We start from the raw sequence: 542,429 nt of genomic DNA, 5'->3' as shown, positions 1-542,429 counted from the left end.
AACCACTTGTGTTTAGAAGGAAAGCCATCCAAAGCTGAGAGTGAAAGGGACCACTTTGAATTTGAAGTTGGTAAAAATAAGGATAATAGTTTACAAAATGTAAAAATCAGCTCCCACATCAAGGAGACCTTTGATCTTTGCCCTAGTTATGCAAACGTCCTTCTCAGTTGATGTTTTCTTTCCTTCCTCTACCTCCTCAGAAACCCCATCTTTCCTATCAATAGGGAACTCCACAGTTGATAGATTTACCCCCAAATATATCCAGAAAATAGATGCAAAGGTTAAGCAAAGTTAAAGAAGCTTTTTCCAACTGCTTTTAAATACTCCTATCGAATTCACCTTCTAACTCCCATGTCCCTAAGGAGCTATAGCATTTTATCAGCAGACTCCAGGCTATGTCCACACCTCTGCCCATCGAGATTGGACATCTTCTTTTCAACAATTACAATGAAACTTTAACTGAAAGAAAAAGAGAGGATGCTAATAAGTAAACTGAGAGCATCAGGGTTTGGGAGCCATTGCTTATTAATTCTCTCTAATAAAAACTTGAAGAAAGCTGATCGCCGAAGAATCGGTGCTTTTGAACTGTGGTGTTGGAGAAGACTCTTGAGAGTCCCTTATACTGCAAGGAGATCCAACCAGTCCATTCTAAAGGAGATCAATCCTGGATGTTCATTGGAGGGACTGATGCTAAAGCTGAAACTGCAATACTTTGGCCACCTCATGCGACGAGTTGACTCACTGGAAAAACTCTGATGCTGGGAAAGGTTGGGGGCGGGAGGAGAAGGGGACGACGGAGAATGAGATGGCTGGATGGCATCACCGACTCTGTGGACATGAGTTTGAGTGAACTCCGGGAGTTGGTGATGGACAGGGAGGCCTGGCGTGCTGTGATTCATGGGGTCGCGGAGAGTCGGACACGACTGAGCGACTGAACTGAACTGAACTGAATAAAAACTTCTGGAACTTTAACACAGAAGCAGCTCAGGACTGAAGGGGCCCCCAAGTCATCCAGTATAACCCCCTCTATTATGCCTGCACCAACCCAGGCCCGCAGTCGTCCAGGGTCAGGAATATACCTTCTTCCTGAGGCAGTCAGCCTCACCCTTGGACAGTTGAACCCGACTATAAGATGATGAGGAAATTCTACCTTCATAGACACAAGAGCACGGCAAACTTCTGACAGTATGTTTCTTTTCAACACCTGACTAGAAAGGTACCACCCTGGCTTGAAGGAACTATTTATCCATCAGTCATCAGAGAGCAAGTAATCCAATAACTGCTGGGGAACACATAAGCAGAAGGCTTCTTCAAGAGAGAAGCCTCATTAATTCTCCATAAGTCCATTTTTGAAGACACCCTGGATCCTGACACAATGTTTATGAGTCACATGCACTAAAAGCGTCTCCTCTAGAGTAGCATGGGTATACATGAAGAATAGCATCCACCATGTTCATGTACTGAAGAGGTCTGCCGGCATTCTCCAAGATGAAAGGCGTTCGCCACAAGGAGGCAAACCCTAGGAAGGTTTTGTCAGCATGGGAAAACTAGGGCATCACACTGCAGCCCGACTTCCTTCTGCCTGCCTTTTGTTTTCTCTTGTGCCCCAAGCACCTAAAGAAATAGGTCCTGTGGTTGTGAACAGTCACAGAGACCACAGTGGGCTCAGCATTTCACTCGCTGTAAGTTTCGGTGGAGATACTCAGCTGGATATAGGAGACCAGAAAGAGGAAAATCCAAATGCCCTGGAAAAGTTCTGCCATTGTTAACTCTAAACTAAGGTCTCTATCAGAAGAAATCATATCAGCTACACACACATGCACACACAAAATAAATGATAAAGATCTCTCACTTAACTCTTCCTTAAGAAATGTCTTATTTCTTAATAAAAGCTTAATATAGACCACCTAGGAAGCCATGAAATACACCAATCAGGAAACGCCTTAAATGACACAGATCAGATGGCATTTACAGAATATTCCACCTGAAAGCAGCAGATACACTTTCTTCTCAAGAAGAGTCAGATACGACTGAGAGACTGAACTGAACTGAACTGATACATGAAGCATTCTCTAGGATCACATCTTGGGGCACAAATCAAGCCTCAGGAAATTTAAGAAAACTGAAACCATATCAAGCATCTTTTCCAACCACAAAGCTATAAGATTAGAAGTAAATTACAGGGGGGGAAATGTAAAAGAAAACAAACCATAAACACAGAGACTGAAAGACTTCCCAAGTGGTACAGTGGTAAAAAATCTGCTTGCCAATGCAGGAGACACAAGAGATGTAGGTTTGATCCTTGCATCAGGAAGATCCCCTGGAGAAGAAAATGGCAATCCACTCCAGTATTCTTGCCTGGAGAATTCCATAGACAGAGGAGCCTGGTGGCCTCCCTCCATGGGGTCTCAAAGAGTCAGACATGACTGAGCACAAAAACACACAGTGGAGACTAAATGATATGTTACTAAACAACCAATGGATCCCTGAAGAAATCAAAGAGAAAAGAGAAAAATACTTAGAGACAAAGGAAAATGAAGGTACGATGACCCAAACCTATTGGAAGCAGCAAAAGCACTTCTAAGATGGAATTTTGCAGCAATTCAATCTTACATCTTAAACAAGCAAACCTTACACCTAAAGCAACTAGAGAAGAAAAAACAAGCAAAACCCAAATTTAGTAGAAGGAAAGAAATCATAAAGATCAGAGCAGAAATAAACGAAATAGAGATGAAAAAACAATAGAAAAGATCAGTGAAACTAAGCTGGTTCTTTGAAAATATAAACAAAACTGGCATACGTTTAGCCAGACTCATCAGGAAAAAAAGGCAGAAGGCTCAAATCAATAAAATTAAAAGTGAAGATGAAGTTACAACTGACACCACAGAAATACAAAGGATCATAAGATACAGCTACAAGCACATATATGCCAATAAAATGAATGACCCAGAGGAGATAGACAAATTCTTAGAAATGTACAACCCTCCCAGACTGAACCAGAAACAGAAAACATGAACAGACTAACCAATTGAAACTGATTTAAAAATTTACAACAAACAAAAGTTCAGGATCAGATGGCTTCACAGGTGAATTCTATCAAACATTTAAAGAAGAGATAACATCTATCCTTTTAAAACTCTTCCCAAAAATTGCAGAGGAAGAAACACTCCTAGGCTCATTCTATAAGGCCACCATCACTCTGATACCAAAACCAGATGAAGCTATCACAAAAAAAGAGAAAAAAAATTACAGGCCAATATCATGGATGAATATAGACGCAAAAATTCTGAACAAAATACTAGCAAACCAAATCCAGGAACACATTAAAAGGATCATACATGATGATCAAGTGGGATTTCTCCCAGGGATGCAAGAATTCACTCTACACAAGTCAATCATTGTGATATACCACATTAACAAAATGAAAAATAAAAGCTACATCATCATCTCAATAGATGCAGAGAATCTTTTGACAAAATTCAACACCTATTTATGATAAAAACTCCCCAGAAAGTGGGCAGAGAGGAACCTACCTCAACAATAATAAAGGCCATATATGACAAACCCACATTTAACATCATTCTCAATGGTGAAAAACTGAAAGCATTTCCTCTAAGGTCAGGAACAAGACAAGGATGTCTACTCCTGCCATTTTTATTCAACATAGTTTTGGAAGTCCTAGGCACAGCAATCAGAAGAAAAAGAAATAAAAGGATCCCAAATGGGAAGAGAAGAAGTAAAATTGTCACTGTTTGCAGATGGCTTTATACTATAAGGAGAAAATCCTAAAGTTGCTACCAAAAAACTACTAGAGTTGATCAATGAATCTGATAAATTTGCAGACTATAAAATTAATACACAGAAATCTCTTGCATTCCTATACAGTAACAGCAAAACATCAGAAAGATAAATTAAGGGGAAAAAATCCTATTTACCATTGCATCTAAAAGAATAAAATACCTAGGGATAAATACCTACGTAAGGAGGTACATACAGGTCAAGAATCAATAGTTTGAACTGGACATGGAAAAATGGACTGGTTCAAAATTGGGAAAGGAGTACATCAAAGCTGTATATTGTCACCCTGCTTATTTAATTTATAGGGAGAGAACATCACACTAAATGACAGACTGGATGACTCACAAGCTGGAATCAAGATTGCCCAGAGAAATATCAACAACCTCAGATATGCAGATGATACCTCTCTAATGGCAGAAAGCAAAGAGGAACTAAAGAGCCTCTTGCTGAGGGTGAAAGAGGAGAGTGAAAAAGCTAGCTTAAAACTCAACATTTAAAAAGCTAAGATCATGGCATCCAGTCCCATCATTTCATGGCAAATAGATGGGGAAAAGGTGGAAACAGTGACAGACTTTATTCTTGTGAGCTCCACTGTGGACTGGTGACTGCAGCCACAAAATTAAAAGACACTTGCTCCTTGGAAGAAAAGCTATGACAAACCTAGAAAGCATATAAAAGACCAGAGACATCACTCTGCTGACAAAGTTCCATATAGTCAAAACTACAGTTTTTCCAGTAGTCATGTACAGATGTGAGAGTTGGACCATAAAGAAGGCTGAGCACCAAAGAATTGATGCTTTTGAACTCTGGTGCTGGAGAAGACTCTTAAGAGACCTGGAACAGCAAGGAGATCAAAAGAGACAATCTTAAAGGAAATCAACCCTGGATATTCACTGGAAGGACTGATGCTGAAGCGGAAGCTCCAATATGTTGGCAACCTGATGCGAAGAGCTGGCTTATTTGAAAAGACCCTGATGCTGGGAAAGATTGAGGGTGGGAGGAGAAGGGGATGACAGAGGATGAGATGGTTGGATGGTATCACTGACTCAATGGACATGAGTTTGGATAAACTCCAGGAGTTGGTGATGGACAGGGAGGTCTGGTGTGCTGTGGTTCATGGGGTCGCAAAGGGTCAAACACGACTGAGCAACTGAACTGGTGCGAAGAGCTGACTCATTGGAAAACACCATGACACTAGGAAAGATTGAAGGCAAAAGAAGGGGGCAGCAGAGGATGAGATGGCTGGATGGCACTGCTGTGATGACTCAACGGACAGGAGTTTGAACAAACTCTGGGAGATAGTGAAGAACAGGAAAGTCTAGCATGCTGCAGTCCATGGAGTCACAAAGAGTCAGACACAAATTAGCAACTGAACAACAACAGAAAACTTTAAGATGCTGATGAAGGAAATCAAAGATGATACAAATAGATGGAGAGATATACCATTTTCTTGGATTGGAAGAATGAATATTGTGGAAATGACTATACTATAGATAGCCACAGATATACTACAACAATCCACAGATTCAATGCAATCCCTATCTAATTACCGGGGACATTTTTCACAGAACTAGAACAAAAAAGTTTATAATTTGTATGGAAACACAAAAGACCATGAATAGCCAAAGAAATCTTGAGAAAGAAAAAAGGAGCTAGAGGAATCAGGGTCCCCAACTTCAGACTATAGTACAGGGCTACGTAATCAAACAATATGATACTGGCATAGAAACAGAAATATAGATCAATGGAACAGTATAGAAAGTCCAAAGATAAACCCATGCACCTATGGTCACCTAATCTATGACAAAGGAGGCAAAAATATACAATGGAAAAAAGACAAGTCTCTTCAATAAGTGATGCTGGAAAAACTGGAAGCTACACGTAAAAGAACGAAATTATGTAGAACAATCCCTAACACTATACACAAAAATAAACTCAAAATTAATTAAAGAACTAAATGTAAGGCTGGATACTATACAACTTATGTGTGTTGCATGTTCAGTCATGTCTGACTCTTTGTGATCCCATAGGCTGTAACCTACTAGGCTCCTCTGTCCATGGGATTTCCCAGGCAAGAATACCGGAGTGGGTTGTCATCTCCTACTTCAGGGGATCGTTCCAACCCAAAGACTGAACACACATCTCTTCCATATCCTGCATTGACAGACAGATTCTTTATCAACCGCTCCACCTAGGAAGCCCTTAGCAGAACTGTTAGAGGAAAACAGGCAGAACACTCCCAAACATAAACTACAGCAATATGTTTTTTTTGACTCACCTTCTAGAATAATGAAAATAAACAAATGGGACCTAATTAAACATAAAAGCTTTTGCACAGCAAAGGAAACCATTAAAAAAAAAAAAAAGACAACCCATAGGATGGGAGAAAATATTTGCAAACAATGCAACCAATAAAGGATTAATATCTCAAATATGCAGCCAGTGAAGGATTAATATCCCAAATATACAAACAGCTCATGCAGGTTTTTTTTTAAATCCAAAAATGAGCAGAAGATATAAATAGACCCTTCTCCAAAGAAGACATATAGGTGGCCAGAAAACACATGAAAAAAAATGCTCAACATCACTAATTACTAAAGAAATGCAAATCAAAACTACAATGAGGTATCACCTCACACCAGTCATAGCAGCCATCATCAAAAAGCCTACAAACAATAAATGCTGGAGAGGGTTGTAGAGAAGAGAACCCTCCTACACTGTTGGTGGAAATTTAAATTGGTACAACCATCCATTATGGAAATACCTTAAAAAAACTAAAACTAGAACTACCATATGATCCAGCAATCCCAGTCCTGGGCATATATCCAGAGAAAACCATAGTTTGAAAATATCAATGCAGTCCAATTGCAGCAGTATTTACAATAGCCAAGATATGGAAACAACCGAAATGTCCACGGACAGACGAGTGGATAAAGATGTGGGACATTCATACAGTGTATATTATTCAGCCACAACAAAATGGCATTTGCAGCAACATGGATGGACCTACAGATTATCATACTAAGCGAAATAAGTCAGACAAAGAAAAATATCACATGATATCACTTATATGTGGAATCTAACAAAAATGACACAGATGAATTGACTTGCAAAACAGATTCACAGATCTCAAAATCAAACTTATGGTTACCAAAGGGGAAACACTGGGGGAGCCAATAAATTAGGAAACTGGCATTAACATATACACACTACTGTTGTTCACTGGTAAAGAATCCGCCTGTCATTGAAGGCGATGTGGGTTCAATCCCTGGGTAGGGAAGATCCCCTGAAGTAGGAAATGGCAACCCACTCCAGTATTCTTGCCTGGAAAATCCCACGGACAGGGGAGCCTGGAAGGCTACAGTCCATGAGATCGCAGAGAGTCGGATATGACTGAGTGACTGAGCATGCACACATATGTAAAATGAATAAATAACAAGACCTACTGTATAGCACAGGGAATTCTACTCAATTCTATGATAACCTATATGGGAAAAGAATCTAAAGGGAATGGATATATATCCATATCCATCCAAAAGAATGGATATATATTCACTTTCCTGTACACCAATATATTATTAATCAACTACATTCCAATAAAATTTTTTGAAATAAGTTTTTTTTAATTAAAGAAAAGCCATGAAAATACCAAGTATCATGAGGAACCAGCAGGAATGCCAGTTATTTCCAAGAAAAACTGATTTCCTATAGATGTACATGCATGTAATTAAATATATATAAAATGTGTGTGTATATTTCTGGAGATATATATCTACACACACATATCAGATAGCATTCTGGTTAATTTTATGTCAGCCTGACTCTGCCTGGGGTGTCCAGATTAAACATTATTTCTGGGTGTGTCTCTGAGGGTGTTTCCTGATGAGATTAGCATTTCAATCTGTGAGTTCAGTAAAGCAGATTGTCCTCCCCAGTGTGGGTGGGCAGTGTGAAACAGGAAACGTATGTATATATGATGTGTATTCTGCTTCCTGCTTCCCAGGAGAATTCTAATACAAGTAGATGATAGATGGATGCATGGACAAACAAACAGAAAAGATAAAAAGATATAACCAGAGGCCAGCAATTTCAAAGCAGGCCTGGGGCATCAATAAAAATAATTATTGTAACAACCACTGACTAAGCATTTCTGCAACAGAAATTTACAAAACATGAATCAGCAATAAGTATGCATATCTCCCCTCCCTCTTGCCTTCCCCCCACACCACCCGCATCCCCTCTAGGTCACAGAGGACCAGGTTGAGCTCCATGTGTTACACAGCAGCTCCCCACCATCGTCAACACTACTAACTCAGTTCGTCCCAGCCTCTCCTTCCCCGCTGTGTCCACAAGTCTGTCCTCGATGTCTGTGTCTCTATTTCAGCCCCGCAAGGAGGTCCATCAATACTGTTTAAAATTCCGTATATCTGGCTGGCCAAGCATTGTACATATGTACCCTGGGGCTGCAGCTAGGCAGCAGAGCATTTACAGGGGCTGGCTGTAAAGTGAAAGCATCACCATTCAATGATGATGGGTGCATCACCCAACGGCTGGATGCATAACACAGACAAGGATTCTCTGCATGCATGGAGCACCTTGTTGGTTTTCCCCAAGCCACATGAGACAGAAATCAATCTCTTTCCGTTGCTTGAATTCTGACATGCGTAATGAAGAAGGGTGAGAACCAAGAGAAGTTACTTGAGGAAGTGAATCACCATTGAATGAGGAAGAAATATAAGGAAAACAGCCCTCTGGGGACTATCTGGGAGTCCTGGAAAGGAAGGTCCTTGGGGTAAAAATAAACTGTGCTATTAAAGCCCAACATATGCTGTTACAATCGCCCCATTCCAAGGAGGTTATGTGGGTGATAAAAGCTGCTACCACTGTGGGTCCTGCCATCTCCCAACTGGAAGTGGACAAAAGAGGGAGAAATATTTTCCTTCTGGTTGGAGAGAAAGAGTTCAGTGGAAAGATGCTCAGGTGGTTGGAAGAAAGACACTAACTTTCATGTCAGAAGAACTACAGATTCACAGGAAGTAGCCTAGACAGGGTGCATGACCACTTCAGGCCACACTGGGGACTCCAAAATGGCAGAAGAAGAGGCCAGCAAGGGTCTGCCCAGGTGACAATAGAGGTACTGAGCAGCAGACCAGGTATTTTGCACTATGGTGGTGAGCCTGGAACACTCTGAATACATACTTTCTCTCCTCTGGCCTCAGTACAACTTCTTGAGACGTGTATTCATATCCCCACTTTACACGGGACAAAAACTGAGCCACAGAGAGGTTTTCTAGCATCACAGGTATAGAAAGGCAAGTCACAGTGCTGGGACTAGAAGCCGAGATTATGATTTCAAAGACTCTGCCCTTCACCTCACTTTGCTGCCCATCCTCTTAGCAGCATTTGGATCATCTGCATGAAGGCTCAGACAGGCGTAGGGAGACAAGGGATGTGTTAGTGTGAATTCTCTGCTATCATAGAGAGAAAAATTCATGTTATTTATGAATAGTAGGGTGTAGCCATCCCTGACCCTTGTATGGGATCTACTTCACCCCACCTTGGGCATGAGACTATGGCCAGTTGCCTTCCAGTCGCACTGAAGTGGCTCCAGCAAGAACCTTGGGCACCTACCTCTTCTTTGGCTCCTTCTGAGGGAGACTGCCATATTTACAGGCCATGCTACTCTGCACGTATTCTACAGCACATGACCTACCACCCTGGCCATCGGTGATGAGATCGGAGAAGCTGCAACCCATAAGCTGGCATGGAGCAATCTCAGCCCAAGAAGGGAATCACATATTAGATGGTGTGGCTGAATCACCTCTGTCTTGAGAGCTTTGCAAAAAGGAGCAGTTGGTAGCAGGTACAAAAGCAGAATGACATTCAGAGGCGGTCAGAACAAAGAGCGCTAGACCAGCTAAGTGTGGACAATGGCAGACAGCTAGAGCTGATCGAGCAAAGCCCTGGTGCTGGAGGGAAAGGAAAAGATTCTGCCACTAGAGTCACGGGCATCCTGATTGACCTAACAGGGGCTGAACTATTTTCCAGACTCAAGAGACCCAGCTACAGGACGGTTCCTGGGTGTCCACAGGCCTGGCAATGTGACTACAACCTGAGTCTGTGTGAATCCCCGGGGAGATGCCATCCATTCTGTGAGTTAGTCTGGGTGAGTTTCCAATCATGCAGCTAGCAACCACCAAAACAATTATCCTGTTAAACCAACAATCAATCAGCATCAGTTTATATTTCAGTAAAAGTACTGGGGGAATGGTCACTTTCCAATATAACCTCAAGACCCAGCAGTGACAAAGTTAGAAGCAAACAATAGCTACAGACAACATGATTTATGGAGAGAGCATCTGGCTTGGCTTTTCCATGTTGTTATTGCCTTGGTGGTATTCCTGGTCCTCAACCTAAATTAAACCCCATATCCCCATCAATTTATCTGCACCCATGATCTTATTTTCTATCTGACAATGAGATTCTGACACTCCTGGGACTTTGGCAGCAGAAAAACATTGAAAAACAAAAACCCTATTACATTAGCTTCTACTATCATCTCCTGTATTTGTTGGATTTTGTCTATTTCCTTGGGCCAGTCAACAACCAAACAAAGGCAACAGTGGTTTGGCCTCCTTTCCAGGCACAAAGAACATGCCATGCTAGTCAAAGTTTGCCACCAAAGTGTTTATTTTGTTCTGAATTTTAACAAACATGACTACTGTCCCACCTCCAAGGCACACTGCTGGCTTCAACCAAGAATCACATTGTGCTTTTCTCATGTCTCAGACTTTGGATGGCCATGGGGCTAGGAAAAATCTCAGTGACCCCTTGGCCTGGACTCTGATTTATTGCCATTATTAGAAAGGCCCAAAAATATTTAAAACTTTATTTGAAGAAAATAATGTTTCAGTTGTGAAACTGTTAATGTACTAATCCTAAATTTCTGTCCACTGTACCAGATCTTGACAATGCTGTTACAGAATCTAAGTAGTAAAAGTTTACAATATATGAACTTATCTACTATTACACTGTTAGGTGTTACTACACTGTGAGTTCCTCTAGTATAGAGTCAAAGTTCAATTCATCTTAGTCCTCCCAACCTGACCTGTGTCCCCTCCCCTTACCCTCAACACAACGCCTGACACATGAGAAAGGCTCAGAAATTATGGAATGATGGAGGGAGAGAGAAAGGGAAGAAGAGAGAGGGATGAATGAATACATGAACTTTGGGGCCATACATCGAAACTGTAAATTTCATACTATACAATCTCCTGAACACATCCATCACTAGGTAAAAAGCTGATGAAGCACAAACAGCTTATCTTAGTCCAGACTTTTCCTGATCCCCATAGTCTTCTTTCAGGTCAAATTATCCTTTGAAATATGTAAATTTTGTGAGTGAAAAAATATACTAAATCATCAAAGTCCTCAACCTTTAAGCAGAACCAGAATTGACCCATCTGCATCTATAACAATGGAGCTATTCTCTTCATGTTTTTAAGGAAATGTTTGGAAATGTCACTGGGCTATGAAGCCTTACTGGGTATCCTCCTAAATGCTTCCCCCTCCCAAAGAGTTATTCTAGAACAGAGATATGCTAACTATAATAAGTACATGAATTACTTTTAAGCTAAAATTTAAATGTTAAATTTTGTAGCTGAAACTTCAGAAAAGAGTGACTCTTACTAGCCAAACAAGTTCTATTTTAAGAACTGGCAACATCTTTATCTAGTTTTTCCAATGTGGTTGAAAATTTGTACATACTGTACTTTCAACTATTTCACTGAAGTTCAAAATCAACATTATTAACATGCAAAATAAAAGCTAATTTTTATTGACAATATTTCCACAGAAGTCAGATGTCTCTGAACTGGGTTTCCAACAGGACTGACCTTGGTGAGATGAACAATGAGAATGGTATCCTTTATAGCTCGTATAGCAGGATGACATTATACAGGTAAAGTCATCTCTAAGTTGGCAAAAGGTCAGTATAGTTTGTACCAAGAAAGATACCAACTCCCACAAGCAAAGGATCATCATTATGGAATTGATATGCTAGAGAGGGGACACAAAATAAATAACAAATTAGATAAATTACCTATTGTGTTAAAAGATTATAGATTCTACTGGAAAAAGAAAAAGTGCTGCAAGGTTGGGGAAGAGAAATTTGTTGGAGAGAGTAGTATTAAGTAGTCTAGGGCTGGCTTTGTTAAAAAGGTCAGAGTTAAACAAAAACTTGAAGGAGATGAAGCTCTGAAGCAATGCCATGAGATTTCCTCATAAAAGGAGTCTCACCACCACAGCCCAGACATCCAGGATAAACTGGTCCTTAGGATTCTAATAGAGACATTGGGGGGTGGTAACAAGAAGACAGGTGAACAATGTTAGCATTTCTCTGCTCTTCATCAGGGTGAGATGCTGGCCCTGATTCCCAGTCATGCACATCAGAGTTGTGAGTGAGCTGGAATGCAAGCAGCTGTTCTCTGACAAAGCCCCTTGTCTTCCCTCTGCTCCTGGCTGCCTCTGTAGGAATTCTGGGATGGTCCATTCTTATTCAATAAATTTGGATATCCTTACTTGAGATACAGCAGTGGTGATGAAGACTGGTATCAGGTCATATTTACATATTCACAAAACTGAGTTTTGACCTGAAAATGTCACCATGGAGCAGACTAAAACCATACCCAAACAGATAATGCTTAGCAGACGAAGTGATCATCACCCAGCTCTGTGTCTTGTCTGTGGGGCTGCTGTATAACACATTACCACAGACTGGGTGGCTAAAACGATAAAACACTTATTTCTCACAGTTACGGAAGCCTAAGATCAAAGTGCCAGATTAAGGGCCAGAATTAAGAAGACCGAACTGCTTCTTAATTGGCAGATGGCCACTTCTCACACCACAAAGAACAGAGGGAACACAGGGAAGAAGCAAGCTCTCTTTAAGTCTTTTCTTGAAAGTGAAAGTGAAAGTAGCTCAGTCATGTCTGACTCTTTGCAGCCCCATGGACTACACAGTCCATGGAATTCTCCAGGCCAGAATACTGGAGTGGATAGCTGTTCCCTTCTCCAGGGGATCTTCCCAACCCAGGAATCGAACCCAGGTCTCCTACATTGCAGGTGGATTCTTTACTAGTTGAGCCACCAGAGAAGCCCAAGAATACTGGAGTGGGTAGTCTATCCCTTCTCCAGTAGATCTTCCTGACTTAGGAACTGAATCAGTGTCTCCTGCACCACAGGCAGATTCTTTACCAGGTGAGCTACCAGGGAAGCCCCAAGTTTCTTCTTAAAAGGGCATTAATACCCTCCATGAAGGGTCCACCCTCATGACCTAATTATCACTCTAAGGCCCCACATTTTCATACCATTAAATAGGGGATTAGTACTTCAACATATAAATTCTGAGGAAACATGAATATTTAGTTCTTAACACTGTTAAAAATCATATTTTAACAATATTATAAACTTAGATTAACAGTATCTATAAATGTCTATACAATTTGGATTTTACTACACTGCATATCATTGAGCTGTTGTTTGTACTTTCAAATTTTAAAATCTTTCAGTAGTGTTCACCTGTCTCTTCGATCTCCATCAAAGGTGCCAGAGACCTGGTTAACCTGGGCCCAAACCCCAATGCTTTAGGCTGAAATAGTCAGAAACCTTCCACATCTCTCTAGGTGTTCTTGTAATTCACTTTCTCACTGGTTCCACATTCCCTTGTCTGCCTAAGTGCCTTCTCCAACCTGTGTATGTTCAGAGCTTAGCCCCTGCACTGGGTGTGTATGTTAAAATACAAAACAAAATTTACCATTTTAAAGTGTTCAACTGACTGATATTAAGCCCATTCTCAATGCTGTACAACTTTCACCACTATCTAATTCCAGCATTTTTCACCACTCCAAACAGAAACTCACTACCCATGAAGCAGTCAATCTACATTATACATTAACTAGCAACCAACAGTAATCTGATTTCTATCTCCATGAACTTGCCTAGTCTGGTAATCTCATACAAATGGGATGCAATAATGATACCTGTGGCCTCTTGCGTCTGGCTTCTTTCACTCAGCATAGTGTTTCCATGGTTCATCCATGTTGTAGCATGTAACAGCCCTCCACTCCTCACAGCTCCTGGGCAGTGGATTGGCCCCAGGGCAACCAGTGGCAACAGAGAGGCTAGGGAATCATCTGCTCCTGGGCATCCTCCAACATCAATCGGCTCCAGCCAACAACTCCAGCAGGACCTTTGCCCAGGCCCCTGAGAGGCATGCTGAACAACACCCTCTTTCAGTTCAGTTCAGTTCAGTTCAGTCGCTCAGTCGTGTCTGACTCTCCGCGACCCCATGAACCACAGCACGCCAGGCCTCCCTGTCCATCACCAACTCCCGGAGTTCACTCAAACTCATGTCCACAGAGTTGGTGATGCCATCCAGCCATCTCATTCTCTGTCGTCCCCTTCTCCTCCCGCCCCCAACCTTTCCCAGCATCAGAGTCTTTTCCAGTGAGTCAACTCGTCGCATGAGGTGGCCAAAGTATTGCAGTTTCAGCTTTAGCATCAGCCCTTCCAATGAAAGATGGAAAACCAAGGTGCCAGGCATGTCCTCCAGCTACACCAAACAGCTGAAGGACATGTCCCTGCTAGTCAGAGCCTGACAAAATGTGGTTCACTGGAGAAGGGATTGGCAAAGCACTTCAGTGTTCTTGCCTTGAGAACCCCATGAACTATGAAAAGGCAAAAAGACATGACACTGAAAGATGAGCCTCCCAGGTTGGTAGGTGTCCAATATGCTACCTGGGAACAGCGGGGGAATAGATCCAGAAAGAATGAAGAGGCTGAGCCAGAGCAGAAAGAATGCCCAGTTATTGATATGTCTGGTGGTGAAAGTCAAGTCTGATGCTGTAAAGAAAAATATTGCATAGGAACCTTCATGAATCAAAGTAAATTGGAAGTGGGCAAACAGGAGATGGCAAGAGTGAACACTGACATTTTAAAAATCAGTAAACTAAAATGGACAAGAATGAGCGAATTTAATTCAGATGATCATTATATCTACCACTGTGGGCAAGAATCCCTTAGAAGGAATGGGGTAGCCCTCACAGTCAACAAGAGTCCTAAATACAACATTTGAGTGCAATCTCAAAAACGACAGTATGATCTTGGCTTGTTTCCAAGGCAAACCATTCAGCATCACAGTAATCTAAGTCTAGACCCCAACCATTAATGCCAAAGCTGAAACTGAATGATTCCAGGAAGCCCTCCAAGACCTTCTAGAACTAAACCAAAAACGATGCCCTTTTATCACAGGGGACTGGAATGCAAAAGTCGGAAGTCAAGAGATACCTAGAGAAACAGACAAGCTTGGCCTTGGAGTACAAAATGAAGCAGGGCAAAGTTTTGCCAAGAGAACACACTGGTCATAGCAAACACCCTCTTCCAACAACACAAGAGACAATTCTACAACGGACATCACCAGATGGTCAATATTGAAATCAGATTGATTATATTTTTTGCAACTGAAGATGGAGAAGCTCTATACAATCAGAAAAACAGACCTGGAGCAGACTGTGGCTCAGATCATCAGCTCCTTATTGCAAAATTCAGGCTCAAAATGAAGAAAGTAGGAAAAACCACCAGACCATTCAGTTCTGTTGCTCAGTCGTGTCCGACTCTTTGCGACCCCATGAATCACAGCACGCCAGGCCTCCCTGTCCATCACCAACTCCCGGAGTTCACTCAAACCCATGTCCATCGAGTCAGTGATGCCATCGAGCCATCTCATTCTCTGTCATCCCCTTCTCCTCCTGCCCCCAATCCCTCCCAGCATCAGAGTCTTTTCCAGTGAGACAACTCGTCGCATGAGGTAGCCAAAATACTGGAGCTTCAACTTTAACATTAGTCCTTCCAATGAACACCCAGGACTGATCTCCTTTAGAATGGACTGGTTGGATCTCCTTGCAGTCCAAGGGACTCTCAAGAGTCTTCTCCAGCACCACAGTTCAAAAGCATCAATTCTTCGGCAATCAGCTTTCTTCACAGTCCAACTCTCACATCCATACATGACCACAGGAAAAACCATAGCCTTGACTAGACGGATCTTGTTTGAGGTATGACCTAAATCAAATCCCTTATGATTATATAGTGGAGGTGATGAATAGATTCAAGGGATTAGATCTGGTAGACAGAATGCCTGAAGAACTATGGACAGAGGTTCTTAACATTATACAGAAGGTGGTGACCAAAACCATCCTCAAGAAAAAAAAGCAAGAAGGCAAAGTGGTTGTCTGAGGAGGCCTTACAAATATCTGAGAAAAGAAGAGAAATGAGAGGTAAAGTAGAAAGGGAAAGATATACCCAACTGAATGCAGAATTCCAGAGAAAAGCATGAAGAGATAAGAAAGCCTTTTTAGGTGAACAAAGCAAAGAAATAGAGAAAAACAATAGAATGGGAAAGACTAGAGATCTCTTCAAGAAAATTAGAGATAACAAGGGAACATTTCATGGAAAGATGGGCACAATAAAGGGTAGAAATGGTATGGACCTAACAGAGGCATAAGAGGTTAAGAAAATGTGGCAAGAATACACAGAAGAACTGTATAAAAAAGTTCTTAATGACCCAGATAACCACGATGGTGTGATCACTCACCTAGAGCCACACATGCTGGAATGAGAAGTCAAGTGGGTCTTAGGATGAATTACTAAGAACAAAGCTTGTGAAGGTGATGGAATTTCAGCTGAACTATTTCAAATCCTAAAAGATAGTGCTGTGAAAGTGCTGCACTCAATATGCCAGCAAATCTGGAAATCTCAGTAGTGGCCACAGGACTGGAAACGGTCAGTTTTCATTCCAATCCCAGAGAAAGGCAATGCCAAAGAATGTTCAGACTATTGAACAATTGTTCTTGTTTCACATGATAGCAAGATTATGCTCAAAAATCCTTCAAGCTAGGCTTCAGCAGTATGTGAACTGAGAACGTCCAGATGTTCAAGCTAAATTTTAAAAAGGCAGAGGAACCAGAGATCAAACTGCCAACATCCCATGGATCATAGAAAAATCTACCTCTGCTTCATTGACCACACTAAAGCCTTTGACTGTGTGGCAATAGCAGACCACGTAAAATTCTTGAAGAGATGGGAATACCCAACCACCTTACCTTCCTCCTGAGAAACCTTATGCAGGACAAGATGCAACAGTTAGTAATGGACATGGAACAACAGACTGGTTCCAAATTGGGAAAGGAGTGTGTCAAGGCTGTATATTGTCACCCTGCTTATTTAACTTATATGCAGAGCAGCAGTAGTAGTTAGTCGCTCAGTCGTCGTGTCGACTCTTTTTGATCCCGCGGACTGGAGCTCACCAGGCTGCTCTGCCCATGGGATTCTCCAGGCAAGAATACTGGAATGGACTGTCATTCCCTTCTCCAGAGGATCTTCCTAACCCAGGGACTGAATCCAGGTCTCCTGCATTACAGACAGATTCTTTACCGTTTAAGCTACAGGGAAGTACTCTCTTTGCAGAGTACATCATGCAAAATGCTGGGCTGGGTGATTCACAAGCTGGAATCAAGATTGCTGGGAGAAATATCAACAACCTCAGATATGCAGATGATACCACTTTAATGGCAAAAAGCAAAGAGGAACTAAAGACCCTCTTGATGAAAGTGAAAGAAAAAGTTGGCTTAAACTCAACACTCAAAAAACTAAGATCATGATATCCGATCCCATCACTTCATGGCAAATCAATAGGGAAAAGTGGAAACAGTGACAGATTTTAGTTTCTTGGGCTCCAAAATCACTGTGGACAGTGACTGCAGCCATGAAATTAAAAGACACTCCTTGGAAGAAAAGCTATGACAAACCTAGACAGCATATTAAAAAGCAGAGATATCACTTTACCAACAAAGGTCTGGATAGTCAAAAATATGGTTTTTCCAGTAGTCATGTATGGATGTGAGTGTTGGACTGTAAAGAAGGCTGAGCACAGAAGCATTGATGCTTTTGGACTGTGTTGCTGGAGAAGACTCTTGAGAGTCCCTTGGACTGCAAGGAGATCAAATCAAACAATCCTAAAAGATATCAACACTGAACATTCATTGGAAGGACTGATGCTGAAGCTCCAATACTTTGGCCACCTGACGTGAAGAGCCAGTTCACTGGAAAAGACTCGGAGGGCAAGATGAAAGGGGACAACAGAGGGCAAGATGGTTGCATGCCATCACTGACTCAACAGACATGAGTTTGAGCAAGTACAGGAGGTAGTAAAAGACAGGAAAGCCTGGTGTGTTGCAGTTCATGGGGTCACAGAGAGTCGGACACGACTTGGTGACTCAACAACAACAGTACTTCATGCCTTTTATTTTTAATATTTATCTTTATTTCTTTATTTCTTTGGTTGTGCTGGATCTTAGTTGCAGCATACAGGATCTTTGATCTTCATTGTGGCATTCTGAATCTATAGTTTAGGCATGTAGGATCTTTAGTTGCGGTATGTGATCTAGTTCCCCAAGCAGGGATTGAACCTGGGCCCCCTGCATTGGGAGAATGGAGTCTTAGACTCTGGACCACTGTGGAAGTCCCAGTACTTCATTCCTTTTAATGGCTTAATAGTCTCATTGTTGGAGAAGGAAATGGCAACCCACTCCAGTGTTCTTGCCTGGAAAATCCCAGGGACGGGGGAGCCTGGTGGGCTGCCATCTATGGGGTCACACAGAGTTGGACACTACTGAAGTGACTCAGCAGCAGCAGCAACAGTCTCATTGTATGGATATACCACATTTTATGGTTTCTTTCAACATTCATATTTTTTGTCTGAACACATGTTTTAAATTCTTTCCTATATATATTTTTGTCTTTTTTTTTTAAGCTTTGTTTACTTCACTGTGGTCCAGTGATTAAGAATCCACCTTGCAGTGTAGGGGATGTGGGTTCCATGCCCAGTCAGGAAACTAAGATCCCACTAGCTGTGGGGCAATTAAACCTGCTTGCTGCAACTACTGAGCCCATGCACCACATCTAAAGTGTTCACGTGCCACAACAAAAGATCCTACGTGATACAATGAAGGTCTAGCATGCTGCAACAAAGTCCCAATGCAGCCAAATAAATACATTAAAAAAAAAAAAACTTCTCCTTCCAAGCATGATATGAAATTGTTAACTTTGCTGATGATGTGGGAGACCATGAGGAGTCGCCATGAGGTATCACATTACAAACAAGCTGCTTCCCACCATCTCTCCGGCTCCAGATCCTTGGTCTCCTGCAGGGGCCACAGGCAAACCTTCCACCTTTTCACTCAGATTTGTTCTCTTCTCAATGAGGTTCCATGAGGTGAGGTCTCTTTTTTTTTTCACCCCAAGAAACTTTATCAAGGAAGTTCTAAACAAAACATCCCTCTTGCTGAAAGGAATTCTGCTGAATATAGTTTCTTTCTCTTGTTACATAAGGACCTTTGTAGAACTGGCATAAGGTAATAAACTGATAAACCCAAGTAGCCAGAAATCACACAACTCTCATGGATTTCCTATGATGGGGGCAGGACACTCATTGGCAGCATTAATTTCTCCCCCTCAGGTAACCCGTTAGTTAGTTGTGTACTAAGAGTCAATAAAATTGGGACTTAAATCAAGAAAAGTATCTTTGGGGAATATGACATAACTGACTATAAAGCTCCCCAAGAAAGCAGTGGGACAGTTTGGCTATTTGATCTGGGTCTAGATCTCTAACACATTTCACAGTTAGCCTCTGTCCACTCCTCGTCTTTCCCTACATAACACTAAGAAAAGGACAAGACTACCAGAATATCTAGGATCTGGCTAGAACTAAAATGGAAGAGTTACACAGCTTGACACAGCTACAGGGATGGAAATGTTCCCACAATTACACATTTAACTACAAACAATCTGAACAACCACTGTGGTATCAAGAAATAGAACAGGGACTTCCCTGGTGGCACAGTGGGCAAGAATCCACCTGCCAATGCTGGGGACATGGGTTCAATCCCTGGTCCAGGCAGATTCCACATGCCTTGGACCAACTAAGCCCAGGCACCACAACTACTGAGCCCATGTGCTGTAACTACAGAAGCCCGTATGCCTAGAGCCTGTGCTTTGCAACAAGAGAAGCACCCACAATGAGATGCCTGCACACTGTAATGAAGAATAGCCCCCGCTCACTGCAACTAGAGGAAGCCTGTGCAAAGCAATGAAGACCACATGCAGCCAGAAATAAACATAAGGAAGAAACAGAACAACTTTCTAATTGAGTTTAATGCAACAAACTTGTTAATGCTGTTATATGCCAGACACTGTATGAAGCACTGGGAATTATACTAAAGAATCAAACTTGGCCCATCCCTTAAAGGAGTCCCATTTAGTAGACAGAGGAAGATACCCAAACAAACAATTAAAGGATTATATGATACTGAACAGAAGTTAATGGAAAAGGTAGAAAATAGAGGGAAGATGGAAGAACAAACACATGACAAGTGAGAGGACTGTTGATTACTGAGTTCATCTCTTCAATTTCCTTTGTTGTAGCCCTATTTCCACCCCCGCCTCCCATGACTCTCATCTGATCTTCTGGATTTGTTTGCTAACTGGCCTTCCAGCTGCTTGAGCTCTCCTCCCTGCAGACTACTTTCTACTTTGTCACCACGTTAACATATAAAATTCAAATCTGATAATAAAAACCACTCACCAAGCACTTTCTAGGGATCAGGAGTTGTGTTAAGCATTTTACATGTGTTATTTTATTCCATCCTTGCCTTACTAAATGACAATTTGCTCACCTAGCAAGTAAAGTTAGTGATAAGGAAAATGGTAGAGATAGGATTCAAAACCAGTTGTGTCTGAACTCTGTGTTGTTCGACCTCAACTACTACCATATATTGGGCTTCCCAGGTGGCACAGTGGTAAAATAATCTGACTGCCAATGCAGGAAATGCAGGAGACACGAGTTCGATCTCTGGGCCAGGAAGATCCCCTGGCATAGAAAATGGCTACTTGTTCCAATAGACTTGCCTCGAAAAGTCCATGGAAAGAGGAGCCTGGTGGGCTACAGTCCATGTGGTCGCAAAGAGTCAGACATGACTGAGCAACTAAGCACTCACACACTACCATACATTGTCTCTTCTATCAGCCAAAATTCTTTGTTATGTAGGACTGATTTAAACAGAAAACAGGTTTATTAAATACAAATTAAGTGTAGTTCTGCTACACTTAATATAAAGAACTATAATGTAGTGCATAAAATTTTTACTTTCGGTGAGCCTATCAGATCAAAAGGGTCTGCTAAAAGCTGCAGGTAAGGACATACACTAAGAAAAGCCCTCCAGCATTCTGGGCCACTTACAAAGCATAAGGCAACAGCAGCCCACCACAAGAGGAATTTGAAGTCTGTGGTACACTGAATGTAATCATAGAAACAACAAAACACAAGCCCATCTAAACTCCTGACTAGACTGACTCAACCCTCCATAGCAATGGCCTAACAGAATAAAAATTATACCTGATTCTGATTTACCTCACTCCCTACCATTCTATACACAGTGTCCAGCACCCAGGAAAAATGACAAGTATTACAAAAAGCCAGAAAACATAGGCTGTTTTCAAGATACACAGCAAGCCAGATGCATGCAGTACAGCAGATATTAAAACTATTGGAAAAGAATTTTAAAGTAGCTATAAGTAGGTTGTTAAAAGATCCAGTGCAAAAGGTAAACAATATGCATAAACATGTAGAAGTGGAAATTCTATATGTTTATGCATAGAGATGGAAGTTAATTTTTAAAAGTCAAATGAAAATCCTGGTGTGGGGGGAACCCTTTAATGGGTTTATCAGTAGACTAAACACAACAGAGAAAAGAATTACTGAACTTGAAAATAGGTAAATGGGGACTTCCCCGGTGGCACAGTAGCTAGGAATCTGCCCGCCAATTCAGGAGACACCACTTCGATCCCTGATATGAGAAGATTCCACATGCTGTGGAGCAATTAAAGCCCAAAAGGCACAACTACTGAGCTCTCACTCTCGAGCCTGTGAGCCACAACTACTGAAGCCTGCACGCCCGAGAGCCCACAGGCTGCATTTACTGAACACACGCGCCGCACTCCTGAAGCCCGTGCTCTGCAACAAGAGAAACCGCCACAATGAGAGGCCTGCACACTGCAACTAGAGAGAGCCCATGTTCAGTAACAAAGACCCAGTGCAACCAAAAATAAATGAAAAATAAATAAAATTATTTTTAAAAGAAAATAGGAATGATGCAACCTGAAGCACAGGAGAAAAAGGAATGAGGGGGGAAAGGTATCTAAGGTGTTGTGGATAATTATCAAATAAGAGTAATTGAAGATGCACAAATAAAAGACAAAGAATGGGGAAGAAGAGATTATGGTCATATATTTTCCAAAATTAATAAGCCACAGAACCAAGGAACTCAGAGAACTCCAAACAGAATAAATTTAAAACACACACATACACAAGTACACACACACACACCTAGACACATCAGAATCAAACTGCTGGAAAGATCTTGCTGCAATTTATGTGAAAGAGTGTTCTGCCTATGTTTTCCTCTAAAAGTTTCATAATGTCTGGCCTTACATTCCCTTTTTTTATCCATTTTGAGTTTATCTTTGCGTATGGTGTTAGGGAGTGTTCTAATTTCATCCTCTTACATGTAGCTCTCCAGTTTTCTCAACACCATTTACTGAAGAGACTGTCTTTTCTCAGTATATATTCTTGCCTCCTCTGCCATAGACTAGGTGACCATAGATGCATGGATTTATCTCCAGACTTTCTATCCTGTGAATTAAACACTTAAAAGTAAGACCAAACACTAGAAAACTCTTAGAGAAAAACACAGGCAGAATACTCTTTGACATAAATCAAAGCAAGATCTTTTTTGACCCACCTCCTAGATAAATGAAAATAAAAACAAAAATAAACAAATAAGACCTAATGAAACTTAAAAGCTTTTGCACAGCAAAGGAAACCTTAAACAAAAGGAAAAAACCCACAGAGAAAATATTTGCAAATGAAGTGGCCAACAACAGATTAATCTCCAAAATATACAAGCAGTTCATGCAGCTCAATATCAAAAAAACAAACAACTCAATCAAAAAAATGGACAGAAGATCTAAACAGACATTTCTCCAAAGAAGACATACAGAGAGCCAACAAACACATGACAAGATGCTCAACATCACTAATTATTAGAGTAATGCAAATCAAAACTGCAATGAGTTATCAACTCACACCAGAGTGGCCAATATAAAAAAACCTACGAATAATACATACTGGAGAGAGTGTGGAGAAAAAGGAACCCTTATGCACTATTAGTGGGGGTGTAAACTGATACAGCTACTATGGAAAACAGTATGAAAGTTTCTTAAAAAACTAAAAATAAAACTACCATATGACCCAGCAGTCCCACTACTAGGCATATATCTGAAGAAAGCCATAATTCAAAAAGATACACACAACCCAATCTTCATAACAGTACTATTTACAAAAGCCAGGACATGGAAGCCACCTAGCCATCCATCAGCAGAGGAATGGGTAAAGAAGCTGTGGTACATATATACAGTGGACTATTACTCAGTCATAAAAAGGAATGAAATTGGGTCATTTGCAGAGACACAGATGGACCTAGAGTGTGTCATACAGAGTGAAGTCAGTCAGAAAGAGAAAAACAAGTACTGTATATTAACAGATATATGTGGAATCTAGAAAAATGGTATAAATGTTCTTATTTCCAAAGCAGAAATAGAGACACAGATGCAGAGAACAAATGTATGGGTACCAAGAGGGGGGGTGGTGGTGAGAGGAACTGGGAGATTGGGATTGACACATATACATTATTAACACTATATATAAGGTAGATAACAAATGAGAACATTATGTATAGCACAAGGAACTCTGCTTAATGCACTGTGGTGACCTGAATGGGAAGGAAGTTCAAAAGTCCACCACAGGGCTTCCCTCGAGAAGTTCACAGTAGAAAATAACACAACATTGTAAAGCAACTATATTCCAATGACAATTAATTTTAAAAAAAGAATCAAACTGCAAGAAATCAATGGTAAAGAGAAAATCTAGATAGTAGCTAGAAAAAATAAGAAACATTATAAAATAAGGAAGGATAAGATACACAGCAAACTCTAGTCAGAAAATATGAAAGCCAGAAGACAACAGAAGTGAGAGTGTGTGTTTGTACTAAAAAAAAAAGTTAACTGAGATTTTTACATCCAGCAAAAATCTTTCAAAAGTAATAACTAAAGATTTTTTTCAGACAAACAAAAACAGAATTCTTTGCTAGCACTGATATACTATAATTATGTTAAAGTATGTTAAACTTAAAGACAGTTTTTCTGCCTTTTTCTTTAGGCAGAAAAACTGAAACTAGATGAAAAATTGCATTTATACAAACTGAATGGTCCTGAAGTAAAAAATGGAGGTAATTTTTTTTTCAAGTTTCTTCCAATCCCAAAGAAAGCCAATGCTCCTTGGAAGAAAAGCTATGACCAACCTAGACAGCATATTAAAAAGCAGAGACAGTACTTTGCCAACAAAGTTCCATCTATGTCAAAGCTATGGTTTTTCCAGTGGTCATGTATGGATGTAAGAGTTGGATTATAAAGAAAGCTGAGTGCTGAAGAACTGATGCTTTTGAACTGTGGTGTTGGAGAAGACTCTTGAGAGTCCCTTGGACTGCAAGGAGATCCAACCAGTCTATCCTAAAGGAAATCAGTCCTGAATATTCATTGGAATGACTGATGCTGAAGCTGAAACACCAATACTTTGGCCACCTGATGAGAAGAACTGACTCACTAGAAAAGACCCTGATGCTGGGAAAGATTGAAGGTGGGAGGAAAAGGGGATGACAGAGGATGAGATGGTTGGATGGCATCACCAACTCGATGGACATGAGTTTGAGCAAGCTCTGGGAGTGGTTGAAGGACAGGGAAGCCTGGCATGCTGCAGTCCACGGGGTTGCAAAGAGTCAGACACAACCGAGTGACTGAACTGAACTGAAATTACTTTTAAAACTTTTAAAAGATTTGCTATTGTTCTTGTTGTTTAGCTGCTCAGTCATATCCAACTCTTTTGCAACCCCATGGACTACATAGCCTGTCCACCAGGCTCCTCTGTCCATGGGACTTCCCAGGCAAGAATACTGGAGTAGGTTGCCATTTTCTCCTCCAGGGTATCTTCCCAACCCAGGGATCAAACCCTAGCCTTCTGCATTGCAGATGGATTCTTTACCTCTGAGCCACCTGGGAAGCCCTTTTAAAAGACTGACAGTCTAAAGCATAAATACATATTTGGGGATTAATAACATATATAGAAGCAAAAAGTGAAATAGTACTAACATATGTAAATAGATAGCCAGTGGGAATCTGCTGTATGACTCAGGGAACTCAAACTGGAGCTCTGTAAGGGGTGGGAACGGGTGGGAGGTGGGAGGGAGATTCAAAAGGGAGGGGACCTATGTATGCCTGTGGTTAATTCATGTTGATGTATGACAGAAATCAAACCAACACTGTAAACCAAATTAAACAAATAATTTTTAAAAAGCAAAAAGTGAAATAGTAACACAAAAGATGGAAGAAAAGAATGAAAGTGTACAGTTATATTATTTGAAAGGCAAGTGTGGAAAGTTAAAGATAAATACTGTGATCCCAAGAGTAAATCTTTTTAAAAATACAGAAAACTAATGAGTCAGTGGGCTTCCCAGGTGGCGCAGTGGTAAAAAATCTGCCTGCCAATGCAAAAGGTGCAAGAGACACAGGTTCAATCCCTGGGTTGGGAAGATCTCTTGGAGGAGGAAATGGCAACCTACGTGCTCCAGAATTCTTGCCTGTAAAATTCCATGAACAGAGGAGCCTGGTGAGTCGATGGGCAACTGAGCAAAGTGAGTCAATAGTAGAAACAAATGAAATTATTTAAAATATCCAGTAACTTTGAAAGAACACAGGAAAAGAGAAAGAAAACAAAGATGGGACAAGCGGAAAATAACTAGCAGGATGGTAGATGTAATTCCAACCGTATCAATGATTACATACAATGTACATGTATGCGTGCTAAGTTGTTTCAGTCATGTGTGACTCTTTGAGACCCTATGGATTTTAGCCCACCAGGCTCCTCTGTCCATGGAATTCTCCAGGCAAGAATACTGGAGTGGATTGCCATGCCCTCCTCCAGGGGATCTTCCTGACTCAGGATTGAATCTGAGTCTCTTACATCTCCTGTACTGGTAGGAGGGTTCCTTATCACTAGCACCACCTGGGAAGCCCACCTATAGATCACCTACAGATAATGGGGTCAATTAATCATGACACAACAATCTTAAATGTCACTGTACCTATTAATGGAGCCTTCAAAATACATGAGGGACAACAGAGTATTGCTAAAAGGAAAAACAGACAAATTCTCAACAATATTTAAAGACTTTACAAAACACTCTTATTATTTGATAGAAGTACCCCCCTCAAAAGTCAGCAATGCTGAAGACTTGCACAGCAGCATCAACTAATTTGACCTAATTGGTATTAACAAAATATTGTACCCAGAAGCTTCAGAATAAACATTTTTCAAGTGAACAGGAAACATTCATCAAATTGGACATTTGGAGCCATAAAACAACTTTCAACAAATATATAAACAACATTGAAAAAAAACTTTCAATAAATATAAAAATATGAAACCACACAAAGTATGTTCTCTGAATATATTGGGATTAGATTATAAAACAATAATAGAAAGATTCCTGAAGATTTAGAAACTAAACAATTCACTCCTAGATAACCCATGAGCCAAAGAAGAAATCATAAGATAAATTAGTAAATATTTTGAATGGAATAAAAATGAAAATACAGTGTATCAAAGTTTGTTGAATGCAGCTAAAACATAATCTGGAGAGGAATTTGTAGCATTAAGTGCTTATATTAGAAAAAAAGAGGAGTCTTAAATCAATAATCTAAATTTCTCTATTAAAAAAAAACTAAGGAAAGAAGACTTCGTTATATCAAAATAAGTTAAAGGAGCAAATGATAAAGAACAGAAACCAAAGAAATAAGAGAAAATTAATACAGGAAATTCATAAAGCTAGTTCTTTGAAAAATTCCATAAATTGTATAAATCTTTTCAGTTCAGTTCAGTTCAGTCGTGTCCAACTCTTTGCGACCCCATGAATCACAGCACACCAGGCCTCCCTGTCCATCACCAACTCCCGGAGTACACTCAAACCCATGTCCATCGAGTCGGTGATGCCATCCAGCCATCTCATTCTCTGTCGTCCCGTTCTCCTCCTGCCCCCAATCCCTCCCAGCATCATAGTCTTTTCCAGTGAGTCAACTCGTCGCATGAGGTGGCCAAAGTATTGCAGTTTCAGCTTTAGCATCAGTCCTTCCAATGAACACCCAGGATTGATCTCCTTTAGAATGGACTGGTTGGATCTCCTTGCAGTCCAAGGGACTCTGAAGAGTCTTCTCCAGCACCACAGTTCAAAAGCATCAATTCTTCGGTGATCAGCTTTCTTCACAGTCCAACTCTCACATCCATACATGACCACGGGAAAATCTTTAGCCAGACTAAATCAAGAAAAACAAAGGAAGATACAGATTATCAACATGAAAATTAAAGAAGAAACATCACTACAGATCTTACAGATATTAAAAGGATAATTAGGAAAAATCTTAATCAACTTAAGGCAAAAAAGTTTGATAATTTATATAAAATGGATGATTTAAATAACATTTGAAATTTCACTTTTTAAAAAGATAACATGAATATTTACTAAAGAGACTGGGGCCTTAGTTTTAAAATTTCTCACAAAGAAAAATTCATGCCCAGATGAGTTCACTGATGAACTGTACCGAACATTTAAGGAAGAAATCATATTAACTATATACAGTCCCTTGCTAATCCATTCTATGAGGTCAGCATTGCCTTGATACCAAAACCAAAGACATTACAAGAAAACTATGAAAATTCCCCATAAAATATTGGCAAATTGAATCCAGCACACAAAAAAAATAATATCATGACCAAGTAGGGTCAATGCAAAGTTCGTTGAACATTTAAACCAACTCTAGAAAAAAAAATCAGTTGTCATAATTCACCATATTAACAGAAAGAGAAAAATTCCATGATGATCTCAATAAATGCTAAAAAATATTTGACAACATTCAACATTCATTCATGATAAAAGCTATCAGCAAGCTAGAATAGCTGGCATGTCTGAAACAGGTAAAGAATACATATAAAAACCTATAGTTAGCATCATCCTTTTGTGAGAAACCATCATTTGGTGAGAAATCAAATGCTTTTCTTTTAAAATTAAGTCTGCTCTATAAAATAGACTATATAGCACAAGGACTATATCAAGTATCTTCTACATGACTCAGCGACTGAACTGAACTGCATAAGCTATAATGGAAAAGAACCTGAAACTATACACACACACACATATATATATACACACACATGCATGAGTGCTAAGTCGCTTCAGTCATGTCTGACTCTTCACCATCCTATGGACTGTAGCCCACCAGGCTCCTCTGTCCATGGGGATTCTCCAGGCAAGAATACTGAAGTGGGTTGCCATTCCCTTTGCCAGGGGATCTTTCCTACCCAGGGATTGAATCCTTGTCTCTTACGTCTCCTGAATTGGCAGGCAGGTTCTTTACCACTAGTGCCACCTGGGAAGCCCATACACACACACACACACACACAAACACACACACATATATAAAACAATCATTTTGCTGTACATCTGAAACTGACACAGTATTGCAAATCAACTATATTTCAAACACACACACACACACACACAGTAGGTCTGCTCCCATCAGCAACTCTCATAAGTCTCATGTGTACTGTTCTCTACTTAAAGGAGGGGCACTGAGTACACATCTTGGGGGGAAACAAATCAGGCTAGATGGCACTGGAACATCCTCTTGTCAGAAAGCTATACAGCTTTAAAGAACACCAGCCATGCGAATAGGACAAAGCAACCAACCTCACTCTGAAGGATCAATAATAACATGATATTTTATTATTGTCATTGAAAAAGTTGAATCTGGGAAAGACCATGAGATGATGACAATAGAAAAAGGAAAGTTCCAAACAGCAGAAGTACAAACAAGGTAGTTGAAATACACAAGAATGATGACTGTAATAGGATAAGTTTAACTTTTTTATTTTAATAATGTTAACACATATGGTACTTTGCTTCTTTTATTAAATAGACATCTGTTTATGAAGTATATGTAATGGAACTTCTCTGGTAGGCCAGTGGTTAAGAATCTACTTTCCAATGCATGGGAGGTGAGTTCAATCCCTGGTTGGGGAACTAAATTCACATATGCGATGAGGCAACTAAGCCTGCTCAGTGCAACTAGAAAAGCCCACACACCACAATGAGAAGCCCTTGAGGCACAAGAGAGAAGTCTACATGCCGCAACTGGAGAAGATCCTGCACGCCGCAACGAAGACCCAGCACAGTCAAAAGCCCAAACAAAACAAAACACGGAAAATGATATTAAAGTATTAAAAAAATAATAAAATAAAGTATATGTACTTACTTGTTCCCACCTGGGTAAGAAAAGCAACTCATAGAACTGTGAGAAATCAACTGTTCCCAGACAACAAGAACTGTGGGCAGAAGAAGGCCTGGGCTACTCACATAAATAAGCAAGCAGGAGGGAAGGACAACCGCATGTTCCAAGAATTAATTAGCCAACTATCCTAGAGTCCTGCTAACTCCACAGACTCAATTCTTCCCCTTCTAGGAAGTAAAGCTTTCAGGCAGCCCAATAAATATAACAAAATAATATACCAACAGGAATACATGAGTTTTCAAAATTGCAAACGTCTCCATCAATGTATCAACCAGGACAGCAGGTTACAGAATGCTGCCCAAGTGAGACTGAAAGTCCATGATTCTGAGGAAAGACATCAGATTGCAAAAAATTAAAACCTATGAGAAAGGTGTGAACTAAAATGTCTCACAGACAAAACAAAATGGAAGCTCAACTGGTGATCCATGGCCTAGCTGACAGTCCCCCTGGACCACAAAAAGCAAGTTTTGAGTCCTGACCAAGAATCAATTGATCAAACACCCAGATCCAATATCTCAATTGGACTAGGATGATATTTCTTTTTCTTTTGAGTCTAATCAGAATTTTTGAAAGCCCAGAAAAGAATAAAAATGGTATTACAAAAAGTCTAGGAGGATAACAAAACAAATAAAGCAGTGATCCAAGGAAGCAGAGCAGGAGGTGCCAGATTTTGTGAGAACTGAAGCTTTAACAATTTGCCGTCTTTTTCGTAAATAAGGTCACAAAAAGTCAGGAATAAAAGTAAATACATATCTCAACAAAAGAAGGAGCCTTGTAAGAAGCTGTACAAGCTGTACACACTTCACAAAAATGATATCTGCTCTTACTGATTCAAAAGTCTTTAAGAAGAGCTCTTAGCCAAAGCAATAAGGAAATAAAACCATACAGGTTACAAAGGAGCAGATATAACTGTTTTATTTACAGTTGACAAGATTACCTGCACACATAATCTTAAAGAATCTATAAAAAAAGAGCTATAAGAATTATTAAGTGAGTGGTGTAGCAAGCCTGCAGGATACAAAATCAATTATAAAAATCAATTGTATACACTAGTCATGGACCATTGAAAACTGAAATTTAAAAGCTGTATCATTTACAAGCATATTATAAAACATAAAAATTAAAATTATCATGAGATACTACTACACATCTACTAAATGATTAAAATAAAAAAATATATATATATAATTGACACTATCATGTGCCATAGAGGATGCAGAGCAACTTGTAATGCAAAATGGAATGACCATTTTGGAAAACAATCTGGCAGTTTCTTTCATAATTTAACATATACTTACTATATGATCCAGTGATTTCATTCCTAGGTACTTATCTAAGAAAAAAACCACAAATGTCTATACAAGGACTTGTACATAAACATTCACGGCAGTTTACATATAATAAGCAGAAACTGGAAAAAATAGATGTCTATAAGCTGGTGAATGGATAAACACATAGTGATAAAACCAAATATTATTCAATAATTAAAAAAGGAATGAATTGTTACATACAACAACATGCGTGACTCTCAAAAGCATTATACCAAGCGGGAAAAAAAGTCAGACACAAAAACCTCATACTGCGTGATCCATTTATATGTGGGTTTGGAAAAGGCAAACCTCCAAGGACAAAGAGATCGGATGGAGGCTGGGAACAGGAAGAGAGGTTTGACTATAAAGAGGGCAAAAAGGAACTTCATCAGGTGATGGGAATAGTTTGTATCTTATGATATTGGTTACACATCTGAATATACTTGGCAGAACTCATTGAATTATAAACTTTAAAAGGGTATATCTTACTATCCGTTTGTTATACCTCAGTAAACATGACAGGGAAGGAAGACAGAAAGGAGGAAGGAAAGAAGGGAAAAGAATAAAGAGGAAAGGAAAGAAAGAAAACTGGGTAGGCCTGCTCACAGGAGACCTTAGAAAGATGGAGAACCAGGTTTGGAGGCTCTGTAGCCAGCAGTCATGCCCAAAACCGTGCTGGGGTGATGCTGAGGCACCATGGCTGATGCTGGGCAGAGACGCTATGGTTTCCACCACTGCCTCAAAACAGTGAACACCAGGCATCGACCCTCAGGGACTTGCCCTCTGCTGCCTCTAGAAATGAACAGCTCCATTTCCAGAAATGGAGTTTTCTTGGGGTCCCTGTTTCTTCATGTCATGATTCCGGTCCGGAATGGAGACATCTGACTGGCAAAGCCTAGGTCACACGCCCACTCCTCTGCAACACAGGAGACCGGGAGCGAGAGTACATAACACTTTCAGAGTCTACAGAGATAAAGACCCTGCATTCTCAAGGCGGGGAACCCCTCTCACACAGGAAGCAGGTTCCCTACTGTCTCTCCAGCATAATTCTCTTCTGGGCAGCCAGGAAGAGTGAAAACTGTCTACCACACCCCCCACATCACGACTGATAAAGAGTTTCAGCTGAATGCACAGCGCCTGTTCCTCTGTCTTCAGCATCCTCTTGCCCCACTGCCTGACTGGCTCTAATCACTCAGAAACTGTCATTGTCTCTTGCAGGTTGTTCATTGCATAACCTCCTTCCCCGTCTCCATCTGAGGAGCTCCTACTCATTTATCAAAGCCCACTTCAGGGAACTCTTAGCCAAATCTATGGGCAACACAAACCAGGCCCTCTCTACACTCTGCTCTAGGATAGAATTTAGTAGGTATGAAATTAATGTTTGATAGATGAGAACTGTCCTTCTCCAAAATCAAAGAAGAGAAAGATGTACTTTTAAACATAAAATAAATAACATTTAAAACTCTACTCATAGTCAAAAGTAATAGCATAAGTTTTTATGTTATCCAGAAATTCTGAACTAACAGATGACCTTTGGCTCAATGTCTTTATTCCTCACTGTGTCCTGAAGACTCTCTCTGAACAAATGAATCGAGTTAAGACATAATCTGAAAACTCTCATTAAGCCAAGAAACACAGAGAAATAAAATACCCTCAAATCCCAAAGGGGCTCAAGACCTGTTCCAGTCTAAACCTGAAGCCGAGATGAGAAAATGGTATATAGTTGACATCTGTTGTGAAATGCTTCTCACTGATAACTAGCAAAGTCAACAATTTGATTGCAGGTCCTAAATTGCTCCCTGCAAAATAAACAAGCAAACAAAATACAGCTAATAGATACAGTTGACCTGAAACAGAAATAACGTCTTTGTCATTTCTGTCCCCACTGACTGACCCAGACACCTGCACGAAGCGGGCAGTCCCAGGTCACAGCATTCTGGGGATGGCACCCATTGGAAGCCCATGAGAGCCTGGTGAGGAGGCTGGACTCCACAACCTCCCATATTTCACATCCCCTGGCTGTCACTGGTCCTCACGCTAGGTGAGAAGTCACTAACCCATCAGTGGTACATTCCACCTGGACCCCGAGTCAGCTTTGTATTCCTCTCTCTGTTTGGACATTCTTCCCTCTACAAAGATCCCTTCACAGCATTTTATTTATTCTGCCTTCCTTGTTTAAGATGGCAGCATGCCCTTTGCTCTCTTTCATCTTTGCTTTTCCCTCTATAGTAGCCTTCTGAGCACATAAGGGTTTTGAATCTCTTATTTGTGCACGTTTACATTTTCAATTCCACTTTTAAGGTTGCATGAAGTCTATTATGAAGTCCCTCCCTCCCCTCAACACATATTGTGTGTTGCCCTCTGCCAGGGTGAGCTTCAGTCATGCTAATTTCAATAATTAATAGGCTACTAGAGGAAGCTGATGGCCAATGAGCAATAAGAAAAAGGAAATCTAAATAAAAATGTGTTCAATCCAAGCTAAATGAGTCACAGTGGGCATCCAGAGAGGCCAGAAGCTGCTGCAAGCAGCCTGCCCCATCTCATCCCGCTTTGGCAAAGATTAGCCCTACCTAGAAAATCCCATGGACGGAGGAGCCTGGTAGGTTGCAGTCCGTGGGGTCACTAAGGGTCGGACACGACTGAGCGACTTCACTTTCACTTTTCACTTTCACACATTGGAGAAGGAAATGGCAACCCACTCCAGTGTTCTTGCCTGGAGAATCCCAGGGACAGGGGAGCCTGGTGGGCTATGGGGTCACAAAGAGTCGGACATGACTGAAGTGACTTAGCAGCAGCAGCCCTACCTATCCCCCTCATGGGGCCTCAGAACAGCCCTCAGGGGCAAGAGAGGCCATCCCATTTACCCAGCTCCCAACAACCATTCCTAAGAACTTTCAAAGCCAAACATTTTAAAAAATTATTTTTTACACAAGGGAGAGAGGCTGAAATCATAAGCAAAGGAAAATCCCAAGAGATAGCACAGCTTCCCAAACAAACTCTCTAGACTTGGGAACACGTACCATTTCCATTTTGTACGCAGAGAGAAAAACTTTTTATAACCTTACAAAAAAGTTACATAAACAACACTATCCCCTTTGTTGGTTTCTTTTTTTAAAAGGATTGTTTTGAAAATAGATAATTTTACTGATGCAGGAGCCAAGAATTGTTGTTCTGCCTTGAGGAGCTGTTGGATGTCCCTTCTGGCAGTCCTGTTTGTTTGCCTAAGATTTATGTGCGCTTGCAGGGGACATAAAAATAAGCGCCCCCACGCACTCGCAATTGGACAGAGCTGCACCTGCATGGAGCTTGGCGTGTGTCAGCCCTGGCGCTCAAAGCGCACCAGCGTACTTTCACCCACTCAACTTAGAATTTCCCCAAATCAAAGCTCTCTCTTATTGAGGCTACAAAGGAGGATGAGTGTGCAGGGTAGAGGGTATCTTTACACGCAAGCTGACCAAGTAAATGATACTCAGAAAAGAAACATCCAGCCTGACAGTGTCCAGAGCAAGCAGGCAGAGGGCAGATGAGAGAAAAGGTCAGCTGCCAGGTAAAACACATCAAAATAGAACTACTTGTTTTGAGGCTAGTATTTCTGGTAAAAGATAAAAAAAAAAAAAAGGAGGAACACTCCAAGAGAACAGTGGTTGTAAACAAATACACTCCACCAAAACCTGGTTCCATCCCTACTCAGTCTTAAACGAGATATTTCAGATGAACCTGGGGAAACAGTGACAGCATCCATGCTGTTCTAAAGTACAGCTGCTCTCTGCAAAATAATAGCATACAACTTAGCGGGAAGCAATCGTGACCGGTGTATAAAGATTATGCTTTGTGTATGTAAGACTGCTTGAATTAGAAGTACAGAAACATCCCCTACAAATGGCTGTTCCTCAATCCAAAAACATAGAACAAGTGACTCTAAGAGAGAAGACCACAGCTAAATTTTCCTGCAATAAGAATGCATCCCATGGATGTGCTCTGTGAGGCAGACACCCGAAAAAGAAAAATTATTCTGCTACAATCACAAACTTCTGCAGTTTCAGTTTCTCCTCTTTAATTATGTTCACTCAGAATAGTAATTTTGACATTAAATACTCTTCCCCAACAAAAGGATGAAAAGAAAGTCTCTGAGAAGTTATACACAAAATATAATCCAACACAATGTTTTTATTTTATGTTATTTTTTTTATGATTTTCATTTATTTAATTTTTGCTGCACTGCGTGTTCATTCCTATACTCAGGCTTTCCCCAGTTGTCCCACATAATGTTTTTAAACCCACACTGCCAGTGTTCAGTTTTTCTATGCAATATCACCTCGAAAATAACCATGTCCTGTCCTTAAACAGCAAAGCTTCTTGGGGTAGACACTCATTCACTGCCTTGATCCCTGTACCAACCACAGAGCCTGGCTCATACTGCTGCTCAAGAATTATTATCTGAGTTATCGTTAATATGAACAAATGTAAACAAAGCTATAACTATCTACTTCCAGTTTTTGGACAATCCCTTTCTTGCAAATGCTCTCAGCAGAGTAATTTTCTGAGCAGAGGCAAATATTTTTAAATTGGCACATCAACATTTAAAGAAGGAGTGGAGGGTCTGTACTTGTTGATTTACAAAAACATATCGGTTTTTACTCATTTTGAGCTGAGAATCAACTTGGGAACACGAGGAGGCAGAAATGTGGGCCTGTTGATTCTTGAGAGACCCTGCCAGTCAGCAACTCCTGCACCTCAACACAAGGGCATTCTTTGCTATTTTTCTTGGAAAACTATGAGAGCGTGCCATGAGTGTGTCTTATCGGCTTCCAGGTGTAGGCAGTCTGCCCAGTCGCTTCAAACAGGGGAGCAGGGACGGGGAGGGACAGCCGGTAATGGAACCCAGGATGCGCCTGCCGGGAGCCTTTTCGGATACAAGCCCCGATTATTCCCATGTCACCTGGACTGCCCACTGTTTCATTTGATTTTTAAAAAGATCCCAAGTAACACACATAACGGAAAGTTCTGTTTACCATTACAGAGGAAATAACTGAAAACAAACAAATAGGCGGCACTATTTCTCACTCTTTCAAACCTGTTAACTCTTGTGACCATAATAATTAAAACAACAGAAAGAAGAAAAGCAACTGCCCTCCAGTCAAAAGCAGACGTGTCTTCTATGATGATTTGATCCTTATGTGGTGCGTGCGTGCTCAGTTGCTCAGTTGTGTCCGACTGTCTGCGACCCCATGGACTGTAACCCACCAGGCTCCTCTGTCCACGGGATTCCCCAGGCAAGAATACTGGAGTGGGTGGCCACGCCCTCCTCCAGGGCATCTTCCCGACTATCGAACTTGGGTCTTCTGCAGCTCCTGCATTGAAGGCAGACTTTTTTTTTTTACCGCTGAGCCACGGGGGAAGCCCCCTAACGTGGTATTTAAAGTCTATTTTACACCGATCTGAAATCATCTACCTCTCTTCTTTGCTAGTGTTCAGGATGAACATCCCTTCCTGCGTCCCTTCCATGTGCAATAAATTTGCTGGGGAAGGATGGCATGTTTCTGACTCTTCCCTGTCCTTTGCTTTGGCCCTTATTTCTTCCAGCATTGCCACTGATGCATTGGCTTTTCCCTAGGGAATCCTCTTCTGAATGTATTATTTTTCTGACACCTTTTAAGTGGCTGTGCCCTTTCACATGGAGAGAAAGCTCTTCCTGCAGTCTCTCTCCAACAGTTTCAAAATCTGTAACAACCTTCTGAAAACAATATTTGCCTTGATACGTCAACAGAGTAAAGTCTAGCAGTGACACACATACGATACTGAATTTTGAGCTGATCATTCCCATGTGTGAGTTACTACTGAATTTTACTCTCCTTAGTTCTCAGAGCTATTTTGCTAATTTCTTTAGTGTTGAGATGAGTAGCCCTCCTCCAATCTCAGTTAAATTTTCAAAAGGCACTGGAAGTCATTCTCCTCTCCTCTCTAACATCCCCAGAAAAAAAATCTCCTAGTTTACTTTCTCAGTATTAGTTGTTGAAAAACATCCTGTAGCTTCAGACTTCAAAACAATTGGGCAGTGTGATATTTGCCACATAACAGGTAGAAGAAAATGCCAAGGGATGGTATCAAGGCTTTCTGGAGATTTTTAACACAATTTCAGGACAAGACTTTGAGAGCTACTAATTAAATTTGTTCACTTGTTCACACATTCATTCACACATATTTCAAGTGCACATTCACTGTCTTACATTTTGCTAGGGGCTGTGGAACAGCTTCTCTGATTCATTTGCCAGCATGAAAATCTTCCCCAGCATCATCTGATTGCATGTGTGAAAGTCACAGTACTCTAACTTCATCAGTACAATAACACCATGGTGTGATACATTTTATTTAATCAATACAATGCCACTACCCTCAGGAGGACAAGTTTGCACATTTCCAGACACCAAGGAAACAATCTTTGCCTTAAACTACTGAGATTGTCAAGACACTCTGAAACTGCCCTGTTTTGTTGACAGTTTATAGACTAGAATACAAACAACTGACCCAGGCCCATTTGGGGCATCAGCTTGGTAACAACGACTAAAGACCAATAATGGTCATGCAGCAAATAGCTCATGTAAGGATTCGACCAGCAATGCTTTCTGGTAACACAGAGCTCAATGGCGCCAAGCAACTGCCACACAGGCAGTACACTGTCCAAAATACATGGGTCATCCACAAAATATGAAGTCAGATTAAGAAGGCCAGAATTCCCTGTGAAAGGCCAGCAGACAGCATGGCGCCAGCATGGCGTCCAGCTCCAGACCAACATCAACTTCTATAAAATCAGTGGTAGCATCTAGCCTCTTCTGGTACAGGGCAAAACTGTGACCGAGCACAGACGCCACATCCGACTTTTCCAGCAGTTCCACTGGTGTCACCTTTCAGCACCCTGAATATGATCCCAGCACAGATCCAAAGTCACCCAAACCCTGGGATGTGATTGGTCCACCAAAATTAAAGCCGCGTTTTTTTACAGTGTACACCCACGGGTTGGATGCCAACACCATCGAATAATTCCAGCATAATCTTTGGGAAGTGAGTGGCTGGGAAAGAGCACGGGGAAGCCTCTGGATGGTGGCTACAGAGGTAATACATATGCACACACATACATACATGAGATTTCTAACTAGTATAACATCGATTTCACATTAATTGTGTCTTAGAACCAGAATGTTCAGGTTAGGTTTCTAGGTAAATTATTTTGGAGCAGGCGGGTAGTGGACAAAGCTGAATCTCTTACTCTATTCAATATCCTTACTCTAATACCTCCCCAAACTTCTCTACTCCTCACGGACACAGCTGAAGAGTGAAAACAAATACTGCACCAAACCAACAACAGTGTTATGTCACGAGGACAAGAGCTAATCTCTACTCTGTGATTTTTTTCCCTTGAAGAATCAAAAAATAGTCACACACTTACTGTAACAGGGTAAGAACTCCTCTCCCATTTTCTATGTCTTCACCCAAAGGCCCATCTGCTACAGAATGGCAAAGGAGAGAGATTTAAAACTAAGCCAGCTGAACTACTTAACTGATGAGGCCTGCAACCTGTAACATCTAGGTGGAGGTTACAAGGAAATTAAGGACTCTCAGCTCAGAGTCAGAGAAGGCAATGGCAAGCCACTCCAGTACTCTTGCCTGGAAAATCCCATGGATGGAGGAGCCTGGTAGGCTGCAGTCCGTGGGGTCGCTGAGGGTCGGACACAACTGAGCGACTTCACTTTCACACATTGGAGAAGGAAATGGCAACCCACTCCAGTGTTCTTGCCTGGAGAATCCCAGGGACGGGGGAGCCTGGTGGGCTTCCGTCTATGGTGTCACACAGAGTCGGACACGACTGAAGTGACTTAGCAGCAGCAGCAGCAGCAGCTCAGAGCAGGTAGGGATAAAAGAAAGCAAGCTAATTAGCATAATGCCCAACTGTATTCAGGTGCTCTTAGGAACCCCAGTCCTTATTCAAAAATCTAGGGGCTTTGTTTTTAAAAAAATCATTCCAACAGGATTAACAGTTATGAAAAGAGATGGGAAAAACGGAAAGACAGGGTCACAAGTTCGGTGCTTCTGACTTGTATTAAATTCATAATTTTGAAAAACCAAGGTATGACATTTCATTACATATATCTCCAAATGACAGCAATGTTAATAAGTTCACAATAAAAAAGTCCCAAGGAAAGGGTGAGCCGTAAATTTCATTAGACTTCATCTAATTCATCCACCCCAACCTTACAGTTGATAAGAACTGAAGCCATGTCTATGGGTTAGTACAAACCACGGGCAAGGCAGGCTGTCATCAAGCAAACAGACCAACCCGTAGCCTGCACAAAACCCGAGGCCCTCTGAAACAGCCTCCCCACTGCACTGGTGCTGCCATTTTTCCAAAACTACATCTGGTTTGTGGAAGGTTTGAAGACGGTCCAGAGAAGAGAACAAAAGTTTCTGGAAAGACACAAAAAGGGGCCACAAAGAAAGATGAGAAGCAAATGGAAGTCGAGCAAAGAATGCTGTGGAGAAGGAGGTTGCTGGGTCACGGTTTCTCTGATATCCCCATAAGGTAAAGATACGCCTTGCTATGCATGTAGGGAATATGAATTTTACCATCTAAATTATTTTTAAATGTTTACTTCAGCAGTGTGAAGTACATTCACATTGCTGTGCTTCCATAGCTGCATCCAAAGAACTCTTTTCATCTTGTAAAATGGAAACTCTGTGCCCACTAAACACTGACTTCCCATTGCCCACTCTCCCTAGGCCCTGGCAACCACCATTCTACTTTCTGTCCTGTGAGCGTGACTGCCCTAGGTACCTGACTGAGGTGGAACCATACAGTATTTGTCTTTTGTGACTGGTTTACTTCACTTAGCATAATGTCCTCAAGCTAAAAGCCTTTTAAGAAGGCATCTAACAAGTATTAGCAGAGGATGCTGACCAGCTGTTTTCCGTCTTCTGTAAGAACAAAGAAAATAACAGAAAATGATTTTAAATGACAGGGGTAAAAAAAGCTGCAGATGCTGGAACAAACTCATTTAAAGACTATGACTTTTCTTTGGCACTTACAGAAGTGCTATAAACAACATGTTAATATATTTTAAGTTGACTTATTTCCTTAAGATAAGATCTCTTAAAATTATTAAATTAATTTAATAAGTCATAATTGAGTCTCTTATTGTAATGGTGTGGAAAGTACTAAAGAAATAGAATGTATTGTCCTTTTCCTTGAAAAACACAATTTACTCCAGGAAACAGTATAACTTTCTTCTAGGTCTCGTGGTACTTACCATCTCTGCCATAAATCAGGGATGACAAATACCTTTCCACTCAAGCACCAACTCATCAACTGTTGCTGCTGCTGCTGCTGCTGCTAAGTCACTTCAGTCGTGTCCAACTCTGTGTGACCCCATAGACGGAAGCCCACCAGGCTCCCCCGTCCCTGGGATTCTCCAGGCAAGAACACTGGAGTGGGTTGCCATTTCCTTCTCCAATGTGTGAAAAGTGGAAAGTGAAAAGTGAAAGTGAAGTCGCTCAGTCGTGTCCGACCCTTAGCGACCCCACGGACTGCAGCCTACCAGGCTCCTCCATCCATGGAATTTTCTAGGCAATAGTACTGGAGTGGCTTGCCATTGCCTTCTCAGCATCAACTGTTAGAGACTTCCAAAAACCCTAGGATGAATTATGTGCCCAAGACTGGGCCAGAGAAAAGACACTGTAATTAGATACTGTTGTTTGGTGTAGATTAAGAAGAGATAAGCAAGAGTAAGTATGTCATTTTCTGGACATTCCTGTCAAAACTCTTGTACTTTGTTATGTATTATTGATTGCTCGGTGGTGGCTCAGATGGTAAAGAATCCACCTGCAATGCAATCGAACCTGAGTTCGATCCCTGGGTCAGGAAGATGCCCTGGAGAAAGGAATGGCTACCCACTCCAGTATTCTTGCCTGGAGAATTCCATGGACAGAGGAACCTGGCAGGCTACAGTCCATGGGGTTGCAAAGAGTTGGACACAACTGAGCAACTTTCACACATTGATTGCTTAGTATTGATCAATATTTTTTCATGTCTGTCTCTCTAGCTAAAATGAGCTTCACAATAGTCATCAGTACTGTATCTTCCACTTATTTAGCAGGCCCACAAAAGAGCACATTATGGAACTGTATAAACACACAATAATATGACAAAAAACAGGGAGAGGGTTTTGGGGACGATGGCAGAGGAGGAAGCAAAAAGAATCTTTCTCCCCACCTAGACAACAATTGCACCAGCAGAATCTGTCTGGTATAACTATTTTGGAATTCTGGAGTATGTTGAAGGTTTGCAACCTCCAGGGGACAATGGATGGTAAACTGTGGTCCATTTCAGTCCGTTGCAGCTCTTACCACAGTAGTAGCTTATCCCCCACCCTCAGCCATGTGTCAGGCAAGTCGTACATGTATTCCTGGAGCAGCCTGCACACAGCTTGCAGGAGTTAGGGTGAGCAAAAAGGACCTTGTCCTCCAAATATGAGTGATCTGTGTTCTGGCTGTTTGCTGACTATGTAAAGAGGTGAGCAGCTACTATTGTTGCATCACCCTGCATTGTTGCAATCCCCTCTTATGTGGCCCAAGTGATTCCTGGGGGACTTAAATGTTTGGTGCCCATCCTCTTAACTCTGTCATTTTCCTTTTTTAATCCTTTTGGGAACCAGGTATTACCAAACTAGAACATTCAGAAACAACTGCATGTATGGGGGAAATTAGAAAGTGATTACAAATATCTGGGGGGAAAAAAGTGGCTGAAAACATACCAAATTTGATGAAGGATGTGAATATAAACATCCAAGTATCTCAATGACTCCAAGTAAAATGAATTTGAAAAGACCCAGACCAGACACATTATAATCAAACTTTTGAAAGACAGAGACAAAGAGAGAATCTTGAAAGCAGCAAAAGAGAAGCACTCATTATAATCAAGAGATCTTCAGTAAGATGGTAAACAGATTTTCTTATCCAAAACTTTGAAGACAGGAAGACAGTGAGTCAATATATTCTAAGTACTCAAAGAAAAAACTCAGTCAAGAATCCTACATCTGGCCATAGAGAATAGACTTTGGCCTAATAGGAGAGGGGAGGAGAGGGTGAGATGTACAGAGACAGTAACATGGAAACTTACATTGCCATATGTAAAATAGACAGCCAACGGAAATTTGCTGTGTGTCTCAGGAAACTCAAACAGGGCTCTGGATCAACCTAGAGGGGTGGGAGGGGCAGGGAGATGGGAGGGAGGTTCAAAAGGGAGGGGAAGCCTGGCAGTCCATGGGATCGCAAAGAATCGGACACGACTGAGTGACCGAATTAAACTGAACCAGGTCAACTACCTCATTCATTACTCATCCATTTCCCAGTTCTCTGGATCCAATCCTGCTCTCCATCCTCTTGGCCCTTGCTCTATTGATATCCCTTCTCTCTCGTTTATCTTCATTCTTTTCTTCTCCATTTACTCCTTCGTAGTACATGAACATGCTTTATCTCTTCTATAAGTGAAAAACAACTAACATTAGGCTTGTGTGCTCCCAATTGCTAGGCTATTTTTCCTCTTGTCCTTCACAGTGAAATATATAGAGAAAAATGGATCAAAAATGGCTACATCATCCCTGACTCCTCTTCGGAGCTTTGCTGTCTGGGCCTTTTCTTCATGTAGCCCCTGAAACCATTTTTCGTACTTATCACCAGTTATCTACCAGTATCCAGATTAAAAGTACTCTTTTCAACTCATAAAGCTTGCCCTCCCTGGAATATCAAATACTCTTAATTTCTTTATCATTCTTAGAATTATTTCATCTCTTGATTTTCGTTATTACATCCCCTTGGTTATTTCTCTTCCTTCTCTGGCTGCTCCTTCTGACCACAATTTTAAAATGGCTATGTCCCCATGGTTCAGTACTTCTTCTTCTCTCACTGCACAGACTCTTTCTGAGTACCCTCTTCAACAACCACAGTTTATATTTGATTACCCAACTGCCTCCCACAAAAGCCAACTGAATAACCCATGAACTTTTACTTCAACATATCCAAAATTAAACTCATTGTCTATCTTCCCACTGTCCTTGCTTCCCACACCAATTCCTCCACACACATAGACCTTTTTTCCTATCATCTTGATGATTAGCACCTTCATTCATACAGCTGTCCCAGCCAGAAAACTGAGAACCGTCCAGATTCCTCCCTGTTCTTTCATTCTCCCGTCTTTTATTCATCCACCCTAACCCCAACCCTAGTCACTCTACCACTGTTAAATCTTCATCGCTGATACTTTTCAGACATATTTCCTCTCCCCATTCCCACTGTCAGTGTCCTAGCTCCAGCTTTCATGTCTCTCACCTAGACAGCAACAACTAACCTACAGCTGGTGGTCTTTCCTCCATTCCGGTTCCATCACGCCACCATTAGAACAAATATCCTAGCCCACATCTGTTCATATTGCTCCCTTGCTCAAAATTCTTTAATGGCTACTCACTGCATACCTGGCAGGCCCCAGTCCATGGGGTCACAAAGAGTCAGACACGACTGAGTGACTAACGCAACAGCACTGCATACAGAATACACTTAAAACACTTTAGAAAGGCATGCCCTTCAGGATTTGGTCTGCATATCCAGCCTTATCTCCACCTCGATACCTTTCTACCTTAATTTCCACTAAGAAAGTCCTTGTCATTTGTTTGTACCTGCTCTTCCCTCTGCCTGGACCCCAATCCTTCCCTTGTCTATCTATTACCCTTTGAATCGCAATACCAATATGAAATCCTCTCTTTTAGCTAAGATTCTTTAAGTGGAAAGAAATGCATCTAGACCAGCTTAAGCCCAAGGGGATTTTACTGGGTTAAGTAGCTTGAAAGTACACTAGAAAAGATTACAGACATTATTCAGCAATTCCTCAAAACCATGCCCCAGTCCAGCCTCTCACCCCAAAAGTTTATTCACTTCACACTTCTGCTTTACTCCAAATTTTGATTCAGTTAATCTGCTTAAAGAGTATTTTTTAAGACAACAGCTGTAGTAATCTAGACACAGTAATGAGGTATAAAAAATGTTTCCACTAGTTAGCTGTCCTATTATATCTATCAATAACTAGTATCATTTTATGAGCTCTTTCTCTGTAACAGAAATAAGAGAAACAATTAAAGAGTTTAAGCTGATCAAAAATAACTGATGAAATTAATGGAATAAGTAAATAAATATTTCTGTGATATCAGACTTAACAGAAGTAGTCAATGATGAAAATAACTGTCCCTAGAAGTGACTGTGAAATTTTCTCTAATCTAGTTTTAAATGCCTCAAAGACACTAGCAATAAGAAAATAAAATTGAAAAAGGGAAGGAGACAGAGACCTCCCTGACAGTTTCGTGGTTAGGACCATGTTCTCACTGCTGAGGGCTTGGGTTCAATACCTAGTAAAGTAAAAATCCCATACATAAGTCACATAACACAGTCAAAAAAAGATAAAAACAAGAAAACCAACAGCAAAAAAAAAAAAAGAGTAAAGAGACAAATACCCTCTGAAAAATCAATCAGTTGACCCACCCAGGGTAGTAAGAAGGCAAGTAAAACATCCATGTAGAAAAAAGTAAAAAAGTGCTCACTCTTATCCATTTGTAAAGTTATCATAGAAAGATATCTTCCAAAGAAGCCCCCACTTTCTTCTACATAAAAGATCTGCAAACTGGAGCCTATGGATCAAATTCAGCCCAATGCCTGTTTTTGTAAATAAAGTTTTATTAGAATGCAATTACATCCATTTGTTTATATACTGTCTATGGCTGCCTTTGTTCTTGTATACAACTGCAGGGCTCAGTAACTAAAATGGAAACTCTGTGATTCACAAAGTTATAAATATTTACTATTTAATATTTACTATCAGCTTTTCATTGAAAAAGCTTGTTCATCCCTGCCTACACAAATAGAAGAGGGAATTTTTTTTTTCATTTACTAGTGACTATGAAGAGGGGCTTTGGATCTATGACACAAGATTCTACGATGATACACGACTGCAATTATTTTATCAGATAAAGTCATAAATTTTTATGGAGTCTCTTATTGAGACACCAATCCCTCTCTTTGTCTTCTTCGTTTTTGTAATTTTGGGCAGGGTGTGAGTGAGATAATACACAGTGACATTCATCAATATGGGTATTAGATCAGAAACAATGACCTTGAACACAAATTGATGAGATTAAAGGGGCTGAAGGAAATGAGTAAATCCACTTGCCTTCACTGTTCACATCTGTTTCAGAAAGACCTTGAAGGTTTGGGTAAATGCATTCCAACAGCAACATGCTAATAGGCCATTTTCAGATTGTTTCCTATCTTTAAATCTCCCAGATCCTGTCCGTACTTCACTGGGGTTAAAGAAGTATTAGTTAATACTCAATTTCAATTGAGTGAAAAGAACGGGAAAGACAAGCGATCTCTTCAAGAAAATTAGAAATACCAAGAGAACATTTCATGCAAAGATGGGCACAATAAAGGACAGAAATGGTGTGGACCTAACAGAAGTAGAAGATATAAAGAAGAGGTGTAAGAATACACAGAACTGTACAAAAAAGGTCTTCATGACCCAGATAACCATGATGGTGTGATCACTCACCTAGAGCCAGACATCCTGGAGAGCGAAGTCAAGCGGACCTTAGGGAGCATCACTACAAACAAAGTTAGTAGACGTGATGGAATTCTAGCTGAGCTATTTCAAATCCTAAAAGATGATGCTATGAAAGTGCTGCACTCAATGTGCCAGCAAATTTGGAAAACTCAGCAATGGCTACAAGACTGGAAAAGGTAAGTTTTCATTCCAATCCCAAAAAAGACAATGCTAAAGAATGTTCAAACTACCGCACAACAGCACTCATCCCACACGCTAGCAAATTAATGCTCAAAATTCTCCAAGCCAGGCTTCAATAGTATGTGAACCGAGAACTTCCAGGTGTTCAAGCTGGATTTAGAAAAGGCATAGGAACCAGAGATCAAATTGCCAACTTTCACTGGATCATCAAAAAAGCAAGAGAGTTCCATAAAAACATCCACTTCTGTTCACTGACTACATTAAGCCTTTGACTGTGTGGATCATGACAAACTGTGGAAAATTCTGAAAGAGATGGGAATACCAGACCACCTGACCTGCCTCCTAAGAAATCTGTATGCAGGTCAAGAAGCAACAGTTAGAACTGGACATGGAACAACAGACTGGTTCCAAATTGGGAAAGGAGTACGTCAAAGCTGTATATTCCCCAGCTTATTTAACTTATACGCAGAGTACATCATGCAAAATGCTAGGCTGGATGAAGCACAAGCTGGAATTAAGCCTGCCTGGAGAAATATCAATAACCTCACATATGCAGATGACACCACCCTTATGGCAGAATGCAAAGAGGAACTAAAGAGCCTCTTGATGAAGGTGAAAGAGGAGAGTGAAAAAACTGGCTTAAGACTCAGCATTCAAAAAACGGAGATCATGGCATCTGGTTGCATCACTTCATGGCAAATAGATGGGGAAACAATGGAAACAGTGACAGACTTTATTTTCTTGAGCTCCAAAATCACTGCAGATGGTGACTGTAGCCATCAAATTAAAAGACAATTGCTCTTTGGAAGAAAAGCTATGACCACCCTAGACAGTATATTAAAAAGCAGAGACATTATTTTGCTGACAAAGGTCTGTATAGTCAAAGCTATGGTTTTTCCAGAGCGAGAGCTGGACCATAAAGAAGGCTGAATGCCAAAGAATCGATACTTTTGAGCTGTGGTGTTGTAGAAGACTCTTGAGAGTCCCTTGGACTGCAAGGAGATCAAACCAGTCGATCTCAAAGGAAATCAATCCTGAATAATCATTAGAAGGACTGATGCTGAAGTGCCAATTCTTTGGCCACCTGATGCAAAGAGCCAACTCATTAGAAAAGACCCTGATGCTGGGAAACATTGAAGGCAGGAGGAGAAGGGGATGACAAAGGATGAGATGGTTGGATGGCATCAGTGACTCAATGGACATGAGTTTGAGCAAGCTCTAGGAGATGGCGAAGGACAGGGAAGCCTGGAGCGCTGCAGTCCATGGGATTGCAAAGAGTCAGCCATGACTGAGCTACTAAACAACAACATCATTTAGCCATCAGGACATGCAAACCAAAACCACAATGAGATACCATTTCCTACCCACAAGTCTGGCTACAATAAAAAAAGACAAGTAAGATAAACGTTGGGAATGTTGAGGAGAAACTGAATCTACATCTGCCACTGGTGGAATGTGATGGTATATCTACTTTGAAAAATAGTTTGGCAGTTTCTCAAAAAATTAAAGATATAGTTATTATATGACTCAGCAATTTCATTCTTAGATATATACCCAGGAAAAGTGAAAACACATGTCACACAAAAGCTTGTACATGAATAGTAACAGTGGCATCACTGATAAAATTTAAAAAAAAAAGGAAGCAATCCAAATGCCCACTAACCAGGTAAACAATGGAAAATAAAATCTTGTTTATCTATGCAATGGGACATTATTCAACAATAATGTAGTGATACATGCTATACCACAGATGAAATTTGAAAACTTATTCTAAGAGAAGAAATGACCAAGACGCCCTCCGGGACCAGACTTCAGTCAGGCTCCTCTAAGCCTCATCTTAGTGCCTTGTCCTTAGACCTGCAAAACCCAGTTTTAGACGGATTCTGAGTCAGAATCCTCATCCTCAATATATGATCAACTTCAATATCTGATCCAATTTCCCACTCCCACCGTCCCTCATGTGACATTTGGTCACTGTGGTCTACCTTCAGACACTCCTGTTAGTTCAGTTTAGTAAGACACTTCCCTACCTTTGGTGGCTCCACTTGGTAATTTTCTATCCACTAATTCTCCCCAGCACCACCACAACCTGCTCCTTAGCTATAAATCCCCACTGTCCAGGTTGTATTCAGAATTCAGCTTAGTTCAATACTGAGGCCTCTTTTCCCCTATTACAATTGTTCTTGAATAAAAGCCAGTTTTACTACTTTAACTATTATCTCTGGTTTTCTTTAAGATAAGTCAATCAGAAAAGATCACATAGTGTATGATTCCACTTCCATGAAATATCCCAAAATAGGTGAATCTATAAAGACAGAAAGTCGATCAGTTATTGCCTAGGGATAGGGTACATGGGGGGTTAATGGAGAGTCCACTAATGGGTACAGAGTTTCTTTTGGAGGGTGAGGAAAATGTTCTAAAATTGATTCAACTCCGGGTGTATATTAAAAATCACTGAGCTGTACACTTTAAAATGGATGAATTACATGGCATGTGGATCATATCTTAGTAAAGCTGTTTTTAAAAAAGCACTGGTTATAATCTTTGGGTTATGAAAAAAGGAGAAAAATTCAAGTACTTTATGTGCAAGATTTTAAAAAATTAAAATAGGACAATATATTACATATACACTATGATTCCAAAAAATACTAAATTATGAATAATATATACTATAGACTATAACAGTTTATAAAACATTTTTGGATCTTTATCTGATTGTGTCAGCTAGTAACTACAACTTCCATTCTACAGCATGTACTATGGACCAGTCAATATGCCCAGTGGTTAGCTATAATACCTAACGACAGGCCTGTCCCACAAAGTAGTAATGATTCTTCCTACTTTACAAGTGAGGCAACAGGTTAAAGAAAAAAAAAAAGTGGCTTGCCCATAACTAATACATTGTAGAGCTCAAGTTTAATACAGCTTTCCATCTCTGCATCCTAAGCTATACTCTCTGAATCAATATTTTTAAAGGTATGAGGGGAAAATGTGTTAATACCAATACTCAAGGAAAACATCTAATTTCCATCTATTTACTAAAACTAGAAATGAGACCACACTTAGTATAGGGTCTGGCATAAAATAAGCATCATAAATATCAGTTATCAGTATTATTACTATTATTCTTCAAATTTAGAAACCTTTTCATCTCATTCATCCTTTCTGAACCTTTTGCAGGCTTTGGTACTAGCAATCCTCCTCCTTCCTAAAAATTTTATTTTCCCTGGTTTCATGACACTATGATTTCCCAGTTATCTTTTACTCATCTGACAGCTCCTCAGTTTCTTAGACATGACATCAAAAACATGATCCATAAAGAAAACAAATAATTAACTGGACTTTATCAAAATTAGAAACATTTGTTCTCCAAAAGATATCATTAAGAAGATGAAAAGGTTGAGAAAAAAATGTTTGTAAATCTTCTCATAAAGGAGGTATAATCAGCATATGTCTGTTTTTATGTGTGTGTACATATATCCTCATAATTCAAGAAGACAAACAACCCAATTAACAAATGGGCAAATTATTTGAAATGACACTTCACCAGAGAGGACACAAGAACAGCGAATAAGTAAAGATGCTCAACAATATTTGTCACTGAAATTGTGAAAGTGTTAGTCGCTCAGTCGTGTCTGACTCTTTGCAACCCCATGAACTGTAGCCTGCCAGACTCCTCTGTCCATGGAATTCTCCAGGCAAGAATACTGGAGTGGGTCACTAGGAAAATGCAAAATAAAGAGACAGTAAAATACCATTACTAATTCATTAAAACAGCTATTGACGAAGACAACAACAACTGTTACCGCGGATATTGAGAATGCTCCTACATTGCTGGTAGGACTGTAAATTGGTACGGCAGCTTTGGAAAGCATTTGTCAGTTTCTTACAAAGTTAAGCATAAACTTACTATATCACCCAGCCATTCCACCCCTTCTAGATACTTCAGAGAAACAAAACCATATGTCAATTCATAGCCTTTTATGTAAATTATTCACAGCAGCTTATTCAGAGAAGCCCCAAACTGGAAATAATCCCAATTTCCATCATTGGTGACTGGATGAACATAATGTGGTATACAACAGAATCCCATTCATCAATATAAGAGAGTAAATTTCTGATGTAGATAGATAGATATAGCAATCTGCAAAAACATAAAGGAGCCTCAGAAACATACTGAGTGGAAGAAGTTAGACACAAGACCACATATTTCATTTATATGATTCCACTTATATGAAATGTCTCAGTTCAGTTCAGTCAGTTTAGTCGCTCAGTCATGTCCGACTCTCCGCGACCCCATGAATCACAGCACGCCAGGCCTCCCTGTCCATCACCAACTCCCAGAGTTCACTCAAACTCATGTACACAGAGTCGGTGATGCCATCAGATGAAATGTCTAGAAAAGGCAAAAATAGATACAGAAAGCAGATAAGAGGTTGCCTGGAGCTGGAGGCAGGATGAGCACAAATGCACTTCTCAAGATGATGGGTAAGCTCTGAGACTGGGGTATGTTGATGGTTTCACAACTGCATAAATCTGCTAACCACCATCAAACTGTACATTTACAGTGGATGCATTTTACGGTATGTAAATTAGGCCTCAATAAAACTGTTTTTTTTTTAAAGAAGTTAGAACTTTTTTACTATTACATGAACATTATACTTATATAACTATTCTAAGGACTAAAGTGACCAGAAGACTTCATTACCTGAAGAGACATAGAAAAGACAGAGAATTGTCTGTGATTTCATCCAAGGGGCAGGGAAGAACTAGCCCTACAGAAAAGTGTACTATAGTTCAGAATGAGGGGAAAGAGAACGGAGCGGAAGTGATATCTGAAGAGCTTATAGCTGAGAGTTTCCCAAAACCAATCGAAGATTCATGACCTGCAACCAACTCCAAAATACATCTTTGGAAAACTTCTGAGAACCAAAGACAAAAAGAAAATCCTCTTAAGAGAAGCCAGAGATATACATTCAAAAAGAGACAAAACTAAATTGTTTAGGGATGCATATCTATGGAGTATAACTTTTTAAAAAGCAAGGGATTATTTTAAAAGATAAATATCTGCTATTTCTAAAGAGGAATAAATAGATACAATGGGGATGCAATGGGAAAGGGAAACACTGGAACTTCTTTGTATCAGCAGTGTTCAATTTCTTCACCTGAATGGTGGTTACCTGAGTTGCCTTATAAATACTCATTAAGCTGTGCACACATGATGTGTACTTTTCTATATATATTTTATATTGCACAATAAAAGGAAAAAAACTTAAGTAATGCCTTTGTAAATATGGTTAATAGGATACTGATGACAGAGTACCAACTGGGGAAATGTTTTTCATATTGGTGGTTTCATTAGCATCATCACAGTGTTATTTTGACCTCTACAAGCTTTCTCCCAGAACTTAAAAAATGTCCATTTTTTTGTAAATCACACCAATTAAGAAATTTGACCGACAGTATTTTAAAAATTTAAAGAACATTTGGTGAGAAAAAATCATTGCCAAATATAATTGCAGAACCAATAGAAATGTACACTATAGATAAAGGATAATATTTTGTGTGGAGTGGGTGGCTAATTTATCTTTTCTGGCACTGAAATCTGTTCATTTCAGTGTCTGCCTAAGAGCTATTTATTTTTTTAAATCAAAACAGATTTCAATGCATTATACATTTTTGTTGTTGTTCTTTGAGCTTGCATAATTAGTGTCTATTTTTTCTTAAACCAGCAGAAAACTGTTTTGTAAAATAAACTTTCAAGTTCCATATGTAAACAATCCATTTGAGCCTGTGCTGCAGTGACTCACAGTACAGTTAGTGCCTTTTTCTTTTATTTCTCCAAGCCAGCCCCAGTTCTTGAGGTGTGTCCGGTTCTGAGTTTGTTCAGTTCCTATGACTCTGGTGATGAAGTCAAGCTTCCAATACTCAGTTTTGTTGGGGCAGGCAGACAGAAGGTAGAAGATGATAATATTTCAGGAGCTATGTCACAGAATTATTAGGGTTGTCTTTACATCACAAAAAGGGAAATAGGACCTGGAGAATTATAAGAAGCCTTGATTTCCTTTGGAAACTGAATGTACCTTGAAAGTCAAGAAATAAGGAACCCATGGTTTTTCTCCTAGTTGAACATTCAACTATAATTTAATGGAGCCAAGAATTATTACTTCTACAATCCCACTCTCTCCTCAACAAGGAGAGTTGCTTTCATCAGGAAGAATATTCCTCAAGCATCCCCCGGTAGCTCAGCTGGTAAAGAATCTGCCCTCAGTGTGCGGGACCTGGGTTTGATTCCTGGGTCAGGAAGATCCCTAGAAAAGAGAATAGCTACTCACTTCAGTATTCTTGCCTAGAGAATCCCATGGACAGAAGAGCCTGGTAGGCTACAGTCCGTGGAATTGCAAAGAGTCAGATCAACTGAGTGACTAATGTTCATTTTCAAGCAGCACCACTTGGTTAATTTTAATCTGCCTTCATTATGTGAATAAGGATCTACTAAACTTCCTGACGGAGAAGGCAATGGCAACCCACTCCAGTGCTCTTGCCCAGAAAATCCCATGGACAGAGAAGCCTGGTGGGCTGCAGTCCGTGGGGTCAGACACGACTGGGAGACTTCACTTTCACTTTCATGCATTGGAGAAGGAAATGGCAACCCACTCCAGTGTTCTTGCCTGGAGAATCCCAGGGATGGGGGAGCCTGGTGGGCTTCCATCTATGGGGTCACACAGAGTCGGACACGACTGAAGTGACTTAGCAGAAGCAGCAGCAGCAAACTTCCTGAAATGTCCTCTTTGGTGTGTTGAGGAAACAAAAGGTGGTTTTAAAAACAATAATACACCAGACTTACGGGGAGTGTAAGTTACAGGAGACACCACAAATGTTGTTTCAATGATTCCCAAATGAAAGTTCTCAGATCTGTCCCCTTTGCGGACTGATTTTGTGCCAGTTCACATAAAAACCATCCCTCACCCTATGATTATGACCGTCTAAGTTTACGTTAAAAGGCTTTTTCCTTTTATGAAAATGAGGTTGATAAGAGACTATGGTGTTTTAAATGATCCTGTTTAGTTCCCTTAGTTCTTGAAATATTATTGGTCTGTGAAATCTAACAGTCTGGAAACTGCACATTTTAGAAGATCTCTGTTTAATCCTATGTTGTTGTTGTTGTTTTTTCCACCGAATCACAATATTACAACCATCCAGTACCAACTGTCATTCTCTTTAACCAACACTATTGTATCAGATGCATTCAACCAACCTCTTCTTCATAAAATGAACAGGCTTCAGTGGCACAGACACCAACACACCCCCACAAAAAAATCAACAAGCAGTTTTTCTCCTCTAATTGCTCCTCTATTGCTTTCCTTGTTGGCCATTCTATTTCACCAAACAAATAATTTTAACTATGAGAATTCCTAAAGCCATTCTCTTCCCCTTCCGCCTCATTTCTCCCATCCTCTGCCCCTTTCCTTCCTTCCCTCCCTCCCTCCTAGTCTTTCTCTCACTAAACTGTGGTTCAGTTCAGTTCAGTTCAGTTCAATCACTCAGTCGTGTCCGACTCTTACCAACCCCATGAACCACAGCACGCCAGGCCTCCCTGTCCATCACCAACTCCCGGAGTTCACTCAAACTCATGTCCATCGAGTTGGTGATGCCATCCAGCCACCTCATTCTCTGTCGTCCCCGTCTCCTCCTACCCCCAATCGCTCCCAGCATCAGAGTCTTTTCCAGTGAGTCAACCCGTCGCATGAGGTGGCCAAAGTATTGCAGTTTCAGCTTTAGCATAAGTCCTTCCAATGAACACCCAGGATTGATCTCCTTTAGAATGGACTGGTTGGATCTCCCTGCAGTCCAAGGGACTCTCAAGAGTCTTCTCCAGCACCACAGTTCAAAAGCATCAATTCTTCGGCGATCAGCTTTCTTCACAGTCCAACTCTCACATCCATACATGACCACGGGAAAAACCATAGCCTTGACTAGATGGACCTTGGTTGGCAAAGTAATGTCTCTGCTTTTTAATATGCTATCTAGGCTGGTCATAACTTTCCTTCCAAGGAGTAAGCGTCTTTTAATTTCATGGCTGCAATGAGCATACGCAGTGATTTTGGAGCCCAAAAAAATAAAGTCTGACACGGTTTCCACTGTTTCCCCATCTATTTCCCATGAAGTGATGGGACCAGATGCCATGATCTTCGTTTTCTGAATGTTGAGCTTCAAGCCAACCTTTTCACTCTCCTCTTTCACTTTCATCAAGAGGCCTTTGAGTTCCTCTTCACTTTCTGCCATAAGGGTGGTGTCATCTGCATATCTGAGGTTATTGATATTTCTCCCAGCAATCTTGATTCCAGTCTGTGCTTCTTCCAGCCCAGCGTTCCTCATGATGTACTCTGCATATAAGTTAAATAAGCAGGGTGACAATATACAACCTTGACGTACTCCTTTTCCTATTTGGAACCAGTCTGTTGTTCCATGTCCAGTTCTAACTGTAGCTTCCTGACCTGCATACAGGTTTCTCAAGAGGCAGGTCAGGTGGTCTGGTATTCCCATCTCTTTCAGAATTTTCCACAGTTTATTGTGATCCACACAGTCAAAGGCCTTGGCATAGTCAATGAAGCAGAAATAGATGTTTTTCTGGAACTCTCTTGCTTTTTCCATGATCCAGTGGATGTTGGCAATTTGATCTCTGGTGCCTTTGCCTTTTCTAAAACCTGCTCGAACATCTGAAAGTTCACGATTCACATATTGCTGAAGCCTAGCTTGGAGAATTTGAGCATGACTTTACTAGCGTGTGAGATGAGTGCAATTGTGCGGTAGTTTGAGCATTCTTTGACATTGCCTTTCTTTGGGATTGGAATGAAGACTGACCTTTTCCAGTCCTGTGGCCACTGCTGAGTTTTCCAAATTTGCTGGCATATTGAGTGCAGCACTTTCACAGCATCATCTTTCAGGATTTGAAATAGCTCAATTGGAATTCCATCACCTCCACTAGCTTTGTTCGTCGTGATGCTCTCTAAGGCCCACTTGACTTCACATTCCAAGATGTCTGGTCCCAGGTGAGTGATCACGCCATCGTGATTATCTTGGTCGTGAAGATCTTTTTTGTACAGTTCTTCTGTGTATTCTTGCCACCTCTTCTTAATATCTTCTGTTTCTGTTAGGTCCATACCATTTCTGTCCTTTATCGAGCCCATCTTTGCATGAAATGTTCCCTTGATATCTCTAATTTTCTTGAAAAGATCTCTTGTTTTTCCTGTTCTGTTGTTTTCCTCTATTTCTTTGCACTGATCGCTGAGGAAGGCTTTCTTATCTCTCCTTGCTATTCTTTGGAACTCTGCATTCAGATGCTTACATCTTTCCTTTCCTCCTTTACTTTTCGCTTCTCTTCTTTTCACAGCTATTTGTAAGGCCTCTTCAGACAGACATTTTGCTTTTTTGCATTTCTTTTCCATGGGGATGGTCTTGGTCCCTGTCTCCTGTACAGTGTCACGATACTTAACCATGAAATCTGCCTCTTAACACATTTAAAGGGCACAAGGCCTGCTCTTCTCTTTATTTCTACCCATTCCTTCTGGGAACTGCTGTCTTCAGAATTTCATCACCACCTCCATGCTGATGACTTTCAACACTTTAGATCTGAGAGCTTAATCCACCAGAGTTCCAACAGTCTATAAGCCAGGTGCACCAATTCCAACTTTCCATCTTCCACAACAAACTCATTTTGCTCTCCAAGCTAGCTTAACCTCACAAATTTCCAGTTTTCATCAAGCACTTTATTGACAATCCAAAACTTACTGTTCTTTTATCCCTCCTTCTCTTTCACCTTTAAATCGATCACTCCTCAAGTCCCTTTTTCCAAAATTTCAACACAAACTTTGGAGTAAAAAACAACCTAGATTTTATTGCAGACTCTGCACTTACTAGCTATGAGAACTTTGGACAAATTACTTATTGTTTATAGACTGAATGTTTGTTTCTCCTTCCACTCCCACAAATTCATATGTTGAAGCCCTAACTCCTAAAGTGATAGTATTTGGATATGGGGCCTCAGGGAGGTAATTACGGTTAGCTAAGTTCATGAGTGCAGGGTCCTTATGATAGGATTAGTGCCCTTATAAGAAGAAGAGACACCACAGAGCTGGTTTGCTTTCTCTCCCCCTTGAGTACACAGTGACATGATGGCTGCCTATAAGCTATGAGAAGAGGCCTCAGAATAAAACATACCTTGCAAGCACCTTGATCATGGATTTCCCAACTTCCAAAACCATAAAAAGTAATTTTCTATTGCTTAGCCATCCAGTCTATAGTGTTTTGTTATGATTGCCCAAGGCAACTAAAACACATGCCTTTGTAAACTTTTTGACCAGTAATCTAGCCTGCTGGAAAATATTAGTTTTCTTTTCTCCATCCCCATTACAACCAACTCAACTGAGGCCTCGATCTGCTAAAACTAGCCCCTAGTCTTTCCTTACTATACTCTATCCTGCCTACCACAATCAGATTAATAGTCAAAGAATCAAATCAACATGTCATTCCAGTTCCTCAGAGCTGTGAATGGTTCTCCACTTAACTACTGGATAAAGTTTCAACTCCTAGACCTGGCATTAAAGCATTTTTGGAGTGCCTTTAATACTATCTGTTCAATTTTCTCTCCAAAAAACACTTCGCTGCTATAGAATGGTTTTTACTCCTCCCTTTCAAACCTAGCCTTCTCGGACTGGAAGGTACTTAACCTCCCTTCTGTCTACCTAGATTCACTCCAAGATACCCCTCCTCCAGTAAATCTTATCTACTAATAGCTGCTCCAGAGACTCTGACTCCAGGCTTCCATTCCTCATTTTGATATCTTCCCTGGCTCAACTGCTTTTTGTAAGGATGTTATCACATCACGTAATAAAACAGGCTTCTGGGGAGCAAGAAGCTTGTTTTCTTGCTTTACATAACTTACAGGTAATGTCATTTTTTCTTGTCTTACATGAGTTTTCTATAATCCTCAACACCCAGCACAATCTCACACACACACACACACACACACACACACACACAGAGTCAATTCTCAAGAAACACTACTGAATTAATGCAGTATGTCATCACTTCATACAGAAACAGTTCACATTCTTTTTGTTTTTAGTTTAAAAATGTTTCAAATATATAGCAAATTCTATAGAATACAAGTAAGCACCCTGAGTTTTAGATTGTCATGTTCACTTCTAAAATTTTAAGAAAATAATTCTTTGCAGATGCTGCTGAAGTCTTTTGTGCCTCCAACTGATGTCTTTCTAACCTCTTTCCCTACATGTATTTATTTAGATATTTGTCTTTGCCATTAATGCTTTAATACTTTGATTACTCATATATATGGCCACAGATGCTACTTTTCGAGCTTTTTAATTTTCTGTGAGTGTTATACCATGTTTACCCAACTACGAACTGTTCTTTTCAACTCATTATTAGATTTTGAGATTTACGCTGCTAAACTGAGATCTAGTTTAGTCATTTTACCACTCAACAATACTCCATTGTATGACTGTACCATATTATGTTTATATATCCCCACACTGGAGAACATTTAAGTTGTTTCCAACTGTTTGCTGTCACAGGCAACACTGCAGTGAACATTCCCAAGAACGTGAGGCAGCCTATCTTCAAAGCAACTAAACCCACGCAAAGAGTCTGTAATTCCGCAACAATGGATCACATGTGTTCTCTAATTTTAAAACTTTCAAATAGTCTAATCAGACCCTTGGGCTGGTTCGTAATATTTCGCAGCTGACAGAGCACGAAAACCAGGATCCAGTCTCCCAGTATAGCTGCTCATTCCTTCTTCTTGATGTTCACTCAACCTCTAAGTGTCAGTAATTACTACATCCCTCATTATTGACACATTACAGCTAATACCATGAATTAAGGCAAATTGGAAGTGGTCAAACAACCACGATTGGTAAAAAAAAAATGCATGATTTAAGGCAAATTGGAAGTGGTCAAACAGGAGATGGCAAGAGTGAACATCAACATTTTCGGAATCAGTGAACTAAAATGGACTGGAATGCGTGAATTTTACTCAGATGACCACTAGATCTACTACTGTGGGCAAGAATCCCTAGGAAGAAATGGAGTAGCTCCTGTAGTCAACAACAGAGTCCGAAATGCACTACTTGGATGCAATCTCAAAAACAACAGAATGATCTGTTTGTTTACAAGGCAAACCTTTCAATATCAAGGTAATCCAAGTCTATGTCCCGACCAGTAATGCTGAAGAAGGTGAAGTTGAATGGTTCTAGGAAGACCTACAAGACCTTCTAGAACTATCACCCAAAAAAGATGTCCTTTTCATTATAGGGGACTGAAATGCAAAAATAGGAAATCAAGAAACACCTGAAGGAACAGGAAAATTTGGCCTTGGAGTACAGAATGAAGCAAGGCAAAGCCTAACAGAGTTTTGCCAAGAGAACGCACTGTTCACAGCAAACACCCTCTTGCAACAACACAAGAAAAGACTCTACACATGGACATCACCAGATGGTCAACACCGAAATTAGATTGACTACATTCTTTGCAGTCAAAGATGGAGAAGCTCTATACAGTCAGCAAAAAAAGACCAGGAGCTGACTGTGGCTCAGATCATAAACTCCTTATTGCAAAATTCAGACTTAAACTGAAGAAAGTAGGGAAAACCACTAAACCATTCAGGTGTGATCTAAATAAAATCCCTTAAACTTATACAGTGGAAGTGACAAATAGATTCAACGGATTAGATCTGATAGACAGAGGGTCTGAAGAACTATGGATGGAGGTTTGTGACCATGTATAGGAGGCAGTGATCAAGACCATCCCCAAGAAATAGAAATGAAAAAGGCAAAATGGTTGTCTGAGGAGGCCTTACAAATATCTGAGAAAAGAAGAGAAGCAAAAGGCAAAGGAGAAAAGGGAAGATGTAGCCATTTGAATGCGGAGTTCCAAAGAATAGCAAGGAGAGAAAGCCTTCCTCAGTGATCAGTGGAAAAAAATAGAGGAAAACAACAGAATGGGAAAGACTAGAGATCTCTTCAAGAAAATTAGAGACACCAAGGGAACATCTCATGCAAACGGGCTTGATAAAGGACAGATGGTATGGACCTAACAGAAGCAGAAGATATTAAGAAGAGGTGGCAAGAATACACAGAAGAACTGTACCAAAAAGATCTTAATGACCAGATAATCACGATGGTGTGATCACTCACCTAGAATCAGACATCCTGGAATGCAAAGTCAAGTGGGCCTTAGGAAGTATCACTACGAACAAAGTTAGTGGAAGTGATGGAATTCCAGTTGAGTTATTTCAATCCTAAAAGATGATGCTGTAAAAGTGCTGCACTCAATATGCCAGAAAATTTGGAAAAGTCAGCAGTCACCACAGGATTGGAAAAGGTCAGTTTTCATTCCAATCCCAAAGAAAGGCAATGCCAAAGAATGCTCAAACTACCGCACAACTGCACTCATCTCACACGCTGGCAAAGTAATGCTCAAAATTCTCCAAGCCAGGCTTCAATAGTATATAAACCAAGAACTTCCAGATGTTCAAACTGGTTTTAGAAAAAGCAGAGGAACAAAAGATCAAATTGCCAACATCCGTTGGATCATAGAAAAAGCAAGAGAGTTCCAGAAAAACATCTATTTCTGCTTTATTGACTATGTCAAAGCCTTTGACTCTGTCGATCACAACAAACTGTGGAAAATTCTTAAAGAGATAGGAATACCAGACCACCTGACCTGCCTCCTGAGAAATCTGTATGCAGGTCAAGAAGCAACAGTTAAAACTGGACATGGAACAACAGATTGGTTCCAAACTGGGAAAGGAGTACATCAGGGCTGTATATTGTCACCCTACTTCTTTAACTTATATGCAGAGTACATCATGCAAAATGCCAGGCTGGATGAAGCACAAGCTGGAATCAAGATTGCCAGGAGAAAAATCAATAACCTCAGATATGCAGATGACACGACCCTTAATATGGTAGAAAGCAAAGTACTACTAAAGAGCCTCTTGATGAAAGTGAAAGAGGAGAATGAAAAAGTTGGCTTAAAAATCAACATTCAGAAAACTAAGATCACGGCATCCAGTCCCATCACTTCATGGCAAACAGATGGAGAAACAATGAAAACAGTGAGACTTTATTTTGGGGGGCTCCAAAATCACTGCAGATGGTCACTGCAGTCATGAAATTAAAAGACACTTGCTCCTTGGAAGAAAAGTTATGACCAACCTAGATAGCATATTAAAAAGCAGAGACATTATTTGCCAACAAAGGTCCATCTATTTAAAGCTATTATTTTTCCAGTAGTCATGTATGGATGTGAGAGTTGGACTACAAGAAAAGCTGAGCACTGAAGAATTGATGCTTTTGAACTGTGTTGTTGGAGAAGACTCTTGAGAGTCCCTTGGACTGCAAGGAGATGAAACAAGTCAATCAAGCCTAAAGGAAATCGGGCCTGAATATTCATTGGAAGGACTGATGCTGAAGCTGAAACTCCAATACTTTGGCCACCTGATGCAAAGAACTGACTCAGTGGAAAAGACCCTGATGCTGGGAAAGATTGAAGGTGGGAGAAGGGGACAAGAGAGGATGAGATGGTTGGATGGTATTACCTACCTGATATACATGAGTTTGAGAAAGCTCTGGGAGTTGGTGATGGACAGGGAAACCTGGCATGCTGCAGTCCATGGGGTAGCAAAGAGTCAGACATGACTGAGCACCTGAAATGAACCGAACAGCTAATACCCACCAACAATGTTAAAATGAGCACACTATGCGTCAGTAAACATTTCTTTTTAGTTTCTGATGGGCCATCATTGAGTAAATATTTACTGAAGTCAGTAGTATCAGGCACTGTTCCAGGCCCTGACAATCAAATGATGAAGCAGAACCTGTTCCCATGGAGTCTGAATTCTTATAGGAAAAGACAGGCAATAAATAAATAAATAAGTGGACGTGAACTATTATCAGATAGGGACAAATGCTATGATAAAAATTTAAATTGTGATATGATAAAATATAATTAGAAGTGGGATCTTAGTCTCATCACAGAAAACAAATGATAATTATGTGATGTGATGAAAGTGTTAGCTAATGTTAAAGGGGTGTATTACAGAAGTATATTGAATGAACACATTGTATACCTTAAGCTTACATAATGTTATATGTCAATTATATCTCATAAAGCCAGAAAACTAAAAAAAATTAATAAATTAAAAAAAATTTTTAAACTGGCTGTTCTAATATAGATGGCCAGAGTCGGACACGACTGAAGTGACTTAGCAGCAGCAGCAGCAGGCATATGAAAAGATGTTCAACATCACTAATTATTAGAGAAATGCAAATCAAAACCACAATGAGGTAATACCTCACATTGATCAGAACTGCTATCATCAAAATGTTTACAACAATAAACGCTCGAGAGGGTGTGGGGAAAAGGGAACCCTCCAACATTATTGGTGGGAATGTAAACCGGTTCAACCACTATAGAGAACAGTATGGAGGTTCCTTAAAAAACAAAAACTAGAGTTACCATATGATTCAGCAATATCACCGCGGGTCATATGTCCAGAAAAGATGAAAACTGGAAAAAATACATGCTCCCCAACATTCATAGCAGCACTATTTACAATAGTCAAAGCATGGAAGCAACCTAAATGTCCATCAACAGATGAATAGATAAAGATGTGGTATATATATAATGGAATATTATTCAGCCGTAAAGAAGAATGAAATAATGCTATTTGCAACAATATGGATGAACCTAGAGATTATCATATTAAAGTAAGCCAGACAGAGAAAGAAAAATATCATATGACATCACATATATGTGGAATCTTAAAAATAATACAAATGAACTGCTTTACAAAACAGAAACAGACTCATAGAGAACAAATTTATGGTTACCAAAGGGGAAGTGGGGAGGGTAAATTAAAGTATGGTATTAACAGATACATACGACTATATATAAAACAGATAAACAATAAGGATTTATTGTGTAGCACAGGGAAATATGCTATCATAGATTGGCATCACCAACTAAATGGACATGAGTTTGAGCAAACTCCAGAAGATAGAGAAGGATAGGGAAGCCTGGCATCCTGCAGTCCTTGGGACTGCAAAGTCAGACATAACTTAGTGACTGAACAACAACAATAGGAAGCTATATTTAATATCTTATAATAGACTAAAATTGAAATTAAACCAAAAAAGAATTAGATATATGTATGAATGCATACATATACATAAATAACATATATATATCTGAATCACTTTGCTATATACCTGAAACACTGTAAATCAACTATACTTCAATTCTTTTTAATGAAAAACAAATGCTGCTATTCTAGACCAGTGGTGTACAACAGAACTTTCTGCAATAATGGAACAGTTCTACAGCTATACTGTCCAATATGGTAGCTATCAGCCACACTTGAAATGTGGCTTGTCCCTCTGAAGAAGTAAATTTTAAATTATTATGAATTTTAATTACTCAATAATATAAATTTAAATGCAAATAGCTACATGTGGCTAGTGTCTACTGAAACGAACAGGGTTACTTGCCCAGGGTCATAATACTAGTAAATGGCAGAGATGAAATCTGAACCCAAGGAATTTGGCATCAGAGTTTATATTTCTAATCACCACATCATATTGCCCCTATCAGGACATTAGCTGAAAGCGGTGATCCCAAGAGGTTTTGCTTCTTTGTTAGTTTGACAGTATGGCCTGTTTTTATGCTGATGAATATTAGTTGGTGGAAAGTGAAAACCTGATGATGCAGACGAGAGAGAATGTATAGGGAGACATCTTGAAAAGACGAGAGGGGGTGAGATCCAGAACACAAGGAAGTAGTTGGCCTTTGATAGAAACAGTGAGTTTCAGGCTTAGTATTAATAACGACCAGATGGGGTCTGGGGAGGAGCAGAAAATGGGACTGATGCGGTAGGCAGATTTGGAAATTTGCTTGTTGCTCTGACTTCTCAGTGAAGTGAGGCACATTATCTTCTGAGAAAAAAAGAAAAAGGAACCAGAAAACAGGTTTGACAAGAGAGGGAGAGGTATGATAGAGGTAATTGTGGAGAATGGTTAAGTGTAGAGGGATGTTAGATATTATTGAGGGCTTATTGGAAATTTGTGGTCATGAATTTTAAATGAAACCACTCATCATAGTTATTTGTTTTTCTCCGGGAATTATAGCTGATTGGGTACAGGCACAGAGAAAGTAATTATGTGGCATGAGTATAAAGAAGGGACAGTGGGATGAGGGAATTAAGGGTGTTTGCAAGGGAGTGATTAAACATGAAATCCAAGTTGGGGGAGGAAGGAAACGAAGACATGAGAGTGAGTGACAGTGAAAACAGCAAAGCCTGTAATTGCAATCAAAACATGAGTGAGGAGCTGTTTGCTTTCTTTTATTTTTATGGGACCTGACAGGCTGCTTCTAAAATCTGTATGAAAGCACAAAGGGTCAAGGAGATCTAGGACGGTCCTGAAAACCATGCTGGGGGACTTTCCATATCAGATATTAGGATTTACTTTAAAGATATATAGCTAAAGCAGTGGTATTGACCACAGAGGTCAATGAAGCATTTGTCACAACTAACAGCATAGAGAGCTCAGGAATATATAGAAACCTGATTTAAGGCAGAACGGACATTGTACATAGTGTTGAATGAGGTTGATAAAGTAGGTTATCCATATTAAAAAAATGATCCTTAACTCATATCATACTTATGGATTAATGACTTTAATATGAAAATCAAAACTATAAAACTTTTCCAAGAAAATAAAAAATATATTTATGATCTTGGAGTAGAGAAGAATTTCTTTTAAAAAACAAAAAGCACAACCACAAAAGAAGTAACTGACAAATTTGAATATATTAAAATTAATAACTTCTGTTCAAACAAAATAATAAAGTAAAAAGATAAGCCACAAACTAGGAAAAAGTATTTTCAACACATATCACCTCAAATGGATTCTAATCCAGAATATATAAAGAATTTCTACAAGTCCATTGGAATCAATCCAATTTAGGAAAATAAGCAAAAGACACAAATAGGCATTTCACAGAATAGGAAATTATCTAGAAACATAAAAATGATGCTCAAATTCATTAATATTTATGGTAATCAGAGAAATGAAAATTTAAAACACAATGAAATATCACTTTATACCTTTAGATTGTCTTTGGGCTCCCCAAACTTCTATGAGACTGCAGGCTGAGAAAACTACTTCACTGCAAACACGAACAGTGTTTATAGAAAAGGAAGGATGACTCAGAGTTCAGAGACAAGAACCATGGAGAATCATTCCCAAGGGAGCAGGATGGGCTCATTTAAAGGAACAGGTGGGGACTTCTCTGGTGGACCAGTGGCTAAGACTCCAGACTCCTAATGCGGGGGACTGGGCTTTGATCCTGGTGTGGGAATTAGCTTCCTCATACATCAACTAAAAGATATCCTGAGCTGCAATGATGACAGAAGAACCCATGTGCCAAAACTAAGACCCAGGACAGGCCAAATAAATAAATTTTTAAAAAGATTAAAAAATAAAAGAAGAGATGACATGTGCTTTGCTAGATTTCAGAATTAGACCAGTGCAACCTATGTCATTTTGTCAGGACTGTTAATTTATGGTAGAGTTATCCTATCCTGTATCACCATAGTATCTTGGGAGTGCAGAGGGAAGATACACTTGTCTCTTTAGCTCAAAGCCTTTGCATTAATAGAAACCATACTCAAGGTGTAGTACCCAAAGAATTGTACCTGTACTTGTAGATGAACAGCTTCTGCCTTAGAACATGCACTCTCAGTCCCTAGAGCCCTGAGCCACCCTGTAAAAAGTCCAGGCTACTCTTCTGAAAAAGAGGTGTGTGGAGGAGCACTGAGTTACCAGATATGTGACTATATAGCCCAGACAAGCCTGCAACAGACCTCAGTCCCAGTCACTATCTGACTACAACTACATGTGAGATTCTCCAAGAGAAAACCACCCAGCTGAGCACAGTCAACTCTCAGAACCATGGAGAAAATAATAAATAATAATAAATCCTAACACTTTAGGATATTTGTTACACAGTGATAAACCAGACAACATGGTTTTGAGCCCCCTCATCATCTTAACTCTCATCTATACCAACCAAGGTCCGTCTAGTCAAGGCAATGGTTTTTCCCATGGTCATGTATGGTTGTGAGAGTTGGACTGTGAAGAAGGCTGATCGCTGAAGAATCGATGCTTTTGAACTGTGGTGTTGGAGAAGACTCTTGAGAGTCCCTTATACTGCAAGGAGATCCAACCAGTCCATTCTAAAGGAGATCAACCCTGGATGTTCATTGGAGGGACTGATGCTAAAGCTGAAACTGCAATACTTTGGCCACCTCATGCGACGAGTTGACTCACTGGAAAAGACTGTGATGCTGGGAAAGGTTGGGGGCAGGAGGAGAAGGGGACGACCGAGAATGAGATGGCTGGATGGCATCACCGACTCTGTGGACATGAGTTTGAGTGAACTCCGGGAGTTGGTGATGGACAGGGAGGCCTGGCGTGCTGTGATTCATGGGGTCGCGGAGAGTCGGACACGACTGAGCGACTGAACTGAACTGAACTGATACACGTTCTAAATATTTTTCATCTAAGTCAGTACTATTATAGAAATGTTTTTCCTTAATAATCTTGCCTGCTTTCCAAAGATGGTGTATCCTATTACTCTCCAAAGATGGTGTATCCTATTACTCTAGGGGGTTCCTAGTTTTGACAAATGCCATGGTGGATTTGGGTATAAAAACATGGAGGTAAGGGATAGAAGTAGAAAGGAGGTTCAAGTTGAGTGGCTCCGATTTATAACAGAATTCAAAATGCCTAGGGAAAATTGAGAAAGAGGGGAAAAACAAGAGACAGGAAAGATAGCAACGTACCAGAAAAAATACAGAGAAAGAACTCTCAGTGGTGACACAACAGTAAGGAGACAATAAAGCTCAGAAAAGTCTGATGGAAGGAGTAAGTTGTTAACTTTGGAGTATACAGTGTAAGACCTCTCCCCTGACTTAGGAATCTTCAGTAAAATCCACATTGCTCACTTTCTGATGTGAGCAGATTCCTTATCATCAGCATGCAAATGTGACAGAACAGAAGAATGATGGAGCAGTCAATACCTGTGTTACATTTTAGAAAAATGTTAACTATCGCAAGTATTTAATCCTGTAACATGGCATCAAAGAAGTCCCCTAAATGAAAATTAATCCATTAATAAACATTTTGGGATACAGCTGTTCAGTAATTTCGAGTCATTAAGCTTACTCTTATCTAGCCTATTTCTCTCCATTTGAAAGAGTGTCACAGGATCCAGTTAAACATCTTGATGAAACCCACATGCTATCTATATAGAGGCCACTCCTCTTAACTGCCAGTTTATCAACCATGTCAAAAAAGTAATTAGATCCATCTGACATGTGTTCTTAGAATCATGCATCTTCCCTATGTGTTCAAAAAAATCCGTCCTCTTAATTCATCACTCTATAGTCTTGATAGGAACTGACATTAAGCTCACCAGTAACTGCCTCTTAGACAGTGTTCACTGCAGCCTGAAACCTGGTGTACTGATTAATCCAGCCACATCTGGAAGAGAATTTTCCCTGAATCAGGATACTATTGGACTGTGATGATGCTGGGATAGCCCTGTGTATTGTCTAGTGGAAATATGTACAGACATGTGGCATGAGCCTGAAATTTAGACATGTTGCCTTCCCCCAACATACTGGCTACCTCTAAGGATCCCACATCCTGGTTCTATATGCATAAAGCAGAATCCTAAAAATAATGCCCCTGGGAAACATCTAACCCTGAAGTCTCTAATTAGAGGGTTTGATAACTCCAGTGTCAAAGGCTAGCTACCTGCTAGTAGCTTAGCCTTGCAAAGTATTAAGAAAATCACAGCGACCCATCAGCAATTTTTGTTTGAGAACCAAGAACTGAAAAGCTAAAATGACAAGGACCAAGAATTTGTTAGTAGAGTAGCAGAGTATAAATTCAAATGTGCCTCTGAGAAAGAAGGGAGGCTGACTGAAGTTGCTGACCTAAGGAAAAGGAATTTGACTCTGAAATAAAGCTGGAAAGGCAGAATGGGGGCAAGTGTCTGGATCTGCTGTCTGGACATGATGACAGATTTAGAAATTCAAATGAAAAGTGAATAAAGGAGCAAAAGAAAGGCTGGTATTAAGGCTAGGAATGTCGCTGCATGTCTGGAACTTCCTTCCTGTCAATACACAGACCCTGGTGATCCCTTCCCTTACATCTCTTATTACTTTCTAAAGATAAACTATTTCAAACAGTTTGGCTCTGTGAGTGGTAAGACGAATAAACAAGCTTCCCTGCTTTAAAAAAAGGTATGGATACAGACTGTGGGAAATAAATCACCAGTTTAATAAATGAAGATATTGCAATATGTATAAAAAGACATCATGCTCTAAAAGGGGTGATCTGTAACCCTAGAATGATGAAATATGTTTTAGGTGCTGATCAGCTACCAAAGGATGGCTCATTTATGCCTATTCCCAGCTGCCCCCATTCCCCACCTACATCTTCTATAGAGGAGGATGCATAAGTCAGAGAACCTCTTTCCAGCTCTCCCTTGCAGCAAATGTGTGTGTGTGTGTGTGTGTGTGTGTGTGTGTGTGTGAATGTGCACGAGCACGTGCACCCACTACACAATAAAACCTGGAACATTCCTTGGTATTTAAGTTATTGGACAAAGTACAATAGGTGAAATAGATTCTTATTGTTCACTCTAGTGCAATGGCACCCCACTCCAGTACTCTTGCCTGGAAAATCCCATGGACGGAGGAGCCTGGTAGGCTGCAGTCCATGGGGTTGCGAAGAGTCAAACACGACTGAGCAACTTCACTTTCACTTTTCACTTTCATGCACTGGAGAAGGAAATGGCAACCCAGTCCAGTGTTCTTGCCTGGAGAATCCCAGGGATGGGGGAGCCTGATGGGCTGCCGTCTATGGGGTCACACAGAGTCGGACACGACTGAAGCGACTTAGCAGCAGCAAGCTCTCTCTTAAGAAAGGAACTGAAGTTCACCAGATGGACATGAGAGGGTATGGCTTTGGGAAACACCACAGTCAAGCTCAGTTTGCCCAAGAAGTGAAATAATTTTCAGTTTTTCCTATTTACTGATTCTTACAGACCAGACCAATACATCCCAGCAACTGATCACTCATTTCCCACATTACTGCTGCAGTTGTTATTGCTGTTTAGTTGCTAAGTCACATCTGACTCTGTGTGACCCCATGGACTGAAGCATGCCAAGCTTCCCTGTCCTTCACCTTCTCCCGGAGTTTGCTCAAACTCATGTCTATTGAGTCTGTGATAACATCTAACCATCTCAACCTCTGTCACCCCCTTCTCCTCCTGTCCTCAAGCTTTCCCAGCATCAGGGTCCTATTTGTTGCAGTTACTCTGATCTAAAGAAACATGTATTCATCTCTTTCCCCCAGAGATATTGCTGTGGTTTGATCTTCACGTATTATTTCCCGTGGGCATGTATGGATGTGAGAGTTGGACTGTGAAGAAAGCTGATCGCCGAAGAATTGATGCTTTTGAACTGTGGTGTTGGAGAAGACTCTTGAGAGTCCCTTGGACTGCAAGGAGATCCGACCAGTCCATTCTAAAGGAGATCAATCCTGGGTGTTCATTGGAAAGACTGATGCTAAGGCTGAAACTGCAATACTTTGGCCACCTCATGCGACGAGTTGACTCACTGGAAAAGACTCTGATGCTGGGAAAGGTTGGGGGCGGGAGGAGAAGGGGATGACCGAGAATGAGATGGCTGGATGGCATCACTGACTCTGTGGACATGAGTTTGAGTGAACTCCGGGAGTTGGTGATGGACAGGGAGGCCTGGAGTGCTGTGATTCATGGGGTCGCGGAGAGTCGGACACGACTGAGCAACTGAACTGAACTGAACTGAACTTGGGATAATTGTCACTCCCTCCTTTACTCAGGATAGTACAAATTACTGACAGAAAAATCACTGGCTAACGAAGAATAAATGTAGAAACATTCTATCATTCCATTTCTATTCCACTGGCTCTGAAAAATTCTCTATCCAGCCTGGAGCTATGTTTAGACAACCATAATACAACCCGCACAGAAAAGTTAAAATTCCAATTGATCAAAAGGACATTTCCCTATAGTGGAAAGAAAATGCAAACAGGATAAGTACTCAACAATTTCGTTTAGTAAATTACAGTGCATCAACATGACAGAAAATTATTCAATTTCCAAAAATGATAATTAAAATGATTATACTTGGTATGTGGGAAAAGAAAATGCAAAACAGTTTACAGACACAATTGCATTAAAATGCATCTGTTTGTGGAAATTTACTTGGGATTAACATGAAAAAATTTTAGTAACTGCAGTGGGGACTGCAATTCTGGCGTATTTTTCAAATTTTTCTCTAATGATATCCATGTGTCATCTTCTAATTGTTTAAAGTTTGGTGTTTCATAGTGCTCTGGGTGTGGCTGCTGAATTAAGTCTACCATCTTCTTTGTTCTTCATACTTTGTTACAATTAACACAACCCAAGACCACAAGAGCCGTTTCATGCTACTCTCCTTGAATGTGTGCCTGCTAAGTCGCTTTAGCCATGTCCTGCTCTCTGTGACCCCATGGACTCCCATTGCCTGCCAGACTCCTCCATCCATTCGATTCTCCAGAATACTGCAGTGGGTTGCCATGCCCTCCTCCAGGGGTCTTCCCAACCCAGGGATCGAACGCATGTCTCTTGTGTCTCCTGCATTGGCAGGTGGGTTCTTTATCACTAGTCCCACTGAACTTAGTGACAGCAACAAAATATCTCATCTTACGCTCTGTGATCAAAAACATTTTAATACAGAACATTTCCTTTAACTTCACTAAATTTTTCTTCACTAGCAAAGCACCATCTCTACTACTTCCTTTGTTTAATAGTTTCGTTTTTCAAAAGGTACAGTTGGAGGGACCTGTTCATGCATCTTTTCCAGCATCTGGGGCATCTCCACCGTTGGTGTTGTAAGATACTTGATCTCTGTGCTTTGAAGCCAGCTTAATAAGTCCTTTACTAAGGAGCTCCTGAAAGGCTGCCCTGGCCAGAGAACTGTGAATCCTTAGTCTCTCAGAAATGACAGTGAGGCTATGAGCTTCTGGTTGGAAACTTCCTTACAGAGTTTGTCAAACAAGTCTAGGTTACTGAGCTGGTCTCAAACTCTGTCTTTGGATCACTTCTTTTTGGCCTCACCCCCAGATTTGTTCACTGGATATTTGTTTTTCTTGGCTGACTTTCCGGCATCTTTCTTCTTATTGTCCTTGGGCAGCATCAGTGAAGTTCGGAGTGCAACTGCTACCACTTATTCTCACTAAGCTGTCGGATAAAAAGCCTATCACTTCTGTTGGCATATTTTTGGCTACAGGAAAAATAATAATGTAATAATTAAGAGTTATTACATTATTAGTAATGACTTAAGTCTAGTGGTTCAGACTCCATACTCCCAATCCAGAGGGCTGGGGTTCAACTCCTAGTCAGGGAACCAGATCCTGCATGCAACAACTAAAGATCCTGCATGTGACGAGGAAGATCGAAGATCCTGGGTGCCACATGTAAGACCCAGCACAACCAAATAAATAAATTAAAATAGGGCCTGTCTTCTTCCTTCTGGTTATATTATCTTGGACAAGTTACTTATCCTCTCTGTACTTCACTTTCTTGTCAGTAAAGTAAGGTGACAATAATTGTGGTAATATTTCCAACCAAATATTGTCATCACAATTGGAATTGTGATGACAATTCATGGGGTTGTCATAAAGATGCAACGTGATGATTCATGCCAAGTCTGGCCTATGCGCTCAATCACCAGTAACTATTTATTGTTCTTATGCTTGATTCATGGTGGGGTACAACTATTCCTGACACCATTTATGCAGTTCTGGGCCACTCTCTAAACTTCTCCTGGCATACGTCTATCTTTTCATCTTTTATTCATATCTTTTTAAAATCTGAGTTTACTAGAGAGCTCTCTGGAAATGATACCTTCTTTTTTTCCTTGTTTTTTTGACTGGATCATTTGTGATGACAACATAACAATTATATTATGTAAAGAATCCTGTCCTACTTGAACCATACTTTCCTCAAAGAGTTTCATCTCACAGAATCATGCCCATCTTTTTAATGAACTTTTCCAAACATGTATTCCTACAGGTTGGGGTTCATATGGAATGATTCTGGCCTTCATCCTCTCTGGCTATCCTTAATTGAGATGAGGATATCCTTAACATATATAAGGATATCCTACATATCCTTAACATGTAGCTTTTTATTCTTCTAAACTAAAAAAAAAAAAAAGACACAAATGGTATACAAATGAATAAAAAATAAAAAGCAAGTCACTCCCTCTTCTCCCAGAGGCAAACACAGTTGTGTGTTTTGTGTATTCTCTGGAAATACTCTATGCATTTTGATACACATTATATTTGCATAAATATACATGTGTGTACATATCACATTTTAAACCTCAACTGGATCAGAACATACACCCTGCCCTACAAGTCGCTTTTTACTTAGAAGTGTATCTTGGAGATTGTTTCTTATCAGCACAAATAACATTTCATTTTTTCTATAGCTGTGCAACTTCCAATATATGGATGAATTTTTTCACCAGTCCTGTATCAATGTTCATTTGGGATATTTTTATTCTTATGTTATTACAAACATTCTGGAATAAATATCTTTAATGTATTATACATACAATTTGAAAGTGAAAGTGGCTCAGTCATGTCCAACACTTTGAGACCCCATGGACTGTAGTCCATGGAATTCTCAAGGCCAGAATACTGATGTGGGTAACCTTTTCCTTCTCCAGGGTATCTTCCCAACCCAGTGATCGAACCCAGGCCTCCTGCATTTCAGGTGGATTCTTTACCAGCTGAACCACAAGGGAAGCCCAAGAACACTAGAGTCGGTAGCCTATCCCTTCTCCTACGGATTTCCCAGGAACAGAACTGGGTCTCCCACACTGCAAGTAGATTTGTTACCAAGTGGTAAAGAATCTACCTCCAAGCAGGAGACTGTGTTCAATCCCTGGGTTGGGAAGATCCCCTGGAGAAGGGAAAGGCTATCCACTCCAATATTTTGGCCTGGAAAATTCCATGGACTGTATAGTCCATGGGGTTGCAAAGAGTTGGATATGACTGAGTGACTTTCACGTTCATAAGCTGAACACATAATATATATACAGCTTATATAATATAGAAATAACCATACTACATAAATAGTTTTTATTCTTCCTTTCCACATATATTTTGGAAGTTTTAGAAACTTACTTTCATTTCTCCTGTTATATATAAAAAAATGAATATCATCCTTAATAATTCAGATGTCATAAGAAATGTCATTCTGATTCATTGTTATTCTAACCTTTGAGGATATAGGATATATTAGAGTTGTCTAAACAAAGCTTCCAGCAGATTATAGAATTCTGCAGAGTCAATGAGATAAGAAAAAAAATTATATAAATATTTCTTCTCCTTAGCAAACTATTTCTGTCAGTGACAAGTAAGTTCCATATTTAGAGTTGTCAAACAAAGAAACTTAAGGTCACTATCTCCATCATAGCTAATATGTGAATATTTGTTAAAGTCCTAGAAATATAACATCTGATTCAAAGAATACACGCATTAATTGAAAAGTACAGTCAAACTGTGCCCCAAACAGGTTGCACAAAGTACTTGACTTCCTCAAGTTTCTCATTACCCTGTTCGTTACCAGCAAATTTTATCTTATGGTCAAAATTTGACCATAAGCATAAAATTTTCTATTTGTATCCTTAACATTCTGAGACATAAATCAAGAATTGTTCTCTGTACTGTTTTTAGCCAAACAGGTCTTTGAGAAAAATGCCGTTCCATCAGAATCCTTTTTTACCGACATTCTGAATTGACTGTCAGATTCTGGATGGCCACCAGTGAACAATGGGAAGACCTGAGAATTTAAACTAAAGGTGGCCCTGCTATGCAGTATCATCAGTTCATTCTTCTAATGATGAACCAGCTTTATTTAACCATTTGGATCTGATTTGTTTACTGTCTCTAGGTTGTAATGTAGTTAATAAAAATGAAGAGTGAATTTTCAGATTTGTTACTAGCTTTAGCTACTTTTTAATGCCTTAAGACGATAAAGGTTCTAGGGTAGAAAATCAAAGGCTTTTGGCTCTTTCCAGACTATGGATCTTAATTTCTGTAGCACTTCAGAGACGATGGCTGCTGCCAACAGAACTTATCACAAATCAGAGAGGCATTTCTCAGTGTGAAGAGTCTTGCTTCTTCCTCTTTAAGTGTACAGTACAGTGTCACTGCACTGAATCATCCCGCACACAGAATCCAGTGTGAGATACTATACAGTTCATCCATTAACTCAACAAAAAATAAATATCCATTCTGCCAGACTCTGTTCCAGGTCCTGAGATAAGGATGTGGACAAAACAAACAAAAATTACTACTCTCCTAGAGCTCACTTTCTAGTGAGGTAAAATATAAAATATATTAGACAGTAAGAAGTGCTGCAAAAAAATAAATTATACTTTAAAATTAATATAGGAAATCCAAACAAGGTTGGTAGATGGTTTCAATGTCAATATCTTGGTTATAATGTTGTATAGTTATCTTTGGGGGAAATGAGGTAAAAGGTACATGGGAACTCTGTTTTATTTCTTACCATTCTGTGTGAGTCTACAATTATCTCAGTAAAAATTTCCATTAACATTTTTAACTGGAAGGTCCACTACTGAAGAGTGATCAGATTAAGGTTTACTGAACAGATAACAGAGAGCTAAGACCTGAAATTGGTGAAAGAGCAAGACATGATGTAAGACTGCTCCAGTCAGAGGGACCACAGGAACCAGACAAAGCTGGCCTGTAGGGTTCAAGAAGTTGCTGTCAACAAGAGAGGCTAGAAACAATGAATGGAAAGAGTAAAATAAGGGGAGAGGCCACTTTATTGAATCTGGCTTTTACTCTGAATGAGGGGGAAAGGAACCAGATGGCTCTGGGCAGAGGAGCAGCATATCTGGTTTTATTTGTGTTATTCTGGTCTCTGTGTTAATATTAGACAGTAGAAACCAAAGAATGAACTACAGTATCAAAACATGCATAGCATTCTTTCAAATCACTCAGACGCCAAGGTAAAATACCTCTGTCTATGCATTGTGAATTCACTGACTCAGGGAGTTTTCTCAGATTCACAAGAAATAGTTTTATAGAAGTTTTCCTAACCCATCAGGCGACAAAATAATTCAATCTGACTTCTGTGCATGAACTCCTCCCATGAATCTTTGCTTAATTTTTTTTATTCCATCAGTATTTAGATTCTATAAAAGGAGAGTAGCTCTAAGAAGTTACCATGGGAAAATGTTCCTCTGGAAAACCAGTATGTTTCCTCTATTTCCCAAATCACTTTTATTAAATTTTTTTTGCTTTTCATGTTTCAGTAATATCTCCTGAATTTGACAACTGGAGAATCAGTAAGCATCTGATGGGATAGTTAAAATAAAGTAATAAAGAGAAAACTCTTTGCGACCCAGTGGACTGTAGCCTACAAGGCTCCTCTGTCCATGGGATTCTCTAGACAAGAGTATTGGAGTGGGTTGCCATTTCCTTCTCCGGGGATCTTCCCAACCCAGGGATCGAGCCTGGGTCTCCCGCATTGGAGGCAGACGCTGTAACCTCTGAGCCACCAGGGAAGTCATAATAAAGAGAAAACAGGGGCTTCCCTGGTGGCTCAGTGGTAAAGAATCCGCCTGCCAAGGCAGGAGATATGGGTTCAATCCTTGGTCTAGGAAGATTCCACATGCTGTAGAGCAACTGAGCCCATGCACCCCAATTACTGAGCCTGTGCTCTAGAGCACGTGAACTGCAACTACTGAGCCCATGTGGCCTAGAGTCCATGTTCCAAGGCAAAAAAAGCCACTTCAATGAGAAGCCTGTGCATCGCAACTGGAGTAGTGCCCCCTCGCCACAAGCTGAGAAAAGCACGTGTAGCAATGAAGACCCAGCAAAGCCAAAAATAAATACTTAAATTATCTTTAAAAAACAAAGAGAAAAAATAGCCTTTTCCTTTGAGAATGGTAACTTAAACGTTAACAAGTAAGTGGTAAATGATAATTTAGATAAAGATTCTGCAAGAGGTTGGTGTTTTACCATAGTTGTTCTTCAATATTGGTAGCATCTCGAAATTATTGAAAACAAGGAATGTAAAGGGTAGTTTATGCACGACTGTAGCAACTAGAAGTTTCTACCAATTCGTACTCCTATAAACCTAAGGTACAATGATGATTCATGTCCATGATGGTTCATATGAGGAGCTGTAATCCTGAAACATCTTCTGAGTCACCTAACAAAAACTGTTCAATATAGTATTTTGAATATGTTATTAACTTTGAAGACTTTAGGTTTTCAAATTGTGTCTGGCATGATTGACGATAAGCTATTAACCAGAATATTTTATTACTCAAAACTAACCATTATTCCCCATCTGTGTAGGTTTACAGCATAGAACATCAAAAGTAGAATGTCTAGACTCAAAATGTAAAACCTTGTCATTAACTATTTGTAATGAAAACTCCTTAAGACTGATCATTCCAGAGGCAAATCATTGAATTTCTGAACTGTGTTTAATCACCAACTCATGTCTGACTTTTGTGATCCCCGTGGACTGTAGCCCACCAGGTTCCTCTGTCCATGGGATTTCCCAGGCAAGAATATTGGAGTGGGTTGCCATTTCCCTCTCCAGCTTTAGAGAGTATCTAATCTAATTCAACAATACACATATTACACATGAGAAAATCAATATCAAACAAGGTTAATATATATACAATAATTAGTGGTAGATGCCCAAATAGAGCCGTTCTGCCAAGCTGAGGAAAAAGATGGTAGAATTCAAAGCAACTAAATCTCCTAAAATCCTCAGGGCAGGATCTCAGAGAAAAGGGGCTTGAATAGAGAAGGAGCTCAGAAACTTAAACAGGATCCCTTAAGTTGGGGCCAAATAATGAGCTCATGTACCGGGTGAAACCTGACAAGGCTGGGCTGAGAGGAAACGCCAACAAAAGAATAGCTTCTGGGAAAAGAACGATCACACAGAGCTGAACAAATGTGGGAGCTGAGGAAGTCTCTAGCTACAATCAGCCAGAGAGTTGTGCTCTGAAGACAGAATTAGTGCCCTTGAAAGAAGAGGAAGAGACAGCCTAGTGTCTTCTCTCTGCTGTGTGAGGGTACAGCAAGAAGGTGGTCATCTGCAAGCCAGAAAGAGAGTCCTCAGCAACAACCAAATTTGCTGGCATCTTGCTACTGGACTCCCCTGTCTCTAGAACTGAAAATAAATGTCTGTTGTTTAAGTCACCCAGTCCACTGCATTTTGTTATAGCAGTCCGAGCTGACTAAGACACCTCTCTGCCCACTTTCCCACCTCCTCTACAGCTTTATCCTCCTTGATTCCATCTTTAAATGCAGAGCTCCCAGAGGGAGGCTCAAGAGGGAGGGGATATATGTACATTTTATAAAAATATGTAACTAAAAAGAAAAAATAGAAGAAAAATGTAGATAGCCTCTCTCCTACCCCCATACTCACCAGCCCTTTCCATCCAACTCAGGGCTTTTATACCCATTGTTCTCTTTTAGGAAAGTTCCCTCCTCTTTCTCACCAGCCTAAATATATATATTTCTCTCATATCTTAGTTTAATCATCACTTCTTCAGGGATTCCCTTCGCCTACTTATCTGACTAGGTCAAATCCCCTATTATATGCTTTCCTGATACACATTATTCTCATGAGTACTAAACACTGTAGCAATTTATGTCCTTAATTTTTAAATTTCGTATTTGTCTTTTATACTAGACTGTGAGCTCCTGAAGGACACATTGAAAGCCCTGAGTAAATATTTATAAAATGAATGGAAGAATGAATGCTCTCACAAAATAATGATTTAATAAATTGTTTGCAACAAATTTCCCTAATGGTCAATAAGTATTTGGTGAAAGAATTTACGAATCTCCATATTCCTCACTGTTTTGCCTATAAAATAGGTGCCTGCCCTGCTTATCACATAAGGGTTGTAAACATATAATAAATAATTTAAGTATTTGAGATTAAAATTTTAATAGCATCTGTATTACTATGGGTAGGCTAAATAAACTGCTGAATCAAACAGATGCAAATATGTAGTGGCTTGAATACAATAGAAGTTTATTTCTTGTTTATATAACAGTTCAGAACAGTTGTTCAGGTCAGCAGGCAGCTTTTCTACATGCACTGATTCAGGAACCAAAGTTCCTTCCATCCTGTGGCTTCTCTGTGGCCTTGTTATCATCTGCATCCAGCCAGTCGAACAGAGAATGGAGGAAGAATTGTTATTCCTTCAAAAGGCTTCATCCAGAAGTGGCAAACATCACGTCTATTCATCAGGTAACTGACTATAATGCCGTTACTATGGAGGAAGGAAAGAACTGATTCTGCAGGCAGGTGGTAGTGGTCTCTGTCACTACCACCTCGATTCAAGATCTCTTATTGGTTTAGCTTTGCTGTGCTTTTTGAACAGGTGGCAGATACAAGTATTAACAACACTCTGGGCTAAAATCAGGTCAGACCTAATGGCAATGAAAACTTTCTCTTATTATTTCCTATTGGCAATAGTACCCCAAGCTTGTTCCATGATAATTTCGTTGTGGAAGTTGTCTTTTCTCCCTCTGTGTTCCTCAAAGTAAGAAAAGAAAAAGGAAACGTTGAGGGAAACATACCTAGAACACTACTTATTCACAGATAATTCACATGATCTCTTCCAGTGACAGTTTAAGTGCTCTTAGGACTAAAAGTTGATTGACTCTTTCAATCTAATCAGTTCTTAATTATTTATAGGCTGGATTATCACCCGTTTGCCCCTCCAGATCTATCCTCCATCCGTTTCTGTGCCTCAGAAGGCTGACTGTATGGACTAAATCAAATGCTTCCCTTACCCTCTGGCACCCCTTGGGGTTTAGCCAAAGAAAATCACCAACAGGGGATCAAAGAAAGAAATGTCACCATGGACTGGCCGCAGCTCCTGTTAGGAGGTCCTCCCCAATAACTCTCCTCTGCAAGGACCAATAAGGGCTTCCTGTCCTGCCCATTTAGAACCAGAGGAAGTGTCTCCTCGTTGGCCAGCCCCAGCGTATTCCAAAATCTCTCCTGATTTCTCTAGATCCTACCCATGCTTTGTAAATAATTTCTTCATTAAAATCTCTTCCAGTTACTCATCTGTTTCCTGCTGGGACTATGATTTCTCAAAGTGGTCCCACAGAATCCTAACTCTGAAGTTAAAATATACATTAGGAGTGCTCTGTGACAACCCAGAGGGGTGGGATGGGGTGGGAGGGAGATTTAAGAGGGAGGGGACATGTGTATACCTATGGCTGATTCATGCTGATGTATGGCAGAAACCAACATTGTAAAACAATTATCCTCTAATTAAAACTTTTTAATTCCTTATTTTTTAGTTGAAGGATAATTGCTTTACAGAATTTTGTTGTTTTCTGTCAAACCTCAACATGAATCAGTCACAGTTATACATATATCCCCTCCCTTTTGAACCTCCCTTCCATCTCCCTCCCCATTCCATCCCTCTAGATTGATACAGAGCTCCTGTTTGAGTTTCCTGAGCCATACAGCAAATTCCCATTGGATATCTATTTTGCATATGGTGAGAGTTGACTCACTGGAAAAGACTCTGATGCTGGGAGGGATTGGGGGCAGGAGGAGAAGGGGACCACAGAGAATGAGATGGCTGGATGGCATCACCGACTCGATGGACATGAGTTTGAGTGAACTCCGGGAGTTGGTGATGGACAGGGAGGCCTGGCATGCTGTGATTCATGGGGTCGCAAAGTCGGACATGACTGAGCAACTGAACTGAACTGAATGTAAGTTTCCATATCCTCCAATTAAAACGTTTTAAAAATATACATTTTAGGTAAAATAAAATTTTAATGCACCTAGCAAAAAGCTTTGTAAACAGTAAGTGAAACAAACAAACAAAAAGACTATTTACATATTATATGCTGCATTTCTTAGACCTTTTTGATCATGGAACTTCTCCATGACCCTTTTCGATCATGTAACTTATTTTGAGAGCATCTGAGGAAACTGGTATTCTAAAGAATGCATCGAGGAAATTCTGATTTACACTAATAGAAATGACAGAAGAAAGACACATATATAATTACTATACAATGACTAAGAATGCTCAAGCTGTTTACATTCTGGCTTTAAAATATAGCCACTCACTCACTTGATGATGGCATGCTGTGTGTATGTGCCTATACACACAGACAGACACACAGATACCCTGCACACCTGGGCTGAGTCCACTAAGAGCCCAGGACTCACCTCTCAGACTTCAGAGTCAGATGAAGGTCCTTAGAGAGAACCTACCAAGGAAGTCTGTCCTCAGAGAGATGCATTCTTGAACCACTATGGCTTATAAGAGACCCAGTGGATTCAGTTCAGTTCAGTCAGTTCAGTTCAGTTGCTCAGTCGTGTCCGACTCTTTGTGACCCCATGAATCACAGCACGCCAGGCCTCCCTGTCCATCACCAACTCCCGGAGTTCACTCAAACTCATGTCCATCGAGTCGGTGATGCCATCCAGCCATCTCATTCTCTGTCGTCCCCGTCTCCTCCCGCCCCCAAACCCTCCCAGCATCAGAGTCTTTTCCAGTGAGTCAACTCGTCGCATGAGGTGGCCAAAGTATTGGAGTTTCATCTTTAGCATCAGTCCTTCCGATGAACACCCAGGATTGATCTCCTTTAGAATGCACTGGTTGGATCTCCCTGCAGTCCAAGGGACTCTCAAGAGTCTTCTCCAGCACCACAGTTCAAAAGCATCAATTCTTTGGCGATCAGCTTTCTTCACAGTCCAACTCTCACATTCATACATGACCACTGGAAAAACCATAGCCTGGACTAGACGGACCTTTGTTGGCAAAGTCATGTCTCTGCTTTTTAATATACTATCTAGGTTGGTCATAACTTTCCTTCCAAGGAGCAAGTGTCTTTTAATTTCATGGCTGCAATCAGCATCCGCAGTGATTTTGGAGCCCAAAAATATAAAGTCTGACACTGTTTCCACTGTTTCCCCATCTATTTCCCATGAAGTGATGGGACCAGATGCCATGATCTTAGTTTTCTGAATGTTGAGCTTCAAGCCAACCTTTTCACTCTCCTCTTTCACTTTCATCAAGAGGCTTCTTAGTTCCTCTTCACTTTCTGCCATAAGGGTGGTGTCATCTGCATATCTGAGGTCATTGATATTTCTCCCAGCAATCTTGATTCCAGCTTGTGCTTCTTCCAGCCCAGCATTCCTCATGATGTACTCTGCATATAAGTTAAATAAGCAGGGTGACAATAACAACAAACTGAAGAGAAGTTTTATCACAGAGAAAGGGCATGGAATTTACAGAATCGGTGGAATCATTTCATTTAATGAACTGTACCTGTGACACCTTTATACAGAAATTACTAATTTTCCAATTGAGGATTTCAGAAACACTCACCTTGGAAAAACCCCGAAAGATGAGCTTTCTCAACTTCAAGACTATAATTGAGTCAGTCCAGATCGTCAGTAATTTTTAAAGAATTTAACCTCCAAGAAGATTGTGTTGCCCTTTCCCTTCTTTGTTCTCTCTGATTCCATCCTGATAGTGCCTACCACCCTGCATCATAATTGTTAGCTTAATTCTGTCTCTTAAAGCGGTGTGGGCTCCCAGAGGAAAGAAAATGAACCCTGCAGTTTTTAAAGCCTTTACATTTGACACAGTTTGTGCTTAATAAACATTTTCGAGCAAGTGGAAAAATATTGGCTGAATGAATGTTTCCTTGGTAACCTATTTCACCATCAACCCTGTCATAAACTTTCTTTTTAAGATATTTTTTTAATGTGGACCATTTTAAAAGCCTTTATTAAAGTTGTTACAATATTATTTCAGCTTTATGTTTTGGTTTTTGGGGCTGAAAGGCATGTGGGATCTTAGCTCCCCAACCAGGGATCAAACCCTCACCCCCTGCATTGGAAGGTCAACTCTTAATCACTGGACCACCAGGGAGATCCCTAAAGCTTTTCTTAATACCAACTCAATTGCCATCTTGTGATTAGAAGAATTCCTAAAAGATACTAAAAGCTAACCACTCTGGACAGAAGTACAATAAAAAAATTAAAAATAAGATTTTTTTTTTGCTTTTGTTCATTGTATTGCTTTTTAATGTTCACAGAAGAAAACTATACAACCATTCTTGCCAATGTATTTCAATTCCACAAACTGTAAAGTTTAAAAAAATTCCTCCTCCTAGATACAGGGCTAAGCAAGCCAAGTAAATGAGTGAAGCAAGGTATTTTGGTGTGAGACCTAAAATGAAGGCCCGCAATATGTGCTGCCTAGATATCTGGAGAAATCAAGAGGGCCTCAAACGGCCTAACAAAAGTTATCTTTCCCACTCTGCCCCATGGATAAGGTGTCCTAGACAAGCAACAGTCCTTATTAAGGCCACCTGGTACAGGTCCTTCTCATTCCTAAGCAGCAAGTTTCAGTTTCCCATCTGCTTACAGAGTTATTCAAACTAGCCAATCACACCTTCCTATAGGAACCAGAAGTTGCCTCACCCTTTAGATATTTAAATGTCTGCTTGTTCACTCTCTTCCTGAATGTATCCCTATGTTGCCATGCATGGCAGGAGGGCTGATGGTATATGTGATTCATAAATTGTTGTCATCTCATGTATCCAGACAGAAATGGTATGGATCTAACAGAAGCAGAAGAGATTAAGAAGAGGTGTCAAGAATACACAGAAGAACTATACCAAAAAAAAAAGTAATGGCCTGGATAACCACAATGGTGTGGTCACACACCTAGAGCATGACACACTTAGACTTCACACACACACCTTGGAGTGTGAAGTCAAGTGGGTAGCATTACTATGAACAAAGCTAGTGGAGGTGATGGAATCACAGCTGAGCTATTTTAAATCCTAAAAGATGATGCTATTAAAGTGCTGCACTCAACATACCAGCAAATTTGGAAAACTTAGCAGTGGCCACAGGACAAGAAAAGATCTGTTTTCATTACAATTCCAAAGAAGGGCAATGCCAAAGAATGTTCAAACTACCATACAACTGAGCTCATTTCACATGCTAGCAAGATAATGCTCAAAATCCTTCAAGCTAGGTTTCAGCAGTACATGAACTGAGAACTTCCATATGTATAAGTTGCATTTAGAAAAAGCAATTGCCAACATTCACTGGATCATAGAGAAAGTAAGGGATTTCCAGAAAAACATCTACTTCTACTTCATTGACTATGCTAAAGCCTTTGATTGTGTGGATCACAACAAACTGGAAAATTCTTCAAGAAGTGGGAATACCAGACCACCTTATCTGCCTCCTGAGAAACCTGTATGCGGGTCAAGAAGGAACAATTAAGATCAGACATGGAACAACAGACTAGTTCAAAATTGGGAAAGGAGTACAACAAGGCTGTATGTTGTCACCCTGCTTATTCAGCTTATATGCAGAACATATCATGCAAAATGCCAGGGTGGATGAATCACAAGGTAGAATCAAGATTGCCAGGAGAGATATCAATAACCTCAGATAAGCAGATGATATCACTCTAAAGGCAGAAAATGAAGAGGAACTAAAGAACCTCTTGATGAGCATGAAAGATGAGAGTAAAAAAGCTGGCTTAAAACTCAGCATTCAAAAACTAAGGTCACAGCATCCAGTCCCATCACTACAGGGCAAATAGATGGAGAAAAAGTAGAAAAAGCGACAGATTTTATTTTGTTGGGCTCCAAAATCACTGTGGACGGTGACTGCAGCCATGAAATTAGACAATTGCTCCTTGGAGGAAATGCTACGACAAACCTAGACAGCTTATTAAAAAGCAGAGACATCAGTTTGCTGACAAAGGTCCACACAGTTAAAGTTATGGTTTTTCTAGTAGTCAAGTACAGATGTAAAACTTGGAGCTTAAAGTAGGCTGAGCATTGAAGAATTGATGCTTTTGAATTGTGATGCTGGAGAAGACCCTTGAAAGTCTCCTGGACTGCAAGAAGATCAAACCAGTCAATCCTAAAGGAAATTGGTCCTGAATTTTCACTGGAAGGATTGATGCTAAAAAATGAAAGTGAAGTCACTCAGTCATGTCCAACTCTTTGCGACCCCATGGACTGTATGTAGCCTAAGCTCCCCTGTCCACAGGATTTTCCAGGCAAGAGTACTGGAGTGGGTTGCCATTTCCTTCTCCAGGGGATCTTCCCAACCCAGGGATTGAACCCAGGTCTCCTGCATTATAAGCAGATGCTTTACCATCTGAGCCACCATGGAAACCAATATTTCGGCTGAAGATCCAATATTTTGGCCACCTGATATGAAGACCCAACTCACCTTGATGCTGGGAAAGATTGAAGGCAAAAGGAGAAGGGGGCAGCAGAGGATGAGATGGTTAGATAGCATCACCGACTCAATGGACATGAGTTTGAGCAAACTCTGGGAGATAGTGAAGGACAAGGAAGCTTGGCATGCTACAATCCATGAGGTTGCAAAGAGTCAGACGTGACTTAGTGATTGAACAACAACATCTGTCCACTGTCGAGTGTCATGTGTTCAGCCACCATCATGACCCTAGAGTGGGAATCCTTTCCTCAGTGCAGTGAAATTTGTTGTTGTTTGGTCAGTTAGTCTTGTCTGACTCTTTTGTGACCCCCACGGACGGTAGTCTGCCCGGCTCCTCTCTCCATGGGATTTTCCAGGCAAGAATACTGGAGTGGGTTGCCATTTTCTTCTCCGTGGTATATTCCCGACCCAGGGATCAAACGCTGCATCTCCTCAAGTCTTCTGCGTTGCAAGTGGATTCTTTACCACTGAGCCACCAGGCTCTGCTGCTGCTGCTGCTAAGTCACTTCAGTCGTGTCCAACTCTGTGCGACCCCATAGACAGCAGCCCACCAGGCTCCCCCGTCGCTGGGATTCTCCAGGCTCTAGGAGGCCATTAAAACAGGCTATGGACCTGGTATAGGAAAAACAGCTGCCAGAGGAAGACATGTAACAATACCTGGAGTGCTATAGTCTATGGGGTCGCAAAGAGTCAGACACAACAGCGATTGAACAACAATAGCAACAAGTCAACACTAGTCTACTGCTTACAGGCAGGAATAAAGACCCAGAACTGCCAAATTTTCAAGTTTTCAAGAGACACAGGGAATACAGATTATTTGTATGTCCACATCTCCCACTTTTTAAAGGTCTTTCACTCAAACCACACCTATGTGAAGGGGTTTTGTGGTTTTGTGTAGTCCCAGCTTGCTGACTTTAAATCACTGCAGATTTGCAGCCATGAAATTAAAAGACACTTACTCCTCAGAAGGAAAGTTATGATCAACCTAGACAGCATATTAAAAAGCAGAGACGTTACTTTGCCAACAAAGGTCTGTCTAGTCAAGGCTATGGTTTTTCCAGTGGTCATGTATGGATGTGAGAGTTGGACGGTGAAGAAAGCTGAGCGCCAAAGAATTGATGCTTTTGAACTCTGGTGTTGAAGAAGACTCTTGAGATCCAACCAGTCCATCCTAAAGGAGATCAGTCCTGGGTGTTCACTGGAAGGACTGATGTTGAAGCTGAAACTCCAATACTTTGGCCACCTGATGCAAAGAGCTGACTCATCTGAAAAAACCCTGATGCTGGGAAACATTGAGGGCGGGAGGAAAAGGGAACAACAGAGGATGAGATGGTTGGATGGAATCACTGACTCGATGGACATGAGTTTGGGTAAACTCTGGGAGTTGGTGATGGACAGGGAGGCCTGGCGTGCTGCGGTTCATGGGGTCGCAAAGAGTCGGACACGACTGAGCGACTGAACTGAACTGAGCTTGTAACTTCTGTCCTAGAATTGAACTCCAGTCCCTAGTACACTACTCTGATCCCAGCACTTACATAACATTCTGCCATTGTACCCTTTAATACCATGTGCTTATCCTTCTAATACCTCCCACTAACATTACTGATTCAAGTTAGGTTTACCCTACCTTAAAATTCAAAATTTTAGCCATATTTGTCTGTTGTAAGTCCCCATTACATATTAGAGTATTTTGTTTTTCCTCCCAGCAGCAATTAACTGCACTGAATTTTATCTGGCCTTATGCCATATTTCAAATTCTTTCAATTACTAGATCCATGTTAGAGTCTAATAATATCTTCCAGGTACTTTCCAACCTACTCAGCTTATGTTGTTCTCTCCATTATACCATTCCAAACATTAAAAAAAAGATTAAGGATCATAACTTCAAAATAAGACCTCTAAAACACTTGTTATGTTCCTCCCAGACTGATATAACACAAATAATAACTTTCTTAATTATTTCCAGGAAACGTAGTAGAGAATTTCCCCCCACCAGGATGTCACTTTTCAAAGACTAGTAAATAGTAGTTTCAGAAGAATAAATAGAGTTTTACTATGAGGAAAACAAAGAGTACTCTTTAACCATGCTACAACATTTCAATGTGTTTGATGAATTTAAACACATATTTAGAAGAAACAGTTTTGAAGTGCAGTAATTCATTTATTCACTTAACAAATTTTTTTTGAGCATCTACTATGTTCCAGTTACTATTTGAGACACTAGGAACATATTAGTGAACAAAACAGAATAAAATTTCTATTTCCATTGAGTTCATTTTTCATAATATTAGGTAGAATATAAAGTCAAATAGACTTGTTAATTATAGCAAGGTAAAAATACGTAAGCCAATGGACAGAATCAGAAGAGAATGTGCAAAAATAAAGTAGTAAGTAGATATGTTAGAGAAAGTACAGATTATTTCTTTCTCTATTCAAAATAAAATCCATGAATCCATAATAAAACAAAATAACGATAAAAATAAACAACTCACTGGTTATTTATGAAGGCTGCCAGTGTGCCAACTCATACTGTACATTGATAAATAAATAGATTGATCATTGTATTAGTCTGTTATGGCTGCTTTCTAACAAAATATTTTGTTAGAAAGACTGCTTTTATTTCTAACAAAATACCACAGACTAGGTAGCTTATAAACAACAGACATTTATTTTTTTTATAATTTTGGAGGCTGGTATACCAACAAGGAGTATAAATAAAACCAAATGTGATACACACCTTCAACATCACAATGAAATAGAGAATGTCATGAATTTCAAATCACCTAAAAGTAGAGAAATAAACTGAAATTCCATCATAGCTCCCCCCAATATTGCAAGTCTATAAATGTAGAGAACAGTGACACAGGAGCCTTAAGACACCCTGTAAAAAAAGAGGAGAAGACAGCAGAGGAGTTAAACAAAACACAAACAAAATTACCCCCAGAAAGAAAAAGTCCAGTGTAAGTACCAAAATACTGAACACAAGTCCAAGATGTAGTTGTACATGGCACCTGATAGAAAAGTAAAAAGAACCGGAAGAGAGAAAAGAGGAAATGTTAATTCTGGAAGAGAAAGAGATAAATAAAGAAGAGGTAGACACTTGGAAGGTCATAGCAAAGGGGAATAGGAAATAAAAAGTGAAAATAAATAAGCATTCTTCAGAAATAAAACATGCCAACCTGTCTTCCACCCAGTACCAAGAAAAAAAAACAAAACAGTGAGCATAACTAATATTTAATCCTGTAATTCAGTAAAACTTTCTGGAAATAAGAGGAAACTTAAACCTACTGAAAGAGCCCTTCATTTGGCTGAGACTGTTGACCTATAACATCAAAATTTAAAGGCTAAAAATATTCCTTAAAGTTTCAAGGCCAAAAGAACTATCAAGTTACTTACAGGAGTAAGAAACTTTAGATTGGGATAAAGTTTCATAAGAGCAACACATAAAGCAAAGGGCCAGCATTTTCAAGAAACTCCAGGAAAGAAATCATAAACCAATAATTTTATAGCATAATGTCCTTCAAGCATCAAATATATTTTTAAAAATGGTTATGAATGTATAGGAACTCAAGAAATACAATACTCAAAAGACCTCTCAAAGAGTCTATTAAAGCAGGAGCTGGGAGACTACAGTCCATGGGTCTACTCTGGCCTGTGACCTATTTTTATATGGCCTATGAATGAAGAATGCTTTATATTTTACGGGATTGTAGAAGATGGAGGAGGAGGAGGAGGAGGGGGATAAGAAAGAGGAGAGAGGGGAAGGAGGAAGAAGAATAGGAGGAGGAGAGCAAGGGAGAGGAAGCAGGCAAGTTGCAGCAGTAAAGAGTGCGTGTGATATAAAAATACTGAATCACATACCTGAAACTAACATAATAAACCAACTATACTTCAATTTTTAAAAAGACTGTAAAGCCTAAAATATACATTCTCTGGCCCATTTACAGAAAAAAGACTGTTGACCCCTGTCCCAGAGGATAACTTTATCACAGCAAGAAAGGAATGGCTAAACAGCAGTAAACAGACACGGTGAGCAGTTCTTGTATCTAAAGGTAGAACTAAAGAATAAAACAAAGGTAGGGACAGGGTAGTGAGAACAGTATGTGAACGTTATACGTTCTGACGAAGCAGAAAGAGTGCAACTTCCAAAAAAGGGAAGTGGAACAGAGAGATGTGGAAACAGTAGAAAAAGGTCAATGAGTATTATAATGGTAATAGGCAGGAGTCAGGGACATCATTTAAAACTGACAGACCAGCTAGTAGAAAGTAAGAAAAGGGGGATTAAGGGCACTCTTACAGGGATAAATACAAAGATAACCACAAGGATAACAATAGAAATCTTGCTAAATATCAAATGTAAAAATTTTAAAGCAAAGAACACACATTACATAGACCGACACGATGACTATAATTGCATCCGGTAATTGTAACACTGGGCTTCCCAGGTGGCTCAGTGGTAAAGAACCTATCCGCCTGCCAAAGAGGAGATGCTGGTTTGATCCCTGGGTCGGGAAGATCCAGTGGAAAAGGAAACGGCAACCCACTACATTATTCTTGCCTGGGAAATCCCATGGACAGAGGCACCTGGGGGGTTACCATTCATAGGGTTGAAAATAGTCAAACACAACTTAGCAGCAAACAGCAGTTGTAACATTAAATAATATAACAAAGTTGAGATAAAACATATATATCATAAGATACAGATGTAATATATCAGATATACATTACAATATTAATAAAACATAAACTTTAATGGGCTTAGCTTGTCCATTGAAAGAAAAAGAATTTTTAATTGGCTCATAAATTGAAACGAAACTCTATGCCGTATAAATTGTTTTTCGACTCCATATTAATAATAAATAAATACACACCTACATAGGTAAACAAAGAAGGCGGTGGGTCTTTCCTGGAAAAGAGGGATGACTGATAAATGAGGGGCAGGGCCAGCTCCACAGGGCCCCACTTAGAAAGGCTCCAAGCTTGGTTTCATGCTCTGCTCCTGCCACCTTGAATTTCTTAATACTTCTGTCTTTGAACTTGTATATTTTAAGCGAAGTCCTATGGGATAGAGGATCATGTGGGCAAGCAGAGATGTACTCAGTATGTGTGTCTGGCCCTCCTTGCCACCCCACTGGCTACTAACATCCCTCGTGTCCCATGAGCACAGAATTCCAGAGGACTCCATCTGTGAGAGGTCGGTGAGCCTCCGAACGAGGACAAGGTAAGCATGGTTTGCCCACAACCCAGTGGGGGCACTGATAGTCCTAAAAGGCCGTGCTTTCTGTTTGAACTGGAGCTCAATTCAAACACAGAAAGAAGGAAATGGCATTAAAAAAAAACAAGAAGGACGTAGGAAATCTATCATATCCTTTTTTATTTGTGTTACTTCCTTGTGTTTGCCAACCACTTAAAGTGGTGACAGAGAAGGAAAGGAAAAATAGGGCAACCCATGCTGCTTTTGCTTTCAGTCTTACTCATCAGTAAGCCAAAAGTAGTGTTGGTAAAATGTAAGCATACTGAGAAGCAAAATAAAAATAGCTGCATTCATTGTGTGCAGTGTTTCCAATATTCTGTAAGAATGAAGCAAATATGCATATAAGAGCTATAAAATACAGATTGTGTAATATCATATGATTCTACATATGTTCTTATATTTGTATTTTTAAACTGACATTGCACATTGTGTACAGGAAATTTTATTTTAAAAATTTAATAAAATTAAAATTTTTTCTTTTGAATGATATTACATAATACCTAAAAAATATCAAGAGAAGAAAAGTTTTAGTAACTATACAGTGGAGAAACCACAGAATCCCCTAACCAGGTGATCAAAATAACATCACCAATTATAAGCAGGCAAATATGATACCATGAGGAAGATGCAGCATTTTTATGTGGAATTCCAACTGGAAATAAATACCCTGAATCTAATCATGAGAAAAACAAACCTAAGTGAAGAACATTTGTTAAGATAATTTGCCTGCTTTCTTCAAAACCGTCAGTGTCATGAAAGACAAAGAAAGGTTAAGGAACTGTACCATAAAGGAGATTAAGTCGTCATGACAGGATGTCCCTGGCATCCAGCGGTTGAGACGCCATGCTTCCAGTGTAGGGGGAGAGGAGGAATGGGTTTGGTCCCTGGTCAGGAAACTAAGATGTCACACCCACATGGACAAAGAAAAGAAAGCAAAAACACATGACAACTAAATACACTGTCATCCTAGATTGGATCCTATACTAAAGAAAGGCAGGAAATTTGCTATACAGAGGATATTATGGAACAACTGACAAAACTGGAATATGGACTGATAAAAAATATTATATCAGTGCTAAACTTCCTGAATTTGATAACTGCACTGTAGCTATACAGTAATTACACATGAGTATGTTAAGACTGAAATGCATATTTATATCTTATATATATATATAAAGAGAGAGAATGAGACTGCAAATGTGGCAAAAGGTAAAAAATTGGTAAATCTGAATAAAGGGCTAGGGTATTTCTTTGTACTATTCTTGAAACTTTGAAATATTTGAAAATAAAAGCTTGAAAGTGTACATCAAATCATATTCTTTCCCCTCTCAAATTCTTCTCATGATTTTCTGTCATTACCCACATCCTTATGATCTAATTTTCTGCCTCTATTTTCCACCACTGCCCCCAGGTCACAAGGATTCAGTTCCACTAGCCTTCCTGCTTTTCTTCACATACACAAGTTCCACCTTAGGGTCTTCATAACAGCTGCTCCCCCTGTAATACTTTATCCTGAACTCTACAAGGCTGACTCCTTTATCTTATTCAAGTATCAATCCACACATATTCTTTCCCAAACAAATATAAAGTGCCTGATCCCCAACCCAGCCATTTTCCATCTCTTCCCTCTATTTTATTTTTATTATGACAAGTATTACTACCCCACGTCCCATGTTTTCATTTGCTTATTGTCTATTCTGCTAAAATATAAACTCTATAAGACCTTATTTGTCTATTCTTTACTATATTTTCAGTGCCTGGAACAGTGGAACACAGCAGACTGGTTATAAGATGTTTGCTGAATGAACAGATGTTGCAAAAAAAATCCTTGTGTATACATACTCATGTATATTTTAGCGTATATTTCTAGAAGTTAAAACTTGGACAAAAGCATGCATGTGAATTTTAAATTGCCAATATCCCTCCAAAATCACTGCACCAATTTACCTTTTCAACAACCCATGAGACTCACTTTTTAAATTTTTTAGTATGGTTACAAGTATATTCAACTAATAATAATTCACTATGTTTTATATTTGTTTCATGCAAATTTCTGTATCTGTTTTATTACAATAAAACCAATTTTAAAATATTTCAATATCATAGTAATAGAGAACGTGCTTGGAAAAATTCAGCAAGTAAAAGCCAAGAGTGATTACTGGATACAAAAGGTATCCAATGTTATTCATGCATAGGTGAATATATTTTAGCAATTTTTTGACCATGCCAAGGAAAAATCTGGATGGCAGAGGCCCAAAAATATGTGCAATATTCGAAATTGCTTACATTTAACCATAAACTAGCAAAATCTTAATGTAAAGTTTCTAACAAAAGTTTTAAAGGAAATGTCTTCAAAAATGTTAAATTGTTTTAATGTATTTCTCTTATGAGATTTATGACTTTGCAATAACTTTTCCTGAAATAAAGAAATGTAAGAGTATATTAATTACCAAATTAAAAGTATTTAATTTCTAAGGACTAAAGAACTATAATTTTGTTTCAATGACTTCAACAATATTATCAGTACAATATTACAACATAATTTCAAGAACCATAAATATCAGTGAGGCTAAAACTCAGAAGCTATACTAACTTCAAGTGAAGATCAAAACAAGAATCTCAATACTTTGGGGTCTAATTATTCTTCAACTAGACGAAGGGCAACTGTCTTCTTCCACAAGGGTGGTGAAGCTTGCCTTTGTTTTTGTTTTGTGTGTTTTAGGTTCTGTACTTGATTAATTCCATGGCCACAAATGATATATTTGTAAAAAAAGAAAAAAAACAATTACAGTGGATATTTGAACTCAACAAGCTCTCTTTAATTTTCTGCAGTTCTTATAAAATCTTCAAGAAGAAAGCAATAGTTAGACTGGCACCTCTGTGACTACTCAATGAAAAGAAAAATAAAAGTTTTGCTAGAAGGAACCCATGAGGGAAGAAAATTCATCCATCTGGTACCAACATTTAGGCTGCAGGATTTTGTCTTAAAAGTCAGTCAGATCTGAGCCACAGAACCCACTGGTTCCACTCCAGAAATACAAAAAAGGAATTCAAGGATCAGTTATCAGCATCATTTCTCAGTTTGCTGGCAGCACCACAATTCTAATAAAGTGGTTCAAAAAGTTCCTTGAACAAGGTCCTCAGCTAATACATCTGAATGGTTCCCTACTACAGTTGCTAACAATTGCTGAACATATAAAACAACCCAAATCCACTGAAAAATATTTTCCTTTAAATATTTATACATACACAAACACACAAACATGTCATGTATAATGATTTAGCAAAGTCATACTTCTGTTGTTACAAACCGTAAACTCAATTTATTGAGGGTTTACTATGTTTACTATGTTCTATTGATACATTGAGGACTTTACATACTTCCTACTTAATCCACAGAAACTCTGCTAAGTAAGCATTATTTTCTCCCATTTTACAGTCAAGAAATTAATGCTAAGAGACAAATATGATTTGCTCAAAGTTACATGGATAATATGTAGTTGATCCAGACTCCTGACCCACTACTACAGGTTAGCTGTTCTCCCCTCATGGACACAAACCTGAACAAACAGAGAGAAGCTGTCAAGTCAGCAGAAAATGGAAGGGAAATTAGCCATACTCCCAATGGCTTCCACATAGAGAGAGGTACTTCCACCATGATACTCTCTGCCATAAACCACACATGCTCAGCCTGGATCAGTGTGAATTAGAGGTGTGAGTCTCACAGAAAAGAGCAGATACCAAAAATCAATGAAGATATGTGTATATTTTGGAAAAGTCATCAAGAGATTCTGATACCCTAGGGTCCTGACCCAAAGCTGAGAATCATTGAAGAAATGTTAGAAGACTAGAGAACTTTCTTTCACCTATTTTCTGCATCTATCTCCTCAATAGACAGTTGGGTATTGGCTTATTTGCTGCAACTTTTCATCATTTGGGGCTTCCCTCATAGCTCAGTTGGTAAAGAATCCACCTGCAATGCAGGAGACCCCAGTTCAATTCCTGGGTCAGAAAGATTAACTGGAGAAGGGATAGGCTACCCACTACAGGATTCTTAGGCTTCCCGTGTGGCTCAGCTGGTAAGGAATCTGCTACAATGCGGGAAACCTGGGTTTGATCCCTGGGTTGGGAAGGTCCCCTGGAGAAGGGAAAGACTATCCACTCCAGTATTCTGACCTGGAGAATCCCATGCACACAGCCCATGGGGTTGCAAAGAGTCATACACTACTGAGCGACTTTCACTTTCATTTCATCATCTGAGTCCAAACTCTATTTTAAATGGCTGAAATTTCCCAAACTGCATGGCTTATGCTTCGCATTAGTTTCAGACCCAATTCTGCTTTGTTCTTTTTACTTCTTTTTGGCCATTTCATTCCATTATGAGCTTATTTTTAATGCCATCACCTTTCCATTGAAATTCATATATAGGCACATATACATACACACAAAGATATACATAATTCTACATATATTCAAAAGGATATATGTAAGTTTTAAGCAAAATAAGATAAAGATCTTCCTGTATGGCTGACAATCTAAAAAACAGAACATGGCTAAAAACTTGTACCTATTTATGTGTGCTCTCGCTATGGTGGAGTGTACAGGAGTGCACAGAATATACCTGGAAGTATCTTCTGATTTCCATGCTAGTGAGTTCCATTCCTTGTTTTTACTTCCTTTAGCCATTTCCTTCAGGCTTGGGTATTCATTATCTTTTAATATTTATTTTTATTTATTTATTTGGCTGCACTGGGTCTTAGTTGCAACAGGCAGGATCTTCGATCTTTGTTGCAGCATGCAAACACTTTAGTTGCAGCGTGTGGTTTCTAATTCCCCAACCTGGGATTGAACTTGGCCCTCTGCATTAGGAGTGTGGAGTCTTAGCCACTGGACCACCAGGGAAGTGCCTGGGTATTCATTATTGACTGATGAATTCTATCAGTAGATATTTTAATGAGTAAGACTGACCTGTAATTTTCTTTTCCACATTGAAATTTGGCTGGATTTGGTACCAAGGCCAAAGTGGCCTCATAGAATAAGTTTTCCATTCTCTGAAATAATTTGTGCAAGTTTGCTGCTGCTGCTGCTAAGTCACTTCAGTCGTGTCCAACTCTGTGTGACCCCATAGACGGAAGCCCACCAGGCTCCCCCGTCCCTGGGATTCTCCAGGCAAGAACACTGGAGTGGGTTGCCATTTCCTTCTCCAATGTGTGAAAGTGAAAAGTGAAAGTGAAGTCGCTCAGTCGTATCTGACCCTTAGCGACCCCATGGACTGCAGCCTACCAGGCTTCTCCATCCATGGGATTTTCCACGCAAGAGTACTGGAGTGGCTTGCCATTGCCTTCTCCGGTGTGCAAGTTTACTTCTTGAAAATTTGGTAGCACTCACCTGTAAAACAATCTGGGTCTGGAGTTTTCTTCAAGTGAAAATACTAACTGCTTGGTTGAATTTTTTAATAGTTTTAGAACTATTGGTTTTCCATTCTTTTTGAAACAATTTGTTTCTAGGGTCTATGGAAGAAGTTAATTCTGGAAAACTTAAAGCCTTAAAGCCTATATTTCTTTAAATATTACCTAACCACTCTCACTCTAATTGGGACTCCCAATTAGATATATATTAGATTTCCTCATACATCTACTTCTTTTTCATATTTTTCCAATTCCTTTCTCCCTCTGTTGGTGTGATAATGGCTGTACCATATCTAGTGTTAAACACATTTATTGAGGTTTAAAATTTTAAGCAATTATATTTTCCATTTCCAGAAATTCCCTTTTATTTTCAAGTCTACCTATTCATTTCTGATAGTCTTTTGTTGCTTACTCACCTTTGCAACTACTTACATTATTTCTTTAAACATTTGTAACACTGCAGTCCTATATTCTATAAGTGATAATTCTGACAGCTTTAAGATTCTCTCTTTAGTCGCTAAGTCGTGTCTGACTCTTTTGCGACCCCATGGACTGTACCCTGCCAGGCTCCTCTGTCCGTGGGATTCTCCAGGCAATAATACTGGAGTGGGTTGCCATTTCCTTCTCCAGGGGATCTTCCAGACCCAGGAATTGAACCCGGGTCTCCTGCACTGCAGGCAGATTCTTTACTGACTGAGCTATGAGAGATCTAAATCTGTTCATTGTTTCTGCTGCCTCTCACTCATAATGGCTTACCTTCCAATGTGCAAAATGATCTTTAATTGTGAAATGATTCATTTACCTGCAAACTGAATCATTGAAGATTTCCTCCAGAGACAATTGCTTCTTCTTCTGCTCATGCTGTATGTCCCAAGCTCAGATTCCTCACCCGGCCACTAGGCCAAGGCCCAATATCTTGGTAGCACTGTGATTTATACTTTTATCTGCCTTGTGCTTTCACTGCCCCTGATCTATTGCTTGCTATATTTGTGGAGAGAGGGTCCTTTGAGACTTCTACTACCTCTTATGAGACCAGACATGCCTCCAAGAGTGTATCCCAGAGAGTCAAACTACCAGAAGCAGAAATCTGACTGTGATGGTTTGCATGGTGTTGACTCAGCTAAGCTGGAACTCTATTACCCCCAAATCCTCTCTTTCTGTGACTGTGGGTTGAAAGAAACTTGTGTAAGGCTTACAAGGCAGAGTGAAGCAATGGCCATTACTCTCTGAAAGGTGCTGCAGTCAGACATGGTGACAGAGGTACGCAAAGGTGCCCTGCAGGATGGAGCGTGTCCTTGCTCCCCACTGTTCCATTTCCAGTTCTTCCCACTGATTACACTGTTAGCCCACAGCAGCCTCACACCTATCACCAGACACATAAATAATATCAAACAGCTTCTCACAGACCTGCTCATGAGGGACACCATCACTGGATGTGCTTGGCTCCTTTGGTGCCTGACTAGGTAAACCTTTCTCTAACCATGATTCCCCTCCCAGACCATCACCTTCTGAGCACCTTCTCAACTGCAAAAGATCTAACTCTGATAAAAATCATTTATCCCATAGCATTCATAATGTACCTTCTCTCATAACTGCATGCTGCCTAATATCCCCTCAGGCTTTTAATTTAGCTTAATCACTCTGTACAGTCAAAACTACAGTTTTTCAGTAGTCATGTATGGATGTGAAAGTTGAACCATAAAGAAGGCTGAGGGCCAAAGAACTGATGTCTTTGAATTGGGTGCTGGAGAAGGCTCTTGAGAGTCCCTTGGACAGCAAGGAGATCAAACCAGTCAATCCTAAGAGAAATAAACCCTGAATATTCATTGGAAGGAGTAATACTGAAGCCAAAGCTCCAATGCTTTGGCGACCTGATGTGAAGAGCCAACTCATTGGAAAAAACTCTGATGCTGGGAAAGACTGAGGGCAGGAGGAGAAGAGGACGGCAGAGGATGACATGGTTGGATGGCATCACCAATTCAGTGGACACGAACTTGGGCGGACTCTGGGAGATAGTGAGGGACAGGGAGGTCTGGAGAGCTGCAGTCCATAGGGTTGCAAAGAGTCAGATACAACTTAGCGACTGAACAATAACAAATCAATTATTTGAGGGGGGAAAAAAGTCCAGAATATCTATTTGAAGCTTTTGTTAAACCCACAAATCTTTACTGTGCCTCTACTACATGCCAGGCACTGTTTCAGTCTTTGAGGACATTAGAAAAAACTGCTTTCAGGGAAAGACAAATACATAAGAATCACTATGCTCTGAAATAAATTACAGAACTCAACCCAGACTCAGATGAGCGGCAGCCAGGTCAGCTGGTTTTGTCAGAGAAGATTTTCAGATGAAGTAACCCTTGAATAGAGTCTTAAAATAAGTTTCTCAAGCTTGAGAAAAATAAGCCCTCTTCTTTAAAGAGAGTTTGATATGTTTGTGAGCTGTGTATTCGCAATTCTTCTCCACTTTTCCCTATCCTAACTCAAAATATCTGTGCAGTAGCAGTCTGCACTATATTTAGTTTGTGAGTAGTGATTAAGTTTTTTTCAAAGCAATATAATTTGTCATATAAAATTCAAGTTGTTAATTTAAAATTAACTGGTTTTATAGATCTTTATATTAAATTTGTAAATATGTTTTGGTTTTAGAAGACTAATAAGCTTATACCTAATTTATGTATATACATATTTAAGTAACATCATTTAACTAATTCAAGTTGACACTAGGTGCTATAAGAGATGTTTTCTTTAGGAGAAACCTCTACATTGCTCAGGCTTAAGAACCATGAGGAATCATCTTTAAGTACTCCCTCCCCTTTACCATCCTAACCCTCTTCCCCCAAAAGACAAACAATCACGGAGTCACAGGATTCAACATCATGAACCTTTCTTCTTCCCCACTCCATATTCATTACCTCTACCTTTTCTGAGTCCCCGCAATGGTTTATTATCACAGGATCTATAGCATCAGATGCAAGCTCCTTCACATGGGGTCTCTGCACTGTGTTCTGATTTTCACTTGGTACAAGTGTGTCATTATACACACTGTTTAAACAGTGTTTAAAAAACCTGCCACTGTTTTTTCTCATATATATATGTATGTATGCATACATACATATATGGATGACAGCTTATCATAAATGTATGATCCCAACACAACCATCATAAACACACATGCCTCTGTGGGCAATGAAATATAATGGCAAGTTATAAGATGATCAACCTGATGACCTAGAATATGTTTACATTACATTTTTTAAAAATTATCAACAACAACAAAAATGTTTAAATTGTTCTCATGAACAATCCACTCCACCCTGTTGAGTAATAAGGCCCACACAATGCATGGCACAGTAGCTCTCAACCTAGGTTATATCCTTGAATAAGGGATCTTCAGGCAATGGCACCCTACTCCAGTACTCTTGCCTGGAAAATCCCATGGACGGAGGAGCCTGGTGGGCTGCAGTCCATGGGGTCGCCAAGAGTCAGACACAGCTGAGTGACTTCACTGTCACTTTTCACTTTTATGCATTGGAGAAGGAAATGGCAACTCACTCCAGTGTTCTTGCCTGGAGAATCCCAGGGACGGGGGAGCCTGGTGGGCTGCCGCCTATGGGGTCGCACAGAGTCGGACACGACTGAAGCGACTTAGCAGCAGCAGCAGTTAAAAGTTTAAAAGTGTTAATAGCCAATAATATTGCCTACTAAGATATTATTAGATGTGACCTAACCCCAAAGTGAGAGAATTAACTCAAGAAATTATATAGGGCAAAAAAGAGTGAGATGTTGTATTAATTTTACTAAGTTTTGACAGTAATTATAAGGAGTTCCAATAACTCAAAGCTTTCAAAAGGTCTGCTTTCCCCCATTCTCCTCCAGAGCTCAAATGGCCAGAGTAAAGGAGCTCATGCCTATCCACCTCTCCCAGCTAATCCCCCTCCCTCCTTGCTCACATACTCCAGCTTCAGCTACCCTAGCAGCACAAGTTCTTTCCTTCCTCATCACGACGAATCTGCCTTTCTTTTGCTTAGAAAATTCTTATTCCCACTCCTCCTTGTTGGTTCTTTCTCATCATCCAATAACCTATCATTTAAAGAGAAGGAAACTCAAGGACTCTTTTGTTTTATTCATTACTAAAAACCAATCCCATAACAACAGGGCTATTATGCTGAGCAAATAAAATATGGTCTCAAATATTTCAAGCCATAAAACTTGAAATCTTGCCAATTGTAACAACATGGATGGACCTTGAGGGCATTATGCTAGGTGAAAAAAAGGCACAGATAAATACTGTTTGACTTCACTTATATGTGAAATCTAAAAAATAAGCAATAAAAAACCAAAGTCATAGATACAGAGCCGGAGGATCAGGGAAGGGGTGAAGGGATTGTCAAAATGTACAAACTTACAAGAATAAGTTTATAAAAAAATTCTGGGATGTAATGTGACTACAGCATGATGACTATAGTCGATACCACTGTATTATATAATTGAAAGTCAGCAAGGGAGTAGATCTTAAAAATTCTCAACACAGGAAAGGAAATGCAACTATGTGTGGTGATTTTAAGTAGACTTATTACAGTGAGCATTTTGTTGCACATATATTAAATTATAATGCTGTACCTCTGAAATTAATATGTCAGCTATATCTCAGTAAAAAAAAAATAAGGTCCTAACTACAGGCATACTTTGTTTTATTATGCATTGCTCTGTGCACTTTGTAGAGTGTTTTTTACAAGTTGAAGGTTCGTGGCAACTCTGAGTTGTCAGATGATGACTAGCATTTTTTAGCAATAAAGCATTTTTTAATTAAGGTATGTATTGTCAATGAAAAGACAACCTACAGACTGGGAGAAAATATTTGCAAATGATGCAACTGAGAAGGGCTAATTTCCAAAATAAACAAACAGATAATACAACTTAATAATAAAAAAAACCAAATAACTCAAAAAATGGGCAGAAGATCTACAAAGGTATTTCTCCAAAGAAGACATACAGATTGCCAATAGGCACATGAAAAGATACTCAACATCTTTAGAAAAATGCAAATCAAACTATCATAAAGTACCACCTCACACCGGTCAGAACCATCATTGTCGTCATACGCAATTGTGTTCTACTCTTTGCAACCCCATGGACTGTAGCCCACCAGTTAGAATGGCCATCATCAAAAAGTCTACAAATAGTGAACATTGAAGAGTTTGTGGAGAAAAGGGAAGCCTCCTCTACTGTTGGTGGGAATGTAAATTGGTACAGCCACTATAGAAAACAGTAGGGAGGGTCCTTAAAAAGCTAAACACAATTGCTGTATGATCCTGAAATCCCACTCCTAGGCATAACCCAGACAAAACTACAATTTGAAAAGATACATGCACCCCTAAGTTCACAGTAGCACTATTTACAATAGCCAGGACGTGGAAACAATCTAAATATCCATCAACAGATGAATGGATAAAGAAAGAAAGTGCTAAGTCGTGTCCAACTCTTACAGTCCCGTGAACTAACTATAGCCTGCCAGGCTCCTGTCCTGGAATTCTCCAGGCAAGAATGGAGTGGGGTGCCATTTCCTTCTCCAAAGGATGAAGAAGATGTGGTAAATATACACAACAGACTATTACTCTGGCGAAGGCAATGGCACCCTACTCCAGTATTCTTGTCTGGAAAATCCCATGGATGGAGGAGCCTGGTAGGCTGCAATCCATGGGGTCACTAAGAGTCGGACATGACTGAGCGACTTCACTTTCACTTTTCACTTTCATGCATTGGAGAAGGAAATGGCAACCCACTCCAGTGTTCTTGCCTGGAGAATCCCAGGGACGGGGGAGCCTGGTGGGCTTCCATCTATGGGGTCGCACAGAGTCGGACACGACTGAAGCGACTTAGCAACAGCAGACTATTATTAAGCCATAAAAATGAATGTAATAATGCCATTTGCAACATGGATGGACCTAGAGATTATCACACTAAGCGAATTAGGTCAGAACAGAAAAACAAATACATATGATGTAACTTTTATGTAGAATCTAAAATATGACACAAACAAACTTCTCTGTGAAACAGAAACAAACTCACAAATATAGAGAATAGACCTGTGGCTGCCAAGGAGGAGGGGGTTGGGGAAGGGCTGGATTGGAATTTGGGGATCAGCACATGAAACTATCATATACAAAATAAACAACAAGGTCCTACTGTATAACACAGGGAATTATATTCAATATCCTGTGATAAGCCATAATGGAAAAGAAAGTGAAAAGAAATTAACATAACATTGTAAATCGACTATATTTCAATAAAATAAAAACAATTAAAGGTATATACTGTCTTTTTAGACGTAATTCTATTGCACACTTAATGGACTACGGATAAACATAACTTTTATATAAACTGGGAAGCCAAAAAATTAGTGTGACTTTCTATACTGCAATATTGATTTTACTTGAGTGGCATGGAACTGAATCAGCAATATGTCTGGCTAAGACATGAGGTCTCATCTCACCAGATTCAACAGTGGTTGAGATCTGGGGATCCAGTCTGTAGGACTAGTCAAAAGCGTGTGTTAAGATATTCAAGTCTAACGTTTCTGACCCTGGCACCTTCAGGTCCTACCAGGACACTAACAAACTCCAAAAGATACTGACAAATTCCAACAGATAGTAGATATCACACGGGCAACATAGGCTCCTGAAAGTCCTCCACTGGAATGTTCATAGGTTCAGGCAGTTTATGAACTGGTAAGCATTTCTCTAACTTACTGTATTGTACTTTCTGGAGACCCTTATTAGGACTAGTGGCTAATTGCAGGGGTCAATTAAATCCAATTAGAAGACTGGGACTAATATCTAATAAACTTATAGCAAAAGAAATGTTTCACAAAAAGCGATCCCCAATGGCATCAGCATCAACTGAGAACTTGTTACAAACGCAAATTATGGGGTCCTCCCCTCCACAAAATGAATCAGAAATTACAGGGATGAGCCCCAACAATCTGTATTTAACAAGACTTTCAGGTAATTCTGATGTACAATAAGGTTGAAGAACCACTGATCAAAGGCAGGACTTCCCTGGTAGCTCAGCTGGTAAAGAATCCACCTGCAATGCAAAAGACCCCACTTCGATTCCTGGGTTGGGAAGATCCCCTGGAGAAGGGAGAGGCTACCCACGCCAGTATTCTTGGGATTCCCTGGTGGTTCAGACAGTAAAGAAGCCACCTGCAATGCAAGAGACCTGGGTTTGATCCCTGGATGGGGAAGATCCCCTGGAGGAGGGCATGGCAACTCACTCCAGTATTCTTGCCTGAAAAATCCCCATGGAGAGGGGAGCCTGGCAGGCCCCACCCCTGGGGTTACAAAGAGTCGGACACAACTGAGCGACTAAGCACAGCACAGATCAAAGGCATCCTGAAAAGACTTTGTCAGCATTACCAAGAAGCAGCATAGTAGTAAACAATCTGGTAGACCACACATCAAAGAATTCCAAGAATATGGCACGCTGATGGAAAAAGTAATCAATAGACACTTCTACGTTTGTTTTCTAAGAACTGGGTGCCAGGAACACATGGAACCACTTAGTTCTCTGGTCTAAGTAGTTGGCCACAATTTGGGTCCAGATCTGGACAGAAGGCAGGGGTATTAAAAAGGTCTAAGAAGCAACCACCAAAAAAAGTTCCAGAACACATCAGATTTTAATATTTTATGGTAGAACTGGTCATTCTCATGCTCCACTGCATATCATGGTACATTGAAAACATATCCATCTGCTCTAAATACATTCCTACCCTGTCTGTAAAAAAACATTTTACCCCTTAAATAAGGTACACATTTTAAAAGACGTCATTGATGTTTATGAATCTGTGTTTTTTTGTAAATGCAAGGGCCATTAACTGCATTCACAGCTGTGGCCTTCCCTCTGCTAGAGTATATTAAGCTGCCAGTAATGCACTCTCTGTGAGAGCCAAGGGGAAAAGCTTCCTTTCATCCCTCTTTATGTAGTGACTTCCATGCGTTCCCAGACTCCAGCAGCACAGGAAATCTGTTCCCTTGGCATTTTGTCAATAAACAACAAATAAAAAGCAAGAAATCACACTCTCCAAAATAACCAACAATATTAATCAAAAAAGAATGGGTGATGGACATGGCAGAGAAATACAGAACTAACAATCAAACACACCTAGGACCCCAATTTTAGAACTCTAGACTTAGCTACAAGAAGAATCCCTTTCTAGGCTAATTCCAAAAATTACGAAGAATTGGATTCTACAGCTTCAGGCAACTGTGTACTTAACTGACGGGGAAAATGGAAAAGGCAGTGAAATTCACCTTTGGTGCCCCGTTACCCTCCCCACTTCTTTCTGTAACCCTCCTCCACCCCAGGTAAACCTTCTTTGCCACCCACATTCAATCAGTCAAATAACTCCACTTTTGCAATGTCTCACCTATCACCTTGACCCAAATGTCTAAAGCTGTATAAAAACAGCATTGTCAGATTTCATAAATGTGCAATGATGACTCAAACTGAAGAGAGACAGTCTGTCACAAGGGAAACAGAGCCTGTCAAAGAAACTCATATTAAAATTGGTTAGGTCTCAAATGATAGGTTAGAGTGTTTTATTTTTAGAGCCAAGTTTTATATTTTGTACTGTTTCTCAAAAACTAAATTTTAATAAAAAGTATTTCATTATAAAAACCAGAACTAGTATTTTACTATTACGAATCATTTAGATTTTGTCACTAATTAAGACACCTTCTATTTTTAAAGAATTTTAGTTTTTAAACTATTCTGCTTACTCTGAAAATTGCATAGCAAATAATTTTTTGCCCCATAAAGCACTCCATTCTTTTGTCATATCTGAAATACACTAATTTATATGGTTTTTATGTTCAAATACCAGTCACTTAACAGTTAGTAAAACTGAGTGCGCTGCCTTCATGCTCCCTTCAGCGAAATCATTCTCAACACTGTTTAAACATGTATCTTTGAATCATCTAGGAGTCAAGTTTCCAAGTTTTCCTTGAATGTTCTTCTTTCATCTCTTCTCTCTTTCTCTTTCTGTTTCTCCATTACAACAAAAGGTCTAAGGATGAATAATCTAAGGCTGAAGGGTGTGATTCAGAGAATCTCTACAGGGATATGGACTTGAATCTCTATCGGGATGTGGATTTAAAGAAAAGTGTGAGACTTGAGATTCTCATTCATCTTGCCAGGTGTGGATGTCCCCTTGGTGGTCTCTTTTTTATCATCTCGCTGGTGGGGTCACAGTGCTGTGTGGAAGCCTCTGGGCTGTCCCAGGAGGAGAATGGTCAGCTTCTGAGAACAGGCAGAAACAGCATGCCCCCACAGTCCTGCCAGGAAAAGCAGACAGCAACCCAGGCTGCCTGAGCTCTCTCCTGTCCCTCTAAATTGTATCCTCAGACAATGTTAAGAGGGAAGCAGTAAAGCCTCTTGGGTAGAACTCAGTTGACATGCCCTGGCCTTTTTCCACTAAGACCTAGTAAAAGGAAGGCCTCCCACAGTAAGGTGTTCCAGCCGAGAGAAGGGGTAGGCTGGTGAGGCAGGAGGGTTGCCAGCCTCCAGCATTTTAAGTAACTGGTAGTTTTCCATCAGGCAACATGAGGCCCTCCCCAAAGCAATTCAGTGGTGTTCAGCTAATTATGCTGGAAAAGTTAACAGATTACAACCCATCGGTGTAAAAGATCAGCATAGCTTTCTGGGAAGGAAAGACTCCTTCACGGAGAAAAGAGAGAAAGCTACGTAGACAATAAGAAAGAAAATAGACCTAGGAAGAAAGGTTAAGGACATTTGGAAGGAAACTATAAAACTTAGAATTTCAAATGAAAGAGACCAACCTGTACACAAGATATAACTATGACCAAAAAGGGAAGGCTACAAATATGAATGACTCTGTTTAAGTCTTTGAAAACTATTTTACAATTTGCTAAAAATGGAAGAAGGCATAGGGTATAGAATGAAAAACTTAGAGGCTTATACAAGGAAAATAAGCTTCTGACAGTACAGACTGATAGAAATCAAAATGAGTTATTGAGTAGCTGTAGATTTTAATTATTTAGAGAAGTATAAAAAGTGAATTCAAACAATCTTTATCATATATTACCTATTTGTCTAGTATTTTATGGTTATACATAAAATGTCCTGACTACTTTGTAGGGTTGTTACAAGTATCAAATAAGATAATACACCTGGACCAGACTGGGAAAGAATGCTCTGGTTCTTTCCATTCAGTCAGATTTGTTGAATGACTATTACCCACTCTCAAGTATGTTACAAATGGCATCTGGTTTAACCCCTACAACATTCCTGTGAGGTTAGTGGAAACATAATGTAGTTTATTTTACCCAAAGGCCCATAAAAGCCAACGGTGCAGTTCTAGGTCACAGAGGTAGGCACCAAGAAGCTATGAAGCATAAACTGCCTGCAAAAGCATTTTCAAAAGCTATTAGTGCTGGTTCCCACCTCAGAAAATTCATTCACAATATTCTTTACTACAATAAGGGTGGGGAAGAAAAGAAACAGAAGGACTTTCTAATCTAGTTCATTTATTTGGAAGAACAAGTATATCTTGTGACATCTTCCCAATGTTTGAGAATCTGAGACATTTGTTACGTTTGAGAACAGCTGCCCAAATGTTTTCATATAACCACTCTCAACCCACAGTGCTGATAAACTAAGGCAGGCTGTGTTGCATTGATTACACTGAAACAAAAAGCTGCCTTTTCACCATGACAGATAACCGGAATATTTTTTGAATAAATATTTGATTTGTTAAGTCACACAGCTTTCATTTTATGCATCAAAACAGTCTTTCTTGAGTGTAAAAAAAAAAAAATCACAGATATTTTGTAATAAAATATTAAGCAAATTTGTATCTCTGAAAGGTCAAGCTTTAACGACTGACTCTAAATATCTGTCATCATCAATAAAGGTAACGTCAATGATGTAACTGAAATTCCATACATAAGAGTCAACTCTACATTATTCAGCTTTTGATTATTTAGGTTGTAAGAAACTTCTACCAAAGATAATGGGAGAGGGCAAAGAAAACCAATGTTAAATACCCATTTAGGCGGACAGTCACAACAGTTCTGAACGAAAAGGCATACAGAGAATAGAAAGCAGTAACGCAGAGAAAGGAACAGCGCTGGTGTGGGCCAGACAGATGTGCTCTATCTGTTTTAGTTTGCATGGTAGATCATTTTCAGTGTAATTTAGTACAATGGAAATGGATTCACAATGAAATGAAGTGACATATCCAAAATCGTAAATACAAGTAGAAGCCAAGACTTGAATCCAGCTATCTCAAGATTCCAGAGCTCAAATGACCAGAGCACAGGAGCTTGTGCCTACCCACCTCTCCCCACTAATACCCCTCCCGCCTAGCTCATAGACTCCAGCTTCAGTTACCCCAGAGGACAAGTTCATCCCTTCATCATGACAACTAATTTACCTCTTCTTTTGGTTAGAAAATTCTTACTCCCATTCTACCTCGCTGGCTCTACCTCATTTTTCAATTTTCAACATTAGTATCACTTCCTCAGAAAGTGGTACCCCAACCCGAAATATGATCCCCTGATACACGTCTCCAAGGCACCCAAGTCTTTTCCACTTCATCCATCATGTTCTGTAATTACACATTGAATTGTGTTTCCTCCTTTGATACCTCCCTCTCCACTGAACTACAAGCAGTACAGAGATCACATCTGTTTGCTCTTTAGTTTCTATCTAGTGCCCAACACACAGCAATATACCACAAATGTTTTTAAACAAATGAGAAAGTGAGACAGAGGAACTGTGTAAAATTAGCCATTATCTAAAATGAAAGTGAAAGTCACTCAGTCATGTCTGACTCTTTGTGACCCTATGGACTATACAGTCCATGGAATACTCCAGGCCAGAATACTGGAGTGGGTAGCCTTTCCCTTCTCCAAGGGATATTCCCAACCCAGGGATCGAACCCAGGCCTCCTGCACTGCAGGTGGATTCTTTACCAGCTAAGCCACAAGGGAAGCCTGTATCTAAGATGTCCCTAATTCTAGTCTATCTAATAAGGTTAAGCTGTTATTGTGTAGTCACTAAGTCATCTCTGACTCTTTGTGACCCTATGGATGACAGCTTGCCAGGCTTCCCTGTCCACCACTATCTCCCAGAAATTGCTCAGACTCATGTCTACTGAGTAGATGATGACATCCAACCATCTCTGTCTCACCCTTCTCTTGCCCTCAGTCTTTCCCAGCATCAGGGTCTTCTCCAGTGAGTCAGTTCTTTGCATCAGGTGGCCAAAATATTGGAGCTTCAGCATCAGTTCTTCCAATAAATATTCATGGTTGATTTCCTTTAGGATTGACTGGTTTGATTCCCTTGCTGTCCAAGGAACTGTCAAGGTTAAGTTAGCCAAGCGCATTTAGAATGTACGGTGGTAGAGGATTTCTTAGGCTATTACTAGGGTGCCAAAATGGGATATTAACCAAGAGAAGAGACTGCTATCTGCTTTATCAAAAACTCACTGACCAACATACACAAGAGAAAGCCATGAAAAACCCCCTGACCCTGCAGCCCCTCACCACACTGGGAAATCATCATTGTCCTAAGGACTGATTGTCACTCCCTTGATCAAGAAGCTACGTTTTTTTCTTGTTAGCATCATAGTCATCATAGTACGGCTGATCTGGGTTCCCAAAAGACAGTCTGATTAAACCACATGCACAGTCTCATTACCAACTCTTCAACATTAATTACTGAAAACTAAACCAGGCTTAATCCTTCAAGGCTTTATACTTAAAGACACAAGCCTGGCCTTCCAATGATGTTCCTGGTGTTTATTCTAGGCTTCACTCACAGTAAAATTTGCTTAGGTAACTTCCTATAATTAAAAAGCTACTGCATTCTAGTTAAGCAAAGATGAAACACAAAAGCAAATTACCTGAGTTTTCTATTCAGTTCTGTTATTATCCAACTACGTGTACTTGGGAGGCCAAATGGTTTTAAGCCCTGTAATTTAACTACTTTAATTCTCCAATCTGTAAAATTTTAATCATCGTTCTGACAGATGCCCAGCTGGTCTGAGTGCTTTTGAGATTCTCAGAGATATCTGAATGATTGACCTTTGCTGTCACTCTGCAGCTCTAAGATCAGAAAAGATCCTAGACTAGACTGTGCTGACCTGGGGAAAGTGAATGTGTTGAAAGAGTGTGGTGCTCACTCCTGCAGCCCGCAGACTAAAACTGGGACTATACAGAGAAGAAGATTCTTATCAAAGAAATGAACAGATGAAGTCTTAACCTGATGGTTACCTGAACCACAATTATTTGGACTTTGGGGGAATAATCAATTTTTAAGTTTTAAATTTCTTAAGCAAATTTCTTTTCACCTTTCGTATAACATCCATCCCTGGACATTTTGTATTTCAAATGCTTATGATGCTAAAATGTGAAGTTCATTTTATGGGATGTTCATGCGTTGTAATCCACCTTTGGTAGTTATTTAAGAATATTAAACCCTCATTTAAATATCTCTCTCTCACACACACATATATATCCTTGTGTTGACGTCACTTTTGGCCCCTAGGCAAGGATGACACACAAATTTGTGAAGTATTCCATATTGTGAAAACTAGAAAAATAAGATGCTTGTGTACACTATATTATGCCAGTCTCTATGGCCATATCATATAATACCAGGATGGATGAATTGATCATAAAGATCCAGCTGAGCTTGCCGGTGGGGTGGATGTCACTTGCCATTGCTCAGTGACACCTCCCACAAGTCCCAGGGTAACCCTCACTCAGACTCAATCACATACAATGATGCTACAGCCCTCTTTGGAAGGTCCAGAGGCTTATACATTGTGTCTGTCATTGAAGAATATTGTGACATCTCCTGTGTATCCTGAGAGCACTCTCTTTCATCTGAATCCTTTAGATAAAAACACCTTGACTCATTTCCTAGAGAGTATCTGCATCTGGACTCTTCATCAGTCAGAACCTACTGTTGATACTTGTCAACATAGTGGTAACATAGGTTCCAATGGGCTTTGGAAAAATAAAAAAGTATTTCATAAATATGGGTGATTATGGCCAGCTGCCTACAAAGCTGAATGTTTTGAGCTCCAATATCTTTTCTATAAAAAAAAATATGGTATTTGCAAGAGGCACCAATTCAGACTCTTCTACCACTTACAGATTTTGTGTCTTTAGAAAAGTCACAGGACTGGAATGCAAAGTAGGAAGTCAAGAGATTTGTAGTAATAGGCAAGTATGGTCTTGGAGTATGAAATGAGCAGCGCCAAGGCTAACAGTTTTGCCAGGAGAACACACTGGTCAAAGCAAACACCCTCTTCCAACAACAGAAGAGAAGACTCTCCACATGGACATCACTAGCTGATCAATACTGAAATCAGATTGATTGTATTCTTTGCAGCTGTAGATGGAGAAGTTCTATACAGTCAGCAAAAACAAGAACGTGAGCTGACTATGGCTCAGATCATGAACTCCTTATTGTAAAATTCAGACTTAAATTCAAGAAGGTAGGGAAAACCTCAAGGCCATTCAGGTATGACCTAAATCAAGTCCCTTATGATTATACAGTGGAAGTGAGAAATAGATTCAAGGGATTAGATGTGATAGACAAGAGTGCCTGAAGAACTATGGATGGAGGTTTATAACATTGTATAGGAGACAGTGACCAAAACCATCCCCAAGAAAACGAAATGCAATGAGGCAAAGTGTTTGTCTGAGGAGGCCTTACAAAAAACTGAGAAAATAAGTGAAAGGCAAAGTAGAACAGGAAAGATATACCCAAATGAATGCAGAGTTCCAAAAAATAGCAAGGAGAGATAAGAAAACTTTCCTAAGTGAACAATGCCAATAAACAGAGGAAAACCATAGAATGGGAAAGACTAGAGATCTCTTCAAGAAAATTAGAGCTACCAAGGGAACATTTCATGCAAAGATGGTCACAATAAAGGACAGAAATAACATGGACCTAACAGAAACAGAAGCTATTAAGAACTGGTGGCAAGAACACACAGAACTGTACAAAAAAGGTCTTAATAAGCCAGATAACCACGATGGTGTAATCACTCACCTAGAGCCAGTCATCCTGGAGTGTGAAATCAACTGGGCCTTAGGAAGCATTACTGTGAACAAAGCTAGTGGGGCTGATGGAATTCCAGTTGAGCTATTTCAATCCTAAAAGATGATGCTGTGGAAGTGCTGCATTCAATATGCCAGCAAATTTGGAAAACTCAGCAGTGTCCACAGGCCTGGAAAAGGTCAGTTTTCGTTCAATTCCAAAGAAGGGCAATGCCAAAGAATGCTCAAACTACCATACAACTGTGCTCATTTCACATGCTACCAAGGCAAAGCTCAAAATTCTTCCATCTAGGCTTCAACAGTATGTGAACCAAGAACTTCCAGATATATGCTGGGTTTAGAAAGGCAGAGGAACCATAGATCAAGTGAAGTAAAAGTGTAAGTCATTCAGTCGTATCCAACTCTTTGCAACCCCAATATAGTCCATGGAATTCTCCAGGCCAGAATACTGGAGTAGGTAGCCTTTCCCTTCTCCAGAGGATCTTCCCAACCCAGGGATCAAACCCAGGTCTCCCACATTGCAGGCAGATTCTTTACCAGCTGAGCTACAAGGGAAGCCCAAGAATACTGGAGTGTGTAGTCTATCCCTTCTCCAGGGGATCTTCCTGACCCAGGAATCGAACCAGGGTCTCCTGCATTGCTGGTGGATTCTTTAAAAACTGAGCTATGAGGGAAGCTGTGTGGATCACAGCAAATTGTGGAAAATTCTTAGATAGATGGGAATACCAGATCACCTTACCTATCTTCTGAGAAACCTGTATGAAGGTCAAGAAGCAAGAGTTAGAACCAGACATGGAAAAACGGACTGGTGCCAAATTGGGAAAGGAGTATGTCAAGGCTGTATATTGTCACCCTGCTTATTTAACTTATATGCAGAGTACATCATGCAAAATGCCAGGCTGGGTGACTCACAAGCTGGAGTCAAGACTGCTGGGAGAAATATCAATAACTTCACATATGCAGATGATACCACTCTAAAGGCAGAAAGCAAGGAGGAACTAAAGAGTTTCTTGATGAAGGTGAAAAAGGAGAGTGAAAAACCTGGCTAAAACTCAACATTCAAAAAACTAAGATCATGGCATCTGATCCCATCACTTTAGGGCAAATAGGTGGGGAAAAATTGGAAACAGTGACAAACTTTCTTTTCTTGGGCTCCAAAATCACTGTGGACGATGACTGCAATCATGAAATTAAAAGACACTTGTTCCTTGGAAGAAAAGCTATGACAAACCTAGACAGTGTATTAAAAAGCAGAGACATCATTTTGCCAACAAAGGTCCATATAGTCAAAGCTATGATTTTTCCAGTAGTCCTGTACAGATGTGACAGTTGGACCAAAAGAAGGCTGAGCACTGAAGAATTGATGTTTTCAACCTGTGGTGCTACAGAAGACTCTTGAGAGTCCCTTGGAGAGCAAGGAGATCAAACCAGTCAATTTTAAAGGAAACCAACCCTGAAGCTAAAGCTCCAATAATTTGGCCACCTGATGCGAAGAGCTGAACCACTTGAAAAGACCCTGATGCTGGGGAAGATTGAGGGCAGGAGAAGTGGGCAGCAGAGGATGAGATGTTTGGATGGCTCACCATCTCAAAGGACATGAGTTTGAGCAAACTCCAGGAGACAGTGACTGACAGGGAAGCCTGGTGTGCTGCAGTTCATGGGGTCACAAAGAGTTGGACACAACTGAGTGACTGGAAAACAGTAACACGTTCTCCCAGAACCTATCTTCACCTGAAAAGTGGAAATTCAATAACAGCAGGACCTATTTCAAAAGGTTGCTGTGAGGGCAAACGTTAATATGGGTAGTATTCCTACTGCTATTGTCAGCACAGTGAAGGTGCTGATATTTGAATCTGAAATCAGAAATCCAAAAGTGTGAAAGAAGTAATTGAATTTAACAGCTCTGTGCCTAACAGAATTTTTTTTTTAATGAAAATAACAGAAAACTGAACTCTAACTGGTTAAATGCTAGTGGGGATTCACTGGCACATGTAACTGAAAGGTCCGTAGAAAACGCCAGCATCAGGCTCTGTTTACGTAAGGTCCAGCTCGACTTCTCTGAGGTTCTCCTGGTTCTGCTCACCTTGACAGGAGGCCTTTCCTGCAGGCTGGCTCCCCCCACTGCTGTATTTTGCCTGCTAGGAGCTACCAAGGCAACATACTTTCTCCTTCACATCCAGGGAGGAGAGAAAGTGACTTCTCACAATGAACAAGAGTCCTCAGCTTTGGAGGCCCTTGAACTAGCCGTTGTGACCAGGTCAATGCCATGTCCTGCTGTGCAGGAGTGGGCAGGCTGCGTGGAGAAGTGCTACACAGTGGGGAAAGATGTCATGAATGTCACAAAGACAACCAGGATATCCACTACATTAACACAATACATGCTGAGTGGATGACAATGTATTCCAAGGAGTTTTGTTTTTAAGGAAATAAAAGTACCTATGAAGAAACATTGGATTCTGAGGTTTCTAGGATCCTAATAAGCCCAGGGCTTCCCTTGTGGCTCAGATGGTAAAGAATCTGCCCACAATGTGGGAGACCCAGGTTCGATTCCTGAGTCAGGACGATCCCCTGGAGAAGGGAATGGGTACCTACTCTAGTATTCTTGCCTGAAGAATTCCATGCACAGAGGAGCCTGGCAGGCTACACAGTTCGTGGGGTCACAAATGGCAGGGAGTACCAGTAGATAGGGACTTCCCTGGGGGTCTAATGGTTAAGACTTGGCCTTCCAATGCAGAGGGTAAAGGTTCCACTCCTGGTCAGAGAGCTAAGACCTCACATGTCTCATGGCCAAAGAACCAAAACATAAAACAGAAGCAATACTGTAACAAATTCAATAAAGACTTTTGGGGCTTCCATGGTGCCTGAGATAGTAAAGAATCCTCCTGTCAATGCAGATGACATGAGAATCTCCCTGGAGATCCCCAGGTCTCCCCTGGTGGGCTACAGTCCCTATGGTCACAAAGAGCAACTCACATGACCGAATGTCTATCACTTTCAGGAGCAGGCAAGGAGCTGGCAGGGACTCTGCTCTGCCCAACAGAAATCCCAGACTGCAACCCTTAAATTCTTACAAATCTGAAATCAAATAGAGAAACTGAAGGGTAAAACAGTCCCAGAATTGGGAAGTAGTTTTTAACAATGAAAGCGCCTCTCCTTGCTTTTCCACAGGAAATCCACGAACACTCAGTCAATACCACTGGAAAGGCAGAAGCACTGACACAAATGTGGTCTCTACTTAGAAAGAAAGTAAAAGTCCCAGAACCAACCTCTTAAGGTGATTTCCTTTTGCCTAAATAATTCATTTGCCGGGCCTAAGGGCTCATTTCAGAGAAGGCAATGGCAAGCCACTCCAGTACTCTTGCCTAGAAAATCCCATGGACAGAGGAGCCTGGTAGGCTGCAGCCCATGGGGTTGCTACCAGTCAGACATGACTGAGCGACTTCACTTTCCCTTTTCCCTTTCATGCATTGGAGAAGGAAATGGCAACCCACTCCAGTGTTCTTGCCTGGAGAATCCCAGGGATGGTGGAGCCTCGTGGGCTGCCGTCTATGGGGTCACACAGAGTCGGATACGACTGAAGCTACTTAGCAGCAGCAGCAAGGGCTCATTTGACTGTAAGATATTGAGGTCCAGTCAAGGTATGTAAGTAAAAAAAGGAATTTATTGGATGAAAACCAAGTATTTCCCAGCCAGTAATTAAAGCTGGCCTCAAAAGGGATTGGATTCACTTGACCAGGAAGTGAATGTTCACTTGCTTTAGTCTCCTCTCTGTCACAATCAGCTTTCCTGGGTCAGCTTGTTCATGGGTCAGCCTTGGTTTTATGTAGTCCTCATTCAAGAGCCGCTTCTACATTTAGGGTCAGGTATCAAAAGCCTCTTGATGAAAGTGAAAGAGGAGAGTGAAAAGGTTGGCTTGAAGCTCAACATTCAGAAAACAAAGATCACGGCATCTGGTCCCATCACTTCATGGGAAATAGATGGGAAAACAGTGGAAACAGTGTCAGACTTTGTTTTTTTGGGTTCCAAAATCACTGCAGATGCTGACTGCAGCCATGAAATTAAAAGACCCTTACTCTTTGCAAGGAAAGTTATGACCAACCTTGATAGTATATTAAAAAGCAGAGACATTACTTTGCAACCAAGGTCCATCTAGTCAAGGCTATGGTTTTTCCCATGGTCATGTATGGATGTGAGAGTTGGACTGTGAAGAAGGCTGATTGCCGAAGAATTGATGCTTTTGAACGGTGGTGCTGGAGAAGACTCTTGAGAGTCCCTTGGACTGCAAGGAGATCCAACCAGTCCATTCTAAAGGAGATCAATCCTGGGTGTTCACTGGAAGGACTGATGCTAAAGCTGAAACTCCAATACTTTGGCCACCTCATGCAACGAGTTGACTCACTGGAAAAGACTCTGATGCTGGGAAAGGTTGGGGGCGGGAGGAGAAGGGCACGACAGAGAATGAGATGGCTGGATGGCATCACCGACTCTATGGTCATGGGTTTGAGTGAACTCCGGGAGTTGGTGATGGACAGGGAGTCCTGGCGTGCTGTGACTCATGGGGTCACAGAGAGTCGGACACGACTGAGCGACTGAACTGAACTGAACTGAACTGATCTGTCTTTGGCGTAAGAGTGATGGTTGGGGAGGGCATGATCACCAGGTTAGTTCTGCTGCACACTTGGGAGGAGCTATGTCAGCAGACTCTGAGAAGGGGAGTGAGCAGGAGAGTTAGAGTAACTGACACATGTTAGACGTGTCAGTCCTTTCCTTTTCTATTACAGTACAGTCAGCATCACGTGATTTCATAAAAACATCAGAGAAATCGAAACCAATAAAGGAGCATGGACTAAGTCTAGATAACTAACCTCTCAGCAGGGATTTCTGATGGGCAGATCAGAGTCCCTGCCATTCTACATTTTTATGTATCCCGTATAGAGCACAGTTTCTTAGTTCTGCATTTTTCTTACCTGCCACGTACAGACACTCATGCTTGTCCTTGTAACTCATAGGACTGGAGAAAGGATAAAGAAATAATTGATGTGAAAGTACTTTAAATCATTAAAATGATGTTATTTACACTCTGCACACTATCATGCATCTCTTCTGAATTCTAACTGAAACGCCACTGTTTCCATGGAAATACTTATGAGTCCAAGGATTATTCATCAAAATAACCATTCGGGGTTAGTTCCCCTAGGTGGACACAGATTTTAAATCTACCACATAACTGTGCAGAAGAGTGTTTTACAAGTTATATAGCACATACATAGCTGTACGCACAGCAGATATGAAAGAGGAGCACTACAAAGGTTATCAGTGTTGGACCATAAAGAAGGCTGAGCGCTGAAGAACTGATGCTTTTGAACCATGATGCTGGGAAAGATTGAAGGCAGGAGGAGAAGGGGATGAGAGAGGATGAGATGGTTGGATGGCATCACTGACTCGATGGACATGAACTTGAGCAAACTTTGGGAGATGGTGAAGGACAGGGAAGCCTCCCTGAAGGACAGGGAGCTCAGACAGTAAAGAATCTGCCTGAAATGCAAGAGACCCAGGTTCGATCCCTGGGTTGAGAGAAAGGGACGGAAATCTCCTTCAATATTCTTGCCTGAAGAATTCCACAGAGGAGCCTGGAGGGTCCATAGGGCTGCAAAGAGTCGGACACGGCTGAGTGACTAATACACTTGTCAGTAACTGGTTATCCAGTCTTAAGGTATCTCAGTTGGCTTCTCCTGGTCTGCTTCCTAATTTGTAAAATGAGGAAATTTTTAGGTACTAAAATTTAGGTAGTAGGTATTCTCCAATGCATCAGTTCCATCACTCTGTGTTCCAGACAGGGCTCCAGAGTCTTAAAGAGCTACTGTACCTAGAAAAAGTTACTTCTCAAAGGGGAGGTGAAAGAAAGCACAGTATTTCTCACATGTTTTAATCCCATATTTTCTGAGTATATTTAAAGTCTAAATCTTATTTAATGTCTGAGGCAACATGTTTTCATGTCTGAGGAGATCATGTCCATCTTCTTCGTCCCCATCACAAGGGAAGCAAAAGTGGAAACACCAAAACAATTTTATATTTTTAAATTAAAAAAAAAAAGCCAACTTTACTACCAAAACAACTGAAAAAAAGAAGTCCATGAAAAAAAACACAAGCAAACGCCAAACAGCAAAATCCCAGTCTGTCAAATACAGTTATGTGTGATTAACACTCCACAGTTGAATTATTTAGACTCAGTAACTAGCAGGCCCAAGCAAACAAACATCATCAAGTATAGAAATCATCATCCCAATTATGCCACAATCCAAAGCAAATCTCAGAACAGAGGGAAAAACTTGTTGCTTCGAAAGAACAAACAGGAACATATCAGAAATTTCTTTAGCCTTTGTAGGAATAAGTGAGGCTAACAAATGTCCCTTTAATCTTAAACACGGCTTCACTGGTGGCTTAGCAGTAAAGAATCTGCCTGCAATGCAGGAGCTACAGGAGACACAGGTTCAATCCCTGGATCAGGAAGATCCCCTGGAGAAGGGCATGGCAACCCACTCCAGTATTCTTGCCTAGAGAATCCCATGGACAGAGCCTGGTGGGCTACAGTCCATGGGGTCACAAACAGTCAGACACAACTGAAGCGACTTAGCACGCATGCAATCCTAAGCAACTTCTGCCAAGGGATTCAAATTTCCTAGAATAATCTAAAGTAGCCCTTCCCAATCCATTCCCAAGCCCTAATAACCTACACATCCATTGTATTCAAAGAACTGACTTCTTTGCATCTAGACAGGAACTACCTATGTACCATCCATGAGAGAACTGAGAAAATAGTCAAATCATATTTTAAAACTCCAATTCAGAAAGGCTGACTTAACAGACTTAACACTCAGCACTCTTTGCACTTCATCTCCTTACAGTCGTTTGCGGCTCTTACAAGCCACAGAAATATGCCACGCTAACATAAATTGAGTAGGCATCTGCTTCTATCAATTTATTAAAGACTTACTGATATCCTTTAAACTTATTATTACATACAGCTTTATTTGTCATGTAGTTTTTGCTGGGGTTTTGTTTGTTCACAACCTATTCAAAAAACTTCCATAAGTGCCTGAAATAATGACAGCACCAATCAAAAAAAAAATGAGTTGTATATTTTAAGTATTTAGAAACTGCTTTCAGGTCCTGTGAGATATATCAAATTAGTAATTCGAGCAGTATCACTGAGAACTGAGTTTTTAATTGAAGTATAGTTAATTTACAGTATTATATTAGTTTCAGGTGTTCAGCATAGTGATTCAGTATGTTTACAGATTACACTCCATTAAAAGTTATTACAAGATAATGGCTGTAATTCCCTATGCTATGCAATATATCCTTGTTGTTTATCTATTTATACATAGTAGTTTTGATAGTTAAAAAACACAATAGAAAGAATGGATAGCAGATATATACAGAAGAACACTTAAGTGATCTAGAAGATAGAATAATGAAAACCACTCAATCACAACAGCAAATTTTTTTAAAATGAGCAATCTAAGAGATCTCTGGAATAACACATTCAATATTCACATTATAGAGGTTCCAGAAGGAGAAGGAAGAAAGGGACTGAAATTGTATTTTAAAAAATTATGACTGAAAATCCCCTTCATGGATTACACCTTGTTGTGGCGAAGGGACTTATTGACTCAATGAAGCCCAAACAGACCCACACCCAGACATATCATAATTAAAATGGCATAAGTTGATAAAGAGAGATTTCTAAAGGCAGCAGGAGAAAAAGAGTCTTATATAAGGGAATCCCCATAAGACTATCAATTGATTTCTTGGGAGAACTGAGATTTTTAAGTATATTTTAAAAAAGGAGGTAAAAATTAACAAGTTTAAGTAAACACCCTATAGTTCTGAGTTGGAATTGGAGGTACCCATGTGAACCCATGATGTCGTTAATAGAAAAAAAAAATTTATTTTGTCCACTAAAAAAGGTCTCGAAACAAAGACCAATTCAGTATCAATGAGCATGTTTAGCACCTACATTACAATCTCTAAATACCATTTCCCATTAAAATGAATCAGAGTTCCTTGGTGAACTAGCTAATTCTACACGTTGGGCAGGGAATTTTCACGATGAGCCAGGAACATCTTGTTATACAAAAGTGGAGGAAGCTGTTATCAAAGACTACTAGAATCAAGGTCAAAAGGATTCAGGAGTAAACCAGAACAGGTATCACGGATCACAAACGGGCCAATCTGAAGATGAGCAAGGTCAGCTACCACAAAGACTGAAGCGCATCAGATGTGCTAAAATTCATGAGTTTTTAACAACACTTTAAAAAAGGCAAGAATAAACAAATGGTCACTTTTGGAAAGTGGATGAAATCCAACTTTTGTTGTTGCTGTTTTTAATTTATTATGGTAAAATACACATAACATAAAATGTACCACTTAAACATTTTAAAAGATACAGTTCAGTGGCATTAAGCACATTCACACTGTTGAACAACCATCAGCACCATCCATCTCCAGAACTTTCTCACCTTCCCAAATTGAAACTCTTTGCCCATTAAACACTAACTCCCCATTCCTTCTTCCCCTCAGTCTCTGTCAATCCATTATTTTGAACTGGAAAATAAAGGTTAAAAATGAAGCATTTATCCTGCTTTTCCCATAAGATCTGCATCTCAGGGTTAAAAAAAAAAAAGAGGGAGGTTACTTTTTTTAAGAAATACTCCAGATAATAAATAAAGAAGAAACGTTAAAAGTGTCACCGGGACTCCCCTGTGGTTCAATATTTGGGAATTCACTTGCCAATGCAGGGGATACAGGTTTAATCCCTGGTCAGGGAAGACCTTACATGCTGCAGAGCAACTAAAGCCATGCCTTGGCAACTACCGAGCCTATGCTCCGCAACAAAAGAAGCCACTGCAATGAGAAGCCCACACACCACAACAAAAATAACCCTGCTTGCTGCAACTAGAGAAAGCCCAAGTGCAGCAATGAAGACCCAGTGCAACCAAAAATAATAAAAAATTAATTAAAAAATAAAGTTCTTAAAAAAAAAGTATCATTTGTAAGCTCCAATAAATTGATGAATTATGACAATTGGCTACCTAATGTCTGATGACATCACAAAAGAAAACATTTTACTTCTGACACTTTCAAGTACAAACTGTGGGACTTTCCTCATGGTCTAGTGGCTAAGACTCCATGCTCCCAATGCAGGGGGCCTGAGTTCGACCCCTGGTCAACGAACTAGATCCCACATGCTGTAACTAAGCGTTCACATGCCATTGCCACAACTAAAAGATTCCACATGCAGCAACTAAGATCCACTGGAGCCAAATAAACAAATGAAAACAAATATATTTTAAAAATAAAGTACAAAATGCCTGTCCTAGAAAATCTAAATGATACTCTGGCCCATTTGACCACTGTTTATTAAATATAATCACTGAAGTCCTAAGAGATTTTGTTATTTTTTAAAGAGTTCTATGGGTAGATAAGTTTGGCAATCATTGATTTGTATAAACTTAATCTGATTCCCTTGGTGTAAAGTAAGAACTGAAACTGCCATGTATCACACAAACCTGTACCACAACAAGAACAGCAAAATGACCTGACTAGATCAAGACTAGAGCTAATTCCTAAATGTATAAGAAATGAAGGGACAGCAGAACATGTTTAATGACACCATGGAGATACAATCAGCAAAATACATGAGGAAAGCTAGGGAAAATGATCTGATTTTTCAATAAAAACCAAACAGATAAAGAAAATTTTAAAAGAAAGATAGAAAACCTAAGTATCAGAAGAGACTTAATATCAAATAATTATAGTGTATAAATCTTATTTTGACCTTCATTCAGCAAATGATCCACTTAAATATAAAGCTTGTAAGAAAACTGAAGTAATATAACCCTAAGTGGTTATGATATTAAGGAATTAATTATTTTTCAGTTCAGTTCGGTTCAGTCACTCATTCGTGTTCGACTCTCCGCGACCCCATGAGTCACAGCACGCCAGGACTCCCTGTCCATCACCAACTCCCAGAGTTCACTCAAACTCATGTCCACAGAGTCAGTGATACCATCCAGCCATCTCATTCTCTGTCGTCCCCTTCTCCTCCCGCCCCCAACCTTTCCCAGCATCAGAGACTTTTCCAGTGAGTCAGCTCGTCACATGAGGTGGCCAAAGTATTGCAGTTTCAGCTTTAGCATCAGTCCTTCCAATGAACACCCAAGATTGATCTCCTTTAGAATGGACTGGTTGGATCTCCTTGCAGTACAAGGGACTCTCAAGAGTTTTCTCCAACACCACAGTTCAAAAGCATCAATTCTTCGGCGATCAGCTTGATTAAATACTAATTTCATATTTTAAAAGTTCTTAGAGAAACATCTTTAGAGATTCAAGATTCAGATGTCTTAAATTTTTTTCAAAATAATCAGGGGTAAGGACATAGAAGAAACAAAAAAGGGTCATAAATCGATCATTGTTAAAACTGGGCAATAGAAAAAAGGATTCACTGTAACGTTTTATCCACTTCTTGCATATGTTTGGAAGTTTTTGTAACAATTTTTTTAAGGAAGAAAACTAAAAACAAAACAGAGCAGACCTATAAGCTAGAGGTTATCTATGTAGACAATGAGCCAAATCCACTCAGAGATCCATCTGATGCTCTTCTTCAGAAACTCTCTTAGGGCTATCAGCAGCATCCTAAAGCCTGAAGATGCCACCTAGGATATCAGTTTCAGAGGCAGCCCACTCCTTTCTCAATGCCAACCCATTCTGTGATCAGACAGCATATGTAGGAAAAACTGCTTTTGAAAACGAGTTTTCAACCTTTCTGTTAAGGGTTGTTTTCAAACAACCATCAGGCCAGTAGATGCTTTCATGTTTTATTAGGCGAACACAGTAGGCACATTTAAGGTGGAATTGTAATGAGATCCAACCAGTCCATCCTAAAGGAAATCAGTCCTGAATATTCATTGGAAGGATTGATGCTGAAGCTGAAACTCTAATACTTTGGCCATCTGATGCAAAAAGCTGACTCATTGGAAAAGACCCTGATCCTGGGAAAGATTGAAGGCGGGAGAAGGGGACGACAGAGGATGAGATGGTTGGATGGCATCACTGACTCAATGGACATGAGTTTGAGTAAACTTCAGGATTTGGTGATGGACAGGGAGGCCTGGCATGCTGCAGTCCTTGGGGTAGCAAAGAGTTGGACACGACTGAGCAACTGAACTGAACTGTAATGAAAAGATAATGAAAGAAGAATGAAAAATTAGAACTATTAACTTAACCTCTAACATTGACCTAAGTATTATGCCCTCTGAGCAGTACATTAGAATCACCTGGAGAACTTTAAAAACTCCTCCTACCCTGGCCCTGGCTCAAATCAATTAGAAACTCTGGGGTGGGGCCCAGGCTTCAGTACTTTTTAAAGTTCCCCAGGTGACTGCATTGTGCAGCCCAGTTAGGAATTCTCTGCCCTACAGGGAGTTAGTCTAAACTCTGAATATCAAATACTCTTAATTAAAGCTGGATTAAACCAGGCATCCTGGGAGTACAAAACCCTGAGATATTACTCAGTTGAATATAAAACTATAATTTTAATAACTTGTCTTTTTAAGTCAAACATACACAGGTTTGACTTTCCCTCTTCTTCAGATGTTTCCACAGCAGAAGCAATTACCTCTTGCTGCTGCTGCTGCTGCTAAGTCACTTCAGTCGTGTCCGACTCTGTGTGACCCCATAGACGGAAGCCCACAAGGCTCTGCCGTCCCTGAGATTCTCCAGGCAAGAACACTGGAGTGGGTTGCCATTTCCTTCTCCAATGTGTGAAAGTGAAAAGTGAAAGTGAAGTCGCTCATTCGCATCCGACCCTTAGCGACCCCATGGACTTCAGCCCACCAGGCTCCTCCATCCATGGGATTTTCTAGGCAAGAGTACTGGAGTGGCTTGCCATTGCCTTCTCCGAATTACCTCTTAAGTTCAGATTTTTTTTTCCCCTCAGTATACTTAAGGTAAGCATGAGGTACAAACTAACTGAGAATAAGAAATCTCATCCCCATTCCCCCACCCTCTGCGGTTGGTCTTTCAAAATAGAAAAATAAAGACTTCTCTTAAATGTTTCAAAACAAAATAATTAAGATGTATCTTTGGGTAAATAACCCATGAAACCCAATGAGGTATTTCCTTTATTTTTTAGTAGTCACAGACTCAGGGTCAGTCACGAAAACAGTTGCATAGTTCTGACTCTGCCAAATGGCTCAGTGAAATTACATCAGAGGAGGGCTGTGCCCTCTGGGAGTTCTGAATAGCATGCACCTTTCAGCCACCTGAGTACTGCCTGCTGAGCTGTGGAGTGGTAGCCTTTTTCCAAGATGTGAACTCTTCCTAAATAGATAAAACAGCATCATAACAATTTGCCCAGCCTAATTGGAGGAGGTTATCCAAACCTGACTGAGGATGCTCAACAAACAAGATAAAGACAGCTTTAATTGTCCGGAAGGCTTAAAATTCCTCCCAAGGAAAGTATCAGTGGCAGTGGCTAGACAGCTGGGTTTCTAAGAAAAGGGTAGCTCTTTCTACCACGAGAGGGATTAAATCTTTACGGCAGCCTTTTTCTCCAAAAGGCATTTAGACAAGGGGAATGAAATTAACCCTCCCTCACCCCTCGGAGAAGGCAATGGCAAGCCACTCCAGTACTCTTGCCTAGAAAATCCCATGGATGGAGGAGCCTGGTGGGCTGCAGTCCATGGGGTCGCTAAGAGCCGGACACGACTGAGCGACTTCACTTTCACTTTTCACTTTCACACATTGGAGAAGGAAATGGCAACCCACTCCAGTGTTCTTGCCTGGAGAATCCCAGGGACGGCGGAGCCTGGTCGGCTGCAGTCTATGGGGTCGCACAGAGTCGGACACCACTGAGGCGACTTGGCGGCGGCGACGGCACCCCTCACAGGACAGCTGTAAAACCACTACAGCACTTGGCTTCCAGGTGGTGATGGTATGTTTGTTTCCGAGGCGTAGGAATACTATTCAGCAATAAAAAGGAAGGAAATAGGCATACATGCTATACATGAATGAAACTCAAGAACATTATGCTTAGTAAAAGAAGCCACGTATTGTATCATTCCATTTATATGAAACACCAATAGAAGACAAATCTTTAGAGACAGGAAGTAGGTTGGTGTTGCCTAGGGCTGAGGGTGGGAGAGAGGATTGGTGGCCAACAGACTGAAGGGCCCCTTTTGGGGGTGCTGGGAGTGGTCGAAAACAGGATTGCGGTGATGGTCCTATAACTCTGTATGTAAACTTATTAAAAATGGTGGGAATTACTGAAAAGGGATGGATTTTATGATACAAAAATTACTGGTTATTCTTTAAACTTAAATAAAGTCCTATTCTTTGGATTAAAAAAAAAAAAAAAAACTTGTGAAAAACAAATCTCCTGGATCTGGGAGTGGGTTCCTCAGGGGTCATGCAAGTCATTTGTCTGTCACTTATACTCACTGTGAATTCTACTTTCTCCTGTTTCCTTACGTAAAAAGTCAGCAGGGTGAGAGAAATACAGGGTGTTAAGCACGTTCCCATGTCTTAAATTTATGCAACCACAGCAGACACCAGGTCTGGGAATTTGAAAGGCAGTCAAACACAAGCGCTTCCTATTCTGGAAAAGAAGAAAAAGCAAATGTGATGCAGAGTCCGGGCTCCACGGGACAGTAGATGGAGCCGCCGGAGAAAAACCGACTCTGGCAGAAGCCAATTAGGGAGACCAATTGGGGAGGCCGGATCCCTAAGATCCGAAGGATAACCAGTCCGTGGACGGGGTTTCTCACGAATACGGGGCACGCGGTTGGCCTGACTTTAGAAGGACACCGTAGGAACAAAGTAGGAACTCTGCTGCCACCGGGAGCACGAAGTTGGGAAGTTTGTTTCCGAGGCCGCGTGTGTACCTGGTAGCGCTCCTGGGGCCCAAGGCCTCCGCGTTCGCGGCGCCGCCGCTCCCGCCGCGGGGACCGTGCGTGCGGACCACTCCTCCCAGGCCCGGGAGAGAGGCGGGCCCCATCGAGCCCTGGCGGGGTCGCCACACGTCGCGCAACTTCCCTGCAGGGGCGCGCCGTCTCCCGCGCGTCCCGAAGGCCCTGACGCCTGTTTCCGCGAGGCCCCCGGGCCGCCCCCTCCCCCGGGGATGGACGCGGCGCCCAGGTGGCCGAGCCCCGCGCCGCGGGGGTGGCGCCTTGGCGCTGCTTCGCCCCGGGGCGGGGCGGGGAAGAGGCGGGGGCACGGGCGGAGCTGGACGGCCGCCACCCGGCCCCCGGGGACCGGCTCGCACCCGCTCCCCGCGCGCCCCCCGCACAGTGCTCATGCGCGCGGCGCAGCCTTTATAGCCGCGCGGGAGCCGCGCTTTCTGCACTCGGGCGCAGACGGGCGGATCCGACTCAGGTGCAGAGCGCCCAGCGTCCGGCGTGGGCTTGAGGGTCCCTGCCGCCAGCCAGTTCTGTCTCCCCTCTGTCGCTCCCAGCGTGTCTGTCTGTCTGGTCCGGGGTTGCACCTCGATGCTGGGTTTGGCTCGGTTTGCAGCCCGAGCGTCGCCTCCAGCTAAAGGATGGGGCACGAGCTCCCGGGCAGCGGCCTCTCCGGGCTGCCCCTCTCCTTGGCCGCCCCTGGGTTTCCGCGGAGTGCGGGGCGGGGCTGGGGGATCCCGCGGGCGCGGGCGGGCGGGCGCGGTGGGGGTGGGGACGCAGGGGTCTCGGTTGCATTCTCCGTCTCTCCCAGGTCCGAGTAGTCCCTCGACCACCAACCATGTGGGCATCCTGGATCCCGGTCCTCTGCCTCGGTGGGTACGCGCCCCGCCCCGCCCCCTTCCCCTCGCACCGAGCGAGGTGGAATCTGGAGTCAGCCCTCGCGCTGTCCTCTCTCCGCAGGTATTTGTCTGCTGCTGCCGCCGGAGCCCGTGGGCAGCGAGGGAGCCGGTGAGTTGCGGGTCCCGCCTCGCGGAGCTGGGCTTCGTCCGGGTGGTGGGAGGGGCTGCGGGCGGGCTCGTGGAATCGCGCTCGGATGGAGCCGCTGGGCCAAGGCCGGGTACCGGAGCGTCAGGGCGCGAGGGCTGGCGCTGCTGCCTGGCTCACCCCATTCATACCTACAGCCTGTCTATTCCAGCTTCCCCGTTTGTCCCTCGCGAAGGAGCTTGGGGACAGTTATCCCAAGGTGCGGAGAAGGAAGCCTCCCACATTCCCCTCTCCCCAGCAAGCCGAGCAGACTGTCAAGGCTAGGGGTATTCGTTGAACCCCTCCGAGGGAAACACTAGTCCCGGGTGTTCCGCAGCGTTTGGGATCAGGGAGAAGCCTTCAGACTGTCAGAGGGACAGAGAGAGACAGAGAGGTTTTGGGCTCGAGAGACACTTAGGTCGTTGTTCCATCTCGTCTGACCCTCTTTCTGTGTTTCCAGGAATGACCCCCTATACAAGCATCTATGGGCTCATTTCACATTCGAGAGAATCTAAAAATAGTTTGTTCCCCATCTAGAAGTCCGAGTAAGGGTATGTGGTTCGGTGTATTTTATAAAATGTATGAAGCAGACTCTTTCCAAAATCTATCCTTTATTTTCCTTGAAAGGAGAAATGAAGGTAAGTATTGCAGAGGAGCAGCTAAAGGCTGAGCCTCTCTGGTGCGTCCGAAACTGGGAGGTCGGATTGAGGCTGTTTGGTAACAGATATGAAGCACATAGTATGAGGCTGCTGATTTGGGTAAGGATTTTAACTTGCCCAGCAATCTAGAGTGTTTCAGAGCATTCATAATCAGCATTGTACTTTTCGTGGCGTCCTGCCTTCCCTTCCACGGACGTATACAGTCCAGGGTACAGCTTGGCACAGAGAGCTCTTAGAAGAGGCTCCTTGTTAGAGGTAGGATACTCAGTTGGGCAGTATGGCCAGATAGCATTACTATCTTGGGGAAAAAAACACATTTTTTTGGAAATTATTAACATCTGTTTCAAAAAGGTTTGGATAACCACAATTTCCAGTGTTTGGAAAATAGTATTTAATAACAATATTTAATAATTCACTTTAATAGTCACAGAAAATTGATGAATTAATGTTTATTAAGTTATCTTGTTACATGTTGCCAAGGGCTTGTCTCTAACATCTTTTATAGTAATAATAACTGTGATTATTCATCAAGTTGATCATGTAAAACCTCAGTATTAACGCAGGCAGATTCTTTACTGTCTGAGCCACCAGGGAAGCCCTCAGTATTAACAGTGCCTTCTAAAACTGAATTCACTGCCTGATATATCTCCCTGCACAGATCTGGAACAGAAATAAGCTGGTTCAATTCAGATAAAAATGCTCTGTTCTGAAGGGGACTAACTTCTCTGTTTCCTGCCCTGCAGGAGAGGTAGAATCTTCCTTGAGCTGTGTGACCTTGGGCAAATTAACCTCATGGCTTTATTTCAGATCAAATGAATGGTTGAGCTAAATGGTGTTCTTTAAAGTGAAGCATCTTTTGACTGATTTGCTTAAATTAAAATATAATTTTAATGCACGGCACTTGACGAAAACTGATATAAATGTCCCTCCGAAGTAAAGGATGACTTCAATTTGTGTTTGTCATGAAAATGTTCCTCAGAGGTTCAACCCAGATTTAATATCTTCACCTCAGGCAACCATGTACACAATTATAATCAGAGTTGAGATTCTTGTATTTCTAGAATGAACTAATAAATGGCCAATGACTAACATTATTTTCTAGTTCTCATATATTTCCAAACTAATAAGAACTGAGAAAATTCTCCCATTAGACTTCATAGTGTCCGAGGACTAGATTAATTAGAAAACTTACTTTTGTCTTGCTAAAATCTGGAATGATAGAAACCGTACCTAAGTCAACATTCTTAAAAAGTGTAGAAATTAGGAAAGTAAAATTTTAATCTCACATCCTAGTTCCCCCACCACTACTCACCTAAAAGTCCTAAGAATGGTTATTACATTCTCTCCTTTCACTTCAGTTCCCATCGCTATCACGTGCTCTACCAGAGGCCTGGACATCAGAAAAGAAAAAGCGGATGTCCTCTGCCCAGGCGGCTGCCCTCTAGAGGAGTTCTCTGTGTTTGGGCACATAGTGTATGCGTCTGTATCAAGCATATGTGGCGCCGCTGTCCACAGGTGAGCCCGGATACACCAAGGGGAGAGGAAAACAAGTGTGATTATTTTCTTTCCCTCATTTGCCATCTGGACACCCCCTCCCACCTATTCTTTCTTTTGGTACCAATCTTGGCCATAGAAGATGGATACATTTTTAAGATTTTCCTGGATCTCCTTGAATCACCAACTACATAAGGGAAGCTTTCTGAATAAAGGCAAATTGCATTATTTTTTGATAGCTTGCTTCCTGTGATTCTAAAACACTCTTAGGGCTTCCCTGGTGGCTCAGATGGTAAAGAATCTGCCTCCAATGTAGGAGATCTGGGTTTGACCCTTGGGTTGGGAAGATCCCCATGGAGGAAGAAATGGCAACCCACTCCAGTATTCTTGCCTGGAGAATCCCATTGACAGAGGAGCCTGGTGGGCTACAGTGCATGGGGTTGCAAAAAGTCGGATATGACTGAGCAGCTAAGCACAGGAAAGATTCCTAACCATGTACTCTATTACTGAGTTTTTACTATACAGCAGTCATTATTTTAACTTTCAAGACAACGGTACAGCTGTACAAGGTAGGTACAATTTTACCCCATTTTACAGATGAGGAAATTGGATTCAGAGAGTTGTCAAGTATCCAGGCCAAGGTTACCATTGTTAGCAAGTGCCAGAGCTGGGACTGAAAGCCCAGGTCGGCCTCCAGAGCCCATATTCATCACCACTCTGCTATCCTGCAAAAGAATGGCCAGGATGACACTTTTTTTCAATGAAGTCCAAGGACAGGTAGTTAAGTATTTTGGAAAACTAAGAAAATCATTTGATGCTCTTAACTCTGATCCTCTGAGCTATATGTAGGGAACAGGATACTGCAAGTGTGTCTTTATTAACACTAAAGAAGTTTAACAGCACGAAACCATTTCCTTGGGCAGATTTTGTACCTCTGCAAGTTTTGAAAAAGGTTGATAGTTTTTAAAAAGGTTGATGGCTTCCCTGCTGAACTGTTTTCTTGATTAGTCAGAGCAATAGATGCAACATAGCAGTATAAAGTCAGTCCAGTGCCCCTGCAAAAATGTGGATAGAATCTCAGCTGCTATTCTTGTGTTGCAGGGGGGTAATTGGCAATTCAGGGGGACCTGTGAGAATCTATAGCCTGCCAGGTCGAGAAAACTATTCCTCAGTAGTTGCCAATGGCATCCAATCTCAAACGCTTTCCAGATGGTCTGCTTCTTTCACAGTGACAAGTAGGTACAATTAAATTGTTCTCACTTTTGCATGAATATTTTCTCCTAAACCCCAAAAACGTTTTTCTGCTTTTCTCAGCTCAAACTCTGACTCTGATGGAAAAACTTGTGATCAAGCCTGGAGAGGTCAACTATGGGTTAAAGTCAGGGGATATGAAGGGTCAGGGACACACTCAAACCAAACTTGGGCGAATGGAGGGAAAAATCATCTTGCTGCCAGAAGATGGCAATAGAAACTTGAATCGCCTGCAGTCAGGATGCCCTGACATTAACAAATAACCCTAAAAAAAGAATGAGTGTGAATTCATTTTATGAATCCCTCTTAAAAATATGATATAGTAGATTCATTTTGGTTCTTTGAAACTAGATGCAGCAACTACTCCTGCAATTGCCACCACTCTATTACATTTATCATCCTGTAGAACTCTAAATTATCCGTTATTCTTTGATGGTAAAGAAGGAAGAGGAAAAACATCTTCTTTTTATTTTAACAGAAGGCAAAAGTGGTACCCAGGAAGCCACAGGACAAGCAGTGTCCACAGCACATCCAGCAACAGGTATGAAATACAGAACCTGTCTCCTAGTTGCCTGGCACAGCATTGGGAAGTTACAAATAAGTGTTATTGACAGAAGCTCTTCTCCTTTTCAAAATACTGATATTAAATAAACACAAAGCAAGTGTCTTTACTGGTATATTGAGTAGGGAAAGTTTCAGTATTATATTTCAAATTCCTTATTCTTTATTTTCATTGGTAAACTCTGGTACCAAATGTTCTCTTGAAGTCCTACTGTTTCTCCCTGATTTGATAAACTATACCTGGAAACTGGTCTAAGTATCTTGAACTTCTCATTCCACTTGTCATATAAAAAATAAATGAGTGCATGTCTATCTTAAAAATAGCCAGGGATCATCCTTTCAAAGACTGTGGCAATTTAAAGTCAAAGAAACTAAGAACATTAGAATCTAACTCTTGAGTTTCCAATCCTGCCTCAGTTGTGGGTTTGGGATATCAAAGTCATGGATCGGGGGCACATTAAATATGTAGGTCTACTACAGTCCTGACTTCTTTTTGGAGGCATTACTTCCCTAGTCCAGAAAATCATGAGGAAATCGATTTTTTTTAAAAAAGTTTTTTCAAGAATGCCACTCCTTATCATGAGCTTTTTCCATGTGGGTTTCCTTCTGTGGAACTGCCTTACTGTTGATAATGCCAAGTGTTTCTTTTGTTTTAGGCAAACGACTAAAGAAAACACCGGAGAAGAAAACTGGCAATAAGGGTACGAGTCTGGATATCCATTTGGGAATATAACATTTTTTCTCTCTCCTTTCTTCTTCTTGAAACTAATGGAAAGATTTGTTTTGGTGTTCACAGATTGTAAAGCAGACATTGCATTTCTGATCGATGGAAGTTTTAATATTGGGCAACGCCGATTTAATCTACAGAAAAATTTTGTTGGGAAAGTGGCTCTAATGTTGGGAATTGGAACCGAAGGACCACACGTGGGCCTTGTTCAAGCCAGGTACCACCCTTGAGAAAATGGAAGGAGACTTGAATGATGTCTTGAATGACAACAAATGATCCTTTTAGCGGGTACATTCATTTCAGTTTGGTATAAACATACTGAGTTGCAGACAGTCTGGATTCTCAAACTGTAAAGTCAGATTCTAAGACTGCCCGAGCAGACTGGTAAGTGCTTCCTCTTTTGGAACAAAAGGATTTAGAGAATTACATGCTACCATTTGAGGACCAGAAGGCAGGCTAAAGTCTTATTGCTTATATAGATTACCTCTGCCCATCTACTTTGCTCAATTCCTAGTTTCTCTTCACTGAAGGAGGAAGCTGTGATGTTTATTTCTCTTCCCTATCCTATTGTTACTCTTTTTAGCTCTTTCCATATTCCCTTGATTGGCAATCTGAAGCGTAATCTTTTATTTTATAATAATATATACTGATGTCTTTTAGGATTATAATATGCTTATTAGAGAAAGCTTGAACAACATATCAGTTCAGTTCGTTCAGTCGCTCAGTCGTGTCCGACTCTCCGCGACCCCATGAATCACAGCACGCCAGGCCTCCCTGTCCATCACCAACTCCCGGAGTTCACTCAAACTCATGTCCACAGAGTCGGTGATGCCATCCAGCCATCTCATTCTCCATCGTCCCCTTCTCCTCCCGCCCCCAACCTTTCCCAGCATCAGAGTCTTTTCCAGTGAGTCAACTCGTCGCATGAGGTGGCCAAAGTATTGCAGTTTCAGCTTTAGCATCAGTCCTTCCAATGAACACCCTCTCAGCAGTGTGTAATGGTGTCACTAGTAGTATTACAAATATTTACATTTCATTTGTTCTTATGTTATTTTTTACAATTGGTTCTTAATTTAGATAGAATTTTGTTAACTTTTGGTGTTTTTTTGGCCACACTATGTGGCATGTGGGATCTTAGTTCCTCAACCAGTGGCTGAACCTACAGCCCCTGAAGTGGAAGCTGAGAGTCTTAATTGCTGGATCGCCAGGGGAGTCCCCTAGGTAGAATTTTTTCGGTGTGAGAATCTTTACCTTTGTTGTTTTTTATACATAATTTAACCACTGTCCCCCCACCAAAAAAATTGAGCTTCTTATTCCATTCGTGATATCAATTTATCACTTTATAGACAAATGTTTCTTTGTATAGTAATTCTAACATCTTTTCTACAATGCTTTGATTATAGTAGCTTTAGTGTACTTTTTAATCTCATGGGGCAAATTCCCTTCAATGTTTTTCTTCTAATATTTTTTCTTTGCTGTTTTTACCCAATTGGTTTTTCAAGATGAAAGTCTACATTACTTTGTAGACTCATACGAAGACTAGCTTCTGTAAACTTTCTGCTTTATAATTTTTCTATTTTACAAAGAACATTAAATAGATTAAACTATGTCAATTTATGTTTAAGTAGAATAAAAGAATGTCTCATTAAGGATGTACAAATAAGAATAAGCCACATAAATAATTTGGATAGTTGCAAAGTGACCATAAAAAGGAAAAAGTTATTGACTCATGACATCTGATTTTGTGACCCAACATTATGTACCAGGTATGCAGAAATCATGCCACCAGAAATGCAGGAATACGATGAGTGCAATACCTGTCCTTCAAAAATCTTGATTTAATGGCAATTGATAATGCTAAGATCTTAAAATATTGCACTGATGACATTTTGACTTCTCTAAAAACTAAACACAATAAATTACGCTGTTTTTACTCAACATGGGTTCTAATGAACCGAGTGGTTATAAATCTGACATTTATACTATGTAAATAGTAAAATTTACTATTAAATCTAAAAAATCTCAAATCTGGTAAAACATGTAATTCTAAGATTGGTAAATGTCAACATCATCTAAGAAAAATTCAGTATTATAATACTTTGTAATTTGTTTGCTTGTAAGTTCCCTCATTTTAAAAATGTTGGCCTTAGTGTCACTGAAGTTGCCTTGTCTGATCAGAAAACCGGTTTAATAGACCCAGACTGTTCAGAGCTTCCAAGGTCCCTCCCTGAAGCAGACTTGGCCTCACACCCACCTGTGATTCAATTATCTGGTGCCCAACTCTGCAGATTTTCATTGAGCTCAGTGCCCTGAGCCACTTGATCCAGGTGCTTCATATAGTTAAGGAGTCAGGCAAACCTGAATTTTAAATGTGGCGTGTTGGGTTTTTTTTGGCGGCGGGGGTGGGTGGGTAAGTTACCTAAATGTTTTGGGCCTCCATTTTTTCATTTATTAATTGGGACAGTAATTCCTACCTTGTAGAGTTATGATGAAATGAGATTAGACTTGTAGCAGGTATTTAGCATATTACTCAGAATACAATAAACCCTCAAGGTACCAATTGTTTTTGTTACATTTCTGAAAGAATCCTAAAACTTCAAGATGCCATACCTTAGTTGCCTGTATGCTGTGGAATTAAGAAACTTAGGCATTGTCCAATTTAAGGACTTTAAAAAGGTACATAATGTTCCTTGTTTATCTTTCCAATTCTCTCTGGATAACTATTTTTTTTTCTTTTTTTTAACCTAGTGAACATCCTAAAATAGAATTTTACTTGAAAAACTTTACATCAGCCAAAGATGTTCTGTTTGCCATAAAGGAAGTAGGTTTCAGAGGGGGTAATTCCAATACAGGTAAGTAGACTTTGGTACCTGGGGAGTGACACAGAGAAGGTTATGAATGATCAGACATGTAAGACAGTGTTATGCTATTTTATATAAGCAGATGTGAACCTCTTCCCCCTGGAATTGATCTTGGTTAGGTCAGCACTTGATCATCTATTTAATTTTTAATGGAAAAGGTACCAAAGGGTTTACTGATATTGCTCATTAGAAAAACAAAAACGTGACATTGCAACTTATAATCCTCATATTAGATAGGGCAGATGTCACATTAAAGAAGTACCTGTTTAGAATGTTTAAAAGAAATGAAGATCAAGAGACTCATCTAATGAATGCGGATGTAACAGGAAGAACAAGAAAAGAACTCTGGACCTTCTGAGGGGAGACTTCATGTTCTGAGTCTGTAGTGGTACTAATCAGTCACTAAGGGGCTAGGAGGAGAGAACAGGTACAGAAGTGGGAGTCAGTTCTGTTTCTGACTGGTGATTGATGTAAAGAAAGGAAATGTGAGGCTTCTGGGAGGTGATGGGGGATGTAGTGTGGGTTGTGAAGACAAAAAATAGGCCTGATGGATAATTAAACTTTCCCATCCAATGCATCTGTTAAAGAATTGAACTCAATGTAAATTCTTAAACTTCAAAGCATGAAATTCGTACAGGGACATAGAAATGTCATTTGAGCAGCGGTGCTGTTCCAGTTTGCTTCTTTTTCAAACCTAGGGAAAGCCTTGAAGCATACCGCCCAGAAATTCTTCACTGCGGACACTGGAGCAAGAAAAGGGATTCCCAAAGTGGTGGTGGTATTTATTGATGGCTGGCCTTCTGATGACATCGAGGAAGCAGGCATTGTGGCCAGAGAGTTTGGCGTCAATGTATTTATAGTTTCTGTGGCTAAGCCTATCCCTGAGGAACTGGGAATGGTTCAGGATGTTGCATTTGTTGACAAGGTAGAGTTAAGAGATGTCTTCTGTTGTATTAGTGACTCTGTTTTGGACCTCAAGGGGTAGGGTTGTCTGGCCCATATCTGGATTAACTTTGAACATTCAATTTAACATTTTCATAATTCTAAAGAAACAACTTGTAATCCTTTGGATATCTTTTATGTGTCTCTCCCATTAGGCTGTCTGTCGGAATAACGGCTTCTTCTCTTACCACATGCCCAATTGGTTTGGCACCACAAAATACGTAAAGCCTCTGGTACAGAAGCTCTGCACTCACGAGCAAATGATGTGCAGCAAGACCTGTTATAACTCAGTGAACATTGCCTTTCTGATCGATGGCTCCAGTAGCGTTGGAGAAAGTAATTTCCGCCTCATGCTGGAATTTGTTTCCAACATAGCTAAGACTTTTGAAATCTCAGACATTGGTGCTAAGATAGCTGCGGTACAGTTCACCTATGATCAGCGCACAGAGTTCAGTTTCACTGACTATAGCACCAAAGAGAATGTTCTAGCTGTTATCAGAAACATCCGCTACATGAGTGGTGGGACAGCTACTGGGGATGCCATTTCCTTTACTGTTAGAAATGTGTTTGGTCCCATGAGAGACAGCCCCAACAAGAACTTCCTGGTAATAGTCACAGATGGGCAGTCCTATGATGATGTTCGAGGGCCTGCTGCTGCTGCACATGATGCAGGTAAGGTCCATGTCCTTTGTATGGGAAGGGAACTGGGAGGGCTTCAGTCAAATTTAGGGGTGAAAATAAGCTTAAATATTTGTTGTATTGAACATCTACAGGATGGCAGTCACTGATCTACGAGTTTTACCATTAACTGATTTCATTGTCAGAGCAGCCCTACGAAATCTATTCTGTAGATAAGGAAACATATGCAAATCTCACCTAGTAAGTGGTGAGGCCAGTATTAAAACCCCAAGGATTGGGTGTTTAAGGCTCTGTGCTTCCACAAGGAGCACAGTTCTGATCCCTGGTTGGGGAGTGAAGATCCCATATGTGTGATGTGACCCCAAAAAATTAAAGAAAAAAATAAAAGATTTTGTAAATCCTCTAAAAAAACCAAAGCAAAAAACCCTGGCAATTACAGTTTATTATAGCTTACTACAAATCCATTTGATCATTTATCCTTTCAGTTTTCAATCTGGCATGGATTTTCTAAGATCACCAATAAAGACTAATCCTATTCTATTTAGATTTCGAGAGTCTTCCCTCCCACCCCCCACTTTGAGATAATGAAATTCTATTATAAAAGGATATAAAAAGTTTCTTTTTAACCTTAACATTACTGTTGGCAAATTCCACTAGTTCATGAAAACATTAAGCATGTGTGTTGCTGAGATCAAACAGGCCAACAAAAAGCTGAGATCCACTTTCCCAGAATAAAAACTGAGTGATTGGGAGTCCAAAAATATTTAAAATACAAAAACGCTAACGTTGGAGGGAAGAATGAAGAATCTTATATTTTTCTATACTCCTCTGTGCTTCCTTTTCTCTACTTAATTCCTAATGACATTTCCTACTTCCCTTGTGGCTCAGCTGGTAAAGAATCCGCCTGCAATGCCGGAGACCTGGTTTCGATCCCTGGGTTGGGAAGATCCCCTGGAGAAGGGATAGGCTACCCACTCCAGTATTCTGGCCTGGAGAATTCCATGGACTGTATAGTCCATGGGGCCACAGAGTCGGACACAACTGACCAACTTTCACTTCACTTGATACATTTATTAGCACCTCTGCTAATATACTTGTGTACTTTTATAGGTATTGATGGAAGTTTATTAAGTAGGCCAGAGAATGAATACATGAAATTTCATATATACATTGGCTTATTTCTATACATCTGGCTTAATGTATTCCTCAAGTAACTTACATTGAAGATCTGTTTGCTGTCATACTCCTTAAAAGTATAGCTTACTCAATTTATGCTAACAGGATTGGATTTAGGCTAAATAAAGTGAACTAAATAAATTCAAATATACCCTCCCTATGTGATTAATTGAACTTAAGGAAGTTGGGCCACACTATTTTCATGAAAGTTATAGTTCAGTGATAGTGAAGTGAGAGTTAACAAAAGTCAGAAAAATAAGATGGGCTTTCAGGGCTAGGTCACAGTTGTTTTGGTTTAACTGCAATTATATACTGGGCCTGACCTAAACAGTCTGAACTTGAATAGAGAATGAAGAGTGAAGAAAACTGAAGGGGAAATATTCTGACTTTTTTTTTGCCAGGGAGAGGAGGAGGATTAGCTGCTGCTGATAAATCAGAATTATTTCAAGGAGCTTTTACATCTTCCAAACCTGCTTTATTTATATCTTAAGTATTCACAACTCTGAGTACTTTATATAACTAGGAGGAGGCTGAAGCTTTGGATAGGAGGGGAGCAGCTATTTTAGAAACTCTCAAACTTTCTGGGTGTGTTCACGTTAATACTTTAGCCATGGCATGCAGGTTCCCCAACCAGGAACTGAACCTTCACCTCTTGTAGTGGAAGCATGGTCTTTAACCACTGGACTGCCAGGGGAGTCCCTGGCTGTTTTTATCAGCAAACTTTTGCTTTGAGATTAAAGACTTTTTTTAACTATTGGCCAGTTTGCTAATGTAACACATACAGAATGAAATGGGAGAAAGTTATCATTCAACAGAGGACTAGTCATCATTCCCCAGATAAGAGCTTTAAAAGACTTACCTCATTTGTGTACATGTTCTGTGTCGTTCTTTTTTGCTGTGTTATACTGGCCATGACTCCAGTATGATTAACTGAAGTGATGACACCAGGTAGTCCTTTTTCATGCCAAACTCAGAGGGGAAGTTTTCACCATTTCACTAAAGCTGTTTGTTCTTATTTTTAGATTATCAGGTAAAGCAAGCTTCCTTCTTTTTCTAGCTGTGTACTGTCATGAATGGATGTTGAACTTTGTTATCTAATTTTTTCCTTTCAGTGATCATTTATCTGTTAAGATGGTAAATTACATTGATGACAAAACTTCTTGTTCTGACTAAATTAGTTAGCCAGTCTCATCACAATGACTATTAAAAACTTACCCAATAATTTGGCACAGGGGATTTACTTCTTCAGGCATTTTAAGGCAGTTTTGTGTGCAACTGTGTACTTATGTGTGAAAAATATATACATGTAATTTTATGCTTCCCTTGGTTAGGAAGATCCCCTGGAGAAGGGAATGGCAGCCCACTCCAGGATTCTTGCTTGAAGAATCCCCATGGACAGCGGAGCCTAGCGGCCTACAGTCCATGGGGTCGCAAAGAGTTGGACACGACTGAGCAACTCATGTTGTAACTTTATACATCTGTAACTTGGTTTTAATTCACTTAAAAATACTTCCATTGTAGGTATCACCATCTTCTCTGTTGGTGTGGCTTGGGCACCTCTGGATGACCTGAAAGATATGGCCTCTAAACCAAAGGAGTCGCATGCTTTCTTCACAAGAGAGTTCACAGGATTAGAACCAATTGTTTCTGATGTGATCAGAGGCATCTGTAGAGATTTCTTAGAATCCCAGCAATAATCGTGACATTTTGACAACTAAAAGAAAAAGTGCAAGAGGATATAATGTATAAGTTGTATTCTAGTAATACTGAAATACTCGATGGCATACTAAAATCAGAGAAAACTATTAAAGATGGCAAAAATGTAAGCAAATAAGCATTCATTTAAAGATACCTTCTAATTACAATTTAGGCTTGATTGTTCAGAACGCTTCATAATCATGATCCTTAGAAACTCAGGAAAGAGACAATGTAGATTATTAAGAGTTCTATTTTAACATGCATATTAAATGTATAAATATGCAAATTCTATACAGCTCAATAAAAGAACTTGATATTTAGACCCAAAGCAACATTCTTTCTCTAATTATTACACATATAAGGAAAATGAAAGACAAATAGAAAAAAGCTCCTTAACTTAGTTAAAATATATTTTGACCCAAGATGTCTTAAAGTCAATCAACAATATAGATGTTACTTAATATCCTAAAGTTGTAATAACAGATGAATTGGAAGCGATTTAGGTTATCAAGCCTCTTTTGTAGTGTATTTTCATAACTTATAGCAAATATCACACTGAACAAGATAGCAGCATTTGCCTGGTATTTTTCTATTTATATCCTTAATTTTATTGTGTATTGATGTATTTGGCTTGTACTCTAAAAGTCATCAATGTAATGAAAAACAAGTTTGTAAACTTTTAGTTAGAAGCATTTAGCTTTAAAGAAAAGCATAGCTTCCAAAAGCTGAACTGCAGGAAAGACTATTTAAGCAATAAAACTGCTAGTGACTTAAGGTGCCTGACTTACTATTCTATGTGTTTCCCCTTGGGCATGGTAATATTTAACATTAACTACTTCATGTGGAAAGATCAACTGAGTTTTTTCTTAAAATTACGTAATAAGACTTTTTTTTTTCAATTACTTATTGAATGCCTTCTGTTCTAGGCATTATTTATAGCCAGTACCAGGTTAAACAGTAGGAAATACTTTTGAGTACTTGGTTCAACAAAGTTGTTTTGTAATTCACAGTATTTTTACTGTTGTGAAGTTGGTTCCTAAGAACAGTGATCCAAACTCCCTTAATGTAACTATCATTACCCCATCAAGAACTCTCCCCAGATAGAAGTGCTGTCGTATCCTATCCCATCTTCTCTAAGACCACGTTTTCTATTTCCTCTCACACATACACTGATCTCTGAAATGGTTTACAACCACCCAAATCAGTTAACCTGGAAAAGATGTTAACTGGGTGGAATATTACTCCAATAAATCTTTTGAATTTAACAATTTTATAGTTTGTGTAAAAGGAATGAAAAGGCAATATATCAGAGGCAGAAGTGAAATTGTCTTTGACACTGCATAAAAATTTGACAAAAGGGAGAATGCGAAGTCAGTGACTCCCCTGACCACCACCCCCTGCCCCTTATAAAGCCACAAATATGACCAATTCATGTAACAAGAACTTTCATTTAGCAACAGAAAAACGGGTTTAACATTTTTTTCCACAATAGACAACTTTCAGCTGAGAAGACCACTCCTTAAAAAATTGAAACAAATGCCCAGCCTCTAGTCATTAGCTCTTTTAAAAATTTTACAAGGAACGTTAGTTTTGAGGTAATTAGGGAAGCTTGTATTTTGACTTGAAGAGCAACAAGAGAGCATAAATGAACACTTTAAGTTACTATCAACTTTTTAGAAGTAAACATAGTCAAGATAAAGGTTTAACAACTAAAAAGAGGATTTTTAAAACAATATTATTAAACCGTGCAGGTATGCCTAATATCAATTATGCTAGCCCATTTATAACCTTTAATGTATTAAATGAGACCTTGGTATTCAGTGGATAACTTACTTTGAGAATATGAAAAAAGTACATGAGTAATATGAAAAGAATATTAAATACTGAAAAAGTTAACATGTGAAAGTCTGCATATAAAAATATTCTTAAACTTTACGTATAAATCACCATTTAACAGTCAAATGAATATACATAATTTCCTGTTAAGTCACAAATGAAAGCACACAAAATGAAAGTAAGATATTCTTTTTGCATCCTTTTAGTCTTTTCCAAATGTTTAATATTGTAGAAAAAATATAACCAAAGTAGATGAGAAAAACATATACTGATACTGTTTTTATGCATTTCAGTTTTAATACATTCCAAAAATGGTGAACATTTATGCACTGCCATAATGATAATCATATTTCAGTTAAAACCATAATCATTGCCTTGGAACAGCTGCCAGAAACAATACTAAGCTTTGGAAAGCTTGCTCTTAAATTATTTTAAAAACAAAGGGATGGGGGGGAGAGGAAGACAAAATGCATCTCTAAGTTGAATTTTCAACTGAGAAAACCAAAACCCCAGTATTTTAAGGAAAACTTCTGGAAAGTTTTAGTGTTTCACCAGCCATGACTAAAATTGCCACTTGAATTTTTATGGTAGATGGCAAAATATCTCAAAGTATGTATAATGTTTTTTTTTTTTTTTGCAGTAGGCATTCAAGTAGAATGCCTACTATTAGGCATATTAGAATAAAATTTGCCCAATTTTTCTAATGTTTTCAAAGTTTTCTAATGTTACCTTCTAAGTCCATTTGCAGTTCCCTTCAAAGAAAAAGGATATTACTTGTTGAAGGAAAAGTTTGAAGATACTAATGCTTAACATCACTTATGAGGATAAGTTTTAATTAATGAGTAACAGTTTCTTCTCTGCTGAACTCTTCTGTGGGAAATAGGCTTGGCTAGATAGGAAAAACACTATTAACTGAAATTCAGACTTAATAAAGTAGTAGGATATCCTAAGGATATGATATAAAACTGCATCTCTGCAACTTTTTTTGGGGGGGTTATTTTGAATTATCTAAACTTAACTTCAATAGAAGATTTATTTTTAATCCCCAAATGGGGTGAAATACTTTTAAAAAACATTCTTAATAGTATTAACTGTTCTAATCTTGCTGAAGATTATCAATAAACAGTACAAAATTTAAAAGAAGAAGATAAAAATGAAGGACTCACTGAAAAATCATCTCCATTACCTAGTTTAACGATGGAGAGTAAAGTATTGCACTTTATTATTCAACACAAAATAATGTAGCCAACAGTAACATACAGGTACACAATTTAATATTTATTATATGCATTTTATATACATTATTTTTCAACAGCGGTACGTTCGCTATGTGGTACAATCTTAAAAATTTGCTGATTCATAGTTTGTAAAACAAAAACCTTACAAAACTCATCAAAACTCGCAAACTGATCAGAAAAGTTTTTTGGAAGACTAGAAAAAATACTTTATTGTCTTAATCATGCATTACACAAACAAAATCTTTAGTTACACCATAAAATTAAGCACATCTGAAAAAATAAAACGGGGAAAACTAGTCCAAACACAGCAGATTTCTGTATCCTGATTCAACTATTTTTGTATCCTATTTGTATTTCAAATTTTACTCCAAATATTTTAAAACAAGATAGTTTTGTCTGGAATCATGGTAAACCAAGATATGTATCTAGGGGGAGTCACCTTGGTTTGTAACTTAAACTATAAAATATTCCATTTTTAGTCTATTTTAGACTATCAAAGAGTTCCAAAATAGATATACAGGTTCCTTTAGCACATTAATAAAAGGATATAAAGACCAACAAAAAGTGAAATAAATAATAGGCTATTAGCAAGATGGATAATCCTTGATAAATAAACTTGTAAATACAGTAAGATGTACAAAATATCACATAGTGATAGGATGCCAAGATTAGTTTTTTTTATTTTTTAAGAGTTCATTTGGAGTACTAAACCCCACCGTTTCATTTTAATACACTTAATAGTCCTTGGTTTAAGAAGAGAGTTACGTGATGATGATGGTGATTTAGCATCTTTATGGAAAGACTTAGCTGAGCTGTATTATGCAAAAGAAGGAAAGAGTGTGGTTACATGGCAGCGGGTCAGTGAGATCTCTGTGTTTCAGGGTTGTATAATGCAGAAAAACTTCAATACAATCTTGAGCACTGTTGTGACAGGCTAAATATATAAAAAGACTTATAAAAACTAGAATTTTATCCAAACATTTTGTGCAACTAATGCTAAAATATCTTAAATTTTCTTTTTTTTTTTTTAAAGCAAAATAAGTTTAAAAGGGAATCTGTGGCATTCGACCGATAAACAGAAGATCACTAAGAGATGAAAAAAGCTACTCTTGGAGCTCACTTCCCCCCAACAAGAGCACCACATTCCTAACCCTAAGGCAGCACACAGAGTCCAAAACAAAAGTCTTTTTGTCAGATCAGACTCCACATTGGCTTAAAGATACCTAAAAGACAGACATACGCTCAGTTCATATCCAGTACAGGCCACAAATAATGGAGTCCTTTTTTTGTCCCACGAAATACAGTAATTACAATTAAATTAATGAGCCTGACGTTAAGATGTGATTTCCACCAATTTATGCCTGCCCAAATAGCCTTCACCAGGCAGATCATATGTAGTGTCATATCATTAACTTTTTTGATGGCAGTGATGCAGACCCTTTGTGTCCAAGCAAATCTGCTGTTATGATGAGAGTTTTTGTTGATTCACACAAATACTTTGGCAAGGGCATCAGCCCCTGCACTAGCAATATATGCTTTTGATGGATGGAAAGCAACATCATAAATTGATTCATCTAGTTTCTTCCTATGTGCTGTTATTTCCTGCACACATGTCTTGCTGTCCAAATTCCACAATCTAATAGAACAGTCATGGCCTGTAAAAGAATAAGTAAAAAATGTTACTGAGTAATAATTCTATTATAAAATTTGTGGGCAGGACAGGAAGTTCAGACTTACTTCCAGACATCAAATAGATTCCATTAGGATCTACTGCTAGACTTGTAACAGCATCCAAATGAGCTACCATAGAATGGATCATTTTACCTAAATAAAACATAACAGAGAAGATTAAGTTTTCAAAGTTACTAACTTGGGCAATCAGAAACGATAATACAACATCAACATAAAATAATCTCAGCAACAATAAACAACATATAATTTACCATTTTAAACATTTGAGAGGGTACAATTCGGTGGCTTTCAGAACTTTCATCATGATGTACAATCATCACCATTATCTAGTTCAGAACATTTTCATCTCTGCAAAATGAAACCCTGTACCCATTAAGCAGTCACTCCCCATTCCTCCTTCCAAGTCCCCATAAGCACAAATCTCTCTATGGACTGGCCTATTCTGATTCATACAAATGAAATCATACAATAACATGTGGCTTTTGGGGTCTGCCTTCTGTCCAATACAATAATATTCTAAAGAGAATTTTAATTCTAATGCAGAATTTTTCCAATTACTTCAAAAGACATCTGTGTAACATGAAACTGATGGTATTTGATAGTGGAAAATAATGACTATAGAGCTGCATTAAAAGCTTAAGGTTGTATAAAGGGAATTAAAAGTGAGAATCTTTCTCATTACGAGATGCTTTAAGAGACTGTTTTATACATAGAGTTAATGTTAAATCACCAGAGAATACATTCCTATCTAAAGATTCTGATAGCATCATTTATCTTTTGAAATGTCAATCATCTTATATATAAGAAGCAAGAAAGGGGACAATGGTAGGAGTACATCAGAGAAATTACTCTGGATTTCCCCAGATAGTAACAAAAGCACTATTCTAGAAAATGTAATTTAACTTCACTGAATTCTTGGCAAGCAAACAGATTCAATACTGAGTTGAAATTTAAAAACAAGTTGTGAATATAAATTGTGTTGCATACTTTAGGGCAAGGGCATCAGCCTCTGCACTGGCAACGTACACTTCTGATGGTTGAAAGGCGATTTAAGTTGATTCACTCAAGAAACAATAAAATGGCAAATACTGATATCTTAAAAAATTTCCTCCCTTTTGGAGAATGGATACATGTATACGTATGGCTGAGTCCCTTTGCTGAAACTATCCCAACACTGTTAACTGGCTATTCTCCAATATAAAATAAAAAGTTAAAAAATTTCCTCTCCTTTCATTTAGCAATGAGTCTTTATTACTCAAATGCCTGGGCTTCTCCTAATGAGAGATCGAGGTCTTTCTCCAGAATTCTATTTACAGTCATTTGATATGCTGCTTGTCCCCTGAAATGTTCCACACTGAAACATGAAACAGACCTACTTTTGTTATCTGCCACGGGACTTCGGTCACTGACCTGAACACAAACCCACAACATAATCAAATGTGCAAAAAGTTACTCTGAAGAACATAAAAAGTCTGCAACTTTCTGGCAATACTAAATGCTTATCAATTAAAGACAAAATTAGTCTCTTGTCATTTAGGCCACATTTGTTTTGTTTTTCATCAATATTAACAGAGTAACCATAACAATTTCTCTCTACTATCCTGAGAAACAGAAAAGTCATTCAACATACTATTGTGCCAAGTTGCTTCGGCTGTGTCCAGCTCTTTGCGACCCCATGGACAGCAGCCCACCAGGCTCCTCTGTCCATGGGATTCTCCAGGCAAGAATACTGGAGTGGGTTGCCATTTCCTACTCCAGGGAATCTTCCTGACCCAGGGAGTGAACCCATGTCACTTTCGTCTCCTGTACTGTCAGGCAGGTTCTTTACCCCTAGCGCCACCTGGGAAACATCACAACATACTATTAGTCCAACATAATTCATCTACTGGTTCTCTATTCTTCTCAAAAAAAAAAAAAAAAAAAAAATTCAGAGTATGAAGAGCTGGCCTCCAGCCCCATGATCTCAAAACATTAGGGGGATAACTATGAAGAATCATTAGCTTCCCTTAAAACATTAATTCTGTGATAGTGACTCTTAACTCACAGATCTAGTTCCGACTTCTATTGTGAGAATGATTGGACATCTCCTATTTTTATCACGTCTTAAACCAAAGAATTCTTTCATACCTAACTGTGACATGTTAAGTCAATTTAGAGTCAACCCTCCTCTACACAGTCATGAAGTCACTTCAAAATGTGAGTGACCCTTCAGACTGGACCAATTATAAAGAGGTGCGATTCTGAATCAAGCTGGATGCTGGGTTTCCACTAGTGACCACAGAAAAAGTTTCTGACCCTTCGTTCACCAGCATATATACGCAGCTTCTCACATTTAACCGAATTCACCTTTGCTCCACGGCTCTGCTACCATCTCTCTTCCCCCACCAAGATTCTTTCTTCCTATAACTCCGGAAAAAAGAGGACACATGCAGGCACTGATTCTCTCCTCCCCAGCACCTAAAGCCCTTTGACTTGTACAATCTATGAAATTAAGAGATTGATACCAATGTCTCACTTACAGAAAGCAATATACCACTTGTCTGTAAGATTCAAGAGGACAGGACACTTTGTTTTATTCACCAAAGATCAAGAAACGTGCTGAGGATATGGCAGATACTCATAAGTCTTGCTGAATGAATGAGGCCATAACCAATTCAGGACCCTCTTCCTCCAACTCCCCCGCATTCCTCCCAGTTTCATCCATTAGCTAAGTCTCAGTCACAGCATATGCAATTCAAATTTGTGTCTCTACCAAAATTTCAAAAATCACGAGCCCTGAAGATCTCTCTGAAACAAACAGTATAAATTGAAACTTCTAAATCCTCTGTAAAAAAAAAAAAAAAAAATCCTCTGTAGTCAAGGATCTACCATACAGTGTAACTTAAGTATCTTTCTAAACCAATATTGCAAATCCCTGGTCAAATATTCAAGTGGTTTTCATAGTGCATGGTGTAAACAAAAATCCATTATTCTTAGCTTGGCTCTGAAAAATCTGGCTCAGTAGTTTCTGAGCTTTGGAGCTTTCCTTCTTCAACCTAACTTACCTCTTTGGCTTTACCTCTAAGAAACTTCTGTTTCTAGCCCATATGTGTATGTATGAGTGCATATGCACTCACTCACACTATTTTCCCCAGGCAACAATAAGACCTCAGAAAGCAGAAATAACTTATACATGATAATAGCCAATGAGTGCAGTGCAAAATACTACATGTACTTTTATTGTTAAAATCTAAACTCATTGAGTCCATTCATACAATCAATTTCTATAATGTTTCAGATAAGAAATCCAATAAATTACTATTCATTTGATAGAACAGTATCCTATTAAAAATTTAGCTAACCATCAACACCAGTTATAGGGATATTTGAGTGTATCTTATTTAAATGAATTACCAGTTTTCAAGATGAATTTTGTTAAAAAGAATACATATGAACTCAATTTACAGTTTAACTCAAGTGTTGTATATATGTGTATATCTGTGTATGAGAGAGAGAAAATGAGAGTGAAAATTTCCATTGTTTAGAGTCTAGTGCTTTAATTATCTTCACATTACAGATAAGGTACTAGCTAGTTAACAGAGAGAATTAATTGGTAGAATTTGTAAACAATCTAAAAGTCTACAGGCACCTTATTTCTGATTTCTGCCAGACAAATAGCTCTGAAGAATCACTTTTTCCTTTTATTATAACTACTAAAATTCCTGAACTTTTCCTTACAAATGTAAACTTTCAATAATTAATACAAACAATCTTTTTAGAAACATAGTAAAGGAAATTATCTCTCTGCTCTTGCAGCAAAGGAAGATCTTTAAGCTTCATAAAAATGTTTAAAGAACTGACTTGATACGGTGTTAAATTGAGACATTCACATGAATATGAATCTTCTTTCCTGTGCAAAATATAGACCTATGAGTCTCCATTCTCTTCTCAACTTGTTCTACTGAGTTCAAAGGAAATCTGTCCAAGAAAAGTGTTATCTGAAGAAAGATATTTATCTAAAACTCAGAAAGACTAAAAATTACAACCATGTCCTATGTAAGCTACAAATAAAAACCTGTAGTTCTGATTTGTTGTCTTGCTTGATAATTTGTTCCTCTGCAATAATATTTCAATTAACACTTTAGTTTCTTATTTGGAAGTCTTTCACTATTTCTCTAATTGTTTCAGCTTATCAAAGAAGCCTCTCTGCTATCAGAATTTTCCCGAAAGAGAGCAAACAATACTTTAGGAAGTATTTTGGGTAACGACAAATGATACAGATATCCTTAAACAAACAATTCTATGGCCAAATTAAAATTTATGATTTCTATATAATTGGTATGTTTCCTTACAACCAAAAAGCACAGGAAAGATGACAATAAACAACTGCCACTATAGCATCATTTCATCCACTGATAATTTTAAGAACATATTTAAAATGCCCCAACCAGAAAGTGATCTTCTATGTTATACTAATTCACAACAGAATATAAAGACAAAAATTTCAAACAGAAGGGTTTATAACTGTCATCACATGAAGAAATCATAATATAGGTAAGCAAGATATTTTGGGCTTCCCTGGTGGCCCTGACAGTAAAGAATCTGCCTGCAATGTAGGAGACCAGGGTTTGATCCTTGGGTCAGGCAGATCCTCTGGAGAAGGAAATGGCAACCCACTCCAGTATTCTTGCCTAGATAATTCCATGGACAGAGGAACCTGGCAGGTACAGTCCATGGGGTTGCAAAGAGTCAGACACAACTGAGCAACTAGCACTAAACAAGGGTAAAAATTAACAAACATTGTAAGTGTGCTACATTAAGTAAAGCAAAAATCTGAGTTAAGACAGTTTAACTTGGCAATTTTCAAGCTAGGAAGTCAATACAGAAAATAAGATAACCTACTTACCCGTTTTATTGTCAAAAAATTTGATGTGTCTATCTTCATGAGCAGTTATTGTAACAGGAAGTGTGGGATGACTTACTACTCTGTTAATGTGATTAATGGATTGTAAACCTAAAAACAAAGGAGGAAAACACACCAAAATTCAAACCTTCAATGTAATGTGGAATCTAAAGAAAAAAATATACAAACAAAACAAAACAAAACCAGATTCACAGACACAGGAAACACATAGGTAGTTGCCAGACAAGAGGGGAGCGAGCAGCAGGGCAAGAGGTGAAGAGGATTAAGAGGTACAAACCTCAGTCACACAATAAATAAGCCAAGCTAATATACAGCATATGGAATATGGTCAATAATATTTCAATGAGAAACATTATGTAGTACACCTGGTTTAATATTGTCCATTAACTATATTTCAAATAAAAAAGAAACAAAAACTTCAATTAGAAGTTAAATGATGGCCTTTGCAGTCTTATCAAAACATAAGAATCACTAAAAACTAAAGCTTTTATATATAAAACAAAAAATATGAGAAATAAAACTAAGATTCTAAAGACACAATTTCTCAAAAAATATATAAGCTAGTATATGTCTTATAATGTGGATGGATAGCGCTATGCTCAAGTTTAGAAAAAAAATGAAAGTATTTTAATGCAGACTGTCAATATAGAGTGGTTTAGAATTTTAAAATTATCCCAAATCCACAAATCATTGCTTTTAATAAATAGTCCATAAAAGAATTAAGAGTCAATTAATGAAGGAAAAAAATTCATAAGTGATAATTAGGTGTTTGCAAGAACAAACCCTATCCCTCCCACAATGATCAAAAATACCGAAGAACTGGAATTGATGTTCTTAGGAATGAGACCTTTTCTTTACTACCAAGTTCTTAATTTTTGTTCAGATTAGTGATGAGGGAGAAAAGAGAGATCAAAACTAATGGGAAAAGATTGTCAGCATTTATTAGACTAAGTAAATTGATCATTCTATACGTATACAAGAACTCTTCACTGAACTTAAACATATTGAAAAAAATAATCTATGTAAGAGGAAGAAACTAGGGTTGAAAAAGACACTGAATATATATATTTGTTTTTGGATTTGATCACAGAACCATTTAAATATTGCTTCCCTGGTGGCTCAGAGGTTAAAGCGTCTGCCCCCAATGCGGGAGACCCAGGTTCGATCCCTGGGTCGGGAAGATCCCCTGGAGAAGGAAACGGTAACCCACTCCAGTATTCTTGCCTGGAGAATCCCATGGATGGAGAAGCCTGGTAGGCTACAGTCCACGGGGTCGCATAGAGTCGGACACGACTGAGCGACGGAACGGAACGGAAAGCGACTTTAAAAGAGCAATCATGAAAAATCAGAAGTAAAACTAAACAAATGAACTTAATTGGATAGTCAATCGGTATTATAAGCACAAGTGACTTTTAAAAGCACAGTAATTAGATTGTCTGTATCTAGTAGAATATACCCTCTATTAGTAACAAAATTCTTTTTGGTGGTATTGCAATTATTATTCTGAGATGACTTTATCTGTACTGTTAGATAAATTAAACGAGAAATTGTGATCATTTTGCAGAGAATCAAGAGTTTTGATATTGTTAAAATAAGATGAAACTATAAAACCAATGAGATAAATCTGAATCATTATTGGAAGCATCTGAATAAAATTTATCAGTCTTTTTCTTTACTAAAAATGTACTCTTCAGCTCTATCTACTGAAAAAGTCTAAACCAATGGCCAACTCAAGAGCCATGAAAGCCATGAAGACTGACTCAATAGCAGAGCACCTATCTTGTAATCTCTAAATGTCATTTTCCACTAAAAGAAACCACGGCTCCTTAGAGAAATGGCCCATTTCAGATCTAGGGTGCAAAACGAACAAGATGAACCTAAAACATCTTGTCATACCAGAAAGATAAGCATCAACAACTAACAGGATTATGTCAAAAGGGGAGACTTAGGAGCCAACCTGAATAAGCTCCCACTGGCCAAAGATGAAATAATCTAAGTAGCAATAAAGATAATATGTAACAGACTGAAATACATAAAATGCACTTATTCCAAGAAAGATTATAATGATAAGAAAAACAACACCCCAAAGACTCACTTCACTGGTCACCTTTGGACCATGCTAGGGAATCACTTCATCATTTTAAAAACTAGTAAATAAAGGGAAGGAGTGGGAAGTAATCATTTACCTTGCCTTTCCTTTACAATTGCTAACACCAGGTAACCAAATTACTGATGAGGGTTGTTCCTTCTTAGAGAAGCAATCTAGCTGCTGCTGCTGAGTCACTTCAGTCGTGTCCGACTCTCTGTGACCCCTTAGACGGAAGCCCACCAGGCTCCCCCATCACTGGGATTCTCCAGGCAAGAACACTGGAGTGGGTTGCCATTTCCTTCTCCAATGTGTGAAAGTGAAAAGTGAAAGTGAAGTCGCTCAGTCGTGTCCGACCCTTAGCGATCCCACGGACTGCAGCCTACTAGGCTCCTCCATCCGTGGGATTTTCTAGGCAAGAGTACTGGAGTGGCTTGCCATTAGCTTGTAAGTGTAAAAGAAACGATAAAATTAGAAAATTATTTTTGAACAGTTAATGAATTAATGGATCCAAGCAATGACTAGAAACTAAGAGAAAGACAGACCAAAGAATATTTATTTCTGATAAAAATTCACAAATTATTATGAGATAGTCTTGCCAAAAACATTTAAAAACTTTAAAATGAAGACAAATAAAATTTTGTCCCTGAATTTGAATAAGCCTGTAGATCTACAAACAATTTACAGGAAATAAAATGAACAGGAGGAACACATTTAATGATACCACAAGGATGCAACTGGTAAAATTCAAACTATGAGAAACTCTACCCAATTTCTTCAGTTAAAAAAAAATGCAAGGGAAATATAAGAGATAGAGGGGGAATCTACAGATGAAAACAGACGTGAGACCTACCAACCAATCACAGTGCATGGGCCTTATTTGGATCCCTATCTGAATAAACTATAAAATACATATACCATATACTTACAACCTTGGCCGTTTACACACAACTACTGGAGCTGGAAGATGGGTTCATTAAATATTTCTCCACTTCCACATGTGTTTTCATTAAAAACCTAAAATTATTTCACTTGTTTTCTTTTACCTTTACATTTGCTCTGCTCACTCACTTGTCCCCACATACTTATCCAAGTCTTTAAACATAATTTGAGGAAATAGCAGAAATAAAGTAAAATAAGTACACATTGAAAGTTATTCTTTTTTCATTCTAAATTCAAATAGTCAAAATATAAAAAGTAAAAGGTTATCCTCTATTGTAAAACAATCCTTTTTAAGATTTCAACCTTACCAGAAAACTTACCAGAATCCATCTGTGATGAAAGCATCACCAATGACTGTGATGTTTCTAAATCATAAATTACTGTACTACCAGTGTTGAAAGAGGTCACCATATGAGCTGGATCACAGCCTATAAAGTCAACTGATGTAGGTATTCCATGCTCTGAAAGGAGCCCAAAGATATAAGGTAAACACAATAATTTAGAAATGTCTGCTTTTCTAATAAGAAAAATGAATTTGAGTATTCTTGAAATAATGTTAATAATGAAAAAGCAATTGTGTTAGGAGAAATTTTTGTAATATTATAAGAAAAATACATCTAGCAAACCCTTAAGGAAAGACAAACAAAAGCTATTGCTGTCCTATGAATTTTCTTCTAAGAGACAAAAATCCGAGGTGAGTTTATTAGTCCACCTGCAATTTTTTGAAGTTTTTTTAAATGTAGATCATTTAATAACTCTTTTACTGAATTTGTTACAATATTGCTTCTGTTGTTTTTTATGTTTTGTTTTTTTTTGCCACAAGCCATGTGGGATCTTAGGTCCCTGACTAGGGATCAAACCTGCACCCCTGACACTGGAAGGCTAAGATTTAACCACTGGACTGCCAGGGAAGTCCTGCCATTATATTTCTGACTGTAAAGTGATAAAACAGCATTCGTACACCACTACGTTGGGAGACCATTCACCTGTCTGACACTGGTTAGCTTCAAGTAGCAAATGCAAATAATATTTTTGGATTTGTGAAAATGAAGCTTTGAACTCTGGAATTCACTGATGCAGTAAATATCCTTAAGTAGATCAAGCATCAATTTCTCTCTTTAACATGTTAATAAATTCAACTGTCCAGATCAATGCACAATTATGTGAATTCTGGAGTAAGCAAGAAACAAATTATCTAAAAGAATTTTCACCTCAAAAGCTTAGGTAAATTAAAAAATTAGTAGAATCACTGAAGTATCTAGAGATTCAACAAAATTAAGCATAAACGTTCAAATATTCATCTAAAATGTTTTAAAACAATTATTTATAGTAAAAGGTATGATTTTTAAAAATAACTTGGAAAATAACGCCAATATACAAATAATATAAACAGATGCACATATTGTCATGAGGTATATTAAATCCTTCTTTGACAGGAAAAGATTTGAAATCAAGCATGTAACTAACTCAGTTTGCACCTCCCATTTAAGGGTGCTATTTCAATGATTATAGCTAGACTTCTCAACCAGTGTGCTCACATGTGGTTTACAGGTTTACCGGAGACCGTGAGCTGTTGGAGGGCCTTCTGCTGTTCCTATGAGTAGCCTCATCTGCCTACTCTATTATTAGATACAAACAGTTCTATTCTTTAAGTAGGGCATGTACTGAAAAAGGTCAAAAAAGCACTGAGCTACAGGATATACTTGCAAAGCATCCCTGGTGGTCCAGTGTTAAGAATCCGCCTGCTAATGCAGCCAATCTGGATTTGATCCCTGATCTGGGAAGATCCCACATGTCTTTAAACCCAAGTAATGCAACTATTGAAGCCTATGTGCCCTAGAGCTTGTGCTCCAAAACAAGAGAAGCCACTACAATGAGAAGCCCTAGCATCGCAACTACAGTAGCCCCTGCTTGCTACAACTTAAGAGAAAGCCCACACTTAGCAATGAAAACTCAGTGGAGCCAAAAATACACATATTTATTTTTTAAAAGGCACTGAGCTACAGGATATTGCTGCAAAGCACGTTTCCTGTTTATAAAAATATGACTAGGAATAAAAAGATTATCACAGATTTATAAAATTCTTTCAGTATCTCTTTTGAGCAGTCAGGAAGTAGTGAAACTACTTTCTTCTTTTTATCTTCTAAATTAAAAAAAAGAGAGATTTTTCAAAGAGGCAAAATTTACTTACCTTTGTCTCCATTGTAAGTGCAAATACATGGCAATTTTTCTTGTGGACTCCATAATCTAACAGTGCCATCTGCTGAACAAGACAGTAATTGATTTTTTATGCCACTATAAGCAAGACCCCAGACAGCATCTGTATGAGCAACTAAAGTGCCAGCTAGAACATTTGGCTCTGTAACAAAAGAAACAAAACAAAAATTAGCTACAAGAAGTTTAAAAGAAATGCTTTTGTATACAAAGATAACTACATAATTAAGTACAAAGACTACACATAAAGGTCATAAGATAAACCAATGTGTAAACAGTGGCCATCTCTAAGTTGTGGAGTTATGGGATGTTTATACGCTACCTTCTAATACTTTCCTGTATTTCTGCAATTTTCTAAAAAAGGAACATCTACTTTTAAATAAACAGCTTTACTGAATGAGATATAACTCCCACGCCATAAAACTCACCAGTTTAAAGTGTCAATTCAATGATTTTTGATATATTCACCAAGTTGCACAGTCATCACCATATCATTTTAGGGCATCTTCATCAGTTGTTAGCTATTTCCCCCCAATTTTCCTCTCTGCCTTTCTGCAGCCCTAGGCAACCACTACATATTTTGATTCTATAAATTTTCCTATTCCAGACACTTTATACAAATGGCCTTTTCTGACTGCCTTCTTTCACTTAGCATAATGTTTTCAAGGTTCACCTATGTTGTAGCATATATCAGTGGTCCATTTCCTTTTACTATCAAATATTCCAGTGTATGGATACATTACATTTTATTTATCCATTCATCATTTGATGGACAATGGGGGCTAATAACATTAAACATCATTTGTCCTACAATTCTGTTTCTCTACTGAATTCCCACCTTCCACAGATATTTCTCACAGTTCATAACCTCCCTTTCACATGAATAATTACCTCTCATAATAAATTCACTGTGGAAATACAGCATCGAAAGAGGAACCTTTCCTCTACCTTTCTGTCAACCAACCTATAAATCAACTAGTGTCTAAACCCATATTCTCCATGTTTCTAGATATAAGTAAGGAATTACCCTCCATTCCTGAAAGGGCAATTCCACCAGGTATCCTGGATTCCATTTCCCACACTAATTTGCTTTCATAGTTTTTCTACTATACAGATTATCCTCCTCCTTAGGATCATTACCACAGCAAACAAATATGCTTCAAAATCTCTAAATCTAACAAACAGAACTTACATCTACCTCTAACCAAATAGCAGAAAAGCATATTCAGTAAATATGCTTTCTTAACTTTCATTTACTTTCTAAATCATTCTGATACTATCACCACAACAAAACAAACCCTTGCTAAAATCAATGATGAGTTCTATCAAATCTAATAAAATTTCCCTTCCTTCTTTCCTTCATCACTTTGCTTTTCATCCATAGAGTACACCTTGGAAGGTCATCCACAGGTCCCTTTACCTTGTGGTCTCAGCCCCAACATCCAACCTCTGTCCAGCCAAAACCTGGGTGATCAATTACCTTTCTATACTTAATATTATTAGACCTCTCAGCAACATTTGAAAGTGCAGACTGCTTCTTTCTTCTCAAAATGGCTTTTTCTTTTGGTATGCATCATGATTTCACTTTCCTGAATGTCCTCCTCCCCACAGGCACACCTTCTTAGGTTTTTTTTGGTTAATTCTCTTGCTTTAGTCAACCCACCCCCATATGTCAGAGTCCCTCAGGAGTCTGCCTTCTCACAAATGATGGTATCTACTTGAACTGCCTGTCTCTTAACATGCTTAAAAACCAAACTCAGCATCCTTTACCTTCTCACATTCCCATTTCAATAAGCTACCATCATATACTGTTTTTCATGTCAAAAATGCAGAAGTGGTGATGGAAAAAAGTTCTGAATTAGTGGTAATGGTTGCATAACCCTGTGAATATGGTAAAAACTACTGAACAGTACACTTCAAAAGGGTGAATCTTCTCATATGGGAATTATACCTCAATAAAGCTGTTAAAAAACAAAAAGATGACTAATCTATCACTTTATCCACTCAATCCAATTTATCAATAGATTCTGTTTATTCTACTCTCTCTCTCTCCAGTATGTCTTAAATCCACTTCTCTCTAACTGCTCTATTTCCACTCTACTCTTGGCAACATCATCTTCTCACCTATCTACCAGATCACCACATTACAACTTTACAACATTACCTTGGTATTCCTTTCTCCACTCTTCTCATTCCCAATTTATTCTCCTTGAAAAAGCCAGAGTTATCTTTTTCAATCCTACTCTTCCAGGTAACTTACTGGCCTAAAATTGTTCACTGACAGTTAACCTTTATATAGATTTTGGCTTGAATGTGATTAGACTATATCTAAAGATGACTTTGGCTGTTACTCTCTTACATTACTGTACCTTCACAGCATTTATCACAATTTGTACCTATCCATCCCCTTGCTTATGTGTTTAAAATCTGGTTTTTTTATTTTGGTATTAGACTAATTCTCATTTCTTGATGTATGCTTTAATATCTGGCAAATTTAGGTGCTCAGTTCAGTTCAGTCGCTCAGTGTGTGTTAAATGAAAGACCAAAGAGTTCTTAAATTCTTTTAAAATGAACCATTAAGTAGACCATTTTTTATTTAACCATTCTCATACTAATAGACATTCATTTTAATTTTTTTATAGTTACAAACAATGCCCTTATAATTATATTTAAATATATGCACAGGTATTTCTGTTGGCCAGATTCTAAAAATGGCATTCATGAACGAAAGTTTCAGTTTTTTTAAATTAAGAAATTTTTTGTCCCTCAAGTTCACTGATTTATACCCTTAGGTCCTTATTTGTTTCTACATGCATGCTCAGTCATGAAGTCATGTCTAACTCTTTGCAACCCCATGGACTGTAGCATGCCAGGCTCCTTTGTCCATGGAATTTTCCAGGCAAGAATACTGGAGTGGGTTGCCATTTCCTCTTCCAGGGGATCTTCCCGACCCAAGGATTGAACCTGAGTCTCCTGCAATGGCAGGTGGATGCCTTACCACTGCATCATCTGACAATTCCCATTTGTTTCTGTAGTCTTGCACTAAATATTTTTGAACTACGTAAAGTAATTAAGTTATAAAAATTATTCCTTACGCTAAATTTCTCTTTTCTAGTACTGAAATTAATGCTTTAATTAATATAGTTTCAAAAAACTTTTTGAACACAATATAGGAAATACCAACTTGCAGGCTAAAATACTTATGGCATTGTATTTCTTAATTTCTCTCTTTAATAAGGCAAATTACTAGTAAATGGAAAGACTAAATGACAAGTTTAATACATATTTAAATAATCTTTAATATTTGAGGTGATTATTTCTGTCAGCGCCATTCACTTAAAAAGATACATCTTGAGCCTTTTACTTACCATATGTATCATATGGATCCACATTAGGACTAGGCATATTCCACCATTGGATAGTCGCATCAGTACCACCACTAAAACACTGCTCTCCATTAGAACTAATAGCTAGTGACAGAACAGGACCACTATCAGAGGAAAAGAGGGGAAAAATTACTGAGAAAGCCTACAAAGAAACTTACATTTGCACCCCTCCCAACCTCTCTCTAAATTTATGTGTTATCTAAAACTGTTTAAGTTAATATGTACATTTGAACAGTACTAATTATATTCTCATTAGTACAATTATTAATCAAATGTAGTATTATTCAGCTAATGTCTTTCTTAACGTAAAACAAACATTATGAAAAAATTACAAGGCTTTAGGAGTGACAAATAATAGTTAACAATAATTATGGTTGTTAATTAAGTACTAATTCAATAAAACTTACATGTGGGCCCTAAATGTGTAGATAGGCTCTACATCTAAAGAGGCACTCCTAAAAGAGGGGAGAAAAAAGGGGAGGGGAGAAGATAAATAATGGTAAATCACTGGTTGATATACAAGAGTCATTAGGAAAGATCAAGTAAGTGCATAAAAGATACAGACCATAAAGAAGAATAATTACTTATAATTAGCAAATTTGGAAGAAAAAAAACAGGCTAACATTAAAATACTTGCTTTTTGGCAGGAACTGTTTTTTGCAAGTTCCAAAGTTTCAGAGTATGGTCCTCAGAGGCAGTAACCAGCACAGGTTCTACAGGATGAAAAGCTAATGCCCGAACTCCATCAAAATGGCTACGTAGTGTATACTTGGGATTCCATGTCTTTCGAAAGGCATCTTTATTGGCAGGCAACTAAAAAGAAAGAGGACGATATTTAGCGGTAAAAAGTAGTTAACTGACAGGCATATGGAGTTTTTGTTTGTTTTGGTGTGTTTAAAACATACATTCAAAAGTGCTTTGCTAAAATGTCCAGTGGAAATTTAGCACACCTTAAAAACTTTATATCTTTATCATTTAATAAGGACTAAGAAGAATCATTTCATTAGTTTTCAAATACTTAGATCAAATGAGTCCTTTAATCTGTTTTACCTAATCATCAAGGTAAACCCAAAGTCCTACTAAACATTAAAATGAGGGAAAAAACAAAACACACAAAGAAACTACCATGTTGCAACATTTTACATGAAAACAAAAATTTAATAAATTACTACCAAAAATCCAAGGGTACAATGTTAACAATACAGTTGTCATTTAGAAAATCAGCATGTGACATTTTTCAAGGAAGCAAGTTCATGTATTTTTCAAAAGTCTGAACTAAAGACACTTTGTTGATACTGATAAGACGTTACTCTTTTTACCTTCATTTCTCCATCTGTAAAGATAGGCTGTGAAACCACTTCTAAAGCAGTCAAAAGGTTATTATAGAATTTATTTGCTTACATACTTTAAAAGTATTAATGAGAATAATCCAGCCCACCAAGGCTGATGTCTCTAAAAAGCATTCTAACATAAGTATAAAATGTAGAAAAAAATGTTTATAAAAGGAAAAATTAATTTGCTGAAAATCTGCAAATTCACTAATACAAAATCTAAGTAAGTATAGTTAACTCTCAATTGAGTGTTTATTGTCTATAAAAAATTTAATCCAAGACTAGTTTCACCTCTAACACTGTCTTTTCCATCCCCTCTTTATCCTCTCCCCATCCCTCAAATGAAAGACTGAGTATTTAGGAAATGACTAACTTTAACATTACCCTTTAAAAAAAAAAGTTCAAAACGAAAATGTGTTTTAAGAATTATCCTGAAAGCAAAGTGATTCAGGTTACCTATTTTTCTCTTGTTAACAGAAAAGTATGGCTTAATTTGAGTAGGTAATTGAGAGTTGACTACTAAGGGTAGGTATTTATCAACCAATATTTTTAGGTAATCAATCACTCCAAACTCCTAATACACCACAATACCCAAGAAAAATTTAAATACCACAAAGAAAGTAGTTGTAAGAAAAAAACTATATATCACTTCAAATAAACACAATGTCACACTTTCTTTTCCATGCACCTTGACATTAATTCCGTTTTATACGTGTTTCCAAAAAATAAGGAGCCTTCTATTAAATCATTAAAAAATTAAAAATAAAACTGCACTTACATCATAACTATAGTCTGCATCATTTGTTACCGTCAAGTCTGCAAGGTCTCCAAGGCCCAGTACACTTAACAAAACATCATCAGAACCCATAATAAATGACTTGCCTCCTCCAGATGGAAACGTTATTGGTTCAGCTATAAAGAACAAAACCGCTTCTTAAATGCTGAAAAATCATACAGTACAAGACAATATTGTGGGGAAATGTAAGCACTTAACAGTTATAATATTCAGTAATATAATTAAATTTATTTTCCCACTTCCCTCCTTATTTCTTCTACTCAAAAAACTCTATTACTGTGTAGCAACAAACAAGTGTTTTATTTATTTCAGAACTGAGCATAATTTCCCACAAACAAAATATGCACTTGATGTATTATTTCAGGGTGGGAGCTTTGTCTATTTATATCCCTTTGGTACAACTATAATTATAGTATTTTTTAAACATAATAGGTTGTTGCTAAATCCTTTCACTTTCCATCATATTTGTTTGAAAGTGCTAGATAGTCTCGTCCCTGATAAAAATTTAATACAAGTATTCACATGTTAATAGTTTCCAGTCTTTTATACAGTGTATTAGCTTACTGAAGTAAAGCCTTAAATTGCTCAGATTTCTCAATGGTCTAGGAAAAGGGCAGTTCTACCTTTAGTGTCAGTTTCTTTTCCCTAAATGGTTAATCCATGTGATCTTCAGAATGCCTTCCAGTTTTCAAACTCTATGCTTTTTTATTTTGACTTCTTTTTTACTGAATTTACTCCTAAAATAAATAATCTATACTGACTATAGCACTTTAAACTTCTGATACTTTGACCTGTTAAAATCAAATACTACTATGTATTGTTATTAAAGTTATAGTATAAGCAACAATTCTCCATATCATTTCAAACATGCTTTGAAAGCAAAATTTTAATCCTAAGATACAAGGGGTAAAGTACATAAATCACTGTAATATAAAACAACATATCGAAACACATTTAAAATCCATGAGCAATTTTAAAAGGGAAACAGAAAAATTAAAGCTAATTGTCAATTCTGAAAATTTTTCATGAAAAATGATATAAATTTAAAACACTATACGAAACAGATGTAATGAAATATCAGTCATCACTAACACTACTGAAAACATTCTAAGAAGATGCAAGTCTGCTTCTTTTAGATATATACGTTAAATTCATCCTTATTTACAGTATCTTATTATTTATTAATCTGTAATATCAAAGCAAACTACATAATTTGATTCAAATAGGGTCCTGAATGACATTCGTAAAATGAAGCTATGTGTCAGCAACTGACAGAGTAAATCTGCCAGAAAATATATGTAGGGACAGTAGTATTTAATTTTATGAGTTAAACCTACTGAATCTAAATAATCTGTAGCATGGATCCTTCCTACTGGTATCTAGTATGCAGTTATTGGTAATATGAGAAGACACTGAGAATTATAAAACCAATAGTTTAAAATTATGCTTAAGAATAGTCATATAAAATTCATTAAGGTAATACTTTCTCAAAGCATTTTTAGCCAGTACATGTTTTTCTTTTATGCACATAATTTGTTTGTAAAACAAGTTAGAATAAAATGCCAAAATTCCTCCCACTCACAAACACTCAATAAAAGAACTTTTGATAAAAACCCAATAAAATAACTTTAACATAATAATGCATTATACACTCTTTATGCAGAGATATTTCTGATCAGTTACTGACCAATTTAAGAGCATGTGAAGGGAGATGTCTAACCAATATTAGCTAGTTTTACTAAAGTTTTATATTAATTATATTAAGCAAAAGTATTATACCAATTTCTAGTGAATCACATAACTACATTTCTCTATCTATATATACACATATATATTCATTTATATATAGCAAACTATCCTGCTCATTCGGCATACTGCATATACATCTCAGTGAATAAAATCTTTTAAGCCGTATTTCTACTTTCCACAATCACCCATTATTGTGACATATAGTAAGCACAGTAAATACTCTGCCCTTGTTTTTTTGCAGAAGGAATTAATTTTTATTCTATAAATTCATGTTATTAATGTTAACATAACTACCTACAGCACATGATTACATAGCACTGAAATATTAGCAATTCAAAGAGAAATAAAATTACTAAAATAAGTAATTCTTAATTATGGAAACTATGATACCTTTTATTAGAGAGCCTAAAAGATTTCATCAACCAATTTAGGACTATTATCATACTAGCATTTCCCTTTATGGAAATCTTAGGGTCTACATAATGAGGTCTTACAGCAAGGTCCTTTTTGTACTTCTTTAATTATTCTTTTTATGGACAATAATAACAAAGGAAACCTGTAGCTAACATATCAAGCTCTTCCTATCTCCTTCAATTTTTATAAAATCTAAAGAACACAGCTCAGTAACTGATTCCATTCATGCCAGTGGCAACATGGTATATATAACCTTAAGCCTTTACCAAAAACACTTTGAAAGGTTGTAATGTGTTTCTCTCCCTGAAAACAAACTTTCTTTCTTTACAAAATGACCTATGATACTGCCTTTAGTAAGAATGCATAATTGGAGATGGCCCCTGAAAATAAGAGATTATGAATGCTAATGCTCCCCTCTTAGTTCTAAGTCAAAGCTGAACTTAATCTTTTGTAGTAACAAATTTTAATAGTATCTATCCTTTAAACAGTGTAATAAGGCTCATGCTTATCTTTCCATCTCTTCATCCTTCATTAACAGAGTCAGATCACTTATATTTTTTCTTTAAAAAGCACAATTAGACATATACATACAAGTTCTACACTGGTTTTTAAGTAGTACGGGTCTTAACTGTTTTTTTTTTCCCCTATAGGTCACTGGTTTGAAACATTTAAAAAGGTCCCTAATTTCTGCTAATATGGTATTGCCTTAAGGTGTAAAATCTACAGTTTAAATGTATAGTGTTATTACAAAAATTTTAGCAAAATATCCTATGCAGTATTTGGTAAAATACATCAAAAGCTAAAGAAGCTAAACCATTACTAAATGCATAAGATGAAGAATAATGGAGCTGGTATGTGTATTTTAGAAAATACACTCTAAGGTAAAACAGGAAAATAGTTTAACAGTGGTAAAGAGATCTAGGGAAAATCAACAAACTATTTTACGTGTCCTAGTGTTTTTCATGCTTTACTATGTTTTGTTTTGGTCTTATTATTTTACCGATTTTTCTTCACCCTTCCTCAAATACTCTTAGATTATGATGAGTGGTAAATACATGCAGAGACTAATAGAGAACTCAGAAGAGAATAAGATGTATTCAAAATTTTTTGACTGGGGCATGAAATTACCTTACAAACCAAAGTAGAAATATCAATAAAATTCAATATATATGTCAAATTATTAGATAATAGATTATCCTTCATGTATGTATTATGTCACAATAAACCTTAAAATTCAGTCTCATAACTTAGAATTATAACTTTCTCAACCTAGATTTATAAAGTACTCAAGTATATCTATGTTATCTGCAGCTAAAACCAGTTACAGGAAAAAAAGCCTAAACAGTAGTTTCAATTCCTGACCATTTCTAATTTAGGCAAATTTTTAAAAATTCATTACCAAGTTGTACATGTTTGGTATAGGGTTAAAGAATAATGATGTCGCCTTATTCTATAAAATGATTAAACTGGGCAATCATTATATACATTTTTAGAAATAATATATACATAAAGTTTCAAACACAATGTTTGGCACTTAGCTGTCTCCTAACAAGTGATAGTTATTATAAAGTTGCTAAATTTAACCAATATGACAAATGACTAAATAATTCCTTCCCATATGTACTATTTTAAGTCTTTTTAAAAATACTAATTTCCTAATACTAGATCTGTAAACTAAAGTCACAGTTCAGAAAGGTACTTTGAAATCATACATAATAGAAACAACTCCACCTAACATCAAAAGCAAAAAAAATCATAAGGAAGCAAAAGTCAAAAATTGCAAAATTTCTAAGACAATTACACCAAGAACTTGCCCAAAACCTTCTCTGAAGATCATATACGCTGATCTTCAGCATTTTAAAACAGCAGCAAATTTATAATATTAAGGAGCTGTGATTTGGAATTAATGTCATCTGCAATGTAAATAAACATGGTAGCTAAATTTTGTACCTTCCTCTGCTCTTGCACCTTCATGATCAGTCATTCTAGTAGAGGCTGACCTAGACTGATTTATGATTCCTGAAGGGATGAGGGGCAGCTCATCATCTCCCAGATCAGCTATCGTGTCGTAGAGTTTTGTCCTGTTGACCCCTGTAAATTAATGTCAGCAGTAGAGGTTCATTTAACAGCTACCGCTTGACTTGCTTGCACCCTTAAAAACCAAATTATTACCAAAGCAGGCTATTTTTAAGAAGCTGCAGTTATTAAAGACCTCATCTAATCAAAGATGTCTTCAATTTTCCAAATCAACCCCCCACCAAAATATGAAAATAATTTTAATATTTAAGATATTTCCTATTTCTGAGGAGATACATATATATAAATAGGAGATACATATACAAAATTGAGTTTTTTATTACTCAATCAAAGTTCTGTAAGCTCAGACACAGAAGATATCATTAAAACAAAAAATTTTGGTGTTTAAGTTAACATTTAACAGTGTAAAGAATAAAACAGGTTTTCCAACTTAATCCATTATTTTAAAATGTTAACAAACAAATAAGTAAAAATGATTTTTATGAGGGTGCAACAAACAATTAACTTTCCCTGTGTTTATGTGGCTATTTTCCTGCTATAGTTATACAAATCTGTCATTAACAAATCAACTCCAATTTTCCTCAAATGTGTTTTCTCTTTTCCCCAATTTGAAAAACCTGATTTACCCATGAGCTCTCAGTTTCTCATCATAGTATGAAAAGTCAATCACAGGCCATAAGCTTAAGGAGAGAATTTCAACTGGTACATGGATAATTCAGGCCAAAATATGCAAAGCTCAGGACCATCTAATATCATGGGATCTCTTTAACTATGAACTTCAAAAATGACAAGAGAATCATTTCTCTTGTATTCTCTTATGTATTTTGAAAGAAAATAGTCTTAAAAGAAAATGCTTTATAGTCAACATATAAGTAAAACAATTAAAATAGGCAAATCCAAGGCCACACAATAAGACTATATTTACTAACATTAGTACTGATGGACTAATTAAGACTATATAATCACTAAATTTTACTACAGCTATTAGAATATTAGCAATTCCAAATGAACTATCATTCATCTATGTATCCCTAATAGAATGCCAGATAGTACAATGGTAAGACTTAATGGAAATAGGTGGAATCTTATATATTACCTTTATTTTTTTCTTTTCATTTATTAACTATTTCACAGCAATCCCTAACTTCTTAGAAATGCTTAAGTAACTCTTTCTGGATACAATGCGTCAAGTAGTCTGAATTTTCTAAAGTATATAATGGAGAAACTAGTTATTATCTGAGGATTTTCTCCCTGACAAAGCGACTAAATAAATTCTCTAATAAATGAAAAACTGCCAAATGGATGTCTAACCATCAGTTTAAGTCAACATGAAAGAAAATAAATGTTATCCTTTCTCACAAAAATAGCTCTCCTTTATAACTTTCCCACTTATGAGCATCAACACCACTGATTAGATTTCTGTTCTTAAGATTCTGTAACCACATCCTAAGAATTCCTTTTCAACTTATAAATGGAGATGAAAGAGAATCTGTTTTGAAAAAAAAAAAAACCCTCCTTTTATGTGCTCTTCAAATCAATCTCTTTCTTGCTGTTGACTTTATTCTACTCAATGCTTTTATTCTTACAAATTACTGCAGAGGGTTCCTAATTGGTTTTCCTATCTCCCAACTCCATTTGCCTTCCATCACATTTGAATACTTTGGCTAGATTAGTTTTCCAAAATCATCACATTGATCTTCTCACTCCTTACTCTGAAACCATAAGCAGCACTTCAACACTCTTTGAATCAAAGCTAACTAAAATCCTGTACTTAACCCTGCATTTGCTTCATGCTGATCCTATCCAATCTCATCTTTTAGTGCTACATAATACAGATCTCCCTGATTTTCAAGTCAGAGCAGTTTCCCTATGGTATATTCACCAGGGTTTCACCTACCGTATTTTTATCATATGTCTTTACCTATTCCCCAGAAAGGTGAGAATACTTCCTGTGCCCACTTCCATCTCCTCCGTGAGGCTTTTGTTGATCTTCCTCTGCTCAATCTAATTATACTTATGTAAACCATAAACTTTTACTTCATTAGATACTACTTATAAATAATTTCATCATATGATAAATATAATAAAGACAAGAAAAAGTTTTATCATTACAGATACTATCAAGTCACATCTTGCTGAACACATGGACTAGGAAATATGGAACAAAAGGAAAGTAGGAAACAACATGAAAGTTAATGTTCATGTTAGAGGAAACATTGACCCAAACAGCCCACCCTGGCCAGGCACCACAGTAACCACTTGTAAGAGTTATTTTACAACAAGAGGTCCTGGGAAGGAACATGGAACTAACAAGCCTCCACCAATTGGAAGAATTTGGAAAAGGTCAAAAGGAGACGCCAGTCCTTATGTCCTACCAACCTTCCAGAATCTTCCTTGCTGAAATCCATCTTGGCTGAGGGATGCTCAGGCCATCAGGAATGACCTTGTGTCAAAATGACTGGTCAGAGACAACCCAGAAACTAATCCCACCACTAAAAAACCCAAGACTATCAGCCATGTGGCAGAGCAGCCCTCTGGATTCCCGTACCTTCCTGTACTCCAGCCAGGGGCCCCCTTTCCAATAAGGTCTCATGCTCTATGAGCATGGTGTCTCCTCTGACAATTCATTCCTAAGTATTAGACAAGAGTCCACTCTTGGGTCTGGGGAAAGGATCCCCCTTCCTGCAACATTCCAACAAAGGTTCCCAAATCATGTAATTATTACTACTTTTTTTGTTTTGTATACTATAACCAAACATTAGTTTCTGTGTGGCAAAGTGGCAAGTTTAAGAAAAAGATGGAATCGTCCCGGCTTTAATTCTAGTTTCTCAAAAACTGCTAAAAGATGAAAGCAGATTTCTTAACCAGAAGTTAACAGTCTTATCCAGCACCTGTCATGTAGAACATCTTTCAATTAACAACACATTTAATGCTCCTTTTTTCTCTTTCTAAATCCAATATTCTAAATACAATAATTCTAACGAATGCAATTTCAAATAAAAGTTTTGAAGTCTGATTCACAACGAGAAAACTGTAATGGTATTAGTATAATAGATCATACATAATGTTATTAAAATGTTCAATGGCATAACTGAAGACAACTCACTAGGATTAAACAAAAATTGATTCTCAATTACTACTCTATAATTTATAAAGAAAATACTCTTCCTAATTTTAACAGCAAGAAAAGCTGTTCTTCTACCATTATGAATTATACAACAACCCATTTACCTCGGAACCACAGCCATCAAGTCTATACCAATGCACAATCCTCTGAATAGATTCTAGGAAAATGAAAAACAGTATGCTGTGTAAAAGCCAAACTATGGATGGACTGACAACTGCTGTTGTTAGCGTTTTTAAATTCACACTCACAAATATACACACTCATGACATGAAATTTATCTTTCCATTACTCTATTATTATAAATAAAACAGTATTTTTTTTTAACTGAATCTAACATTTTCCCTTCTCAAATATGCCTCCCTTTGTTAATCAGCCTTATATTCTGAAGTGAAGCAGGCAATCTGGAAAAGGTTTAAGTTCTATTTTAGAATAAAAGGGCCTAGTTACATCATGTTTGCTAGATTTGTTATATGTTCTATCATCCTAATTAAAAGAAAGTTTTTACATGACAACTGTCATCTTTAAAAAAAATGACATCACAGTATTAAGGAAAAACTAGGTTAGCTGCAAAGTGATTCTGCAGCTTAAAAATGTGTACTGACTGAAAACAGCATCAAACTGATACTTTCTGCCCCTTATCAAAATGCTTCAATGATTTTATTGGGGGAGGAAAAAAAAAAAGAGAGAAACCGAGTTGAAGAACTGAATGGTCTGTTTTAACAGTATGAAACTGAAGCAAGAAATAGAAAACAACCGCATCTCTTAGCTGAAAGTAATACTCCTTTTCTATGAAACAACTGTTTCTCTTTGATTTGACAGAGGATACTGAATGGTTTTATGGACTCCTTATACTCACTCCAAAATAGAGGCAGCTTAATCATCATAGTCACTTTATAGTATGTGTCAAGGTGCTTTTATAGGCCTATTGAAAGTTACTGATTCAAAATAATTTTTCTTTAAATGTTCTAAAATGCCTAATATAAAGATATTTGTACTTAAGTCATACTCTACAAAAATTTCATTCCCTCTTGAAAGTCTGTTATCCTGAATCTGGAATAGCAAATGACAAATACTAATATGAAACTAAAATAAGAAAAAAAAAAAAGGGGGAAACTAGAAAATTATCCAGGGATACTTATAATTTGTATTAAAAGAAATAATGAAAAAGTTTTCCAGTGTATGATAACCAAGTCAGAAGATGTATAGCTATTCAGCAACAAGAGTAAAGTAAAGAAGGGGAATGACAAATCTTATTTGACACATGGAAGACAGGAAAGTTAAGATAAATAAGAAAAATTAGGACAAATTCATTGACCAAGACTCAGATCTGTAAACATACATATTTCAGAATGTGAACCTCTGAAATGGAGATCTTTCCCTGTCTTTGAAATGGGAAAAGCATATATAAATCTTTTGAAGAAAGGATATGAAATAATCTAATCTTTCTTTATAAGCCACAATTTTATAAGTACAAAATAGTATAGGAGTAACAAAAAGCAAGAATAAGAGCATTTATCAAAGGAAAACATATTATAATCCATGATTTAAACCTTCCACGGTGAAAAAACTGAAACAAATATCGAAGTCTTAAAAAGATTATTACCTTGGCAACCCACTCCAGTATTCTTGCCTAGAGAAGCCCCATGGACAGAGGAGGGTGGCAGGCTACAGTCCATGGGGTCGCAAGAGTCGGACACGACTTAGCGACTAAACCACTACCACCATCATATTCTAAGTAAAGGTTCCAAACTTCAGATGTTTTACCCTTATTTCAGTTGCTATACACAGTATGATTTGTAAGCTGGTAAGAGTCCGCCTGCAGTGTGGGAGACCTGGGTTCGATCCCTGGGTTGGGAAGATCCCCTGGAGAAGGGAAAGGCTACCCACTCCAGTATTCTGGCCTAGAGAATTCCATGGACTGTATAGTCTATGGGGATGCAAAGAGTCGGACACGAATGAGCAACTTTCACTACATATTTTTACTTATACATGAAATACAGCAAAAAAGAGAGACCACAGAAAGCTAGAAAAGTCCTATCAAAGATTTTAATAAAAGATTAACTCAGAACTTCCCCCTCACTTTTTCCCCCAATTACAGAAAGCTTAGAACATATTTAAAAATGACAGAAAACAAAGTTTTAGATTGGATAATAGTATTATATCAGTCAATTCCCTGATTTCCACCATTGTACTGTGGTCACATAAGATAATGCATTTGTGGTAAAGTAACACACACTAAAGTGCCTAAGGAGCAACATGTCTACTACTTACTCAGTTTTCTGAAGTGTTCAAAATAATAAAAGTACATATTTAAAGAGACAAGAGGATGAGGTAAATGTAGTAAAATTTTAACATTTAAAGAAACTGTGTGAAAGTGCATGAAATTCTTGTAACTTTTCCATAAGTTTGATGTTATGTCAAAAGAAAATGTTATAAAGAAAAGGAAGCTTAACTCTTCTGAAGTTTGAGACCAAAATAACTGTAACAAGTCTCTTTAGTTTCATGGTCTTCATTTTTAGAAATACTAATTGAAAAAGCATATGTCACTTAGAAAGAAATTAATACTGAATTGTGTTTACAGTCCAAGGCAAGGCTGGTTCACTTTTCAGTCATTCCTTTTGCCTAAGGTAGGAAAAAAGAAGGGTGAAATGGAGTGAACAAGCTGGAAGACAAAAAAACATTGCCTTCCTGGCTTCTGGTTTCAGAACCCTTTCCATATAAGAGTTAAATCATGGTTGAGACTTTACAAAGTTAAAAAGTTGGCATTCTCGACACTTTTCCCCATTAAAAAAAAAAATTTTAAAAGGCATTTAGATTGGATTACATCTGCTGAATTCACGTGCTAAAGTTAAGCAAATAATTTTCTTCTAAGAAGCTGGAAAAATCTGTAGAAACTGAGTGCTATGATCCAAAAGGTGTGACTAATTCACACTTTGGAATAAAGGAAAAAAGAAAAGGCTACAGTTTTTCAGGAATTCAATCTTTTCACGAAAAACTGTATCTTAGCATTAATATTGTATTCTACCTAGATTAAGACCTAAATTTACTACCCACCATTTTAAAGAAAAATTTATTTCCATGGCAGGGATTCAAAGCCAACATTTTTACAGTGAACTCTATGTTTAAGAGTAAAATGTTTTTAACTAATTCACAAAGGAAGTGTAAAAAGAAACAATTATTTCCTAATTATTAATTCCTGAGACACTGTTGGAAACCTCATCTTTTTATCTACATACATGGGTAATCTTAAAAGCACTGGTATTCATAAAAACACTAAAAATGAGAAACAATCTAATGGATTAACTAATGGGAGGCTAGGATAAATCCACAAAATGCAATACTATCTAACCAGTCAAACTGTATTTAGATTACTCATCTAATGAAAATTAAGAAAAAATGAGTTAAAAACAATGATATTCTTGTTGGAAATTGTTAAAGGAGGTTTACGTATAAAGACATTTAGAAAAAGCTGGAAGAATATATGCCAAATATAATTTCTGAGTTATCAAACTGCAAGTGATTTTTACTGTTTTCTTTGTGTCTCTATATAATACGTATTTAAGCATATATTATTTCTATGGCTATTTAAACAAAGTTAGCTCATTTTAAAAAACAGACACAAAATAAAAATTCAAGGGGATTGGTTGAATAACACTTTACACATTTTGAGAAGAAAACTGTACTGAGACATGAAAACCTCAGGGCATGAATCCGAGGTCGCCAGCTCCTGATTTAATCAGTAGTTCCCTTTTACCCATTTCTCATATCAAGTTCTGAAATATTCTGTTTGACAACAGGGTAGCTTTGTTTAAAGAAATTTGAAAACATTGTATGGAAGAATATTTATTGACATGAGAGGATATTTTCTGTGAATTGTTAGCTGAGTAGGCAAATAAAACTGTATACTATGATCCTACTACATAAAATTAATTAAAACTGTATTGGAATTTTAGACTTTGGTTTCAGTTCATCAGTTTCTAACAGTTCTTAAACAGGTATTTTTTTCAATAAAAAACAATTTTAGAACAATGTAAAACCTAAAACAAAAAAAAACCTTAAGTTGACTTGTATCTTCTTTCTAAACCTCAAAAAGGGATGGGCATATCTTGGAGATGTTGAGGGTTCAGTCACAATAAAACGAGTCACACAAATTTTTTTGGTTTCCTAGAGATGGCTGGATGGCATCACCGACTCGATAGACATGAGTTTGACTGGACTGCAGGAGTTGGTGATGGACAGGGAGGCCTGGCGTGCTGTGATTCATGGGGTCGCAAAGAGTCGGAAACGACTGAGCGACTGAACTGAGTGCGTAAAAAAGTTATGTGCTGGGACTTCCCTAGTGGTCTAGTGGCTGAAACCCTTCACTCCCAAGGCAGAGGGCCTGGGTTTGATCCCTGATTAGGGAACTAGATCCCGCATGCTGGAACTAAAAATCCCACATGCCGCAAGGAAGAATGAAGATTGCACATGTAAGACCTGGTGCAGCCAAAAATAAATAATTTTAAAAAAGTTATGTGTACACTATAATGTACTAAGTATGCAATAGCATTACACCTTTAAAAAAATGTACCTGTCTTCATTAAAAATACTCTATTCAAAAAAAAAGCAGGGTTGCCAGAAACCTTCAATTTGTGTAAAAAACAAAACCAAAAACCATGGTGGTTCAGTTATAAAGAATCCTCCTGCCAACACAGGAGACACAGATTTAACCCCTGAGTCAGGAAGATCCCCTGGAGAAGGAAATGGCAACCCATTCCAGCATTCTTGCCTAGGAAATCCTGTGGACAGAGGAGCCTGGCGGGCTACAGTTCATGGGGTCACAGAAGAGTTGGACACGAGTTAGCAACTAAACAACAGCAACAGATAGAAATCTAAACATTCTATCAGGAAAAAAATGGGGTGTCTACATTTGAAATTAAAAGCAACATTACCTAACATTTTCTAAAGAAATCTTCAGCATGTAAGTCAGTTTAGGAATAACATATACAAAATAAGTAACCTAATATTTAAGTAAACTACTTCATTTTTAAAAAAAAAAAAAAAATCTAAACCCTAAAATTCTAATGTCATTGCATCTATATTACAATGCTCAATCATGCAAAAGTACTTTTATACTCAACATGCATTAAATATATAGGGAAGAGATGTTAAAGCTGAAACACAGTCCCTGCCCAGCATTAAACATCTTTAAAAACACTAAGCAATTCAATGTACAGTAAGAAATTTCTTAGAGAACAGTTTGTATTCACATGCAACAACATAAATTAGCGTAAGGTTATAAAAGAAAAGTGCATAACAGGTAAAATTTCCAAAACTCCTTATTTTCCTCTACAATACATTAAACCACTCAAAAACTGCTTTACTGGAGGAAACTTATACCCTTTCCACTGCAAACGCCATTTCATACACTAATATTTTTGTCACCAGGGAAAGGAACGTGAAAGAATGTCTATATGGTTTTTGCCATTGTCATCTACTGTTTTCTCCTAGACACAGGCAAAAAAGTTAGCCTAGAGGAATCAATGGCCAGCCAGTTCAAAATAAAGTAATTTCAGTTTCTTCATTTAATACTTTTAGGTCTGAAGATGATTTTCACGTGGCTGTTCTTAAGCCTGATTCACAAAATGGAAAAGAATTACTTCATTGAGAGGTGCTGTAGTGAAATATATACTTTCAAAATACATTGGTCAAGACATTAATTGTGAAAAATACAGCAAGGCACCCAAAGCTACTTAGCTATTAACCAAACAAACCCTATTGCCACCACTACCTTACTCCCCTGACCTTACTCTACCAGAGTAGCCAAGAAAATACTACCTAGGAGAGCTTTATTTCTTTCGTTATTGTTATTGTTTGTGGCTGGCTTAAGAGTAGAAAGTACAAACTAGGGAAAGGGCTTTCCCATTCACTGTATTTCAGAATTCTAAGAAACTAAGAAATGTAACCTGGATAAGACCTAGTTACAGCATTAATACTCTACCAAAAATAGAGGAATTTATACTTTCTTCCTTTTAAACAAATTTCTATTATTTTTCATCTGAAGGCCAATATTCCTTAGACTTCTGCAAACTTTTTAAAGTTTAAAATATATACATAAACCTTAAAATCTTTCCTTCATCCTTATCCGCATATTTAAAATAATATCCCAATTGATTTTCCCATAATACCTCCTAAATTATATTCAAATAATTTTCAAATATACCACAGACAAAGTTTAAAGTTAGTTGCCCCTTTTATGAAACATAAAGAAGTTAAAGACAAAAAAATCAGAATTGAAGATTTTTTTTTCTCAAAGATTGGAACACAAAAATTATAATAGAATCTGCACTTACTCTTCACCCCTTTCTTCCCCTTTCGTTCCTTCTTGTACTGTTCCTTCAGTTTACTTATTAGTCCCTGGTCTACATCCCAAACCTCAGTAGTTGGGGAGAGGTCATCTTTATCTACATGCAGCATATTATTAAAAGAAAAAAAATCAGCAGTTGGCAATGCAAGCTGTTGGCAATAAACTGTTATAGCTTTATATAATCATAATAAAAATGTACTGACAGTATATACTCAAAGTACTTTAAAGGTGCAGTCTCAGTTTTGGTATTCACAAGTCAAACTCTGAAAGCCCATCTCATAAGTTTCTAAACATTAGTACTACAAACAATAGTTAAATGGTGCTTCATTTTTATGAATTATAAATTTGAAGGTTATTACTCTTGTGGTAACTGATATCTTTACAATGGACTGACATTAGAAATCTAATGTTACAAAAATTAGATCACTGCATCTTTATAAAAATGTTAATAAAAAATTATTCAGCCAGCATCATAAAAGCAAATGAATGAATTACATGCGAACTACTCAAAAAAGTGCAAGCTGGAAAGGTCAGTGCTGTTTTATTGATGAAAATATTCATGCACCTTCTGTCACATTGATTCTGCATGCACAAGATAACTGTACTAATGGAGAGGCATTCTAGTCCAACATAATACATACATGTAATTCCAAAATATGTCTCAAATAATCCATACAAAGCATTCAGAGAATCCCATCTCGGCCCCCACCCCATCCAAATAGTTCAACATCTCATTACCTTCTTCCATTGGTCTACAACTAAGATTAGCAAAAAACAAACAAACAAACTCAAATTCCACTTAAGAACTTTTTAAGAGTTGATATTTTTAGGTTAAGATAAAAGCAGTGACAAGCATGGAGAAGTGAAAACATACATTGCTGTACATCTGTTACAGATGGTACTTCAGCTATTTTAGCTGAATAAACAAATCCATATTTGTTTTAGGTAAATACTTGTATCTATAAAAAATTTACCCTATAGAGAAAAACAGCATTAAAAAAAAAAGCAAAACAAAAATATGTCTATTTGAATCATTTTAGGTATTAAAGGCTTTTCCATCTTTTAAGTTTTAATTGTTACTTTTTAAGTTTAAAGCTGTTATTTGGAAGTTTAACATTCTGTTAAGGATCAATGAAGAGTTAGTTTACATAACCCTGTTACTAAATAAAAATTATACCAAAACAGGTAAGCTAAGTCAATCAAGAAAACTGATATAAAAGGGAGATTTTAGAGAAAATATAATTTCACAGTTTTTGATAACTTACTATATTTCTGGCTTATAAGTCTTATAAACTCCATAGGCCTCAATTTACGGTGGACATAAAAAACACCCTTTTTCCTTATAGACAGTTATTTTTAGCAAACATAAAAGATCCTCATATTTAAATGGTACACAGGGGAATTCCTTGGCAGTTCAGTGATTAGGACTTGGCGCTTTCACTGCTTGTAAAGTTTGATTCCCGGTCAGAATTAAGATTCTGCAAGCCTCTTGGGGGGGAAAAAAAAGGGTACACAGAAATTCAATTTTCTGTACTTTGAGGTTCTCCTACTAAAACAGCCATCATTTTCTACCTTACAGTACTATGATCTTAGGTAGTGTGTAAAAAGCTAAACTCAAAACTTTAATATGCTAACTTGAATTAGCTGAAACTAGGTTATCAAAGCCTGAAATCTACACATATGATTATCAAATCTACAAACTGTAATACTGTCATAATACTGATTTAAAGAGAAAATTCACTTCTCCTGTACTCTACTCATGAATTTCCTGAAAACAATGTTATATCAAGAATCGTTCTGTCAACTTATCTAATATGCTAAGAAAAATGCGATCTAAAGAATTAATTACTTTCTGTTCATTTTGATAAAGCTAGTAATTCTTATTTTAAAAAGGGACAAACTGACACATTTGGAACAAAGTTCGTTAACCTCATAGAAACAACAACAAAAACCTTCAGTGGTATAAACCTTACACATGAAATTAAATAGGAGTTTTTAAAAAGTCCTCTGTATAAAAAATAAAGCTGTGAATGCTTTAACTGGAGCAGCAAAGGGTAGGGAAGTGAGAAAGCAAAGGGAATAAAAAAGGATAAGCTTAAGAAAAACAGCAATATTACTTGCAAGATAAACTTGAATCTAGAAAACAAAGGTAAACTTAAGGCAGTGCAGAGAACAGACTGGTGAATGCATATGTGCACAAACATCCTGAAACTTGCCTGGTACGTAACAGCTGATTTGATATTGCTTATAAGAAATAGTTAAGAGCAAAAAGGAAGAGGCAGCATAATCTTCTACATATTAATGCTGTATTAAAAAAATCTAGGGGGAAAAATACCAAGAAATGAGGTTGAATAAGTTAGGGGAACTTTTTTTAATAAGAAAACACAAATATACACAAAAAAATTGATCCTTGACAACTCAAAACCACAAAAGCCTAAAATTCTATTGTGGTGATTCTAACTACCAAAACAAAGGAATTAAATCTATTTGGTGTACCATAAACTTGAAACTAATTTTATTCAAATATTTAGTACTTTATCCATTTGAACACAGTCAGTATTTTGTAGTCCTATAAATTCTACAGACCACAGTTTCAAAGTGTAGCAGACAATAACTAAACATCTTTAAAATGTTTAGCAAAATTAGAAATGCTCACCAATATTTCTGATTATGCCAAGAATTAACTATTAAAATTAAACCCAGACCACCCTGACAGATGAAAAAGATTTAAAAGTTTTCTAAAAAGGAGTGGTTTCATAGAATAAAAGAACTCAAAATCAGAGATATTTGAGTACTATGCTAGTATACAAAATAAAAATAATACAGATTATCCCATGTGGGTGAATACAGGGATGTTTTATTATGACACACTATTTAGAAAGAAAAAAAAAAAAAAATCTGTCCTTTACCCAGTAACTTAAATCTGAAAATCACTTTCCCATTTGTAAGTAAACTCAAATTTTAAGTGAATAAATATAAAGAGATATTTGTATATTCAGCCTCTTTGCTTTGGGAAAAAAAAATGAATATGATACCTATTGAGTAAAAATGAAAAATTCAAAGTCGCTGCATAGATTCTTTATAAAAAACACTGCATAGATTCTGTGATAGTTTTCATTTCTTAGGGAAAGAAACTACGTGAATCATTTTGTTCTTAACAGAGTTCTTTCCATCTTAAGAACTTAAAATGCTTTAAAGATACTTTAGACTTGTCTGGAAGGAAGAGACTTTGTTGGTTACTTCCATTACACAAAAAGATTCAGGTCACTCTCAAATATTAATAAGCAGAAGTAAATAAAAGTATCAACAGTCGTCATTCACTAATTAGGTCCTCTCTCGAAACTGTTCTACAGTCAAGTTTTTGGACAGAAGGACCAATCAACTGCACACTTTAAATGACAGAAGTAATGCCATTTTATACAAATTAAATTCCTGAAATTTTTATTTATTCTTCTGATGGACAGTTAAACTTCCAGCAATTTTAGGTGAAGAGAACAGCAATGGAAATGTGCCAAGATTTAGCTACACAAATGTTTTGAAAACTTTCAATCTTTTTTCTCCCTGTAATAATCTAAATGAGCATCAGTAGTGCCCAGATAAATAAATAATCGAACATAATGAAAGAATATTATGCACTTATTAAAAATGCTGTCACAGAAGAATAAGAAGTGGAAGTGTGGGTTGTAAACAGCAAAATCCTGTTAAATACAAACAGATATAAATAATCATCATGGTTCTCTCTGCATAGCAGTGTTATTGATGAGTTTTAATTTTCTTCCATACATGAATCTGTGGGTTCTAAACCTCCAAAAACTCCAAATGAATTATAAGATAAATATTTATATAATTTAAATATATTTCTATAATTATTTAAAAATCTAGAAAAAAATAAGTAGTACTTTAGAAACTATTGGAAAAAATAAGGTATTTCCAACATTGATAGGTTGCACAGTAAAGTAAGAAGAAAATTAGATATTTTTACTGTCCTCTTGAGCAAGACTAATTCTTAAGAAGTATAAACTTCTATAACTTAGCAATTTTCAAAGAATAAGTACAAAAATGCATATTCAAAGTCTAGAAGACAATTGTGGAAATTGTCTTTTTTTTAAATTTTCAATTAATAGGCCTCCTCTCCCTCCACTTAGGAGAAGTTAAGATCTGAAAAATCATGCTTGACAATCATAAAAAAATGAGAATGCCGATAACAAAATCCAGACCTTTTAGGTACTCAATTTGTATCAGGACAGTCAATAAACGTTCTCTCTCAGGTTCTGTCTCTCCTGCTATTAGCAATATTCAGTTTAAATATATACATGAGGCATTTTTATAAACTGAGTGTGTCTCCTTATCACCAAAGTAGTTTTTAAAAATCTAGCGATAATTCCTCTTGCTAGAAACTAAGGAATTTTGGTATTCATGTGAAATATGCATTAAAATACACAGCATCCTTCTCCAATAAAGCTGAGTTCTCCCTACCAGGTACACACTGGTATTAAATGTTGTGAACTTTTTTTTTGGTGTGTCTATTGTTAACATGTTTTTAAAATTTATTTTTAATTGAGGATAATTGTTGAACCATGTTATGGTTTCTGCCATACAATGTGAAATCAGCCCTAAGTACAGAATGAACATTTTTAATTGAAACATCATACTGGACCTCAGCTATTATCTTAAAATTCTTTGTACACTTTTAATTTTACTTTCTAATGGGCTTTTAAAACCCTGTATAAATAGAATTGTTTTAATCCTTTTAGTTATAGCTGGATTATTATTAGCAGTAGATCACTTCCAAAGGCTAGGCTCTTAACACATTTGTACAGTGAATGCTATATGTAATAAAGTTTAATAGTTTCAATAAATCTTGTTCATTATAGAGCTATTATTCAGAATTAGTAGCTTTATTGTGTGTATGTGAGTTCAGTCGTGCCTGACTATTTGCAACCCAATGGATTTGGGTTTCAAGAAGATAACACTTTTTCATACGCCTGGATGGCATTATCTGATCAGGTATACCATACAGGCATACTGAAAAGAGTCACCTTCTTGAAACCCAAATCCATTACCAAATTAAATCATGGGAATGTTTAAAACTGTGTACATGCTTAAAAAAAAAAATCTGCTAACAAGAAAGGAACTGGATTTCTAAATTAACTGAATGCTTCCATTTTAAATCAAGACAAATTTCAAAAATCAAAATCCATCAAAAGCCATATATTAAACAGTTTAGCTACCAAATCTAAATAAACTGATGCAAAATACTCTGAAATTATTGAATACCACTTTTCTCCTTGCTCTCAGTTTAACTGCCAGCATATATTCAGATACACACATTCCACATACAATATTGAATAAAATACATCTTTAAGGCCAAGATGTTTTCCCACCCCCATATTTCTTTATCACCTTACCCCATTCTGTGCCATCCCCTGAACTTCGTGCTTCTCCAGCTCCTTCACCATCTTCAGCAGTTACTAAAAAATCAAATTCTTTCAGTGCTTCCTCAGTATCAGGATCATCAGTTAGGTCAGCAGCTAAGCCTTCATTACCTATCTGTAAAGGGAACACAAGCCAAGAATTACTTTTATCTAAACTGTAAAGGTATCCTTTATGTTTTCACACAATTATCTTTACTTTTGCACTCCCATTTTTAGGTTATTTAGAAACAAAAATCTTAAGATTTTCCAGAGAGTTCAACAATCTCAAATTATATCCTAGATAAACGGTTGTCAACAGTGCTCCAAAGTGTAATGCAAGTAATGTGGCAGTAAGAATGGTTAAAATCTTGATCTTCAAATATGATGATCCTCACAAAGAACGTCTCTAATTACAAAGGATTTACAGGTAACTTTATTAAAGACCTGTGCAGTCACTTACATTCCAGTATGTTGTGTTGAACTGACCTCATTCACTGACAACTGCACCTGTAGTCCATAACTCGTAAGGATATGGCATAGTTAATAAGGACATTAATGCAAGTCAATAGCTGTGGTATTTGTAGTAATACTTTTCAGAACAACCAAAAAAAATCAAAACCTCTATTCACCCATGTTTCACATGAGTATGTGGCAGAAAGGCTGAAAACTACTTTTATAGACTGGAAGCTTTTGAGGAACACTGGAATTTTCCCCACATTACTGTAAAATCCCAAAGAACTACAAAGGACTTCAAAACCACAGTTGAAATACTGTACACTACTATGATAATTCACACATGGACCATCTAATCTATTTTTGCTCTTATAACTAATTTGTATCAACACTAAAATACATCAATGTGTTTCCCAGGTAATAAGCAAAAGAAAACTCATTAATCCTTAACAAAGAGTGAAGAGTGTTGACACAAACATTTACATTTCTTCGTTTATTCCCTCAGCCAGGGTGGGAGTATCACCCCACATCAGTTACAACTTATCACTTGTTTACTGTACCTCAAGAGATACTCCACAGCAGTGATTCTTAATTGTCATAAGATAGTTTTGTTGTTCTATTTTTTTTTCTAAAAAGTCCCAAAACACTGGACTACTCCCATAAAAACAGACCCTTTTTTGTCAATTAGTTAATAATACAGTAGATAATAATTTCTACTATATGTAGCGTAATTCAATAAGAACTATATAAAAAACTTTCAAATGACATAATAAAAAAATCATCAATAACTTCCAATGTAACTTAAGACATCTTGAAATTTTCTATTCCATAAACATGACTAAATACATTGTCAGTTCAGTTCAGTCGCTCAGTCGTGACCGACTCTTTGCGACCCCATGAATCACAGCACGCCAGGCCTCCCTGAGTTAATAAGAAAAGAAAATTCTTACTTTGTGTTTATTTATCCGATGTTTGTCTTTTCCTTCTGGGATGCCTTCAATCATGTCATTTTCCTCTTCTTCGTCGCTGTCATCAGCATTTTCTAAGAAATTGAATGTCTCAAGAACATCACCAGAAGTCCTGTAAGAGAGCAAAAAGATGAATCAAAATATCCCAATGATAAATATTTCTTTGTCTCCTATTTTTAAACAGTACTTGAAGGTAGTAGACAGATTCAAATTAAAACTTACTTATAATGTATTATCTAAATATTCTACCTAAAACTGAAAGGTCATTTATGTTCTACAGTTAAAGATATTAAGTTTCTATAACAATAATACTTTAAGTAATTACAGCATCAAAGTAAAAACCCTATAGTTACTAGGCACTCAAATGTAGTATTATTTCTCAAAGTAAAAGTTATTGTAATTAAGCAACTTGAACTCAGCATTTCTTTTAGCTCTACAACCTTTTACAACGTGGCCCAAATATTTAAGGACTAAAACTGAAGTTTAATTTACGAGGCTACTCAGATTTAAATGGTAAATCAGATATAGAACATTCCAATTCTTTTCACAGATTTTTCTTACCTACAAAACAGGATTATTAATATACTAAAGAAATACTTGAGTGTTTCAGAACCACTCTTACAATTGGTTATGACAACAGTCATAATCTATTTTAATCTATTAAGTCATTTTAAAACTATAATCTGAATTCCTCATCTATGTACCAAAAACAGTTTTCAAATAGCTATTTAAATGTCTAAAAACAGAGGGTGCAACAGAACAGTGAAATCTTCAGCTAAACATAGTCTCTCATAATGTAAGTCTCAATTCTTCCACTGACTAGCTGCCTGAGTTTGGCCATGTCATTTAAACACTGTGGCTTCAATTTCTTTACCTGTGGGAATTAAACTAGATTATCTCAAATATCACCTGACCAATACCAACAGTACATGGTAACAAAAGAATAATAATCTAGAAGGCAGGTTTTTCCCCCTCTCCCTGACTGGTTCTATTAGTCTAAATTAAGGATACAATACAATTCAGACTAGTTTTTAATAGCAATTTGATATAGGGTCTTAATAGGTCTACTCTACTGTGCCTAATCCAGTACATGATTCAAAGACCTGTATAAAAACTGAATACAGAAAGATACTTTTTTTTCTCAAGTGCAAATCAGTAAGAACAAACAAAAAACTACCGTAATAACAAAACGCATACTTTTCAGCTCAACATCAATAATATGTCTCAATATTGGGGGATTAAATGAAAGGCAAATAAAATATTTGACAAAATTAGCACATCAGTGACAGAAAATTAAAGAATCATAAATTTAAGACATGACAGTTTTGTTCTTAACTTTGATAAATTAAGTACTGTCATTTCTTGGATATGAATTCCTGTCTCTAAAATGAGAACTCATGTTTAGGTTTTTAAAATTTTATTTGATTACAGCAATACATTCACAAGACTTTAAAAAGTCAAAGAGAGCACAATCAGTAAAACACATAACTGATGAATCATTCCAAAATTAAAAACCCTTGTTCTTTGAAAGAAAAGATAATTTAAAGAAAAGTCTACAGATTGGGAAAATGTATTTGCAAGTCACACATTTAATGAACGACTATATACAGAACACTTAAATCTTAATAGTATAAAAAAAAAACAATGAGTATAAAGAGATTATTCAAAAAATTTTGGTAAAAAAAGACATGTGTATGGTATATATAGATGCTCAACATCACTAGTCTTTAAGAAAATGGAAATTAAAGCAACCAGGGACTGTGAAGGGTCTGAGACTGCCCCACTTACAAGCTAATATGTTGCTACTCTTGAGATGTTTCTTTTTAGCATTCATGATGATGATCTTTGTATGGATTTTTTAAAATTAATTTTATAGTGTAACCAGGGAAAAACCCTTTCAACGTGGAAACAAAAATGCCTGGAAATATGTTCTGTAAATATATTACATAACTTTTTAAAAATTACTACTTTAATAATTCTTTCAACACCATTTTACCTGTTCTTTCTTTCTGACACTCCTATTCAGATGTTAGTCCTCTGGGACCCATCTTTATATTTTCCTATCTTTTCACTCCTACTTTCTTTTTTTCTCCTTTGCTCTTTTCTGGGAGACTCTTTTAACCTTATTATCCAATACATAAAAATTACTTAAACCACACTTTAAGATTTCTATTAGTTCTTTTTTGACTTCTCATCAAACCTTATAGCATCTTATTGTTTTACGGATGTATTATTTTTCTCAGTGCTTACAGAAGAGTACACTTTTGAAAGTCTTCTCTGAGCTCCTTTTTTTTGATTCAATTCCTTCAGTCTCCAATTTTCACATCGAACTCTTTTCTTAACCGTTAGCATTTAACAGTGAAGCATAGAAAAGCTAACTGGATATATTGTGTACATGGGTGAGGCTTGTCTGTGTAAAAGGGCAGAAACCCAAACATTTCATTGGCAGATCCCAACTGTCAGTATCAGAAAGTCTTCTCTACCATTAATAGATCATATTTCTGCCTGGAAAGGATTTAATATCAGCTGCCAACATACCATCCCATGGATGGAGGAGCCTGGTAGGCTGTAGTCCATGGGGTTGCTAAGAGTTGGACACGACTGAGCGACTTCACTTTCACTTTTCACTTTCATGCACTGGAGAAGGAAATGGCAACCCATTCCAGTGTTCTTGCCTGGAGAATTCCAGGGACAGAAGAGGCTGGTGGGCTGCCATCTACAGGGTCACAGAGAGTCAGACATGACTGAAGCAACTTAGCAGCAGCAGCAGCAGCCAACATACCAGAAGCCAAGCAGAAGAAAACAAGAGATCTCACTGCTCAGCTAGATATTTTCAGATCATCCTCCTGTCTTCAATGTAGTAGCTCACCCTACGGGTGCCTGACTTCTTAAGAAATCAGAAATCACTGGAATTTGTCAGAAATCAGAATTCACCAGAAAACATACCACCATTCTTTGGGATAGGGGAGGGGAGGGGTTTTCAAATGGCTACACCGGACAAAAGAGGGGGTTTGATGGGAATTTGCTGTATGTCTCAGGAAACTCAAACAGGGGCTCTGTATCAACCTAAAGGGGTGGGATAGAGTGGGAGATGGGAGGGAGGTTCAGGAGGGAGGGAGTATACGTATACCTATGGCTGATTCATGTTGAGGTTTGACAGAAAACAACAAAATTCTGGAAAGCAATTAGCCTTCAATTAAAATACAAATTAAATATATATATATAAAAATAAAAAAAAGAGGGAGTATGAAATTCTTTCATAAATTTGAAACTTGCCTCTTACCTGAACTTGAAACTAATTCTCTGTTAATAACTCCCTCTAAATCTGACTCCAGATGTACCTGATACTGCTAATTCCTTAGCTTTTGTAACTTTACTGGCATTTTGGGATGTGAATTGGCTTGTTTCTTTTTTTTCTTTCTTTCCAGATTCCAAAATTATTAAGTTCTCCCTATCTGATGGACAGTATATCCTTCTCATTCTTCCTGTGTACTCAATTTATTGCTCTTACATGTTAATGTATCTTTAAAAAGTCTTAACGAACATCTTAGAGGATCCATAAGGCACGAAGGTAAAACGTCTCTTTAATTCACCATGCTTAAGTGGACACCTACATCTGGAACTTTATATTTTCTTTGCCAACTGTCTATTATCCCTTTTCATTCTAAAAAGATGATCAACAGAATTTTTAAAATTATATATCCAGATGAAGGGAAAATAGAGTGAAGTCAATAGTAAGGCTGTTAAAAAGAAGTCAGTGCATTTTCTAGAAATGACAAGTATGGCAAGATTCAGTCAGAATAAAAAGAAAGAGAGCAACTACTAGAGGTTGAAAGGTAAATCAGACCATACTATTTCTAACAATATGACCTACAATTTATCATTTTTCTACTGTTGAACATGAAGACTGGTTCAAATTTTTACTGTTATAAGAATATGATAGATATATATTTGTTGGTATCTCTATCAACATATTAGATCATATTTCTTAGAATTTTCAAAGGCCCCGATTCTAGCTGAACCATACACACCTACGTTAATACAGACTTGCAATATATTAGGCTGGTACAAACATAATTGCAGTTTTTGCACTACTGAAATTTGCCATCTGATACAGGAATACATCCTTAAATGAATGTGGTTACGTTTTACATCATTTTAATGTGCATTTTTGCTAATGACTTATAAAATGCTGTTTTTTATTTATTTTAGACTATGGGAATAATGTTAAGACAAAAAAGCAAATCTGAGCAATTTTCTTATTCAAATAGGCCATAAAACAGCGGAGACAACTCACAACAACAATGCATTTGGCCCAGGAATGGATAACAAATGTACAGCGCAGCAGTGGTTCAAGAAGTTTTTCAGGGAGACGACAGCCTTCATGAGAGAAGCAGTGGCCAGCCACCAGAAGTTGACAATGATCAACTGAGAGCATCAAAGTTGATCCTCTTAAACTACACAAGAACTTGCTAAAGAAATCAACGTCAACCATTCTATGGTTGTTTGGCACTTGAAGCAAATTGGAAACTTAAAAACCTTGATTAAATGGGTGCCTCATAAGCTGACTAGAAATTTAAAAAAAAAAAAATCATCCTTTTGAAGTGTTGTCTTCTCTTATTCTACTCAACAATGAACCATTTTAAGATCGGATTGTGACATGTGACAAAAGTGGATTTTATACGACAACAGGCAACAAACAGCTCAAGTGGGTGGACTGAGAAGAAGCTCTTAACCGCTTACCAAAGCCAAACTTGTACCAAAAAAGGGTCATGGTCACTCTCTAGTCATCTGCTACAGGTGTGATCTACTACAGCTTTCTGAATCCTGGCAAAATCATTACATCTGAGAAGTCTGCTCAGCAAACTGATGCAATACACAGTAAACTTCAATGTCCGCAGCTGACACTTGTCAACAGAAAGTGCCCAATTCTTCTACACAACATCTTACTGCACACTGCACAACCAACATTTCAAAAGTTGAACAAATTGGGCTACGAAGTTTTGCCTCATTTGCCACATTCACTTGACCTCTTGACTACCACTATCGACTACCATGTCTTCAAGCATCTTGACAACTTTTTGCAGAGAAAATACTTCCACAACCAGTAGGATGTAGAAAATTGCATTCCAATAATTTGTTGAATCCCAGAACACAGATTTTTAAGCTACAGGAGTAAACAACCTTATTTCTCGTTGACAAAAATGTATTGAGTGTAATGGTTCCATTTTGATTAATAAAGATGTGTTTGACCCTAGTTATAGTAATTTAAAACTCATGGTCCAAAATTACAATTATTTTTGCACCAAAAACACTTTTGAGAGTCCCTTGGACTGCAAGGAGATCCAACCAGTCCATCCTAAAGGAGATCAGTCCTGGATGTTCACTGGAAGGACTGACGTTGAAGCTGAAACTCCAATACTTTGGCCACCTCATGCGAACAGCTGATTCATTGGAAAAAACCCTGATGCTGGGAAAGATTGAGGGCAGGAGGAGAAGGGGATGACAGAGGATGAGATGGTTGGATGGCATCACCGACTCGACGGACATGGGTTTGGGTGGACTCCGGGAGTTGGTATGGACAGGGAGGACTGGCGTGCTGCGGTTCATGAGGTCACAAAGGGTCAGACATGACTGAGTGACTGAACTGAACTGAATTGAATACAAGTATACTCATTAAGAAGGAAATCGGCCTTGATTAAAAACAATTATTACCTAAAAATCTGTGGACAGATAAATGGATAAGAAAAATGTGGTAAATACGATCAACAAATTATTATTTAGACATAAAAAAGAAAATCCTTAGCAGAAATGAAACCAACATTGTAAAACAATTATCCATCAATTAAAGAACATTTTGCAAATAAATAAATGTTTTAAAAGTAAATAAATAAAATCCTTACTGACAGCAGAACAATTAAAAAAAAGAAGAAGAAAATCTTGTCATATGCTACATGAGTGAACCTTTAGGACATCATGCGAAGTGAAACAAGCCAGGCACAGAAAGATAAATACTGTGTGTTTCCACCTATATACTTAAAGTAGTCACTCACAGAAAAAGTCAAATGGTGGTTCCCAGGTACTAGGGGGAGGAGGAACTAGGGAGTCGCTATTCAATGAGTATGGAGTTTTAGTCACGCAAGATGAAAAGCTTCTAGAGAAGTGCTCTACAATACTGTGCTTACATAGTTAACAACAATGCACTGTGCACTTAAAAATTTTTAAGGTACATCTCATGTTATATGCTTTTTTACAATAGAAAACAAAAAACTATTAATCCTGTAAAGGTAAGATGCTTTATAAGGAGAAGATATAGTCAGCTATGGATCTTTAATTCAGATTCAGGTGTGATACACTAAACTGCATTCCCCTCAAGTATTTATAAATCCTATTAACTACTTAACCTGGTTAACTGACAAATTTAGTTTTTAAAACACATAGTAATATCCTTGCTTTTTCTCATATACTATGAAAACTCTTGATTCCTGAAAATCAGAGTAAAGAAAATAAGGACTCTATTAAATGTCAAATTGTTTTTATTAGAGACCTTACTTCTCAGAAATAAAATCCCAAAACTAAAGGCTTATGTTAACCTGAAAGTTATCAACATAATGTCATGATATATACCTAAGGTATGAAGTAATGCTAGTTTATAAACTGTACATATTATTTTCTTAAGGTCTATGTGAACTCGTTTTATTTTTTCCATTCTCCTTTTCTTTGTCCTTCCGACCTATGAAATTCAAGGTAATATCTAAATGGTAGAAAATGAAAAAAGTTCCACTTGCTTGACTACATGCATTTATCATATCTGTACTATAATCAAAAGTATATCTGGTGGATGTGTTGATGAGAATGTAGAGAAACCAGAATGCTTATATATTTCTGGTGGTAATGTACAATAGTCCAGCCACTTTGGAAAAGAATTTGGAAATTCACCAAAAAGGTAAACAGAGTTATTGTATGACTTAGCAATTCAACTCCTAGGTATAAACCCAAGAGATGTAAAAACATATGTTCACATTTCCAGACTAATGTTCAAAGCAGCATTATTCATTATTCCAAAATGTGGAATCAACGGACAAGGACAAAGAATGGATAAACAAAATGTGATATATCCACAGAAAAGAGTATTACTTGGCAATGAAAGAAATGAATTACTGACACATGCTGTAACATGGATTTTAAAAACACTATGCTAACGGAAAGTAGCTACTCACAAAATAACCATTTACATAAAACATCTAGACTAGGCAAATCTACAAAGTAGATTAATGGTTGCCTAAGACTGGTGAGTGAGACGTATATAGGAAAGATGGGGAGTGGCAGCTAATGAGTACAAGGTTTCTTTACGGAGCAATGAAAATTTTCAAAATTTAGATTATGGTGATGGCTGAATAACTTTGTGAATACTCCAAAAACTGTTAAACTTATATCCTTTAATGGGTGAAATTTATGGCCGGTAAATTGTATCTTAATAAAGACATTAAAATTTTAAACTATACCTGGTAGCTTTCTGAGCCCAAACACAATGCAAAGCCTTGTTTCTTTCACAACAGTAACTGAACAATCATTACTATTCTAATCACAGAGTAGTATTAAAATTTATTCAAAACACTCTAACAAAAATCTAAAAATCAAGGTGTTGAAGTAACTCTAAACTACATGAATCAAAGTTTTAATTTTGCACCTATTTCAGAGATATTTCAGTCATTCTCTTGGCATCAAAACTTCAAGATACATAAATTTTTAAAGTGCCTAAATGAAAAGTTTATTTGTCCATGCCATTTAGGGAAAAACACTTTAAATCTGAACTTTACATGCTTCTTTTTTACAGAACGTTTTTTTACTTTTAAAAACATCTATTTATTTATTTGGCTGTGCCAGGTCTTAGTTGCAGTATGCAAACTCTTTGTTGTGGTATGTGGGATCTAGTTCCCTGACTAGGGATCAATCCCAAGGCTCCCTGCATTGGGATCGTGGAGATTTAGATACTGGACCACCAAGGATGAGCCTCTGCGTGCTTTAAAAATTGTTAACAGTAGTAACACAAAGCTAAAGAGATTCATAATACCTGTTATACAAATAACGTTAACCTATGCACTGAAGAACTAATGCTTTCCAATTGTGGTGCTGGAGAAGACTCTTGAGAGTCCCTTAGATAGCAAAGAGATCAAAACAGTCTTTCCTAAAGGAAATCAACCCTGAATACTCAATGGGAGAACTGATGCTGAAGCTCCAATACTTTGGCCAACTGATGCCAAGAGCTGACTCAGTGGAAAACATTCTGATGCTGGGAAAGACTGAGGGCAGGAAGAGAAGAGGGCAACAGAGGGTGAGAATGTTGGATGGCATCAATGACACAATGAACATGAGTCTGAGCAAGTTCTAGGAGACAGTGAAGCCTGGTGTAGTGCAATCCATGGAGTTGCAAAAAGTTGGAGACAACTCAGCGATTGAGCAACAACAAGTAAGTATAGTTCATACCTTTTGATTTCTTGTCCTTTTTGCTTAGGAGATTCACCTCCATTCAGGATCTGTTCTAAATTCTTTGTCTCTACTGATCCATTTGGTTCTGAATTGGACAGTCCAAGTAGTGATCTTACCCGCTGAGACCGTACATCTAATATTGTATCTGTATAACCTACTTCCTGAAGATATCTATAAGAGAAAATTAAAAATATTAAATCCCATAATTTGTTAATACGTGCAAACTTATTAAATGAAAATCACATCAAAGGATTTTAGAAAAATCCACAATACTCCAAAATATACTCTTCCTTTCCCTAATACCTTTCTTCTCTATAGACTAGTTCCAGTTTTTTTTTTTTTTTTAAAGGGCTGATTACAAACCAAAATTTAATTGAGAAAGCATATAGATGGCTAATACTAATTAAGAGCCAATCATCCTGAAGCCTAAAAAGCTCTAGAGCTTTCAGGAGCTGATCATATGTATTACTCAAAAAAGAAAAGAAAAAAAAACAAAAAACCCAGAAAGTTGTAAAAGATGAATAGAACTAAACCTCTGAACGATGATAAGCTACCTTGAAAGCTTGGCTCTTAGTGAGAGGTTAATGGATAGCTCAGTTCTCCTTCTACGATCTCACTGTAGTCCAGTTTCAAAATTTCCTTCTTAGCTAAACCAGGTTACCTAACAAGGACCTACTCTGAGACCTAAAATATAGATAATGGGTAATGAATGAGCTTGTGTGACAAATTTTAAAATTTCTTACCAAAGTACTGATATTTGACAGGCTAAGGAAAGATGATAAAAAGAACCCTTATATAATACTGACAAAATAACAGAAGATTTTTAAGTGAAAGAGAAAGATAGGGAGACTGGTTAGGACACTAACACAGCAAGAACGAAAACTGGAGAAGAGAAAAAAAGTGTGAGAAAAATAAGATAAAATCCAAGTAACTTGCTACAAAAGTAAATACAGCAGTAAATTAAGATGAGAATTTTGGAAATTTTTCAGGTTTCTAGCTGAGATGACTGAATGATGATTCTACTCAATAAAATGAATAATAAAGGGCCAGAATCTGGTTTTACAGGGTACCCATCAAATAACCATGTAGTAGCTATCAAAGTGATAACATTTATTAGGTACAGTGATAAGAAAGGTAAAAAGCTCAGAAAAGAATGGACTGGATGTACAGATTTGGGAGTCATTAGTGTTCGGTGATATTTGAAGCCATGAATTTAAATGAAGTTACCCAGAGAAAAAGCATAAATAAAAACAGAAAGCTTGGGGATAAAAACAGCTAACGTGCTGGAAAAGTAAGAAAAACACAAAGGAAAATTAAAGCAAAGAATATGAGAAATTAGGGTAAAAAAAAACAGCAAAGAATAATTTCATGAAAGTTAGAAAATTAGAGTTTCAAAAAGAAATGAGTTTATGTCAAGTATTTCCAAAGGATCAAATGAACAAAAGGGTCTCATAAATGTGATAGAAGCTTCAGGGAAATACGAAAATGGAAAACTAGCTGAGAAATGAACAAGGAAGACTATTCACATAAACTATTTTCACAGAAAGGTAAGAAGAGACAGACTATAAAGCCAGACAACAGGATTAGGCATTTATGAGAGAAATTCTGTGTACCTGTTTTCCCTAGAGCCATCAAACTCTTCTAAAAAATGTGATCCTCTTTTTGGGGGAAAAAAAAAACTCCATATTCTAACCATGTGGTCTTAACAGGCCATCAAAATCCTAAACAAACCAGGTAAAAACAACTGACTTGGTAGTTATTCAATCAAATGAAGACAAATTTATTCCTCAGAAAGTATTCTGAATAAAACAAGAGATCCTCTGTCATCTGGAGAGAAGTGGTTTTCAGGAGAAAAGAATAAAACTGATACACAGAGGAGCAGAACACCAAAGAGTTTAAAATCATATCCTGGATGCTCCACTTCCTGAGAAATCCTCAAGTGATGCTCCAGCTCTTGTGTTCCCGACTCTTAGTTAATCAGCACTTCCCTTAACTCAGCTAGCTACCCTAGCATCCTTCCAAGCAATAATCTGTTTTTATTAAAACTTAAATTTTAGACACCAAGAGTTCAGATTGATACAATTTTTTTGAATAGAATATTAGAAACAGATTATAAGTATGAGGTTTAAATACATTTACAGAAAGAAAAGCAAGAAGTGAAGAGTTTTCCCCTGATAGCCTTCGTATTTTCAATGAAGTAGAACCTAAGGTGCTCTAACCAGAGTAAGGAAGAATGGGGTGAGATGCAGTGCAAGTTTAGGAGGGCAAACTGAGGGCAACAGGAGCAAGAGATGACAAGGGATATGGAAAAAGGCTCTATGAAATGTTTGGACAGAAAACCATGCATGTGTAATGGCATTCACACAATTCTATGACTTTCCTCCAAGAATTAATTAGAAACAGAAGCAACAGATAGTATGACTGAACAAACAGTATGAGATTTCAGCTGTATAATAAAGTGACTGGTGGAATGAGGAGGGGTAACGAGTGGGCAGCAAGAAAGCTAAGGGTACTGGCAAAAGGGTAAAGGATCATGGGGTCTAAGCAGGTGCTAACGAAGTAACAAACAGAAACAAAAAATCCTACCACAAGAAAAAAGCAAAATCAAACCAACCACTGGTAGAGGAGATATGGAAAATGAAGCAGTTAAGATCAGCTCAGAGGACAAATAACAGGGGAACCAGATTAAGAGAAGTGGAATACGAACTATCAGATCATTCCAGAGGTAGAACAGTAGTTATAGGTTATAATAAGACCAAGGGTATGACCACACTTTACTGGGTTACTGAAGCAAAGGTAAAGATATCTAGGGTTGAGAAGGGTGAATAATTACAAATTACGTAAGATTTCAGTTGCATTCAAGTACTAAAGTTCTCAAAACACAAGGGAAAAGAACAAATAAATCTTTGTTTTATTTATTCTAATCGATGAATAGTAAAAAGATTTGTCACAGAAGTACTTCTAAAAGAGCAAAGAATTAAAACATCAATAATGTTCCTCAAAAATTAAAGTAAATGTAGTAAGCAAGCCAGTGCTGAAAAGTTTCTGACAATCAGTTAAATTCCTTCTCTAAACCAATCACAATCTCACTTAAAACCAAATATGTGAATTTTGCAGTGACAGGAATGAGTGTGTCTGTAAGTATAAATCCCCTATTGTTTCTGACATTCTATTCCACAAATAAGAAAATAAGATCATTCTGAGAAATGTTTAAAGAAACATTCAGAGGATGCAAACTTTAAAAATATTCAAAATCTAACAAAACAAAAAAGAAACAATATGAGAGCTATACACATTGTCACACTATCCTTAAATAATTTTCACTTGCCAAGTGACTAAGTAAACATTTTCATACCTAAATCCTTAAAGCTGAAAATGAACCATTACTCACTGTCTTAACAGTTGTCTGCCTTGCTTCCACGTTAACTGGCTATTCTGAGGTGCTGTGGGAGCCTCTGTGTCTTTGGTTTCTTCTAAAAATTAATAACAAAAACAAAACAAGACAAGTTTCATACATGTTACTTCAACTCCTGATAATGCTGCCGAAGTTATCATAAAGTTCCACAAAAATATACCAAAATATTTTATAAAGGATATAAGAAAATTTACTTTTATTGAGTGTTTACTGTGGGTTGTTTTAAGTGTTTATCCTGAAAGCCCAAACACTTAAGCACCATTCTCCTTGTTTTAAAATTGGGAAAAGCCAAGTGTATATTAACTATTACTACAAGAAATTAAAAAAAACAAAAGCCTAGGATTTGAAATATTTATTAAAATCAATTTTTTAACTACCAGAATTCTGCTGATTTGAATGCTTCTGAAATTAAAAATATTTACTATTTATATAAATTAACACTGTTAAGAAATTAGGTGTGTTTATGTATATATATACAAAATGAGTAACTTAGAATTTGTATCAGTAGATGCTAAGTCTACATACAAGACTCAATACAGTCAGTTTCATTTTTAGAACTAAATGTTAAACCAGTAAACATTTTTACTATATGTAAAAAGTCATATTTTATTCTCAGGTAACAGAGTGTATACATTAAAAAGAGTTTAATGAACAGTATAACTTCAGATGAGTTAACTTCTCAACAAGTATCTCCAGAGTGGTTCTTAAAACTTTATTGGCACTAATGATACAGAAATATTTTCCTGTAATTTCCCATTATAAAAATGAAGGTAAAGCAAGAATATAGGGCCACACACAACAAGCACTCACAGTGAATGTTAAAAACTCTTACCATGGCTTATTGTCATTAGTCTCCTAGACTCCTCAGAGTCATGTGATCAAATAGGTACTTGCAGGAATTCAAATGTTCTTTGAATATATTTGTATATTGAATATATATAGACTATATTCTTTGAAATATATTTGCATATTTGAATACTGCTGCTGCTGCTGCTGCTGCTAAGTCACTTCAGTCGTGTCCGACTCTGTGTGACCCCATAGACGGAAGCCCACCAGGCTCCCCCGTCCCTGGGATTCTCCAGGCAAGAACACTGGAGTGGGTTGCCATTTCCTTCTCCAATGTGTGAAAGTGAAAAGTGAAAGTGAAGTCGCTCAGTCGTGTCCGACCCTTAGCGACCCCACGGACTGCAGCCTACCAGGCTCCTCCATCCATGGGATTTTCTAGGCAAGAGTACTGGAGTGGCTTGCCATTGCCTTCTCCGGCTGCTGCTGCTAACAATCCATTATTAGTATCCTCTCATTCTTCCCCATATGTAGAAATATCTATAATTTCTAGAATTATCTCCTTCTTATAGCCATTTTTTATGACTTTTTCCTACTTATACCATTTTATTTTAAAATCACACATAACATAAAATCATTGGCCAAAAGAATGCATTTTAAAAAAGAATGTAATTGACCCAAATCCCATTACTGAGAGTGTTAATATTTGAGAATTTCTTATTCCATATTTTCCATCTGAAGATAATATATGCGAGCTTCTCCTCTCCTTAAATTAAAAAAAAAAAAAAAGCATGACCTGAACTGCACTACAAGCTGTTTTTAACACTTAATAGATCTTAAACACTGTATCGCAATAAATACAGATTAACATCACGTAATTATATAATATTCTATAGAGAGTATATACCTATTTAACCAGTCCCTTAATGTTGAAATTTGGCTCCAGTTTTCACTGTTGCTAAAGGATATTCTTGAAGTACACCCAAGCATACATAATTCAATGAATTTTTGAACACACCCATGTAACCAGTACGCAGACTAAGAAACAAAACACCATCAGTACCCCAGGAACTCATCATGCCTTTTTCCAACTCACTAGATACTCCTCAGAAAGGATCAACACTACCCTGGTTTCTCAGCACAGGTTAACTTTTGAATTTGATACATATGAAACCATTTACGTCACTTTTCAAAATTTTATGTGACCCACTCATGTTGTCAAGTTTGCTACTTATTTGCTAAGTCCTGTCCAACTCTCTGCAACTCCATCAACTGCAGCATGCCAGGCTCCTCCATCCTCCACTATCTCCCAGAATTTGCTCAAATTCATGTCCACTGAGTCTGTGACACTATCTAACCATCTTGACCTCTGCTGCCCCTTTTCTCCTTTTGCCTTCAATCTTTCCCAGCATCAGGGTCTTTTCCAATGAGTCGGGTCTTTTATAATGAGTCAGCTCTTCACATCAGGTGGCCAAAGTATTATAGCTTTAGCATCAGTTCTTCCAGTGAATATTTAGAGTTGGTTTCCTTCAGGACTGACTGGTTTGATCTCCTTGCAACCCAAGGGAGATGCTCAAGAGTCTTCTCCAGCACAAAAGCATCAATTCTTTAGGGCTCAGCCTTCTTTATGGTCCAACTCTCACATCTGTATGTGACTACTGGAAAAAACATAGCCTTGACTACATGGTCTAAAGTGTCAAAGAAGAGAGTGAAAAAACTGGCTTGAAACTCAACATTAAAAAACTAAGATCACGGCATCTGGTCCCTTCACTTCATGGCAAACAGAAGGGGAAAAAGTGGAAACTGTCAGGTTTGTTGTTGCTGTTCAGTTGCTAAGTTGTGGCCGACTCTGCAACTCCAAGGACTGCAGCACCCCAGGCTTCCCTGTCCTTTATTATCTCCCAGAGTTTGCTCAAATTCATGTCCACTTAGTCATTGATACTATTTAACTGTCAGTTTGATTATCATTTATTTACTTTTCTTGTTAAATAACATTTTCTTACACTAAAATACCACAATATACTTATCTATCCTATCAATAGAGAACATATGAGTTGTTTCCAGTTTTCTACTGTTAAAAGTAATAATACTATGAACATTCTTACACAAGCCTTGTGATGAACATTTCAAGGAGTGGAATTACTGTACCACAGGACATGCTTGTGTTCCCTTTAGCAATACAGTTATTGTCCACTTTTCAAAAGCTTTCTTTATGTCACTTCACTTTTTTTCTTGTTTAAAGATTTACTTCTGGTTGTGCTGGGTCTTCGTCACTGTACACGGACAGGCTTTCTCTAGTTGCAGCGAGTGGGGCTACTCTTCACTGTGGGGCTTGTGCCTCTCTTATTGCAGAACACAGGCTACAGGCGCATGGCTGTCAGTAGTTGCACTGTGGGGGCTCAGTAATTGTGGCACATGGGCTCAGCAGCTGTGCAGCATGTGGTAGTTTCCTGGACCAGGGATGGAACCCATGACCCCTGCGCATTGGCAGGCAGATTCTCAACCAACTAGACCACCATCACATCACTTTTTTGAAAGACCTGCATGTAATACCTGTTTTCACTAGCTTAACTGAAAAAAAAAAAAAAATTCAGAGACCTTTTTCACTTTTTATGAAAAAAGGTTAGAAAGAAAAACAGCCTCTTCAGCATTTGTTTTGCAGTGAGCTGTTGAAAAATGGCAGCACGCACCCACAAGCCACAAGAGAGGTACCACCAAGCTCCATACTGAGCCCCACATCTGTGCTTTATCTTCATTTATTTTGTGCACCATTAGCAAGAAGTGTCCAAAGGTAAATTACACCTTTGCCTTGTGTCACCTTAGCTTATGAATGGGAATGTTCTACTTTTCGATAGTGGGGGCAATTTGTATTGACATCACTTTCAGAGCAGTTTTATCATTTTAGAATTCCAATACCAGTAGGTGCAAAATTCCTGGCTGATCCACACCCTCAGCAACACTGAAAAAAAAAAAAGACATTTTTTCTCCTTTCACCATTGTGATAGGTAATGTATTGTGGTTTTAAGTTGTATTTCCTCAAAAACTAACACATTTGAGCATCATTTCATATACTTACTGGCCATTTCTTTTATTAGTGACTTTTCAAGTCTTTTTGTCCCTATTTCTACTGTTGTAGATTTTTCCCCAAAATGAGGGAAATAGGAGTTCTTTACAGAACTGGATACATATTCTTTTATAGGGTTAAATTTAGGATATATGTATTGGTATTACTTGGACAAGTGTATAAAAACACACACACCTTGTACTTCTTTCAAAACAATATTTTGTACATCTTCCTTTAACATTTTGATTTAAGTATAAAAAAGGCAATACTGATTCAATGTTTATCTCTATCTATACTTTGACATAAATAATTTTGTCCTGTTTTTGGGATGGTGTATTTTTGCCCATTCCTTTGTCTGTTTTCCACTAAACATTTTGAGTAGCTTTTCTACACCAGTGAAAATTTGTTATCATTGTAGCTCCTATAAATAAAATACTTGGATGCTATTTATTCTTCAATTTAAGGAAGTTTTAATAGTTAAGTTTATACTGGGAAGGTCCCCTGCAGAAGGGAAAGGCTACCCACTCTAGTATTCTGGCCTGGAGAATTCAATGGACTGTATAGTCCATGGGGTTGCAAAGAGTCAGACATGACTGAGCCACTTTCACTTTATACAGATAAAAACAGATGTGTCTTTATCCTATTTCTGCTGTGGGCAGGAGAGATTATCTGCTAATGACTTGACTTTATACAAACTTGCACCAAAACCAGTCAGGCAACTGTGATTCTAGCTCTAGAAAAAATGGAGCTGCAACTAGCCTCTTCACATTTACACAGACCAAGTGAGAAGAACAGTCCTCAAGTTATAGAAAGCAGGGGACTTCCTGGCAGTCCAGGGAACTGGCTAGGACTCAGCGCTTTCACTGCCAGGGCCCAGGATCAATACCTGGTTGGGGAACTAATCCTGCAAGCCACAGAACACAGCACAGGCAAAACAAAAAAGAAAGTGACTGCTTATTTTCTGAATACTCTAGCCATATTAGAAAGAAAATGAGTTAAAGGAAAGCTATGAAGGCATCAGATTTCCTCTGTGGTGAACCACTGTACTCCCTCAAACTATGGTAGAACTGCTATAGTAAAGAAAGTATTACTGAAAATACACAGGTTTTACACCTTATATCACTTCCTGTTGCCTTTCCAAGGAAGACGTAATCTTGTCCCTGACTCATCAGAGGAAACCACGCCACTACTACCTTGTTCTCGTAATTTTACATATGACAGCAACTAGGAGAGTACGTGTGTGTCTCTGTTACTCACTCAGTTGGGTCTGACTCTGGGACCCCATGAACTGTTACAGCCTGCCAGGCTCCTCTGTCCGTGGAATTCTCCAACAATACTGGACTAGGTTGCCATTTCGCTCTCCAGGGGATCTTCCCAACCCAGGGAAAGAACCTGGGTTGACTGCACTGCAGGCAAGTTCTTTACTATCTGAGCCATCAGTGAAGACAAGAAGATACCCTGTGGTGCTAAAACTGGTAAGTGGAGAAGACCTAAAAATAAATCAACTGCAGATTGTACATATAAGTTGTTTCTGCCAAGTTTTTTTAAGTACTTAATATTAAAGTAAAAGCCAATTAGCTAAATTTTTACAAATCTATTATAACATTTAACTGTAAAAATAAAAATTCATACTTTTATTATTTCCCCAATTAAATATGCTTTATTAGGTATGAAAGCAACTATAACTTTCCTGGTGGCTCAGTGATAAAGAATCCACCTACAATGCAGGAGACTTACAGAATATGCAGGTGTGACCTCTGGGTCAGGAAGATCCTCTGGAGTAGGAAATGGCAACCCACTCCAATATTCTTGCCTGGGAAATACCATGGGCAGAGGAGCATGGTGGGCTCAATCCATGGTGTCACAAAAGACCTGGATATGACTGAGTGACTAAACAACAAAGCAACTATAGAAAAAGAAAATCTGTATATTCAAACGAAGACATATTTTTTCCTTATCTTAGTAACCAGCAGTCAAGAACAGTATAGAATTCAGTTTGCTTGTACTAGCAAAATGCATATATAAATGGGCTCTCTTCTCTATATATATCAGAAAAAGAAAATTTTAGTAATATTCCCAAATATTATATAAATCAAAAGATTTGTTCCTTATTAAACTTTTAGTCTACTCAAATTGTAATCGTATGGAACCCTAAAATTAACACTGAACTGTTAGCTTTTTCTTATATCCAGCTTTTCTCTTCCTTGCATAACTGTTCATCACATTCTACTCTTACACTCACTATTTTATTTTAGCAAAGAGCAAGGTCAACTGGAGAAAATGTTTTCCTTCTCGTATCTTTATCTGGCTGCCTCCATAGTTCCCAAATTCAAATTTACAATTTCTTTAGGACTAAACTGAGTTAATCACAGCTTCTCTAGGAAAAAAAAAATAACTTTTTAATAGTACAAAATTAAGTTTATGTAGGGGTTTCCTGGTGGCTCAGACAGTAAAGAATCTGACTGCAATGCAGGAGATGAGAGTTCGATTCCTGGGTTGGGATGATCCCCTGGAGAAGGGAATGGCAATCCACTCCAGTATTCTTGCCTGGAAAATTCTATGGACAGAGGAATGTGGTGGGCCACAGTCCATGGGGTCTCAAAGAATTGGACACAACTGAGCAACTAACACACACAAACTTAATTAAGTAGAATCAAACAAAAATTGCCTATAGGTGGTACAGAGAGTTACTCATTTCCTTTCACTTCTAATTGTGACCAAAAATACACCCAGTTTTACACAGGTTTCAAAACAAGAAAAGTAAGACAACCTCAGATTGATGAGGAGGTAGATGAAACTAACTTTTATTCATTTATTATTTTCCCTCAAATTCTAGAAAGCATTATAATAGTTACCTAACCAATGCTATCAAAGCAAAATGGAGGTAAAGAGAACATGTCTGTTACCAAAAGTGAGCTTAAACCAGTTTTTCTAGAATGGAGGGGATGGAGGACAGAGATTAACAGAATAATCAAGTTTACCTGATTCAAAGGCTGGCATTTTCAAGTCACCTTGGTTCAGTTCTGTGCCATATTTTAATTTGTGATATTTTGCCCTGAAAATTTAATAATAAATTGTTGAAAGAAAAAAGTTTTATTTTCCTTTCTACACAGTTTAATAACTACTGGTATATATTTCTTCAACAATAAATTTAAAAAAGCAAATGAATGTCAGTTTCTTTAAACTTTAGTTGCAAAAGAAGTTAGAGGGAAAAAATAAACTGCATGTACAAGAAAAAAAAAATTACCCTAATAAGATACACACCCAAGTAAGGATAAATTTTCCTTTTTTTTTTTTTTTTTTTAAAAAAAGCAAAAAAAAACCCAAAACTTAGACTCTACAATAAAAAATACTACTTCAATTTAAAGATTTTAATCTTTTTTCTTTTGCCATATAAGGATCAAATCAAAATATCACCCTTTATTTTGGGCAAATCTTTGTATCTTTCAGAAAGTTTTCAAATACACTGTACAATAATATGTGAGAATAATGTTCTACTCTTATTCATACAAGAAAATAAGGGACACCTACCTTTCTTGTTTTAATGCATACTCTAACATCTTTATTCTTCTTACTAAATCCTTCTTCAAGTTTTCTTGACCTTTCCTTTCTCCTTGCAAAAATGCTATCCGAGCCTAAAAATATAAAAAGTTCATTTATTTTTACTTTTTAACTATACACAGGAAATTGAAAAAAGGAAAACAATAAACATAAAATTCTACACTTTTATTCATGATAGAAAGATTTAAAATTCATAGAAGTAGTTTATCAAACTTTCTTTGTTAGAGAATAGTCACTTTAAAATAAAGATAACTATAAATTAGCTATTTACCTATAATCCTTATGGTCTCTACTACTAATAATTTTCACATAATTTTAAAAGGAAATTTTACATGTAAAAATTACACCTAATTCCTAAAAAACAAGTTACAAAGAACAGAAAGTTTTCATATTCATGTTTTTCCTCAAATTAAATATTGGTTGTTTTAAAAAGTCATATTACCTCAAAAGCATTTCTTTCATGAAACATTTAAAAATTTATAATCTTCCTCTTTCTGACCACCACACTTCAAAATGTTTCAACTCTTGAAACATCCAAAGTATCACAAGTATTAGGTTAGTGAAGAAGTAATTGCGGCTTTGGACCCAGAATTCAAAATCATTATAACTAGGCTCAAATACATCTTCATTTAACCAAAATAGGAACCATTACAATCAACACTGTTTTGCAAATGACAGATGTTTGTTTATTCCTGTACCATAAAAACCTGAGCTTCAAGATTCAACAAACTCTTGGAAAGCATTTTTGCATCCTATTCCGTTCCGTTGCTCAGTCGTGTCCGACCCTTTGCGCCCCCGTGAACTGTAGCCTACCAGGCTTCTCCGTCCATGGGATTCTCCAGGCAAGAATACTGGAGTGGGTTACCGTTTCCTTCTCCAGGGGATCTTCCCGACCCAGGGATCGAACCCAGGTCTCCCACATTGGAGGCAGACGCTTTACCTCTGAGCCATCAGGGATGCTGGATGCAAATGCTGTAGAAGCATTTTTCCCACAAAAAGTTGTCAAGATGCTTTAAGAAGTGGTAGTTGGTTGGCAAGAGATCAGGTGAATGAGCCAAAACTTCACAGCCCAATACACTGAACTTCTGAAGCGTGGGCTGTGTGACACGTGGTCAGGCATTGTTGTGGAGAAGAACTGGGTCCTTTCTCTTGACCAATGCTGGCTGTAGATGATGCAAATTTCTATGTATCTCATCAATTTGCTGAGCATTTTTCTCAAATGTAATGGCTTCACTGGGATTCAGAAAACTGTTGTGGGCCAGATGGTCAGCAGACCACCAAACAGTGACATGATCTTTTTTTGGTGCAAGTTTGGCTTTGGGAGGTTCTTTGGAGCTTCTTCTTGATTCAACCACTGAGCTGACTGTTGGCAGCTGTCATACAAAATCACTTTTCATCACACATCATAATCTGATTAAGAAATGGTTTGTTGTTGTTGAGTAGAATAAGAGAAGACGACACTTCAAAAGGACAATTTTTTAAATTTCTGGTTAACTAATGAGGCACCCATTTATCAAGGTTTTTCACTTTCCCAATTTGCTTCAAGTTTTCAATGACTGTAGAATGGTTGACACTTGAGTTCTTCAGCAACATCTTGTGTAGTTGTAAGAAGATGAGCTTTGATGATCCTCTCAATTGGTCTTGTCAATTTTCAATGGCCAGCCACTGCACTCCTTATCTTCAAGGCTCTAGTTTCCTTTGCAAAGCTTCTTGTACCACCACTGCACTGTGCCTTCATTAGCAGTTCCTGGGCCAAATGCATTGATGATGATGTGAGCTATCTCCACTGCTTTATGACTTGTTGTGAACTTAAGTAAGAAAATCATTTAAATTTGCTTTATGTCTAACATCAATTCCCTAGTCTAAAATACATATAAAATAAACAGCAAGTAATGAGTCATTAATAAGAAAAAAATGTGCATCAACATGATGTATAATATAATCACATTTAAGAATGTATTCCAATATCAATGGTAAAGTTCAAGAATGCAAAACAGCAATTATTTTCTGCAATTACTTCTCACACCAATCTAATAACTGAAGTTATATGTTCAACAACATCGTCACTTTCTACCATCGTTTTTCTACAGTGAATTTTTTTTTTTCCTTTTAATTGACAAGTCTCCATCTTTTTCTGGCCCTTCCCAGAATGTCAGACTCTTTACCCACATTAAAGAGTGATAAGTTTAAGAAGACTGGCATCTGTATGAGCTATTTCCTGTTATAAACATGTGTGCAATAAAATTAACTTTCATCATTTTGCTGAGATGACCAATAGATGTATTTCTTCATTAAGAGAAAGTAAGGTACTCAACAACCTAAATTACGGTTAATTTTAAAAGTTTTTGTTTTTTTTTAAAGTTTCAATTAACATGGAATCAGAACAAATGAATTCATCTGGATGATTTAACACATTAACTTTGGGAAAATTAAGTAAAATCACCCACAACTCCAGAAGACTTGAAAATGATACACAGCTACATAACATATAGTCTACATGCAAGTTTCAAAACAAAAATAAAGATCTAGGAGAATGATAAAGATTCAAAACCTAATAGTAGTCTAAGATCCATAAGAGAAAAGCACTTTTGACTCTCTTAAGCTGTGAAGCAAAGGTAAAATTTTCATTATACAGAATCAAGAATTTCTGATTGAGGGTTTTCTTCTGTATTGGCTTAAAAAAAAATGAATCATGTATTATACGTGACTCCAAATTCCAGATCTCAGCAGTATTTTTAAATTAACACCAGAAGATGATGAAAGAAGTTCATTTTATTCTGCTTCTTAGTAAGGAGTAACTGGAGATTTTCAGGTTGAAAAAGGCACTAAAAACTTTAAAAAATCTTTTTTGGAATTTTGGTATGAAAAAATCATCCATACCTAGAGAATCCAATAAATGAAACAAAGAAGCACAAATCACGTAAAATAATAGGAACACCAAAGCAGTTTCTGAGCAGGAGCCGAAAGCGGATAATTAACAAAGACATAAGACAACAAAACGTTAAATATTCATTAAAACGAAACCTTAAAAGGACACAGTCTAACTCAAAAACCCTGAAGGGGGGGGGGTAAAAAAGCAGAGTAACGATGGAAAAGACATAACTATTGGAACTGACCTTACAATTTGTACAGACTAAAAGGGTAAAGATTAAGTCTTACAGTGATAATAAGGACCAATTAAATAACAGATTTGGCATTTAGTAAAGGATCATGGAAAGCTATGACAAACCTAGACAGTGTGTTAAAAAGCAGAGACATCACTTTGCCAACAAAGGTCTGGATATGGTCTTTCCAGTGGTCATGTATGGATGTGAGAGTCATGTACGGATGTGAGAGCTGGACAATAAAGAAGGCACAGTGCCACAGAACTGATGCTTTCGAACTGTAGTGCTAGAGAAGACTCCTGAGAGTCCCTTAAAAAGCAAGGATATCAAACTAGTAAATCCTAAAGGAGTCACCCCAAATATTCATTGGAAGGACTGATGTTGAAGCTCCAATACTTTGGCCACCTGACTCACTGGAAAAAACCCTGATGCTGGAAAGACTGAAGGCAGAAGGAGAAGAGGGCAACAAAGGATAAGATGGTTGGATTGGCATCACTGATTCAATGGACATGACCTCGGACAAACTCCAGGACATTTTGAGGGACAGGGAAAGCCTGGTGTGCTGCAGTCCATGGGGTTGTGAAGAGTCGGACATGACTTGGCAACTGAACAACAACAGCAATAAAGGATCAAGGACAACAGATTTTTCAATGTTTTCACAGGTCATGATGCACCATTGATAGAATCATCTTTGCAAATAACTTTTAAAAAGGTAACGGCAAAAAACATCTTTACAATAGCATCAAAACCCAAAAGTACCTAGTAATAAACCAAAGATATACAAAATCTCTGCACAAAAAATTTAAAACTTTAACGGAGACATAAAAGATAAATGGACTACCAAACTCACTACTAGAAAATATCAATTTTCACACACACATTAACCAAAATAATTAACATAATTCAAAACAATTAATGTAATTCCAGTATACTCCCAAAGTGTGTGCAGAACTAGAAAAGCTGATAATGAAGTCTTTGAAAGGTTGCAAGAATTACCAAAATGTGATATTCAGAAACAAAAGGAGTGATGCGTTAGGAAAACGGTGTCAACAGACTTGCTTGACGGAAGGGTAGCCATAAATCTCCAGTATGTAGAAAATGCAATATCTGCAAAGTGCGATAAAATAGGTGTGCCAGCAAATGTTTTCATGATCTCTCTCTTCATAATCTCAGATTAAGGAAAGATTTCTTGAATAAGATAAAGACACTAGGGTCTTCTCAGGTGGTCGAGTGGCTGAGGCTCTGTGCTCCCAATGCAGAGGGCCTGGGTTCAACTTCTGGTCAGAGAACTAGATTCCACATGTCACAACTAAAAAATCCCACATGACTCAATGAAGACCCTGTCTGCCACAACAAAGATCCAACATAGTCAATAAAGAAAAGGATAGCTAAATCCACTACAATTAAAGACCTTTTGTTCAAGATAAAGCAGGGACTGGCAGGCAACCTTTTGGACAATCTCAAGTGAAAAATGGTTAAAAAAAAAAATTAGAAGAGGCAACACAGACCCAATGTGACTTGTAAAGCCTAGTATATTTACTATTAAAGTTTGCACAAACTTTCCAATATTAGACAAAACAGACTTTAAATGATAAAAGGCTGCAAAAGACAAAGAACACTGTATACTAATAAGAGGTTCAATACAACAAGAAAACTAAGATCATGGCATCAAGTCCCATCACTTCATGGCAAATACATGGGGAAACAAAGGAAACAGTGACAGACTTTATTTTCTTGGGCTCCAAAATCACTGCAGATGGTGACTGCAGCCATGAAATTAAAAGACGCTTGCTCCTTGGAAGAAAAACTATGACCAACCTAGACAATATATTAAAAAGCAGAGACATTACTTTGCCAACAAAGGTCCATCTAGTCAACACTATGGTTTTTCCAGTAGTCATGTATGGATGTGAGAGTTAGACTATAAAGAAAGCTGAGTGCTGAAGAACTGATGCTTTTGAACTGTGGTGTTGAAGAAGACTCGAGAGTACCTCCGACTGCAAGGAGATCCAACCAGTCCATCCGAAAGGAAATTAGTCCTGAATATTCATTGGAAGGACTGATTTTGAAGCTGAAATTCCAATACTCTGGCCACCTGATGCAAAGAACTGACTCATTTGAAAAGACCCTGATGCTGGGAAAGATTGAAGGCAGGAGGAGAAGGGGATGACAGAAGATGAGATGGTTGGATGACATCACCAACACAGTGGATCTGAGTTTGAGGAAGCTCCAGGAGTTGGTGATGGACAGGGAAGCCTGGCGTGCTGCAGTCCATGGGGTTGCAAGGAGTCAGACATGACTGAGCAACTGAACTGACAATAAGAAAACACAACAATTTATTTACGTACCCAGTTCAGTTCAGTTCAGTTCAGCTGCTCAGTCGTGTCCGACTCTTAGTGACCCCATGAACCACAGCACACCAGGCCTCCCTGTCCATCACTAACTCCCGGAGTTCACTCAAACTCATGTCCACCGAATCGGTGATGCCATCCAGCCACCTCATTCTCTGTCGTCCCCGCCTCCTCCTACCCCCAATCGCTCCCAGCATCAGAGTCTTTTCCAGTGAGTCAACTCGTTGCATGAGGTGGCCAAAGTATTGCAGTTTCAGCTTTAGCATCAGTCCTTCCAATGAACACCCAGGATTGATCTCCTTTAGAATGGACTGGTTGGATCTCCTTGCAGTCCAAGGGACTCTCAAGAGTCTTCTCCAGCACCACAGTTCAAAAGCATCAATTCTTCGGCGATCAGTTTTCTTCCCAGTCCAACTCTCATATCCATACATGACCACGGGAAAAACCATAGCCTTGACTAGACGGACCTTGGTTGGCAAAGTAATGTCTCTGCTTTTTAATATGCTATCTAGGCTGGTCATAACTTTCCTTCCAAGGAGTAAGCGTCTTTTAATTTCATGGCTGCAATCAGCATCCGCAGTGATTTTGGAGCCCAAATAAAGTCTGACACGGTTTCCACTGTTTCCCCATCTATTTCCCAAGAAGTGATGGGACCAGATGCCATGATCTTCGTTTACTGAATGTTGAGCTTCAAGCCAACCTTTTCACTCTCCTCTTTCACTTTCATCAAGATACCATCAAAATATATAATGCAAAAACTGACAGAATTAAAGGGAGAAAAAGCTCGATAATAATAGCTGGAGTCTTCAATATTCCACTTCAGTAACATATAGAAGTACGAGACCGAAAAATAAGGAAATAGAGGACCTGAACAACTCAATAAACCAACTAGATCTAACAGATAAATAGCAGACACTCTATCCAACAACAGCAAAATACATTCTTCTCAAATATACATGGGATATTCTCAAAGACAGAGAATACATCAGAATACCAAATCAAGCCTAATCAATTTAAAAACACAAATAGCATTAAAAATATTTCCCGTGGGACTTCCTTGGTGGCCCAGTGGTTAAGAATCCACCTGCCATTGCAAGGGACAGTTTCAATACCTGGTCCAGGATGATTCCACATGTCATAGGGCAACTAAAGCCCATGTGCCCCAACTATTGAAGCTCACATGCCCTAGAGCCAGTGCTCTGCAATAACAGAAGCCACGGCAATGAGAAGCCAGTACACCACAACTAGAAAGTAGCCTCTACTCGCCATAACTAAAGTTCATGCACCAACGAAGACCCAGCAGAGCCAAATAAATAAATATATGTTTTTAAATTCTTATGATCACAGTAGATGAAGCTAGAAATCAATAGAGAAAAAAAAACCTTGAAAAAGCCACAAACCCTTGTAAATTAAACAACACACTCATAAATAACTAATAAAACAAATCATCAGGAAAATTAAAAAATACTTAGGAATGAAAATAAAAAACACAAAACTTACCAAAACTTATGAGACACAGCAAAAGCAGTGCTAAATGAAAAACTTAACAGCTATGTTAAGAAGCAAGAAAGAACTCAAATCAACAACCTAACTTTAAAACTTATGAAATTTCAAAAAAATGAACTAAACCCAAAGCCAGCAGAAGGAAAATAATAATAATAAAGAATTAAATTTATAATAATTATTATTATATTAATAGTATAATAATAAAGATTAAATAATAAAGATTAAAGCATAGAAATAAAATGGAGAAGAGAAAAATAGCAAAAAAAAAAAAAAAGTCAACAAAATCAAAACTTAGTTCTTCAAAAAGATCAACAAAATCCACAAACCATTACCTGGGTTGACTAAGGAAAAACACACAGACCCACACACAGACCCACACAACTAAACTCAGAAATGAAAGTGGGGGAGACATTACAACCAATTCTACAGAAATAAAACATATTATACAAGTACCACAAACAATTGTACACCAACCAACAAATTGGATAACCTAGAAACACAAAATTCACCAAGAATGAATAATGGAAAAAAGAGAAAATCTGAAAAGGCCTATAATAAAAAGATTAAATTGATAATTAAAAATTTCCCTACAAAGAAAGTCTCTGGACTGACTGTTTAGTGAGTTCTAAGTGAATTCTTTACTAGTGAATTCTACCAAACATTTAAAAATTTAACACGAATCTTTAAAACATTTCCAAAAATTTTAAAGGGACATTCCTTAGTTCAATGAGGCCAGTACTGCCCCAAAAGGCAAGGTTAAAAAACACTGCAAGAAAACCACAGACACTGATCAGTATAAACACTGATGAAAAATTCTCAAGAAAATAACAGTATATCAAATTCAGCAGCATATTACAAAGATTTCAAATCATGACCAAGATAGATTTATCCCTGGAACGCAAGGTTGGTTCAACAAAAGGAAACCAATGAATATAAAATACTACATGAAAAGAATAAAGGAGGGGGAAAAAATGACCATTTCAACTGATGCAGAAAAGAATTTGATGCAACCGAACATCCTTTTCTTGATTAAAAAAAAAACTGTCAATAAAAATAGGAACAAAAAGGAAACTCACAACATAATAAAAGCCATTTATGAAAAACTACAGTGAACATCATACCAAGACGAAAGCTTCTACTCAAAAATCAGAACAAGGATGCCTGCTTATAACACTCTTGTTCAACTTAGCACAGAACAATGAAGCAAAGAAAATGAAAGGGACCTAAGTTAAAAAGGAAGAAGAAAAATTATCTCTGTACAGATGATGTTATATGTAAAACAAATCCAAAGATTCCACAAGTCTGTTATGACAAATTAAGCAAAATACCAGGACACAGTCAACACACAAAAATCAACAGCATTCCCATACACTATCAAAGAACAACCATGAAAGAAAATTATGAAAACAATTCCATTTACAAAAGCACCAAAAAGAACAAAATACTTAATGTAACACTTATCAAAGGTGAAAGACTGCTAAAATAAAAACTGAAAGTATCACTGAATGAAATTAAACACAGAAATAACTGTAAACACATTCCACATTTGTGAATTAGAAGACTATTACTAAAATGTCAATACTACCCAACTGATCTACAGGTTCAGTGAAATCTCTATCAAAATCCCAAGGTACTCACCAGGTCTATGTATTATCATCTAAGCTATCCAACAATCAGTATATGATTATCACATATCAATCTAAAAAGATTTTTGACACTGACAGCACAGCAATTTTTTAAATTGCAAGACCACTAGAGGTCACTAGTGCAAAATATCCAGCACTGACTCAGCTAAAATACTATCAACCTGAAGTATTTCTGTTAGTGTAGTTTCCAACATTTCAAAACATTTTATTGTAAGATTTTTCTTACGTTAAGCAATATTTAAACTGAATGCAAACACTGGATAGGTGATTTTATCTAATGATTTTTAAAACATTCTTTAGAATTCATTAAAAAACAAAAATATTTAGAAACTACAACATCATTAAGCTCAAATTAACATATAAGGAACTGAAAAGTGTTAAATACTTTAGATATGGAAGTAAACGGAACACAAAGTCAGGTTATAGCAACTAATAAATTCACAATATTTAAAATAGTGTGCTCTCAACAAATGTTAGTACTTTCTTCCCTTCAGGGGCAACTCAAATTATACATGTGATTCTGTTCTAAGCACTTAAATATTTGGGGTTAAGCCGTGTTCAGCTGTAAATAATTCAAGGTACAAGTATAGAGTCAGGTGACCCATGGAATTTTATATGAATGCAAAATACAGAAAAGTTAGTAATTTATAGAAGTTTCAAAACCCAGCTAATTAGAAATATCATGGAGGCTAGATTTTACACAAACAAACACCCTTAGATTCATGATTCAGCGTGTTGAGGAACTGGAACTACACAGAAATTTTTGCAGAACCATCTTGAAATTCTAGCACTCGGTCCCCACTTAACAAGGTACAGTACACTCAAAAAGTATACTGTACAGAAAATTTAAAAAGTATACCATCTTTTCAAGAAGAATGAACCAAAAAAGTGTGCCTGAAACAGCCTGTAAGATTTTTCGTAAAAATAACCTTTTCCAATTTTATATATAGCTAACAATTACAAGGAAATGAGAAACACAAAATACCAAGATTTCCAGAGGCAAATAAAACTTGTACTTTTTTAATCTCTGATATTTATAAATGAGTCTAATACAAAATTTAACAGCAATACTACAATCATCCTCTAAAATTCCAAAGTAATTTTACAAGGCAATAGTTGGTTTAAAGCATAAGTGACTTTCAATTTTAAACAATCAAATCTATATTTCATTAAGTTCTCATTTATCTGACATCTGAAATCATAAAGCTCCAGGTATAAGCCCATTTTCTATAAACAGAAGAATTTACCCCTTCAACGTGTAAAACCATAAACCATTTTAATGGACTTTTAAAAAACACATGTTTAGGGAACTCCTTGGGCTTCCCTGGTGGCCCAGTCAGTCAGTAAAGAATCTGCCTGCAGTGCAGGAGACCAGGGTTCGATCCCTGGGTCGGGAAGATCCTTTGGAGTAGGAAATAGCAACCCACTCCAGTATTCTTGCCTGGAAAATCCCATGGACAGAGAAGCCTGGCAGGCTACAGCCCATGGGGTTGCAAGAGTCGGATATGATTTAGTCACTGAACAACCACCATACTGGCAGTCCAAAGATCAAGACTATTCCTTTTCACTGTCATTGCCCAGGTTCAACACCCGGTCTGGGAACTAAGATCCTGCAAGCTGTGCAGCATGGACAAATAAATTCATAAATAAGTTAAAAAAATTTTTTTTACATAGAAAAAATAAAAGCACATGTTTAGTGACATCTTGACCAATTTAAAAACTTTTTATAAATGGGATCTACTTAAACTCAAAAGCTTTTGCACAGCAAAGGAAACAATAAACCAAAATATCACAGACTGGGAGAAAATACTTGCAAATGATGTGACCAACAAGGGATAAATCTCCCAAATCTACAAATAGCTCATGAAGCTTAATATGATCAAAACTAACAACTCAATCAAAAAATGGGTAGAAGACCTAAATAGACATTTTTCCAAGGACAGCCAAGATGCACATGAAAAGATATTCAACATCACTATTAGAGAAATGCAAATCAAAACTACAATGAGATATTACCTCTCACACCAGTCGAAAAATCCACAAACAATAAATGCTACAGGGTGTGGAGAGAAGGGAACCCTCCCAAACTATTAGTGGAAATATAAATTGGTACAACGATCATGGAGAACAGTATGGAGGTTCCTCAAAAAACCAGAAATAGAGCTGCTACCAAATGAGCCTGCAAGGCCACTCCTGGGCATACATCCAGGGAAAACATGATCTGAAAGGATACATGCGCTCCACCGTCTATTACAGCACTGTTTAAAACAGCCAAGACATGGAAGCAACCAAAATGTCCACTGACAGAGGATAGATAAAGATGTGGTACATATATACAATGAAGCATTTCTCAGACTTTAAAAAGAATGAAATAATGCCATTTGCAGCAACAATGGATGGACCTAAAGATTGTCATACTGAGTGAAGTAAGTCAGAGAAGCAGAAACATCGTATGACATCCCTTAAATGCAGAATCTACAAAGACACTATACAAATGTACTTATTTACAAAACAGAGTTGGGACTTCCCTGGTGGTCCAGAGGTTAAGAATCTACCTGCCAACTCAGGGGACATGGGTTCAGCCCGTGGTCCAGGAAGATTCCACATGCCACGGGCAACTAAGCCCATGCATCACAACCACTGAACCTCATGTGCTCTAGAGCCCATGCTCCACAACAAGACAGACAACAGACCCAGCACAGACAAAAACAAATCAAATTAAAAAAAAAATCATCTTCACAGCAACATCAAAAAATATAAACAAAACCCAGAAACCGACTCACAGACTTAAGAGAATGAACTTAATGGTTGCTGAGGGTTGGAGGGGTGGTTAAGGAATGGCAGGGGAAAGGAATAGTTAGGGAGTTTAGGATGGGCAGGTACACAATGCTATATTTAAAATGGATAACCATGTTGTGAGACATCAATGAAGGTAAGCACCTTTACCAACTAGATGGTGGTGACACGATCAATGAATGCCCTGTGCTTCAGTCCCAACTGCTACCGGCCCTAGCATCAAGAAGTGGGACTTGGAGGGCAAAATCATTTTGGATGAACGGAAGCAAGAAGTTATCGATACCAGCAGTAAGGCAGAGCCTCCCCAGTGTACCTCTGGCCTGGTATGCTGATGGCCAGATTCTATTCAATGGCTACAGGTAAAACCTGTTGCAAGTTTGGCAGGTGACCACTGGCACCCACTAGAAACAAACATGGTAGAGCTTTAAAAATTTAAAAGAATGGATACATGTACATGTATGGCTGAGTTCCTTTGCTGTTCACCTGAAACTGTCACAACATTGTTAACTGGCTACACTCCAGTACAAAATAAAAAGTTTAATTGAAAAAAAAAAGTAAAATTAATATTACCTTTCCAAAAAAAGATATGTTGCAAATAATATCAATACAAATTCACAAAGAGACTGAAATATTGCAAAAGTCAGTAATGTTCATGGCAGTGATTTAGAATCTGCAGAATAACAATACATTGACACATGCCCTTAGCTGCACAGAACCATTCCTTATTAGCTTATAACCTTATCAGCTTATTCTATTTTGTACCAGGCTAGGAAGCGATAAGCATAAATATACACTATTTGTCTAACATACTTTATTGCTACTTATGTATCTTTGAAAAGAGAATGAAATTCTTTTAAGAATACAGCTCAATATAAATTTTAAAAAAACTAAATGGGAAAAGCTTCTATATAAGCCACTTCCAGATTTTATTATTTACTTCATGTCTGTGCTGACAAGACTGATTCTTTGGGGAAACCAGTAACAAAAGAATGTTGACTTAAAAGGAAAGATTACTGTACTACTATAAAAGAGCAAAATGGCTTTTACATGACTACAATTGGGAAGGGAACATTTTTCTTGTTACTACTGGAGGGCAAACTTTTGTTCTCTAGACTGTTATGTTTCTTGAAATTATTTTTTTACCCCCTAAGAGGTATTTCTAACATTTTAATGAAAATAACTGCAAATAATAATTTTACAAGTGAGTTTTCAAGAATAGCTTAATTTACTATCCTTCCTCTTAAAGTACTTCTAATATATCAATTATGTTTATACTAATCAGGAATGCAAATCAATAACCGTCAGAATGGCCATCAAAAAGTGTACAAATAATAAATCCTGGAGAGGGTGTGAAGAAAAGGGAACCCTCCTACACTGCTGGTGGGAATACAAATTGGTACACAGCCACCATGAAGAACAGTATGGAGGTGCCTTAAAAAACTAAAAACAGAGGCTTCCCTGATGACTCAGTGGTAAAGAATCCACCAGCCAATGCAATGAGACACGGGTTTATCCCTGAACTGGGAAGATCCCACATGCCACGGAGCAACTAAGTCCATGGCCCACAATTATTAGAGCCTGCACTTTAGAATCCTGGGATCCATAACTACTGAGCCCATGTCCCTGGTTCTATTCCGGGGTCGGGAAAATCTGCTGGGGAAGGGACAGGTACCCACTCCAGTATTCGCGGGCTTCCCTTGTGGCTCAGCTGGTAAAGAATCCGCCTGCAATGTGTGGGTTCGATCCCTGGGTGGGAAGATCCCCTGGAGAAGGGGAAGGCTATCCACTCCAGTATTCTGGTCTAGAGAATTTCATGGACTGTATAGCACATGGGGTTGCAAAGAATCGGATACAACTGAGTTACTTTCACTTGCTTAAAAGGTACATCCTTGAGGATGGAAGGTGGACCCATGTTGGTGTTTCTGTCACAGCTGATTATGACATGAACCGGACTGTTTACTGGGCAGTGGGTAACTTTAAAGAACAGAATTTCCAAAATAAAAACAAAAATTTTGTACATGTATTCTTTTAGGTAAAGAGTTTGTATCAGAGGTAGTAACAAAGATTGAAGAACCCTGTAGTGAATTAAGCATATTAAAAGACCCTGCTGAAGTCTGTGCATAGAGCCCATGCTCTGCAACAAAAGAAGTAAAGGCAATGAGAAGCCCAACACAGTAACTAGAGATTAGCCCCTGCTCATCAGGACTACAGAAAAGCCCACAAAGCAACGAAGACCCAGCACAGTCAAAAATTAATTAATTTACTGAAATTATATTTTTAAAAAGTCTAAAAACAGAGTTACCATATGATCCAGCAATCCCACTCCCGGTAATATATCTGGAAAAGATGAAAACTCTTAACTTGAAAACATACGTGCATCCCAATGTTCACAGAAACATCATCACCAGACAACTGATTTAAGATGTACTGTGTCTGTGTGTTTATATATACAGTGAATACACACTGAAATATTACAAATATGTACGCTATTTAAAAACATGGATCGACCTAGAGAATATCATACTAAGTTCAGAGAAAGATAAATATTAAATATCACTTATATGCAGAATCTAAAAAATTATACAAATGAACTTATTTACAAAACAGAAACAGACTCAAAGACAGAAAACAAATTTAAAGTTACCAAGTGGGAAGTGGGGGGATAAATTAGGAGTTTAGGATTAAGAGATACAAAATACTATATATAAAATACATAGACAACAAGGACCTACTGTATAGCACAGAGAACTACATTCAATGTCTTGCAATAACCTATAATGGAAAAGAATCTGAAAAAGAATACACATGTATACACATGTATATATGTGTATTCTTTTTCAGATTCTTTTCCATTATAGATTATTGCAAGACATTGACAGGGAGGCCTGGCGTGCTGTGATTCATGGGGTCGCGGAGAGTCGGACACGACTGAGCGACTGAACTGAACTGAACTGATACGCATATACCTATTTTAAAATGCATGTTTTTGTTGTACACTTGAAATTAACACATTGTAAATCAACTATGCTGCTGCTGCTGCTGCTGCTGCTAAGTCGCTTCAGTCGTGTCCGACTCTGTGCAACCCCATAGACGTCAGCACACCAGGCTCCGCCATCCCTGGGATTCTCCAGGCAAGAACACTAGAGTGGGTTGCCATTTCCTTCTCCAATGCGTGAAAGTGAAAATTGAAAGTGAAGTCTCTCAGTCGTGTCCGACTAGTAGCGACCCCATGGACTGCAGCCTACCAGGCTCCTCTGTCCATGGGATTTTCTAGGTAAGAGTACTGGAGTGGCTTGCCATTGCCTTCTCCATTGCAAATCAACTATACTTTGGGGAAAAAGGAGACTAAACAAAAAATGTATTTTTATAGGCTTTTTTGGTCAAATCATGTCCACATGTTGTAATCTGTTATGTCTCTTAAGGAGGGGGACTCTTAAATAGCACAGAAAATTGTTTTCAAGTGAAAAAAGGAACACAGGAATAGAAAATACAATGCAGAGTGAAAAAAAACCTAGACACTTACTATTTGTATGTTTAAGACTAGAGTATTTTACTAAATGAATGTTATTTATACTTCAATTTACAAGTTCAGGCAGAAATACATTAAAAATATCACTCAACACATACCTCAATGCCAAAATATTATCTCTGGGTGCCTGGATAAGCAATTTTTGTTTTCTTTTCTAGACGTTTCTACAGTCAGTCCTCCACAATTAAAAGAAAAATATTTTAAAATCAGGAATGCCACTAGGACTTTCCTGGTGGCACAGTGAGTAAGAATATGCCTGCCTGTGCAGGGGACACGGTTTGATCACTGGTCAGGGAAGATTCCATATGCCACAGAGCAACTAAGCATGTGCACTGCAACCACCCAGCCTGAGTGCTGCAACTAATGAACCCAGCACGCTCTAAGGCTTGCAAAATAAATGAAAAAGTAATATTTTACACACACACACACATATACACAAAAAATGTTGCTAATGGGAACTTCCAATAGTGGTTAGGACTTGGGGCTTTCACTGAGGTAGCCCGGGGTTCAATCCCTTTCCAGGAACTAAGATCATATAAGTCTCGGCACAGCCAAGGAAAAAAAAAACTGCTATCAATTTTAACATTCTCTCTAAACATTCATTTATCTTCTCTCTGCTCACACTGATAAAAATACACATAATTTTTTTCTCCCACACAATTTGTCCTCCTGCTGAATTTCAGGTTTTGAACAGCTCTGTTACTAGTTAAAACAAATGAATATTAAAATCCAACTTCTGTTCTCTGGCTAAAGAGAGAGAAATATAGAGTTTATATGTGCATTTTGCATAATATGTAGGGGTCTATATTCAATATACTGGTGTATGTGGAATGCACCTGTCTAAGCATGTGAGATACCACACACACACACTCTATATTCAATATACTGGTGTATGTGGAATGCACCTGTCTAAGCGTGTGAGATACCATACACACACACACTCTATATTCAATATATGTGGAATGCACCTAAGTATGTGAGATACCACACACACACACACACTCTCTATATTCAATATACTGGTGTATGTGGAATGCACCTGTCTAAGCATGTGAGATACCATACACACACACACTCTATATTCAATATATGTGGAATGCACCTAAGTATGTGAGATACCACACACACACACACACTCTCTATATTCAATATACTGGTGTATGTGGAATGCACCTGTCTAAGCATGTGAGATACCATACACACACACACTCTATATTCAATATATGTGGAATGCACCTGTCTAAGCATGTGAGATACCCCCCCCCACACACACACTCTCTATATTCAATATACCGGTGTATGTGAAATGCACCTGTCTAAGCATGTGAGATACCACACACACACACACACTCTCTATATTCAATATACTGGTGTATGTGGAATGCACCTAACTAAGCGTGTGAGATACCACACACACTCACTCTCTCTCTCTATATATATATATATTCAATATACTGGTGTATGTGGAATGCACCTGTCTAAGCATGTTAGATACCACACACACACACACACTCTATATTCAATATACTGGTGTATGTGGAATGCACCTGTCTAAGCGTGTGAGATACCACACACACACACACACACACTCTCTCTCTCTCTCTCTAGTCAATATACTGGTGTATGTGGAATGCACCTGTCTAAGCATGTGAGATACCACACACACACACACACACACACACTCTATATTCAATATACTGGTGTATGTGGAATGCACCTGTCTAAGCGTGTGAGATACCACACACACACACACACTCTCTCTCTCTCTCTATTCAATATACTGGTGTATGTGGAATGCACCTGTCTAAGCATGTGAGATACCACACACACACACTCTATATTCAATATACTGGTGTATGTGGAATGCACCTGTCTAAGCATGTGAGATACCCCCCCACACACACACACTCTCTATATTCAATATACCGGTGTATGTGAAATGCACCTGTCTAAGCATGTGAGATACCACACACACACACACACTCTCTATATTCAATATACTGGTGTATGTGGAATGCACCTAACTAAGTGTGTGAGATACCACACACACTCACTCTCTCTCTCTCTATATATATATATATATTCAATATACTGGTGTATGTGGAATGCACCTGTCTAAGCATGTTAGATACCACACACACACACACACTCTATATTCAATATACTGGTGTATGTGGAATGCACCTGTCTAAGCGTGTGAGATACCACACACACACACACACACACTCTCTCTCTCTCTAATCAATATACTGGTGTATGTGGAATGCACCTGTCTAAGCATGTGAGATACCACACACACACACACACACACTCTATATTCAATATACTGGTGTATGTGGAATGCACCTGTCTAAGCGTGTGAGATACCACATACACACACACACTCTCTCTCTCTCTCTCTCTCTCTATTCAATATACTGGTGTATGTGGAATGCACCTGTCTAAGCGTGTGAGATACCACACACACACACATACACTCTCTCTATTCAATATACTGGTGTATGTGGAATGCACCTGTCTAAGCATGTGAGATACCACACACACACACAGTGTAAGCAGTCCTTCACATAAATAACTCCCTTAGCACTGGTATACATGCAATGCACCTGTCTAAGCAGGCAACATACACCACACACACATACACACAGTGTGAGCAGTCCTTCACATAAATAACTCCCTTACCAAAACTCTGCTCAAGTGTCACCTTCTCAGTGAGACCTATCCTAACTAATCCTTTAAAAATTACAAACTGTCCCACATTTCCATACATTCACAATTGCTCTAACCCTCCTCTACTTTTTTTCTTATCACAACACTTATTCACTTTCTAACAATAATTTATTCATAGTTTTTCAATTAATTTATTTACATATTATTGCTTGTCTCCTCCCTTCAGTTCCATGAGAGCAGGAATCTTTGATTGCATAGTTCATGGTTATATCCCAAGCATTTAGAAAAGTGTGGGGCAACTAGCAGGCCAGAAAGAAAGGGGATGGGACGGGTGGGAAAGAAGGAAAGAAAAAAAAAGGCCTGTGCAAAGTTCAATGGCATAGAGACATGGAAGAGAATTAGAAGGAAAATTATGGTGACGAACAGCATCTTATTAAGATTGTAAATCAAAATTAGTGAAATATCTTCTCAATATCTTCTCAAGAGTAAGGATTCAAAACTTCTATACTCAGCTGCTTTCATCACAATTATCTTCATACACATTTGTATTTCTCTATTATATAATAATGTGAGTGAACTACAAACTGTGCCAGACCCCAAAACAAGTATTTATCTACTAACAGATTTATATTGACTAGATCTCACCAGGTAGACCACGACTCATTTCAGTTCAGTTCAGTCGCTCAGTCGTGTCCGACTCTCCGCGACCCCATGAATCACAGCATGCCAGGCCTCCCTGTCCATCACCAACTCCTGGAGTTCACTCAAACTCATGTCCACAGAGTCGGTGATGCCATCCAGCCATCTCATTCTCCGTCGTCCCCTTCTCCTCCCGCCCCCAACCTTTCCCAGCATCAGAGTCTTTTCCAGTGAGTCAACTCGTTGCATGAGGTGGCCAAAGTATTGCAGTTTCAGCTTTAGCATCAGTCCCTCCAATGAACATCCAGGATTGATCTCCTTTAGGAAGGACTGGTTGGATCTCATTGCAGTATAAGGGACTCTCAAGAGTCTTCTCCAACACCACAGTTCAAAAGCATCGATTCTTCGGCGATCAGCTTTCTTCACAGTCCAACTCTCACATCCATACATGACCACGGGAAAAACCATTGCCTTGACTAGACGGACCTTGGTTGGCAAAGTAATGTCTCTGCTTTTTAATACACTATCAAGGTTGGTCATAACTTTCCTTCCAAGGAGCAAGCGTCTTTTAATTTCATGGCTGCAATCAGCATCTGCAGTGATTTTGGAGCCCAAAAAAATAAAGTCTGACACTGTTTCCACTGTTTTTCCATCTATTTCCCATGAAGTGATGGGACCAGATGCCATGATCCTTGTTTTCTGAATGTTGAGCTTCAAGCCAACCTTTTCACTCTCCTCTTTCACTTTCATCAAGAGGCTTTTGAGTTCCTCTTCACTTTCTGCCATAAGGGTGGTGTTATCTGCATATCTGAGGTTATTGATATTTCTCCCAGCAATCTTGATTGCAGCTTGTGCTTCTTCCAGCCCAGCGTTCCTCATGATGTACTCTGCATGTAAGTTAAATAAGCAAGGTGACAATATACAACCTTGACGTACACCTTTTCCTATTTGGAACCAGTCTGTTGTTCCATGTCCAGTTCGAACTGTTGCTTCCTGACCTGCATACAGGTTTCTCAAGAGGCAGGTCAGGTGGTCTGGGATTTCCATCTCTTTCAGAATGTTCCACAGTTTATTGTGATCCACACAGTCAAAGGCCTTGGCATAGTCAATGAAGCAGAAATAGATGTTTTTCTGGAACTCTCTTGCTTTCTCCACGATCCAGCAGATGTTGGCGATTTGATCTCTGGTGCCTCTGCCTTTTCTAAAACCTGCTTGAACACATGAGAGTTCACGGTTCACATATTGCTGAAGCCTGGCTTGGAGAATTTTGGGCATGACTTTACTAGCGTGTGAGATGAGTGCAATTGTGCGGTAGTTTGAGTATTCTTTGGCATTGCCTTTCTTTGGGATAGGGATGAAGACTGACCTTTTCCAGTCCTGTGGCCACTGCTGAGTTTTCCAAATTTGCTGGCATATTGAGTGCAGCATTTTCAGAGCATCTTCTTTCAAGATTTGAAATAGCTCAACTGGAATTCCATCACTTCCACCAGCTTTGTTCGTAGTGATGCTTTCTAAGGCCCACTTGACTTCACATTCCAAGATGTCTGGCTCTAGGTCAGTGATCACGTTATTGTGATTATCTAGGTCGTGAAGATCTTTTTTGTACAGTTCTTCTGTGTATTCTTGCCACCTCTTCTTAATATCTTCTGCTTCTGTTAGGTCCATACCATTTCTGTCCTTTATCGAGCACTTTTAAGTAATCTAACATCAACCTCTTTAACTTACAACTCTGAAGCAGCAATATACAGCAATTACAGCAACTACAGCAATATACAGACTTCTTAAAAAAGGAAAAATGTTTCTTCAGTTTGCAAAAATTATAATTCTACTCTTACTTAAACCTACACAAACATAAACCTTTTAAAATTAGTTTTATTGGAATAGAGTTGATAAACATAAATATTTAGGCAAACTCTTTACACATACAAATCTTACATAAATATAAAGCCAAATAAACCAGAAACTAAATACAAAGTGTCTAACAAAATTCAACTAAACACAAACACTTAAAAATAAATGGCATGGCTTTGCTGAATAAATCTCTGCTCATAACACAAAAATGGCACTAACTGCATTACCATAAGCCTCCTTTTAGATTGTAATGTTTGTACTAAATGTCTCATGATAATAAGCAGGTAAAATTTTCTCAATTTCACATTTGGTCTCCACTAAAAACTCAAAGGCATCTTACTCATTAAAGCTGGTACTTCTATTCTTTTCCTTAATATTACCACCTAACAATCAAAACAGTTAACACCTGGCACCACCAAAAACAAATACAAATGCACATTCTAACCACAGCATCAAATGAAAGCATTTAATTGTGAGTCAGATAATCCAGAACATGTTTAGGACAATCTACCACAGAAACTAAAATTGGTAAATTTTAAAATTCTATAGCACTTTCAGACCTTTGGTAATCATATGTCCATTGTATGATCCTAGCAGCAAATAAAGTGAAGAAGTTTCCAAACGTAACTGTGGAATCATCTTCCAGAAAATTTAAAAATAAATCAGATTCATTTTTCCACAACTAATTCAGGACTGATGAAAACAATATACTCCAAAAGCTGACTTTATTATTAATGCTGTTGTCACTGAAGCTTTTACATACTACTTAACATTATTCCCAGGAGGAGCAACAAAATGACTTTTAAAGGCTATAAAAACCTTTTGCTCAGTTTCAGAATCCTGACAATCTCTTCTTAGAAATTGCTATAAGAAACTAATTAAGGTAAGGAGTACTGATAAAAGGATACTAGTCTAGGAGTTTGGAGACTTATGTTCTAATCCTTACTTATCACTAACTAGCTTCAAAACCCCTTAGGCTCACTCATTCCCAGCTTCCTCATCTGTCAAATTAGAGGGCAGAATTAGATGTCTTCTTAAGACAAAATGGTATGGACCTAACAGAAGCAGAAGATATCAAGAAGAGGTGGCAAGAATACACAGAAGAACTGTACAAAAAAGATCTTTATAACCCAGATAATCACAATGGTGTGATCACTCACATAAAGCCAGACATCCTGGAATGCCAAGTCAAGTGGGCCTTAGGAAGCATCACTATGAACAAAGCTAGTGGAGGTGATGGAATTCCGGTTGAGCTATTTCAAATATTAAAAGATGATGCTGTGAAAGTGTTGCACTCAATATGCCAGCAATTTGGAAAACTCAGCAGTGGCCACAGGACTGGAAAAGGTCAGTTTTCATTTCAATCCCAAAGAAAGGCAATACCAAAGAATGCTCAAACTACCGCACAAGTGTACTCATTTCACACTCTAGTAAAGTAATGCTCAAAGTTCTCAAGCCAGGCTTCAACAGTACATGAACCATGAACTTCCAGATGTTCAAGCTGGATTTAGAAAAGGCAGAGGAACCAGAGATCAAATTGCCAACATCCGTTGGATAATCGAAAAAGCAAGAGTTCCAGAAAAACATCTACTTCTGCTTTATTGACTACGCCAAAGCTTTTGACTGTGTGAGCACAAAAAACTGTGGAAAATTCTGAAAGATGGGAATACCAGACCACCTGACCAGCCTCTTGAGAAATCTGCATGCAGGTCAAGAAGGAACAGTTAGAACTGAACATGGAAAAACAGACTGGTTCCAAATTGGGAAAGGAGTACATTAAGGCTGTTTATTGTCACCCTGCTTATTTAACTTATATGCAGAGTACATCATGAGAAATGCTGGGCTGGACGAAGCACAAGCTGGAATCAAGACTGCCGGGAGAAGTATCAATAACCTCAGATATGCAGATGACACCACCTTTATGGCAGAAAGTGAAGAACTAAAGAGCCTCTCGATGAAAGAGGAGAGTGAAAAAGTTGGCTTAAAAATCAACATTCAGGAAACGAAGAACATGGCATCTGGTCCCATCACTTCATGGCAAATAGATGGGGAAACAATGGAAACAGTGACAGACTTTATTTTCTTGGGTTCCAAAATCAGTGCAGATGGTGACTGCAGATATGAAATTAAAAGACGCTTGCTTCTTGGAAGAAAACTTATGACCAACCTAGATAGCGTATTAAAAAGTAGACACATTACTTTGCCAACAAAGATCCATCTAGTGCAAAGCTACAGTTTTTCCAGTAGTCATGTACGGATGTGAGAGTCGGACCATAAAGAAGCTGAGTGCTGAAGAATTGATGTTTTTGAACTGTGGTGTTGGAGAAGACTCTTGAGAGTCCCTCGGACTGCAAGGAGATCCAACCAGTCCATCCTAAAGGAGATCAGTCCTGGGTATTCATTGGTAGGACTGATGCTAAAGCTGAAACTCCAATACTCTGGCCACCTGATGCAAAGAACTGACTCATCTGAAAAGACCCTGATTTGGGGAAAGATTGAAGGCGGGAGGAGAGGCGGACAACAGAGGATGAGATAGTTCAATGGCATCATGACTCAATGGACGTGAGTTTGAGTAAACTCTGGGAGCTGGTGATTGACAGAGAGGCCTGGTATGCTACAGTCCATGGGGTTGCAGAGTCAGACACGACTGAGTGACTGAACAGAAGTAAGACCTGCTAGTTGTAAATTTCAATTTCCAATATTAGCATTTCAGGATTCTATGATGACATTCTAGTTATTAAAATGGTAACTAATTACACAAATCAAACGTAAACTAGCTTAGTTTTTAAAAAATGCCTTAGGCAAAATTGTCCATCTTATTATGAATAAAAATGTATATAGTTCTTGAATTATATCTTACAGCTCTCTCATAAAAAAACTTATTAAATTACAATTTTTTAAAAGTTTATAAAAAAATTATAATCAGAAGAACTCACATGAAGCTATATGTAGCAGATACTGAAGTGCTATGCAGATCTCCTTTCAGAAGTGGAGGATTTCTTGTTCAGCTGCTGGAAAACAGCCTTCACCTGTCAGGTCTTTTCAGGAAGTGCCTCAGCTAAAGACAGCTGCATGCCTGAGCAGCCTTCATGGAGCAGCTGATCAAAAGAGGGGTTTAAGGACCCAGCACCTTGTCACAATTCTGGACAACTCAGAAGGTTATTCTAGCTTCAGAGTTTCTCAAGGGGGCAACAGTGACTTTTGTTGATAATACAATTCAGCACAATTTATCCTTTCTGCTTCCTTTCCATTCCTTCTACAGATGTTGATCCTAAGAACATTCCTTAATATACTTCTGTAATGTTAATCATAGTTAACATACCTAGGAACCCAACTTGCAGCCACTGGTGAGGAGAATGATAGAAGAAAATATGCTAAAATAAAGCTTTGGAGTTGGGTCACAATACACATAGCCACCCAGCTGGCAAAGGACACTATCACTGGTGATGAATATACAGAATCCTAGCACAAAGTGGCGGAGAAGGCAATGGCACCCCACTCCAATACTCTTGCCTGAAGAATCCCAGGGATGGGGCAGCCTGGTGGGCTGCCGTTTCTGGGGTCACACAGAGTCGGACACGACTGAGCGACTTCACTTTCACTTTTCACTTTCATGCACTGGAGAAGGCAATGGCAACCCACTCCAGTGTTCTTGCCTGGAGAATCCCAGGGATGGGGGAGCCTCGTGGGCTGCCATCTCTGGGGTCACACAGAGTCGGACATGACTGACATGACTTAGCAGCAGCAGCAGCACAAAGTGGCAGTGTAAAGCTTCCTCCCAAGAGGCTCAACTGTTGGTAAATTGGGTATTTTCCTGTGGAGAGAATGCAGATGTTGGCAAACTTTTTTTTTTATAGGACCGGATAGTATTTCATATTCTTCTTTCTGTTTTACAACTCTTTAAAAATAGGGCATGACAAAAATAGGCAGGCCCCAAAGTGTGTTTGGCCTGCAAGTCATAGTTTGCCAATCCCTGAACTTAGAAAGTGCAATGTATCAGATATTTGATAAATATAAAGAAAATAGTAATTATCAAGACCATGAAAATGGGTTGTTGTTGCTAAAGGCAACCGACTCTTCAGAAAAACATAGCGGGAGGTAAAAATGAGTAACAGGGAATTAAAAACTAAATGTCAAAAAGCCAGAAGGTTCTTTGGTAGCATAAAATCTCTACAAAAGGCCAAGACTTACTGTAAAAGTAGCAGGGCTTCAAAGAAAGTTAAAGTCTATGTCTGCTATGCCAAGGTTAAGGCATGCATACGAAACAAGAACAAATTGAAACCCTGAAAAAATGATATGGAGACACGGACTGATTAACCTGAAAGTTCTCAATCCTCAGGTTCCTTGAGTCCTCTGAACCTGGAGAAGGAATCCACACATTCTTAAATGCAGTTGATATTCCCATCAGCAAGAACTACCAAGTAAAGACATATAAAATTATCTTCTTCATAAAAGCAGTGAGAATAGTGGCAAAAGCTGGAAGAATCATTTTTTCAAACTATGAAAATTACAAAAAATTGAAGCAATCTGGTGAATGTTTATTCAGCAATATGGCTGAATCTTGGTAAGAAGAGCAACCTCTGTGGCTGTTTCCATTCTAACCCCTTCAGAGTTTCGTGAAAACCTGCAATCATAATGAATTCAATAAACACTAGAGGTGGCACAACGGAACTGGAGCTTCTTCAAAGTTCTACTCCCAGAGAACTGTCATTATTTGACATGTCTGGTAGTTCCCAGAGGACTCTCCTATCAAAGCTGTCTTTATGTGACCCGACTTGGAGCTCATCCAGAGTAGACAGCCTTCTTTCTGGTCAAAAACAATCAATCAGAGGCAACAGTCAAACACCGCAGCTGAGATTATGGACAATTTTTGAGGCAAACAACAGCATGATCAAAAAGTTGGTGAATGAGATGTCCACAGGGGCTTTGGAAAGCTCCAGCATATTCTTGGGACTCTAGAAGGCCACACTCACACATAACCTGTGCACATTCTCAGGAAAGCGCTGTGAAAGCCCTAAACGCTTACCGCTGGCGAACACTTACGCTCTGTACAAGCAAGAAAAAACAAACCTATAAATTGCTTAGCTGAGTGTTGAAGGCACGTCTCAACATATACATTGAGGCCTTTAGCAAAGACTAGAAGATTTACATTATTCAGGCATCCTAGGAAACTATGCCTGTTCATTACTTTAACCACTAAGCAAACTATGCAGACACTTTAGTGACCACATAGAACAGACTTTATAGTATTAATACCAAAAAGTGTATGTCACTCACATACATACATAAATAATCAATTGCAGGGAGAAAATATGATTTCTACAGCTGCCACATTATTTAAAATGTCCAGTTTTGACAAAAAATTAAAAGCATGCAAAGAAACAAGAAAGTATATTCTACACACACACATACACACAATGGGGGGGGGCCCACTTGTGGCAATATACACTATTCCTGAGGAAGCCCAGACATTGAACTTAATTAGAATAAGACTTTAAATCATTTATTTTGAATATGTTAAAACAACTAAAGGAGAGTATGCGAACAATGTCTCAACCAAATCGACAATCTTAATATACAAAAAATACTTTCTAAAAAAGATCAAATAGAAATTATAGGTTTGAGTAATATATAATAAAATGAAAAGTCGACACTGCAGCTCAGTAGTAGATATGAGCTGGCAGAAGAAAGAAACCAGCAGACCTGAAAACAGATCAACCGACATCAGTCAGTCTGAGAAACAGAATGGAAAAGAAAAAGAAAAAAACAACAACAGATCAGAGACTCAGAAACCTGTGCAACACCATTAAAAATACCAACCTACATATAATAGACAGGAAACAAACAAAAGGACAGAGTATTTGAAGAAATTAAGGCCAAAAATTTCTCAAATTCAAAAAAAAAAAAACCATATACACATTCAAGAGGGTCAAAAAGTTTCAAACAGGATAAACTCAAAAGAGATCCACACCAACATGTACAATCAAACTGTTGAAAGAGAAAAAAGCAATTTATCACAAATAAAGGTTCCTCCCAAGACTAACAGCTGATTTATCAGAAATCACAGAGACAGCGGGATGATATATTCAAAGTGGTGTGGAAAAAAAATCAATCAATAATTCTATATCCAACAAGACTTCCCTTAGAATCACAGAAGGCATTCCTAATCAATAAAAACTGAATAAGCTGTTACCAGTAGACTTGCCCTAAAAGAAATACTAATAGGAGCACTTTAGCTGAAATGAAATGACACTAAACAGTAATTCAAATCTATTATGAAAATACAAAGCACCAGTACAAATAACTTCACAAGTAACTCCTTTTTTCCTATCTAACTTAAAAGACAAAAACAAGTGATAATTAGAAGGATGGTTTATGACTAAACAATGGATAAAAATGTAACTTGGAGGACAATAACAACACAACAGAGGGGGAAGGGAATGGAGCTCTATAGGAAGAAAGTCTTTATGCTCCTGTAACTGAACTAGCATTCCAACTAGATAAAATGGTAATGATAAGCCCCAGAAGCACTAAAAAAGTAACAACAACAATACAGTAAAAGAACAAGGAAGTTACAGTAGTACACTAAAAGATACCTGTACTTAGTCTTCAGTCATCTCCAACTCTTTACAACCGCATGGACTGTAGCCTGCCAGGCTCCTCAGTGCTGCACACACATCTACTGATAAGGTAAACACCCCCAAAACAAACAAACAAATGAACAGTCAGTACAGCTAAACCTCATAAGAAATGTTTCCCATTAAGAGTAGCCTAAGAGAAAGGAAATACATGCATATGTACAATTTGTAGATTGAGAAGGAGGAACTTTCTAAGTTTTCTATGCTCTCTGTTAAGTAGGAGGTAAAAACAACTGGTGAGTCGTAGGGGGAGACAGTAGGGTTGAAGATTTATGGAGAGTAGCTAGCTGCCTTGCACTTTTCGACTGAAATTAAAATATAAATCAGATTCTGAATTCTGAGCACTGCTGCCTTAAAACAGAGTCATGTGATTTCATGTAAACTGTAGACCAAAATTTCACGCATTCTTATAACTTAAAAAGTGTTCAGTAAAAAGAATCAGAAGGATCAGTAAAAAGAAATGAATGCCTTGAATAGAGTTTGAAAAAAGCATCATACCAATCTAAAACCTTTAGGTACTGAATGTACCAGTTTTACTATTAAGTAAAAGTCAGTTATATCCATAGATGTGAAAGCAAAATCTTGAAGAGGTATCTGTACACCCATGTTTTAGCAGTGTTATCACAACAGCTAAAAAGTGGAAGCAACCCAAACTTCCACCAGGTGACAAATGGATAAGCAAATTGTGGTAATGTATATAATAGAGTATTACTCACCCTTAAAAACAAGAGGAAATTTTGACACAAGCTACAATATGGATGACCCTTGAGGACCTAAACGGTGAGTGAAATAAACCAGTCAGAAAAAGACAAATACTGATGTATTCCACTTATATAATGTACCTAGAATAATTAAATTTATAGAGACAGAAAATAGAAGGATGGCTGCCAGGAGTAGGGGGACAGGGGAATGAATAGTTATTGTTTAACAGGTATAGGATTTCAGTTTTACAGGATGAAAAGGGTTCTAGGGATGAACTATGGTGACAGTCGCACAATATGAATATACTTAATACCACTGATATACTTAAAAATGGGTGAGACAGTAAACTGTTGTGTTTTTGTTGTGTTGTTCAGTCACTAAGACATGTCCAACTCTGCAAACCCCATGAACTGCAGCACAACAGGCTTCCCTGTCTTTTACTATCTCCCTGAGTTTGCTCAAAATTATGTACGTTGAGTCAGTGATGCCATCCAAACACCTTATCATCTGTCACCCCCTTCTCCTCTTGCCCTCAGATCTTTCCCAGCATCAGGGTCTTTTCCAATGAGTCGGTTCTTCGCAATAGGTGGCCAAAGTATCAGAGCTTCAGCTTCAGCATCAGTCCTTCCAGCGAATATTCAGGGTTGATTTCCTTTAGGATTGACTGGTTTGATCTCCCTGCTGTTCAAGGGACTCTCAAGAACCTTCTGTAGCACCACAGTTTGACAGCATCAGTTCTTTGGTGCTCAGCGTTCTTTACGGTCCAACCCCTACATCCATTTATGACTACTGGAAAAACCATAGCTTTGACTATACGGATGTTTGTCAGCCAAGTGGTGATATGTATTTTACCACAATAAAAAACTGGCGGGGGGGGGGGAGTCAGTTATTTTAATATGTATTAAAGTCAAAGTTGCTCAGTCGTGTCCTACTCTTCATGTCCCCATGAACTATACAGTCCATGGAATTTTCCAGGCCAGAATACTGGAGGGGATAGCCTTTCCCTTCTCCAGGGGATTTTCCCAACCCAGGGATCGAACCCAGGTCTCCCACATTCCAGGAGGATCCTTTACCAGTTGAACCACAAGGGAACCCCATGTATTAAAGGGCAGCATAAATAACATAGTTATTTTAAAAGAAAAAAAAATTTCTTTAGAGAATGATGTAAATAAAACAAATTTATACCAGGTGTCATATATTTATTTATATCAGAGCACAACAGACACTAAAGGTTTCAGATACTGACTTAGAGAAGGGGGCTTAAAAAAACAAACACCTAGTTTAGAAAAACTAATATTTACAAACACCAGAAACAATGAAAACAGCAGCAAAGAACACAACGGTACTACAACCAGAAAGATGTAGCATGGCTACAGGAGTAACTAAAACAGTCAAGTACCTAAACTTTATTTAAGGCTGCAAACTGGAAAACGGTAAAAATCTAGGGAGAGAGTCTCTTCTGGTGGTCCAGGCTTAAGAATCTGCCTTCTAATGCAGGGGATGCGGATTAAATCCCTTTTCTGGGAAATAAGATCCCACATGTCACAGAGCAACTAAGTCTGTGTGCAACACAACTAAGGAGAAGCTTCTGCACTGAGATCAGCAAAGTGAAAAAAGAATCTAGGGGTGACCATCGGAGAAGGCACTGGCACCCCACTCCAGTACTCTTGCCTGGAAAATCCCATGGATGGAGGAGCCTGGTAGGCTGCAGTCCATGGGGTCGCTAAGGGTCAGACACGACTGAGCGACTTCACTTTCACTTTTCACTTTCACACATTGGAGAAGGAAATGGCAACCCACTCCAGTGTTCTTGCCTGGAGAATCCCAGGGACGGGGGAGCCTGGTGGGCTTCCGTCTATGGGGTCACGCAGAGTCGGACACGACTGAAGTGACTAAGCAGCAGCAGCAGCAGCAGGGATGACCATAACAGAAGACATAAGAAATAAGAAAGATTCTGGTAAGAACAAGAACACCTGAAGAAAAATAGAATCCAAAAAGTTCAGCAGAGAGAGAATACTATCCTGCAGTTAGGCTCTAAACAAAATGCAACACAAGCACAGTAAATTATATCCATATAGATGAAATTTGAAAAGATGACAATGATGGACATTTCAGACAGACTATATATTTCAGTTTATATAGGAAGTTATCTGAATAACTCAGAGAATAACAACTGAGAGACCAATTACAAACAGTTCAAAATTTAAGGAAACAAACTCACGGAAAGGCCAAAGATTAAAATAACAATCAGCGACTTTTAAAAACCAGTATTAGGAAGGCCATTTTGGGAAAAAATGGAAATGAAAATGAGTTTTAAGAAAAGGGCCAGGACTTCCCTAGTGGTCCGACGGATAAGAATCTTCCTGTCAATGTAGGGGACACATTCAATCCCTTAAGAAAATTCCACATGATGCCTCAAGGCAACGAGGCCCCTGGGCCACGACCATTGAGACTGCTCTCTAGAGCCCACAAGCCACAACTACTGAGCCTGCACACTCTGGAGCTCGTACTTTGCAACAAGAAGTCATCGTTATGAAAAGTTCTCACACCACAACTAGAGAAAGTCTGTGCGACAATGGAGACCCAGCACAGCCAAAAATAAGAAAATGCCTTTCCAATTTCAAGATAATAGGACTGAAAAATATCTCAGAAAAAAGACCAAAACGAGAAATTCAGGAAAACAGAAGAAAAACTTTAAATCAGTAGGTCCATCATAAATTGAACAAAAAAAATCACCCTAAGGACTGGACTGCAATAACGCTTCTCAAAAAGATTAGTCCTACCCCCTAAGGGGGTGTTTGGAAACATCTGGGGACATTTCTAGTTGTCCTCAAAACTAGTGGGTTATTTTGGCATTTAGTTCCTGGGAGCCAGAGTGCTCAACCCCTCACAACCCAATACAGCCCAACACAAAAATGGTACTACCTAAATGCCCATGAGAAATATTGGACTATGGAGAAAAAGAATTCTCTCAATGCCTGACACGGTATGTATTTTCATAAAATTTATCACCACCAGTACAAACAAAAGATACCTAGAAAAATTCAAATAACACATACAAGAAAAAAAAGGATCAAGAATTTGAACAGACTTCTCTGGTGGTCCAGTGGCTTAGACTCCTCACTCCCAATGCACAGGGCCCAGGATCCATCCCTGGTCAGGAAACTAGATCCCATGTGATGCATCTAAGAGTTCACATGCTGCAACTAAAGATTCCATGTGCCCCAACTAAAGATCACTCATGCCACAATGGAGGCTGAAGCTCTGTCACAACTAAGACCTGGAGCCACCAAGTAAATGAATGCTTTCAAAAAAAGCAAGCAAAAGAACAACCAGAATCTGAACAGCATCGGACTCTTCAAAAGCTATACTGAGGGTGGGATGATTTGAGAGAATGACACTGAAACATGTATGTCGTCATATTCGAAATGAATCAGCAGTTCAGGGTCAATGCATGTTACAGGATACTCGGGGCTGGTGTGTGGGGATGACCCAGAAGGAGGATAAAGGGAGGAGGGAGGTGAGAGGGGGGTTCAGGAGGGGGAACTCATGTACACCTGGGGCGAATTCATGTCAATGTATGGCAAAACCAACCAATATAATATTGTAAAATAAAAATAAATAAATAAAAATATATAAAAAAAAAAAACAAAAGCTATACTGAAAGTTCAAAGGCAAGAGAAATGTCTTCGAAATGTTGATGGAAACTTACTTCCAGTCAAACTACCAATCAAGTATGAAAATAATACAGATTTTTTTTCTTTAAAAAGATAAAAGTCCCTAAAATTTACCTTCTGTGCAACTTTTCTCAAGAAACAACCAGATAACATATTTCAGCCAAATAAAGGACTAAATAAGCCAAACAGGAGGCAGAAAGGGAGCCAATATAAAAAGGTGCGGGGGAGGGGTGGGAAGGGTGGTGGTGGTGGTGGTGCTGCTGCAGGGGATTCCCCTTTATGAAGATGACAGAAGTTTCAGAATAGTAACTATACACCAAGTCCAGATCAGAGCAAGGAGAATGACAGTTCTGAAGTAAGTTCTCCCCACTCCAATTCCTACACAAAAAGAGGCAGAACAGACAATGTGATGTGCTGGAGTCTGAAAACCCTGACAGATTAGTAAAACCTTTTAGAAAAATAGCAATAGGTACATAGGAAACTAAGCAAATTTAAAAAAAGGTGGCGGGGGGGGCAATAACTCCAAGAAAAACAAAAATTTTACAGAAAAGAAACAGGACTCATAGTACACTTTTTGATCCACAAATTACACATAAATTATTATACTTGACTCATTATTTGTATGGTCATAATAACATAAAAGTTAATGATTTAACTAACTTTATTACCTATATTGAAATATGGTAAAAGGAGATGTGAGAAGTGTGATAAACCCTCACAGGACATACAGGGTTAGGTCCTTTATCCATGGACTCAGGCATCCACTGGGGGTCTTGGAATATACCTTCTGCTGATAAAAGGGGACTACTGCAGAGAAAAAATTCTGAAAAGATATACACCCAAAAGCAGTGCTGTTCCTAGAAAAATAACATTACCAAAAAAGTCACTATATTTGACATTTCTGCAGCCTTACTTTCATATTACTTTAACAATAACTAAGAATTAAAACCTAATGTAAAAAATTTACGAAATAAATAAAAGCAACTAAGTCCAACCACACAACAAAAATTCAAAACGTCACAGAATAAGATCTTCATGAATAAATAATGGTATTTGTTAAGCTTTTAAAGAAATCAATCAAAAAAGAAAATGGGGAAAAGATAACTCATTATAAGTACCCAGTTCAACTTGCTGTTTTATGATAAAGTACAGAGAATGAGATGGATGGATGGCATCACCAACTCGATGAACATGAGTTTGAGTGAACTCCGGGAGTTGGTGATGGACAGGGAGGCCTGGCGTGCTGTGATTCATGGGGTGGCAAAGAGTTGGACGCGACTGAACTGAACTGATCCTTCAACAGTGTCTGTATCTCCCTCTCTTGCTCTCCTCTCTTTATACATATGCATAAAGAAACAATTCATTTCTGAAATATTTGTTTCAATAAAATAAAATACCTACCTTATAATGTTTGCTGGGTCTTTTTTTTTTTTTAATAAGGAAAACAGAAAAGTTGCCAATAATCCTACGACCCAAAGATCACAAAGGTTATTTTAAAACATTTGTACTGCGTTGTTCAATATATTTTTTAACATAGCTGATTTCACACGGAACACGGACCTTTGCTTTTTAGCTTATCATAAGCACTGTCTAGTCATTAAACATTCTTCATAAAAATCATTCACTATTTTTGAGAGAAAATAGTAACCCACACTCCCATGCATTAATCCCAAGTACAGATTCATTTTAACTGAAGTTGTGATCTCTCTTACACTCTATTTCCCACAAGGGGGAGACAGAACTTTTTAAAAATACCTTATAATAAAAAGTATTTTGAATACCTTATAATAAAAAACAAAGTCTGGTTTCATTTCAATATTAAATGAGAAGATAAGGGAAGAGTAGTTATTTACTACTGGTGTTATCTCTATCTGGTGGGCTTTTTTCCCTATTACGTACTACAAAAATTACAATTCAGTTTCCCATATCTAACAACTTAAGTGGAATGTCCTCAGCAACTTCACTCATTTAACAAATATTTGGCAAACACCTATTATGAGGCTTCCCTGGTGGCTCAGTGGTAAAGAATCCCTCTGCAATGCAGAAGACACAGGTTCAATCCCTGGGTCTGGAAGATCCCCTGGAGAAGGAAACGGCAACCCCCTTAGATTGAGCATTCCTGTCTGGGAAATCCCATGAACAGAGGAGCCTGATGGGTTATAGTCCATGGTGTTGCAAGAGTTAGACACAACTTAGCAACGAAACCACAACCACTACCACCATTATGTGCCAGACCCTTTACTGTCACATTAGGTATACATGAGTTTTCTAAAAAAAGATAGAGCTCTCCTTTCAAAAAGTTTACCATCAATCTTAAAGAGGGAGGGAGTATTTTTAGAATTACAAGTTACAGTAAATATTAAGAACAAAATGACTTGGGTATGGTGATATACGCAAAGTATAAAGATGTGTAATTATATACTTTTTAGAATCTCAACTGCACCCCACCTTCTCTTTTTTAATATAAACTTATGAAAGTCTGGTCTACCTTTTAAAACTCTGGGGAAAAAAAAAAATAAAACTCTGGGGAAAAAACCAACAAAGGTTAATGTAGGCCACTCTGAAATAGTTTTATTGTCTGAGGCAACCGTTGGTGGCATATTATCACACCCATCCATTGTTTCTCTATCACTGTGTTTATTCCTCTTCTCATCCACCCACCCCCTTTTTTCCTGTTTCATCTTTCTTTGTTTTGTCTTTCTCACTCTTTATTTCCTCAGGACTTCAGTAACAGCTTAAATAGAACTGGTTAATTAATGGCTTTCACAGCTAAAACATTTGTGATCCCTACGCTGGAATCAAGATTGCTGGGAGAAATATCAATAACCTCAGATATGCAGATGACACCACCCTTACGGCAGAAAGTGAAGAGGAACTCAAAAGCCTCTTGATGAAAGTGAAAAGAGGAGAGTGAAAAGGTTGGCTTGAAGCTCAACATTCAGAAAACTAAGATCATGGCATCTGGTCCCATCACTTCATGGGAAATAGATGGGAAAACAGTGGAAACAGTGTCAGACTATTTTTTGGGGCTCCAAAATCACTGTGGGTGCAGACTGCAGCCATGAAATTAAAAGACGCTTACTCCTTGGAAGGAAAGTTATGACCAACCTAGATAGCATATTAAAAAGCAGAGACATTACTTTGCCAACAAAGGTCCGTCTAGTCAAGGCTATAGTTTTTCCAGTGGTCATGTATGGATGGTGAGAGTTGGACTGCGAAGAAAGCTGATCGCCGAAGAATTGATGCTTTTGAACTGTGGTGCTGGAGAAGACTCTTGAGAGTCCCTTGGACTGCAAGGAGATCCAAGCAGTCCATTCTAAAGGAGATCAATCCTGGATGTTCATTGGAAGGACTGATGCTGAAGCTGAAACTGCAATACTTTGGCCACCTCATGCGACAAGTTGACTCACTGGAAAAGACTCTGATGCTGGGAAGGATTGGGGGCGGGAAGAGAAGGGGACGACAGAGAATGAGATGGCTGGATGGCATCACCGACTCGATGGGCATGAGTTTGAGTGAACTCTGGGAGTTGGTGACGGACAGGGAGGCCTGGCGTGCTGTGATTCATGGGGTCGCAAAGAGTCGGACACGACTGAGCGACTGAACTGAACTTAAAATTCAGACTTAAATGCAAGCCATGAAACAACAAAGCATCATACAAAATTTAGTTTAAATATTACAAAACAAAAAAGCAATATAATAGAGTTTATTTTGAGGCAGAAGGCTGGTTGCTCACACATTTAAGGACACAGTGCTGGGACTTCCCTGGTGGCCTGGGGGACGGGGCTCAATCCTCCGTCAAGGAACTAGATCCCACACGACGCAACTAAGACCCAGCATAGCCAAATAAATAAATACTAAAAAGAAAAAAAGATACAAATGTTTTCTGAAACTTCAACACAACCATTCAACAATAGTGGGGAAGTTAAATTAACTATGGCATGTACATGAAGTAGACTACTATGCAGCTGTTACTAAAACAAACAAACAAAAAAATCGAAATGTTCTCCCCTAACAGACTTCAAATTCCAGGAAATGTTAAATGAAAATGCAAAGTGAAAAATAGGTACATAGTTTATGTACTGTTGTATCAGAAAGAGAAGGAAATCAGTATACCTATTTGTTTACATCTATCTGACACAGAAACTGGAGGCGGGACTTCCTTGGTGGGCTGGCGGTTAAGAATTTGCCTGCCAATGCAGGAGACACGAGTTCGATTCCTGATCTAGGAAAATTCCATATGCTGTGAAGCAACTAAGCCTTTTCAACACGATGACTGAGTCCACCATCCAAAGCCCACAAGCTGCAAATACTGAGACCAGGAGCAGCAACTACTGAAGTCCACGTGCCTAGAACCTGTGCTCTGCAACCAGAGAAGCCACTGCAATAAGAAGTTTTCGAACCACAATGGAGTAGCCCCCACTCACCACAACTAGAGAAAGCCCTCGCAGCAATAAAGACCCAGCACAGCCAAAAATAAGTAAATAAATAAAAATATTTTTTAAAAGAAAAAATACACTGGAAGGATACCTATAGTACTAATGAAAGTGGTTACTAATGCAGAACTTAGGGTGGACAGGCTCATGGTATGTACAAGATTTAATTTTGAACCATGTATTAACTATTCAAAAAATAAAGAGTCTGAAAACGTTTTAAAAACTTTTACAAAGTCTATCTAAAGATGATCCAAAATTTCACTACACATTTATAATTGCTCAGTTACATACAACCTTTTAAATCTTGTGACACTGAGCCTATTCATTTAGACATTTGTTCACAACTCTTTACTACTGAGGTAATCCCAGAATTACCTTAAGATGGCAAACATATTGGTCAAAAGCAACTCAGCAGCACCTGGATTCATTACCTGTTTACTGTTTTATGTTGAACAAGTCATTTAAACTCTTGCCCATGTTTCCTTCTAAAACAGAAATACTTGTTACCTATGATTTAGGGAGGGCATAAAAATTAAAATGATTCCCAACGTACAGAAAACACCTTAAATGTTAACAGGTGTGGGACTTCCTGGTGGTCTGTGGCTAAGACTCCATCCTCCCAGTGCAGAGAGCCCAAGTTCTATCTCTGGTCAGGGAACTAGACTCCACATGCTGAAACTAAGAGTTTGCACCCACAACCCACAACGAAGACTTGGTGTAGCCAAATATAAATAAATAATTTAAAAAACATTAACGGGTGTTATTCTTAAACAGTTCTTTTTATGCACACATACTGCTTTCATCTATGTAAATCAAACACCACAGTGTCTCAAATGAATCCAACAAAAATTTGCAGCATACTCAAAATCCAGTAAGTTCTTGTTAACAAGTAGTTTCAATGTACTTGAAAGCAGGAAGTGAAAACAAAAAAAAAAAAGAAAAGTACAACAATGTAAACATACACAGTGCAAGCCACTGTGAGTGCAGAGAAGGGGTGATATATTGCTCGCTTAACCTATCGGTAGAACGGATAACAATCTTAAAGGGAAAGAGGTTAGAGAACTGGGTTCTACCAAAATCCTTAAGTGACTTTTATCATGCACGTTCCCAGATCTGGCTGAGTATCAGAAGCACCAGCTATACACTTTAAAAACACAGATTCCACCTCCAGACTACTGAATCACAATGACCAGAGAATGACTGTGAGAATCTGTATCATGATTATTAACTAGGTATTGGAAACACCACAGATCTTACTCACTTACAATCAGAGACTACTATTTTATCTTCAGATAAATTTAATCACTGCCTTTGGTAGCTTCACTGGAAGGACAAGTAAAGGGAAGGTGATATTATAATTACGCGTTCCTTTAAATTATGTCATTAAAGCACCTTTTAAGATAAATATGTGTTATGAGTAATGACTACCACTTACTGAACAATTACTCATAAATGACTGGAAACAATGCCCAACACCATTCCATCCCATGAATGTCAAGAGGAGATACAGACAATTCAATTTTTAAAAAGGCAAAAGCTCTGAAAAGATACCTCACCAAAGATGACATACAGATGGCAAATTAGGTGCTCAACACCGTGTGTTGTTAGGGGAGTTTGAAATTAAAACAAGGTATCCCTACACACCTATTAGAATAGCTAAAATTCAAAATACTGACATCAGATGCTGACGAAACATGGAGCAACAAAAGCTGTCCGTCAGTGATGGCGGATAGACAAATCAGGGACAGCCACTTTGGAAAGCCGTTTGGCAGCTTCTTAAAAAACTAAACATACTCTTACCATACACTGGAGCAATCAAGCTGCTTGCTATATATCTAAATTACGAGTAAATGTCAATGTGCAATTACTCATAATTGCCAAAACTTAGAAGCAACGAAGATGTCCTTCAATGAGGTGAGGAGACAAATAATCTGTGGTACAAATGTACAATGAAATATTAATTCAGCACTAAAAAGATCAGGCCACAAAAAAAACAATTAAGGAGGAACCTTAAATGCACACCATCAAGTCAAAGAAGTCCATGTGAAAAAACTACATACTGTATGATTCTGACTATTTGATCTTTTGGAAAAAGCAAAACTATGGAAGACAGTTAAAAAGAGCACTAGTTGTGAGTTCCCTGGCAGTTCAGTGGTTGACGCTCCACACTTCTACTTCAGGGGGGCACAGGTTTGATCCCTGGTTGGGGAACTGGGATCCCACATGCTGTGCAGTGCAACCAAAACCAAACAACAATAAAAAGAGCAGTATTTGTCACACATTTGGGTTAGGGAGGAAGGAAGAGGTTGAGCGTAGGGGATTTTTAGGGCAGTGAAAAATCACTATTTACCATAAAAATGGATGCAAGTGATTATATATTTGTCAAATCCCAAAGAATACACAGGACAGAAAGTGAATCCTAATGTAAATTACGGACTTTAGTTAATAATGTTGGGTCAGCATCAGTTCATCAAATTTAACAAATGTACCACACCAGTAGAGCTTCTAATGTTAGGGGAGGTTTTGATGGGCAAGGTGTTATATGGAAACTGTACTTTCAGCTACATTTTCTATAAAGCCAAAATTGCCCTAAAAACTAAAGTCTAAACAAACAAATTCTAAACAACTAAACAAAATTGATCTAAAAACTAAACCATGAGAAAGAAAACAAACTTCCAAAAAAATAAATAAAAGGCATTAAAAAAATTTTTTTAATAAGACAAATATATTTCAAAGTTGAAAAAAAAGTAACAGAGGCCCTGGAATCCTCCTGCATTGCTGGTGGGAAAGTAAAATGAAGCAGTCACACTGGAAAACATTTTGGCAGATTCCTCAAAAACGTTGAACATAACCTAGCAATTCCATTCCTAGGTATATAATAGGATGATTGAAAACATACATTCACACCAAAACTTGTGCATATCTGTCAGTAAAAAGTGTAACAGAAACACTCAAATATCTACCAACTGACAGACAAAATGTAGTATATCCACACAATATTATCCAGCCATAATAAGAAAGTACTGTACTGTTATCTGCTACACATGGTTGAACCTTGAAAACATTTCCTTAAGTGAAAGAATCTATTCACAAGCTATATACTGTGTGATTCCTTTTATATACAATGTCCAGAATAGGCAAATCCTTTAGATATAAAAATCACTCTTACAGAGACAGAAATTAGTGACTGCCAAGGGAAAGGGGGAATTGGGACTAATTGCTGATGCTAAACTGGGTTCATTTGCATGTGATAAAAATGTTTTGAGTTTACAGAGTGATGATGAGGACACAACATAATCATATATGAAAAACAACAGAAATGTAGTCAATCTTCTGTATCTACAGGTTCTGCATCCATAGTAGATTCAACCAACTGTGCATGGAATACAGTCAGAAAAAAAAAAAACTTCAGAAAGTTCCCAAAATCAAAACTTAAATTTGCAACTGCAGGCAACTATTTACATTGTATTTACAACTACTTACATTGTATTAGGTATTATAAGTAATTTAGAAATAATTTAAAGTATACGAAGAATATGGAAATACACTATTTTTTATAAAGGATTTCAGAATCCAGAGATAGAGGGGCAAGGTGGGTGGGGGAGTCCTGGAACCAATCACTTCACAGATACTGAGGGACAAGTGTGAATTATATCGCAGTTTCGTTTTTTAAGAACTTAGGGTGGCCCTAATGGATCAATGTTCCCAAGTTACTTAACAACAAGAGCTAACATCAGGAAAGATGTTTCGTGCTTTCAGACAGAAGACCTCATCACCACCTGTGAAGTACTCTCATCCTCCACCACCACCCCAAAGAAGAAGAAAATAAGCCAGTTTGGATCAAGCCCCTATATCCAACTAACTAAATTACAGGGGAAAACAAACAGGACAATGGAATGTGTTAAACTGTTATTAGGGAAGCATGCAGCAAAACACAGACTCTGGGAATCTTTACAGGACCAAAGACTGATTTCTTCAACAGAAAGTAGCAAGGAAAAGGAAGAAAGATGGAGGGGGTGGTTCCAATCACAATGTGTTATTTGGATCCTGATTCAACAGCAGGTATTTGATAATATTAAGAAATTACTCATTTTTCTTAATTTGGTGATGCAACTGCAACAATTCTCTTTTTAAAGTCCTTATCTTTTAGATACATACTGAAATATGTATGATGAAATTGCATGTTTCTGGGGTTTGCTTCGAAATAATCTGGGATAGGGTAGTGGACAGAAGTATAAGTAAAATAAGACTAGTCATGAGTTGTTACTGAGTGATGAGTGACAAGTTTATGGGTGGTCACAGATAACTATACATATGTTTTTTCTTATTTATTTTTCACTGTGCTGGGTCTTCATTGCTTTGCTCTGGCTTTCTCCAGTGGTGAACGGGGGCACCTCTTCGTTGCAGAGCTTCTGGGCTTCTCATTGCAGTGGTTTCTCTTGTTCCAGAGCACGGGCTCTAAAAGCGAAGGCTTCAGTAGTTGTGGTGCACAGGCTCAATTGCTCTGCAGCACGGCTGAATCTTCCCAGACCAGGGATTGAACCCACGTTCGCTGCATTGGCAGGCAGAGTCTTATCCACTGCACCACTAGGGAAGTCCTGATAACTATGTTATTTTTGAATTTGTTTAAAACTCTCCATCATCTTTAAAAATTAAAGCAAGAGTATATATAATACAATTATACTTACAATATAAAGAATAAACTCTTAAGAGAGAAGCATATATGGAGGAAAAGTGCTAGATTTCTCCGAGAAATCACACAGGAGGAACAACCTGAACTAAACCAATGGTAATAAAGGAATTATAAGCACGGATTAAATCAGGGTTATTTCCTCAGGTCAGCAGCTAGGCTTCAAAGATATTAAAAGCCAAAAAAAAATTTTTTTTTAACTAGAAAAAGTTCCAAAGCTTTCAGTCTATATGCAAAGGAGACTATTTCCAAAAAATTAACAATCACTAAATTAAAATACATGTATTAGGCTATTGAGACTATCTATATTAGATAGTCCCTTGAATTACTAAAGTTCACACGTCCAATGAAGATCTTTCCTGCTTCAGAACTTCTTCTAATGCTGTTGCTTTCCTCTGAAATACCTATGGTTAGGTACTCATACCTGAGATCTAAAAGAATCCATATCCCCATAGAGGCTTCACAAAAATTAAATGAGTTATGGGTACATCATACGAAATGCTGGACTGGATGACACAAGCTGGAATCAAGATTGCTGGGAGAAATATCAACAACCTCAGATATGCAGATGATACCACTTTAAAGGCAGAAAGTGAAGAACTAAAGAGTCTCTTGATGAAAGTGAAAAAGGAGAGTGAAAAAGTTGGCTTAAAACTCAACATTCAAAAAATGAAGATCATGGCATCTGGTCATATCAGTTCAGTTCAGTCGCTCAGTCGTGTCCGACTCTCCGCGACCCCATGAATCACAGCACGCCAGGCCTCCCTGTCCATCACCAACTTCCGGAGTTCACTCAAACTCATGTCCATCGAGTCGGTGATGCCATCCAGCCATCTCATTCTCCGTCGTCCCCTTCTCCTCCCGCCCCCAACCTTTCCCAGCATCAGAGTCTTTTCCAGTGAGTCAACTCGTCGCATGAGGTGGCCAAAGTATTGCAGTTTCAGCTTTAGCATCAGTCCCTCCAATGAACATCCAGGATTGATCTCCTCTAGAATGGACTGGTTGGATCTCCTTGCAGTATAAGGGACTCTCAAGAGTCTTCTCCAACACCACAGTTCAAAAGCATCGATTCTTCGGCGATCAGCCTTCTTCACAGTCCAACTCTCACATCCATACATGACCATGGGAAAAACCATTGCCTTGACTAGACGGACCTTGGTTGGCAAAGTAATGTCTCTGCTTTTTAATATACTATCAAGGTTGGTCATAACTTTCCTTCCAAGGAGCAAGCGTCTTTTAATTTCATGGCTGCAATCAGCATCTGCAGTGATTTTGGAGCCCAAAAAAACGAAGTCTGACACTGTTTCCACTGTTTTTCCATCTATTTCCCATGAAGTGACGGGACCAGATGCCATGATCTTTGTTTTCTGAATGTTGAGCTTCAAGCCAACCTTTTCACTCTCCTCTTTCAATTTCATCAAGAGGCTTTTGAGTTCCTCTTCACTTTCTGCCATAAGGGTAGTGTCATCTGCATATCTGAGGTTATTGATATTTCTCCCGGCAATCTTGATTCCAGCTTGTGCTTCTTCCAGCCCAGCGTTCCTCATGATGTACTCTGCATATAAGTTAAATAAGCAAGGTGACAATATACAACCTTGACGTACACCTTTTCCTATTTGGAACCAGTCTGTTGTTCCATGTCCAGTTCTAACAGTTGCTTCCTGACCTGCATACAGGTTTCTCAAGAGGCAGGTCAGGTGGTCTGGGATTCCCATCTCTTTCAGAATGTTCCACAGTTTATTGTGATCGACACAGTCAAAGGCTTTGGCATAGTCAATAAAGCAGAAATAGATGTTTTTCTGAAACTCTCTTGCTTTCTCCATGATCCAGCGGATGTTGGCAATTTGATCTCTGGTGCCTCTGCCTTTTCTAAAACCTGCTTGAACATCTGGGAGTTCACGGTTTATATACTGCTGAAGCCTGGCTTGGAGAATTTTGAGCATGACTTTACTAGCGTGTGAGATGAGTGCAATTGTGCGGTAGTTTGAGCATTCTCTGGTCATATCACTTCATGGCAAATAGATGGGGGAAAAGTGGAAACAGTGACAAATTTCGTATTACTGGGCTTCAAAATCATTGTGGACAGTGACTGCAGTTACAAAATTAAGACGCTTGCTCCTTGGAAGAAAAGCTATGACAAACCTAGACTGTGTATTAAAAAGCAGAGAGCTCCCGGCGGCGCAGACGTGAGAGACGCCCGGCTCCCGGCGCAGCCGACCACGTGCAGAATCGTGGCTGAGAGGAGCTGCCCCACGCCCAGGGTTGGGGCGGTGGCTGAGAGGAGCTGTACCACGTCCAGGAGGCGGTGGCTGCTTGGGCACCGGAGGGCCGAGAGGAGCTGATCCACATTCAAAGCAGGAGGGGCGGCCTTGAGGAGATACCCCTCGTCCAAGGTAGGGTACAGCGGCTGCGCCTTGCTGGAGCGGCTGGGAAGGGATACTCCACGACCAGGTGGAATATAGGAATCCAGTGTTCTGGGGAGGAAGGAACAAGACGGCGAGACCACTTTCTTCCCCACAAATTCATCAAAAGAACATTTGAACGTGGAGTAAAGTCCACAAAACAACTTCTGAATACTGGCAGAGGACATCAGGCTCCCAGAAAAGGAGCCCATTGTCTTCTAAAGGAGAGAGAAGAAATCCAGCTCCACCCACCAGAACACTGACACATGCTTCCCTAACCAGGGAACCCGGACAAGTCACCCGTCCAACCCCACACACAGCGAAGAAACTACATAATAAAGAGAACTCCACAAACTGCAAGAAGAGGGAAAGGCCACCCCAAGCAAAGCACTATAAGCAAGATGAAGAGGCAGAGAAATACCCAGCAAGTAAAGGAACAAGATAATTGTCCACCAACACAAACAAAAGAAGAAGATATAGAGAATCTACCTGATAAAGAATTTCGAATTTTGATGGTGAAAATGATTCAAAATCTTGAAAGTAAAATGGAGTTACAGATAAATAACCTGGAGAAAAGGATTGAGAAGATGGAAGAAAGATTTAATAAGGACTTAGAAGAAATAAAAAAGAGTCAATATACAATGAATAATGCAATAGATGAGATCAGAAACACTCTGGAGGGAACAAACAGTAGAATAACAGAGGCAGAAGACAGGATAAGCGAACTAGAAGATAGAATTGTAGAAATAAATGAAACAGAGAGGAAAAAAGAAAAACGAATTAAAAGAAATGAGGACAATATTAGAGACCTCTGGGACAATGTTAAACGCTCCAACATTCGAATCATAGGAGTCCCAGAAGAAGAAGACAAAAAGAAAGACCATGAGAGAATACTTGAGGAGATAATAGTTGAAAACTTCCCTAAAATAGGGAAAGAAATAATCACCCAAGTCCAAGAAATCCAGAGAGTCCCCAACAGGATAAACCCAAGGCGAAATACTCCAAGACACATATTAATCAAATTAACAAAGATCAAACACAAAGAACAAATATTAAAAGCAGCAAGGGAAAAGCAGCAAATAACACTCAAGGGGATTCCCATAAGGATAACAGCTGATCTTTCAACAGAAACTCTTCAGACCAGAAGGGAGTGGCAAGATATACTTAAAGTGATGAAAGAAAATAACCTACAGCCCAGATTACTATACCCAGCAAGGATCTCATTCAAATATGAAGGAGAAATCAAAAGCTTTACAGACAAGCAAAAGCTGAGGGAATTCAGCATCACCAAACCAGCTCTCCAACAAATGCTAAAGGATCTTCTATAGACAGGATACACAGAAAGAGTGTATAAACTTGAACCCAAAGCAATAAAGAAAATGGCTACGGGATCGTACTTTTCAATAATTACCTTAAACGTAAATGGGTTGAATGCCCCAACCAAAAGACAAAGGCTGGCTGAATGGATACAAAAACAAAACCCCCATATATGTTGTCTACAAGAGACCCACCTCAAAACGAGGGATGCATACAGACTGAAAGTGAAGGGCTGGAAAAAGATAGTCCATGCAAATAGAGACCAAAAGAAAGCAGGAGTAGCAACACTCATATCAGATAAAATAGACTTTAAAACAAAGGCTGTGAAACGAGACAAAGAATGAAACTACATAATGATCAAAGGATCAATCCAAGAAGAAGATATAACAATTATAAATATTTATGCACCTAACATAGGAGCACTGCAATATGTAAGACAATTACTAACAAGTATGAAAGCGGAAATTAACAATAACACAATAATAGTGGGAGATTTTAACACCCCACTTACATCTATGGATAGATCAACTAAACAGAAAATTAACAAGGAAACACAATCTTTAAATGATATAATAGAACAGTTAGACCTAATAGATATCTATAGGACATTTCACCCCAAAACAATGAATTTCACCTTCTTCTCAAGCGCACACGGAACCTTTTCCAGGATAGATCACATCCTGGGACATAAATCTAGCCTAGGTAAATTCAAAAAAATTGAAATCATTGCAAGCATCTTTTCTGACCACAATGCAGTAAGATTAGATCTCAATTACAGGAGAATAACTATTAAAAGTGCCAACATATGGAGACTGAACAATACGCTGCTGAATAATGAACAAATCATAGAAGAAATCAAAAGAGAAATTAAAATATGCATAGAAATGAATGAAAATGAAAACACAACAACCCAAAACCTCTGGGACACTGTAAAAGCAGTGCTAAGGGGGAAGTTCATAGCAATACAGGCACACCTCAAGAAACAAGAAAAAAGTCAACTAAATAACCTAACTCTACATCTAAAGCAACTAGAAAAGGAAGAAATGAAGAACCCCAGGGTCAGTAGAAGGAAAGAAATCATAAAAATTAGGGCAGAGATAAATGCAAAAGAAACAAAAGAGACCATAGCAAAAATCAACAAAGCCAAAAGCTGGTTCTTTGAGAAGGTGAATAAAATTGACAAACCACTAGCCAGACTCATCAAGAAACAAAGGGAGAAGAACCAAATCAATAAAATTAGAAATGAAAATGGAGAGATCACAACTGACAACACAGAAATACAAAGGATTATTAGAGAATACTATCAGCAATTATATGGCAATAAAATGAATAACCTGGAAGAAATGGACAAATTCCTAGAAAAGTACAACTTTCCAAAACTGAACCAGGAAGAAATAGAAAATCTGAACAAACCCATCACAAGCACGGAAATTGAAACTGTAATCAAAAATCTCCCAGCAAACAAAAGCCCAGGTCCAGACGGCTTCACAGCTGAATTCTACCAAAAATTTAGAGAAGAACTAACACCTATTCTACTCAAACTCTTCCAGAAAATAGCTGAGGAAGGGAAACTTCCAAACTCATTCTATGAGGCCACCATCACCCTAATCCCAAAACCTGGTAAAGACCCCACAAAAAAAGAAAACTATAGGCCAATATCACTGATGAACATAGATGCAAAAATCCTTAACAAAATTCTAGCAATCAGAATCCAACAACACATTAAGAAGATCATACATCATGACCAAGTGGGCTTTATCCCAGGAATGCAAGGATTCTTCAATATCCGCAAATCAATCAACGTAATACACCACATTAACAAACTGAAAAATAAAAATCATATGATTATCTCAATAGATGCAGAGAAAGCCTTCGACAAAATTCAACATCCATTTTTGATAAAAACCCTCCAGAAAGTGGGAATTGAAGGGACATACCTCAACATAATAAAAGCTATATATGACAAACCCACAGCAAACATTATCCTTAATGGTGAAAAACTGAAAGCATTTCCCCTAAAGTCAGGAACAAGACAAGGGTGCCCACTCTCACCACTACTCTTCAACATAGTTCTGGAAGTTTTGGCCACAGCAGTCAGAGCAGAAAAAGACATAAAAGGAATACAAATTGGAAAAGAAGAAGTAAAGCTTTCACTGTTCGCTGATGACATGATCCTCTACACAGAAAACCCTAAAGACTCTACCAGAAAACTACTAGAGCTAATCAATGATTACAGTAAAGTTGCAGGATATAAAATCAACACACAGAAATCCCTTGCATTCCTATACACTAATAATGAGAAAATAGAAAGAGAAATTAAGGAAACTATTCCATTCACTGTTGCAACGAAAACAATTAAATACTTAGGAATATATCTACCTAAGGAAACAAAAGACTTGTACATAGAAAACTATAAAACACTAGTGAAAGTAATCAAAGAGGACACGAATAGATGGAGAAATATACCGTGTTCGTGGATTGGAAGAATAAATATTGTAAAAATGAGTATACTACCCAAAGTAATTTATACATTCAATGCAATCCCTATCAAGTTACCAACAATATTTTTCACAGAACTAGAACAAATAATCTCACAATTTGTATGGAAATACAAAAAACCTCGAATAGCCAAAGAAATTTTGAGGAAGAAGAATGGAACTGGGGGAATTAACCTGCCGGACTTCAGGCTCTATTACAAAGCCACAGTCATCAAGACAGTATGGTACTGGCATAAAGACAGAAATATAGATCAATGGAACAAAATAGAAAGCCCAGAGATAAACCCACGCTCCTATGGACACCTTATCTTCGACAAAGGAGGCAAGAATATAAAATGGAGAAAAGACAGTCTCTTTAACAAGTGGTGCTGGGAAAACTGGTCAGCCACTTGTAAAAGAATGAAACTAGAACACTTCCTAACACCATACACCAAAATAAACTCAAAATGGATTAAAGATCTAAATGTAAGACCAGAAACTATAAAACTCCTAGAGGAGAACGTAGGCAAAACACTCTCCGACATAAATCATAGCAGGATCCTCCAAGATCCACCTCCCAGAATATTGGAAATAAAAGCAAAAATAAACAAATGGGACCTAATTAAAATCAAAAGCTTCTGCACAGCAAAGGAAACTCTAAGCAAGGTGAAAAGACAGCCTTCAGAATGGGAGAAAATAATAGCAAATGAAGCAACTGATAAAGGATTAATCTCCAAATTATACAAGCAGCTCCTGCAGCTTAATTCCAGAAAACTAAGTGACCCAATCAAAAAATGGGCCAAAGAACTAAACAGACATTTCTCCAAAGAAGACATAAAGATGGCTAACAAACACATGGAAAAATGCTCAACATCCCTCATCATCAGAGAAATGCAAATCAAAACCACAATGAGATACCATTTCACACCAGTCAGAATGGCTGCTATCCAAAAGTCTACATGCAATAAATGCTGGAGAGGGTGTGGAGAGAAGGGAACCCTCTTACACTGTTGGTGGGAATGCAAACTAGTACAGCCACTATGGAGAACAGTGTAGAGATTCCTCAGAAAACTGGAAATAGAACTGCCATATGATCCAGCGATCGCACTCCTGGGCATACACACCGAGGAAACCAGAATTGAAAGAGACACATGTACTCCAATGTTCATCGCAGCACTGTTTATAATAGCCAGGACATGGAAGCAACCTAGATGTCCATCTGCAGATGAATGGATAAGAAAGCTTTGGTACATATACACAATGGAGTATTTCTCAGCCATCAAAAAGAATGCATTTGAATCAGTTTTAATGAGGTGGATGAAATTGGAGCCAATTATACAGAGTGAAGTAAGCCAGAAAGAAGAACATCAATACTGTATATTAACGCATATATATGGAATTTAGAAAAATGGTAACCTGAACCCTGTATAAGAGACTGCAAAAGAGACATAGGCATTTAGAACGGTCTTTGGGACTCTGTGGGAGAGGGTGAGGGTGGAGTGATTGGGGAGAGTGGAATTGTAGCATGTATATTGTCATGGGTGACCAGTCCAGGTTCGACGCATGGATTTTCCTCTGTTCATTTCTTTGCATTTGTGCTTTTTTAATAAAAATACTTTTAACTGAATAAAGAAAAAAAATAAAAATAAAAAATAAAAAGCAGAGATATCATTCTGCCAACAAAAGTCCATAAAGTGAAAGCTATGGTTTTTCCAGTAGTCATGTATGGATGTGAGAATTGGACCATAAAGAAGGCTGAGCACTGAAGAATTGATGCTTTCCAACTGTGGTGCCGGAGAAAACTTGAAAGTCCCTTGGACAGCAAGTAGATCAAACCAGTCAATCCTAAAGGAAATCAACCCTGAATATTCACTGTAAGGACTAATGCTGAAGCTCCGATACTTCAGCCACCTGACACAAAAAGCTGACTCACTGGAAAAAACCCTGATACTGGGAAAGATTGAGGGCAAGAGGAAAAGCGGGTAACAGGATGAAATGGCTGGATGGCATCACTGACTCAATGGACATGAGTTTGAGCAAACCCTGGGAGATAGTGAAGGACATGGAAGCCTGGCGTGCTGCAGTTCATGGGGTTGCAAAGAGTCGGACTTTTGCACTTAGTGACTGAACGACAAACAACAAAGTATGTATTAACTTAAAATAATTCTTGGCATATAAAAACTGCTCAATAATTGCTTAGTGAAAGCTCACTACCTACAAAGGTTTCACATTACTATTTTCTCAACATCCTGTTAATTTCTGACATCACATTTTATTATATCTAGAGTACAATCTCCAACAGCAGCAAGTTCCTTGCTTCATACATCATTATATACCCAATACATAGCACAAAGTAACACTCAAATATATTCACTGAATAATCATACTAGAATCAATAAACCCAAAGACTCAACATTTTTAGAAGAACCTACTGATCTCTTTAGCATCTACCAATGGGAAGGATGATAATAAACATTAACAAAAACAGGGAATAAAGCAGAATGATCAAGTTAAGTGTGCCTCGGTAGGGGGAAGAGGCAGGTATTTGAGATGTAATAAATAATGGATGTATTGAATATGAAGCAGAAAATTTAAACAGAAAGTTAGAAATATTTCTGAGATATCTGAAAGATACAGTAGTGACTAGCAACATGGCTTCCAGAGGCAGCCTGCCTAGGTTTAAATTCCAGCTCTGCTACTCTTAGATTACTTAACCTCTGGGCCCAATCAATAGCCTAGCATCAAACTAAACAAAATAACAACAACAAAAGAAACCAACTGGGCCAAACTCATTGGGTTTTTAGGATTTAAGGACTAAATACTGAAGCACTGGAATAACACTTAGCAAAAACAAGCAAGCAAACAACAACAACAAAAAACCCCACTGTGTATTTCAGAATTTACAGAAAAAATAAAAAAGAAATAGAAACCCAGGTCAATAACTGAAACTAAAGTAGAAGAAACATATGAAGAAAGATGATAAGTAGATCAAAAGGGAATTAAGGGATTACAGAGTAGAGGCCAAAGAAAAGGATTTTAAGGAAGAACTGTCAACAGCACAAAGTGCTGGTTAAGTACTTTATAATCTGCAAGAAAGCAGCAAGATTTGGCAATTTGAAGGTCAACCACCAACAGAAAAAAATGTCCTATTAAGCTCAGTTAGGAGTAATGAGACAATAGAGCAAAAAGATTAAACAGGATGAAAAAGTAAGTGGAGAAAACAATTATATATTAATGGTCCCCAGACTTTTTATTTCCAAGACCGAAAAAACAGGGAGACTATGACATAAGATTATGGACTCTTAATTCTACCAAATAATTTTTTTTTTACTGTCACCTCATTTGAAATAGAAAAACTGCATAACAGCAAGACTTTATGAAGGCTAAAACTCTCAATAAAAGGAGTACTTCAATGAGAAATCTCTATATTGTTATTTTTTTGTAATTTCATAGTAGATTCACAAAAATTTTGTAATAAAAAAGGAACAGGATTTGCAAATCATTATTCTAGACTATCCAAAGGAAACTCTGACTCAATATAGATTACTATATTGGAAACTACTATAGAGGAAACTCAGTAATAGATTAAGTGAGAAACACTGCCCCCAATTCAAAAGGAAGAAACCACGTTATGCCTGAGAAAAACATCTATTAATTTAAGATCTTTAAGTGGCAATATCTGTCTAGATATGACAAATCTGTATGCCAGAGTATGCAAACACAAACGCTAAAAGTTTACATTTTCTGGAGAATTAGTAATTTTAGAATACAAACTCCAGGACTATATTTTCTACCTATCACTTGTGTCATAACTAGACCTACCCATGTCATGGGGGCTCAATAAAACTCTTTTGAAACATACTGAAGTGGTGGGGTATGTTGTTGTTCACTTGCTAAGTCACATGTGACTCTTTGCAACCCCACGGACAGGTTCCCACTAGGCTCCTCTGTCCATGGGATTTCCCAGGCAAGAATACTGGAGTAGGTTGCTATTTCCTTCTCCAGATGATCTTCCCCACCCAGGGACTGAACCCACGTCTCTACAATAAATTAAGTCAGATTCTATTTCTACAAAAAATACCAAGACAATAATAGCGGTTTCAAGAGTGGTGAGAAGACCAAAGGCTCTGGATTCAGATGAACCCAGGTTCAAATCTGAGCTGCAATGCTTATAGCTGGCAAACAGTTACTTACATTGTTGAAGTGTGTCTCCTTATCTGTAAAACAGGAATGATATGGACCTCATCAATTAAAAATTCTGATGAAAGGGCAGTTCCATTCTACACAATGCGAACTAAATCTTACAAATAGTCCATTTTTTTCAAGTCCTATGCCAATTCAATCCAAATCTCTGGAAGATGAAACAGAGGCCTGCATATTAGGGGGGTTGGGGCGGGAATTACCAGTGATTATCAGTAGCACTCTCACTTAGAAATCACTGTCCTGGAGCCTTATTAACATAACAAAGTTTTTACCTGAGTCCCAGCTACCTTCTATGGGGTCGCACAGAGTTGGACATGACTGAAGTGACTTAGCAGCAGCAGGTAAGGCACTCTCATGAAAATAAAAGTGTTTTAAGACATTCTTTGGTTTATTTTTTTTTCTGACATTCTTTGGTTTAATTCCAATCTTCTAAGAAGGAGCTTTACCCAAAATTCCTTTTACAGAAAAGAGAACCATCCTGCGAAGTTTTGGTTTAAAAACCTTTCCAAAGCCAGGAAAAACAAAATCCACATTGAAATTTTACATCAAAAAGAGGTATATCTTAGCCTCTTTGTAGTCATTATTGAATAGTTTTAGTACTAAACACTTTAAGTAATGTACAGATGAACAGTATACTCAGGGCTGTATACCAAATGATATGCAAGTTATCTTACTTCTATGTTATCTTTCTTAAAATTAAGTCTAAGTTTACAGTTTAAATCTACTCATGCTTCACGTAAACTCTCCCAATACATTTTTCATACATTTTAAAATGTACATCTCACAAGCATTCTTACTAAAGCCTTTAGACATGTAAACCAAATTCAATATTCTAAATTAACTAAGTAGCCCAATAGAACATTATAGAGAAATATATAGAACAAAAACACACAATCATGAACATTTTGTTCCAAAAGAATCAGTGTGATATAATAACAATTCCTAGGGGGAAAAATGTGAGAGTTGGACTGTGAAGAAAGCTGAGTGCCGAAGAATTGATGCTTTTGAACTGTGGTGTTGGAGAAGACTCTTGAGAGTCCCTTGGACTGCAAGGAGATCCAACCAGTCCATTCTAAAGGAGATCAATCCTAGGTGTTCATTGGAAGGACTGATGCTAAAGCTGAAACTCCAATACTTTGGCCACCTCATGCGACGAGCTGACTCACTGGAAAAAGAGTCTGATGCTGGGAAGGATTGGGGGCAGGAGGAGAAGGGGACGACAGAGAATGAGATGGCTGGATGGCATCACGGACTTGATGGACATGAGTTTGAGTGAACTCCGGGAGTTGGTGAGGGACAGGGAGGCCTTGCGTGCTGTGATTCATGGGGTCGCAAAGAGTCGGACACGACTGAGCGACTGAACTGAACTGAGGGGGAAAAAACAAAATCAAGAGTCTAGACAAACACCGTAGAACTTCTTCAAAGTAAGTAAACAAAAAGTTTTAAATGGCTATGTCCGAACTAATGTGCCAAAAGTAGATAGACTGAAAGCAAGCAAGCAAAACGAATTTTCCTTAAAAGACTTCTGTCAAGAGGAGAATTAGAAGGCAAACCAAAAGCTAAGGTAAACAATATAGATCTCAAGTTGCATAGATTTTACTAATTCAGACACAAGACATTTTGTGAAGCTTACCAATGACTAAAATGCATTTACTAACTTAAAAAGTGTTTAAATTAAAGCTTTTCCATAACAGTAAAAAGGTTATAAACACTGTATTAGGGATTGGTGAAGTATTATTTAGTGAGCCTAGGCTTCAATGCATTTGTAAATGCAGTTTTCAAAAATAAATGCCTCACACTGAATATTAAGTTTGCACATGGTGTAACTGAAAGTTGTTCATCAACAGAACTCTGTATGTCCCAGATATTTTAAAGCATAGCACACACAAAAGAAACACGTTATATTTTTAAAAGCCCAATAGTATATCAAAGCACTAAAACACTGACTTGCCAACCCGATAAAGTGAATTCACTTTTTGATAAAGTGTCAAAATATACGCTTTTTTACTTTTTAAAAGTTTGACTTTCCCCACTTTGTAAGACAAAAAGTCGACTGGTTCAATATCAAACTGAAGATGTATGTATTTGAGGACAACGCTTTTAAGCTAATCCAATCTTCTTTCAACACTACATTTCCCTAATCATTCACCCCAGACATATATGACATGTATATCAGTAAACAGTACCACATACACTCTAAATATACAGCAGTCTGAAGAACAGGTGCAGCACTATTTAGATGCATGCTTTTTTCCTTCTAAGCCTAAATTTGCCTTGGAAAGTGATTTTAAAATAAACACAAACATGCGAAAGAGTTGAACAATCCTTTTAAAAAGATGTGGCTCTTCTGAAATCCAAGACATAAGTCCTAAACTATCAACATCTTCCAAAAGTTAGGTGAACCAATATCTCAAAAGTTTCACCTTAAGACCGAGTCAGGCTCAATTATGAAGGTTCCTAAGGATATTTAACTCAGCTTCCCCTGAGCGAGCTGGTAATATGAAACAAATACATTTTACTCCAAGCTAACATTAAATCTTTTCTCAATCGTTTCCTGAAGACGGCACAAATAGTCTGGTTTGGCTTTTTGTGTGTAAAGACGGGAATGGAGGAGGGGAAGGGTACTCTAAAAGAAAAAGTCAGTACAGAGCAGCATTGATGAGTCAGTCACTAAGGACGAACTCAAAGGGAATCGAAGTGAATAAGGCAGCATCCCAGGTAAAAAGGTACTTAAAAGTTGGCGGCAGGAAATGAAAACTTCACAGGTCAGCCGCAAGCCATTGTGCGCGGCAGCAGCCCTGGAAAAGAAGCGTGGCTGTCAAAGAGTAAGGGCTCCCAACTCCGGGCGAGGGGGGCAGTCACGCCAAATCGGAAACAGGGGGGTGATCCGGGAAAAGGTGGTAAAGTCCCCAACCCAGTCCCTCTCCTCGGGCTCTCCATCTTAAGAGGCACAAACAGGAGCCAGCGCAGTGCCCGACAGCCCCACGCCGGACTCTCCCACAGAGAGGAACTCGGCCCCAAACCCCGGAGGCCCGCGCAGAACGCCTCCGGAGGAGCCCCCGCAGACGCCATACCAAAAGCCAAAATGGCTGCCCCAAGGAAGCCCGCACCGCGCAGCCAGTGAGGTCTGGGCATCAAGCTTCTGCGGGAAAGGGGGAGGGGGGTTCTAGGAAGAGCGTCTCCAGGACCGTCGCCCCCCGAGCCGCACAGGTAGGTTCCTCTCGGTCTCCCAAGGCCTCGAGTTCCGAGTGAGGGGCGTCCCGGCCCCACCCCCCCACCCCCGGCCGGGAACCCCGCCGCCGCAGCCGTCCCGCAGCCCGACCCCAGCGAGGTACCTGCAGTTCGGCCCGCTCCACCTCCCAGTGCGCCCGCTCCATCTCGAACCGAGCCCACTCGTGCTGGATGTAGTGCAGGATCCCTGGGATAGTGTACTGCTGCGGCCGGGACAGCTCGGGGCCTGCGGCGGGAGCCGCTCCCTCGGCGGCCGGAGGACCCCCGCCGCCCGCCTCTCCGTTCCCCCCTGGCGAAAGGCTCATGTTCCCCCCGGGTCCTTGCTGCTGCCGTGGAGGGGCCGCCATCGCCGGGCCGCCACCGCCGCCTCCGGCGAGCTCGTCCATTGTGTGTGGGGCCCCGGCCGGGGCGCAGGGCGAGACGCCGACGGCTGGGGGAAGGGCCGGAGAGGGTGGCCCCGCGCTAGCGGCGGGGCGGAGGCCGGCAGAGAGAGGGGCAGGGAGGGGGTCGTTGCTGTGTGCCTGCCGTGGGTCAGAGCAGGGAGCTGCCGGCCGCCGCCATTACAGTCCCTCCTCCATCTGCCCGTCTCACTCACTCACTTTAGGGGAAGGGGGGGCCGCGGCGGGAGTGGGAAGCGGGGGCAGGGTTGAGAAGGGGATAGACGTAGGGCCGCCGCTCCCGCGCAGCATGCTGGGTAGAGAACGCCGCTGCCGCCGCTCGCCTACTAGCCAAATAGAGTCCGGCCTCACCCCACGCAAGCGTACTGAGGACGCAGTCGGCCTGCCGTTGGAGGCGGAGAAAGCGCTCGGCCCCGCCCCTAGGCCCGCCCCCAGGCTCGCTGGAGGTGTCTGGTGGCCGGGACCGGACTGTGGGCCACCGACTCCGACGTTTGGGAGCGAGTCGGTTTCTGCCTTCCCAGGAGTGGGTTTCCCTCGCTCCGTCAACCCACTCGGCGCTGTTTCCTGAGCACTCAACAGTCTCAGCGGCGCTCCTGCCTTCGGAGTTGGGTTTTAACCTGAGTGGTCCCTCTGGCCGGCCGCAGCCGGTCCCGGATTCCTGACGTTTCTTTTGCATTCCTTGCGTGTTTCTGGCAGTCCCAGAGGATCGGGCTTCCCTCGCTGCTTGTCACCCGCTCTTTCTCTGTTTTCCTAGCACCAGTCAGTTTCCTGGGCTTTGGGGACGTTCTCTTTTGACAAATAGCCCAGATCCTCCCGGAAGTGAAGACTGATTCCCTGTCTCCGGGCTCTGGTTCCAAAGTCTGTGCTCCCAGTCGCAAGTTGCAGCCTGTACCATTTTGCCTCCCTGTTTTCCAATTCTGGGGTGGTCTGTGTTTGGGGCGTTTGAGAGAGGAGCAGGAGCGATTGTTTTCATTTTTCTCTTGGGAGAAGGGAAGGTGAAAAACTTTAGATCTTGATAGTGAGTAAAGGGAGAAAGAAAACTTAAAGGAGGCCGATTAACAGACGTTTTAGAAGTGAATGGGCTCACAAATACTGTCATTCATAGAATCTTTTTTATTTTTTTTTATTTTTATTTTTTTTGGTTTTAAAAATATTTTATATAATTTAACATTCATTCTTCATTTTTAAACTCTTAATAAGTTAGGAAGAGAAAGCTCTTTCATTAACGTGATGTTCTTCACTTCAATTTAATCATATTTGAAAGAGCAAGACAAAAAGCATTTTAATCTTTTTTAAAAATTTTATTTATTTTAATTGGACGCTAATTACTTTACAATATTGTAGTGGTTTTGCCATACATTGACATGAATCAGCCGTGGGTGTACACGTGTTCCCCATCCTGAGCCCCCCTCCCGCCTCCCTCCCTATCCCATCCCTCTGGGTCATCCTAGTGCACCAGCCCTGAACACCCTGGCTCATGCATCAAACCTGGACTGGTGATCTGTTTCACATATGATAATATACATGTTTCAATGCTATTCTCTCAAATCATCCCACCCTTGCCTTCTCCACAGAGTCCAAAAGACTGTTCTATACATCTGTGTTTCTTTTGCTGTCTCACATACAGGGTTGTCATTACCATCTTTCTAAATTCCATATATATGCGTTAGTATACTGTATCGGTGTTTTTCTTTCTGGCTTACTTCACTGTGTATAATCAGTTCAGTTCAGTCGCTCAGTCGTGTCCAACTCTTGGGCTCCAGTTTCATCCACCTCATTAGAACTGATTCAAATGTATTCTTTTTTAATGCCTGAGTAATATTCCATTGTGTATATGTACCACAGCTTTCTTATCCATTCGTCTGCTGATGGACATCTAGGTTGCTTCCATGCCCTGGCTATTATAAACAGTTCATAACAGAATCTTTTGATGGAAATAGAAAATAAGAGCATTGTGAAGACAAAATCCTAGATGAGCGGCTAAAAATGTTTTTCTCGGTTGTTTGTGTGAATATAATATACACATAAAAGACAAGGTTAATCTTTTTAAGTACCATAGTATGTGTTTTTATGTGCTTAGGTTGCCAGGAAACATTCTTGATGAACTAGTAAGCTTCTAAAAGTTAATGTAGCTAATAATCATTTGGTTAAAAAATAGGACAAATATATTTAACAAACTAAGAGAAAAGTTTCATTAATTACAGCTGTGCCAGGAAATCGCATATAAAATTCACCGCATTAATTTTTTTTCTTCTCTACTACCAGTAAAATTTTCACAACCATTTAGAGTGTAATTTCAGAGAGATAAAGTGATACATCTTGTTTTGTCATGTCTGCTTTGCTGCTATTATTGTTTAATGGAAAGCAGATTGGATTTCTTACCCTTGCTGCCATATTTTATTTATATATGAAATAAGGTCTATAATGACAACGTTAAGAACTATCTCTCCATTTTATAGCAACTAACATACAACCTGCTTATTCAGTCTTGTTCTTTTTCAAGGGGCCTCCTAGCAGGTAAAAAGTTTACAAACACTATATTGCCTCAAGACCTATTATACACCAAAAGGAATCTGTGAGAAGATGTGGCTGACCTCTCTTACACTGGCAGCAAAAGAAGAGGAATATACCCACTAACATTTCCAGATTGTACATCAAGCTCAAATAAAGACTAGGTTTATATTTTTCCTCCTCACCCACGTTCAAAACAACAAACTCTCTTCTATTACCCATCATGTTAAGCGGCACTGCATTCAAACCTGAGGCCTGGCAGTCATTCATTCTAGTACCTTCCAATCCCTTTCTCAGTAATATCTTATATCTATCCCATTATCTTCCTACATGTCTTAATTTAAACCTTTCCATCTCTGCTCTTTACCCACTTTCCACTACCACTGATGTCTGAGTGATCTTCAAAAGGCAGGTCTGATCCTGTCATTCCCTGGTTACACTGTATTAATGATGACCAGATTTAGAATAAAGCCCAAATTTTAGCATAGCATATAGAAGTCCATGCAAGAATACTGGAGTGGGTTGCCTTTTCCTTCTCCAGGGGATCTTCCCGACTGAGGGATCGAACCCAGGTCTCCAGCATTTCAGGCAGACACTTTAACATCTGAGCCACCAGGGAAGCCCATAGAAGTCCCTCTTATTGCCTAATCTACCATCACACCATCATGGTACCCCATTCTTCTCTCCAGCTAAACTGTACCATTTTGAGTTTGGAAAATATACTGTTTCATTTCCAAGAATTTAATACATGCTGTACCCAACTGGCTTTCCTTCCCGTCTTCCTTCAAAACTCAAATATTTCCTCCTCCAAGAAACTTATTATTTAGAGACCCTATCTTAGTAATAGTATCCCATGCTGAACTCTTAATACTCACTACATTTATTTATTTTCTAAAAATTAATTTATTTTGATTAGAAGCTAATTACTTTACAATATTTTGGTGGTTTTTGCTGTGCATTGACATGAATCAGCCATGGGTGTACATGTATCCCCCATCCTGAACATCCCTCCCATCTCCCTCCTAATCCCATTCTTCTGGGTTGTCCCAGTGCACTGGCTTTGAGTGCCCTGTTTCATGCATGGAACTTGGACTGGTCATGTGTTTTACATATGGTAATATACATGTTTCAATGCTATCCTCTTAAATTATCCCACCCTCGCCTTTCCCTCAGAGTTCAAAAGTCTGTTCTTTGTATCTGTGTCTCTTTTGCAGTCTCGCATATAGGGTCGTCGTTACTATCTTTCTAAATTCCATATATATATATATGCATTAATATACTGTGTTGATGTTTTTCTTTTTTAGTTACTTCACTGTGTATAATAGGCTCCAGTTTCATCCACCTGATTAGAACTGATTCAAATGCATTCTTTTAAATAGCTGAGTAATATTCCATTGTGTGTATGTACCACAGCTTTCTTATCCATTCATCTGCCAAGGGCCATCTAGGTTGCTTCCATGTCCTAGCTGTTGTAAACAGTGCTCTGATGAACCTTACGGTACATGGGTCTCTTTCAGTTCTGGTATCCTCAGTGTATATGCCCAGCAGTGGGATTGCTGGGTCATATGGCAGTTCTATTTCCAGTTTTTAAGGAACCTCCACACTGTTCTCCATAGTGGTTGTACTAGTTTGCATTCCCACCAACAGTGTAAGAGGGTTCCCTTTTCTCCACACCTTCTCCAGCATTTATTGTTTGCAGACTTTTTGATAGCAGCCATTCTGACCAGCGTAAGGTGGTACCTCATTGTGGTTTTGATTTGCATTTCTCTGATGATGAGTGATGTTGAGCATCTTTTCATGTGTTTGTTAGCCATCTGTATGTCTTCTTTGGAGAAATGTCTGTTTAGTTCTTTGGCCCATTTTTTCATTAGGTCGTTTATTTTTCTGGTATTGAGTTGCATGAGCTGCTTGTATATTTTTGAGATTAATTCTTTGTTAGTTGCTTCGTTTGCTATTATTTTCTCCCACTCTGAAGGCTGTCTTTTCACCTTGCTTATAGTTTCCTTCGTAGTGCAAAAGCTTTTAAGTTTAATTAGGTCCCATTTGTTTATTTTTGCTTTTATTTCCATTACTCTGGGAGATGGGTCATAGATTGCTGTGATTTATGTCAGAGAGTGTTTTGCCTATGTTTTCCTCTAGGAGTTTTTATAGTTTCGGGTCTTACATTTAAATCATTAATCCATTTTGAGTTTATTTTTGTGTATGGTGTTAGAAAGTGTTCTAGTTTTATTCTTTTATAGATGGTTGACCAGTTTTCCCAGCACCATTTGTTAAAGAGATTGTCTTTTCTCCATTTTATATTTTTGCCTCCTTTGTCAAAGATAAGGTGTCCATAGATGCGTGGATTTATCTCTGGGCTTTCTATTTTGTTCCATTGATCTATATTTCTGTCTTTGTGCCAGTACCATACTGTCTTGATGACTGTAGCTTTGTAGTATAGTCTGAAATCAGGCAGGTTGATTCCTCCAGTTCCATCCTTCTTTCTCAAGACTGCTTTGGCTATTCGAGGTTTTTTGTATTTCCATACAAATTGTGAAGGTATTTGTTCTAGTTCCGTGAAAAATACCATTGGTAGCTTGATAGGGATTGCGTTGAATCTATAGATTGCTTTGTGTAGTATACTCATTTTCACTACATTGATTCTTCCAATCCGTGAACATGGTATATTTCTCCATCTATTGGTGTCATCTTTGATTTCTTTCATCAGTGTTTTATAGTTTTCTGTATATAGATCTTTTGTTTCTTTAGGTAGATTTATTCCTAAGTATTTTATTCTTTTCATCACAATGGTGAATGGGTTTGTTTGCTTAATTTCTGTTTTCCCATTGTTAGTGTATAGGAATGCAAGGGATTTCTGTATTAATTTTATATCCTGCAACTTTACCATATTCATTGACTATCTCTATCTTTTCTGGTGGTGTCTTTAAGGTTTTCTTTGTAGAGGATCGTGTCATCTGCAAACAGTGAGAGTTTTACTTCTTCTTTTCCAATCTGGATTCCTTTTATTCTTTTTCTTCTCTGATTGCTGTGGCTAAAACTTCCAAAACTATTTTGAATAGTAGTGGTGAGAGTGGGTGCCCTTGTCTTGTTCCTGACTTTAGGGGAAATGCTTTCAATTTTTCACCATTGAGGATAATGTTTGTTGTGGGTTTATCACATATGGCTTTTATTATGTTGAGGTATGTTCCTTCTATGCCTTTTTTCTGGGGAGTTTTTATCATAAATGGGTGTTGAATTTTGTCAAAGGCTTTCTCTGCATCTATTGAGATAATTGTATGGTTTTTACCCTTCAATTTGTTAATGTACATCATATTTAAATTGTCTATATATGTATTCTTCAGTAACACTCATACTAAACACTGTGAAAGCAAGACCTGCGCATACCAGGTACTATAAATCGTTGCTTTTGTATTTTTTTTTTTTTAATTTCTGAATTGGCTACTATTTTTCAGATACTCTTGTTAGTCCTTGGTGATCCACTGAGAATCAGACAGACATAATATCTGCCTTCACAGACTTTCCAGTCTAGTTTCAGGTAAATTGCTTAGCACCAGGCTCTCTTACTTTCTCAAAATCTTGTTCAGATCTGTCTTAAAACTGTCTCTTGTGCTCTCTATTTGAAGAATTCCAGTTGAACTTTTCTACATTCACTTTGTCTATGGTTTCATAAATGTCCAATAATGCAATCCTAAACCATATTCTTCCCAGATCATAGTCCTTCATCTGCAGATTGTAACCTCCTGGAGGGGCAGGACCTATTCCTCTATGCCTCTGTTGTTGGAAATGGTACCCCCAGTACCTGGCACAGTGAAATCCCCAATAAATGTTTGATGAATAACGTAAATTCTGACTGGACTTAATGTAAATATTTTTTATTCACCTCAATCATTTTTATCAGTTTTTGCTACCTTTGTACCAATTGTCTCTTGAGGTTCAATGACCAGAACTGTCCTGAGTACTAGTAGTAAAAGGCACCAAAATCATCTCCTCTTTTGGGAAAATACATTTTACACCATTGATATTGTGCCTTGTGTACATGACTCCTGTGAACACTGCAGCAAGCTCCTAGAATCTTGGCCTTTGTAGGCAATAAGCTCTCCCAAGTTCACCTACAACTCACCTGACTGGAATGTCCTCCCTAAACTGGCTGAGTCATTTCCTGTCTTCAGTATCAACCTTTGAAACTTGCTGTTTGTTGTATCATTTCATCAGTCTTGATCATCTCTCCTCCACTCCCACTGATTCTCCCAGTTTCAGTATACTGCCGCTGATGTTCAAGGATGCCTGCCTATTTATGTCTTTAATCAATTTTGAATTTTAAGGGTCTTTTTTCCCCATTAGCTAATCTTAGACACCTGTGTGCTTACTATATCTGACCCAAAAGAGACTTGTCCTATTAATATTTCATGTGCATATATCAGCAAAATTATGTTAAGGAATTCTGGCTTTTAAATAAGTCAGAGTGGCTTACACTCAGATACTTTCTCCCTAATTATTGCAATACCTCATGTACAAAGTGTTTTGACCCTGACTTGAAGAACTGTATGACCTCCTGTAATTACTCACCTGAACATCCAGTTTCATGCCTTGCTGACTATGTACCTGACATCCCTCTAACAAAGCTCAGACTGGTTCACAATCACTGGTCTAGTCATCTTTTTCTATCATCTGAAAAGATTGTGACAATATTCTTATCTCCATGAAGAGAGAAAGCCAAAATAAGAGTTCTGGGTCACTTCCACAGCCCTTGGTAGAATAGGAAGTGTTTCTACTCTTAGATCAGTGAGTGTACATGTTTATTTGAAAACAAAAAATAAGGTTTTCTTTCACAATTCTGCCTCCTCCTGTCTTGTCAGTGGATTCAGTATTTACTATCTCTGCCTCACAAATTATTTGCACTTTTGAAATCACTTTTAAGGTAGTTTGAGGGTGATTCAGTCACTTGGGAAAATTGTATAGTATTTACATTTATAAATATAGACAACAAACCAGTATTAGAGCCCAGAGAAAGATCTTTGAGAAAAAAGTTGATGCGTGTTCCAAAACCAAAGGAGCAAACTGTGCAATGCAGAAGTAACAGAAAAGAAGGTAGCTTTGACCTGCACCATTGTTTAACCTGCATAATAAGATCAGATACCTACTTCTCATTAAAGCTGCTGCCTGTGGCTAGGAAAAGTATAAAAATATATGCACGATAGTGGAACTATTCAAATAGTGTATTGTGTGGAAAAGAAAAAGCAAAGCACCTTCACAGATTATAGAAAGATAGGCACCAAAACCTTTAGGAAATTCACCATGCTATATAAAATTCCAATCCAAGTTCATTCCTGAATTGTCTCCCAGATAATATGAGTCAGAAGGCAGTAGGCTGTGATAATAGTGTATAATAGCTAACTTATAGAGATGTCAAAACTGAAGGGAAAAAAAAGGATTGCCAAGAACCCAGTTCCTCCTAAACGTTGGCTTAAAATGAACGACCAGATCTGTAAACATGAGGACCAAATGACTGGAAAATGTGACAATGGGACATTGCCAAAACTTTCCTCGGTAATAATTTAACAATCTTGGAAATGTGGTTTGTCTCCTGTGGCAGCAGCGGGGAGAATATTCAGAAGAATGGTACCAGACATGGACACCTTGCCTGGGCAATCTCTGCTGAAGATAGTGTTTTCTTTGGAAAATATTTTAAATTTGGCAAACATTCACAGAAACTTTTTTTTTTTATAACAACACATTTTTAAAGATGGTAACCTCTAGTTTTGTCTATTAATAGACCAACCTAAAGTACATGACAATTATCCTACAAAAAAAGATTCAAGAATTCCTTTGAGCATATTAAAATAACTCCTATTCCTCCTTTTGTATTATAGCTCTCAATATAGTAATTGGATATTATAAATTGTATTGTGTGTAGACTTTTTTATTTAACTTTTAAATTTTGGATTCAGTCATGCAAAAATAGAAAAAAGTCTAATGAACTGCCATTTTCAACAGTTATCAATATTTTGCCATTCTTATTTCACCTATTCCACTTTTTTTTTTTTCTGAGTGAGAAATTTTTTTGACTATCACAGAAGTTTAACAAAAAAGTTTACTATGAAAATATACACTGCTTGATTTTTATATGGTAGTAAATCCAACCCTTTAGAGATGGGACATGTGGAAGCAACTGATTTCTTTGATGCACACAACCTCTGTGTGTTACACAGTTATACAGTGTTATATGTGTGAATTATATTCATTCCAAGGTTTCTAAAAATGATGAGACAATTTTCAAATATTACTGCCATTCTACTATTGTTCTGTCACCTACCAATTACTGTCTCCACACATGCATATATTGCATGATTCATAAAGGAATCAAATCCCCAAAGACTTCTTGGACATGTCCATCACCATTTAATTTCAGTGATAACTTCTTGTCCATAAATTTTTTTCAACTCAAGAGGGTGAGCCTTGCTTATGGTGTATACTCAGCAAGCTCAAAGATACCCTGAAACGGAATTCATGGCCTCCCTCACACTCCCTCCCATGCCCAGTCCTTAAAGTAAATACCAGGTATCATTTTGTTTCATTGGCATATACTTCTCTAAGTATTTTTTAACACAGTAGGACCTTTTGTTTTTTTTCAACATGCCACAATACCATTATCACATCTATAAAATTAATGGTGATTCCATTATACAATCTAATCCCTAGTCCATAGTTTCCCCAATTATCTTAAAAAAAAAATTTTTTTTTAAGTTGGTAATTTCAAACCATGATCCAAACAAAACCTACATATTTCCTTTATTTGCTGTATCTTAAGAGGTTTTTTTAGATTTGTCTTCCTCTCAGCCCCACATCATCATATCATTTATTTGTTGAAGAGATGAGATTATTTATACTGTAGAATTTCCCACATTTGGCTGATTGCATTTTTATTGTATTATTTAGCATATTCCTTTCTCCTCCATATTGTCTATAAACTGGAAGTTAGGTCTCGAGACTGGGTTTGGTTCAGGTTTTAATATTTGGGGATGAAATACTTCTCCATTGGGGCTGCAGTGTACTTTCTATTGCACCATAGCAGGCAGCACAGAATGCCCAGTTGTCTCAATTTTACTACTGTAATGTACTTAGAAAGCATCACTATGAACAAAGCTAGTGGAGGTGATGGAATTCCAAATGAGCTATTTCAAATCTTGAAAGATGATGCTGTGAAAGTGCTGCACTCAATATGCCAGCAAATTTGGAAAACTCAGCAGTAGCCACAGGACTGGAAAAGGTCAGTCTTCATCCCTATCCCAAAGAAAGGCAATGCCAAAGAATGCTCAAACTACCACACAATTGCACTCATCTCACACGCTAGTAAAGTCATGCTCAAAATTCTCCAAGCCAGGCTTCAGCAATATGTGAACCATGAACTCCCAGATGTTCAAGCAGGTTTTAGAAAAGGCAGAGGCACCAGAGATCAAATTGCCAACATCCGCTGGATCGTGGAGAAAGCAAGAGAGTTCCAGAAAAACATCTATTTCTGCTTCATTGACTATGCCAAAGCCTTTGACTGTGTGGATCACAATAAACTGTGGAACATTCTGAAAGAGATGGGAATACCAGACTACCTGACCTGCCTCTTGAGAAACCTGTATGCAGGTCAGGAAGCAACAGTTCGAACTGAACATGGAACAACAGACTGGTTCCAAATAGGAAAAGGAGTACGTCAAGGCTGTATATTGTCACCCTGCTTATTTAACTTATATGCAGAGTACATCATGAGGAACGCTGGGCTGAAAGAAGCACAAGCTGGAATCAAGATTGCTGGGAGAAATATCAATAACCTCAGATATGCAGATGACACCACCCTTATGGCAGAAAGTGAGGAGGAACTCAAAAGCCTCTTGATGAAAGTGAAAGAGGAGAGTGAAAAGGTTGGCTTGAAGCTCAACATTCAGAAAACAAAGATCATGGCATCTGGTCCCATCACTTCATGGGAAATAGATGGGGAAACAGTAGAAACAGTGTCAGACTTTATTTTTTGGGCTCCAAAATCCTCAGATGCTGATTGCAGCCATGAAATTAAAAGACGCTTACTCCTTGGAAGGAAAGTTATGACCAACCTAGATAGGATATTAAAAAGCAGAGACATTACTTTGCCAACCAAGGTCCGTCTAGTCAAGGCTATGGTTTTTCCCGTGGTCATGTATGGATGTGAGAATTGGACTGTGAAGAAAGCTGATCGCTGAAGAATCGATGCTTTTGAACTGTGGTGCTGGAGAAGACTCTTGAGAGTCCCTTGGACTGCACGGAGATCCAACCAGTCCATTCTAAAGGAGATCAATCCTGGGTGTTCATTGGAAGGACTGATGCTAAAGCTGAAACTGCAATACTTTGGCCACCTCATGCAACGAGTTGACTCACTGGAAAAGACTCTGATGCTGGGAAAGGTTGGGGGCGGGAGGAGAAGGGGATGACAGAGGATGAGATGGCTGGATGGCATCACCGACTCGATGGACACGAGTTTGAGTGAACTCCGGGAGTTGGTGATAGACAGGGAGGCCTGGCGTGCTGTGATTCATGGGGTTGCAGAGATTGGACACGACTGAGGGACTGAACTGAACTGAACTGAACTGAATGTACTAAACTTGATCAGCCTGATCTAGCTATTGTCAGTGTTAGCTGAGCTAGCTAGCTGTCTTTTGAAACATATTATTGTGTTCTACTCAGGTGGTTTCTGCTCAGTGTGATATCTGTCTGTCTATAAAAAAGCTTCCACTGGATGTTGCTGAACCTTCAGGATCCTGGATGGATGGGGCCTTTCCTCGAACTCATTGGCAAAAGAGGGGCTTCCCTGGTGGCTCAGTGATAGCCTGCCTGCAATGCAGGAGACCTACTAGATTTGATCCCTGGGTCAGGAAGATCCCATGGAAAAGGGAATGCAGCCAACTTCAGTATTCTTGCTTGGGAAATCCCATAGAGAGAGGAGCCTGGCAGGCTGCAGTCCATGGGGTTGCAAAGAGTTGGACTTGACTTAGCACTAAACCACCACCACCACTATCGGCAAAAGGGATCCTGCCAGGCCTCCTCTGTGTTCTCAGTGTGGTACTCAGATTCTCTCCTGGGGTTCCCACTTCAAGCAGGGGAGGGGCGTCACCCTTCCTTTCAATGATGACTTGGTACTGGGTTCCTTGGCTATTTTGACTGTTGTTATTGTTTAGTTGCTAAGTTGTGTCTGACTCCTTTGCGACCCCATGGACTTGTAGCCCCACCAAGGGTCCTCTGTCCATGGAAAAGATGTCCAGGTTCCTCTGTCCAGGCATAAATACTAGAGTGGGTTGCCATTTCCTTGACCTTCCCCACCCAGGAATCGAAAGCCCATCTCCTGCATTGGCAGATGATTTCTTTACCACTTAGCCACCTGGGAAGCCTCTTTTGGCCCTTAACAAGACCACATTCTCAGACCTCCACTTCTGCCATTAAAATAGCACAGCTGTGGTTTCCTCATTCTAGTGTTAAGAGTAGATAGTGTTCTAGAGTTCCAGAGGATGTTTTTCACTTGGATTTTGGTAAAGATGTTACTGTACTGCCTTTTCTTTTCTTTTTTTTTGTATTCCCCTGGCTCTTACTGTTTTCTGTGAGAAGATCCTAGGAACTTCCAAAACTGCTCTGCTACTGTTTCCTGTCCCTCACTTCTCTGCACTCTTGGTGTTTCAAAGTTTAAGTTGCCAGCTAGTTGACCTACATTTATTTATCAGATTCCTGCTATTGAAATAGCTCATTTGACTTCTATTAAAATAAGTGTGACTTTTTCTAGTCTGAGATGTGCGATATAAGCCAGTATAAATTTAAGTATGAATATCCACTGGAAACAGTTGGGAGGCTCTCATCTGACAGCTTTAATCTCTTGTTAACATTTTTAGCCAAGAGCTGTACCATGTTGCTATACTTTGTTGTGAAATTCAGAAAAGCAAAAAGTGATGCTGGGTAAAGGGCTGCCAAGCAGGCCACCTGAAAGTCTCTGTGTTTACCCTAACACCTGATCTGAACAAGAATGATACTAAATTCAAATACATGCCTGCAAACTTACCCTGGACAGCATTTGCCGGGTATGTTTTATTTATTGGAAGTAGAAAGGGGGATTAGCTGAACTCGCTAAGAGAGTAAGTCAGACAGAAGAATTTTGGAAGTTGAGGTCTGATAACAAATGTTAAACACACTGTTACAAATGGCAACAGTAGGAGCTTTACAGTCTAAAAGTTGCACATTATCCAATTGAACCACTTCTCAGACTTTAGGCTCCATGTTGAGATCAACTAAGAGCAAATTGTCTGTTGGAATTAGACCTTTTGTGATATCCTCTGGAGTCAAGATGAAAACTGCCAAAATATGCATATTAGCCAGGGAAAGCTTTTGAATAGAAGATACAACTGGGCAGAACTTGATTTACAGTAGTGAATGGGGAGTGTGTCCATGGTCACAATAATAGCTGTCGCTGAATCACTAGAGTCTTGAGGCAAACCTGGAGGTAAAGAGCAGTGAGTGAGAGCACAGACACTGGAGCACAGCTAACGTGATTGGGTCCTTCCTCAGCCATTTTACTTAGTGACCTTTGGCGAGTGACTGAGTTTTCATATCTGTGACGTGGAGATAAAAACAGTCCCTAACTCATAAAGCTATTATGCAAATTAAAGGAGTATAGGTAAAGTATTCAAAATAGCACTTGTCTGATTGGTAGACACTGTGTAAGTGTTTTCTATTGTTATTATCTGTCTTCAAGAGTAGTTTCCTTGGGTTATTGGCAAATCTTATCAGAAAGGGTGAATAATGCCTCTCAGGTTATAGCAGCGGAGTTCTTTCATGACCACCATCAAATATTCAGATCATTAATTACTTATTTGAATTAGAGTTAGTTGTGGCCATGTAACTAACAAAAAAGATGGATCCTGTTGGTTGAGTAAACTGATCCCCAAATTTAAGTTTAATACAGTCATTTTTATGTTTCATTGTTTCTCTCAAAGTGATTATCTGCAAAATGGAGCCATAATTCTCTAACGATATCCTTGGGACTAAAAAATGTTCACGTAACTTTTAATAGTGCTTCATTTTAACTTAGGACACACTTTAATTAAAATCTTAATAATATGAGTGTATAAATGTAGCTTTATAGTATCATTTTCTTACATATTTTTAAGGAAAATATCCACATCATTATGAATTTGCTCCCCCCCAGGTAATGTGAACATTAAAGACTCTAGAATGTTGAAACAAATTAATTGCAGATAAATTAATGGAGTGATGGTTTTATAGAAACATTTTCCATAATTTGAGTTTTGCACTTTAATGTATAATTGTCTTTTTGATAGACTTAATTGTTCTATTAAGTTCTATTAAGAACTATTAATAGATATTTTTCTTTTTCTTTCTTTTTTTTTGGCTGCATGGCATGTAGGATCCTATTTCCCTAATCAGAAATTGAACCTGGGTCTCCAGTAGGGGATATTGAACATATGACTGCCAGGAAAGTCGATAGACATTTGTATAAAGTAAGATTCCTCTGTGTCCCAGGGAGGTTTTGTTTTTTATTTGTTTGTTCCTTCTTTGTTTGACATAAAACTGTAGGAGCCATCAGCAAATCAAAATTTAATTCTCAATTCCTTTAGTTTGATTTGAATTTAAAATCTGTAACATTGTATTTGACCTTGTAAGGGTACTTACACGCTTATCACTTGAACCCTAACACAGAACTATTTGAGAGAGGTAAAAATGTGGAAGAATAATCTATCTGCGTATGTCTTTCACAGTTTTCACTGGAAATCAGATGTTTAACAAGGATTCAGTTCAGTTCAGTTGCTCAGTCGTGTCCGACTCTTTGCGACCCCATGAATCACAGCACGCCAGGCCTCCCTATCCATCACCAACTCCCAGAGTTCACTCAAACTCATGTCCCTTGAGTTGGTGATGCCATCCAGCCATCTCACTCTCTGCCGTCCCCTTCTCCTCCTGCCCCAAAACAAACCTAATTTAAGAAATGCAGAGTTAAGTTTATAAAAATCCAGAGCATCTTGTTAGAAGTATTTCCACTCTGAGAAATAACTTGATACACCGTTTTATGGTGTGGAATGGAAAGTGACACATAGTAATCCTACTTCAGCCTGCTGGAGTTCCTCCTTACTGACACATTGTAACATTATAGTATCAAATCCTGGAAGGAGCCTATCTATAAGACCCCTAGACCTTTGCCCCCCACTGCCTCCTCTCTAAAATTAAGATATTAAATGTCTTTATTAATCAAAAATTCTATGAAGGTTTTTAGTTGCTAAGCACAAATACTTAATTTGCGTGGCTGATTTTAACCAAACAATTTGGAATAAGGTTAACTACCAGAAGTATCTCTTCACTATTTCTAGCCCCTGCCCATGTTTTGTGGAAGTAAACATTTAGTTCCCTTTTTTAATGTTATTTTAAATTTCAGAATAAGTTACCCTCAATGTTAAAGCCAAAAAGAATATAATTGTAGACGAAAAATTCTTATTTTGATTTTGAAAGATGCCTGTTGTTACTCCATTTTGTGTAGTAATGGGAAGGTTGAGTCTGGTTACTTACCTGAAAGCAACTTTTCTATTCTAAGAAGGGTGGAAGGTAAGATAACAACCATAAGAACAGAATATGATCTCCAGCCTTTACCATTTTGTTTCCTTGAACTTCACAGCTCCCACTACCAGCAGATCTGATAGCACCTCTCTGGCAAACGACTAACAGCCTGTTCTCATTTCCTCCATCCCCCACTCCACACACTCACACATGACTAATGAATAAAAATAAAACAAGTACTTTCAAACGGACAATGTAATGGTCTATTTATAGTATATAAAGTCTTCATCCTTAGTTTTTGAAATATGACTTTTCTCCCTTGCTTCAATCACACTGCTGTAAAGATACCCCTTGATTTAGGATAGAAAGTTTGATACTTGAACATCTCTAAAAATACAACATCTGTCCTTTTTAGTGAAACTTTCAGCTTGTCTCAGCTTTTATTTATGTATGTGTTTTAAATTTGTGTGAAGTGGTATCTTGTTGTGGTTTTTATTTGCGTTTTCCTAAGGATTAATGATGTTGATGTACAAATAACCATGATTATTTGGATTTTAAATTCTTAAACCAGAATTCAATGAGGTTTTTTTTTTTTTATTATTTTGGCCATGCTGCAGGGCATGCAGGATCTTATTTCCCCGAACAGGGATCGAGCCTGTGCCCACTGCAATGGAAGTGCAGAGTCTTAACCACTGGACCACCAGGGAAATTCTGATATGACTTTTTGATCTATTTACCAAAATGGCTTTAGATCAAGATTTGAGGGTCACATGAAGCTTTAGAAAATTTTCAGATATACTACCAGGAAAATGGTATACCAGATTATTAAGGTTTATTCTCAAAGTACTTTTAATTTTTCTGCAAAATTGTCAGCTTCAGGGCTCCCACAAATCCTGAATTTGATTGGAATTTAACACTTTAAAATATTCTAATGATTTAAAAACTACTAAAGTAAAATAGCAGACTGCAAGCAAAATAAGTCAAATGTGATTGAAATTTGAAATATTTCTTGAGTGACCCATGGATTTAGCAGAAAGTGAAAGTTTCAGCTGAAGCTGCTGGAACATGCATTCTAAATCATAAAGGAGAGATTTAGAGAGAGATAGGGAGCAAGGAGGAGAATGGATGGAAAGAAAAGCAGATGGTGATGGATTTCTTGAAGGCAAATTTCCATAGTCTTAGAACTTCAGGAGGAAGAATATGCAACCTACACTGGGGAAGAATTCTTGAGGAGGGAAAAGGGGGACTCTGTGCTTTACATTTCCTTCATCTCTTTAAGTCCTCACAAAAAGTCTGTGAAGCAGCAGTCTTTATTCCCCAGTTGGTAGATGAGAAAACTGAATAATCATAGAATTCCAGTAAGCAAAGAAACAAGCCATTTTAGTGTGTAAAAAAAGAATATATAACATAGTAATTCCAAGGGAGGTGCTCTAAATTAGATGCAAATCTGCTACTGACCAGTATTGTTTCCTCTCATTTATGGATGCAGAAATTCAGAAACAGCTAAATAAATTGGAGGCCTATGGAATGAAACAACATGGTGTGGCAAATAGTACCTAGCACTTGTTATTTATGTTTTTCCTGATTAGGCCATACTGATTAGATGCTCTCAGCATATCGATTTTGAAAAACAGTATGTATTTTAAAGAAGTATGACATTTAGGAATGCCACAGTAAATGAAACAATAGCTTCATTATTAAACATTTAGTTTTGAGTTGGCTAATTTTGTAAAATTATATAATGCAGCTCAACATTTTTTAAACAAACTTTTTTTATGTGTAACACATTAAGTAAGATATGTTTTAAAACTTAGGAAAGAAAGCAAAGTAAGGATGGAGAACTAAAATTGCCCCTAATTCTACCATCCAGATTTAAGCAAGTACATTCTGGTATAACTGCTTCCTTTCATGCTTATTCTAGTAGCCCTGAACTTTGTATAATATACACGTGCATATATAATTTTAGTAAATTTACAAAGCTGTGTAGATATGCAATTAAATCCAGATTTTGAAGATTTTCATCATCCTGAAAAGGAACCCCATCCTTGTTTTCCCCCAAAACTTTCTCTCCTGGCCCTAGGTAACTACTAATGTGCTTTCTATCTCTATAGATTAGCCTTTTCTGGGCATTTCATATTAATAGACTTTGTGCAATAGTATTTTGAATCTGGCTTCATTTAATGTAATGTTTTAATGGTTCATCCATTTTGTATTAATAACACAGCAGTATTTTCTTATTTGTTATTGAATAGTTTTCCCCTGTCTGTAGATATACCATATTTCTTTTAATCCATTCATTAGCTGGTGGACATTTGGTTTGTTTCTATTTTTTGTCTTTTAAGAGCAATGCTTTTATGAACATTCATGTACAAGTTATTTTTATGGATATATGTTTTCATTTCTCTTCAGTGTATATTTAGAAGTAGAATTTCTGTATAATATGGTAAGTTCATCTTTAACTTTTTTAAAGAAACTGCCAGGTTGTTTTCCATAGGAGCTATAACATTTATGCATAATACAAAATTAATCTACAGAAATCTGTTACATTTCTAAACACTGACAGTGAACTATAAGAAGGAGAAATTAAGGAAACAATCCCATTAATCTTCACATCAAAATTCCCTGTCAGTCCACTGCCCTTTCACTGGGGGTGAATGTGGGTTCCATCCTTGGTTGGGGAACTAAGATCCCACAAGCCACATGGCACGAAAAGGATAAAATACCTAGGAATAAACCTACCTAAGAGGTAAAAGACTTATGCTTGGAAAACCAGCAGACACTGATGAAAGGAAATGAAGAGGACACAAAGAGATAGATACATTGTGTTCTTGGATAGAAGGAATCGATATTGTTAAAATGACCATACTATCCAAGGCAATCTACAGATTCAGTGCAATTCCTATCAAAATACCTGTGGCATTTTTCACAGAACTGGAACAAATAATTTAAAAATGTGTATGGAAACACAGAAGACCCTGGATAGCCTAACCATTAGGCTACAAGGGAACCTCCTATATTTATAATAAATTTTAATTTATGAAAGAGTTGCAAAGATATTACAGGGAATTTCTGTATAGCCTCACCTATCTTCCCCAGTTTTATATTCTTGTGTTACTATGGTACATTTGTCACAAAAAAAACCAACATAGGTAGCATTATTATTAACCAGACTCAGATTTGTTCATCAATGTCCTTTTTCATCAACGTTTTTCATCAATGTCCTTTTCTGTTCTGTGAGCCCCTGCAGGATACCATGTTGCATGTAGTCATTATCTTCTTAATCTTCTCTGACCTGTGACATGTTCTCTTGCCTTCTTTGTTCTTCATGATCTTGACTGTTTGGAGGAGTACAACTCAGATATTTTTTAGAACGTCCTTTAATGTGAGTTTGAGTGAACTCCGGGAGTTGGTGATGGACAGGGAGGCCTGGCGTGCTGTGATTCATGGGGTCGCAAAGAGTCGGACACAACTGAGTGACTGAACTAACTGAACTGAACTAACGTGGGTTTGTTGTATTTTCTCATCATTAGAATGGGTTATGGGTTTAGGAAAGAATATCACAGAGATGAAGCATTCTCACCATGTCATATGGTGGAGGGATATGACATCACTGATGATTTAGCCTTCATTACTTGGCTAAGGTAGTGTGTGCCAGGTTTCCAACTGTAAAGATACTATATATATATATTTTAAAGTCTTTTAGTGAATTTGTTACAATATAACTTCTGTTTTATGTTTTGGTGTTTTGACTGCAAGGTATATGGGATCTTAGCTCCTCAACCAGGGATTGAACCCACATCCCCTGCATTGGAAGGCGAAGTCTTAACCACTGGACTGCCAGGGAAGTTCCTAAAGTTACTAGTTTCCATTCCCACCTTCTGTTTTTTGAAAGTGAATCACTTGGTTCAGCTCACTCTCAAATGGATGGGGGAGGGGCGGGAAATTAAGCTCCACCTCCTGCAGTTGCTGCTGCTGCTAAGTCTCCAGTCGTGTCCGACTCTCTGCGACCCCATAGACGGCAGCCCACCAGGCTCCCCCGTCCCTGGGATTTTCCAGGCAAGAACACTGGAGTGGGTTGCCATTGCCTTCTCCACCTCCTGCAGTAGAGAGTATCAAAATGTATGTTTGGGATTCTTCTGTCCCATTTATTTATTTAAATCAGTATGTACTCATGTATGGGGCTTCCCAGGTGGCATAGTGATAAAGAATGCTCCTGCCAATGCAGGCGATGTGGGTTCAGTTCCTAGGTCGGAAAGATCCCCTGAAGAAGGAAATGGCAACCCACTCCAATATTCTTGGCTGGAAAACCGCATAGACAGGAGAGCCTGGCGGGCTACAGTCCATGGGGTCACAAAGAGTTGGATGGATACGACTAAGCGACTGAACTCACACGCAGGCACTCATGCATACTTACTTTATACTTTGAGTTATAATCCCGTACTATGTTATTTGCTATTCACATCTTTCTAGTTTTGGCTATTGGAAGCTCTTCCACATTGTCTGATGTATCAGTCTGTCTCTTCTTAGCACCTTTATTGTGATATAATTCACATAGCATAAAGATCATCCATTTAAAGTATATTATTCAATTCTTTTAATGTACTCATATATTTGTGTAACCATCACCACGACCCCACATTTCTCAGAACTCACCCTTCAAGCCTGCATCCCCGGGCAACCCTTTATCTACTTTCTGTCTCTGTAGATTTGCCTGTTCTGGACATTTCACATAAATAGACTGTGTCCTCTTTGTGACAGCTTCTTTCAATTTAGCACAGTGTTTTTAAGGTTCATCTGTTTGGTATCTTTTTATTATTTTTTTATTTGTTGTTGTTGTTTGTTTTATTTCTTATTGTTTTTGCATGGTTTCTGTCTGGCCTTTTTAATCTTTATTCAGATGTTCCTTCTACATAGTTTTAATCATATGGGTATAAATTTGGTGTTCTGCTTTTGAGACTTAACATTATGTTGTCCATATTTTCCCATTCATCTCATAATCTGCATATTTATTTTAATGGTAAAAGGACACCAAGTTGGTATTCATTTACCATGATTCTTAGTTTGTAGTATCTGGGCTTGTTTCATTTTTCACTACTGTAAATGATATTGCTTTAAACTTTTTCATGCATATGGATTTTTAATTATACCTTAGGATAGATCCCCAAGACTAAAATGCTTGAGTTGAAAAGTAGAATCATTTTCATGATTTTTTTTTGTTGCATTCTACTAGGTTACATTATAGAAAACTTACAACAAATTAATTGTGGTGGTGTTCAGTTGCCCAGTCATGGCCAACTCTTTGCCACCCCATGGACTGTAGCAGGCCAGGCTTCCTTGTCCTTCACTACTCCCGGAGTTTGCTCAAACTCATGTCCATTGAGTTGGTGATGCCATCCAACCATCTTATCCTCTGTTGTCCCCTTCTCTTCCTTCCTGTAATCTTTACCAGCATCAGGGTCTTTTCCAATTAATAACAAATTAAGAGATCACTTATAATATATACATATACATACCTGTCTCCTTACATAACCTTATCAGCACTTTTTTCTAATTTAACACACATAAAGGAAGGAAATGAAAGAAGTCAATGTGCTAAATATTTCACAAGAACTGTATTATTACTTCATTTAATCCTTGCCACCACTTTGTAAGTTAGTTATTATTCTCAGTTGACAGTGCAAGGACTGAGTGCCAAAGGCCCTTGGAGTTATAGCCTAAGGGCAGATAGCAAAGATCAAGTGGTAGAAGATTATAGAAATTCAAACCATTTCATTAAGAACTGAGCCCAGAGCAGGAAAGGGAGCCAAGGCACTGGACCAATGGGACAAAGACCCAGGAAGGCCTAAGCTAGATTGGTTTAACAGGAAGTCTCTCTTTTTTTTTGGCTGTGCCGGGTCTTCCTTGCTGTGCACAGGCTCTCTAATTGCGGTGAGTGAGGGCTACCCTGCATTGCAGTGCACCAGTTTCTCATTGCAGTGTCTTCTCTTGTGGAGCGTGAGCTCTAGATGCGTGGGCTTCACTAGTTGCAGCTGTTGGGCTCTGGAGCACGGACTCAGTAGTTGTGGCGCGAGGGCTTAGTTGCTCCGTGGCATGTGGGATCTTCAGGGACCTGGGATCCAACCCATGTCCCTTGCATTGACGGGCAGATTCTTATCCATTCTACCTACATGAAAGTTCAACAAGTCATTTTGATGCATTCAAAAATACATCTTGGACTTCCCTGTGGTCTAGTAGTTAAGAATCTGCCTGCCAATGCAGGGGACACGGGTTCAATCCCTGATCTGGGAACATCCCACATACCATGGGGAGATCTGAATAAAGTATAAACTTCAGTTAATAATAATGTATCAATTTCATTAATTGTGACATAAGAAATTTATGACCAACCTAAAAGGCAGAGACGTTACTTTGCCAACAAAGGCCCATTTTGTCAAGGTTTTTCCAGTAGTCATGTATGGATGGACTATAAAGAAAGCTGAGCACCGAAGAACTGATGCTTTTGAACTGTGGTGTTGGAAAAGACTCTTGAGAGTCCCTCGGACTGCAAGGAGATCCAACCAGTCCATTCTAAAGAAGATCAATCCTGGGTGTTCATTGGAAGGACTGATATTGAAGCTGAAACTCCAATACTTTGGCCACTTGATGTGAAGAGCTGACTCATTTGAAAAGACCCTGATGCTGGCAAAGATTGAAGGCGGGAGGAGAAGGGGATGACAAAGGATAAGATGGTTGGATGGCATCACTGATTCAATGGACATGAGTTTGGGTGGACTCCGGGAGTTGGTGATGGACAGGGAGGCCTGGCGTGCTGCAGACCATGGGATCGCAAAGAGTTGGACACGACTGACTGACTGAACTGAACTGAACTGATGTACCGTACTAACTAAAATGTTGATAATAGGGGAAACTCTTTGTGGAGTATATGAGAACACTCTATATGTCCTTGAATTTTTTTCTGTGAATCTAAAACTATTCTAAAAAGTAAAATCTATGGAACTGAAAGACATCAGTGGGCCACAGCTAGCATTTTTCCCTCAATATTTTATTATGACGATTTTCAAATATACTGCAAAGTTGAAAAGAATTTCACAGTGATTTCTCATATACTTGCCACTCCATTCTACCATTAATGTTTTACTATTTCATCCATCCCTTAGTATCTACAGGGAATTGGTTCCAGGGCTCCCACACATACCAAAATCTGTGAATGCTCAAGTTCCTTATGTAAAATGGTGTCATGTTTGCATACAACCTACACACATCCTTCGTATACTCTAAAATAATTTAAAGTAATCTAGAAATAACTTTAAATTACTTATAATACCTGGTACAATGTAAATGCTACATAAATAGTTGCCATTGCACAGCATATTCAAGTTTTGTTTTTTGTAACTTACTGAAATTTTTTTCCCAAATACTTTCAATCTGTGGTTGGTTGAATATGTGGATACAGAACCCACAGATCTAGAGGGCTGACTATACTTACCTTATCATACACCTAACTGTCTATCCGTCTATCTGCTGCTGCTGCTGCTAAGTCACTTCAGTCGTGTCCGACTCTGTGTGACCCCATAGAAGGAAGCCCACCAGGCTCCCCTGTCCCTGGGATTCTCCAGGCAAGAACACTGGAGTGGGTTGCCATTTCCTTCTCCAATGTGTGAAAGTGAAAAGTGAAAGTGAAGTCACTCAGTCGTGTCCGACCCCTAGCAACCCCATGGACTGCAGCCCACCAGGCTCCTCCATCCATGGGATTTTCCAGGCAAGAGTACTGGAGTGGCTTGCCATTGCCTTCTCCGATCCGTTTATCTACCCATCCATTAATTTATCTTAGTCTTTTGGTGTAAATTATAGGGAATTTCCTGGTGGCCTCGTGGTTAGGATTGTGGACTTTCTCTGCAGTGGCCCCGGATTCATTCCCTGGTCAGGGAACTGAGATCCCTCAAGCCACACAGCATGCTCCCCCCAAATAAAACAAAGTAAATTATAGACACCAGTACATTTCTCCAAAATACCTTAGCATATGTATCATTAGCTAGAGTATTGTTTCTTTTAATGTAAAATTTGCATATAATAAAAAGGTAAATCTTTATATTTGGTGAGTTTTGAAAAAAATCCATGTCTATGTAATCCAAACTCCCCACAACTGCATTTTTTTTTACACAATGAAATGTCATAGAAGATACTAGAGTACAGTCCACAAAGTGTGAGCAAGTATTGTTTTATGAACTTCTGCTCAAATATATATGTACTGGTGTATGTAAAATATGTCACAATGTAAAATATATCACAAGAAAGTAAAACTCATTGGTCTGGTAGGGGAACTCAGAATGTAATTGAATAGTGACAATTTAGGGTGACAGATTTTGTAAAATGCAGTGATGGTTTAAAAGAAAAGATAGCCAACATTTTGTGGTTAGAAAGAGAGATTGGGATAGCCAGGCAAGGCTCGTCTTGGGAAAAGGTGGTATGTTTTCATAATGATGTGGGCCCACACTTATTATATAGCACTCACTTGATGCCAACTGCCAAACACTGTTCCAAGAATGTTACATACTAACTACTGCTCACAGCCTAGAAGATCTAATAGTTCTAATATTATTCCCATTGTACTTCAGATTGAGTACAGGAAGATTAAGTAATTTTCCCAGAATCAGAAGGCTAATAAGTAGTAGAACCAGTCAAGTTCTGTCTAGTTCATGCTTTTGACTATTACACCCTGTGAATACTATATAATTTTTTTGGGTGGAAATTGACTTTTTAACCTGAGAGATTTTATTTCAGTCACTTTCATGGGGCCAGAAAAAAAATTTTTTTCCGATATTACCTGAGTGTATGTGTGTTTTACAATATTGTGATTCTGGGGTATATAGAAAGCATTTAGAGCTCGAGGATGTTTTTGTTCACTTGTGAAGTTTCGTGTCTGACTCTGCAACCCCATGGCTGTAGCCTGCCAGACTCCTCTGTCCATGGGGTTCTCCAGGTAAGACTACTGGAATGGGTTGCCATTTCCTTCTCCAGGAGAGCCATCATCAAATATCATCTTCGTTTCTAGAAACTTCCTGCTTTACTGTTTTCAAGTAGCGAATTGTTTGGTATTTTCCAAATTAATTATGCAGCAGCTTTAGAAAAGATAATGTTGAGTTGATCATTCCCACAGCTACCTGAAGTTGATGCTTATTAAGCTTAAATGAACATTTAACGACACTAATATGCCGTGTGAGGCAGAGGCAATGTGATACAGGCAGCGTTGTATTATGAGTCAAGAGAGCAGAATTCAGTGCTTCAGTCCACATCTCAGGTTACTGGTTTTCCCATAAAGGGAGTGCACATCAGAGATGACAGATGCAAGGTACGTACGTTGCCACACCCTGCTTCCTAACTCACAGCTGGCATTACTAATTATTCATGACATCGTTTTGTTCAGAACCTGAAAACAGCTTCAGAATCCTTCCCAACGCAGTGCTCAAAGCACTTCGTACAGTTAATCACAGTTGGCACCCAAGTTGAAATATGTTTATCATCTTTGGATCGGACAACTATAAAGATTCTTCCAGTTCTAACTCCCAGAAATATATCATCAGAAATATAAAAACTGTGCTCAATTCAATATTTCCTTCCATCTTTCCAGTCTCTTTTCTCTAAGCGTTAAGTTTACATCATGGAGGGGGCTCGTATTCTGCTGTGACTCTACCAGCCTCCTCTAACCTTGGTCTGTAGGCATCCTAGCGCCCTCTGTGTAATGTCTTTCCCAGTAAAGTTTCCTTTCTTTATTCTTCCTTGATTTTTCATGTACATTCACACAAGTTCTTGGGTGTAGAATCTCGTAACTTCTCGGCAGTCAGAACCTCTTCCCCAGCCTATGTGTTGTTGAATGCAAAGATTATTAACAGAGGAAGTTCATACCTGCTCCCTGACCACTCCCAGCACTTGTCTAAGCATATTCCTTCTTATTGCCCTACCCTGGTTTCATAGTTATTTAATCTCCCTCCTCCCTCATAATTAGTAACCAGGGTAGGTGCTTAAGTCATTCATCTTCAGTTCTCAAACATGTACCTGTCTCCAAGTCTCTGCAATGTATATTTTGGTGTTGTATATTTTATAATACGAATGGTTTACAGTTTTGCTTGTCCACTTTATTACCACTGTGTAATCCTACAGTTGTAAATTGTGTAATTGTTTATGAGTGTGCAAAAAAAAAATGATATATTCAAGTCTTTAGATGCCTTTGGCTACTATTTTCAAAACTTGCATTCTAATGAGTGTCAGTTCAGCGAGTCCTTGTTTGTAATCCTTGTTCTTGAAGTCAGTGGGAAGGAATGCTGTGCTTACAAGGTAGAAACCAATTTGATCCCTTGGTGTAGCATCTTAGTGGGGTCATTTTACATCTCATTTTACCACTTAATGAAGCTGGGACATTTAAAGGCGAAGGTTTGGTCATGAGTACCTTTGAGACAATATATATATATATATTTTGGTCATTTACCCGGCAGTTGGAATCCAGGGTATATTTCTAACTTTTGTAAAGATAGTTTTAAAATAACTTTGCTGAAAGGGAGTAAAAGAAAGGATGGTAATCTTAATTTATTAGTCATCTGCCATAATTTACTGGCAGTCATTTGTAAGGAGAATAAAAGCAGCCCTTACTGCCAGATGATTAAATAACACAGAGGATGTTGCAATCCCACCTACAGTAGTGAGTTTATCTTCCTGGAAAAGAGGGTGAATGACCGCAGGCCTCCCCCATGGCCCTGCTGTCAAGTCCCCAGCTGAGCTGGTTTAGATGGCATCCTGTTCTACATGAATGCAGCAGCCCCAAGCTTTGCCAGCTTGGATCCGGTTCTAATCCGCTCTTAATGTTTGGAATTGTTTTGAGATAACCACCTGTGTGACAGGGTTTAGGATACGAGAGATGAGCTGGGAGGGCAAAAATATAAAACTTAGTTCAAGTATTATAATCTGTTGCAACTCTTCTGTAAAATTATTCCAACTTTTAAAATTTCACCTAAGTACTAACTATGCTTAACCTTAGTCTTTAGCACTGATTTTCAGATATTGCAAAATGTGAATATGATACTATAGTATTGGCTTTAGATGAGACAGCTCTGATGCTCATGGTGAAAGAATTGACCATCAGTCAATACTGTGTGCTTCTGCACTGATTATTTGGAAAACTAGGTAAGTATAAGAACAATGAACATGAGCTGCATTACAGCTGAGCTGGAAATAAAACTGCGAGCATGAACCCCTAGGAGTAGGAATGTTAGGGGCCTGTCTTGTCCTCTGAGCTGTGTCTCATCCCTGACACACAGTCATCCAGGGACGCTGGGTGCCATAACATCCATAGAATTCAACTTGCTTGTCCTTGAAATGGGAATAATAGAAGTCTCTGCTGCAGAAAATTGTGAGAACTAAATAATGTATGTAAACTGCTCAATACAGGACCTTGTAGGACTTGTTGCAGGGCCTTGTTTGAGGACTTTGACAAATAATTGATGTTACTGTGGCTCCCAGCACTAACAAAAGAAGAACTTCAGTACAGATCCTGTCTCCACTGTCCAAAGAATAAAGTTCATATTCCGTAGCATCACTTCTAAAGCCAGTTTTATCTAATGTGAGCCGCTCAGCTTCCTATGACCATTCTTCCTGCCCCTTGACCTGCAACCAAAGTGAACTTTCCCAGAGCTTTCATTCCCCTATTTCTGTGCCTCAGTCACTCCCTCTGGGTCATTCTTCAAGGTCTTGCTTAAATGCCCCTTCTCTGGGAAGCCGTTCCCAACTCTCCGGTGATGCTCCTTGCCCCTCCCTTTTGCGCACCAGAGAAGTTTGCCTGTCCCAGTAAAACTTACCACTTTGTAATGCTGTTACTTACTTTACCTGCCCAGCACCTTTTCTAGGTGTCATGATCGGAAGATCAGGAACCATTACTTCTTCATCTCCGTAATCTCTTTCTGGTGCTTGACACGTAGTTGGCACAAAAGAAGATTGATGACACAATGGAATAAATATGAGTAGAAGCACTGTGGCTACTCAAAAATGTTATGGAGGATAACTAATGAAAATTTATCTTTATTTATTAAAACCTCATTTAGTTCACAGGAGTGGAGACCAATGTTATCAGAAGACATTTTACTTCTGGTTTATCTGTGGAACACATTTAATACGATTCTTGAGAAATTTGATCTTTCTGTTGTTCTTTTTGTTCTTCAGGTTCTGGTTACAGCCACCCCTTGCCATATCTTTTGAATTATTCTTGGAAAAATAGTGGCCAGAGAAGAAAAATGATAAAATTTTTCCTCATGGTGAATAAACAAGGGCAGACCCGACTTTCTAAGTACTATGAACATGTGGAGATTAATAAGCGTACGCTTCTGGAAACAGAAGTCATAAAGAGCTGTCTCTCTCGATCCAGTGAACAAGTAAGTCTGATTCTCTCTTTCATCTCTGCATCCAACTCAGTGTGGCAGATTTGTTATTACTGAGTCTTGAGGGCCATCGTTTTTTTTGAACCCCATTCTTTCAATAGCTATTAGAGAAAATAACAAATGAAGTGAAATGAAAACCAGGGAAAGTCTTGGGTTCGTATTTAGGTCAGCATATTTGTCTCATTGCACTATGGAAGTTGCAAATTTACTCCTGCTAGTAGACATACCTTCTTTTTTTGTTCATGAGAACTGAGCCCTTGGAACTCTCAGGACTGCCTGTAGCAGATGGCTTTCTTTAAGCCAAAATATGAGGTCAAATGACCAGGATAGAGGGAGATACTCAAGACCCGCTTTGTGCCAGAGGATAATAACATGATTCTTATGTGGAGTGGGGTGTTTTTTATTCTGCTTATCAATTTTATAAATTTACCACCAACATAAAACTGGAACAAGTAATTTAAAAACAAAGCAAACTTGATTTGAACTTGTCTTATTATATAGATGAGAGAAATGAAAGTTAGCAAATGCATGTGAAACAACTAATCGATCCATTCTGCCAAAATTGAGGTTCAATTGAATCATTAAAATAATACTAAATGGGAATTTAAAAAACTGAGTCTACTTTTACAAGGGATTTTAATTGGAGAATTACTTAGTCCAGGCCCTAAACTTGGAATCCTTTGGAAGTCATGGAGCAAACTAAGGCAAAATCAGAAAGCCTATATAAATCACCCATTAATTTGCCATTTCTCCGTTTCACTGACTATGTAGAAAGGCTGCTTGTAGGAACCACTGGTAAGTCATAAAATATTAAGGTACATCAGTGCTCAGAAGTGGCGCATCGACACTGTGTTTCCCTTGGCTTCTAAATTGATTTTCCAGTCGGAACATCTCAGAGTCCTCTTTGAATTACTGCTTTGGCCTGCCATGGCACACACTGCTTTATGTAGTTGTCAAAAGGAAACTGAAACTATTAAAGAACTGTGTTAATAGCCATAGACTTTAAGTAAGGGTAAACAGACTGAAGAAGCATTTCTGTTTGAATCTTTCTACAGAATTCAGGCACTCCACAATTTCAAACATCATTTTCACTGATAGGTTACCCTCTGAAATATATGCTTTGGAATGAGTATACCGTTAGATATTTTTGAAACATTCTAAATTATCTTAGATCTTAAAGGGAACCCAAAAGTAACACAGTCTCATCTTCATTTTTATCTTATCCACAAAGGTGCTTTGATGCTTTTTGAATGTCGGAAACTCCTGAGAGGCTTTGAAAAATGTTCCTCAGTTCTTTCAAATAGGATATGATTCCTTGAAAGATTTGACTGAGCAGAAATTATACTGACTCTGCAGTGAACCTAAAGTTGTAGAATGGTCCTGGATTTAATGGTTTTTATCTTAATTTCAAATAAAAGCCTCAAACCTTTCCATTATATAGATTGTCAAATGGCTTCCCATGGAAAAAATGCCATAATCAAAGCTTGCAGCTTCAGGAATTCCCTGGCGGTGCAGTGGTTAGGCGGAAAAGACAATGGCAACCCACTCCAGTACTCTTGCCTGGAAAATCCCATGGACGGAGGAGCCTGGTAGGCTGCAGCCCATGGGGTCACTGAGTCAGACATGACTGAGTGACTTCACTTTCACTTTTCACTTTCATGCACTGGAGAAGGAAATGGCAACCCAGTCCAGTGTTCTTGCCTGGAGAATCCCAGGGACTGGAGAGCCTGGTGGGCTGCCATCTATGGGGTCGCACAGAGTCAGACACGACTGATGCGACGCAGCAGCAGCAGCAATGGTTAGTACTCTTCCCTTTCACTGCCATGCCCATGGTTTTGATCCATGGTCAGGGAACTAAGATCCTGCATGCCATACAGTGCAGTCAGGAAAAAACAACCTTGAAGCTTCATTCCCAGGTATATCTGAATGTCATAGAGCAACGTATCCCAGTACAAAAAATGATACAGTTCTTAATCACGTTTGGTCAAGCAAACCCAGTCTAAAGGAGGGGCAACACTGTGCCTTCATTCTGCTGGTTGAATTCCTATCCACCCAGCGTCTTCCTCTCCCTCTTTATATAATTACTTAGGGGAAAGATGAATGGGAAGTGAGTTGTTTTCTCCACTAGTCAATAGTGGTAAGTTATTTATTAATTCTTATAAAGCACTATTTACAATGGACGATTTTTGTCTAGTATCTGTCACATAAAAACCATCTTTAAATAATTTTCAAAAAGAGCCTGTGCTGTGCTGCGCTTAGTTGCTCAGCCATGTTCTGACTCTTTGCAACCCCATGGACTGTAGGCCGCTAGGCTTCTCTGTCCATGGAGATTATCCAGACAAGATTCCTAGAATGGGTTGCCTTGCCCTCCTCCAGGGGATATTTCCAACCCAGGGACCTAACTCCTGTCACTTATGTCTCCTGCATTAGCAGGCGGGTTCTTTACCACTGGCGCCACCTGGGAAGCCCCATGTAACATCTTCAGTTCAGTTCAGTTCAGTTCAGTTCAGTCACTCAGTCATGTCCGACTCTGCAACCCCATGAATCACAGCACACCAGGCCTCCCTGTCCATCACCAACTCCCGGAGTTCACTCAAACTCATGTCCATCGAGTCAGTGATGCCATCCAGCCATCTCATTCTCTGTCGTCCCCGTCTCCTCTTGTATATTTCTAGGAATGTGTTGACAGATACTCAGATCAGAACCTAGAATTATGCATGCCATTTTGAAGAAATCCCTGTCAACCTTAGGAATTAATATCTAATTGTGTTTTGTCTAGTGCTCTTTCATTGAATATAAGGACTTTAAGCTGATATACCGGCAGTACGCAGCTCTCTTCATTGTGGTTGGAGTTGATGACACAGAGGTAAGATAATAGAAGAGCTTATGGAAAATATAAGAAAATTAGGAATAACAGTCTGCTTTTTATTCCTCTTTAAATTGACATTTTCTTCCCCACTTACCTCCACGAGCATTATCTTGACTCTGGAAGGATATTGTTTTGTTTGTTTTTTGTTTTAAGGGTATTGGGTTTTTGTCAAGGCTGGGGAAAGCTATGTGGAAGGTAAACTAGGATTTTTCTTGGATTAGATGAGCAGTTTGTGAAGAAGCATGAGACCGCAGAATGCCTTCCTCGACCCTAAGCAGTGCCAGTTTCCTGCCCTCGTTCTGTGTGGCACAGGGGGGCCACTAAGCCAAGGGTCGAGGCCAGAAAACTGTGGTGTTAAACCTCGGCTGACATGACAGAAGCCAGAGCAAACTGTGAATGTGAATGTGCTGTGGTTACATCTCATCAGATGTAGTTCGCCTTTTCAGAAATGTCAGTCTTAGAGCAATACCGCCTTTGGCCATGGAATCCCTGAAAAGGGTGTTTAAGATCTAAAATACTTTGAACTCTCAGTTGATTGTTTTTCACCCATGCACCAAACTTTGAAACAGTTTCCCCATCTTCTACAGGTAGAAAAGTGACAACATGAAGACCCTGAAGGAAAAAAATAAAAACTGGCTTTAGCCATTGGTCTTGAAGTCAGGGAGTAAACCTCAAAATTCTAATCACTAAACTCAATCTAGTTTCAATTCAGCTAGATTCATCACGGACTTTTCAAAAAATCTTACAGTTAAGGTTTTCTACATTTCCCCTGTTGATAAACTTCCTTTAAACAAATCAGTCCTAGAATTATTCTGAATATTTGTCAATAGGAAGCTACTTTGCTCACATTATCTGTTTACCGAGCCAAATGCTCTAAAACCTGGCTGCGTCGATGGTGCGGCTCCATGTCCGTTTTCCCCGTACATCACACTGAAATTATTTATACCAATTCCTTTTTTATTTCAGAACGAGATGGCAATTTATGAATTCATCCATAACTTTGTGGAAGTTTTAGATGACTACTTCAGCCGAGTGGTAAGTTTAATGACTTAAAAATGGTTTTCATCCTTTGCCCAATTTCCAAGAAATAGATCTATATAAAAAACATGTGTTAGTATAGAGCTTTAATTGTGTAAAAGTTAAAAATCAATTGATGCCAGATTTTCTTTACCTTTCCTTCTGGCTCATCCAAGGTGTTAGAAACTGTGCTATGTCTAGATCTCTGTACAGAGCCAGTTGTATAAGACTAAGAACCTCTTATGTCTTTCTCCCAGTGAAGATATTTTGCTATATAAATCGATCCCTTCTTCTTTCTTCTGCTTCCCCTCCTAGGACACCAAGACCCTTTTAGTTTAAGATTCATTTCCATGCAAACCCTTGCTGTGAGGATCAGAACCAACTCCCCTTAAGGAATACATGAGTTCCTTTTCAATCGTCCTTTATTTTACCAGTTGTACTGAAATGTAACTTAATGATATACAATTCCCCTTTAAAGTATATAGTTTTTAGTAGGTACCCAGAGTTGTGAAACCATTACCACAAAGTTTAAAAATATTCCGCCACCCCAAAAAGAAACCCTGTATCCATTAGCATTCTCTCCCACTTGCCTACTCCACTTGCTCCAAGCCCTCAGTTCAGTTCAGTCGCTCAGTCGTGTCCGACTCTTTGCGACCCCATGAATCACAGCCCTAGATAGTCTCTAATCTACTTTCTGTCTCTACAGGTTTGCCTATTCTAGACATTTTATATAAATAGAATTATGTAAAGTTCAATAATATGTGGTCTTTTATGACTGAATTTTTTACTTTAGCATAATGTTTTCAAGACATTGATCACGTTGTAATGTCTGTCAGTACTCCTTTCATTTTTATTGCTGAATAATATTCTATTCTGTGGATATACAATATTTTGTTAATTCATTCTTCAGTTGATGGACATTTGGGTTATTTATACTTTTTGTCTATTATGAGTAATATCACTATGAATGCTTGTATACACATTCCTGTGTGGAATCATGTTTTCACTTCTCTTGGGTATCTTCCTAGGGGTAGAATTGGGGGGTGATATGGTAATGCCATGTTTATCATTTTGATGAACTGCAAAACTGTTTTCAAAAATGGTTCCATGATTTAAATTCTCACCAGCAGTATATGAGAGTTGTAATTCTCCACATCCTCACCAAACCTTGTTATTATCTGTGTTTTTGATTATAGCCATCTCAGTGGGTATGAAATAGTATAAATAAGTTGTGAGTTTTATTTGCTTTTCACTAATGGATAACAGGGTTGAGCATCTTTTCATGTGTTTATTGGCCATCTGTGTATCTTCTTTGGAGAAATGTTTGTTCACACCCTTTGCCCATTTTTCAATTGCATTATTTGTCTTTTTTACTGTTGAATTGTGAAAGTTCTTGATGTAGTCTGAGTATAAATTTCTTATCAGACATGACTTGGAAATGCTGTCTCCATTCAGTGGTTTTCTTTTCACTTTCTTGATGCTTTTGAAACACAATAGTTCTTAATTTGAAAGAAGTTAAATTAGTCTGCTGCTTATGTTTTGGTGTCATGTCTAAAAAGGCTTTTGCCTAACCTAAGGTCATAAACATTTACTGTTTATGTGTTCTTTTCTTTTTTCCCCAACTCAGACCTTATTGATTTCAATGTTATATTTGTTTCATTTATATAATAGTTTTAGCTCCTACTTTTAGGTCTTCGAGCCATTTTGAGTAATTTTTGTATATGGTTTGAAGTAGGGGGTCTAACTTCATGTTATATCCAGTCATCTGTGTGCCATTTGTTAAGACTATTCTCCTCACCCCACCCCCATTTAATTGTTTCAGTACCCTTGTCAAAAAAATCAATTGACCATAAATGTAAGGCTTTATTTCTGGACTTTCAGTTCCAGTCTTCTGTATGTTTCTGTATACAGATCTGTATGTTTATCCTTCTGCCAGTACCACTGTATCTTGATGACTTTAGCTTTTTGGTTAGTTTGATATCCAACAGTCTTTTAAAAAAGCATCAGTGAAGATGTTTGATTCTGCTACCATAGGCTTTCCTGAGACTTGGTTAGACATTTTTAAGAAGCACTTCACTTTCACTTTTCATTTTCATGCATTGGAGAAGGAAACGGCAACCCACTCCAGTGTTCTTGTCTGGAGAATCCCAGGGATGGGGGAGCCTGGTGGGCTGCCGTCTATGGGGTCGCACAGGGTTGGACACGACTGAAGTGACTTAGCAGCAGCAGCAGTGACACAGGCTAATTTTTCAAAACTGTTTTGTTTATTTCATTTTGCTCTTAAATAAAGAGATTAGGAAGGAACTGTTTCCCAGCTGCTTCCTCTTGAGGCAGTGAGTGGAAGCTGCTCCATAATTAGTAATCTTGAGTGCACTATAGGGCAAAACTCATGTTGAAAGTTGTATCTTCAGCCTAACTCCTAACGCCAGAAGTAAGGTTTGGCAAATTCCTTCCTTGTGGGACAATCAACTAGGCAGTTTTCATTGCCTTCATGCAGTGTGTTCTGTCTGAAAAGTATGGTTCCTAGACTAGTAACATAAGTATTACGTGGGAATTTGTTAGAAAGATACTCTTGGCCTACCCCAGACTATTGAATCAGTCTGGGTTGAGGTGCTGCAAATTGTGTTTTAACAAGCTTTCCAGGTGATTCTGATGCCTGCTTCAGTTTGAGAGCCACTGTCTTAATGCATGAGGCTTGCTGTCAGCCATTTCCTAATTCAACGATTGCAGCTGGGAAGCAACACAGTGGCCTGTGACGTGGTAGTGCATCCAGCTAGGAAGGCATTGGTGCCCTCCAGAGCTGAAAGAGATGCTTATCTCTTGACGACCACTCTGTTAAGACAGACTGGTTGCAAGTCAGGGTCTGTGATTCAGAGCTGGTCATGGTTAGCCACTTTAAGAGAACACCTATCAAGTAGAATATAATTTCCCAAAATAGCAATGTTTTAAACATGGGAGAATGAAGAGTGGGTCCAAGCACTATCATTGCTAAGGTTTGTAAAATTATGATATTCAGTAACTGAGAATAAATAGCAGGTTGCTGAATGAATAGCTGTTATTTTTGGGAGAGAGTCTGTGACCACATAAACCACAGAAGTGAAGATTAGAATTTAATTTAAGCCAGGTGATTATACAGGACTTGGATAGTACTAAGGGATGACCCGGTTTAGGATGACAGTAGCGAAAAGAAGAGGAGGAGGAGAAGAGTACCATGGGAAATAAAAGAAAATCCATCCTACTCCTGGAGAATGCCTTGTCATCTAAGATTTATTTTTAGGTTTGTGAGTTTTAAACTTTCTTTCTTGGTCTATTTTTAATCTTCGGAGTTTCCAGATCTTAAATTTGGAGATCAGTCTCATGCTGTCCGGGTTGAAAGAAGCATCTTAGCATCACGTTTCAATACAGAGCCAGCCCAGTTAGCTTCAAAAGAGGCAGGACTTATGTATCTGTGTCATCATTTGTGGATTTGCCACAATTTATTAGCTAGTCCTTCCTTTGATAGACACCTATCTTGTTTTCAGTAATTTGCTACCATAAATAACATTACCCTGAATATCCTAGTACACATCACTCTGCCATTATCTAATTGTTTCCTTAGGATAAACTTCTAGAAGTAAGGCCGATGGATTCAAACTGTGTGCACATTATTACATTTTTTGATATACATATCAAATTACCTATGTCCTATAAAGGTTGAATTAGTTTATTCCCTCTACACTCTAAAAGTGAATTGTTCTGGCCTATAAATGTCCTCCAAACGGCAGCCTATTTCTTTTTTTTTAAATCACCATCCCAAACTCAGGGCCTCTGCGGGCTCCAGCTCCTGCTTATAGAGCAGCCTCTCTCTGCTGCTTCCAGGCTTGCGGCCAGAGCAGGTGCTGTCTCTGCTAAGTGACAGTGTCTCTGCATTGTGGCCCGGTGTCTCCTTCTCATCCTTGGACTCTTTTCTCTTTTCCAGAGTGAACTAGATGTATCCTTTTTCAGTGCTGTGAGCCAAGTTTTCCACACTAGTTGGCAAAGGACAGGCTAGTCCTGATCAGGTAAGTGCCAAAGGCTGGGAATCCAGTATCCAGAAGACTCACCATCAATAGCCCTGACAGGACATAGAGGTACGGATGATTTGCAGAAACCCTCTACCCTTTTGCACGACAATTCTTGTATTTTTCATACAGGGCAATGCTGTGATGGTGTTTCATGATCACTGTTATATGTTAATTTAACTTACATATATGGAATAGACTTTTTCAGAATTCAAATAAAACAGCCAGAAAGAGCTTGGTCCTCCTACAGAGAATGGATTTTCATGGCTCCAGGTATAAATCTCCAGAAATTCCCCACATGATCAAGAAGGCTTCCAGGGATGATAAACTGGAAGGTTAAAGAAATTGCCTGACTTGTGTTCATTTCCTTTTATAGCAGAGGAAATTCTCCTTTTCTTCTCTTCTCCCTTTTATTTTTTTTTTCTCTTCTCCCTTTTAAATCAAACTATCCAAGGGGGCAAGAATGGCATTATTTGCTTAGAATACTGCTGATTTTGGCAGGAGCCCACTGACCTTTGTGTGAATGCTCTGGAGGCAAGTTGTCTTTTAATTTTTACTTAAGAAATCGGCTTACCACTTGAAAGCAATAAATAGAATAGTTCTTTGAGAAAACATTAGCTTGAATCTAAAATGCATTAATTATAATAAATATATATTAATTATAGCAGTTACGTATGTATATATACATATGTACTGTGCTTAGTCACTCAGTTGTGTCCAACTCATTGCAACCCCATAGACTATACCCCGGCAGGCTCCTCTGTCCATGGGTGTTTTCCAGGAAAGAATACTGGAGTGGGTTGCCATGCCATCTTCCAGGGGATCTTCCCCACCCAGGGATCGAACTCAGGTCTCCCCCATTGCAGGTAGATTATCGTCTGAGCCACCAGGGAAGCCCATATATACATACACACACATATACACATACCTATATTTGTGTGTGTGTATACACAGAAACACACACACACACACATTAGAAACCTATGTCCAGCACCAGTATGCCAGTATATTCTGGGGAAATGGCCATTTACCTTTTACTCTTGATAGAAATTGGCATGTTGATAAAGTTTATTTGCAGGCTGTGTTTGGAAGCCTCTGTAAGTTAACCAGGGAAATCTGAGTGCCCTCTAGTGGTGAGTGACCTAAATCTGTAGTCCTTTTGACCTAGGAGACCCAAGACCAGGCTGCATATTAGGGTGTATTTTTATTCAGCATGTAATATTCCATTTGAACTAAATCTTTTAAAGCAATTCAAAATAGATCTCTTCCTTCTTATATAGGGGAATAATAAAAATTCCTTTTGATTTAAGAAGCAATGGCACTGGTGGTAAAGAATCCACCTGCCAATGCAGGAGACTTGAGAGATACAGGTTTGATCCCTGGGTTGGGAAGATCCCCTGGAGGAGGGCATGGCAGTGCACACCAGTGTTCTTGCCTGGAGAATCCCAAGGACAGAGGAGCCTAGTGGGCTACAGTCCATAGCGTCACAAAGAGTCAGACATGACTGAAGCTACTTGGCATGCACGCACAGTAAGTTAGCAAAAGCATTTAATAGATATTTTGTCAGAAATACAGACACCCAGGTTCTGCTTTCAGTCCTACCACCAATTGGGTGTGTGTATCAGACAAAACACATAAATTCCTCATCTCTGAATGATGGAATTAAACTGGAAGAGCTTTAATACCCTCTCAGCTTTAGTGTTTGATGTTGCTATGACTCTAGGTAACTGAGCTGAGTTGCCTTACACCTAAAGCAGGATGGGAGAGTCTTTCAAGTCTAGATACTCAGAATTCAAGTGAGTCAGATGTAGTAGGGTGTGTATTATAGTTGGACTCATCGTGTTGATGTGTCTTGTATACTGATTAGGTGTTCATTAGAAGTAGAGATGGGTTTGTCTTTGTATCTGTCTAGTGTATAGCATAAGTCAGTGTAATGAACTCCAGCATTCTTGTTTGAATTTAATTTTCACACTAAAGCACATGATTTCTGTCTCTTCCCATCATTTTAGTTAGCTTCACTTTTGCCTTCTCTTCCGCTCTGACCTATCTATTTACTGTCCCTCAGCAGTTACTTAGGTACATCCACTTGACAGATTAGGAATTTTTCATCACTTAGAGAAGGAAAATAAATCTGCAGATCTGGAAGTGTATGTCTGTACTTGAGGTGAAGTCACGTGGCCCTCCCGTGGTCTAAAAGCGCAGCAGCTGTCAGGGCAGGGGCTCCGGTCTTCTACTGACCTTTTTAAAGGGTTTCTACCCTCAGCTGTCTGAAAAAAAGTCACATTACAAATCCACAACTCTATTCTGCCTCATACATAGTTCTGTTTAAACTGTCACATCAAAGGCATCCAGGGAAGACTTCTCCATACCAGTTTTTAACAGGAAGACAAGGGAGCCTTTTAGAGGTGCCACAGATAGATGTCCTGCATCAGCGCTCTGGTAGCTTGTACCTGGAAACCTGCCAGAGCAACCAACATTGTGCCCGGAAAGTAGCTTCCTTGGGCCTTGAAACGTTGAACCAGCAGCTGACCTAGTTGCAACCTGGAGCCAGCTACCCGGAACAGGTCATGACCTTTGTGTTTACTTAGATTAGGAAAGCCCTCCGTGTCAGTCCATACGGGAACAGAGATGATTTAACCTCATGGAATTCCCAAGAAGCTCTTTACTCACAGTCTCTCTCCAGAAACCACCCTGTAGCTTTTAAAGGAGGGGGCGGTTTTCCAGAGCCTGCAGGGTTAGACACTGGGAAATTCAAAGTACCATTTACATATCTCCCTCATACAGGCTTGTTCTACTTCTGGTAAGACTAACGTCGTAGAACAAGGCAGATGGAATGTTAAAAAGAAACGACCTGAGCTCCAGAAATCAGGACAGATTCTGGCTTGTTGAAAACCCTTCTACTGAGTGGGAACTCTCTGCTGCAGAGTAGTGTCGGGTAGGGCAGCCGGCCCTCCAGGGACCTGGTGCGACAGTGACCTAAATCATCCGTGTTGCACTCTAGCATGGCTCCTGTACCCTCTTCACATTCCACTCCCCCTGTGGGGCTGGTTGGTGCCTGAGGGCTTCTCTCAGGAAAGTTTGCCCCACCTGATATCTGGTAGACTGATTAAAGACTTCAAATTCCACGAATCAAGATAGTTCTTAGGAACCAATTGATGAGCCTCTCAAAATGTGTTCAGCTCCAGAGCCTCAGGTTTGCTGAACTCTCCAGACAATTCATAATTCAAAGGAGCAGTTCAAGCCCCCTTCTGCTAAATTATGAGGGTGGCACCAATGAACAGCGCTGCATCCCTCTGTGTGGGATAAGGGTGCTCACCCAGGGCCTGCAGGGCCCCGCATCCACTCCTTGACCACCCTGAGCTACCTGGATCCCAGGAATTTAGTGGGTACCTGGATATCCCAGTGCCTGCCGCCAGGGCCTCTGCAGGCCCCTCTCCCATTCGTAACCCAGGACTGAGGGCAGGAATGATGGAGAGGCTGGGACGGTAACAGGGGTATTCCACACACATGCATGAGAAGAAAAGTCAGGAATAGGCTGGGGTCCCTATTTATATTCTTGTGCCCACAAATACAGGCTAGGTCTAGAATCCAGAAATGTCTTCTTCATTCAAAAATATCTTTAAAAAAAAATCTTTAGAACACTTATATTTTTATTTCACAAGTGCTTAAAGCCCAAAAGCCTGAGCAATTAATTCCAGACCCTTAAAGCTCATATGGGTGATGTGGAACATGCCTTCTTTACTGCACCTCAGGGTGGGGAGCAGGGAAGGCCTCCATCCTGTCTGTGCTGTGATTCAGCCAGTTGCAGGGTGTACCCCAGGAGGAACAAAGGGACCCTGTCAACAGTAAGTAAGCAATACTACCAAGATTTGCCGTCAGGCCCTGTCAGGCCCCAGTGGGGAGCATGTCTGTTGTTCATTACTTTCCTAAAATCCCAAATACCTTTAAAGGTCCATAAACCCAGAATAGGGCTTCTCCAAATAGGAGATAACTCCAGCCTGACTTAATGAGAAATCACACAAGGACTTGTTCAACTTGGGGCTACAGAAATATTGGCGAGAAGACCAAAGAAATTCTCCAGGGAAGTCATCCAACACTGAAGCGGCAACTTCTAGAGGAAATGAAATGTCCTCTCAGAAATTTACAGTAATTAATTGTTATTATAAAAGAATTTCTTTTGAGGTACGGTGAAGCATGTGATTACATCAGGAATGGTTTGAAAATATCAGAAAGGAGTAAACTAGCTTTCCTCTCCCTGAAGGTTACTTTTAGAGTCAGAGGGTTTGCCTACTTTGTATCTGGAAGAAAATGACATAATCATCAAGTTAAAGTCTCACTTTTTAGAAGAGGAGGCTGAGGCTCAGGGATGGGTACCTGCTCTGCCCCAAAGCTGTTCTGTGGATTGTTAACCCATAGTGCTGCTTTGTGACAGGGCTGGCATTAGTCTATGGGCTTCCAGGGCCTTTGATTCTAGGGCTATACATTTGATAGATTAAATCTGACACAGTTTTTGAAAATTCATAATCATCTGGAGTAGACAGTAGCAATTTCGTCTCTAAGAAAATTTGCATAAAGTGTCTGTCACCATTTGTTGTCTTGGTGTTTTCTGAATTAGAGAAGAAGTTTTAGAGAAACACTGGGCTTTGTTTGGTTGGAGGAGTCGGAAACCATGAAACAATTTGAAGAGAGTACCTGAATGTCTTGATAAGAGCTTGCTTTCCAAAAGTAAAATTCACCTCAGAGATTTCTAAACATCTTTTTTTTTCCTTTTTAAAACTATGTCCATTGGAGGCAGGGCTGCCAGAGAAGAGAGCTGGCCCATGGGCCCAAGGGAATTTGTGCAGCTAATCTAGTCTTTGGGAAGGGCAGGCATGGAGGGGTAAGGGGGCCATGGGCCTCTGCAGCATGAGTTCCAGTCAGGTTAGGAGCAGTTAGTTAGCAGAATTAGGAACGATCCCCAAGGGACTGTTCCGAGTCATTCACCTGGGAAAGGGATATGAAAGTTCCAGATTAAACAGTTCTGCCTTTGAGACTGTTTTGGCTCTCCCTAGCCTTCGCCATCTGTTTGCTTTACACATGTTTCTGAGTCCTGTAGATACCGTATTTGCCCCCTACTATCCTTCCTGTCCCTCCTGACCAGGTCCCTCTGTCTTACCCCCACTCCTTTGGTTCCATGCCTCTGGTTCTGTTCACTCAGGAAAAGCGGAAGCAAGTTATGAGAAGCAACAGAGAGTTGCAGGGGGGAACCACAAGAAATGGCAGGTTCGTTGACCCCAATTCTGACTTTGATATATGCCTTATTTTACATAAGCCTGTGTAAACTAAACAAAAACAAAAAACACAAATGTCTTTGTTGCTCTCGGATAGGAGTGGGTCTTTATGGGAAACCTACTTAACAAAAAAAGACAACACTGCTTTTCAGTGACCTAATTAACAAAAGACCATACAAAGCATAAAAGTGAACAGAAGACTATTACAGGAAGAATATATCCAAAACTATGCAGAATCCTCAAGATGATAATCTTCTTTACAGTAGTATTTGATTTTCTGTGGGAAATGTGAACAACTTAGCTCTTTGCAACTTAATCTAATTATATGAGAAACTGAGTTAAAGTATAAAAAAATGAGAATACGTTTCCCCCCCAACCCTACTTAAAGAACTTTGCTTAGCTATGATCTTATTTAAAAAAAAAGAAAGGAAGAAAAATAAGATAAGGGATCTGAGAGCAAAATATAGAATCAGAAAGTTTAGTTCCTAGGCAGGGTTCTTTACTGGAATTGCTTTTGAGGTCCTCTTTGAATGTATGCTGCTCAGTTTTCTCTTCCTAAAGGAGAACTAGACCACCAGAGTGGTATTAAAATACTATGTTCAAGAAGTGTTTTATGATCCAGAGATCAAAATTCCAATATATAAACCATAAGCATTTCAATCACTTTAATTAAAAAATTGATTTCAAGTGGCACAGATATTACTGAGGCCCTACAGTATTCAACTACAATCCACATTACCCAGAATTCAGAAAGGCTCTTAGGTTTCTGGGTTGAGAAAAGATACGGCTTTATGAATCTGTTCTCTGAGAAGCTATTTTTAGTTCCTGTCAGCTCCAACCTTTGGGTGCCCATGAGAGGAAACAAATTTCCTCAAGGATTTCTTAAGTCAGATAAGTTCAATATAACCTGAAGGTTGGACCCTCTTAAAATAGTCGTTATAGCTCATCACATTAACAGACCATCAGCCTGTGCCTTTCTTGCTTCCTCCTAAATGTCAGGGCTGAGATGTGTTTGCCTGTTTATTGCCATGGGCCTTGGCATATAGGGCATTTTTTGGTCCCTGCTCACCTGGCTAGTAGCCCAAATGCCATTACTGTTGGCTTTGCCAGTGTGTACAAGTTGCTTATGAACCAAATCAAGATATGAACAACAGCTGGATTCTTATTTTAAAGGCGTCACATGATTCTAAGAGGAAATCAGCTTTCAGGCTTTTGCCTCACATTGGATTTGGTCTGTGGTTTCCCTGTAGCGTGCCAGAAACTTGCATGATTATTAGGGGTTTGAGTCAGATAGACAGGCCGTCACATGCCCACAGAACAGAATGACCTCATTAAGCAACTCATGTTTCCAGGATGTTGGGAAATTAAGAACTTATTGAAGGATCTTGACCTTGTAATGTAAAGATGTCAGTGGTCGATAAGATTCAGCAATAAATTCTAATCTGAATTTCAAAACATTGGGCTAATTGTTAAGGGGATATCTGAATTGCTGATCATCTTCTTGCCAGAGATGGAGCAGTCTTTCAGAGCAGTTTGCATCAATTCAAATAGACTACATTAAAATGAGATCTCCTTCTACCTGAGCATCACCCTGGATGGACTGACATTTTCAAAGGCACTTAGAGGGATTGGGGGTGGGAGGAGACAGGGACGACAGAGAATGAGATGGCTGGATGGCATCACTGACTCGATGGACATGAGTTTGAGTGAACTCCGGGAGTTGGTGATGGACAGGGAGGCCTGGCGTGCTGTGATTCATGGGGTTGCAAAGAGTTGGACACGACTGAGCGACTGAACTAACTAACACCTTAAAACAACAAGGTCCTACTGTATAGCACAGAACTATATTGAGTGTCCTATGATAAAACATTATGGAAAAGAACATTTAAAAGAGAATATTGGTGTTACATATGTATGTATAACTTAATCACTTTGTTATTCAGCAGTAATTAACACATTTTAAGTCTACTATAGTTAAAAAAACACCTTGCCACCAAAAAAATACAACAGGGGGATTCTATAGGGCATTTTTTTCATGCAGCCACCTGTACTTCTGCCTTTTTTTATACTTTTCTGTCATTCCTGCCTTGTTGTGGCTTCTAAGTTCTGGCTTCTGGTCCAGTGAACAGGATTAAGTCAAAGGCCTAATATTCCAGTCCCAGGTTGGCCATGGATAAAGCAATCATCCATCTAATTGGAAGACATTAATAGGTGTAACAGAGTAAAGCTTTTTTTTTTCTTTCCCTTTTCTGGGTCACTTAAGGACAGTTCCCATGGGCTCCTGAAAAACAGTTTATTCTGCGGAAGGGCTATTTTCACGGAGCTTAATGAGGTATTAACACAGAGCCTAATAGAAACTTAAAAAGTCATTCACAGGATTGTCTCATTCTCTGCAGATGTACTTCACCAAACAAGTACAATAGCTTTGAACATCTGGAATTACTAGTGACTCATTTTACAAAGATTTACTAATTATGAACTCTCCTTGTATATTTTAATCATTCCCTATTGAAGGAAGTTTGTCTATTTGAAATAATCTATCAGTTGTTTTTTTTTTTAAAACAACAGACCAAGATCCTGCTCTTTGGTAATGGAAATCTAAGATAGTAAAGTGTAGATTTTAGAAATGTTCAGCCATTGTCGCCATCACCCTCAGAGTTTAATTCTCTCTTCCAGTTCAATTTCACAAAGGAAAAGTTAGGTACTCAAATGAAGGGGCTCCTGGGGGAAGAATTTGGCTCTTTCTAATTAGCTAGATATCACAGTCTAACAATATTTTCTTCTTCCCCTACGCCCTGTCCTGACTTTCTACCAGGAACATCAGGAAGCTAAAGTGGCTCCATAATTCTCAAATGGGTATTTTTAGAATGCTCCATTTATAAGTAGTCCCTTGAAAACTGGAATTTTTATCTCCTTGGGAATTAAGTCAACATTGCCTTGCTTTTCTTCATTCATTTCTCCTAGTGATTGTTTTTTTCTTTAACCTGTCTCATGCTAAAGGTGCTGTGTTGAAAAGGCATTTTTTGGGGTGGAAGTTTGAGGGTGGAGGGAGGGTGTATACTCAGCAGCCTTGGGCCTCTCCTGAGAAGTCTGGAAGCACAGCACCTGAGCCAAAACTCTGGATGTAAATTCCAAAGTTAAAATTACTAGCCATGTGACCATGGACAATAGCTTTGAGCCTGTTTGTTCCTGTGTAAAATGAGAATAATGTTAGCAATACATCACAGAAACAAAGAGAAGACTGAAATAATATATGTAAAAGACAACACAGTGCCTGGAACATGAGTATTCAGTAAGTCATGGCTATTTACTGTTATTATTGCTGTCTGGGAAGACATTGTTCTTGAGGTCAGGTCACACACTCTTAGCAAAATTTACTTGCTTTATTCTCCAGCTCTTAGTACATTCCCTCTCCCTCTGGCTAAAAGGTATATAGCTGCTCCATTTCTATGTCTATTGTCCAGTTAACGTAACCAAGGGGAAACTAGATGTATCTGTGTACATGAAGGTAATAATTTCTAGTATAAACACCAATTTTAATTTTAGGAAATCTGTTTAAAAAAACTTAATGTTTCAACTAATTTACACTAGAAAAATTCCAAGTCATAAGTTATTATTTACTGAATGTTAACATTTCTATAACTAATTTCCTTAATAATAACCCTAGATAATGTTTAATTTGGATAAAGTGCACATCATTTTGGATGAGATGGTATTAAACGGCTGCATTGTGGAAACGAATCGGGCAAGAATTCTTGCCCCTCTACTAATTCTTGATAAGATGTCAGACAGCTGAAAACAGAGAGGCTCTGCCAGACAACATCAACTCAAAGGAAACGAGAATACCATGGAGTACCTCTCAACATCGCTAGCCCACAAGAACCTGGAAGACCAAACATTGCAAAACGGGCTATCCTTCCAAAAACTTTTAAACAGGTGTTTTCCACAGTTCCTAAACGGAAAACAAAAGTGTATTTTAAAATATGATGTACAAAGAAAAATTTTCTGTAAACAGACAAGTTTTATTTTCTGACCATAAGCATTTTTTTTTCCTCACTTGTTTAGATTTTGTGTAGTAGTAAGGGAAACTTTTTGGTCTCTGCTTGACTTTGCTAAGAGATAAATTCAGGAATAGCACCACCGGGTGGGAAGGAAATGTGAGAGCTCTCCGTTGGCCAATAAACTGTTAAAATTAACTTGAACATGCATAGCACTTTGAATAGTTTTCTGAATGCTGTCTTTTTCTTTAAAAAGTCAAAAGTTTACCAAATGTGTTTACCTAATGAAAAATTCTTTCCAGTTTCTAAAAACCTGATACACATTTTATAGGTACAATGGCACCCCACTCCAGTACTCTTGCCTGGAAAATCCCATGGACAGAGGAACATGGTAGGCTGCAGTCCATGGGGTCACGAAGAGTCAGACACGACTGAGCGATTTCACTTTCACGCACTGGAGAAGGAAATGGCGACCCACTCCAGTGTTCTTGCCTGGAGAATCTCAGGGATGGGGGAGCCTGGTGGGCTGCCGTCTATGGGGTCCCACAGTCGGACACGACTGAAGTGACTCAGCAGCAGCAGCAGCAACAATTACAATGCCATCATGTAATTAACTCTATCAAGAATGTTACTATAATGAGTGGCTAAACATTAAGACAGCCCTTACTGCTATCCTGAAAGCTTCCCAGGTAGTTCAGTGGTAAAGAATCCTGCCAATGCAGGAAGACACATGTTCAATTCCTAGGTCAGAAGAGCCCCTGGAGGAGGAAATGGCAACCTGCTCCAGTAGTCTTGCCTGGATAATTCCATGGACAGAGGAGCCTGGTGGGCTACAGTCCTTGGAGCTGCAAAGAGTCAGACACAACTGAGCGACTGAGCACACACACAACTGACTATCCTGTGTACCATACTGTAAAGGGTTTATCTTATTAGTAAATGAAATTTAGTTCAAAGTCTAAAACTGGAATGCAAGAGAATATCTGTTCAGGTTACTGTGAAATGAATCTACCCTTCTCTTATTCCTTCAACCCCTTCTCCCAGAATGGCCTAAAGCAAAGAAAACTGCTAAGCCACTATAGAAGAGCAATGCCCTGATCCTCCCAAACCTTTCTATAGTTGTGTTTTTGCTGCTTCATCAACAGAAGAAGATGCAGAACTGCCTTAGGTAAAAGCATGTTCATGTGCACGTTAGGGGTAGAAGGGCAGGTACAATGGAGGAAGTAAAAATATAGTCTTGATACGTAGAAGATATCGTGCCGTCCTATGGAATTCCAAGAGTTACTTTACCTACAACACTCTACCCTCCAAAAGAGGACATAAATGGACATTCTAGTACTAATTCATTCACTATTAATTTCTTTCTGACTCATGTATGTGTAGGAGGAATTTTGTTAAAAATTCTTTGTTTCTAAAAGTTCACTTATATACTTCAAAAGTTTGCATCTATGAAGACCAAAGCAACCAGTCAATAATGAATTGCAAAAGCAGATCTTGTTCTGGACTCAGTTGAGGAAGGCAGAGGAAAGGCTTCTGACCTGCCAGAACAGTGAATGGTATGCACTGAGAAACCAAGGTTTGGGGAAAGCCAGTCTAGATCAAAGTACTCTGGAGGTCTTTCTGAGACATAAGTTGGAAAACACTGTCCTAGTTGATAGGCACTTAATCAGTAGCATATTCAGGTAACTGCTGAAACTGGTACACCAGAAGTAACGAGGGAGTGCATAAAATTAATTTTTGGGTCATACCAAAATAGCATTTAAATAACATGTTGGCACAGATTTTAGTACCTTGAGAGAACAACAACAAAAAAATACTAGGTAGATACCCCTGGAAAAAATACTCCGTGTGGAGACCCAAGTAGATGTCTCATAATACTTGACTCATGCAAAGTGAACTATAATGTGACTCTCCATCTGTGACAGCCTGTGTCATCTCATTTCAGGTTTCTTGTTCAACTGTGACTACCAGCTTAATGATTTTCACACTCATGAAATTTATGTCTCAAACTGGGCAGCTTTACCTTGTCATTGGACTTTTCATTCTACAGAAAGATTCCTGGCATTTCAGAGTGACTCTGTATAACAAGACTCATCAATTTTACCTGCTATAGCAATGCGCTAGACCAGGATTCAGCAAACCTTTTCTGCAAAGGGTCAGATAGTAAGTATTTAAGGCTTTGTTGGCCATATGGTCTCTGCTGTAACCACTCAGTTCTGCCACTGATGCAAAAAGATCCATAGATAATATATAAATAAATCAGCATGGCTATGTTCTAATCAAACCATTTATTTATGGACACTGAAATCTGAATTTCATAAAATTTTCACATCATATTATTAGTCTTTTGATATTTTTCAACCACTTAAAAAATTCAAAACCATATTTAGTGCGTGGCCCACACAAAAGCAAATGGCAGGCCAGAGTTTGCTGACCGCTGTGCTAGACTAGGGGCTTCCTAGGTGGCTAGTGGTAAAGAATCAACCTGCCAATGCAGAAGCTGCAAGAGACACGGACTCAATTCCTGGGTTGGGAAGATCCCCTAAAGCAGGAAATGGCAACCATCTCCAGTATTCTTGCCTGGAGAATCCCATGGACAGAGGAACAGGGGTGCGGTGGTGGGGAGGGGGCTACAGTCCATGGGGTTGCAAAGAGTTAAGATATGACTGAGCCACTGAGCACACATGTACTTACTAGACTTGATAAAAGTTGGCTACTGAGACTTAGAGACTTTATAGACTTAAATAATGGCAATACTATACACATAAACTGAATTTTAATTCTACCGCTAGTGTAAAGTTCTAGTCATGCATCCATGACTTTTTTGAGACAATCATCACTACTGCTTTTGGATTAAAGCATGGTCATACGTTTAAATATTGCTATTATGCTTTATTAACTTTTATTCTCACAGAGAACTGTGAAGATAACAATAACGTGAATTATTTAAATGCTGCCTCTGATTACACAGTCACAATATTCTCATGCAGAGAATAGAAACACTACTCAAATGATTGACTGCAGTGGGAGAAATCTCTAATGTAGAAAGGGAACGTACCTTTTAAACAGGTAAATAGTGGGTGATTCCCAAAAATGCTTTTTACTCCTGTAAAAGCCATCTGGCTAAATCAGGCCTAGTGACTTTACTTTTACCTAAATGCATAGATATGATAAATCAAAACAATTTGGAAAATGGAAACAGAGCCCCCCTTTTAAAAAGGAGGGAACAGCATTATCCCAGTGGTTTCTTTTCACACCAACACAACATTCAAAAATTATTCTTGGATCTTAGACTTACACATCACTGGAGATACAATGGTAAGTAGCAGATTTGGTGTTTAAAAAGTTAACACAAAAACATGGCTATTTTTAGCTGAAGAATACTTTAAGACAGAACCTAAAGTTGGATCATAAGCAAATGGATATGTATTTCTGCTAGCTTTCCAGTCTCAGTAAAGTGTATTTACATAGAAAAAACATTTCTTCCCGTAGTAATTTCAAAAAGTGAACTGTCAGTGATTCACAATGACAAGTATTTAAGCTCTTAGTCTGATGGCTGCAGTCAGTCACATGACACAGTTTTGTACGCTGCAAACATTTTAATGATTATTGTTGAGCATACATTTTGGAAATTTTTTTTTTACCTCAAACTGCAACAAGTTAAATAAATGTTTATAATATACAAAGAAAATACAACCGAAAGTAAAACTTGCTTTAAGTGTGCCTTGCATCTAAACCAGTGTTTTTTCCTCCCCCCCTTAATATATCTTTTATTTTTGAACTGCACAAACACACTTAAGAATTTGATCTTTATAGTATGGCATTTAGGAAATAAAAATATACTCCCACCTCAAAGAAATAAAAAGGTTGTGCATGATTATATGCCAAACAAAAGAGAGAACACTAGATATACTCTGATAGTGCAGGCATCATTAAAGAGGAAAAGAAAAAGCTTGAGATGCTCATTAACTCTCTATGTTTTAAGGAAGCAGGATTTTTGACCAAGTAGCTTAAAAGCCAGCAAAACAGGGATCAGTGATGGCAACTGTAGTGTATGAAGTATGAAATGACAAACTTTACACAAATACACTGTTAGAAATTTACCAGTGAACACTGAAGATCTGAGAAGCTGCTCTTTGGAACAGTCAAGTAGAACCACCTTATTCCAGTCACATGAGCCCTTGTAGCAACACACAGTGTTCTGTGCTATGTACTTGCTGGCTGGATAGTTAAAGGATTTGTTTTGTCATTAGCAGCTAACAAACTTATTCCACATGTTCTTAAAGCCTTAATGGTGGAAAAAAAGGCAAGTATCATTAGCATGGAGGATCATATACTTCTCTGCAAACAAACACACTAGGCTTCACTAGAATTTTAAGTCTCTGATGTCTCCCATTGCACTTCAAAGCTCAGTTGAGATGAAAGCCTTTCTCCATTGTAGCAGCTAGCAGACGCTCTCTCATGATCTCCTCCGAAGAATATTCTGGCAACTTTAGATAATGCACACATGTATTCACTGATGGGTAGCTTGCATCAGTAGCATCAACCTACACAGAAACAGAATTGAAAATAATAGAAGACCATGACTTTAAATATGCATTTCTTTCAACCCTTAGGTAACTAAATTTGGTTTACAATGCCCAGTAGCTAGAGTTTGTACCTTGCGTACAACTGTGAGCCTGGGATGCAAGTTAGCCAGTCCCCCTGGGGGCAGAGTTGAACAACCAGTGGTAAACTGCAGAAATGCTTTCCTCTCGTCTGAAGACATACCACATAAAACCCGCACGAACCTAAGGAAGCCAGGGCTACAAGAAGAAAAACAGAGTTACAGTGATCTGATAGCTGATTTAAATGAAAAATACTACCACTACTTTTTAGCCAGCAATAACCCCAAAAAACAAATACCCACATGTCAAAAGAACCACACTGTCTAGAGACTTTTGGGTAAGTATGAAATGAGCTGATACAAACTACTTAAAAAATATCCTTCAAAGACTTATCTTACAAAGAAATACCAATGGCATATAGGAATCAAATATGCAACAAAGCCAGCAAATCAGAAAAGCTCAAGATGAGCATGCACTAGCATGCTCCAAATATGGCTGCACTAGTAACAGGGATCTCAAATAATCCCTGTTTGTAACTGTCACAGTGAAATAAAGTATCATTATATACCACAAATGAATTTCATAATGACAATATTAAAGAAAGCAGACCTTTGAGAACACATACTGCATGATTTCATTTATTAAATTTCAAAAAGCAAGCAAACTTAATCAATGAAAATAGTGATTTAATGACTAGGAAATAGTAAATGGGGACAGGGATATTTGGAGTTTTTTTCTTATTCTGGGTACGATTATGCAGGTGTGTCCATTCTGTAAAAATTCTTCAGGTTCTACATGCAATTTGTGTACTTCTCTGTTATACTTCAATAAAAAGTTTACTTTAAAAAAGCTATATATACAGTGTTACTTAAGTTTAAAATAATACCACCTTCTCATTTACATTACTTTGAAAACTTATAAAGTAAAAGTAAAGTGAAGTCGCTCAGTCGTATCCGACTCTTTGTGACCCCATGGACTGTAGCCTACTGGGCTCCTCCGTCCATGGGATTTTCCAGGCAAGAGTACTGGAGTGGGTTGCCATTTCCTTCTCCAGAGGATCTTCCCGACCCTGGGATCAAACCCAGGTCAACCGCATTGTAGGGAGACGCTTTACCGTCTGAGCCACAAGGGAATCACAACTAAATACAATTTCCTGATATGCGGCGAATAGGAGTGAATTGAGTGCTGTTAGACATCACTGGGATAATCAACAAGGCTAGAATGTACACCATGGATTAGCTAATAATATGGAATCATGAATTTCCTAACAAGTATGGGTATGTGAGAGAATCTCACAATGTACATTAATACATTGAAGAGTAAAGGCACCATATCCTCAATGGTTCAGAAAAAAATGTGTGTGTGTGTAATAATGTAAAAGTACAACAAAATGTTAAGTACTGGTGATTCTGGGTAAAGAATACATAAGCATTCTTAACTATTCTTCAACTTTTCTGTAAGTTTTAAAATATTTAAAAATAAAGGTTAATATAAAAGCAATAAAGCCTAAGGGTTTATAAATGATGCAACTGTTAAGATGATGAACAGTTAAAATATAGTGAGTGAAGGAACCTTAACATCACCCAAGATTCAGGTGACTTTCTATATAAACTCAGGCTTATCAATGAATATGCATCTTGATAATGGTGAGACTTAATTGCTTTCTCATTTTATGCATGTAATTCACTGAGTCATTTAGAGAACCTACCATTCTAAGATAAACATAAACAATTTGTTTATCTTAGAAAATAACCAACACATACCTGTCACGTGTATAACCCAACTTAGGTTCAGTATAATTAATAATATCCTCTGCTGCCCAGGATGGTGACTGATTTCCACAAAGAATCATTTGGACCTCTTCATGGCTGAAGGAACTTAATTTCTCCATTGGAAAAACTTTATTAAATCCATCTACATTTTACACACAGCAGAAAAACAAAATCAAAACACAACTGAGTTTCCAAGTTACAATTTCAAAATCACAAATTTCAAATCAAAATACTCAACTAAATGGACAGAAGATAAATTTAAATATATGAAAAAGCAAATAAAAATTAAAGTAGCTTGAAATAAAAACCGTGCTAGGGTTTTAAGTACAGAAATCTTTGCTTAGTATCACAGATGTATATGTAGAGAGAATATTCAGACACTGGTCAGTAGCCAAATTCTGATAATTTCCCAACCAGTTCTATGTCATACAAGCCAGCCAAAGCAAAGTTCTCATTTTTAAAACTAGTAAGTGATAAACGGTTCAATATATTTTGCCTCACTCTTTACCTTAAGACTTTAGGTTCTAATATGGTTTAATTCATCCTGATCAATTATGCAACCTTATATCCACTTACAAATGAAAAAACAGAAACCAAAGTAGGTCCCTCATTACTCAGGAAGAGCAGCTTAGGGTATGCTACAACTTGAAAATGTTTCAATCTGTTCTGGGTACCCTGTAGGACCTAACTGTTGGGAAGACAAAAAACGAGATGACAAATCGAGAGATTACTAGCATAGTCAATTTTTGAGCATAGCAGTACCTTAATTTCAGTGTCTCAAAGTAAAAGGAGAGCGATTAAGCTAAAGACCCTTAAAAATTACCTTTGAAGGCTTCCATCTGTTTCTGAATACCCGTATGCATGCAAAAGTCAAACATCAAATCCACATATTCTTCTGCATTATCCATTGTTATCATCTGCAAAGAAAAATTTGTCAAGGTAATTGTTAATATCTAGGAATATTTTAAGAGGATTTTTCTGAATTTACAAACATTTAAAAAGCAAAATTTGTACCTCATCTTCACCACTTGGCTTGAGATCCACAGCTGTAAAACCATATATTCTTGAGGAAGGGCAAAACTGGAAATTTAAACTGGGAGGGCAGGGAAAAAAAAGAATTAGATTAACATTCAACTAACACTAGTGTTTAATTTTAAAACACTGCTGCCAAAACCATGAGCCCTTCCCTACACTCAACAATAACAAAATCACTCTACCAGATTAGATGTTAGATGTGGGGCCTTTTACAATGCAAACCCCTGTGCAGGAGAACCATCTGGACAACTGTTACCAAACCTGGTTTTGCAGAGGTCACATGAAACATCACCTTTCATGTTTCACTTCCTCCTTATGGCACAAAATTAATGAACTAAAGATTTCTGAAATGAGTTATGGCAGCAACATGTTTAAAAGATTTTTTTTTAAAAAACAGAAACTGTTGCTTTTCTTAAGTTATTAATGCTCTGTTGTTATTCTCACTTCAAATCAAACCTGGAATATATTAAACATAACTTCTCAATATTATCAAAAGAAGGAAGGAAAAAAAGGAAAGCAAAGCCTTCCAATCAATCCAAAATCACAGTTAAACAAAACAAGGATATAATAATTATATGGATACAAATTAATACAATTTTATGAAAAATCTGCAGTATCCGAGTTAGTTAATGCAGCCACTGGGGACCAGGCTTATTGCAAATTACTGAAGACAAAGGAACAAAAGCTTTAGACCTTACTCATCCATTAGGCTGAAGTGTGTGTGTGTATATATATATATATATATATAAGTGAATTAATATATATATAAAGCTTACCCTAAATCCTCTATGCTAAGTGGAGGCCCAGAACCTGATGGATTCTTCAGCACTAGTTCTTGTAATTTTGTGTTCTTCTCGTCTTCAGAAAGACCTTTGTTGCTTAAAATCTGGCGCCTCTTGATGGCAAGGTCTTTAATTTCTTTTAAAAATCTGGCTCTGTGTGGGTTTACTAGTTCAAAGTCTTCCCAAGTTAAAATTCCATTAAACCAAGCTGGCGGTTTTGGTTTGGGGGGATCTAGAATGAATTCTGATTTTGAATCCTCCTCAAAGCTTCCTACTGAGAGTGAGTCATGCCCTTCTTCTGTAGAGGCTTCAGACTGACTTTCAGTGCAGTGTAAGTCTCTGTCGCCTCGTGACTCATAAATCAGTTTGCTCATGTTACTTTTAATGTCCCCCATACACATAAGTTTAAAGAAAGGTTTGGAAATAGGTAAGTCCACAAGTCTGTTGTCTTGAATGCATTTGGCCAAGAAAATTCCAAGGAAATGAAAGAGTTTTGTGATCCTTTCAAGCTCATCACTGTCTTGTGGAAATGGAGCCGTAAACAGTCCACACGATCTCTGCACGTAGTATCCAGGAGGTTTCAATCCACCTCCAAGATCGACCTGATATTTTTAGAAGGAGAAATGGAAATAAAAAGACCCATAAACATTAAACATCTTAACTGTGCTATATAGTATCTATAAACACACTTTATTAAATATGTTTTGTTGACTAAATTTTATCTTTTAATACTATCAAGATTATTCAACAATAAAAGCAGAGTCAGAAAACCTGACTTATGTTCCGAAAGCATATCCAATTTTTAACTTTCTAAAAGCTGAATCGCAAATCAAATCATGAAATAGGAAATAAATCTTACATGACGAGATTCATCATCTGGAAAGTTGTCATCACAAAGCCAAGCTCCCAAGTCAGTTCTCTGGAATTCTGCTGCCACCAGAGCATAGAACTCTAATGTGGGCCCCAAGCCAGTTCCTTCTTCTCCTAAAAATTCAACCTAAACATGAACAAATAAAATATGAGGGAAAGTAGGCTTTAAAAAAATCATTTCTGTAATGATCCCATTCTTGCCAAAATCCAGTCCTACTGTAATATATGTTTTTTTTAAATAGCAGTGGTATAAGCCACACAACAGTTTTTTAGTTTTTCTAAAAAGAAATTTGATTTGTTGTACACTATTCCATATTCAAACACCGTGGTTATTAGCATTGTTCATACATCAATTTACTTCTCACAACAAACCTACAAAATAAACTATCATATCCTTTTCACATCAAAGCAAACCGAATTTTAGATAAAGAGGTTATATCATTTGCCAGAATAAATGATAGTATACAGATCTGTATGTTTGTGTGTCTGTCTATGTAACACTAAAACCTAAACTCTTTCACTTATTTCTGACTTCTAGCAATCACTTTAAGGATTTTTATACATAGTCCATGTATTCTAGAAATTTGAGGCAGCTTATAAAAATATACAGTACATGGTAAAATAATTAAGAATTATCTACATTAGAGGAATATATGGGTAAGAGAACAGATGAAGACACAGAAATTTCTTCTTTCTTCTTTTTGACTGATCCGCGTGGCGAAACAACTGGTGTCCCCTGCAATGGAAGTGTGGAGTCCTAACCAATGGACTGTCAGGGAATTCCCAGGCACAGAAATTTTAAGGTGAAAGCCATAAGCCTTATAAATTTTCTAGAGAGGTATCATATTTACCACAGTCTGTGATCCAAAAAATAAACAAATCAGGTGGCTGACATCTGTGACAGGAGAGGTATTTCTTTGTCTCTCATATATAAGGAATATAATCAACAATGCCCATAATGACATCTCTGCAGTAAATATACTGAATTTCCTACTGCCAACTGCTATAAAATTTCTCAATTCAGAAATAAAAACCCATGATATAACACCAAGCACAATTTAAGTTAAACAACACTACAAAACACATGTGCTCCAAAAAAGCAGGTATCTTGTGGCACAGCTTAATATAAAGGTAAAATTTGGAGTATCAGATTCCTTTGTGGAATATGATTACTTGGTTCAGGCTTTGCTAAGAAATGAGCGGTGTCCTTCAAACGGACCAAGCACTCTCCCACTTCATGAGTGAAGATATTCTTTGCTACTCATTAAGCCATGAGATCCTGACCCGGAAGAGGTGAGCTGACATCCTCTCATGAAAGATGCCCTGCCAGAGGAGAAGGCCTTTGCCCAGAAGGCAGATGAATCCCTCCACACGTGTATCTAATCCGGTTTTTTTTTCCGAGTGTAGTTTTCATGCGGTGGAAGAATAGAGATTGACTCTCTAGTTGTCATTCCTGCACACTAAAAGAAATTTATATAGCAGTACCTCAAGAACTGATTTCCGATCTGCGTGTATTTGCATGACATTCTCAGCCCACTCCATCAGTGATTCACCACGTGGAACTTTTACTCTTTCATGCTTGAGACGACCAACACGGAACTCTCCAGGATCATCTCGCCTCACGCTACTTGTGGTCCTTGTTCTTTCCACAGTGGCCTCACGTCGGTTTTGTAGCCACACAATTGCTCTGAAATAGAAAAACATCTCTGTAGCTGTAGCCTACAGCAACAGTTGATTGTACTACTACACAAGCAACAAAATTAAAAATATTTAAGAATATTTTTAAAATAGTATTTTATCAGGTGATCAAATACACTAATCTTTATTTCCTTAAACAAATTGAGAAAATACCGAGTCTGTATTTTCCCTTTTTATTTAAGCAATTAACAGATCAAAACAAAGGTCTGTGGTCCAATCCCACACAACAGATAAAAATATTGAAAAACTCATAATACCTAATAACATAAACAAACATTTCCTAAATCAGAGAAAGTAAAAAATGGTTAAGCTATCTTTATTAAATAACTGAATCCACCACTGAAACAGTATTGTGAGTTTGAAACATTTCCTTTTAACAATGCAGAGCTAACCCATTTAGGATGAAAGAAAGACTCCTGAACTAAGAATAACAAGATGAAAGATCTACAATATGTGCTATAACTTTCTGGGTACCCTGAGACCAGTCAGCTACATACTTTGAGAATCAATTTCCTCACTTATAAAAATCAGGGAGTTCCCTGGTGGTTTAATGGTTAGCATTCGGTGTTCTTTACTGCTTATAGTGTTATGCATACAAATGCTTGGTAAAGGATATAAAATGGTACAACAAATGTAACTTATCAGGGAAACAGGCAGATACACTTAAATGATAACCTTTTAACATCTACTTTGAAATTACTCTGGGTATTCAATCACTCAACAAATATTTATGGAGCGACTACAATGAGAGCAGTACCATATACATACATTACATATAGTACAACATACAGTACAATGAGAGCAGTGAACAAAACTGCCAGAAATCCCTGCCCTCATGAAACTTTCATCTAATGAAGGAGACAGAAAAATAAAAAGTAAAATTTATAGTATGTTATATGGTAGCAAGAGAAAAATAATGGCCAAAAGATATATTTTAATGTTATGTCAAAGCTATTTTCAAGCATTAAATTTTATATTCTTGGGAATTTCAGCAACTAAAAATTTATGTAAACCACTTAAATACTGTACAATAAATGCTAGCTGATGGCAAACACAGCACTTAAATACACACTGTCCTAAGAGTGCTTATATCCAACCAGAAACCAAAAAATGTTTAAATGTTGCCAACTCTTTTTTTTTTAATTTGGCCATGCCACACAGCTTGAAAGATCATAGCTTCCCCCACCAGGAACTCAACCTTCACCCTTGGCAGTGAAAGCGTGGAGTCCAAACCACTGGACCATCAGGGAATTCCCATATATTGACAACTCTTTACAAGAAACCAATGTATTCTCTGCATCAGTCTTGACATAAAGTATAAGTACATTTTAAGCTTATATAAAGCATTAAAAAAACACATTTATTCCAAAAATATAAAAAGACACACTTCCTACCTTGATGCACCAAATGCTGTACATGTGAAATAAAGCTGTCTAGTTTCAAATGGTATTAGAAAAGGACACTTGCTGGTTAACTGTTCACACCAGTCTGGCAGAGCTCCACTTGCCAATGCCAATGGTTCCTGCAAATTAACAAATAACAAAGTCCTATTATTAAAAAAGACAAAAGGGAGTACATTCTTAAATGGAGAAATGGTGGGAGGAAGAAAAGGAAGGAGAGGTAATACTTTGAAAGTCCAACAGATTCAAGAGTTCAACCAGATAGGTTTTATTACCTCAATCTGCTGCAAAATTTTTGTTGTGATTTTTTTGCTAGTGAATTCATCTGGTGGAAAAGTAAACTGAGGCTGCTCATCACCTTCTGTAAAAGTAATAGAATTAATAAAAATATAAACTGACTTATTTGTTTAAATGCCACAGAAATGAAACAAGGATTCTTACAGACCTTCCTGGGATATTCTTGAGTAAGGGTCACTTGCAACTATATACAGAATACGCAGGAGCTGAAGGACGTCTTCCACGCCACATGAATTCTGCCCATTGCCTGCTTTGGCCTGAGGTTGTTCTTTCATCAAATTAAGAATATCACTACTTTGAAGAGTAGAAATGGCCCCCTGGTTTAACCCAGACTTTGTTCCATGCTCACAAAAATCCTATAGAAACAGAAAAACCAGCCATTAATCATTTTCAAGAAAAACAATGTATCATCCTATTAGTAATAATGTGAAAAAAGCTTGAATTCTTAAAAAAAAAAAAAAAAAACTGCCTTCTTTTAAAATAAAAACAGTATCACCTAAGTCAAGGCTTAATGTGTTCTAAACCAATAAAATTCTCAAAATATAACTACTGATAGCCACAGTTAAAACTATGTATTTAGATCCAATGCCGCAAACCAAATTTGAAATTTTAGCATTGGCATATTAACAATGTTAATTCAACCTCATTTTTTAGTTATGTCCCAACGTACTGCTCTTCTGCAAGAATACTTAAAAAGCTGCAAACAAAGCAAAGCCATTCCCAATCAAAACAGTGTCTTGATGCCAATATATACCTTATATGCAGCTATGAGCTGAGAACAATTTCTGTTTTTCCTAATACTTTTATTAGTGCCAGTTAATTTCCAGTGGCGCAGGAAAGCGGCGTCTGCATTCTTCTGCAGGTAGGTTATCAAGTCATTCTTTGGTAATTCATCAGTGCCAAGGTACTGTTCCACATGCTCTATAGACCAACAACCCTACAATAGGAAAAACCAAATGTTGGCCTTTCCTGATTATAAAGTCTATGCTATTTCACATGCATTTCATCAGGTGGCTTCAAGATCATGCATTTATGCTAATCTAAAGAATCCCATGTTGCTGATTTCTCCCTCAATTGTTCATCTGAAACAGTGTTAGTTTTTCTTTGCTTTTCTTTTTCTTTATTTACTTTTTTTTTTTACTTTATTTACTAAGTAGCCAAGAATAAAGATTCATTTCCTAAAAATACTTACCATTTTTCCATTTTCCTTTTCTTTGTCAGAATCCTTCATTTCTCTGTACATAATTCTAAACATGAAGATATTACTCAAGTTAATTCATAAGTCAAATGATTTGTGTTATTTCCAATAAGGCTTCAATTCTTTTAAAAACATGATGAGGTCACTATATGCTTAAACACTGAACTTGGGAGAATTTATTAAGAAAAAATGTATACTTCTCTGCCTTTTGACTAAGATCAAGCATATTAAGAAAAAATATTAATCTGTTAAACCAGGAAAAGTAGCAGAAATCATATTCCTGAAAAAGTTGTGGCTTATAAATTTAGCATTATTGAGAAGAAAACATATATCAAACCTAGAACTTTTAAAGAAATGAATATGCTATTTCTTGTATTATAGCTTTCACATATTGTTATAAAAATGAGATGTGTTTGTATCTAGATGGATAAGAGTAAGAAGGACCAAGAGCCCTTATGTTCATGTAAGGCAGTTGAGATCAAGTTGTCAACTTTAATTATTCCAATTAAAACTGAAGGAAGAGTATGCCATGATGACCTTCTGTTCTGTCTCAAAGAGACCTAGATTACTTTATTGAACATTATATAAGATTATCAATGATGTTAACAGAACATCAGATACAGAAACTAAGAAAAAGTCACGCAGGATGACTATAATAAACTATATAAATTTATATTACTACATAATAAATATTATGATAGGTAATACTTACTGAGCACCCTCTACATCCCAGATAGTACTGAATCTACTTTATATATATTAATTTATGGATTCCTCACAACTACTCTCATTTTACAGATTAGAAAACAAAGTACTAAAATGTTATATAAATTTTGCCCAAGGTCACTGACAATTATTTATTGAACAGATAAATGAATGAACAAAGAGAGGTATGCTTAACTAAGAGACCGCAAACAAATATAGAAAATATTTACTATTTCATACACAATCCCAGTCAAAGAGTTCAACAATCATTATGTAAGGAATTAGTCTAAAGTTCCTTCCAGTTCTACGTTTTAACCTTTATATATCAGGAGTCAGAAATGTTCTTATCTATTCCTATAAACTGAGAGAACTTAATCTTTTCTGCTCTTATAATACAAAACATAGAAAATACAATGCTTGGCTTATAGAAAATATCTACTTAAAATATTAAATTAAAATTTCTTACGTGTATGTTGGCTCCCAAATACGCCTAAGTTTATCTGATTTCACATTGCCATTACATGACAACTGAAGCAATTTCTGTACATAGTAAAAGATGGTTGATCTGAAATTAGTGAGTGGTAATTCAACTTCACGAGTTGTTCCAAGACCTGTTACTTTTAAAGTGAGGGATAATCGAGGTGATGGAGTACATTCAACTTCTTCCAAAAGCTCTGAATGAGGTGTCCCTGAAAATACAGAAGATGTGAAAAACATTAAAACAAGCAGTCCAGAAAGAGTACTGTGCCATCAGGAGACAGGTCACATGAAATCTAAGCCCTCTGACATAAATAAGTTAAAGAGATCAGCTACTTAAGATTCTCTTGGTTTCAAAGTTTTTTTTTTTAATGAGGAGAATATACCTATGTTATTTAAAGGGTACTAGAGTAGAATTTATGCATATGATATGAATCTCTTGTTTTTAGTATGATACACATGACAACTATGAGTATTTCAGAAAATTTTATTTTTATAAATGAGAAAACTCTAAAATTATTAATAATCTTACATTCAGAGAAAATCACATATTCAGTTAAAGACCTGTCAACTTTTTATGTATACTGAATGTGTTATGAACTATATACACACAAAGACAACTAGGTTCATAATTATTTAGTGATGTACTCTCTTTTTAAATCTCAGGAATCTTTTCCTCATATCATGACACAGTATTATAAGGTATTATTTTATTCACTGCATGACATTCCATTGTACTTTAACCGAAACAATTCCATTCTCAAAACAGAATGAAGGTCATTTCCAAGTTTTTAAAAATACTTCTGTAATCATCTGTGTATACAGTGAATACTTCTATGATACCAATTTGTAACAGTAAAAATATGAAATACATTGCTAAAGAGCTCTATCGAAAATTTGTACCTATTTGTACTCCCTAGGATAGATTTTCCTATTTGAGACATCTTTATTCATACTCTATGTTGCCATTATACAACATCATATACCACACGTTATACTATAAAGTGTACTTACTTTCACATTTAACATAAATATCTTTCTATCAAGTAAAAAGTACATTCCACACTAACATTTAAGTCTTCTTAAAGGATAATATATTGATTGCAACAGCTGACAATGAGACACACATCAGGTACCATGCTAGGCACTTTCTATATTTTACCTCATTTAATCCTTTTGACTGCATGGTCAAACAAGGACTACTATTTTCCCCATATAACAGATGAGGAAAGTCATGCTTGCACAGGGTAGGGATTTGCCCAGTGTATTAGTTTCCTATTGCTGCTGTAACAAATGACCACAAACTGAGTGGTTTAAAACAACACAGATGTATTATCTTATAATTCTAGAGGCAAGAAATCTAAAATGGGCTGGCAAGGCTTTGTTTCTTTTGGAGGCTCCAGGGAAGAATCCATTTCCTTGCTTTTTCTAGAAGCTTCCCATTTTCCTTGGCTCATGGCTCCTCAACAGTATGATTGCTGCTTTCTGACTTTCACCCTCCTGTCTCTCTCTTATGAGGACACTTGTGATTACATTGGGCTCATCCGAAAATCAGGATAATTTCCCCATCTCAAGATTTTTAATCATATCTCCAAAGTCTTTTCTCATGGTAAGGTGACATATTCACAGATTCTAGATGTTAGGACCTATACAGCTTTTGGTGGAGGCAGGAGGGCAGTAGAGTGCATGGGGCCATTAGTGTGCCTACCACATCCAAAACAGAGTTGTAAGAGATGGAGCTACCACTCAGGCTGACTGACTCCAGAGGCCATAACTAAAACCACTACAGAGCTTTTCAAAGAAAAGCTGAATGGGACTAGAATTAAATACATAAAATTATTAATAAATCAATATTTATTATCGATATTTATTTAATTATATTTATAAAATATTATTAATAAATATTGGTGACTTATTATCAATAAAAAAGAAATAAATAACACCACTTACAGCAACATGGATGAACCTAGATGTGAACATACTAAGTAAAGTATGTTAGAGAAAGACAAATGAGTGAAATAAGTCAGAAAAAGACAAAGACCATATGATATCACTTAAATGTGTAAAACCTAAAATATGATGCAAAATTTATGAAACAGAAACAGATTGGCGGATACAGAAAACAAACGTATAATTATCGAATGGGAAAGGCAGTGGGGAGGGATAAATTAGGAGATTGGGATTAGCAGATATAAAATACTATATATAAAACAAACAAAATCCTACGGCATAGCACAGGGAACTATATTCAATATCCTGTAATTAGCCATAATGCAAAGAACATGAAAAAGAATACATATATGTATAACTGAATCACTTTCCTGAAAATAACACAACATTGTAAAGCAACTATACTTCAATAAAAAATAAAATATATTCAACGCTATGTGGTGCTCTAAATGGAAAGGAAATCCAAAAAAGAGAGGACATATGTATATGTGTAGCTGATTCACTTTGCTGTACAGCAGAAACTAACATAACACTGAAAAGCAATTATACTCCAATAAAAATTGAAAAAATAAAATAAGCTGTATTTTTTAAGGATTTGTGACTGATATAGTTTTTCCTGAAACCTGTTATTTATAATCTGCATATACAAGTAGTATCTTTCTTTTTAAACTATACTACGTAATCTGGAATCTATTAAAATTAAATCAAAAAAGATAAAAGATCTTATACCTGGGGGTGGAATTTCTAGATCAGTTGTCTGCTGGACATTAGTGCGCCCAGGCCGAGGATCAAACGCAGGAACCAACGCTGAAAACTGCCGCTTGAGTACGTAATCATCATCCCACGTTCGTCGGCGTCCCCCTTTGGTTTCATACTCTTCCTCTTCCTAGTAAGATAAATGTCACGCACAGACAAACATTATAAAACTCTTCATTACTGCAACAATGCTATGCTATCTATAAAATGAGGTATATGTTGAGTACTTCTCTCTACAGGCATTTTATGTTCTTATTCAGTCATATTTCTTAAGCACAAAATAAGCCAACACAAACATGTTTAGATGTATACACATTTCTTAATGATTTATCAAAAGTAAGTAGGTTCTGGAGAAAATGTTTATAAACAGGTTTTATGAATTGTGTTTAACAGCTTCTTCTTTAAAGTTCTCAAAAATATTGGAAAAGACAAATTAAATTGTAAGAAGGCTTACGCTTTTGTAAATCAGACCTTATTAACACTTTTGACAATAAAATACACATGAATATTTTCTTAAAAAAAAAAACAACCAGCACCTTTAGTGGTGGTTGCACAAATTTACTTATGTGATAAAATGATAAAGAACCACACACACACATTGCGTCAACTTCCTCATTTTGATACTGGAATTATGTAAGATGTAACCACTGGAAGAAACTGGACAAAGGGCACACAAGACTTTTCAGTCTCTGCAACTCACTGTGAACATATAATTATTTTTAAATACGCTTTAAAAAAAACAGTGTAAATTGAATTACATACAAAAGAGATACAGCACTTGAAGCTGATTTAAATTACTTTGGGCCAAATAGTTCAAACAAGTTCGAAAAAGTGTTGATTTGTCAAAGATGAGTTCTTGGGGATTCACTACAATGTTCTTTCTACTTCTAGCATGTTTAAAAAATTCCATAATAAAAGTTTTTTTAAGGAACATTTTTCTCCTCTTCTTTGCTTTCATTAATTTTATCAACAAAAAATTCAATGAATTATAAATATAAATGTCTGATGTAATAATTTTTAAACAATAATTATGTAAATATTTAAATGTACACATTTAGCCCCCTCATAACATTTAATTGAGATGAATGAACCTTTACAGCAGATCAAACTGATATCTGATAGGTCTGAAACCAGTTTTATCTGGGATCTAAAACTTCTATGTGTGATCTTTAGTAATCACTTCATCTGAAAATTGGGACTAATAATAACTTAAAAGGGTTGTTGAAAGCACTGAATTAGTTAATATACCTAAGCAGTATCTAGCACATAATTAAAGATAAATAAATGTTAACTAATAGGCTAATACTTCTATTACTCTACTGTGAAAACTACAAATCTTAGAAAACAGCTATTAACCATGCTGTAAAGAGCAATATTGCATAGGAACCTGGAATGTTAGGTCCATGAATCAAGGAAAATTGGAAGTGATCATCAGGAGATGGCAAGAGTGAACGTCGACATTTTGGGAATCAGCGAACTAAAATGGACTGGAATGGGTGAATTTAACTCAGATGACCATTATATCTACTACTGTGGGCATGAATCCCTTAGACGAAACGAAGTAGCCATCACAGTCAACAAGAGTTCAAAATGCAGTACTTGGATGCAGTCTCAAAAATGACAGAATGATCTCGGTGTGTTTCCAAGGCAAACCATTCAATATCATGGTAATCCAAGTCTATGCCCCGACCAGTAATGCTGAAGAAGCTGAAGTTGAACAGTTCTATGAAGATCTACAAGACCTTCTAAAATTAACACCCAAAAAAGATGTCCTTTTCATTATAGGGGACTGGAATGCAAAAGTATGAAGTCGAGAAACACCTGAGTAACAGGCAAATCTGGCTTGCAGTACAGAATGAAGCAGGGCAAAGGCTAATAGAATGGGAAAGACTAGAGATCTCTTCAAGGAAGTTAGAGATATCAAGAGATAATTTCATGCAAAGATGGGCTCAATAAAGGACAGAAATGGTATGGACCTAACAGAAGCAGAAGAGATTAAGAAGAGGTGGCAACAATACACCGAAAAACTATACAAAAAATATCTTCACAACTCAGATAATCAAGATGGTGCGATCACTCACCTAGAGCCAGATATCCTGGAATGTGAAGTCAAATGGGCCTTAGGAAGCACCACTATGAACAAAGCTAGTGGAGGTGATGGAATTCCAGTTGAGCTATTTCAAATCCTACAAGATGATTCTGTGAAAGTGCTGCACTCAATATGTCAGCAAATTTGGAAAAATCAGCAGTAGCCACAGGACTGGAAAAGGTCAGTTTTCATTCCAATCCCTAAGAAAGGCAATGCTCAAACTACCACACAATTGCACTCATCTCACATGCTAGAAAAGTAATGATCAAAATTCTCCAAGCCAGGTTTCAATGATATGTGAATCGTGAACTTCCAGATGTTCCAGCTGGTTTTAGAAAAGGCAGAGGAACCAGAGATCAAATTGCCAATATCTGCTGGATCATCAAAAAAACAGAATTCCAGAAAAACATCTATTTCTGCTTTATTGACTATGCCAAAGTCTTTGACTGTGTGGATCACAATAAACTGTGGAAAATTCTGAAAGAGATGGGAATACCAGACCACCTGATCTGCCTCTTGAGAAACCTGTATGCAGGTCAGGAAGCAACAGTCAGAAATGGACATGGAACAACAGACTGGTTCCAAATAGGAAAAGGGGTACGTCAGGGCTGTATATTGTCACCCTGCTTATTTAACTTGTATGCAGAGTACATCATGAGGAATGCTGGGCTGGAAGAAGCATGAGCTGGAATCAAGATTGCTGGGAGAAATATCAATAACCTCAGATATGCAGTGACACCACCCTTATGGCAAAAAGTGAAGAAGAGCTAAAGATTCTCTTGATGAAAGTCAAAGAGGAGAGTGAAAAAGTTGGCTGAAAACTCAACATTCAGAAAACTAAGATCATGGCATCTGGTCCCATCACTTTGTGGCAAACAGATGGAGAAACAGTGGAAACAGTGACAGACTATATTTTTTTGGGCTCCAAAATCACTGCAGATGGTGACTGCAGCCATGAAAGAAAGACGCTTACTCCTTGGAAGGAAAATTATGACCAACTAGACAGCATATTCGGAGAAGGCAATGGCAAGCCACTCCAGTACTATTGCCTAGAAAATCCCATGGATGGAGGAGCCTGGTAGGCTGCAGTCCGTGGGGTCGCTAAGGGTCGGACACGACTGAGCGACTTCACTTTCACTTTCCACTTTCACACATTGGAGAAGGAAATGGCAACCCACTCCAGTGTTCTTGCCTGGAGAATCCCAGGGACGGGGGAGCCTGGTGGGCTTCCGTCTATGGGGTCACACAGAGTCGGACACGACTGAAGTGACTTAGCAGCAGCAGCAGCAGCAGCCAGCATATTAAAAAGCAGAGTCATTACTTTGCCAACAAAGGTCCATCTAGTCAAGGCTATGGTTTTCCCAGTAGTCAGGATGTGAGAGGTGGACCATAAAGAAAGCCGAACACTGAAGAATTGATGCTTTGAACTATGGTGTTGGAGAAGACTCTTGAGAATCCCTTGGGCTGCAAGGAGATCCAACCAGTCCATCCTAAAGTAGACCAGTCCTGGGTGTTCATTGGAAGGACTGATGCTGAGGCTGAAACTCCAATACTTTGGAGTATTGGAGAGTATTGGAACTCTCCTCATGGGAAGAGCTGACTCATTGGAAAACACCCTGATGCTGGGAAAGACTGAAGGCATGAGAAGGGAACGACAGAGGATTAGATGTTTGGATGGCATCACCAACTCAATGGACATGAGTTTGAATAAACTCCGGGAGTTGGTGATGGACCACCACAGGGAGGCCTGGCGTGCAGCAGTCCATGAGGTTGCAAAGAGTCAGACACAACTGAGCGACTGAACTGAACTGAACTGGTTTTAATATATATTTACTACCACAAAAAGGCCAAGGGGGGTGTTTCAAGTAAGAAAACCCTGTCTGCATTACATCATGAACTTTACCTGGTATATGGAACCCAAGTAGTTGGGCAAGTTTCCTTCTGTTAACTCTGGTTGCTTTCTGCCCTCCCCCTGTCCCCTCTGTAGATTTTCCTAGACTTTTCAGTCAGTGCTTTACTGTGAAAGGGAAAAACGCCACTGTAGGAAGGCAGACATGAAGATATTACCTGCTCCCCAATAGGTCGGCTCCCCGCTCCAGCTGGGACCTGTGGTAGCTGTGAGGTGACAGCATGGTGTGTTACATCAGAGCGGGACCCAGCTCGGCGCTGTAGGGACGGACGTCTCAGAATCTGATACAGAAAATGGAAAGAGACATGTCTAATTACGTGACTCATATATATCCCTCTTCAGCCTTGGCCTAAACTATAAATCTATGTTATCAAAACTGTCATTAGAAAACTTCATTAGCCATATACAGAAAAGTTTTAAATTCATCATACATCATATACTAAAAAAGCATTTCTTGGGAGTTCTCCACCCCACCAAAAACCCAACTTAGGAAAAAATGCTTTAATCTTCTAACATTTTATAAAAGGAAATTAAAATTATACATGAAGTTAAAATAAAAGGCATTTTCAGGCAAAAGTTCAATTTTAAGACAATCATAGTTAACAAACACTAGGAATTCTGGATCATGCTGCCTAAGCCTGGGCCTTACTTTCCTACTTAACTCTGACTAATTAGAGCAAATTATGTTTTCTATGTCTCTATCTCACAGGTCTGTGTAAAGACTCATGAGATAACACAGAAACTGTCTGCAAAACAGTAGAAACCAGAAAATTCTAAGTATAGCTTTTTTTTGGTCCATGCCACATGGCATGTAGGATCTTAGTTCTCCAACCAGGGATAAAACCTGGGCCCCCTATCTTAATCGCTGAATTGCCAGGGGAAGTCCTGAAAACTGTATTATTTAGGATTACTGCAGTTCTTCACATTTTTAAACCTGTACTCGTCTTTCACACTGGTGCTCTATTTTGTTGCTTCAAAGTTTAACTAGAACATTTCTTTTCTTCATTTCGATTATCAACATCCTATCTTAGTTAAGAAAATGGGAGACTCTCGCTCTACCATAACCTCCTCGTATTCTTGGTCCTCCTGATTGTCATCTTCATTTTCATCATCTTCCTCGTCTGGCTCTGGCAAGTCCTCATCGTCATCTAGCTCAGCTAACAGAGTACTGGCACGGCAGCTATCAAGGAAGTCTAGAAAACAAAACCAACAATCTTCCTCTTAACACAAGTAACAAAGCATACCAGAGTAACTCTGTGCATCTGTTTTATAACACACAGGTAAAATTCAAAGGTTCAGGTGTAAAGGCCACATTCAGTGACACCACTTTTCTTCTACCACCACACACAAAGGATGAGTGACAACAGTAAATAGTCCCAAGCATGGCAGAAAACGACATGGGCTAGAGGATGGTAATAAACTAAATCTGTATCCAGAGAATCATTTTTTAAAAAGGTCAACAATATGGGGTATGTTAAAAAATAAAAGCAGCCCTATCACATTCTCTGTATAAGTCAGTGGAAACACAATGGTGGAAAGAGAACACTTTGGAATCATTAGCTGTGTCAACACATATCTGTTTGAGTGCCTACTATGTGCCAAGAATTGCATTAGGCACTAGGTATACATAATTGTAAACAAGACAGACATGGTATGAGCCCCCATGGTGCTTACAGGGGAGACAGACATTTAAAAAGTAAACAAATGAATACATAAATATAAACTGTGGAAGGGAAGAGAACAGAATTCAAGCTGATCAGAAAGAATTGAATTTATCTATGTGACTGGAGAGACTGCTTAATGATAATGACTACTTAAAGATAATGCCTATTTTCTATGGAATGATGTTAGGTACAGCTTTACATATCATCCAAATTATCTAGCACATAAAAAATAAATTTTAATCCCTTTTGTCTCCCTCCTTGATAGGCTCTCTCCCCTCCATCCTTCAGTGAAGATTAGGTCACATTTACACTGCCCTACATAATGAAGATGTCAAGAAGCTGTTCTCCATAGGAACTGAAAATAAAAAGAGGAATAATGGGACTAAAACAGGAGTTTTTTATTGTATCTTGAGTTAAAAAAAAAAAACTTCTATGGATAAGAAAGCAGTATATACATTACAAAAGAATATCTAAAAATCAATTTATAATTATTTAGTAGGAACTTGCATTTACAGGTTTCTGAACCAAATACAATTTTTTATGTCTAATTATACAAGACTAAAAATTCAATGCCTTTTACTATGACTTGCCATTGCTTATAAGACACATACTGATTTCAGAATATTCACAGCTAAATTGGCAACATTTTTCCCTTAATGACATAAAATAATCTTATAATTAATAGCATCTTAAATTTGATGAAATGTAGTGTTCTTGCCTGGAGAATCCCAGGGACAGGGGAGCCTGGTGGGCTGCCGTCTATGGGGTCGCTGAGTCGGACACGACTGAAGCGACTTAGCAGCAGCAGCAGCATTACCCCTAACCTTTTGGCTCAGCAATAAAAGAATCCGCCTGCAATGCAGGAGACATGGGTTCAACTCTTGGGTCGGAAAGATCCCCTGGGGAAGGAAATGGCAACCCAATCTAGTATTCTAGGCTACGAATTCCCATGGACAGGGGAGCTTGGCAGGCTATAGTCCATGGAGGTGGCAAAAGAGTCAGACACAACTTAGTGACTAAACAACAAACATGTAAAGTGCCACCCTGCATTTTAGGTAATGGTTGTCATGAATATGATGTGGCAGTACATAAAATAAATTCCACTTTTAGGTTTATTTCTTAAAGGACAAAATATGTAGGTATATAAATTCCATTTTTCATGTGTTACAATTCACTGAAGTCAGCGGTTTTACTCATCTTCCCTTTTCTATCCTAGTATAAGGATATTATATAAGGCTTCCCTGGTGGCTCAGATGGTAAAGAATCTGCCTGCAATGTAGGAGACATGAGTTTGATCCCTGGGTTGGGATGATCCCCTGCAGAAGGGAATGGTGACCGACTCCAGTATTCTTGCCTAGGGAATTCCACGGACAAAGGAGCCTGGCGGGCTACAGTCCATAGGGTCACAAAGAGGCGAAAACAACTAAGAGACTAACATTTTCACTCCACAAGAATAATACATATATTAAAAAAAAGCTCCTTATTTCATGCATTTGATTATATTACACAATCATGTCCCTCAAAACATAACACAGTGAAAGTCTGCATATACAGAAATTATTTTATAATGCAGATGTTACTCTGATCCTTCATACAACAGCACTGTCAAAGAGTCCTCCAGTTTTAGAAATGCAGAAAAGGAAATTTTAATCACCAAAGAATAATTTTTAAAAGGCAGTCAGATTCCTCAATGTTCTTTTCCATTAGTATACCTACATCTTTCTTAACCTTCACATGATTTATTAACAGAACTAAAGCTTAAAGTTAACACAGTAATAGGGAGAAGCAAAAGGCGTCCATGAGGAAAACCAAAGTAGAAATGCTTATCTGGTGAATTTATGATACTTTGGTGTAACTATCATTGTCATTTTGCTACATACATATTTAACATATAAAGTGGAAACAGAAATATAATGCTTTTCCTAAAATCATAGATCATCAGATCCAATTGGTAGCTTGGAATACGAGAGACCACATTCTCAAAAAAATGAAAACATATTAAAATGATGCATACACAAGATAGTACTTAAAATATATCTTCATATAAACTTTTTATATTTGAAATTAACAAAAGTAATTTTGAAAAAAGAACAGGTGATCAAAGATTGTGATAAAGGGTATTCTAAAACAATAATGATGGGAGTACAATTTCCTTCCTTTTTGGAAGGAAATTGAACAATTACTCCTTTAGGAATTTACCCTAAGGAAATACACAAAAATACAAAGGATGATCACTGGTAACAATGCCGATGGTAATGAAAAACTGTAACTTAAATATCCAATCAATATTAAATATGATCATACAGTCAAACAGAGGAAATATTTGGCAGCCATTCTATGTTGCAAAAACTCACTGAACTATATTAAAATATTTTTACAGTATACTCAGTGAAAAGAGCTGTCCAGAAAGGATAGAATTCCTTTTTTCTTAAAGAACAGATACATCAAATGATACGTATCAAGTGACAACAATGGTAGGGACTAGAAGATTTTTATTTGCTTCAATATTTCCCTTCTATAAAAAATTTTACCCTTCTAATATGATGATTAGAAACATTTTAATTGAATCACTGACTACATACCACAGGACCTTCAATAATGTAACTATAAAACCTTCTAAGGAAGAACTGATTCATCTGAATATTTCAAATGTTACCTAAAGAAAGAATAATCTCCAGAAGATTTTGATAACTGTTGTGATATGGTGGTTTATAATAAGGAAAATTTGGTGATTTCTGTTCTATATACTGAGCTTCTTAAACTCTTGGAATTTCTTGAGATAAGAGCAATAGACGTGTCGTTTGTTTTTTATAACTGGAGTTGTTTTAATGAGGTGACTTTTATAAAGCCCTTAGGTAATCTAAGGATGGAGCTGGTTGTCAGTGGAACCAACCACAATCAGAGGACTGGAACTTTCATCTTGCCCCTTAGACCTCCGGGGAGAGGAGCTGGAGACTGGCGGCCATACCACTAATGGCTGGTAATTTAATCATTGGTGCCTAAATCATGAAGTCTCCAAAAAATAAAAGCCCTGAAAGGTTGGGGGTTCAGAAAGCTTCCAGGCTGGTAGACATGAACACAATGACAGGCCAGGATGGCTCCTAAACTCCATGGGGATGGAAGGTCCTGTGCTTGGGACCTCCCGGACTTTACCCTGTATCTGCCTGTTCCTGAGTGATATATTCTCCTCTTTTTAGGCTGGATCAAGCATTTTATGGGATCCTGTTCTCAATCCAGGGATGGAACCCGGCCCCCTGGCAGTGGTAACATAGAGTCCTAACCACTGGACTACCAGAGTATCCCCTATATAAGCTTTTTATAAAAAGCCAGTAACGCAGTACATAAAATGTTTTTCTGAGCCCTGTGAGCCACTTCAGCAAATTAATCTAATCCAAAGAGGGGGTTGTGGAAAATTCCAGTTTACAGCCAGTCAGTGAGAAGCACAGATAACAATCTGGATTTGTGATTAGTGACTAAAGGGGCAAAGGTGAGGGGTGGGCAGTGTTGGAGATCTGAGACTTTAACCTGTGGGATCTGATACTATCTCCAGGTAGTGTCAGAATTGTGGGAAAACTTTACACAACACTTGGTGGTCCAAGGTGCAGAAGTGAAGTTGTCTATGAGCAGGGGTACTGAAAGTATACAAGACACACAGGAGTATTTTTCCTCTTACATTACAATGTACAAAGAATTATCAACTTACAAAGCTTATTAATCTATCACACTTCTTTTCTTATAAAGATGTCAAATTATTTCGGTTCTTCTAATAATACTTCACTAGTGACAAAAGGCCAAGAAAAGGATGACACACAGAATTTCCTAGATGTCTATTTACAATCAGATAATTTAACAGTTATTCATATCACTTTGAGTTTTTTCATCACATATAAAGCTGCCATATTTATGAGAGAGAATAATCCTTTTCTAATCGAAAATTTAAAACACCCCAGGAGAAAAATGTGATAAAAACATCACCACATAAATATCTAAGTCTTTTATGCTGTAACTTACCATATAAGGAATATTCTGCTTCCTGACCTGTGTCACTCTCACTGGAGGTTGATGTGAGGCTGGTGGTTAAAGTATTACTTAGAGACTGACCAACTGATAAAACTGTTGTTGCTGTAGCTACATTGCTGCTGCTGGTAACACTGGATGTTGACATAGTCACTGTCGATGTAGTACCGGGTGTGGTCAAATTAGGGAAACTCTGAGCACCCATAAGAGGAGACGCTACGGATAAAAATGAAGCAAATTAGTACAAAAAAGGGAGGACTGTGTAAACCTTAGAAAAACTATGTTGTATATTTAGAAAAAAGAATGCAGTCATGAAATACTGATTATTAAAAGGCTGAAAAGCAACAACTTTGGGAACCCAACTGAAATCCAACTAGAAATTCTTGTTTTTATAGCGTTGTTATTTTTTATAATGTTAAGCCTAGCTTTTCAAATAAGTGAAACAGGCACTGAAATTAGTCCCAATGGTATTTTCCAAGGGAATTACTTTGACCCATTGGTAGCTTTAATTAGAATTAAAAACTTTCATAAGCTAGTTATCAATTCAGGACCTAAGTAAAAGTTATGCCAGTATTATGCTCTGATTTTAACTGACTCTGATGATAGTTAATAGCCATCTATTTCCTCTTGTAATTAACAATCAGAGGAGTGAAAAACAGAAATGTGTTATTTTATTCTTCAGAATTAGAATAAGAGGTTCTTTATCAGGTCCTGATCAGAATTCTTAAAATGTCACAATTCTATATAACTTAACCTTATATTCCTGAAGTGCTAAACGTGACACAGTTGTATTTAACAGGGTTTAATGATCTGGTTAAAGACTAGAGCCAGAATCCACTAAGCAAATCCTACTTTGCATCCCTCAGAGTGGAAAAAGCATTGGGTTCTATAAGGAAAAGCTCACTTACTTGCTGTGCTCATCACATTCCTCCCCAAAGTATTAGTGTTGTTATCACTGCTGCTTCGGCTTAGATTCATGTTGTTGGTGGCATTAGTCCGTGCTATGTTTGCCACTCTCCTTACAAAACTCTCCAAGCTAGATGTTTCTCTTGAGGACAGGTTAGGTACACTTGCACTAGAGCTCATAGGGGCCCCGGCAGCCAACAAAGAACTCACTGACAGTCTGTTACTTGCTGAAGAGCTAAGGGGCCGTTGCGAAGCTGCTTCTTTATTAGTTAACTCAGACACTGAACTAACATCAGGAGAACTAACACTAACAATTCCCATGGATATTGCACTAGACTCCCCAGGAGTACGAGCAGAACTATCAGGGCCTAACTTTCTTTCAGCATTTTCACTTCCCGTTTCCGCTGTTAAGGTGCTGGTACTTGCACTGGAAGATGACCCTACTTCTGTTTGAGGGACGTTTTCAGCAGATGAAAGAACAACAATTGGTTCATGGACATCAGCTCCTGAAACTATACTGTGTTCCATTACAATTTCTGATCTCCGTTCCGTTTTGGTCGAACCCAAGCTGATGTCGCTGCTACTGGCCACGCTACACACAGAACTGCTGCTTCCTTTTCTACTTGAGGAGCCTGCAGCAGCAGATGTCTTGTCTGGACAGTTGTTTTTCACCAAGCTGCTCCATGATTGCGTTGTGCCTGAAACAGTGGATGAAACAGGTTTGGGTGATGCCACTGTATCAGGGTCGTACCCTGGTGCAAGCTTGAGGTCAAATTTTCCTTCTGCGCCCATACGGTAAGAGTTTGAGCCACCAGCATCCCAGGTGACATCAATCCAGCCTGGAAAGGGACAGGAGTTTGTGAGACCCAGCAGAAAGCAGACAGGAGCGTGTCAGACAGTAGCTCCACAATATGGGATCAGCTTTTCATCAGTGTTGTACTTCTCTGAATTTCTAATCATTTAAGGTCTGCCAACTAAAACTGAATCCTTCTGTTTCTCTTATTTCTGAACTGTTTGTTAATATTTAAAAACAACATAAGGGTCACGTTTATAACTACTGGAGTATCTTTCAAGGGGAAGAACTGTTAAAAATTGTAAAAAGACAGATAAAAATGGTAAACTATTGCAACTTCAGCAAGTATACATGAAATCTAAGTAAAAGCTTTTTTAGTTGCTAAATATGATCATGTGGTCAAATGTTTATAGAAAAAGTGCTGGCTTAACCATTAATTTCTAAGTTTGGGCTAAATCCTATAATTGACGAACAAAATATTCATTTATCACTGTAGAAATTCTAGGTCACTAGCTCAAATAACACTAAGTTAGCATTTCGGTTGTGTTCTCAAAGTTCAGTGGTTACTTGGTTCTCTTATGATTAAAATTAATGAATTTGAATAAGCACAAAATTCTAAAACCAAAATTTTTAAAGTACGCTAAGCTCTTTTATTAGATAGAACCTATATGATAAAGCTAACAACATGAAAAGAACTAGTGAGCATAATATTAAATCTATATTTACTTATACTTGGAAAAAATACCTCTTTTTAAAAAATGGTAATTAACTTCCAAAAACAAAATAAATTGCCTATTAGAAATAAAATTAATATAAATTTTACACTCTCATTTTAGTGTTATAAGCTAATTACTTCAGGGGGAAAAAAAGCACATAAAAATAGTCTTTAAAAACTTTAAAAGTACTTTACCCACACACACACACACACACACACACTCATGCATACATGCACATACACACATGCCAAATTCATACATGTTTACAATGAAACTCAGAGGGCTTTAAGTAATATTAAATTACCTGTGGGAATTATCTGCATACAAGTTGTTTGAGAGGAAACTGACTGCCCCAAAACTACATAATCTAGTTTAGATGAGATTTCAATTGCCTCAATTTATTCTGTATGCTGAATTAACCTCTGAAGAATCAACTTTTAACTATCTCTTCTGCAACATGGAAAAGTGTGAGAAAAGGAAAAGTTCAAAAACATACCCCAATCCCGAATAAAAATTACATTTGTATCATATTAACTGGTCCCAAAATATACTGATAACTTATTTCATAGCATATATCAAAATCTGTAACTGTATGTTTTATCTGTTTTACCAGAAAGCATGGGATCGTACTTTTTTGTTGATCACTGCGTATCTGAAGTCTAATAGAGTACCTTTACATAATAGGTACTCATATTTGTGTGATAAGTTAAAAAAATGGATATTCCTATCAACACAAATGTTCTTTAGAAAGGAAAGAGATCTGACACAGTCTAGAAAAATAACTAATAAATGTAAACCATTCAATTACGCTTCAGAATGTGTTAAAACTGATCACTGACAGGAACTCAGAAAGGGTACGTATCCAAAAGTGGATATTTACAAAACTCTGAAGTCCTCTTTAGATAAAAAGAGTAACAACTAGCCATTATTAAAAATGGTTAGCTTAAGTATTTGAAAGCTAAGAACTCTCTATGACATAATGGTTTTAAGGTATGACTTTTCTACATTTGTCAGATCAGCAAAAATAAGCCTTTCTTATAGGCTAAATCCTGAAATTAAGATTTCAATTTTCCTATGCAACCAAGAAAAACACACAGTGCTTATATATCCCTAACTAGCTCACACATTTAAAAGTCAAACATTTTAGGGGAAATAGATTATTAACTAAGTATCATTAAGATGCACAAAAACAAGAACACTGGAAATTTCTGAATTGAACTATTATTATTCAAGTATTATTATTTTTTGTGAATTTTGGCAGCTGCATACATGCTCATTCACTATAAACCTGCTATGATGATAATCTGAAATTAGGGTACAACTAAACAGAAATGCATTTCGTAAGGTAATATCAGGGACAGAATCTTAAACGTAGCAAAAGCAAGAAGAGTTTAAGTAAACAGACGTTTTTATCACATAGTTAAGATATCAAATGCTAGTCATTCTCTTAAGCGTTATCACTTTTATTATCTCTTTCAATATTTGGTGTAAATTGACAATATGGACATTTTACTTTTTTAAATGGTAGACAAAATTCATAAGAACCACCACTGGTTAGGCAAATTATCCACTAATAAATTATTTTTTTTTTTTAAGTTATAAGAAAAAAGTCTAGCCACTATAGTTGCTTCTGGGAGTTAACAGCATAAAGTGGGTATGAACTTCCTTAAAATCTACAGAATCAAAAGTTAAAATGAACTGGATTTTAAAAAATAATGCTGATGGAACACAAAAGTTTAATATCCCAAAGAAAAACTGGTAGACTGAGAAACATTTTGAAATATAATTATATATATATATAAATATATATATAATTAAATATAATTATATATATATATATATATAATTAAATATAAAAAAATGAAAACGCTACAATTTTTGTTCTGTCCTTTACTGAAAAATGTTTAACTTAAAAGCACTAATGCTTTTTCTTCTAAATGACTTATAATTGAACAAAAATTTTTTGCCTGATTCTTGTGAGGTTAACAAGATAAAGAAAAGAGTAAGAAATTAAGATCAATAGAAACATGAATAATAAACTAAAAAAAAACTCAAAAGGAGCAGAAAAATATGTCTTTTAGGGTATTCACCTTATACTAACTTATTAATAAAAATTACTTCAAATTATTAGCACTAAGTTTTGAGTCAACACCGAAGAATTAAAAAATTTTCCGGTATCTAAGTAAATGATTTTTCCATTTTAACATAAAACCAATAGATGGGTTCTTCTTATTATTCCTGGAACATTTATTCAATTTATAAACTACCTCAAAAAAACAAAAGAAAAATATTTTGTTATGTAAATACTCGATTTCCACACTACAAACGCTAAGCACCTACTCACCATTATGCAGTTCTCCTGTGACGGTGCCTTCTCCCTGTGGGCTGCCATCCTGATCACGCCATTTCCAATCAAGGCCTCTGATCACACGAGCCCCTGGAACCATGTACTTCAGTACCTGGGAGCGAACTAGACGTCTCTGTCGTCTAAGATTAGCTTCTGCTTCCTTAGCTGCTTTTCCTATAATGTAAGAAATTAGAGAAATACAATCAAAGTCACTTTCTATAAGTATAATTGTTTTAGTAAGTTAGAAAACCTACTGTTCTCTCTTTACCTAGCTGATCTTCACATACTCCATTTACAGTGCCATAAAGTTCAAATCCAGATAGTGAGAGATAGTGGGTCTGTCCACTCGCATTCTTTCCCATCTGTTTAATTCTAACATGTCGCCACCCTTGTTTCTCATCCTTTGATGGATCAAGAGGCCAGGTGGCTGTTGACCTGTGAATGTTAGGGAAAATATTACATAATATTTTAAATGTACGAAAAATACGCTTAAGGTAGCAAAGATCTTTTTTATATAATAGAAAATTATGTGAAAAATAAAGTAACTTTCATGTTCAGTCAAGTTTGTTACACAAAAAACAAGAAATCGAAGAAAAATAGCAGTTATGAAAATGGAAAATGAAATATTAAATGTATATGATTAATTTGACTCATAACTCTAAAAGATTTATAATAAAATCCAAAGAAATAAGAAATTTTATGAGTAACAAATGTCTTTATAATAAAAAAGATATTTAATTTTTTGCAAAATTTTAAATGAGATATTAAAATAGCAACTTTAAAGCTTGAAAATATTACCTATTAATCATGTTAAGAAGCTCCCTCCATACACCAAATACAAAAAATACTTTAATCTACACTCTACTCCTCAAAATGTGCCACAATATACAATTAAACTGTATTAGAACTAAATTTTTTAGACACATAATGCTGACTTTCTGCCTGTAAAAACATACATATATGATCAATATATAAAATTTAGGAAAACAGATACATAAAATAAGAAAAGTCAATAATCACTGTTAATTTGTCAAACATTCACATACATTGTGTGAATAAATGGATAGTTTAGTTAAAGTTAATTCTTTTCTTTTGCTTTTATCAGTGTGCTATATACACACATATATAGCTATGTATCAACTTCTTTTTAAATAAATTCAGCTTCCACTAAAAAGCATTTGATGGCTTTCATAAAGTCATTTTTCAAAGTTTTAACACCTAAATTACAGTATCAGGTGATATTTTTAGCAAGAAAATCTTGTTTCAGTATCTCATAAACTAGAGAGCTCTAAAAGGATACAGTTATAAAAATAAACAACACTCTTTACTGAGTTTTCCAATTTACAAAGACTCCTCAACTAACCCTGGTTCATTGAGACTGCAGTCATCAACATGGGTATACAAAGAAGTCCAGTTCTGTCCATCTTTGGATACCTGGAAAACCCAATTTCTCAGTGCAGACCTTCCATAACCACGAGCATGACGAAGTGTATATGCTGACGGTATCACCCAGAGACCCAGATCTATGGCAAACCAGGCATTCTTATCATCATTGCTATGACAATTTAAAGCTGAATTGTCACGACTCAATATGTCTTCTAAGCGGCCATAAGGTAGATTTCGTCCTTCTGAAGATGTTACTACTACAAGTCCATAAGCAGCTGGATTAACCCATTCATATGCAGTTCTACATAAAAACAAAGAAAATACTCTTAAGCAGTGTTAACAGTTAACACTTTTAAAATAACTGTATTTGTTCAGACTACCTTTTTTCCACATAAAATTATATTAAGAAAAATTCCATATTTAATAATTTAAGCAACTTTTCTTCATAAAAAGAAAAATTTGGATGGTCTTAGATTTATCCTAAAAGATGAAATTCCTAGAACCACAGAATATTCAGAGTGGTTTCTACTACCTAGATTTCTTTTCCGGGTGAATATTTTCAATCTACATTAAATAGAGTGACTTACTTGGCATTTGTTCCAATCCAGTAAATGATTCCATTTTCATCAAAATCATGCTGGTGCCGAAATATAAAATTTTGGCCTTCTCTTAATTTTCGAACAAAAACAAATGACGATCGGTCAAAATCGTACCACTGCTTTGCTACCTAACCAAAGAAGATATGGAAGACACCTTAATGATGATATTTTGAAGTTCACTGCCCACTTTGTTCCTAACCCATTAATGTGATTTTTTAAAATATCAATATTCATTAAAAAATATTTTAAAAAGAAAAATAACTAGAAAATTCCCTATCCATAGCACCCCACTATTAATATCAGGAAGTATTTCTTTAGTCTATTATTTCAACAGAATAAAACAAAGTGCCAATCATACTGCACAAAAACATTTTTCTCTTATCAGTCTGTATATTATTATAGCCAAATAATAGTCAAACTAATTGAAATTATTACTGAATTGATACTCCTTTACTTATTAGGATTAAGGTTTTGCTCACTGTTTTAGTAGTACAAATAACTATAATAGACATCTTTATGAAGAAACCATTTATAGTCTAAACATTATTTTCTAAAATGGAATTCCCAAACTACTTTTCTAAAGGGCTAAACCACAGCAAAAAAAGCTTATTTCACACCATGTCCTTGCCAGAAACTCACCATTTTTAAGAGATACTGTTCCAGAGATTCAACTGTAGCTAAGGGTTCCATCTTCAACATTCTGCCAGTCCTGTCTATTAATGCAGTTTCACCAGGTGCACGTTCCAACCGAAATCTTAATCTTCTTGTAAGTATCTACACAGAAATGATTAAAATGCTTCAGGGAACACTGTGCTTTTATCTTAGCATTTTGAAAATGAGAAATGTTACATAACACAGCAACTGAGGTTAATAAAGTATAACCATAAAGGAAGTATCAGTATCTGTTTCCCACTAAATGTTTTAAAGAGGTTCACTGAATAATATTTTCAAGAAAGAAACAAACTACTTCTCTCTAAACAACGTCAAACATACATGGTTTAAATAAAATTATTATAAATCACTTAATAGATTAACAGAAATATTACAGCCTTAACTGATAAGTAGTAATTTTCTAAGTAAGTTATAAAAAGCAGCTAATTAACTTATGCTATTAAAGTGAGAATGTATTATATAATCTATGGCTAATAAACTGAAGAAATACAAGACATTTGAATAGCTTCCAATCCAATGTTTCAGTAAATAAAACAAGTATGTGCTTCATTTCTGTATAAATTTTAACTAATTTCTATAGTCACAGAATTAAACACTTCTATGTACACTGGGAAGCATTTTAGACTACAAGATTACCAGAGGGTACATCCCTAGCTTTCCTGTCTTTGTACCTTGCACAGTCTCCTGAAATGATATACATACAAGAAAAGATGTTGGTGCTCCTATGACTGTATAAGCTGGGAAATCTCCAGTCTTTGAGACTATTTCTATCTCATTCACCTATCAAAGATAAAACCTTTAAAATAATAGACAAAAATCCCCTTGTTCCTCTATAATGTTCTGTTTGAAGTAAAGCAAAAAGTAGACCTCTACAACTTATTTAATGTATGTTCCATGTCAGATATAGTAACAATACTGTAACTCTCTGAACAAGCTTTCTAGTCTGGAAATCTAGTGTCTGTGGTAACACTAATGGGTTCCTGAGGAAATGCTAAGTTTTTTGTACTGAGTAGGCATTGTTAGTGCAAATATAGTTTTTTAGTCACTTATTAAAGGCTGTACTTAAAAGAAACTATTTGATGTGGAGAAATGCAGAAAAGGTCAAATAAAAGCAGGACTCAAGCCCAAATAACCTGTAAGTAAATACTAAAGTAACCTACAGAAAAGGTAAAGATCTGTTTTGGAATATTAGCAGTAAGAGTATTTGTTTTATTTGTTCATATTGGGATACTAGATGCTAACATAGGATAATTAAATGAATTAATAAGAAAGACAACCAAATAATATTTAGGAAGAAAACAGGCTTTTTATAAAACCATGTGATAACAGCAGATTTTCAAAAGAATCAATAGAAATAGCTAAGGAAGGCCATCTCTACTCAATGACATACAGAAAACAAGAAAAAAAAAAAAAAGGGTTTTCTTTTTTGTTTTCCAACTGAGAGTGTCACTTTCCACTTATGATCTATTAAATATGATTTACTACTAAAAATAAACATTGAAATACTAACACATTCAAGAGTCATTAAAAAGAACAATCAAAAGGCACTGAGGGTTAAAGAATTTAACTATTAAGCAATCATTAAACAATGATTTGTCACAGTTTAAACAATCACAATCATTCTTTAATAAAATATAAAATATTTTTTGTTTTGTTTTTCTAAGAAAAGTAAGACTGCTTCTAAATGCATTTAGCAATAACAGCAACTGCATTTGCATGGTTACCTGGAGGTTATAAGTGGATCCTGGTGTATCATACAAATGGAGAGGTAGACGTTCAATAGACTCTAGTACAGCTATTAACTTTCGGATTAACGCAACAGCTGGTCGGCTAGGAAAACAAGTAATTGTTAAGAATTTCCATGTAAGTTCAAACTAAAGTTCATATAGGATCTGCAACAGCCAACCTCACATAGACCCCTACTTTCCGTATTAATGCAGAGGGAAGTCTAGTTTTGCATTAGACTGCAACTGAGTAAGCAAAGGTAATCTCATAACTCAATTTCTTTATTTACTAAAATATTTCATTTTTCATACGAAACTTTCACAACTGCATTCAAAGTAATGCATAATTTAATGTGTATTTTATTTTTTAAAGTTTAAACAATTTTATTATATAATATTTGATACATATAACAATATATAAAGCAGTGAAGTTTGGAAAATGATAGTACTGTTATCAAGGCAACACTGGTAAACTATTTCTGGAAAATAACATGACAATAAGTTATTTCAAGAAATTTTAAAATATCATCAACTCACTAAAAACCATTTAAAGCAACGTATATAAAAAGACGTTTCCACCAAGACACAAATATTTCAGTATTAGTAATAATTTGCAAAGAGTTAATATGTTTAATAGACTAATGTTTCAATAAATGATTATATATCCATATAATGTAATACACACTTATTCAAAATGGTATTTAAAATTAATGGGATTGAACTTATTATTTTAAAAATTCAATCACATTCAAAAGTAAATAAAATCATAAATGAACCTTTATCAACTCACGACCCAGCTTCAACAGTTACCTATTAATGGTCAATTGATTTCTAGCTATATCCCCAATCATTTCTCCCCTTTCCATATATTTTGAAGAAAATGCCAAAGCATTTTACCCAGAAATACTCTTGAGTATGTAGCTCTACAGAAGAAGTTTTATAAAATAAAATCATATCATCACTACACCTAAAAGGGAATGAATACTTACTACTTAATATAATCAAATATATAATCAGTGTTTAGATGTCCAGTTGTATCTTAAAGATTATCTAATTTAAATAAGTGGTCAGCTGCATTCACAGTAGACACGGATTCTTTCCTTTTATTCCATTAGATTAAAAAATATTTTTAAAAGATCTTTCTTTTTTTATATATTTATAAGCTACTCTTTTACTGAATAAAAAAGTTCCTATTTTGTATATGAATGCTATAATAGACTATTTCAAAGGAAACCTATCAACTTACAAACACTTCAAACATGAAATTAGAAGAAATTTGGGGACTTACCTTTCGTCATCTTCATTTTCACTAAAGGCTGTTTTAAAAACATTTATTCTTTCTACCAGTTGACTACAATCTTGTTTCATATCTAAATCCATGCTCTTTAAAAAAAAAAAAAGTTTTATGGCTGATGTTGAAATTAATCAAAAAATATTCTCCAAAGATGAATATTAATATACATTACAAAATTATCAATACAATCTAAGGGAAATCATTATTTTCTTTCAATTAAAATTTTTTATTATATGACCAGTAGATCGTGGCTAATATCTTCAATGTTATAATGGACAGCAATTACATTCCTTTCCTCAAAGTGTATAAAAGCTACTTTCAGATTATTTATGAACATTTTGCATTTTAACAGTACTACTTACATTAATCAGTATTAGAAAAAATATGACTGGTATATCAAAACAATGATTTCATGGACATTATTAAGTCATATAAAATGATGATATATCAAGATAATTTTAATAAAGGAAATAATTTTATCACAATAAAGAGACATTAACAGAGACTAAACTGAGGAAAATATAAGGCTACTGGTAAATATTGATACCTGTTAAATATTCACATGAACTTCCTAAACTGTTATTGCTCATAACTTAATCTTATCCAAATATTTCAGGTATTTAAAAAGGCCTACAGACTAACTCTATTTTACAAAAGTTATAAGGAAATCAGAGCAGTGAATAATGTTAGTGTTTTTTTTAAACAAATCTTGAATAAATTATAATCAGGTAACTAAAAAAAATCTGAACTCAATTGTTTAATTCAACTGGCTCAAACTACTGATAAAACTTAATGGCTGGAGAAATTATAGATGTTAATGTTTACTACAGTTTTTAATACTCCTTGACAAAATAAAGTAAACCATGCTCTGTCAAAAGTGTACCTACAAATAATTTTCTAATTATACACTTCATTCTGTCCTACTTACATTGTTTAAAACAGTAAGAAGCGCTTGCACCAAGCCACTACTACACATCTCATATGGTGAAATTGTGTTTTCATCCTTCAAAAGTACAATCAGATTTTCTAAAGCTGTCTTCATTAAATCTCTCCAAGTGTTCTCACTTTCAATACACTAAAAAAAAAAAGAAATTAAATAAGGCTGTTGGAAAAAACCAACAGGTCTTAATATACTTAATTTATCAGAACGTCAATTACCATGAAATTAGACATTAAACAAGATTAAGAAATTCAAATTATTAATGCAAATTTTCTCTACCAGACTTGGCAACCTCGTTTGTAAAGGGCTAATTATAAATATCTTAGGCTTCACAGGCCACATATCTTGGTCACACCTGTTTAACTCTGTTATTATAGCCACTATGGAAGGACTGATGCTAAAGCTGAAACTCCAATACTTTGGCCACCTCATGCGAAGAGTTGACTCACTGGAAAAGACTCTGATGCTGGGAAGGATTGGGGGTGGGAGGAGAAGGGGACGACGGAGAATGAGATGATTGGATGGCATCACTGGCTCGACAGACATGAGTTTGAGTGACCTCCAGGAGCTGGTGATGGACAGGGAGGCCTGGCGTGCTGTGATTCATGGGGTCGCAAAAAGTCAGTCACTACTGAGCAACTGCACTGAACTGAACTGACAGCAGTTACAGACAACAGGCAATAAATGTGTGTGGCTGTGTGCAATAAAACTACTACAGAACAACAATTTTACACATTCCTATCATTTTCAGAAATCATGAAATACTGCTCTTATTTTTGGTATGTGTTCAACCATTTAGAAACAAAACCATACAAAATTTAACCCACAGGTGATAATTTGCTGACTCCCTAATTAATATCCGGAATAGTAAGGATAAAGAAGAAAAATTAAATTAAGATCACTGTGTGTCATAAAATCTACAGGCTAACATACTTGTCTATTTGTATGAAGTTCCCAAGAAGACTCTAACTGAGTTGCTATGTTTCTGAGTGTTACCACTACTCCACGAGGCATGCTTTCAACAGCTTTAAAGTGGTCGTCATACAAATCTCGAGCCATAGTTCGTACCTACCAAAATAAAAATAGTAAATGTGAATTTTTACCACAATTATTAATTTTACCAAATCTTCCTTTTAAATATATAACCTTTAAACTTAAGATGTTTGGCCAGTTTCTAGATCCAAAAAATGTTACTAGTTCTATGCCTGTACATCAAAAAGATTTAATGGTTAAAAAAACCACTCGAGCAGATTTTAGGCAACTCAAAGAACATATAATTTTAATTTTTGGTTATTCAAACTTTATGTTCATATACTAAATAGAAGCTTATTTCATTTAAACAAAATAAAGCTATAAAAGGTAATTTTGCTCTTTTTTAACAATCTGTTTTATAGTGAACCAATCAGAAAATACAAATAAGCAAAAATAAAAGGAGAGAAAAAGGAAAAGAAAATTAAGCCATCTATAATTCCATCAACTGAAGTTGAACCTTTTAACATTCCAGGGTATACTTTAACTTGGTATGTCTTTCTTCTATTTACATTATATTATTTACACAAAATATGATGCTCATGTATTTATATATCACATCAAGAGCAAGAATGACTATTGTCAGTTTAGGCACTAATTACCTCTCATTTAAACTGAAGTAATATTATTTGAGAGAGGAACCCACACATGTCCAAGGCTTGGGTCTGATGAAATTTTGTACATAACACTGTTTTTATGATTTATTACAACTTCATTTATATCACAAACTAACCTAGCATAGCTCTAATGTTAATAGAAAAAAATCTGCTCTCTACATGAATTAATAATATGTTACTATTCTATTTTAGTACGCTTCTCAGAATTAAAAGGTAAGTAATTTCTGAATATCAGACAACAGTGAAGAAACTATTCCTTTATAAACAGTATTAAGAATAAAAACAGGTTAAAACTGCGTGTATACAAAATTATTTTTTATATTTTATCTATTACTTTATAATAAAATTATTTTTACCTAAAGTTAGTATATTTTGATACATACAGCTTTCACACACACAAGAATAACCACATGATCAATGAGTTACTACTGATTTCAAGAAACTGAATGAATAATTGTATTTTTTTAAGAAAATTAAATTAGAGGACTGAGACTATGCTCTCTTTGATTTACTTTTCTTTTGTATTATAAAGCTCATTTCCCTGTGAGTTAATCTAGATTTGGGTGGTTAATACAACTTCCTGGTGGCTCAGACGGTAAAGAATCTGCCTGCAATTCAGGAGACCCAGGTTCAATCTCTGGGTTGAGAAGATCCCGTGCAGACAAGAATGGCAAGACACTCCAATATTCTTGCTTGGAAAATTCCATGGACAGAGGAGCCTGGCAGGCTACAGTTCATAAGTCACAAAGAGTCAGACACAACTGAGCAACTAACACTTTCACATTTTATTCCAAAAAACTCCTGAGATAGTTGAGTGGTAGTTTATAAAGAATTTAAGAGTTGAGCTTCATTATTTGAGAATTTCATAACTGTGAAATCAACTAGTCACTCAAATTTATTTGTAATCCATAAATCAATACTTGTAGCACTTTTCACAGTCACTTGTGGGCATGTGTATGCAGTGCAGCAAAAACTTAAAAAATGTGACCACAGCCTCATAGGAACCTACACCTGTATTTCTCCAAGAAGCAATTCATGGAAACTTCACAGAACATAACTACCGTGAAAAAAGTAAACTGTATTAGTCCAAATTCCTTTTACCATATAATGGCTACCTTCATGTGAGATATTTCTTCCTCAAATGCCCTTAAGATATCCTGAATTGGAAAGAATCTGTAGCTTCACAGTCTACATTTACAACTGGAAATTACTGTAATAGTGCTTCTAGTAAAATCCCTTACTACTATTTCTATGGCGAAAGTCATGCAAACACAAGTACCCTCCCATCTCAATTACTCAAAGGCATTCTTTACATACTGTATGAAAAAACTGTATCATTATTATATGTAAAATAAAAATGTGTCATCAGAAAATAATGAATCTAACTATGAAATTTTACTTTCTTTTTTAAAAATAAAAAAATTCAATAATAATATAATAGATTGAAATATAATGATTTATTAAAAAATGTATACTAAATGGACAGAATTTAAAAATTAGTAATATGAGTCAATAACATTTGCTTCTGTATCTTTTTGAGATGGTGACTTCATCTAAGATGGCCATTAAATTAAGTATCAAATTATTTGGGTCTAGATCCAGGAATTCAAACTGCTTCATCACAAACTATTTAATCAGGATTACAATATATAATAATGTATATTCAATACCCCTGTATCACTAAAAACACTACTGTCATTAATTAAAGCATAAGTTTAAAGCTTCTGTGACATTAAAAACTCAAGATGATTTTAAAATAATTTAAATTTTATTATTTATCTCATCAATTTTGCTTCTACTTTAATATCAGTGTTTAGTATATATACAGAAAATAACTAAATATATACATATTATGAAAAATGAGATAATGAGCACCGAAAAAGGAAAATTAAAAATACATTAGACTAGGGTAGCCTATGTTACATGCCTCAGTTTTTGAACTGCCAATAATCTACCTCTAAAACCCTATGTCAGGGTAAAGGATAAAACAAATCAAATTCCACAAATTTACCTTTTGTTTAGTTTTTTCTAATTTAGATTTTAGTTTTCTTCCTCTTTTGCCAGTCCAGCCAGTCACAAATTCTGAACCTTAAAAAGAAAAAAAAAGACATTTCACAGAATGTATTTTGTGAAATTTAACAATTTATGTGCAATTTAACATACTCATTCATTCTTATTCTGCTAAACTGACATACCTACATACTTACCCAGAGAAGTTTCTGCAGTAAATGAATGCCTGGTTCCTCTATTAGATTCAAACACAAATCCAGGTAAATCTTCTTTCAATACTGTTGCCTGCTGGCCATCTGAGTTATGAATAGCAATTTCTCCTTCTTTCAAACATGTTAGTGACCAATTCCCTACGGTGAGTTTAGTGGGTCCTGGTGCTGAGAGTATAGGTTGACTTGAAGTAGATGGCTTTACTTGGCCTCGGGCTCTTTGTAACTTCTCTAAGAACTCACTTCTACTTTCTATAAAGACAAAATGTTTGTTTTAAAACTTCATTCCTTGCAAATATACCATTTAAAAAAAATGAAACTACCTACTAGAATATCAGTTTTATTAAAAAAAAATTCACTAAAGTTTTGTTCTTTGATATACTCTCACTAATTTGCTATTATTTAGGTTCAGGCATAAAAACAATCCTCTGGTCAAAATTTTTTGAAGTAGAAGGCTTTTGGGAAAATACACAATTTGAGACAGCATTAAACATGTGCAATTCATTACTGCATGATAAGAGGCACCTTTACCTAAAATTATGGTGAGAGTAATCCCTGTCTCATACAATAGAAAGACATGAAATGCTTTCATGGTACAATCACTTTCTCTGCTGATATTAAAGAAAGGGCCATATGATCATCAAGGATATGCTACTGCTTTGACAGTGGTGGCAGAAACGAGCAGAAAAACAAATTATCAAAATTATAGAAACTAGTAAAACGATTTTGTAAAAACAAAATATTACCTGAACTATCCGATCCACCTTCAGGACTACCACTTGAATACATGGTGGCAAGTTTTCCATCCAAGATAAATCTAAACCATCCATTACTGCCATTAGACAATTCCAAGGCTGCTGCATCACTCCATATATACAAGCAGTCCCTTCCCCTAATGATGGACCAATCTCTCCAATGATATGGTTTACCTTGCTGCAATTCTTTAGCATCCTCCTGTGGTTCATCTTCCTGAATGTATAAAATTATTCAATGAATCGTGGAAGATAATTTATATTTCAAATATTTGTAAGCATTTATAAAAACATGACCATGAATCAAATTTAGAATTAAAACACCCTGAATATAATATTCACCTGCCTGCTGTTTAACATGTATTATGATTCAACTAATTATCTATAATCTTACAAGTCCATCTTAAAAATGGTTAAGAAATTCACATGACCTAAGTTATGACATTTCCAGGTATATGGGTAAAGAAAACAAATGGATTAGCTCTAAACACAATTACCTAACTATCTATGACTTGATAAACTCACTGTATCCCTGGGCCTAAGAGATTATTTGTAAAAAAAATGGATATTTACACTAAATCAATGGTATCCACCTAGCAGTGTAAAAGAATCACCAGAAATGTGTTTTATCAATAAACTGTAAGGCCCCACCCTTAGCCAAGTGAATCAAATGTACTGGATCATTTCTATAATGATAAAAATGTTAGTTATAACAAGTTTTAAAAAAATAATAATTTGTAAACATTGTTTGACTAGCCTGGCATCCTAAAAGTTTTCATTTTGTTGATAACAATTAACTATTAAGAATATTCATCACTAATGTATGATCTTGGCAAGTGTGTGCATGTATGCATGTATAGGTAAAGTATTTTTAAACTTTTATTAACTTATTATACTTAAAAAAAACTTTAAGGGACTTCCCTGATGGTCCAGTGGTTAAGAATCTGCCTTCCAATGCAGGGAATTTTGTTCCATCCTAGTTCCCTGATTGTGGAACTAGGATCCCACATGTCATGTGGCAACTAAGCCCACACCACAGCTACTGAGCCTCCATGCTACAGAGTGTGAGCACCTCAACTAAAGTACGTGCACCTCAATGAAAGATCCTGCATGATGCAACGAAGAGCCAGTGTGCCATAATGAAGACCTGACACAGCCAAATAAATATTTAAAAAAAATTAATGCATCTTTCACATATTTCTTCCCTGAAGTAGTAGTAGTTTATAACACTAAAATAAGATTGCAAAATATGGATTATAAATTCTCTAATGTAAGTACTTGTGCTCCAGACCGTGACAGATTAATAAGGATTAAGACTTGACTATCCATTATAAACAAATTAAAAACCAGACAAAATATATGAAAAAGTATTTTCAGATATCGGACAACAAGCAACACAGGATTGTGTGATCTCCTAGAAAACAGGAACAAATAAGGTAAGCCCCTTAGGCTCAGACAGTTTTCTGGTTAAGGTCTTAAGAAAAGGGAACACAGAGTCCAGCAGTGTAAGGAAATCTGTCTTTGAAGAGACTGAGGAAAATGGAATAGATGAGTTCAGGATGAGGGAGTCAAGCAAAAAAGACCTCTAGAAATGTGCAAAGTGGTCTCCAGGACATCTCTACTGAGTATCAGACCACCTGTGTACAGGTGATGTTACATATAAGGCTGGGCAAAACGATTTGAAAATGGTAAGCCGGAAAATTCAGAAGTCACACATGGTGATCATACGTTTGCATTCCAAACAGCCATAGTGAAAAATCCTCATACCAATAGTTGAGCTTCTTCCAAATCTAATAACTGTAAGCCCACAGAACAGAGAAAATTAAATAATCCTGAGCCGGGGCAGACCCCCACATGTGCATGCACACATACAAGCTAAACACAGCTGCTGCTGCTGCTAAGTCGCTTCAGTCGTATCCGACTCTGTGCAACCCCTTAGATGGCAGCCCACCAGGCTCCCCTGTCCCTGGGATTGTGCAGGCAAGAACACTGGAGTGGGTTGCCATTTCCTTCTCCAATGCGTGAAAGTGAAAAGTGAAAGTGAAGACACTCAGTCATGTCCGACTCTTAGCGACCCCATGGACTGCAGCCTACCAGGCTCCTCCGTCCATGGGACTCTCCAGGCAATAGTACTGGAGTAGGTTGCCATTGCCTTCTCCAAAACACAGCTACACACATGAAAGACAAATTGCTAAAAACAAGTTATAAAGTCTTAAGAATAGCCAGAGGAAGAAAAGATTCAATATACACAAAGGAACAAGATGAAAAAATAAGGTAAATGTTAACAGTATATGACACTACACACATCCAGTGACAATGGAGTATCTCTTCAAGTACTAGAAAAATGGCTGGCAAGAATCCCTGCAGGCACTGAAAATGTCCATTAAAAATCAAGGCCAGGACTTCTCTGGTAGTCCAGTGGTTAAGAATCCACCTGCCAATGCAAGGGACACAGGCTTTAACCCTAGTCTGGGAAGACAGAGCAACTAAGTCCGTTCACCATAACTGCTGAGCCCACACACCCTAGAGCCTGTGCTCTACAATAAGAGAAGCCACTGCAATGAGAAGACCATGTATGGACAAGAAGCCCCTACACTCCAACTAGAAAAGATGATGCGCATAGCGACAAAGATTCGGTTCAGCCGAAAAAAATAGGGGGGCAAAAGCAATCCAGTGGTTAGGACTCCAAGCTGCCACGACGGGGAGCACAGGTTCGATCCCTGATTGGGGAACTAAGATCCCACAAGCCATGCAGCATGGTCCCCCAAAGAAAAAGATATTTTCAGACAAATAAAATCTCGAAGAATTTTCTGCCTCGTCTTGTCATTTTCTAAATAATGTATTTTGAGGAATTAAAGTTTAATGAAAACAATTTACTGATTTTTGTTGTTGTTGTTCTTTTATAATATAATGATTTAATGTCCTAAGAAACCTCTGGCAGACTCCAAGTCACTAAGATTTTCTTCTTTTTCCTGTAGAAGCCTTACAATTTTAGCTCATAAATGTTAGTTCATGATTTATTCTCTGTTAAAAGGGGAGAGATTTCATATTTCTGCACATGTTATCCACTTGTTCAAGAACAATTTTTTGAGATCACCCTTTCCTGACTGAATTACCTTAGCACTTGTTTGAACAACTGACCATATATGTGCGGGTCATTAATCTATTTTTACACCACTAGCACACTTTCTTAGTTACTACATCTTTCTTTCAAAGGATGCTTTGGCTATTCTCAGTTCAGTTCCTATAATTTTCATATAAATGTAGAATTTGCTTGTTAATTTCTACAAAGACTGCTGGAATCTGTAACCTATCTCTTGAAAGAATTCCAAGGGGATGAACCCAGATAACACTTCTTATTTGGTTTATGTTAAATGTCCAGTAATTTAGGAAATATACACATTCATCCTTAACCAGGAAGGATTCTGCAACTACAATCCATACTCTATCGTTCTCTCAAAAATAGTATTACTCAGTCGCTAATACTTAGGAAGCAATCACTAAGAGGCAGGACTTAACCCTTGCTGGCACTTGGTAGAGACAGATAAGGTGTATTTTTTGACATGCAATCTAAAGCATGAATTATCAATAGGTACTGAAACCAGTAGATAAAAGTTTAATGAGAAACAACAGCATTATCTCCAGTCTCAAAACTATCTCCCCATAAATTACTTACTAATTACAAAAGGAAAAAGTATCTTTACAATACAGAAACCTGGCAGAGGCAAACATGACAAACTGATCCACGTTAACTATCAGCAGGAGAGCAAACAGACATTATATGCCTCTTAGAAGGAGTATTTTACACCAAAATCATCATAACATCACCACTATAGCCTTTCTGCTAAAAACACACAACTTGAATCAAATCATGAAGAAACATGGCACAAACACAATGTAAGGATCATTGTCCAAATTAAGTGATCTCTCCTCCTCAAAAACATGCCAGGGCTATAAAAGAGAAAGCTGCGAAATGGAACAACATGATGACTAAATGCAATGTGTTCCTGGACTGGCTTCTGGAAGTGTGAGGTGGAGAGGTAGAAAGGCTGTAGGTGCAGGTGGGGTTTGCTATTAGAGACAACAGCAAATTGGAGTAAGTCTCTGGATTAGATAATATTTTTTTATAAATCTTAAATTTCCTGATTTTGATAACTATACTAGGATTATATAAGACAATGTCCTAGTTTTATGGTGAAGAATTTAGGTGTAAAAAGGGACACAATGTATCCTATTTCTCTTAAATAATATATTTTATTTTAGTCTATCTATTTAGTTTTATTTCTAGCCATGCTGAGCGGCTTGTGGGATCTTAGTTCCCTGACCAGGAATTGAACATAGCACTAAGTAGCGAAAGCGCAGAGTCCCAACCATTAGACTACCATAAAATTCCCTCAAATAATATATTTTAAATGAGCATGCACACACATTGTCTTCGTAAGTAATTAAGCAAATGGGGCAAAATGTCAGTAATTAGTGATTTTGGATACAGAATGTCCTGATATTCTTTATATTCTTTTAAGTTTTACCCATGATACATTTTAAAAGAAAAGTGACCAAATTTTTAAAAACTACAGTATGACTCCGTATTGCCATTATTTTGTCAAACTGTCAAAACCCATCATGACTAGAACTACATTTCTTCAAAAGAAACCCTATTCCTGACAGATACCACCGCAATCAACACCACTCACTTTTTCTGGTTTTGATTCCTCTTCATTCTCATCATCAGAGGAAGGACCTGCCAAAGTGGACACTTTGCTAATGACACCAAGTCTGGCTAGCTGATCCAAAAATATATCGCCACCTTTATCTACTAAATCCCTTATGATTTGCAAAGCCAGCAAGTGGCCATCATCATCATCCTGGGGAGAAAAAGAAGGAAATTAAAAGAAAATGGTAAAAATAAGTTTAGCTGCATGGAATAGAAAAATGCACTCATTTGCGCAGACAGTATGATTTAATAAAATTAGCATGCAAGTAATTTTACTACTATTTAATGAAATTAAAACTATAGAAGTTTCAAAAAGACAATAAACTTACCTCTTGATCAAGAACAGTTGCAGTGATTTCCACTAGTATTGTAGGCAAATTGTGACCAACATCAGAATCACAAACTTCTTTTAAGAGTGCTTCAGAGCAAAAATGAATCATTTTTCGAATCAGAGCAAGACTTGCTTTCCTTGAAAAGTAAAAAAAAAAAAAAGACTTTTAGGTAGCCATGATAAGAAGCTAAATTAAAAAAAAAACTAATGAAAATTAAAATATCCAATTTAAGTTTTAAACAGTCTGCTAAAAGTAAACTTAATATAAGAACACTATTAGTAAGAACCTACTGAATAGCACAGGGAACTCTATTCACTACTTTGTAATGACCTATATGGGAAAACAATATTTTTAAAAACTGGATATATGTTTATATAATCGACTCACTTTGCTGTACAGCAGAAACTAACACAATGTTGTAAATCAACTATACTCCAATAAAAAAAAATTTTTTAATACAAAAACAAACTAAGACAATACTAAAACTAGGTTCAGTTCAGTTCAGTCGCTCAGTCGTGTCCGACTCTCTGCGACCCCATGAATCACAGCACGCCAGGCCTCCCTGTCCATCACCAACTCCCGGAGTTCACTCAAACTCATGTCCATCGAGTCGGTGATGCCATCCAGCCATCTCATTCTCCGTCGTCCCCGTCTCCTCCCGCCCCCAACCTTTCCCAGCATCAGAGTCTTTTCCAGTGAGTCAACTCGTCGCATGAGGTGGCCAAAGTATTACAGTTTCAGCTTTAGCATCAGTCCTTCCAATGAACACCCAGGATTGATCTCCTTTAGAATGGACTGGTTGGATCTCCTTGCGGTACAAGGGACTCTCAAGAGACTTCTCCAGCACCACAGTTCAAAAGCATCAATTCTTCAGCGATCAGCTTTCTTCACAGTCCAATTCTCACATCCATACATGACCACGGGAAAAACCATAGCCTTGACTAGACGGACCTTGGTTGGCAAAGTAATGTCTCTGTTTTTTAATATGCTATCTAGGTTGGTCATAACTTTCCTTCCAAGGAGCAAGTGTCTTTTAATTTCATGGCTGCAATCAGCATCTGCAGTGATTTTGGAGCCCAGAAAAATAAAGTCTGATACTGTTTCCACTGTTTTTCCATCTATTTCCCATGAAGTGATGGAACCAGATGCCATGTTTTCTGAATGTTGAGCTTCAAGCCAACCTTTTCTCTCTCCTCTTTCACTTTCATCAAGAGGCTTTTGAGTTCCTCTTCATTTCCTGCCATAAGGGTGGTGTCATCTGCATATCTGAGGTTATTGATATTTCTCCCAGCAATCTTGATTCCAGCTTGTGCTTCTTCCAGCCCAGCGTTCCTCATGATGTACTCTGCATACAAGTTAAATAAGCAAGGTGACAATATACAGCCATTTGGAACCAGTCTGTTGTTCCATGTACAGTTCTGACTGTTGCTTCCTGACCTGCATACAGGTTTCTCAAGAGGCAGGTCAGGTGGTCTGGGATTCCCATCTCTTTCAGAATCTTACACAGTTTATTGTGATCCACACAGTCAAAGGCATTGGCATAGTCAATGAAGCAGAAATAGATGTTTTTCTGGAACTCTCTTGCTTTCTCCATGATCCAGCAGATGTTGGCAATTTGATCTCTGGTGCCTCTGCCTTTTCTAAAACCTACCTGAACATCTGGAAGTTCACGGTTCACATATTGCTGAAGCCTGGCTTGGAGAATTTTGAGCATGACTTTACTAGCGTGTGAGATGAATGCAATTGTGCAGTAGTTTGAGCATTCTTTGGCACTAAAACTAGGTACACATCCATTTTTTAGGTAATTTCATTTTTTATTATTAATTGAGCTCATTAAAACAAATTATTTCTGTAATTTACTTACATGTGCTATGCCATATTTAAGCAGCATTATTGTTAACATTCCATGATAATTTTAGAAAATAAAAAATGGCACAATTACTAATAAATGGTGTCTATAAATCCAAAAACAAAACTCTTAAAACACCTGATGGTTTATATTGAAATCAAATTTTTAATTAAGCATTTTCATCCTTTGTCAAACTTAAGAATGTTCATTATAACTATATTCTCTAAATGAGATCCTAGTAACCCTATGCCCTCAAATATTCCCACTGTTAACAACTTCCATGACTCCTTTCCCTTCTATTTATCTACTGCTTTGCTCAGAGCATAGGAGATGTTCAATAACGTCACATAAACTAACCTCAACTTTATAATAAGCAATTTGTTCTTTTAAAATAGAAGACACACATAACCACAGACATTAAAATTATTATACACTGGTCTATTACATAAAAGTTAGTAATTCATTTAACACATGTTTTCTGAGCATCTAGCAATAGTCTGAGCACCAAGCTGTAGATATCACTGCCCTTGAAGTGACTTCTCCACAGGAAAGGTGGAGAGGCAAAAATCACTACCGAGATCTCAGAGAGGCATATGACACAGCTGTATTCCCTCAGAGTGTGGCCTTCATGTATTTCACAACTCTCCCTAGGTGAATTTCATAACACTATGCATTCCTTAAATTTAAAATATCCTTTATTACAAATTCAAGTACATAATAGAATACAGTAGGTAAAAGGAGTACAAACTTGCCTAACTGGGTAAGTTCCTTCTAGTGTTTGTTAATACCTATGTATATATGGTTGTAAAATCAGCATTTGTGTACAATAATAGTTTTATGTTTTGATTTATCTCAATTAAAATAACATAAGAATGTTCACATGTTGTCTACCTATCTGGCTACTATCACTATCACGCTGATCATTATGAGCCAGGAACACTTGTACGTATTTTTAAAACTTTACATATCATTTAATCCACCCAACAAACCCTATAAAGTAGTTTTATTAGCTCAGTTTAACAGATGAAAAAAAAAAAGGAGAGAAAGAAAGGTAAGTCTACTAAGGTCAGAGAGTTAATAAATTAAGAGCCTCAGCTCAAACTCATCTCTTAACCAATTCACCATGCATAATATACATAAAATAAAATTTTCCTGTTTAACAGTATTATATAAATTGTGAGCATTTGGCTTACAGGCTTTTCAATCAATACAATAAATAGTATTATTTTTATACTATTATTATTTAATATATTTAATACTATTATTAGTTAATATACTGTGTATTATTTATATACAGTTTTATTTCTTCAGTAGAGGGATTTTTTGATACAGGAGTCTAAACATTTTCATACATACTGAATGTGCATCAGTATGGAATCCATAGTTGGCAAACTGACTTTTTAAAAAATCTATTGAGTGATAACATGGATGGACCTCAAGGGCATCGTGCTAAGTGAATAAGCCAGAGAAAGACAAATACTGCCTCATAACACTTAAACACAGCTTTAGAGTGGAGACAGAGGATAAAACAAAAAGCTCAAAGACCAAGATTCCAGACAGTGTAAACTCTCTGAGGACAGTAAAATATTATGACTGATGTGAAAAATGTCTTAGGGGAAAATTTAAATTGGGTGGATAACTGTTACTGGACATCAGCATTTGAACTGAGACCTGAATGAAGCAACCCACCATTCAAAAGCTCTGGAGACTGAAAAGTCTCCAACAAAGTGAGGTAAGTGAAAAGCCTTAAGGTAAGAATGTACATAGAAAGTTTCAAATACAGAAAGAAGGTTAGCATAGTTTAAGTGCAAGAGACTAGGGGTTGCTGCTGCTGCTGCTAAGTCGCTTCAGTCGTGTCCGACTCTGTGCAACCCCACAGACGGGAGCCCACCAGGCTCCCCCGTTCCTGGGATTCTCCAGGCAAGAACAGTGGAGTGGGTTGCCATTTCCTTCTCCAAGACTAGGGGTTAGATAGTACTAAATGAGGTCAGAGAGCTGAATGGGACTTAAACAAGACACCTTCCAAGCCTGAGTGTTAAGGACTTAGGTTTTATTTAAGGCCAATTAAAAACTACTTGGCTTCCCAAGTGGCTCAGCGGAAAAGAATCCGCCTGCCAAGCAGGAGATGCAAGTTCAATCCCTAGGTCGGGAAGCTCCCTGGAGAAGGAAGTCAACCCACTCCAGTATTTTTGCCTGGAGAATACCATGGACAGAGGAGCCTGGCAGGCTACACTCCATGGGATTGCAAAAGAGTCAGACAATGGCTTAGTGACTAAAACAAGAAGAGGCTACTGGAAGGTTTAAATCAGGTGATGTGACATGATTTAAAAATGAATTCAGTCTAATATGCAGGAACAGACTGTAGAGGGACAAGACAGAAAGAGGAGAAAGACTAGGCAACTACAGCAGCCAAACTACAGACTCTGGTACTCTGGACCAGAGTATTAGCAACAGATGGACAAACACGGCAGACTCTGGACACACTATAGAGGGAGAGCCACCAGGACCCATGTCAGGAAGAAATGACTCATAACTTCATGGCTTTGTACATATTCTTGTTCACTGACCCTTCTAAATCTATCTCCCTAGAAAACTTCCAAGTATCCTTTAAACCCCAACTGAAATCTCATTTCTGCATAAAATCTCCAATTTGCCCAGTCAATTAGTTGTTAAATCATTTATGTTCCCAGGGAATAGATGTTTAATCTTCCACTTACCACTATATTATTACTCATGTCTTCCATACTAGCTTGCAAGGGTAAAGAGGACCAAGTCCTAATTCTTTGGGTAACTCCTCTACTGGCTAGCTTACACTGACTCTATCAAAACGGCCTCCGTAAAGCTCAATAAATGTTAGCTGTACTTAAAACTTTTCTCTAGAGTTGATATTCAGAGTTACAAAAAGTGTGTTAGGTTAGTTTTCTTGATTTTCTAAACTACTTCTCTTAAGTCAGATCATCAGAAGGAAAGATTTAATTCTCCAGTCGAATTTTTATTCTTACCATACCTTTCCAATATTAAAATAATGTCACATTCTTCTGGAAAAGGGAGATAGTAACCTCATAACCACATAAATAGTAAAAACAGATAGTATGAATAACTACCTTATTGAAGGCAGCATAGTCTGTTGAAATGTTTGTGCAAATACTGGCAGTAACCTTTTCAAGTATATAGGTGCCATTTCTGGATCTCCTTTCGGCTCATTACATTCTTCTTCATCTTTATTTGTATCTTTCTTTTTCTTATCATCCCCTTTATTAACTGGACACATCCAATCACCTATAGACAAATATTGTTCAATAAAATACATATTTTGGAAAATTTTTCAGGGAAAAAATATTAAAATGTACTCAATGATAGCTATCCTAATTAACAATAAGCAAATTAGCATACTGCATCTATCAAAGACGTTCATAAAAATATTAGAGAACATTAGTACCTCCAATGAGTTGAATCACAACTTAAGGAGATAATACTGGATACTCTCAGTTCAGTTCAGTCGCTCAGTCGTGTCCGACTCTTTGCGACCCCATGAAAAATTTCAAAAATATTTCAGAGACTCTGCATTCATCTACTTTGTGAAAACTTAAAAGTTTGGTCAAAGTATTTTGTCTACACAATAACCAACTACTCTTTATGACATTTCCACACCCTTAAACTTGTGATTTGGTCTTTTTGGAATCATGCAGCCACAGTCTCAAAGAACACAGAACAGTACAGTTATAGGTTTATCAAATATAAAAGCATGCATATAAAATCACTTGACTTCAAGGAAATTATTTCTTTATTTAAGGGAGTTCATTTGTCTACAAGAAGCTACTTTTATGGAAGTGAAGCTGAAAAGGAATATCAGGTGGCATAAAAGGAAAGATACTACTACTCACCTGGAGACTGAAGAATAGCTACTACTTCACTATGGCCCCTTTCCCGAGCTTTATCTAATGGAGTTTTCCCATCTTCATCTCTCAGATCTGGATTTGCACCATGCCGTAAGAGAGTCTGGAAAAGAAAAGCATTTAATATGGATGTTAAGATCAACACCTTATTTCTTCAATGTACAGTTCTGCAACCTTCAATTGCATCCACATACTTCAGAATGCAGACTTAGAGAATTACTTAATCAAGCAGGTTATCAATTCAAATCTCTGCCTTTGCACACGTTCTAAAGTTGTTTATTTATATCTTGAAAAAAGTATAGGTAAATTTCACTTAATTTCACAAATTAAGTATGTTCACATTTGAACCTGTCATCTTCTCCATCAAGCCTCTCCTCTCAATTTCTTTACTTTAACAGAGGTACTAGTATTCAGTCTGTACAACAGAGAATGCTGTCATCTGGGCCATAAAGAGTTTAGTGACACAGAGTTTCTGAGAGTGCCCTAGCTTTTTCACCCAAGTTACTAAAATCCATTCCACAATTTTTGTTGCATGGACAGGTAATAATAACTATGCTGTAACTTCTATCTGGCCAACACCAATTCTAAGACTTTCCTATTTAAAAGATGTTGAAATGTGTATGGTGGGAGGTAGCATCTTGGAATCAATTAAAAAACAGAAGAACCTGTGAAGAATGATGTGTGTGTGTGTTAGTTGTTTGCTGCTGCTGCTAAGTCGCTTCAGTCGTGTTCGACCCCATAGACGGCAGCCCACCAGGCTCCGCCACCCCTGGGATTCTCAAGGCAAGAACACTGGAGTGGGTTGCCATTTCCTCCTCCAATGTTAGTTGCTTAGTCGTGTCCAACTCTTTGCAACCCCAACTCTTTGAAGCCCACCAGGCCCCACTGTCCATGGGATTCTCTAGGCAAGTACACTGGAGTGGGTTGCCACTTCCTTCTCCAAAAGGAACTATAGAAAGAAAGAAAGTGAAGTCGTTCAGTCATGTCCAACTCTTTATAACTCTATGGACTGTAGCCTACCAGGCTCCCGCATCCACGGAATTTTCCAGGCAAGAGTACTGGAGTGGGTTGCCATTTCCTTCTCCAGAAGAATGATAAAACATGTTAAATGCTTAAGACCCTGGCTGGCACAGAATAAGTGCTTAATGAGTATTCATTATATCATTATTACTAATGGCAGCTATAGTTCATTGTGGGCTAATATGTAATCAAAATAGGTTAAGATTAGATACAATTCATTTGGCTCCTTCTCCCTCTCAGATACCTATAACTGAAAACCAGCATGGGTTCAAAACAAAAAAAAGCTCAATAAAACTTTTTACTTCCCTTAGAAATATCATTCCCTCTAAAAATTAACCAATTCAAACCAACAGAAGTTGAACTTGAAGAGATCACCTAGAAGGCTAAGTTATTAATAAAAAATTTTCTTAACATAAACATGACAATAATAGCAGCTACCATTTAAGTGTCTACATACAATGTTCCAACTACTATATGAAGTGCTTTTCATGCATTTTTTTTCTAATCACAATCATAATGCTAGAAGGGACTTCCCTGGTGGTCCAATGGTTAAGACTCTGCACTTCCATTGCAGGGGGCACAGGTTTGATAACTGGTTCGGGAACTGAAATCCATGGTGTATATATATATATATATATATACAATGAAATATTACTCAGTCATAAAAGAGAATGAAATCTTGCCATTTGTGATAACATGCATGGACCTTGAGAGTATTATGCTAAGTAAAATAAGTTGGGACAGGGAAAAATAAATACTGTATGATCTCACTTATATAAAGAATCTAAAAAATAAAAGAATAAATGTAAAAAACAGATTTGAGCAAACTCTGGGAGATGGCAAAGAACAGGGAAGCCTGGTGTGCTGCAGTCCATGGGGTCGCAGAATCAAACACAACTAAGTAACTGAACAACAGCAGAAGTCCTTTGCTAATATAAGAATCAAAGATATTATGATTCTTCTACAACAGAATATCTGCTATATTGATAAAGAGAAATAACAGAAACATGTATAAAGCTATTCATTACCAGGAGAAAGAAATCGGGGGAAAAAACAAGTTTTCAGCAATAGCTGACTGGTTGAATACATTTGCACAGGTTAAGTATACAGATGGAATAAAAGATCTCTATATACTAACAGGGAGAGGTCTCAATGTGTATTGCATATGCACTTAGTCACTCAGTTGTGTCCGACTCTTTGCGACCCCATGTAAGGTAGCCCACCAGACTCCTTGTCCATAGGATTCTCCAGGCAAAAATACTGGAGTGGGAAGCCATTCCCTTCTCCAGGGATCTTTCCAACCCAGGGATAGAACCTGGGTCTCCTGCCCTGCAGGAAGATTCTTTACCATCTGAGCCACCAGGGAAGCTGGTGTATCATTAAACAATAATTAAATACTAACAATTTGTATTTTTAAGTGAAAAAAGTATATATGTTACATTTTGTATTAAAAAAAAGCAACATATATATTTTTGCTTGTACCTGTACTAAAAAAACAATGAAAAGATTTTAAAAAATGCTTACCTATAGATGGCCAGGGAAAAAGGAGGGAATGAAGACAGTATGTAAGTATGGCTTCTCCAAATAAAAGTTTTTATATTATTCTAATTTTAGAACAATGTAAATATTAAATAAATAATTTAAAAACCTGGATTTTACCTTTGCTACTTGAGGTCTTCCGAAACATGCAGCATAATGTAATGATGATGACCTTTGACCTCTATTAACATCAGCACCTCTTTCACAAAGAAATTCTACCTGTAAAATAATGGAGAATCATAAAGTTGCCTTATTAACATTTCTGTCTTTGATTTAAAACATTAACTTTTATTTATTAGCTTACCATTTCCTGAGTTCCAAATGCAGAAGCCCAGTTTAATAGAGTTTGACCTACATCATCCATAAAATTTACTTCAAAGGCTGAAAGTTTAAAGGAAAAAAATAAATCTTTTTTAAAGGCAACAAAATAAAAATGAACTTTTCTAAACCATTTAAAGATTATTATTAACTGTTATTAACAATCACTAAATAGAATGCCAATTTTAAACATTTAGGTCAACTATACAGTAGTAAATAATCAGCAAACATAAATTCTGCTAAGAAAAATATTCCAAAATTTTTAAATCACTGGGGATTCACAAGGCTATAAGCCTTAAAACTAAACACAAGAAATAAAAAAAACTAAATATACAATAAAACTAGAGAGTATTAGTTGACTCATCCTGTAACTGAGGAAAAGAAGCTAAACCACATCTATACTCAAAACAAAAATCTGATGACCCAGAAGATCTTTTATTTTTATTATAACATCTATTTATTCATTTTCCCCGTGCTGATGGCTCAGATGGTAAAGAATCTGCCTGCAATATGGGAGACCCAGGTTCAATCCCTGGGTCAGGAAGATTCTCTGGAGAAGGGAATGGCTATCCACTCCAGTATTCTTGCCTGGAGAATTCCATGGACAGATGCTACAGTCCATGGGATCACAAAGAGTCAGACACAACTGATCAATGAGTACTTTCACTTTTCACTTTCATGCTGTGCAGCATTCAGGATCTTAGTTCCCTACCCCAGGGATTCAATCAGTGCCCCCTGCAATGGGAGCACAGAGTCTTAGCCACTAGTTTGTCAAGGAAGTCCCCCAGAGGTATCCTTCACCAGCTTATATTTGCTGATCAGCTCATGAAGCAGCCTAAAAAAATGTACTATATATTATGAAAATTCACTTGTGTCAGTTTCCATTAATCCTAAGAAAACAACAGCCCTCAATTAAATCTGCACTTTAGAATTGGGATGACTTTCTTCTGGCCATAAAACAGGTTAATTTCATTTACTCATTCAAAAAGCATTTATTCAGATCTTACCATGCACCAGACTGATAATTTATAAATATAGGGAAAGGAGATTGGCCTTTCTGTCTGGCCATTCTGTTTTCTGACACAACTGCTAAAAATTTTTAAAAATTAAAAAAAAAAAAAAAAAGCCTAGAAATTAAACATAATTCCTTATCTCAGTTTTTCTTTTATATTTTAAAAAATATTTTCCAACCTCCTGTGTCGATTGCATCTATAAGTGCATCGGTATCTTTACTTCGAATACAGTCTATAAGCTGCCGATGCGAGCGCTCCCCAGAACTATCCAATCTCCGAAGTCCTGGGATTCTGCCTGTGGATCCAGCACTAGATTTTGGCAAAGCCTTTCGTCCTTCAAATAATAGCACCAAGAGAAGGTCAACCAAACGCATGGTATCAAGCACACATCTTTCATCACCCTGCAATGCACTTTTAATTGAATCTGGAAGCTCTGACCTCAGGAGATCCTAAAAAGAGAATGGGAGAGAAGAAAGTTTTAATCTATTCTCATTATACAAAGACACTTCTTTGAAAAGATTAAATAAGATTCAAAACCACTCTTACGTGCGTTACTACTGGAGAGCCTCTGCAAAGTGTTGAGAGCAGACTTACAATCGTTGACACCTGGTTACTCAATTTGGAATCTGCAGCTGTGGAAGGTGCTCCTGTGGTGCTGCGACTGGGTTTGCAAGCTGATGATGGCCCTGATATGGTACCACCAGCAGCAGCCATTCTAGATAACAGCTCTTCAGTTAATCCATGCTTGGCTAATGGAGCTGGGTCAACACCACGACGGGTAAATCGGTCAGCTAGTGACGCAAAACATCGCAGAGCTCCATCTGAAACCTAATGATATAAAGAATATACATGTGAATAAAATTCACTTAAAAAGGACTAGTACTATTTATTTCAACAGTGAACTATTAAGAAAGGCAATTGCAGCAAAGGATACCACCAGTCTAGATTTGAATCCTGGCTCCTCATTCTGGTAAATGTATAACCTGAGGATATTACTTAACTGTTCCCTCAATTCTCTTATCTGCAAAATGGGAATAATAACAGTACCTATAATTAATTGTCTGAGCTCAAAAGAGATGATACATGTAAAGAAACTAGAGGAACAGTAAAAAGCTCAATAAATCTTTACTATTATTACGTATAACTAGGCCAAGATAACTGATGAATAGCTGAAAATAATTAACATCGAAATGGTAAAAAGGCACTAGAAGTCAAGTTTTATTTTCTAAAGATGATAATTTAACAAAAATTTACAATTTAAAATTTTAAAAACTGTTATTTTACTTGAATGAAAACTACCCTTTTAAGTTAGCAAAATTGTGCTAAGCCAACAAATTTCACTGGGTATTAAGTGCAGCTTTAGAAATCATATATTTCTAAAATGTTTATATCTTAAGAATAAACCCATGCCACTTTTATAATTTAAAATGTCTCACTGCCAAAGAAACAAACAAAAAGATTACCATATAGAAATATAAAATGAGAGAAAGAGAAATTATCTCTACCTCATCAAACAAAAAGTTCCAATTACACTAACGCTGGCCCTTAAACAACATGAGTTTGAACTGCATGGGCCCACTTATATGTGGATATTTTTCCCCACTAAATTCATACTACAGAACTATACAATCCATAGTTCGCTGAATCCATAGCTTTGGAACCCCAGATAGGGATGGCAGACTAATAAAGTTATATGCACATTTCCAACTGTGCAGAAGGTCAGCACCTCTAACCCCCAGGTTGTTCAAGACTCAACTTTATATCATAACCAGTGGATACTATAAAATCACTTTTCGAAAATAAAGTACACAGAAGCTATTTAATTACCTGATGATCTTCATGTTTTAATAAACTAGACAGAGATTCTACACAAATTTCTAAAGAAGAATCTTGAGGTTCCATTTTGCCACAGAGTCTTGACACCACAGCCATGGCAGAGTGCAAGGTGTCTTTATGAACCAGGTGTCCACTGTCACGAATGAAGGTAAGCACACAATTCAAACCACCAGCCTCAAAGACTGCTCCTGATTCACGAGTACATATTAGTTCTAAAACCTACAGCAAAATAAAATTAACAGAAGAATACAGTAAGTCAAATTTTCATTTTCAAGAATGACAGAGAACATGATACATCCTCCAAATGTATTAGTAGTTACATTTTAAAAAGTAAGGGCAGGGTCTGAGAAAGGGTGGGTGTGAGGGACAGGAGCCATATCCGGCTGTGAAGATGGCAAGTAGTCCCTGAAATAGCCCAAGAAGGTGACCAACAAGATGGACAGGGAAGATAAGGCATTCCAAGTTGAAACAGAAATTAGAACAGAAGAAACTCAAGGAGCTAAAAGCAAAGGCCGTGAAAAGGGCCCCCTGGCCACAGGTGGAATTAAGAAATTGGGCAAAAAGCTATCCCTTGTGCCTGAGGCAATGGTGATCTTTAATTCCATTCTTATTTAAACATCTGGATTCCCTACCATACAATGCTGCTATCAATAGCTAGAATGAAGTCTTGGAGCCTGTTGTACACACTTTAACCTTTCATTTAAAAAAAAAATAAGTGAAGCAAAACAGAATAAATTAATTTTAATATATTTTATTTAACACAATATGTCCAAGGTATCATTATTACAACATGTAATCAATATAAAAATTATTGATATCTTTTGTGCATTTAGTCTTCAAAAACCCATGTATATTTTATACTTAAAACACACCTTAATTTGGGGTAGCCACATCTGAAGTGTTCAACAGTCACATATAGCTACCATATTAGACAGCATAGGTTTAGGTGGTGAAACCTGCATGGCAAGCTAAGAACCACAAGTAATTTAGCAAAAGTCTATAAAAGTCCTAGACATTAAAAAACAAATCAACAAATGCCAACTATTACACTATTCATTATCTTCACACATACTCTATGAATATTAACACATTAAAAATCACTTCGGGGGCAAGTTTCTCTGAGCCCACCCATGTGTCTATCCACAAGTACTGTACTTTTCTTCTTCCTAATAAACACCTTACTTGCTTCACTATTAAAAAAGTTTAAAAATACAATTTAAAAAAAATCACTTTTTGGAACTTCTCCGTGATCCAGTGGCTAAAACTTCACACTCCCAATGCAGGGGGCACCAGGTTCCCTGGTCGGAGAAGTAGATACCACATGCTGCAACTACAGTGTTTTGCAGGCTGCAAGTAAGGATCCCACAGCTAAAAGACCCAGAGCAGCCAAATAAATAAATATTTAAACACAAATAAATAAAAATCACTTTTATTTTCTAAGTTATATGATATTTAATACGTTCAGGCAGAACTAGAACTAGGGTCCATAGTTCTTACAGGCATACCAGAAATTTAGACTTTATTCTATAAGCAAGAAAAATGTTTTAAGAAGGGAAATAATCTGACTGGATTTCCAGTTAATAACTGGGGGAAACAGGGTATAGGAAGAGTATAGAGGCAAACTCAAAAACTTAAGCATTAATATTCCTGAAAGGATGAGGGCTTAACCAAGGCAATAACGGCAGGAACAAATAGAAGAAAATAAACTAGAAGAGCACTTGATCATTAATTACATGTGTGGAGTGGAGAAAAGGAAATAAAAGATAAAGTACAGGTTTCTGTCTAAAGTGACTGAGTACAAGTTGATGCCACTTATCAAGAGAGGAGTTTATCTGTAATGAAAGACAATGAATTCAGGCAACCAGGTGAATATATCCAACAGGCCTTTGAATATGGAGTCTAGAATTTGAGAGAGAAGTCACTTCTAGGGATAAAGACGTAAAGGGCATATATTTATATATGAATGGTACTGATGCTCATAGATGAGATTGTCTAGGCAAATAGACAAATCTCATCTTAAAGCTTAAATATATAGCTTTTGAGAAGGTAAAAACAGAACCTTAGGAAATACCACCACTCAAGAATTGAAGAATGAATTAATAATCTGCAAAGGGAAGAGAGAAAGGGAGAGCAGGTATGAACAGATAACAAAACGTCTGAAAATACACCTCAGTGAATATATGCAATGGAGTCAAGTCCTAGTTCTGGAAGAAAACTGAAGTGATGTGAGCAAGATGGGGAAAAACTCTGAACAGAAAAACGAATACCTCTTCCTCTGAGGCCAGACACAGACTGAAATACATCTATAAACACAGAGAAGGTCAAGACATTAACACCTATAAAAACAACTCTCAAAGCATGGGGAAGACATTTTCAGGGGTCCCTGATTTTTTTTTTTTTTTCATAATAATACTATAACAGTAATTGCCTTTTTCTTTCTTATTCTTTTAGGAGTGTAAGGTAGAGTTTTCTAAAAGTTATATGAAGTGTGACATAGCAACAGGCTGAATGCAGAAGCAGATATTAGGATCTGGATGTCTTCTATTAGGTCACACATTTCAAACGAGACTCACAAAAATGCTTAACAATGCTACTTTTCTCACTAAATTTCTCTTTCTTCAGGGTATAGTTTCATTAAAAATGTAATGTATGTTAACACATAATGAGCTTGTTATTTTATGATAAATGAATAAATGCTTCTAAAGTCTGTTTTAATATCTAATATGGTAAACAGAAACAAGCAGAACCTACATAAACAAAAGCTCTTTGCAGTTTCTTAATAATTTAAGACTTATAAAGGGATCCTGAGACAAAAAGTTTGAAAACTGCTGAACTAGAGCAGCAAGAATCATAAAAAGAATGAAAATATTTAGGAATTAAAAAAAAAAGTGAATCACATAAAGTCTAAATATGTTCACCAAGCAGCGCCAATAAACTACTTATCAGTACCGATGCTTTTAGAGTCACATAAAGTTAATAATTAGTCCCACCAAGAATAAAATGAAACAGTTAACTCTAACAGGAGTATAGCAAAATAATTAAATTCACAGGCCCTAGAATCAGACTTCTTAATCTTCAAATTACTCATCACTGAATCTTGGCTCTCTGCCACTAACTACCTGTATCACCCCAAGCAAATTACTTAATCTCACTATGCTTGTATTTTTTTCACCTACAAAATATAAGTGATGATATTAGCAGCACCTACCTCATACACAGCTGTCATGAAGTTAGATGAGTTAATACATGCAAAGTGTTTAGAATGATGCCTAGCAGATTAGTGTTAGTTGTCACGGTTGTCGTTAACACATCCATATAAAGTTGTTTTGAATAAGATCAGAAATAACCTGTACCAATGGGTTAGTGGCTACCAGAAACCAAACAGTACTGAGGCAACATAGAAAAGCACTATCAGTGACCTACAATTTTTCTTTAAAGATTTCTTTTCCCAAGGCATATGGGATCTCTTTTGGTACCACAAGGACTATGGCTTCCACTGTTTTCAACCACTCACAATAAAAGCTGATAATGAAAATAATTTTTTTTTTCTTTTTTGCAAAATGTACTTTCCACTCTCTGAGAGATCTTCAAATGTACCAATATATAATTAAGACTTACCTTTACACACTGTTCAGCTAAGTCTCTGCTTGTTCTGTTGTTAAGTTCAACCACAACCAAACGATTGCAAAGTGCTTTTATAGCTCCATCTACCCCAACAATCCTTCGGGTGCATTCTGCAGATACGTCCAGGTAGTATGTTATGGCACGGGCTGTTACCTCTAACACATTGTCTGGAGCACTTTCATCAAGAAAAATTTTGCAGAGGGCTGGTAAGAAAGTGCGAGGAGGACATCTGTAGTGAAAGAAATCATATTATACCCAGGATTACTAAATTCTTAACATCCAAAAGTCACCAATATAACAGAGAAGAAAAACTATCACATAATACATTATGTTCAATACTCTGTTCCACATGTATATTAGGTAATATTTCTCATATTGCTTTTGTTTCCATAACACTCACACGCTAATTTCATCATTGCTGAAAATGTCAGATTGTAAACAGTTTAAAGTAGCAGCATTAACTTGAAATCATGTTCAAAAAACATTCCTATTCAATACTCAGCTCCAACATCAACTCTGTAAAACCTTCCCTAACCTCTCCAAATAGTTAAGTGGTACTTTCATGTTCCTAAAGCCTCATAAAGACAGTACCCACACTGTTTAATGTATCATTTTATTTCCTTATTTACATTAAGAGTTCCTGAATACCAGGAACATTGTTCAATTCATGTTTCATGGGAACAAATGCTGATTTGGGGTTTAACAGACCAGGGTAACACACAGAACAACAGCTGTATAACCTTTCTGGTCCTGTTTCCTCATTTGTAAACCAAATATAATATCTAAACAATATCTACTTTATATGGATGCTATGAAGATTTGATGAAATTATACACATTCAACACTTAGCTCAGTACCGTGGCATCATATTAAACTAATTAACATTAGCTCCCCTTCCCTATGAATAGCTGATGTCTGCTATATAAACCTGCATAAGACAGCTTTATCAAAAGCACATTTTACATTTTTAAATCAACATTTTATCAACACATAAATGATGAAAAAACATAAATTACATTTAGTAGAGATCGCAGTTATATGCCATCAAACACTTTAACTTCCCTGAATAAACTAAACTTTAAATGAGCTACAGATATCACAAAAGGCACTACAGTCACTCCTCCACATTCAAAGAGGAAACCTTTCAGGGCCCCCTGCAGATTCCAAAATCTCAGGATACACAAGTTCATAAATTAAGTGGTGTGGATACAGAGAGCTTACTGTATTCTCAACATTTCGGCTGAACTGTTTTTCGTCCAAATTTTAGTCTGCACATATCCTTAGTAGTTTTTAAAAAAAACCTGTATGAAAGTCAAAGTAACTTTGCCCTTTCTAATCTGATTGGATGATGTTCACTTTAGGGGTCCAGCAGCAGGAATATTACCAAAGATAAAGACCTCTTGCATTCAGTGATTAAACACAAGTGGGTTTTATTAGCCAGCATCATTGGCAACCTAGGTGACATTGTTTTGTTGCTGTTGTACAGTTGCCAGGTCATGTCCAGCTCATTCTGACGCCATGAACTGCAGCATGCCAGGCTTCCCTGTCCTTCAGTTTCTCACTGAGCTTGCTCAGACTCATGTCCACTGAGTCGCTGATGCCATCCAACCATCTCATCCTGTCTCACCCTTCTCTGGCCCTCAATCTTTCCCAGCATCAGGATCTTTTTCAATGAGTCAGCTCTTTACATCAGGTGGCCAAAATATTGGAGCTTCAGCACCAGTCCTTCCAATGAATATTCAGGACTGATTTCCTTTAGGATGGACTGGTTTGATCTTGCTGTCCAAGGGACTCTCAAGAGTCTTCTCCAGCACCACAGTTTGAAAGCATCATTTCTTCAGCGCTCAGCCGTCTTTGTTTTTTTAATTACTTATTTATTTTAATTGGAGGCCAATTACTTTACAATACTGTGGCGGTTTTTGCCATACACCAACGTGAATCAGCCAAGAGTGTACATGTGTCCCCCTATCCCGAACCCCCTCCCACTTCCCCCTCATCCCATCCCTCTGGGTTGTCCCAGTGCATGAGTGCCCTCTTCCATGCACCAAACTTGGACTGGGCATCTGTTTCACAAATGGTAATGTACATGTTTCAATGCTATTCTCTCAAATCATCCCACCCTCACCTTCTCCGACAGAGTCCAAAAATCTATTCTTTACATCTGTGTCTCTTTTGCTGTCCTGCATATAGGGTTGTTGTTACCATCTTTATAGTCCAATTCTCACATCCGTACATGACTACTGGAAAAACCATAGCTCTGACTATATGGACTTTTGCTGGCAAAATGATGGCTCTGCTTTTTAATACACTGTCTAGGTTTTTTCATTGCTTTTCTTTTAAAGAGCAAGTGTCTTTTCGTTTCATAACTGCAGTCACCATCCACACTGATTTTGGAGCCCAAGAAAATGAAATCTGTTTCCACATTTTCCCCTTCTATTTGCCATGAAGTGATAGAACTGGATGCCATGATCTTAGTTTTTTGAATGTTTACTTTTAAGCCACTTTTTTCACTCTCCTCTTTCAGCTTCATCAAGAGAATCTTTAGTTTCTCTTCACTTTCTGTCACTAAATTGGTATCATCTGCATATCTGAAGTTGTTGACATTCCTCCCAGCAATCTTGATTCCAGCCTGTGATTCATATCCAGCCCTGCATTTCACATGATGTACTCTGCATATAAGTTAAATAAGCAGGGTGACACTATACAGCCTTGGCATATTCCTTTCCCAATTTAGTTACTTGCAATTTTTCTGAGGAGGAGGATAAGATTAGATTATGGAAGATAGTCCAGTAGTTCTCAGGGAAGATTAGAATGACCAGCATATTGAAATCTTAAAGCATTTTTACTGCTCTCTGCATTGGCATACGTAGTATTAATATACTGAAGAGATAAGATTGTAAAAGTGTTAATACTACTGAGAAACAACACAGTCTTATTAAAAAGTAGTTTCCCCCGCTCCCCAAGAAAACAGTAGTTTTTGAAAAAAAGAATAAAATTTTGAAGTTGACGGTTGTCACATTAAATGGCAAGAATGGATCTTCCATATGCTTTATATTAAGAATAAGAAAATTATTCATCTATCTTACACAGTACAAAAAACCAGTCATCAAAAAACAAAATTTAAGAGAAATGTTTAGTATAATTATCTATATTTCATGGGGAAATGTGGTATCTCATTGGGGGAATAAGCTATGTTCCCTGCTCGTGTTCTTGAACAAGTATAAAGGGACAATTAAAGAACAAAAACCAGAAAGTTCTAAACACAGATTCTCAGCTTTTAACTATGATTAATTTTACTTCTAAGAGAAAACGAAAAGTATTCTGCATAAGTAAATTTTATGTCAGGTATAATGAAAACCTGCTTTGGGAACTTTTAAAAGGTGTGGTATAAAATATATGTTGTAAGCTTTTGTCTGTTGGATAAGAAAAAAAATTTTGTTTTCCTAGCTCCTGAGTTACTTTTTCAACCATGAGAAAGTATTTTAGGCATATTCACTAGTTTTTCAATTCAGAAACCAAAGCAATTTACAAAAACCTCAACAATACAAATTAACTATAAATTGAGCAAAAGAAGTATAGAAAATATATAAACAGTAATTAATGGATTCTGAAAAGTACAGAATAGTTGAAAGAATTATAGTTGCAATATGAAAGTTCATATTGCAACTAAAACAAATTACTAACAAGTGCTGATAACATTTAACATTCTGCTTGATAGCCTGCTTTAAGACAGTCATCATGGTATAAACATTTATAAGGCCTTAAAACCATCTTTTTACTTGTTGGTTAGTATCAATTTCTTTCTATCATTTCCAAAGTAACCCTGTGTTGATAGGTATTTCATCTAGGTCTTTAAATTCAACCTGAGCTTCATGATAATTCAATAAGCACTTGACTATGTTCTTATGAACAAGACCTTCATGTTTCTTTCCTTTTTCCTGGGTTACAAACACAACTTTCCCTTGGTGTGAATCCATGTTAACAGATATGAAGAAAAAATTTATGTAATCAAGAAAATTCAATGAGTTATTTCACACCTTGTCTTCAATTTTCTCTTGGCTTAGTGACAACCTTGGTTTTCCATTCTAGCCTCATTTCTAAACTGCCTTCTCTTCTCTAGTTGAGCTCATCTATTCCCTTTGTTCATACACCATAGCTATAAATCTCATCTACATACCGTGAAAACTCCCAAAAGATTGTCCCTACTCCAGACCAACTAAATCACTATCACTATCTCCATTTAGAATTATCACAGGCATATTAAAATAAACATATTCAAAACAAATATGCCTCCATCCCAAATCACTGCTTTGCAAATGTCACAACCATCCAGAAAGCCAGAAACCTGACAATCATCCTTAGTTCTCCCCCTTAATTTTGCTCACACTACATATCCAATCCATTAGTTAAACCCCAACAATTTTCTCTCTAAAATATATCCTAAGTCTGTCCGCTTCTCTCCACACCATCTTTTACAAACCTAAACTAACTTCAAACTCTTGTTTGAACTACTGAAATAGCCACTTGGACATCCATATAAGAGATGTTTCACACCGCTGTTGAGGCAGCTCTTTCTAGAGGGAAGAGGAAGTCTGTCTGGAATAACGCATAAGAGCATGAGCAAGACAAAGAGAGCATTTGTGTAGGGGCATGTCCCAGTAATGAGCAACTGATACAGAAAGGGAAGTGATCAAATAAATAAGTACATAAATATATTGAGGACAATGGAAGTCAGATTTCTCATTGTAGCCTGGAGATGAAAACACAAAAAAGAAAACTAGAATGAACCCTGTGGTGTTAGATTTGAACTGGGGATAAACTCAACGGGGATGAACCGACAGAAAAATAAAAACAAATAGATACTAATGGGTGAGATGATCCCTCTGCCTAAAGTGCTTTTCTCCCAATTCTGCCCATGGCTGGTTCTCTGTCATCCTTCCTGTGAGCCTAAATGTCACCTCCTCAGTTTCAGGCTTACCTTTTCTAACTACCCAAAACAGGACTCCTGGTTTTTTTTTTGGGGGGGGGGTTAATTTTTATATTTATATTTCATTTTCTGTTGTCCCACTATAACTCTCTCCTAAAAATCTGCAAGTTCCTTGGGAATAGAGTTGTATCTCACACAGCACCCAACAGGGTTCTCTGCATATCGGAAGATACTCAAGTTTTATTTGCTGAATGAATGATACCAAGAAAAGGTAAGAACTTTCTTGCTTATGGAAAGAGAAACCAAACAAAAAGAATCCCATCAGCTCTCTTAGTGATCTGCTTCTTCATCCTTACGCCCAACCCCTCTCTAACATGTCTCCACTCCCCACACACAAGCCCAATCTCCATCAGGTCTTCTTCCCCTGCCCTACACCTTCCCACAACAGAAAAAGTGAATCCACTTTTATCTCTCATTTTCCATAGAACTGTTCTGAATTTCAATTGTGGTGGTGGTTACATGACTCTGTGTTTGTCAAAATCCATATGTAATTTAAATCAAGTTAAGAGAAAATTAAATTGCATGTATACAATAATCACAGTCCTTCCTGAGTAGTATTGAAAGAATACATCTATGGCACAAAAGTTTAGATGCATCACAATTAAAGAATTACTAAAACTTTTAAACTTGCTAAATATTTTAAATCTTATATCAGAGGTAGAAATTACTTTTACATATTAAATCCAATCTAGTACTATACTAGACCAACTTACAGACCCAAAGGCGGCCAAATTAGTAAAGTTTAAGATCACTCCCAGTCTCCACACAAAAATGAGACTAAGTAGAATCTTCAGATGAACCCAACTTAAGCAAGTTTCCAAAATATTACCTGCAATGACGAAAGAATCTTTCCCTAATGGAAGTAGATAACTTAAAACAAGAACAAAAAAAGTTCCATGAGGTTACAAAGAATTTCCCTTGAGAACTGTAATATCTTCTATACTATTACTACCATATGCTTTTTCCACACTATATCACTTGGACTTGGGCCAGGATTTCAGAAGATGTACAATATTAAGAAATCAAACATTTTAAAAATAAAGTTATCTATAATAGCAATGTTTTACTGAATATAGTCTGTAAATTGAACACTTACTTTTAAAAAACTAAAAATTTTAAATGTAAAAGATTAATAAATTTTGTTTCCTGAAGATGATAAATGACATCTTTTGACCCACTTTATCTTTTATTCCATTCTTGCCCCTGCTCCCATTCTGGACTTTGTATTTCTTAACTAACAATAACTCCTGGCATAACAGTTAAAAATTACAGCTTTCCCTCTAAAAGAAAAATTCTAGTATGTAGACTCTGCTGCTGTTCAGAATTTCTTCAATGTGTTCAGTATCTAGATATTAGCTATTGTACACCAGGCACTATGCTATCAATGGAAAACAAAAGTAATCTTATGTATGTGTGAGATACAGCAGAGGTCTTTGAAGGCATCTAAATTGTATTCACTAGGTAAAGAGCACAAAAGATTTTATAAAAGGGAATGATACATTCAAATCAGTATTTTCAGACTATAGTCAATTACATTTCAATAAAACTGGGGGGAAAATACCATAAAAATATTTTATTGCTGTATACTTTGGCCACCTCATGCGACGAGTTGCCTCACTGGAAAAGACTCTGATGCTGGGAAAGGTTGGGGGCGGGAGGAGAAGGGGACGACAGAGAATGAGATGGCTGGAAGGCATCACCGACTCTGTGGACATGAGTTTGAGTGAACTCCGGGAGTTGGTGATGGACAGGGAGGCCTGGCGTGCTGTGATTCATGGGGTCGCGGAGAGTCGGACACGACTGAGCGACTGAACTGAACTGAACTGAGCTCTGAGTATTGTTAGCTTATAGGCAAGGGCATCTGTTATGAAGTTACTAACACTACCTGAAGATAATCATTTCCCCAAACCCATTCTCAGTGTTACCATTCTTTTCAATCTCTTACTTCAGGGAGAAAACAGATGTCATCAGACAGAAATCCTTCAAGTTTTTCCCATCAAACCTAAAATCTTCATCTTTCCTGCCTTACAATGAGAAACACATTACCATAGTCTATCTCTTCACAGTGCATCAGAGCTTGGACACTCAGTGTGGGATTTTTCTGACCAGCAGCGTCTGCATTATTTGAGAACATACTAGGAATGCAGAATATCAGGCATCACACCAGACCAAATGAATCAGAATCTGCATCTTAACAAGATCCCCAGGTGATTCACAGGATGCACATTAAAGTTTAAAAAACATTACTACTGACAGCAGCCAATGCTCTCCCAGTTTCTCAGAATCTGAATACTACGAATTCTCCATTCTCTCTCCTCTATGACCTCTAAAAGAAAAAGCCCCACACTGTTTTTCCCAATACAACTTTCTCAAAAAAGTTTTCCACACTCTGGTCTCCATTTCCTCCGGTTACTCCTCAACCCATTCAAATCTGGTCCTCAAACCACTCCACACAGCTCTCATTAAGATCAATGATCTTGAGAATGTTGCTAAATCCAAAGGACATCTTTGAGTCTTCACCATACTTGACCTCTCACCCGTATTCAACACAACTGTCCTTTCTCTCCTTTAATCACTCTCTTTCTTGTGTTGACATGTGCACTAATGATGTAAAAGCAATGGTGGATAAAACTGCTGGTGCTTTAGCATGAATCAAGGCAGCAGCATTAAACTGTACCATTGGTAATCGTTTTGCATTTTCACTGCCAAGCTATAGCATGAAAAAAAAGGTCAATTTCACTACTTTGATAAAGCAAATATATATATATATACACACATATATTTTACTAAACCTCAAGCCTTTTTTAATTAAAAAAAAATTTACAACATTGTGTTGGTTTCTGCCACACAATCTCACACCTTTTAATTCGTCTTTTTTAAATATCCTACTTAAACAAATGGGAAGTAAGCATAAAGCACTTCTGCATGCTCAAGAAAGATGGTTGTGTCAAGGAAATGTAGTTTACAACTGCTGGAGAGTTGAACTAGCCACTTGTTTCATGCAACATCATTTTCACCTGAAAGAACTTTAGACAAATTGTGGTTACTCAGACTTGGATATCTAGCAAACATTTTCTCAAAAATTAACCAAGCAAGCATTCCACCTCAAGGAAAAACAACTGACAGTATTTGCTGCCAATGATAACATTTGAGCTTTCAAGCAAAAATTACAACTTTGAAAACCTTGCTCCTGCCACCATGAGCTTGACAGCATCCCATTATTTGAGTACTTTTCTGATTAAGTACTTATAATAATAAATATGAGTTTGTGACAGTGTAGAATGGCATATGGCAACATTAGGAATATCTGTATAACTCAGCAGATCAATATTTTTCACATGACCAGTGCAAGATCTTTTAAACTTACACATGGGTTTAAAAAAAAAAACAAAACCCATTCAGAGTACCAAACAGGCCAAGAGATTTTAATCTACAAGAGTACAAGTTCATTGACATGATTTCAGAATCCGTATTATAATTAACTCTTAAGAAACTATTACTTTGCCCACTTTGGGTATGATATCAAAGGAGACTATACATATGTATATGTAATTATATAATTATGCAAAGACATCATTACAACAGTCCTCCCTTTCCCAGCTACATCTATTGGAAGATGATAATTTTTTTCATATATTGCAATCAAAACAACATAATGCAACACAATAAATGCAAAGCAGATATGAGAATCTAGCCAAATCCAAATTCATGATCTCCACCCCTCAAAAACATGGTCCTCCTGGGAATTTCTTGGTGGTCCAGTGGTTAGGACTTAATGCTTTCACTGCAGGGGTCCGGTTTCAATCTCTGGTTGGAGAACTAAGACCCCACAAGTCATGTGGTGTGGCCAAAAAAAAAAACAAAACATGGTCCTCTTTTGATTTTCTCTCTCACTGAAAGGCATCATCATCCATTGTAATCTGAATTATCCATGGTACTGTCTTCTTTCTCACTCTCATATCCAATCATTCAACTATTTGACTATTCTACCTCCAAAATCTAAGTATATAAGCATTTATTCTGTCCTCATCACCCATTTATTATCCATAGAGCAGAAAAAAATAGTATTTTTAAAAGACACATTTAATCCCATCACTCACTCTTTTACATCACTGCTCTTAAGAAAAAACCAAAAGCATACACAAGATTCCATCTGATCTTGCCCCAACTTTCAACACAGTTCTCCAGAGACCTTTCCATGCCCAGTCATACCTTTCTCCAAATTCCTCAACCACGACATGCTCATCCCACCTCAAAATTCTTCACATGTTGCCTTCCCTTTAAACACCCTTCTATCCCACCACCTTATACTTCATCCTTTAAATTCTTACTCATCCTTCTTATCTCTAAGAAAAACCACTTTCTCAAAGACCACTCTGACTACCCCTACTCCCCCAGGTCATGCCCCTGCTACCTGCTGTCACAGCACTCTGAACTTTTCCTTCATTGTACTTATCAAAGCTCGTAACCACAATTTTATTTCTATAATTACTTAATATGTGTTCCTTATTAGACTACTAGGCACCATAACAGCAGAGATTGTTATCTGCTTTGGTCATAATATTTTTTAACAATAAAAAGTAGGAAGATACACACAATGGAGTATTATTCAGCCATTAAAAAGAATACATTTGAATCAGTTCTAATGAGGGGGATGAAACTGGAGCCTATTATACAGAGTGAAGTAAGCCAGAAAGAAAAACACCAATACAGTATACTAACGCATATATATGGAATTTAGAAAGATGCAAATGATAACCCTGTATACGAGACAGCAAAAGAGACACAGATGTATAGAACAGTCTTTGGGACTCTGTGGGAGAGGGTGAGGGTGGGATGATTTGGGAGAATGGCATTGAAACACGTATGTTGTCATATGTGAAACGAATCACTAGTTCAGGGTTGATGTATGTTATAGGATGCTCGGGGCTGGCGTGCGGGGATGACCCAGAGGGAGGATAAAGGGAGGAAGGAGGTGGGAGGGGGGTTCAGGAGGGGGAACTTATGTAAACCTGGGGCGAATTCATGTCAATGTATGGCAAAACCAACCAATATAATATTGTAAAATAATTTGCCTCCAATAAAAAATTAATTACTTAAAAAAATAAATAAATAAAAATAAAAAAGGCAAAAAAAAAAAGTAGGAAGACAATTTAAAAGATTAAAAGACTTATCACTATTGTAGGTATTTTAAAATAGTTTTTACTGTACATACACAATAGGAGGCTTTTACCACTGTATTCAGTATTGGAATCCAAACTTGAGGCAGTCGTTCTTGGGATATCCTCTGGGAGGATACACCAGGAAAATGATTAATGGTGGTTGCCTCTGGAGAGGAGAACTGGTCACCCAGGAGACAGGAAAGGGAGAGACTTACACTTTACTGTACATCCTTCTGTGTCTTCATAATTAAGTAAAATGATTATTTTTAAAATATGAGCTTTCTGGTGACTAAAAGCACTATCCCTAATATTCCATTTACTAGATCTTCTGGGGAGATGTTAGATTCTTCCCAAGACATAAATCATATTATTTGAAGATTTAGTAGCAGGAGTTACAACTGCCCAGGATTTATCTACTTTTAAGAATATGTACAATGATCACCTGTTTTGATGTGAATGCAAAACTACTCATTTATAACTCATTAAATTTATCTCAAATATATAACTTATATTAAATTTAACTCACTAATGTATCACAGATGAAAGCAAAAACTAACTCTGAACTTGAATTTTAGTTTCTAGAGCATTACCTTGTTAATGTATATCCCTTAACTTCAAAAAGACTGTCAGGGGGTTTCTCTTGTGCTGCAGTGATCTAAAGAATCCATCTGAGACACGGGTTGAATCCCTGGTCAGGAAAGATCCCAAATGACTCAGACCAACTAAGCCCACGCGCCACAACTACTGAGCTCTGGAGCCTGTGCGGCAACCACTGAAGTCCAAGTGCCTAGAGCCTGTGCTCCATAACAAGAGAAACCACGGCAATGAGAAGCTTGCACAACACACCGAAGAGGAGCCCCTGCTCATCACAATTGGAGAAATGCCTGCAGAGCAACGAAGACCCAGCACAGCAAAAAATTAATTAAAAAAATAAAAAGTCAGAATGGGTACAAAAAATGGATAGCCATGTACAATATTAAGTTAAAGAAAAAGAAACACTTAACTGTTATGTGAAAAGCACTGTTAGGCATCTCACTTGTATTATCACACTTAATCTCCATGAAAACCTATACCCGTGTCTATCTCATTCCAAAGGCCATTATTTTTACTACACCATATGCCTTTCCTGACTAAACAAACATATAACTACTAATAAAAGCTAATCAGACATAAACCTATCTGAACATATAGGCATCTTTTGCTTTACTTGACATAACTAAAAAGACTACCTGCTATTCTCTTATGAAATTAAGTTAAAAGGGATATTTTCACCCATATTTAAAATGTGCACATCATCCTGCTTTTCCCGTCTTGTTGACTGTTTCAAAGAATTTTTAAAGGTTCTTCAAAACCCACCAGTTTCATGAAATAAAGTCTCCAAATAAAATTCAACATTAGATATTTAATGACATTAAATTAGCTCTCTTTATTCAAAAGAATTTTTCACATTCTTCCCTTTATTCCTCACAAGGAGCGAACCAGATATGAGATTACTGTCATTTTTACAGAGGAAGAAAGTAAAGCTCTCAAGGGGTAAACTTCATTTAGCAAACCAAGAATCTGAACCCAGGTCTCTGACGACACACAGCCATTCTTTCTACCTCACCAATGTGCATCTCTGTTTTAAAGAAACTAAAGACAATTTTCCTTCTGACAACAAAATCTGGCTGCTGCACAAAGAAAGCAAGCTAAAGGTTTAAGAAACAACTGTCATAAATTTAATGAAATGTCTACTTTTGATAGACAAACTACTGATATGCTAAATAACTGAACCATTCCAATTTGAAATTCTCTTATACCTACACTTAGTAAATAAAAAATATAAATTGCATCTGATTTCGATTTCATCCACATTGTATCAAATATGACTAAAGTCTGGAAAGGATAATGAAAAGAATAACAATTATATTAGGACGGTAGGATTTCACATTGATGAGTTTGACATTTTAACAACTTCCTTTAAAACTGTTTCAATATAAAGACACTTATTAAAAATATCATTACAAATACCTCTACTACTACCTGTTAGTACTTAATGGAGGATATGACAGTTGATGTGACTGGTATGTACGACTTTTTAAAATACCAAAAGTAATTCTCAGGTTAATGAAAACCCTCTAATGAAAGCTATGAATGCTCAAAACTCTAATTCACTGTTCAGTGATTCTGACCAAAACAAGTGTTAACAGAGGGGCTAAATTATTATGTTCTCAAAGTTTGCCAATAACAATAACCACTTGAAATAAACGAGTCACAGACTGCGATTTGGAAACTTTGTTCATAAGGATTTTTATCTTAATAGTACTGCCTCAATGGGACTGACAACTAAGATTATTAATTATTCATTTATTAATTCATCTCATTAATGATTCATTCAAAAATGAAGATGATCAAAAATACATCAATTTAGTAATACAGCCTTATTCCCACCTTAAAGAAATTAAGATAATTATACCAAATTTTGTCAACATCTCAAACATTTTCTACTAATTACTTCAAAATGGCATTAAAACCAATATAGAAGCATCTGAGTTTTCATTTACTTATCACCAGAATTTAAAGTTATAAATATAAAATAAATAAAAAACAAACGGGTCCAGCATTTAGAAGAATGGTTAATCTAACTGGTCAAGTATCACATAAGAGGAAAAACAACGCATTAATGGCCAATCTAGTAATGATTCCTTTACATTTTTGCACAAATTCTACACAATCCTCTAAATAAAACTGCTTAAACTCTCAAATCTCAATCTGCTTCTACTAATCCAAAAACTATGCCATGTGGTTAACATTCAATTTATACCCTCTCCAAACTGAAATTTACAAAGCTATGATTTGCTTTAACAAAAGTACAGGAAATACCCTGACAGTCTAGTGGTTAGGACTCAGTGCTTTCACTGCAGTGGCCTGGGTTCAATCCCTGGTTGGGGAACTAAGATCCAGAAAGCTGCACAGTGCCACCAAAAAAACAAAAAACAAACAAAAATCCCAAAACAACAATGCCAAAAAAAAACCCAGTGTCCTAAAACTACTAATGAAGAAAGGGCAGTTGGAAATGTATTCATTATTATCTGTATTTTCATATCAATTTCAAGTCAATTTCTTGATACAGAATAAAGAAGCATTTGCATTTTCTCAGTTCATGACATGTTCTGAAAATGAATCAGTCAGGTTACGGGGTAGAATTAGCATTCTCCACTAATTCCTATTCAATCAACAAACATGTATTTGTGTCATCACAATTATCGTTACTGGAGTTAGTTTACCTACAAATTTTTATTTCTTAGAAGATTGTAAATGCAAAACTACAAAAACTTTTCAAAAGATAAGTTTTAAAATTCACTAAAGAAACTGGAGCCTATTATACAGACTGCAGTAAGCCAGAAAGAAAACCAACAATACGGTATACTAACGCATATATATGGAATTTAGAAAGATGGAAAGGATAACCCTGTATGCGAGACAGCAAGATACACAGATATATAGAACAGTCTTTGGACTCTGTGGGAGAGGGCAAGGGTGGGATGATTTGGGAGAATGGCATTGAAACATGTATATTATCATATGTGAAACAAATCGCCAGTCCAGGTTCGATGCATGATACAGGGTGCTCGGGGCTGGTGCACTGGGATGACCCAGAGGGATGGGATGGGGAGGGAGGAGGGAGGGGGGTTCAGGATGGGGAACACAGGTACACCTGTGGCAGACTCATGTCAGTGTATGGCAAAACCAATACAATATTGTAAAGTAATTAGCCTCCAATTAAAATAAATAAATTTATATTAAAAAAAACTCACTAAAGAAAAATTCCATACAAACTCAAATCAGCAGATGGTTGAAAACATGTTACGTACATGTTACTAAAGCACCCCCAAAGGAAGATGACGAAGGGTTGTACTTACATTTCAAAACAACGATCCACGTTGTCAGACATCAAAAGCAGCATGCATAGCTGTTCCAAGGCTATTAGTTGCATGTCCCTTTCATCTCCTTGTCCCATCTGCAGCCATTCCAGCAATGTATCTGGGTCCACATCTGCCATTGTTTTTTAGGCTTCTTTGCTTAAATTTAAAAAGCAAAGGCAAAAAGTCCTTTAAATGTCCAGGACTGAACAGCGGGGGTTTAATTTTTTTTTTTTTTCTTTTACATCAGCTAGAGCCAGATTTTCTTGGTGTCCTAGGAATTAGAAAAGACTCTTAAGTATGTTTGGATAGTGTACTTAACCGTAGTTTTCCAACTTTCCTTATTCCTCGGGTTTAACTTCATACATTGTACTAAATAAAAACCAGTTTCGCACAAGAGTATAAGCTGATTAGGCTGCTGCTTAAACTGGAAACCAGAGCCGTCTTTGTCAAAGACAGTCAAACAAGCTTCGGATCCGACTATTGCTATCACGAACGTGTTTGCCAAAAGGCAAACACCACCTTACTGAGGGTTTTTTTTTTCCAGAAAACTTCTTTCCCCATCCGTCACCCAAAGCTGATCTGCTAAGGATTAGATTCAGTATTTTAAGGAAACTTAGCACTTTGATCCAATTCCCCTCCAAATCAAATCTCTACTTTAAAATTACCTTCAATTTCTTAAATTCTGCTGATTTAATTTACTGTTATCCTGAAAATGTCCAAATACAAACGATATATAAGATCTATCTATGATTTGATTAGGAATTTTGGCAGTAGCAGCAACTGTTCTTAAAAGTTTAAAAGAAATGCTACAAGTAAGTGCAATGGACTAACACGTTACAGATCAGAACACAGGCCAACCTGCGGTCCTCTTTCCCCATCCCCACCGAATGGGGCAGTTGGTTAAAAACAACAGCAGCAGCAACAACAGAGAAGCAGCCCCAACAGGCAAGTCAATACAAAAACTCATAAGCACTCGGACGAGGGGACAGCGTTGGGTCCCCTGTAACCCAGCTGCAGGTGCAAAAATCCAGCGGCAGGTTCCGGTGGGCACCCAACGGCGGCGATATGCAAGGGTGACCCAAAACTCAGGGCCCAGCCGACCCGGCGCCGGGAGACGCAGGCACCGCGCTCCGGTTTTCCCGAACCAAACCCGGCTAAGTTAGCTACCTGTGTCGAGGGTAAGTTTTGGAGGTGGAGCTGCGAGCCTCTCTACCCGAGAGGAGGAGGCCGGAGCAGGCAGGGCGATGGGTCTCCCGGGAGCGGCGCCCGGAACTCCGAGGCCCGGCGGGACGTCCCTGGCCCCGTCGGGCGACGATCCTTTCTCAAGGACAAGGCGGGCCAGCCACGGGCTCGGGCTTAGACAAGCCGGGGCCCGCCGTGGGCAGGGTCGGGGGAGGGAAACAAAGGGGCCAAGCGGGTGAGTCGGCGGCAGCCCGCCGACCTCACCAGGGGCTGGGGTCTCGCTCCCGGGCTACCGCCCGGCATCCCTGATCCCGGAACCAGGCCTGACCCTTCCGACCGCTGAAGGCGCTCCTGCGGCCCCTTTCCTCAAGCTCTTACCCAGGCCTGTCGTCTCAAACCGCTCCGGTCCAGCTCCAAGCAGGCCGCGGGCTGAGCCAGGCCCGGCCGCGGCCCTCGAGTGCCCAGGAAGCCGCAGGCCGCGCAGGTCGAGCCGGGCTGGCGGCACAGGAAAAGCCGCGCCTTGTCCCTCCCCTTCCTCCGCGGGGACCGGGTGACAGGGAAGCCAGAGGTTCCCCAGGCCGGCGGCAGCCAGCTCACGTCCCGTCCCCGGCACGCGGCTCCTCAGGCCCTGCAGCTTAGAGGCCCGCGCCGTGCTGCCGGCGGCGGCGGCGGCGGGGGGAGGCCGCGTCCATCGCTATCCGGGAGGGGGAAGGGAGGAGGGTCGGGGGAGAGCCGGGCAGGGAAGCTGCGGAGGGCAGCAGCGCGCCGCGGAGGCGGAGCAAAGGGGCTCCGCCGGCTGCGACCCCGCCGGCCGCCACGTGGGGCGCTGTGGAGACCCGTCGACCCGAGGCGCGGGGTCGCAGAGCGCTGGGGCGCGGAGCTACCGGTCGCTTCGTCGCCGCTACCGAGGGTCACCGGCTCCCTCGGCCTCGTCAGCTGTCGCTTTCCTATCGTACGCTCTGCGCCTTCCCGTTTCGTGGTCAATTCAAGCGCGCTCCCAACACCGCGCACACACGGGCGCACGCACGCTCGGCGTGTTTTGCAAAGTGTGTACACACTTGGCGTGCTGCTGCTGAAAGCCCCCACGCTGCACGTCAAAGCTGCGGCCCAACCTGTCCTGGCCCGGCCTCCCGCCTCTGCGGCCGGGCCTCCGGCCCGAGCTTCTCCTCCTCCTCGCTGGTCACCCCTCCTCGCGCACGGAAGTGCGTCGCGGGAAGAAAAGCGCCACCCTTCGGTCCTGGGAGGCAAACTGCCCGGCGGTTCAGAAAGAAAACCTTGCACCGCAACCCTGGGAGGTAAATTCTGTCGAGTATCCTCTCCACTGTACAGACGGGAGAGCTGAGGTTCCAAAAGGTTTGAATTCAGGCCCGGTGGCGTTCCCAGGAAGCAGCAGTACCTCGAGTGTGCTTTCGACTTTTTCTATGGGTTGTGATCTTAAGTATGTCCATATTTATTCCCTTTGAACGTTTTATTTCACACGCGTTGAAAACAAGATATGCCTGCTTATGAGACGCGCTTGGAAACAGTTGAGACATAATTAGTTGGAAATGTGAATATAGCTTTCTTTTTTTTTAATCAAGAAATGAATCCCTTGGTTTGTGAGATGAGTAAACCCATGCCCCATACATCCACTGTATTTAAAAAATAAAAATGAGTGTTAGTGTTTGAGGCGTGTTCCTTTAAGCAGAGGAGCTGCTGCATATCTTTGAAGAACTAGTATTTTGTAAATTACACATTTGCACCTCGAATATCTGTAGATACATGTCCCACTGTAGCAGGTGAGGTTCCTAGGTCTCCTGCTCATAGGTCAAATTAAGAGATAAGAGTTGAGGATTCCACTATCTTTTCCCGACATAAGAAGAATTATTTGTGAGCTATGAATGTGACTTGGAGCTGCCAGGAAAATCTTCAAGGAGGAAGTGGCATTTATTTTGGACCTTGACGAGATGGGTAGAATGTGAACACTGCAAGGGAGAAGGAAGAATAAAGCAAAACCTGATTAGTTCTGAAACAAAGGGAAGAGGACCTGTGCCTCAAGCAAAAAGCAGTGTTAAGCAATGATGGAGAAAATAGGAACTAAAGTCAGCAGGGACTTAAATGTGTGGGATACAGAATTTATGCTGAAGTAAAGTATCAAGTTCTGGACTAGAACATTGATTAGAAAAGTTCTAAAGAGTCTTACAAAGGTGTATAGGGCAAGAGTGTCCATAATAGCTAATAGGAACTACCTGGACAAGGAGATTAACTGGGAGATTGGAAAAATCCTCCAGTAGTGGAGAGAGAAAGGGCCTAGTTTTTGACAATAGGAAGACAGTTCGGATGGAGAAGAAATAAATCTTAAAAATGTTTTATACATGCAAATGTTTTATAAATGCCCCTATACATGCACAGCTGTCAAAAGTACTACACGGCCTAGTACATTTCTGACAATGAATGTATGTCAATATATTATTATTACTCAAATTCCATAGTTTACTTTAGAGTTCACTTTTAGTGTTGTATATACTCTGTGGGATTAAACAAACATATCTTGACATATCCGCCATTATAATGTACAGAATATTTTCACTGCCCTAAAAATCACCTGTGCTCTACCTATTCATCCCACTCTCACCTAGCCCCTGACAACCACTAATCTTTTCACTGAGTCTATTGTTTTACCTTATTCAGAATGTTGCATAGTTGAAATCATATAATATATAGCCTTTTCATATTGTTTTCTTTCATTTAATAATATGCATGTAAGATTCTCTTCATGGCTTAATAACTCATTTTTTTGTTTGCTTGTTTTTAGGGCCAAATAATATTCTGTTGTCTAGAAGTACCAGAGTCTATTCATCCACCTACTGAAGAACATCTTGGATATTTCCAAGTTTTGGCAATAAAAGTACTGCTATAAAGACTCAGGTGCAAGTTTTTACATGGACAGAAGTGTTCAACTTATTTGGATAAATACTAAGGACCACAGTTTCTGGATTGTATGGTAAGAATGTTCTTTTTTCCTTCCATTTTTATTGAGATATAATTAACATAATGCACTGTGTAATCTTAAGGAATACAACATAATTATTTGACTTACATATGTCATGAAATGGTTACCACAATAGGTTTGGTGAACCTATCCATCATCTCATATAGATAACACATTACAGATGAAAAAATACTTTTTCCTTGTGATGAGAAAGAACTCTTAGGATTTAGTCTGTTAGCAGCTTTCATTTATAATGTTCAGCACTGTTAATTATTATTCAGTTCAGTTCAGTTCAGTCGCTCAGTCGTGTCTGACTCTTTGCGACCCCATGAATCATAGCATGCCAGGCCTCCCTGTCCATCACTAACTCCTAGAGTTCACTCAAACTCATGTCCATCGAGTCGGTGATGCCATCCAGCCATCTCATTCTCTGTCGTCCCCGTCTCCTCCCACCCTCAATCCCTCCTACCATCAGACTCTTTTCCAGTGAGTCAACTCGTCACATGAGGTGGCCAAAGTATTGGAGTTTCAGCTTTAGCGTCAGTCCTTCCAATGAACACCCACGATTGATCTCCTTTAGAATGGACTGGTTGGATCTCCTTGCAGTCCAAGGGACTCTCAGGAGTCTTCTCCAACACCACAGTTCAAAAGCATCAATTCTTCAGCGATCAACTTTCTTCACAGTCCAACTCTCACATCCATACATGACCACGGGAAAAACCATAGCCTTGACTAGACGAACTTTGCTTGGCAAAGTAATGTCTCTGCTTTTTAATATGCTATCTAGGTTGGTCATAACTTTCCTTCCAAGGAGTAAGCATCTTTTAATTTCCTGGCTGCAATCAGCATCTGCAGTGATTTTGGAGCCCAAAAAAATAAAAGTCTGACACTGCTTCCACTGTTTCCCAATCTATTTCCTGTGAAGTGATGGGACCAGATGCCGTGATCTTTGTTTTCTGAATGTTGAGCTTCAACCCAAACTTTTCACTCTCCTCTTTCACTTTCATCAAGAGGCCTTTGAGTTCCTCTTCACTTTCTGCCATAAGGGTGGTGTCATCTGCATATCTGAGGTTATTAATTATTACTATGTTATAAATTACATTCCTGGTACATATTTTTCTTATAACTAGAAATTTGTACCTTTTGACTCAGTTCAGTTCAGTCGCTCAGTCGTGTCCGACTCTTTGCGACCCCATGAATCACAGCATGCCAGGCCTCCCTGTCCATCACCAACTCCCGGAGTTCACTCAAACTCATGTCCATCGAGTCAGTGATGCCATCCAGCCATCTCATTCTCTGTCGTCCCCATCTCCTTGCACCCCCAATCCCGCCCAGCATCAGACTCTTTTCCAGTGAGTCAACTACCTTCATCTAATTCTTTCTCCCTCCTGCAAGAATATGTTTACTTTGTAAGAAACTGCTCAACTGCCTTCCAAAGTAGCTGTACCATTTGCTTTTTTTTTTGTTTTGATACTGCCACGCATTTTGTGGGCTCTTAGTTCCCTGACCAAGGATCAAGAGCACCTAATCCTAACCACTGGACCACCAAGGTATTTCCCTCATTTTGCATTTCCATATGCAGTAAAAGTTGCTATTGCTCCACAGTCCCTTCAGCATTTGTTGTTGTCAGTGTTTTGGATTTTGCCCACCATCTTAACAGATGTATAATGGTATATTATTTTAATTTTCAATTCCCTGCTGACATGATATGAAACATTTTTTTTCATATACTTATGAAAGTATATTTTTCTTTTAATCTTTTCATATAGTCATTTGCCATCTGTTTATCTTTTTCAGTGAGGTGTCATTCGGATCTGTTGCCCATTTTTTAAGCCGATTGTTCATCTTACTGTTGAATTGTAAGAGTTCTTTGTATATTTCGATAATAGTATTTATCAGATGTGTCTTTGTGAATGTTTTCTTTACCTGGGGAACTTTTAAAATGTCAGATGCTCAGGCCATTTCTCAGGCCAGTTCAGTCAGTGTCTCTGAACATAGAATCTGGACATCAGTATTTTTTGAAGTGATTCAAATGTATAGCCAAGGCTCAAGGCTGAGAACCACTGGCCTAAGTCAATACAACAACAATAATATTTAAATATAATTATTATAATACTTATTATTATTGCAGCTAGATTTTATTAGGTACTTATCACACACTAACACCCTTCTAAATGTATTACAAATATTAATTCCCTATGGACATCAGCTACTTTGACATGCTGTGTGTGTTACTTTAGCCTCTCTGAGCTTTGTTTTCCTAATCTATAAGATTAAGATGATAATAGAAACTAACCCCACATAGAATAATAATATTAAACAAGATAATGCATAAAAATGCCTACCACTATTAAATAAACACTCAAAAGTGCCTGCTATTAATAATATTACATTATTAGTTCAGCTGTCTGGTGTTGCATCCTAGGTCTGCTCCCTCTTCCATAGGACAGGTCACCAAACAAAGACAACAGTCATGATTCCCACACCCTCTCTTCTCCCAGAAAAATAAGTCTAGTTCCTGCAATGGCTTTACCCTCCTTGGTCATGTTCTAATGTCTCCTGACATACTTTAATTAAGAACTCCTAAGCCTGAAACTGTGCTTTAAAGGTGGTCAGACCAGGACAAAGGAATGCCATCTTCCATTGCATTGGGTTCAGAGAGTGACAGTCACATCACTCTTTTGGCTCATACAGAATTTGCTGAACTAAAGTCCTTCCTTCTTGCTCCCTGAACTGCCAAGCCAACTTTCCTTCAGTCTTTTAATTTAGCAGTTGATATTTTTGTCCTTAATGTTTAGACTTACTAAATTTTGTCTTGTTGGTTGTATCAATACTGCATCCTATGGCAATCTCTTTGAATCCTGACTGGGTAGTGAAAGGTATCAGCTATCCCCCCAGATTCTTTGTTAGTAGTCAATTAGATAAAGGTGTTGGACAGAATATGGCCAAAACAAAAGCTCTGATGAATGACAAACCTTTTACCAAGCAGTTATTTATCCATTAAATAGCATTCTCATGGTGTAGTTGTTCAGGTAACAGCTTTACCTAACAGTATTTATAACCCGACTCACTTACTTCCTCCTTGATGATAGGAATTTTAATGTACTTTTGTTTAAAAACTCACAATGCTAAGAAAATGAAAACCAAAATTGAGTCTTATAATACAGAATGAACATATTTATATCCAAAATTTTGGAGGAAATATTGTCAATTGCCTTCTTGAAACTCACTTATTTCAACTATGGCATCCTAGTAACATTTGGGGAAGTTGGGTAACTCCATATATGTAGGAACTCTCTTTTTTGTGTGTGTCTAAAAAAAAAGCAGAGACGTTACTTTGCCAACAAAGGTCCATCTAGTCAAGGCTATGGTTTTTCCTGTGGTCATGTATGGATGTGAGAGTTGGACGGTGAAGAAAGCTGATCGCCAAAGACTTGATGCTTTTGAACTGTGGTGCTGGAGAAGACTCTTGAGAGTCCCTTGGACTGCAAGGAGATCCAACCAGTCCATTCTAAAGGAGATCAATTGTGGGTGTTCATTGGAAGGGTTGATGCTAAAGCTGAAACTCCAATACTTTGGCCACCTCATGCGACGAGTTGACTCACTGGAAAAGAGTCTGATGCTGGGCGGGATTGGGGGCAGAAGAAGAAGGGGACGATAGAGAATGAGATGGCTGGATGGCATCACCGACTCGATGGACATGAGTTTGAGTGAACTCCGGGAGTTGGTGATGGACAGGGAGGCCTGGCGTGCTGCGGTTCATGGGGTTGCAAAGAGTCGGACACGACTGAGGGACTGAACTGAACCTTCCCCTTTGGTAACCATAAGTTTGTTTTCTACATCAGTGACTTTATTTCTGTTTTATAGATTAGTTTGTTTGTAGCATTATTTCTATTGCATATATGTATGATATCATATTTATCTTTCTGTCTTACTTAGTATGATAATCTCTCGGTCTGTCTGTGTTGTTGCAAATGGCATTCTTTCGTTCTTTTCTACGCCTGAGGTATACTCCATTGTACCTATGAACTACATCTTCTTCATCCATTCATCTGTCAATGGACATTTAGATTGTTTCCGTGTCTAAACAAGGTCTGTTGGGAATTCCTTGGTGGTCCAGTGGTTAGGCCTCTGAGCTTCCACTGCTGGGGACCGGGATTGGATCCCTGCTCAGGAAAATAAGATCCTGCAAGCCATGCAGTGTGGCAAAAAAAAAAAATTAAAAACAAAACCAAACTCTGATTTTGATAGAGAGTATGCTGAGTATGTACATCAGTTTGAGAAGTATTGCCATTTTAATAGCGTTTTCCAACTCATAAACATGAAATATCTTTCATTTATTTAGTTCATCTTTAATCTTTCAGTAATATTTTATAGCTTTAAGTGTACATGTTTTGTACTTACTTTAAGTCATGGAGATGTTTTTATGTGTATTCTGTTTTTGTTGAGTGAATATCCTTCTGGTCTAGTTGGTTTGTAGTATTTTTTTTTAATAGTATTTTTCAAGTCTTCTATTTCCTTATTAATCAATTGTTTGGTTGTTCTAGTCATCATTGAAAGTGAAGTCTTCAACTATTATTGTTGAATTGTCTGTGTCTCCCATCAGTTTTATTAGTTTTTACTTCACGTATTTTAGGGATCTGCTGTTAGTTGCGTATATATTTATAGTTATGTCTTCCTGACAGATTGACCATTTTAACGTTTAACTATATCCTTCTTTGCCTTTTTGCCTCTAGTAACAGTTTTGTCTTAAAATCTTTTTTTGGGAGGGGCACTCGAGTTATGGGATCTTAGTTCCCTGCTGCTGCTGCTGCTAAGTCACTTCAGTCGTGTCCAACTCTGTGTGACCCCATAGACGGCAGTCCACCAGGCTCCCCCATCCCTGGGATTCTCCAGGCAAGAATACTGGTTCCCTGACCAGGGATCAAATCCAGGCTGTAGGCAATGAAAGCAGAATCTTAACCACTGGACTGCCAGGGAATTCCCTTAAAATCTCTTTTGTCTGATGTTAGTGTAGCCACTCCAGCTCACTTTGGGTTACTGTTTATATGGTATATATTTTTCCATTCTTTTCATGGCAATTTATTCGTATCTGAATCTAACTTATCTTTTTTCAGACAGCATATATAGTTGAAATTTTTTAATCCGTTCTGCAAATGTATACTTCTTGATTGGAGTGTTTAGTCTATTTACAATTAAGGAAATTATTGATAGCATAGTTTTTACATTGGCCATTTTGTTACTTGTTTATTGTGTGTTGTATGTATATTTCTCCATTACTGCTTTCTCTTTTGTTAAATAGTTATTTTCTGGTATATCATTTCCGTTCCTTTGTTGTATCTTTTTCTGTATATTTTTGAGTTGTTTTCTTAGTGGTTATGCTAGGGATTAGAGTTAATATCTTAACATAAAAATAATCGAGCTTGGATTAATAGCAACTGAATTTCAGTAGTATACAAAAATGTTATTCCATGTAGCTATTTCTTCTCTTCTCCAGTGTACTATTACTGGCATACAATTACATCTTTATACATCACATACCCATCAACTCACTTTTATAATCAGTACTTTATGCAGTTGTCTCTTAAATCAGGTGCAAGAATGAATTACAAACAAAAATACATTTATACTATCTTTTATGTTTACCTGTGTATTTACCTTTACTAGTGCTTTGTACATCATGTATTGCCTTTAAACTCTCATTAAATTCTTTTCAAAATATTCAGTTTACATATGCTACTTCCCTCAGATATTTTCCCATTTCAATAGTTTTTTTACACTGTAATTATCTAAAGTAATGTGGTTTAGTGGAAAGACTGAGTTTTGAATCAAGAGTCTTAGCATCTGCTAATGGTTTTCAGTCCATTGATTGATTTTGTAATCTGGATTAAACCATTTATTCTTTATCCAGGCTTCGATTCCCTTAACCTGAAAGTAGAGAGAATAGCATTTGGCCATATTTGACTGCTGACTTTAAATGTACCATTCTCCCTACTATAGGTCCTACCACAGATGACAGAAGTTCTCTTGTAATTCTAGTCTAGTACCTAATGAACAGAAAGGAGTTCAAAACCTTTATAATAACATTATAGACTAGTATTCCAACAGGAGGGAGAAAATGACTGAGAATAAATAAATTATGAAAACTGCTTCAGATGATTGATTGCTATTTGCAATATGCTTTGTAAAAAACAAATAAAATCCTTCAATTTGCAAATTGCTTCCTAGGTATATTTCTCTGAAGAAAATACAAATAATGAATACTCCCCAATATAGTGAATACCTGTTCCTCAGCCAATTTCATTTCAAAAATCCAGCCATAACCCAGCATAACCCTAACTCTGAGCTATTTGAAGTGAATTTGACGGGCGAGTAAGGGTAGGGGGACGGATTATGTCTGAGTCTTCAGTGCGTGCTAAGTCACTTCAGTACTGTCTGACTCTTTGCACCCCTGTGGACTGCATCCCACCAGACTCCTCTGTCCATGGGATTCTCTAGGCATGAATACTAGAGTGGGTTGCCATGCCCTCCTTCAGGGTATCTTCCCGACCCAGGGATCAAACTCATATCTCTTACGTCTCCTGCTTTGGCAGGTGGGTTCTTTACCACTAGCACCACCTGGGAAGCCCAAGTCTTGAGAATAGATTGAATATGTTTTCTTTGTCTCCTGTTTCCTGAGGTCTGTTCTTCCTATCAGTTTGTTTTGTTTTGTTTTTAGGGAAGAAAATAATCATATTCCCCTTGGACATAACAAGCCAGGGCCAGCATCACCACATTTGAAGTATAACCCATAAAATCTATTCTGGCCATTTTCTTTGCCTCCACTAAAAAATAATAACTGTGGTAAAATGAGATTTAAAATAATTCCTGTATATCTAGGGGCCACAGGTGAAATTCTTCATCACAGATATTTAAGCATTGAATTTTAGCAGGAGCACCAATTACACCTAGAACAATAGGGTAGTTATTGCTGATTCATCAAGCAGAAGGTGAGTTTTGCCTTTCGCTCATTTTGGAAACAAGTCCAAGTTTGGAAACAAGTCCAAGTTTGAAACACCTTCCACACTCAGGTTTTGTCAGGTTTTGTCAGTTAATGAGGTTCCAACCATGGTAATTTCTGAATATTAATGAAAGAGCAAGTCAAAGTAGATAATCTGGTTAGTGTGTCTTAGTGTGATTCAGACCTATTATACAAAGATACTTATTCTAAGGACCTTCCTTTATCCTCAGTCTTGAGGAGATGTAGCCAGATTGATTAGAATGTAATCTTGCTAACCATTGAATAATTTTCCATATGATTCTACCTTATCAAAGGGAAGCTAGCCTTTGCCTTTCTCTATTGCCCAATTTCAAAGCACACTCCTTGTAACCAATGAAAAAGAAATGTATTTTGCTATTCCTTGTTTTCTTTAGCTAAAGAACCCCATGTCCTTTCTTTAGTGGTCTGGAATCTTGTTAGCAAACAAAATTTGCATGTGGTTTTTATATTAGTGTTACTGCCACACTATGTACGTAGGAGATAGAAGACTAAAAATAACTAATGTAGCCTCAGCAAATGGACCGACCTGTATGTGCTGCATATTCCCACAGACATAAGGATCTAGGGAGGATAATATTTATTTTTAGAACAAATCACAATTGAAACCCTTATTCTCCTCTCACTTGGGTTTTTTCCCCCCTGTCTTCCCCCCTCACCTGAGAATGGCTATGTGCTGTGTGCTCAGTCACTTCAGTTGTATCTGACTCTTTGTAAACTATGGACTATAGCCTGCCAGGCTCCTCTGTCCATGGGATTTTTCCAGGGAAGAATACTGGAGTGGGTTGCCATGCCCTCCTCCAGGGGATCTTCCCGACCCAAGAATTAACCCATATTGAACCCATATCTTCGGTGTCTCCTGCATTGTGGGCATGTTCTTTACCCAGTTGAGACACTTGGGAAGCCCGAGAATGGCTATAGGGTTTTTTTAAGAGGCAACTTGCAGTCTCAAGAAACAAACCACAGAACCTTCTTTTTATAATGGTTTCTTCAGTCAAACACATTCTGTATTGTAAAAGTGATAAAATTAAGACAGAATTTTAGACAGTAGGACAATTACTTTTCCCTGATTGACTTACTTTGGTCAACTGAAAAAATGTTCCTGCCTCCTAGAGAGATTTACTTCTTATCGTGGACTAATAGAAACATGTTAAGGTTCTAAAGGAGATCAATCCTGGGTGTTCATTGGAAGGACTGGTGCTGAAGCTGAAACTCCAATACTTTGGCCACCTCATGTGTCGAGTTGACTCACTGGAAAAGAGTCTGATGCTAGGAAGAATTGGGGGTGGGAGGAGATGGGGACAACAGAGAATGAGATGGCTGGATGGCATCACTGACTCGATGGACATGAGATTGAGTGAACTCCGGGAGTTGGTGATGGACAGGGAGGCCTGGCATGCTGTGATTCATGGGGTCGCAAAGAGTCGGACACGACTGAGCGACTGAACTGAACTGAACTGAACTGAAGAGTGTTGATTCATTTACCCGGTCAAGTTCTTAAATTCTAAATCTTGAAAATAAGTTTATTTGTAGCTACAACTTATTATGTGTTCAGCTTTTCATTTCTTTAAGAAATAAGGACCAAGTTGATTAATATCCTCATCTGCTTCCAATTCTTCCTCATAGATTCTGCCGTGCTCCCCTGTCTCATGTTACACAACATTAGGGAGGCTGAAACATAATGTCAGCGACTTTTTAAAGGCAGTGGGTGATATTTACCCACTTAAGCAGCTGGCACTAACAGAGTGACTGGAGTCAAATGTAAACCATGGCATTTATCATTCCCAGTCAAATATATTGTGCAATGAGTAGCAGTGGGCACTGTGTGAAAGGTTGCCGCCCCAGCATTAGGATTAGTCAGCTTCTTGCCTTGAGGTGTGTGTGACCAAGATACTGGAGGTCGTTGGTGATAGAAAGGCAAGCTGGCCAATGATAGGAACCAAAAGGAGGGGAAACTCAGCTCTTGGCAAACAATTGAATCTTAGCACAAGGCATTTCCTTTGAGGTGCAGAGTCTGAGAGGCTACTGAGAAGCATTTCTAAGGGAAAGATGTTATTTTCTGACTTTTTATTGCTTTTTCATGAAAACTTTCACCTGTATAAAATCTTGGAAGCCAGTACAATTTCTGGTCATGTTGATTTATATGGTTTGGGGGGAATTTTTGGGGGGAATTTTTGTTGTTGTTGTAATAGAAAGTTTAATTATTAAAAACAATATAATGACACTAAAGATAATTAGAAAAAATGGTTTGGGGGGAATTTTTGTTGTTGTTGTAATAGAAAGTTTAATTATTAAAAACAATATAATGACACTAAAGATAATTAGAAAAAGCAAGGGGGAAAATGCTCATTATTTTTTTGCTGAAAATAGTCATGATATCATAGTAGCATCCATTCCTATTCTTTGAACTGTTTCACTTAGTTGTAATAATCATGTTATTAAAACTTAACAGTTAAAAGACTTTGTCACATAATTTTTGGTAACTTATCATAAGCTTTCTTTTGCCCATAGTGCTACATAACCATATTTAAAATAACTGAATGACTTTCCATTCAGTGTATAGCTGAACCAGTGTTCACTTTAAACCTTCCAATAAATAGACTGCTTGTTTTTATGAATAACTCTGAAATGACTACAATTTGAAATACAACTTTTTAGTAAAATTTTAAAAATTTCAGGTGATTTATATAAAAGTTTATATAAAGCATATATGAACCGGTAAAGGTTAATAATAAAATGAACAGCTGAGTATCCACTTACAACTTAAGAAATAAAACATTGCCTGTAACTTAGAAGCTTGTCTGTATGCTTCTCTTCAGTTGCATCATCTTCTCTTTTTTCCCTGCAGAAATAACCACTAGCCCAAATGTTTTGTTTGTAATATGTGTATATATATATATATATATTTATTTATTTATTATATTTTAGATTTTTCTTTAGGATAGGTTCTTTGTAGGAGAATTTAATGATTGATGTAAATGGAGGTTACATGTTTATCAGGACTAGTTTCTGATGTTGGTGGCTTATATTTCTCCTTCAGAAATTATCAGGCTTGACACACCTCAGTAGGCAGGGCAGGCCGACAGATGAAAGAAAAATTTGCCTCATAAGCACGTGTGCTTTGTGACAGCTCTCTGCAGTATGAGGATATTATGGATTAGGATTGAGAATCTTTATCACAGTGTTGGGGGAGTTTGTAATTTCCTCAGTTCTGTCTAGTTGCAACAAAAGTTTGAAGAAACAGATCAGTGTTACAGCCCTCTGATGGACCAGTGTTATAGGTCCGTGTTACAGCTCAGTTTCATTTAGAAAGTAAAGGAAAAGACATCCTCGAGGCATGAGGGCATACCAACCCAAAATACTTGAAGAGAAGGGAGGCCCCCTGGCCCAATTTTGGCCCCTCTTTTTATATGTTTTTTTCTCCTCCCCCTGAGCCTGCCCTATGTAAATTGGGCTAGCCAGGAGCGCTGTTTGTTTTCTCTGAAGTCCTCACTCCAGCCCTTGGACCTTCCTTTGTTTTGTTTTCGTGGGCTTTTCCCTTCCTTGTCTTTTAGCCTCCGCCATTCTGGACTCCTTTTTCCTATTCTAACTACCTAGCAGAGAGAGATGATTCTGGTTTAGCTGCATAAAGGTTACACACCCTCCTCCCGTTCCTTTCTCCATTCCCAGTTGTTTTGATTTTAGCTTATTATTCGTATTTTGTTATTTTAATCACTCATTCGTTTAAAGCAGGCAGTTCTTTTTGTTCAACATATTGGTCTCTGTCTTCTGGAATAAATGCCAACATAATTATGTTCAACTTTACCTATCCCAAGGAATCAAATTGATCAGCCTGATCATCTCAGTTTTGAAAAATGGAGAAACTAAAAAATTTGAAAATAATTGGCCAAGAATAGAACCAATAAGAATGTTTAGCTTTTAAGTCGGTAGTAAAAATCCCAGGATAGTATTTCTGATCACCTGAATCAGAATCAGCTAAGATATTTAGTAAATTGAGAGATTCCTGGGTTCTACTTGAGACCTACCAAATCATAACCTCTAAATGTGGAGTCCAGGAATCTATAGTTCATTAAACACTCTAGATGACTTTTCAGCACCCTAAAATTGAGAAGTTCTACCCTAGCAGGGGCAGCAATTAAAGAAAAGTGATTTTACTAAATCACTTTTAGTAAATATTCCTATATTCTCTGGTGTGTTTGTATTTATTTAGCGCTGAGATGTGGGGTTTGGTGGTCACATATAAGTCCTTTCTGTGGGAACCCATTGTGATATATTTTGCTGAATGAGAGAGAAAAAAACCAGCTCTTTAGTCCACTAGTATTTTGAAATTTTAAAATGAGAGAATGAAGTCTAGGGATCACCTTTTAATTATTTATATCAAATTAGCAATAGATTTTCATTGACCATGGCCAAGAATGAGATATACGATGGGAGCAAGTGAAGACATTTTGCCTAAAGCTAAAAACAGGATTCAGTTTATACAAAGCACACCCATTCAATTTTCTTTCAATATTGAGTAGCGCTTTTGTCTATGACTTTGATACTCAAAATTGTTTTGCATGTAACCTTTGTCCTTCTTAGCACAGGTTCTACAGTAATCTTTGAAGCAGAACTCTTTATGGTTTTACCAAGTCTAGGGGTACTTACAAAGAAGAGAAGTGGGGGGAAATTAGTTGTTGAAAAGAAAAGCTAAAAGACAAGAGTTGATGCTTTTGAGACAAGACGAGAATTGATGCTTTTGAACTGTGATGGTGGAAAAGACTTTTGAAAGAGTCCCTTGAACTGCAAGGAGATCCAGCCAGTCCATCCTAAAGGAAATCAGTCCTGAATATTCTTTGGAAGGACTGATGCTGAGGCTGAAACTCCAGTCCTTTGGCCACCTGTTGCAAAGAGCTGACTCATTTGAAAAGACCCTGATGCTGGGAAAGATTGAAGGTGGGAGGAAAAGGGGACAGCAGAGGATGAGATGGTTGGATGGCATCACCGACTTGAAGAACATGAGTTTGAGCAGGCTTCAGGAGTTGGTGATGGACACGGAAACCTGGCATGCTGCAGTCCATGGGGTCACAGAGTCAGACAAGACTGACTGACTGAACTGAACTGAACTGCCCACCTGTGAATAGAAGAGATTAACACATGTCTTCCAAAGTCTGACTGTTCCCTGAGATGTTTTGCAAGACTGAAGACCCTTGTTGCTTTCCTTCTCAGCCTCTTCCTCTCTACTCTGCATTTTGACTTTAGTTTCTCATTGCTTCTGTCTCTGACTCTGTAAAAGAACCTGGCATCCAGGCCTCCAGAAGATCGTTACTTTGAGACATTAGACCACTGTCTTCTCGGTCAGCTGGCTTTCCGAATAAAGGCATTTTCCCTGTCTCAACACCTCATCTCTCGGATTCATTGGCCTGTTGTGTAGCGAGCAGAGCGAGCTTGGACTCCATAACAGTGCTACTTTCTGGTTTTCATTATGATGTTTAGTTCAGTCTTTCTGCTTAAGCATATCCCCTGATGTAAAAGACCTTCAGAGATACAACTGAAAATAAATAGTAAAGCATTGTCAGTTAAGTACACTTCAATAAAACGTGTCTATATCTATATCTCTATCTATCTATCTATATATATAAGGTCTTCAGAGAAATAATAGTTTCAAAACCTAAACCCTCCCCGGGTTGATAAAAGAGGAAACATTTCCTCAAATGTGACCTATTTACAAGTGTCATAGGCCCCCACTCTGTCTGAGGAGGTGACAGTATTTTTAATCATAAAGAAATGGGAAGGTCTGAGTTGAAAACTCTAGGATAATTGTCTCAAGACAGTGGAAATATAAAAGTCATTGGCATATAAATACCACACCTGGGGACTTTCCAGGTAGTCCAGTGGTTAAGAATCTGCCTCCAAAAGCAGGGTAAGAGGGTTCCCTGATGGGGAACTAAGATCCCACATTCTTGGTTTAGTCGATAAGTAGTGTCTGACTCTTATGCAACCCACCCCCACCGGGCTTCTCTGTCCATGGGATTTCCCAGACAAGAATATTGGAGTGTGTTGCCATTTCCTTCTCCGAGGGACTTTCCCGACCCAAGGATTGAACCAGTGTTTCCTGCACTGGCAGGTAGATTCTTTACCACTGAGCCACTAGGGAAGCAAGATCCCACATTGCCTCTGGCTTAGAGTTGCCTCTAAACCAACTGCAACTCCTGAAGCCCTCGTGCTCTAGAACCCATGTGCCCTAGCTGCCATGCTTTACAGTAAGAAAAGCCACTGCAATGAGAAGACTGTGTACCACAACAGAGTAGCCACTGCTCACTGTAACTAAGAAAGCCCACATGCAGCATCGAAGAACCCATGTAACCAAAAATAAATAAAGATCTTAAAAAAAAATTTAGAAACATGGACAAGACAGAACAGTAATAATTGTGATGAAGATAAAGATGGTGATACCAGCCTTGTTGACTGCTACTTAGAGCAGGCACTATGCAAAGTGCTTTGTATGTGTGCTGGATAATACTTTGAGATATTATCTCTTCTCTCTTTTCCTCTCCCCCCCCTCCATTCTCATCAGTCAGTTCTTTCCTCAGAGGTTGTATCAACACAGATAATAAAAGTGGCCTATAAGTTTCTCTGTCTTTTCCTTACGTTGAGTCCTTAGAAGAACTTGGAGAGTTTGTGAAGGTAAAAGGGAAAAGTAGCTTTGTAAGAATAGTTAGAGCAATGGTTCTCTTTTTGATCTTAAGACCTCTTTATATTCTTAAATATTATTTAAAACCAAAAAGTGTCTTTTTTTTGGCATGTTACTTTCAGATAATTTGTGGATATTCTTTTTGGGTATGTTAAAGAGAAAACTGGGCTTCCCTAGTGGTTCAGATGGGAAAGAATCCACTTGCAATAGAGGAGACCCAGATTTGATTCCTGGATTGGGAAGATCCCCTGGAGAAGAAAATGACAACCCACTCCACTATTCTTGCCTGAGAAATCCCATGGACATAGGAGCCTGGCGGTTTATAGTCCATGGGGTCACAAAGAGTTGGACATGACTGACTAACACTTTCACTTTTTCAGAGAAAATCATGAGCCCCAAATGGTGTCACTTATGCTGAAGCTCCTGATACCAAACATAGATTAAATACAGGATATCATTGCAGTTTTGACTTCACCCAGGGATGTATGCTTAATCTGCTAGTTTGGGATTCTCTGGTTGGTCAGCACCATTGAGATAATCTGTTGCATGGGCCTTGTCCATGTGTCCTTCTTCCCCTGAGAAAGAAAGAAAAGGTAATCTGCATGATAGATCCTTATCCTTACCCTGAGAGAAGGTAACCTGGCCTGAAACAATCCTTTCTTTTCTTTTGTTAATAGCGGCTTTGCCCAACCCTCTTTCTGCCTTTAAAAACCTTACTTTTGCTTTCCAGCTTTCCAGACAGGATGTTGTCCAGTTCATGAATTGTTGAGTAAAACCAATTAGATCTGCACATTCACTCAGCTGAATTTTGTTTTTTAACAGGTCGTATAAGGCAATGGCAAATCACTCCAGTACTATTGCCTAGAAAATCCCATGGATGGAGGAGCCTGGTGGGCTGCAGTCCGTGGGGTCTCTAAGGGTCGGACACGGCTGAGCAACTTCACTTTCACTTTTCACTTTCATACATTGGAGAAGGAAATGGCAACCCACTCCAGTGTTCTTGCCTGGAGAATCCCAGGGACGGGGGAGCCTGGTGGGCTGCCGTCTATGGGGTCACACAGAGTCGGACACAACTGAAGTGACTTAGCAGCAGCAGCATACTAAATCTCAACAAATGGTAATTTCTTTATAGTCTAGTTACAGTGTAGAATCTGAAACCAAACAAATTAACTTTTTGTCTACCATTACATTAAAATCCATGCATCTGTGTGTGTTGTACTGAGAATGGATTCTTTACCCTTCATGAATTTGTAACATCCTCTGTGGCCATTCAGAAAAATATTGGCTCATTGAGTGAATGAATCATGCAAATCTTCCAAATGTTAACATCTTTCAGCATGTAATATCAAAATGGTGATATTATATACATTTGTCATCACCATTGATCTCATCATAAAAATCATAAACACATCAGGCTGTACAGGTTTTCCAAAAATTCTGTATTTTATCATTGGCAACAAATGTTGTCAATTATTTATTTCTTTATATTTAAATAGCAGGCTAACTTTCTTTGGTAGAAAATACCAGCCTAAAGCTCAGGTACAAATAAGACAGCTGTCTGTTAGTCATTGTTTTAATTATAACGGGAAAAAAAAGCAGCTAGTTTAGCTCACAACTCAGTTGCTTGAGTGCTTTGTAGCAGAAATGCTCTGTAGCGGGACATACCCTGTATTTCCCATTTCATCACACAGAGTATTAAAAAGATGTGTACGCAAGGATCAAGATTTAATGAAATTAATACTTTTTATACTGTTTCATCAAGGACATTCTTAAGTGAAACTGTTTTGTTCTTTACTACAGGTGTGTGGTAGAGAGAATACAACTGTTACCGTAGTTTGGTACTGTTGGGGAGGAAAAATTTTCCTGTACCCTTTTTAGATTCTGTGCTTGAGTATCTTCAGATTAAACTGGCAAACAGGTTAGCAGAAGACAAGACAGATTTTTATTCAAATAAAGATACACTGGAGTTCATAGGAAAATGTAACTTAAGGAGGTGGAATTTGGATGGAATTAAAATTTAGGGCTTTTATGCCCCCTTATTATGGGAAAGAGAGAGAAGGGCACTTAAAGGAAAACAGTTGAGTTCTTAATAAGGGTCTGGGGATTTAGAGAACAGACTTATGAATGCCTGGGGGAAGGATGGGTGAAAGGGATATATGGGGAAGACATGTATTCACTGCTATATTTAAAATGAATAACCAACAAGGATGTATCGTACAGCACATGGAACTCTGCTCAATGTTATGTGGCAGCCTGGATGGGAAGGGAGTTTGGGGGAGAATGGATACACGTATATGTAGGGCTGACTCCCTTCACTGTTAACGTGAAACTATCAAAACATTGTTAATCTGCTATACCCCAATACAAAATAAAAAGTTAAAAATAAAAAATAAGGGTCTGGGGAGAAAGGGTACTGAAGGAAAACAAATGATCTTTTGGGAAGATGAATGGCCCCTTAGGAGAAAGTCTGTTTTTTTTTTTGGGTGGGTGGGGGGTGTTTTGGAGACTTCTCATTTCCAAGGATAGCAGTTGCTCCAGAGCAAGGGATTTATGACAGTTGAGTTCCTTTGGGAGCCTCTACTTTTAAGCAGATAAGGGACTTCAGGAACTCCAATGCCTCCTGCTCAAAATAATTTTTATGCCACAGTAGCAAATTCTGATCCCCTTCAGTGCCATCATCTTAATTAGTGCCACAATACCACCATTTTTTACCCATCACTGTTTTGAATCATTGGTTCAAATGCCAACCTGGTAAAAAGGACAAATAATAACATTTTACTGTAATTTGAAAATACTTTTGACTTCTCCAACACCATTGAAAAGTCTCAAGGACCCTTCGGGGTCTGTGAAACACATGTTGAGAACCACTGAGCAAGGGTGTCTTGAGAAGCAGTGGGGAAGCAGATATTATCCTTGGGGCTTGAACAGCATTCCCCCAGGTGGTGGATAAACAAAGGCCTGCAAGTTCTAGAGAACTGGAGAAAAGCATCTTACTTTTTGGCACCATCGCGGGGAGGCAGCGAGACTTCAGAAAGAAATGGTCGTATAATGTACCTTGGCAGACAGACCATAGGAAATCTTAGCAGAAAATTCCTTTGCTTCCTAAATGGTGTAGGTACTTCAGAGTGCTGAAAACAGAGACAGCAGACACCTCAGCTATTACCTGTGTGGATCAGTGGTTATTGATCAGAAGAACACGTACACATACCTAAACATTCCATACACTGGGGCTGAGCACTTTGTGTGATTCTTGGTACAACCCCATTGGATGGGCACGGAAAGTGCCCAGAATGACTGTCTTGGCGGGGCGGCGGGGGGGGGGCGGTGAGGAGAGGGTTCAATTCAGTTCAGTCGCTCAGTCGTGTCCGACTCTTTGCGACCCCATGAATCACAGCACGCCAGGCCTCTCTGTCCATTACCAACTCCCGGAGTTCACTCAAACTCATGTACACCAAGTTGGTGATGCCATCCAGCCATCTCATTCTCCGTCATCCCCTTCTCCTCCTGCCCCCAATCCCTCCCAGCATCAGCGTCTTTTCCAGTGAGTCAACTCTTCTCATGAGATGGCCAAAGTATTGGAGTTTCAGCTTTAGCATCAGTCCTTCCAAAGAACACCCAGGACTGATCTCCTTTAGAATGGACTGGGTAGAAATATCAATAACCTCAGATCTGCAGATGACACCACCCTTATGGCAGAAAGTGAAGAACTAAAGAGACTCTTGATGAAAGTGAAAGGAAAGTGAAAAAGTTGGCTTAAAGCTCAACACTCAGGAAACTAAGATCATGGCATCTGGTCCCAGCTGCTGCTGCTGCTGCTGCTAAGTCACTTCAGTCGTGTCCGACTCTGTGTGCCCCACAGACAGAAGCCCACCAGGCTCTCCCGTCCCTGGGATTCTCCAGGCAAGAACACTGGAGTGGGTTGCCATTTCCTTCTCCAATGTGTGAAAGTGAAAAGTGAAAGTGAAGTCGCTCAGTCGTGTCCGACCCTTAGCGACCCCACGGACTGCAGCCAACCAGGCTCCTCCATCCATGGGATTTTCTAGGCAACAGTACTGGAGTGGCTTGCCATTGCCTTCTCCGGCACTTCATGGCAAATAGATGAGGAAACAGTGGAAACAGTGGCTGACTTTATTTTTTTGGGCTCCAAAATCACTGCAGATGCTGATTGCAGCCATGAAATTAAAAGACACTTACTCCTTGGAAGGAAAATTATAACCAACCTAGACAACATATTAAAAAGCAGAGACATTACTTTGTCAACAAATATCCATCTAGTCAAAGCTATGGTTTTTCCAGTAGTCATGTATGGATGTGAGAGTTGGACTATAAAGAAAGCTGAGTGCAGAAAAATTGGTGCTTTTGAACTGTGGTGTTGGAGAAGACTCTTGAGAGTCCCTTGGACCGCAAGGAGATCCAACCAGTTCATCCTAAAGGAAATCAGTCCTGGGTGTTCATTGGAAGGACTGATGCTGAAGCTGAAACTCCAATATTTTGGCCACCTGATGTGAAGAGCTGACTCATTTGAAAAGACCCTGATGTTGGGAAAGATTGAGGGCAGGAGGAGAAGGGGACGACAGAGGATGAGATGGTTGGATGTCCTCACCGACTCAATGGACGTGAATTTGGGTAAACTCCAGGAGTTGGTGATAGACAGGGAGGCCTGGCGTGCTGTGATTCATGGGGTCACAAAGAGTCAGACACAACTGAGCGACTGAACTGAACGGGCTCTAGAATGCTCAGGCTTTAGTAGTTGCAGCTCCCGGGCTTTAGAACACAGGCTCAATAGTTGTGGTGCACGGGCTTAGTTGCTTTGTGGCATATGGGATCTTCCCGAATCAGAGATCAAACCTGTGTCTTCTGCATTGTCAGGATTCTTTACCACTGAGCCACCAGTGAAGCCCCCTGCCATTCTTAATTTAATCAATATGTTTAGAGCACCTTGTTTCGCTTTGCCAATCCTCCATGTTCCCTTTCTATTCCCTAGTACCCGTGATTTTGTTCTGAGGCTCAGGAATAGAGCCGAGTCTTCAAAAACACATTTAAAAATGTTACAACAGTTTAATAATGCTCCAGTCCCTATGGTGTCCCCAGACTCACAAATATTCAGGAGTGAGTCTCCACCCCCTTTTGGTGAATCATTTCCAGGGCTCCTGAGGCATTGTGCCACTGTGATGGCATGTCACCAGTCAAGGAAGCAATCTGATTGAGAGCCTGAACTGGGCTAGTGGAAATGGTGACAGCCCCAAGGTGTGGCTGTGCCGTTGGATGGAGACAGGGTTCTTCATGGCTTGTTTTGTCTGCAGTGGCAGCTGCAGGAAATGGGAAAAGAATAGGCATGTAAGAGAAGGAAGAGGAGTATGAGAATTTATCGCAACAGGAGGAGGAAGGAAAGGGGGAAGAAGAAGCCTATAGGAGGAGGAAGAGCAGAGAAGAAGGGGTTATGGTAGCAAAAGGAGATAGAGAACTGCTCTATTTTTAAAATATGCAAACACTGAAAGAGAAGCTCTTAGTAACTAAGAACTAAAATATATTGAGCACCTACCAAATCCCAGGCGTTGCTCTAACTGCTTTAATTATGATCTCAATTAATCTAGTCCATACCCCTAAGAAGTAGATGCCATTATTATCTGCCGCACTATTTTGCAGGTAGAGACAGAGGTTAAGTATTATAATTTGACTCAGTAGTAAAGCTAAGAATCAATCTGGCTTAACCACTACATATTTTCCCTTATCATGCACGGTGTTTTTGAGCCTTCCCTTCTTACCATAGACGCGTATTCTTTCACAAAAGAATGAGGATAGAAGCAAAAAGAAGGAGGGGTGGAGGTAGGCCAAGAAACAAGATCAGACATGAGAGAAAAAAGGTTACAGGACAATGTATAGTGTAACTCTTTTTTTGATTTAAATAGGACACACGTGCCCCCCTCCACCCTCCTCCCCGACACACATATTCTTTCCAGGGGAAGAAAGGTTTCTTCAGTGGCCCTGGTTTCCTGAACTGTCTGATTCTGTTTGTCTGTTTGCTGTTACCTTTATTTTTCAGAATGCTATTTATACCAAGAGTGCTGAGAAAGTTCATCCTTGGGAAAGAAAGAAAACAGTTCAAAATTCGCTAATCCAAAATCTAACAGATTTGGGGGATATGAATGTCTTCAATTACTCGGGGGGCTTGAGAGAAACCCTTTAGGGGAATTTCCTCCCCCAGACTCTTCAGTGTGTATATAAGACCAAGCCCCTCATGTATCCTTAGAACAGGATATCCTGACTTAAATAATAAAGGCAACAATGTGAGATCTCCAGATGAGGGTCCCAACTGTTTTTCCTGTCACCTGAATTAACAACTCAGTTCAAAACAAGATCCAGGCTGGGTTTCTCTGCTATACTCAAAAGGGAGACCCCAAAAAAAAGCTGGAATTGCAAAGAGTCAGACATGACTGAGTGACTGAACTGACAGACTGAAATAGATTCTTCAGTACCATTGTTCTAGATTCCATATATATGCGTTAGAATACAATATTTACCTTTCTCTTTCTGACTTACTTCATTCCGTATAATAGGTTCTAGGTTCGTCCGCCTCATTAGAACTAACTCAAATGCATTCTTTTATGGCTGAGTACTATTCCATTGTGTGTATGTACCACAGCTTCTTTATCCATTCATCTGTCAGGAGACATCTAGGATACTTCCGTGTTCTAGCTATTGTAAATACTGCTGCAATGAACATTGGGATAAAAGTCTTTTTCAGTTTTGGTTTCCTCAGGGTATATGCCTAGGAGTGGGGTTGCTGGGTCATATGGTGGTTTTATTCCTAGCTTTTTAAGGAATCTCTATACAGTCTTCCACAATGGCTGTATTAATTTACATTCCCACCAACAGTATAAGAGTGTTTCCTTTTCTTTACACCCTCTCCAGCATTTATTGTTTCTAGACTTTTTGATGAGGGTCATTCTGACTGGGTAAGGTGATATTTCATTGTAGTTTTGATTTGCATTTCTTTAATAATGACTGATGTTGAGCATCTTTTCATGTGTTTGTTAGCCATCTGTATGTCTTCTTTGGAGAAATGTCTGTTTAGGTCTTTTTCCCATTTTTTGATTGGGTTGTTTGCTTTTCTGGCAATCAGTTGTATGAGCTGCTTGTATATTTTGGAAGTTAATCCTTTGTTAGTTGTTTCATTTGCTATTACTTTCTCCCATTCTGAGGGTTGTCTTTTCACCTTGCTTACAGTTTCTTAAGCTTTTAAGTTTAATCAGGTCCCTCTTGTTTACTTTTGTTTTTATTTCCATTACTCTAGGATAGGTGGGTCATTGAGGATCTTGCTATGATTTATATCATCAAATGTTTTGCCTTTGTTTTTCTCTAAGAGTTTTATAATTTCTAGTCTTATGGAATGGGTGAATTTAACTTAGAATACTATTATATCTACTACTGTGGGCAGGAATCCCTCAGAAGAAATGGAGTAGCCATCATGGTCAACAAAAGAGTTCGAAATGCAGTACTTGGATGCAATCTTAAAAACGACAGAATGATTTCTGTTCGTTTCCAAGGCAAACCATTCAATATTACAGTAATCCAGGCCTATGCCCCAACGAGTAACCCTGAAGAAGCCGAAGTTGAACGGTTCTATGAAGACTTACAAGACCTTTTAGAACTAACACCCAAAAATGATGTCCTTTTCATTATAGGGGACTGGAATGCAAAAGTAGAAAGTCAAGAAACACCTGGAGTAACAGGCAAATTTGGCCTTGGAGCACAGAATGAAGCAGGGCAAAGGCTAATAGAGTTTTGCCAAGAGAACGCACTGGTCATAGCAAACACCCTCTTCCAACAACACAAGAGAAGACTCTACACATGGACATCACCAGATGGTCAACACCGAAATCAGATTGATTATATTCTATGCAGCCAAAGATGGAGAAGCTGTATACAGTTAGCAAAAACAAGACCAGGAGCTGACTGTGGCTCAGATCATGAGCTCCTTATTGCCAAATTCAGACTTAAATTGAAGAAAGTAGGGAAAACCACTAGACCATTCAGATATGCTGCTGCTGCTGCTGCTAAGTCACTTCAGTCGTGTCCGACTCTGTGTGACCCCATAGACGGCAGCCCACCAGGCTCCCCCGTCTCTGGGATTCTCCAGGCAAGAACACTGGAGTGGGTTGCCATTTCCTTCTCCAATGTGTGAAAGTGAAAAGTGAAAGTGAAGTCGCTCAGTCATGTCTGACTCGTAGCGACCCCATGGACTGCAGCCCACCAGGCTCCTCCATCCATGGGATTTTCTAGGCAAGAGTACTGGAGTGGGGTGCCATTGCCTTCTCCGCCATTCAGATATGACCTAAATCAAATCCCTTATGATTATACAGTGGAAGTGAGAAATAGATTTAAGGGACTAGATCTGATAGAATTCCTGATGAACTCTGGATGGAGGTTCGTGACATCGTACGGGAGAAAGGGACCAAGACCATCCCCATGGAAAAGAAATGCAAAAAAGCAAAATGGCTGTCTCAGGAGGCCTTACAAATAGCTGTGAAAAGAAGAGAAGCGAAAAGCAAAGGAGAAAAGGAAAGATATAAGCATCTGAATGCAGAGTTCCAAAGAATAGTAAGGAGAGATAAGAAAGCCTTGCTCAGAGATCAAAGCAAAGAAATAGAGGAAAACAACAGAACAGGAAAAACAAGAGATCTCTTCAAGAAAATTAGAGATTCCAAGGGAACATTTCATGCAAAGATGGGCTCGATAAAGGACAGAAATGGTATGGACCTAACAGAAGCAGAAGATATGAAGAAGAGGTGGCAAGAATACACAGAAGAACTGTACAAAAAAAGATCTTCACGACCAAGATAGTCACAATAACATGATCACTGACCTAGAGCCAGACATCTTGGAATGTGAAGTCAAGTGCGCCTTGGAAAGCATCACTACAAACAAAGCTAGTGGAGGTGATGGAATTCCAGTTGAGCTATTTCAAATCTTGAACAATAATGCTGTGAAAGTGCTGCACTCAATATGCCAGCAAATTTGGAAAACTCAGCAGTGGCCACAGGACTGGAAAAGGTCAGTCTTCATTCCAATCCCAAAGAAAGGCAATGCCAAAGAATGCTCAAACTACCGCACAATTGTACTCATCTCACACACTAGTAAAGTCATGCTCAAAATTCTCCAAGCCAGGCTTCAGCAGTATGTGAACTGCGAACTCCCAGATGTTCAAGCAGGTTTTAGAAAAGGCAGAGGCACCAGAGATCAAATTGCCAACATCCACTGGATCATGGAGAAAGCAAGAGAGTTCCAGAAAAACATCTATTTCTGCTTCATTGACTGTGCCAAAGCCTTTGACTGTGTGGATCACAATAAACTGTGGAAACTTCTGAAAGAGATGGGAATACCAGACCACCTGACCTGCCTCTTGAGGAACCTGTATGCGGGACAGGAAGCAACAGTCAGAACTGTACATGGAACAACAGACTGGTTCCAAATAGGAAAAAGAGTATGTCAAGGTTGTATATTGTCACCCTGCTTATTTAACTTATATGCAGAGTACATCATGAGGAACGCTGGGCTGGAAGAAGCACAAGCTGGAATCAAGATTGCCGGGAGAAATATCAATAACCTCAGATATGCAGGTGACACCACCCTTATGGCAGAAAGTGAAGAGGAACTCAAAAGCCTCTTGAGGAAAGTGAAAGAGGAGAGTGAAAAGGTTGGCTTGAAGCTCAACATTCAGAAAACAAAGATCATGACATCTGGTCCCATCGCTTCATGGGAAATAGATGGGAAAACAGTGGAAACAGTTTCAGACTTTATTTTTTTAGGCTCCAAAATCACTGCGGATGCTGATTGCAGCCATGAAATTAAAAGACGCTTACTCCTTGGAAGGAAAGTTATGACCAACCTAGATAGTATATTAAAAAGCAGAGACATTACTTTGCCAACAAAGGTCCATCTAGTCAAGGCTATGGTTTTTCCAGTGGTCATGTACGGATGTGACAGTTGGACTGTGAAGAAAGCTGATTGCTGAAGAATTGATGCTTTTGAACTGTGGTGCTGGAGAAGACTCTTGAGAGTCCCTTGGACTGCAAGGAGATCCAACCAGTCCATTCTAAAGGAGATCAGTCCTGGGTGTTCATTGGAAGGACTGATGCTAAAGTTGAAACTGCAATACTTTGGTCACTTCATGCGATGAGTTGACTCACTGGAAAAGAGTCTGATGCTAGGAAGGATTGGGGGTGGGAGGAGACGGGAATGACAGAGAATGAGATGGCTGGATGGCATCACCGACTCGATGGACATGAGTTTGAGTGAACTCCGGGAGTCGGTGATGGACAGGGAGGCCTGGCATGCTGTGGTTCATGGGGTCGCAAAGAGTCGGACACGACTGAGCGACTGAACTGAACTGAAGCAAAATCAAAACAGTCCAAAAAAAATAAAGTACAGTAGATTGACATGGCCAACAAAGGAAACCAAGCATTACATCTACTGGAATAAAACTAACTAAAGCACAAACTGGAAAACAAAACAAAAGCAAGGTGCCAATTGGGGAATAAACCAATGAAAATAGAACTAACAAATATGTTGAGTAGAAAAGAAAGAAAGAAAGGATATGCAGAGTTAAAAAGAGGTAGATAAAGATTTATATGCATTAACTTCAAGGGGAAAAGAACAGTAGGAAAAGCAAACAAAGGAATAAATGTAGAAAAATAATAATAGGTCTAAAAAATTAAAATTTTAAAATGTAAAAGAAAAAAGGAAAACTCCACAGAACTACAAAAGCCCAATGTAGGGACAGAGGTTTATAACAACGGTAAAAGATGTGACTGAGGGAACAAAAAAAAGCTCAAAAGCCTAATTGGATTTCATAGTGCCAAGAAAATTGACAGCTACAACAGAGAGGTGGGGAAATGAAGAAAAAAATCCAAAAGCATCTACAGAACAAGTCAGAAAATGAGAATAATAAATGTTTTTCTTGAGTCACTGCTGTCAAAGTCCTTTCCCTCGCTGGGAGTCACGGTCCACCTCACCTCCCTAGGATGCCCTCCAACACTGTGCTGATCTCTGGGTCTGCTGTGGGCCCAGATCAGATTCTAATCTGGTCCTGCTCCTGTGTGTTCTTGCCTCCAATGTCCACAGCTATCAGAGCTAGCGTGTTTCCTTTGTGGGAGCTCTCAATGACCTTTTATATATTCCATAGAAACAGAGTCTGCCTTGTTGACCGTGTGGATTTATTCTGCAGCTTATACAGCTGGTGGGAAGGTTTTGGGTCTTCTTCCTTAGCCACACTGCCCCTGGGTTTCAATTGTGGTTTTATTTCCACCTCTACATGTGGATCATTCCCTGGGGTTTGCTCCTGAGGATGCCCTGGAGGGTTTGGGTTTGCCCCTGTGAGGGCCAGGTATGGAGGTGGTGTAGCTGCTTGGGTCGCAGGGGTTCTGGCAGCAGCAGGTACTCAGGGAAGTTGGCGGTTAGGGTGGCAGGAAATATAATGCTCTAGAAGGGTATGGCAACCAGTATTGGCCAATACGCACCAGTATTCTTGCCTGGAGAACCCCTCTCCCTGACAGAGAAGCCTGGCAGGCCACAGTCTACAGGGTGGCAAAGAGTTGGACACGACCAAAGCGACCCTGCATGCATAGGCACAAGACTTTTTTTTGCCTGTGGCAGCTCTGTCCCAGTGAGAGTTGAGCATGAAGGTGGCGCAGCTGCTTGGCTTACGGGGACCCTGGCAGCACCAAGTATGCAGAGACACGACTGCCTCTGCCACAGGAGTTTTGGCCCTAGAGAGTCTTTTCTCGAGCCTCTTGTAGCTGGCGATCAGAAGGCCTCTTTGACCAGTCTTTCTCTGTAACTCCACCCATTCAGGCACTTAGAGGGATCCGTTGCCTGGGGTCCTTCTCTGTTGTTTGGCGTGTCAAGCACATGGAGGGGCACCCTGACTGGGGTCCTACTCTGTAGTTCGTGGCATCAGTCACTTAAAGGAGCACCCTGGGTGGGGTCCTACTCTGCAGTTCAGTGCGTCAGGCGTTTGATGGGCCAGCCTCTCTGTTGTTCAGTCAACAGCAGCCCTCACTGTGGGATTGCTCCACAGTCCCTAAACTCCAGCTTCCAGCTGCTGGGCCTTCCAGAGGACCAGTGTTTCTGTCCAGGGTACGCATGGCTGTTGCAAGGACTGCCTGATTCTCATTCTATTTAGGCTGCCACAGATCAGCTGTTTCACTCTCAGCCTTAGATGTTTCTCCGCTGTCTCAGACAATTGCTCCGATGTGAGGATCGGACCCCTGCTTCAGTCCCCGCCCCCCGGCAGAGGGCAGGTCCAGTCCTACTAACACTCCTGTCTTTCCCCTTAGTTTCTTCATCCTACCAAGTTTTGCGTGGTTCCATATGTTCTTTTCTGCTGGTCAGGAGCTCCTGGCCACTCCCAGCTGGTGTTCTGCATGCACTCCTGTGTTTGAAGGTGCATTCCTGATGGATCTGTGGAGAGACATATACTCCATGTTCACCTACTCCTCCATCCTCTAGTTCTCGTTCCTCAGTGCCTTCTTTGAGCCTGGAGCTTATCACCATGGCTCAGGGAGCTCCACGGATGGGTGTGTGATTTTGTCTCTTCCTATAGTAGAGCTTTGCCCACCACCCTCCAGGATTCAGAGCAGGGCACAAGCTAGCTGCCCCTGTGGGCCGCTCTCCTTCCTCCTCCCAGCCACCCTGCGTGAGCTCTGAGTGTCTGACTTCCTCACTCTGGGCTGTCAGTCACTCCTCTCTCCAGTAGCCTGGCAGCTACTGGATCTGAACTTGCATTCGTTGGCAATTGGACGACAGAGCATAAACCTCTTCCCCAGATGGTAGTGCATAAATCAACAGAGTTCCCCGGGACCAGTGAACACATTTAAATAACACCAATAAATGTTGCTATAAAAGTAACCAATGATAAAACATCGTGATGGGATCGAAGAAGCTGATGCCTTTGAAATAAGAAGATATATTTACAATGACTCAACAAAACGGAGAAATTCCCCAGTAGTCCCCAGTCTTTTGATCTCTCAGTCTCTTGGTGGCTAGCTGGAAGGTGGATGGAGTAATTAGAAGATGCTAGAGTCACCCTGGGACCTACCTGCCCTCCTTCCTCTAAGGAATAGAAGCGCAGAAGGATCTTCTTACTTGGTTACCCCACAGGAAGGGCGTTGAAAACAGCTAAACATCTAAACTGAAGAGCGTGTAACGTGGTGTGTGTATGGTGATTTATAACAGTATCATGGGCACATTCTCATTTCTAGACATGAGGGTTACACCGATTTACTGACACACAGAAGTTCATGGATGGTTTAATGCACTAATGTTTCTTGTTGGGCTGTTCAGTAGCCAGAATTACTAATGGGGCTCAGACGCTGCCAGCAAAAGGCAGAATTTTGTTCAGTACAGAACCAACTCTGAGATTCTTGATTTTTAGCATTAAGGAAGGCTAATTATGTTTCCAGAGTTGTGCCTAAGGTAGCATCCTAAATGCACTATTTTTTTTTTATTCGTCAGTATTTTAAATGATAAACTGTGTTTGTGTAAAAAAATTCAGCAGTAAATAGTGGTATAACATGATTTCCTGGTACTCGTCCTTAATCACCATTAATAGTTCCTTATGTATCCTTCTGGAAATTTTCCATGCTAATAAAAGCACACACACACAAACATACACATACATGCTTCAACAAAGAACTTGTATATTAACACACATATATGATGTACCAATAGAATCATAAATAAGAGCATAATATACATTCTGCTCTGCAGCTTTTTTTTTTAATAATTGTCTGTTGGACATTTTCACACACCAGTACAACTGATTTGCTCCTTGAAAAAAATTAGTTTCATATTACTCCAATATTTATTTATATTATGCTTTAATTAGAGTCTTAGCAATGGACATTTATGTTACTTATATGGATTTTTAAAAATAGAAAAAAAAAATAAGTATTACTTTAAAAAAAATAGGTATTAGAAATTTCCTGGAGCTCAAGTGGTTAGGACTTGGCACTTTCACTGCTCAGGGTGTGGGTTGAATTCCTGGTCAGGGAACTAAGGTCCTGCAAGCTGTGTGGCGTGGCCAAAAAAAACAAAAAGAGTAAAAAAGTAGATATTACATAATTGGCCCCTAATAAGTTGTACCAGTTTACTCTTCTACCAATGGCTGATGTGTGCGCCTATTTCTCAACATGTCTGTTGTTGCTGAGGATCATCAAAACTTTTCTAAATAGATTTTAAAATTTCTCTCAGTCTTTTGCAGTGGAAATGGATATACAGTGGAAATGCATAAAGTCAGCACATTTACCAGAGTAAACAAGTTGTGGAGTCCCAGGTCAGTGTAAGAGTAAGGTAGTGGGGAGTCACTGATTTGTTTCTCTGGTTTATCTCAGATCTGGGGCTTTGAAAGCATTTTCTTATACAGTGCTACAAATGGTAAGTAGCTTCATGGGCGAGGCAGGGATGTTACACTGTAGGCAGTGCTAGGCCTCTAATTCAAGCTTCCAGGGTACTTGTAGTTGACGTCTTCAAAATATAAGGCTGTTCTGGTAGTTGGAGACTCTTAATCACGGTTTAACCGAGTTGTGCTTTGTTTAAAATCCATCTAGACATTCACTTTGGGCAGCCAGAAACACCTTCCCCTCTACTGTAGTGATGTGGGGCACACCTGTCTCTCCTCTGTTACCTTTCTCGCACTAGGAGACAAGTCTTCCCCGGAGTTTTGAATTTTGATATTCCCCTTGACTGAGGTACAACAAGCCGAGAAACACAGACTATTTGATGGGAGAAGGGGAAGAAGAGTGGAGGAGGTAGGTACAAATGCCCCTTGGCTATGGAGAAAAGGCAGAGGGTTTCAGTTCCCTTGTTGGAGGTGAAGGTGGCACAGAGCCCCATGAACAGGCTTAAAATAGTGATCCTGGCAGAGCAAACCAGACTTCTGAGATTGATCAGAATAACATCCAGCTTGTGAGGTCGCCAGTAGGTTTTTTTTCAGTCAGGAACTGGAATAGCAAGGTAAGGAAAGGCATTTTTCCAGTTTCTTGATATACTTCCTATGAACCAGTGTTTCTTCAGACTACTTGGGTAGGAAGCAGAGTTCTCTCCTACGTTAAGGGGAAGGAACCTTTTTCCTGGAAATACCTCTGCCATATTTCACCAGAAATATCTCTGCCGTATTTCACCAGAAATACCTCATAGCCTCATTGCTTATATTTCATAAGGCTCTGATGGAGTTCTGTGTTCTCAAGAAGGAAGGAAGAAGAAAACACAAGTCCACTCAGTGTTCTGGATTCCTGGGTGTAGAAAACAAAGTATGTATACTGTCATCTTGATACACCCCACAGTATTTATTTCTGGCACTGAGAAACAGCATTCAGTGAGCCCAGAAGCACTTGGATTTCATACATTTTTTTTTCACTTAGTTGAATAAACAAGTTTATTTGTAAATTTAGTCAGCATACATAATTGACCTGAAAACTTCAATAGAAGGATAAATTTTAAAACCACTTGGAAAGCCATCTCTATGAAGTGATTTTCCCAGAACCTATGCCACATGAACACCATTTTAACTGGCAAAGGTTCCATAAGCTGTAGCTGTGTCCCTCCCCCACAGCAAGTTTACCCTAACAGTTATTATAATACAAACCCCACAAGGAAAAAAAGTTTGGTATTGTTCCCCCTTGGGAGAGAAAAGTTCAACCTAGTTATGAGACCAATCACAACACAAAAGCTGCACTACCTACTATATTAGTAACAGATGATGCTGGTGTGAATAACTTGTATTATAGTCTAGAGCCCTTTTAAATAAATCCCCCGCCCCGTTAGTGTTTGAATTATCAGCTCGAGGGTTAGTTTAACATGTGGTAGAATGAGGACGTATGCAACGCGTAACGTGCAAAGCATTTTACTGCATAAACAAGTGCAGTCTACTCAGGAGAAACCAACTGGACTCTAAATTACACACACCTTAAAGACAACACTCCCCACCACATGTCAATGTAAAACATTTAATTTAAAAATGTTGACACTACAATATATAAAATAGCTATTATAAATGCACATAGTGTATTCTATAGCTGCCAGGTTTACTTTTTTTTTTTTAAGGAAACTAAGTTACGGAGATCCAACCAGTCCATTCTAAAGGAGATCAATCCTGGGTATTCATTGGAAGGACTGATGCTAAAGCTGAAACTGCAATACTTTGGCCACCTCATGCGACGAGTTGACTCACTGGAAAAGACTCTGATGCTGGGAAAGGTTGGGGACAGGAGGAGAAGGGGACGACAGAGAATGAGATGGCTGGATGGCATCACCGACTTGATGGACATGAGTTTGAGTGAACTCCGGGAGTTGGTGATGGAGAGGGAGGCCTGGTGTGCTGTGATTCATGGGGTCGCGGAGAGTCGGACACGACTGAGCGACTGAACTGAACTGAACTGAAGTTACACTGTGGTTGAGACTTGTATCTTCACCCTTGAAAAAGCCCACATTCTATCACAGTGATGTATGGTCAGACTTAACAGCCCCAATTGTTAAACACTTGGATCAAGTCATAACCAGTTATTGCAAAAGGACCCTGTACACATTTATCAATTCTTGTACCTTAATAACTACCCAACAAGTCATTAACATACAGAAACATGCATCATGAGCAGCAGGAAATATCATCCATCCCTTCTGCATATTAGCAACTTGTCACTCCTGAGCAACAGTGCTCACATCACTGAGGTCTGTGAACAGTCACTTTTCGCATTCATCCTGAGTGAAAGATGGAATGACTTAAGTACAAATGCAACATATTATAAACAATTTCTTACCAAAAAAACTCACAAATTAAACCTAAGTATTCCCTGGTGGCTCAGAGGTTAAAGCGTCTGCCTCCAATGCGGGAGACCCAGGTTCGATCCCTGGGTCGGGAAGATCCCCTGGAGAAGGAAACGGTAACCCACTCCAGTATTCTTGCCTGGAGAATCCCATGGACGGAGAAGCCTGGTAGGCTACAGTCCACGGGGTCGCAAAGAGTCGGACACGACTGAGCGATGGAACGGAACGGATCTTACAGAATTTACTACAAAACACCATAAAAACTGCCTTCACTTTTAAGCTCTCTCTCCCCGTATCCGGCGAGCCAACTGGATGTCTTTGGGCATGATGGTGACTCTCTTAGCGTGGATGGCACACAGATTAGTATCTTCAAACAAACCCACCAGGTACGCTTCGCTAGCCTCCTGCAGGGCGCCGATGGCGGCACTCTGGAACCTCAAATTGGTTTTGAAATCCTGGGCGCTCTCCCTCACCAACCTCTGGAAAGGCAGTTTCTGGATCAGAAGCTCGGTGGATTTCTGGTAACGACGGATTTCTCGAAGCGCAACAGTCCCGGGCCTGTAGCGATGAGGTTTTTTCACCCCGTCGGTAGAGGGGGCGCTTTTCCTGGCCAGTTTGGTGGCCAGCTGCTTGCGGGGCGCTTTCCCACCCGTTGACTTACGAGCAGTCTGCTTGGTTCGGGCCATTTTCTTTTCCCTAGTGCCGAAGTTTTAGACCGCTTCTCCGACCGCCGCGCCGCCGCTGCTGCCCAAAGAGCCGCGGTAGGTGAAACACGGGAAGAACTTCCAACGAACGACCAAACCGCTCTGCGCTCGGATTTCATACATTTTTTAAAGAATGCTTATCTTAAAGTGTCTGTGAACTTTTAAATTTATTGATTGATTCATTTATTTTTGGCTGCACTGGGTCTTCGTCACTGCATGCGGACCCTCTTTAGCTGCAGCAAGGGGAAGCCACTCTCTAGTTGCCGTGCATGGGCTTGTCATTGTGGCGGTTTCCCTTGTTACATAGCACAGGCTGTAAAAAGTTCTGAATCATTATAAATAATCCTTCAAATAAATTATTTTGTATGTTTTTACCAATTGTTTTTAATATTTACTTAGAATAAATTCCTAAGGGTAGGATTGTACCCAAAGGTAAGGAGTCCTAATATTAGGCTGTGACCAATTAGTGGCAAAAATGCCTGGGTTCAAAGAATGGAAAAAAGGCATTGGTCATTATAATCATCAAAAAACATTTATTTAGCAGCAGATATAGGACCATCTTGGTCACTAAGACATGACTGTTGGCCTTACAACGAAGTCAAAACTTTTATTATCATGTGATTTTCAAATAAGATATACCAAGATATAATCTACCAAGAATACAGCGTGAAGATGCTATGATGAAAGACATAGAATGTTAGTTCAAGAAGGGACTATAGTCATTTTATGGTATAAATAAATGAAAATAAGGCAACATAATTCAAAGTCTTTCTAGGTTTGTAATCATAGAGGTTTGAACAAATAGATAAATGAACCTGGTGCTGCAGCTACTAAATCGCTTCAGTCGTGTCCGACTCTTTGAGACCCTATGGACTGTAGCCCACCAGGCTCCTCTGCCCATGGGATTCTCCAGGCAAGAATACTGCAGTAGTTGTCATTTCCTTCTCCAAAATGAACCTAAGTACTTAAAAAAAATTTTTTTTTGTCTTCTACAAAAACAGAAAAACAGATTTATACAACACAAAACAGTCCCTCCAGCCTGAGTTGGCTGATCAAGTTGATGACCATATCTGCCTCTAAACTGGAATTTGGTTGCCGACCCAGTGGTCCATCTAGAGGTGTCTCTTTTGGCTTCTCTCTGGTGGGTCTTAATGGTTGTTTGTTCTCAGGACATTTTGGCTAGCCTGCCAGTCTCAGGATAGCTGTGGTGCTGGGGGCAGGTGAGATCTCAAAGGCAAATCATGGCAATAATCATGGTAATCATGGCGATACTGGCTACACTGTTGGTAAGGTACACATTGAAGTGTCTCTGGGCCAACTGTCCCTTCCTTGAGTAGTCTTGCAACTTGGGAGACTCCATGGCTCTCATGACATTATCAGAGAGAAGAAATTTTCCTCTACCCTTCTAGTTTTTTCTGGCTTGTCTAAAAATTGACGTGAGACAGATTAAGAAGAAAACCAAACAGAAGTTTAATCACATGTATACCTGGAGGGGATCCAGGTAAACTGAGTAACTTGCTGTGTGTGTGTCTGCTCAGTTGTGCCCCACTCTTGGCAGCCCCATGGACTACTGTATAGCCCACCAGCTCCCCGGTCCATGGGATTTCCCATGCAAGAATACTGGAGTGGGTTACCATTTCCTCCTCCAGGGGATTTTTCTGACCCAGGGATCAAACCCGTGTCTCTTGTGTCTTCTGCTTTGGCAGGCAAATTCATTATCACTGCGCCACCTGGGAAGCCCTGAGTAACTTGCAAAAATGGCTGAAACCTTTACCTTAAATATCATCTTTAGCTCAAGATAAAAGAGGATGTTTGGAGTAGTGGTTTGGGACTTTCAAAGGGTAAGAAGGCAAAGCACTTAGAGATGGAAGAGCAAATTTTTGGTAGATAAGTGTTTGCTGGGCCATACAGAGATGGTGGGACACAGCGAGGACTTAACAGACTTTGTTAGGTTTCTCTCTGCTGCTGCTGCTGCTAAGTCACTTCAGTCGTGTCCGACTCTGTGTGACCCCATAGATGGAAGCCCACCAGGCTCCCCCGTCCCTGGGATTCTCCAGGCAAGAACACTGGAGTGGGTTGCCATTTCCTTCTCCAATGTGTGAAAGTGAAAAGTGAAAGTAAAGTTGCTCAGTCGTGTCCTACTCTTAGCGACCCCACGGACTGCAGCCCACCAGGCTCCTCCACCCATGGGATTTTCTAGGCAAGAGTACTGGAGTGGTTTGCCATTGCCTTCTCTGTTCTCTCTGTCTAACCACATCTAATTCATACTATAGTTATCTATGGTAATAGCTCCTGGTAGAAGAGATCCTCTGCCTACATTCTTTTAGTCAGTTAGGGGGAAGGTCAGAGTTTCTTTCCAAGTGTTTTGGGCCTTGATTGTTTTCAGCTTGAAATAATCTGCCTGCCAGGAAGACATTTTCAGGTGGCAAATTTTGCTCCCTTACGACGTGAAGATTGGGCTTCTTGTTTGCCAGCTAGAGTTCTTTGACCTGTTGACATCCTTCTTGGCCATCATCCTTCTTGGCAATCCAGTTTTTCTTGGGCATCAACATCATCTGGACCTAGGACTGGAAAGCCAGGATAAGCTATTAAATGTACTGCTTTATAATAAAAATTCAGACTGTCTGCATCTTAGGACCAGAAGAAACTACTGAGGGACAATCCATTCCCTTTGTGTTCTGCATGTGTGACTATTCTGAGGGACACTTACATGGACATTTAATTTCTCAGAAAGGTTGAGTTGCTTGAGAAGGAGAAGTCCTTTATAGCACTAAAGAAGAACAATAACCTTGGCAGTTCTGGTTGCCTAGTGGTTAGGGTTCTGGGCTTTCACTGCTCTGGACCAGGTTCAGTCCCTGGTTGGGGAGCTGAGATCCTGCAAAACTCAGTGTGACCAAAATAATAATAATGATAACAATAATGTATTTTAAAGCCTTATTTGATATATACTTATCCCTAAAAACGGCTTCCCTGGTGGCTCAGATGGTAAAGAACCTGCCTGCAATGCTGGAGACCAAGGTTCAATCCCTGGGTTGGGAAGATCCCCTGGAGAACGGAATGGCAACACACTCCATTATTCTTGCCTGGAGAATCCCATGAACAGAGGAACCTGGTGGGCTATAGTCCATGGGGCTGTGAAGAGTTGGACATGACTGAATGACTAACACTTTCACTTTATCTCTAAACATGAAAAGGGCAGAATGTGCAGAATCTCACTAATTGCTGCAACGTCTGAACGTGGTGGGATTTTTTTGTCAGATAAAACAGAACTTTATAGCAGGACTTTCAGACCAACAGGCTAAATCACTAACCTGTTATGCTTAATTTTCCTGGAAACTTTGGAAACATGATGAAGAATGTGACTCCATTTGAGAGGCAAAATATAGATCCACCTCATTGCATTTTATGTTCTTTGGGACTAGAAGCTGGAGTTCTAAGTTTTTTAGTTGCAACAGGAATACCACATCCTGTGGTCTAGAATGTTTGAGCCAAGAACACGTGGTGCTAATGCCTCTCTCTAGTCAGGATAGACCTCCACCCCAGCCCCAGTCAGTACGTCACATCCATGTGCGTGTGTGTTGCCAAGTCGCTTCAGTCGTGTCCAACTCTGTGTGTCGCCTTGGACTGTAGCCTGCCAGGCTCCTCTGTCCATGGGATTCTCCAGGAAAGAATACTGGAGTGGGTTGGCCCTCCTCCAGGGGATCTTCCCGACCCAGGGATTGAACCTGCATCTCTTATGTCACCTGAATTGGCAGGTGGGTTCTTTACCACTAGCATCACCTGGGAAGCCCCCTTCTTGTCCATATTAGGCTACATCATGCCCAGACCACCATTATACTGTGTTCTGGTTAGGAAAGCTGCATGTATTCAAGAATCTAGCCTTTTTATTCTTTACAGAATGGTGCCTTAGATCCGTATGAGATTTGGAGGGGAATAAAATAGCAAATGACTTTCATTCTTAACCTCAAATGAGTGACTTAAGGAAAAAAAATTCCTGCTTTCAGAGGACCAAGATGAGGTGGCAAACAGAACCCTAGATGATCAAGTTTTAGAGATCAGTTTAATATATATAACTTTACTATTAAAAATACCAAAACGTCACTGATATAAACAGGGTTTTCTCCTTAACTCTCCACACCTACAACTCCTCATCTTATAGGAAAAAACCATCAGGAAGAATTTATGCACCATCTAAGCTGAGTGTCCCCAGCACACAGTAGACACCCAGAGGATGTCTGCTGGGACGTCAGAACAACACTGACATCTGGTTAGATGAGTTTGATAATTCTGATACATGCTTAGGCTGAATCAGGCTGTGATTCAATCTATTTGTTGTCATCTGATCTTCTGTCAGAAATTCCTTCCCAGGTAGGATTTACAGAAGTTACACCCCCTTCTCTTGCTCTCTCTCAGCTCCGTAGGTGAGATATTAACAAACTCAGAGGGAAGTGGACAGGACAGGTGGCCCCGTCTTGCTAATTAAGGAAACTTTGGTCACTTGCCAGGATGGACAAAGCAAACCAGCACACATCTTTCCATTTCTTCACAGTCTGTTCAGTTCAGTTCAGTTCAGTTCAGTTGCTCAGTCATGTCCGACTCTCCGTGACCTCATGTCCATCAAGTCGGTGATGCCATCCAGCCATCTCATTCTCTGTCGTCCCCTTCTCCTCCCGCCCCCAACCTTTCCCAGCATCAGAGTCTTTTCCAGTGAGTCAACTTGTCGCATGAGGTGGCCAAAGTATTGGAGTTTCAGCTTTAGCATCAGTCCTTCCAATGAACACCCAGGATTGATCTCCTTTAGAATGGACTGGTTGGATCTCCTTGCAGTCCAAGGGACTCTCAAGAGTCTTCTCCAGCACCACAGTTCAAAAGCATCAATTCTTCGGCGATCAGCTTTCTTCACAGTCCAACTCTCACATCCATACATGACCACGGGAAAAACCATAGCCTTGACTAGACGGACCTTTGTTGGCAAAGTAATGTCTCTGCTTTTTAATATACTATCTAGGTTGGTCATAACTTTCCTTCCAAGGAGTAAGCGTCTTTTAATTTCATGGCTGCAATCAGCATCCGCAGTGATTTTGGAGCCTAAAAAAATAAAGTCTGACACTGTTTCTACTGTTTTTCCATCTATTTCCCATGAAGTGATGGGACCAGATGTCATGATCTTCGTTTTCTGAATGTTGAGCTTCAAGCCAACCTTTTCACTCTCCTCTTTCACTTTCATCAAGAGGCTTTTGAGTTCCTCTTCACTTTCTGCCATAAGGGTGGTGTCATCAGCATATCTGAGGTTATTGATATTTCTCCCAGCAATCTTGATTCCAGCTTGTGGTTCTTCCAGCCCAGCGTTCCTCATGATGTACTCTGCATATAAGTTAAATAAGCAAGGTGACAATATACAGTCTTGACGTACACCTTTTCCTATTTGGAACCAGTCTGTTGTTCCATGTACAGTTCTGACTGTTGCTTCCTGACCTGCATACAGGTTTCTCAAGAGGCAGGTCAGGTGGTCTGGGATTCCCATCTCTTTCAGAATGTTCCACAGTTTATTGTGATCCACACAGTCAAAGGCTTTGGCACAGTCAATGAAGCAGAAATAGATGTTTTTCTGAACTCTCTTGCTTTCTCCATGATCCAGCGGATGTTGGCAATTTGATCTCTGGTGCCTCTGCCTTTTCTAAAACCTGCTTGAACATCTGGGAGTTCGCAGTTCACATATTGCTGAAGCCTGGCTTGGAGAATTTTGAGCATGACTTTACTAGAGTGCGAGATGAGTGCAATTGTGCAGTAGTTTGAGCATTTTTTGGCATTGCCTTTCTTTGGGATTGGAATGAAGACTGACCTTTTCCAGTCCCGTGGCCACTGCTGAGTTTTCCAAATTTGCTGGCATATTGAGTGCAGCACTTTCACAGCTTCATCTTTCAGGATTTGAAATAGCTCAACTGGAATTCCATCACCTCCAGTAGCTTTGTTCGTAGTGATGCTTTCTAAGGCCCACTTGACTTCACATTCCAGGATGTCTGGCTCTGGGTCAGTGATCACATTATCGTGACTATCTTGGTCGTGAAGATCTTTTTTGTAACAGTCTATTAGGTAACATATAATGAATACTCCTCAAGTGAAAAAATTTAAAGTCTCATGCCTAGGGAATTCCCTGGTGGTCCAGTGGCTAGAACTCTGTGCTTTCACGGCCGAGGGCATAACTTTCGTCTCTGGTTGGGGAACTAAGATCCGCAGGTTACATGGCCTGGCTAAAATAAAGTCACTTCCCGGAGTCTTCTTATTTAGCCATTCTATCCCATGTCACCAAAGATGTCTTCTATAGATATCCATGTCGTTAGATCCCTGTACTGCTGTCTAGGTTATGAGTAAACATGAATTTTCAATTGCATCATAGTTAGTCTCCAGACAGTTAACTCTTTAAATTATGGCTAAAAGTTTTCTTTGTTAATTGCTTTTGATTATACTACAACAGAGCTATCAGGGGAGAGGAGTAAATTTGCTTAGGGGAAATACTATAATACTATTTGGCACACACTAATTAAAGCAGTTTAACTTGATTTTTCTGTATTTTTTTAAAGCTTTTTGAAACTTATTATTTATTTTTGGCTGCATCGGGTCTTTGTTGCTGCCACGCGCTCTCTCTAACTGCAGGCTTCTCACTGCTGTGGCTTGTCTTGTTGTGGAGCGCAGGCTCCAGAGGGCTGACTCAGTAGTTGTGGCGCATGGGCTTAGTTGCTCCGCGGCACGTGGGATCTTCCCAGACCAGAGATCTGTGTCACCTCCATGGGTAGCGGTTTCTTTACCACTGGGCCACCAGAGAAGTCCATGACTTTACTGTATTTTTTATTGGTCAAGGGTGGGTAAGAGACTTTACATAACTGCTCTTTTAATTTTTTGAGTTAGAGAAAGTCCTTGATTTCTTTCTTAGCTCCTTAAATAACCTGTGTTAATCTAGTTCTTTTGACTTTCTCCATGTACATTCTTTCTGTCTCCACTCAATAATTATTTGGGACTTGTGTTTTGGATCCAGGTATTTAAGAAGAATGACTGAGAAGGAAATTAGGCCAGATTTATTCCACAAGGTGAGATTGAAATAGGAGTTTATCTTAAGCATAAAGCCAAAATGAAATCAAGCACATAAAAATATGCATGGTGATTCTGAAGTTTGCTTCTAAATTAAATATAAATCTGTAGCAAGCTACATCATTTTTCTGAGTCAGCTCAGGGCCAGCTGGCAACTGCTCTAGTTGTTTGCGATGTAGTAAATCTACTTACGGAGAAGGCAATGGCACCCGACTCCAGTACTCTTGCCTGGAAAATCCCATGGGTGGAGGAGCCTGGTAGGCTGCAGTCCATGGGGTCGCGAAGAGTTGGACACGACTGAGTGACTTCACTTTCATGCATTGGAGAAGGAAATGGCAACCCACTCCAGTGTTCTTGCCTGGAAAATCCCAGGGACGGGGGAGCCTGGTGGGCTGCCGTCTGTGGGGTCACACAGAGTCGGACACGACTGAAGCGACTTAGCAGCAGCAGCAGCAAATCTACTTAAGGCCTTGAGTCCAGCTGTCTTTCTATTCAAGTTAGGCTAGCATCTCCCACCCCATCCTGAGTGCCACACAGCATGTGGAATGTGGGGTCTTCATTCCCTGACCAAGGATGATAGAACTTGTGCCCCCTGCATTGAAAGCATGGAGTCTTGCCCACTGGACCACCAGGGAAGTCCTGTGGATCCTTTTCTGGAAACGCATGAAGACAGGACAACAGATTCTGTTATCAACCTCAGCAGTGGCAGTCACTCACTCTGTTTTTTGGTTTTGTTTTTGAGTTAAAAAAAATTAAGCCTTTAGCAGGAAGTTGATTTCATATTCTCTCCTGCTGGAGTAAGTCTGTATATCTAAGGATCCTAAAAGCCTTACTGCCAAGCCAGTTTTGAATATAGTCTAAACTGGGAAAGGAGCCTTCATTGGGGTGGTGGCCAAGAAGCTCGTCAGTTGTAGATGTAGCTTAAAAGGCCATTGGCTCACTTGCACGAATTTTGGCAGCCTCAACATTTACTGCAAATTCTTCTTACTGGTCCATTGTTTTTGAATTTCTTTCCCACTGGGAAACCCAAGAATGTCTCCTGCCTTAGTGTACCATTCTCAGCTGATCTCTTCCCCTGAGATGTTAGGAATGGTGTACTGCAACATCCCTGGTGAGTCACAACCCAAGAGGCAGGAAGCCGTGCAGATTCTTCTCATTGTAGCCACTACCCTGTCTTTCTCTGACTCAGTCCGCACTCACAAAAGGTCATAAACAACATGCCTTGAGAAGCATCTGATGCTTAGTAGTATCAGAACCAGAAAGAGTCTCAAATAGGCTGTGCAAGAGGGGAACTAACTGTCCTGGCTCACTTGGTACTGACAAGTTTCGTGAGACACAGCTTTCATTGCTGGCCCTGGCAATCCTAAACAAACTGGGATAGTTGGTCACACTGTGCTGTTATTTAGCAGAGAAGGAACTGAAGCCAGGAGGCTGACTTGCCCACACTAACAAAATTAGACATAGGCAGATCTGGAATTAGAATCCATATCTATTGGTGCTTGAGTTCAGTACTCTTTCTGCCCTGGTCCTTCCTTATATTTCCACAGGGCCTTGCACACTATGGGTGCTTAAATTTCTGTTGTGATTGGTTTTTGAGTTCAAGGGAAATGCTTTTCACAGATATGATCATTCCTAATTAGCTGTGATCTCACTCAAGGTCATCATGAATCAGTAGTCTCTACTTCTTGAGTCTGAACAAGATAGACCGAGTGAAGGGGAGGGAAGTTTAGTAAACAGTGACAGAAGTGGTTAAGAAAATAGAAGGATTGTGCAAAGATGGAAAGAACTATGTGTACAGGTTGGCTGATCAACACTGTAGCAGGGGACACATAGAAATACAATACGGGGTGTAAACACTGATGAGAAGGGTACGTTATTTCCCTGTCCTCAGAGTGTGGTAATGACCATGTGATGAAAATAGTATTACCTGCTGTTCATGTTATATATTTTCCAAGGACTTCAAAAGAAACTAACTCCAGCAATATTTGTCCTTCTAGGTCTGAGATCTGCCCTATTTTTCTTACCAGTTTTCTCCCCTGGATACGTAATATTCAGATGTTAATAAAGTAGTATGAATTACGAGGGGTCCTTAAGTCTGTTATACCTAGATCTTAGTGATCTCTTGTCTAAACACCACTGTTTATACCATTCAGTGCTCTAGTCTTCAGCTGCAAAAGGCGCTGGTGCTATCTCTAGGAGGGAACAGAAAAAGCATTAAGAATATGCCTAGCTGATGACTCAGACTAGAGAAATGACTGCTAGAAACAGGGGTCCAGGAACATTATTTATTGTGGCCATTTTCAGGCGTTCATTCTGTAAGGTAGTGCTTGGCACTTGATTTCTTTTATCTGGAATGGAGCCCAAGGAAGTAATACATGAAAAGGGAGCAGCATAAACAAAATAGAAGTGACTAAGGTGTTTTGAGACTTATTAAGATGGGTGTTACTCTCAAAATGGAAGCCAGGTACATACTTTTCTATTCCACCACACCTTTTCCTGCTGGTGACCAGAGAAGGGTTACCTGTTCTGACTAATCCCTAAGAGCAGAGGTAAGCAGAGTCTGAGCTGACCTACTTTATAAATACCTGTATAGTGTTAATCAGTAAATTTCTTGTAGGCAGAGGTCAAGCAGCCTCACAGTCGTTCTGCTTTAGGCTGAAAGCCACACTGGGAGCTGACCTTAGGGTAGTGCTTCTCAGAAAAGGAGAAGCACTAAAAAGCAAGAAGCAAGATGAAAAACAAGTGTTGGGTAAAAACGCAGATTATTGGACCATACCTCAGACATTCTGAATCAGATTTTCTTTTTTAATAAACTTTAAAATTTAGAACAGTTTTAAATTTATAGAAAAGTTGGGAAGATAGTGAAGAGTTGCCATATATCACACACCCGGTTTTGCCTACCATTAATATGTTATTATATATTATTATGGTACATTTCAACTAGTGAACCAAACTGATGCTTTATTGTTAACTAAAGTTCATCCTGTATTCAGATTTCCTTAGTTTTTCTAAAAAATTTAATTACTTTTTGTCTGTGCTGGGTCTTCATTGCTGTGTGCAAACTTTCTCTAGCAGTAGTGCACGGGCTTCTTTTACTGCAAAGCACGGGCTTTAAGCTTGGAATCTTCAGTAAGTGCAGTACATGGGCTCAGTAGTTGCGGCTCATGGGCTCTAGACCTTGGGCTCAGTGGCCCCACAGCATGTGGAATCTTCTAGGACCAGGGATCGATCCTGTGTCCCCTGCATTGGCAAGTAGACTTCCAACCACTGGATGACCAGGGAAGTCCAGATTTCCTTAGTTTTTAACTAATGTCCCATTTCTGTTCTAGGATCCCATCCAGAATTTGTTACATTTTGTCATCATCCTTAGGCTCGTACTAATTCTGATAGTTTTTCAGACTTTACTTGTTTTTGATAACTTTGATGGCTTTGGAAAGTACTGACCAGGTGTTTCATCGAATACTCTTCCATATGGTTTTGTCTGATGTTTTTCTCATAATTGGACTGGGGTTATGGGTTTTTAGAAAGAAGACCACAAAGGCAAAGTGTCATTCTCATCATATAGTGTCAGGATTGTGTGTGTGTGCTTAGTTGCTCAGTCGTGTCTGACTCTTTGCGATCCCATGGACTGTATCCTGCCAGACTCCCCTGTCCATGGGATTCTCCAGGCAAGAATACTGGAGTGGGTGGCCATGCCCTCCTCCAGGGGATCTTCCCAACCTAAGGATTGAACCCAGGTCTCCCTCATTTCAGGTGTAATCTTAACTGTCTGAGCCACCAGGGAAGCCCAAGAATACTGGAGTGGGTAGCCTGTCCCTTCTCCAGGGGATCTTCCTGACCCAGGAATCAAACCAGGGTCTCCTGCATTGCAGGTGGATTCTTTACCAGCTGAACTACCAGGGAAGCCCAGTGTCAAGGGTACATATTATCAACATGACTTTTCATTGTTGATGTTAATTTTGATCACTGGCTGAGGTAATATTTTAAGGCTTCTCCAGTGTAAAATTTATTCTTTTTTCCTTCCCTTCTTTTTTAAAGGAAATTACTACCTGCAGCCCACACTTAAGGGGTAGGGAGTTAGGCTTCACATAAATTATTTTGAATTCTTTTGCATGAGAGATTTATCTGTTTTCCACCATTTATTCAATAATTTATATTAGCATAGACTCATGGACCGGAGAAGGCAATGGCACCCCACTCCAGTACTCTTGCCTGGAAAATCCCATGGACGGAGGAGCCTGGTAGGCTGCAGTCCATGGGGTCTCGAAGAGTCAAACACGACTGAGCAACTTCACTTTCACTTTTCACTTTCATGCATTGGAGAAGGAAATGGCAACCCACTCCAGTGTTCTTGCCTGGAGAATCCCAGGGACGGGGGAGCCTGGTGGGCTGCCGTCTATGGGGTCGCACAGAGTCGGACACAACTGAAGCGACTTAGCAAGCAAGACTCATGGACATTTATTTTATATTATTATATGTCCCCATTATGTTTTGATCATTTGTTTTTAGCATTTTATTACTTTCTGGCATGTGGGGATAGGGGCACTCATTTTTTTTCAATATGCTTTCCTTATGTTTCCAGGCACACTACATGTAAGCAGATATTGACAGGGAAGAATTTCTGTCTTATGTTTGTGAGATCACATGGGGCCTAGGTAAAAATAAGTCTTGGGCCCTTTCTCTGAAGATTCTGATTTAATGGCTCTAGGGTGAGCTCCAAATATCTGGATTTTATAAGTTTTCCTCCAATGATTTGTAGGATCAAGCATGTTTGGTAAACATAGCCTTAAGGAAATTTTAATTAAGACTTTTGAATAAGGCTTAATTTAAATAACAGCTACAATCATGGCATTGAAAGAATAAATGCTTTACAGTTGGAGTTTCAAGTGTTTTCAGATGCACCCTGTCATTCGTTTCTCATTAAAATATGAAGGAAGAAGAACATTTTGTAAATGAGAAGAGTGAAAACCCAGATGGAAAGGTGGCTTTCCTAAGATCACATAGTTGCATACACCACCATACCATAGTCAGTAGGCAGAAAAGAAAAGCAACAATAGAATGTGTTGTATTTTGGGAACCGAAATAGCATTACTGAGTAAAATAACTAAAAACATAGCTATTAGCCTTTTGGTTTTTTGAACAGTAAAGATTTGTTTGTAATGTCTTTTCCTTCCATCACAGTAAACTGTGTTCACTTTGTATACTGAGAAACTACTTTCTGCTGAGAATAGCCTGGTCTCTTAACATCTTTGTAACTAACTCCTTCTTTGAAACTTTGAGATATAAATCTGTTATTTTTCTAGGGCTGCCATTACAAAGTACCAGAATCTTGTTTAAAACAGAAACTTACTCTCTCATAATTCTGAAAGCTAAAAGCCAAAATCAAGGTGTTGACTGGTCGGTCCTTTTCCCTCCGAAGCCTCTGGGGAAGGAGGATCTCGCTTCTCTGGCTTCTGGCAGGGCCGGGCATTTCTCCGTGGTGGCAGTGTAGCTCGTCTCTGCCTCCATCTTCACACGTGCATCTTCCCTCTGGGTCTGTGTGTCTTCCAGTGGCATTCTCCTCTTCTTACAAGGACACTAGTCAGATTGATTAAGGTCCCACCCTACCGTAATATGACTTCGTTTTAACTATTTACATTTACAATGACCCTGGTTTTCAATAAGGTCACATTTTGAGGGAATAGGGGTTAAAGCTACATCGATCTGGGAGACATAATTCAGTCCATAACAAATTCACGTACCACAGAATCCATCCTTTTAAAGTGTACCGTGGTTTTATTTTTACTATATTCGTTTGGTTGTACAACCAACACCACTGTCTAATTCCAGAACCTTTCCACATTCCAAAAAGAAACTCCATACCCATTAGCAGTCACCTTCCCCTCTAGACTCCCTTCACTGACAGCCAGTTATCTACTTTGTTTTTATGGATTTGCCTATTCATAATAGTTCATATTAATGGACATTTCATAAAGTGGAATCATATGACAATAGGCCTTTTATGTCTAGCTTTTTTTACTTAGCGTACTATCTTCAAGTTTCATCCATTTTATAGCATGTATCAATACTTCATTCCTTTTATGGCTGAATAATTTTCCATTGAATGGATATACCACTTATGTTTATATATTCATCAGTTGATGGACACCTGGGTTGTTCCCACTTTTTTGTTACTGTCAATAATTCTGCTGTGAATATTCATGTACAGGTTTTTTTCTTTTTTAGTATTTGGCCATACTGGGTCTTTGTTGCAGCACGCAAACTCTTAGTTGCAGCATGTGGGATCTAGTTCCCTGACAAGGGATTGATACCCAGGGCCCATGCATTGGCAGGGTGGAGTCTTAGCCACTTGACCACCAGGAAGTCCCCACATACAAGTTTTTGCATGAATGGACTTGCTGTATCATATCGTTAATTATGTTTAACATTTTGAGAAACTACCAGTTTTCCAAAGCAGCTGCACTAATCCTTACCAGCAATGTAAGAAGGTTCTAATTTCTACACATCCTCCTCAGCACTTGTTATTGTCTTTCTGATCATACTCATCCTAGTGGAAATAAGGTGGTATCTTATTGTGGTTTTGCACTGCCCTCATGACTAAGGATACTGAGCATCTTTTCCTGTGTATGTATTGGGCATTTGTATATCTATCTTCTTTGGAGAAATACCTGTTTAAGTTCTTTGCCCATTTAAAAATTGAGATGACTTTTCATTGTCACATTTTAAGAGTTCTTTATATATGTTGGATGGTCTCTCTCTCTCAAATATGATTTGCAAAATTTCTCCTCCCATTCTGTGGGTTGTCTTTCCATTTTCTTGATGGTGTCCTTTGAAGCACGCAAGTTCTTAATTTTGATGAAGTCCAGCTTACCTGCCTTTTGTCGGTTGTGCTAGGTGTAATATATAAGAAACAGCTGAAAAGTAGGTACTTTAAAATGGTTAGAGAAAAGATCATTTTGAAACTCACATAATGAAACATGCTAGACAGGTTTTCAAGGACAAGCATGGAAACCCCAACCTTTTAAAATAGAATGAACTGTTTTAAATGGTTTAGATTTGTATTTGCCCAGAGACAGACCTTTTAGGTGATTTCTGGAAGTGCCAGTACTATGTTAAGAACATAAATAACCAAAGAAACACTTTAATATTGTAGAATATTCTACAAAAATTTTTATACAACATTGAGAAATCAGAATGGTCACCTTATTACTGAAAAGAGAATGCATTTGCGATGAAAACCTGTAGCAAATGGCAGAGTCACAATACAGCGGACTGGGGAATAGGAAGTACATGTTCTAACCACATCTCATCTGACATTGACTCATGATAGTCTGTTGATCACTGAAATAAAAGTATTTCCATAATTTAGCACATCTGTTTTAATGGAGCTTTTGTGTTTAAATGAAGGCCTAGATGATATGTTTCTAGTATCTGACCCTACTAGGGAGAAAAGGGTAGGAGACAAGTCACTCTGGCAACTCAGGAAGCAGCAGGTACTCCTCCAGCATTTGATTATAAACTACAAGGCCCGGAGCTTGGTTTATCAGAAACAAGTAACCAGCAGAGAACTACCAGGGCTTCTATCTCATTGTTCAGCGGAGAACCTGTTTTAATTGTAGATGCACTTTTCTTTTTCCCCCTTGAGGACATTTGTACTAACTTCAATAACAACACTAACAAAACTACTTTTGTTGTGTCACTAGCATACTTTAAAAAATAACTCACTTGTTTTGTTCTTTCTTGGAATATTTTATTTTATAAAGCAGTCCACTCTTGGTGATATGTTTATATGCATATACACACACGTACATATATTTGCTTATAAAGTTTTTTCCATCTAGATTATTTTTTAATGAAGTGATTAAATTTTGATCCTAATATTTAAGCAAAACAGTGTCAACATTAGTTTTTCATTGGTATCAATGACTTCTTATTTTCTTTAAAAATATAGACTCCTTTAAATGGCCAGAAATGATTCAACATTTTCACTTTATAGTTTTTGGGTAGTATAGACTTTATTTCATAGATTGTCAGTTTTTTATTAACATCATAGTTTACTAGCTTGAGGGTTTAATTTCCTCCCTCAACATGCAAACTAATATTGTAATAAAAAGGGAATTTTTCTCTTCAATATTGTTACAGAGTTCCCATAGCACTATGCTATCATCTCTTTTATAGCACTTATTTGTATCTTTTTAAGTGCCTTAATGATCCCTTTAGGTTGTTGGTGGAGTTTTCTTTTATAGAAGTAGAAATTTTGCTTTAGGTGCTCCATTAATAAAAATATGTTATCTCCAAGGTTTAAGAATTTCCATGGTAAGCATTTAAACATTGGATTAAATAGAATGAGATTATTTGTTTTTCAGTTGCTAAGTCATGTCTGACTCTTTCTAACCCTACGGATTGCAACATGCCAGGCTTCTTGGTCCTCCTCTATCCCCTGGAGTTTGCTCAAATTCATGTCCATTAAGTTGGTGATGATATCTAAGCATCTGATTCTCTGCTGCCCCATCTCCTCCTGCCATCAATCTTTTCCAGCGTCAGGGTCTTTTCCAGTGTCAGCTATTCCCATTGGGTGGCCAAAGTATTGGAGTTTCAGCTTCAGCATCAATCCTTCCACTGAATATTTAGGGTTGATTTCCTTTAGGACTGACTAGCATGATCTCATTGCAGTCAAAGGGACTCTCAAGAGTCTCCTCCAGGACCACAATTCGAAAGCATCAATTCTTTAGCGCTTAGCCTTCTCTGTGGTCCAACTCTCACATCCGTACGTGACTACTGGAAAAAGCATAGCTTTGACTAAACGGACCTTTGTTGGCAAAGTGATGTCTGCTTTTTAACATGCTAAGTTGTCGTAGTTTTTCTTCCAAGGAGCATCTTTTAATTTCATGGCTGCAGTCACCATCTGCAGTGATGTTGAGGCCAAGAAAACAAACCTGTTACTGCTTCCATTTTTTCCCCTTCTGTTCCAGTTGTACGATCTTGAAGTTTTTTAATGCAGAATTCCAAGCTAGCTTTAAAGAGGAGACTCTTTGACCTTCATCAAGAGGCTCTTTAGTTCCTCTTCACTTTCTGCCTAGATTAGTATCACCTGCATATCTGAGTTTGTTGACATTTCTCCTGGCAATCTTGATTCCAGCTTGTGATTCGTCCAGCCCTGCATTTCACATGATGTACTCTGCATGAAAGTTAAATAAGCAGGGTGACAATACATAATCTTATTGTACTTCTTTCCTAATTTTGAACCAGTCAGTTGTTCCATGTTGTGTTCTAAATGTTGCTTCTTGAAACAGAAGTTTCAAACCCACATACAGGCTTCTCGGGAGACAGGTAAGATAGTCTGGTACTTCCATCTCTTGAAGAATTTTCCAGTTTGTTGGGATCCACAAAGTCAGAGGCTTTAGTGAAGCAGAAGTCAGTGTTTTTCTGGAACTCCCCTTCCCCGTGATCCAGTGAATTTTGGTAATTTGGATCTCTGGTTTCTCTGCCTCTTCAAAACCTCGCCTATACATCTGGAAGTTCTCAGTTCACATATGCTGAAGTCTAGCTTCAAAGATTTTGAGCATAACCTTGCTAGTGTGTGAAATGAGCACAACTGTATGGTAGTTTGAACATTCTTTGGCATTGCCCTTCTCTGGGATTGGAATGAAAACTGACCTTTTCCAGTTCTGTGGCCACTGTTGAGTTTTCCTTATTTGCTGACATATTGAGTGCAGCACTTTAACAGCATCATCTTTTAGGATGTGAAGTAGCTCAGCTGGAATTCCATCACCTCCACTAGCTTTGTTCATAGTAATGTTTCCTAAGGTCCACTTGACTTCATACTTCAGGATGTTTGGATCTAGGTGAGTGACCACACCATCATGGTTATCCAGGTTGTTAAGCCCTTTTATGTATAGTTCTTTCTGCCCTTAGAAAAACATAAAGCTCAAGGCAAATATTATATCACTTTGTTTCAATCCAAGTCACTTATCAATAGATTTAATTTGTAAAGAATTATTGTTAATTAAGGGGCAACTGCTTTATCACAACTGGAGACTTAAAACATGTAAGAATTTTTGATGTGTTTCTCAATTTTAAGTAGTCACCTTTGAACAAGTCAGAACATTTATCAGTATCTAATTGTATAATTATTATTCCCAAGGAAATTGTAGAGGTCACAAACTTCTCCCGCTTTTTCCTGTTGTTTTAGCCATAAAACTTTTGGTGGCAATTTGGAGAAATATTCAATGAAAATATCTTCAACAAAGAGTGAGGACAGCTCTGGAGGGAATGTGGAACACTGAAAGGTGGGTTCAAACCTCAGCCATTAAGCCTCTTAACTTCTTTATCAGTAAGGCTATCTTTAACTAATTCAATATTGTATTAAAGAGGGAATTCCCTGTAGTCCAGTGGTTAGGACTTGCTTCCACTGCTGCTGGGGACCTAGGTTCAATAGGTGGTCAGGGAACCAAGATCCTACAAGCTTCAGGGTAAGGCAAAAAAAAAAAAACCCAAACAACCCAATATTGTATTTAACAAGATGATACATTATAAAGAAGAAGTTTATAGAATAGTGCCCAACTCAAAGTTCTTAATTCTATGACATTGGACATGGTATTTTTTCATAACTACTGATATTCATATAGCACCTTTATCCAGGTAATTCAAGATGCCATGTCACTAAATGATGAGCAGAAACCTTAATGTTTACAAACACACTAAATGAAACAAAACATAAAACAATAGAAAAGAAACAAACAAAATTTTATCCTGAGGATATCCCAGTCTAGCATTTGCCTTGCAAAGGAATACATTTCTGAGTTCAAATTCATCCTACATCAGAGCAGTTCCACAGTTTTTAAGTGTCTAGTTGATGTCACACAGGCAGTTATAGAAGACAAAATTTCTCACACTTTCAGGAGGCACAGTCTAAAAGGGAAATATTGAAATATAATGTGATGTTCAGTGCATGGAAGAATATATAAAGTACTATAGGAACACAGATGAAGAAACAGTTATAGTTGCTTGGTCTGAGGGGATGGTAAGAAGCCTTAAGGAGTTATCTAGGGAAAGTGACATTTAAACCAGATCTAAAAGAAGTGGAAGTCAGCCAGATAGAACAGGCAGAGAAGGGCATTCAGGTGAAGGAAATAGTAAGTATACTAAGAGACAATTAGGAAGACAAAGAATGCAAACCACTGCAAAGAATGTGCCCAAAACAGGACTCTTCAGAGAAAATAGGCTAAGTTCTAAAGAAAATATTATTTGCTCCACAGAAATGATTTTCTGGACTCTTTAAGACTAACCAGCCATCTTTTGTGGATAAAATAATTTCACATACAAGAATGATAAAGAAAATTAGCTTTATTTATGTAAATTAGAAAAATTGATTGTAGTGTTGAATTTGTCAAATGTTTTCATTCTGAACAATTTACAAGTGTATTCATATACAAACATAATAAAATAGAGTACATCACATTGCTTCTGCTTGACTCCAAGTGTCTCTCCATTCTGAGCATGCCCCTCTCACTTCGGGTTTTAATTTTTAATGGGGAAGTGCTTTGTTTTGACACAGTGTTTAATTCACACAGTATAACACTGAAGTGGAAGGAGAGTCAATGATCATCAACAATTAAAAAATACTTTTCAACCAAAATGACTTCATCATCAGATTTTTCTATATTAAAATGTTTCATGTTAAAAAAACATACTTTTATTCATTGATGATCTAAATTTATACTAAATTTAACATTTATAGAAACCCATAGTTAATTAAAATATAGATATGAATTATATTAAATGCATTGGTATGAATGTTTGCCACAAATGAAAATGAAGAAAATTGTTAGGAACAGAGGTAAAAGAAAATCCATGGGAGAAATTGAAATGCCCTGGTTATATCTAAAATGATTAAAATGTCAATTTTCCAAACTCAATACAAATAAAAGCAACAGATCATAAAATGTCATGATATTTATAGATACCGAATCTTAAGTTACACTGTAGGACTATTATTAATTTGTACTATTATATATATATTAGATACTTCTAAACCAAGTATCCTAAATAGCTTTCCAGTCACTTACATTGTTTGAGAACTCCAGGAAAGTTCAATACAATTATTGAATAAGGCAGAATTTTAAATTAGCAATTGGGATACAATATAAATGCATATAATTTGTTTAGAGTCAAAGCTATATCTGTCAATGTATTAAGTATACCATATGTATCTGGACTGTTAGAAGAAATAAATTTTGTTTTTAAAACAGTGGTTGGTTTTCCAAGTTTAGTTCTTTAGCATTTTATTGACATTCCTGGCAAGAATTCTGACTGAGCTCTGTGGTTTTATTATATGAAGGAGAAAAAAAAAAACAAACCCCACAAAAAGTAAGTTGGCTGTGACTTTCCAAAGTAAGCTATTTAAATTAAAATAAATAGCCAGACCTCAAGTGCACTTGTGTCTAAAATGTCACTTTTGCCCCCAAAGTGAAGGAAATGATCAAGTATTTTGTTAAGGTGCTTACTAGTTTAAAAAAAAAAAATCAGAGGAAGTTGGTCTTTAACTGGATGCTTGAACTCTTCCCAGAGTTCTTAGTATGTTTAGATGTTGGTGTCTTGACTTTGACAGTTTCTTGATTGCCCTTTATAGCAGCTTCAAGGCGGGCTTTCAAGGCTGGAGAAGAAGCCATTACACTTTTAAAGACGGATGAGTACTGAGGCCCAATCTGCATGAGATTTTGCAAAGCAAAGTCATGGAGATTTCTCATTACTGAAGTTGCTGATCCCAGGGCATTCTCATCCAAAAGGAAGGAAATGAGGATGGGCAGAAGACAGGCCACGAGCTGAGAGCCTGGAAAGTAAACAAACTATGTCAGCCCTGGTTTCAGGGATGTAAATGTATCATACACACTTGATAGGAACCTGTTTCCCCAACCAGAAGGGAAGCAGTTCTTCCGATCTCTTCTCCCAAATTGATACTAAATAATATCAATAACTTGGGGTTAACATCAACATCTGCCTTTCCGCGAGTGTGAAAATACAACATTAAGTGACTAAAGGGATGTTTTATACTAAAGAACATTCAAGTTCTGACTCTGCTCGTATGCATTCAGTGCTACCACTTACGGTGCTGTTCCTCAGCAACGGCCACCAGTGCTTCCAAGACCTTTATGCCTTCTTGGAAGATCTGAAGCTCAGTAGTGTCTTCGGGTTTTCTCCTATCTATTTCCTGCAACTTTTCCACGATAGAGGATACTAAAGAGTAAATGTATGGATAGGAAACAGCTGGATTCGGATACTGAAAAATGGAAAGGAGGAGCTGATAGGTCTTGATTTGTACCTAGTCAGATAAGAAACAAAAAAGTATAAACCATAAATACAAATTTACATTTACATTAAAATTAAAGTTTTAATTAAATTTTTAACAGTTTAAAAATGTAAAGGAAAAATTTTCCCACCCCAAAACTTAAACTTATTTCTATTTTATCTTTAATTCTGGAAGTCCAAATACTAAATTCAAGCTTGCATGCTAACAGTGGTTGTGACAGCTTGGAGTGGGAATAAAGTAGTTAATTTTTCTTTTTTTGACTAGTTTATATTTTCCCCCTTTATGTGTCTCTCTGTAATATATATATATGAAAAAAAGAACTTTGAAAAATATTTTGGAGATTTTGGAAAACATTTGAGATGAAGAATCCCATATATTTGATGCAATGAAGGTGTTAGGGAACTGTGTCTAGACTGTATTAATTATGTGTCACCACATATCAGAGGCACAACTTTGAGACTGCTACATAAAGCTCCTGTTAGGATAGAGGAAATAAACAGGACAGAAGAATAAAAGATGACTATACATCAGATATACAAATAATCCCTTATTTAATTCATTGTGATGATATCTGAATGATTTTTTTTTTTTTTCTGAGAGAAAACCTGGTTCCTGAATTTCAGGAGATTATCTATTGGTGATCATGTGCTACAAACTTATTCTGTAGCACCTAAAAACATAGGAAATTAACCAAGCGAATAAAAGGATCAGAAAGGAATGGGATTAATTTATATGTGCTGTTTTTGAAACTGGTCTCATTATTTTACAATCATATACTTAAGGCATGTGCTAGAGTCTTCCTTTCCTTTCCCTTCTGAAAGAAAACCCACTGAAGTTCTAGGAATGTATCAGTTTTAAGATGCCCCTATTTCAAATTTAGTTGGTGGTATTTTTAATCTTTTCTTTATCTTTCTCTAACTAACTACATTCTGTCCTCAGGGTCAAAAAACAAGACCATTATTATGTGACTTTAACCTAAGAATATGAATTAATCTAAACCTAAAAAAAACTTTAGTCTGGTACTTTTTGTTGGAACCAACAAAATCACAAAGAAAAGTTTTTAAAAGTCTAAACGTATTCCTATTATAAACATCTGTCTTCTAAGAACACTTACCATAGGATCTTTTATCTCAAGAGTGGCCTTAAATTTCTCAATACAGCGCTTCTGAAGGCATGGGATCGTAGTTACTTCTGGACTTGTAGACAAAATAAATACTGTGACAGCGGTAAGCAGACTGACTTCATCAAGTTCTTGGTGTGTTCCATCTACTAAGGAGAAATAATCTATGAAAAACAGATCCTGATACTGTCATATTTATTGTCTTATATATCTGTGAAACTTTCTCCAGTTTGGTAAGTAACAATTTCTTTTGGGCACCAAAGGGTTACAGACAATAAATAGTGACTTACTAAGAATCCTGGCAAGTGATATAGCTTCAAAATGCACATTTTAAGTAATTCTAGAGTCAAGAATTACCAAAGTAATTATAATCTTCACAAGTAAAGAGATCAGTAAATACATATATACATTTACTAGATATATGCATTTATTAGTTGTGTGACCTTGGATATTTAACCCTGTTTTTAGTTTTCTCATCTGGAAAATGAGAGTAATAGTACTTAAGTTTATAAGTTAAATGAGTTAATCCTCATATAGCATTCAGAATAGCATGTTGTACATAAATGCTCAAAATAAATTAACTATTATTATTTTTATTGGGGAGAAATACAGAGGTGCTTGGACAATTGTCTTTTCTTTGCTAATTTTAAAGTATTCATATTTTGATAATACATGTGTCAAGTGAAAATAACAGCATTTTCTTACATATGCTATTTCTTAAGAGTACAGAAAAATGTGAAAATCTGTGTGTGTCACAATCATTTAAAGGAATTTTCTACTAGATGTAATTTACCTTCATTTTCCAAAGTCATACTCTCATTAAATAATTTTAATAAACCTGCTGTGGAAAATCAATGTTATTTGAAAAGGCATGGCAAATTCAATTCATTAAATTGTGTAAGAATGGATTGCTACTTAGGAAGAAATTAGATATACATACTCTTTGGTAACACTCACTCATCAAATATTGAAGAAACTTTTTATGTGCCAGCATTCTTTTTGGCCCTAGGAATACAATTTACAGAGAAGATGTACTATATGCCAGGAAGTAAATAAAGAATTTAATTTCAGCAAGTCACAAGGTTTATGGCAACCAGGAATTGCTACACTGGGCAGTCAGAGGAAGGTTTGAGGAGATTAATACTTGAACTGACACTTGCAACATGGCAGCAATGAAGGCAAAATATAGATGGGAAGGAGATATATTTATAAGAATAATCTGGATAATTTTAAGGTAAAATAGGTGCAAGGCCAACATTTAAAATTATGAAAGCATTATTACAAGCACTTTATATTTAATCCAAGGTATTCCTCATTTCCCCCATTTTATGGACAAGAAACTGAGGAATAGAAATTCAGTAATTTGCCAAAATCACACAGTTATTAGTAAGGTGTTGAGTTTGATTCCAGAGAATATACTGTTACTTATAATGCCATAGTGTTTCCCATACAGCCAAGTTAGTTTTAGTCATTTACAGTGACTTGAAACTACAAGAGCTAGTCTATGTGGTATAAAAATGTCTTTTTCTTCTCTGTAAATAATGCTCTCCTGGGTTCCTCTTCCCATTTCTTCTAAAATTCTCTTATTCTGCCACTCATGTCCCAATTCCCTTATGTGCTTAGTCTCTCAGTCATGTCCAACTTTTTGTGACCCTATGGAGGGTAGCCCGCCAGGCTCTTCTGTCCATGGGATTCTCCAGGCAAGAATACTGGAGTGGGTTGCCATGCCCTTCTCCAGGGGATCTTCCCAACTCAAGGACTGAACCCAGGTCTTCCGCAATGCAGGCGGGTTCTTTACCATCTGAGCCACCAGGGAAGCCCAAGAATACTGGAGTTGGTAGCCTATCCCTTCTCCAGGGGATCTTTCCAACGTAGGAATAGAAGTGGGGTCTCATGCATTGCAGGCGGAGTCTTATCAGCTGAGCTACCAGGGAAGCCCAGTGTTCCTCTTAATTCTCTTTTACTGACAATAAGACGCAAGGTTCCCTTAACATTAGCTCTATGTGGTAAGGAATTGAGGCCTCCTGCTAACAGCCAGTGAGAGACTGAGGCCTCTTACCAATATCCACGAGCCAGAAATGGGTTCTTTGGCTGTGACCCTGGCCATCATCTTAACAGTAACTTCATGAGACACCCTGAGACAGAACCACCCAGCTACACTGCTCCCCAATTCCTAATCTAACCGTCTAACGTTGTCAGATTGAAGCCACCAACTTTTGGAGCAATCTGTTATGCTGTAAATGTTTTCCCTAGCACGATCAGCCCCTTCCTTATTTCTTCTCACTAGCGAGTCCAAATCCTTCATGTCCTAACCTCATTCCCCGATAGACGACAGAAAACCATCTGTGTGCCTGTGCGTGAGATGGAAGAGGCAAGCTCATAACTCAGCCTAACAACCTACACTTATTACTTTCCATCCTTACCTCCTTGTCTTCATATTGGCAGAGATTCATCCTTCTAAATGCGCTGTGAATTTTTTTTTCCTTTCTGCCTAGAAAAAGGGATGCGGCTTTCTTCCCTAACAGTTCCAACTCAAACACTATCTCCACCTTTTCTCCCCATTAGCAGGAACTCATGCTAGACCTTCATCTGGAAAAAAAAAAAAACAACTTCCCTGACCCTGTATCTTCCTTCGCTTTCTTGTCTTGTGGTCAAGAGAAGCCTGAACTTGATCCTTCCCCTCCTTACTTCTCATTTGTGCCTAAACACTGTAAAGCATGATCTCCAGAGTGTAATTTACACTGCTGCCCAGTCTCTAGTCATTAAAATTCTTTTCTTTGGCTTCTGTTACTGAATTATATTCAGAATCTCCTCCCATCTTGTTGCATAAAACCCAAGTTAGGTGATTTCAACCATCCCATAGGTGGCACTGACAACTCCCGAACACATGCAGTCTAAAACCATCTCTAGCCAGACTTTCTTGAATCCCTGACTGCTTCATAGTTTGTTCCACTTGATTATCCTGTAGGCATTTCAAAATCAATTCACTATCTTCCCCTGAAAACCCTCCCTTTGGTATTTCTGTTAAGAGCACCATGAATGCTCAAATCACCTTACCCTTTCAACTTCTATACCAAACTACCAGTAAATTTTGTTAATATTTGCTTAACATTTTAGTTTGCAATTTCCCATTCCTCGTTATCCTTACTGCTACAATCCAGTCTCCAACAGTCTTGCTTTCTTCTCTGTGTTGCTGCCGGAGTGAGTCTTTAGAAATGCAAACCCTATTACTTCAATCCCATTTTAAGAACAAACATGCCTGTTAAAGGCAGTCCAAATCACCAATCATGGCAAACCTTCCATCATCTGACCCCATGTACCCTCCAACTTCATCTCTGTACTCATTACCGAACATTACCTTCTTACTCTTTCCCCTCAAACCCACATTCACTCACTGCACTACTGCAGTCCCCAAATATACCATACTATTTAAATTTCCCGGTCTTCTATCAAAATGTGTGACAGTACATTTCTATGATGTCTATGTGGAGAATGGACAATACTTTCTTATCCTTTAAGAAACTCTTTTGAGAAATCTCTTCAGGTAGTTACAGAGGGGTACCACTGAGCTTCCCTCCATAGTGGGAGGTCCTGCCCAGCTGTGAGGAGCGTGGTCAGCTCCCTCAGGTTGACCTCAGCCCCAGAGTTGCCTTGACTGACATCACAGTCTTCAGGGGGCAGCCACATCTGAGCTGGAGTGCAAACACTGTTGTCCTTTGAAAGGCACTGATGGACAATATTCAGAGGACCCCCGCAGGTGTGCTGAGTTCTGTTGGACACTCATACTGCAGTATGACTTCTTTTGCCTAATACCGCTTTCCCCACTGCCTTCAAAGATACTTGCTCACCAAACTGCATCTCCGCATGCACCACAGAACCCTACTGTGACACTCTGCCTGGTTCACTCAAACAGAACCATTCTAATTTTCTGCCAGTTGTCTCTATTTCATTATACTAGAAATGCAGTGTTAAGTAAGATACTACTGTTGCCTTCAGGAGCTTCTATGGTATTAATTACACCTAACGGCACTTTGTAGGCACTAGACTTCCCTAGACTCCCAACTCTGGGCACAAAGTGGTCAATAAATTCAACTGAAATCTTTTTATCACATGAAACAGAAAATGGTGAACTGTGATACTGATAAACAGAACAAAGAAGGCAGGGTTAATTATGTGTAAACACTTTTTACAATCACAATGATAATGTTGAAAATAAAACCTATATAACAATAACAGAAAAACTAATTTGAATGGATACTGAACATAATACTGGCTATCATTTACTGATATACGCCAAGTAAAAAGTGAAATAATTTTCATATATGTTACTGATCTAACAGTTTCCTGTAACACAATCTCCATATTTTGTTAATGAGAAAACTAAGGCTCAGAGAATTAGATAGCTTGTCTAGTCACTTAGCACTGGTGCTGGAGTGAGGATATAAACCAGGTCAGTCTTGAATTATAATGTATATCTTATCCAGTTTTGAGTATACTGTGTGTATTAAAAAATTCTGACATGGATGACACATTTTTAAATTAACATATTACATGTGAAGGTCTCTCACTGTCAACACACAGGCTTCCAGCCATTTTTTTGCGTTAACGTTAAAAGATACTAAAATGAGACCATAGATATCTTCTACCTATGATACATATCCTCTAAATATGTAGTGAACACGGTCTCCTCTAGATGAGACTGCCAAAACATGATCAAGCTTATTCACTGTCCGTCTTGCTTTTTAAAACAAACTGCACAATTGCTTCCAAAGAGCCTGACTTACCTGGATCCCAACAGTCAAGAATCGTAGTTAAAGCACTACGGAGAAGATCCGTCCAAGCAGTATGGCTCTTTTCTGCTCGGGCCATGGGAGAAGACAATATTCCTTTCAGGGCCTGTAGGGAAGCTGCAACCGTTGAAGACAGCTGGCCCCCAGGTAACTTCACGGCAGTTTCCCTGAGGACTCCAATTGTGAGGTACAGTATAGTAGGAAGGATTGAGATGCTTCCTATAAGACATTTTGAAAATCACTATTTCAGTCTATATGTAGTTCCTCAAAAGAAATTACCAAATAAGTAAGGTTATGTCAAAGATTTCTAGCTTTTAAGATTATTTTTCATGAATGATTATAACAATTTTAATAACCTTAAGATTTTAAAGGTTAGATAAAATTTAGGTTCTAATTGGATATGTTATTTAAATTATATCACAGTATCATTATCTTGTGCTATGTGATTTCATTTGGTAGTTGACAAACATTGAATTTATTTTTTTTTTTAGTGTGGTAAAATATTTTTAACAAAAATTTACCACTTTAACCTTTTTTTTTTTTTTTAATTTGGCTGTGCTAGGTGTTAGTTGTGGCATGTGGGATCTAGTTCCCTGACCAGGGATCAAGCCCAGGCCGCCTACATTGGGAGCATGGAGTCTTAGCCACTGGACCACCAGGGAAGTCCCACTTTGACCATTTTTAAGTGTATAGCTCAGTGGCATTAAGTACACTGACTACCACCAGGCATTTGGGGGATTTATTTTATATTAAGCCTTGCAATTTGAAGTGAGTTAGTACAAAAAATTAAAGTTTCCATGGCTGCTAAGTAGTTAAAAAGTCACTTTGTTTAAAAGGAAAGGGAAGAGACTAAAGTTAAAACGGTCAATTAAGTTTTCCCAGGGGCTATCCACAAAACTCATGTAGTGTATTTTTTGCCCTTAATCCTTTGCTAGTCACTTTTTATGCACTCTTGGTATAAGGTAGGTGTGAGAATAAGGAATACAAGGTTTTAAGTCAAATTGAAGCTTGACATTATATTAAGCTTATAATATATAACATATATAAGATTTACATAATTAAAATAAATAAAAATAAGAAAACCACTTAAAAAACTAAAAAAAAAAAAAAGACTTACATAAGACTTTTATGCTATTTGCATATAAGTCTGTCAAGTCACATTTAAGCAGAAATATGCTTACCAATTAAGTATCCATTAAGTACTGAGTCCTTATTATGTGCTAGGGTACTAGAGGGTAAACATTTTTCTGGAAGTAAGACATAGGTCTGTGTGTGTGTGTATATATATATATATTTATCTGCTCTATATAATAGATTACATATACTGCCTCTATATATAACAAAAAAACCTATGTATATACATATGGAAGCTACATACACACACAGAAAAACAAAACTCAGTATGAGCCAGTTTTTAGGGATGTTCACAGATGAAGTAGGGTTGTAGTTGAATTTCAAAGGAAGGTAGAATTTTTAAAAGGAGAGAAGGGGTGGTGTCATTTCAGAACAAGTAACACCACTGGGAATAGCACAGAACAGGGCTAAGCATGAAACCTCCTGGGTTTATGGTTCACACAGAAGGTATCAGGAGGCAGCTGTACTCGGCAGAGCCCTATGGAGAGCCTTAGACACTATATTAAAAAGTATGGACTTGATTCCAAACAGAACTGGATATGATGAGAAGCTTCTATTAAAACTGAAGCAGGGAAAGTCCATTAGATACTATATACCAAAAAACGCCCCAGAGAGAGTAATTGCCATCAACTGGTTTAAAATATTTCTAAAAAAAAAAAAAAAAATGGAAGAACATTATTTTTCTAGAGTACATGCTGTCCCTATATTTACTTTCATCCTTTTAGTAAAATAAATTACTATAACGTTAATCGTAAAGGATTAAAGACAATACCCAAATCTTTGGGTCACCATTTGTTTAATGGAAAAAAGATTAGCAACCGTTATCTCCATTATCTATTAAAACTATTTCTCTCCTTTCAGGTCAAGTAAAGCTGTCACATACCACAACATACCTTCAGGAGAGCACACTGCAGGAAGTTCAGAGAGGATAACTAACGCAGCTGAAACTAGCCTACTTCCATCTTCTGACAGCATCTGTGGCTTTGTTGCTTTCACTCCTGGGCTTCCTGTCAATTTAGGATTTAGCCCTGGGAGCTGCCTAACTAGAATGCACACACACAACTCTAGTGTTGCAAAGACCAAAGACTTCCCAGGCACAAGTCCTCCTGTGTCCTTTCCCTCTCCAAATTCTGGCAAGGTTTCCTTTTCAGCAGCCCCATCATCAACTAGAAGACAAAAAGAACAGTGTTGAATAAATACTTCATGTTTGCTTTGCTTCTGTTGTAGGTAACACATTTAAATGGGTCAAGTCTTGGGTCTTGAATGAAAGAGAAAGCAGTTATGGAGGTAAAAGGAGCTGTCTTTATTTGGACTTCTTATTGTAGTGGATCAAAAGAAATCCTCGGTGACCTTCTCAGCCTTGCAGTATTGTCTGGTTAACTCCATGCAGTTAAGATGTGAACCTGATAGCTAGAGCTCCAGCACTGACTTTACCACCGAAAGTAGTGGTTTGGCAGAAAGAAAGGGACTGAGGTCTCTGATGTCTTTATGAAACTGCCATCTCAGCCCAGGACTGCCAACCTCTGGAGTTCTTGTAGATGAGAGCATAAGTCCTTGTGTTTTAAATCTACTGTCATTCTGGGTTTTGTTATATGTAGTCAAACGTAATCTTAAATGATATACTCACCAATACCAAATCAGACTTATAAATGAGCAATTTAATCACTTTATAAAACTAAATCATTAAAAAAATTGTCAGTAATTCTTTCCCTGTACACTGGTAAACACTTTTAAGTACTCAATCCATATAAGGGATTTTTTTTTTTTTTTCCTTTTAGGGCTGTTAAAATTCTAATTTTCCCAAGGGAAAATACTTTAGCTACTGACAATACCCAAGGTAACACGTAGAGACGACTGAGAGACTCTAAAGCCACACCTAGAGATGTTTCATTTGTCCTATACACAACATATTCTCAGGATGATACAGACACATAAGCAATACTTTAAAAAGCTTTTTTTTTTTAAAAAAAAGGTAATGATGCTATATGATTAATTTGGCACTGTGGTTTAATATTCACCTTCTGCACTTCGTCTTTTCTCCTTCACATGTTCTTGAGCCGCACAGATAATCTGCCTGACCACTTCAAGAGAAGCCAGTTGAATGGAAGGTGATTCTCGAGTCAAAATTACTCGATGTAGTACATTCAACAACTCAATACCCAAGTCCTATGACAGAAAACAGGTGAGACCATTTTGAAAATTATATACTTGAAAAAACAAAGTGTTAGGGCAGTAAAGTTACGTAACACCTGCTCCACTTTAAACCATCTCCAGGTTGGTTTCTGTCCAATCCTGTAGGAGATGGCACTATGACAGAAGAGCATTTTCACACAGGCCCTAAACTGAGAAAACAAACAAGGAGATTTCTAAAACAAGATAGAAAACATGGCTCAAAGTATACAAGGACTGCCAGATTCAAGACAAAAGACTCCCAGAGATAAAATTTTTCTAATACTTATGAATGGTGGCAAAAATGACACTGGCAGTGTGTAAGTTATTAAGCATAGAATGAATATCACTCAAAAGAAAATACACTAGAATAGTACTTAACTTTCTCCCTGTTCTATTGGTCACTCTGGTGGCTTTCTTTCATCCTCGAAAATAAGTGCGAAATAGTCATTATAATACTTGTTTTAACATACAGAATTAACAAGCACAAAAAGTTTAAAACTTATCCATGTGCAGTTCAAGTCAGGCAGGAGCCTGACTTATACTTTAAACCTAATAAACGATAGTGATAATAAATAACAGTCTATACAGAGAGGAAATTATACCATTTATTTTTCTTAACATCCAAAAGTCAATTTAATATACAGTTCAATATACTGGTAATACTGGCTTCCCTGGGGGCTCAGTGGTAAAGAACCTGCTTGTCAGTACAGGAGTTGCAGGTTCAATCCCTGGGTCAGGAAGATCCCCTAGAGAAGGAAATGGTAACCCACTCCAGTATTCTTGTCTGGGAAATTCCATGAACAGGGGACTGTGGTGGGCTATAATCCTTGGGGTCACAAAGAGCCAGACACAACTTAGCGAGTATTTACGCATATGGTAATACATGATGCTAAGGGTGCCTGCCCAATGCATTGTTGCTCTTGGGAAGAAAGTTAAAGGAAGTGCTGTACGTTGTACAGTGATCCTTCAAATCATGGTCACAACTGGATCTGTTATTAGTGTCTGACTCCACCTATAGGCTGTAGTCAGTTGTCTCTTAAAAAGACCTTGATGGAGAAACCAGCCGAGAGGAACACTACACAACTGACAGTTAACAACATGAACCAAGAGGATTCTCTCTTGGGGAAATGGGGTATAAGGTACAGATGTATATGAGAAGCAGAGTGCAGTGAGGTGGCAAGGGACAAGGACAGTACAGGATAGAACCTTCCCATCACTGCAGAAAGCTGGCCTGAAGAGTTGCCACACAGAGCAGTGGACTGGTGGCAGCAAAAGCGTGGCAGGAGCAGAGAGACAGCAGCAGACGGTCCTGAGTCAGCACGGCTGCTGATGGCACTTCGGTTCGGAGGCCTAGCTAGGCAGTGTTTTAGTTTCCTTTTCACTTCTCCGTGTTCACCCGCGGTTCACTATAGTAACCTGAACACATTTCTGTTGCTGTGCCTTGGAATCTACAGAAGCCTGACAAGCAACAAGAAATCACCTGATCACTGCCAATTTTAGATCTTGGCCAAGGAACGTCTAGAAGGGCCTGTAACGCGTGTAAACAGGCAGTAATGCTTTCCATGGTTGCATCTGAACGTAAGGAACATAGAAACTTCACACTGATTCCTGTAGAAAGTAGAGAAAGAGAACAAGGCTTCTTTAGAGTCTTGGTTTCTGATGTTAAAGAATTTTCTATTTTGATAAGATATACAAATAAATTTAGCAAAGAAGCAATGCAAATAAATCACCAGAAATTTAAGACTAAACAATTAAGTGGTAAGGCAATCTCTAAACAGTTTTTGTTTTTATCAACATGTACACAAATAATCTCAACTAGGCTTGTGCACTACTGCAAAAATTATAAGAAAACTGTGCCAGAACTTAACATGCAGAGTTTCATAATTTTATTCTGACTAAAATTTCTTGAGTGATTACCATGTATCAGGCATTGTACTGTATCATTTCACTCTCACAGTATCTCAGGAAGTAGGTACTATTATTTACCACTCCTTTTGCAAACACAAAGCTTAAATAGTTTGCTAAATGTCCGTTAAAACGAGGCACACCAAGAATTTGAACTAAGGTAATTAAACAGCACAGCTTATGCCCTGCCAGTCTTTATTACATGAGGGTTTGTTTTTAAAAAGCTCCCAAGGCAAAAAGAAACAAAATTTTAATATACCCAAGGATATAGTAAATCTGATCATGTGTGGCTTCAGAAGGAATGACAGAAGCTCTATGAACCAGAAACCTTATTAATTACTGACCTTTATAACCCTCACGTTGCAGTTAGAAACTTATTTATAGGTAATCTAACAGGTTGTTTCCTCAGAACAAGGTAAGTGTGAAAAACATTTAATCTAGAAACTCACTGTATCTAGAAATATACCTCATTTTAAAAATGAAGTTCTAAGAAAGCCAAAATATGGGTTAAACTTCATAAATTTTAAAATCTCATTTATCTTTGACCTTAAATATTGATGCAGTTCTGTACCTGTGAATATACCTTCTTGAACCATGCAAGCCTTGAGAATGGGGAGAGAGGGGCATATGACCCAGTATACTGTTACTGCCTAATGAAGAATGAAGTTAACAGCCACAAGAGCTGACAGGTAAGAAAGCACAATCCAAGAAAAACTCCGTGTGGTTGGCAGCGGGTAAAAAGTGTTTTACTGACCTAAAATAAGATGGAATCTCTCAGTGTAGACATCCTCAGGGGACTTTACTGCAGGTCCAGAGGATGAGCCCTGGCACATGGAAGTTGGTGTCACAGGCCTTGAGAGATTAGGGGCTCCCTCATCTGGGTCAGCAACGACAAAGCCTGTGCTTGTAAGCCACAGTGCTGTGGCATGCAAGATAAGCGCCCAGGAGTTATAATAATGCAATTTTGCATTTTCACTCGTCTCTGCTGTGTAGAAAGCACCACCTACATAAAAGGGAAAGCAAACAGTTTCAGGAGGAATACAAGAAGAGATGTGTTCACACTCCATTTCCCCTTTTATCTGTTATAAGAGATAGACCGTTTCCAGCCTGTACCCTACACTTCAAGGCAACCACTTGTTGACTTTCACCACAGATTAGTTTTGCCCATTTTTGGACTTCACAGAAATGGAAAAATACACAGTATGCAACTGTTTGTGACTGAGTTTTTAACTTAACAATGTTTTTAGAGATGGATCATCCATGCTGCTGTATTATCAATATTTTATTATCAGACTTTATTTCTCCTGAGCATACAACTGTTGGTCACAGTGCTGACGTATCCTTAAAACTACATAAGAAATTTGTAGGCTAACTCTTTTTCTTTTTAATCATAAAATATTTTAAAATAAATATGTGATGTGTGTGTGTTTAGAATGCAAAAGGTTCACACAATCTGAAGAGAAACCACAGTATGTGTGCGCTCATGCTCAGTCACTCAGTTGTGTCCGACTCTTTGTGACCCCATGGACTGTAGCCCACCAGGCTCCTCTGTCCACGGAATTCTCCAGGTAAGAATACTGGAGTGGGTTGCCATCTCCTCCTCCAAAGGATCTTCCTGACCCAGGGATCAAACCCTTGTCTCCCTCATTGGCAGGGGGATTCTTTACCACTTAGCTACCTGGGAAGCCCAGAGTATGTATATGCATGTATAAAACAAACGCTGATACTCACCTACCTCTAAGATTAACATTTTGCCATTCTTAAATCTCTTTCTTAAAAAACAAACAAAACCACTAAAACTCTATATACCACTAATTCTTGCCCCTCCTTCTATAACCACTTTCCTCAAGTCACTGTGAATCAGTCTCAGATCTTAAACTTTCACACTGGACATTTGTATTCATAAATAATAGATGCTGTTATTTAGTGTGAGTTTACTTAAAAGGCCTCATATTGTGTGTATCCTTTTCAAACTTTCCCCCTTAACATTATGTTTTAGAGAGTCACATATGTTGATTCATGTGTCATTCATTTTTGTTGATAAATTTTTTCAGTAAATCAATGTATTTCCATTTTTAATGCTATTAAAAGGTACAAAGTCCAATTAATACTCTGCATATTTTTGTGTATAATTCCAATTAAAATTCTAATAGAACTTGACAGGCTGGCCCTAAAATTCATAGCAAGGAGTGAAAAAAATAATAGCTGTTTTGGAATAACATGAAGATTAAAAGCAGCTGCCAAATATCCAATCCATAAAATGTGATATTAATAACTGAGTATAAAATTAGATTCCCTTGGGGGAATATATGTATAAAAAATAGTGGATATATCTATATGTATATGTATAACTGATTCACTGTGTTATACAGCAGAAACTAACACAACATTGTAAAGCAACTACACTCCAATAAAAACAAATAAAATTAGACCCCTATCTTCATTCTACACACAAAAAATAAATTCCAGCAGGACTAAAATCTAAAAAGCAGAAGTGTAAAGCTTATATATCTTTGTGATCTTAATTTTAAAAAAGTATCAGGCATTACAGAGGAAACACAAACCATAAAAAACTGATTACATTAAATTTGAAAAGGTCAAAGAGCCAAGCTGAGAGAGGATACCTTCCAGATATGGAACCACAAAGGAAGAGTATTAAACATATGTAAGGATTAACAAGTCAGTAAGAAAATAACAAATATGAAGTAGAAAATGGGCAAAGATGATGACTGGATGACTTATGGAAAAAGAAATTTAAACAGCCCATAAACTGATGAAAAAAGACTTTCAATCGAGGAAATAAACCAATGAAATTCTTTAAACTCATCACATTGGGAAAAACAATTAAGTACAGTAACATATAATGGAGGGAAGATATAAATAAACAGAGGCATGTTGTTGGTCACATACACTGCTGTAATCACGCTGGAGAACGATTTGGCTGTTATCTTGTGAGTTAAGAAGAGTGTGCCTCATGACTGAACAAGTCTCTACCTAAAGCAACTCTCCCATGACTATTCTATGAATGAAAATTATTCTTGAAAAAATGCTTCCAATAAACATTACCTGCTAGTGGAGAAATTTTGAAAATACATGTTATTGACTGTCATTCTAGGAATTACAGTAAATATTTCACCCCCTTACCTTCAACAGGAAGCTGAGAGGCAAATTCTGAAGGCAAAGTTAGGAGAGCAAAATCCTGAAGTGCAGCTAGCCAGAGCCTACTCAATGTGCCAAGGTCTGCGTGGACTAAGTCAAGCAGCCCATCTGGTGAAATCGACCCGTTTCCAACGCTCTCTTCTGAACAGGCAGGAGTTTTCAAAGGTTGTCTGTGGTTTTTATGCCTTTCTACAGCAATTATGTAGACCTGTATAAAGGTTACTTTATAAATAGGAAACTCTTAGACCCACAGGTGCTACAATATTTTTATCTTGCAGACTTACCTTGAACCTGCCTTCTAGATTTGAAATGCACATGATACCAAGAAGGTACACATGTGCAACCACATACAAAACTGGGGTAGAAAGATCCAAAACATTATCTTCACCGAGATAGGTTAGGGATAATAAACATTTGACAAGTATGCTGCCACATTGCAGTTTACAACCATGACAGCTGTAACTAAATGATCCTGGCACCCTTTTTCACTAAGCCTGGCTATGGCCTTGTAATCCATTTCAATATATGGCTACAGGCAGCCATCTCTGAATTCAAATAAGCTGAAATACTGAATATTTTCTTTCAATGTTACCACTAAATGACTTATAAAACATTTACCTATATAGACTATAGACAAGGACTACAGAATGTTAAAGTATTCAACATAGTACATAATGTGTACTATCTCTTTATCCATAGCTCTGAAATCCAAAGGCTCTGTAAAATGTAATTTTGTGGGCAACAATCTGGTGACAAAACACAAAAAAATTTATGTGAGGCTATTTATACAGTGTGACTATTCAAACATTTTCACAGATATATTATAAATTGTTTGATTATAGATTTTATGGTATTATCCCAAACATCCTGGAGGAATATATGAAATATGCATCCAAAGTTTAAATTCCAATTTATCTGGCTCTAAGGATTTCAAATAATTACGGACCTCAATTACATGCAGCTTGTTGGCTAGTCATTATTTCCACTAAGGAGAGAACAGGAGAAAGCAATGGCTTAAGCAAGAGTATAGAGATTCAAATGATTATAAAAAATATTATAAAATAGTAAACTTATAAAATAGGTTACAGAAATTACAGAATATCTGTTCGTTCTACCAAAAGCATATGTTTAAACCATTTCGAGTTGATTGTTAAAGATTATTAAATCCAACTTATTAAGTCTAGGCAGAACTACTTTCTAACTGAAATTTGTCAATACTAAATAATGACAAAAACAGAAACTCAACAATCTTCTGGTTTTCATTAGCCCTACTGAAGAAAACCCTTTCTCACATATTGGACTGCAACACTCAGCTGCAATCTGAGACTGTATATTTTTCACTAAAGTGATATATGAACCAAGACTGGCCAAATCTGACAACTGTTGAAGCTGGATAATGGGTTTATATGAGTTCAATACAGTATTGTTTACTTCTGTATATATGTAAACATTTCTATCATAAATTTAAAAAATTATATGGCTTTCTTCCTGATTAGAAAAGTAAATAAAGAACAAATAAGTACTTCCCTCTAAGATTTTTTAACCTTAGGAAATAAAATGACTTAATATTCAAAAGTCATTTTATGAAAGAAAGAGCTCTAAGAAATATTAAAGCATGTGTTATAGTTATAGAATATATGAGCAAACCCACATTTCCAATAATTCAGGTTTCAATAAAAGTTGATTTCCATTGGCTATGATAAAGTCTCTTATGACTGCCCCCTGCTTGAAACAGCAGATAAGACAACAGGAGGGTACTTTATTTTTTTTTTTTTTTCCCAGGAGGGTACTTTAGAATCCTTGGCCAAAATATCAATTAGCATATAAATATATCTCATGTTGAAACTCTTGTTAACCTTAAACACAGACTTACTTGTATTTTAAATAGCTAATTTCAGTTTATGGCCTAAGATGTTTATTGACAACATCCAAAATTCTAGTCATAAATTGAGACATACTAACCTCTGCCCAGGCTTTTAGCACAGCTAAGATCTCCATGGTAGAAGCACTTTCATTATATAAGTGACTAAGAGCTTCTTTTCCAACCTGAATTTTTGTTAATGATGCAACAAGCAGTTGATGAACTCTTCGGATGTCGTTAAGGTCACTTACAACTCCACTTGCTATCCATGCACTGCAAACCTAATTTTTTAAGAGAATCAAAGATTATATTTAAAAACTATAAACACCCCCTTTGGGCCAGAGTTCACTCATATCTCAGGAATCTGGTCACTTAAATCATCTTGCTGTCAAGAAACCCAATGGGATGCTGCTGATAATGACAGTCAAAGCCAGCATTTCAAAAGAGAACAAGACAGGGTGCTCAGCTGGAGCACTGGGATGACCCTGAGGGGTGGGACAGGGAGGGAGGTGGGAGGGGGGTTCAGGATGGGGAACGCATGTACACCCATGGCTGATTCATGTCAATATATGGCAAAAATCACTACAATATTATAAGGTAATTAGCCTCCAATTAAAATAAATAAATTAAAAAAATCAAAAGAGAATGAAATCATAAGGTTGAAGAAAGGAAGCTGTGCTAATAAGTAAATAGTTTTAGGTGTTATTAAAATAGACAAAATAAGCCATGAAAGGCACTACTTGCATAATTGTTTGGATTGACATTTGAATTATATCTTCAATCTTAATTATTTCATATTACTATTTTAAAATCAGGTATTAATTGCACCTCAATAAAGATTTTTATTCTTTTGAAGATATTTTTAACTTTTAAAACAAAACATCATTAGTAATCCTCCAATGTTACTCAGTTACCAGGGGCCATCTATAAAGGTTTTCCTGATTGGCACGATATTTCATGAAAATTTATTTTTCCTTTCCCATCTACTTATTTAGTTCATATTTCCTTTCAAAAAAGATTTCAAGTGGCTTATAGCAAGAACACATATAATAAAATGATAAATTAGACTCAATACAACAGTTAACAAAATTCTATGAATATTGAAGGTACTCAAACATTTCCTAAATACAACTGAACTTGAAAAGTTGAAAGAAATGAGTAAAATCAGTTTTTGCCATTTTGTTTATAATTAATTTAATTCATACCAGTTCTGCTTTTATTTCAGACCATTCAGGGCTGGATAGTGAACGCTTGACAACACCATCAAGAAAAGCAACTATTTAAAACTGTATACCATATGGCTGATAGATATATGAAAAAATGCTCAACCTTACTTGGCATACAAATCTAAACTATCCTGAGATACCCTTTTTACTCCATAACAAAAATCTAAGTTTGACAACGCACACAGCTGCTGAGAAAACAGGCACTTGCATACAGTGCTGGTAGGAGTTTAAAGTGGTTAACTCGTAATGTACTCTTTTAACCCAACAATTCAATTTTGGGGAATTTAGCTCCCGTACATGCTTGGACCCAGTGAAATAACCCATACAGAAAGAATTAGCTGCAGCACTATCTGTAAGAGCAAAAGACAAAAAAGAACCCCCATATTTCCATCACTAGAGAGTTGGTGACATACCCATATACTGGCTTATATGCAGTTACAAGAAAGAAAAAGTTCTGTAAATTTAAAAGGTGAAGAAAAGGGGCAGCTGAGATTAATGGGTGGGTGGACAACTGTAACATAGAACCTTGGTATTAAATACTGTCTGGAGAGCTGCTTCCTAAAGGAGGGTTTACTATTTACCTGACAAGCTTTGGCAGTGACGTCAGGTGGTGTCTCTGAGGTGAAGGCTGGTCTAAGTGCTGCTCCTACCTGGCAAGAAATGATATGCTCATTCAAGCATCAATAAGTAAGATAGCACAAACTCTTTTCTCTTTTTAATGTTATCTTACAGTTATCCCTTTATAATAGGTATTATAAACACTTTTTGGTTTTGTCTGCCCAGGATGTCTTTCCCTGTTTTTGGGTAAGAGCATCTCAGTTCTCCTTTGGGGAACCTTCTCTCTCGCCAACTCTCAGCCCATGTGGTTGCTATGGGGCTAACAGCACTGTCTGGCTCCAGGGACCCACACTGGTATAATGAAAGCTCTCCTGTAGATGTTTGCTGGAAGTACTCAGAAAGAAGCGCTGTTTTTAGACTTTTTTTTTTTTTTTAAGAAGCACTGTTTTTAAAAGACTCTAGATGCTAAGACAGTCATTTTGATACCACTCGGAGAGGGCAAATTTGAAAAAGAGCCAGTGCAGGAGAAAGCAGAGCCAACTAAGATTCCCCAAAACAATCTTCCTTTTCTGCTTAAGTGACTGGTAGTTTTATTTCTAGCATTTATAATTTTAAGAGGAGTAAAAATATAACAGAGCTCCCCTTATGCTGGAATATAATATTTAGACCAATATGTAGTTGTATGTAACTCCTGTCCCTTCCTTTTCTCTTTCCCTAAACATATACTGACATTACCTATTGGGAAGATGTGATGGAGCCTGCTACCAACTGATGAACTGCTCTGGATTCCCTAATTGCCAGTCAACAGAAGCTGCTTCTGAATCATGAGAGGTATCCTTGCATGACTGCTGAAGGACTGCATGCGATGTGTGTGATGTAACATGATGATTTTGTTATCTTCCTTGTTCCTCTTAGGTTGCTCAGTGCACCAGTCAAACAAACACCGGTTAAAAAGATTCCAGAACCAGTAAAAGAATCTTGAATTCTAAGTTCAGGGGAAATAAAGGAGGTTATATCTAGACTAGGAGTAGTAACCTGAAGATGAAACATGCATGTGGCCTAAATGGAATGTTAATAATATTAATGATTTGGTGTTCAGTTCAGTTCAGTCGCTCAGTCGTGTCCGACTCTCCGCGACCCCATGAATCACAGCATGCCAGGCCTCCCTGTCCATCACCAACTCCCGGAGTTCACTCAAACTCATGTCCACAGAGTCAGTGATGCCATCCAGCCATCTCATTCTCCGTCGTCCCCTTCTCCTCCCGCCCCCAACCTTTCCCAGCATCAGAGTCTTTTCCAGCTTATTTGGATATTCGGTAAAGAATTTCATTATTAAAGCCCTTTATTCTCCATAAATTACCAAGAAGCTTTTAATTATGCAGCTTAACTCTTAGCGTTATAAAAGACCTGTTTCATGAATTATTTTGCTTTTACTTGAAGATTTCTTCTTCAAACATATACTAATTAGACTGGTGATATATTAACAGAGAGATACACACACATTTATGTGTTAACAGTGACAGGCCAATTAGTTTCACAGACTTCTAACCAGGGTGTTTAATAATAAGATTGTCTAATACAAAGTGCTTACATTGGCTTGATACTGTTCCAGAATCACATGACCTGGAAACTCTGGTTCTGGAATTGTTGCAAATCGCCGAATAACCACTAACAGTGTTTCAAGGCCAGAAAGACGGAGCTGGTCACTATGATCTGTGGCAGCCATAAAAGCCATGCGAATTAAGTCAGCAAGATGTAGCACCAAAAAGTCATCTGCAAGATTAAAAGAAGAAAATCTTATTAAGAAAAAGAATATGATGGAACTAAGATTTATGTTAAGTGCTAATTTTTCCTCCCTTTAATGTCATAAGCTAGACTTTCAAGTACTTTTACAGTTTTACTGTTTGTTACAGACCTTAAAGCTAGATTTACCGCACCAGTGCCAATACTCAGACACAAACAACTATCCCAAATCAAATACTAATACAGCTTTGAAAAAACCAAAGGCAGAATTAGCATCCTTTAAAAGAATGCTAATAGTATTTTCAATAAAAATTTTGTTCAGTCTTTCTGATAAAAGTACATTAGAAGGTACTTAGGAAACTTTGGGTTTTGATGAATTACGCATTAATCATTCTCTTCGTGTCAAGTTGAAGCTGAAAGATAATATTCCTTTAAAAAATTTTTATGTGGTTCTTTATATGGACTATGGGCTTCCCCGTTGGCTCAGATGGTAAAGAATCTGCCTGCAAAGGAGAAGCCCCAGGTTTGATCCCTGGGTCAGGAAGATCCTCTGGAGAAGGGAATGGCAGCCCACTCCAGTATTCTTGCCTGGGAAATCCCATGGACAGAGGAGCCTGGTGGGCTGCAGTCCATGGGGTCACAGAGTTGGACACGACTGAATGACTAACGCTTTCACATTCGTATGGACTACATTACCTTACTTCTGCATGTGCGGCCACACACACAAAAGATGGGGGCATAAAAAAAATATTTCTAGCTATAAAATTATAAATGAGAATTCCTTTCATACCTATAACATATTACTTGGTATAATAATTCTACTGGGGAAAGACATAAAACAATCATTTAACAGTGTTCCAACAATAAAATGTTTACAGGTACAACAAACCTTTACCTAAAAAAAATTTGAGACTAATTCAAACAAGTATACTAGTTATAGGTCATACTGAAGAAACCAGCTCATCTTAGTAAGTGCCAGTTACAATTTTAATCAAGAGCACAGGAGTCAGTAAGCACACTAATTTTATACCTATCAGTATTAGTGTTCATCACAAATAAAAGACTCAGTTTCCAAAACATACTAAGAGCTCATACAACTCAATGACAAAAAGACAACCACCACTGTCAAAGAATGGGCAGAAGACCTAAACAGACACTTCTCCAAACTATATATACATATGACCAACAGGCACAGGGAGAGATGCTCAACACTGCTAATTCTCAGAGAGACACACGTGAGGTACCACTTCATACCAGTCAGAATGGCCATCATTAAAAAGCCTACAAATATTAATACAAATGTTGGAGAGGATGTGGAGAAAAGGAATGTACAATGTTGGCAAGAATATAAATTGGTACAGCCACTACGTAAAACAATATAGAAGTTCCTTAAAAAAGGAAAGGGCTACCATATGATCCAGCAATCCTATTCCTGGGCATATATCTAGAGAAAACCAAAAAATTGAAGATTCATGCACCCCTATTTTTATAGCACTATTTACAACAGCCAAGACATGTAAACAATTAAAATGTCTGACAGATGAATGGATAAAGATGTGGTATATACACACAGTAGAGTATTATTCAGCCATCAGAGGAATGAAATAATGCCATTTGCAGCATCATGGAATCTAAAATATGATACAAATCAACCTATCTACGCAACAGAAACAGACTCACTGACAGAGAGAACAGACTTGGTTGCCAAGGGGAGTGGAGGTAGGGGAGGGAAGAAACAGGAGTTTCAGATTAACAGAGGCAAACTATTACATATGGACTGGATGGACAACAAGGTCCTACTGTACAGCACAAGGAACTATACGGAATACTCTGTGGTAAGCCATAATGGAGAAGAAAATGAAAAAGTATAAAAATATATACATGTGTGTATAACTGAGTCACTTTGCTGTACAGAAGAAATCAACACAACACTGTAAATCCACTATGAGTGAGTGAGTGAATGAAGTCACTCAGTCAGGTCCGACTCTGCGACCCCATGGACAGTAGCCCACCAGGCTTCTCTATCCATGGGGTTTTCCAGGCAAGAGTACTGGAGTGGGTTGCCATTTCCTTCTCCAAGGGATTTTCCCAACCCCGGGATCGAACCTGGGTCTCCTGCATTGCCGACAGACGCTTTACTGCCTGAGCCACCAGGGAAGCCCAACTATACTTCAATAAAATTAAGCAAATGAAAGACAACTAGGAGACTCAATATGTGCCTGCTTGAAAAATAAAATAGAAATACTTAATTCATAGTCTCAGATGGGGAATAACAACATCTTGCCTTGTGATTCGTTCGTCAGGTAAAGAATATTTATACTGCTAAGTCACTTCAGTCGTGTCCGACTCTGTGTGACCCCATAGATGGAAGCCCACCAGGCTCCCCCGTCCCTGGGACTCTCCAGGCAAGAACACTGGAGTGGGTTGCCATTTCCTTCTCCAATGTGTGAAAGTGAAAAGTGAAAGTGAAGTCGCTCAGTCGTGTCTGACCCTTAGCGACCCCACGGACTACAGCCTACCAGGCTCCTCCATCCATGGGATTTTCTAGGCAAGAGTACTGGAGTGGCTTGCCATTGCCTTCTCCGAAAGAATATTTATAAGGCATTGAAATATGAGCATTGTGTCTGAATATATGTGTTTAAGTGAATTAAACCATAATCAATATATATTTAGGTAAAAATAATAAAACTGAACAATAAAAGGTCAAACTGGTCTCACAAGTAGGTTTAATTTACAGTGAAATAGACTCAGATGTTTTCAAGGTAATATCCATGGAACCAAAATAATCTATGAGCAAAATAGCTATTTTTGCTATATTTAATAGTTCTATAAAAATAAAATTTAAGAAAATAAAATTTGGGAATGCACATACTGCTTTCCAAGAACGTGACCATTCTCTATAAACTTAATGTATCCCATTATGTCCACGAAACAAAAGTGAATGCTGATTTAAGAAGTTCAATCATTAAGAATATTTGAACATTAGAAATGTACTACAGGTACATAGCACCTCTATGTGTATCATTTGGTCTTTTCATGGTTAAGCCACTTACTTCTTGAATCCTTCTTTTTCATTTCCTGTGCTAAAGCAACATCAAAATGTGCGCTGTGTGCATTCTCACATTGGTTGATTATCCTACAGACACATTCAGCAGCGAAGACTCTTGTGGCCCATCGGGGATTGGTGAAAGGGTGAGGTCTGCCATCCTTTCTGCTGGTCAGAACTGAAGCATCATCCCCTTTATCTCCTTCCTCTTCTTGCATTGTATCCACACATGTTACAGTTACAAAATCTTTTATCAAGGGAGAATATACATAGTTTCAATTGGAAGATAAACTTATAAAGGGACACAAATGACCTTAAGTACAGAACATAATTACTGTTCATCAATCACACATTTTTTAACAATGTAAAATAATCATGTCTAATGACTATTGATAACAGTGGTTACCTTGAAAAACGCTAAAAAAAACTTCTTAAAAAATGGTGAAGCCATTAATTTATATTTAAAGTGAAAAACTGAACATGATACTAGAATAATTATCAATCCGCTGTATGTAGATGGATACACTTAAGGAAGCACAGAATTCTGTGGTAGGGAGTATGGTGGACAGAACTAGATATGTAACACTGGGCCCTTGAATGAATTTAAGATGGTTCCTGAACCCACAAAAATGTCCCAAAATTACTTTCCTCAGGATAGACCCACTGGTATATTTACAATCTCAAATTATCCAGATGACTAGAGCAAGTAAGGAATTGTTTTCCCTTAATATTATACTGAACTGAACTGAATATTATATTAATTGCTAACTTATTAACTATTTAACTCAAAATGCAACTTATAACATAAACCAACTTGTTTTTCTTATATTATCTTTTATGTCAACATTTCTTGAGTGCGATATAACAGATAGCAAAGATGTTACAAAGTTAAGGCAAACCCCTGTCTTAAAACATCAGTGGAGACTGAAGACATCAACAGAGACTGAAATGTATGTTTTTCTAATAAGAAGGGATAGAGGTAAACTACAAAGGATAAAAAGAATAAACAGTAAAGTAAATTGAGTATTAAGTTTACAGAGTGACTATAAAACGTTAAAGAAGATAGGTTACCTATCTATGCACGTGTACTTTTTCTTTTAAAGAAGTCCTTTTAAGTTCTTTAGTGGGGACAGAAGAAAACATCAAGAAAGGAAAACATGTACAACATAATGGTGGAAAGAACAAGTGTAAGTAACTGAAAGATAGGAGTACCAACAAGAACAGAGATGGACAGAGAAGAATACTAAAAAAAAAAAGCCAGAAATTTTATAGTACCTTTCTTCCTTTGAGACCAGAACAACATTAAATTATAAGGTTTAAGTAACTGAGTTGAGAGCTACTGAAATATAATGAAAAGTTAGATGTTAAAGTCATGCAGGCTAAGGCTTGAATATGTGTGTGTCTTTGGGAAAATTACTTATCCTTTGCAAGCTTTGTTTTCTCTTGTGTAAAATGGAATAATACTGCCTACTCGTAAGATGGTTAAAAGAGTAAATGATACATAATATGTATAGTATTTGGAACAGAAATGGTCTCTATCTTCTTTCTTTCTCACTCATTGTCTCTCTTAGTCCAAAGATACAAATTTTAAAGACTCCATTCTAAAGGAGATCAATCCTGGGTATTCATTGGAAGGACTGATGCTAAAGCTGAAACTGCAATACTTTGGCCACCTCATGCGACAAGTTGCCTCACTGGAAAAGACTCTGATGCTGGGAAATGTTGGGGGCAGGAGGAGAAGGGGACGACAGAGAATGAGATGGTTGGATGGCATCACCGACTCGATGGACATGAGTTTGAGTGAACTCCGGGAGTTGGTGACGGACAGGGAGGCCTGGCATGCTGTGATTCATGGGGTCGCGGAGAGTCGGACACGACTGAGGGACTGAACTGAACTGAACACAATTATAAGAGGAAAAAAGTAAGCTTTAAGTGCTGGACTTAAACACTAGCATTAGAATCTTCATTTAAAGAAAAGCAACAGTTTCACCCCAAATATCCAAATTAATAAATTAGCACTAGCAGACATTTTATATAATGCTTTTACTTTCAGTTTTATTATGTTGGCTGGTAATCACCAGTACTTACCAGCTGATGCAGCGAGTACATCTTTACAAAGCTTTAACCAAAACGAGAGTTTATCCACTGCCATAGATGTGAGCATATGATTTAAAGTCTCTTTGATATCATGGCATAATTTCTGATCTGTCTCTTTGTCAAGTAAGGTCAGTAAGGCCCCTTCAAGGCCCACTTCTCTGATGTTAGCATCTGACAAGAAGAAAATCGATGATCTAAGTAATACAGAAAACAAAACTGCCATATGAGAAGCACACACATTCAGTGGTTATTAAAAATATTACATGCAAATATATTCTAAAGAACTGGTCCATATATGGCACCCTCAGTCTACTGAGGTCTGTTTTAGTTTCACAACTAAAGTTTGGTTATTATTCACAACACTGCAAAGTTATTTTTTATGCAATGTCATTAAAAGATAAATCTTTGCGTTTACTAATATGTTTTCCTTAAATCAGGCAAACATTTTAACCCAATTAGCATGCAATACTTCTAAAAATTTATACAGTGTTTCTTGGAATGATTATTTTATCTATCTTTAAAGTAAATTCAAATAAATAATCATAATTAAGCATTACTTATTCTGGTATAAAGGCTTTAAATTTATTAACATGAGAGTAAAACTCAGAAAACAACTATTATATGGAGACGAGTGTTTAATTACTACAACTAAGCTACAGTGGATCTAAGAATACTATTGAATTAATATAAATTACTACACAATATTCTTACTGCAAAGTAATACATCATCTCAAAAAAGAAATATAAGCCTTGACTAGTATCTATTTCCTCTAATTCGGGAAATATAAAAAGAACAAGTACATTTTCTTATGAGGATTTAACTTATTTGGCAATTATGAAAGCATTTAGTTTCCAAAGATTATGCTACTAGTAGACTATTTAAAAGAAGAGTTCTCTTTTAAAAATCAGAAGGAGGCGGTAGGAATGTTTCTGATTTGGGGTCTAAAAGTTAGAACAGCCCAATGTAATGTGTGAGTCATGACTGGATCCTAAATTTTGGGGTCGGTGTGAGGGGGAGGAAGGAATTTATAAAAGACTGTTTTTAATATATAACAGGAAATTTATGTGAGGACTACACATTCCATGAAAATATTAAATGTTGATTTTACTAGGTTTGGATATAACGTGTGGTCAAATAGGAGCATGTCCTTGAAAGTTGCAAATAAGTATGTAGGGGTAAAAAGTCATGATGCCTGCAACCTGTTTTCAGATGGTTTGGCAAGAGGTTTATGTGTTGTATTGAGAGATACATAAAGTCAGTGTTACAAAGATACCAAATAGGTGAATCTATGTGTTCACTTGAATATTTCTTCCTACTTTTCATGGTTTGAAAAATTATAAAAATTTTAATAAGGAATTATATAATGAATCCTTTACTATCTTACCCACACAGCTTATTCAATAATTATGTACCAGCATATTAAGATATTAAATCCTAAAGCAACAAATATATATAGTTCCAGCGGTTAATATAAGTTAAAGGTCACTTTGGGGAGAACACCATACATGGATAGAAGATTACAATTTTTCTGGTAAAGTGATCACAGAATAATCTGCAAACAAGTTCTTCAGCCTATTTGGTGACTAGTATATAAGCTCAGCAATGCTGATACAGTAAGTCAGAGCCAAGGTTTTAATATAATAATAAAGCTAAGTTAAAGAGCACAGAATAACAGTAAAACACATTATGGATCCGAGAGCTTTAGATATTGGAAAGCTCTGTGAAGTCTGAGACTTTCTAAAAATATAATAGAACTTTCAGTTCAGTTCAGTCGCTCAGTCGTGTCCGACGCTTTGCGACCCCATGAACCGCAGCTTGCCAGGCCTCCCTGTCCATCACCAACTCCTGGATTGAGTCGGTGATGCCATCTAACCATCTCATCCTCTGTCATCCCCTTCTCCTCCTGCCTTCAATCTTTCCCAAAATCAGGGTCTTTCAAATGAGTCAGCTCTTCTCATCAGGTGGCCAAAATATTGGAGTTTCAGCTTCAACATCAGTCCTTCCAATGAACACCCAGAACTGATCTCCTTTAGGATGGACTGGTTGGATCTCCTTGCAGTCCAAGGGACTCTCAAGAGTCTTCTCCAACACCACAATTCAAATCCATCAATTCTTCTGTGCTCGGCTTTCTTTCTAGTCCAACTCTCACATCCATACATGACTAATGGAAAAACCATAGCCTTGACTAGACAGACCTTTGTTGACAAAGTAATGTCTCTGCTTTTTAATATGCTCTCTAGGTTGGTCATAACTTTCCTTCCAAGGAGTAGCATCTTTTAATTTCATGGCTGCAATCAGCATCTGCAGTGATTTTGGAGCCCCCAAAAATAAAGTCAGCCACTGTTTCCCTATCTGCCATGAACTGATGGGACTGGATGCCATGATCTTAGTTTTCTGAATGTTGAGCTTTAAGCCAACTTTTTCACTCTCCTCTTTCACTTTCATCAAGAGGCTCTTTAGTTCTTCTTCACTTTCTGCCATAAGGGTGGTGTCATCTGCATATCTGAGGTTATTGATATTTCTCCTGGCAATCGTGATTCCAGCTTGTGCTTTCTCCAGCCCAGCATTTCTCATGAGGTACTTGGCATATAAGTTAAATAAGTAGGGTGACAATATACAGCCTTGATGTACTCCTTTTCCTATTTGGAACCAGACTGTTGTTCCATGTCCAGTTCTAACTGTTGCTTCCTGACCTGCCTACAGGTTTCTTAAGAGGCAGGTCAGGTGGTCTGGTATTCCCATCTCTTTCAGAAGTTTCCACAGTTTATTGTGATCCACACAGTCAAAGGCTTTGGCACAGTCAATGAAGCAGAAATAGATGTTTTTCTGGAACTCTCTTGCTTTCTCCATGATCCAGCGGATGTTGGCAGTTTGATCTCTGGTTCCTCTGCCTTTTCTAAAACCAGCTTGAACATCTGGAAGTTCATGGTTCATGTACTGCTGAAGCCTGGCTTGGAGAATTTTGAGCATTACTTTACTAGCGTGTGAGATGAGGTAATTGTGTGGTAGTTTGACCATTCTTTGGCATTGCCTTTCTTTGGGATTGGAATGAAAACTGACCTTTTCCAGTCCTGTAGTCACTGCTGAGTTTTCCAAATTTGCTGGCATATTGAGTGCTGCACTTTCACAGCATCATCTTGTAGGATTTGAAATAGTTCAACTGGAATTCCATCACCTCCACTAGCTTTGTTCATAGTGATGCTTCCTAAGGCCCACTTGACTTCACATTCCAGGATGTCTGGCTCTAGGTGAGTGATCACACCACTGTGATTATCTGGGTTGTGAAGATCTTTTTTGTATAGTTCTTCTGTGTATTCTCGCCACCTCTTCTTTAATATCTTCTGCTTCTGTTAGGTCCATACCATTTCTGTCCTTTATTGAGCACTTTGGAAACTATATATTTTAAAAGTGTAAGACATTATCATTTCTATTTTTGTAGTCTGAATTTATATGTTTGTGTTATATGTATATGTTTGTGTTAGTTATATGATTTTAAAATGAAGAGATACACTTAAAACCTCACTGGCTAAGAAATCCTTTAATTCAGCTCTAAAACATAGAAGGGACAAAGAAATCCTTTAATTTGAAGCAGATTTATCTATGAGAAATTTTATTAAATTAGATTTGAGGAGAAGAAAGGCACATATGATAAATGACTTCAGGCCTAAATGCAATTTCAATCCATTGTAAAAAACTCATTCAAAACCAATAGCTCTCAAACGTCAGTACGTATTACCATTACTGGAGAAAAATAAGTAACAGATCACTGGGCTCTACTCCCCCATTTCTGGCTTGGACTTGGGATGGAGCCCAAGAATTTACGTGTCTAACAAATTCACAGGTGAGCTGGATGTTGCTGCTGTGGGGAGCCTGTTTGAAAACTACTGCTTTAAACCAGTAAAATCACTGGTTGGAATGATAACTGTTTAGCAACTGCCACTTGTAGCAGGTTTAAGATATTATATACTAAGTTTTAAATTTCCCTTTAAAAACTCACGTTTATACAAAACTTTAGGATTAAAATAATCATCTGAGCTGGAGATAATATTGATAAAGAGAATTACCCAGAGTCAGTTCTTCTCTGCTGTTCTTAGCAAGCATAACAGCGTGCTCTGAAACTTCAGCTGCTTCTCTCTGAACAAGCTGACGTAAACAAGCCAGTACTGCTCGTCTCAGTAACAAATAGGGACTACAGAGATTCACCTGAAAAATACCATTTGGCAAGTAAAGGAACCGAAATTCCTGGTGACATTCAAAAAGTCCAACAGATTACTCACTGGACCCCTCCCGATTTATTAGATATACAGAGATTTCCTCAACTATCTTAGTACGTATTTTTTACTAAATAACTTAGAAATAGCTTAAGGAGTAATACATGTACTTATTATGCAATATTCATAAACCCAAGCAAAAGGCTCTTGACAATGTTAGAAGACATAAAATGTATATGAGTAAAACAGTTTTGAGAGACAAAGGGATACCACTGAAAAAGAATTTATTTGCAGCTTGTATATACTATTGTATATACAAGTGCTCATGCTCATGGAACTATATACTATTATGTTTTATGAATCTCCAAGTATAAGTTTATATAAATCTGTATGAGCACTGTCGCACAGTGATTAAAACGGAGGCTCTAGAGTCAGACTGTCTCAGTTTGAGTCCTATATCCATGACTTACTAGCTATGTGACCACGGGCAAGTTATTTAAATTCTCTGTGCCTTAGTTTCCTCATTTTTTATATGAAAATAACACTACCCCTATCTCACAGGGCTGCTGTAAAGTCAATACAAAGAAACATGCAAAGGTGTTTAGCACAGTACCTGGCAAATACTAAGTAAGCTCCATAAACGTGAGCTATTATTAATGCAGCCTCTATCAATAGTTTATGCAGATGCCATAGAGAGTAAGTAAATGCATTTTCAAATAAAGGCAGAAAGAATCTTAACTCAGAAAGCATATTCACCAAAAGTGCTCTATAGAGACATTATGGATAACAAATTTTATACATGCATATCTACTTATATGTGGATATACATATATGTACACAGATATCTAAGTATCTTCGTGATAGAGAATATTTCCGCTCAAATGACAGGCTCAATATTCTTTTTACTGAGAAGTATTTAGACAATGTAAATCTCAATAAGCTGCATCTACTGAGGGTAAATGATAATATTCATGGTGATATACCTTAAATAAGTAATTAAAACAAGTCAAGGGTAATTTCATAAGTAGAAGAAAGCCTAGAGATTTTCAAATTTATTTCATTCCAACTATGAAAATAAAGACTAGTTTGGTGTGGCTTATGACAATAAATGTCTTCAATAGTGATTTTCCAAGCAGCATTTGAGAAATAATGGCATAACTCTTATAAGTGCCTTTAGATCTGGTTTATGTGGAAAAGACATGACTGAGGTAGGTGAGTTTGCTGAAAAGAGCAGAGGCAAACTTCTGAGAAAAACAGTAGGTAGTGGCAGATAGTTTTTGACACATGACCTATGCAAAGAGAGCCAAATCCTTAATTTTATCATGAGCTAAAAGACAAAGTTTGTAAATATATTATCAGTGAAATATATGGATGAGATCTGCTTTATAAATATGTTCTATTATACCCTCAAGTACATGTCATGAACAGTGGAAAGACAAGAATGTCATTCACAAAGTCTCAAGGTTATGTCATTCTAGTCATGTTTAAGAACTCTGCTATTAGAAACTGGTACACAGGCTAACAGAGAAGTTAAAATGCAAAAAGATTAAGTTTATTCGTGCCCAAGATTACGGCTGTATTTAACACCAATAGCAAAGAAGCACTCTAAAGACAATTTTAAAGAAAAGTTAATGAATCTACTAGCTATATTAACTGGAGCACATACAAGCATATAATACAAGGCAGGTGCAGCATTTATTCAGGCTGGTCATACAATCTTTTAGAAAAAGCATGCTCAAAAGTACTCGTTCAGTAGAAAAAATATTAAAGACTGTCGCACAAAACAAAATGGGACACTTAATATCTCCATGTCATTCTCCAGCATTTATACTGGGAAGAAGAACAGAGTGGGTTAAGGCAAACAATCAAGCAGGCAAAATACAGAAATTAAAATCAAATTCCTTTCTGAAATGAATATATTAAATCAAAATGATGCAAAATTAAGTGCAAAGAGTGGGTGCACCAGCTGGAGAAGGTTAGAGAGGATTTGTTTACATTGGTACTAAATAAACGCCATGTAACATGCTACACACACTGGACTTTGCATTAATGGTTAGCTTAAACAGATGCAGAGGAAAACAAAAACATTTACAACCAAAAGGGTGGGGGGTGGGGAGGACACAAAGAAATAGCACTGCAAACCTCAAATAAAGTTAGGAATCGAGGGTCAGGGACCTACCAACACAGAATTATCCAACAAGATCTCCTGCACAAAAACAAATGACAGACTGGTCATGACAAAAACCAAAAGATAAACACCAGGATGACTCTGACAACAGTCAGCTAAGCATTAAAATATACATGTTGATAGAGCTATCATTCAAATTGGCTTAGCTTCAGCTTTAAAAATATGCCATAAATACTTCATTTTCCAACTTAAAACATGAGTTGAGCTAAGATTTTAAAAACGGTCAACTCAAGATATAAAGATATACAAAAATACAGTAATTTCAAAACGCACATTTGTATAATTAGGTTTTCCTTTGGAATCTTTCATCAAGCCTTAGTAACAAAGCCAGATCAAGTAGGAAAGGAGTGATCTGGATTACCTTCACATGAACAGGTGTCCCATAAGAGACAAAGTTAATTGTTTACCTCATCACAAGTTAATTATAGATTTTTTTACTCTTGGAAGCCAAGTTTTAAAACTGAGAGTAGTCAGAATTGCAAGTGTAGCTAAGGCCAAGTTCAGAATGGAAGTTAAATAGCATGCAGTTAGAAGAAAATCCATTATAGTAAGATTCTTTCCTAATGATTAAATGTATTCTGAATATTCAGAGAGTTTCAGTTAATATGAAAACACTTCATGCTAAATAATTAATTTCTATGAAGAAAAGAAAACCTGAACATAAAGTTATTAATAGGAAAGCAGAAGCCATTTTCTTATTACAGGGTATACTTTAAAATATAATAAATTTAGGATAAAAGCTTTACTAACCAAAATTTTAAGTTACAAAATTAACACACTATAGTGACAGCAATATTTGAATTTAATTTCTGTATTAAAAAAATCATTTTATAGCTTAAGTATTATGAGTAACATGAATAAGATTTATAATTGTTACTTCTGATTTTCTCAGTGACTCTAAATGTACCTAAAAGAAAAAATCTGAGAACAGTCTCTATTCTTCTTTGTATATAACCTTCTCAGTCTGGGAAAATAAAAGAGTAATGAATGTGATCACAGTTAATTCATCAGGAATTAGTAGTTGTGCTCTTTATTTCTCAATAAACTCAATGAATGAATTCATGTATTAGTTGAAGAAATTTTAAATGGTTATTAATGGAAATTTTCTACTATGATTCAAGAAGAAAAAAATGGAAGTATTGATATATTTAAATGGAGAGCAGAAAGTTAGGTCAACTTTCTGAGGAGTGGGTTATCTTTCAATAATTAGTATTGGCAATGGTTCTTCGAATATAAAGAGCAATATTACTGGGAAAAGTTGCTGAATGATAAAGGTAAAATTCTTTTCCAGGAGGTGCTATATTCTCTAACACATGTTTAATACAGACAGAAACTGAAGTTTCTATCAGGAAAGTCAGTCATCTTCTCTCCTTAAGAGTCTTAGATAATTATGACTATGAAAATCAATACGAAGATAAATAAAATTCTATATCTAAGTTATATGTTAAGAAAATATAAACAACTACAATTTACTGAGTGGTTATTAAGTGTCGAGGACACATGCCTTTACAGGTGGCATCTTGTGTAATCCTTGTGTTTTACAGACAGGATAGATGAGGGTGGGGGAGGTTATGGGACATCCCTAAAGCCACAGAGCTAGGAAGGAGCAGAGTTAAGAGGTATCCATAACTACCAAGTCAACATGAGACAACGAAATGAGGACTGCAGAAGGAGTTCAGAAAGCTGGTTTGAGACTCAAAGCTACTAATACCTAGATATATTACCTTGGGCAAAATATTTCACTTTTTGCTCTATATTTTTATTGAGAATGTTGGTTTTAATAATGTTTGAGGTTCTTTCAAGGTCTGAAATGCTGCATATTTTGTCTCCAGTTTGAAAATGAAAGGTCTTGTCTACAGTGATGATTCTCAACTATCATGTTACTAAGGGGAGGGTGCTGTGAACATCACAGGGGCAGAAAAAGTTGAAAATCATTAAGTTTTAACTCCAACTGTAACTTTTTCAGGCAAGTCCAGATAGAAACTGGTGATGCTCACAGTAAATCTTAAAACCACTGATGATCATGAACCACTTAATCAGAACTTTTTATTGATCACCTTCACCTTTCTATGTTCATTAGACACACTGTTAGAGCCCAGATATTGAAGCATACTACTAGAATATTCGGGAAAAATATTTCATCTGGGATGAAAATAACTTTATATGTAAGTTTGGAAAAGAGGAAAAAGAAGAAGTAGGAAAAAAATTGTTATTACCACATAAATATTTCCATGTCCCACAGCATTTATACAGTACCTGGGATGTTAGCACTCAGTATTAATGAATCAATATTCCAAATACTAAATTTAACATTAATGGAAGGAAAAGTGAATAAATATATGAGCAATCTTAAGATATGATTATATGAAGTTACCCCACATCCTCCCAAAAAAAAGACTAAAATTTACGGAAAATAACTATTGCTTATGGTCTAGAGATTAACAGAAACAAATTTAAATTTCCAATAAAAGAAACTAAGGACATATGCAATTTTATACTCACACAGAGACAGCTGACCAGGCTAGACAAGTTGACATGTCGTGGAGCAAACATATGAAGCTGCTGAAGGCAAGAGATGGCCTGAGCTTGGACAAGGCAGTCTGGGTTATCTTGCATCACTGCACAACCCAAGAGACAGGAACTTCTTAGGGTAGAAACAGATGTGCTGTTACCTAAGATGAAAGCAGAAAGCTTTTAATTGGCCTATAAAATCACTGCCCTTGAAACATATTACTGGGCTTAAAATTTCTTTTTCCTCTAATTTTAAACTTGACTTTCTGTGAAGTAAATTTCTTCTGCAGAAGGAGGGATAATCCAGGTTATAAATTTTTAGATAATGTTAGTTATTTTTAGCCTGAAAGGTTTATGGCAACACAAATAATTAGGCAAAGAAGAACCTAAGACTGCAGTTTACATCAAATTTTCATGAAAAGTCGAGTTAGAATTTGCTAATAATAATCCTGCTTGTATTAGTTGAGGGTTGCTTTTATATATTAAAATCATGTATTTTGCATTTGAATAGATGAGAATAACTGAGTTTTGGGGCTTAGTCATTCATATCTTATAAGAGATAAGTTTTTAAACTGTTGCATTTTATGTTTGTCATTTAACTTGTTAAGGAAAGTATTTTTAAGACATTATCTTTCTAAATATGGTCCTCATCTTTTCAAGATAAGAGAAATCAGACTGACTGGCATTTATTTTAACAAAATATACTGAGTACTTACTATGTGCCAATTACAAGGGTTTTGCGACTCGTCTCTTATTTGATAGAAGAGGAAACTAAAGCTTAGAGACATGAGAATTTTCCCAAGTCATCCAATTAACTAATGGTTGATGAAGCTTAAATTTCTATTTTTGTTTTTTTTTTCTATTATGTCATCACTCACAAGTCAGTCTTCCCAAGATTATTCTCAATATTCTGCCCATATTTTTGAAAAGAACATTCTGCTAAACTTCACTTTATTGAGAAGTGTTTGAGTCAATGAGAGGAACTATTTTCATTTTTATGCATATATATTTTTATGTAAAATGTCACAAAAGCAGCTATGCATACCTTGTAGCTCTGGACCCAATGTAGTAATAAGGGCGTTCAAACAGCGACCTAGACTTTGGTGGACTTCAGCATGAGTAGGAGGCACATTTAACAGCAACATTATAATAAGAGAAAGGGTTGGTTCTGCATGTGTATAATAGAGTGGGCCGGCAGAATCAATTATCAGTGAGAGAGAATGCAGTGCCCAGGTCTGTGAAGACAGAGAAAAACAGTTAAAAATGTTATGGAAGCATTAAGAAACACAAAACACTACAAACTGTTCTTTTGTTGAAACGAGTGGTAAAGTAGTACCATAGTCAAGTGTGTGTTATTACTAACTTGGAGAGAGAAACAAGGAACTTCAGGAGTTGAAGAAAAAAAATTAAATACCAGTAAAAAACAACTGAGAGACAGATGTCCAATTCAGAATGGCATACATGGATATAGGGGCTTCCCAGACGGCGCCAGTGGTAAAGAATCTGACTGCCAGTGCAGGAGACATAAGAGATGAGGGTTCCATCCCTGGGTCAGGCAGATCCCCTGATGGAGGGCATGGCAACCCACTTCAGTATTCTTGTCTGGAGAATCCCATGGACAGAGGAACCTGGAGGGCTGCAGTCCATAGCGTCTCAGAGAGTCAGACACAACTGAAGCAACTTAGCTAGCACACACACATATGGATATATTCTCAGAACTGAGAATTCCAGGATCGTGTTTGGTTCTTTAGCTAATGGCTTGAACTAAATCTAGCGTGTTGAAAATTGTTTACTGCTTAATCTATACAGAGAATGAAAATTCAGATTTTTAAAAGATTCAACAATATCTCAACTACATGAAATAATACAAATCTCTTGGAACACAATGTTGAAGAAAGCCAAACATAAAAAAGTATATACTGTATGGTTCCATTGACATAAAATATAAAAGTAGGCAAAACTAATAATCACTGATAACCAGTGAAGTTGGATGATGGGTTTAATAGGTTCCTTACAGCATGTTCTCTACTTTTATGTATGCTTGAACTTCCTATAACAAGAGGTATCTAAAAAGTTCTCCCTTTAGGAAATCAACTAAGAATGTTTTACCCCTCTTATCAACAAATATGTAAGAAAAGCTTATAGTATTTTTAAATGGTACAAAGATGAGTTCCCATTAGATGAGAAATGGCAGCAATCGAGAAGAGTCAGACTGATGACACTGGATGCCACAAAAAGAAAAATCTATTAATCAACAAAAGAGACTCAATAGAAAAGAAGTCTGTTCAGAACAGACTTTTTGAAGGGGAAGAGGAGAAATATAATAAATAGAAGCAAAAAGTACTGTATTAAAGGAATGAAGAAAGGATGGAATACCTTATAAATCAACTCAAGTAACAGATGATGTGAAAAAAAGCTATTAGTAATATGGTAATTCAAAGAATGACACCCATGTTAGATGCTGAAGTTTGACAAGGTGATGGTTAAAACTGGATCTTACAATACTAAAAAATGTGGATTATAAGATAGGAAGAGAAAGAGAGAAGAGCAATAGGAAAAACCCAAGCACAGATATGAAAATGACATGTGGGAGGAAAGCAGGAAGATCATCTTAGGAGAAGATCAGTACTTTGGGTTAATAACCAAGAAAGTTTCTGGGTCACTGATGGGATATCAATGAGGAGTTGATTGAAGAAGCAATAAGCAGTCTCCCCAGCTTTTTGGTTGGGAAGTGGCAAGATGAAAAATTTCCAGGCAAACACTTCTGGCTTCATATCAAGGTAGAGTTGTAAAGAACGTAAAAATAAAGTGACCAGGTAGGAAGCTACTATAGTAATTAGGGTCACACAAGGGGGACAGAAATATAATAAGGGGACCAGAAGAACAGGAAGCACAACAATCATTCAAGATGTGATTAAGATCTCAGGAGAATGATGACTGGCACAAATGAATCAGTTATGTATAATAATATGGTAAAGTTGTTAAGAACGTGAGTTTAAAGTCCATGACTTAGGTTCTTCACCTGACTCCACGATATTAGTGGTTGTAAGTGTGAGCAAGTAACTTAGGTTCCAAAAGCCTCAGTTTTCTTTCTATATAATGGGAATATAAATCCTAGATAACTGGAAAGATTAAATACATTAATATGTTTAGAAAAATGTAATACAATGCCTGTTGCCTGTTAAGTTCCACAAGATAGTAGATGTTATTTTAAGATAGAAGGCAGATCCATTTTCAGAAAATTATATTGAATTTGACTTTAGATATTGAGTATGTGAGATTAACAATGGTTTTGATTTTATTATGGAGCAAGAATTATTATATAAATTAGTAATGGTCAATACAACATAATATGCATTATCTACAAATCAATGGGGTACTCACCTGCACATCAGGTGAGGTGCTGTCCTGAGACAAAGTATAAAGGATTCCAACACAAGAATTCAAATGTTGAGAACTTATTCCTCCTAAGTACCTATGTAGGGATCCCAAAGCCAATGAGTGTCCTGTTCTGGTAACCGCATCCCTTGCTGATTTCAGTCTGTGATTATGGAAACAAAAATAAACGATAATTACTGAAATAAACCAATGCATGCAGTCACTTAGGGAAACTTTTTATATAAAGAGCTGCAAAATTCAGAAATATATTTACAGTTAACTGATACAAAAAATTCTGAAATAACTTGAAAGGTATCTTGAAAAGAAAAATATTTTAAATAAAAATGTCTTCACATATATGCTGCAACTACTGAGGCCCACACACCCTAGAGCCCATGCTCTGCAACGAGAAGCCACTGCAACGAGAAAACCACACATCACATCTAGAGAGTAGCCCCCGCTCTCCACAGCTAGAGAAAGCCCACACACAGCAACAAAGATCCAGCACAGCCAAGAATAAATAAATTTAAAAAATTTTAGATGTCGTAACATTATTAATAATTATTTAAATATAAACAATTTCAATATCTTTCAGAAATACACACTAAATTCATATGGCATGCATTATTATCTTATCATTAAGTTATATTTAAAAAACTCTCATTGTGGAGATACTAATTCCATATGGAGTTCCAACTCAAGAACTTTGATTTAAAAATTAAATATAGTAAGAGAACTTATTATTCATCAGGAGTTTTCATTGTATTCTAGTTTACACGCTTTATATTGGGTCCTTTAATCCTCTCAGGAATCGTGAGATTTATACTATTATCAGTTCCTTTATACAAATAAGGAAATCAAAACGACTGAGTCGTTTTGGCCAAAGAACTCTTATGAAGTAACCAACTATTAAATGGAAGAGTTGGGATTAGAACCAAGTTAGCAATCTGACAAGAGATATAGAGTTCATAACCAAATCAAGACATACATATTCAGGAGACCAGAAGGTCAAAGTGCCTTCTGCATTACTATCACGGCTACTAACTTTATATACATATGTAACTAATATAACCATGAGCATTTACAGTTGTTTTATTTTTTCATACTACTTTCATATTTATTTTCTCATTCACCTTAACATTCTTAGCAGGCAGGGCATCATTGATAAACTTCTATTTGAAATAGAGAAAAACTGGTTAAGATGACTAAGCAACCAGCTCATGGTTACAAAGCTGGTAGGAATGAACATATAGTTCATGTTTCCTGATCTGCAGCCTTTTTTCTTTCCAGTAGATTGTTTTACTACCTATCATCTATATTTTATATGATGAAACTCCCTAAGTTTCTTACTCCCATAGTCTACTGGTAGCTTATTACATCACTCATATAGACAGTGATCTTTCTCATATAAAAACAAAAACCAAAGTAAAAATATTAATAGTAGTCTTATGTTTCAAGACAACCAGTCCAAGGCAGGGGGGTGGGGGGTCGGGTTCTACTTTAACCCTAACTCGAGCTGACGCTTTTGAAATGTGGTATTGGAGAAGACTCTTCAGTCTTTTGGACTGTAAGGAGATCAAAGCAGTCAATCCTAAAGGAAATCAACCCTGAATATTCATTGGAAGGACTGATGCTGAAGCTGAAGCTTCAATACCTTGGCCACCTGATGTGAAGAGATGAATCATTAGAAAAGACCCAAATGCTGGGAAAGACTGAAGGCAAGAGGACAACGGGATGATAAGAACAAGATGGCTGGATGGCATCTCCGACTCTATGGACAACAGTCTGAGCGAGCTCAGGGATACAGTGAAGGACAGGGAAGTCTGGTGTGCTGCAGCCCATGGGGTCACAAAGAGTTGGGCATGACTGAGCGACTGAAAACAACAAAATACACCTCAGTTTTTTAAAGTTATAATCAGAAAGAAGTTTCTAAGTTCCAACAAGCTATACACAATTTTGACACATATCTCATGAGTATTAAGTAAGAAATTCACTTACTTGTCAAAGCTAACTTGAGCTAATGCAGCAGTAAAAGCTCCATCATCAACTACTTGGGCTAATCTAGCCCATGCCTCTGCAGCTGCACATCTCAAGAGGGGGTTGGGACTTTCTAAGGCTCCCATCACCAATGCAAGGACAGGTCTTCTCACTTCTTCTGGACCCAGCTGTCCCTTAGAGCCAGCCACATACTGAAATATGTAAAAAAAAACCCAAACTTAACAACTGTAGTAAATTCTCTTATCCAGTTTGGAAATATATTCTGGTTAACCAAATATGTTCATATTCAGTCATTACTACTTAAAAAAAAAAAAATCAAAACACCAGAAATAACACTGAACATACAAATGTAATTTAATTTTTCTCATGAAGTACTTTAGAATTGTAAGCCTCCAGGCAAACAATACGGTGATCAATTATCACTGTACTACATATGTGTTCAAAGAACATTAATAGGGATTTCCATAAAATAAATGACCAATGAAGCCTATTTTACTTAGAAACAGTAAGTCATAAATGCAACAATGAGCCAGATTTTGTCCATAGGCCATAATCTGCCAATCCCAGGTCTGCGATATTAGGGTTGGTAGGTTAAAGCATGTTTCTAAAATAGTATTATAGGTTTGACTTCTGACCAACAAGTTTTATATGGAGAAAAAGTAAAAGGGGAATTACAAATCCTGAAACATCAAGAAAACTGGGGGGGGAGGGGAAACAAACTCTTAAAACACCTTCCCTCAACCTACTTAGCTGGCCACATATTAGGGGGAAAAAGAAAAGTAAACGGGAATTTAAAAAAAAAATAGAATTACCTTCAAGAAACTAGAAACTGAAGAAACAACATGTAACTGAACTACTTGTTGACGAGCTCCTTTTGTATGCTTTATACTGTCCAAAAGCTGTTCCAATATAAGAAGCCTAAAATCAGAAACAGTAAGATTTAAAGACAAATTAAGTCAAAGGGCAGAATTAAGTATCCACTACTAATTTGTTTGGTTGCATTTTATTGGAGCTACTAAAATGAGATAAACTCTTGTCAAATACACTGAAGCCTTTTGGGAAATGAAAATATATTAATACCAATGCAAAAGTATTTTGACTATGTGTCATGACACTGCGGGAGGAAAAAGTAAATAACATGTATCACTTGATATAGATTTACCAGGGCAAATTTGGCTATTTCAGCAACTATTTTCTAAATACAATTTTTTTTAAAAGTTACCTCCATCAGCATTTTTGTTCTTAGTAACAGGACTTATTGGACTAAAATACATTGCTTCATTTTAAAGGCAGCCTGGACTTCAGTTTATGAGAAGAAGCACAACCTTCTGAATTCCGACTATACCGTAAACATGTATGTGGGGATCATACTATATATAACATAGTTTTTACACTTGCTTTGAAGGAAATGGCAACCCACTCCAGTACTCTTGCTTAGAGAATCCCATGGAGGGAGCAGCCTGGTGGGCTACAGTCCACAGGGTCGCAAAGAGTCGGACACGACTGAGTGACTTCACTTTTCTCATTAACATTACCTCTTTATCACTTTTCAGATCATTTTTATTCTTAGACAGTTTTTAGGAAGCCAAATTTTACTATACACATTCTACAGTTTATTCAACCATTCTCCTACTAGTGCAGAGTAATATTCTTATTTTCACAATTCTACAGTTCCACCTATAATGAATGTGCATATCACTTTTGGTCTGGGGTTGAATATGCTCATTAGGTTTTTTTTCCTTTAAATTTATTTATTTTAATTGGAGGCTAATTACTTTACGTTATTGTATTGGTTTTGCCATACATTGACATGATTCTTCCCCGGGTGTACATGTGTTCCCCATCTTGAACCCCCCTCCCTACTCATTAGGTTTTAATGTTTTAAAAAACAATGTGAGTTGTTTTTCATGTTCTTATAACACAGGAGTTTTTAAATCCATTTGATGAGATTGAAGATATGTTAACCATGAAATAAATCACTCCCTCTTCTCCCCACCAATTATTCTGTTTATAAACATTGTTTCAGAGCTCTGCATTTCCTTTCTCTCCTTCTCTCCCTTTAAATCAGGAAGTAAAATAATATTTAAGTTTATTTGTTTAGTCATGAACATCTCGATGGCAGTCAGAGACTTTATATTCTATCTTCATCGCTCCAGTATCTGGGTTTGGCATATAGTCGGCAGTCACACGTGCTCGCTGAACAATCATCAAGGACAGGTGCACCCAGGGAATGAAAACAGGCATGACTGGCTGAAGATGGCACCTGGGTATTCTTTTACTCAACTCTATGGTACTTCCAATAATATTTCTAAAGCCCTTAACTAAATCTCTATCGTTCTGTTGAGCCCAAAAGGCCCAAACACAGTTCTGCTCCAAAGAATAATTCTGTTATCAAAACAGGATAGATATGGAACTTACGTTTTTTTAAATAAACCCAGTTGTGGAAGAAGTTATGTCAGAAAAAAAGGAAGGTACACGAGGTTATATTATATGACTTGAGGAAAGCAATACACATTAAAATCAATTCAGAGAATAAACATAGTGAATCACTAAAAATTTAGGGAAAATCATAGTAACTCTTAAGTAGTCTATTTATTTAAATATTTATTTCCTATTTCAAGGTTAATTCAGTTCATCGCAATCAATAAAAACCAGAAAAGCACAGGAAAGAAAAATAAAATTCACCTCAAATCCCACCATTTAGAAAGCCATATTTCGACATCTTTGGTCTAGTCTCTCCAGATATATGGATCACTTTTTAAAAATTGGTTTCACAGTGTACATACTTTGTTAATAACTTTTTTATTTCCCTAAACATTACTCCCACCTTATTAACTATTGTACTGAAATAAATTTTATTTTTCTCTTTTTTATCTTGACCTCCTGTGATTTTGTTCCTAATTTAAGTATAACTGATGTGCAATATTGTCTAAGTCACAAGTATGCAATACAGTGATTCACAATTTTTAAAGATTATATTCCATTTATAGTTATTTTAAAACAACTATATTCCCTACATTGTACAGTATATTCTTATAGCTTATTTCATACATGACAGTTTGTGCCTCTCAGTTTCCTAACCCATGTAGCTCTCCCCCTCCCCCTTCCCTCTCCCCACTGGTAACCACTAGTTTTGTTCTCTGTATCTGTGAATCTGCTTCTTTTACATTATATTAACTAGTTTGTTGTATTTTTCAGATTCCACACATACTGAAATAACTTTAAATTGCTATTAGAATTAATTAACTAAAATTCTCTAGTTTGGGATATTTAGGCCATTTCTAATTTTTATTACAAATAACACAATAAATGTATCATAGAAAATTTTTCTGTTTTCTAAGACCATATTTAAGTCATTATGCTTCAAGAAAATATTTATAACCAAACTGCCCTGCAGGAGAAAAAATTAAGGGTAACCATATGGTCAGGCTTATGAATTTAAAACCTAAAATATCATTATTAGACTATATCATAGTCACCTGTTATAATGAAACTGTGTTGAAAGTACTAAAAAATACTTAAGATTAGAGCTTGAGAATGCTGTTATATTGTAATAAAATCTGACCTGTACTATTTTTTTACCCACATTCATAGGCCAAAGACCCTAAATGAGACTACCAGAGCCCAAACTTTTTTCTTCATCCTTTATTCCCATATTCTGACACAGATCACAAGAAAACATTCTGACTCTTCAGGAAGATGGAGATGACCACTTTTTAGTAATACTGAATTTGTATTCCTAAGTAGTATCAATTATATAATTATTAGTTCATATTAATATAATTAATAAAATTAGCTGGTGCTGAAGCTAAAGCTCCAATACTTTGGCCACCTGATGTGAAGAACTGACTCACTGGAAAAGACCCTGATGCTGGGAAAGACTGAAGGCAGGAGGAGAAGGGGATGACAAAGGATGAGATGGTTGGATGGCATCACTGACTCAATGGTCATGAGTTTGAGCAAGCTCCAGGAGTTAGTGATGGACAGGGAAGCCTGGCATGCTGCAGTCCATGGGGTCGCAAAGAATTGGACACGACTGAGAGATTGAACTGATTACTTCAGAACAAAGTTAGATAATAAAACTTTTGAGCCTGGATGAAATTAAAACATACAAGTAATTAAGTAAACAGGAAAGACATAAATATTGAAAATGCTGATTTACCTTTCTTATACAGAGAGAGGGTGTATAATGGGGAAAATTTTTACTACTGAGAGCTATAACTATGCTTTTCCTCTCTCTCCACCAATTTACACTCTACATTACTTTAAAGCATTTTTAGCACTGTTCTCTGCATGTCAGAATCACCTAAGGAGTTAAAAAAATTTTAATGTCCAATGTAGTATGCATACCATTACTATTAAATCAGAACCTACATTTTAAAAAGTTTTAATAAATGATCCAAATGACTGCAATGTACTGTCAAGGTACTTAATTTTGCACCTAATTACAAAGAATGAGTTACTTAATTCAGATGAATTAAGTAACTCATTCTTTGTAATTAGGTGAAAAATATACTGGAAAGTAACCATAAATAACACATATATAAGATCAGTAATAATTTCTTCTCTGTATAAAATATCTTAATATCCCAGAGCTTTAAACATTTTGATGCTTTAAAATTATCAATGCAGAGTTTTCTTAGTTTTAGATCCTACAGTCAAAATAATCAATGATTTAAAGATAATTTAATTTCTAAGTGCATAAATAAAGTAGTAAAAACTATTTCTAATTTCAGGACAACCTCATGAGTTTCTTTTAAACTGTTTAAAAACAAAGATAACCACCACCACAACAAAACACTTGAAAACATTCACTTGTTGAATTACAGGTACATTAAGACCTTTCTTTTCTAGAGATGCAAATCTATGGCCCAGAGAAGGGTCTGCCTTGTAAACAAGTAACATCTCTGGGATAACAGGAAACTAGAAGCTCAACTTCGTTACCTCTGTTTCTCTGTGCTGCTCTAAGGGCATCCACTGGAGAATGCTGCTGCTGCTGCTGCTAATTCACTTCAGTCGTAGTGGCTAAATGTAGGATCCTGCCACACCACTTTCTTTAAAACTTTCCAAACTACCGCCTACTATTTTTATTCAGTTAAGACTTCAAAGAGAATATGCTTTGCTTTACCAGGTTGTGACATTTTCATTAAGACAAACAAAACCTCTCCTCCCCTGAATATTCATTCTATGTTATTTTTATCCAGGTGGGATAAAAAGAAATGTGGCACATTTTAAAGTTCATTAAACTGTAAAAAACAGAAATAAGAAACCATTTCCTTGAAACTGTAACTGGGCAATAAATCTGGGTAAAATCAAAAAGAAAATCACCTTCTCTAGGAGAGCAATCGGAGAAGGCAATGGCAAGCCACTCCAGTACTATTGCCTAGAAAATCCCATGGATGGAGGAGCCTGGTTGGCTGTAGTCCGTGGGGTCGCTAAGGGTCGGACACGACTGAGCGACTTCACTTTCACTTTTCACTTTCACACATTGGAGAAGGAAATGGCAACCCACTCCAGTGTTCTTGCCTGGAGAATCCCAGGGACGGGGGAGCCTGGTGGGCTTCCGTCTATGGGGTCACACAGAGTCGGACACGACTGAAGTGACTTAGCAGCAGCAGCAGCAGCAGCAGGAGAGCAATAAAACCAATTTTTTAAAAGGAAAGCTTGTAAGAAGTATGCTTTTCCCCCCACTTTTTGTCTGAGACCTATCAAAGAGTTTAACAGTCTTTCAAGAACATGCTTAATTTAAATATTTTGCCCATAAGGCTGCAGTTATTGCTATATTAATCCATATTAAGTATTTGAAATTAATTGTATGCACTATATAACAATACAGTTACAGACTAGTTCAAATCTTCCCTCCATCAGTAATTCTTTAAAAATTCCAGACCACTGTGATTTTCCTCTCATCTTTTAGTGCTATAGCATTCATTTACAATTTAGTCACATACTGTCTTAAGTATAACCATAACTTTATAGTTATAGTATACAGTGAACTATAGCTTACAAATTTCAAATCATCTTTTGAAATTAACCTCAAAATATGCATATACCATGATACTGAGTAAGTACTATTATCAGTTAAAATAGAACAACATGAAGTTATTAAAAATCAACATAAATGTTATTTGTTTTCTATCCACTGAAAGTAGACTATCCAAAAGACTGTTTCAGAAATGTGCTGCTGACAAGACTCAAATATTTCTGCGATTCTTCATCAAAAAGACCAAGGTAAATCCCTTACCTAATTGGTATTCTCTGGAAGACATAACTGATAAAATTATATAAATGCTATGATCTAGCACTGTTGCTGGTCTAGCGTAAAAGAAACAAAGAGGATGAACATGAATGAATGAGGATAGTTAATATTTTGCAAATTGTTAACCAGCACAGCCTATGGGAGGGATTCAGTTCCCATTCAGTATCTCAGATAAAAACAGAATTTCCTGGATACTAGACATGAGTAGTGGGTTTTGATCCCCAAGAAAGATATTACCCTGTTACTCTCAATGAGAAATCATTAGCAGTCTTTATAATTTTTAAAAACCAAAGTTCATTTCAAGTGAAGTGAATCCACCAAATTGAAGACAATTTTTGAAATCCACTAAACTGAAGACTAAGCCTTGGACCTATAGTATGAGATCTTGTCTGTTCAGACAACCAGCATTTCCCTTTGCAACACTGGCTCATAAATCCCTGTTTTTGGGTCACTGAGTTTTACGTTCGTATTTTCAGCTAATTTCAGAAGTTAATGCGGGAAAAGCATTGCATCCACGATAGTGCCTAGCAGTTTTCAGTTTAATCACTGACTTCATTACTTCTTATTAAATATTTAGCCAACTGAATAATTAACAAGAGCCTTTAATCTCACCTTCGCCTGTCATCTATAAGAAGTCTTTTATATTAATGAGAACTTCTGACAACCTCTTTTTTACCACTCTATTATGCAAGGGCTTCCCTGGTGGCTCAGAGGTTAACGTGTCTGCCTCCAATGTGGGATACCCGGGTTCGATCCCTGGGTCGGGAAGATCCCCTGGAGAAGGAAATGGTAACCCACTCCAGTATTCTTGCCTGGAGAATCCCATGGATGGAGAAGCCTGGTAGACTACAGTCCACGGGGTCGCAAAGAGTCGGACACGACTGAGCGACTGAACAGAACAGAATGCATTCACTGAACAAATTACCAAACCTGAAACACATTTCAGGATAAGTGAACCTCTGAAGATGGTTTACCTTTGAGCTTCTCCCACATGCGCACATACAACTCCAAACAGCTTGACTGCAGAGCTAGTAACTGACAGCGTTGGAGGTAAGGGCTTAGGCACTGAATCTCCCTCTACATCTTTCTTGTAAATAGAGTAAGGATCATACTCGAGACTTCCGCAAGCAATACCACTACCAAGCAGGAGCTAAAAGAAAAAAAAAATTGCATATAAGGTTTTAAGATGACTATTCAGGACTTCCTTGCGGGCCAGCGGTTGGCACTCTGTGCCCTGGTTGGGTAAGTAGGATCCCACTTGCCATGCAGTGCGGCCAATTAAAAAAAAAAAACAACAACAAAAAACAAATTAAACCACTGTTCATAGGTTGAATCAATCCAAGAGTTACTGAAAAACGACCATACCTGTTCTTCAATAAATCTATGGTCAGTCTCTTGTAGCAAAGGACTTAATATTAGAAGATCATCTTGATGACAGAGGGGTGGGAGTAAAAATGTGGATGCTGCCACCTGTATATCAGGGGCAGTCAGGTCAGCAGCCAGCTCTTTGAGGATAGCACTGAGGTTTCCTATTGAGTCACAGAAAAAGAGTAATTAGCAATTTAGCAATAGCAGTTAACAGGTCTGAGGATGGGGTTTAAAGACCCCAGGCTGAACTTTTGTCTACATTATCAGCTAACTTTAGTCTATCACAGCCTGTTTAATCTGTTCTCCTCCCTGAGAAATGCCCTACCGATGAAAAGCTCAACTATGTGTTACTGATCACAAGGATAAGAACAAACATCTCAAAGTATGTATGTATGTATACTTTATACATTAAACACTACTACCATCATTTTAAATAAAATGACATGGAGCATAAAAACAGAAAGAAAAAAGAGTAACAACCGCAGACAAAGCAGGTATAATATTAGTAGTTCTGTTCTGTTCTGTCGCTCAGTCGTGTCCGACCAATATTAGTAGTATGGCACCCTAACTCCCCGCCACCCCAGCAAATGACTATCACTCATCCTAACCAGCTAGATTAATCTCGGTTCACCTATACTCTCAATTGACTATCTCATCATCCTCTATACTATTTTGGAGCAATCCCTGGAAAGCATATCACTTGAATCTATAAATATTTCTTTGTGTATCACTAAAGTTAAGGATGTTTTAAATAATATCATTACCATAATTTGATGTTTTAGTAATTACTAAACAGGGACTTCTCTGTTGACAATCCTCCCTTGAAGAAGATATAAGACACAAGACACACACACGTTAACTAAAAAATGAAAGTAGAAAATACTAAGTTTATATAGAGGATGAAAAAAGAGTATAGCTATGTTTAGAGAAAGTAGAGATTATACATAGGAATTGGGGACAGTGGACAGGGATCAATAAAAGTTTAATGAAGCAAGTAAGAGTTGCTTAAAGGAATGTCTGTTAGTTTAGTTACCAGTATGTGATACTCAAGAAAATAATTCTATTGGTAGCATAACATGCAAGCTATGTTTGGTACTACAGCTAAAGGTGAAAACAGTGGTATATCTCCATTTCTCATTTAAAGTAACTGCTGGCCTCCTAACTGTCCCTGAACAAAGTACTTAAAGATGATTCAGTTTTAAAATGCAAATATGCTTCTCTTGTAGAAATACATCACTTTCTAATGCTAATAAGGAGCAATTTTTAGTGTGGAGAAAATTAAAATACTTGAATGGAGATCCATAACGAAACTAAGATAGGAAATAAAAATTAGGAACCCAAGTTTTGTCCCATAAACTTAAGAAAATTAAGCAACTATTGTGACAAAATTCTACTTTCGTTGGACAACCATGATGAAAAGTTATATAAAATCTTTTTTTTTCCCCAGCCATGAGAAGTGGTTTGTGGGATCTCAGTTCCCTGACCAGAGATAGAAACCAGGCCACGAGAGAAAGCCTGAAATCCTAACTAGCAGGCCACCAGGGAACTCCCCCCAAAAAATAGATTTGAAGTAATGATTAACTTAATATGGTTAGTTGAAAATTAAAAAAAAAAAAAGATGCTCCCATTAGAGACCATTTTCAACTTTCACCTCTTAAAACAAGCATCTTAAATTATTTCGCAGTAGTAGCAATATATTTTCTTAAAACTGTATTTGAAATTTTCAAGAAAGGATACAGAACTAATTGCAAAATAAGGGCAAGCTTTTTTTTTTTTTTAACCAAATGCAGTATTCAAGTATTCTGAAGTCATCTTGAGCCAAATAAAAGCAAAACCTACATTATAAACTTTATAAAATAAATTATACCTTGGTATACCACTCAAGATTAAAGTGCTATCTGGACAGAGTTAAGAATGGAATAATGGAAGGCAAATGTGTACAAAAGATATGCACTCTAGAAGGAAAACAGGGAACGGTCAAATTTCTAATTGACTTGCATTATATATTCTGTAGAAAACCCTGGAGTAGAATCAAGACAAATCTTTGTGACTCATTCTCTCTCACACATTGAAACCAGGCACATTTTTCTCAGAAGAGAGAAGACAGCAAGATATGAAACAGTTTTATTAATGTATTTTATGTACTATAAATTGACTGATGATTTTGAATGGTGGTGCTGGAGAAGACCTTTGAGAGTCCCGTGGACTGCAAGGAGATCAAACCAATCAATCCTAAAGGAAATCAACCCTGAATATTCATTCGAAGAACTGAAACTGAAGCTCCAATACTTTGGCCACCTGACGCAAAGAGCTGGCTCACTGGAAAAGACCCTGATGCTGGGAAAGACTGAGGGCAAAAGGAGAAGGGGGCAGCAGAGGATCAGAAGGTTAGATAGCATCACAGACTCAATTAACATGAACCTGAGCAAACTTTGAGAGATGGTGAAGGACAGGGAAGCCTGGTGTGTTGCAATCCACGGGGTCGCAAAACTTAGCAACTGAACAACAATGTTTACTATAAAATGGTAAACACATGGGTTAAGACTGAACTCCCAAAACCTCCTGAAGTAACTGCCATATAATCCATCTGTTCAGGCACTGTATTCGCCACAAATAGTAAAAGAGTCAGGTGTAAGGCACTTACCTTCATAGGTTTCAGGAGATAATAAAATCAACAATTCATAAAGCCTTTGTCTATAAACTACTGATGGTGTTTTCAAAGGACTTCCATAGGTTTTTAGTATTGAAGAGAGCCTTAAAGTAAAAGAAAAAGTATATATTAAGTATGTAAGTTATATAACAATGTAGAAATATTCAACATATTGACATATAAAGATAAAATAGCTATTATATATAATAAGTGATCATTAATGCTTTTATTTACTAAAATTATTTAAAAAATTTTTTACTGTGGACCATTTTTAAAGTCTTTATTGAATCTGTTACAATACTGTTTCTGTTTTATCTTTCCCTTTTTGGCTGCAAGGCATGTGGGACTTTAGCTCCCCGAACAAGGATCAAACCCACACCCCCTGCACTGGAATGTGAGCTCTTAAGCAGTGAACCACCTGGGAAGTCCCTATTTATTATTTTTTATAATGTGTGACTTGAAGTTAAAAGAGGAATTACAAGTGTCAGATATGAAAACCATTTAGCCATCTTTTCTATCATACCTCATAAAACTATATATTCTGCTAAGATATCTAACGTTGTTACTATTTTGTTTATTACCCCCACATTTACAACATTGCATTTGTGAAAACTAAACTCTGTTATGCAGAAAAGGAGCAGGCCAAAGAAATAGGAAGAACAAAGATCTAGAAAAAAATCCAAGTCTGTTAGAAAACTTCATCTGGAATGCACTCACCAAATAACAATGAATCATCAAAATACACAGAATCATAAAACAAATTCACTTTTGACAAAGCACAAGCAGAGCCAATGTTTCCCCAAAAGTTCCAGTCATAAAATCTCTTCTCACCTCCTCTTTCCACTCTCTTTTATCACTTTCATGTTCTCTTTTTTTAATCTCCTATTCATTCTCACTACTGGTATTAACATCATTTTATTGATGTTCACTAGTCTAACAAATATTTATTAAACGAAGACTCTTGAGAGTCCCTTATACTGCAAGGAGATCCAACCAGTCCATTCTAAAGGAGATCAATCCTGGATGTTCATTGGAGGGACTGATGCTAAAGCTGAAACTGCAATACTTTGGCCACCTCATGCGACGAGTTGACTCACTGGAAAATACTCTGATGCTGGGAAAGGTTGGGGGCGGGAGGAGAAGGGGATGACAGAGAATGAGATGGCTGGATGGCATCACCGACTCTGTGGACATGAGTTTGAGTGAACTCCGGGAGTTGGTGATGGACAGGGAGGCCTGGCGTGCTGTGATTCATGGGGTCGCGGAGAGTCGGACACGACTGAGCGACTGAACTGAACTGAACTGAACTGAACTCTTTGCCTTGTGATCAAATGGGAGTGAAGCTTTTATCTCCTGTAGGAATACAGAAATTCAATGGAATTACTTTTGCTGTGCCACTGGAATAAGTTTACTATGCTGTTATGGCATGTGGTTTCCAGGTATTCTAAGAAATCCTGGTAATGCTTATTCATGTGTGTTTGCTAGAAAAATACTGCATGCTGTTTTTTGTTTCTAAAAGAAAAAAAAGAATTATATATATATTTTTCTTTTTTGAGAGACAGAGAGGGACTATGATTGGTAGTCCATTTTTTTAATAAAAAATATTTATTTATTTATTGGCTGTGCAGGGTCTTCGCTGCTCCTTGGGCTTTTCTCTAGTTGCAGGATGTGGGCTTCTCACTGTGGTGGCTTCTCTAGTTGCAAAGCATGGGCTCTAGGGCGTGTGGGATTCAGCAGTTTTAGTTGCCAAGCTCTAGGGCACAGGCTCAATAATTGTGGCACATGGGCTTAGTATCTCTGCAGCATGTGGGAATTTTCCCAAATCAGGGAGGGAACCCGAGTCCCCTGCATTGGCAGGAGGACTCTTTACCACTGAGCCACGAGGGAAGTGGAAATAATTATTTTTGACTTGTCATTTTATTGAAAAAAAAAAAAAAAAAAGAAAGTTGGTTCTATTTATTATCTCTCACCTTAGTAAACAACATTTATAAAACCTGGTAGAATTTTTTAGTTATGGAAGTTAAAAACAAACCCACTGTATTTTTGTATTCCTCTAGAACAAGATGGGGGGACTACGGCTGATTACATGAAAAATATTTAAATTATATTGGCAAGACGTTAAGAAATTACAATTCTTAAAAATTCTGCAACATTCAGTTGGTTTAAATACAAGAGAATTTAGTTCAGAGGGTTGTTTGTATGTGTGTCCATTTAGAGAAAATAAGATGAAAACAACAAAGAACTTATTCCTAAGGGTTTCTACTACTATAAGTAGGGCAGATTAGAATCTCTAAAGGGCCTTCCTCTATAAATACATTTTAGATTTTGGATAAAAGATAATTTGCATTGCGAGACTTGAAGAAAGACTTTTCCAAAGCCAACCCCACACTACCCCCCAAATTAAATGAATATAAAATGCTTGAAATAAAAAATGAGCTAAAATCAGAATGGGAACACCAATACCAATACAAGAACCTGTAATTGAGCTTGTGCCCATGCACTGTAGGGCTGATAAATGAGATCTCTTAAAGACAGTTTATCCCAAAGAAATCCCAAAGAAGGCAATGCCAAAGAATGCTCAAACTACTGCACAAGTGCACTCATCTCACACACTTGTCAAGTAATGCTCAAAATTTTCCAAGCCAGGCTTCAGCAATACGTGAACTGTGAAATTCCAGATGTTCAAGCTGGTTTTAGAAAAGGCAGAGGAACCAGAGATCAAATTGCCAACATCCGCTGGATCATCGAAAAAGCAAGAGAGTTCCAAAAAGACATCTATCTCTGCTTTACTGACTATGCCAAAGTCTTTGACTGTGTGGATCACAATAAACTGTGGAACATTCTGAAAGAGATGGGAATACCAGACCACCTGACCTGCCTCTTGAGAAACCTATATACAGGTCAGGAAGCAACAGTTAGAACTGGACACAGAACAACAGCCTGGTTCCAAATAGGAAAAGGAGTACGTCAAGGCTGTATACTGTCACCCTGCTTATTTAACTTATATGCAGAGTATATCATGAGAAATTCTGGGCTGGAGGAAGCACAAACTGGAATCAAGATTGCCGGGAGAAATATCAACAACCTCAGATATGCAGATGATACCACCCTTATGGCAGAAAGTGAAGAACTAAAGAGCCTCTTGGTAAAAGTGAAAGAGGAGAGTGAAAAAGTTGACTTAAAGCTTAACATTCAGAAAAATAAGATCATGGCATCCAGTCCCATCACTTCATGACAAATAGGTGGGGAAACAGAGGAAATGGTGGCTGATTTTATTTTTGGGGGGCTCCAGAATCACTGTAGATGGTGACTGCAGCCATGAAATTAAAATACACTTGCTCCTTGGAAGGGAAGTTATGACCAATCTAGACAGCATATTAAAAAGCAAAGACATTACTTTGCCCACAAAGGTCTGTCTAGTCAAGGCTGTGGTTTTTTCAGTAGTCATGTATGGATGTGAGAGTTGGACTATAAAGAAAGCTGAGCACCAAAGAATTGATGCTTTTGAACTGTGGTGCTGGAGAAGACTCTTGAGAGTCCCTTGAAGAGCAGGGAGATCCAACCAGTCCATCCTAAAGGAGATCAGTCCCAAGTGTTCATTGGAAGGACTGATGTTGAACTTGAAACTCCAATACTTGGGCCACCTGATACGAAGAGCTGACTCATTGGAAAAGACCCTGATGCTGGGAAAGATTGAAGGGAGGAGGAGAAGGGGACGACAAAGGATGAGATGGTTGGATGGCATCACCGACTCAATGGACATGAGTTTGGGTAAACTCCGGGAGTTGGTGATGGACAGGGAGGCCTGGCATGCTGGGGTCCATGGGGTCACAAAGAGTCAGACACGACTGGGCGACTGAACTGAACTGAACTGAAAGACAGTTTAAATAGTCCTAGGTCCTGGCAGAGGCAAAGGTGTACTGAATTTAACACAGATGAAGGCAGAATTAGTGAACTGCAAGAAGCTGTGGAAGAAATCACACAGAAGCTGTGGAAGAAATCACACAGAAAGCAGCAGAAAGAAAAAAATATTAGAAAAAGACTAATAGACATGGTTTCCCAGATAGTACTAATGGTAAAGAACCCGCCTCCCAGTTCAGGAGGTATAAGAGACACGGATTCAATCCCTGGGTTGGACAATTCCTTGGAGGAGGGCATGGCAACCCACTCCACCATTCTTGCCTGCAGAATCCCAGGGACAGAGGACCCTTGTGGGCTATAGTCCAGTGGGTTGCAAAGAGTCAAATGTGACTGCAGCAACTTAGCACAGCACACACTAGAGACATGGAAGACAAAACAAAAAGAATGAAAATTTGTCTAACCAAAACCCCAGAAGGGAAGTTTAGCAAGGATGGAAAACAGGCAATATTTGAAGAAATAACAGCCAGTTTTCCACAGCTGAAATATATGAATCCAACAAAATATACACCACATTGGATAAAGAAATCTACAGATCCTATTCACTAAGAACAATGCAATTATGTTAACAATATAACAAAATTGTAATCTAGAAACTGCTCCAAACATTTAGAAATTTTAAAACATATTTTTAAACAATTCCAAACTAATTATAAGGAAATTGAAAACACATAAAACTGGAAAAAAGTGGAAATAGTATATGTTAATACTTTTAGGATTGAGCAACTGGATCCTTACAAGGAAATTTATGAACTTAGCTTATATTAAAAGAATTATAAGAAATTCAACAAGCTAAGCTTTCAAATTAAGGTGTTAGAAAAAGAATTTAAGGAAACAGGAGTAATGACAAGTGATAATTAATCAAACAGGAAACAAGTTCAACATAAGTAAAGTTACTTTTTGTATAAATGAATAAAAAAAAAACCTCATGAGATGGGCCAGGAAAAACAGAATAGAAGGCATAATGAAAACTTATCAGAAACTGATAAAGGGACATGACAGAAAAATAAGAGAATACTAAGAATAACTTCATGCCAAAAAATTTGAAGATGAAGATGCAATGGGAAAATTCCTGGAAAAATCTAACAAACAAGCAAAACAAAACCCCAAGCCAGATCTCAAATAGTTAAAGCAATTAAGGAAATGAACTATGTAGTTTAAAATAATTCCCACAAATCAAACAGCAGGTCCAGACTGTTTTACAGACGGTTTCATGTGACACATCATTTCAATCTTCTAAAAGCTCCTCGTTATAAAACATTCACCTACTTCATTCCATGAGGCTAATATAACATTAATCAAAACCTGAGGAGTGCAGCACAAGAAAGAAAGTTATAGGGCAGTCTCACTGATAAATATATGTGAAGAATCCCAGACATAAGCAAACCAAATCCGTAACTTTACAAAAAAGGATAACTATTTCCAAGCTCAGATTATCTCAAGAATGCAACCTAGGAAAAAATCAGTAACACTCGTTACATTAAAATTATCAGATTGAAACCACTTTATAAAAATCAAAACCGGACTTTCCTGGTGGTCCAGTTTAAGAGACGCTGCCTGCCAAAGCTGGCGACATGAGTTTGATCCCTGGTCCAGGCAGATTCCAAATGCCACAGGGCAATTAAGCCAACATACCATAAACACTGAAGCCCATGCTCCGCAACAAGAGAAGCCACCATTTGAGAAGCGCATGTACTGCAATTAGAGAGTAGGCCCCCACCTGCTATAACTAGAGAAAGTTCACACGCAGCAACAAAGACCCAGTGAAGCCATAAATAAATAAATTAAAAAAAAAAAATCAAAACCCAATGAAGCCCACTGGCTAAAACTACTGAGCCTGTGTGAGCTCTAGAGCCTGTGAGCCACAAGTACTGAGCCTATGTACCTACAGCCCGTGCTTCACACAGAGCCATGCTTCACACAGAGTAGCCCTGCTCACCACAACGAGAGAAAGCCAGTGTGCAGCAATAAAGACCCAATGCAATCAAAAAGAAATAAATAATAAAATAAAAAGCCTGTCACAAACATTATTCTTATTTGTGAAACATAAGAAGCATTCCCTTTAATAAGCCACTTCTATTCAGTTTTAAATTGTAGTCAAGTCATCTGCTTAGCACATGGGGGAGACAGAACACAAATGAATCTATGAATAAATATCATAAAGGGAGAAATCCTAAAGAATCTACAAACGCTTGATATAGGAAAGTTTGGCAAGGTGGCTGGATATAAGGTCAATTATATTTTTTAATACGCTAGCAATAAAGAGATTACACAGACAGATACATACTCCCACCTACTTATTTAATAACTACAAAGAAAAATAAGAAGTAACTAGCAGAGTCCCTTAGACTGCAAGGAGATCCAACCAGTCCATTCTAAAGGAGATCAATCCTGGGTGTTCATTGGAAGGACTGATGCTAAAGCTGAAACTCCAATACTTTGGCCACCTCATGTGACAAGTTGACTCACTGGAAAAGACTCTGATGCTGGGAGGGACTGGGGGCGGGAAGAGAAGGGGACGACAGAGAATGAGATGGCTGGATGGCATCAGTGACTTGATGGACATGAGTTTGAGTGAACTCCAGGAGTTGGTGATGGACAGGGAGGTCTGGTGTGCTGTGATTCATGGGGTAGCAGAGAGTCGGACACAACTAAGCGACTGAACTGAACTAGCTAGCAATACATTTTTTAAAGACATATAAGACTTTCACATAGAAAAATTTTATACTTTGTAACAACCTCAACAATAGTAGAGGTATTATGTTTATGCATATTATAAAAATGTCAATCTTCTTCAAGTTTATCTATTCAAGTTTATCAAGTTTAACATTTACCTATTAAGATTCAATTTAACTCCAATTAAAATTTCAACAGGAGATAATCAAAGCTGCAAAAAGGCCAAATTATGCCTACAGTTGAAAAAGGCTAAAATGTCTGCCCTAACAGACACTAAAATTTATTATTATTATAAAGACAATGTAGTATGGGCACAGAAATGGGCAAACACATCAACAGAATATGGTAAGAAAATACAGAAGCAGACCATGCTCTGGTATTTCCCAGAGAGAGGAAGTGTGGATTTCTTTAGTAAAGTATGGGACAATGTGTTATCCATATCAACAAAGAATGAAACTGGAACCCCGTGTCATTCCAAACACAAAAATAAATTCCAGATGGATTAAACACAAATGTGAAAGACAAAAACCTCAAACATTTTAGGGAGAAATAAAAAAAGTATCTTTATAACATGCAGGAATATTTTATAAATCAAAAGACAGGAAGTACTAACCAAGAAGTAAAAGACTGATAAATCTGACATTTAAATTAAGAATGTCTGCAGGGCCCAGGTTCGATCCCTGGTCAGGGAACTTAAGATTCCACAAGACTTGTGGCGCAGCCAAGAATAAAAAAGAATGTCTGTTAATCAAATCATTATTTTACCTAAAAATAGGTAAATATATGCATGAGAGGGATTTCATAGAAATAGTGAGGAACAATAAACATACAGTATGACACTTAGAGCATCGGGAACCAGATACATACAACATCATAACGAGATACCAATCTACACCTACTGGATTAAACAAGAGTTGATATCTGAGTAGTACTGGTGAAGAAGTAGACTGAAGGGTACTCCCATTTACTATGGATATACATATGAAAAAATTTTGGAAAATAGTTTGCTTATTTCATTGAACAGGAAGGCAAGTTGCCATATAGTCAATTAAATATTAAACAGCAACCAACAAGAACATACTTGCATGTAGAGGAAGTTTAGAAATACGTTGAGTAAAGCAAGTTAAGCCTCAGAAACAATATGATACCATCTGCCTGACCAAAACCAAGCAAAACTAAACAAGTAACTGTTTAGGGAAACATGTATGTGATACACTTTTGAAAAATGCAAGAAAATGACAACTCTAAAATTCAGGATAGTGATTACCTCTAAAGTAGGGCAGAAAGAATGGCATTAAAATGGAGCACACAGATAAACTTCAAAAATTATCAGTGTTCTAGTCCAGGGATAGCTAATTTGGGCCCACTCCCCTTATTATTAATAAAGTTTTACTGGAACACAGCCACATTCACTCATTCACAGATGAGCTATGATTGCTCTTAAGCTACAACAACAGAACTGAGCAGGTGAGACCGAGACCGTCTGGACTGAAAAGCCTAAAATATTTACTCTCTAGTCTGCTACCGCAAACATTCATTAACCTCTGTGCCAACTGTGCTGAACTCACAGGGGTTCACTTTACTGTTATGCTTCATAAGCCATAATCTGAACTGTATTTTTCTTATTTTAGAATTTTCTTCAGCTTTTTACTTTAAAATAATTATAGTTTCACAGGAAGTTGCACATGTATTTTTCCACATACATAAAATGTATTATTAAACACTTTTTGGAAAGTCTTTCCCTGAACTGTGCATTTCATTAATTGGGAAATTATTAGTGACCATGACATAAATTATATTTAAAAATATATAAATCAAACATGAAAAATATGAACAACAAAAAACTGAAACTGCTAGCAAGCATCTGGTTCTTAAGAACACAGAACAGCACTAACAAGCCAATAAAACACATACCTGAAAAGATTAACAGGTTTAATATTTACTTTCTTGGTTAAATCTGACTGTATGGAAGATACATTATCCACCAAGTAACTTTCCTTCCCTTTTAATATGCATTTTTCAAGATCCTACCCTAAAAAAATCATGTAACTAAATGTTTGCCTTCCTCTACAAATGGAAAATCATTCACCAACTATAGAAACTTGGCCTCATTAATGTACTTCATAAAATATTACATAACCAGCAGGTAACTGATTGCTATTAAAAACCTATATCAAATCTAAATAGCGGATCCTTACTGAGTTAGCAAATCCACAGCACAAGGAAGTGGTGGAAGAAGATGCTGAATTACTTCCTCAGTAAGGAGATCACCGCAGTGGGCAACAAAGCTCTTGATAGCTGAAAAACAGAACAGACCTTTACTTAGCAGAATGTAATGAAGCATGAAAAAAAGCATTCAATTTTTGTACAGCATTCACATTTTTTTAAGAAGAAATGTGTGAAAACCAAAAAAATTCTTGAAATTCCAGTAAAAAGGAACCTAGTATCTTCTACTTCCAGTGAAACTGAAAAAACAAACAAAAAAAAACAAATCAAACTTCCTAGAATTACTAAAAGAGACCAAAAACCAAATCAACAAATTGTTGCTTTCTTGGGGTTTTACTCAGCCCTTAAACTCAGAAGTAGACCTTCAAGTCTACCAATTCAACGCTAGTTCTGAGGAACCTGGTTGACTTTTAAGTCAGCATGTTAGGTTTTACAGATGTTACTTGAAACATACAAGTTTTCATAAGGAGTTATCACATATATAGAAATAAGTGAATATTTAAAATTTAGACTCAGTTTCAAGGAAGCATTAATTTTGGTTTTGTTGATTCATGTCATTTTTACTCTTAAAAAAGATGTTTTTTTAAGAAAATGTGCTTCAGAATAAAGTCTGTGTTTCCATGTCTTTTCCTTAGCTCAAATTTTCAAAGTGGATACTATTTTTAATGTTCTATGTGTTGTAGAAGGGAACCATATATATAAAAAGCTAAAAAGAAACTATACTTAGTCGATAATAACTTCAACTCTAGTTTTTCTGAAAATAGAAATGAATGCCCACTTAACATAAAGCAATCTTGACATTTCTCAAGTAGATCATTATAATAAAATATCCCAAAGAGAAGAATGCTTAAATTTGTTTTTTTATATCATACTTCTGTTATAATAATTGCCAACAAATCAATTATTTCAATAACAAAAATCACCGGAAGCAGATTCTCCCCCTCAAGTTAAAACATACAAGTATATGTGAAGTTAAAAGATGGAAAAAGCCAGAGAAAAGGGAGAGAAAAACTAAACTCAACCTACCACAGAGAGCGCCAGCGCGTCCTTCCAAGGTTACCTGCCATGTGAAGGAGTCTCCTCGGCTCTTCTCCGTTTCTAGATCTTTAGGAGACACTGGGAAGACACACTTCCACAAGAGCAGTACTCGAGCAAGGTGATGACTGACAAATGCAGGACCTGTAATTTATTCAACCTGTCACTGGCACAAGAACCCGAGGTGGTTACTCTTTAAAACCCTTCCCTTTTAAAAGAAACATATTTTAATCCACTACTGCTGGATTGGACTTCCCTGGTAGCTCAGACAGTAAAGCCTCTGTCTACAATGCGGGAGACCTGGGTTTGATCCCTGGGTCGGGAAGATTTCCTGGAGAAGGAAATGGCAACCCACTCCAGTACTCTTGCCTAGAAAATCCCATGGACCGAGGAGCCTGGTGTCCATGGGGTCGCAAAGAGTTGGACACGACTGAGCAACTTCACTTCACTTCACTCACTGCTGGATTACTTCGTCCCTCTGGTTCCAACGAATGTACTACTGGGTCAGTGACTATCTTAAAGCGCTGGAGTAGAGAGAGGAAAAACAAGGAACTGACAGCAAAGTCTGCGCTCTGGTGTCTGCTCTTCTACTACTGCTGTGACCTCTTTAAGCCTCAATTTCTTCGAACTGTAAAATGAAGCTGGAACAACCTGCACTGTTTATCTCCAAAGATCTGTCCGGAGCCAAACAACAGAATGCACTTTAAATTAAGCCTAAAAATCTAATGTACCTGCATAAATGCAAAGTACTATTGTCGTGGTAACAAATAACACTGTATCCTGAGAGTAATTCTTTTAAAAAAAAATATTTATTTGGCTGTGTTAGGTCTTAGCTGTGGCACGTGGGATCCAGATTCCTGATGAAGGATCAATCCCAGGGCCACCTGCACTAGGAGCTCAGAGTCTTAACCACTGGATCATCAGGGAAGTACCCTAATTCTAACTTTTGATAGCAACTTACTCCAGGTCAAAAATCAGACATGATTAAATCCAAAGGCAAATTTTTTTTTTAAAGATTTCAGAGCAACATTTATAAACTGAAAACAGTAAAATAAGCCATATTCACTCCTTACTCATTACTTTCTTTGATGAAGTAATAATTAAAACATCCTAGGACTGGGATAAAATAAGGAAATAGGAGTAAGGCAATTAGGAATAAGTGACTTTAAAAGGTTTCTGTGAGTGTGCACACAGGCACACTCATATAAAGTGGTCTGTGGGAAAACAGAAAATTCTGAATGCAAAATTTAATCAGACACCAAAAAACAAAGTAGGTATGCTGTCACTGGAATATCCACAGTTAACAAAAAGCTTAATAGTATTTGCCCTTAAGATATCTCACTAACTCAACAGTGAACAAAGTAGCATCACTTTTCAGAGAGGTATGAGGATAATTTATTTCAGAAGTGTATGTAAATACACTTTATGTATTTATGTATTTATTTATGTATGTAAATACACTTCAGAAGTGTAAGTTAATAAACGTGAGTTTATAGTAATTACACTTTATGTATTTATTTATGTATGTAAAAACACTTCAGAACTGTAAGTTAATAAACGTGAGTTTATAGTAATTACAAAGTTAAATAAGACTAAGTTTATTCACACCAAGAATAACACTGGATCTAACAAAAACCAAACATACATGGAGATGCCTGCAATTGAATCAAAGGCACTAATATGGCATCAGAGAAATTGAAGTGTAGCAAAAGGGGTTAAAAATGTTCACATTTAAGAACTGGATATAAATGTGGTCTACCTGAGTTGAGGTTTGTTCAGAACAATGAATATATTAAAAATAACAATGAAAACTATAAACGATGAAGGAAATGCTGAAAATGCAAAAGAAGTGTTAAAACTGCCAGGCAAAAATCAATAAAGCACTCAGTTCAGTTCAGTTCAGTCGGTCAGTCGTGTCCGACTCTTTGTGACCCCATGAACCGCAGCATGCCAGGCCTCCCTGTCCATCACCAACTCCCGAAGTCCACCCAAACCCATGTCCATTGAGTCGATGATGCCATCCAACCATCTCAACCTCTGTCGTCCCCTTCTCCTCCTGCCCTCAATCTTTCCCAGCATCAGGGTCTTTTCAAATGAGTCAGCTCTTCAGATCAGGTGGTCAAAGTATTGGAGTTTCAGCTTCAAAATCAGTCCTACCAATGAACACCCAGGACTGATCTCCTTGCAGTGCAAAGGACTCTCAAGAGTCTTCTCCAACACCACAGTTCAAAACCATCAATTCTTTGGTGCTCATCTTTCTTCACAGTCCAACTCTCACATCCATACATGACCACAGGAAAAACCATAGCCTTGACTAGACGGACCTTGGTTGGCAAAGTAATGTCTCTGCTTTTTAATATGCTATCTAGGTTAGTCATAACTTTCCTTCCAAGGAGTAAGCGTCTTTTAATTTCATGGCTGCAATCACCATCTGCAGTGATTTTGGAGCCCAGAAAAATATAGTCAGCCACTATTTCCACGGTTTTCCCCATCTATTTGCCATGAAGTGATGGGACTGGATGCCATGATCTTAGTTTTCTGAATGTTGAGCTTTAAGCCAACTTTTTCACTCTCCTCTTTCACTTTCATCAAGAGGCTCTTTAGTTCTTCTTCACTTTCTGCCATAAGGGTGGTGTCATCTGCATATCCGAGGTTATTGATATTTCTCCCGGCAATCTTGATTCCAGCTTGTGCTTCCTCCAGCCCAGCGTTTCTCATGATGTACTCTGCATATAAATTAAATAAGCAGGGTGACAACATACAGACTGTCACCTAAATTCCACTCCACCAAATATAATCAGAGCTCCTTGGAGAAACAACTTGTTGTAAGCTGAAGCAGAAATTATGATGTAAAAACTGAGACATCTTGCCATGTCAAAAATAAAGATGTTATCAAAAGAACATTAGGTTCATGTTAAAAGGACACAGGGGGCCTTCCCAGGTGGTACAGTGGATACGAATCCACCTGCAAATTCAGGGGACATGGGTTCGATCCCTGGTTGAGGAAGACTGCACATGCCATGGAAGAACTACTGTGCCTGTGCACCACAACTACTGACCTCATGGGCTGCAACTACTGAAGCCCATGCACCTAGAACCTGTGTTGTGCAATTGAGAGCCGCTGTGATGAGAAGCCCATGAACCACAAGTAGAGAGTAGCCCCCACCTGCTGCAAGTAGAGAAAGCCCTCGCACAGCAACAAAGACCCAGTGCAACCAAAAATTAAAAAAAAAAACAACAAAGGACATAGGAACCAACTAGCAGGGGCTCCCAAAGACAATTTGAGGATCAAAGGAATAATGACTGCAATGGACTGAAATACATAAATACACAAGATCTGTGAGTTTATAATGATACCTAAAACCAAAATCTCACTCATCTTTGAAATTAGGACAGTAACACATTCTAAAAAGAGAATAAAGTGAAAGAATAATGTATTTTTTTAAAAAGCCCAAGAAAACAATTGAAAAACATTAATTTTTTTTATCCTTTTGGTATGTTGAATATGAATATGCACAAAACAGGATGCCCTAATCCCTTATATAGAGGCTCTCTTGTAGTCTTCTTCCAATGGGATTACCCTGTTTTGAAAGCTTTTGTTCATTAAAACCTTATACTTATTAGCTTATTTTCTCCTTTAATTAACCAAGAATAATCAATACAGCAGGCAAAAAACACCTAGACAAAAGTAAATAAAAGTTTGACTACATTATTACCATCACATTGTGAAATCATTGTCTATGTCAGATGCCAACAAGCAGTTCTATTAAGGCCCAGAGAGTAAACATTTTTGGCTTTGAAAGCCATACCGTCTCTGCTGCAGTTACTCAATTCTGCCACTGCAGGGCCTGAACATTAGGAACAATATGTAAACTAACAATGTTGGTTGTATTTAACAAAAGTTTATTTATGCACACTGAAAACTGACTTTTATATATTTCTCATGTATCACAAAACACTCTATTTTTGTTTTCAAACTATGAAAAACATAAAAACCATTCTTAGCTAATGGGCTGTATGAAACAGGTGGCAAGCCAGATTTGGCACACAGGCTGAACTCTGATGTAGTCCAATAAGTCTTTTTAATCACCTCAAAAACATTACTTAAAGTGGCTCTTCATTTATGATGGCTTATTTTAGATCATATTTAGATCATATTACTTTTAGATCATATTACTTCAGAGGTGTCAAAATGGTTTGCTGGTCAAACCCATCAAGTTTTATATCCTAAAACTAAACCAAACAACTATAAAAAGAAAATTAGAGTATAGCTTTAATAAAGTCATAAAACTGAGTTTTAAAGTTATTAGATGTAAATATAATAGTCATGATCATAAAATAATTACTAATTTTTTAATAAATATAATTTAAACGTGCCCTATCCTCATCAATGTTATCACTTTATTAGTGTCACCAATTCTCAGAACAATTACAACAGAACTGGATTCATGGGCTATCATATGTTCTCTTGCCTATCTTTAAACTGTGGAAAAATTTTTTTCATGAAGATAGATATGAATGATTTTTGGAAAAACCAGAGTTAAGTGTGAAAGCTGATCAAATTGGCTTATCCTACCTAAGGCTCATAAACTGGTCTTAAAAGAGAATTTCAAATAAGGACATCTGAAAACATTCTGAGAATTAGATAAAATAAGTATATGGTTTCTTAAGGTGACTGCTAGGAGAAAAATTTTTATATCAATATTTAAATTCTGGTATATATCCAACTTTAAGTTAGTCTTATCAAATCATACATTAGAATATTTATATTCAGAAACCCCCACATAGTTTGTAGTTTTGTAAGCCCTCTACAAAACTGTTACCTAAGGTCATCAGTGCAGCAATCAACAGCCATCCGGCCTGTGTGCGCTGAGCTGAAAGACGACTGTTTTGAGCAGCAGAACACAGCAAATCCTCTGCTAACGCCATAATAATCTATTGATGTATAGAAGAACAAGGTAAAAACAAGTGTATCAGTTTATAGGTAACCTGACAAATGGTAGCAACTAATAATAACAATCTCTTGAAAAATTAATTCTTACACATAATAAAAGTACATGATAAAAGATAATCATTCACATACACTATACCATAGGACAATGTCATAAAGGAAATGAAGAAAAGGTTCCCAGGATAACCACTGGTATATTAGACTGTACACAGCAACCCTAATTCTGTACACAGCAACCCTATAATTCTTTGTAGCTATGTGAAAACATTGTACAACTGTTCAAGCTGTCTAAAATTTGAATTGACTTTTAGTTTATAGAAAATTTGATTACAGGAAACTCATTTTAAAATTCTGCACACTACTGTGGCTGATAACAGTCTTTCCAGAGGTGGTATACTATATAACCATAGTTAAAAGTATTCAGTAATTTCACAATGAACCAGTTTCACAGTAAAGTGGGATTAATTTAAAATGTTATATTTTAAAAGTCTAAGAAATAGTGTTTTAAAACAAAAGAAGGGAGAAACAGGCTATTTCACATATATGGATAATGTACACTTATAGAGTACATATGGGCTTCTCTGGTGGCTGAGATGGTGAAGAATCTGCCTGCAGTGAGGGAGACCTAGGTTTGATCCCTTCATCGGGAAGATAGCCTGGAGAAGGGAATGGCAGAGCTGAATATATAATCAAAAAAAAGAAAAAAGCCTTCAGGAACAAAGTATCTTACTAACTGGAGGTATTTCTAGCAAAAGGCACTAAAACCAACTTCTGTTTAAGTGTGGGTATGATATTTGTAACCATCCCTTCATTTTTCACAGTTTTTACATTAATGATACTTAACAGTAAGTAGTAGTATAGCTGATAGCTCAGAAACCTGTCTTGAATGGTTCTTACTGGGTGACACACAAGAAGACAATGATGGTTTTTAGGAAACGCTTGAAATGTCACCATCATATGTGAAGAATGAAGCCATTACCTTGCCCTTTCCATGAGGAATTCCTAGAGGACAATGTTTCACTGCTCCAAGCAGAGCTGCCACAGCAAAACTAAAGCCAGTCACAGCTTCAGGTGAAGACTTAAGCACAGTAAGCCTTTCGAGGCAACGATCTAAGAGTGGTGTGAGGTAGGAAGGCAGTGCCACAGCAATGCAGCATAGACACCACGCGGCTGCTAGTCGAACGGAAATGCTAGGATGAAGAGTAACTGAAATGACATTGTCAAGGATGCCTGCAAGGATGGAATAAACAAACAATGACTCAGCTACAGAAATAAAATTGTCATCAAACAGCCAAAAGAGTAAGCGGCCACATGGATTTAAAATATATTATCTTTATCAAAAGCCAGTCAGAATTTTAAAAATTAAGCGATACATAATTATAATTTTTTGTACCCAAGAATTACTTCTACTAATACATCATATGAAAATTGGCTTAAATTAAGTCAGTAGACAAAAGTTTTATTTCCTAAATAAGCCAATGTTCTGCTTACTTGATCTGAGATCATTAATTAATTAATTTAATGTCACATCTTAGGTCAACCTCCTTTTAAGTCCTTTCTGGAATATTTATCTATGTAATTAGTATTCTCCCTATCCACCATATTGCTCTTACCTGAGAACAAAACGCTGAACAAAATCAAGGCTTCACTAGGTCCCAGAAGGCTACTAAACCACTATGAAGATAGTGAAATGCAAATGCTACCACCAGTAAGGAGAAAGTCTGTACTGCTACAATTCGACATATACCTTCATCATAACATGTAACAGTTCATGTTGACTGCTACCTACCCAATATATGCCCTACAATAAATTGCATACAAACCAAATATAATGTAAGCTCTAGCCAGCAGGAACTGTGTATCACAGTCAAAGGACAAAAGCCATTAAAGATGATTTTAGATAGTAATTACATAACAGAAGCCTGTCACAAAATGCCACACGCTATATGATTCTATTTATAATAAATCTCATCCAGAAAAGACAAATCCATAGAGACAGAAAATAGATTAGTGGTTATCAGGGCTGTAGGAGAGGAAATGCAAAATAACTGCTAATGGGTCATTTAGGACTTATTGAGGTGATGAAAACTTTCTGGAATTAGACAGTGGTGGTGTTTGTACCACGTTGTGAGTACGCCGAAACCACTGAACTTTGTACTTTAAACCGGTGAATTTTATAGTATGTGAATTATCTCTCATTAATTTTCAAAGAGAAAGAAAAGAGAATGCTTACACCTTTGAGGAGGTAAATTACATGTACCATATAGAAACTAATACTTTCAATGCAGATGAAAGATACAAGTTCAGGATTACTTCTACATTTTTCCATGTTATCTTAAATATCTCCAGAAAGGGGGTTAGAATAAAGAAGAGACCTAGAGAACAACCTTTAGCTACAAAAGCTAAAAGAAAAAAAAAATCAAATATATACATATTTTATATAATCTTGATTATATATATTTTGTAAAATGACCCTAATAAATCTATAATAAATGAGTGATATGAAGGAGCTTTTCTTTCTTAAAGTTGCCTAAAAGGAAAAGTAAAAACAAAGTATTCAGACTAGTCACAAACAACAGATACCTGCACTTGAATCCTGTAACAAAGGTGCAGCTGTGGTGCCAAGACTGTGTATGAGATTTCCAAGTTCCTGTAAAGCACACACCAGCATGTGCTGGCTGGCAGCTACATCTGCAGAGCCAAGCCGGGTTTCCAAATTACCATCACTCATTACAGCATCTGATAGAAATAGGAAAATTAACTAGGCATCACTGTTTTATTAAAATGTATTACAGGCAATAGGTATTAGGAGTAGAAACATAAAAAGGTAAAAATATACCTCCACTTGATATATATGAAATCCTTGAGGCAGTAACTAAAATACTAAAATGGGACTTGCATCTACAGAGAAAGAATTGAACTAATTTAACCAATTTAGTTCAAGCAACCTGATTATACATGCCTTATCACTCTTTTAGCAAGTGGCCCTGAAAAGGAGAACTCCATAAGCAGAGTGGACTTCGGACAGTAGAACAACTGAGATGAACTAACTGTTTTAAAGAGAATGTATCTTAACTTGTATAGAAAGACTATGAATTCTAAGGAACCATCCTCTAAGATCAGGACATCTATATAACATTTCTTATCAAGTTAGATAATTTATGTCTCATCTATCACAGACTGCTCTACTCTGAAAAAACTGACCTGTATTATAAAAGTAGCTTCTTTTGTATTAACATAATTATATACCAGGCCAGCTTTTCCAGAGGGACAATTTCTTTAGCACTGTTTTAAAACAGACTGTCTTAGGAGATCCATACCCATAACTTTCTTTAACTTCCAGATAGCCTGGCAAATATCCTTAGCAGCAGCAATTTGAGCCTTTTCTCCAAGAAGGCCTCCAACAGTAGCTCGAAGGATAAATGAAACACAACGGCGACTGCAGACAGCATCAATCTGAGTTTGGGTGGCCTTAGGGTGCGACTGTGAAACCAGGCTTAGGATATGAGAAAGGAAGGCAGCAAAATTTTTCTCTAGCCATGCTCCTCCTAGTGTTGAAATAAACACCACATAAGCCTAAAAAATAGAAATGAGTTTTATCTTCAAAATGAAATAAATTCTATATTAATGTCTTCCATGAAATATGCAGTATTTATTAATATTTTAGTTTTTCCTCATTTATGTAGCCACTTTAGCTCTATAAATATTGAACAATTTTTTGCTTGTTAAGCCAAAATTTAAATACCTAGTCTTTCAGCTGAGATTTCATTTATGCTGCCTGTGTTTTATTTTGGTCAGACTGCAAGGTTTCAGGACAGCCAGCATAGCTAGCTAGTCAGTAAAACATGCCTGTGACTTTTCTGAACAAAGCATTCAAGCTCTTTAACATTCTGAAGAAGAAAACCCAAATCAAACAAATAAACACACTGTAAGAATTAACTATAGTCTAATGCCATAACTCTAAGGGAATTCAGTTCTAGAAACCAGAAAAAAAAGTTTATAGTGATGAATCACTATTCTTTAGCTAATGGTTTGCCTTACTCTAGAGATACAGAGAGTAGTTATCTCATGTAATCTGTTTTTAAAAAACAGTTTATAGTTATGCTGAGACATTTTATATTTTCATGAACTCTAATATCATACAGTATAAAACAATGAGGATTATATGTGAATTAAAAAAATTTATATGTGTGTGTTTGGTTTGAACCACAATGGCATTTAGAAAATAAGAAAATTCAAAGAAAGAATGCAAAGACCTCTATATTCTCTTATTCAAAGACCCTTTTCCCAAGGTTTAGCTTTTTAAGTTTTGTTTAGGACCAAGAATTTAAGCTCTTAAGGAAATTACAATTCTGTAATCTTTATTTAGAAGTAGAAACCATATAAGATAGAAATATAATATTGCCCATGCTGAATTTTATGTACTTAACAGCTTAAATTTGAACTCTATAAGCACACAAAAACACAAAGGAAAACATGTGAAAACACAAGACACATGGAAGCCGAAGGCCTGGAAACAAACAAAAAAATGTTTATGTTTCAAAGGAAATAAACAAATCTCCCATTATTACGAACTGAAAATACACTGCAATCGCCTATTTAGCTGGCTTTGTATAAACAGGTTTCTCTTACCTATAATCTAGCTTTTTTATAAAGTATTTGGCCTCACCACATCTATTTATAAACATGAGAGCATAAGTGATGACCTGGCACAGTATCACTTCTGCCTGGAGTCAGATACTAAAACTTTCATCATGGGCAGGTGAGAATTACATTTAGATACTAGTTTGTGATTCTAACCTGAGTAACTCCAACTCGAACATCCCTACTGACTGAACTGGTTCCTTTCAGCATATCTCCACTGGCTCGAAGAAATCCTGAACTCCCACGTAGAAACCCTGTTCCTAGTAACTCCAGAACATCCTCCAGTGATACTCTGCGAATGCTCTGACGTGAGGCTGCTATAACAAAGAACAAAACAAAACATGTAATTTTGTTTTACAGACTAAATTTTAATGCATAATCTTGAACAGTATGTTAACAGAAAGAAAAATAAAACTAAAAATCCAAACAAAAGGCAGAATTTACAGGACATTACACACAGTAACACATAAAGTCACAAAAGTGTTCAGAGGCCAAATCATAATGGACTCTGATGTATCATGTCAATGACATCTTAAAGTCTATGGCACTTTGAGATTATGACCTACTGCTCTCTTGCGCTCAAGTTAAAGGCTAACAGTCTTCTAAAACAAGGGGAAACATAAATAAACTGCCCTAGTTCTCCAAGAGTGAAAATGCTATAAGGACTTCTCCGGTGGTCCAGTGGCTAAGACTCCATGCTCCCAGTGCAGGCGGTCCAAGTTCAATCCCTGGTTAGGGAACTAGATCCCACATGCCGCAACTAAGACCTGGCACAATCAAATAAACAAATAGAAAACACTCTACAACACTTTGAAAATTCTTTTGAAATACTAAAAAGACCAAAAATCATAACTTTATCTTTCTAAATGCTCTATAACTCTTAACAAAACTTATATAAAGTAACCACATCATGTTTTTTAAAAATTCTCAATTACAACTTTTGTTACATCCTCAGTCTCTAAAGAAACCAAAGCTAATATTTACTAAAACTTCTCAGTCAATCCTTAGGCTACAATAATTAAGAGACTAGCTAGGCAAAATGTTTTAAGTTTGTCTGCAGTTTGACACAGTTGAGCTTCTCCCTGTATCTCCTTCTAAAAAAAAGAAAAAAAAAAAACATTTTCACCCTTTCATTCTTCTGAAAAAATGATGGTCATAAGCTCTGATCCTCATTACCAACGTAAGTCATAGGCAGTGGCAAAATAAACTTATGTTAATCCAAGTCAACATTCAGAAAACTAAGATCATGACATCCGGTTCCATCACTTCATGGCAAATAGATGGGGAAACAGTGGAAACAGTGGCTGACTTTATTTTTCTGGGCTCCAAAACCACTGCGGATGCTGATGCAGCCATGAAATTAAAAGATGCTTACTCCGTGGGAGGAAAGTTATGACCAACTTAGACAGCATATTAAAAAGCAGAGACATTACTTTGTCAACAAAGGTACGTCTAGTCAAGGCTATGGTTTTTCCAGTAGTCATGTATCGATGTGAGAGTTGGACTATAAAGAAAAATGAGCGCAGAAGGATTGATGTTTTTGAACTGTGGTGTTGAAGAAGACTCTTGAGAGTCCCGTGGACTGCAAGGAGATCCAACCAGTCCATCCTAAAGGAGATCAATCCTAGGTGTTCATTGGAAGGACTGATGCTGAAGTTGAAACTCCAATACTTTGGCCACCTGATGCGAAGAGCTGATTCATTTGAAAAGACCCTGATGCTGGGAAAGATTGAGGGTGGGAGAAAGGGACGACAGAGGATGAGATGGTTGGATGGCATCACTGACTCAATGGACATGAGTTTGGGTAAACTCCAGGAGTTGGTGATGGACAGGGAGGCCTGGCATGCTGCGGTTCATGGGGTCACAGAGAGTCGGACACAACTGAGTGACTGAACTGAACTGAATCCAAGTCAAGATGAACAAAAAATAAACTTCTCAGCCTAAAGATGAAACAAATGAAAATCTATACTGGTACAAGGAAAGAAACATTAGTGAACAGTACAAAATCCATGCCCTCAGAGATCATAAATTCTAGAAAGGAGAGACAAGAATAAATATAACAAATGATGAAGTGTCTATTAATAGTATGTCAGACAGTGATTAAAAGCCACACAAAAAAATAAAGCAGATATCTTTTATGTGCAGTAAGTTCTCTGGTAGGAGATAGGCCAGGGTGTGAGGATGGTGCAAAAGCAGAAGATATAGGACCTTGTCAATCATTATAATAATGTGAGTAAAGTGAGGTGACACTGGAGACCCTCAAGCAAAGCAGTAACAGCATCTGTCACTTTGCTTCTGTGCTGAGAGAAGACTATAGAGGGGCAAAGGTAGAAGTAGAAAAAAATAAAACGTTAGGAGGATTTAATAATACAACCAAGATAATACTGTAAAATAATTAGCCTCCAATAAAAATTAAAAGAAAAATAATACAACCAAGAGGTGATGGTAGCTTAAAACAGGCTAGATCAAGGCAGTTACAACAGGAGTCTTGGTATACATACTTATATAGTTTTAAATTTTTTTATTAGAAAAAATTTCAAAATCACAAAAAAGCTGCAAGAAGAGTAAAATAAATTCTCATGTACCCTTCTCCTAGCTTCCATATCTTCCTTATCACTTTCTCATTTTTGAAGCCTACATACATGGCTAGTTGTAGTTACAGAAAAGCTCTCAATTGCATAAGTAATGCTGTAAGATTTCTCCATACATAATATCAGAAAGAATGTCATGTTTGGTGTCAGTCTGTCCCTATATTGGTATTATCTTTGAATACATGAATCAGGTGTCCGTCAATCTCGTCAACTGTGAAATACCATTTTCCCCTTTATTATCACTATGCCAAATGTGTAGTGATACTTTAAGACAGTATAAATAAACTCTAACCCATTTCAGAATGCACTGAAGACTCTTTATCTGCATAAACTATTACTATAATGACTCATTACTTCTAAACTTTTTGGCTGGCATTCCACTGTAAAAGACCTTTCCCTTCTCCTTTATTTACTTATTTTCATTACGGACTCATAGACTCCTTTTTTTATTTAACATATTATAATCTATTTCTATCATTATTAATTCTAATACTGTCTTGGATTTGACCAGTGGAAGTGTCTTCAGAAAGCTGGCCATTGGACATCCCTTATTTTTTTTGGCACAACAAGTTGTCCCGGGCTCATTCTCAGACTGTCATTGCCCCAACCATATGAGCCACTTCTCCATGGAGCCCCAAGTCTAGATAGTTTTAATATTGTAAGTAGAATAGGTATTGAGTGTGACAGAGATGATTCAAGGTGACTTTCCAAACTGCTGCTTGAACACCTGCAGGGATGAAGCTGTCATCAACTTAGATTAGCAAGATTGCAACTGCAAGGAGAGCAGGTATGTATGTGTATATATGGGGGAGGGGAAATCAAACATTCACTTGGGATAAGTCAAAACATCAAACAAACATTCAAACAGAGATGTCCAACAGTCAGGTAGGCATGAGAGTTCAGTGTCCAGGAGAGAAGTGTGGGCTAAAGACGTAAATCCAGGAACCCCTGATGCACAGATGGTATTCAAGCTAAGAGACTGGATGGGATCACTAGAGTGAGCCCACGTAAAGAGGAGAAGATCAAGGACCAGGCAATGGGGGTCTTCTCTGAGAAGACAAGGAATCATTAAAGACTGAAAAGGAATTTCTACAGAGGAGGAAAGAAAACCAAGGCAGTATGAGGCCCTAAAAGGCAAGTGAAAAGAGAATGAGGAGGAAGATCAACTGATTTAAATGTTGCTGAAAGCTGACTGCTGCTGTCAAGTAAGACAGCAGAGAACTGCCCACTGGCTTAGCGTGACTAAATACTAGAATGGAAGTTGCAAAGGTTAGGAGCTTTTAATCTGTTCTGTTCAATAACACCTCTTACATGCTGAGAACAGTTCATGGCCTTTTATAAATCCTCAATAAATACTTGTTTACTTATTGAATAAATGATGAACATGGAGGTCATTGATGACCTTAGCAAAAATAGTTTTTGAGAGACAACTGGGGAAAAATCTTAACTGAAGTGGGTTTCAAAGAAGAGAGAAACTAAAAACTGAGTATCAAGAGCCCCTGTGAGGAACTCTGCTGCAAAGGCAAGAGAAATGCAGCTCCAGTGGGCTGAGAAGACACAAGAAAAAAAAAATTATTTTAAAGATGAGAGGGGGGAGAAAAGCATGTTTTATAGGGAATGAACCAAAAGAAAGGGAAAAGTTGATGTAGGAGAGGGGAGACTTCCTACAGCTATGTCTTCAAGCAGGTGAGAGGATGAGCTCTAATACATATTGAACATAAGGCTTTAATAAAAGATAATTCATCTTGATAACAGGGGAAAAGTCTTGATAACAGTGGCGCATATGCAGATACATGCTGGAAGGTGGTAGATTTAGTAGGGGGAACCTATGGAAGACAGGCCATCAAATGAAAGTAATATAGAAGAGGAAGGTATAAAATAGTCAGGAAAGTGGGACAATGAATGGACAAGGGAAATAAAAGTATCACTTAAGATATGAACCTTAAGTTCTCAAGAAGTAACTTTAAAAGATTCCATAAATCCCTGGCAACTTATCTAAACTGTCCAAATATAGCAAATTTCAAGTATCTGTTGTTTGGAATTATTTACATCATTGCTCCCTTATACCAATCTGCTGCTGCTGCTGCTAAGTCACTTCAGTCGTGTCCGACTCTGTGCGACCCCAGAGACAGCAGCCCACCAGGCTCCCCCGACCCTGGGATTCTCCAGGCAAGAACGCTGGAGTGGGTTGCCATTTCCTTCTCCAATGCATGCAAGTGAAAAGTGAAAGTGAAGTCGCTCAGTCGTGTCCGACTCTTCGCGACCCCAGGGACTGCAGCCTACGAGGCTCCTCCGTCCATGGGATTTTCCAGGCAAGAGTACTGGAGTGGGTCGCCATTGCCTTCTCCTTATACCAATCTAGAAGATGGCAAACCAAATGCATGTAATCAGATGCATGCTGCTTAAAAAAAAATTCTCAAGAATCAGATCTTATTTCTTACTGAGTAACACTCTACAATTAACTTACACCAAAAAAAAAAATAAATAAAAGGCCATGGTGTAGAGGAAGACAACGATTGAACAAAGCATATTTATTTAAGAGTTCTTTTAAGTTTTTCCTCAAACTTTCACTGAACTGTTTTAATATGAACTCTGAGGACTTTGAATGTTTCCGAACTAAAATCTGTATGATATTCTGCCTCTTGAAATTTCAGAAGTAATAATGGGTAGCAGTAATGCTATGTATGTTTGTTTAAGTCAACAGTGAAAAAGTTATAGACGACATTATGAAAACAATTACATAAATTTACCTGCTCCTGCATGTTTAGAAATTATGGCATTAGCCAACACCGTGCCTAATAGCTTTGAAACTGAAATCCGCACATCATAATTGGAGCCTTCAAAAGATTTAAAACACAGTGTGGCCACGCTGTCCAGGTCTGTACTCCACATAAAGACAGCCTCATTCTGAAGTTCAAGGAGACACTATTCAATTGGGAAAAAAGAAATTAATGAAAAACAAAATATAAATGTCAGGTTCAGATATACATAAGTTGAACCTATCAAGAGCTAACAAAAAGAATACACAAATCCAAAGTCTCTAAATAATGGCTGCAGGGACAAGTGAATACTTACTAAAAAGCCATAAAAATTACGCTATATAAAGCAATGTGTCCACAAAGACCCATTTCTAATTCAGTGGGGTATGAAAAATGTCTTTAGAAGCTATCTGCTGGCTCTGAGCAATTATGAGACTAATTCCAACATAAACACTTAACTGTCTAACCCACTATGTTAAGAAAGTATGATAAAAACAAAGGTCACTTTCAAACAACACAAACCATACAGGTAAATTTTACACACCCATAGAGAGGAGGGACAGTGGAATGGAAGGAATACTTAGGAGTCTGACAACTTGACCTCCCCACTTCTGACAATGTGCTGCTCACTACTTTAAGAACCCCGGGAAATTCACATAACCCTTGCAGCCTTGGTTTCCTCATACTTTAAAACGAGACAGTCCCACCTCAATACCAAGGTAGCAGCTCTAAGATCATGTAGCTGTTACTAGCCTTTTCACTGGGATTAAGTGATTAAGTTGTCTTTATACTAATTTTTACAAATTCTGCTTATTAGACTGTTTTACCTTTGCAGCAGCACAACGAACAGCCATGGATCTATCTGTTAAGCAAGATCTAGCAGCTTTATAAACATCCCTGTAGCAAGGGGTAGCAGCAGCTCCCAGTCCATTCAGTATGTTTTGCAGACTCAGCATAATCTCATAACGACCTTGTGACTATCAAAGAGGAAAAAATTTAAGGATCAGGAAGAAAAATTCACTGTGAAAAACAGCACTGAACATTGAAATTTATCTCACATATTAGAGAAACAGTAGGATTTTTACACAAACTAATCAACCTATTCTGACATTCAAAAACATGAATAATTTCTATTTTACACAGTGTTTACTATTTTTTTTATGCTTCCTTTTAAAAAAAAAAGCTTATGTATTTGTGTGCATCAGGTCTTCGTTATGGCATGAAGATCTTTCATTGCGGTACGAGGATACTCTAATTGTGGCATAGGTTCAGTAGTCAAGGCACAAGGGCTTAGCCACTCTATGGCATGCGGAATGTTAGTTCCCTGACCAGGGATCAAACCTGAGTCCCCTGAACTGCTAGGCAGATTCTTAACCAATGGATCACCAGTGAAGTCCCAGTGTTTACTATTTTAAAGTGTTATTTGTATGAATATATATTAGACTTCAGTACAATATAAATTTCATAGGGTTGACATACAGATTAAATGGAATTGTATGGAAGTACCAGGCATAGAGCTTGCATGTTCTTAAGCATTCAATAAATGGTCGTTATAAATGAGGTAACATGAAAGAGTGCATGGTCTGCCACCTACTAGCTACATGTCTTTGGGCAAATCTGTTTCTTTATCTGTTAAATGGTTGTTGTGAGGATCAAATGAATTTTACATATCATCACTGCAGATGGTGACTGCCGCTAAGAAATTAAAAGACGCTTACTTTTTGGAAGAAAAGATGACCAACCTAGACAGCATATTAAAAAGCAGAGACATTAATTACATTGCCAACAAAGGTTCATCTAGTCAAAGCTATGGTTTTTCCAGTAGTCACGTATGAATGTGAGAGTTGGACTATAAAGAAAGCTGAGTACCGAAGAACTGATGCTTTTGGAGAAGACTCTGTGGTGCTGGAGAAGACTCTTGAGAGTCCCTTGGACTGCAAGGAGATCCAACCAGTCCATCCTAAAGCAGATCAGTCCTGAATATTCATTGGAAGGACTGATGCTGTAGATGAAACTCCAATACTTTGGCCACCTGATGTGAAGAACTGACTCATTTGAAAAGACGCTGATGCTGGTAAAGATCGAAGGCAGGAGGAGAAGGGGATGACAGAGGATTAGATGGTTGGATGGCATCACCAACTCAATGGACATGCGTTTGAGTAAACCCCAAGAGTTGGTGATGGACAGGGAAGCCTGGGGTACTGCAGTCCATAGGGTCGCAAAGAGTCGGACACATCTGAATGACTGAACTGAACTACTTAGAATGTTGCCTGACACACAGTAAATGTTCAGAATATTTTTATCATTTATTGTCCTGAGTATTTTAACTCAGACGTTTAAAATCTGGATTTAGATTTTAAAAGATCTGGGTGTGAACCCTGGCTCTGAACCTTAGCAATGATGGGACTTTAAGCTGTTCTTACTTATTTCTTCAACTATAAAATGAAGATAAGGTACTTCCCTGGTGGTAGAGTGGTTAAGACTCTGGGCTTCCACTATAGGGGGCACTGGTTCAATCCCTGGTCCAGGAACTAAGATCCCACATGCTACATACCATGGCCAAAAATAAATAAATAAAAATAAGACAAGGATAAGATGAATCCCATAGAGCCAGTAAATAAGCCCCTGTGGGGAAATCATTCACCACAGTGCCTAGCCCACCGTAAACACTCAAGAAATAGTACCTGTTTATATATTTCAGGAATTTAAGGCTACTATAGGTAAGCTAACATCAATATAATTTTCATAGTAATGTTATTAATTTTTGTTCAAAGGAGAATAATAGTGAGTAATTATAGGTGGACATAACAAAATGAGTCCTAATGGAACTGAATGGGAAATGTAACTTTTTTTTTCAAATACTGCCAGTTTCAAATACTGTTTGTCACTATGGGTGTGTATCAAAGGTGTAAATCCCTTTCGATATTTCCAAAACATTGTGGTACTGATGAATCAACTAAATCATAAAGGTTATAAAGTGGAGGAACAATAATAAAATACTTAGCAAGAACTTAAAATTTTCTGAGACTTACAGAGTAATTCTCTGTTAACCATGAGCCCTAAAAGGTATAGATTTATCAATGGAGCTAAGAGAAAAAAAAAGTTTAACGTGGACACACTTCAGTAAAAAAAAACTTTTTACAGAATCGTCCTTTTAAATAAAACCATGTTTATGGATGTTAACATTCTCTCCTCCTTAATCATCTTCTTCAATTTTTGTGAAAGCTACTACTGCTGAGACATAATCTGCTGAGTTGATTTTCTCACCAGTTTTATATTATGGATTTCACTTCTCTATAAAGTTCTAGAATCAGTTACATTCTTCTTAAAATTTGGCATATTTTATATTTGAATTTTTCCATGTTTTATCCTGATGTAGTTAAAGAAAGGTGTGTGACAGGCCTGCATTTTTACAAATTTTCTAGACTTCTTCAAAGTAATATAAGAATAAGAACTAGTAAGATTTTTTTAATATTTAAAGGTGCTGAGTTATCCTTAAATATGAGGGACCATAGATTAAAAATTTTTGATATACAAACATACAAATGCTTGAATCTCACAATGTGATTGGTAAAACTTTAGTTGGCAAAAAATTACAGTGTATCTTAAAAAGGGTGTTTCACAATGGTAAATGATACCAACCAATCAGTGAGGCTAAGGCTGAGAATATATTCACCCCTGGCGATGAAAAGGTCTTCCGGGTCCTAGTCAAACTTGTCCTTCACACTCTTTACTGCTGCTGCTGCTGCTGCTAAGTCACTTCAGTCGTGTCCGACTCTGTGTGACCCCACAGACGGAAGCCCACCAGGCTCCCCCGTCCCTGGGATTCTCCAGGCAAGAACACTGGAGTGGGTTGCCATTTCCTTCTCCAATGTGTGAAAGTGAAAAGTGAAAGTGAAGTTGCTCAGTCGTGTCCGACCCTTAGCGACCCCACGGACTGCAGCCTACCAGGCTCACTCTTTCCTACCCTGATTTTATTCCTTACTCCCTGCTGATGCTGGTAGAATACTAATCCATCCATCAGGTAGACGGTAATTACCCATTATGTGTCTGGACCCTTGGTGGCAAGCACTTGCTCTGGTACTAGTAAGCAGCATGAGATGGAAAAGGTGAAACAAGAAGGAGCAGGGGCAGGTCTGCCAGAGAAACACCTTAGTTTGTGTCCACTGGAATTTATCTGAACACACAAAATTTTACTGCATTATTGCTTTTCTAATAAAGATTTCATATACAAAGTACGTAGGTGCACTACCTAAAAATATGTCATTTATGGATATATTGCATATATACTATACATGCTTGTCACAGATAAGGCTCTTTTATTAGCTTAAGAAACTATAAAGTCTGTATTTACCTCTGCACTCTTCATAGCTCTGAGGATATTCCCCACTGTATCAGTAAAGGTGTTACCTAATATTCTACCCAACTTCTTGTACAAGGAACCCAAACACACCACAGCAGCGCTGAAATGACATTTCAATTAGAAATCAGTCAAGAATGAAAAAACAGGAAAAAAAGGCTCTTAGGACATGTAAAGATGACTACTTAATTTTACTTTTAAAGGATAAATTTCCCAGAATCTACTCCACTGTTAAGTCATAAGGAATGACACTGGAGTATCAAATGATTACATTTTCAATATAAGAATGTTAAAAAGATGTATCTTTAACTAATCTAAAATCTCAGTAAAAGATTCCATTCCCCCCAATTTTTTTAACAGAACTGAGTTTCATATATTAGATAATCAAAGACAGTCTTAAAAGAAAAAGAACAGTGTTCTCATCAAGTCTCAAAATTTTATGGAAAAGCATATTCTATCATAAGCTAAAAATTAAATCAATAAAAAGTTTCTATAAAATTAATATGGTGTAGCCATACATCGTAAATAGTCTTCTCTAAACAACAGGTGATAAAATGAACTGAGTCCTATGGAGAAAGAAACTTGGTTGTTCTTCTAGGATCTTTGAAAAGTATTTTTCTATATATTTACTATTAATCTTCACTACTAAGAGCTAATGAACTAAAAGAACATCCAAAACATGAAGAATTTAACATACTTGTTCCTTAAACACTCAACTGCTAAAATATTAATCAGATGGTTTTGATGGTCCTAAAATTTTTAAAAGAACTATTTCTCAATGGGAAAATATTAGATCTTTTCAAGTTACATATTTTTAAGAAAATGAGGAAAACAATTTGTATTCATTTTTATAATAATTATCAAGTAGTTTAGTTATTAAAAAAATTATTTTACTAAACAGAGTTGATTTACAAGGTTGTGCTAATTTCTACTATACAGCAAAGTTTGAGTTCTTTATAAAAATGAAACAACAAAGATCTCTTATATTCAGTTTCAATATTAACTTACAGTTTAGTGGGAAGATAACTTGGAGAATCATCTTTGCTTCGAATAAGATCATTACATTTATCGATTGTCTCATAAACAGAGAACGTGTCTCCAATACTATAAAGAAGGGCTAGATTCTTAGCAAGGAGTTTACGAGTAGGAGGCCCTGGGGAGCTGTTCAGCAAAGACAGGAGCTGTTCCACAAGAGTCTTCTGTATCTCCCTTACATCACTCTACAAATGAAGTGAACAAAGAAGATTCTCATCAATGCAACTACATGCACTTCTCTAATATGATTTTGCCTTTATGTAATTAAGAACCAACCAAAAGCCTCTAGAAAAATGAAAAATTATTTTAAATATTACAAATAAGTTGGTGGCATAGTTATTACACCTCACAAGCAAGTAGTTTGCTGCATTGCTGGTATCTCCAGAGAATAAATTCTGGACCACAATATACTGGAGTCTGTGAACAAAGACAAGGGTTCCACTTTTTCTCTTTCTTCTTAGGTTTGAAACGTAGAACAAATTTATATCTTAACAAGCGCTTCTTAGTTCTTAGGTCCCTGCCTGATATATATCCGCATCAGTGAACAACCTATCACCAGAGCTGACCTTTTAACGGTTACCTGTTTTACTTAGATCCTTTTCTAAGTTTAGCGCACTTTTCTTTCTGCAAGCTTATGCATGTAAATGCCATGCTGTGACTCCATTTTACTTGTCTACTCTCTAAAAAAGGAGAACAGAATATCATCACAGTGATAATGGTATTCAGATGCTTCCTGAAGCTTCAACTTTCACAATAAAATACTTGTTAATTTAGGCTATGGATCTTTGTCATTTATAAATTATAAATGTCTCCATGAGTAGTGTCTTTGCAATACTTTTGCATTATGTAAGGTATGCAGATGCTGCTGCTGCGTCACTTCAGTAGTGTCCGACTCTGTGTGACCCCATAAACAGAAGCCCACCAGGGTCCCCCGTCCCTGGGATTCTCCAGGCAAGAACACTGGAGTGGGTTGCCATTTCCTTCTCCAATGTGTGAAAGTGAAAAGTGAAAGTGAAGTTGCTCAGTCGTGTCCGACCCTTAGCGACCCCACAGACTGCAGCCTACCAGGCTCCCCCATCCATGGGATTTTCTACGCAAGAGTACTGGAGTGGCTTGCCATTGCCTTCTCGGATATAGTCACTAGCTGTCTGTTAATGAAAGAAAGGAATGTCTTAACGCTATGCAGATGACACCACCCTTATGGCAGAAAGTGAAGAGGAACTCAAAAGCCTCTTGATGAAAGTGAAAGAGGAGAGTGAAAAGGTTGGCTTGAAGCTCAACATTCAGAAAACAAAGATCATGGCATCTGGTCCCATCACTTCATGGGAAATAGATGGAAAAACAGTGGAAACAGTGTCAGACTTCATTTTTTGGGGCTCCAAAATCACTGCGGATGTTGATTGCATCCATAAAATTAAAAGATGCTTATTCCATGGAAGGAAAGTTATGAACAACCTAGATAGCATATTAAAAAGCAGAGATATTACTTTGCCAACAAAGGTCTGTCTAGTCAAGGCTATGGTTTTTCCCGTGGTCTTGTATAGTTGTGAGAGTTGGACTGTGAAGAAAGCTGAGCGCCAAAGAATTGATGCTTTTGAACTGTGGTGCTGGAGAAGACTCTTGAGAGTCCCTTGGACTGCAAGGAGATCCAACCAGTCCATTCTAAAGGAGATCAATCCTGGGTGTTCATTGGAAGGACTGATGCTAAAGCTGAAACTCCAATACTTTGGCCACCTTATGCAAGGAGCTGACTCACTGGAAAAGACTCTGATGCTGGGAAGGATTGGGGGCGGGAGGAGAAGGGGACAACAGAGAATGATATGGCTAGATGGCATCACCAACTCGAACATGAGTTTGAGTGAACTCCAGAGTTGGTGATGGACAGGGAGGCCTGGCGTGCTGTGATTCATGGGGTCGCAAAGGGTCGGACACGACTGAGCGACTGAACTGAACTGAAGGTACTGTTATTCTGTGGAATACCTTTATTTTTAGGAGATATATAGGAAAGTATTTAGAAATAAAGTAGCAACTCACATGGCTCTGTAAATCAATTAAACTTGGCAAAATGTTAACAGTTGTTGAATGTAGGTAAAGGATATGAATAATTAGCTTTCTTCTTTGTAGTACCTATTTTATAAACTTTTAAGAGAGAATATGTTTACTCGAAGACTCCTCAGCTCATATTCCCCTCAAGAGTTCACACCTTTTTTTTTAAGTGAAACTCCCATAACATTATTTAGTGCGATACTGTTCCAGGACGTCATGCATATGGAGGGACACAGGTAAGAAGATAACAATGATGAAATTTAACACACTGTGCTCTGTAGTTAGTTTTTAACATATTTTAAAGTAATATTATAAATATTCGTTAATTTCTTTCTGTTCTTTCGAGAAGAAGAAACCTACTAGTTCATTGTAAAATCTTATTACGGTCTAACCTTTGAAAGCTAATTTAGGTTATGCTGGACAGAACTAGAAAAGTAAACCAAAGGAATTAAACATTATCTGGCACTTAAAAAAAAAACACCTTGTAAAACAGTTTTTGCAATTTTACTCACCCTGCTGGTTGCAACCAGGAGCTTCTCCAAATATCTCAACCAATCAAAAATAAACTCTGCCTTCTGAACTTCACCCAGTTGATTGTATGCTTCTTCATTCAGCAATAAGCTATGAGCTAATTCCATTCCTTGCAGAAAAGTCTCCTAGCTGGTCACAATTCTTCTCATTAAACTTTAGTCATATACCTATAATAAAGGAAAATAGTATTTTAAAAGAAGAATGAAACGGAATGCAATCACAACACTGGAAATGTTCCACAGAAAAGCACAAAGCATAAATGAACGGAGACATCTTTCCTAACAGCCCTAAGGTGAAACTGGAAAATTCCCAATAGTAAACTTATTGATACAAAACCCCTTTTTCAGAGAGTAGATAGGCAGAACAGAGTAGGATTACTGATATTCATATGTCAAAACTTACCAAACAGGAGACATTTCATTAAAATTTTGAAAATTTTACAGTTAAGACTACTCAAGTGTGAACTTTCAGTTTTCTCTGTAACATAAGCATTTTTTTTCTAAAACGGGTTGTGAGTACATATTAACAATTACCTAATTAATACCTAGACTTCCTATTATACTTTACAGTAAAGCCTGAGGTCTCCCAAGGCCTTTGCCTCCACACATAAACTGTCACTTACGTGGAGATCCAAGAGAAGGAAATGGCAACCCACTCCAGTATTCTTGCCTGGAAAATCTCATGGACAGAGGAGCCTGGCAGGCTACAGTTCACAGGGTCTCAAAGAGTCGGACATGACTGATCAACTGAGTACCAAGACTTGAGCAAAGGGACTTATTCCCATTAGCATCTATTTCTCCAATCTAATAAAGACACTCCCTGAGGCTAGGAGTTTTTAGGAAAAATCCCATCTCAACCAGTACAGGTAGTCTCCCTATTTCTGTGAACCTTGTTGTGAAAGCAAACTCATGTTTTTGAAGGCACTTGGATGGATGCCATCCAAGGAATGTAGAACACAGATCATTATCTGCTATGACCCAGATCCAATGAAGCCTTCACTTCTCTTGTAACAAATAATCAATAAAAGAGGTTTTGTTTTTAGATTGATGAGCATCTCCTGGGTACACTCTAGTACCTTTCTAGAATATATACAACATATAAGCATATGGCTAAAATACATACACACTCACTCATATGCAAATTTACAAGATGGCATTTCTGATTATGGATTTTTTTTATTTCCAGGTGCATGCTCAAGTATATGGCAGTAAAACAGTATGATGTCTGCAATTCATTTTCAAATGGTTAAGTACATCAATTAGCCATAAAATACGGCAAAATGTTAACAGATGAATACTGTAGGCAGTACATATGTGAGCGATCATTTTACTATTCTTCAATTTTTATGTATTTTTTAAAATATTGCAATAAAAAAGTTGGAAAAATTATTTAAGAAGAGAAAATTTCTAAAAACATAAGCTGGCTTAAAAACGAATCACACTACTACTTCCAGGAGTAACAGCTATCAAGAACATTAACCAACAGAGAAGGTATCATATAAGGTGGGTACATCTATCCCATACTGAAGTATAAAAATAACTTTAATACATTATAAATAAACCTGTTAAGCTAAACAGAAACATGTACTTCGAAATGCACAGAAATACAAACAGAATGCCACAGGTAATTAAACTAAACCATATAAAATATATAACTCATATTCCCCCTTAATAAACCTCAATCTTTAGCAGAGAAGCCAGTAAGATGAGGACTTCCCAGGTGGCACTAGTGGTAAAGAACCTGCTTGCCAAGGCAGGTAGATGTAAGAGACATGGGTTCAATCTCAGGGTTGGGAAGATCCCCTGGAGAAGGGCACGGCAATTCACTTCAGTATTCTTGCCTGGAGAATCCCATGGACAGAGGAGCCTGGTGAGCTAGTCCACAGGGTCACAAACAGAGTCGGACAGGACTGAAGCCACTTAGCAAGCACGCACATGTAGTAAGTAGTATTAGAAAATCAGATGGGAGGCATGAGGAAGGCTTTTCTTTCTTTTTTTTCCTCGAGAGTTTATGGGTATGAAATTACCTAGACTATAACACCGTAATAATTGTGATATAACTGAAAAGAGCCTCTTTAAAAGACAGCAGTTGCAAACTGATGAACTGTTGGCCAAATTTCACCTGCATACGTACCGGGGAAAAAATTGGTTACTAACATTTAAACGTAAGATTTTACACAAAAATCTGGGTCCATATCCCATACAGCAACGTATGACTGAATCTAAGGGGAGCAGGGACTCTCAGGCAAGTACTCATTTACATTATTTGCCAACTTCTACGGGTATTCAAGTTTTCAGCTCCTATTCTTTCTTTACCTTACTTTTGCCCTCTGGCTTGGGAAAGAAACCCTCCTTTTCTTTCTTCAATTATCAAAGTGAACTGATCAAAATATGCACAATAAAGGTAATAAATGCTACAGAAATAATTTCCAGAAGAAATTCAAGTATACCAAAGGAGAAAAGCAAATTTGTATTCAATATCTGCTATTGTGTGAGGGGGAAAAAAAAAAAAAAACCTGAGTATCACAGAGGAAATTTCTTGTAACCACCAGGGAAAGTCAAAACCCTATCTTAAGAATCAAATTACCCTTTTTAGAGGTCATTAGGACTGCTGAAGAGACATTTTTTTTCCTTAGGCAGAAGCCATATTGTGGTGTAAAATGATCTATCAAGAAGCAAAATAGCTAACACAATGCAATAATAAATAATTCATAAAGAGCTTGAGCTCATAAGCAGGGCATAAAGTTTATCTCCCATGCCCTCAATACATTCCTCATATAAATTACTCTTAAAAGAAGTAGACAATTCACACTGGTAATCCCACATCCAAACCCCCAAATCGACAGTGGGCTCTGATCTCCACATATGTATTATCAGTGACATAAGTAAATGAACTTTGCAAACAACAGATGTTCTTGCTCTAACCTACAGTGTAACTTAAGGATGATGAATACAAATACAGTCAATCTACTGTATGTTTTAATTCAACTACAGCCCTATGGCTATACATACCTGAAGAATGCTTGTCTAATTTTTCTCTTATTTTCCATTTTTATGCTTCTTGGGGGAGGTTACAGAGTGATTAATTTATTAAAAGTGAACACATATAACAATGTATTTTTCAAGGTTCAGTTATGCTACTTGAAAAAAAGATTTCATCACTGTACCAACTATAACGCCAACCATTATTTTTGACAGACACTAATTATTACTGATCACTAATTATAGTCCAAGCACAGCTCTAAGAGCTTTAAATATTGTTGAATAAGTTGCAGAACTGTCCATGGGTAGTTATTTTATTAGCACCATTTTAAGATGAGGAAACTGAGGCACAGAGAAGCTGAGTCACTTTCCTAAGGTTACACAGAAAATGGTCATACACTAAAGTGATATAACTCGAGAAAAATGCGCTTTAACCACTACATACTATGCTGCCACCCTTTCATCCAATCAAGCCTATCAAATACCTTGAAGTCAGGCATTTTATTCATTCATTCATTTTTACTAAAATATAGTTGATGTACAATATTATGTTAGTTTCAAGTGTACTACACAATGATTTGACATTTACTAATATTTGAAATGATCACCATATCTACAAAGGACTTTTGGGGAACATAACTATTTTGAGAACATATACCATTTGGGGGAACATATATGCTCAAGTTTATGCAGCGGGGAAAGTCTTCTTCATATTTTTGGTCATTTTACTTTCTTAAAATGATTTATCATATCATTTTGAATAATGTAAAGAGGGGAAAAAAATCACCAATAAAGAGACCCCCTCAAACACAATTAGACAGGTTGGTCAAATTGGTTACTTCTTTCTTTCCTGAGCAATAAAAGATCAATTTACAAAATGAACAAGCCATTCAGTAGTAAATGTAACTGAATCTAGAATGTATCAAGCAGTTAAAGTTTTGGAATGTCTCAAATTTAAATTACTTTTCTTTGCCTCGCAAGTCTTTAAAAGACATCATAGCAGCTTCAACTCAGCCTCCAGCTTTCAGTTTCTCAGTTTTGTTTAAAGAGCATAGAGTGAAAAAACAAAAAAAAAACAAAAAACCTCTCAGGAATCTCCCATATTTCAGGGTACATACACAAATCTTAAAATCTAATACCTTTCAAAACAAACAAACAAAAAAACCAAAACAGTAATTAGCTTTGTTGGAGAGGGAGGAAACTTGCCTCTACCCTTCTAGCTTCTTCTGAATTCTGGTCTAGGAATTAAATTGACATGGGACAGATAAACAGGAGAAAAAATTCAATTCCAGACATAAGGAACCCCCCACACAAGAAGATCAAAGACCCCAGATACATGAAGTGTTGAGAGACAGAAAGGTAAAATGAGGTATTATGCCACTCTAAGCCGAGGGATGTGAGAGTTGGACTGTGAAGAAAGCTGATCACCGAAGAATTGATGCTTTTGAACTGTGGTGCTGGAGAAGACTCTTGAGAGTCCCTTGGACTGCAAGGAGATCCAACCAGTCCATTCTAAAGGAGATCAATCCTGGGTGTTCACTGGAAGGACTGATGCTGAAGCTGAAACTCCAATACTTTGGCCACCTCATGAGACAAGTTGACTCACTGGAAAAGACTCTGATGCTGGAAGGGATTGGGGGCGGGAGGAGAAGGGGACGACAGAGAATGAGATGGCTGGATGGCATCACTGACTCGATGGACATGGGTTTGAGTGAACTCCAGGAGTTGGTGATGGACCGGGAGGCCTGGCGTGCTGTGATTCATGGGGTCGCAAAGAGTCGGACACGACTGAGCGACTGAACTGAACTGAACTGAACTGAAGCTAAGGGAGCCTGAGGCTTCAAGGACAGGGACAGTCTCAGGATGACTAAGGGGAGTGGATGTTCGGTAAACAGACGTTTGCTCTGATGGAGACGGGGCTGCATAGAAAAAACTTACCTCCAATAACAACTCCTGCCTGAGGCAAGTCCCCAGTTTAAATTATTCTAAGTAGTTAAGGGAGGACAATATTTTCTCTTGAACCCATGGGTTCAAAAGAATCCTCATGCAAAAGTGACACCTTCTGGGCAGCTCAATCTGAATCCCCACAAGATTTAATCTAAAAGAAGATGGATCATTTTTTACTGACCTAATACTCCCTATGACCTGTGATTCAGGCTTTGCACAATTATAGGTTACAAAATAGGAACGCACAAATTACACAGAACATTAGGTCATAATTAAGACATTGCCTAAGGAAGGCTGACCCTGGTAGAAAGCAAATAAGGTCTTTTTGTCACTGTACTTTAAATATCCCTAAGCACAGTCTTCACTGGTTGTAGAGTAAAACAAATATTAAAGCAAGTTACTTGTGATTCCAGAGTTAACAGTTTCATCTTGATGATCTGAAAATCCTATCTGCATCCTGTTTTTTAAATCTGAAGCACCTTGCTTCTTCCTACAATAAACTATTTCAAAAGTTACCTTTATAAAAAAAAAATCCTTCAGGAAGTCTTTCAGGATTAATTCCCCTATTAATACTGTCTTCGCTTGGTATAGTATTCTTTTATTATAGATATGCTTCATAAAGTGTTGGGCTCCTCTAGCCATCATTTAAATTGTGAGATGCTCCTGGTATTTTTCTGATTCAAAATGTTAGCAATGATTATTAAAGCAGTAGCATTGTGGGTAATGCTATTTTCTCTAGTCTCCAAATTTTTTATGATTTTAAAACTTTTTAAGTGAAACCCCTAAAAACCAATAAATAAGCTGAACTTCCATTGATTCCTTACTTTTATAATTCACAATACCATTTGTTAGCATCATCTTGGTAACACAAGTGGGAAGGACACACCTATTACCTGCTGTAGTTAATGGCAAGGCCTTTCACTTTCCCACTAATTCCCAAATCACAAACTGATGACAGTAACTATTCTTTTTCTTTTTAAATTTTATTAATTTTTAAAATTTACTTACTTTTAATTGGAGGATAATTGCTTTACAGTATTGTGTTGGTTTCTGCCATATATCAACATGAAACCAGCCACATGTCCCCAACTTCTTGAACCTCTTTCCCACCTCCCACTCCATCCTATCCTTCAAGGTTGTCACGGAGCACCAGATTTGAGCCCCCTGCATCACACGGCAGATTTCCACTGGCTGTCTTAATGTTACACATGGTAATGCAAGTTTCAATGCTACTCTCTCCTTTTGTCCCACTGTCTCCTTCCTGCTCTGTGTCCACAAGTCTGTTCTCTGTCTGCATCTCTACTGCTGCCCTGCAGAAAAGCTGCTATTATTCACTGAGCCAGGCACTTTTTAGGTTCTTAATTTATATCATCTCTAATCATCACAGGAGAGAAAGAAAGTATTACTGGTCCCCATTTTATAGAAGAAAAAATACTGATGCCAGTAAACAGGAGAGATGAGAAACAAACCCAGGTCTCTTTGGCAACAAAGCTCATTCTCTTTCCTCAGTGCTAGGAAACCTTTCCACCGGAAAAAAAGGGAAAACAACATTTTTGACAATAAGACGTAAGGGACAAAAAGTGTAGAACAAACAGAGCATGGCGGTGGAGGTGGGGGGCCTTACTTTATATTTGGGCTCACTCTCTACCGATTTCCCCATGCATGTGTGCATGCTCAGTCGTGTCCACCTCTTTGTGACCCCATGGACTGTGGTCCGCCAGGTTCTTCTGTCCAGGCGATTCTCCAGGCAAGAATACTGGTGTGGGTTACCATGCCCTCCTCCAGGGGATCTTCCCAACTCAGGGATCAAACCTGCGTCCCTTGCAGGTCCTGCATTGGCAGGTGGATTCGTTACCAGTAGCGTCACCTGGGAAGCCCCAATATTTCGCCCTACACCTTTCGGTAAATCACAAAATCAGTTTTACCTCCCAACTCCTTCAGGGACAAGGGTCAAACAATTAAAAAGGCAGTATTGGGAAAAAAGCAAAAGGAAGAACACAGATGAGGTAGGTAAACTGTTAAAAAAACTGAGCATGTCAAAACAGTAGACCTATAACAAAATAGACTAGTGGTTCTCAACTTGGTTGCTTTTAAAAAACACAAAGTTTTCTGAGCCTAAACCAACGTAACAGAATCTCTGAAGGCTGAGGTGCTATGATAATGGGAGTTTTCATTTAATCCTCACACGGTGAGGTGACTAGGCTGCAGCTCCACCCACCCCCTCAAAGTCATTCCTCTGCTGGCCAGTCACCCCTATTGTGCAAACGGAAAATCACATCCAGGTTTTGGACCAAGAGCTTATGAGAAGCCCACACCGTTTCCTTCTGTCTTTGACTTTACTTTGTCTTCCTTGTAAAAGGCTGTTTTTCTTTAACTAAAAATAACCAAATGCTTAAAAAAAAAGAAATAAAACTAACACTATTCATCTACAAAGAATACTGAAACTAGACAATACAGATATTTTAATAGCTGATGAGTGTCCTCTGCTGCTGCTGCTGCTGCGTCACTTCAGTCGTGTCCGACTCTGTGTGACCCCATAGACAGCAGCCCGTCAGGCTCCCGTCCCTGGGATTCTCCAGGCAAGAACACCGGAGTGGGTTGCCATTTCCTTCTCCGAATGTCCTCTACTCTTCTATAATTCATTTATTACCTTGGGTAAGAAAGATTTATTATTTTTAGATTAAGCCCAAAGAAACTGAAATAGATTTAGAAAATGGCAGGAAAATGACAATGAAATTCAAATCTATGATATTATTTGATATGAACTTAGACTTTCTAATTCTCCGTAGTAACTCTAAAATAAACCAGTTGTCATTAGTCAAATACTTAAAATGTTAAGTTTACAATACTGATTAAGCTCAGTAAAAATTTAGCTGAATGATTTAATATATGTACATTAAATCTAAATATTATAAATGCAAAAATTTCACAGCCAAAACTGAGATTTTAGAAAAGCTGATAGGTTTACAGTGACAGTACAAATAGGTTCAACTCTTTTGGAAAATATAAAAAGGTCATAAAAACATCAAAACCACTCGACAAAAGCATGAGTTTTTGAAAATCCATGCCAGAGAAAGGAAAAGGAAAATATCATAAGCTTAAGCATTGATTAGAGCATTATGAGAGGTGAAAACTGAAAACTTGCAAGTCCATCATTAGAGAAATGATTGACATTTTCAGACACTATCAGGCTCTCATTAAAAACCGTAATTGTAGAAACTACAAGTGCATAAATTTTAACAGGTTAACCTATTGAGAGCATCCCACAGGTAAAAGCAGTGTTTCCTAAAAAGTGCTGTATAGAACAGTAGTGAAAAAGAATGAGGAAATGAGGATTTGTGTTGTATATGAGGGAATGGAATCCAAATCTTTTTGGGAAACACCAAGTTGGCAGTGTTCCTTCCTACAGAGGGTCTCCACACATGTGATATATGTAATGTACATTATATACTGCCAGAAGGGTGTGTGTGTGTGTGTATGTCACTTGATGTTTCTCAGCATCTTTTAAGTACTGACCTTTGTCCCACTTCTACCTTTTTCTTTTCTTCCCCCTGCTGGGAATCCTGAGAACTCAGTGTTCTATAAAGCACAATCTTTAAATACTAATCATTAGAGACCACTATAATTCAAAAAATTTTTAATTCCCTTTTAGTCATACTATGATAGGATTTTTATAACAAATAGAAGAATATGTAACAAGACAATGTCACACTTCTACTTAAAAGTAGCCATTTCTGGTTAATATTTTGGATCAAATTATCTAACATTCAGAATTCTAAACAATCTTTTCTTTACTACTCCTGGAAGAAGAGTAAAGAAAAAAAGAATAGTTTTAATTAACCAAATGATTTATCAGTTCACATAAAAATCTGTGTTATTCATAACTTTCAACCAAGTTTCACACCACACCCCTTCTGTGCTAAAAAATGTCTTGTTGCACCATAAATTTTAATATCTGATTTTTGGAATTCTGAATACAATTCCCATAAAATCAATTTAATTCATGTTTCTTAAGTCATAAGACAACATGACCCAGGCACACAGCATTAATAATCTGTTTTACAATATAATGAAAATACACTCAGTGTACCTAGATTCAAAGAATATTTCCTGCAAATGTGGCAGAAATGGTGAGAAGCCTGCTCCTCACCACTGCATAATACATATCAGTTGGAAAGGCAGATTCACTCAACTCCAAGAACTGATTAAGGAGCACATCCTACAAGACAGAGAAGCTAGAATGGAGTAGGAAAGAAACAGGAGTTATACCCAAATGGATAAAGTGAGGTAAGAAAGGGCCAGAAGTAGATATGCAATTTCCTTTGCCTTCCTCCCGTTTTTCCTCAAGTGCTGCAGATGACTACTAAGGATGAGAAGAATGGCTGGATTCAGTGAAGGAGGCTGCCAAAAGGGGCCTCTGGTGTAGCCTAGCTCTGGCAATTCTTCCTCCAGATTACAAAAGAGAAAACCTTAGAGGGTAAAAGGAAGTATGGTGGGGAGGGGGCAGGGGACTGAGCAGCAGAACCAACTCTAACAAGGCAATGATAGGAAGAGACTTAACATTTCTTTAGGATTTCCTTACTAGAACCTTTTAATTCACTGTCTCATTGAATCTCCCTACTACTGTGGTAGCTGAGTCACTAAATCGTGTCTGTCTCTTGCAACTCCATGGACTGTAGCCCGCCAGGCTCCTCTGTCCATGGGGTTCTCCAGACAAGAATACTGGAGTGAACTGCCATTTCCTTCTCCACGGGATCTTCCTGACACCGAGATTGGACCCAGGTATCCTGCACTGCAGGCAATTTCTTTACCAACTGAGCTACCAGGGAAACCCCTCCCTAATACTAAGACTCAGATATTATCATTCTTATTTTACAGATGAGGATAAAGAGTTAAGAAATTTGTCCAAGATTTAAGTGAAGAAAGAAGTGGAAGAAAGATGGTAACGCCTACATCTGTCTAGTTTCAACGTCCATGCTCCTTCAACTACTTCACGCATTCTTTTCATACAGTTTCTAATCACTGACAGTTACTACCATGCCCACTGAAGCATCTAATCTTTATAACTTTGTTCTCTCTTATCAGTTCATTCTCCTCTTAGTTCTCCAGTACTTTGAGGCTTTTTGATAAAATGTGAGATGTACTGGAGACATCAACTTCCAGAGGGCCCTTCCCAAAAAGACAGCAAATCTTTTTGGGAAGGGCCAAAAAGACTAACACTTTTTGTAAGTAACTAACACCAACACCATTGGTCTTCCCTGGTGGTTCAGACGGTAAAGAATCTGCCTGCAATGCAAGAGCCTTGGGTTCAATCCCTGGGTTGGGAAGATCTCCTGGAGAAGGGGAGGTCTACCCACTCCAGTATCCTTGCCTGGAGAATTCCATAGACAGAGGAGCCTGGTGGGCCCCTCCATGGGATCACAGAGTCTGACACAACTGAGCGACTAACAGTGTTAGCTTCAGTTCAGTTCAGTCGCTCAGTTGTGTCCGACTCTTTCGACCCCATCTTAGTCCTTAGCTATTCTTGACAATTTTTATCACTCTTCATTCCACAAACCGACTCTTCCACCTCCCCCTGGGAAGAAAGATTTCACTCTGGACACTTTGGAGTGCCAGAAGGCAAGTTTTAAAAGAGAAATTTTACTTTAATATCTCCTACCACACTCATCTGAAAATCACTACCTAAGCAATCTCACTACTTGGTACCTAGTAGAGAATTCAGTAACAAGAAGTAAAAAACAAAAAAAAAAAGTTAAAAAGAAAAAGATACATAGAAAATAACTGCTTCAAAGATCATCAACTTTACTGACATAAGTTTCTTGTCTCTTGGAGCCTGCTGACTCTTAGTTTAGTCTAGACATGACTAATAATCCAGCTATCTGGATTCTAGTTGGAGTGGGGTAGAGCCCCATATTAAAAGTGAAGGAGCAGACCAATTGAGAGCATGAAGAAGTTGGAGCAGGCAGCTAACAGTAATGGAAGAGACCCAAATACTATTTAATATAGATACTTTAAAAAGCAGGCAATATGGGGATACTTAGTTCAAGAGCAAAGTACATAAGATGTCAGTATTCCTCCAGCTCAGCAGAGGACAGGAACCTTTGCTCAATTTTCCAAAATATCACGGAATTTGTGCTCAAGTAATCTGCTACCTAGGACTTCCTACTTTAGTCATTAGACCTTACCTGTTTTAGAATCCCCTCCTTTTCCCCCTTCTAACTGTTCATTTCATGGCTTTTATCCTGGTGTGTACTCAGAGTCACCCTTATTCCCACTATGGTCTGACATCTTGGCTTTTCTTCATGGTTCCCACTTCTAATTTACAACATATCTTATGAAGTGCCTAGCCCAGAATTTAGCCACAGTTCTGACCTTCCTGGAGCCCTACCTGAGGGTTTTTTGTTTTGTTTTAGCAGACTCCCTGACAGATGCCTAACTAGGCTCTTAACTTCCCAAGTGTAGCTCCCTGGAACAACTCCATTATTCCCTTGTTTTCTGGCTGCCATCATCACATCCACCCAAGTAATACAGTGAACACACCATCTATTACCTGTAACCCCCAGCTGGTCTGGGGCAGCACTCCACAATCAAACTCACTGACATTTCTGCAGCAAAATATAAACATATTCACATAAAGGTGGGATAAATAATGACTATAAACAGCTTCCTATCAGGTCAGGTCATGTTCTGCTGCCAAATGAGTTAAGAAAAGTGCCTTTTGGACTCTGTAATTAAACTTAAGGGATTCTGTACCTGTATATGCTTCTGTTTTCTTTTTTTACTTTTCTGATTTCCTCCCAAAATATCTTAAAAAATATTTTGTGCTTTTCAATGGGTAATTTCAACTTCCTAATAATTTTACTTAAATAAAAATGTACTGAATAAGTGTGGTAATGTTTTGACTATATATTTAATACACAAAAACATGCATAAATTCAACACACAGAAATCTACAAGTGCAACAGCAAAGAATATAGATAGATGTTATAATATATCCATAGAGAAGCATAAACTAGGAAAGAAGTACATACATAAAATATTTTAGAAAAGTTAGAACCATGGTTTCAAAATTGGCAAAAGTATATACTCTGCTTTAAATACTTAAATATCACCTCATACAACTTTACCTTCTTTCCTGTCATATACTTAGTTCTAATTTCTTATGCAGTATAAGCATAACATTATGCTTCAATATGACTACATTATGTTTCTTTTCTAGAAATACTTATTTTTTTAAGTTGTTACTATTAAAAAAAAAAGTTCAAACGTGATTCAGAACAATATGCTCCAATTTCAATCTGTTGTGTATCTGTTTCAAGGGTTCCAATTTCCCATTTGGGTCTTACTGTATATATATCTTTGACTTCATGCTCAGTTACACTGTGAATAATGTTCTGTCTAGTCTTTTAATCAATGTCACTAGATTCATGGTAAAAAAAAATGTTTAAGTAAAAATAACTGTTACTTGTGAAAAACAGAAATGATATATTAAAAAGAGCTTACTAAATTAAAAAAAACAGTCCACACCAGATTCAAATTAAAACTAGAAGTTATAAAGTTGTTAGAAACACACAAAAACCCTTCCCTTATCTCTAGCCTTCCAAAAGGCAAGAAATGCTGAAATTAAAACTTACTAGGTAATTATGACTGAAAAGCCACGACCTTTTCCCATCGTTACACATCTAGGATCCAGAAGCATTTATAGGATGCAGTAGTCCACCTTACACAACAAAAAAAGTAAGAAAAAGAATAAAAACTGAACTTAACCTACTTCCTCTCACAAAAGATACAGTGACTAAGAGTTTGTAGAGTTCTAGTCCAGGATCAGCAATTCTTTCCTGTAAAAGGCCAGAGAGTATGGACCACACAGTCTCTATCACAACTACCCATAAACAAAACATAAACAGCTATAAATAGATAAAAGAGTGTGGTTATGTTCCAGTACAACTTTATAACAACTGGCAGCAGGCTGGATCTGACCCACAGCCTTCCAATTACTGACCCCTAGTGTAATTCCAAGGAATTTAATACTACAACTAGACTAAAGATTCAATTAAATGATACAAACAAGTCTACTAATTCCTCAGGCCTCAGCTAATTCATTTCTTAAATTTAATAACAGTTTCGGCACCCTCCTTAAAATGCAGAAGTGCTTTTATGTGAGAGGACTAAGGTCCCACTAAAGGGCTGTTCAAACCCATTAACTACACTATGGATAGTTAATGAAAGAAGATTCAATGAAGTCTTTTTTTAAAAAAAGTCTATGTCTTTAAACTGGTTAATCAGGATTTAGAATAAATGAATTTTAGAGTATGAAGAGACCTAAACACCTAAAGACATGGAGAGTTTAATCTTTTATTTTACTCAAAAGATAAGTGAGAAAAGTTCATGAAGATTTATTAACTGTTTCAGTCCTCTTTTTGAAATAAAGCTGAAGAAAGGAAGATATGTGCACTGCCTAAAGACAAAAATTCTTAAATTATTTTTCTTAGAGAATGTATTATTTGCGCAATTTTCCAAAATTTTAAAGTAGTTTGGCTATGTATTTTCTGTTACTAAAGTCAGATATAAAGATAAAAAGAAAAGAAGGGAAAAGTAAGCTAAGAAACAGTAGTGGAGGCGCTTAAGCTAAAATTTAGGTCTGTTGTCAATTCAGGAGTCTTGTAGCACTAAAGCTCTCTATATAAATAACTACTTTTTCCAACTGTCCCTAATCTTATGTTATAAACCCTGCCTGCTACCCATTTCATTAAAGGGAAAAAAAAAATCCATGGTGTTTAAAATGTAAGATAACCATCGGCTTCAATACTGATCTAAAATCATTTTCTCAAAGACATACTTTCTAAAATGTTTGCGAAACAGGACAATTCTCCTTTCCCCATCCGCCTAACGCCCAGCTCCAAGGACACTTCTGCTTTCTTTCCACTTTAATCTCTCCAGAGTATTTTCTCTGACAAAGTCCTGAACCATACTTAAGGGTCCCTCTTTTCCCTCCATTTAACGTCTTTTCTACGCTCTAAGGTCCTTACGGGCGCTCAGCCTGAACATAAAAGGTCCTGAACATTTGCTGACTAAATGACTGCACGGAAAAAGAATGTTTAATTGTGACCTTTCATAAAAGAGCTCAAATCATCTGACAGACACTATTCGACTTGACAGTTATAAAAATCATCTTGCCAGAGGTATGCATTACTGTGACTAGTATCATAAAGCGCTTCTTAAAGTTTCCAAAGACTTTACAATCCCTGCAGTGACGCTGCGCTGACCGACAGTAGGGTAAGAAATATTTCCTTGTACCAAGCAAAAGCTAGCCCGGCAAAGGCTCGCTTTCTTTGCGAGGAAGGACTAGCCAGTATCCAGTCTCCGCTGCTTCAGGAAACCCGCCTCCAGGGTTGCTCGCGGGCGTCCAGAGAACCTCGCCCGAAGCCCGGGTTGGGGCCCCGCTCCCGGCCAACCCCCGACGTTGCGGGCGCCGCTAGGGCGGATCCGGGGAGCGGCGCGCCGGCTAGGCGGGCTCCGACCTTCCGACCTTCTCCGCACGCCCGGGGGCTCCAGCCCGCGCGGCCAGAGTCCACGCCTACCTGTTGTGCTCGGGTGAAACACACTTTCCCAGAGCCCCGAGGGAGGACCGGCTGCACTGGCCATTCGCGCGTCCCCGCGCGCCTGTACATCCCCTCCTCGGCGGGCTCCGGCCCCTTCGGCCGGGACACCGAGTCCCTCGACCCGTTCCTGCTCCCGGGGTCCCAACCTCCTCCACCTCTTGGCTGCCGCGACCACCTCGCGGACCCCCAAGCAGCTCAACTCACGGTGCAGGCCCCCAGTGTGTGTCTCTTCCCCGCCGGCAGGCAGCCCGGACACCGCCCCCTCGCGCCCGGATCCGCCTTCACTCCTGGGATTCCCCACTGCTCGCCCCCGGCGTCCCCCCACGACTCAGCGCCCGTCCCAGCCCAGCGACGCTATCGGCTCCACAGTGCGGCAGAGTAGCACCGGGACTCGCCGGCGGCGGCGACTGCGAGACAGCGGCGCGGGAGGGGCTCTCGCGGGGCGGGGCCGGAAAGCTCGGAGCCTGGAGTGCGGAGGGAACCAGCGATTGGGAGCGCGTCCCGCACCGCACCGCCGAGCCGAGGCCCCGCCAGCCGGCCGCCGAGCTATCGAGCGCCCACTCTGGCAGGCGTGAGTGCTCCATCGCCGAAAGAGCGATGAAGGAGACTGCGGCCCAAGTTGAGGCCAGGGCAGCGGCTTTGCAGTCTGGAGAGCTTGGCCACACCCATTTTTGTTTGTTTCTAACGCCAGCCAGAATCCTTGGGGACAGCCTTCGGGCATCTGAACACGACTAGAGCCTGGAGAAATTCAGGCAGGGAGTGTAGGTGGGTGGGTGTGGACATGGAAGGGACCCTAGAGAGCTTTGTAGTTCTACAGCCCGAAACTCTGGGGCCTGGCTCAAGGTCACACACTCCAGTCACGGGTGCAGTGGGATTAACAACCTCTTGGCCCCCAAGTCAATTGCGTTTTTCTAGCATACTCAGCATTTTGAATCTTATTTTGCAATTTTTATTTTGAAATAAGTGCAAGTTTACAAAAGTGCTTCTAGTAAAGAGAACATTTTTTTCTTCCCGAACCAGTTGACATCTAAGTTACTGAAAAGATGCCATATTGTCCCTAAATACTTTGAAGTCGCTCAGTCGTGTCCGACTCTGCGACCAAAAGGGCTGTAGCCTACTAAGCTCCTCTGTCCACGGGATTTCCCAGGCAAGAGTACTGGAGTGGGTTGCCATTTCTTTCTCCAGAGGATCTTCCCGACCCAGGGATCGAACTCGGGTCTCCCTCATTGTAGGCAGAAGCTTTACCATCTGAACCACCAGGGAAGGTTAACTACTTTATATGTCTTCCTAATAAGCACATGCCTGCTTGCTAAGTCGCTTCATTAGTGACCAACTCTTTGCGACCCTATGGACTGTAGCCTGCCAAGCTCCTCTATCCATGGGATTCTCCAGGCAAGAAGTGGGCTGCCATTTCCTCCTCCAAGGGATCTTCCCAACCCAGGGATCTAACCAGCATCTCTCCGACATTAGCAGGTGGGCTCTTTATCACTAGGGCCGCCTGGGAGCTTCAGCTTCAGCATCAGTCCTTCTAATGACGATCCTAGACAGCATATTAAAAAGCAGAGACATCATTTTACTGAGAAAGACCCATATAGTCAAAGCTATGGTCTTTCCAGTAGTCATGTAGGGATGGGAGAGTTGAACCATTAAGAAAGCTGAGCGCTGAACTGATGCTTCATTTGTGGTGCTGGAGAAGGCCCTTGAGAGCCTTGGACTGCAAGAAGATCAAACTAGTCAATCCTAAAGGAAAAATCCCTGAACATTCACTGGAAGGACTGATGCTGAAGCTGAAGCTCCAATACTTTGGCCACCTGAGGTGAAGAACTGACTGATTGGAAAAGACTCTGATGCTGGGAAAGACTTCAGGCAGGAGGAGAAGCGGGCAACAGAGAATGAGATGAATGTTGGCATCACTGAGTCAATGGACATGAGTTTGAGCAAGATCCAGGAGTTGGTGATGGACAGGGACACCTGGCGTGCTGCAGTCCATGGGGTCACAAAGAGTCTTAGTGACTCTTAGTCACGCCTTAGTGACTAAACAACAATAAGACTTCTCCAGTAGTTACTTTTTTCCTCTTTGTAATGAGTAAGTTACTTTGTTGGGTTAATTCTTTGAAACTATGTTTTTTTTTTCCCCTCATCAAACTTTCAATTAATTTATTCCTATTAGTATAAATTCAGAGTTTCCTATTTGATTAAATGGGTAATAATGTTTTCATCATTGTTTACTTTGGTATTCAAAGTGTTCCAAGGTTGGTTAGTGGGATTTACCCATTCACGCTGGCTCCTATGTCTTTGTGTGTTTTAAATCCTTTCACAATGTATTGTTGTAAAACAATTTTTAAATACAGAAAATTTGAAAGAGTTTTATATAACATTTATCCCAGCATCCATATTCTTCATTAACATTTTACTATTCTGTGCCCTTTGACACACCTCCATCATTCTTGGTGTACTCCCTTACTTCCTGGCACAAGATAAGCCTCATCTTACCCCAGCACTGGCTGTCATTGATCTGGGAGCCTGGTTTCCCTGGTAGCTCAGTTGGTAAAGAATCTGCCTGCAATGCAGGAGACCTGGGTTCGATTCCTGGGTTGGTAAGATACCCTGGAGAAGGGAATGGCAACCCACTCCAGTATTCTTGCCTGGAGAATCCCATGGACAGAGGAGCCTGGCAGGCTACTGTCCATGGGGTCGCAAGAGTCAGATACGACTTAGCAACTAAACCAGGTATTTAGAAACACTAGGCATGCTCACTATTACTGGGGTATCACCACTCAGGCTGTCTTAGGGTTTCCATCTAGGGGATATTTGTACCTTAACACACACATACAGTACATCTGTGTATGTATACTCACATATACATTTACAGCTGTGTTTCTTTTTTTAACAACATATATTGAAAAACTGTATTTCACAGTAATACGTCCAATCTAGCATCACATAGTTTATTCTATTCATAGTTTATCCTCCCTTCCACATTTGTAACTCTTTTCTACTACAGAGAAAATTCTGGATTCTATTTTTCAGATATTTATTGTTTGAACACCTCTCCCATATTTAAGCAATCACCATTGCTGCCATCTCTCTCTTTAGAGGATGCTGCCCTTAACCCACTAAGATGTGAAACCCCCAAATTAGCCACCACAAGCCCCTGTTTCTTTTTTCTTACCCCTTCTCCCAAACCTTCCTCATCCCAGTCGTTGAGCCCTCCCCACCCTGTTCAGGCTCCATCCCTCACCAAGCATCCCTCCAGGGATCCTCCTTTTCCCACTTGATACACACACACACACACACAAATATGTGTGTGTGTGTGGGGGGGGGTTTACTGTAAACTATGCTGAGAAAGGTACGAAGATATTCCAGATCCTGAAGGAGAAAGCAAATACTGTGAAATCCAACTGGGAGGCTCAAAGAAAGATGGCATTTAGGGACTTCTCTGACAGTCCAGTGGTTGGGACTCTGCTTCCAATGCTTGGGTTTGGGTTCAATCCCTGTTCGAGAAACTAAGATCCCACGTGCTGTATATCTAAAAATAAAATAAGTGAAAATATATCAAGTGCTTGGCACATAGTATGTGTTCGTTAAATGGCAGCTTTCTATCTTCAAAAAAAAAGAAAGATGGCATTTAAAATGGACTTTGAGAATGCATAAGAATGGATGAATAGAATATGCTCTGTTAGATATAGAAATAATCCTGGAAAACAGTTTGAGCACAAAATTATTTATTCTTGGGCCAAAGCAGAAAAAGTGATTCATTTTGACTGAGTATTTGGTACAAGAATAACAACACTAGAATTTTAGAGCTGGAAGGGATACATAATAGTGTAGTTGAGTCCAACAACTAATTTTACCAAAGATTCAAAGATGGCTCCAAACTTTGAGCCCAAGTGACTAAGAAAATTAAATTAGGAGGAGGAAATAATAAGTTTAATTATTAATATGCCACCTTTGAGGTGACAGTAGAGCATCCAAGGAGAAATGGAGGAACGACTACAGCCTAGAAGAGGGGTCAAAATGAGAGCTCTAGATTCAGAACTTTCCTACATGGAGCGGACAGCTAATACAATGAAAGAGAAAGAGAGAGACAATAACAAGAAGAATTCTGAAAAGTGAGTTTAGTTTTAACCAAATAAAAATGTTGCACCTCTCAACTAAATACTATTATACTTTGTTCAATCTCAAGCTGAGATTTTAAGTCACAATAAAGATGAAGCTTGTATCATACACCTTTGGAATCTGGTAATGACTTCATAGCCTAATTCTATCACTTGGTAGGCTTGACCTAGGGAAAACTGCTTCATATCTCAGTTTCCTCCCTTTCAAATGAGAGCAACATCACCCTCTCTGAGGTGTACTGAGGATTCAAAATATAATAGAAATAACTGGCATGTTGCCCACTGTCAAATGATAGCCAGCATTTTGGGGCACTTACCTTACCTCTCTACTCCCAACTTACTCCAGCTGGTCAACTTACTGGGTGTCCCTGTTGGGCACACGGAAGGCATTCATCAGTTATCTGCTGAAGGGAGACTTTCATGTACTTTGTCTTTACTTTATGAAGTGAAGTTGCTTAGTCATGTGTGACTCTTTGCAACCCCATGGACTGCAGCTTACCAGGCTCCTCCATCCGTGGAATTTTCCAGGCAAGAGGACTGGAGTGGGTTGCCATTTCCTTCTCCAGCGGATCTTCCCAACCCGGGGATGGAACCTGGGTCTCCTACGTGCAGGCAGACGCTTTACCCTCTGAGCCACCAGGGAAGCCCCTTTACTTTATACTTGTCCTAAAATGCATCACACTACATCTTCTTGCTTTCTGTAAAGGAATAATTTTCCCCACAATAAAGGAAGCATTCTTAGAAGTAGAATTGTTGGTGATTAATGGTGCATGTAAAAATGAAGAAGTAAACTGAAAACACAGTAGTTACCCATTTGACCAGCTACGTGATATCTTGCTTTAATTTATTGTTCAAACCCATCTGATATGACTCTAGGTTCCAACCACTATACATTTGGGAAACTGGAAATGACAGATTCCCTTTAAGATTGCTTCTCCCCCTTAGAGTATAAAATTCAATGACAGTGGAACAGTATTACCCAAACAATGGGGCTCTTGTGTACCCATGAAGCTCTGCAGTCCTGCTCTAGACTGCATTCCTCAAGATGTTAACAGTTGTTCCTCTAAAAAGGCATTCTTAAGTAAATTTGAGAAAACCTGTATGTTAACATTTTATAGCTGTTTTTTAGAGAGTCATTAGGCATGTTAGTAGGTGCATTTCAAGCAGTGTTTCCCACTCTTATTTGGCAATGGAATATAATGTGTGTGTGTGTGTGTTTTTAAAGGAATGCACACTAATATCTTTTAGAACTAGTGTTCCTGGGAGCAGAGTTTCCTCAATATTTATGAAGCCATCAAGGAGACTGGAGTATACATGTGGCAAGCTCATGTCACAAAACTCATGGGTTAGGCACAGCTTCCACTCTGTCAATTTCAGTGTGATCTGAAGCCTTAAACGACACTGATACCTCCCACTCCAACAAAAGATCTGCTGGCCTTTTGTGATACAGCTTTCTACTTTTTGGTCTATCAAGCATTATTTGTCAATGTACTGCTGAGCTTGCTGTAATCTGTGACTGCTTTTAGCACTAAGTTTCTATTAAGAACTTTTGGCTACAGACAGGATTTTCTTCAGTAGGCAATCTACTACTATAAATATTCAGCCAAGAAGTACTTACAACATAGTATAGACCTTGATCCATGAGGGTAAGTAGGGAATAGTAGGCCATCTAACCTGGAAAATGAAAATGAAAGAGTTACTCACTCAGGCATGTTTGACTCTTTGCAACCCCATGGACTGTAGCCCACCAGACTCCTCTGTCCATGAAATTCTCCAGGCAAGAATACTGGAGTGGGTTGCCATCCCCTTCTCCAGGGAATCTTCCCTACCCAGGGATCAAACCCGGGTCTCCAGCATTGCTGACAGATTCTCTGCCGTCTGAGTCACCAGGGATTCAGGGTAACCTGGAAAGAAGCAGTTAAATTCAGAGTTGGTATTTCTGAGCAGGAATATGGAGCAAAGGTAAATCTGCAACTTTATAGCTGTTACATAAGAATTGACTGCAAATTATGTTCATATTTGACTAGGACCCTTAATATCCCTTTCAACTTCTCATTCTCTGATCAGATTAAGAAATAGTGTTTTACATCTGCATAAACTTTATGGTTTTGTCCTAAAGTTGCTAGCATATATTTTATAAGCAAGTCAATTAACGTCTTTGGGCCTCAATTTTCTCCTCTGGAACACAAGCATGTTGCAGTACAGGATCTCTAAGCTCTCCAATTTTAAAATTCAAATATTCTATTGTTATTCTTACAAAAATCCCTTCACAGTAAACAGAAACCAAACCCCAGGATAGCTAAGTGATTTGTCTATGTTTGGAACAAGATTCCAGAAGTAAGATTTTAAAACTAGGTCTTCTGAATCCTTGTCTGTTAACTTGTCCACTATATTTAATATAGTACCACACATATTAAAAACTGTATGAGATATATTAAACACCTTTACAAGTCTTTCTTTTATAGGTATGTAGTCATATATTTTGGAGAAGACAATGGCACCCCACTCCAGTACTCTTGCCTGGAAAATCCCATGGACGGAGGAGCCTAGTAGGCTGCAGTCCATGGGGTCGCTAAGAGTCAGACACGACTGAGCAACTTCACTTTCACTTTTCACTTTCATGCATTGGAGGAAATGGCAACCCACTCCAGTGTTCTTGCCTGGGGAATCCCAGGGACGGGGGAGCCTGGTGGGCTGCCGTCTATGGGGTCGCACAGAGTCGGACACGACTGAAGTGACTTAACAGCAACAGTTAACAGCAGTCATATATTTATTTTAAAATTTTATTATTAGCATCACCTTGAAAATACAACTATTTTCTTCAATTCAAAGAAACAAAGATAGGATCCTACTACCTCCATGAAATTATTTTCATTTATTTGCTTTTAACTGTTACTGTCATATGTCAAAGCAAAGTCATATGCATATGACACATCAAATTTGTATTCATAGTAATTTTCTTACCACTGGCCATATAAACATCAGCTTCTGTGTATGAGATTGGTATCAGTCAATCACATGGACTTGAGGGGGTAAACTGCTATCTCCTATTTATCTCCTCATAGGGAGCCATACATACCTGGCAAGGAATGAAGACCTAAAATGGTTCTGTAGTTTGCTATGATACCCTTTTCCTTCATATCTGCCTTTAAAATCTCATGGTTAGGCACTTCCCTGGTGGTTCAGTGGTTAGGACTCTGCACTTCCATGGCTGAGGGTGCAGGTTCCATTCTTGGTCAGAGAACTGAAATCCCAAAGACCTCATGGCCATGAATAAATGAATAAATAAAATCTCATGGTTAGGAGTCATTCCTCTGGCTTTCATTAGAAAGACAAGGAAAGAGGCTTCAGGAAGTTCATGTTGAATGCTGTATCCTGAGATGGGAGAGAAAATCCTGGAGATCTCTTCCAGCTACTTCTTTCATAGTTTTCACCTTGGAAGATAGGGAGATTGTGACCCTGAAGAAGTAAACAGCGGGACCAGAAGGTTTCAGTGGAAAGAGGGAGGACTGAGCAGCAACAACCTCACTGTGGCCAGGGAGAGAAGGCTCTGGATGATGGGATCCAGAGCTGACTCCAGGAAGTGGGAAGGAGGTGTCTGTGGGGAATCAATAAAAGTGGGGCTGAGAGGAATGAGAAGACTCCTTGGTCAGCCTGTCAATTTTTCCCTGCCAGAAAGTTCCTGATGGGAACCACAGGAAACACTATCATAAGCCAAATTAATCACGGAGTATATCAAGGTGAAGGAGCAAAATTTAATGACACTAGCAGCTCAGTTCTAAACATGAGCCAAAGCCCAAGGAACAGGATAGGTCAAGCCAGAGGCAGGACTGAAGAAGAATATTACACAAATCCTCAATTTCAGCTACAAGCTCTTTAGGCAGGTACACAGTTTACCTGCAGACAGGCAACTTAAGAGAAGAATTTAGTGCTTTAATTTAGGAATGTTTCATCCTTTATAAGTAGCATATGAGGCATCCCACCAGAACTTTATTCACCAATTGCAGACATTTGAGTGTTAAAACTTATGATGGATGATCATCCACTTAAAAATTAAATGTATCAGAATATTAATCACACAAGATAATGTGATATTACAATTCAAATAATTTGTTGTAAAATTCATAATCAAAGATTATTTATCTACCTCAAGAAATTGAATTTACTCAGTAAAAGGGCAAAACTCTAACTGGTTGATAATAGTATTCTTGCTGAATTATAATTCATGAGGAAAAACTATAATATTATAAAATATGAAAATTCTTATCAGTTACTGCATTTATGAAGATAGATCTTTTATTAATTACTTTGGGACACATTATTGCTGAAGGAATTCTAATAAAAATTAGTTTATATGTCAAACTTATTTAGCTTTAGACTTAGAATTAAGAACCTTATCTACATGCAAATATTTAACTGACTTGCATGAAAAATAGCTAGAAATTAAATTAACTATATAATACAGTTAAGATAATCAGTGGAGCCAGAGTCATAGATCAGAAGGAAAAGAGAAATGTTAATAATATGGAATAGAATTACATGCTCTTGAACTCGATTTGCTAACCTACAGGCATTCACAGACCAGAGCACAAATCCACTTATAGGCCATACTTGCTCATCTTAATAATATTTTATTGACTTACACATTTTCTCCTTTTGTCTGCTTCCTCTTCCTTACACTCCTTGAGATCAAAATTTAAAAAAATCTTTTTTTTAAGTATTATGATAAAATACTGTTTTTAGAAAGCAAAATATAAAATCCTTTTATCACTTAACTGCACTAAAATACAGGTGTGTTTATAAACAAAGACTATAAAAGATTACATAAAAGTGAAATAATGGTATTTGAGCAATGAACTTACAGGTTTCTTAATCTTTTCATTAACTGTAACTGTTTATATTACTTTTACAAAAAAAAAAAAAAAAAAGGACTTTTTAAAGTTTTCTCTTCACAATTTCCAGGGGTAATTCTTCCCGCTTTGGAAAGGTGCTTGACACATGGTAGGTGCTCAGTGTATTAAATCTGATGATTAAGTATACAAAAGGGCAACTGTAACTGCTGGCAGATTTTCTTTAGAGATGCCAAATGATGACACTGGCTATGGTGAAGTAAGGATAAAATGTGAATATTTACTCATCCCAGGGGCTTCTAGTAGAGTGTGCATATAACTTATTGTCTACTAGGACACTTTGAGAGGGAAAAGGGATATATTTATATATATGCCAGGTTCTTAGATATGACACCTAAAGCACAAGCAACCAAAGAAATAAACTGGACCTCATAAAAATTTAAATGTTTTCTTATCCAAGGACATCTTGAAATCAAGGATAGATTTCCTTATCAGGAAAATAAAGAGAATCTCATAAAATAGGAGTAAATATTTGTAATCATTTACTGGTAAGGGTCAAGTATCCAGAATATATAAAGAGCTCCTATAATCAACAATAAAAAGACAAATAACCTAGTTAAAAACAGGTAAATAATTTGAATGGACATCTCTCCAAAAAAGATATACAAAAGGAGATTGAGCACATGAAAATATGTTTAACATTGGTCATGAGGGAAATGCAAATCAGAACTATGACATACCACTTCACAGGCACTAGGAGGGCTATAATTTTTTAAAAAATGGAAAATAACAGGTGTTGGTGATAAAGTGGAAAAACTGGAACCTCCATACACCACCAATAAGAATTTAAAATAGTGCACCTCCTTCAGAAAACAGTTTTTAGTCAGTTTTTCAAAGAATTAAACACAGGGTCACCACATGATTCAGCAATTCTACTCCTAGGTATATATTCAAAACAATTGAAACATACATTCACACACAAAAAACTGCACTCTAATGTTTATAGCAGCATTATTCATAATTCATAATAGCCAAAAGAGGAAACAATGCAAATGTTTACCAATTAGATAAATGTATCAACAAAAATATATCTTCATACAATGGATTATTTACTCAGAAAAAGGAATGAAGTTTTGATGCTAAGTTTCACATTCTATGACATGGATGAACCTTGAAAACATTATGCTGAATGAAAGAAGCCATATGCAAAAGGTCAAATGTTGCATGATTCCAGTTATGGCTACTGTCCAGAATAGGCAAATCCATAGAAATCAAAGATGTGAGGACGAGTGAGGAAAATGTTCTGGAATTAGACAGCGGTGACATACAACCTTATTGCAATATTGTATGATACAACAATACTGCCCCACCCTGTGAATACACTAAACATCATTGAATTAGACACTTTGAAGTGGTAAATTTTATGACATGTGAACTATATGTCAACAAATTAACAATAAGCAAACATGAGAAATCTGAGCCAATAGGAACTGAATTATGGTCACTGTAAATTAGGTACTCAATGTATTTTCAATCTTCAAAGATAAATATGTGGAGAAAGTTGGGATTGAAGAAGGTAAGTAGATGCTTTTTTCCTAGGACAAAATGTTCAAGTCTGAATTCTAAAACTTTAAAGCAGAGTCTATACTAATAAGAGATATTACTTTCAGATCATCTTCATTTTGCTTCATCTCTCCTACACAATATGAAGCCAAAATTTAGTGTTTTCATTGTATATATGTCACCATCCTTTATGTCTTCCAAACAATATTTAGACATAATTAGTGTTTTTGGTTGTATTAACATCTCTCTCAGCTTCTTTGGCTTCATCTCCCACAAATAGTAGTCAGTCAAAATTAAGCATCATAATTCCATTCATATTTCTTCTCTTACCTCCCTGCAACTCTTGAGTACCTCTCAGCATCCTATCTCCCTTATATAAGACTCTAGTCACTTCTTTTTTCTGCTCTATCCCATACAACTTAGCTTGCTCTTTCTCCTACTAATCTCACTTTATCTTCTAAAATACCATCCTGTTGCTAATAAACTTTCCTCTATTTTCAACTTTTCCCTAACAGTATTTAAAAACAAATTTTCTTTTTTGCTATAATGGAAACCTGACGTCCTCCTGACCATGAACTTTCCTGTAAGTGATAGTGATTCTTATTTCAAGACCAGGAGATCGAATTGACATCTCCCTGGCTCTCTCATGGTTTTCAAACTATAATTCTTCTTTGCTCCTCCTCTGACATCCTCTTGATACATCACTCTCTTCCCATCCACATCTCTGCCTTTTGCTGATCTTCACATCACTTTTTCAGTGATTAAAGATTTGGGCTCAGGGTCATGGGTATTTTTTGCTGTTCTGAGTCTTATCATTCTGGGTTACCTTTATTATCCAAATGGGGTACTAGCTTTTAAATTCCTTGACATCTTCCACTGCAGCTACCTTCTCATGGCCACATTCTAGATTTTATCACTCACAATAGCTCTACCTCAGAGATCTCATACTATGACCAGTCTCTCACCTTTTCACATCTTCCACTCTCTTTTATAATTCTCCTTCTAAATTCTTAGAAGCAGGTCTTCTCGACCACTTCCTTCATCTAATCTGTTAAATTTTCATTGATTTTGCTTTTTCCACTTTTGGTTTATGAGGTCAGTTGTTTCAACCACTTTTTTTTTACTAGCATTCCCAATTCTTTCCACTCCATCACCTTGATATATTGCATCTCCTCTGCCAATCCCTGAATGTGAATCAGCCCAACCATCTGCTTTTTCCAATCTGCTCTTGAACTGCCAAGAAAATTGTGTAACTGTGCTTTCTAATTTGTTGTATTATTTATGATTTTGAGCCTCAGCTAGTTGGCTCACTTACCCATTTCCTGAAGTGGCTACGTCAAACATTCACTATTATCCTCTAGCCACTAAGCCACGTCATCTTCCTCCCTCCCAGATGACCATGTCTCATGTTCTATAGCTAAAGTCAAGGTCATGGTATCTAAATTCCATGAGAGCTCTCCTTTTCATCCCATACTCAGCAATCTTCTTATCTCAAAGATACCCAAAGTTTTCCAGTATTCTAAAAGAATTTCTCTACCATTACTTTCGATATATTTTGTTCGTTCCATAATTTGTCTCCATAAATCTCTCTTCTTAATTTCTCTACTTCCTCTTCCTTAAAAACATGTTTTTTGCATCTTACAAGAAAAAAAAAATCCGTAATACTGCCTTTCCACAAAACTACGCTTTTCAATTTCCTTCACACTCAACTTTCTGAGTGTCATTTACATTTACTATATTTTCTTAGTCCCATTCAGTCTTCAAGATATTTGGCTTACATAATTCCAAAGAATGTGTTCTCAGTAAGGTTCCCAGTTGTCAATCTAAGTGGCTCATAAAAAATTCTAGCTTACTTGACTTCTTTACTGGATTGGCTATTGTTCACTATGATCTACTTAAAGAGAAATTATCTCGTCTCTTGGATTCTATTGTCTCTTAGAATTTTTCTGCTTCTTCTCTTCTCACTGTTAGCCTCTTGATGGCATCTCTTAATCTGCCTGTTTCTTAAATAATCAGATTCTTACTGTTTGCTTCTTTCTTCATACTGCACTGCATGCTGTGCTTAGTTGTGTCCAACTCTTTGCAACCCTATGGACCATAGCCCACCAGGGTCCTCTGTCCATGGGATTTTCCAGGCAAGAATACTGGAGTGGGTTGTCATTTCTTCCTCCGGAGGAACCTCCCAACCCAGGGATCAAACCTCCACCTCCTGCATTGGCAGGCAGATTCTTTACCACTGAGCCACCTGGGAAGCCCATATATATATATAATTATATGGCTGCATCAGGTCTTAGTTCTGGCATGCAGTATTTTCATTGCGTCCTGTGGGATCCTTTGTTGCAGCACACGGATTCTCTAGTTGTGGCATGGGGGCTCCAAAGGTGCACAGGCTTCCTTAAGGTTTATCTCTTGACATCTTTTCTACACACTGTCTTAGAAAATATCATTCACTTTGGTGACTTTTTAAAAAAGTGTATAGTTTTATAGTTTAAGTATACCCACATTGTTGTATCTCTAGAATGTTTTCGTCTTGCACAACTGAAATTCTATCCCATTAAACAACTCTCCTTATGCAACAATTTATCCTCCCCTCCAGCCCCTGGCAACCACTATCCTACTTTCTGTTTCTATGACACTTACTACTTTAGATACCCCATATGAGTGGAATCATACAGTAGTTTTCTTTCTGTGACTAGCTAGTTTCACTTAGCATCATGTCTTCAAGGTTTATCCATTTTGCAGCATGTAACAGAATTTCCTTTCTTTTTAAGGCTGAATAGTATTTCACTGTGTGTGTATACCACATTTTGTTTATTCATCCAGTCTTCAAAGAATGTATGGGCTGCTTCCATCTCTGGCTACTGTGAATAATGCTGCTATAAACAACGGTGTGCACGTGCCTCTTTGAGACCTTGCTTTCATTTCTTTTGGATGTATGTCTAGAAGAGAGATTGCTAGATCATATGGTAGTTGTAGTTTTAATTTTTGAGGAGCCATTGCTATTAACTTCAGTGACTTTAACTACCATGTATGTGTAGCTAACTTCCAAATCTACATTCATGCCCCAGTCCCTCTGTCTCCTGAAATACATAAAGACAGGAACTTACAAAGGAGGGAAACATGATTACCTTTTTATCCACATGTACAATTGCTTCTAAACAAATTCTTGTTTAAAAAAACTACGCCTTTTGACTTCTGAGTGTGTCTAACAAAGAAATTTTAGGAGGGCTACAGTCCAGTGTTTTTTCTACTGATTATTATGTAATTCACAATGAATTACTATTGTAAGCTTAATGTTTGCCATCTTGCAATGTACATCTGCTTCTCATAATGCTTACTACCGTTTTGCAGTTACTAGGGAGTATCTGGTTAATTACCTAATCTAAAATAGTAACCAAACTGAGAGTAGAAGTGGCCCAGTACCAAAATACTTGTGTAATTTCTTTCCCCATTTGTAAATGAAAAAGAGAGGATAAAATATAGAAGTTAATATATCATTACTCCTACACATATTTTTAGCATAAACACAAATATGTGAGTTATATACTGGATAAACTTTATTCTGAGCATATGACTTCAGTAAATATGAATCGATCAATAAAATATTTTGAAAAGTTTAGCACAGAGCAAGTTTATAATGCTACCAAAAAGGAAAAGAGTTTAAAAAAAAAAAAACATTTTGGAGGGTATGGGCACTCTTCATTATCATTTATGAGATGAAGGCAAGAACACTGAATAACATTTAAAATAATATTCTGAAATCCCCTTGAAATGAAAATTAGGCCCAGATTTATAATGGGGAAAAAAAAAGCTTCCCAACACCAAAGTGATTGAGGGCAGAAAATTTAATCATTGCTTAAGACACTTTAAATTTCACTAGTAAATACAGTTTTAAAACTTGCAATAATTTCTGCCAACTCAGAGCCCTGAGAAAATAAGTCACTTTTTTATAGGCAGAAGAAAAGGATATTGTCAACAATGTAAAAGGAATGAAGAGTAGCAACAGCTCAAAATGGACTGGCAGACTATGAACACTGGAATCTCCACGGAAACAGAGAGCTATGAGATGGCAAAGGGCTGAGTGAAACGCCTGAAGTCCAGCTTTCAAAACCAAACGGAAACTCATGAGATGCAAGAAGGATTTAGTTATTTTGATGAGTAACACACATACTAGCTGAATTAAAAGAAACAATTATAGCTCAAATGAACACAAACTGAAACTTTTTTTTCAATTTATCTGATTAAAGTTTAACCAACTGCTGATTAATAACACTCAGTTTACAGAGTTCCACAAAATGGTAGAGCTGAAAGGAATTTCAGAATTTGTCAAGTATAATTCCCTCCTTTATGAGTCCTGAAGGGATTGAGTTACCTTAGGCTAAGAAAGTCCATGGAAAAGCTGAGACTACAACAGAAGCCTCCTGGGCTATACCATTAGTTCTCAGATGATAGTTTGTATGAGTCACAGGTAGGGAAAAGTGATTTAAGATGCACTTTCCAGGCGTTTGTTCAGAAATTCTGACTCAGTAAGTCCAAGGTGAGATACAGAATCCACATTTTTAACAAGTTTTCCTAGTAATTCTGACTAGGGAGAGCCTCAGACTGTACTTTGGTAAACTACTAGTTATTCAGTGGCTCAGACTCTTGGGGACCCCATGTACTGCACCACACCAGGCTTCCCTGTCCTTCACCATTTCCTGGATTTTGCTCAAACTCATGTCCATTGAGTCTGTGAAACCACCCAACCAACCCATCCTCTGTTGCCCCCTTCTCAGAAAAACTACTAGAAAACTTGACAAATCATGGGTCATTTAGAAATAGACTCTTCTCTTGTCTCAGGTGCAGACTTCCAGGGACAGTTAATTAACCTAACTGGAAAGGGCGAAAAGTTATTTCTCCTAGGGTCACCATTTGGGACATTTCTTTAAAGACAGAGAGGCACACAGTGTAGAGGCTTTTCTATAATGTAAGTATAATGAATCTGGGTTTATCAGTGAAATGCAGCAGGCTCACATGCAACCGGGACCTCTGAAAGGAGAAGCTAACCAGTAGAGGTTAAAGGGGAGAAAAGAAGGGAATAAATTAAAACCCTTGTGTGCTTAGCTGCTCAGTCGTGTCCGACTCTCTGGGACCCCGTGGTCTACAGCCTGCCAGGCTCTTCTGTCCTTGGGGATTCTCCAAGCAAGAATACTGGAGCGGGTTGCCACCCCTCCTCCACAGGATCTTCCCAATCCAGGGATGGAACACAGGTCTCTCACATTGCAGGCAGATTCTCTACCATCTGAGCCACCAGCAAAACCCTTTGCAAACAAAACCACCTCATTCTTGGAATGGACAGATGGATACATAGGCAATAAAGCAAATACAGCAAGATGCCTATTGCAGACTCCAGGTGGTGGGTATGGGGGTGTTAACTATGCAATAATTTCAAGTTTTCTGTATGTTTGCACCAACTTCCCCAATTCTTGAAACCTGAACTCCAGGAAACTAGTGTTTCTACTTCTCCAACTTTTTCTACCTATCTGTCTAACCTTTCTTTCCTTTGTCAGTTTTCCTCTTCCTTCTGTCACTATAAATTTGGTTGGAACTCAAATTCTTTGCTATTCTCTACATCATCTCTCACAGATCTCATCTTCAAAATTATACTAAAATGCCAGTGCTCCCTTAACTAGATGAAATCTCTCCCATCTCCCAATTTCCATGGTACTGCTTTAACCTCTCTTCTGGCACCTCTAGTTTCTCTGTGTTTCGGTTCACTTTCTTAACACACCTGTTCTGTTGTAACATACATAAGGAAACTGCTTTCTCCTTTTTAGTGTGCCTCTTATACTCACCCGAAGAGGCACTCAGTAATATTGGATGATTAAATCTTGACTATTTATAGGGTTTCAACAGTCACATTTATAAACAAGATTTTACCAAGTGAAAACTTTAAAAGTTTTGTCACTCAGGGCAGAGAGAGTCCAGATTTAAGTCTTATTTATAAAGGTGACCATTGAAACCCTATAGACAAGATTTAATCATCCAATATTACTGAGTGCCTCTGTATTCTCTCTGCCCTGAGTGACAAATCTAGTAGACATTTCTACTTTAGGTGCCTGAAACTCAGTGTATTAAAATCTGAACTCATCTTCCTCAGTAACCCATACATGAAATATTACAGTGATTTCTGATTCCTTTTAGCTCCCTCACAACTAACCAGATGTCCTGAAGTGTATTTTTTTAAAAAACACCTTTCAGTATCACCAATTTTATTTCCAGGTTCATAGGCACTACCATATTATAAGTGAAGCCAAATCCCTTTATGTTGGCACTACTCAAAAAAATTAAAACAAAATTAAAAATCTGTCTTCCTGTCACAAAATGTCCTTCTCTCTGCAATCTTTATGTTCCCCACCAGTGCATGCTGTGTGCTCAGTCATGTCCAACTCTTTGTGACCCCATGGACTGTAGCCCACCAGGTTCCTCTGCCCAAGGAATTTTCCAGGCAAGAATACTCAAGTGGGTTGCCATTTCCTACTCCAGGGAAGCTTCCCCACCCAGGGATCCAACCTGGGTCTCCTGTGTCTCTTGCAATAGCAGGTGGATTCTTTACCACTGAGCCACCTGGGAAGCCTGTATACCACTGTCAGGACTATTCTCTTAAAAACTGACTTGGCGGAGAAGGAAATGGCAACCCACTCCAGTATTCTTGCCTAGAAAATTCCACGGACAGAAGAGCCTGGTGGGCTGCAGTCCATGGTGTCACATGACCAGAGCACGCACACATGAGGGGTTGGAGGGAGATGGCTGGTAGCAATAAACAGAACTAAAAAAATTAAAAAATAATAATTAAAAAAAATTGACTTGGGATTTCCCTGGTGGTCCAGTGGTTATGACTCTGTGTTTCCACTGCAGGCGGTGTGGGTTTGATCACTGGTCCAGGAACTAAGATCCCAAAAGTCACATGAAGTGGCAAAACAACTGTCTTAATTATGTCACT

At 38.1% G+C, this 542,429-nt stretch overlaps 7 protein-coding genes, 1 long non-coding RNA gene, 1 other non-coding gene and 2 pseudogenes across 41 annotated transcripts; 5 read left to right on the top strand and 6 right to left on the bottom strand.

The window, feature by feature from the left end:
* Positions 1–69,590: 69,590 nt before the first annotated feature.
* Positions 69,591–69,940, bottom strand: LOC148774523 (small ribosomal subunit protein eS25 pseudogene; annotated as a pseudogene).
* A 53,304-nt stretch (positions 69,941–123,244) lies between these two features.
* On the top strand, positions 123,245–136,380 carry COCH (cochlin). The gene is made up of 12 exons (XM_055418214.2): positions 123,245–123,284; positions 123,618–123,678; positions 123,767–123,814; positions 125,847–126,003; positions 127,084–127,217; positions 127,712–127,774; positions 128,451–128,495; positions 128,591–128,738; positions 131,270–131,373; positions 132,081–132,307; positions 132,480–132,996; positions 135,661–136,380. The coding sequence occupies exons 2-12, from the start codon at positions 123,645–123,647 to the stop codon at positions 135,834–135,836; spliced, it is 1,653 nt and encodes a 550-aa protein (XP_055274189.1). The 5' UTR covers positions 123,245–123,284; positions 123,618–123,644; the 3' UTR covers positions 135,837–136,380.
* Positions 136,381–137,891: 1,511 nt separating this feature from the next.
* Positions 137,892–250,542, bottom strand: STRN3 (striatin 3). 4 transcript variants are annotated; one of them, XM_055418210.2, is made up of 18 exons: positions 250,052–250,542; positions 196,053–196,156; positions 195,503–195,576; positions 188,651–188,732; positions 185,257–185,430; positions 176,752–176,881; positions 175,343–175,484; positions 169,921–170,031; positions 160,375–160,515; positions 156,244–156,377; positions 154,772–154,947; positions 154,542–154,589; positions 154,117–154,238; positions 150,726–150,893; positions 148,855–148,995; positions 145,489–145,596; positions 140,649–140,735; positions 137,892–140,566 (listed from the first exon to the last, which is right to left on the bottom strand). In XM_055418210.2, exons 1-18 carry the CDS (start codon positions 250,331–250,333, stop codon positions 140,397–140,399), a joined length of 2,394 nt encoding a protein of 797 aa, XP_055274185.1. In that variant the 5' UTR covers positions 250,334–250,542; the 3' UTR covers positions 137,892–140,396. The 4 variants fall into 4 exon arrangements, with proteins under 4 accessions (XP_055274185.1, XP_055274186.1, XP_055274187.1 ...); XM_055418211.2 differs by lacking the exon at positions 169,921–170,031 and having other exon boundaries at positions 137,894–140,566; positions 250,052–250,541; XM_055418212.2 differs by lacking the exon at positions 160,375–160,515 and having other exon boundaries at positions 137,894–140,566; positions 250,052–250,540.
* AP4S1 (adaptor related protein complex 4 subunit sigma 1) lies at positions 249,404–295,275 on the top strand. 2 transcript variants are annotated; one of them, XM_088829506.1, is made up of 6 exons: positions 249,404–249,541; positions 277,634–277,842; positions 280,628–280,714; positions 281,684–281,752; positions 285,693–285,704; positions 294,712–295,275. In XM_088829506.1, the coding sequence occupies exons 2-6, from the start codon at positions 277,705–277,707 to the stop codon at positions 294,838–294,840; spliced, it is 435 nt and encodes a 144-aa protein (XP_088685632.1). In that variant the 5' UTR covers positions 249,404–249,541; positions 277,634–277,704; the 3' UTR covers positions 294,841–295,275. The 2 variants fall into 2 exon arrangements, with proteins under 2 accessions (XP_088685632.1, XP_055274194.1); XM_055418219.2 differs by lacking the exon at positions 249,404–249,541 and adding an exon at positions 249,790–249,926 and having other exon boundaries at positions 294,712–295,251.
* Positions 266,061–266,133, bottom strand: TRNAG-UCC (transfer RNA glycine (anticodon UCC)). The gene has a single exon. It is a non-coding gene; the product is annotated as a tRNA-Gly (tRNA).
* A 2,174-nt stretch (positions 295,276–297,449) lies between the features above and the next one.
* HECTD1 (HECT domain E3 ubiquitin protein ligase 1) lies at positions 297,450–374,199 on the bottom strand. 11 transcript variants are annotated; one of them, XM_055418195.2, is made up of 43 exons: positions 374,015–374,199; positions 372,452–372,725; positions 358,395–358,629; positions 354,768–354,995; positions 353,487–353,768; positions 353,119–353,389; positions 351,914–351,990; positions 351,730–351,828; positions 349,039–349,153; positions 348,259–348,433; positions 343,303–343,441; positions 342,954–343,124; positions 338,254–338,476; positions 337,496–337,759; positions 337,300–337,376; positions 334,576–334,710; positions 333,631–333,777; positions 332,697–332,791; positions 331,409–331,514; positions 329,652–329,786; positions 329,001–329,140; positions 328,391–328,714; positions 327,296–327,462; positions 327,025–327,201; positions 323,174–324,010; positions 322,260–322,481; positions 317,650–317,777; positions 316,743–316,865; positions 312,560–312,716; positions 309,870–310,092; positions 308,693–308,747; positions 308,255–308,437; positions 307,649–307,856; positions 307,479–307,564; positions 307,198–307,325; positions 305,591–305,792; positions 304,095–304,232; positions 303,230–303,837; positions 302,433–302,511; positions 302,242–302,335; positions 301,410–301,560; positions 299,700–299,844; positions 297,450–299,586 (listed from the first exon to the last, which is right to left on the bottom strand). In XM_055418195.2, exons 2-43 carry the CDS (start codon positions 372,589–372,591, stop codon positions 299,449–299,451), a joined length of 7,827 nt encoding a protein of 2,608 aa, XP_055274170.1. In that variant the 5' UTR covers positions 372,592–372,725; positions 374,015–374,199; the 3' UTR covers positions 297,450–299,448. The 11 variants fall into 11 exon arrangements, with proteins under 11 accessions (XP_055274170.1, XP_055274168.1, XP_088685622.1 ...); XM_055418193.2 differs by having other exon boundaries at positions 297,451–299,586; positions 317,644–317,777; XM_088829496.1 differs by having other exon boundaries at positions 297,451–299,586; positions 323,174–323,869.
* LOC148774522 (translation machinery-associated protein 7 pseudogene) lies at positions 355,152–355,391 on the top strand (annotated as a pseudogene).
* Positions 373,699–429,536, top strand: LOC148774521 (uncharacterized). The gene is made up of 5 exons (XM_088829708.1): positions 373,699–373,871; positions 374,075–374,931; positions 376,431–376,619; positions 425,123–425,219; positions 429,400–429,536. The coding sequence occupies exons 1-3, from the start codon at positions 373,699–373,701 to the stop codon at positions 376,484–376,486; spliced, it is 1,086 nt and encodes a 361-aa protein (XP_088685834.1). The 3' UTR covers positions 376,487–376,619; positions 425,123–425,219; positions 429,400–429,536.
* On the bottom strand, positions 407,416–407,826 carry LOC129550497 (histone H3.3A-like). The gene has a single exon (XM_055418220.2). It carries the CDS (start codon positions 407,824–407,826, stop codon positions 407,416–407,418), a length of 411 nt encoding a protein of 136 aa, XP_055274195.2.
* Positions 426,259–530,709, bottom strand: HEATR5A (HEAT repeat containing 5A). Of its 12 annotated transcripts, none has more exons than XM_088829502.1 (38): positions 530,653–530,704; positions 529,352–529,402; positions 510,368–510,553; positions 507,783–507,994; positions 506,769–506,877; positions 503,242–503,391; positions 502,406–502,580; positions 497,221–497,381; positions 495,741–495,996; positions 495,004–495,159; positions 493,400–493,650; positions 492,293–492,404; positions 487,461–487,613; positions 486,407–486,506; positions 477,609–477,718; positions 474,962–475,125; positions 474,571–474,746; positions 468,150–468,255; positions 467,338–467,528; positions 465,346–465,502; positions 463,007–463,196; positions 461,953–462,122; positions 459,442–459,468; positions 457,116–457,254; positions 453,042–453,221; positions 450,961–451,200; positions 447,756–447,937; positions 446,188–446,256; positions 444,482–444,661; positions 442,505–442,727; positions 440,115–440,363; positions 438,936–439,063; positions 437,302–437,449; positions 436,177–436,449; positions 434,144–434,368; positions 429,354–429,508; positions 428,038–428,251; positions 426,259–427,762 (listed from the first exon to the last, which is right to left on the bottom strand). In XM_088829502.1, the coding sequence occupies exons 3-38, from the start codon at positions 510,491–510,493 to the stop codon at positions 427,455–427,457; spliced, it is 6,165 nt and encodes a 2,054-aa protein (XP_088685628.1). In that variant the 5' UTR covers positions 510,494–510,553; positions 529,352–529,402; positions 530,653–530,704; the 3' UTR covers positions 426,259–427,454. The 12 variants fall into 12 exon arrangements, with proteins under 12 accessions (XP_088685628.1, XP_055274175.1, XP_088685630.1 ...); XM_055418200.2 differs by lacking the exons at positions 529,352–529,402; positions 530,653–530,704 and adding exons at positions 522,949–523,034; positions 525,121–525,605; XM_088829504.1 differs by lacking the exon at positions 529,352–529,402 and having other exon boundaries at positions 530,653–530,709.
* Positions 437,332–511,709, top strand: LOC129550498 (uncharacterized). Of its 8 annotated transcripts, none has more exons than XR_016035625.1 (7): positions 437,332–437,465; positions 439,924–440,049; positions 440,793–440,928; positions 442,514–442,684; positions 445,606–446,995; positions 473,487–473,568; positions 476,979–477,798. It is a non-coding gene; the product is annotated as an uncharacterized LOC129550498 (long non-coding RNA). The 8 variants fall into 8 exon arrangements; XR_016035631.1 differs by lacking the exon at positions 476,979–477,798 and adding an exon at positions 474,695–474,999 and having other exon boundaries at positions 446,911–446,995; XR_016035629.1 differs by lacking the exon at positions 476,979–477,798 and adding an exon at positions 474,695–474,999 and having other exon boundaries at positions 473,490–473,568.
* Positions 530,710–542,429: the final 11,720 nt, after the last annotated feature.

The sequence above is a fragment of the Moschus berezovskii genome, chromosome 21 (genome assembly GCF_049115385.1).
Source record: "Moschus berezovskii isolate FMDL1 chromosome 21, NW_MosBer_1.0, whole genome shotgun sequence".
In the NCBI taxonomy this organism is placed as follows: Eukaryota; Metazoa; Chordata; class Mammalia; order Artiodactyla; family Moschidae; genus Moschus; species Moschus berezovskii.
Note: the sequence above shows the minus strand (reverse complement) of the source record. Positions and strands in the feature narration are given on the sequence as shown.

What these genes read in the sequence shown, in the direction of transcription:
- COCH (XM_055418214.2), top strand. Translation starts at nt 123,645, where the DNA reads ATGTGGGCATCCTGGATCCCGGTCCTCTGCCTCG. An exon ending in TGTGGCGCCGCTGTCCACAG is followed by an intron (nt 126,004 to 127,083) that starts GTGAGCCCGGAT and finishes CTTGTGTTGCAG; the next exon opens with GGGGGTAATTGGCAATTCAG. An exon ending in CACAGCACATCCAGCAACAG is followed by an intron (nt 127,775 to 128,450) that starts GTATGAAATACA and finishes CTTTTGTTTTAG; the next exon opens with GCAAACGACTAAAGAAAACA.
- STRN3 (XM_055418210.2), bottom strand. Translation starts at nt 250,333, where the DNA reads ATGGACGAGCTCGCCGGAGGCGGCGGTGGCGGCCCGGCGATGGCGGCC. An exon ending in TATGCATTAAAACAAGAAAG is followed by an intron (nt 195,577 to 196,052) that starts GTAGGTGTCCCT and finishes TTAAATTTTCAG; the next exon opens with GGCAAAATATCACAAATTAA. An exon ending in GGATCCATATGATACATATG is followed by an intron (nt 150,894 to 154,116) that starts GTAAGTAAAAGG and finishes CTTTTGTTACAG; the next exon opens with AGCCAAATGTTCTAGCTGGC.
- AP4S1 (XM_088829506.1), top strand. Translation starts at nt 277,705, where the DNA reads ATGATAAAATTTTTCCTCATGGTGAATAAACAAGGGCAGACCCGACTT. An exon ending in TCTCTCGATCCAGTGAACAA is followed by an intron (nt 277,843 to 280,627) that starts GTAAGTCTGATT and finishes TGTTTTGTCTAG; the next exon opens with TGCTCTTTCATTGAATATAA. An exon ending in TTGGAGTTGATGACACAGAG is followed by an intron (nt 280,715 to 281,683) that starts GTAAGATAATAG and finishes TTTTTATTTCAG; the next exon opens with AACGAGATGGCAATTTATGA.
- HECTD1 (XM_055418193.2), bottom strand. Translation starts at nt 372,591, where the DNA reads ATGGCAGATGTGGACCCAGATACATTGCTGGAATGGCTGCAGATGGGA. An exon ending in TGGATTGGAACAAATGCCAA is followed by an intron (nt 328,715 to 329,000) that starts GTAAGTCACTCT and finishes GTTTTTATGTAG; the next exon opens with AACTGCATATGAATGGGTTA. An exon ending in AGTATGTGAAGATCAGCTAG is followed by an intron (nt 327,202 to 327,295) that starts GTAAAGAGAGAA and finishes CTTACATTATAG; the next exon opens with GAAAAGCAGCTAAGGAAGCA.
- LOC148774521 (XM_088829708.1), top strand. Translation starts at nt 373,699, where the DNA reads ATGGGTCTCCCGGGAGCGGCGCCCGGAACTCCGAGGCCCGGCGGGACG. An exon ending in GAAACAAAGGGGCCAAGCGG is followed by an intron (nt 373,872 to 374,074) that starts GTGAGTCGGCGG and finishes GGGCTGAGCCAG; the next exon opens with GCCCGGCCGCGGCCCTCGAG. An exon ending in TTGCACCGCAACCCTGGGAG is followed by an intron (nt 374,932 to 376,430) that starts GTAAATTCTGTC and finishes GCTTGTTTTTAG; the next exon opens with GGCCAAATAATATTCTGTTG.
- LOC129550497 (XM_055418220.2), bottom strand. Translation starts at nt 407,826, where the DNA reads ATGGCCCGAACCAAGCAGACTGCTCGTAAGTCAACGGGTGGGAAAGCG.
- HEATR5A (XM_088829504.1), bottom strand. Translation starts at nt 510,493, where the DNA reads ATGGAATTAGCTCATAGCTTATTGCTGAATGAAGAAGCATACAATCAA. An exon ending in CTAAAATTGGCAGTGATCAG is followed by an intron (nt 437,450 to 438,935) that starts GTGATTTCTTGT and finishes TTTCTGTCATAG; the next exon opens with GACTTGGGTATTGAGTTGTT. An exon ending in TGCAGTGTGCTCTCCTGAAG is followed by an intron (nt 434,369 to 436,176) that starts GTATGTTGTGGT and finishes AATGTCTTATAG; the next exon opens with GAAGCATCTCAATCCTTCCT.